Below are 570,492 nucleotides of genomic sequence, written 5' to 3'. Positions count from 1 at the left end.
GATCTCCTGTGGAAGCAACAACATAAATATAAGTGCTAGTATTAGTGTACTTTTTCTTTGTAACTCCACTTTTTATTCTAAATCTAAAAGACAAGCGCATAAAACATAATAAATCAGTTATTCTTGGCTCATAATGTATAAACATGTAATCTGTTACAAGAACTACATGAAGTGGGGAGATGAAGGGGTATGGGGACACAATTTGTGTACACAAGGTTCACCAGAGAATCAGAACCCACAGGATATATACATAGAGCGAGAGGGGGATTTATACATAATATAGGGATATAGATCTAGATATGGGTGGATTCATTTTAGGAATTGCCTTATGCACATGAGGATTGGCAAGACTGAATTCTATAGGGCAGGCCACAAATCGGGAAATCTGTGATGGTTTTCATGAATTTCCCAGGAGAAGCCAGCTGGCTGAAGTAGAGGTAGAAATTCTTTCTCACTGCTGAAATCATCACTTCTCCCTTTAAGGCCTTCACCTGATATTTCATTTTTTAAGACAACTCCCCTTGTTAATTGTAGATGAAATCAATCATGAAATGCCATATAAACCCATAAACTACTCTATACCACATGCAGGAAAATTGGGTATCAAAAAGTAAAATGTTCAAAGTTATTTGCTGCGACTTGCTGCAACGGAGTCCTCTAATAGAATTTCTCAAGCCAAGCGTGTGTCGGCACGGGTGCACGCTACACACACGCACACCCCAAAGCACCATCTGCCAAGGGAGAGAGACAAAGAAACTCATCAAAACACGCCCGCAGAGCCTGAGGGCGCGATAGGAACCGCGGCAGGCGCCCTCCATTTAGACAGACGGGCCCTGAGAGGGTTAGTGTCGTGCCCGGCACACGTGGCTGGCCTGGGCAGGTGGACGGAAGGCCCAGGCGGGCTCACTCAGGAGGCCCCAGCCCGGCCACCGACCGGGAGGGCCGTCAGAGGCTAAGACCGGGCGCGGCGGGCGCGGCATGTGTCCCGAGTCCCTCGACTCCCACGGCCCTGCCCAGCCCTTCCTCAGAAGGGCAGGGAGGAATTCCACGCTCTTCCCTTCTACTGAGATTGGGGTCGCAGCCTCCAAATCCTGGGCTTTTTTTTTTTTTTTTCTACCTTAAAACTTTACATATATCTTGTTGCTGTCATTTCTGTTCTCGGGTGATTTGGCGGCATGAAATTCTCAACCCTAATGGACTTGCGGCAAATGTCTTTTAACACGGACTGGACTCAACTAACATGTCCACGGACTCATCGGAATCCGCATTCTTTTCTTGTTTTCCCTGAAAGCCCAACACAACATTAATGGCAATCATTAGACTTTTCAGTGGCAAAGAGAACCCAGCTAAGCAATCAAGAAACGGACATAAATTGCAAAGTTTGTTGTAATGGAATAAAAGTGTGAGGAACAAAAATGTTTTGTTCTGAAACTATCAATTCCTGGTATGTTCATGTGATCTGAAAGTCTGGATTTAAAGAAACATCAGCTAGAAGTTCTTCAGACGGAAATCTTACTGAAAATAATCTTTTTCTTCCTTTCCTCCTTCTTCCTGCTGAGTACTGTGGGTGGGTTCTGGACACATTTAGAGCGGTAGGACCCGCAAGTTTGTTAGGACTAAGTTTCTCTTGAAATAATGAAGCCAGAGGAGTGTCCATCAGTGGTCAACGAGGAACGCTGGAGGAAAGGGAAGACGACACGACGGTCCTCTGCTGCTGTCCGGTCCCGCTGGTTCTGGCTCTTCTGAGGCACAACTTCGCTCCGTGGTCCCGGGCTTCCGAACCTTGGTTTAATGTCCTGCCGCCATCGACTTGAAATTACTTGTGTTTGGTAAGCGGACTCCAATGGGACAAGGGCACGTGTGCAACTTGCACGCCAGCTGCTGTCCTGTGCTACCCCCATGTACACAGACCCTCCGGACACCGCTGCCTCGGAGCGCAGAGAAAGTCCCAGTGGACACAAAGTGCCAAATCGGGACGTGGCCGAACGACCGCGTGAGTTCCCGCGGGCACAGACACGGGCCCCTTCCACACCCAGGGGAGTATCAGTCGGTGCAACAAGGAAACTGAACGACCTCTCCTCCCTAGAAACAGGAACCCCGCCTTGAACACGACCGTGCGGGCGTCCGTCCTGCTTGCCTGGCGGATGTCAGAGTCGCAGCCTGGGTGCACAGCCGGGAGGAACTTCAGAAGGCAAAACACGGTCAGCGACCCTCTGCGCAGAAGTAGCTTTATCAGAGCAGAAACCAGATGCTCTGTGTGGCCCTGCTTCTGCCACGTCTGAAACAACCCCAAGGAAGAAAAGAAACTCCGGAAACGCCAACAGAGCACATCTGTCCTTGAACACACAACACACCAGGGGAAAGCGCGCACGCAGTCCCCACTATCACAAATTACGCAGTCGAGTTTCCCGCATGTGGGGAAATCGCAGGGGTCAGCACGCCCGCAGTGCAATGGGCAAGCCTCGCCCTGGGAAAACCACCTTCGTGATCATGGTGTCTCCCCTGCCAGGTAAGTATGACTGCAGCCCGCCCGCCCACGCGCAGCCTCGGACTCCCTGCACTCTACACACACGGTCACCGCACGCCCCGCAACCCTGCCGGGCCCGCCTCCGCCCTCCTCGCCCCGCCGAGCACCGCGTCCGCGCAGGCCGAGCCCACAGCCCCCGGCTCCCGCCGCGGCCGGGAAGCCTTCGCGCGTGAAAGCAGCAGCTGCCCAAGCGGCAGCCGCGCGCTGCTTCATCTCCATAACCACGCCCCATCCCTGACGCCACGGCGAGCGCCCTCATTCCCCGCCAGGGCCACGCCCCCTGCCGCTACTCCCGCCTCCCGCCGCCCAGACGGCCAATGAGCGGCCGGAGGCCCTCCGGCAGAGGGAGGCGGAAGTGACGCCCGCGTCGCCCGCGCTCGCGCCTCCGCGGTTCCGGGAAGCCGCTGGGTGTCGCTCTTCTAGCGACGGGCCCTTTTCTCAGGGCGTGGGGGGATCGCAGGTGGGAAGAGACGCGGAGAGAACCGCAGGCGGTTCCGTGAGTTTCCTGGAAACAGCGACTCGCAGTGCATGATGGGCCTGACCGGGGACCCGAGCTGACCCGTCGCGGCTGATGGCGCCGCACCCGTCCCGGCGTCTCACCGCCGACGGGCAGCCGCAGGACACGGCTGTTTCCTTCTCGTTTTTCTCGGCTCCAGCACCGCCGCTCCGCGGACGGGCCCCTCTCCCTCCCCGTGGCGCGGCGCCGGGCTCCCTCGGCCCCCCAGGCGTGGCCGCTCCCCGGGCGCCTGTCAGGGCCCCTCGTGCAGCCTTGGCCCGTGGAGTCCGCCCTGTCCCCGTCTCCGGCCTCTCCGCCCGCCTCCTTCCCTTCCCGTGCGTCCTGGCGCCGAAGCCGGGAGGCGGCTGAGGCCGGGCCGCGACCCCGGCTCTTCCCCTCCGTTGGCGCCCTTCCTCCTCGGAACCCTCCCGTCCTTCTCTCCCTCCCGCGTGGCAGATCCTCAGAGAACAGCCGCGCACGGCCTTTCCCCAGGGCGGTATCTTTCTTGTTTTTAAGGTTTATTTTCCAGTCTGGGTTTTTTTTTTTTCCGTTTTTTAGATACAGAAAAAAAAAACCCACCAATTAAACACAAGCATTCCTGTTTTGATCATTCCGTCCTACATATAGAATCAGTAATAATTCACAATATTGTCACATAGTTGCATATTTATCATCATGACCATTTCTTAGAACATTTGCATCAATTCAGAAAAAGAAAAGACATAAAAAAGAAAAAGAAAACGAAAACAGAAAAAATATATATACATATACATACCATACCCCTTACCCCTCCCTTTCATTGATCACTAGCATTCCAAACTAAATTTGTTTTAACATTTTCCCCCCATTATTTTTTATTTATATTTTTTCTGTTTGCGTTTTTATTAATTAAAAAGATTAACAAAACATTAAGATATCGTTCCGTTCTACATATACAATCAGTAATTCTTAATATCACATAGTTGCATATTCATCATTTCTTAGAACATTTGCATCGATTTAGAAAAAAATAAAAAGACAACAGAAAAAGAGATAAAACGATAACAGAAAAAAGAGATTATACATACCATACCCCATACCCCTTACCCCGCGCTTTCATTTACCACTAGCATTTCAAACTAAATTTATTTTAACATTTGTTCCCCCTATTATTTATTTTTATTCCATATGTTCTACTCTTCTGTTGATATAGTAGCTAAAAGGAGCATCAGACACAAGGTTTTCACATTCACAGAGTCTCAGTGTGAAAGCTGTATCATTATACAATCATCATCAAGAAACATGGCTACTGGAACACAGCTCTGCATTTTCAGGCAGTTCCCTCCAGCCTCTCCGCTACATCTTGAACAAAAGATGATATCTACTTGATGCGTAAGAATAACCTCCAGGATAACCTCTCGACTCTGTTTGGAGTCTCTCAGCCATTGACACTTAGTCTCATTGCACTCTTCCACCTTTTGGTTGGGAAGGTTCTCTCAATCCCTTGATGTTAATTCTCAGCTCATTCTAGGGTTTTTCTCAGTCCCTTGATGCTGAGTCTCAGCTAATTCCAGGATCTCTGTCCCATGTTGCCAGGAAGGTCCACACCCCTGGGAGTCATGTCCCATGCAGAGAGGGGGAGGGTGGTGAGACTGCTCATGGTGTTGGCTGGAGAGAGAGGCCACATCTGAGCCACAAAAGAGGCTCTCTTGGGGGTGACTCTTAGGCCTAAATTTTAAGTAGACTTGACCTATCCTTTGTGGGGTTAAGGTTCATATGAACAAACCCCAAGACTGGGGGCTCAGCCTATAGCTTTGGTTGTCCACACTGCTTGTGAGTATATCAAGAATTCAACTTGGGGAAGTTGAATTTCTCTGCGCTCTCACCATTCCCCGAAGGGGGCTTGCAAATACTTTTCCACTCACTGATCAAATCACTCTGGGATTCATCGGGGCATCACTCTGGACAAACCAACAAAATCTCATGTCCTACCTGAGATTCCAAGTACTTATGACGTTAAATCAAACTACCTACATAAGTTATATTAGGAAATGCTCTAGTCAAGATATAAATTTTTTTTTATTAATTAAAAAAAGAATTAACAAAACAATTAGAAATCATTCCGATCTACATGTACAATCAGTAATTCTTAATAACATCACATAGTTGCATATTCATCATTTCTTAGTACATTTGCATCAATTTAGAAAAAGAAATAAAAAGACAACAGAATAAGAATTAAAACAATAATAGAAAGAAAAAAAAACAAAAAAAACAAAAACAAAAAACCTATACCTCACATGCAGCTTCATTCAGTGTTTTAATATAATTGCATTACAATTGGGTAGTATTGTGCTGTCCATTTCTGAGTTTTTATATCCAGTCCCGTTGTACAGTCTGTATCCCTTCATCTCCAATTATCCCTTCTCTTTTTTTTTTTTTTTTTAATTAACGGAAAAAAAGAAATTAACCCAACATTTAGAGATCATACCATTCTACACATGCAATCATTAATTCTTAACATCATCACATAGATGCATGATCATCATTTCTTAGTACATTTGCATTGGTTTAGAAGAACTAGCAACATAACCGAGAAAGATATAGAATGTTAATATAGAGAAAAAAATAAAAGTAATAATAGTAAAATCAAAACAAAACAAAACAAAACAAAACAAAAACCTATAGCTCAGATGCAGCTTCATTCAGTGTTTTAACATGATTACTTTACAATTAGGTATTATTGTGCTGTCCATCCCCGAGTCCTTGCATCCAGCCCCGTTGCACAGTCTGCATCCCCCCAGCTTCAACCACCCATTGTCTCACCCTGTTTCCAACTCCCGCTGAACTCTGCCACCAATGACATATTTCAAGTTTATTCTCGAATGTCCGTTCACATCAGTGGGACCACACAGTACCTGTCCTCCAGTCCTTGGCTGGATTCACTCAGCACAATATTCTCCAGGTCCATCCATGTTACCACATGGTTCATAAGTTTATCTTGTCTTAAAGCTGAATCCATTCTGCCATTCTATGTCTTTTGATTGGGAAATTCAGTCCACCAACTTCTAGTGTCACTACTGTTTGGATAATATTTTCCTCCACCATTTTGGCTTTTGTATTATATATATCATATCTGATCTTCCTTCCCTCTACACTTTACTCCATACCTCTCTCCTCTGTCCTTTCGTATCCGACTCTAGTGCTCCCCCTAGTATCTCCTGCAGAGCTGGTCTCTTGGTCACAAACTCTCTCAGTGACCCCCTGTCTACAAATGTTCCAATCTCTCCCTCATTTTTGAAGGACAATTCTGCTGGACATAGGAGTCTTGGTTGGCAGTTTTTCTCTTTTAGCGATCCAAATATATCATCCCACTGTCCTCCAGCTTCCATGGTCTCTGCTGAGAAATCCACACACAGTCTTATTGGGTTTCCCTTGTATGCGACAGACTGCTCCTCTCCTGCTGCTTTCAAGATCCTCTCCCTCTCTCCGACCTCCGACACTCCAACTAGTAAATGTCTTGGAGAATGCCCATCTGGGTCCATTCTCCTTGGGGTGCGCTGCACCTCCTGGATCTGTATATTTAGGTCTTTCATAAGAGTTGGGAAATCCTCAATGACAATCTCCCCCACCAGTTTCTCTCCTCCTTCTCCCCTCTCCCCCCCCTCCGGGACACCCACAACACGCACACCTGTGCGCTTCACATTGTCATTCAGCTCCCCGATTCCCCGCTCAAGTCCCTCCATTCCCCTCCCTACAGTCTCTGCCTCTTTTTGGCATTCAGTTGTTCCATCCTCCAGTTCACCAACTGCAGCCTCTGTCTCTCCAGATCCACCACCGTAGGCATCCACCGCTCCCTCCACTTTCTCCTCCCCGTCCCCCACTCCCACAAGCTCTGCGACCTGCCTTTTCAGATTTTCTATCTCCTCCCCCCGTCCAGCCCATATCTTCCTCACGTCCTCCCTCAATCCATTGACCTGGCCCTTGAAGAGCCCTTCCACCTCTGCTCGCACATTCAGCATTAGTTGTCTCAGCTCCTGTATCTCATTTGAACTATTGGTTTGTTCCTTTGATTGGGCCATATCTTCAATTTTCCGAGCGTCATCCATTATTTTCTGCTGGTGTCTGGGCATTTGATCAGATCTCCCTGGGTGTGGGACCCAGCTGGTTGAAAGGTTTTTCTGAGGAATCTCTGGGCTCTGTTTTTCTTTTCCTGCCCAGTAGGTGGCGCTCGTGGTGGTCGTTTGTCTGCGGGGCAGTCGGCCCGGGAAACCGCGCGTGGAGGCGGGGGTCGCTGGCCGTGGCTTGGGGGAGTGCCGGTCCAAATTGCCCAGCTGGCCCGAGACGCCAAGCGTGACGGGAGGGCCCCGCCATCCAATGTTCCCAGTCAGACCGGGGAGCCACGTGCGTGGAGGGGACCCCAGACGCCAGCCACCCCAGCCGGGAAAACGTGCACCCCTCGGGTATCTCACAGCAGTGGATTCTCCCTACCCGCTCAGCCGCTCCAGAATGGGGCACGCCGTCCCCTCTGGTCTCCGTCGTGACCCCGGGAGCTGCCCTGCGCTGCCTCTGCCTCTCCAGCCGCCTCCCTGGAGGAGGAACCAAGACCCGCGCGTCCCACCAAGCCGCCATCCTCTCCGGAACTAAGATATAAATTTTGTAACAAACATTTTTTTGCTTTAGTCTCACACATAAGGTGACATTTTAAAGTATTGGTTGTTATCTATTTTCAGCACCCTGCAATGACATTCCTTTGTTCTTCCTCATGCAAAAGCATTTTTAAAATTTGTGCATTGTACATTTCACTATTATTGTACACTCTAGGCATTCCTAGATTATACCATCTCGATCTTCAACATCTATCTTTCTTTCTGATTTCATTTATGTCCCCAGCCCTCCTCCCTCTATCATTCTCACATGCAGCTTCATTCAGTGTTTTAACATAATCATATTTCAGTTAGGTAGTATTGTGCTATCCATTTCTGAGTTTTTGTATCCAGTCCTGTTGCACAGTCTGTATCCCTTCAGCTCCAATTACCCAATATCTTATCCTATTTCTATCTCCTGATGGTCTCTGTTACCAGCAACATATTCCAAGTTTATTCGCTAATGTCAGTTCATATCAGTGAGACCATACAGTATTTGTCCTTTAGTTTTTGGCTAGTCTCACTCAGCATAATGTTCTCAAGGTCCATCCATGTTGTTACATACTTCATAAGTTTATTCTGTCTTAAAGCTGCATAATATTCCATCGTATATATATACCACAGTTTGTTTAGCCACTTGTCTGTTGATGGACATTCTGGCTGTTTCCATCTCCTTGCAATTGTAAATAATGCTGCTATAAACATTGGTGTGCAAGTGTCCGTTTGTGTCTTTGCCCTTAAGTCCTCTGAGTAGATACCTAGCAATGGTATTGCTGGGTCGTATGGCAATTCTATGTTCAGCTTTTTGAGGAACCGCCAAACTGCCTTCCACAGCGGTTGCACCATTTGACATTCCCACCAATAGTGAATAAGTGTGCCTCTTTCTCCGCATCCTCTCCAGCACTTGTCATTTTCTGTTTTGTTGATAATGGCCATTCTGGTGGGTGTGAGATGATATCTCATTGTGGTTTTGATTTGCATTTCTCTAATGGCCAGGGATGTTGAGCATCTCTTCATGTGCCTTTTGGCCATTTGTATTTCCTCTTCTGAGAAGTGTCTGTTCAAGTCTTTTTCCCATTTTGTAATTGGATTGGCTGTCTTTTTGTTGTTGAGTTGAACAATGTCTTTATAAATTCTGGATACTAGACCTTTATCTGATATGTCGTTTCCAAATATTGTCTCCCATTGTGTAGGCTGTCTTTGTACTTTCTTGATGAAGTTCTTTGATGCACAAAAGTGTTTAATTTTGAGGAGCTCCCATTTATTTCTTTCTTTCTTCAGTGCTCTTGCTTTCGGTGTAAGGTCTATAAAACCACCTCCAATTATAAGATTTATAAGATATCTCCCTACATTTTCCGCTAACTGTTTTATGGTCTTAGACCTAATGTTTAGATCTTTGATCCATTTTGAGTTAACTTTTGTATAGGGTGTGAGATACGGGTCCTCTTTCATTCTTTTTCATGTGGATATCCAGTTCTCTAGGCACCATTTATTGAAGAGACTGTTCTGTCCCAAGTGAGTTGGCTTGAGTGCCTTATCAAGGATCAAATGTCCATAGATGAGAGGGTCTGTATCTGAGCACTCTATTCAATTCCATTGGCCGATATATCTATCCTTATGCCAGTACTATGCTGTTTTGACCACTGTGGCTTCATAATATGCCTTAAAGTCAGGCAGCGTGAGACCTCCAGCTTTGTTTTTTTTCCTCAAGATACTTTTAGCAATTCGGGGCACCCTGCCCTTCCAGATAAATTTGCTTATTGGTTTTTCTATTTCTGAAAAGTAAGTTGTTGGGATTTTGATTGGTATTGCGTTGAATCTGTAAATCAATTTAGGTAGAATTGACATCTTAACTATATTTAGTCTTCCAATCCATGAACACGGTATGCCCTTCCATCTATTTAGGTCTTCTGTGATTTCTTTTAACGGTTTCTTGTAGTTTTCTTTGTATAGGTCTTTTGTCTCTTTAGTTAAATTTATTCCTAGGTATTTTATTCTTTTAGTTGCAATTGTAAATGGAATTCATTTCTTGATTTCCCCCTCAGATTGTTCATTACTAGTGTATAGAAACACTACAGATTTTTTTAATGTTGATCTTGTAACCTGCCACTTTGCTGTACTCGTTTATTAGCTCTGGTAGTTTTGCTGTGGATTTTTCAGGGTTTTTGACATATAGTATCATATCATCTGCAAACAGTGATAGTTTTACTTCTTCCTTTCCGATTTTGATGCCTTGTATTTCTTTTTCTAGTCTAATTGCTCTGGCTAGAACTTCCAACACAATGTTGAATAACAGTGGTGATAGTGGACATCCTTGTCTTGTTCCTGATCTTAGGGGGAAAGGTTTCAGTTTTTCCCTATTGAGGATGATATTAGCTGTGGGTTTTTCATATATTCCCTTTATCATTTTAAGGAAGTTCCCTTGTATTCCTATCCTTTAAAGTGTTTTCAACAGGATGTTGAAATTTGTCAAATGTTGAAAGGATGTTGAATTTTGTCAAATGCCTTCTCTGCTTCAATTGAGATGTTCATGTGATTTTTCTGCTTTGATTTGTTGATATGGTGTATTATATTAATTGATTTTCTTGTGTTGAACCATCCTTGCATACCTGGGATGAATCCTACTTGGTCGTGATGTATAATTCTTTTAATGTGTTGCTGGATTCGATTTGCTAGAATTTTGTTGAGGATTTTTTGCATCTATGTTCATCAGAGAGATTGGTCTGTAGTTTTCTTTTTTTGTAATATCTTTGCCTGGTTTTGGTATGAGGGTGATGTTGGCTTCATAGAATGAATTAGGTAGCTTTCCCTCCACTTCGATTTTTTTGAAGAGTTTGAGGAGAGTTGGTACTAATTCTTTCTGGAATGTTTGGTAGAATTCACATGTGAAGCCGTCTGGTCCTGGACTTTTCTTTTTGGGAAGCTTTTGAATGACTGATTCAATTTCTTTACTTGTGATTGGTTTGTTGAGGTCATCTATTTCTTCTTGATCAAAGTTGGTTGTTCATGCCTTTCTAGGAAGTTGCCCATTTCATCTACATTGTTGTATTTATTAGCATAAAGTTGTTCATAGTATCCTGTTATTACCTCCTTTATTTCTGCGAGGTCAGTGGTTATGTCTCCTCTTCCATTTCTGATCTTAGTTATTTGCGTCCTCTCTGTTCTTCTTTTTGTCACTCTTGCTAAGGGCCCATCAATCTTATTGATTTTCTCTTAGAACCAGCTTCTGGTTTTATTGATTTTCTCAATTGTTTTCATGTTCTCAATTTCATTTATTTCTGCTCTAATCTTTGTTATTTCTTTCCTTTTGCTTGCTTTGGGGTTAGTTTGCTGTTCTTTCTCCAGTTCTTCCAGGTGGACAGTTAATTCCCGAATTTTTGCCCTTTCTTCTTTTTTGATATAGGCATTTAGGGCAATAAATTTCCCTCTTAGCACTGCCTTTGCTGCATCCCATAAGTTTTGATATGTTGTGTTTTCGTTTTCATTCGCCTCAAGATATTTACTGATTTCTCTTGTAATTTCTTCCTTGACCCACTGGTTGTTTAAGAGTGTGTTGTTGAGCCTCCACGTGTTTGTGAAATTTCTGGCACTCTGCCTATGATTGATTTCCAACTTCATTCCTTTATGATCTGAGAAAGTGTTGTGTATGATTTCAATCTTTTTAAATTTGTTGAGATTTGCTTTGTGACCCAGCATATGGTCTATCTTTGAGAATGATCCATGAGCACTTGAGAAAAAGGTGTATCCTGCTGTTGTGGGGTGTAATGTCCTATAAATGTCTGTTAAGTCTAGCTCATTTATTGTAATATTCAAATTCTCTGTTTCTTTATTGATCCTCTGTCTAGATGTTCTGTCCATTGATGAGAGTGGGGAATTGAAGTCTCCAACTATTATGGTGGATGTCTCTATTTCCCTTTTCAGTGTTTGCAGTGTTTGCCTCACGTATTTTGGGGCATTCTGGTTCGGTGCATAAATAGTTATGATTGTTATGTCTTCTTGTTGAATTGTTCCTTTTATTAGTACATAGTATCCTTCTTTGTCTCTTTTAACTGTTTTACATTTGAAGTCTAATTTGTTGGATATTAGTATACCTACTCCTGCTCTTTTCTGGTTGTTATTTGCATGGAATATCTTCTCCCAACCGTTCACTTTCAACCTATGTTTATCTTTGGGTCTAAGATGTGTTTCCTGTAGACAGCATATAGAAGGATCCTGTTTTTTAATCCATTCTGCCAGTCTATGTCTTTTGATTGGGGAGTTCACTCTATTAACACTTAGTATTATTACTGTACGGGTAGTACTTTCTTCTGCCATTTTGCCTTCTGTATTTTATATGTCGTATCTAATTTTCCTTCTTTCTACACTCTTCTCCACACCTCTCTCTTCTGTCTTTTCGTATCTGTCTCTAGTGCTCCCTTTAGTATTTCTTGCAGAGCTGGTCTCTTGGTCACAAGTTCTCTCAGTGATTTTTTGTCTGAAAATGTTTTAATTTCTCCCTCATTTTTGAAGGACTATTTTGCTGGGTGTAGAATTCTTGGTTGGCAGTTTTTCTCTTTTAGTAATTTAAATATATCATCCCACTGTCTTCTCACCTCCATGGTTTCTGCTGAGAAATCTACACATAGTCTTATTGGGTTTCCCCTGTATGTGATGGATTGCTTTTATCTTGCTGCTTTCAAGATCCTCTCTTTCTCTTTGACCTCTGACATTCTGACTAGTAAGTGTCTTGGAGAACGTCTATTCTCTTTGGGGTGCACTGCACTTCTTGGATCTGTAATTTTAGGTCTTTCATAAGAGTTGGGAAATTTTCAGTGATAATTTCTTCCATTAGTTTTTCTCCTCCTTTTCCCTTCTCTTCTCCTTCCGGGACACCCACAACACGTATATTTGTGCGCTTCATATTATCATTCAATTCCCTGAGTCCCTGCTCATATTTTTCCTTTTTTTTTTCCCTATAGTTTCTGCTTCTTGTCGGATTTCAGATGTTCCATCCTCCAGTTCACTAATCCTAACCTCTGTCTCTTGAAATCTACCCTTGTAGGTTTCCATTGTTTTTTTCATCTCTTCTACTGTACCTTTCATTCCCATAAGTTCTGTGATTTGTTTTTTCAGACTTTCCATTTCTTCTTTTTTGTTCATTCCTTGCCTTCTTCCTATCCTCCCTCAATTCATTGATTTGGTTTTTGATGAGGTTTTCCATGTCTGTTCGTATATTCTGAATTAGTTGTTTCAGCTCCTGTATCTCATTTGAACTATTGGTTTGTTCCTTTGACTGGGCCATATCTTCAATTTTCCTGGTGTGATTTGTTATTTTTTGCTGGCGTCTAGACATTTAATTACCTTAATTAGTTTATTCTGGAGATTGCTTTCACTTCTCTTACCTAGGGTTTTCTTGCTAGATGAGTTTGTTGTCTATCTGTTCTTTGACCTTCAGTTCAGCTTTTTCTGGGCCTCTAGCTTAGGTTTTGCTTAACAGAGGATAATTTTTCAGTTCTTGTTTTCTTGTTTCTTGTCCTGCTTGTAAGGTGCCTTTTCCCTCCCCACCCTTAGGAGGGTCTACATAGGTATTACAGACTCCAGCTGGGTTTTCCCCGGACTAAACAGACCTCCTATCAGGGGGAAGGAGTCACCTGCATCAGTTTTCCCTGAGGGTGAGACCCTGTAGGTTGAAAGACTTTCCTGTGAAGTCTCTGGGCTCTGTTTTTCTTATCCTGCCCAGTATGTGGCGCTTGTCTGTCTGCAGGTCCCACCAGCAAAAGATGTTGTGGCTCCTTTGCGTTTGGAAGGCTCTCCCTGCTGGGGGTGTGGTGGAGACAGAGATGGGGTTGTAGGCTGGTTTTAATGGCTTGAAATTGCCGAGCCCTGGGGTCTGAATTCCTTGAGGCAGGGATTCCACCTGAATTGGGCTTCGCCCCTCCCCTGGGGAAGGCACAGGTGGGAGACAGCCCTGAAAGCAGTCCGTTTCTGCCTATGCCTGGGGCAGTTGCAGCCCGAGTAGTCCTGCCGCTGAATCCAGAGGCTGCCAAGTCTCCGTAGAAACACAGCCACAAAAACCTCCGTTTCGTCCCCTTTCCTCTTTTTCCGTGAGCCCAGTAAGCGACTTCCACCTTGACCAAGTTCGCCTGAGCTGGGGGCCTATTTTTAGTAGTCAGAATTTGTTTATTAATGCCACAATTGGTGTTTGGTTGGACTCAGTCCCTGCTACTGTGAGAGTGTCTTTCCTTTCCTTTCCTTCTAGGAAGCCGCCTGTGGGGGAGGGGCGCTGGGCGCCGCGGCTTGGTAAGCTCATGGTTCTGGGGAGACTCGCAGCTGGTCCAGCTGGTCCAGACTGGGGTACGCTGTGTGTCCGGTCACTGTCGTGGCTCCGGGAGCTGTTTCTGTACTGTTTCTGGTTATCTAGTAGTTGTTCTGGAGGACAAACTAAAACGCGCACATTGCTAAGCCGCCATCTTGGCCCCTCCTCTCTCCCTATTATTTATCTTTATTCCATATGTTCTACTCGTATGTTGACAAGGTAGGTAAAAGGAGCATCAGACACAAGGTTTTGACAATCACACAGTCACACTGTGAAAGCTATATCATTATACAGTCATCTTCAAGAAACATGGCTACTGGAACACAGCTCTACATTTTCAGGCAGTTCCCGCCAGTCTCTCCATTACATCTTGAGTAACAAGGTGGTATCTGCTTAATGCGTAAGAATAACCTCCAGGATAACCTCTCGACTCTGTTTGGAATCTCTCAGCCACTGACTTTGTCTCATTTCACTCTTCCCCCTTTTGGTCGAAAAGGTTTTCTCAATCCCTTGATGCTGGGTCTCAGCTCATTCTAGGATTTCTGTCCCACGTTGCCAGGAAGGTCCACACCCCTGGGAGTCATGTCCCACATAGACAGGGGGAGGGTGGTGAGTCTGCTTGTTGTGTTGGCTGGAGAGAGAGACCACAGCTGAGCAACAAAAGAGGCTCTCTTGGGGGTGACTCTTAGCCAAGGCAGTATCTTGACTGTGACATAGCCAAGGGGCCAGGGCCGTGGCAGGCCCACCACCTCGGGAACCGCCTTTCCCACCAGCAGATGGGCCCTGTCCCTGACTGTGCACCGTGCTTGGACTGATGTGGCCTTCACCTGTGATGGGTCACCTTTCCTAGGGGTCCATTTTCACTGAGCTATAAAGTCTAAATAAATTGGAAAGACCAAAACCCACAAAGGAAACCAATAATTCTGGGCGGCTGCTTGGTGGCATCTAGCTCTCACCTCTTCCTGAGAGAGGTTGGGAAATTCAGGGTCATGATTTTCAATTTCTGAAGAGGCTCCACTTCATAAAGTAAAGCGATCCCCGAATGTGAGAAGATGGCTCAGCAAATGCATGTACTTAAAAGCAGTAAGACCAGGGAACCCAGTGCTTGGGAGAAGAGAAGCTCAAGCTCTCCTTTGCTGAACCGGCTCGATCTGTAGGCCGCGCGACCTCTGGCTCTAAGGTCCTAGGTTTTCCGTCGCATCAGTGTCTTTTAGTTGGTTTTCTTTGGGTCTCCCCTTCATAGGCCTCTCCAGTGCCCAGCAGCTCCTGGGGTCGTAGTGATCTGAATGTGCCCTGGCCACGCTGACCTCTGGGAGTGCCGACCCCCTTCCCCCTGGAGGCTCTGTCACGAGTTCTGATGTTTCCTCTGTCACAGCCTGGTCTTCTCCTGCCCGGGCTGCAAGTGCCTGTGTGTCAGACCCTGGATGCTTCCACGGGGCAGGGGTCTTCTGTTCTTTTTGTTTGTGGTCTTTTTGTCCTCTCTGGGCTTTATTCTGGCTGAATTTACCATATGGGCCCACTAAGCAGAGACCCTGCGTTCAGTGTTATAGCTCGAGGGGTTAGAAAAGGTGTTAACAGCTTGTTTGGATGGTTGGCTGAAACATGGATCAAAAGGTGGCCGACATGACCTGAGGTTGAAATGCCAGACCTGCCCTGGTGTAATGTAGATGAGGGGATCCAGAGGCTTAGAGAGACTGGGATGCTAGAGTGGATTTATCATGCAAAGCCTGCTCTTACACCCCAGGAATGTCCGGAGGATGCACCTTTTACCAGAACAGTGAGAAATAAATTTGTGAGACTAGCGCCATCATCCCTCAAGAGCTCTGTGGTTGCACTTCTCTGTAGGTCAGATATTACTGTAGGAACTGCTGTCACTGAGCTGGAATCCTTAAACACAATGGGGATGACAGGATCCTGAGTTGGCAGAAGCCAGGTGGCAGCACTTAATCACCAAAGACAGGGTAGACATGGCTATTATAATAGACAGCAAACTCAAAGCAGGAGTCAAAATAATCTGATTCACAGAGATTTGTGGTGTTGGCTAGTAGATCATGGGGTACCAGGAAGTACAATAGAAGGGCAGTCTGCTAAATTCTCGTTTGAGCTGTATAAACAAAAGAGTTGTAGGCCAAGTGAACAAAAGTCTAACTTGAGTTACAAAAACAAAGAGTCACGGCCCCTTGATCAATTTCCAGACTTGAGACAGTTTACAGACCCAGAGCCCCTTGAATGAAGGGAGGGCAGATCCCTTTGGGGGAGAACCCTGCTACACTGCCACAAATCTATACTGTTAGTCTTCCTCTAAGCCTTCCCCAAGGAGACCGACGGCCGTTTACCAGGGTAACTTGTGCATTGGGGAGAAGAAAATGATCAGATATTTTGGGGATTCTTAGACACTGGTTCAGAAGTGACAATAACTCCAGGGGACCCAAAACATCACTCTGGTCCACCAGCGAGAGTGGGGACTTATGCAGGCCAGGTGATCAATGGAGTTTTAGCTCAGGTCCGTCTCACAGTGGGTCCAGTGGGCCCCCAGACCTATTCTGTTGTTATTTTCCCAGTTCCAGAAGGTATAATTGGAATAGACATACTGAGCAACTGGTAGAATCCCCACATTGGCTCTCTAAGTCATGCAGTGAGGGCTATTATGGTGGGAAAGGCCAAGTGGAAGCCAGTAGAACTGTTCCTACCTGGGAAAATAGTAAATCAGAAGCAATACTGGATTCCTGGAGGGATTGCAGAGGTTACTGCTACTCTTAAGGACTTGAAGGATGCAGGGGTGGTGATTCCCACCCCATCCCCACTCAACTCTCCTATTTGGCCTGTGCAGAAGACAGATGGGTCTTGGAGGATGACAGTGGATTATCGTAAGCTCAATCAGGTGGTAACTCCAATTGCAGCTGCTGTTCCAGATGTGGTATCATTGCTTGAGCAAATCAGTACAATCCCCTGGTCCCTGGTATGCAGCTATTGATCTGGAAAATGCTTTTTTCTCAATAGGCTGTTAGTAGGGACCACCAGAAACAGTTTGCTTTCAGCTGGCAAAGTCAGCAATATACTTTCACTGTCCTAACTCAGGAGTATATCAACTCTCCAGCCGTATGTCATAATCCTGTCCGCAGGGATCTTGATCGTTTCTCCCTCCCACAAGACATCACACTGGTCCATTATATAGATGCTATCACGTTGATTGGACCTAGTGAGCAAGAAGCAGCAACTACTCTAGACTTATTGGTAAGGCATTTGCATGTCAGGAGATGGGAGATAAATCCAACAAAAATACAGGGGCCTTCCACCTCCATGAAATGGCTAAGTGTCCAGTGGTGTGCGGCATGTCGAGATATCCCTTCTAAGGTGAAGGATAAGTTGCTGTATCTGGCCCCTCCTATGACCAAAAAAGAGACACAACGCCTAGTTGGATTTTTACAACAACATAATCCTCATTTGGGCGTGCTACTCTGGCCCATTTAATCGAGTGACCAGAAAAGCTGCCAATTTTGAGTGCAGATCAGAACAAGAAGAGGCTCTGTGACAGGTCCAGGCTGCTGTACAAGCTGCTCTGCCGCTTGGACCATATGATCCAGCAGATCCAGTGGGGCTGGAAGTGACAGTGGCAAGTAGAGTTGCTGTCTGGGGCCTTTGGCAGACCCCTATAGGAGAATCACAATGCAGACCCTTAGGATTTTGGAGCAAAGCCTTACCATCTGCTGCAGATAACTGCTCTCCTTTTGAGAAACAGCTTTTGGCCTGCTACTGGGCCTTAGTAGAGACTGAATGCTTAACCATGGGCCACCAAGTTACTATGAGACCTGAGTTGCCTGTCATGAGCTGGGTGTTGTCTGACCCACCAAGCCATAAAGTTGGGCGTGTGCAGCGGCACTCTGTTGTAAAATGGAAATGGTATATACGAGATAGGGCCAGAGCAGGTCCTGAAGGCACAAGTAAGTTACATGAGAAAGTGGCCCAAATACCCATGATCTCCACTCCTGCCACATTACCTTCTCTTTCCCAGACCAGAGCTATGGCCTCTTGGGGAGTTCCTTACAGTGAGTTGACTGAGGAAGAGAAAACTCGGGCCCAGTTTATAGATGGCTCTGCACAATATGCAGGTACCACCAGAAAGTGGACAGCTGCAGCACTACGACCCCTTTCTGGGGTGTCTTTGAAGGACAGTGATGAGGGGAAATCCTCCCAGTGGGCAGAACTTCGAGCAGTGCACCTGGTTGTTTATTTTGCTTGGGAGGAGAACTGACCAGAGGTGCATCTGTATACTGACTCATGGGCTGTTGCTAATGGTTTGGCTGGATGGCCAGGGACTTGGAAAGACCATGATTGGAAAATTGGTGGCAAAGAGGTGTGGGGAAGAGGTATGTGGATAGACCTTTCCGAGTGGGCTAAAAACATGAAGATGTTTGTGTCCCATGCGAATGCGCACCAGAAGCTGACTTCAGCAGAGGAAGGTTTTAATAATCAAGTCGATGAGACGACCCGTTCTGTGGATGCCAGTCAGCCTCTTTCCCCAGCAACTCCTGTCATTACCCAATGGGCACATGAACAAAGTGGTCATGGTGGTAGGGATGGAGGTTATGCATGGGCTGAGCAACATGGACTTGCACTCACCAAGGCTGACCTGGCTACAGCCACTGCTGAGTGCCCAATCTGCCAGCAGCAGAGACCCACACTCAGCCCTCGATATGGCACCATTCCCCAAGGTGACCAGCCGGCTACATGGTGGGCAGCGATTTGTTCTAACTGGAATAGACACATACTCTGGATATGGATATGGGTTTGCTTTCCCTGCACGCAACGCTTCTGCCAAACTACAATCTGTGGACTTACAGAATGCCTTATCCTTCATCATGGTATTCCACAAAGCATTACTTCTGATAAGGGAACACACTTCATGGCAAATGAAGTGTGGGAATGGGCACATGCTCATGGAATCCTCTGGTCTTACCATGTTCCCCATCATCCAGAAGCAGCCGGATTGATAGAACGGTGGAATGGCCTTTTGAAAACTCAATTACGGTGCCGAGTAAGTGGCAATACCTTGAAGGGCTGCGGTAATGTTCTCCAGGAAGCTGTGTATGCTCTGAATCAGCGTCCGCTGTATGGTGCTATTTCTCCCATAGCCAGGATCCATGGGTCCAGGAACCAAGGGGTGGAAATGGGAGTGGTACCACTCACTATTACTTGTAGTGATCCACTAGGAAAATTTTTGCTTCCTGTCCCTGTGACCCTGAGCTCTGCTGGTCTACAGGTTTTAGGTCCAACAGGGGGAGTGCTTCCACCAGGAGAAACAACAGTGATTCCATTGAACTGAATCTAAGACTGCCACCTGGTCACCTTGGGCTACTCTTGCCCCTGGGTCAACACGCAAGAAGGGGATTACGTTAGTGGCTGGGGTGATTGACCCTGAGTATCAGGGGGAAATAGGACTGCAACTACACAATGGAGGTAACGAAGAGTTTTCCCAGAATATAGGAGATCCCCTGGGGCGTCTTTTAATACTACCATGCCCTGTGATTAAAATCAATGGAAAACTGCAACAACCCAATCCAGGCAGGACTACCAATGGGTCTGAAACTTCAGGAATGAAGGTTTGGGTCACCCCACCAGGCAGAGAATCACGGCCAGCTGAAGCGCTGGCTGAGGGTAAAGGGAACATGGAATGGGGAGTGGAAGAAGGTAGTGATAAATATGAACTTCGACCACGTGATCAGTTACAGAAACGAGGACTGCAATGCTGTTTTGTTCATGTTATAGTATTTAAATTGTAAGATATCAAGTTTAAGAGTGAATATTATCCAAGGACTTGCACTCTATTCTAGGGAGATTTAATGTGTGTCAGGTTGTATGCAGGACAGTTAAGTATTGTTAGGTGAGGGGAAAATATTGTTTTCTACTTAGAGATTAAGTGTGGTTTAAGGTGTTGTATGTAGCTGCCAAGTTGAGAAGAAGTAGACTGTCATGGTCAGGGTCATGTGTCCACTTGGCCAGGTGGTGGTACCTGTTTGTCAGGTTGGGCAACTGCTGGCCTGTCCGTTGCAATGAGGACATGTGTCTTCTATAATGAGTGATGCTTAATCTAATCAATGGAAGCCTTTTAAGGAGGATTCAGAAGAGACAGGCTCTCTTCCTGCTTCGGCTGGCGAGCCTCTCCTGTGGAGTTCGTCCAGACCCTCCATCGGAATCTTCGGCTTCACAACCTGCCCTGCGGATTTTGGACTCTGTGTTCCCACGGTCAAGTGAGACACTTTTATAAAGTTTATATTTATGAACATTTCCCGTTGATTCTGTTTCTCTAGAGAGCCCTAACTAATAATAAGGGAAAATTCTTTCTTTCTTCTTCTTCTTCTTTTTTTTTTTTTGTCAGAAACTCTTTATTTTAAAAATACTTTCCCAACAAACCATGAAACATTTGGACATTACTTGGTGGTTAGTCACTGAAAACATGGTACATTGAAAAAGGATGTTTCAAAGTTAGACACAGAATTGATCAAAACCTAAGGACAATATTGCATAAAGACAATATAAAAAATGAATAGGAACAAGTTTCCCTCTGGTGAGGTTAACATAAAGAGGCATCACCATGTCATGTCGAATACAAGTAACGGGTGGTATCTTGTTCTTTTATTCAACTGAGGTACTTATCCAAGCCTTAAGTGTCATATAGGTGTCAGATTCCCACATGGAAAGGGTAGTTTTCCTATTTTCACCTAAACTTGCTTTAAATAACTGAAGCCCAAGGCAACAATTATTTAAAAGAATTTAACAGTACCAAAAACCCCCATAATTTAGAACATTAGAACTAGGGCAGTGATAGTTGAATAGTCTCAGAGATAATTAACTGCAGAAAATAAGCACTATACACAATGTGGAAGTTATCAAAGTGACTATTTAGAAATTTGAAAAGTGCAAGACATACTTTTCCAGTTATAAGTCCCAAATAGGAGTGCAAAAGAAATGAAAGTTTTTGTTTCAAGTTGGAGGAAAAGGAAAGCTTGAAATTATTTAAAAGCTTCCCTCAGGTCACCTTCCCAAAATCAAATGATCAAAATGCTCTTTCATAGTACAGGATTCTTTAATGAACTTTGCTTTGACAACAAAACTGTATTCTTTTTTCACACACACACAAAACAAACAAACAAACAACAACAACAAAAAACGGTATCCCACAATTTGCATTCCCTACTCCATCACCACATTGATTAGTAAGCAAGAAGCAGTATGTTACTAGGGTTCTGATAGTGATAAAAAGAGCATCTGAATTTGGGGTCCTGTCTTAGCCAGTGGACTTGCGCCCCACGGGGCGTCCATATTCTCTTGCCCTCCTTCCTTAGTCATGCCTTCCCTCCACGCGGCCGCCGCCTTGGATACCTGCTCCCTTTTCCTACCTGACTGCCAGAACATTCTTTCTTGGATATTGTTTCCTACCGCTCTAGCTTGCTAGCTGCCAGAATGCAATATACCAGAAATGGAATGCCTTTTAAAAAAGGGAATTTAATACGTTGCAAGATTACAGTTCCAGGGCTGGGAGATTGTCCAAATTAAAGCAAGTCTACAAAATGTCCAAATAAAGGCACCAGCAACAGGTTACCTTCAACTCAAGAAAGGCCGATGGAGTTCAGGGTTCTCTCCGCAACTGGAAAGGCACAGGGCCGACATGGTGAATCTGCTGGCTTTCTCTACAGGCTTCTTGTTTCCTGAAGTTCCCCGGGGCGTTTTCCTTCTTCATCTCCAAAGGTCGCTGGCTGGTGGACTCTCGGCTTCGTGGTGCTGTGGCGTTCTGAAGCTTTCTCCAAAAGGCTGCGTCTTCTAAAGGATTCACGTAAACTAATCGAGACCCGTGTAGAATGTGCGGACACATGCCTCCATCTAATCGGGTTTAATACTCCCAACTGATCGAGCCACATCTCTGTGCGGATAACCTAATCAAGCTTCCAACCTACAGTGCTGAATAGGGATCAGAAGAGACGGTTGCTCCTACAAGATTGATTAGGATTAAAACATGGCTTTTCTAGGGTGCAGGGCTCTTTTCAAGCCAGCACACCTACCAACACACACTTAGCATGGGCCATACACTGTGCTAAGTGCATTATTAGTACATCATCTCATTTAGCCTGCACAATGAGCAACTCTCCGAGGCACCTGATGTTATCTTCAGACGACACTTAAACAATGAAGCCAGCAAAGGGAAGAGGTGGCCCAAAGTCAAACAGCAGGCAGACAGTGGCCCGGGATGGGAAGGGGAGGGTTTCCCAGAACCGCTGACCCCAACGGCAGACCTGGCCGGATGTCTCTGTGATAACCACGGTATATCTAACACCCTGGAACCCCCATGCACACAGTCCTCAGCTATTACATAGCCCAATCCTTTGGGTCAGAAACTCCTGGGTCCCGGATCCAGGCATAACTCAGTGCTGACAGCCCTGGGCTGAGGAAATCCCCCCAATTCTCTACAAACCCAAGTTTTCTCATCAATGAGGTATAGCAGATTTCTGTCTTGGTTCAGATATTTCATATTTGGGCAAGGAAACCTCTTTCGGCTGCAGAAGAAGAGTTCATCCAAGAGAAGTTGCTCAGCTCTTCTGCATTGACTTAGGTCAGGCTGCAGGATGCACGACTTCTATCACCACCGTTCTGAGGAGTCTCTCCGCCTGCTTTCAGCTGGTTTCAGTTGGTTTTCTCTGCACGTGCCCGTGCTTACCTCCCCTCCTTGCACCAGCAGCCCTGGGCCACGCGGGCCTCTTGCATGCCGTCCCCACAGCGGCCACGAGGGGGCACCGTGGCTCTTCCCTAAGGAAACCACTGGCTTTTCTCGGTTTGGCTAGTAAAAAGGATTCCACGTAATTTCAATTTATCAGGACGTTACAGATCACAAGTGAGAGTGAGCTATAAACGTAGAGTGAGGGAAGTTGAAAAATGTTCAACACAGGACCTGGAGCCTTTTTTTCTAAATATGGCTCAATGTTCAGGCATTTGGAAATAAAGAAAAAACAAAAACCTCATAATGAAAAATTGAGGGTGTTGCTTTATATCCCCTACTGTCATTTAAGAAAAGGGGATCTTGATGAAACTTTCTGATTTGCCAAGCTGTTGATGCATGTCAGGGGCTAGTTAGAAGCTGAGGAAGCTAATGTTTTCAGCCTGTGAAACAGGTAAAGGAGGGAGCTTAAGGCAAGGGGAGGGGGGAGAGGAAGCCACCAAAAATCATCATAATAAAGTGGCTACTTTGGGGTGATGCGCATGTAGAGAGAGTTGACTGTCAAAGGCTGTAGATTTGGAAGTAGCAAGACATCACACGCGATTTCACACACGGGGGGCAGCTGTCCCCCAAGGAGAGCAGTCTGCAGTCAGGTGAGACATTTAAGGACGTGATGCGGTTCGTGATGCCGACACGCCTCCCCATCTCCACAGAGAAGCACCGCAGGGAGCTTGCTGTGCTTGTCCTGCCTTTGGGGGATGGAGATGGACTTAAACGCGTGATTATTAATGGTGAGATGTCCATCCGTGCACCACCTCCGTACACCACATGCAGGAAAACTGGGTATCAAAAAGTAAAATGTCCAAAGTTATTTGCTGCGACTTGCTGCAATGGAGTCCTCTAATAGAATTTCTCAAGCCAAGCGTGTGTCGGCACGGGTGCACGCTACACACACGCACACCCCAAAGCACCATCTGCCAAGGGAGAGAGACAAAGAAACTCATCAAAACACGCCCGCAGAGCCTGAGGGCGCGATAGGAACCGCGGCAGGCGCCCTCCATTTAGACAGACGGGCCCTGAGAGGGTTAGTGTCGTGCCCGGCGCACGTGGCTGGCCTGGGCAGGTGGACGGAAGGCCCAGGCGGGCTCACTCAGGAGGCCCCAGCCCGGCCACCGACCGGGAGGGCCGTCAGAGGCTAAGACCGGGCGCGGCGGGCGCGGCATGTGTCCCGAGTCCCTCGACTCCCACGGCCCTGCCCAGCCCTTCCTCAGAAGGGCAGGGAGGAATTCCACGTTCTTCCCTTCTACTGAGATTGGGGTCGCAGCCTCCAAATCCTGGGCTTTTTTTTTTTTTTTTTTCTACCTTAAAACTTTACATATATCTTGTTGCTGTCATTTCTGTTCTCCGGTGATTTGGCGGCATGAAATTCTCAACCCTAATGGACTTGCGGCAAATGTCTTTTAACACGGACTGGACTCAACTAACATGTCCACGGACTCATCGGAATCCGCATTCTTTTCTTGATTGCAACATGAGACTTTTCTGTGGCAAAGCAAGCAACAGCAGCATAAAGTTTATTGTAATGGAATAAAAGTCTGACGAACAAAAATGCTTTGATCAGAAACTATCAATTTCTGATATCTTCACGTGATTTGAGGGTCTAGATTTAAGGAAACACTAGAACGTCTTCAGACTGAAATCTTATTGAAAATAATCTTTTTCTTTCTTTTTTCCTGCTGAGTACTGTGTGTGGGCTCTCAGTAAATTTAAACCACGAGGGACCGCCAAATTTGATGACGAAGTTTCTATTGAAATAATGAAGCCAGAGGCGACAGGAGTGTCCATCAGTGGTCAACAGGGAACGTTGGAGGAAAGGGACGACGACACGACGGTCCTCTGCTGCCGTCCGGTCCCGCGGTTTTGCCCCTTCCCTGGACAGGGCTGCTGAGGACAACTTCGCTCCGTGGTCCCAGCCTTGGTTTAATGTCCTCTGTCATCGACTTGAAATTCCTGCTCTTACCTTTGAATCCGTTTGGTAAGCGGACTCCAATGGGACAAGGGCACGTGTGCAACGTGCACGCCTACTACTGTTCTCTGTTACCCCCATGTATACAGGCCCTCCGGACACCGCTGCCTCGGAGCGCAGGAAAAGACCCAGTGGACACAAAAAGTGTCTAGTCCGGACGCGGCAGAACGACCGCGTGAGTTTCCGCGGGCACAGACACGGGCCCCTTCCACACCCAGGTGAGCATCTCAGTACAAGGATCTCCTGCCGGCACAGCAAATCTTCCAGGAATCAGGAATCCTGGAAGGAAACAGGAATCCCAAACACAACATCCTCAGCTGCGTCGCAATGTTAGAACCGCAGTTCAGGCAAATAAACAAACCCTGAGAAGCCTAAGTAAGGAGGACTTAAAAGACAAACACAAACTGATGAGCCAAACGTGCCCTCCTAAGATGAACACATAAGAGAAAGAAAACTGCCACAAGTATCAGCACAAACCTTCTTTCCTACATAACGCGGCACGTATAAGACAGAGACAGAAAAGAAAGGAAACTCCGGAAGCGGGGAACAGAACACATCTGTCCTTGAGCACACAACACACCAAGGGAGAGCGCGCACGCAGTCCCCACTATCACAAATTACGCAGTCGAGTTTCCCGCATGTGGGGAAATCGCAGGGGTCAGCACGCCCGCAGTGCAATGGACAAGCCTCGCCCTGGGAAAACCACCTTCGTGATCATGGTGTCTCCCCTGCCAGGTAAGTATGACTGCGGCCCGCCCGCCCACGCGCAGCCTCGGACTCCCTGCACTCTACACACACGGTCACCGCACGCCCCGCAACCCTGCCGGGCCCGCCTCCGCCCTCCTCGGCCCGCCGAGCACCGCGTCCGCGCAGGCCGAGCCCACAGCCCCCGGCTCCCGCCGCGGCCGGGAAGCCTTCGCGCGTGAAAGCAGCAGCTGCCCAAGCGGCAGCCGCGCGCTGCCTCATCTCCATAACCACGCCCCATCCCTGACGCCACGGCGAGCGCCCTCATTCCCCGCCAGGGCCACGCCCCCTGCCGCTACTCCCGCCTCCCGCCGCCCAGACGGCCAATGAGCGGCCGGAGGCCCTCCGGCAGAGGGAGGCGGAAGTGACGCCCGCGTCGCCCGCGCTCGCGCCTCCGCGGCTCCGGGAAGCCGCTGGGCTTGTCCCGGGCCCCGGACCGAGGCTTGAACGTTTCATCGGTGGAGACAGCGATACCGGGGGTCCGGGCGGGCCACCTGTGTCGGTTTGGGGGCGTTCCCCCTGCTCCTGGCTTTTTTACGGTTTTCATCCTCTTGGCCGTCGCCTGCTCGGTGGCAACTCCCCGAGCTCGCGCCCCGCGCGCGGGTTTTAAGCTTCTCCCCCGTGGGGTCCGAGGGGTGCCTGGGGCCGGGGGATCCGGGGGGGGTGCCTGGGTCCCGGGGGGCCCGTGGGCACTGCCCCTCACCCCGCCCCGCGCGCGGGTTTTAAGCTTCTCCCCCGTGGGCGCCGCTGGCGACGGTCGGCGGCCTCCGCTCTTCCCGGGACCGCGTCTCTGCCGCGCAGAGCGGCCGCTCCGGGGAGCCGGTGCTTTCCTTTAAGGGTCACCCGCAAAGAAATGATCCCTGTAGGGTTCGCGTAGGCGACTTTTGTCGGTTTGAGGCAGTTTCCTTCCAGACCTAGGTTGGTGTTTTGTGTTTTTTTTGTATTGTTTTTATCCGAAAAGGATATTGGATTTTTCAAATGCTTTGTCTGCCTCTGAGATGATCTTGTGATTTTTGAAATTGTGTTGTAGCTGGAACGAATTAACTCCACACCAGTAGTTCTCACTGGTGTTATCACTGTTGGTTTTATGAAAACAGTTTTCCAATCTGATTTTAGGAATCCAGTAGGATTTTTTCAAACACACAAATATGCCACCGCATCACAGATGTTTGTTTTCAAGTTCTCTCACCAGGTGCAGGACTCTGACGTCCCCCGAGGCCGGCTCCAGCCCTAATGTGCTGAGCTTTGTGAGCACTTCACGTCCCGCAGAGGGAGAGAGGGTGGTCGTCCCAGTTTGACAAAAATATTCTCGGAAATTTTTCCTACAGCGCTTAGTGAGTGATTGGTTGTTGTTGCCTCGCATATAATTAACATAACCCAGGGAAACTGAAGATAGAGCACGACTGGGAACATCCGAGTCAAAGACAAATGGATTCTATGTTTTTGCTCAAATCACACAACGTTGCAGGATTCTCTCGACAGAGTAAAGCAGGGTCTGGTGTGGTCGCCGGACAGCACAGTGGGGCACAGCGTCCCGGTGGTGAAAGAAATAAAAATAACTTGCCTGGTTACTTACGGGATCTCTGTTTTCAGGAATTGCAGATGGAAGTGTTGTGTTCGAGGAGCTTGTTCCACTCGCTCTCAAATGTTTAGAAAACAGGTGGATCTATAGGAAGGTGGATGGATGGAGTGACACAGCAAATGTGACAAAATGGTAAAAGCTGGTTGGTCCGGGTGTCTGGGTGGGGGATATGCTGTGTTGGAGTTCTGTCTGGCTTCCTATTATTTTTGCATGTGTTCTCTACATTGTTAAGTTTATAATTATTTCAAAATAAAAGTGAAAAGAAAATTAACCCTACCCAAAAGAAAAGTTGTATCCTAAGGACTAAAATTGCATGTGTTCCCCTGCATTGTTGAGCCTCACAGGGCTCTGAAGAAATAACTAAATTTCTTTGCTTTTGCTAGAATTGCGCTGGCACCCAGTTGGCAAGGGCCCGCACCTGGCAGGTTCCCCTGCAGGTCACACTAGCTGGGCTTCACCTGTTTCTCCTGCACTTGGCACCTCTGCCAGCCCACAAGTTTATTCAACCAGGCCAGTCACGTCCTCCCTTGGGATCTGGAAATCACCCCAAGCTCTTGTTGCTGCAAAGCCTGCCTTCCCCAGGCCCTGCTGGCCAGTCTGCTCCTGAACACAAGCTCTGTGTGGTCCGGTGTGGAGTAAAGTGGCCTCCCCCAGACTGGGAGCCTATGTAACGAAAAACCCACGTCGATCTCATCCTTCCGGTGCTGGGTACCGTGTTTTCAGCCAGCTCCAGAGTTCTAGGATGGGACAGCCTCTCTCATAAATGGGGTGAAGAAGAGCTGGACAAAATAGGAGTGTGACCTTTGCCCTAGGTCCCTGGGAGGTGATTTATAAACTCTTGGCATGTCCTGGTTGATAACATGACCGGACAAAGGCAATGGATTTTTTTGCCCAATACACTCAAATGACCATTTCTGAGATACTGGGGTTTCCAAGAGAAAAACTTTATTGTTAGGCATGACACAGAGATCAGGTGGCCTGTCGGCCCAAAAATCTGTCTCCCCAAACTGCAGTAATTCTGATAGTTTTGTAGTATCAAAAGATGAGCAGGTTTTAGGATAATGAACACAGTGGCCCCAGATGATGTAATTAGAGGGATTTAATTATTGAGCATGCGCAGATTGGCCACGTGCTTAGTTACAGACTGTAAGACACTGGCGGCTTTAATATGATGATGGGTGTGATTTTTTTGTCTTAGAATATTACTTTAGGTGACTTACAAGTTAAAGTCTAAGCCACTGAGCATGTCAGACCGGCCCATTCTGGTTAGATCCAGCTTTGGTTCTAAAGATCACTTTGGACTCAGGGTGGGTTAGTTCTGGGCGGACCCAAAGCTCTTCATTAATGAACATTAGGAGTTGTCTTAGTGATCACAAGACTCAGTCAAAAAACTGGGTAACTGGGTACCAGTGAAGGTTAGTCACAAGGTTTTTATAATCACAGTGGCAGAAGATAAGGGCTATACAATCCCTATCAGAGATTCAGACAGCTAGATTACAATTTAGAGATTTCAGGTATTTTCCCTCTGTCTATACCAGAAAGTAAAATGGAATATCTATATAATGATTCAGTAATCACAATCATCCCTTAAATCCTAACTTCTGGGTTCTCTGAACTTAGCACTACACAGCAGGAGTACTTTCAGTACAGATAGTTCCCATACCTAGGAATGTGCACATGTGCTCGCTGACCCACACACAGCGGGGATTTTTGTTGCTGTTTTATTGAGGAATTTACGGCTGCTCTGGATTATGGCTCCACAACCCCTATAAAAACGCTGAGGTTCCTTTCCGGGCACTGGTCCATGCATTCTGCAGGAAAGGTCACGCTGTCTCCGGCTCCCCTGGGGAGGACGACTGGAAACGCCGCACTTGGACCTTTCCTGACCGCCCTGTGCATCGAGTCCCTTCCCGACTTTAATCTGTGTCCTTCTGCTGTAGGAAAGGACAACCACGGGTATAAAAGTTCGGAGAGTTCTGTAAGCCTTCCCGATGACCTGTGGACACGAGGGTGGTCTCAGGGCCTGACGCTGCCGCTGGTGCGAGAGCGCCAATGGTCTCTGAAGTTCCGGGAGCCGCCGCGCAGGGCGGGGTAAGGGGCAGTGCCCACGGGCCCCCCGGGACCCAGGCACCCCTCGGACCCCACGGGGGAGAAGCTTAAAACCCGCGCGCGGGGCGGGGTGAGGGGCAGTGCCCACGGGCCCCCCGGGACCCAGGCACCCCCCCGGATCCCCCGGACCCAGGCACCCCTCGGACCCACGGGGGAGAAGCTTAAAACCCGCGCGCGGGGCGGGGTGAGGGGCAGTGCCCACGGGCCCCCCGGGACCCAGGCACCCCCCCCGGATCCCCCGGCCCCAGGCACCCCTCGGACCCCACGGGGGAGAAGCTTAAAACCCGCGCGCGGGGCGCGAGCTCGGGGAGTTGCCACCGAGCAGGCGACGGCCAAGAGGATGAAAACCGTAAAAAAGCCAGGAGCAGGGGGAACGCCCCCAAACCGACACAGGTGGCCCGCCCGGACCCCCGGTATCGCTGTCTCCACCGATGAAACGTTCAAGCCTCGGTCCGGGGCCCGGGACAAGCCCAGCGGCTTCCCGGAGCCGCGGAGGCGCGAGCGCGGGCGACGCGGGCGTCACTTCCGCCTCCCTCTGCCGGAGGGCCTCCGGCCGCTCATTGGCCGTCTGGGCGGCGGGAGGCGGGAGTAGCGGCAGGGGGCGTGGCCCTGGCGGGGAATGAGGGCGCTCGCCGTGGCGTCAGGGATGGGGCGTGGTTATGGAGATGAGGCAGCGCGCGGCTGCCGCTTGGGCAGCTGCTGCTTTCACGCGCGAAGGCTTCCCGGCCGCGGCGGGAGCCGGGGGCTGTGGGCTCGGCCTGCGCGGACGCGGTGCTCGGCGGGCCGAGGAGGGCGGAGGCGGGCCCGGCAGGGTTGCGGGGCGTGCGGTGACCGTGTGTGTAGAGTGCAGGGAGTCCGAGGCTGCGCGTGGGCGGGCGGGCCGCAGTCATACTTACCTGGCAGGGGAGACACCATGATCACGAAGGTGGTTTTCCCAGGGCGAGGCTTGTCCATTGCACTGCGGGCGTGCTGACCCCTGCGATTTCCCCACATGCGGGAAACTCGACTGCGTAATTTGTGATAGTGGGGACTGCGTGCGCGCTCTCCCTTGGTGTGTTGTGTGCTCAAGGACAGATGTGTTCTGTTCCCCGCTTCCGGAGTTTCCTTTCTTTTCTGTCTCTGTCTTATACGTGCCGCGTTATGTAGGAAAGAAGGTTTGTGCTGATACTTGTGGCAGTTTTCTTTCTCTTATGTGTTCATCTTAGGAGGGCACGTTTGGCTCATCAGTTTGTGTTTGTCTTTTAAGTCCTCCTTACTTAGGCTTCTCAGGGTTTGTTTATTTGCCTGAACTGCGGTTCTAACATTGCGACGCAGCTGAGGATGTTGTGTTTGGGATTCCTGTTTCCTTCCAGGATTCCTGATTCCTGGAAGATTTGCTGTGCCGGCAGGAGATCCTTGTACTGAGATGCTCACCTGGGTGTGGAAGGGGCCCGTGTCTGTGCCCGCGGAAACTCACGCGGTCGTTCTGCCGCGTCCGGACTAGACACTTTTTGTGTCCACTGGGTCTTTTCCTGCGCTCCGAGGCAGCGGTGTCCGGAGGGCCTGTATACATGGGGGTAACAGAGAACAGTAGTAGGCGTGCACGTTGCACACGTGCCCTTGTCCCATTGGAGTCCGCTTACCAAACGGATTCAAAGGTAAGAGCAGGAATTTCAAGTCGATGACAGAGGACATTAAACCAAGGCTGGGACCACGGAGCGAAGTTGTCCTCAGCAGCCCTGTCCAGGGAAGGGGCAAAACCGCGGGACCGGACGGCAGCAGAGGACCGTCGTGTCGTCGTCCCTTTCCTCCAACGTTCCCTGTTGACCACTGATGGACACTCCTGTCGCCTCTGGCTTCATTATTTCAATAGAAACTTCGTCATCAAATTTGGCGGTCCCTCGTGGTTTAAATTTACTGAGAGCCCACACACAGTACTCAGCAGGAAAAAAGAAAGAAAAAGATTATTTTCAATAAGATTTCAGTCTGAAGACGTTCTAGTGTTTCCTTAAATCTAGACCCTCAAATCACGTGAAGATATCAGAAATTGATAGTTTCTGATCAAAGCATTTTTGTTCGTCAGACTTTTATTCCATTACAATAAACTTTATGCTGCTGTTGCTTGCTTTGCCACAGAAAAGTCTCATGTTGCAATCAAGAAAAGAATGCGGATTCCGATGAGTCCGTGGACATGTTAGTTGAGTCCAGTCCGTGTTAAAAGACATTTGCCGCAAGTCCATTAGGGTTGAGAATTTCATGCCGCCAAATCACCGGAGAACAGAAATGACAGCAACAAGATATATGTAAAGTTTTAAGGTAGAAAAAAAAAAAAAAAAAAGCCCAGGATTTGGAGGCTGCGACCCCAATCTCAGTAGAAGGGAAGAACGTGGAATTCCTCCCTGCCCTTCTGAGGAAGGGCTGGGCAGGGCCGTGGGAGTCGAGGGACTCGGGACACATGCCGCGCCCGCCGCGCCCGGTCTTAGCCTCTGACGGCCCTCCCGGTCGGTGGCCGGGCTGGGGCCTCCTGAGTGAGCCCGCCTGGGCCTTCCGTCCACCTGCCCAGGCCAGCCACGTGCGCCGGGCACGACACTAACCCTCTCAGGGCCCGTCTGTCTAAATGGAGGGCGCCTGCCGCGGTTCCTATCGCGCCCTCAGGCTCTGCGGGCGTGTTTTGATGAGTTTCTTTGTCTCTCTCCCTTGGCAGATGGTGCTTTGGGGTGTGCGTGTGTGTAGCGTGCACCCGTGCCGACACACGCTTGGCTTGAGAAATTCTATTAGAGGACTCCATTGCAGCAAGTCGCAGCAAATAACTTTGGACATTTTACTTTTTGATACCCAGTTTTCCTGCATGTGGTGTACGGAGGTGGTGCACGGATGGACATCTCACCATTAATAATCACGCGTTTAAGTCCATCTCCATCCCCCAAAGGCAGGACAAGCACAGCAAGCTCCCTGCGGTGCTTCTCTGTGGAGATGGGGAGGCGTGTCGGCATCACGAACCGCATCACGTCCTTAAATGTCTCACCTGACTGCAGACTGCTCTCCTTGGGGGACAGCTGCCCCCCGTGTGTGAAATCGCGTGTGATGTCTTGCTACTTCCAAATCTACAGCCTTTGACAGTCAACTCTCTCTACATGCGCATCACCCCAAAGTAGCCACTTTATTATGATGATTTTTGGTGGCTTCCTCTCCCCCCTCCCCTTGCCTTAAGCTCCCTCCTTTACCTGTTTCACAGGCTGAAAACATTAGCTTCCTCAGCTTCTAACTAGCCCCTGACATGCATCAACAGCTTGGCAAATCAGAAAGTTTCATCAAGATCCCCTTTTCTTAAATGACAGTAGGGGATATAAAGCAACACCCTCAATTTTTCATTATGAGGTTTTTGTTTTTTCTTTATTTCCAAATGCCTGAACATTGAGCCATATTTAGAAAAAAAGGCTCCAGGTCCTGTGTTGAACATTTTTCAACTTCCCTCACTCTACGTTTATAGCTCACTCTCACTTGTGATCTGTAACGTCCTGATAAATTGAAATTACGTGGAATCCTTTTTACTAGCCAAACCGAGAAAAGCCAGTGGTTTCCTTAGGGAAGAGCCACGGTGCCCCCTCGTGGCCGCTGTGGGGACGGCATGCAAGAGGCCCGCGTGGCCCAGGGCTGCTGGTGCAAGGAGGGGAGGTAAGCACGGGCACGTGCAGAGAAAACCAACTGAAACCAGCTGAAAGCAGGCGGAGAGACTCCTCAGAACGGTGGTGATAGAAGTCGTGCATCCTGCAGCCTGACCTAAGTCAATGCAGAAGAGCTGAGCAACTTCTCTTGGATGAACTCTTCTTCTGCAGCCGAAAGAGGTTTCCTTGCCCAAATATGAAATATCTGGACCAAGACAGAAATCTGCTATACCTCATTGATGAGAAAACTTGGGTTTGTAGAGAATTGGGGGGATTTCCTCAGCCCAGGGCTGTCAGCACTGAGTTATGCCTGGATCCGGGACCCAGGAGTTTCTGACCCAAAGGATTGGGCTATGTAATAGCTGAGGACTGTGTGCATGGGGGTTCCAGGGTGTTAGATATACCGTGGTTATCACAGAGACATCCGGCCAGGTCTGCCGTTGGGGTCAGCGGTTCTGGGAAACCCTCCCCTTCCCATCCCGGGCCACTGTCTGCCTGCTGTTTGACTTTGGGCCACCTCTTCCCTTTGCTGGCTTCATTGTTTAAGTGTCGTCTGAAGATAACATCAGGTGCCTCGGAGAGTTGCTCATTGTGCAGGCTAAATGAGATGATGTACTAATAATGCACTTAGCACAGTGTATGGCCCATGCTAAGTGTGTGTTGGTAGGTGTGCTGGCTTGAAAAGAGCCCTGCACCCTAGAAAAGCCATGTTTTAATCCTAATCAATCTTGTAGGAGCAACCGTCTCTTCTGATCCCTATTCAGCACTGTAGGTTGGAAGCTTGATTAGGTTATCCGCACAGAGATGTGGCTCGATCAGTTGGGAGTATTAAACCCGATTAGATGGAGGCATGTGTCCGCACATTCTACACGGGTCTCGATTAGTTTACGTGAATCCTTTAGAAGACGCAGCCTTTTGGAGAAAGCTTCAGAACGCCACAGCACCACGAAGCCGAGAGTCCACCAGCCAGCGACCTTTGGAGATGAAGAAGGAAAACGCCCCGGGGAACTTCAGGAAACAAGAAGCCTGTAGAGAAAGCCAGCAGATTCACCATGTCGGCCCTGTGCCTTTCCAGTTGCGGAGAGAACCCTGAACTCCATCGGCCTTTCTTGAGTTGAAGGTAACCTGTTGCTGGTGCCTTTATTTGGACATTTTGTAGACTTGCTTTAATTTGGACAATCTCCCAGCCCTGGAACTGTAATCTTGCAACGTATTAAATTCCCTTTTTTAAAAGGCATTCCATTTCTGGTATATTGCATTCTGGCAGCTAGCAAGCTAGAGCGGTAGGAAACAATATCCAAGAAAGAATGTTCTGGCAGTCAGGTAGGAAAAGGGAGCAGGTATCCAAGGCGGCGGCCGCGTGGAGGGAAGGCATGACTAAGGAAGGAGGGCAAGAGAATATGGACGCCCCGTGGGGCGCAAGTCCACTGGCTAAGACAGGACCCCAAATTCAGATGCTCTTTTTATCACTATCAGAACCCTAGTAACATACTGCTTCTTGCTTACTAATCAATGTGGTGATGGAGTAGGGAATGCAAATTGTGGGATACCGTTTTTTGTTGTTGTTGTTTGTTTGTTTGTTTTGTGTGTGTGTGAAAAAAGAATACAGTTTTGTTGTCAAAGCAAAGTTCATTAAAGAATCCTGTACTATGAAAGAGCATTTTGATCATTTGATTTTGGGAAGGTGACCTGAGGGAAGCTTTTAAATAATTTCAAGCTTTCCTTTTCCTCCAACTTGAAACAAAAACTTTCATTTCTTTTGCACTCCTATTTGGGACTTATAACTGGAAAAGTATGTCTTGCACTTTTCAAATTTCTAAATAGTCACTTTGATAACTTCCACATTGTGTATAGTGCTTATTTTCTGCAGTTAATTATCTCTGAGACTATTCAACTATCACTGCCCTAGTTCTAATGTTCTAAATTATGGGGGTTTTTGGTACTGTTAAATTCTTTTAAATAATTGTTGCCTTGGGCTTCAGTTATTTAAAGCAAGTTTAGGTGAAAATAGGAAAACTACCCTTTCCATGTGGGAATCTGACACCTATATGACACTTAAGGCTTGGATAAGTACCTCAGTTGAATAAAAGAACAAGATACCACCCGTTACTTGTATTCGACATGACATGGTGATGCCTCTTTATGTTAACCTCACCAGAGGGAAACTTGTTCCTATTCATTTTTTATATTGTCTTTATGCAATATTGTCCTTAGGTTTTGATCAATTCTGTGTCTAACTTTGAAACATCCTTTTTCAATGTACCATGTTTTCAGTGACTAACCACCAAGTAATGTCCAAATGTTTCATGGTTTGTTGGGAAAGTATTTTTAAAATAAAGAGTTTCTGACAAAAAAAAAAAAAGAAGAAGAAGAAGAAAGAAAGAATTTTCCCTTATTATTAGTTAGGGCTCTCTAGAGAAACAGAATCAACGGGAAATGTTCATAAATATAAACTTTATAAAAGTGTCTCACTTGACCGTGGGAACACAGAGTCCAAAATCCGCAGGGCAGGTTGTGAAGCCGAAGATTCCGATGGAGGGTCTGGACGAACTCCACAGGAGAGGCTCGCCAGCCGAAGCAGGAAGAGAGCCTGTCTCTTCTGAATCCTCCTTAAAAGGCTTCCATTGATTAGATTAAGCATCACTCATTATAGAAGACACATGTCCTCATTGCAACGGACAGGCCAGCAGTTGCCCAACCTGACAAACAGGTACCACCACCTGGCCAAGTGGACACATGACCCTGACCATGACAGTCTACTTCTTCTCAACTTGGCAGCTACATACAACACCTTAAACCACACTTAATCTCTAAGTAGAAAACAATATTTTCCCCTCACCTAACAATACTTAACTGTCCTGCATACAACCTGACACACATTAAATCTCCCTAGAATAGAGTGCAAGTCCTTGGATAATATTCACTCTTAAACTTGATATCTTACAATTTAAATACTATAACATGAACAAAACAGCATTGCAGTCCTCGTTTCTGTAACTGATCACGTGGTCGAAGTTCATATTTATCACTACCTTCTTCCACTCCCCATTCCATGTTCCCTTTACCCTCAGCCAGCGCTTCAGCTGGCCGTGATTCTCTGCCTGGTGGGGTGACCCAAACCTTCATTCCTGAAGTTTCAGACCCATTGGTAGTCCTGCCTGGATTGGGTTGTTGCAGTTTTCCATTGATTTTAATCACAGGGCATGGTAGTATTAAAAGACGCCCCAGGGGATCTCCTATATTCTGGGAAAACTCTTCGTTACCTCCATTGTGTAGTTGCAGTCCTATTTCCCCCTGATACTCAGGGTCAATCACCCCAGCCACTAACGTAATCCCCTTCTTGCGTGTTGACCCAGGGGCAAGAGTAGCCCAAGGTGACCAGGTGGCAGTCTTAGATTCAGTTCAATGGAATCACTGTTGTTTCTCCTGGTGGAAGCACTCCCCCTGTTGGACCTAAAACCTGTAGACCAGCAGAGCTCAGGGTCACAGGGACAGGAAGCAAAAATTTTCCTAGTGGATCACTACAAGTAATAGTGAGTGGTACCACTCCCATTTCCACCCCTTGGTTCCTGGACCCATGGATCCTGGCTATGGGAGAAATAGCACCATACAGCGGACGCTGATTCAGAGCATACACAGCTTCCTGGAGAACATTACCGCAGCCCTTCAAGGTATTGCCACTTACTCGGCACCGTAATTGAGTTTTCAAAAGGCCATTCCACCGTTCTATCAATCCGGCTGCTTCTGGATGATGGGGAACATGGTAAGACCAGAGGATTCCATGAGCATGTGCCCATTCCCACACTTCATTTGCCATGAAGTGTGTTCCCTTATCAGAAGTAATGCTTTGTGGAATACCATGATGAAGGATAAGGCATTCTGTAAGTCCACAGATTGTAGTTTGGCAGAAGCGTTGCGTGCAGGGAAAGCAAACCCATATCCATATCCAGAGTATGTGTCTATTCCAGTTAGAACAAATCGCTGCCCACCATGTAGCCGGCTGGTCACCTTGGGGAATGGTGCCATATCGAGGGCTGAGTGTGGGTCTCTGCTGCTGGCAGATTGGGCACTCAGCAGTGGCTGTAGCCAGGTCAGCCTTGGTGAGTGCAAGTCCATGTTGCTCAGCCCATGCATAACCTCCATCCCTACCACCATGACCACTTTGTTCATGTGCCCATTGGGTAATGACAGGAGTTGCTGGGGAAAGAGGCTGACTGGCATCCACAGAACGGGTCGTCTCATCGACTTGATTATTAAAACCTTCCTCTGCTGAAGTCAGCTTCTGGTGCGCATTCGCATGGGACACAAACATCTTCATGTTTTTAGCCCACTCGGAAAGGTCTATCCACATACCTCTTCCCCACACCTCTTTGCCACCAATTTTCCAATCATGGTCTTTCCAAGTCCCTGGCCATCCAGCCAAACCATTAGCAACAGCCCATGAGTCAGTATACAGATGCACCTCTGGTCAGTTCTCCTCCCAAGCAAAATAAACAACCAGGTGCACTGCTCGAAGTTCTGCCCACTGGGAGGATTTCCCCTCATCACTGTCCTTCAAAGACACCCCAGAAAGGGGTCGTAGTGCTGCAGCTGTCCACTTTCTGGTGGTACCTGCATATTGTGCAGAGCCATCTATAAACTGGGCCCGAGTTTTCTCTTCCTCAGTCAACTCACTGTAAGGAACTCCCCAAGAGGCCATAGCTCTGGTCTGGGAAAGAGAAGGTAATGTGGCAGGAGTGGAGATCATGGGTATTTGGGCCACTTTCTCATGTACCTTACTTGTGCCTTCAGGACCTGCTCTGGCCCTATCTCGTATATACCATTTCCATTTTACAACAGAGTGCCGCTGCACACGCCCAACTTTATGGCTTGGTGGGTCAGACAACACCCAGCTCATGACAGGCAACTCAGGTCTCATAGTAACTTGGTGGCCCATGGTTAAGCATTCAGTCTCTACTAAGGCCCAGTAGCAGGCCAAAAGCTGTTTCTCAAAAGGAGAGCAGTTATCTGCAGCAGATGGTAAGGCTTTGCTCCAAAATCCTAAGGGTCTGCATTGTGATTCTCCTATAGGGGTCTGCCAAAGGCCCCAGACAGCAACTCTACTTGCCACTGTCACTTCCAGCCCCACTGGATCTGCTGGATCATATGGTCCAAGCGGCAGAGCAGCTTGTACAGCAGCCTGGACCTGTCACAGAGCCTCTTCTTGTTCTGATCTGCACTCAAAATTGGCAGCTTTTCTGGTCACTCGATTAAATGGGCCAGAGTAGCACGCCCAAATGAGGATTATGTTGTTGTAAAAATCCAACTAGGCGTTGTGTCTCTTTTTTGGTCATAGGAGGGGCCAGATACAGCAACTTATCCTTCACCTTAGAAGGGATATCTCGACATGCCGCACACCACTGGACACTTAGCCATTTCATGGAGGTGGAAGGCCCCTGTATTTTTGTTGGATTTATCTCCCATCTCCTGACATGCAAATGCCTTACCAATAAGTCTAGAGTAGTTGCTGCTTCTTGCTCACTAGGTCCAATCAACGTGATAGCATCTATATAATGGACCAGTGTGATGTCTTGTGGGAGGGAGAAACGATCAAGATCCCTGCGGACAGGATTATGACATACGGCTGGAGAGTTGATATACTCCTGAGTTAGGACAGTGAAAGTATATTGCTGACTTTGCCAGCTGAAAGCAAACTGTTTCTGGTGGTCCCTACTAACAGCCTATTGAGAAAAAAGCATTTTCCAGATCAATAGCTGCATACCAGGGACCAGGGGATTGTACTGATTTGCTCAAGCAATGATACCACATCTGGAACAGCAGCTGCAATTGGAGTTACCACCTGATTGAGCTTACGATAATCCACTGTCATCCTCCAAGACCCATCTGTCTTCTGCACAGGCCAAATAGGAGAGTTGAGTGGGGATGGGGTGGGAATCACCACCCCTGCATCCTTCAAGTCCTTAAGAGTAGCAGTAACCTCTGCAATCCCTCCAGGAATCCAGTATTGCTTCTGATTTACTATTTTCCCAGGTAGGAACAGTTCTACTGGCTTCCACTTGGCCTTTCCCACCATAATAGCCCTCACTGCATGACTTAGAGAGCCAATGTGGGGATTCTACCAGTTGCTCAGTATGTCTATTCCAATTATACCTTCTGGAACTGGGAAAATAACAACAGAATAGGTCTGGGGGCCCACTGGACCCACTGTGAGACGGACCTGAGCTAAAACTCCATTGATCACCTGGCCTGCATAAGTCCCCACTCTCGCTGGTGGACCAGAGTGATGTTTTGGGTCCCCTGGAGTTATTGTCACTTCTGAACCAGTGTCTAAGAATCCCCAAAATATCTGATCATTTTCTTCTCCCCAATGCACAAGTTACCCTGGTAAACGGCCGTCGGTCTCCTTGGGGAAGGCTTAGAGGAAGACTAACAGTATAGATTTGTGGCAGTGTAGCAGGGTTCTCCCCCAAAGGGATCTGCCCTCCCTTCATTCAAGGGGCTCTGGGTCTGTAAACTGTCTCAAGTCTGGAAATTGATCAAGGGGCCGTGACTCTTTGTTTTTGTAACTCAAGTTAGACTTTTGTTCACTTGGCCTACAACTCTTTTGTTTATACAGCTCAAACGAGAATTTAGCAGACTGCCCTTCTATTGTACTTCCTGGTACCCCATGATCTACTAGCCAACACCACAAATCTCTGTGAATCAGATTATTTTGACTCCTGCTTTGAGTTTGCTGTCTATTATAATAGCCATGTCTACCCTGTCTTTGGTGATTAAGTGCTGCCACCTGGCTTCTGCCAACTCAGGATCCTGTCATCCCCATTGTGTTTAAGGATTCCAGCTCAGTGACAGCAGTTCCTACAGTAATATCTGACCTACAGAGAAGTGCAACCACAGAGCTCTTGAGGGATGATGGCGCTAGTCTCACAAATTTATTTCTCACTGTTCTGGTAAAAGGTGCATCCTCCGGACATTCCTGGGGTGTAAGAGCAGGCTTTGCATGATAAATCCACTCTAGCATCCCAGTCTCTCTAAGCCTCTGGATCCCCTCATCTACATTACACCAGGGCAGGTCTGGCATTTCAACCTCAGGTCATGTCGGCCACCTTTTGATCCATGTTTCAGCCAACCATCCAAACAAGCTGTTAACACCTTTTCTAACCCCTCGAGCTATAACACTGAACGCAGGGTCTCTGCTTAGTGGGCCCATATGGTAAATTCAGCCAGAATAAAGCCCAGAGAGGACAAAAAGACCACAAACAAAAAGAACAGAAGACCCCTGCCCCGTGGAAGCATCCAGGGTCTGACACACAGGCACTTGCAGCCCGGGCAGGAGAAGACCAGGCTGTGACAGAGGAAACATCAGAACTCGTGACAGAGCCTCCAGGGGGAAGGGGGTCGGCACTCCCAGAGGTCAGCGTGGCCAGGGCACATTCAGATCACTACGACCCCAGGAGCTGCTGGGCACTGGAGAGGCCTATGAAGGGGAGACCCAAAGAAAACCAACTAAAAGACACTGATGCGACGGAAAACCTAGGACCTTAGAGCCAGAGGTCGCGCGGCCTACAGATCGAGCCGGTTCAGCAAAGGAGAGCTTGAGCTTCTCTTCTCCCAAGCACTGGGTTCCCTGGTCTTACTGCTTTTAAGTACATGCATTTGCTGAGCCATCTTCTCACATTCGGGGATCGCTTTACTTTATGAAGTGGAGCCTCTTCAGAAATTGAAAATCATGACCCTGAATTTCCCAACCTCTCTCAGGAAGAGGTGAGAGCTAGATGCCACCAAGCAGCCGCCCAGAATTATTGGTTTCCTTTGTGGGTTTTGGTCTTTCCAATTTATTTAGACTTTATAGCTCAGTGAAAATGGACCCCTAGGAAAGGTGACCCATCACAGGTGAAGGCCACATCAGTCCAAGCACGGTGCACAGTCAGGGACAGGGCCCATCTGCTGGTGGGAAAGGCGGTTCCCGAGGTGGTGGGCCTGCCACGGCCCTGGCCCCTTGGCTATGTCACAGTCAAGATACTGCCTTGGCTAAGAGTCACCCCCAAGAGAGCCTCTTTTGTTGCTCAGCTGTGGTCTCTCTCTCCAGCCAACACAACAAGCAGACTCACCACCCTCCCCCTGTCTATGTGGGACATGACTCCCAGGGGTGTGGACCTTCCTGGCAACGTGGGACAGAAATCCTAGAATGAGCTGAGACCCAGCATCAAGGGATTGAGAAAACCTTTTCGACCAAAAGGGGGAAGAGTGAAATGAGACAAAGTCAGTGGCTGAGAGATTCCAAACAGAGTCGAGAGGTTATCCTGGAGGTTATTCTTACGCATTAAGCAGATACCACCTTGTTACTCAAGATGTAATGGAGAGACTGGCGGGAACTGCCTGAAAATGTAGAGCTGTGTTCCAGTAGCCATGTTTCTTGAAGATGACTGTATAATGATATAGCTTTCACAGTGTGACTGTGTGATTGTCAAAACCTTGTGTCTGATGCTCCTTTTACCTACCTTGTCAACATACGAGTAGAACATATGGAATAAAGATAAATAATAGGGAGAGAGGAGGGGCCAAGATGGCGGCTTAGCAATGTGCGCGTTTTAGTTTGTCCTCCAGAACAACTACTAGATAACCAGAAACAGTACAGAAACAGCTCCCGGAGCCACGACAGTGACCGGACACACAGCGTACCCCAGTCTGGACCAGCTGGACCAGCTGCGAGTCTCCCCAGAACCATGAGCTTACCAAGCCGCGGCGCCCAGCGCCCCTCCCCCACAGGCGGCTTCCTAGAAGGAAAGGAAAGGAAAGACACTCTCACAGTAGCAGGGACTGAGTCCAACCAAACACCAATTGTGGCATTAATAAACAAATTCTGACTACTAAAAATAGGCCCCCAGCTCAGGCGAACTTGGTCAAGGTGGAAGTCGCTTACTGGGCTCACGGAAAAAGAGGAAAGGGGACGAAACGGAGGTTTTTGTGGCTGTGTTTCTACGGAGACTTGGCAGCCTCTGGATTCAGCGGCAGGACTACTCGGGCTGCAACTGCCCCAGGCATAGGCAGAAACGGACTGCTTTCAGGGCTGTCTCCCACCTGTGCCTTCCCCAGGGGAGGGGCGAAGCCCAATTCAGGTGGAATCCCTGCCTCAAGGAATTCAGACCCCAGGGCTCGGCAATTTCAAGCCATTAAAACCAGCCTACAACCCCATCTCTGTCTCCACCACACCCCCAGCAGGGAGAGCCTTCCAAACGCAAAGGAGCCACAACATCTTTTGCTGGTGGGACCTGCAGACAGACAAGCGCCACATACTGGGCAGGATAAGAAAAACAGAGCCCAGAGACTTCACAGGAAAGTCTTTCAACCTACAGGGTCTCACCCTCAGGGAAAACTGATGCAGGTGACTCCTTCCCCCTGATAGGAGGTCTGTTTAGTCCGGGGAAAACCCAGCTGGAGTCTGTAATACCTATGTAGACCCTCCTAAGGGTGGGGAGGGAAAAGGCACCTTACAAGCAGGACAAGAAACAAGAAAACAAGAACTGAAAAATTATCCTCTGTTAAGCAAAACCTAAGCTAGAGGCCCAGAAAAAGCTGAACTGAAGGTCAAAGAACAGATAGACAACAAACTCATCTAGCAAGAAAACCCTAGGTAAGAGAAGTGAAAGCAATCTCCAGAATAAACTAATTAAGGTAATTAAATGTCTAGACGCCAGCAAAAAATAACAAATCACACCAGGAAAATTGAAGATATGGCCCAGTCAAAGGAACAAACCAATAGTTCAAATGAGATACAGGAGCTGAAACAACTAATTCAGAATATACGAACAGACATGGAAAACCTCATCAAAAACCAAATCAATGAATTGAGGGAGGATAGGAAGAAGGCAAGGAATGAACAAAAAAGAAGAAATGGAAAGTCTGAAAAAACAAATCACAGAACTTATGGGAATGAAAGGTACAGTAGAAGAGATGAAAAAAACAATGGAAACCTACAAGGGTAGATTTCAAGAGACAGAGGTTAGGATTAGTGAACTGGAGGATGGAACATCTGAAATCCGACAAGAAGCAGAAACTATAGGGAAAAAAAAAAAGGAAAAATATGAGCAGGGACTCAGGGAATTGAATGATAATATGAAGCGCACAAATATACGTGTTGTGGGTGTCCCGGAAGGAGAAGAGAAGGGAAAAGGAGGAGAAAAACTAATGGAAGAAATTATCACTGAAAATTTCCCAACTCTTATGAAAGACCTAAAATTACAGATCCAAGAAGTGCAGTGCACCCCAAAGAGAATAGACGTTCTCCAAGACACTTACTAGTCAGAATGTCAGAGGTCAAAGAGAAAGAGAGGATCTTGAAAGCAGCAAGATAAAAGCAATCCATCACATACAGGGGAAACCCAATAAGACTATGTGTAGATTTCTCAGCAGAAACCATGGAGGTGAGAAGACAGTGGGATGATATATTTAAATTACTAAAAGAGAAAAACTGCCAACCAAGAATTCTACACCCAGCAAAATAGTCCTTCAAAAATGAGGGAGAAATTAAAACATTTTCAGACAAAAAAATCACTGAGAGAACTTGTGACCAAGAGACCAGCTCTGCAAGAAATACTAAAGGGAGCACTAGAGACAGATACGAAAAGACAGAAGAGAGAGGTGTGGAGAAGAGTGTAGAAAGAAGGAAAATTAGATACGACATATAAAATACAGAAGGCAAAATGGCAGAAGAAAGTACTACCCGTACAGTAATAATACTAAGTGTTAATAGAGTGAACTCCCCAATCAAAAGACATAGACTGGCAGAATGGATTAAAAAACAGGATCCTTCTATATGCTGTCTACAGGAAACACATCTTAGACCCAAAGATAAACATAGGTTGAAAGTGAACGGTTGGGAGAAGATATTCCATGCAAATAACAACCAGAAAAGAGCAGGAGTAGGTATACTAATATCCAACAAATTAGACTTCAAATGTAAAACAGTTAAAAGAGACAAAGAAGGATACTATGTACTAATAAAAGGAACAATTCAACAAGAAGACATAACAATCATAACTATTTATGCACCGAACCAGAATGCCCCAAAATACGTGAGGCAAACACTGCAAACACTGAAAAGGGAAATAGAGACATCCACCATAATAGTTGGAGACTTCAATTCCCCACTCTCATCAATGGACAGAACATCTAGACAGAGGATCAATAAAGAAACAGAGAATTTGAATATTACAATAAATGAGCTAGACTTAACAGACATTTATAGGACATTACACCCCACAACAGCAGGATACACCTTTTTCTCAAGTGCTCATGGATCATTCTCAAAGATAGACCATATGCTGGGTCACAAAGCAAATCTCAACAAATTTAAAAAGATTGAAATCATACACAACACTTTCTCAGATCATAAAGGAATGAAGTTGGAAATCAATCATAGGCAGAGTGCCAGAAATTTCACAAACACGTGGAGGCTCAACAACACACTCTTAAACAACCAGTGGGTCAAGGAAGAAATTACAAGAGAAATCAGTAAATATCTTGAGGCGAATGAAAACGAAAACACAACATATCAAAACTTATGGGATGCAGCAAAGGCAGTGCTAAGAGGGAAATTTATTGCCCTAAATGCCTATATCAAAAAAGAAGAAAGGGCAAAAATTCGGGAATTAACTGTCCACCTGGAAGAACTGGAGAAAGAACAGCAAACTAACCCCAAAGCAAGCAAAAGGAAAGAAATAACAAAGATTAGAGCAGAAATAAATGAAATTGAGAACATGAAAACAATTGAGAAAATCAATAAAACCAGAAGCTGGTTCTAAGAGAAAATCAATAAGATTGATGGGCCCTTAGCAAGAGTGACAAAAAGAAGAACAGAGAGGACGCAAATAACTAAGATCAGAAATGGAAGAGGAGACATAACCACTGACCTCGCAGAAATAAAGGAGGTAATAACAGGATACTATGAACAACTTTATGCTAATAAATACAACAATGTAGATGAAATGGGCAACTTCCTAGAAAGGCATGAACAACCAACTTTGATCAAGAAGAAATAGATGACCTCAACAAACCAATCACAAGTAAAGAAATTGAATCAGTCATTCAAAAGCTTCCCAAAAAGAAAAGTCCAGGACCAGACGGCTTCACATGTGAATTCTACCAAACATTCCAGAAAGAATTAGTACCAACTCTCCTCAAACTCTTCAAAAAAATCGAAGTGGAGGGAAAGCTACCTAATTCATTCTATGAAGCCAACATCACCCTCATACCAAAACCAGGCAAAGATATTACAAAAAAAGAAAACTACAGACCAATCTCTCTGATGAACATAGATGCAAAAAATCCTCAACAAAATTCTAGCAAATCGAATCCAGCAACACATTAAAAGAATTATACATCACGACCAAGTAGGATTCATCCCAGGTATGCAAGGATGGTTCAACACAAGAAAATCAATTAATATAATACACCATATCAACAAATCAAAGCAGAAAAATCACATGAACATCTCAATTGAAGCAGAGAAGGCATTTGACAAAATTCAACATCCTTTCAACATTTGACAAATTTCAACATCCTGTTGAAAACACTTTAAAGGATAGGAATACAAGGGAACTTCCTTAAAATGATAAAGGGAATATATGAAAAACCCACAGCTAATATCATCCTCAATAGGGAAAAACTGAAACCTTTCCCCCTAAGATCAGGAACAAGACAAGGATGTCCACTATCACCACTGTTATTCAACATTGTGTTGGAAGTTCTAGCCAGAGCAATTAGACTAGAAAAAGAAATACAAGGCATCAAAATCGGAAAGGAAGAAGTAAAACTATCACTGTTTGCAGATGATATGATACTATATGTCAAAAACCCTGAAAAATCCACAGCAAAACTACCAGAGCTAATAAACGAGTACAGCAAAGTGGCAGGTTACAAGATCAACATTAAAAAAATCTGTAGTGTTTCTATACACTAGTAATGAACAATCTGAGGGGGAAATCAAGAAATGAATTCCATTTACAATTGCAACTAAAAGAATAAAATACCTAGGAATAAATTTAACTAAAGAGACAAAAGACCTATACAAAGAAAACTACAAGAAACCGTTAAAAGAAATCACAGAAGACCTAAATAGATGGAAGGGCATACCGTGTTCATGGATTGGAAGACTAAATATAGTTAAGATGTCAATTCTACCTAAATTGATTTACAGATTCAACGCAATACCAATCAAAATCCCAACAACTTACTTTTCAGAAATAGAAAAACCAATAAGCAAATTTATCTGGAAGGGCAGGGTGCCCCGAATTGCTAAAAGTATCTTGAGGAAAAAAAACAAAGCTGGAGGTCTCACGCTGCCTGACTTTAAGGCATATTATGAAGCCACAGTGGTCAAAACAGCATAGTACTGGCATAAGGATAGATATATCGGCCAATGGAATTGAATAGAGTGCTCAGATACAGACCCTCTCATCTATGGACATTTGATCCTTGATAAGGCACTCAAGCCAACTCACTTGGGACAGAACAGTCTCTTCAATAAATGGTGCCTAGAGAACTGGATATCCACATGAAAAAGAATGAAAGAGGACCCGTATCTCACACCCTATACAAAAGTTAACTCAAAATGGATCAAAGATCTAAACATTAGGTCTAAGACCATAAAACAGTTAGCGGAAAATGTAGGGAGATATCTTATAAATCTTATAATTGGAGGTGGTTTTATAGACCTTACACCGAAAGCAAGAGCACTGAAGAAAGAAAGAAATAAATGGGAGCTCCTCAAAATTAAACACTTTTGTGCATCAAAGAACTTCATCAAGAAAGTACAAAGACAGCCTACACAATGGGAGACAATATTTGGAAACGACATATCAGATAAAGGTCTAGTATCCAGAATTTATAAAGACATTGTTCAACTCAACAACAAAAAGACAGCCAATCCAATTACAAAATGGGAAAAAGACTTGAACAGACACTTCTCAGAAGAGGAAATACAAATGGCCAAAAGGCACATGAAGAGATGCTCAACATCCCTGGCCATTAGAGAAATGCAAATCAAAACCACAATGAGATATCATCTCACACCCACCAGAATGGCCATTATCAACAAAACAGAAAATGACAAGTGCTGGAGAGGATGCGGAGAAAGAGGCACACTTATTCACTATTGGTGGGAATGTCAAATGGTGCAACCGCTGTGGAAGGCAGTTTGGCGGTTCCTCAAAAAGCTGAACATAGAATTGCCATACGACCCAGCAATACCATTGCTAGGTATCTACTCAGAGGACTTAAGGGCAAAGACACAAACGGACACTTGCACACCAATGTTTATAGCAGCATTATTTACAATTGCAAGGAGATGGAAACAGCCAGAATGTCCATCAACAGACAAGTGGCTAAACAAACTGTGGTATATATATACGATGGAATATTATGCAGCTTTAAGACAGAATAAACTTATGAAGTATGTAACAACATGGATGGACCTTGAGAACATTATGCTGAGTGAGACTAGCCAAAAACTAAAGGACAAATACTGTATGGTCTCACTGATATGAACTGACATTAGCGAATAAACTTGGAATATGTTGCTGGTAACAGAGACCATCAGGAGATAGAAATAGGATAAGATATTGGGTAATTGGAGCTGAAGGGATACAGACTGTGCAACAGGACTGGATACAAAAACTCAGAAATGGATAGCACAATACTACCTAACTGAAATATGATTATGTTAAAACACTGAATGAAGCTGCATGTGAGAATGATAGAGGGAGGAGGGCTGGGGACATAAATGAAATCAGAAAGAAAGATAGATGTTGAAGATCGAGATGGTATAATCTAGGAATGCCTAGAGTGTACAATAATAGTGAAATGTACAATGCACAAATTTTAAAAATGCTTTTGCATGAGGAAGAACAAAGGAATGTCATTGCAGGGTGCTGAAAATAGATAACAACCAATACTTTAAAATGTCACCTTATGTGTGAGACTAAAGCAAAAAAATGTTTGTTACAAAATTTATATCTTAGTTCCGGAGAGGATGGCGGCTTGGTGGGACGCGCGGGTCTTGGTTCCTCCTCCAGGGAGGCGGCTGGAGAGGCAGAGGCAGCGCAGGGCAGCTCCCGGGGTCACGACGGAGACCAGAGGGGACGGCGTGCCCCATTCTGGAGCGGCTGAGCGGGTAGGGAGAATCCACTGCTGTGAGATACCCGAGGGGTGCACGTTTTCCCGGCTGGGGTGGCTGGCGTCTGGGGTCCCCTCCACGCACGTGGCTCCCCGGTCTGACTGGGAACATTGGATGGCGGGGCCCTCCCGTCACGCTTGGCGTCTCGGGCCAGCTGGGCAATTTGGACCGGCACTCCCCCAAGCCACGGCCAGCGACCCCCGCCTCCACGCGCGGTTTCCCGGGCCGACTGCCCCGCAGACAAACGACCACCACGAGCGCCACCTACTGGGCAGGAAAAGAAAAACAGAGCCCAGAGATTCCTCAGAAAAACCTTTCAACCAGCTGGGTCCCACACCCAGGGAGATCTGATCAAATGCCCAGACACCAGCAGAAAATAATGGATGACGCTCGGAAAATTGAAGATATGGCCCAATCAAAGGAACAAACCAATAGTTCAAATGAGATACAGGAGCTGAGACAACTAATGCTGAATGTGCGAGCAGAGGTGGAAGGGCTCTTCAAGGGCCAGGTCAATGGATTGAGGGAGGACGTGAGGAAGATATGGGCTGGACGGGGGGAGGAGATAGAAAATCTGAAAAGGCAGGTCGCAGAGCTTGTGGGAGTGGGGGACGGGGAGGAGAAAGTGGAGGGAGCGGTGGATGCCTACGGTGGTGGATCTGGAGAGACAGAGGCTGCAGTTGGTGAACTGGAGGATGGAACAACTGAATGCCAAAAAGAGGCAGAGACTGTAGGGAGGGGAATGGAGGGACTTGAGCGGGGAATCGGGGAGCTGAATGACAATGTGAAGCGCACAGGTGTGCGTGTTGTGGGTGTCCCGGAGGGGGGGGAGAGGGGAGAAGGAGGAGAGAAACTGGTGGGGGAGATTGTCATTGAGGATTTCCCAACTCTTATGAAAGACCTAAATATACAGATCCAGGAGGTGCAGCGCACCCCAAGGAGAATGGACCCAGATGGGCATTCTCCAAGACATTTACTAGTTGGAGTGTCGGAGGTCGGAGAGAGGGAGAGGATCTTGAAAGCAGCAGGAGAGGAGCAGTCTGTCGCATACAAGGGAAACCCAATAAGACTGTGTGTGGATTTCTCAGCAGAGACCATGGAAGCTGGAGGACAGTGGGATGATATATTTGGATCGCTAAAAGAGAAAAACTGCCAACCAAGACTCCTATGTCCAGCAGAATTGTCCTTCAAAAATGAGGGAGAGATTGGAACATTTGTAGACAGGGGGTCACTGAGAGAGTTTGTGACCAAGAGACCAGCTCTGCAGGAGATACTAGGGGGAGCACTAGAGTCGGATACGAAAGGACAGAGGAGAGAGGTATGGAGTAAAGTGTAGAGGGAAGGAAGATCAGATATGATATATATAATACAAAAGCCAAAATGGTGGAGGAAAATATTATCCAAACAGTAGTGACACTAGAAGTTGGTGGACTGAATTTCCCAATCAAAAGACATAGAATGGCAGAATGGATTCAGCTTTAAGACAAGATAAACTTATGAACCATGTGGTAACATGGATGGACCTGGAGAATATTGTGCTGAGTGAATCCAGCCAAGGACTGGAGGACAGGTACTGTGTGGTCCCACTGATGTGAACGGACATTCGAGAATAAACTTGAAATATGTCATTGGTGGCAGAGTTCAGCGGGAGTTGGAAACAGGGTGAGACAATGGGTGGTTGAAGCTGGGGGGATGCAGACTGTGCAACGGGGCTGGATGCAAGGACTCGGGGATGGACAGCACAATAATACCTAATTGTAAAGTAATCATGTTAAAACACTGAATGAAGCTGCATCTGAGCTATAGGTTTTTGTTTTGTTTTGTTTTGTTTTGTTTTGATTTTACTATTATTACTTTTATTTTTTTCTCTATATTAACATTCTATATCTTTCTCGGTTATGTTGCTAGTTCTTCTAAACCAATGCAAATGTACTAAGAAATGATGATCATGCATCTATGTGATGATGTTAAGAATTAATGATTGCATGTGTAGAATGGTATGATCTCTAAATGTTGGGTTAATTTCTTTTTTTCCGTTAATTAAAAAAAAAAAAAAAAGAGAAGGGATAATTGGAGATGAAGGGATACAGACTGTACAACGGGACTGGATATAAAAACTCAGAAATGGACAGCACAATACTACCCAATTGTAATGCAATTATATTAAAACACTGAATGAAGCTGCATGTGAGGTATAGGTTTTTTGTTTTTGTTTTTTTTGTTTTTTTTTCTTTCTATTATTGTTTTAATTCTTATTCTGTTGTCTTTTTATTTCTTTTTCTAAATTGATGCAAATGTACTAAGAAATGATGAATATGCAACTATGTGATGTTATTAAGAATTACTGATTGTACATGTAGATCGGAATGATTTCTAATTGTTTTGTTAATTCTTTTTTTAATTAATAAAAAAAAAATTTATATCTTGACTAGAGCATTTCCTAATATAACTTATGTAGGTAGTTTGATTTAACGTCATAAGTACTTGGAATCTCAGGTAGGACATGAGATTTTGTTGGTTTGTCCAGAGTGATGCCCCGATGAATCCCAGAGTGATTTGATCAGTGAGTGGAAAAGTATTTGCAAGCCCCCTTCGGGGAATGGTGAGAGCGCAGAGAAATTCAACTTCCCCAAGTTGAATTCTTGATATACTCACAAGCAGTGTGGACAACCAAAGCTATAGGCTGAGCCCCCAGTCTTGGGGTTTGTTCATATGAACCTTAACCCCACAAAGGATAGGTCAAGTCTACTTAAAATTTAGGCCTAAGAGTCACCCCCAAGAGAGCCTCTTTTGTGGCTCAGATGTGGCCTCTCTCTCCAGCCAACACCATGAGCAGTCTCACCACCCTCCCCCTCTCTGCATGGGACATGACTCCCAGGGGTGTGGACCTTCCTGGCAACATGGGACAGAGATCCTGGAATTAGCTGAGACTCAGCATCAAGGGACTGAGAAAAACCCTAGAATGAGCTGAGAATTAACATCAAGGGATTGAGAGAACCTTCCCAACCAAAAGGTGGAAGAGTGCAATGAGACTAAGTGTCAATGGCTGAGAGACTCCAAACAGAGTCGAGAGGTTATCCTGGAGGTTATTCTTACGCATCAAGTAGATATCATCTTTTGTTCAAGATGTAGCGGAGAGGCTGGAGGGAACTGCCTGAAAATGCAGAGCTGTGTTCCAGTAGCCATGTTTCTTGATGATGATTGTATAATGATACAGCTTTCACACTGAGACTCTGTGAATGTGAAAACCTTGTGTCTGATGCTCCTTTTAGCTACTATATCAACAGAAGAGTAGAACATATGGAATAAAAATAAATAATAGGGGGAACAAATGTTAAAATAAATTTAGTTTGAAATGCTAGTGGTAAATGAAAGCGCGGGGTAAGGGGTATGGGGTATGGTATGTATAATCTCTTTTTTCTGTTATCGTTTTATCTCTTTTTCTGTTGTCTTTTTATTTTTTTCTAAATCGATGCAAATGTTCTAAGAAATGATGAATATGCAACTATGTGATATTAAGAATTACTGATTGTATATGTAGAACGGAACGATATCTTAATGTTTTGTTAATCTTTTTAATTAATAAAAACGCAAACAGAAAAAATATAAATAAAAAATAATGGGGGGAAAATGTTAAAACAAATTTAGTTTGGAATGCTAGTGATCAATGAAAGGGAGGGGTAAGGGGTATGGTATGTATATGTATATATATTTTTTCTGTTTTCGTTTTCTTTTTCTTTTTTATGTCTTTTCTTTTTCTGAATTGATGCAAATGTTCTAAGAAATGGTCATGATGATAAATATGCAACTATGTGACAATATTGTGAATTATTACTGATTCTATATGTAGGACGGAATGATCAAAACAGGAATGCTTGTGTTTAATTGGTGGGTTTTTTTTTTCTGTATCTAAAAAACGGAAAAAAAAAAAACCCAGACTGGAAAATAAACCTTAAAAACAAGAAAGATACCGCCCTGGGGAAAGGCCGTGCGCGGCTGTTCTCTGAGGATCTGCCACGCGGGAGGGAGAGAAGGACGGGAGGGTTCCGAGGAGGAAGGGCGCCAACGGAGGGGAAGAGCCGGGGTCGCGGCCCGGCCTCAGCCGCCTCCCGGCTTCGGCGCCAGGACGCACGGGAAGGGAAGGAGGCGGGCGGAGAGGCCGGAGACGGGGACCGGGCGGACTCCACGGGCCAAGGCTGCACGAGGGGCCCTGACAGGCGCCCGGGGAGCGGCCACGCCTGGGGGGCCGAGGGAGCCCGGCGCCGCGCCACGGGGAGGGAGAGGGGCCCGTCCGCGGAGCGGCGGTGCTGGAGCCGAGAAAAACGAGAAGGAAACAGCCGTGTCCTGCGGCTGCCCGTCGGCGGTGAGACGCCGGGACGGGTGCGGCGCCATCAGCCGCGACGGGTCAGCTCGGGTCCCCGGTCAGGCCCATCATGCACTGCGAGTCGCTGTTTCCAGGAAACTCACGGAACCGCCTGCGGTTCTCTCCGCGTCTCTTCCCACCTGCGATCCCCCCACGCCCTGAGAAAAGGGCCCGTCGCTAGAAGAGCGACACCCAGCGGCTTCCCGGAACCGCGGAGGCGCGAGCGCGGGCGACGCGGGCGTCACTTCCGCCTCCCTCTGCCGGAGGGCCTCCGGCCGCTCATTGGCCGTCTGGGCGGCGGGAGGCGGGAGTAGCGGCAGGGGGCGTGGCCCTGGCGGGGAATGAGGGCGCTCGCCGTGGCGTCAGGGATGGGGCGTGGTTATGGAGATGAAGCAGCGCGCGGCTGCCGCTTGGGCAGCTGCTGCTTTCACGCGCGAAGGCTTCCCGGCCGCGGCGGGAGCCGGGGGCTGTGGGCTCGGCCTGCGCGGACGCGGTGCTCGGCGGGGCGAGGAGGGCGGAGGCGGGCCCGGCAGGGTTGCGGGGCGTGCGGTGACCGTGTGTGTAGAGTGCAGGGAGTCCGAGGCTGCGCGTGGGCGGGCGGGCTGCAGTCATACTTACCTGGCAGGGGAGACACCATGATCACGAAGGTGGTTTTCCCAGGGCGAGGCTTGCCCATTGCACTGCGGGCGTGCTGACCCCTGCGATTTCCCCACATGCGGGAAACTCGACTGCGTAATTTGTGATAGTGGGGACTGCGTGCGCGCTTTCCCCTGGTGTGTTGTGTGTTCAAGGACAGATGTGCTCTGTTGGCGTTTCCGGAGTTTCTTTTCTTCCTTGGGGTTGTTTCAGACGTGGCAGAAGCAGGGCCACACAGAGCATCTGGTTTCTGCTCTGATAAAGCTACTTCTGCGCAGAGGGTCGCTGACCGTGTTTTGCCTTCTGAAGTTCCTCCCGGCTGTGCACCCAGGCTGCGACTCTGACATCCGCCAGGCAAGCAGGACGGACGCCCGCACGGTCGTGTTCAAGGCGGGGTTCCTGTTTCTAGGGAGGAGAGGTCGTTCAGTTTCCTTGTTGCACCGACTGATACTCCCCTGGGTGTGGAAGGGGCCCGTGTCTGTGCCCGCGGGAACTCACGCGGTCGTTCGGCCACGTCCCGATTTGGCACTTTGTGTCCACTGGGACTTTCTCTGCGCTCCGAGGCAGCGGTGTCCGGAGGGTCTGTGTACATGGGGGTAGCACAGGACAGCAGCTGGCGTGCAAGTTGCACACGTGCCCTTGTCCCATTGGAGTCCGCTTACCAAACACAAGTAATTTCAAGTCGATGGCGGCAGGACATTAAACCAAGGTTCGGAAGCCCGGGACCACGGAGCGAAGTTGTGCCTCAGAAGAGCCAGAACCAGCGGGACCGGACAGCAGCAGAGGACCGTCGTGTCGTCTTCCCTTTCCTCCAGCGTTCCTCGTTGACCACTGATGGACACTCCTCTGGCTTCATTATTTCAAGAGAAACTTAGTCCTAACAAACTTGCGGGTCCTACCGCTCTAAATGTGTCCAGAACCCACCCACAGTACTCAGCAGGAAGAAGGAGGAAAGGAAGAAAAAGATTATTTTCAGTAAGATTTCCGTCTGAAGAACTTCTAGCTGATGTTTCTTTAAATCCAGACTTTCAGATCACATGAACATACCAGGAATTGATAGTTTCAGAACAAAACATTTTTGTTCCTCACACTTTTATTCCATTACAACAAACTTTGCAATTTATGTCCGTTTCTTGATTGCTTAGCTGGGTTCTCTTTGCCACTGAAAAGTCTAATGATTGCCATTAATGTTGTGTTGGGCTTTCAGGGAAAACAAGAAAAGAATGCGGATTCCGATGAGTCCGTGGACATGTTAGTTGAGTCCAGTCCGTGTTAAAAGACATTTGCCGCAAGTCCATTAGGGTTGAGAATTTCATGCCGCCAAATCACCCGAGAACAGAAATGACAGCAACAAGATATATGTAAAGTTTTAAGGTAGAAAAAAAAAAAAAAAAGCCCAGGATTTGGAGGCTGCGACCCCAATCTCAGTAGAAGGGAAGAGCGTGGAATTCCTCCCTGCCCTTCTGAGGAAGGGCTGGGCAGGGCCGTGGGAGTCGAGGGACTCGGGACACATGCCGCGCCCGCCGCGCCCGGTCTTAGCCTCTGACGGCCCTCCCGGTCGGTGGCCGGGCTGGGGCCTCCTGAGTGAGCCCGCCTGGGCCTTCCGTCCACCTGCCCAGGCCAGCCACGTGCGCCGGGCACGACACTAACCCTCTCAGGGCCCGTCTGTCTAAATGGAGGGCGCCTGCCGCGGTTCCTATCGCGCCCTCAGGCTCTGCGGGCGTGTTTTGATGAGTTTCTTTGTCTCTCTCCCTTGGCAGATGGTGCTTTGGGGTGTGCGTGTGTGTAGCGTGCACCCGCGCGGACACACGCTTGGCTTGAGAAATTCTATTAGAGGACTCCATCGCAGCAAATCGCAGCAAATAACTTTGGGCATTTTACTTTTTGATACCCAGTTTTCCTGCATGTGGTGTAGGGAGGTGGTGCACGGATGGACATCTCACCATTAATAATCACGCGTTTAAGTCCATCTCCATCCCCCAAAGGCAGGACAAGCACAGCAAGCTCCCTGCGGTGCTTCTCTGTGGAGATGGGGAGGCGTGTCGGCATCACGAACCGCATCACGTCCTTAAATGTCTCACCTGACTGCAGACTGCTCTCCTTGGGGGACAGCTGCCCCCCGTGCCTGTTGTTCCAAAGTTAGGCCTGACCTTCCTTTCCTGCGCTGTTTCACTGTACAGCTGTCACCAGGCTGAAAACCATAGCTAAAGCGTCCAGCTTTGCTTCTCTCTGCGTGGCGAGGTGCAGCTGCTCCACTCCTTCTCGTAGCACCCCTGGGCGCAGGGCCTCCTAAGGCGCAAGGCTTCTGCTCTGAGTGGAGCCTCGTTAGGGGCTGTGCTGTTTCATCACCGAGATGAAAGCAGCAGCTGCTCACAGACGCCCTTAGGCTCGAAGCTCACCAGTGAAAGGGCCCATGGGCCTTTACTTTTACTTTCGCTAAACTTGATGCAGCTTTCTCCTTAACTTCGGGTTCCTCACCCTGGCCCTTACTTGGGAAGTAAGTTATCTCCTCCCTCTCACGGCAAAAAGAAAACACGCCAAATCAATACCTTTACTTCAGGTGTATTAAGTCAGTTACCTGTTTAGTTGGCTTCAGTCCTTAGGGTTCTCAGGTCCTTTTCCACTCCACCGGTAAGATCTTGTCACCCTGTGTCAGCAGAGCTGAGTTCTAGACCTTCTCTCACATTGCAGTAGCTTTCAATAAATCATCCTTACCTGTTTACCATTATCCGCTGCGATTTTTATGGTGATTATTATTCATTTGGACAAGGGTTTCCTCAGTGTATAGTAGCCATGGCTACGGCTGTTGTTTTCTCCATTCTTGTAGAGAACTTATTAGGACTCCAGGTCCATATTTTCCTAAAATTATCCTGGGATTTCCATAATAAATGGGGGCTGACAGCAGATTGGATGTGACAAAGCCCTTGCTGTAATCCTGTGTGGATGTTTGCAAGTGCAAACAATGAATAAAACCCACAAGGAAGGAGAGACTGGAACCTGCCTCTTTCTCTCGTTCCCTCTAAACTCACAGTCTTGCAGATGGGAATGTCCTGCAGGAGAAGCTACAGCTTTTCATCACAGCTGCACAGCAACTGAGGCAGGAATCAAGGAGAGACCGAGCAGGTGCCAGCGGTGCTGCTGACCGTGTGCAGAAGGTACTCAGCACCTCGCGTGGGCTGCACAGCCCTGGGCCTGCCCGCCTCCCCAGGGAGCAGAAGCAGATGGCTGCCAGTTCAAGTCACCTTCCCAATCGCATCAAGTGTTTCCTGGTGGCCCCGGCCAACCCAGGGCATTGCAGGAACGGGGATCCTGGGAAATATCCCTCACCGGTCATCTCTTGTTGACTTGGCATCCATGTATAGTGTTCTCCTCTCTCCTTCTCCCCTTCCTCCTTTTCCTTCTTTTAAAACTGTTCTTAGCTTTCAAATAGAGAGGATAGTAACATGATGTTAGTACAGGAGAGGTACTAAGTCCCTTATTCAAAGATGAAAAGGGGGAAAGCTTAGTCACTGTGTTAGTTAGATTCAGTTGTCAACTTGGCCAGGTGAGCATACCTAGTCTTGTTGCTGAGGACATAAGCCAATGGTGCATGAACCTCATCTGTTGCTAATTACATCTGCAGTCAGCTAGGAGGCGTGTCTGCTGCAATGAGTGACGTCTGACTTAATTGGCTGGTGCTTAAATGGGAGATTGCAACGTAGCACTGCTAGCAGCTCGGCATTCCTCATCTCAGCACTTGCAGCTCAGCCCGGGCCCTTGGAGATGGAGAAAGAAATTACCCCGGGGAAAGTTGTTGGAACCCAGGGGCCTGGAGAGAAGACCAGCAGAGACCATCCTGTGCCTTCCACGTAAGAAAGAACCTCAGTGGAAAGTTAGCTGCCTTTCCTCTGAAGAACCAACAAAATAAATTCCCATTTATTAAAAGCCAATCTGTCTCTGGTGTGTTGCATTCCGGCAGCTAGCAAACTAGAACAGTCACTTTCCACCTTTGATATCCAAAAACTGAAATACTGAGATTTAAGGTTAGATACTATTTAAAAATCTTACATTAGCTGGTAGGGAGGTGGAGGATTGGAAGAGTAAGAAAAGTAGGATATTCATTAATATATTCACGAATTCCTATCGAAAGGACAGAATGCCCATAACCATTACAGACACTTCTGCCGCAGCCACGTGAACACTGCAGGGCCCTCTGCCGCCCTCTTCACCACACAGCTCAGCAGCCCCACAGCTTGTCGCTGGTTCTTTCCCCATGTGCCGACCAAAACCTCCCTGCACAAAATGTCTGCTCCATCTTCAGTGCTCCTGTGCGGTGTCCTTGTCATTTTCCATTTACTTTAACCATAAGGTGACTTACCTTAATTATTCATAAGGTGAGTGTGACGGGGCCCAGAGGTATCTTCAGCAATCCACGACTGCTCCTCCCCAACCCCGTGGGGTGCTGCAGCCAGCTTCCTTCATCATCAGGAGTGGCCAGCTAGCAAAGTGACACCTGTCTTGTTCTCTTCTTCCATTTCTTGTGTATTGCATTCCGGCAGCTTTAACAACCCCAGTGTCTCCACCGTACTGAGGAAGACTCCCCTGATTCCTCCTTTCGGAGCGTTTGTATCAGAAAAGGGTACTGAATTCTGTTGAATGCTTTTTCAGCATCAGTTGAGATGATCGTGTGATTTTTCCCTTTTGATCTGTTAACATACTGTATCCCACAGGCTGATTGTCTTGTGCTGACCCACCCTAGCATGCCTTGGATAACCCCACCTGCCATGGTGCATAATTCTTTTAATGTGTTGTTGGATTCGATTTGCAAGTATTTGTTAAGAACTTCTGCATCTATATTCATTAGGGAGAGAGGCCTGTAGTTTTCCTTTCTTGCAGCATCTTTATCTGGTTTTTGGTATTAGAGTGATGTTTGCTTCATAAAACGAGTTAGGTTGTGTTCCTTTTTCCTCAAAATTTTTGGAAGCCTTTGAGCAGGGTTGGTGCTGGTTGCTCTTGGAATGTCTGGTAGAATTCCCCCATGAAGCCATCCGGCCCTCGCCTTTTCTTTGCAGGAAGATTTAGTAATATCCTTCTTCATTCTGTCATGAGGAGCCCATATGGCCAGATGGCAGTTTCCGTGCCCTCTTCAGCACAGCCATTATGCCGTCTGATGCTGGAAGGATTCCTCTCTTGAGAAGTCAGACTTCCAGGTCAGCAGGTCCCAAAGGTGGAAGGCAAAAGCCTATTAGTGTAGCATAGGAGGAACCTTAAGGAGCCCTCCCGTCTTCACCCTCCATCCTCTGGGATGCCTGCGGGCAGCAGCAGCGTGCATCAGTCCCTGGTTTGGAGCATATTCCACACCCTGTCCACACCCAGACCTTCCAGGCGTTGCCATCTGCTTGTCATTGAAATAGTTTTCCACATGGTAAGGCCAGGGAATTCCACCAGCCTAAGCCCAGGGCCGCTGTCAAATGTGTGCCTATCAGAAGCAATGCTTGTACAAATGAGATCAGAAAGAAAAGACAATAAAGACTGACATGGTATAATCTAGAAATGCCTACAGTATATAATGATAGTGACTAAATGTGCAAACTTAAAACTGTTTTTGCATGAGGAAGAATAAAGGAATGTCATTACTGCAGCGTGTTGAAAATAGATGGTAAATAATATTTTCAAATTTTAACTTATGTGTGAGACTAAAGCAAAAAATGTTTACTTGGTACAAAATTTATATTTTGACTAGTGCAGAACTTATGTGGACAACTTAATTGAACACAAGTACATGGACATGAGATTTTGTAGGTTTGTCCAGAGTGATGCCCCAGTAAATCCCAGAGTGATTTGAACAGTGAATAAAAAAGTATTTGCAAAGTCCCCTTGGGGGAATGGTGAGAAAGGGGGAAAATTCAAATACCCCAAGTGGAGAATTCTTGATATTCTCACAAGCAGTGTGGACAACCAAAGCAATAGGCTGAGCCTCCAATCTTAGGGTTTGTTCATATGAAACTTAACCCCACAAAGGATAGCTAAAGGGTACTTAAAATTAGGCCTAAGAATCACCCCCAAGAGAACCTCTTTTGTTGCTCAGATGTGGCCTCTCTCTCTCCAGCCAACACAACAAGCAAACTCACTGCCGTCCCCCTCTCTTCATGGGACATGACTCCCAGGGGTGCGGACCTTCCTGGCAATGTGGGACAGAAATCCTAGAATGAACTGGGACTTGGCATCAAGGGATTGAAAAAACCTTCTCGACAAAAAGGCGGAAGAGTGAAATGAGACAAAAATAATGTGTCAATGGCTGAGAGATTACAAACAGAGTTGAGGGGTTATCCTGGAGGTTATTCTTATACATTAAATAGATAACACCTGTGGTAGTTAGATTCAGTCATCAACTTGGCCAGGTGAAGGCACCTAGTTCTTTTTCTGTGTGCATGAGCCAATGGTACATGAACCTCATCTGTTGCTGATTTACATCTGCAGTCGGCTAGGAGGCGTGCCTGCTGCAATGAGTGACGTCTGACTTAATTGGCTGGTGCTTAAATGAGAGACTCAGCTCAGCCCAAGCAGCTCAGCATACCTCATCTCAGCACTTGCAGCTCAGCCAAGGCCTTTGGAGGTGCAGAAAGAAATCACCCTGGAGAAAGTTGTTGGAACCCAGAGTCCTGGAGAGAAGGCCAGCAGATATCACCCTGTGCCTTCCCACATAAGAAAGAACCTCAGTTGAAAGTTAGCTACCTTTCCTCTGAAGAACTAGCGAAATAAATCCCCTTTTATTAAAAGCCAATTCGTCTCTGGTGTGTTGCATTCCAGCAGCTAGCAAACTAGACCACCACCTTGTTAGCCAGGATGTAGTGGAGAGGCTGGAGGGAACTGCCTGAAAATGTAGAGCTGTGTTCCAGGAGCCATGTTCCTTGAAGATGATTATATAATGATATAGCTTTCACAATGTGACTGTGTGATTGTGAAAACCTTGTATTTGATGCTCCTTTATCTACCTTATCACCAGAAGAGTAAAACATACAGAATAAAAAAAAATAATAGGGATAACAAATGTTAAAATAAATTTAGTAGATTGAAATGCTAGTGATCAGTGAAAGGTAGGGGTAAGGGGTATGGTATGTATGAATTTTTTTCTGTTGTCTTTTTATTTTTTTCTGAATTGATGCAAATATTCTAAGAAATGATCATGATGACTAATATACAGCTATGTGATGATATTGTGAGTTACTGATTATACATGTAGAATGGAATGATATGTTAAGAATGTTTGTGGAACACCATGATGGGCACCAGGCCTGCACAGGGGGGTGTTTTTGCAAACCCATGTGAAGAGGGAGCGCGGATTCCAGTGCGAGCCGAGCACCGCCCTTTCCACGACGCGAGGGCTCTTTGTGGTCCACTCGCCCCTTCCCAGGACGCGGGGAACATCTCAGGCTCAGAGCTGCTGTCCTGCTGGCTGTGTGGATGTCCCTCGTGCTGCAGCCAGACTGGCCTTCCTGCCTGGAGCCACGCGAACCCAAATCCTTGCTGTCGCTTCGTTCCCGAGCCCCGGGAGAATCCTGGGCTCCCCATTCGGTTCTTCTTTATGGTTCCCCCCGGGGGCCCCTTTGACCGTCTGCTGAAGCCTTTGCACCTTCTAGTCATAATGTCTTTTTGTTTTTCGCATGGGCAGGCACGGGGAAACCGACCCGTCATAATGTCTTTTAAAAGGTAGAATAAAACATTTAAAATTACAAAGGAAGGCGGCTGTTGGCGCCCAGAACTTGTTGAATAGAGAAAAACCGCCTGCTGCTGGGCTGGGCAGCCCGCTGAGTCCATACGCAGTTAAGGGCGCGATCGACCCAAGATGACCCCAGAATTGGGATATCAGAAGTAAGAAATCTTGGGCCAAGGGATTTGAAGCCATCAGACATCGTTTTCTCCAGCCACACAGGGAAGGCGGTGGTTCCTGGAGCGGGTGACGCGCGGAAAGACCCTCCGGGCCGCCCGGGCTGCGGCGCCGCGTCCGGAGACCCAGTGACCCGCCCGGCCGCCGGCCGCGCTCGAGGCCTCGAAATTAAAAGCCGGACACACGGACGGAAAGAAAGCGGGTGGGCTGATGACCCCACACGGAACGATACAGAAATTGTGGCAAAATGTTAAAATTGGTGGATCTCGCAATCTGGGTACACGTCGAAGTTCAGTGTATGGGGTTTGTGTTATTTTCCTGTCTGTGCATTTGAAAGTATTCCAAGATAAAAAAAAAAAAAGTTTAAAATTAAAAGGAAACGGCGCCCGTCCCTCGGGGTTGGGGGACCGCCGCGCTCAGTGGGGGGTCGGGGGGTGGACAAAGGCGCTGCAGCCGTCGTGGGGCTCCAGGTGTTCCGGCGAAGCCCTGGACGGCGCGGGTCCGAGGTGTTCAACCTCCAGGCGTTTTGTGCGGGTCTCTGCCTCCCAGGGCCCAACGCCCCGGCCAAGGGCCGGCAGCTGGGCGGGGAGCTGGGCGCCGCCCCTGACCGGCCCCGGAGTGAAGGGGACACCCGCCTTGGAGAATCCGTGACTCCTCGCAGGGCTAAGAGCCTGAAGCCCTCCGGGGGGCCCTGCGGGACGCACGCCTCCAGTCGCCGACATTCACTGGGCCCCACCGGCCACCACGCCTGCTCCCGGCGACCGGCTGCGCGGCGGGTGCGCGGTAGAGCGCGGTGGAACCCGGTAGGTGCGCGGCGGAGCGCGGCGGGTGCGCGGCGGAGCGCGGCGAGCGCAGCACGGGAAATGACGGCTCCTGCCAGGGGACTGCGGCCTTCGGCCAGCCTGGGCCGGTTGGGGTGGTGGCGGCCAGCGCCGAAGGCGTCCCCCCAGCCTCCTCGCGCTCGAGGAGGGCGCGCGGCAGTGCCCGGGCCACGGCTCTGGTCTTCAGCGCCCCGCGCCCCACTGGCCCGAGCAGCGACCGTCCTCCGGTGCGGCCACGACCCAGGAGCAGCTGGTGGCACCAGGAAATGAACTGACATGGGCAGGCTCTCGGGTCTCTGTGGCGCAATCGGTTAGCGCGTTCGGCTGTTAACCGAAAGGTTGGTGGTTCGATCCCACCCAGGGACGTGCGTTTTACTCTCGCGAGGTCCTTGAAAGCAGCTTTGGGGTGTCGGTTACGGTCTCGTGGGCGGAAACCCAGACCCCCAAATGCGCGGGCCAAGGCCCCAATCCTATTGGAGCTGCTGAATGCATCCGCCTGGTCCTTTCCCTCTCCTGTCGCTTGTGACTTGGTAGTTTAATCTTGAGGCCGATCAGACTCAAATTCCATGTTCTGCAAACGCAGCCCTGAGGATCCGGCGCCTGCGTGTGACAGCAGGGCGCGTGGTCCTGCAGGGTGGCTGCGCGTCTGCCGGGGAAACCGAACCCGCTCCTGAAGCTCCGTGTTGCAGCCGAGGCCTGATGCTGGGATGTTTTGGGGAGGCTTTGGAGGATATCACAAGGCATTAGTTTTAAATCCTGGATTTCAAGATGCTACATTGAATTTAGCACAGACTATTCTAGACAAAGAAGAAATTATTAAGCATTTTAACCGAATTGAAATAGTAACTCATAAAGCTGGCATCCAATCATCTCTACTATCAAATAGGCATTGATCTATTTTGATTTATATTCAAGATGAAGAAATGATGCATAAATAGTGTTTATCAGGTAGTTTCAGATTGAGAACATAGGTTCAATAGGAATGCTTTCTATAAAGTGTAACGATATAATATCAATGTATAATTGTATAAAGAAATATGAAGTATTTTCTTCGGTAAAATGATTTTTTGTTGTTGTTGTTATTTTTAATTCCCAACTTTTTATTTTAAAAAATGTACATTTACAGAAAGGTAGAAAGAATAACATAAACATCTTCAAATTCCTAAAAAAAAAAAAAAAAGAGTAGGCCTAATAAAAATTTTAGTCTTTTAGGGAACCGCTTTCCTAAAAATGATGAACAACTCAGAAGCTACATAAAAAGTTTAAGAATGTTGATGGCTAAAAAAGCACACGTGCCAAGCACACAGCCGCAGCAAGGCCAAGGCCAGCCCTTCGCGTGTGGGCTGCGAGCGACTCAGACAGCGGCGCCTCCTGCCCCAGCTCCGCGGACCCGCACCCCGCACCCCGCGCCCCGGGGAGGACAGCGCGATGAGCGCGGCCGGGGCGCACCCATGCTCCGGGGACCGGCAGGAAGCCTCGTGCTCCATCAGACCCCGGGGTCCGTGGGGCTCGGGGGACCCCCCGCCGCTCCCCGCCGCCCTCCCCTCTGGTTCCGGGGTGCACCGGGCGCCTGCTGCCCGAACAGCCTGGGTTCCAGGCTCCGCCCGTGGGGGATGGGCACCCACAAAGGTCCAAAGACCACAACCTGGTGAAATGCTGGGAAAGCAGGCAGCATAGTAATAAAAAAAAAAAAATTATTTTATTTAGTCTGTATTTTTCCAAGTTTATACGTGCACATCGCTTACACAGCTAAACATTCCTACAAAGCTTGCGAGGAAATCAAGTCCGCAGACCCCTCCCGGTCTCCTGCTCCCCGAAGTGACTAGCTGAAACTCTTTGAACTAATGACTGGTTATTTAGCTCCTGTCTCTGAAATAAATACTGTTAATTCTTGATTTTCTACGTTGATACACTTCCTCTTAAAAAAGTGTTTTCTTATTAAGGGAAGTTGTGGGTTTGCAGAACACTCATGCCAAAAATACAGGATTTCCATACACCACCCCGCCACCAGCACTTGCGTTGGGGTGGAACGTTTGTTACAATTGATGACGGCACTTTTTTGTAATTTTACTATTTTTTAACAGTAGTTACCTTTGTTACAATTGATGAAAAATTATTAAAATAGTACTATTAACTGTCACCGTTAGTTAGGGAGCTAACTGTAAACTTATCCGTTAGGTGCCCTTTTTTCCTCATGTACCACCCTATTATTGACACCTGGTATTAGTGTCCTGCCCTCGTTATAACTCATGAAAGTATACTCTTACACGCACTGTGTCCATCGTCCACGATAGGGTTCATATAGTCCCTCTTTTATACACTCTAACTTCAGTCACCCCCAATGCGCGCGCGCGTGCACACACACACACACACACACACACACATATGGCCCATTCTCCCATCTTCCCTAAATACTTGTATCATAATTTTGCTGAGAACAATGATTATTTTAAATATAAAACCTCTATTAATGATGGAACTATTGACCTTTACCACTGAGAAATGCCTGATGCTGTGTCAAACATTGGGAACACCCAACCCTCGATCCTGAGGCTGACTCTTGGGAAGCTTATGTAGGTAGCGGAGAAGCTTAGCCTACCTATAGGCATGCCTAAGAGTTACTTCTGGAGGACCTCTGTCGTTGCTCAGATGTGGCCTCAGTCTCTCTAAGCCCAACTCTGTAAGTGAAATCATCACCTTACCCCCTACATGGGACACAACATCCAGGGGTGAAAGTCTCTCTGACGGCGTGGGAGATGACTCCCAGGGATGAATCTGGCCCTGGTACTGTGGGATCAACAATGCCATCCTCACCAAAAGGGGGAAATGAAGTGCAACAAATAAGGCATCAGTGGCTCAGAGAGTTCAAATAAGTGAAGAGGCTACTCTGGAGGTCACTCTTATGTAAGCTTCAGTTAGACATTGCTACCTATCATAATTTGCCAACCTCCAACCAAAACCATTCCTGCCAATCCTAAAGAATACTTAGGGCATTGTGCTGGTTTGAAAGGATTTATGTACCCTAGAAAAGCCGTGCTTTAATCCTAATCCTATTTTGTAAAGGCAGTCGTTTCTTCTAATCCCTATTCAGTAATGTATGTTGGAAACTGCAATTAGATTGTCTCCCTGGAGATGTGACTCAATCAAGAGTGGTTGTTAAACTGGATTAGGTGGAGACGTGACTCCACCCATTCGGTTGGGTCTTGATTAGTTTACTGGAATCCTATAAAAGAGGAAACATTTTGGAGAATGAGAGAGATTCTGAGAGAGCAAAGAATGACATAGTCATGAGAAGCAGAGAGTCCACCAGCCAGCGACCTTTAGAGATGAAGAAGGAAAATGTCTCCCAGGTCACTTCATGAAACAGGAAGCCAGTAGAGAAAGCTAGCAGATGACGCCGTGTTCACCATGTGCCCTTCCAGATGACAGAGAAACCCTGAACTTCATCAGCCTTCTTGAACCAAGGTATCCTTCCTTGGATGCCTTAGATTGGATATTCCTATTGATTTGTTTCAATGGGACATTTTCTCAACCCTAGAACTATAAACTAGCAACTTATTAAATTCCCCCTTTTAAAAGCCATTCAGTTTCTGGTCTGTTGCATTCCGGCAGCTTGCAAACTAGAACAGGCATTATATAAGATTCTACAAAGGTTCCATGCACTAGGGTAACTTTCCAGACACCTACAATCTCCAGATGGGTCCCTGGACCAGGTAAGTCCTGAAACCTAGAGGGCCCAGCCTCTCCAGAACATCAGCTAGTTCCATCTCCCTGTCCTATATTATCGACAGCCCCCTCCAACATGAAAAAGTAGAATGGGCATAGCCCAAATACCCCTAAAGAGTGGGAGAAAGATCAAAGGTGACGGTGGAGTATTACAGAGAAGGTAGGATTTATCAAACAAGTATGATTGCTGAATCATTAAACTGATATCTCTTTTAGTCTCCAGTATCTTAGAGCAGCTAGAAGCAAAAACCTAAAACTGTGGAATTGTAACCCATACCAAGCTCTGAAATCTGTTCTACAACTAATTGTTATGCTATGCTTTGAAATTTATTGCTTTTTTGTATATATGCTATTTTTCACAAAAAGTTGATTGTAATGATAAATGCACAACTATATGATAATATTGTGACCCACTGATTGTACACTTTGGATGATTACATGGTATGTGAATTGTGGCATAATTTTATTCTTGGCCTGGTGGCTTAGTCTCTTTCTCTCCCTCCCTCGCCATTTTGGCACGTCCGGTTCTTCTGCTGTTATGTTCAGCCTTCTCGCCCGGACTGTTCTATGGAGGAACGCAGACAAGCCCAGGTTTGACTCGCAGGCTTAGCCTCACCTGAGGACTGATCACCCTCGGGCTGGGGACAGTGGAGGACTAGTCTCTCCTGCTTCCCCTAGGCTGTAACAGTCATCGCCTGCCCACATTCCTCACACTCCCCCACGGGGGCTGCATGTTACCAGAGTACGTGCATCTGGGTCCACCAGATGGGCACCGCTGGGTGCGACACAAGAATCGCAGAAGAGGGTCACTCTAACAGACCTCCTCTGGCTTTTCTGGGGCACATGAGATTTGCATAAGGGTCGGCTCAGCACATACCCTTCCCCTGAAACCCTGAGCCTTGCACACAAGGGGAATCTTATCACTGCCCCTCCCAGCAAAGGTTCATGCCCGCCACTTGCAACACAAGTGTGTTCTTTAAAAAAGAAAAAGAGAGGAATTGTGGCATAATTTTATTCTTGGCCTGGTGGCTTAGTCTCTTTCTCTCCCTCCCTCGCCATTTTGGCACGTCCGGTTCTTCTAGACCTCTGAATTACAAGCCTCACCGGGGACTAGAGATGATGCAGCCTTGTCTCTCTAACCCTATTGGCCTTCTCCTTAGTCCTCCACCTACCCAACATCCTCTGCTATGGGTACACTCAGGAACAGCATCTCTATGGTCACAGTCACTCATCCGTCCTCCCTGTGTGATTGGCTACCCTCCCCTGGAGGCCACGCCCTAACTCCGCCTCTCCTCAAACTGTATATAATCCAGGGCTCGCTGAGCCTCATGGTCTTTAGCTACTGGCGGCCCTGGCATAAGCGTCTACCAACAATAAAGCTACCTCGCTTCATGCCTTAATTGGCTCGGCCTCCAGTCCTTTAGACCCGCAGCAAGGTCTCCTGCGCGCGCCCCTTGGACCCAGACCCCCGGCTCGAGCCCCTTTTCTGCGTGCGGCAGTGTCATCTAGCAAGCAGTGAGAAGCTGAGGAGTAGAGGGTCCCCGACAGTTTAGCGGTTGGGCCAAACCGCAGTGAATATAAAATATAGCAATAAAAACTAAATAATTAAAAAATCTATTAATGGAGGAGACATAATTTAATGTGATTACTTCCTGCACAATATTTTTTCCACTGGTAGTAAAAATTATCTTATTTTCCCACTTGCTTAATTTTCCTTATATTTATTACTGAATTACAACCAACCCCACCCCACCCCCTCAGTTCTATACAACTCTTCTCATGCACTGAAATCCACCTTCAGTTTGTAAAAAAAAATCTCTCCTGGCCCATTCCTACCTGCCTGCAATCTGAAGTACTGATCTTCAGAGTTCCCTACAGCAATATCTCCCATTGCTTCTCCACCATCTTAGGATTTCCATTGCCTCTCTTTCTTAGATCCCCTGCCTCATGGATCTTGAGACTTCTTTCTTCATTCACTTCTACCTTTTGAAGGTGCATACTTTCTAATATTTTCTCTAGAAAGGTTGTCCAAGAACAATTTTTTGAAATATTGCATGTCTGAAAATGTCTATTGTACCCCTATGCTTAATTGAGAGTTCAAATGAAAAATTTTAGGTTCAAAATAACTTTCCCTCAGATTTTTTAAGGTATTGCTCCATTGTGTCCTCTTCTAGCTTTGCTGTTGAGAAAGAAAAATATAGCCCTTGATGACCGTCAGCTCAGAGCTGGTCTGGCTCGAGCAGTCAGGCCAAGCTCTCATTAAAAATAAAAATGTTCTCAGAACACTGTGGAAGTTTGACGCTGTTTGTACCCCAGAAAAGATCATGGTCTTTTCATTCATTCCTGTACATGTTTGTCTAGTGTAGTGTAGCGGGGGGGACCCCTGATTAGGTTATTTCAGTTGAGGTGTGACCCATCGTTTTGGTTTGCTAAAGCTCTACAATGCAATATATCATAAATGGATTGGTTTTTTTTTTATTTTTTTTTATTTTTTTATTAACGGAAAGAAAAAAAAAAGAAATTAACACAACATTTAGAAATCATACCGTTCTACATATGCACTCAGTAATTCTTAACATCATCACATAGATGCATGATCATCGTTTCTTAGTACATTTGCATCGGTTTAGAAGAACTAGCAACACAACAGAAAAAGATATAAAATGTTAATATAAAGAAAAGAAATAAAGTAGTAATAATAGTAAAAAACAACAACAACAAACAAACAAGCAAACAAAAACAAAAAAAACCCTATAGCTCAGATGCAGCTTCATTCAGTGTTTTAACATGATTACTTTACAATTAGGTATTATTGTGCTGTCCATTTTTTAGTTTTTGTATCTAGTCCTGTTGCACAGTCTGTATCCCTTCAGCTTCAATTACCCATTGTCTTACCCTGTTTCTAACTCCTGCTGAACTCTGTTACCAATGACATATTTCAAGTTTATTCTCGAATGTCCGTTCACATCAGTGGGACCATACAGTATTTGTCCTTTAGTTTTTGGCTGGATTCACTCAGCATAATATTCTCTAGGTCCATCCATGTTATTACATGGTTCATAAGTTTATCTTGTCTTAAAGCTGCATAATATTCCATCGTATGTATATACCACAGTTTGTTTAACCATTCTTCTGTTGATGGACATTTTGGCTGTTTCCATCTCTTTGCAATTGTAAATAACGCTGCTATAAACATTGGTGTGCAAATGTCCGTTTGTGTCTTTGCCCTTAAGTCCTTTGAGTAGATACCTAGCAATGGTATTGCTGGGTCGTATGGCAATTCTATATTCAGCTTTTTGAGGAACCGCCAAACTGCCTTCCACAGCGGTTGCACCATTTGACATTCCCACCAACAGTGGATAAGTGTGCCTCTTTCTCCGCATCCTCTCCAGCACTTGTCATTTTCTGTTTTGTTGATAATATGGATTGGTTTTTATAAAGGGATTTTGCTAAGTTCTAAGGCAGTGAAAACGTCCACATTAAGACATCAACAAGAAGCTATCTTCACTCAAGGAAGGCCGATTGCATTGGGGGTTTTCTGCCACATGGGAAGGTGTGTGGTCATGTCTGCTCCCTTCTCTCCTGGGTCATTTCAAAATGGCTCTCTCAGCTCCGGTGCTGGCTCTCCAAGCAGCTGTGTATGAGCTTCTCCAAAATGTCTCCCTTTAAAGGACTCTAGTAAGCTAATCAGACCCACCTTAAATGGGTGGGGTCACATCTCCATGGAAACAACCTAATCAAGAAGTCAGCACACAAATAGGACTGCACCCAAAGATTGGATTAGAAAAACGTGGCTTTTCTGGGGTACCTAACAATTTCAAACTAACGCACTTACCTCATTCAAGATGGATCTCAATCCTCTTCCTGGAGCCCTTTTTAAGAGGCCAGAAGACAGAAAAAGTCCAGAGAGGCTAAGAGAGACAGAAGCTAAGAAAGAGAAACAGACAAAGAAGCTCAAGGAAAAAGCCCCAAAGAAGCTCGGCTACAAGGACACACCCTCAGAAGCGGAGAGGAAGCCACAGAAGCCAGAAGCAGAACCCAGCGAAGAGAGACAGGCAGAGGTCACCTCTGGCCATGTGACACAGGAGCTGAGAATCACCGGCAGTTGGTCTTCGGACAGAGCGTCTCCAGTTGATGCCTTAATTTGGATATTTTTCATGGCCTCAGAACTAAACTTGTAAGGTCATAAATCCCCATTGTCAAAGCCAGTCCACTTCTGACATAATGCGTTTTGTCCACTTTAGCAAACCAAAGCAAACACCAATATCAGCCATTCTTTGACCATGATGAAGCAAGACAAAAACAAGTCTACTGCATAATCATATCTGAGCACAAACACAAAGACACTGTCTGAAGCACAAAAATGATCAAACATCTTGCTTTCCAGCTACTATGAGTGACTGTTGTTTCCTTACTAATTATTTATTTAGCCCTGCTCCAATTCTTTCAACTAGCGTTGCTCCACAGTGACCCTCAGTGCGTGCTGTCTTTGTTGCAATGAGCCAATAAATCCAAATTTGTTTGATTATGGGTTTGCTCCTGCTAGGTGACTGGAGGGCATCAATACTGTACTGAAGACAGGTACTATTCTGATTCTTCGTTACTTGTATTAAACAGTTCTCCCATAGCCCTTTCCCCAAATCTTATAAGGTCCTTTATTTGTCCCCACTGTCTTGAAATTTCATGATGATGTGTCTTGGTGTGGATCCATTTCATCCACTTTTAATGTGGGAATTTATATTCCTGGCATTTATTTTACCTCTATTTCCAGAGATGTTTATGAAGACATTAAAGATGTATATTTATTTCTCACAACCACCACCACTTTTTGACTCAAACGATGGCATATTATAAGATTATTCCTCACTTTGGAATCTTCAATTAGTGTACAAATTAGCTTTTGCTGCATAACAAACTATCCCAAATTTAGTGGTTAGTAATAACAAAAATTTGTTATTCTTTAATGATTCAGCGGGTTGGCTTGGAAGTTCTTCTGATCTGGGCTGATTGGTTTGGAGCTCGACGTCTACAATGGGCTACACACACGTTTAGGGTCTCGCCTGATTGGCCGGAACAGCTAGGATGGATGGACACATCTCTTTCTTCCTGTGGTCTCTTCAACAGACTAGCTTGGAGTATCTAGATTATGGTTTTAGGATTCCAAGTATGCCATAAAGGACTGTTCTAGTTTGCTAGCTGCCAGAATGCAATATACCAGAAACGGAATGGCTTTTAACAAGGGGAATTTAATGAGTTGCTAGTTTACAGTTCTAAGGCCGAGAATTAAAACAAGTCTATAGAAAAGTCCAATCAAAGGCATCCAGGGAAAGATACCTTGGTTCAAGAAGGCTGATGAAGTTCAGGGTTTCTCTCTCAAGTGAGAAGGCACATGGTGAACACAGTCAGGGTTTCTCTCTTGGCTGGAAGGGCACATGGCAAATATGGCATCATCTGCTAGCTTTCTCTCCTGGCTTCCAGTTTCATGAAGCTCCCCGGGAGGCGTTTTCCTTCTTCATCTCCAAAGGTTGCTGGCTCGTGGACTCTCGGCATCTCATGGCTACGTCGTTCTGCTCTCCCTGAATCTCTCATTCTCCTTTTATAGGACTTCAGAAACTAATCAAGACCCACTCAAATGGGTGGAGACATGTCATCCCCTAATCCAGTTTAACAACCACTCTTGACTAAATCACATCATCCAGGGAGATAATCTCATTACAGTTTCAAACATACAGCATTGAATAGAGGTTATTCTACCTTTATGAAATGGGATTTATATTAAAACATGGCTTTTCTTAGGGGGCATACTTCCTTTCAAACCAGCACATTCCACCCTCTGGCCCCTAAAAAAGACATGTTTTTCCCATATACAAAATACATTAACTTCATATTGTTATTTCTGATATTGATATCAGAAACCTTAAACCTTTCAGTAGCAATACAATGAAGTACAAAACTAGAGACAGTATAAAATCTCATCAAGTCAGTTACAGGCATGGTCTGTCTTAAGGCAAAATTCTCTCCATTTGCTCTGGACCTTTGAAAACTCACAACAAGTTATTTGCTGCCAACATATAAAGGAGGAACATTCATAGGATTCATATACACATTTCCATAGGGAGGAAGGAACACAGGGGTCACCGGACCCATACAGTTTCAAAAACCTGCAGGGCAAAGTTCATTAGATTTCAAAGTCTGAGAGTCATTTATCCTCAGGGCTTTAGAAAGTGGCAGTCCCACCCTATCCAAATGCCTATGCCTGCCTCTCTCTGAATGCAACCTTGGGGGACATTGGGGAGACCACCTTTTTCTAGGCTCCACCCTCTCCAAGTATTGGGGCCACACCCAGGCTCTCTGCCATCTCCAGGGTACACGCTCAACCCCTCCATGTGGTGGCAGCCAGGCTCTCCCCAAACCCCAAGGAATGTGCTTCACCTTCTCCAAGACCTGAGGCGGCATGACTCTCCCACTGCACCGAGGTAGAAGGCCCACCCTCTGCCTTTGGGGCAAACTCACCCTCTCCACGTGCTTGGGTGGGTCCACTCTCCTGGCCCGAGGCTTCTTGACTTCAGACCTCAGCCTCCATGGTTTTGCCTCTGAAGTTATTTTTCCTCCAATGTGTCCCTTCTCTGAACCCCCCAGTCCAACTGGCAGCGGCTCTGTTTATACAGGTCCCACAGCACTCTCGTTGGCTTTCTATGCAGTAGCCTTGGGTCATGCCCATCAGACATAAGGAGTTTCCACAAATCTTTCCTGGATAACTCCATGTCCGATCCTGACTTTCTCTGAAATGGCTGGCTGGTTCCACATTTGGTTAAATCCACACTCAGGGCACTATATTCTGGAGTCTCCCTTTCTGTAGGCCCAGAATTTTCCAGGACATCAATTTCTGGTTTCTTTTTACTCAAGAGTTCAGTTCTCAGCTTATCTCTCTCCTGTCACATTTCACTATAAGCTTTTAGGAGAAACCAGGCTGCACTTTCGACATTTAATTTGGAGATCTCGTCTGCTAAATATCCAAGTTCATGGTTTTAAAATCTGCCTTCCAGCCAATACCATTTGTCAACTTTGCCAGATTATCTGCCATTTTAAAACAAGGATTGCCTTCCTTCCAGTTTGCAATAACACGTGCCTCATTTCTGTCTAAGGCCTCATCAGAGGTATCTTCAGAGTCTACATTTCTACCAACAGTCTCTTCAAAGCATTCCAGGCCTTCTCTATCAAGCTTCTCACAACTCCTCAAGATTCTTCCCTTTATCCATTTAAAAAGCCATTCCAACATCTTTGGTATTTGCAAACTGCAGCAGCAGCACCCCACTCCTGGTACCAAAATCTGTTCTAGTTTGCTAGCTGACAGAATGCAATATACCAGAAACGGAATGGCTTTTAACAAGGGGAATTTAATGAGTTGCTAGTTTACAGTTCTAAGGCCGAGAATTAAAACAAGTCTATAGAAAAGTCCAATCAAAGGCATCCAGGGAAAGATACCTTGGTTCAAGAAGGCTGATGAAGTTCAGGGTTTCTCTCTCAAGTGAGAAGGCACATGGTGAACACAGTCAGGGTTTCTCTCTTGGCTGGAAGGGCACATGGCAAATATGGCATCATCTGCTAGCTTTCTCTCCTGGCTTCCAGTTTCATGAAGCTCCCCGGGAGGCGTTTTCCTTCTTCATCTGCAAAGGTTGCTGGCTCGTGGACTCTCGGCATCTCATGGCTACGTCATTCTGCTCTCCTTGAATCTCTCATTCTCCTTTTATAGGACTTCAGAAACTGTGCTGGTTTGAAAGGAAGTGTGCCCCCTAAGAAAAGCCATGTTTTAATATAAGTCCCATTTCATAGGGTAGAATAATCTCTATTCAACACTGTATGTTTGAAACTGTGATTGGATCATCTCCCTGGTTGATGTGATTTAGTTAAGAATGGTTGTTAAACTGGATTAGGGGATGACATGTCTCCACCCATTTGAGTGGGTCTTGATTAGTTTCTGAAGTCCTATAAAAGAGGAAACATTTTGGAGAATGAGAGATTCAGAGAGACTCAGAGAGGGCAAAGAATGCTGCAGCACCACGAAACAGAGAGTCCACCAGCCAGTGACCTTTGGAGATGAAGAAGGAAAATACTTCCCGGGGAGCTTCATGAAATAGGAAGCCAGGAGAGTAAGCTAGCAGATGACGCCGTGTCTGCCATGTGCCTCTCCAGCCGAGAGAGAAGCCCTGACTGCGTTCGCCATGTGCCTTTCCAGATGAGAGAGAAACCCTGAACTTCATCGGCCTTCTTGAACCAAGGCATCTTTCCCTGGATGCCTTTGATTGGACATTTCTATAGACTTGTTTTAATTGGGACATTTTCTCGGCCTTAGATCTGTAAACTAGCAACTCATTAAATTTCCCCTTTTAAAAGCCATTCCGTTTCTGGTATATTGCATTCCAGCAGCTAGCAAACTAGAACAGAAACTAATCAAGACCCACTCAAATGGGTGGAGACATGTCATCCCCTAATCCAGTTTAACAACCACTCTTGACTAAATCACATCATCCAGGGAGATAATCTCATTACAGTTTCAAACATACAGTATTGAATAGAGGTTATTCTACCTTTATGAAATGGGATTTATATTAAAACATGGCTTTTCTTAGGGGGTATACTTCCTTTCAAACCAGCACAAGGGGTAAACCCTAACGCGCAAACATTTTTCAAGTCTCTGCCTGTGTCAGGTTTGCTAAAGTTCCAAGACTTGGCTAAAGCAAGTCATATAGCCAATCCCAGATTCCAAGGGTGGAGAAATAGGCTGCACCTCTTGATGGGAGAGGCTGTAGAATATATATTATGACCATTTTTCAACCTATCACAGAGTACCATATTAGAATATAAGAGGCATCCTCATTCTCCTTTACAGCTAGCTGAGCTGTATTTTACTGTATTGTCATTTATTTCATCAGATCCCAAATTGATGGATATTTAGGCAGTTTACAATATTTTGCTATAAACAGAAAAACTGCTCCATGAGTAGCCTTGTGCATATTTCATCTCATACATATGTAGCTATATCTTTAGGATACATTTCTAGATGTGGACTGCTAAGATAAAAGACGTTTATTTAAAATTCTGATGTTGTCAACATCACCTTATAATTACCAACCCTCTCATTACTAATGCATAAGAATACCTGTTTCTCCAAACCTTCTCTAACATAATGTGTTAGTAAATTTTAAAAACGGTTGCCATTTAGGTAAGAAGGTTAATTTATTATAGTTTTAAATTGCATTACTTATATAATAGCAAGGCTGAGTATTTTTTTATATGAGTAATGGGCATTTATATTCTCTTTTCTGTTTACTGTTTTTATGTTTGCCCTTTTGTATTGGGTTGTTGGTTTATTTCTTGTTGATCTGTAATTCTATGAATAGGGAAAGTATCCTTTTGCATATGATGCAAATTGTAAATATTTTTCCAAATTACCGCTTGTCTTTGGTCTCAATGCTTATACAGAGCTCATTTGATTTATGTAGTCATACTCAATATTTTCTTTCAGAGCTTCTGAGTTTCATATTCTAGTTAGAACAGCCATTTCCACATGCATACCAAGGTAATAAAACAAGTGTTCCATAGTTTCTACAAAAAGTTTTATGTTCTTCATTTTTTATTCTTTAAATTCTTGATCAAATTAGAATTTACCCTTGTATAGATGGTATGGTACTCACCGACCATTATTTTTTCCCAGACAGCTACCTAATTATCCAAAAGCCATTTGTTAAAATTCTTTGTTTTTCTTTCTAATATATTACATTTCTTTATGTACATTGGTCTATTTCTGAACTCTGTGTCCCATTTATCTCTACGTATTCCAACACTGTATCTTATTGTTCTAATGATCATAATGTGTAGCACTTGAATATTTGATAGTATTAGTCCTTTTTCTTTTGGGAATTTTTCTGGATATTGCTGCTTGTTATTTTTCCATTTAAACTTTAGACTCACGTTGCCGAGTGTGAACAAGACACAACGCATGGTGTTCTGATGAAGCCCGTGGCCGCTGCAGCCGCCGCTTAAGGAGAAGGGCCGCCCCTGCCCACCACGCTCGGGGCCTCCCGGGGCCACGGGGGCCTCGGGGGTGACCACGGCACCGCTCCTCGCGCGCAGTGAGGGAGCAGCCAGCGGCCGGGGCCAGGGGCGAGCAGGCGGCTCAGACCAGACAAAAACAAAAGAATCACGCGCGTGGACAGTTCTAACCTTGTTCACAGAAGGAAATAAAAACGACAATCGGTTCCCAGGTTTTAGCTGTCAGGTTTTCTCAGACGCAAAACGTGCCGCTGTCAATGCGGGAGACCCAGGGGCGGGGCGCAGCCGCCGGCGGGCGCGGGGACAGCGACAGGCTGCGGCGCGAGGTCTCCGGGGCCGCTCGCCCGACCGGGACGCGGGCCCGCCGGTGCCCCCGCCCCGGCCCCCGCCCCGGCCCCCGCCCCCGCCCCGGCCCCCGCCCCCGCCCGCCGGGACCCGCCTCAGGCTCTCCTGCCCTCCCCGCGCTGGGGACAGCAGCTCCCGGAGCCGGGCCGCAGGTCTAAAAGAACAGGCGCCCGCAGACGGCCGAGGAACCTGCCGCGCCGCGTGTCTGGAAGGGGGAAGAAAAAGCGAGCGCCCAACGTGGGGCTCGAACCCACGACCCTGAGATTAAGAGTCTCATGCTCTACCGACTGAGCTAGCCGGGCACTGCGAGGGCAGGCGGCTGCCTGCTCTGTTCTCGCTGTGCAGGGCGGGAAGGCCGCCCCCACCTCCTCCCGGCCGGAACCGAGTCCCGGGGAGGGGCCGAGGCCTGAGGGTCGGCGGGTGCGCCAGGACACGAAAATCTCGAAACTTCCAGTCTGGAAACGCTGGTGTTCCCGCAGCTCCCTCTGGGCGCCGGCCCTGTGGCAGCCGCTGACCCGAGGCTGAGGAGCGGGGCGGGGCTACGCCGGGCGGGGCGGGGCTACGCCGGGTGGGGCCGCGCGGGGCGGGGGCAGGCCGCCTTCTTCCCGTGCCTTCTCGCAGCTGGACCCTAGGCGGGAGGGGTGACGACAGGGGCGCGCCACTGCAAAACCCAGCCCATTTTTATTCATTGGGCCCCAAATTTTGAAATAAAACTTTACGTGACCCCGGTGAAGACCGTGTTGATCACGTGCGAAGGCCACAGGAGATTTAAGGCCGGTGGGCCTCAGGCCATGGGAGCAGGACAGCAGCGTGCAGCCCCGCCGCGCCCGGCCGTCCGCGGACCCTCTCCAGGCCCGCCTGGCCGGAGAGGCACCCGGAAAGCCACCGACCCTCCCCCAGCTCCGCAGCCGGGGTGGCCCCCAGCACAGGTGGAGCTCCTAAAAAGAGAGCAGAGTCCTGCCGTGACTCGGATTCGAACCGAGGTTGCTGCGGCCACAACGCAGAGTACTGACCACTATACGATCACGGCGTGCCACGGCCACTCGCGAGCGGCAGGGCTGCACGCAACGTCCTGTGAGGCTGTGCGGCCTGCTGACGTCACCTCCCGCGCTATGGCTCGACCTCCCCACTGCTCTCCGGTCAGCTTCCCGAGCGCAGCGCTCTCGGTCACTACAGGCCGTGACAGCCAACCTGCCTCTGAGACCCTAAACCCTGGCCTGAGGCAGGGCTGGTGGCGGCTGTGACCGGTCCTCCACGGCACCTATTTCCCCTTCGCCCGGGGCTGCATGCGTTCTGGGGACGTTCCTGCTCCCTTGCACCCGAACGGCGGGGGCCAGCGGCTGGAGCCGCGGAGAACCCTTCCTGGAGGGCCGCTTCTCCCCTGCGGGCGGCTGTTGCGCCTCGGCAAGGGCAGGCCTTGGGATGGCCGCCTCACCCCGCTGACCCGGGAGAACGAATGGTGCCAGGTACCGACACGTTCCCAAGGGCCGCTCCGAGGTTGTTGGTCACTGGCCGGGACAGGGCTCCCGGACCCCCAGCCCGCGATCAGGAACAGCTTCAGGCGCGCTGCTCCGCAGCAGGACTCCACACGGACCCTCGGGTGCCGCGCGGGAAAACTTAAAAGTGTTCAAGTTTAAAAGTTGAGGAACTAAAAGCAAAACTGCAGAGGATGCGTTGGCCGGGAATCGAACCCGGGTCAACTGCTTGGAAGGCAGCTATGCTCACCACTATACCACCAACGCCCGCCCGGGGAGCACAGAGGGAAACCACCTCTCGCTGCTGCTCAGGAATTTCCCGGGATGCCAGCAGAGATTCTGCTGCAGTTTCCTGCTGTTTCACCGATTTCAGAAAAGTCATCTGTAGTTTTTTCAGTCGGTATTGGAAAGGGTTTCTGAAATCCAACAGACAAGCCAACACGTTTGAGAGAGATGCGTGAAGTAAGAGTGCAGCTGAAGAGATGTGCACATTTTAAAACGCTGGATACGTGTTGCCATATTGCTATGGGGCGAGGTATCAATTTTCACCAGACAATAAAATTACTAGGTAACTGGATATCGCCATCCTTTTCATCTTTGCCAATGTGCAGGATAGAAATAAGTAGTCTCATTTTAAATGTGCATTTGTTTCATTCCTGCTATTATTGAGATCATTTTTTATGACCTTACCAGTTTGGGTAATAGTTTTTCCTTACTAAATTGTGTTCTTTGCCTGTCTTTATATTGGGCATTTATGTTTTCCCTGCTGGCTTATACCAGTAGTCGTTTGCATTTTAATATTATTTACAGGATTTTTAGATGGACAGAATTTTTCAGTTTTTATGTAGTCTAAATCTATCAGTTCTATCCTTTATGATTTTTGTCTTGTCTTTGTCTTTTTTATATTTCTTTGTGAAAAATAATATATATACAATAAAGCAATACATTTCAAAGTACCCTGTGATAATTTGTAATCTATAATAACAGAATTTCAGGCTTTGGTATGGGTTACAGTACCACGATTTTAGGTTTTACCTTCTAATTGCTCCAAGACACTGGAGACTAAAGAAAATAATAATATACTTTATCAGCAGTCATACTCACTTGTTAAACCCTACCTTCTCTGTATAACTCCACCACCACCTTTGATTTTTCTCCCACTCTATGGGAGTATTTGGCTATGGCCATTCTAACTGTTTCATGTGGGAAGGGTCTGTCACTAATACGAGGTAGGGAGATGGAACTAGCTGATATTCTGGAGAGGCTGGGCCCTCTGGGTTTCAGGGTTTATCTGGTCCAGGGACCCATCTGGAGGTTGTAGGTTTCTGGAAAGTTACCCTCGTGCCTGGAACTTTTGCAGAATGTCAGATACAGCCCTAGGTGTTCTTCAGGGTTAACAGGAATGGCTTGGGTTGGGATTTGGCAAACCCTGGTGTTCTAGTTTGCTAGCTGCCGGAATGCAACACACCAGAGACGGATTGGCTTTTAATAAAAGGGGATTTATTTTGTTGGTTCTTCAGAGGAAAGGCAGCTAACTTTCCACCGAGGTTCTTTCTTATGTGGAAGGCACAGGATGGTCTCTGCTGGTCTTCTCTCCAGGCCCCTGGGTTCCAACAACTTTCCCCGGGGTGACTTCTTTCTGCATCTCCAAAGGCCTGGGCTGAGCTGCGAGTGCTGAGATGAGGAATGCCGAGCTGCTTGGCTGTGCTACGTTGCGTTCTCTCATTTAAGCACCAGCCAATTAAGTCAAATGTCACTCATTGCAGCAGACACGCCTCCTAGCCGACTGCAGATGTAATTGGCAACAGATGAGATTCACCTACCATTGGCTTGTGTTCCAGCAACAAGACTAGGTATGCTCACCTGGCCAAGTTGACAACGGAATCTAACTAACACACCTGGTAAATAGCGATATCTTGCTGGAGCTCGTGTGAGAGCAGCCTCCAGAATAGCCCCTTGACTCTATTTAACTCTCACAGCCTCTGATACCTGATTTTGTTACAATTCCTTTCCCCCTTTCAGTCAGGAACCTTGCCTTTATCTTGAAAAGTCCTTCTTCAGTCACAAGTTAGGTAATTATCCGCTAATGTTTTCTTCTAAAATTTTTTTATACTTTCGATTCTCGCATTTAATTATTTAACTCATCTGATATATATTATGTGGTAGTAATCCCACTTCTAGGTATTTATCCTCAAGAAATATCCAGGGATAGAGACAGATGTTCATCAAAGTGTTATTTGTAAAACTGTGATTTGGGAGGGGAAACAACCTAAATGCCCAGGTATAGGATTGATTAAATCCATTTTCATGAAAAATTACTGGAGATTTTTTTTCAAATCATATTTGCTTTGTATATTGCTGGCAGAAGTATAAATTAGCATGAACTCTACGGAAGGCAAATTAGTACTTTTCACAAATGCTCATATCTTTTGAACCAGCATTTCAATTCTTGGGACTTTATCCCACACACATGCAAAATGATATGTGTATAGGATTATTTATGGCAGCATTATTTATAGCAGCAAAAGGTAAGAAATAAACTTAAACATCGGGCCATAGGGTGCCAGTTAAATTAATTATGGAATATCCATTCAATGGAATGCATAAGAAAGAATGAAGAAGTTCTTAATAGGCTAATCTGGAGCCATTAATAAAATCTGTCATTAAGTGAAAAGGGAAAGTGCAGGAAAGTGTATATTGATTGCTACCATTTGTGCAAGTGTGGAGCATATTTAAATAAATACATGCATATTCTTATATGTACGTATTTTCTTGCATTTGCGTAAAGTACTTCTGACATTATACTTTAAAAACTTAACAATATTGAATGCTTCATTAGAGGGAAACTAGATTGTAGAGGAGGAAATCACATTTATTAGTTTTACTCCTTTGCATATTTGAATACTGGCCGTATGTTACCTTTTCAAAACTTAAATAATTAAATGGAAATAAAATATTATGTTGCTGAAAAATATTTATTTCCACTGAGAAATGTTGGAAACATATTAAGGTAAATGTTACCTGGTAGTAAAATGGTACATATAACATAATTTCAGGTAAAAGTTGCCTGGTAGTAAAATTTTTATGTATAACATAATTTCATTTTATTTCAAAAAGTTGTATGTTAACAACTGGGTGATAGAATCTTTTTTTAATTCTTTTTTAAAAATATTTTTATTGATAACACTTAACTTACAAACATTCTTAACATACAAACATTCCATACATGGTTTACAATAAATGGCTTATGATATCATCACATCACATTCATCACCATGATAAATTTTTTTAACATTTGCATCACCAAAAAAAAATAAAAAATTCATGCATACCATCCGCCTTACCCCTCCCTCCCATTGACCACTAGTGTTTCCATCTACCTGATTTATTTTAACCTTTGTTTCCCCTTATTATTTATTTTTTATCCATATTTTTTACTCATCTGTCCATACCTTAGATAAAAGGAGCATTAGACACAAGGTTTTCACAATCACACAGTCACATTGTAAAAGCTATATCATTATGCAATCATCATCAAGAAGCAGGGCTATATTTTGCTGCTTTGTCCAGAGTGATGCCCCGATAAATCCCAGAGTGATTCAATCAGTGAGTGGAAAAGTATCTGCAAAGCCCCCTTCGGGGAGTGGTGAGAACAGGGAGAAATTCAACTTCCCCAAGTTGAATTCTTGATATTCTCACAAGCAGTGTGGACAACCAAAGCTATAGGCTGAGCCCCCCAGTCTTGGGGTTTGTTCATATGAAACTAAACCCCACAAAGAATAGGTCAAATCTACTTAAAATTTAGGCCTAATAGTCACCCCCAAGAGAGCCTCTTTTGTTGCTCAGATGTGGCCCCTCTCTCCAGCCAACACAGCAAGCAAACTCACCACCCTACCCCTCTCTACGTGGGACATGACTCCCAGGGGTGTGGACCTTCCTGGCAACGTGGGACAAAGATCTCAGAACGAACGGAGACTCAGCATCAAGGGATTGAGAAAATCTTCTGAACCAAAAGAGTGAAGAGGGAAACAAGACAGTGTCAATGGCTGAGAGATTCCAAACAGAGTCGAGAGGTTATCCTGGAGGTTATTCTTATGCACTGAGTAGATATCACCTTGTTATTCAAGATGTAATGGAGAGGCTGGAGGGAACTGCCTGAAAATGTAGAGCTGTGTTCCAGTAGCCATGTTTCTTGAGGATGATTGAATAGTGATATAGCTGTCACAATGTGACTGTGTGATTGTGAAAACCTTGTGTCTGATGCTCCTTTTATCTACCTTGTCAACAAAGGAGTAGAACATATGGAATAAAAATAAATAATAGGGGGAACAAATGCTAAAATAAATTTAGTTTAAATGCTAGTAAGCAATGAAAGCAAGGGGTAAGGGGTATGGTAGGTATAATCTTTTTTTTTTCTCTTCCCTATGTTCGTTTAATTTCTTTTTCTATTGTCTTTTTATTTCCTTTTCTGAATTAATGCAAATGTTCTAAAAAATGGTGAATATGCAACTAAGTGATGATATTGTGAATTATTGATTATGTATGTTGTTTTATTTTGTTTATTTTTTTAATTAATAAATTTTTAAAAAAAGAAGCAGGGCTACTGGAACACAGCTCTAATTCAGTTACTTCCCTGCAGCCACTCCAATACACCATCAACTAAAAAGAATTATCTATATAATGCATAAGAATAACCTCCAGGATTACCTCTTGACTCTGTTTGAAATCTCTCAGCCACTGACATTTCATTTTGTCTCATTTCTCTCTTCCCCCTTTTGGTCAAGAAGGTTTTCTCAATCTCTTGATGCCAGGTCCCAAACTCATCCCAGGATTTCTGTCCTACATTGACAGGCAGATTTACACCCCTGGGAGTCATGTCTCATATAGGGGGGAGGGCAGTGAGTTCACCTGCAGTGTTGGCTGAGAGAGACCACATCTGATCAATAAAAGAGGTTTTCTGGGGGTGACTCTAAGGTCTAATTTTAGGTAGGCTTAGCATATCCGTTTCAGGGATAAGTCTCACATGAGCGAACCCTAAGATTGAGAGTTTGGCGTATTGATTTGGTTGTCCCCACTGCTTGTGAAAATATCAGAAATTCTCCAAATGAGGAAGTTGAATGTTTCCCCCCTTTCTCCTCATTCCCTCAATGGGGACTTTGCAAATACTTCTTTACTCACTGCCCAGATCACTCTGGGATTTATCAGGGTATCACATTAACCTGGAAAAACCCACAATCTCTTGCTCTATTCAAAATTCCACGTACTTATGGTGTTAATTAAACTGACCATACAAGTTAAAGTAGAAAATGTAGTACCCAAAATAAAAATTTTGCACCAAATAAACATCTCCCCCTTTGTCCTTACACACAAGTTGAAGCTTTAAAATATGGGCAATATCTCCTTTCAGGTGGGAGAATCCTGTGCAAGTTTTTTTTTTTTTTCTTTTCTTTATATTTTTCTAAATGTCTTGAGTTTTTGGTGGTTGGAAGAAAAGATTATAAGAAACAGAATCAAGCATTAAAGTGAATGACCGTTAGAGGGCAGAAGAATTAAAAAAACAAAAAAAAATAAAATATACAGTGTTCCCTGACCGGGAATCGAACCCGGGCCGCGGCGGTGAGAGCGCCGAATCCTAACCACTAGACCACCAGGGACTGTGGTGTAAGGGCTTTGTGTAGTCTCTATCACTCAACTAGCCGCGTGTCGGCTGCTGGCTGCAGGCGTGCACAGCAGCTCGCACTGTGCGCTTCTCCAGTTCCTGCACTAGGAAAACAACCCGATTTCAAAGCGCATGACATCTGGGACTGTGGGCAGCAGAAATGTGAAAGGTTCCGCCTGGGCCTTCACCAGAAGCGACAGGGACCTTCTCGTGAAGGAAAGAACAAGGATGCGGGGCGGGCAGCGCTGGCCAACCCCGGGCCTGCTGCAGTTTCCTCAGCCTGTGGGAGTCCAGGCCAAACTGTGCAGGGTAAGCAAAGATTACAGAGAAGTACACGCCACCCTGCGAGGGCTCGGTGCTCACCAGGATCTCAGCTTAACTCGCCAAGGATAGGTAGGGTCTTGGGGCTTTAAATGTTTAAAATCTGAGAAAGGAAGAGAGGGAGGGAAGAAGAAGAAAGGAAAATCAGGGTGGATGTCTGGACTGAAGGAACCTTTTTTTTAAGTTATTCTGAGGTTTCGCACTTTATTCTTTTTTTAATTTTTTTAAAAAAATGACAAGAAAGAAACACAAACATTCTTAACATATGATCATTCCATTCTACATATATAATCAGTAATTCACAAACACCATCACATAGTTGCATATTCATCATCATGATCATTTCTTAGAACATTTGCATCAATTCAGAAAAAGAAATAAAAAGACAACAGAAAAAGAAATAAAATGATAACAAAAAAAGATTTGCATACCATACCCTTACCCCTCCCTTTCATTGATCACTAGCATTTCAAACTAAATGTATTTTAACATTTGTTCCCCCTATTATTTATTTTTATTCCATATGTTCTACTCATCTGTTGACAAGGTAGATAAAAGGAGCATCAGACACAAAATTTTCACAATCACAGTCACACTGTAAAAGCTGTATCAATATACAATCATCATCAAGAATCAAGACCACTGGAATACAGTTCAACAATTTCAGGTACTTCCTACTAGCCATCCTAATGTAGCTTAAACTGAAAAGGGATATCTATATATATGGCATGAGAATAACCTCTTGGATGTGAAATCTCACAGTCACTGAAAGTTTATTTTGTCTAATTTCTCCCTTCCCCTTTTTGGTTAAGAAGACTTTATCAACCCCACGATGCTGGGTCCTGGCTCATCCCCAGGAGTCATGTCCCACATTGCCAGGGAGATTATACCCCTGGGAGCCATGTCCCACATAGAGGGAAGGTGTGCTGGTTTGAAAGGATGTATGTACCCTAGAAAAGCCACGTTTTAATCCTACACCATTTTGTAAAGGCAGCCATTTCTTCTAACTCTTATTCAGTGCTTGTGGTAGTTAGTTAGATTCAGTTGTCAACTTGGCCAGGTGAAGGCACCTAGTTTTGTTGCTGTGGACATGAGCCAATGGTACGTGAACCTCATCTGTTGCTGATTACATCTGCAGTCGGCTAGGAAGCATGCCTGCTGCAATGAATGATGTTTGACTTAATTGGCTGGTGCTTAAATGAGACCACACAACACGGCACAGCCCAAGCAGCTGGGCATTCCTCACCTCAGCACTCAGCTCAGCCCAGGCCTTTGGAGATGCAGAAAGAAATCACCCCGGGGAAAGTTGTTGAAACCCAAGGGCCTGGAGAGAAGGCCGGCAGAGACCATCCTGTCCCTTCCCACATAAGAAAGAACCTCAGTGGAAAGTTAGCTGCCTTTCCTTTGAAGAACTAACAAAATAAATCCCCTTTTATTAAAAGCCAATCCGTCTCTGGTGTGTTGCATTCCGGCAGCTAGCAAACTAGAACAATACTGTATGTTTGAAACTGTAATTAAATCATCTCCTTGGAGATGTAGCTCAATCAAGAGTGGTTGTTAATTGGTGTTTGTTCATGTGAACTTAACCCCGCAAAAGATAGGCTAAGCCTACTTAAAATTAGGTCTAAGAGTCACCCCCAAGAGAACCTCTTTTATTGCTCAGATGTGGCCTCTCTCTCTCAGCCAACATGACAAGCAAACTCATCGCCCTCCCCCTCTCTCACATGGGACGTGACTGCCAGGGGTGTGGACCTTCCTGGCAACGTGGGACAGATATCCTAGAATGAGCTGGGACTCAACATCAAAGGATTGAGAAAACCTTCTCAACCAAAAGAGGGAAGAGAGAAATGAGACAAAATAAAGTCTCTCAATGGCTGAGAGAGTCCAGAGTTGAGAGGTTATCCTGGAGGTTATTTTTATGCATTATATAGATATCACCTTTTTAGTTAAAGTGTATTGGAGAGGCTAGAGGGAAGTGCCTGAAAATATAGAGCTGTGTTCCAGTAGCCATGTTTCTTGATGATGATTGTATAATGATATAGCTTTCACAATGTGACTGCGTGATTGTAAAAACCTTGTGTCTAATGCTTCTTTTATCTACCTTATTGACAGATGAGGAAAACATATGGATTTAAAATAAGTAAATAAATAAATAAAAGGGGGAACAAATGTTAAAATAAATTTAGTAGATTGAAATTCTAGTGATCAACGAAAGGGAGGGGTAAGGGGTATGATATGTATGAATTTTTTTCTGTTTTCTTTTCTTTTCCTGAATTGGTGCAAATGTTCTAAGAAATGATCATGGTGATGAATATATAACTATGTGATGAAAAAAAGAATGTTCATATTGTATGTTGATTGGTTTTATTAAAAAAATTTAAAAATAATAATAATAAAATACTTAAAGTGCTTAAGGAAAACAACTGTCAGCCAAGAGCTTTATATATAGCAAGACTCTCTTTCAAAAATGAGGGAGAGATTAAGACACTCTCAGATACACAAAGCCAAGGAAGTTCACCATCTCTAGATCAGTCCTACAAGCAATGCTGAAGGGAGTTCTTCAGTCTGAAAGGAAGGGACACTAGACAGTGGTTCAAAGCAGCATGAAGAAATAAAGACGTACGGTAAAAGTAACCATTCAGTAATTATAAATGCCAGTATTACTCTATTGTATTGTTTGTTATGTAACTCTACTTCCTACTTCCTACAGGCGTGAAATGCAAATGCTTAAAAAGTAACAGTAAATCTAAATTTTGGGGGGAAAAAAAGAGTGGTTGTTAAACTGGATTAGGTGGAAATATGTTTCCACGCATTCGTGTGGGTGTTGATTAGTTTACTGAAATCCTATAAAAGAGGAAACATTTTGGAGAAAGCTGGAGATTCAGAGAGAACAGAGAATGCTGCGGCACCACGAAGCAGAGAGTCCACCAGCCAGCGACTTCGGAGGTGAAGAAGGAAAACGCCTCCTGGGGAGCTCCATGAAACCAGAAGCCAGGAAAGAAAGCTAGCAGATGACTCCGTGCTCGCCATGTGCCCTTCCAGATGAAAGAGAAACCCTGACTGTGTTAGCCATGTGCCTTCTCACTTGAGAGAGAAACCCAGAACTTCACTGGCCTTCTTGAACCAAGGCATCTTTCCCTGGATGCCTTAGATTGGACATTTCTATAGACTTGTTTTAATTGGGACATTTTCTCAGCCTTAGAACTGTAAACTAGCAACTTATTAAATTCCCTCTTTAAAAAGTCATTCTGTTTCTGGTATATTGCATTCCAGCAGCTAGCAAACTAGAACAGAAGGGCAGTGAGTTCACCTGTCAAGTTGGCTTAGGGAAATCACATCTGAGCAACAAAAGAGGTTCTCTGGGGTACTCTTAGGCATAATCATAAGTAGGCTTAGCTTCTCCTTTGCAGGACAAAGTTTCAAAGGGGCAAGCCCCAAGATTAAGGGCTCAGCCTATTAAATTGGTTGTCCCTAATGTTTGCAAGAATATCAGAAATTCCCCAGGTGGGGACCTTTCTCATCAGTCCCTCCAGGGGGCTTTACAAATACTTTTTTATTCTTTGCCCAAATTACTCTGGGATGTATTGGGGCATCACACTAACCTGCACAAACCAATAAGATCTCACTCCCTATTCAAGATTCCGTGTAATTATGGTGAAGAACTCCTTTCTAAAAAAATTATTCATTACACTAAGTTTAACAATAATTATTCATAAACTATCTAATATCCAGTAAGCCTACATCAGCATACAAATTTCTCCAACTGTCTTATTTTTTTTAAGTTTTTAAAAATTAAGATCCAAGAAGATGAATACACAACTATATGATGACACTGTGAGCCATTGATTGTATACTTTGGATGGACTGTATCTGTGTGAAGATTTTTAAAAAAAAATCCAAGAAGGTACAAACTGCAACTGTTTGCTATATTATAAGTCTCTTTTAGTCTGTAAGTTCCCTCTTCATTCTTTTTTCCAATTTATTTGTTGAAGAACCCAAGTTAGGTTAGGGCTAGGGTTACATTTGTCCTGTAGACTGTCCCACAGTCTGGATTTGTATCACTGAGGTGTCACTTGATGTCAATATATCCACTTGTTGCGGGGAGAGGTGGGGCTCCGCCGAGTCCGGTCCCGCTAGGCTAGCGAGGGTGCACTCTTCCTGCCCAGGGGGTTCAGGGAGTAGAACCGCCAGGCGCAGAGGGGGCTCGAGCCGAGGGTTTGGGCCGGAGGCGAGCGCGCAGGAGACCACTGCAGGTCTGAAGGACCGGAGGCCGAGTCAATTAAGGCATGAAGCGAGGTAGCTTTATTATTGGTAGACGCTTATGCCAGGGCCGCCAGAAGCTAAAGACCAGGAGGCTCAGCGAGCCCTGGATTATATACAGTTTGAGGAGAGGAGGAGTTAGGGCGTGGCCTCCAGGGGAGGGTAGCCAATCACACAGGGAGGACGGATGAGTGACTGTGACCATAGAGATGCTGTTCCTGAGTGTACCCGTAGCAGAGGATGTTGGGTAGGTGGAGGACTAAGGAGAAGGCCAATAGGGTTAGAGAGACAAGGCTGCATCATCACTAGTCCCCGGTGAGGCTTGTAATTCAGAGGCTTAGAAGAACCGGACGTGCCAAAATGGCGAGGGAGGGAGAGAAAGAGACTAAGCTACCAGGCCAAGAATAAAATTATGCCACAACTTGTAAATTGGTAGTTAGCTCTCAACTAGAGATTGATCAAATTCAAATCCAAGTTCTTTTGCAAGACTATTTCATTAGTGGAGTTGTGCGCTTCCCTCAGGAAAACATATTTGTCTCTCTTTTTTGTGCTGGACAATAGCCACTGCTGACCATTGTCTATAACCACTAATTCACTAGAAGTTACAAAATATCAGTATTTTAATCATGTTATTCCTTTTCATTCATTTCCTGTAATACTTCCATAAGGAGAAACACCCCGTCATTATGAGGTACAGTTCCTGCAGGAGAAGCAGGATCAGTGCTTGACTCATCCTACCTACTAGCAGTTTTCACAGTGATGTGATGTTCCTTAGCATTCTCCAATGATCACCAATGAGTTTTTATTTTTAAAGTACCAGTGGGAACTCATGGATCCAAACATATTTGATGTGTTTCTATTCATTGCAGATATTATCCATTTTGATGATCAAATAGTCCATCTTTGGCTAGTGGGCATTATTCTATTGACTTCTAAGTAATTTTGATACAAACCTAAGAGCCTTGAAAGTTTTGGTACTTATCATTGATAATGCCTGTCCCAAAAGAATTCTCCCTGGTACCTTTTAGTGGGAAATGATATTTATATGCACAGTTTGGACACAAGTAGTGTACACTGCTACTGGGTCATTGTTTGTAGACTTGTTCAGGATAAAGTTAGAAATTTTTTTAGGACAAAGTACATCCTCAGTTCATAATTATACTTCCAATTTAAATTCAAAATTACTAGAACTTTACTTACCTTCATCATTCATATTTCTGTGTAACTATTCCACACCAAAATCCTGGTTTTCAAAGACACTAACATTATTACTTCTCTTATCCTGCAGTATTATTACTTCTCTTATCCTGCAGTATACCCAAAATAGTCTCAGAATAGCAATAGCAACACTAGCACAACAATATGATTACCTTAAGACATTTTTTGTACTTCTTTTGGTCACTAAGGTATATCCCACTTGGAATGTCACAATCAAGTTACTGTGATTTAAAACCACTTGAATAGTTTGGCTGGAGGTATTTTACATTTTTGTAATAAAACCGTTTATGATAGCACCTAATGCTGTCAAGAGAAAAACTAAATTTCAGCTCTGTCTACATTTATAGAGAAAATCATGCAGGCCTCTAGATTCTAAATTTAATGTACAGCCAACTGATGCAGTTACCTTTGTGACACTATTTAGAATCAGCTCTTGGGTTAATTTCACTCGGCAAGTGCTAAGTTATCATGATTCCAGATGTGCTCATGGCTGCAAAAACATGACATGACTAAATTATTTTATTGCAACATCTTAAAAAGTAACAAGATGATGTTATTCCACAAAAGCAACTTTCTGAATCTTTTTTTCTCTGAGTTCAAGTCTCCAGGTCAGTCAGTCTGCTTTTGATATTCTGCTTCTCTCTTTCTCTTAATAACTCATTTTATTTTCCTTCTCCTTTAACTGGCCATCATACAGAATCAAAGAATCTTTCCATTATTTGTCACATTTATTGACCAGTTTTATGTTCGTTGCTCTTAATTTTAATTTTAAGTGGATTTGTGTTTTCTCTCTCTAGAATAGCAAATTATATCACTTCTGATTTTGGAGGTTTTAGACTGATTTTCATCTCTCTGTCTCCCTCCCTTTTGGATTAGTAATCTTCAAAAAACTCTATCCCAATTCTTTCTCCTGTTTGCCTTCCCCAGCCTTTCCCCCAGCAACTGAAGAGACGAGATTTTTTGTGTATTGGTGAAGAGGAGGAAGGGGCAATTGCTGCCTAAACTAAGGGACTGAAAATGGAGGTGATTGGAGATAGACAGCTGCAGGGATCTGAGCTGATGGACTAAACAAAACTTTATCCTAAACAACTCGGAGCTCATATTTCTTCTCTAGACAGCTGGCTTTTTTTAGTCCTACCAAAATACTCCACAAAGATGGGGGAGGGGCTGTGACTACCTCTGCTATGAATTTTATTTAAAGTTAGCCACCTCTCAGATATTATCTGCAGAAAATGCATACAATATTCAATAAAGCAGGGTTGAGGATGGTGAGGGAAATGTATCTAATTGCTCAATATACTTTTTCAAGCCCAAGAGCTCATTATAGAGAATGCTGGAGGTCTGCCTGGAGTAGGCAGTGACTATCATCATACAAATTGAATTGGACATCTGACTTGCTTGCCATATTTCTCTCTTTTCCACCCCCTCCCCCCACTGGTACCTCCATACTCTTCCTAATCTTCCTACCCTCCCCACTCCTCCTACTCCCACACCCTACCCCAGCGAATGTTCCTGGAATTTTGGATTAGCTATTTTTAAAACCGTCAACTCAGTAGTACCTCCCTCCCCCGCCCAGCTGTCCAGTACTCCCGCCAGCTGTATAGCCTGCCTTTCCCCGCACACCAAATCTTTTCTGGCTCTCTGACCTCAGTGAAATTGCAGCCGGGCTGGGGACCTGAGGGAGACATGGAGAAAGAGACGGGGATACCCTGGCTGGAGCTGACCAACAGAGTAGGCCGTCATGGCTGGAGAATTGGATATCAGAGTAATGTTTGACCTCTGGAAACAGTAAGTCAAAATGAAATTGCAATTCCTTTAGTATGCTTTTGGATTGAAGTTAGACTTTTATGAAATCACAAATACATATTTAGAGGTCTCAGTCCAAACGCTAAGATCCCTCCTGTGCCAACGTGCCCTAATCTACATTTCTCCTCCTGTGTCCGTCTCTTCCTGGCCCCGGCCTCTGAACATCTCAGTTTAAACCTCCTCTCCTTCAGCAGTCTTAGCCTGCTCCATTACCTTGTGGTCTCAGGACTTCTGATAACGTCTTAGGATAAGTTTCTCATACCCTCCGTTCTGGCAGTGGTTGTTGTTTTCACCAAAGCCGAAATTAGCCTTAGATAATTAGCCACATGTCCTTCATGTTGGGCTCCCCAGGGCAAGGCTACCCCTTGTTGTAACAGTTTCTCGCACAACTCTAGTCCCTCCAACCTATTCTCCCGCCTGCATGATCCTTCCCCACATTATATCCATATCCCAAGAGAGGGAGATTGAGCAGAAGGGAGTTGATCTCTCCCCCAACCCCTGTTTTCATCAAAAGAGCATCTGAGAACTTCTGAATCTGCAAAGGAAAGACTAACTAGAAAGAGTGGTTCTTCAGACAGGTTTGGAAAAATACAAGAACTGTTGACTCAGAAAACAACACATATTCATATGCTTGGTTTATATCCCTTTATTCCATTAGAGAAAGGGATTATAATTGTTGCTTTCTAAATCAGATAAAAGGGATTTGTTCCCTTTTCATCTGAATGCTGACATTCTAGAGAGGGGACATGTATTCCACCCTTACTCCTTCCTGCTGCAAATTCTGACATAAAGGAGGAAAAGAAATGAATGCTCCCTGGAGGGTATCCACTCCTGATGGGAAGGAGCAAATAAAAGGTACATTTCCACAGTATTTTCAGATCCTAATTCTACTGGGGAACCCACTGGGATGACTACGCTTTGATCTATCCCCGTGACTTTTCAATTTTTGACATTACTGCTGTTTGGTAGCTCAGGACCGGTCAATACAATGGACTCTGCCCCCCACCCCCACCCTGAGTCCACTCAACCTTCCCTCCACCCCCAACTAGAGGTATTGCATAAGGGACCTGAATGTGGTCACGGGGGCAGGATCCAGAAGCTGAACAGCCACACTTATAATTTGGGGAGCCCCATTCTCCCCAAACTTCTCTTCTTATCCTTTACTTAATCTCCCCAAATTCTCTTCACACCACCCTGACCAATCTTCAACTCTTCTCTCTTGCCTATGCCCAGCCAAATTTCTTTTTTCAGTCCCTTACAGGACGGCGGGTCAAAATTCACTAGGTAGGAGGGACATCAGCTGGAAAGAGCCGGAGCCGGGGGGGACCTGGTTGGATAGGTATGAGGGCACCAGGCCGGTCCCCTTGTCCCCGGTCCCCCCATGGCAGTCCCCCAGCTCTAAGCACTCTCACTCTCCTGCTGCTTCTCTGTGGACATGGTAAGGAAGGCCAGGGAAGGGTGTGGGGAAATCTAGAAGGTAGGCTGCTTTGTAAGGGTGGGCACGGGAGCGCGGGTGGGTAGAAGAGATGGGTGCTGAGGCGTCCCAGTCAGTCTCTCCGCTCCCAAACAGGTGTCCTTCCGTTTCCCACTCATCTTGGGGAAGGGCACTGAGAGGCCCTTGATGGACAAGGAAAAGTGATCAGCAGGAAAAGAGATCTGGGCAGGCCTGTGCAGCTGAGGGCGCGGGGAGGACCTCAGCTGGGTTTGGGGAAGGGCTGGAACCCCTGCTGAGGTTTGGGAGAGTCATGAGGAGACTCCGATGCCACGAAGATGTGGTGGCGGTCTCACTACCCTCTCCTTGCGTCCTCAGCCCATGCTCAATGCAAGATCCTCCGCTGCAACGCTGACTACGTGTCGTCCACCCTGAGCCTTAGAGGAGGGGCTTCGCCCGGGGCGCTCCGCGGTGGCGGCCTGTGTCGCGCGCTCCGCTCCTATGCGCTCTGCACGCGGCGCACGGCGCGCACCTGCCGCGGGGACCTCGCCTTCCACTCGGCGGTGCACGGCATCGAAGACCTCATGATTCAGCACAACTGCTCCCGCCAAGGCCCCACGGCCCCGCCCCCGCCCCGCGGCCCCGCCCTTCCCGGCGCGGGCCCCGCCCGGCCCCCTGGGACCCCGGCCCCGGACCCCTGCGACTACGAAGGCCGGTTTTCCCGGCTGCACGGTCGTCCCCCGGGCTTCCTGCACTGCGCCTCCTTCGGGGACCCCCACGTGCGCACCTTCCACCACCACTTTCACACGTGCCGCGTGCAAGGAGCTTGGCCCCTGCTGGATAACGACTTTCTTTTCGTCCAGGCCACCAGCTCCCCCGTGGCATCTGGGGCCAACGCCACCACCACCCGTAAGGTCAGCGACTCAGCTGCGCCCTCCGGACTCCCCACGGTCACGCGCACTCCTCACCCCCACACTCCACCATTCCAGGCCTTCCCTATCCTGCTCTCCCGCGACCTCGCTCCTGTCTTCAAGTAGACCCTCTCTCCAAACACTTGATCTGTAAATCACTTTCCCTCCATGAGAATTTCACTCAAACACGGGAGACACTGAACAGAAGGTTGGGGAGAGAAGAGCTGAGGAACCCCAGGTTGAGGAGTTTCAGAAAAGAAACTCTTCCTCTGATGATACTGAGACCAAAAAAGAGAGAGAAGGGTTGAGTAGAGCTGAAGCAATATTTGAACATAGGAGAGGGGACCAGGGAGCCAGGGGCATGGCAAGCCTTGCATTTCAGCTTGGAGCAGATTCCTAATGAACCGTTTTTCCCTCCGGCCCTCACAGCTCACCATTATATTTAAGAACATGCAAGAATGTATTGATCAGAAGGTCTACCAGGCTGAAGTGGACAATCTCCCCGCAGCCTTTGAAGACGGTTCTGTCAATGGAGGTGACCGGCCTGGAGGCTCGAGTTTGTCCATTGGAACTGCTAACCCTGGAAGCCACGTGGAGATCCGGGCTGCCTACATCGGCACCACCATAATCATTCGTCAGACAGCTAGGCAGCTCTCCTTCTCCATCCAGGTAGCTGAGGAAGTGGCCAGGGCCTTCTCAGCAGAACAGGACCTGCAGCTTTGTGTAGGCGGGTGTCCCCCAAGTCAGAGGCTCTCTCGATCAGAGCGCAGTCGTCGGGGAGCTATAACCATTGACACTGCCAGACAGCTGTGCAAGGAAGGGCTGCCAGTTGAAGATGCTTACTTCCATTCCTGTGTCTTTGATGTTTTAATCTCTGGTGACCCCAACTTTACTGTGGCAGCTCAGGCAGCTCTGGAGGATGCCCGAATCTTCCTGCCAGACTTAGAGAAGCTGCACCTCTTCCCCTCTGATGCCGGGCTTCCTCTCTCTTCAGCAGCCCTACTAGTTCCATTCCTTTCTGGGCTCTTTGTTCTGTGGTTTTGCATTTGATAATTAGGCCAGCGATCCCAAGACTACTTTGAGAATGATTTGGGGATAGGAAGTGGGAGAAAAGAACATAAAGAAACACTGAAGGGAAAATGGAGACTAGGAGATACTGGAAACAATGACATTTATCCAGACTCATGAGGCTGCAGTTCAGGGTTGAAATGGTCACAGGATAAGGATTCTGGGCAAGGTTTCTGCATTCTAGACCCCTCAATGGGCTTTTCAACAATTTCCCTAGCCCCTTTATGGGAAGCAAATTCTTCCAGTCCATCTGTGCCTAAGGTCACACCTACAAAGAGGCTGTGGGAGTCCTGACAGCTTGTAGAAACCTAAGGGTTGAGACTTCTAAGAAGAAAGAATTGAAAGAGGAAGATATGCTCACTACCCATAAGAAACTAAAGATCTAGGATTTTTTTTCTCTTGGAAGGTGGAGAAGGGAGGAGATGATTAAGGAAAGAAGTCTATTTGATGAATATAGGGGTGTACGGTGTGTTCAACTTTATTTAGAAATAAAGTTGGGGCTGTCTGGCTCTTAGATGGAGTCTCTGCCTTTGGGGAATAACACATACAGGATGGAAGCTGTCATCTTCACCCTCAACTAATATCTCATTAAAGCTATGAATTCTCCACACCCTCTCTGCTACTTATGTTGGATCTCTTCATAGATGTCAGAAATGGGGTAAAGGCAATATGCTCAGTCCACTGAAAGAGCCCAGAAGTATCAGATTTTATATCCCTGCCTGAGGGGAGTTTATAGGCTTTTGGGTAGGCACATGCAGGAGTGATGAGTGTGTAATTGTTTACTAAATTCTGTGGTACTGGGAAGAGGGCTGATGAGAACAAAAGTAATGAGAAGTAACAACATGTAATAGAGGAGTTGGGATTTGAAGTGAGCTTGGAAAACTGGGTAAGATTCAGACTACTAAAGACCTTCCAGGCAAATGAAACCATCTGGAGTTATGCACAGATTTGTGATGCAGTGAGGAAACCAGCAAGATTCAAATGGACAGGGAGTAATGGATAGGTTAGATGGGCCTCGAACGTGGGGCCAAGGAGTTTAAATGTGATTAATGGTTTCTGAGTGCTCAAAATCTGTCAGGCAGAGGATGCACAGGTAGTTCAGTGGTTAGAATGCCTGCTTTCCATGCAGGAGACCCGGGTTCGATTCCCAGACCATGCACCACCACCCCCCCAAAAAATCTGTCAGGCAATATTCTAAACACTTAAAAAATATTAGTTCATCTAATCCTCACAACTTCTAAGGAAGACAGTAACCTTATGTCTGTTTTTCTTGTGAGAAAACTGAGGTACAGACTTGCACAAAGTCACACACCTATAAGTGGCAGAGTCAAAATCTGAACATGTACAGACCAGCCCCAGCGCCTGAACTCTCAGCCACGGCACCAGATTGGAAAGCACAGAGTCACTGAAGATTCTGGTTGTGGAATGGGGCAGGGAAGGGGTAGATGCCACCAAAAAAGCAACCTTTTTCTTTCTCCATATTAAACTGAAAGTGGGGGCGGGGACCCAAATTGGAAGGAATCCAGTTTGAGGAACACAGGACTGAGGAGAGAAGCTGTCCTAGTCCGAGGTGCTCTTAGGTAACAGTGCTGCCTGGAGCACAGCTATGAAGGAGGCAACTTCTACCTTCATTTCTTAACTTTCCTGTCTGTCTCGGGTCCTCCCTGCACGCACGGCATTGCCTGGGCCCCCCTTCCCCATCTACTTGCTTATTTACTGTCACCTGCTCTCCCCTCTCAGCCCCGCCCCCCACAGCACTCTTCGGAGCAGCTCCCCACCGGCCAGCGCGCAGAGACAGGGATCCCATCTGGTCTGCCACTTCAAGTTCCTCTGCCACCATTCGTCCCAATTCCTCCACTCACCTCCTCTCGGGGCCACCGTCTCCCATTCCCTTGACGCAGTCCCTATGCTTCCTGAAATGACCTTTAGCTAATCTAGTCAAAGCAATTCGGAAGAAAATGGGGGAGAATCCAGGGCTGTCACTTCATTTATAGATAACAGGCCTATTAACTCAAAACACTTCTTTAAGAAATTGCTCCTTATACTGGTTCTCTTAACTCAAAAAAGTAATTTTTTCTTCAGGTGTGAGAATTCCAAGTCAGTTAAGAATTTCACAGCCAGCTGGTTAATGAGATTCTTTTATGGTAACTGTCACGTAACGTTGCTTCCTTTGTCCAGACTTAGGGTCAGCCCTTTTACCGATGGAGTATTTAAAAATGGGGACCTCAAAACAGTCACATGAAAAGATGTTCAACATCATTTGTCGTTATGGAAATGCAAATTAAAACCACAACCTTGCACTGGATGGTGGTTATGGTAGCACAACATTTTGAATGTAATTAACACCACTGAAATATATATTTGAATGTGGTTAAAAGGGGAACTCTTGGGTTATATATGTTACCATAATAAATTGAAAGAAAAACACCATAGGACTGTACAATACAAACAGTGAACCATAATGTAAGACATGGACTGCAGTTAATAGTACCATTACAATATTCTTCCATCAATTGTAACAAGTTCACCACACCAGCAAGGTGGTAACAACAGGGTGGTACATGGGAACTCTGTATTTTCTGCATTATTTTTCCGTACACCTAGAATTTCTACAATTAAAAGAGAAAACATTCACACCCACTAGAATGGCTGAAATGAAAAAGACTGACCTTCTCAAGTATTGGCAAGGATGCAGAGCTCTCACATAAGGTTGCTGGGAATATAAAAGGATACAAGCACTTTGCAAAATAGTTTGGCAGTTTCGTAAACAGTTACGAGCACACTTACCATACAATCCAGACAGACCACTCCTACTTACTGACCCAAGAGAAATGATAACACATGTCTACACAAAAAATGTTCATAGCAGCTTCATTTGTGATAACCAAAAATTGGGAACAACCCAAATGTCCTTCACAAACGGAGATACAATGTAGTAAATCTATACAATGGAATACCACTCAGCAATAAAATGAAACAAACCACTGATACACAGAACAACACAGATTAACCTCAAAATAATGATGCAAGTGAAAGAAGCCAAACAAAAAAAGAGCACATACTGTTTGCTCCCATTTATATAAAATGGCAGAAACATCTATAGGGTTGCCTGGAAATGGACAGGAGGGAGAGACGGTTTACACAGAAGCATGAGGAAGCTTTGGGGGGTGATGGGGACATGTTCATTATCTTATTGTGGCAGTGGTTTCATGGTGTGTATATATATATATGTCAGATCTGGAATTATACACTTTAAATATGGAATTATACTCCTTAAATATGATTTATCATGTGTCAATTATATCTCAATAAATCTGTCATTTAAAAAATTGGTACCCCTTGAGAACATTATGCTGAATGAGACTAGCCAAAAACAAAAGGACAAATACTGTACAGTCTCACTGATATGAACTGACATTAGTGAATAAACTTGGAATATTCCGTTGGTAACAGAGACCATCAGGAGATAGAAAGAGAGTAAGATATTGGGTAATTGGAGCTGAAGGGATACAGACTGTGCAACAGGACTGAATAAAAAAACTCAGAAATGGACAGCACAATATTACCTAACTGTAATATAATTATGTTAAAACACTGAATGAAGCTGCATGTGAGAATGATAGAGGGAGGAGGGCTGGGGATATAAATGAAATCAGAAAGAAAGATAGACGATAAAGACCGAGATGGTATAATCTAGGAATGCCTAGAGTGTATAATGATAGTGACTAAATGTACAAATTTAAAAAACTTTTTACATGAGGAAGAACATAGGAATGTCATTACTCCAGGGTATTGAAACTTAATAGTGATTAGTATTTTAAAATTTTACCTTATGTGTGAGACTAAAGCAAAAAAATGTTCATTTGGTACAAAATTTATATTTTGACTAGTGCATTTCCTAATATAATTTATGTAGATAATTTGATTGAACACCATAAGTACTTGGAATCTCAGGTAGGACATGAGATTTTGTTGGTTTGTCCAGAGTGATGCCCCGATGAATCCCAGAGTGATTCGATCAGTGAATGGAAAAGTATTTGCAAGCCCCCTTCGGGAAATGGTGAGAGTGGGGAGAAATTCAACTTCCCCAAGTTGAATTCTTGATATTCTCACAAGCAGTGTGGACAACCAAAGCTATAGGGAGAGCCCCCAGTCTTGGGGTTTGTTCACATGAAACTTAACTCCACAAAGGATAGGTCAAGTCTACTTAAAATTTAGACCTAAGAGTCACCCCCAGGAGAGCCTCTTTTGTTGCTCAGATGTGGCCTCTCTCTCTAGCCAACACAACAAGCAATCTCACCACCCTCCCCCTGTCTACGTGGGACATGACTCCCAGGGGTGTGGACCTTCCTGGCAACATGGGACAGAAATCCTAGAATGAGCTGAGACTCAGCATCAAGGGATTGAGAAAACCTTCTTGACCAAAACGGGGAAGAGTGAAATGAGACAAAGTGTCAATGGCTGAGAGATTCCAAACAGAGTGGAGAGGTTATCCTGATGCACTGAGTAGATATCACCTTGTTATTCAAGATGTAGTGGAGAGGCTGGAGGGAACTGCCTGAAAATGTAGAGCTGTGTTCCAGTAGCCATGCTTCTTGAGAATGATTGAATAATGATATAGCTGTCATAATGTGACTGTGTGATTGTGAAAATCTTGTGTCTGATGCTCCTTTTAGCTACCTTGTCAACAGATGAGTAGAACATATGGAATAAAAATAAATAATAGGGGGAATAAATGCTAAAATAAATTTAGTTTGAAATGCTAGTGATTAATGAAAGCGAGGGGTAAAGGGTATGGTAGGTATAATCTTTTTTTTCTTTTCTGTTTTTGTTTTATTTCTTCTTCTATTGTCTTTTTCTTTCTTTTTCTGAATTAATGCAAATGTTCTAAGAAATGATGAATATGCAACTAAGTGATGATATTGTGAATTACCGATTACATATGTTAATGTGTTATTTGGTTTGTTAATTTTTAATGAATAAATAAATTTAAAAAAATAAAAAAAGTAAATGCAAAAAAAAAAAATTGGTACCCCATTTTCCCCTCTCTACCTTTGGTGAGTCAGATAGGTAACAACGGGCTTGGAATGATCATAGCTTGAAAAAGGAGATTTTAGAACCAAGATATTCCCTCTTAGGAAAACACAGAAAAGGATGATGGGGAAAAGGAAAGAGACTATTTAATGATTCTGTATTCTCTCCTATACGCCTATCACATGGGTCATATTCCTTCCTCCAGGCTGCCATTCCTAAAGTCAGAGACCATGAAAATGACACTTTTTGGTTGAGAAACTTGTCTCCCCACTCCTCCAGCAGTCAGCAGGGGGCAGTGGTGACTAAAAAGAATTACTCACACTCAAGGCTAGGGAGGAAACGACACTTGATCTGATGTTAACCAATTGGGGAAAAAAATAAAATAGGCATTTGACAAAGCTGACGGCCCATTTCAGAAATAAAGTGAACAGAGGTGTACAGTAAACTAAACAAATTGCTTAAATGGGATAATTATTTATTTCATGAGAAACAATAGTTTGAGACATGAAGCAATCAAAATATACTGTCTCCACACTGGATATTATTATTTTACTAAATTTAAACTGCAAATTACTCTTTATTACACAATATATTTAACATATTTAAATTGAATTTGTGAATCTTATGTCCTAAAATAGGAAACACTAAATTTTCTTTGTGAATCCAAAATACTTCCATTGAACAATTTAAAATTATAAGGCATTTGCCTTAGGTTGAGTCATGAGATTAGTTAGCTAAATATGAGATTAGTTAGATGGTTTCAAGTTAGTTTAGGAACAGTGGCATACAGGACACCATAATATTGCTAAAATAAAAAATAAATACCAAACATTCACTCAAAAATACTGAATTGATTTATCTGGATGAAAGCCATTTAAATAGCACCTTTGTCCTTCCTTTCTTCTTTCCCCCCTCCCTTCCTACCTCCCTCCCGTCCTTCTTTCCTTCAATTAAAAGTTGTACATACTACAAATACTAGCCAAAATATTTTGGGAAAAAATAAACAGAAATTAAAAAAACAGTGACTTCAAAGAGTATGCAGCCAGGTACACCTTAAATTCCTAAAATAAGGAATATTGCCTCTGTTTCCACAGCATACAAAATATAACAGGAAACTTATTGCCTTCAATATCTATATAATTGTGGATATTGTCGTAATGCAGGTGCCAGTCACTTGAAGCCCCCCGAACATTTAACTAAATCAAAGAGAACTTGCTTGGCCTCCCCCGCCCTGCCAGTATTTAAGCCACTATCCGTACCCACATGCTCTGGTTGACCCGCTGTTACTAAAATTGAATACCCATGCCCTTCTGCTAAGCCATTACTTCACTTGTGCTTTAAATCCCATCCCCTCTCTTCCACAGGGGACATAACTCCAGAAATGCTCTCCCTCCCCGGCACTGCATCGATGTTTTTGCTCTCATTACCAGCATCATCCTCACTCTCCTGAGCTCACTCCCTAAATCATCTGCATCACTTTCCTGCTCCTCTTTGATGTAAACTTCTCTTAAAAAGCTGCTCAAACTGGTACCTCCAATTTTTTCCCCATTTTCTCTTAAAGCCAATCCAATAATCTTTCCCTTTATCCCATTCCACTGAAATTCATCACACCAAAAAAAAAGTATGGCCTTATTACAAATTCTAGGTCATTTCAGTCCTTGATGGTCCCAGTATTTGGGACCATTAATCATCATCTGTTCCTTAGCATTCTTTCTTTAACTGATTTCTATAAAATAACATTCTTGGTTTTTCTCACACTGGATATTATTTACATAGTGATAATAATGTACATATTGACTATTGATTTAGTCAAAATTGTGATATAACTTAAGTAGAAGGATGAGGTAAGGGGAAAGAAAAGGTGGGGACAGAGTGATTATGAGAGCTAAAATCTCAATTACTATAACCAAAAGACAGTAGATATGTCTAATATTTCTAAGTTAAGAAACAAAAGAAAAACATATTTAGATATATGAAGTAATTAACAAATGAAAAAGACTGCCTCAGTAGAGGAGCCTGAGGACTGTTTTTTTTTGTAAAAGCATTTAATACTATTTAATCTTTAACTCTACTATGTCAAATGATCTTTATTTTAAAAGGAGATGCATTTCTGCCTCGGTTAGACCTAAACTTTTCCCCTTCGTAAATTTCTGGCGACCTCAACTGCTTCTCAGATCAAGCCAACACCTTCCTACTCCCTCCCCAGAGTACACACTTCATAGGAAGTTCCTTCCCACATTTGTCTCAAGGAAACAGATAATATTCATGACCCAGTAAGAACATTTTTCAAAATCAGTGCCAGGAAACTGCACCAGCACTGAGGAAGGGAAAGAAGTAGAATATTAGAAAATGCAAGTTCTTCCTCAATTTTTCTGCCTACTCTCAAGCCAAATACTTCATCATCCTCTCAACAATTAATAGGCAGAAGTGAGTTACATGTGTTTCCTGAGATAAGACTTGTGTGTGAATGGAGGGTGGAGGGTGGACTTCGGGAATGTGTTAGGGAAACCAGAAAGCATAGTTAGATTCTGCCTCCACTGCAGGGTTATTTTGGAATCATTCTCTGCGACCGGTTCAAAGAGCTTAAATGTTTTTAAAACACGGGCTTTGTGTAATCTGTCTTTGATACAGCACTTCTCTACTCCTCCCATTCTGTAACTGTTTTGTTGTCGTTGTTGTTGTTCGTTTTTTTTTGCATGGGCAGGCACTGGGACTCGAACCCAGGTCTTCGGCATGGCAGACAAGAACTCTGCCTGCTGAGCCACCATGGCCCACCTGCATTCTGTAACTGTTTAAATCAGGTTTATCAAAAAAATTAATTAGCCTCTTCATCCTGCCCTCCCACTCCACCTCACCCCAGCCAAGAACTGAAAGACCCTTTGATAAAACAACAGCATTGGAAACAGAAAGTATTCTGCCATGGTTTCTCGTCTCTTTATAGGGGTCACTGTCCTACAGCTAAACCAGCCATCAGCTGGGAATGCCATCAGAGCTGGAAGAAACCAAAACCAGAAGGATGAGCAGCGAGGGCCCATATGTGCTACACATTAGCCAATCAAGCTAAAATCAACCTACTGATTTAATCCTATACTGATTTTAACCCTTCTTTAGAATTCTTCCAGCACCTAAACCATGCCAGGCCATAAGAAAGCACAGGTCCTACCTTTGGAGATCTCAGTTTAGTGGAAGAAATAAACAGAGAATTACAAAATAAATGATCAATTTTCATAATATATAGAAATATGTCCAATGTGCTGTAGGAATACAGAGAGGATGGCAATTAAATCTGCTTGGAGAACCAGACAGTTCTACAAAAGAGATGACCCTTTTTAGGGGTGAGCAGGGCAGTACTGAAAAGATCTTTGAACCACAAGTCATATGACCTGGAATTGTGTCCTAGCTGAGGGACCTTAGGCAAGTCACTTAAACTCTCTGAATCACAAGATTTCCTTCTGCAAAATAAGATGGAATACCTGCCTGCCTACCTAGTAAGACTCAAATGTTGTGCAGTTGCTTTCTATGCATCTTTATATAGTTCTATATACACCGTGAAAGTATTATTGTCAGTCTGGATAAAAAGCAGAAACCGTATTAGCATATGTTTCTTCCTCTCAGTAATTAACTCCAAACTTATTTCCTCTGTTCCTTCTCCTGAGGGAAGAATCCTCTTCACCACCCAAGAGGTGGCCTGTGTCAGCTTTGGGTCTGAAAAGCTTACGAGACAATTCTTAGACTAGGACTCTTGATGATACATCAATTCTCCCACTGGGTGGCAAGGCTGAGCCAACTGGATTCCTGCATTGTGTAAGAAAGAGTTTCTCAGAAAAGGGGAAGTTGGGCTCAGCACGCAATGTCCCATATCTCCCTCTTGCTTATAAACATCCACACTGTCCAATTTTCGCTTACAGAAAAACAAACCATCACCTCTCACCCCTTCCTCCCTCACTCCCAGGCATTACGGAGCCACAGGCTGCGAAAAGGAATGTTTATGTACATTAGACAGAAGGGCTGAGGGTGATGTTTAAAGTCCAACTCTGAGGTGAATGATACTAGTTCTAAATGAATAGCATGTTCTATTTCAGAGACATACCCCCATGTATCATTTCAATTTCTATTTAATAATACATTTATACTGTAAAATACACTCTATTAATTACAATAAAGAATACAAAAATAAAGGACACAAAGATAAGGACAAATCGCTGCTATCTAGGAATTCATTATCTAGAAAAGAAAGACAATTTACACATGGTACAGTAATAGTGTTATATGAGAAATACAAATAGCATTCTCTAAAATATTCAAATGAGAACTAAACCATCTTTGGTTGCAAGGTGAGGGGATTGAGGGAATCAAGAAAGCCTTCAGAAAGGAAATGTCATTTGTCACTTCAAGACTGGGTAGGTGTTCAGAAAAGCCGAGATGAGCAAGAAAGGTCAGGTATTCCAGGTAGAGAGCAAAATAAGCAAAGGCACAAGGGCAGAGAAGGATGCATTGGGAGAACACTGAGTACTCAGGTTTGGCAGAGCTGTAGGGTACATACATTCAAGAGAAAGTAATGGCAAGTGAGACTGGAAAGTTTGGCTAAGGTTTTTTTATCTAAGCTTTAAATGCCAGATTAAAGCATTTGTATTTAATTCAGTAAACAATGGGCTCTGGAGCTTCACAGGAACAGTAAGAACTCAATTTTTATTAGATTAATCCAGGCTTGGTCTACAGGTTATAGCAGAAAGGTCAATTAGCAACTATTAAAATAATCTAGGCAAAAACAATAAGGGCATAACCCAGAGTGGTGGCACTGGAATAAGAAACAGGGGAAGATTCCAGATACCCTGGAAAGATGACCTCTACAGAGTGTGGCAGCTGACTGGGCATGGGGAATGCCAGAGAGGAAGAGAAAAAGGCAATTCCTGGATTTTAAACCTTATTGACTGGGGGAATGAATCATGGTTCCATTAAAAGAAACAAAGCAGGCAGGAGAAGGAACTGGTTTGAGCACAGGGTAAAAATTATGAGTTCATTATGAACAACTTCAATTTGAAGTGTCCCTGGAACTCTGAAGCAGGCCAGAGGTGTACGACGGATCTGAAAGTCATTTACACAGTCATGTGTAGACAGGTAAACTGAAGTGCAAAGTGTAAGAGAAGGCGACAGCAAGGAAAACCTCAAGAAAGCATTTCAGGGTGAGAAAAAAAAATAATTGCTAGCAAAGGAGAAAATGATGAAGTCCAAAAGTCAAGGTGAGTGTTTAAATTTTAAAAAGATGGGAGTTTTCAAATTACATAGAAATCAAGGGAAATAAGGCCTAAAAAATGTATCTTGGTTTCCTCTGCAAACTGTGAAATAAACCATTTCGGAGTTAGCAGAAACTAAAGTACAAAAGGACAAGCTTAGTCAATGGAGAAGGCTGATATAGGTTATTCTCTTAAGAAATTTAACATTAAAGAGAAGAAAACAAATGGGAAATAAGATTATTTTACTATGTATAAAGAAAACTTTAAGACATATCTTAAATGAGCCTGCAATGTTCTGAACACGTTAATTCAGCCCCTCTCCCATCTTGTCCTGAAGCTAAACAATATCTAGACCTCATTCTTCCCTCAGCACAGTGGAAAAACAAAGCCCAATAAACATGAAATGTGGATTTCCAGTTCAATCTTTTTAATCACTAAAATTTAAAAAAAACAAAAAGTCCTCAAAAAACATGCTAGAGACAGGAACTACACATTATGTACGAAGAGTCCTAGGTTTGGGTCGAGCTCCACCAGCTATTTGCTGCGTCGTAGAGCAAGTCACTTTATCAAAAAAAGGAAAACAGGGAGCAAAAAAACAAAACACCTCTTAAGAGTCCCTTCTAGCTCTAAAATTTAAGAGTCTAACACCTTCCTTGAATATTTCACTGGACTGTTGTGAATATGAAATAAAACACTCGTGTTAAAAGACTGAGAGGTGGGGAAACATTGCAGAAAGAGCACAGACTTCAGACAGACCCAGGCTAAAGATCTTGCTCTACTTACAAAATGTGTGGCCTTGGGCAGGTTACTTAAGCCTTCCAAACCTGAGTTAATCAACCCAGAATCACAGGGCTATTGTGAAAATTAAATGAAATAATCTAACCTTAAATCCTTTCTGGAAAAGGATGACCTTATAAATAAAACTTCATTGAGATCATTATGTAAAGGACTTGGTCCATTGTAGGTGCTCCACAAATGGCAATTATTTAAAAAGCCATGTTGAAGTCTAAATGCTACAGACATATTAACACATTCTTGTTTATCTATTCTTACAGCCACACTCACAGATGGGCAGTCTCAAATTCTCCACTCCTATTTAAACCCTTATTTGCCTCTAACATTCCCTAGGGAAAAAAGGAAAAGGGAATGGGGAATAAGAGTAAAAGAGAAGTTTACAGAGTGGTGGTGACAAAGGATATTAAAAGGACAAAGAAAGGGGCTTGTTTGCACTGGAAACTAAGAGTTTTTAGAGCTGTAAATGTTTGTCAGGCCAGAGGTTAAAGAAAGGGAAACATGGCAGCACCTTGTCCCTGCAAAGGAGAGTGCTGAGGGCACTTTCCTCCCTGAAAGCTCTGGCTTTTCCCAATCACCTCCAGACAGTAAAGCCAACGCACAGCAGTCAGCTCCGGGTTTCCAGCTTGCACCTGGGCTGAAGAAGGTGGGGGAGGGCACAGGTAGAGGTGCTCTCACTTGCAAAGCTCCTGCATTGAGCCTGCTCTGGGGCTCCTCCTGGGTTCTCCCTTCTCTGCACCCTAGAAGTGTCTGCACTCTGTTTTCTGGGCAGGAGCTTACAAGAGTTTTCCTTTCTTCAAACAGGGAACTAAGAAAGAAGAATCAGGGGGCAGACTTTGATCCAAACACGGGGTTATGAGGTGAAGGGTTGTAAACAGCCCTGCCCGTGAGGGCTCCATTTCAGAACATGCCTTGGCTACAGGCCTGGGAGGTGGCTGCTGCCGCCGGAACGAAGTAGTTTTTTTGGCATTCAAGGGCAACCAGGCTAAACACGGAGCAAACTAGGGGGATGCCGTGAGCTCTCCAAAACGGGAAGGAAAGGAGAAGCAGGAGCCAGGAGAGCTTAACTCAGAGCAAGAGAGCACTGTTTTTCTTAATTCAAAAATTCGATGTCATAGATGTGCCAAATAAACAAACAGCAGGGTTCCTCTTCTCCAGGATGTGCCCAACTCCCCCCTCTCCTCCGACGCCCTCCATACCACACTACTGGACAACACCGACCAGGTGTTTCTCTGCACATACTTGGATGGTTTCCATACTTAGGTACACCTCCACACCCGTCCAACCAACAGCTCTCCCGAGGCCACGGCTTTGAGCTTTCAGAAACCCTCTGCCAGAGCCCGGGCGGCCACCTCCCCGCGCGGGCAGCTCCGGGGACCCGGACCGCGGCCCCCGCCCGGCCCCCCGCCGAGGGCACCCCGCTCCCTTCCGTCCCTGGGCTGGGCGGGCCGCTCTCCCTCCTCCCGCGTCCCGACCCCGAGCCTTCGGCTTGCAGAGCAGGGGCCGAGCCGCCCGCTCGGGCGTGCAGCAAAGGCTCGTCCCCAGCCTCCCCCGGGCCCGAGGGGCGCGCGCGCGACCCCCACAGACGGGGGGTGCTCGGAAATCCCGCGCGGGGCTCTGCAGCTTTCTGCTGCAGGAAGGATTTCGAAAGGAGGGTTCCCTGAACCTCCGCACACGAGCTTTTCGTACTGCAGTTAGAGGAGCTCCTGGGGGCTCGGGTCCTGAGGCCCTGACGCAGCCGGGGACCCCCCCTCCAGCCCGAGGCCACCACGCAGCGGCGGGCGCCGGTGCCTCGCGGCCGCGCCCCCTCTCCTCCCGGCTCCTGAAAGGCGCTCGGGAGAACCTCGACGGGGCGCAGCCTCCCGGGCCGCTGGCGCCGGGCACAGGGCGGGGTCCGGGGGGCACCCGCCCCGAGCCCCGGAAAGGGGTCACGTGCACACTCCTGCGGGCAGGAGGCTGAGGCAGGTTCTCCCTCAGAGACGCGGGTGGGGGTCTGCGCGGAGCAGCGCCGGTGGGCGCGCCCTTCCCCACGAAGTTCCCCTCAGCACATCTCCCCTCTACCTCACGCGCCACGCCCGTCGCCTAGGCGGCCGCCCTGGAACATCCGGGAGGGGCCGGGGGGGGCCTGAGGGGGGCTGAGGGGGGGCTGAGGGGAGCTGAGCGGGACCTGAGGGGGGCTGAGGCGGGGCCGAGCGGGACCTGAGGGGGGTTGAGGGGAGCTAACAGGGCTGGGGGGACCTGAGGGGGGCTGAGGGGGGGGCTGAGGGGAGCTGAGTGGGACCTGAGGGGAGCTGAGGGGGGCTGAGGCGGGGCCGAGCGGGGCTGAGGGGGGCTGAGGGGGGCTGAGGCGGGGCCGAGCGGGACCTGAGGGGGGCTGAGGACGGCTAACAGGGCTGAGGCCCTCCCCCGGCCCCGCCCCCCCGCGGGCAGCAGGCTAGCATCCCGTTTCCCCGCCAGGAGCACGCCGTGTCCACGCGCCGCGGCGCCCTCGCCGATTGGTCGCGTTGCTGGTAAACAAGGGCCGGGCAGCCAATGGGAGGGCTGTGCACGAGGGCAGCACGCGCCCATGGCCCGGCGCTCGCGTGGCCCTGCCCGGCCCGCCGCTATATAAAGCGGCTTCCGGGCCGGGGGCGCTGTGTTTGCAGACGGAGGGCCGAGGGGCAGGTGGGGGAGGACGCCAGCCTTGTTCTTGTCTCACCAGTGACGGACTTCCCGCTTTTCGCGTGTCTTCGGATAGTGAGCGTAGTTTGTGGGCGTCTCTGAGTCTTTTGTTTTGTTCTGGAGAGCCGCCTGCTTCAGGACCCCCCTCTTCCCTGGAAGAGTAAATAACCTGGTCACCGCGAAGGGCCCTCGGCGGTCTTGGGGCGGCCGGTCTGTCCTCCGTGTCTCTCGAGCCGCTCGGTGCAGCCATGGTGATGTTCAGGAAGATCAAGTCTTTCGAGGTGGTCTTCAGCGACCCCGACAAGGTGTACTGCGGCGGGGAGAAGGTGGCGGGCCGCGTGCTAGTGGAGGTGTGCGAGGTGACGCGGGTCCGCGCCGTCCGGCTCCTGGCCTGCGGGGTGGCCAAGGTGCTGTGGACGCAGGGGTCCCAGCAGTGCAAGCAGACCCTGGAGTACCTGCGCTACGAGGACACGCTGGTGCTGGAAGGCGAGCCGGCAGGTGAGTCCACTCCCCAGCTGCGCCCTCGGGCCCCGCCCGGGGTGAGGGCTGCAGGGCGGACGCTGGGCAGAGAAGAACCCGAGATGAGAAAATGAAGCCTACCCCCATATTTAAATTTGCTGAGATTGCCTTTTGCTTTTTAAGTTTTAATTTGCCAGCATGCCTCTCCCCAAGGCGGTCTGTACAGTGCCTTAGGGTGCCTGTCCTGAGGCCGTCCAGGGGCCTGTGCCCTGTCCCTGGGGCTGTCCCCAGCTTTTCAAAGCCTTGCCTAAGGCTGCACCTCTGCTTGCTCGCGGAGATGACAGCAGGTGTGTCTGTCCTCAGCGTGACTGAGCCTTGGAGCGTGACAGGGCTTTTCAACTTTCTGCTGCAAAGAAATGCACCAGAATCCTTTCATTTAGGAGTGTAAGGGGTGAAGGGGGGGCATTGCAATACCCTCACATGCTGTCCAAGCATTTCTTGTCACACAGATGTGTTTCAAGTGTAACAGGAAATCTCATGGGTGCTTACCTTTGCTCTCCCTTCAGGTGAGAACGAAATGGTGATCATGAGACCTGGAAACAAATATGAATACAAGTTCGGCTTTGAGCTTCCACAGGGGTATGGACCAGTCAAATGTACCTTTAAACCCTTCTGTCTTTAAAAATCTTCCCTCCCTTCGGTCATTTACTGTTTTTGGTGAACGTATCAGAATAAATTGTGCTGTTTTTCTTAACATAGGCCCTTGGGAACATCCTTCAAAGGAAAATACGGGTGTGTAGACTACTGGGTGAAGGCTTTTCTTGACCGTCCCGGCCAGCCAACTCAAGAGACGAAGAAAAGCTTTGAAGTGATGGATCTAGTGGATGTCAATACTCCTGATTTGATGGTGAGGCTCATTTTAAGATCTGTCCTCCTGAATTTCGAAGGTGATACATTTTGGGCATTGGATTGAAGTGCCTCAGGGGATAAGATCCTAGTCTGAAGGGAGGAGGGAAGCCTGCCTCCTCTAGGGAAGGAGTGAAAAGGTGGGAGAAGAATCTCTAGATAATCACAAACCATTCTTCTGCCCATTGTACATAGGCACCTGTGTCTGCTAAAAAGGAGAAGAAAGTTTCTTGCATGTTCATTCCTGATGGACGGGTATCTGTCTCTGCTCGAATTGACAGAAAAGGATTCTGTGAAGGTAAAAACCTAATGCCTGAAGTAGTAGACTTTTAAAAACAGGGACTCTGAGTTTGGAGGAGGGGGTTGGGTGGGAACTGGGAGAGGAGAAGTCGTTGACTGTTCTGAGCATCAGTTAAATTTGTGTCTTTCTAATTGCTAGGTGATGAGATTTCCATCCATGCTGACTTTGAGAACACATGTTCCCGCATCGTGGTCCCCAAAGCTGCCATCGTAGCCCGCCACACCTACCTTGCCAACGGTCAGACCAAGGTGCTGACGCAGAAGCTGTCGTCCGTCAGAGGCAATCATATCATCTCCGGCACGTGTGCGTCATGGCGTGGCAAGAGCCTTCGCGTGCAGAGGATCCGGCCTTCCATCCTGGGCTGTAACATCCTGCGAGTTGAATACTCCTTACTGGTGAGTGGGTAGGGATGGAGGGCTCTAGAGGAATTGCTCGTCTGTCATGACCACAGCAGGCTTTTCTCCAGACTTTTAGTCTAACATCTGCCGTTTTCCTTCCTAGATCTACGTTAGTGTTCCTGGCTCCAAGAAAGTCATCCTTGACCTGCCTCTGGTCATTGGCAGCAGGTCGGGGCTGAGCAGCCGGACCTCCAGCATGGCCAGCCGAACCAGCTCCGAGATGAGCTGGGTGGATCTCCACATCCCCGATACCCCAGAAGGTGAGCCAGACCACGTGTCTTGTCTTCCTCTTCTGGCCTGCCTCTTGGGAAACCGTGTGTGATGGCCAGGCATCTTATCCCTCTGATTTCTTTTTCTAGCTCCTCCTTGCTATATGGATATCATTCCTGAAGACCACCGATTGGAGAGCCCCACTACCCCTCTGCTGGATGACATGGATGGCTCCCAGGACAGCCCGATCTTTATGTATGCTCCTGAGTTCAAGTTCATGCCACCGCCCACCTACACTGAGGTGGGAACTGTCATCTTTGCCACCACCTTTGTCTGAAGCCTTCTGTATAGGGTGTTGATTTGGAGGGATTGCTAAGGTGTTTTCCCTTTTGGTTCTCACCCGGACTAAAATGGTCTTTCCCTTCTTACTCCAGGTGGATCCCTGCATCCTCAATGGCAATGTGCAGTGAGGTGGAAGCAGCAGCTGTACCTGTGTGTTTCTTTCCACCTCTCTTTCTGGACTCGTCACATTTTCAGAGGCTCAGCTGCCTCTGCAGTGGGGTGTGGGTGTACCCCAGCCTTTGACTCCTCTGCGCAGTAGGGCGTCAGCAGGGACACGCCTGGGCCTTAGTGTGTGAGGATTCGTCCTCAGCCTGCTCGGCGGTGTGATATGGGGTGTTTGCTAGATGAGTTAAAAGACAAACTAGAAAACTCAGGTCCATCCCATTTTTTTCTGATCTCCTTGAAAATTGAGGCATTTTCAATACTTTTGAGTCAGGTGTAAAAGTGGCCCTTGGTGTTGTCTCCCCAAGCTTTGTGTGGAGGGGACTACTTTGTTAAAACTCAAACCTTGAATTTTTGTGCCATATATAGAGCAGAGTTGCTTCAGTGAACTAGAAAAATGGAATGGAAAAATTGTGGCTGAAACATCAGAGAAAGGAAGTTAAAATCAGTGTTGCTCTTTGTATACACTTATTATTGGGAAAAAAAAATCAGGGCTAATTTGGTTAGGACTCGGGAGAACTTCCCTGTGACAAGGTAAAGGAAAGACGCTTTTTAAGTTGTCTTTGCTCAGAATGTACTTTAGCCTGGCTTAAAGTAATAGTCATATTGCTCACCAGATGTCTTAAAAGCCATTTTTAGATATTACTGAACTCTTCTCCCTTTGTAAACATTTTCTTAGGAGAGAATGTCTTTTTTTATTTTCGTGTGACTCCTTAAATTGATTGTAAGGTGATCTTAGCACTTTAGTTCCCGTCAAGCCTTTTGTTTCTCCATCTTAAATGTAAGCTAAGCCTGGTCTACTATGTCTCTAAGGGTGAGCTCGATGGCATGAGAAAAAAAAAGTGTTACTGTTTCCTTCGGAGACTGCCCCCCCCCCCCCCCCCCCCCCCCCCCGTGTACGGAACGTCCTCCTTCTGGCTCTAAAGGTGTGCGGCTTGCTGTCGTGGCCTCGCCCGTCCACCCGCGTGGGGGCCGCTGAGCACCTGCCCCGCTCGGGCCAGGGTTTCTGAGCACTGCCTCGGGCAGCCCCCAGCCCCTGCCCGCCCCGTCGGCGGCGGGTCCAGGGCGGCCCCTCCTCCCACAGCCCCCCCACCCATGGGCGCTCACCCCCAGCCTAGCACTTTGTTTCCAGCCTGTGTCCCAGCACTGAGCACCTGTTCTTAGGGCTACAGCCACAAGGATGTGGGCTGAAGGTGTTTTTGTTTTTGTGTTTTTTTAAAAAAATTGTGTATCTTTTTGTACGACTAAAAAAAAAACTATATTTTGTACTTAACCAGATATATTTTCACCCCACGTAGGGGTTCTTTGTTTAAAAAAAAAAATACAAATAAAAATTAATTGCAAAGATTTCTTGGTTTTGTCTGTGAGATGGCCTCGGAGCAGTTAATAGAGAAAAGGGTGTAGTTGAAGAGTCTTCTCTGAAGTTCAGGGTTCCAACTATTGAGAAGCCTGTGGAGAAGGACATCCCGAGAACCCCAGGGAATGTGTTCGGAGTGGGGGCTGGGGGGCCAAAGAGGGAAGGAATTCCTTCCTGAAGAGCTGGGGTGGGGCCTTCTGTGGTCTGCACTAGGCTTCCAGGTCCGTGTCCGTAGCTGGAATCGAACCCGGGTCCGCTAGCATCGCAGCCAAGCATTGCTGCCTGCTGAGCCACCGTGGCCGAGCTTTTGAGACGAGGAGACTCGGCTTTCGGGGGGATTTGGGAGGACGGGCAAGGTTCCCTTCCCCACAATGTGGTTTCATTATAGAGGTTCTTCCCAGAGTAAATCTGGGGTAGAATCATGGTTATTCAGGAGCTTAAAGTTTACAGTATTAATTTGATGGCAAATGCTGTTTTTGTAATCTCCGCATTTCTAGCGCGGTTCCTAGAAAAGCACTCAATCCTAACTCAGTCAAAGCCTATGGAAGCTCTCAATCCTAACTCAGTCAGAATTCGCTGAATGTCCAACACACACACACACCCCATGCCTTAGGATGTGCTTCTGCAGTTACTGTTTCTTCCTTGTAGGGTTTCCGTAGGCTGATACACACTTCTGCCTCATTTTTATTATTCCTAAAGGAGTGTCTAGGTAAAAGACCCTGAGATGGCAGAGGCCAGTGGACCATCTGGCTTATTTAAATCCCTGGAGACAAATCTAGTCCTGCCTCATGCAGGGGCTGACTCTGCTGTGGACCTCGCCGAACAATTCCGAACATCAGAAGGCTGGACGTTCTACGTCAAATCAGCCTGAAGTGAATGGAGAGTGAGGTGGAAGGGATCCTATTCCATCTCAGTTCCCACTCAATCTTGGTTTGTCCTTCTCTCCCAGGGGCTCTCCTCCGTCGCTCTCCCGTGCTTCCTGTCTCACCTGAAGGCTTCCTCTGCGCCTCCCTTTCTCACCTGTTCAAGAATCCAGTGGCTCCTCCCCTACGAATCTGAAACTAGGTCAAAGTTGGTGGAAAAGTTTTTTCTGCAGCTTGTTTTCCAGGGACTGGAGGGTGGAGCACGGGGAGGGAGTGCAGGGGGCTGGACAAACGGAGGCCGCCAGCTGGGCTGTTCCCCGCAGCAGCTGGGCCCGCAGGACGCTAGGTGAGCAGGGGCTGGCAGGAGAGGCCCTTTACCAGACACAGGCGGCGTCCCGCACATAGCTCCTGTCCCTAACTCAGTAGGGTCCAACAGAACCTGGTATTGAACATGTTCTCAGTCTGCTCTGTCCAGTACAGTAGCCACAGGGAGCTGCTAAGGTCAGAACTGTGGCTACTGTGACTGACAAGCAGAATTGTAAATTTGGTTGAACACACTTTAGTCACGTGGCGTGACTGGCAACTAGCATGCTGGAATGCAACAAAACCCGAGGAAGGAAGGAGGCCGCTCTAGCTGTCCCCCCAGAGGAAGCCTATCCCTCCCTTCGGGCACAGAAGGCTCCCCTCGGCAGCACTTCCTTTTCCCTTCTGCACAGCCCACACTCCACCCAGGTCGTGCTCCCCAAACACGCCTGGCTGAAGCACACATCCCTGCACTAGCTGTTTCCCCACCGAGCGCGTGACTGTTTTGGGTCTTACTTTCCCATGCTCTTCTCAGATGCCTTTTAATTTTTAAAAAGCTGTAAATTGCAGGTAGAGCTATCAGAGGAGTTCCAGTCCTGAGTATCATTTATTCATTAGGCTCAACTGGTATAAAAAGAGCTGAGAGAACACAGAATGAAAACTAGAGAAAAGAGAACTAGAGAAAAGAAAATTAACAAGAAAAAAGACAAATACTTCCCCAAAAGGGTTCTTGGCTCTCTCTGAACAAATTGGGGGAAAAAGGATTTAACGTGGGTTGAGGCACTGGGAGCGAAGTGTGAAGAGTGCTTCTGACCAAGCATGTGGTCAGCAAGAAGCGATCACAGAGGAGCTGAGGGGCCCAAAGCTGGTGAAGGAGTGAACTTTGCTCAGTTCCTTCAGCAGCCACCGATCCCTCCCACAATTGTTTCTTTGCATCTCCTCTGGGCAATGCTATCCATAAGGAAGATGAGGAAACTATTTCACTGACCCGCCAAGCGAGTCACGCAATCTCTGCTCCAACCACCCTGACCAGCTTTTGACCCCTTCTCTGTTTTGACCCCACTTCCACCCCCATTCCTCAGCTGGAAAAGCCCCTTTCAGGCGTGGCTTTAGGTCCCAGCTTGCAGGCCATGGATCACTAGGTGAATCCATGACCTGGAAACACCTCAGTGATTACCCTTCCTATACTCTCAAGGAGAAACAGTATACTGTAGAAGTTAAGCACATGGCCCCTAGAGCCAAACTACCTAAATTCAAATCTCACTTCCACCACTTACCAAGCTGTGCGACCCTGGACAACTTGTTTAACCTCTCTGTGCCGGTTTGTTCATCCGCAAAATGGGGATAATATTACCTACGTTAGAGACTGTTTTGAGTATTAAGAGTTAATATATGTGAAGTGTTAGAGCAACCGCAAGTAAGTGCTTGTTATCTAAAATTTAAAAGGACCCTGTCCTTCCCTCACCACCACTTTGACAAATTCACTCTCAGGTGAATTCCAAAGACTGCTCTTTCTCTCCGACCCATCGCAGTGAAGGCAGTCTCTCTTGGCTCTTCTGGAATCCCTTGCTGTGTACGAAGAAAGAAACAAGAGTCCGGAGAAGCAGCCAACTCGACAGGTGAACTCACTGACCTCCCTGCTATGTGAGACATGACACCCAGGGGTGTGAATCTCCGTGGCAACGTGGGACATGACTCCCGGGGACGAGCCCAGACCCAGCATCAAGGGATTGGGAAAACCTTCTTGACCAAAAGGGGGAAGAGAGAAATGAGGCAAAATAAAGTGTCAGTGGCTGAGAGATTTCAAACAGAGTCGAGAGATTATCCTGGAGGTTTTCTTACGCATTATGTAGATATCCCCTCTTTAGTTTATAGTGTAATGGAGAGGCTGGAGGGAAGTGCCTGAAACTGTAGAGCTGTGTACATGTAGCCATGTTTCCTGAAGATGATTGTATAACTACAGAGCTTTTACAATGTGACTGTGTGATTGTGAAAACCTTGTGTCTGATGCTCCTTTTATCCAAGGAATGGACCGATGAGTACGAAATAATAATAATGATAAAAATAAATAACAGGGGTAGAAAAAAGTGTAAAAATTGGGTAGATTGAAATACTGTGAGTGAGAGGGAGGGGCAAGGGGTATGGGATGCATGAGTTCTTTTTTTTTCTATTTATTTCTGTTTCTGGAGTGATGCAAATGTTTTAAAAAGAGTATGGTGAAAAATATACAACTATGTGGTGATATTGTGAGCCACTGTTTGTATAATATGTTTGCACTATGTATGCGGATATTTCTCAATAAAAATACATTTTTAAAAAAGAGTTTGTAAGAACTAGCACCATAAAGCTTCTAGAAGAAAATGTAGGGAAACATCTTCAAGACCTGGTAATAGGTGGTAGCTTCCTAAACTTGACACACAATGCATGAGCAACAAAAGAAAAAAATAGATAAACGGGAACTCCTCAAAATCAAATGCTTCTGTACTTCAAAAAACTTTGTCAAAAAGTTGAAGAGGCAGCCAACTCAATGGGAGAAAATCTTTGGATACCACACATCAAACAAAAATTTGATTTCCTGTGTCCACAAATCATACAGCTCAACAGCAAAGAACAAAGAACCCAATTATAACATGGACTAAAGATATGAACAAGCATTTTTCTGAAGAGCAAATGCAGACGGCTCAAAAGCACATGAAGGGATGCTCATTTTCATTAACTATAAGGGAAATGCAGATCAAGACTACAATGAGATACCACCTCACACCTATAAGAATGACTGCTGTTAAACAAGCAGGAAACTATAAATGTTGGAGAGGATGTGGAGAAACTGGGACACTTATGCACTGCTGGTGGGAATGTACAATGCTGCAGCCGCTACGGAAGACTGTTTGGTGTTTCCTTAGGAAACTAAATATTGAGTTGCCCTATGACCTGACAATACCAATAATCAGTATATACCCAGAAGAGCTGAAAGCAATGACACAAATAGACATTTGCACAATGGTGTTTATAACAGCATTATTCACAATCGCCAAAAGATGGAAACAATCCAAACGTCCATCAACAGATGAGTAGGTCAACAAAATGTGGTATATACATACGATGGGATATTATGCAGCAGTAAGACAAAATGACGTCCCGAAGCACATGACAAGATGGATGAGCCTTGAGGACATAATGCTGAGTGAAATTAGCCTACACAAAAGGATAGATACTTGCTGAGTGTATGTGTTGGGAATGTTTGTGTTTCTTGTAATTTTTTAAATTAATAACAAATAAAAATAAAATAAAATAAAAAGGATAGATACTAGTACGATTCCACTTTTATGACCACCATAAAGGTATAATCAGAGGCTTATAATACAGAATATAGGGGATTTAGAGATCCATAGAAGCTAGAAATGGGTGAACCATTAGCTAAGGAGGTTGAACTCAAAGGTAAGGGAATAGATAGGAGAGAAGGTGATTCTCTAGTGGGTGTAGAAGTAATATTATCATATTGAAGATGAACAAGATTGAAAGGGGTTGTATAGACCTACGTGTCCCACTGATTAACACTATAAATATGAATTAGTTCTTGGAAGAATTACTTCAAAGATATGATTCATGTACAAAGAGTGTTTAAGTCCAGGGTACAGGGGGAAACTGATATTGCATGCTATGGGGTACAGTTCAAAAGGAAACCATCAGCACTACTACAGCAATAGCAGAGGTAAACAAAGGGCAGAGGAATAAAATTAAGGGGAGGTTTAGATTTCTGTTTGGTGAGGGTGTGTTTCTGGTTTGCTTTCTCCTGGGAACAACGACATTATCTAAAACTGAGAATGTTGATGGACTGCGGACTTTGGGCCTCGACATGATGCCTGATGAATGCATGTGGCTGAAGGATGCACTGATGGAGAAGTAGATGGGCGGACGATGGTGCATACTTATGAACAGAGGTTGTGCTGGTACAAAAAGGAGCAAAGTTGCGAGGCATGCAACGATGTGAATGAGCATGTGGGACATTTCGTGAGACAGAATAAGCCAGGAACAAAAGAACAACCATGGTGTGGTCTCCTTTAGAAAATGCCTAGATTGTAAGTGTTTAGAGCAGAAACTTTAAGTCTGGAGTGGTGATTATTATTTATGGATTTTGAGAGGCTGTTTTATAAACTAATATTTAGAGATAAGAACGAAGCCGTTCAGGTTGGGGTTAAAGTAATTCAGAACACAGTGTCTATATTATCTTAGAACCACACATACTTTTTGAGACCAAAGGAAGAAAGATTTATTTGGTTTGGAACTGAAATTTTCTGTAGTGAATAATCCAATTCAACCTATCTGTACAGCTCATTTGAACAATTGAAACATGGGGAGCCCCGAATAAGAAAGAGGTCCTTTAATCTTGTATAGTTTACTGCAATGCCTGGATACAAAACTAGAGTATATCAAGCAAATAATCAAAAAGTATTGGCAAAGTCCCTTGAGAGACGGCAGTAAGAATATAGAACTATTAAACCTTACCACCAGGGAATCCCCTGATACTGTGTCAAATTTTAGGGACACCCAAATCAATGGACCAAGTCCTTGATTTTGAGGCTTGCTATTGTGAAGCATAAGTAGGTAGCGGAGAAGCTTAGCCTATCTATAGGTATGCCCGAGTTACTTCTGGAGGACCTCTGTTATTGCTCAGACGTGGCCTCCCTCTCTCTAAGCCCAACTCTGCAAGTGAAATCATTACCTAACCCCCACGTGGGACATGACATCCAGGGGTAAAAGTCTCCCTGGCAACGTGGGAGATGACACCCAGGGATGAATCCAGACCTGGCACCGTGGGATCAACAATTCCATCCTGACCAAATGGGGGAAAGAAGTGTAACTAATAAAGTATCAGTGGCAGAGAGAGTTCAAATAGAGTCAAGAGGCTACTCTGGAGGTTTCTCTTACGCAATCTTCAGTTAGACCTTGCTACCTATCATAACCTGCCAAACCACAACCAGGACCATTCCAGCCAATCCTAAAGAACACCTAGGGCAATAAATAAGATCCCACAAGGGTTCCAGGCACTAGGGTAACTTTCCAGAAACCTATAACCTCCAAATGGGCCCCTAGTCCAGATAAGTCCTGAAACCTAGTCCAGCCTCTCTAGAACATCAGATAGTTCCATCTCCCTACCCCATATTAGTGGCAGACCCTTCCAATATCAAAAATTTAGAATTGCCATAACCCAAACACCCTTAAAGAGAGGGACAGAAAGATCAAAGGTGATGGTGGAGTTATACAGTGAAGATAGGATTTAACATATGAATATGATTGCTGAATCATTAAATTGATATCCCTTTTAGTCTCCAGTATCTTAGAGCAGCTAGAAGTAAAAACCTAAAATTGTGGAACTGTGACCCATGTCAAACTCTGAAATCTGTTCTACAACTAATTGTGGTGCTGTGCTTTGAAATTTACAGCTTTTTTGGATATATGTTATTTTTCACAAAAAAGAAAAAAAAAGTTGATTGTGATGATTAAAAAAAAAAAAGAGTCCGGAGAAGGGGTCATCGTATAGAAGCTCACTCAGTGCGGAGCTCCTCGCAGCCTGGGGGAGACCACTGGGGGCCGCTGGGCTGCCCCAGGGACCCCTGCCTGCCTCCAGCCCTGGGTGCTGCAGGGCTGCTCTTCCATGCCCCAGTGCGCTTCATGGGCCTCGGGTTAACCCTCTCGGCCTCTGGAAATAAACTGAGTTTTCTTCACTTTTCAGTACATAGCTTGAGGGAAAAGCTCCACAGGGAAATAAACTGAATAATAAACTGAGGTACAGGGAAAGTTTGATAGTCAATATGACACACCAAACAATTCTTAGAGTCCTGGTTCCAAGGTACCGGACCTCATCTGACGTTTTCTGCGGTGGGCTGGACTGAGCAGCGCACGTCAGCGGAGAGGAGCCCACTGAGGAGCTCTGTTTAGCTTATTTAGGTTATTTCTGTCCTGTCTGCTCTTTCTCTTGGCCTGACCCCACCCTTTACTCTATAGGCCTATGTAAGGAGAAGAGAATGAAGAGATTCTGAGCCCGAACCTTTCTGACTACCAACTGACTGGTCATCTCCAGGCCACGGAGTGAGGGGAGAAGCAAGAGGACAGGAGCACATGGGGACAGGTGAGTCGCATGGGCCCTGAGTCCTGGGATGTGAAGCAGGGCCCATCCTCGTTAGATGCTGAGTGCTGAGCTGCCCACCTCTCCACGTCAGTCAAACGGTCAGTAAACAGGTTCTTGGAAATGTCTGGCTAGGTGCCCGGCGTTGATATTTTTAACCACCTAGACAGATGGAGAGAGGAAGGGCTATGGTGGCTGGGGGCAGGGAAGTTTTGGGGGTGTGAGACTGAGCTTCCCTTAGCCAGTCCTGAAGCTAAGAGACTCCCTGTCTCTGCCTCACCTGCCTTAATTCTGACTTCATCTACTCAGAGTCATTGCTACACCTTTGTCTCCTGCTCTACAAGTTCTCGCTCCCTCCCTGTCTTTCACGCTTCCCACTCCTTTCAACCTTGAGGAGATTTTGGTTTCCATTCCAGACTCCAGGACGTTCTGAGCTCTGCAACCCCGTAGAGGAGGGAAAGGGTGCTTGATAGGGACCCGTGACTCCTTTTCTCTAGTGGAGAGATGCAGCCCTGCCAGCGGCACCCAGAGCTCCTGCAGTACCAGGTCCACAGTCCGTCCTGCAGGACAGCTCAAATCTCTTGCAACACATGGCCCCCATCGCCCCCAACTCTTGGGAACGAATTTGATTTCCTGGAGGCTCAGGTTTGGGCTTCATGTACCTACAGAGAGTAAAAAGAAAGGTCAGTGGAGGTAGAGAGGTTGGAAATGGTGACAAAGTCTGACAAGGGAAATTTGCTGTCTCTGTTTTGGAAAACGAAGTCACCTGGACGGTGGGCGGGCGTGGGAAGGAGGTGGCTCACCGGCAAGCCCAGAAGAGTCTTTTGACTGTGAGCAAGGTGGAGTGGAGGCGAAGAAGAGAGGAGGAGTGGAGAGAGCAAGAGCTGAAAATTACCAAAATTCCCAGTTTGGGGCTGTGCCCTCCTTGGCCTTCCCTTTAAATTGGATACTCTTCTCTATATAAAATCTGCTTCCTTCGCCTCCCTTTTCTTTCTTGCATCTCGCTATCCCTTCTCATGTTGTCCTCCCGGCCTCATGGAACACTCCAAGACTAACAGGAAGCCTGGGGGCGATGGGACGGGGAAGGTGATTCCGTGTCTCTTCCCACGCCCCTACGTTACTGAGGTTGGTGAACTGCAGCACAGATGGAGGAAACTAAACCAGGGGCAGGAAACTGAGGCCCATGGGCCTCATCGGCTTACAGACATTTTGATCAACTTGGAACAGTTTTTCCCTAAAAATTTGAATGGGTTACAAAAACGTAAAAACAGATTTCATTAACATCGACAGTTCTGGCTTCCCTTAAAAAATCATGTTTTGTCACACCAGGCCCACAGGCCTTCACGGCAACCACGAGCTGGAGGTGAGGGGACCAGGCCAGCTCTGGCTGCCGACCTCACCTGCTCCAGTGCTCCGAGCCTGCCTGATGGCGTCTGGGTCAGCTTGTACCCTCTGCTCTAAGGGCTTCTCAGTCGTGTCCTCACAGGTCCCTAAGATTGGACAGAGTGGACCTTCCCCCAGGCCCCAGGAGCAGCCAGAGCAGCCTGCCAGAAAGGCCACTGAGGTCCCTATTCTAGCTCCGAAACATACAACTTTTATTTATAGCGCATACTATATTTGCACTGGTGTTAGTTCAAAACTGATTTATCTCCCCCAAGTCGTCCCTCACCAAATCATGTGGTCTGGGGCTTTAAGTAGTTCTGACCATACACACTCCACAAACAACCAAATCGGCACGGCACAACGCTAAGGGAAGGAGGCAAAGAGAGACATGGACAGAAGACATGAAGAGCAAAATAATCTGGAAGACAACAAGAATGAATCTGAGTGCTAAACTGTCTTTCTGGCCCCCAGCCACTCCTCCTGGTCCAGCCCAGCTCCTGGACATTTGTCAACGCCCTCTGGACAGCATCTCTGGACAGGTGTTGGTGGAAAACAAGATCCGAAAGGGGAGCCGGGCCAAGTAAGGGAGAGGTGAGGGGCCGAGAGTAGCCAAGTATGGTCAGGCAGGAAGGTTTGTCTCGGGAGCAGGAGAGAGGTTTGGAGGAAGGAAACAGGGCTGGGGGGGACGGGTCAGCATTTGCCCTTTCGCCCACGGAGTTCATTTTTGCTTCATTTCCTCTTTCTTTGCTGAGGAAAATGGGGTAAACGCACTAACTCAATTCCTTTTAGACTGTCTACATATCTGCTCCTAACTGCTCACGGACAATGATGAATCAGGAATTTCATCCCTTCCCAAAGGGGGACTCGCTCACTCTCTCCAAGATAGGAGAGACCTCAAATCTGCGTCCCTGACCTAGGTGGGTTTCTTAAGCCTCCCTCCCCAAGCCCCCACCCTCAGGAAGACAGAGGCAGGTCTCACTCCTGCGCCTCCTGCTCCAGTCCCTCAGGGCTGCTCTGGGTGGGACCAGGAATGTCAGAGGCAGAAGTCAGATCATTACCTCCTATCTACGTTGTGCCTCAAGAGAAATGGAACACAGGGTGGGCAAGGTTCCGGACAGGCCCCACCCAGCCCACGGCGGAGGGTGCAGGGGGAGGGGAGGGAGCCAAGGGAATTGGCCGAGACTCTGCACCAGCCGGATCCAGCCCGAGGAGCCCTGGATTTGCTACCCAGGGCCCTGGGTTCCCCGAGGTGGTAGCTCTCAGGTCTCACATCCTACAGGGAGGGCTGGGTCAGTGTCTTCCCACCAACTCCTGTTACAAATAGGACACAAATAGGCAAATTAAGGCCTGAGGGGGATAAGGCAAAGGCCTTCCTGAGGACACTAGGAAACAGTAAGTCCATATTTTCAGCTTTCTTGATGTTTCTAACTTTGGGGTCTCAGTAGGGGAAAGGCCAGTGGAGAAAAGGTCACCGCTGGTCTGGCCATATTCATTAACTGAGCTATTCTTGCCTGGCTCAGTCTGGTTGTCTGTCCTCTGGCCAGACAGCACACATGAGGGAGGAGGAGAGGACCTGCCATCTGACCCTCCCTCGGCCAGAGCTCTCTTGGTGGCCTGCGGGATTTGTGAGCTGTGACCTCGAGCTCTGCCTCAGGGGCTGCCTCTGTCCTTGCTAGTTAATGGAATTGCTGATCCTCCTGCTACTTGGGCCGAAGCAGATTCTTGGCTATGCCAGGCCAGATGCCTGTGGTATCCTTAGCCTGCCTGGGCTGACAATGAAGGGGGGAGACCCAGCAGATGGAATGAGTTCAGCAACACTGGACGTGCTCTGACCTGTGTTCTCAGACCACCTGCACACGCCATCAGGGGGACCCATGTCGGCCCCAACCTGTGAGAGCGACAAGGGTTCTGTGGAGTCTCATCCAAGGCTGTGTTTCACCCAGGAGGAAACTGAAGTTTGGCCCCTGGCCCTGCTTTTCTCAAGGGCACCGAGCCAGAGGCCCAGTGAAACCAGGGTCACAAACCAGGGCTTTGCCCAGGTGAGGCAGCAGACCTCCCCCCTGGCTTGCTTCTTAACAAGGCCACACCTACAAACCACCTTCCCTTCCTTTCAAAGTTCAATGGCAATAAAAATATGAAAAAAATATGACCAGACCAAAGCATGTGTGGGAAGGTTTTTTTGCTAATCATGAACTGTATCCTGAAATGATGGACTGCAAGTTATAACATGTGTGTTACCTACACTTCAATCAGTAACAATAGCAAATCTTCAGATTTTAGTCATGTTGGTTTGCTTCCCTTGTACATTCTTTATTCACGATATTACAATAATGTAATTAGGTGGTCCTTTTTAAGCAAAACACTATTTGCAAAACAAAGGGTATTATTCATTTTTAAAATTCTTCTAAATAAAAGCTTCAGAAATCCTTATATTAAAAAAAAAGATGAATTGAGGCATAAATTAAAACTGTCTTTTCCTCCTAGCTGCCCCACTCTACCCACCTGAACTCTGACATTCCAGCTTTTTTTGGACTCCACTCCCAAGCTTTTAAACTGCTTGTTACAACCCAGTCTCCCACTCACTTCTTCCTCAGTCTGCTCAAGTCTCTGTATGTAAATTCACAGACCCCCCTCTTCCCAAAATTCCTGGCCAAGGTGGGAGGGGACAAGGAGACTAAGATGGAACACAGGTAGGGAAGGAAATGACTTTTGCGAACACCCTAGCTGCCTTGGTACAGCCCAGGCTGTGGACACCGTAGTGAGCTTTCCCACGTAAGCAGGCTCTCGCAGACTCGTTAAGCAGCCCGTTAGCATGCAGGGCCTCCGCCCCTAACCTCTCAGAGCTCAGCCTCAACCTGCCTGGTAATATGTATTGAAAGTGGGGGAGAGGTCAATGGAAACAGGCGAGCTCCTGCCAGGAACTGCCCAGGAATGGGGAAGCTGCTGGCTGCTGTGCTTTGTTCCAGGGTGACCTGCCAGGAGGGGCGAGGCCAGGTCGTGGGACGGCCAACAACAGCCAGCTCTCTCTATCACTTTTGTTTTTGAGGCAGGACAATGGACCCTGAGGGGTCGCTCCACTTTTGTCCCCCTTTCCCCAGTTTTATGGGAAATGGATATGTGCCTACAGAGGGAGGGGCAGGCTGTGGTCCCAGCTTTCTTCCACTGTCTCTTGTCCAGGACCTTCTTTGTTTCTACTCTGTTCTCAGGCCGGCATTAGGTGGGACTCAGCTACAGACACAGGTGTGGCTGACCCGCGTGAATGCTGCAGGGGAGGAGAGCAAAAGGAGACTTGTCACTGCATTTACTCTTTGTTTCTTGCCACTTTCCTTCTGGCTAAGTCACAGGCTGAAGCGTGATGGGGAAACCCCGGTGACCTGTCCCCAGCCCCTCCCCTACTCTGCACACCACCTCACAGGGCTAGAAAAAGAAACACATCAGTCATCACTAATTGCTCAATACCGCTGGAATGTTCTGTTTCTATTCCTGTTTCCTTCTATGTTCTCTTGGCTGCTTCTGCCGTAACTTCAGCAAAGCACTCGCCAGGCTTTCGGGAGCCTCTTCCTCAACGGAGGCACCGCCCTCTTCACTTCCAACCGGGGGCCACCGAGCCCTCATCTGAGACGGCTAGTCTCCAGCCCTGGGTGCTGCGCGAACTTCCTCTTCCTGCCTGAAGGAGACAGGCCATTTCTCGAAGGCTCTCTCTCCGCATTCCATCTTAGGCTTTCAACCGCCCAGCGGCGTGGTTCTGTGGCACCGCCCCCCGCCCCCAATGCCTGCGCCTGCCCAGCGGCGTGGCTCCGGAGGCACCCCCACCCCATTCCTGTGCCTGCCCAGCGGCGTGGCTGTGCGGTGACCCCCGTTCCTGCGCCAATCGGTCCAGTTCTTACTGTGGACACGCAGCTCGCCCGTGACAGCGGCGTGTCGGGTGGCTGCAGCCAATCAGCGCACCTGGGGTTCCTCCGAAGCCAATCAGAGCGTAGGAAAGTGACGTCACCCAGAGAAGCTGCGTGGGCGAGTCAGCAGCACCCAGCCCGGCCCGCTGCGCCCCCCACCCCACCCCACCCCCAGAGGCAACGAGAAAAGCTAACGGAATTCCACCCGGGAAGAATGCGAAGAGAAACGCGAAGGACGGGGCTGTAGGTCCCCTGTGCAGACCACCCGGTCAAGTGCACCCCTGTGCAGACCCCCAGGCCCGGGAAGGGGGAAGGGCAGCACCTCCTCTCCTGCCCGCGCTTTCCCCGCGCCCGACCTTTCGGTGTGGTCGGCCCTTGGAAACAATGACAAGCGCAAGGTCAAGCGTGGGAAAGCGAGGGGCTGTGTCCCGGCGCCTGAACAGCCCGCAGCGGGCTCCGGAACCCAGGTCACGGCCGCGGGGCTTTCTCGAACCCCCGCGCGGCATTTACTGCCCAGGCCGTGGCAAGGCCAGACCGGGGGCGCGCGTCCGCACAGGTGTGCGCGCGCACAGGCGGAGGGGGCGAGCCCCCGGAGCTCCCCAGCCCCCCGGCCCCCCGGCCCTGACAGGGGAGGGGAGGACACGGCCAGCTAGGCCGCCCCTCCCTCCCTCAGCCCGCTCCCGCCAGGCCCTTGCCGGGGACAGGCGGATGGATAAACACATTTATTACAAAGTAGGAAACACGCCTTGTCCGTCCCCGCCGCTCCCGCCAGCAGCCTCTTGGCGTCGGGACCGCTGGAAGAAGGTGGCCGGCTGGCGCCGGGGCCCTTCCCCAGGCCGGGGCAGGCGAGGCGGGCAGAGGCTGCGGGCCGCGAGGGGCTGCGCGCTCGTCCACTCCCGCCGGCCGAACGGGCTGCGTGGGCTCCGGGGACGGCCGGGGAGTCGCGCGGACCCACAAGCCGAGCCTCAGGGACAGTCGCTCTGTCCCTGGACAGACGCGGCGCCCGCCTTCAGTATATCGCTTCATCCATGTTGTCATCGCTGTCCGCCCCGAAGTCCTCGCCGTTGTCAAAATACGACATGATGTAATCCGTCTCCTAAAGCGGGGGCGGCGACAGGCGCCGTCGGGCGGGCTCCCTCCTCCCCCCGGACGCCCCACCCCCACCCCCCGCCCCCGGCTGCCCCTCGCAGAGCGCCCGGGACGGGCGTGGAGGAAGCCCTGGACACTGCCACCCTGGCCCCCCAACCCTCCCGACAGGACGTCCGGGTGGACAGGGGCTCGCGGCCCGGGAGGGAGGTCGCCCCCCACCTCTTCATGCTCCTCTTCATCGTACTCCTCCTCTTCTTCCTCTTCTTTCTCCTCCTCCTCTTCTTTCTCCTCGTCTTCCTCTGAAGTCACCTCTTCCTCCTTCTTCTCCAGCGTCTTAGGCGAAGAGCGAGAAGAAGCAGTGGGACACAGCCCCGCGGGGGGAGCGGGCCTGCACCCTTCGGCCGGCGGGAGGGCACGCGCGTGGGCTCACGACTTCCCCGCACACCTCCTCCTCACCTCCAGTTTCTGTATTGTTTCCTCCTTGTCTTCTGGGGTCTTAGGAGGCCTCTTGGGGAGTAGGATGGTGGTCCCTGGGGACGGAGGTCGAAAGTGAGCTCGGAGGGCAAACCTCCTAGCCAGCCGCACCCCCGCCTGCAGCGGCCGCGTCCCTCTGCCGCCCTCCTGCGGCCACCCGTGCCCAGCGCGACACCAGGGTGGGTGGGAACTGGGGGTACCAGCAGCCTCCACCCCTGGCTGCGAAGGAAACCCCTCTTCTCCCTCCTTTTCCAGTTTCACTCACGCTCCTTCTGCAGCTTCCGCACCCGGATCTTTAGCTCCCGGGGCAGACGTCGCCAATCTGGGGACAGGGGTGGTGGGTGAGCAGAGGGGGCACAGGGCAGAGAGGAGCAGATGGGAAAGGTGTGGCTCGGATGCCTCCAGCGCAGTGGAAGCCATTGGACAGGTCCTTCTGGGACCACTGGAGACCACACTTAAGGCTTTGGTCTCAGGCACGGGGCAGGGGAAGACGAGGGTGGAGGGGTTAATCAATGAAAAGGCCCATCACCAGGATTCCAATCGATGGCATTGTCAATCGGTCCTGACATCTGGTATTTGTCCGAGTACCGCTCCACATCTGAGAGGTCAGAGGTCAGAGGTCAAAGTTTTGTGCTGGCAGAGCCCTAGAAAAGGATTGTTCCCGAGAGTCCTGCCCTCTCACTACTCAACAATCATCTGTTCTCTCTTCCCAACCCCGCGGCAGCTTCAGTGAGGACTTTCAACACTCTTCTATTATGCCCCTTATTAAAAAACAACATATTTCCCCCCCCACCCCTTAGCCCACAGGCACAGCTATATTGAGAGGCAGTGTGGTGCAATGGAAAAGTGCACCAGAGAGTAAGGCTTTCAGTCTTCTCTTTACTCCTGTTAACTGAGTCAGGCAAGTCTTTCCTCTTTCTGAGCCCCAGGGCTCCTGTGGGAAAGTACTAGTTGCCAAAATCCTGAAATACCAGAGTACCACACCAGCTGGCAAGTGCACAGTCCCTTCTAGCCCTTGCACACCTCCCCACGATCCACTAACCAAAGAGTTAACACTTAGCAGGAGTTCTCAGCAGCCCCTGACATATGCTTGTCAAAACTTGTGAGATGGGCAGCACAACCTGTAATCTCCCACTCTGCCAAGATTACAACAAACCATGAATACCAGGCATGGGTCTTTGTGTGGCTTCCCTGCTAACGGCAGGGAGCCTCTCAAGCTGCTCCCCAGGCCCCCCGAGGGGCTGAGCACAGGGTGCTCCCCATTCAAAGTGTTTCGATGTGACCCCAGCATCCCGACTGACCTCTCTTGGGGACGGCTGGCCGGATGAAGTAGGGGAGCTGCCGCATGGCCCCTCGCAGCTCCTGTTTCAGGGCCAGGACATATTCTCCTTCCTCTCCTGAGGGCAGAGGGACTGGGCGGGTTTCTAAGGGCTGAGCAGGCAGGAGCAGTGGTCAGTTCAGGGAAAAAATGCTGGAAGGCAGGTTGGTAGGGCTTCTCACCACTGCACAAGGTCACAACAGAACTGGGGCCCAGACAGAGCATTCTGAAAGCTGGGGGATGAAATGTGAGGATTAAAGGTAGACGCGTCTTCAGTCCGTTTGAGTTGGGGGAGACTGGGAGGGATGGATGAGGATGGATTTATCGTGGCCCGGGAGGAATCCAGGACCATAAACATCAGCCAGGGCCCTGTGGGCCTCTTGGGAAGAGAAACACTCACAGGGAAGAGCGGAGACGGCTGCAGGGTGGGGGGCGGCAGAGCGTCCCCCTTCCCGATGCCCACGGCCTCGGTGCTGAAGGTCAGCTGGCCAAGGCCCCCGCCCCGCCCCCCGCCCCGACTGGCCATGGGGGAGGGGCCTGGGGATTCCAGGTACACCAGAGAAACCTGATAAAGATAAACACAAAGACAAGAAGAACAGAATTGAATGGGTGGGAAGCCAAGGAGGCACAAGACACTTACTCTTCTCTGCCTGGGACCTGAAAAGCCAGGATTAGTGGACAAGGCTGTACTGAGAAGGCACAGCTCCAGGCAGGGGGTTAGTTGCTGGCAACATAAAAGTGGGTGTCAGTTGCTCAGATGTGGCCTCTCTCTCCAGCCAACACAACAAGCAAACTCACCACCCTCCCCCTGTCTACATGGGACATGACTCCCAGAGGTGTGGACCTTCCTGGCAACGTGGGACAGAAATCCTAAAATCAGCTGAGACTCAGCATCAACGGATTGAGAAAAACTCTAGACTGAGCTGAGACTCAGCATCAAGGGATTGAGAAAACCTTCCTGACCAAAAGGGGGAAGAGTGAAATGAGACAAAGTGTCAATGGCTGAGAGATTCCAAACAGAGTGGAGAGGATATCCTGGAGGTTATTCTTATGCATTAAGTAGATATCACCTTGTTGTTCAAGATGTAGTGGAGAGGCTGGAGGGAACTGCCTGAAAATGTAGAGCTGTGTTCCAGTAGCCATGTTTCTTGATGATGATTGTATAATGATACAGCTTTCACAATGTGACTGTGTGATTGTGAAAACCTTGTGTCTGATGCCCCTTTTATCTACCTTGTCAATAGACAAATAGAACATATGGAACAAAAATAAATAATAGGGGGAAAATGTTAAAATAAATTTAGTTTGAAATGCTAGTGACAAATCAAAGGTAGGTGTAAGGGGTATGGTATGTATAATCTTTTCTTTTCTGTTAATCATTTTATTTCTTTTCCTGTTGTCTTTTTATTTCTTTTTCTGAATTGACGCAAATGTCCTAAGAAATGATGAATATGCAACTAGGTGATGATATTAAGAATTACTGATTATATATGTAGAACGGAATGATATGTTAATGTCTTTATTTGTTTGTTGTTAATTTTTTTAATTAATAAATAAAAAAATTTTTTTTTAAAGTGGGTGCCACACGGTCCCAGTAGGGAGGTAACTGCAAGAGAAGCTAACTGTGACACTTCAGAGACAGAGTGATTAGCCCCCTGCATAAAAATTTCCCTACATCTCTAAGATAATATGATATTTATCACCACCTGCATTTTCCCTTGTGACCTTTGACTTCTTTCCAAACCCAATCAGGCTCAAATTCAATTCAATCCAGTACATTTCAGCAAAACATTTATTAAGCATCTACCGTGAAAAATGAAGTATGCCAGGCACTGTGGGTGCAGAGATGACTCACCAGACTCACTGTCAACAGTGGCAGAAAGAGACATCGTTACACCCAAAGCGATCTTTCAAAACATCACTTAGAAGCGCAAAATCTTAGAACTGAAGGACCTTAAAACTTTAGAAGTCATCTAATTCCAACCTCATCCTAACGCAGGACTCCACCGCACAGGTTGTTAGTCATCTGGCTTCTGGTGGGGAGACAGGGTGTCCGTTCTCCCCTAAGGCCGCCCCTGTGGCCTGGTCAGCTCTACACTGAATTGAACTCTGTTTCTCACCACCAATCCTGAGGGGCCAGTCAGAGGCAGGCAGGATGGGACTGAAGTTACCAAAGGAAGAAGATGTTTGGAAGAACGGGCACTCCAGTAGCAATGAGCGCACACGCGGCTAAATCTTGGTTTCTAACACCATTCTCTAATAAAAGGAACCAGGGCTCCTTGGAGAAATGGCTAACTCTAAGACTTGGGTAAGAATTACACTATATGAGCTGGAATATCTTGTAGTGGCCGAAAGTAAGGAAGTACTAAAAAACAAACAGGCAAACAAATGTGGTATGTGGTTTAAGCACCAGGAGCCAACTGAAACAGCGCTCAAATCTGAGAAGCTCAGCCAGGAGGCACCTAAGGGGAGATTACCACTAAATGCAAAATCATATCCTGGCTGGGATCCTGGGGAAGGAAAAGGACATTAGATAAAAACTGAGGCAATCTGAACCAAGTAGGTTCCTTACTTAATGTATATAATGTATCAATATTGTTTCCTTAAATATAACAAATGTAACATTCTAATGTAAAAAGTTAATAATAGGGGAAGCTTTGTGCTGTGTGTATCTGGAGACTGTACTGTCTGCTCAGTTTCTCTGCAAATCTACAACTGTTCTAAGAAATAAAGTCTATTAGTTTTTTAACAATGAAACTTTAGTAGCAAAGTTTACAAAATATTAATTTGTGAAAAAAATACTAAAAATCAATATGAATAAGTTAATCTATTTTGTCATACACAAACACACACATATGTGAGTAAAAATGTTCTTCTTGAAAGATAAACACCAAAAATTAAAATCAGTTCATTTGAGGTGATGGGGCTTTTATTTTATTTTTGTTGTTGCTTGCTTATGTGTATTTTAAGGTGATTCTTTTTCCTACACTGAATGGATACTGCTTTTGTAGTATGAGGAAAATAGTAACTTAAAAATTAAAAATAAAGGAAAAGGGTTCCTGGACAAGTAAGTCCTGAAACCTAGAGGGCCCAGCCTCTCCAGAACATCAGCTAGTTCCATCTCCCTATACCATATTAGTGACAGACCCTTCCAAAATGAAAAAGTTAGAATGGCCATAGCCCAAACACCCCTAAAGAGAGGTATGGAAAGATCAAATGTGATGGTGGAGTTCTACAGAGAAGATAGGATTTAACAAATAGATATGAATGCTGAATCATTGAACTGATATCTCTTTTAGTCTCCAGTATCTTAGAGCTGCTAGAAGCAAAAACCTAAAACTATGGAATTGTAATGCATGTCAAACTCTGAAATCTGTTCTACAACTAATTATGGTGCTGTGCTATGAAATTTATTCCTTTTTGTATATATGTTATTTTTCACAGACAAAAAGGAAAAAAAGTCAACTGTGATGATTAAAAAAAATTTAAGCCCTGTAGCCTCCTATATTCTGGAGCAGCTGGAAGGAAAATCTGAGGGGATCATATGGTAGCCCATGTCAGACTCTGGGATCTGTACTGTAACTACTTGTTGAAGAATGCTCTGAAAACTATTGCTTTTTAATTTCTCTCTTTTGTATATATATTATAGTATACAACAAAAATGTTATAAAGAATAGAAAAACATATAGGAACAGAATAGTAGATAAGATATTAATCTGTAGCAGGAAGAAGGTAGAAAATGCGTGTCTGAGGAATCTGAAAAGCTTCAAGTTCCACTGCAATGAGAAGTGTGAGGAAAAAATGGCTAGTAGTTAACAGGTTAACTTTGACCTGTTTGAACAGGACATATTATGAAAAGGAGGATGTCTTATGGAGACTAGAGGAAGACTACGGATTTGCCACCACGCCTTCGCCCCTTTGGAGAGAAAGAACGCCTTAGTCGGCGGGCTACATGTCTTCCTACTTGGCAGACACAGCTCTAGCTGTAAAGACGGGGGTTGCTCTGATTGCAAAGCAGTGAGGAGTCCAGAAAAGGCCATGACTTTTGAGGATATACAGACCTAATTTTATCTCTACCCACTAACCAAGTGACCCCCAAGGTGCAGGGGCAAATGAAGACAGAAATTTATTTTATCCAGTTGGTGGCTGAGAAGCTGAAAAGCGTCTCTACTCTGCACAGCCCAGGGGCCCACGGTGAGTCTCTGCTGTGTGATGATAGCCTTGATTCTTAATAACAAAGAAACACAAACATTCTTAACTTATGAATCATTCCATCCTACATATATAATCAGCAATTCATAATATCATCACATAGTTGCATATCATCATCATGATCATTTCTTAGAACATTTGCATCAATTCAGAGAAAGAAATAGAAAGACAACAGAAAAAAAAACATATATACCACACCGCTTGCCCTTCCCTTTCACTGATCACTAGCATTTCAATCTAAATTTATTTTAACATTTGTTCCCCCTATTATTTATTTTTATTCCATATGTTCTACTTGTCTGTTGACAAGGTAGATAAAAGGAGCATCAGACACAAGGTTTTCACAATCACATAGTCACACTGTGAAAGCCATATCATTATACAATCATCTTCAAGAGACATGATAGCTGTGGTTCTTGAACTGGATGTGACAGAATAATTACTGAGCTTTTAAGGTCTCTCTGTGTGACTGTGAAAGCCTTGTGATGGACACTCCCTTTACCCAGTGTAAGGACAGATGAGTAAGAAAAAAAAAGACAGAAAATAAATAAATAAACAGTGTGTGGGGGGGCTGAGGGGATGGATGTTTTGGGTGTTCCTTTTACTTTTATTCATATTTTCTTTAAGAAAATGTACAGAGCTCCTGTTTGAAACGATGGAAAATGTTTTGGAAATGGATGATGATGATGTTATCATGACATTACGAACATAATTAACAGCAATGAAATATATATCTGAATGTTGTTAAAAGGGGAAATGTTATATTGTATATATGGTAACGGGGTAAGAACATTTTTTGAACCCATGAAACTGCACGATACAAAGGTGAACCCTACGATAAACCATGGACTGCAGTCAACAGTACAACGAGAAAAATGTGCTCTCGCCAATTGTGACAAAGGTGCCACACCAATGTATGGCGCTAATAACGGGGTCGTACATGGGAATCCTGTATTTTATGCATGATTCTTCTGTAAACTCACAATTTCTCTAATACAATTTTTAAAAAGACTGAGTCTAAATTATTGAGGATATTGAAGGTGCCCACAACGTGGTCTCGCTCTGCTCCCTACTGTGCACCCCTGCATCGGCCCGCCCCCCTAAACAACGCAGCCATCCCCTACATTACACTAATTCCCAATTATTCAAACATGTGCGTTGTGACCTAACTCAGAGGAGTGTAGTGGTTAAGAACAGGAATGTGACATTAGGCAATTTTTAAAATACCTCTAAAATTTTTTCCTCATCTGCATAATAATAATAATGATAACACTAGCTTAATTCATTCAACAAGTATTGACTGCTTACAGTGTGTTCTAGATGCGAGGGATACCAAGGAGCAAACTGGATAAAAAATGACTGCACCGTGTAGTTGAAACCGAGCTTTCCGTGGAGTCCTCAGTACACAGAGGAGACTTCAGGCCGTGGGACGAGATGAGGGCCTACAGGAGTGGATGTGCACAAGAGAAGAAAGGACATCTAAGGACAGAGCCCTGGCACGCTAGCGTTCAGAGTTTGCATATTTGTAATAAATAAGGCAAGAGTTAACACCGATCACACTAGAACCCTTGGAAATCCAAATGAACAAAACACCACAATAGAAAAAAATGGGCAAGACAGGAACAGGCGATTGACAAAAGACCAATAAAACCACTCTTCACCTTTCCATTGACAAGGATTTAAATAATAATCATGCTGTCGTGAGTTTTTTGAGATGGACACTCTCACATTCACTAGATGGTAGTAAAGGAAATAATTTGACAACTTGAATCAATTGCCTTTTAAATGTTAATATCCTTAATCCAATAAGGCTACCTTAACAATCTATCCCAAAGAAAGCATTAGATATATAATGAGAGATATAGGTACAAGGGCGCTTGTCAGAGTTACTTATGGCAGCAAAAGTTCTGAAACAACCTAAATGTTCCAACAATAAAGGAACAGCTTTTTTTTGTTTTTGGTCAAGGAATTGAACCCAGGTCTCCCACATAGAAGGTGGGCATTCTTTTTTTTTTTAAATTTATTTATTTTTTATTTATGATACATAACCACATACAAACACAAACATTCTTATCATGTAATCATTCTGTTCTTGTTATATAATCAATAACTCACACTATCATCACATAGTTGTATATTCATCATTATGATCATTTCTTAGAACATCTGGGAAGGCAGGCATTCTAACCACTGAACCACTCGTGCACCCAGGAATAGTTTTTAAAAATCAAATATCCATTTTAGACTATTATGTAGGTATAACATCATAACTTCAAATAACATTTAAAGGGAAAAAAATACTCACAAATACAATGTAAAGGGGGAAGTTATGTAAAATTGTATTTACAGAATGGCCCCATTATGTACGCGTTATATATATTATTTATTCATGCACACAGAGAAAAGAAACGGAAAGGAAATATACTTAAATATTGGTCATGGTTACCACTATACACAGTTACGGAATAATAGGTATTTTCCTTTATGCCATTATGCATTTCCAAATTTTCTACCTAAATGTCTGTTACGTCTATAATCAGAAAACAAAAAGCACCGTTTCTAATAATGCTGCCATTAGGACAGCTCTCCCTCTTTTTCCAATGGAAAGGTGGCATTTCATTGGATGATACATTTTTTCCTTGGAATATTTGTTGGATATTGACTGAAGAACATAATTTCCAAGAATGTTATCAACTGCGAAGTGAGATAGCGAGTTTTCTTACTAGAGGTGTTTAAATAGAGGAGGCAACCTATAAAATATGTCTACAGGGGGAGGATTCACGCCTAGAGTAGGGGATTCACCGCCCAGCAGCACGCCCGACTAGGTGGGTGCCCGGTGAGTACTGGGTTTCGAGAAGTCACGAACAGACTCGATTTCCTAGGGTCCTTTCCACCGGGCTCCCGCGATTCACAAGGCCTGCGCTCGCCAGTCCAGACCTCCACGCCCTCTTCCTTCTCTCGATGACGGGAGCAATTATACTATGAACCACTAATTTAAGGGCACTTGATTATATCCTACATAGTCTTTTATTGTTTCCTAACTACATTACGACTTTAAAACCTCCACCCTAAACAAGAAGGCTAGTTCCTGGAATTCAACTCCATTCAGTAGCCCTTATTGGGCACTAGGTATTAAGAAACAGCCCGCGCCCTCGGGAATCGTATAAGCTCAGAAGGTCAGACACACCGAGAGCGGACGCGTGCGCCCGGCGCTCGGGCCATTCTGCAAGGAAGGGGGCCCAGAAAAGCCGTCGGTAGGAGGTCCTACTTCAGCTGGGCCTGGCTGGATAAACAGCAGCTGGTGGGACGCCCAGAAAGGGAAACAGGACTGACGTAGGTGGCGGGAGGCCAGCGCCTCGGAGGAACAGTCAGAGGTGCAAGAATGCACCTTCGGCACCCCTGCCCCGCGCGAAGGACAAGTGCGCTCCCCCGGGTGGGCTCAGCGCGGCCTGGAGGTCGCGGGGAGGAGGGGCCCGAGCAGAGGGGACCGACCCAGCCGGCTGCGGGACGCGCTGCCCACCTCGCCGCGCCGCCGGGGTCCGCCGAGTGTGGCCGGGCCGGGGCCTTACCTGCAGCCCCCTCGCCGCGCCCACGTCGCCGCCAACTTAGAGGCCCAGCGTTCTCCCGGGCCCGCGCGCCCTGGGCCCGCCCCCCAGCCCTCCCATTGGCGAGCTCGCCCGGCCCAAGCGGGAGGAGCCGGGGCGGGGCGTCCGCGGGGCCCGGAGGCGGGGGAGGAAAGCCAGGGAGGGGAGGGAGCGAGACCTGAGCGGGGCGTGTGCGAGGCCGGGGAGGGGCGTCCGCGGGGCCGGGGCGAGGCGTCCGCGGGGCCGGGGCGGGGCGTCCGCGGGGCCGGGGCGGGGCGTCCGCGGGGCCGGGGCGGGGCGTCCGCGGGGCCGGGGCGGGGCGCCCGGGAGGCCGGGGCGGGGCGTCCGCGGGGCCGGGGCGGGGCGCCCGCGGGGCCGGGGCGGGGCGTCCGCGGGGCCAGGGCGGGGCGCCCGGGAGACCGGGGAGGGGCGTCCGCGGGGCCGGGGCGGGTCCTGGGCGGGGCGTCCGCGCGGCTGGGGTGAGGCGGGAGCTTGGGAGCAGCTGGCCGCAACCCCGCTAGCCCTAGCTGCGCTCGGAAGCGGGCCTTGGGGAGAGATGGGGTCGCAGAGTTTACCGGGGTTCAGCTATCTTCGCCGTCACCCCACAGGAAGGCGCCCTGATAGCGAGAGTTCACGGAGGGATCCTAGAGGAAGGCGCCGCAGAGGCCCAGAGCCGGGAGCACGACGAAGAAGCGAACCTCTGAAAGCTGCTCTTGCGGGCTCAGGCTTCCTGTGACTGTTCACAGCTTGGCCTCCAACCCTCCCTTCAAATCCTGCCCCGCCCTCCCTGCACCACCCACGGATACTTCTCTCTTGAAAGCAGGCGTGTGGGTGCTGCCCTGTGTGAGCGGCGGCGGAAGAGGCTCGAGGAAGGAAGAATTGGGGGGTCAGAGAACAAGGGTTGGGGAAGGACGGGACCCCTGTGCTTTCTGCATTTTCTGCTGCTTTCCTGTTCCTAGTCCTTGGTAAAGGTGAGGCGGGGGGAGCCCCACTTCCACAGAGCACAGAAACACAGGGAAAGAGCTCATGACGAAGGTAAAAGAGTCAAGAAGAATTTCCCAGATGACAGGCCTTGGGAGTGAAGCCTCTGGACTGGGGGGATGCTAGTACACGGTGAGGGCCGGGTGGTTGGAGTGGGATGGAAGCACAGCTGTAGGGCTTTGGAGAACTTGCATCACCTTGCTAAGTTTCAGTTCCCTTATATGTAACAAGAAACTAATAATTCTTGCCACAAAGAGTTGTGAGAATTGGAGATAATACATGTAAGTACTTGACACAGTTTGTGTTCAATAAATGGTAAATGGGTAGTTTTTCTGCAAATGTTTCTCTCGCTCAGCCTGCTCCAGGCAGATTATTCTTCATATCTTGTGTCCAGTGGCTTCCAGCTGCTGAAATATCTCAGTATCTCAGACGAGCTTTCCAAATCCTTAGGATTTTTTTTTCCTCATCCCTGACTTCCCCTGGTGCCTCCAACTGGACACAAATTCATTCCTAAAATGTGCAGATGGAAGCTATGGTAACCATGGAGACAGGACAGGTGGCAAGGAGAAGCAGAGACAGACAGGAGAGATACCGACAGAAGGGAAGAGAGAAAACAGATTCGGTCGGAGACCTTTGAGCAAGATGGAAAAAATAATGAGTCTAAGCCAACAAGGTTGGCTCTTCTCTCGGCCGGTTTCTATATCCCCCCCACCGCACGCTCCCCTCACCCCCGGGATACGGGATCAGGCATCTGGGAATGATCCTTGTTCTATCGCCTTGTGACTCCGGATATTCACCTCCTCATCTAAGAGGTCCATTCCAGGGAGCCGAGGCCCACGGTTATCTCTGATGTGTAGGGGCGGGGGTGGGACATGTCCTGCGGTGTCTCGCACCTGGCTGGACTGTGCTGTCCCTGACCTTTACGTTACAAGCAAGCAGCCAGACCTTCCGCCTCCCCCTGCCCAGCACGGACGCGGGCTGGGGACGGTCCTGGGCTCTCTGCTTCCGCGCGGCGTGCGGGGCGCGGCGGGTGGCGGTCCGTGTGGCGCACAGGCGCGCCGGGACGCCGCGCGGGGACCCGGGCCTGCCGCAGCTCAGCCAGGAGCCCGATGGGCCGGGTCTGGGTTCGCGGAGAAGGCACACCTAGGTTTGTTGGGGCTGAGAGGAGGTCGGCTGGGAAACGGAAGTCAGGATTGGAGCCTCGAGGTTTTGAGGGTCTGTGGGTGCCCGGGGAGGGAGCGGCAGCCGCCGGACGCCCCCACCCGCAGAGGCGCGGCTAAAAATAGCAGCGCAGAGCTCCGCCCCCTCCCCCCGCTTCTCTCCTCCGGAGTCGGCGCGGTGCCCGGGGCGCACAGGGAGGAGGGACCAGGATCCGGCGCCGGGGCAGATACTGACACCAAGGGAATTCGGGGCCCCCCTCCAGCCATGTGGGCCCCCGGGAGCCCGGCTCCCCCTCGCGGGCTGCCCAGCGGCCCCGACCTCGGTCCTGGCCTGGCGGCGATTCTGCGAACGTTCAGGTATCTATTTGGGCGCACAGCCTGGGAGGGGAATGAGCCGAGGAGTGATGGGGAACATATCAGCAGGGGCAAAAGAAACCCCCAATTCTTCCCCCACCCGTTTTAGGTCCCAAACCCAAGGCGCTTCCCTGCCCCCACTCAGCATCTGGGGCTGTGGCCGCCTAGAAGAGGCTAGGACTGGGAATGTGGATGCGAGTGTACTGATGCGAGTGTGGGGGCGGGGGGCGTTCAGCACCCTAGAAAGGGGATTCCAAGTGCGGATAAGAAACGAGGGCTGCGGGAGAGGTCTGATAAGCCTTGGGGTGAGGGTGGGGGTACGGATATCCCCGCGCGTGCACGTATGCATTTGCACGCGTGCTCGTCCCCCCAGTGCGGGTGCACCCTTCCCACCGCCTCAGGCATGCGCTAGCGGGGAAGGGGCGGCTCGGAGGCATGGCTTAGAGGAAGGACAGTGTGCCATGGGGATCTGCCCCCGCCCCCCAGCCCGGGTCCTGCCGTCCGTGCCTCCGTTACTCTGCCCGGATCCGTCAATACGGTCTCTCTTTATCGCAGGGATCGACTTCGCCGCTGACCCCTCGGACCTCTGCCAGCCACCGCAGCGCCTCGCCTCGCCGTCCTCGGCAGGTCCCGGTGGCGGCCGCGTCGCCTCCGGCCTTGTCCCAGCCGCAGCCATGCTGCACACCGAGGGCCACGCTCTGCTTCGGGCCGTGGGGCAGGGCAAGCTCCGCTTGGCCCGTCTGCTCCTGGAGGGGGGCGCCTATGTGAATGAGGGCGACGCCCAGGGAGAGACCGCGCTGATGGCCGCCTGCCGCGCCCGCTACGACGACCCGCAGAACAAGGCGCGCATGGTGCGCTACCTCTTGGAGCAGGGCGCCGACCCCAACATCGCCGACCGCCTGGGGCGCACAGCGCTCATGCACGCGTGCGCCGGAGGGGGGGGCGCCGCCGTGGCCTCGCTGCTCCTGGCCCACGGCGCGGACCCCTCGGTGCGAGACCACGCGGGCGCCTCGGCGCTCGTCCACGCCCTGGACCGCGGGGACCGCGAGACCCTCGCCACGCTGCTGGACGCCTGCAAGGCCAAGGGCACGGAGGTCATCATTATCACCACTGACACCTCGCCCTCGGGTACCAAGAAGACCCGGCAGTATCTGAATTCCCCACCCTCCCCAGGGGTGGAGGACCCCGCCCCGGCCCCCCCTAGCCCAGGGCTCTGCACGTCGCCCTCGGAGATCCAGCTGCAGGCTGCGGCGGGAGGCCGGGGGGCGCTGTCCCCTCGCGCCCAGGAGGAGGAGGAGAGGCGGGACGTCTTTGAATTCCCGCTCCCCAAGCCCCCCGATGACCCCTCCCCTTCCGAGCCACTTCCCAAGCCACCCCGCCACCCCCCAAAACCACTGAAAAGGCTCAACTCTGAGCCCTGGGGCCTCGTGGCCCCCCCTCAACCGGCTCCGCCAGCCGAGGCGAGGCCCGGGCTAGAGCGCCTGACGGCCGAGTTCAACGGCCTCAGCCTGACCGGCCGCCCCCGCCTCTCCCGCCGTCACAGCACCGAGGGCCCAGAGGACCCGCCTCCGTGGGCGGAGAAGGTGGCGGGCGGGGGGCCCCTCTCCCGGCGCAACACGGCGCCGGAGGCGCAGGAGCCCTGCCCCCCTGCAGGGCTGAGGCAGAAACTGAGCCGCATGGAGCCAGTGGAGCTCGACGGCCCCGGACATCTGTGCCCCGACTCGCCCGAGTGCGGCCGCCCGTCCCTGGAGCGCCGCAGATACAGCGCCTCCCCACTGACCCTCCCGCCCGCTGCCTCGGCCCCCTCCCCGCGCCAGTCCCAGGAGAGTCTGCCCGGGGCTGTATCCCCGCTGAGCGGCCGGAGGCGGAGCCCCGGGCTGCTGGAGCGGAGGGGCTCAGGGACCTTGCTCCTGGACCACATCGCGCAAACTCGGCCTGGCTTCCTACCGCCTCTCAACGTTAGCCCCCACCCCCCCATTCCCGACATCCGCCCCCAGCCCGGAGGTCGGGCGCCTTCGCTGCCCGCCCCTCCCCACGCGGGGGTGCCAGGCTCTCCCAGGGCCAAGCGCAAGTTGGTGCGGCGCCACTCCATGCAAACTGAGCAGATCCGCCTGCTAGGGGGCTTCCAGAGTCTCGGTGGGCCGGGGGAGCCGGGGCGCTGAGACACGGGAGAGGAGCCGGGAGGCTGGGGGTCAGGGCCTGAGGACTAGATGGGGGAACAGCTCGCACGCATTGCACAGGGTCACTTGCATGTGCTCATGGGCACGCTGCACGCACACGTGGGTAAACGTGTTCACAAGCACAGTACTATTTGTAGGAAAGGGTAATCTCTATTTACTGGGCCTATAGACCCATGCCTTCATGCCCTGCTCACTTCACACCTATATGAAATCACTTGTGTGCCCAGAGGCATGGCAAACCAATAAACACACAGGGCCACTTGTGCGAGGACTCCACACGGACCCCAAACTCGCTCGCATTTGTCAGAAGCAGTAGGGAGGTCCTGCCTATGGGTAGTCCTTGCTGTATTTGCCCTCCTGCTGAAAACGTCCCCTAAATGGCAACCCCCTGCTTTCCACGTGTGCCCTGTAACACAGGCGCCATCATGACTTTACACACACTCCCCTCTTCACAACTGCCCCACCCTGCTCTGCAGGCCTTGCTTTTCCAGGGTGGGCTCCCTGTTCACACACTGCGTCCAGCCCCATCCGCTTTTGAGGATTATCTTCTTCATTCTTCTTGGAGGTTTCCTGTGGTAACTCCCAACCTCACTTCTGCTGATGCTCTTCCTGCTCTCAGCTTCCCTTCTCAACTCCATGCTTTTCATGCCTGCCCTGTTCCCCCAACTAATACACCACAGCAGGTTGTCTCGTTTTCCCAAAGGGCAGGTTGAGCCCTTAGCTGCTCTTCTGTTTTTGTCTGAGCTTATGAACACCCCCACAGGTGAAGTGGGGGGCAATCCTAAATCACTTCTCTCTCCACTTGACATATCAAATAAAAGTGTTCAGAAGTCTCTGCTTTGTCACTCTTCTGCCTGGGAGTGGTAAACATGGGATATGAGAAATGGTGGGGAGGGAGGGTGATGCTGACCAAAGCTATAATGATCCAGGAGATATTTAGAAGTTCCAGCCACCTACTTTCTAGGGGGCCACATGACCAACCGTGTTTGTAGAAGGAAAAGTAAGTGTTCTGAAGGCTTTAAGTCATTTAACTGGGTTTTCTTCCCCCCATTCTCTCCCACATCCCTTCCCAAGCTCTTTAACTTAGATCCCTACAGCTCTGCCCTCAACAGACACATTTCATTAGATTAAATGTCCCTCTTCCAAGCTTCCTATTTCTTGATCACTCCGTGCTTTTCCTTGGGGGTATCTCTTATTCATTTTCTTCTACTTCTGGCCTCTTTTTCCCCATTATTGATTTCTGAGTCACTGTAGGGCACAGTGAGAAAGAGAATAAGGGAGGTGGGGGTGGGGTGGAGAGGAGTACCTAGAATAATTTCACCTGTGTAAACATGACATGATGGTCAACTGACACTGGGTGTGCAGGGAGTGTGTAGGAGTAACCGAAGAAGCCCAGCCTTGGAGGGCCTATGAACAGGGTCACTGCGCTAATCTATCCTCTCAGTTGGCTGGGTTTTTACATATATTCTCTTTTCACTCTACTGGGAGGTGAAGGTTGTTGCCCATCCTACTTTTACTCTCTCCTCCAATTTAGGTCAAATGAGAAAGTCACTGAACAATGTGGTGTAGTGAAAATATCAAAATACTGGGAGTCAGAAGACCTATCGGTCTGAATCTCGCTTTGCCATTTCCTAGCTATTTGATATAGGGCAATTTATATAGTCTCTCTGAACGTCAGTTTACTTGTCCATAAAACAAAACTGAATTAGTGATTGAGATTATTAAATAAGACAATGCAGTAAAGCCCATCGCCTAGTGCCTGACGTAGAGCTTAAGAGTCAGCTCATTGTCAGTATCTTTCCTTGCTTTGTCTCTACCATCAATTGCGTGTGATCTTACACACCACTTCTCTGAGCCAGTTTCTTCATCTACAGCTGTCAAATGAAGTAGTCGGGCAATTACTTTTAAGAATCCTCTCACTCTGTCTACAGTTCTCCCCAGCCTTGTATCGACTCCTACTTTTTCTCTAAGCTCCACCCCAGGGGTCTGGCCCGCTTTCTCGTACTCACCACGGGATCCCCAAAGACCGGCCCAAGTCCCGCTTCTCCCTTGAAGAGGATGCAGCTTCCCCTCTGCGATTGGCCGCGAAGACCCTCCGCCTTCCGCGGTAACTCGCCTATGGCTGGCCTGGATCCGGCAGCCCCCGCCCCTCCTGATGACTGGCGTGCGGCCTGGCTTCTCCCCGCCCCCTCCCTGGTGACTGGCGTGCGGCCCGGCTTCTCCCCGCCCTCTCCCTGGTGACTGGCGTGTGGCCCGGCTTCTCCCCGCCCCCTCCCTGATGACTGGCGTGCGGCCCGGCTTCTCCCCGCCCCCTCCCTGATGACTGGCGTGCGGCCCGGCTTCTCCCCGCCCTCTCCCTGGTGACTGGCGTGCGGCCCGGCTTCTCCCCGCCCCCTCCCTGATGACTGGCGTGCGGCCCGGCTTCTCCCCGCCCTCTTCCTGATGACTGGCGTGCGGCCCGGCTTCTCCCCGCCCCCTCCCTGATGACTGGCGTGCGGCCCGGCTTCTCCCCGCCCCCTCCCTGGTGACTGGCGTGCGGCCCGGCTTCTCCCCGCCCCCTCCCTGATGACTGGCGTGCGGCCCGGCTTCTCCCCGCCCCCTCCCTGGTGACTGGCGTGCGGCCCGGCTTCTCCCCGCCCCCTCCCTGCTGACTGGCGTGCGGCCCGGCTTCTCCCCGCCCTCTTCCTGATGACTGGCGTGCGGCCCGGCTTCTCCCCGCCCTCTCCCTGATGACTGGCGTGCGGCCCGGCTTCTCCCCGCCCTCTTCCTGATGACTGGCGTGCGGCCCGGCTTCTCCCCGCCCTCTCCCTGATGACTGGCGTGCGGCCTGGCTTCTCCCCACCCCCGCCAGGCTGCTGCCGCCCGGCCCCGCCCTCCGCCCCTGGAGCTGGCCGGGCCGCTGGGCAGTCCCCTCGCCGGACTCCGGGCCGCCGCTCCCGCCGCGGCGGATGGAGACGATGCGCGCCCAGCGCCTGCAGCCCGGAGTGGGGCCCGGCGGGCGCGGCGCTCTGCGAGCTCTGCGGCCCGGAGTGACGGGGGCCGCGGCCGCCACGCCTCCTGGGGGCCCCCCACCCGCGCCGCCGCCCCCCGCGCCGCCGCCCGCGGCCCCCGGGCTGCCCTTGCCTCCGGGAGCGGCCGGCGGCCCCGCGGTGCTGCGCGAAGCGGTGGAGGCGGTGGTGAGGAGCTTCGCCAAGCACACGCAGGGCTACGGGCGAGGTGAGTGCAGGCCCTCGCCCCGGCAGCGCCCCCCGCCCCCCGCCCGCGCCCCGCGGCGTGGCCGTCGGGGGCTCCTTTGGGGCGGCCAGCGCGCACTCGTGCACCCCTTTACCGAGCGGCCCCCTCCTTCCCCTGCGGCCCCGCGCCCCCGCGCCCCGGCCGTCTTTTCTTCCCCGGCCCTCCCCCTTGTGAAGTGGGGCTTGTGTAAAGTGCTGTCTCAGCACCCCTCCCCGTCGAGGGCCAGGCCCGTGGTCTGGGCCGCTCAGCCTTATCTTCGATCCCGGACTTTTCTCAGTCGTGTCCTCGCGGACTGTCCCCAGCGAGCCCAGCGATTCCCCAAGCCCCCCGCTCCGTCACTCTCTCCTTAACCTTGACTTTCCAGTGCTTTTCCTACTTCCCTCGGCAACTTCCTGCACAACTTCAGGACAACCTGGCGCCTGCGCGCGCCACTCGGTAGCTGCGCCTCCAAATCTGGGCCCCCGGCGTGGCGCCCACCCCAGCCAAGTGTCTGCGCGCCCGGCCGCGCCCCTGGCCTCCGGCCGGCGGGCCCCGCGGTCCTGGCCCTTGCCCAGGAACTGAGCATAAAGCCCAGGCCCGGGCGCCCCGAGTGCTCACTTCTGTGGAGATGAGCCAGGCAGAAACTCTATTTCCATTAGAAATCTTCATCTTAGAGATGCCTCATTTGTACGGTTTCTGGCAAGGGGGATGGGAGGATTTTCTCTGTGGTTTTTATTTAACCAGTTTCTTTCTGAGCTGAAGTTTCAGATTTAGTGTAACGGACAAGGACTATCTGCTGAGGGGTGAGGAAGGCAGCTTTTAGGTCTGGAATTTTAAGACATCACTTCTGTCTGCTCGGCCTGGAAATGACAACGCCTTTGGCTTTCTGGTTTAACAATAATGCAGAGACACTGCAGGGCTGTCCTTAGATGGTGACCACTTGTTTTGTCTGAGAAAGCCCAGCTAAAGGGGCACGGGTTTTGGAGTCAGGCAGGTCTGGATTCAGTCCCAGATTACATCTTTGCCATCCTGTGTTCTTGGTGAAGTGACTCAATTTCACTGAGCTTCAGTTTCTTCAAGGGTTATGATTTGGATTAAATGACACATAATGGGTACTTACTAAATGATAACTATTATTAATATCTAAAATATATTGGTTTATATTTTCTTGGGAAGAACATATCTCATTTCCTCCCACTCTAAATCTGTACAGTGTAAACTCAAAGATTTGTATGAAAACAAAATTTTAGGTCCATTTTGCTATTTATATGTCCAGTGATTCATTTATGATCATTTTCCTTCATTTTTCATGTACTTTGAATTTCTACCATGGGGCAGGCACGCTGCAAGGTACTGGGGATGCAGTGGATGTGCTTTTGGAACTCACCGTGAGGGGATAGAGTTCTTTTTCTACTTTAGTTTCTGGTTTTTAGAGGACAATGTGATGGAACTGCCATCCACTGTGTCCTGCTTCAGATCTATAGGTGGAGGCCAAGGGACAGCCTCTGGTTCTGGGTATGGGCATGGCCAGGACTGGCAGTCTGACATCTGACCACTTCCTCTGGGGAAGATAAGGCATTTATTAAAAGTCTACAATGTATCCTTTCTTAGTTGTGTTACCTGGAAAGCCTCTAATCTGGACACTTTTTTCATTTCCCTAGAAAGGATGGGGAACAAGGGAGTTGTGCTGACATCGAGCAGTCAGTCGCGCTGTAGGCTGTGTGGAGACCCCTCCTCCAGCCCCCCACCTCCCACCGCAGGCCCTCCCATGATGCTCGCTTCCCGTTTCCAGTCTGGATATCCAGCCAGTACTTTGGAAGAGTTTGGCAGATAGTTAAACTTCAGGCAAGCGAATCTCTGCTGATTTGGCTTAGAAGTCCATCCCCACATGGAATCACTTATTCTGCTCCAATGAATAGGCAAAGCTGCCGTTGGCATGTCCCACACGCCCATGTGACTGATGGCATTTGGTGTTTGGGGGCTGGCTCTGCTCTCCTGAGTACAGCATATTTTGGCCTTTGCCCAGACCGTTTCTTGGACCAGCAGTGTTTTCCTGCACCGTCTTCAGTGCACACCCTCCATCTTCTTCACACTCACCCTTTACCCCATTCTTCTAGGATCTCAGCGTTTCTTCAAAAACTCTTCTGGAATTTCAGCTGTTTGTCCTTTTATTACCTATCCACTTCCAAAGATACACGCACAGCCCAGTATGCTGTAGGATCCTGATCAGTTCTGGCTGTGTGATCTTGCTTAATCTCTCAAGACCCCATAGTTTCATTCATTCATTCAACAAGTATTTATTGCTCAGCAGACGCAGTGGTGAACAAGACAGCTTCTCAGTCCTTAGTCTCGTGGAACTCACATCCACTTTCCAAACAAGTGTGAGGATGAATGGTGTAGTAAAGCAGGAGAGTACAACAGAAAGTGGGTTGACTTTGAAGCCAAACAAACATTGGTTCTAAACCCTGGTTCTGCCACTGTGGTGTGATCCTTTTTACTCTCTGTAAATGAGCATCGTCATACCTGTCTTGATGGCTCTGTGTGGATTGAACAAGACAGCGAATATAAAGTTCCCAATCCACGTGGTACCCAGTGAGTGGTTGCTGTCATTATGCATCTGGAAGTTGTTTGAAGACTCTGCACACGACAGGTATTGCTAACACTCTGCCTCCTTTGTCCCCCCTTTTCCACATGACATAGAGCCACCTTCTTGCAATGCCTGACAGCTAGCAATCCCCAAACCAGCATAACTGACTGAATGGCCAAGTCACTTTCCTTGCTGTGTAACTGCTGCATTGCTCTCTTCAAGCCTGATTTTTTGAATTATTGCCCTCTCTTTATGTTATAGTATGGCTACGTGATTAGAGGTTGTGCCCCGCTACTTTTCTAGGTTGAACAAGTGTCACTTGAATGGTATTTTCTGCTTTGTTGTCCTTTCTCCTCAGAATTACAGGCAGCTTCGCCTGAAAGTGACCGTGGGGTTAAAATGATTGGTCTGAATATTTCCAGTTTGGGAAACTGTGTTGTCCCCTATATTAGTTTCCCATGGCTGCTATAGCAAGCTGTCACAGACTTGGTGGCTTAAAATGACAGCAATTTATTCTCCCAGAGTTCTGGAGGCCAGACGTTTGAAATCAGTGCATGTGGACCACACTCAGGGTGCCGGCCATGCTTTCCCCAGGGGCTCTGGGGAAACCTGCTCTAACCTCTTCGGATCCTGGCGGCTGCTGGGACTCCTCGGCTTGTGACTGCGGCGCTGCCCTCTGTGGCCACTTGCCTCTCCTTCCCTGTTAGGATACTTGTGTCTGCATTCAGGGCCCACTCAGACCCCCAGGATAATCTCACCATTTCAAGTCCTTAATTTAATCAACCCTCAAAGTCCTTGCTGCCGGAGGTCACACTCGCAGTTCCGAGGACTAGGTTATGGATGTGTGGCACATACCAAAGTCCCTGTGCCTCGGTTCCTCTCTTCCAAAGAATCTACTCACTGAGTCTCCACTTGCTTCTCTTGCTCCTCCCGGGTAGCCCTGGATTTGTGTGGTTATTTGAAGAAGGGGTCTGCATCTTTATATTTATACTCTGGCATAGTGCTGTTTGTTCTCAGAAGCTGCATATATTTTACAGATCTCTTTTTAATCTGCTCAGGGTGCCTGGGTAGTTCAGTGGTAGAATGCCCACCTTCCATGCGGGATACCTGGTTTCGGTTCCCAGACCACGCATCCCCCCCAAAATCTGCTCAGTGGTGTCCATGAACGAACAAAATAAAACATCAAGTACTGCGGCTTTTCTATTATTTATGCTCAACAGGTTCCTAGGGTGCAGCAAACAAGTCTTTCTGGGATGGGTCTGGAGGAGAATTTTGGGGAGAAAACAAGCAGTTATTTTAAGTAGTATCAAGTAAATGTGGGTAGAAGTGCTGTGGAAGACTGAATTTTTGGTGTTTTGAAATGCACTGAAAACCGTGTTGTAATTGCATGTTCATGGCTCTGCTTTCCCAGTGAGTAACAAATTTCTGGACTGGAGGATCACAGTTCTGTGCACCTAGGAAGAAACAAGCATGAAAGAAATCACAGCTGATAGAAGGCGTGTAGTATGATTGGGTGATTCAGAGATACCTCCTAAAAACTGAAGTGTCAGGTGAAATATTGTTAAGCAGCTTCCTTATCTTGCGTAATAATGTGAGTTAAGACAGGACGGCCTATTCTCGCCATCCTGGCGTGAGCAGCAAGAACCTCCGCACTCACCTCTCAGTGTCATTGTCTGTTTACCGTCTATTTATCCGTGCTCCCCTACAACGAAACTGTATTATGATGACGTAAACGCCTTACTCTGGTTTCATGTGTCCTTTTGTGTCTTTACTCTGGTAGACGTATGATCTGGACCATTTGTTCCTCCTAGACATTCATCTATTCCTTTATCTCCTAAGGGCAAAAACCAAATTTACTCTATTTCGTTGTTGTTGTTCAACATCACGATACAAGCAGTTAAATATTCGTCACTCTTGGTCTTGTTTGTCCTTTTCAGACAGAAGCAGTTATGTGCGTGTCAGTCAGTCTCACCTCCTGCCTCACTGCTACCTCACAGCCCTTAGGAAAACCTCGCACCTGTGGTTCCTCTCGGAAAACCTGATAAAAACTACCGCCCCCCCCCACATATGCGTAGTCCTGTGCACGCATATCCAAAATTTTACTTATAGCTTTAGGGGGCTTTGCAGACCCTCAGGAGGCTCGACCATGGACTGGGCCTTGGATTCAGGGTGAGATTCCATATGGGAAGTAACATCAGCATGAGGACACGTAGATTTGTGCCCAGCTCTGCGACCTTGAGGTGGCCCCTTCTGTAGCGTGAGTTGAACATGTTAATCTCTGAAGTCCCTTCCAGCTCTAAAAATGAATGAATCTATAAGCATTTCCAAACACAGATCACAGTTTTTATTTTTTCTGACCACTTTCTCCAGTTTCTTATTCCATCCTCACATTTCTGAAAGAAGACTTTAGCTTTTAGAAACCATTAAAAAGTGACCCCTACCCTCTGTGCCAAGAGAAACTTAACTGAATGTAGAATGGACATGTGCTTTTCAATAGGACCTTCCCAGTGTGGTGGTCCCCTCTCCTTCCTCTTTATTCCAGCATTCTCCTGTGGCTTGCTGATGGAACAGCTGTCACCCAGTGCATTGTGTAAAATTGCCTCAAAGAGGGAGCTGAGGCTGAAAAGACCTCAATTGAAAGACAAATATGGCTAAGTTTTCCGGGCAGCAGTGACCTTTGAAAAGCCCCTGCCAAAACTAAGGGTGGGAAAGAGTGAGTTTCCTTTTCATGCTGTCTTTTGGTAGAAGAATGAGCATCTTAATAAGTCAGTTAACTATAGTTTATGCTGCTTTTCAAACTCTGGCTGCTACATAGCATGCTTACTTAAGTTGCAGAGCTGGTGAGATACATTTTATTAATGCCCACTAGATTTTTGAACACTTTGCTGGCAGGAAATGTGTGTTATCCATCTTTGTGTCCCTAATGCCTAGCAGAGATCCACACACCTATTAAGTGCTCAGAGTTTGGCCTGATGTGTCAGTGGCACCCATAAAAAGGTGCAGGGAGCCTAGCATCCTAGTAGCCTCAGATGCTGTCCCCTCTGGGTCCATCACCACGTCTGCACTGAAGCCACACTTCGAGAAGACTGCTGCAGCAGTGATGAGCACAGCAGGGGTGCCAAGGCAGGACAGTTGGTGAGATGTGGAGCTCCTTTGGCTAGAGGACCTCCCACTGGCTGGCCGAGCCTTTCTTGAAAGACGCTGCAGCAGCCGCTGCCCCCGATCCTCCTTCCTTCCTTCTCCCCTTCCGAATGTGTCCTACTTCCTCGTGGTCTGAAGTCTCTCCTTGCCTTCTCCTACTCCCTCCCCAATAAACATCTTGCATATCTGTCCTACCTGGGTGTCTTCCTTCTTGGCAGACCTGAACGACCAGCACCATGAAAGAAAGAATAAAGGAGTCCTTGCTGGGACAAAGGAGACTGGTCATGTTGGAAGATAGGGACAGCATGGGTGATAATTTTTTATTATAAAAACTATTTAAAATGTTTTCGACTCCCGAGTCAGTGATCCTTTCCAAAGGCAAACTGAGCTCACCCCGTCTCCATCTAAAACCCCTCAGTGACTTCCCATCGCTCTTAGGATAAAACCGAGACTCCATGACACAGTCTGTACAGCCCCACACGATCTGGTCCTTCCCCCCATTTTTGTTTGTTTGTTTTTTAACTGCAGATTGTATTGAGATATATCCACGTACGGTATAATCCATCCAAAGTACACAATCAGTGTCTCAGTGTCATCACCCAGCTGCGAAGCCACCATCATCACACTCAATTTTAGACCATTTTCTTTTGTTAGGCTTTTTTTTTTTTTTAACAGAAACAGGCTGTGCCTGCAGCAACTTGAATTTTAAACTTGCTATTGTTACTGGCTTCAGTTTACTCTTGCTTTAATTATCTGTGGAAGATAAGAAAATGTTCAAGAGAATCAGCTTAGTTTGGGAATGTGAGAAGACAAAAGGTGGAACAGAGTAAAGGGGAAAAAAGAGGTGCAGAGAAAACTGTTGCTGCATCAATTCTTTTCCCTCTCACTTCTTATCCTTCAAGCTACCCTTGCTAACACTCTTCAATACTGTGCCTTCTTACAAACTTCCTCTTCTGTCTTTTTTAGTTGCCAGACCTCTGTTTAACATTTCTTGTAGAGCAAGCCTCTTGTTGGCAAATTCTTGCAGCCATTGTTTGTCTGTGAAGATTTTAATCTCTCCCTCAATTTTGTAGGACAACTTGACAGGATAAAGAATTCTTGGCTGGAAGTCTTTCTTGTTCAAAGTCTTAAATTTATCATACCTTGTGCTGGTTTGAAAGGATGTATGCACCCTAGAAAAGCCATGTTTTAATCAAAATCCCATTTCATAAAGGTAGAATAATCCCTATCAATACTGTATGTTTGAAACTGTAATCAGATCATCTCCCTGGAGATGTGATTTAGTCAAGAGTGGCTGTTGAGCTGGATTAGGTGACGACATGTCTCCACCCATTTGGGTGGGTCTTGATTAGTTTCTGGAGTCCTATAAAAGAGGAAACATTTTGGAGAAAGAAAGAGAGTTAGAGAGAGCAGAGCAGAATGACATAGCCACGAGAAGCAGAGTCCACCAGCCAGCAACCTTTGGAGATGAAGAAGGAAAACGCCTCCCAGGGAGCTCCATGAAACCAGAAGCCAGGAGAGAAAGCTGGCAGATGACGCCGTGCTCGCCATGTGCCCTTCCAGATGAGAGAGAAACCCTGACTGTGTTCGCCATGTGCCTTCTCACTTGAGAGAGAAACCCAGAACTTCATCGGCCTTCTTGAGCCAAGGTATCTTTTCCTGGATACCTTAGATTGGACATTTCTATAGACTTGTTTTAATTGGGACATTTTCTTGGCATTAGAACTGTAAACTAATAACTTATTAAATTCCCCCTTTAAAAGACATTCTGTTTCTGGTATATTGCATTCCGGCAGCTAGCAAACTAGAACATATATAAAGCAAAAAATGTTTATTTGGTACAAAATTTATATTTTGAATAGTGCATCTCCTAATATAACTTATATGGACAGTTTAATTGAACACCACAAGTACATGGAACCTTGGGTAGGGCATAAGATTTTGTAGGTTTGTCCAGAGTGGTGCCCCAATAAATCCCAGAGTGATTTGAACAGTGAGTAAAAGAGTATTTGCAAAGACCCCTTGGGGAAATGGTGTGAAAGGGGGAAAATTCAACTTCTTCCCCAAGTGGAGATATTCTCACAAGCAGTGGGGACAACCAAAGCAATAGGCTGAGGCCCCAATCTTGGGGTTTGTTCATATGAAACTTAACCCCACAAAGGATAGGTCAAACCTACTTAAAATTAGGACTAAGAGTCACCCCCAAGAGAACCTCTTTTGTTGCTCAGATGTGGCCTCTCTTTCTCTCAGCCAACACAACAAGCAAACTCACCACCCTCCCTCTTTCTATGTGGGACATGACTCCCAGGGGTGTGGACCTTCCTGGCAACGTGGGACAGAAATCCTAGAATGAGCTGGGACTCGGCATCAAGGGATTGAGAAAACCTTCTCGACCAAAAGGGGGAAGAGCAAAATAAGACAAAGTCAAGTGTCAGTGGTTGAGAGATTCCAAACAGAGTCGAGAAGTTATCTTGGAGGTTATTCTTACACATTAAATAGATATCACCTTGTTAGTCAAGATGTAATGAAGAGGCTGGAGGGAACTGCCTGAAACTGTAGAGCTGTGCTCCACTATCCATGTCTCTTGAAGATGACATAGCTTTCACAATGTGACTGTGTGATTGTGAAAACCTTGTGTCTGATGCTCCTTTTATCTACCTTGTCAACAGACGAGTAAAACATATGGAATAAAAATAAATAATAGGGGGAACAAATGTTAAAATAAATTTAGATTGAAATGCTAGTGATGAATGAAAGGGAGGGTAAGGGGTATGGTATGTATGAATTTTTTTCTGTTGTCTTTTTATTTCTTTTTCTGAATTGATGCAAATGTTCTAAGAAATGATCATGATGATGAATATGCAACTATGTGATGATACTGTGAATTACTGATTATATATATAGAATAGAATGGTCATATGTTAAGAATGTTTGTGTTTGTTGTTATATTTTTTAAAAAATTTAAAAATTAATAAAAAGAAATATATAAATATATATATATCATACCACTGCCTTCTCACCTCCATGGTGCTTATTGAGTTCTCTCTTGTATGTAATAAATCTCTTGTCTCTTGCTGCTTTCATGACTTTTTGTTTCTTTTCAAGATTTGACATTCAGATAAGTATATGTCTTGGAGTAAGCCTATTTGGGATTCATTGGCCTTGTTTTGTTTGGATGTTTATGTCTTTTGGAAGGGTTGGGAAGTTATCCCCCATTATAGCTCAGTTAGTCTTCCTGTCCCTTTTCTTTTCTCCTTCTGGGTCACCAATGATTCTTATATTTGCACCCGTTGTGGTGTCTATTTCCCTGAGATCAAATTGCATTTTTTTCCATTTTTCTGCACTTTTTTCCATTTTTCTTGCCATTTGTTCTTTGGAACGAATTGTCCTGTTTTCTAATCTGCATATTCTTTCTTCTGCCACTTGAAGTCTACTGTAATGAGTCTCTAATATACTTTTTTTTTGGCTTTTAAAAAGGAATTTAATAAGTTGCAAGTTTACATGTTCTAAGGCCATGAAAATGTCTCAATTAATGCAAATCTATAAAAATGTCCAAATTAACGCACCAACAAGAGGTTACCTTCACTCAAGAAAGGCTGATGAAGTTCAGGGTTTCTCTCTCAACTGGAAAGGCACATGGCGAACATGGTGATATCTGCTAGGTTTCTCTCCAGGCTTCTTGTTTCATGAAGCTCCCCCAGGGTCAGTTTCCTCCTTCATCTCCAAAGGTCCTTTTACTGACCACGCTTCCTGCTGCCACAGAGCCTTGGCACATGCTGCTTCATCTGCTCACAGAACTATTCCCTCACCTCTTTGCCTAGTGAATTCCTATCTGTTCTTCACATTCTGGCTTAAACGTCACCTCCTCAGGGTGGCTTTCATTACCTTCCTGAGTCACATGCTCCCAAATGTTTCACGGCACCTACCACTCCTTCCTAATACTTGTCACAACTGCAATTTTACATTTGTTTGAGATCCTTTGATTAGCATTTCTCTTCCTTGTTTAATGAAGCTACATAAAGAAGGGAACCATCGTGGTTTTGCTCACCATTGTAGCCTGACATCCAGCACAGAGTCTAGGATAGAGCAGGTGTTCGGTGCATGTCTGTGGAATGATTGAGTCCATGCACTGGGGCATAGGGGGGATGTTCTTGAACACAGTGTTAGTTCTAGAGTTTGATGTTGTCCTACTTGCAGCTAATAAGTTAGCCAATTACTGCTTCATGGGTGCTGGCAGAAGTCACAATACTTCCAGCTAGAGACAAAGGACATTATTTCTCACAAGGTACAGCTGAACAGGTAGTTGTAGAACAAATTTAAACTACCGTGTGGGTTACAGTTCCACAATTTCGGGTATTTCCTTCTGACTATTCTAATACACTAGAAACTTAAAAGAAATACCTATATAATGATTCAGTAGTCATAATTGTTTGTTAAATCCTAACATCTCTGTTATAACTCCTCCTTCTCATCTGATCATTCTCTCAATCTTCAGGGATATTTGGACGATGACCATTCTAACTTCTTCATGTTGAAAAGAGGTGTCGACCTTAGGGGAACCCACCATTTTTTAGCAAGCAGACGGGGACATTACTTCATCCCTCAAAGATTTTGTTTCTTTTTTGGTTTTTTTTGTTTTTTTCCATTAATACAAGAGATGGCTCAGGTAAAGAGCAGCCAGGACCAGGTGTTCCTGGAATATCCATGAGGATGTGAAGGAATGTGAGAGATCATGGAGGAGTATTCCCCATCATTCAATTGCTCGAAAAATCATTTATACCCAGTAAAGCCTCAGAAGAGAAGCTCTTTCATAATATACGCTGGTGGTGACCAGGGTGGAAGAGGAAGCTCGCCCTGGGTTTGCTCGCCAGCAGCCTCGGTTGGAGAATGACTAATAGGGCCATATTTCCTTGAGAGGCAGGACTGTCCAATGGTTGAGAACATTGACTCTAGAGCCAAGACTGCCTGGGTTTGAAATCTAGCTCTGCTGCTTTCTAGCTGTTATAACCTTGGGCACATTATTTCACCTATCCATGCCTCAGTTCCCTCACCTACAAACAACCTCATAAGGCTGTTATGAATAAACTGGTAAAGCACTTAGGGAAATCCTGACATATGATAAGTGCTCAATAAAGGCTACTACTTATTATTGTGGAGGTTATTATTATTCTAGGCCAGTTGGCTAATTTTGGAATTATGTATTTAGATTTCATCAGGCAGTGATAATGGTCTGCTGATTTTGGAAACTCTGCCTCCGATATTTAAGTTATTCTCCTTTGGTTCTAGAGCTAATCAAAACGAGGAGGAGGGCAGGCATGCTCTGGTCTTCCTGTGCAAATAGGCTTAACATAGTCCAGGTTTATTAACTTAACTGCTTTTAAACAGAGATAGGCAGGGAGCTGCAGGTCAGCTCCTAACGTAGGCACAGATGCTGTGTCCCAGGAGCACCGCCTGGAGGTGTGCTCATGGTTGAACTCTACTTTATTTTCATAGTGAATGTGGTGGAGGCACTTCAGGAATTCTGGCAGATGAAGCAGTCCCGAGGAGCTGACTTGAAGAATGGGGCGCTGGTGGTTTATGAGATGGTGCCCTCCAACAGCCCTCCTTACGTCTGCTATGTCACGCTGCCTGGGGGGAGTTGCTTTGGAAGTTTCCAGGTAAGAGCTGCCAGGTGGCAGTAACAAATCTAAATGCCTAGGTCATAGTAATGGCTTTCTCTATAACTTTGGCTATTAAATTCCTGGGAAAATCATTCTGGCAACCATCTGAGGCTCATTGGACCACAAAAGAACCTAGGAGCGTGCTTTTCTTTGAGCTTGCAAAAACTCAAACCCTTTTTAAAAAACGCTATTTTATTGAGATATGTTCACATTACATACAGTCCATCCAAAGTATACAATCAGTGGCTCACAGCATAATCACAGAGTTGTGCATTCATCACCATGATCAATTTTAGAACATTTTCACTACAAAAAGAAAATCCCTATTCCCCTTACCTCCCCCACATTACTGACCCTTAGCATTGGTGTGGTACCTTTGTCACAGTTGATGAAACAATATTAACATATTACTGTTATCGCAAGTCCACAGTTTGCATTAGATGCCCTTTCCCCTTATACCACTCTATTATTAACTCCTTGTAATAGTGACATACATTTGTTCTGGATCGTGAAAGAACATTCTTACATCTGTACAATTCACTACAGTCATTGTCCACAACAAGTCAAACCCTTTTTTAACCTGAGTAGTTATGAATCTGCCCTTACTCAGTATGCAAACCAGCACAGCCTAACCCAGTGTGGCACCAGCTTCTGTGTTGCATTCCAAATCTGCCATCTTTCTCTCTCTCTCTCTCTTTTTTTTTTTTTTAATATTTTTCCTTCTAGCTGCTCCAAAACATTTTTTTCTTTTTTGTGAAAAATAACATATATACAAAACAATAAATTTCAAAGCACAGCACCACGATTAGTTGTAAAACAGATTTCAGAGTTTGGTGTGGGTTACAGTTCCACAATTTTAGGTATTTACTTCTAGCTGCTCTAAGACACTGGAGACAATGTAATGATTCCTCAGTCATATTCATTTGTTAAATCCTATCTTCTCTGTATAACTCCACCATCATATCATCTTTGCTCTTTCTCCCACTCTATAGGGGTATTTGGCTATGGCCATTCTAACTTTTTCATGTTGGAAGGGGCTGTCACTAATATGGGGTAGGGAGATGGAATTAGCTGATGTTCTGGAGAGGCTGGGCCCTCTGGGTTTCAGGACTTATCTGGTCCAGGGACTCATCTGGAGGTTGTAGGTTTCTGAAAGTTACCCTAGTGCATGGAACCTTTGTAGTATCTTATATATCACCATAGGTGTCCTTTAGGATTGGCTGGAATGGTTTTGGTTGGGGGTTGGCAAGTTTTGACAGGTAGCAGTGTCTAACTGAAGCTTGTATAAGAGTGACTTCCAGAGCAGCCTCTAGACTCTATTTGAACTCTCTCTGCCACTGACAGCTTATTTGTTATACTTCTTTTCCCATTTTTGGTCAGGATGGCATGTTGATCCCATGGTGCCAGGGCCAGACTCATCCCTGAGAGTCATCTCCCATGCTGCCAGGGAGACTTCCACCCCTGGATGTCATGTCCCACTTGGCAGGTAGGGCAATGATTTCACTTGCAGAGCTGGGTTTAGAGAGAGTGAGGTCACATCTGAGCAACAACAGAGGTCCTCCAGAAGTAACTCTTAGGTGTGCCTATAGGTAGGTAAACTTTTCCCCTATATCCATGAGCATCACAAGAGCAGGCCTCAAGATCAAAGGCTTGGCCTATTGACTTGGGTGTCCCTAATGTTTGACATCGTATCAGGGATGTCCCTGCTGGTAAAGTTTAATAGTTCCATACTTTTTCTCCCATCCCTCAAGGAACTTTGCCAATACTTCTTGATTATCTGCTTAATATATTCTGGGATATATCCAGGTATTACATTAACCTATACAGGATTAAAGGCCCTCATTTTTATTCTGGGCTCCCTGTTTTGATTGTTTAAATGAGCTATCTAGACAGGTTGACTTAGATTATGTCCTACAGAAAATTTAGGTTCTGGACAAAATAAACCTTTCTTCCTTTGGTCTCAAAGAGTAGGTGAGGCTCTAAAATATGGACAATGTCTTCCTTATCCCTGTGTTCTGAGTTATCTTAATCTTGACCTGACTGGCTTCATCCTCATCTCTGAATACCAGGTTATATGTATATAAAACAGCCTCTCAAAACCCAGAAATAATAATCACCACTCTGGACAAAATGTGACTGCTGTAAGAGCTTACAGTCTAGGCCCTTGTTTCCTTATGAGCATTTTCTAAATGAGACCATACAGTAGTTGCTCTTTTGTTTCTGGCTTATTTTCCTCACCAAATGTCCCACAGGTTCATTCACAATGTTGTGTGCCTCACAACTTTGTTCTTTTTTGTAGCAGCACAACATTCAATCATATGTATACACCATCATTCGCCAATCTACTTCTCAGTCAGTGCATCCTTCAGCCACCTGCATTCATTAGGCATCATGTATAATGTCCATAGTCCATCAGTACTCTCAATTTTAGATCATTTCATTGTTCCTAAGACGAAGATAACCATAAACACACCCTCACCAAATAGGAAATCTAAACCTCCCCTTAACTCTTGTCCCTCCTCCCATTATCTACCCCTGCTGTGCTGTGGTACTGCTGATGTTTTCCTGTTAAAGGTATACCACAGCATGCAATAGCAGTTTTCCCCCTATACCCTGGACTTAAACACTTTTGTACACGAATCATACCTTTGAAGTAGTTCTTGCAAGAACTTATTTATATTTGTAGTGTTAATCAGTGGGACCCATAGGTCTATACAACCCCTTTCAATCTTGTTCACCTTCAGTATGGTAATATTACTTATAGACCCTCTAGAGTGGTCTATAAGTGGGTTCTATAATAGAACCACCTTCACTTCTATCTGCTCCCTTACCTTTGAGTCCAACCTCATTAGCTAACTGTTCACCCATCTCTAGCTTCTATGTATCTCTAAGTCCCCTATATTCTGTATTGTAAGCCTCTGATTTGACTTTTACCATGGTCATAAAAGTGGAGTCATACAATATCTGTCCTTCTGTGCCTGGCTAATTTCACTCAGCGTTATGTCCTCAAGGCTCATCCATCTTGTCATGGGCTTCAGAACATCATCTTGTCTTACTGCTGCATGATATTCCATTGTACGTATATACCACATTTTGTTTATCCACTCGTCTGTTGATGGGCATTTGGTTTGTTTCCATCTTTTGGTGATTGTGAATAATGCTGCTATGAACATCGGTGTGCAAATCTCTGTTTGGGTCATTGCTTTCAGCTCTTCTGGGGTATATACCAAGTAGTATTATTGCTGGGTCATAGAACAACTCGATATTTAGTTTACTAAGGAACCACCAAACTATCTTCCTTAGTGGCCGTACCAATACACATTCCCACCAGCAGTGCATAAATGTCCCAATTTCTCCACATCCTCTTCAACAATTTGTAGTTTTCTGTTTAATAGCAGCCATCCTTATAGGTGTGAGGTGGTATCTTCTTGTAGTCTTGATCTGTATTTCCCTTATAGCCAATGAAAATGAACATCTCTTCATGTGCTTTTGGGCCATCTGTATTTGCTCTTCAGAAAAATGCCTATTCATATCTTTAGCCCATTTTATAATTATTTGCTCTTTTGTTGTTAAGTTGTATAATTTCTTTATGTGTATAGGATATCAAACCTTTGTCCAGTGTGGGATTTCCAAATATTTTCTCCCCTTGAGTAGACTGCCTCTTCACTTTTTTAACAAAGTCTTTTGAGGTGCAAAAGCATTTGATTTTGAGTTCTATTTATCTATTTTTTCTTTTGTTGCTTGTGCTTTGGGTGTAAAGTTTACAAAGCTGCCTCCTATTACTAGGTCTTGAAGATGTTTCCGTCTATTTTCTTTAGGTGTTTGATCCACTTTGAGTTAATTTTTGTATAGGTTGTGAGGTAAGGGTTCTCTTTCACTCTTTTGGCTATTGATGTCCAGTTCTCCCATGCCCATTTATTGAAAAGACTATTTTGTTCCAGTTCAGTGGATCTGGGGTCCTTGTGAAAAATCAGCTGACCATATATTTGGTGGTCTGTTTCTGCACTCTTAATTCAATTCGACTGGTTAATATGTCTGTCTTTACGCCAGTACCATGCTGTTTGACCACTGTGACTTTCTAATAAGTTTTAAAATCAAGAGGTGTTAATCCCCCCACTTCATTCTGTTTTTTTTAGGATGTTTTTAGCTATTTGGGGTCTCTTTCCCTTCCAGATGAATTTGGTAACTAGCTTTTATGTTATATGAAAGTACTATTATATGAAAGGCTTATAATATATGATGATGGAAAGAGTGGTTGTTATTATAAATAATTTGACTAGTGTGAATATTATCATCAAAGATGCATTTTGTATATTGCAGACAGGAAGGCAGCTTTCTGCATTGTCAATTAGGGTCTGAATAGAATAGACACCTTTGACATTTGCTGTGTTTTCCATATGGTTTGTGTAATCTTTAGATGTCTAACTGTTCTAGTTTGCTAGCTGCCAGAATGCAATATACCAGAAATGGAATGGCTTTTAAAAAGGGGGATTTAATAACTTGCTAGTTTACAGTTCTAAGGCCGAGAAAATGTCCCAACTAAAGCAAGTCTATAGAAATGTTCAATCTAAGGCATCCAAGGAAAGATACCTTGATTCAAGAAGGCTGATGAAGTTGATAGGTTTTTCTCTCTTGGCTAGAAAGCATGTGGCGAACATGGTGTTATCTGCTAACTTTCTCTCCAGGCTTCTTGTTTCATGAAGCTCCCCGGGAGATGTTTTCCTTCTTCATCTCCAAAGGTTGCTGGCTGGTGGACTCTGCTTCTTGTGACTATGTCGCTCTCTGCTCTCTCAGAATCTCCTTTTCTCCAAAATGTTTCCCCTTTTAAAGGATTCCAGTAAACTAATCAAGACCCACCTGGAATGGGTGGAGTCACATGTCTAATCGAATTTAATACCCACTCTTGATTGAGTCACATCTCCATGGAGATGATCTAATTAAAGTTCCCAACATACCATACTGAATAGGGATTAGAAGAAACCACTGCTCTCACAAGACTGTTTAGGACTAAAACATTGCTTTTTTTTAGGTTACATAAATCCCTTCAAACCAGCACAGTAACTCTCTGCTATATGGTCCCATAGCACCTTGAACTTCCCCTATCATATCACTTATGACAATGTATTGTAATTGATTGCCTCTGTTAGTGAACTCCACTTCACAGGAGAAAAGATTGTGTCTGTCTTCTTTGTCGCTCAGTGTTAAATCTCTAACATCCATCTCAAGCCCAGTGTCCAGTATCTACACCTAATACATCTGCTGCTCGGTGATCCCCATTGTAGCTCAGTTCCTGCCTCAAACAGAAATAGTCCTATTTAAATTTCATTTCAAATCAGGTGATAATTTTTTTCCTTAAAATCTCAGCCATTTCAGAGAAATAAATGCCTAGAATGACTGTGTATGCTTTCTCTTCTTAGAGAATAAGATTTTTCCTTCTTCCTCTCATCTATTCACATTGTTGAGTAAGGATTTGATATTTTATGGCGATGCCCATAACTGGACCATTATAGTAATTTGATTTGTGTTATTTTCTGAATTATCTAGACCCCTTTTAGCTTATATTTTTTATATCCACTTTGGCAGATGAAATTTATTCCAGTGGTCTTTGTCACAGAAACTTTAAAAACAAAAAATAGCACTATATAAAATCCCCTTGGAGGACTGGGGAGAAAGGAGGAAATATTCAACTTCCCCATCTGGGGAATTCCTGATATTCTTGCAAGCAATGGGGACAACTAAATCAATAGCCTGAGCCCTCAATCTTGGGGTACACCCCTATGAAACTAATTCCTGCAAAGGAGAAGCTAAGCCTACTTATAATTATGCCTAAGAGTCACCCCCAGAAAACCTCTTTTGTTGCCCAGATGTGACCCCTTTCTCTAAGCCAGCTCGGCAGGTAAACTCATTGCCCTTCCCCCTACCTAGGACATGACTCCCAGGGGTGTAAATCACCCTGGTAAAGTGGGACATGACTCTTGGGGATGAGCTGGGACCCAGCATCATGGGATTGCGAAAACCTTCTTGACCAAAAAAGGGAAGAGAGAAATGAGACAAAATAAAGTGTCCATGGCTGAGAGATTTCAAACAGAGTCGAGAGGTTATCTTGGAGGTTATTCTTACACATTACATAGATAACCCCTCTTTAGTTTAAGGTGTATTAGAGAGGCTAGAGGGAAGTGCCTGAAACTGCAGAACTGTGTTCCACTAGCCATGTTTCTTTAAGATGATTGTATAATGATGTAGCTTCCACAAGTGACTGTGTGATTGTGAAAACCTTGTTCTGATGTTCCTTTTATCTACGGTATGGACAGATGAGTTAAAAATATGGATTAAAAATAAATAAATAGAGGGAACAAATGTTAAAATAAATTGGGTAGAGGAAAATACTAGTGGTCAGTGAGAGGGAGGGGCAAGGGGTAATGAGTTTTTTCTTTTTATTTCTTTTTCTGGAGTGATGTAAATGTTCTGAGAAATGATCTTGCAAATAAAGACAGGAGGTGTCCTCTGTAGAAGCAGCCTAGCCGCAGCTTTGTTCTCATCGCAGGTTCCTTAGAGGGAGCCAGAGACCTCGCCTGTCCCCAGAGTACGAGGACAGGGTAAAGATCTCTAACAGGCTGGCCAGAGACCTCGCCTGTCCTCAGAGTACGAGAACAGGGTAAAGATCTCTAACAGACTGGCCAGAATCTAGCTTTTGAGTAATTAATTCTGTTGACAGTTTAAACAGAGGTGTATTTCATGTTCAGTGATTATATGCTGACTTCAGCAGCCTTCCTCATTCTGCATTCAGTTTGGTATGGACTCCAGCCGACTCAGCTCCTTAATGATTTCAGGATGCTGAATGAAAATTATGTTTCCAAACATTGCAACCATTTTACAGTAAACACTTTGGAAAGTATATTGAACACAACTGATTTACAAAGAGAGCCCAAAGCTCTTTTATCCCGAGCATTTCCCCCCCCACTGTTCTTCCTCTCGATGCACAATAAACACACCCATTATCTCCTTTTCCCCGGTCTAGTTTTGCCCCACGAAAGCTGAGGCCCGGCGCAGTGCTGCGAAGATCGCACTAATGAACTCTGTATTTAATGAGCATCCTTCCCGGAGAATCACTGATGAGTTCATTGAGAAAAGTGTCTCTGAGGCTCTGGCATCTTTCAATGTAAGTTATCTGGAGTTGGACGGAAGGAGAGTGGGGGATGGGAGGACCGGCTGGTGGCAATGCTCCCATTTACACGACTTGGGAAGTCTAGTAAATCACTGGGAACACGGCATGAATTCCTGTTTTCTTTCCAGTCTACATCTCTGTTCTTTTTGTTTATTCTCTGTCAGTCTTTTGTATTACATGCTGCATATGTCTGTCTCTAATTATAAATAGGTATTTATATATTTGTTGATACATTGTCTCTTTCATTGTATGTCGTTGGTATCTAGAAATTTAATTAAAGATTTATGGAATTTTAGAGATATTCCAGAAATAATTTTTTAGCTTGAATTTTGCTTTTCCCAATCTTGGTTTAAGACTTTAGCCTCTTGTTTTGTTTTGTTTTGTTTTTAATATATGCCTGTTTTTTATTGTCACTTGTCTCTTGCCTCCGTTATATCACCTTATTAATAAAGAATCTCTTTATGATTCAGTGTCCTGCCTTTTTTCCTTTCTAGGAATGGGGAGAATAACTTCTTCTCTGTAAAAAGAACATCTGCTGTTTCAAATGATGATTATAGTAATAACCTTAGTTAATCCCGGTTGAGTATTTACCTTGTGCTAGACACTATTTTAGGTGATTTTTATATTTTTTATCTCATTTGATCATCACAATTATACAAGGTGTAAGTACTATTATTATTTCTGTTTTACAAATGAGGAAACTGAAAACATAGAAGTGAAGCAATTTGCCTAAGTGGCATAGCTAGTAAGTGGTAGAGGCAATATTAGAACCCAAAAAGATTTCTAAACCTCTTCTGGTTTGGAAGTGCATCTTAGAAATTAATGCTGCCTTCCTCCCTCCCCACAAATTCACTAAGGTGACAACCCATCTTCTCTTTATGTTCTCTTTGCTTTTGGTTACAGTATAACTTATTTATATTAAATTGGTTATCTGCTTTGTGGATTACTCGTTGCACGTTGTAAATCATAGATGAGCTTTCCTCTGTTACCTAGGTCCCACATGGTTTTAGCCTTTATGCTTTGCCCCAGTCAGCAGCATCTGCAGGGAATGAAAATATTTTTATATTAATCAAAACCAATTAAAATTATGGAAGTACATTTGCCACTCTTATATCACCTAATGTATTATAAAATAAAACATGAGTTTGGATTATAGAAAGCAGGGTATGCAGCGGTTATAAGCATAGGCTCTGAATACACTGTTTTGAAATTATGGTTCTACTACCATTGTGACTTTGAGCAAGTTACTTCATCTAAGTCTCAGATTTCTCTTTTGGAAAATAGAACAACAATTATACCTATTGTTTTGGTTTGCTAAAGCTGCCAAAATACAAACTACCAGAAATGGACTGGCTTTTATAATGGGGATTTATTAACTTAGAATTTAAAGTTCTTAGGCTGTGAAAATGTCCCAGTTAAGGCACCAACAGGATGACCCCTGGACTCTGAAGACAGGCTGCTGACATCTAGGACACTCTGTCACATGGGAAGGCACATGGCGGGCATCTGCTGGTCCTTTGCGCTTGGGTTTCACTGCTTTCAGCATCTGGTTCCAGTGCCTCCTCTGTGGGTCCTCTTCGTTTCTCCAGGGCTTTTCTCTATGCATTCTTGGCTCTGTCTGTTCTTTATCTTCTCATGAAGGACTCCAGTAAAAGGATTAAGACCCACTTTGAATGAGGTGGGTCACATCACAAATTGAAACAACCTAACCAGAAGGCCCCACCCACAATAGGTCTGTACCCACAGGAATGGATTAAAAGACCACGCCTTTTCTGGGTACAGAACAGCTTTGAACCAGCACACCTATCACATACAGGATTACTGTAAGATAAAAGAGATCACGTGTTAGCCACTTAGCATGTGGTTCTGTTTAAATATCTTTGAATATAACTAACAGAAAATCTCACTCCAAATTGACTTAAGGAAGTAAATAAAGGAAGAAAATGTATTATCTAACCTGTCAGGAAGTCTGGTGGTAGGGCCAATCTCAGCGCTGGTTGATTCCATAGATGAAGGATGTCATCAGCTAACAGCGCAGATTCTTTTCATGTCTCCATTCAGCATCCCTTACATGCCGGCTCTGTTCTTGGAGAGTCCATGCCGAGTACTCGATGGCGGCAGGACTCCAGGCATTAAATACAGACGTAACTCTATCTGGAGACAGAAAGAGAATGCCTTTTTATTGTCTCTGATTAATAGTAAGGAGTCCTTTCCCAAAGACCCCTAGCAGACCTCTCTCAACCTCCCAATGGCCAGAATTACTACCTTAAAACCAATTACTGGCACAGAGGCTTAGGATTTGCCCTGCTGAGCTGGGATGAAATCACCTTTTCCTGAGGCACCTGGGAGGCAGGTGCGCACTAGAACAAGGTTAAGGGTCTGCGTAGTGAGGAGGAAGAGTGAACAGCTAGCTAGGATAGTTGGCGCCGCCCACCTCCTCCCCTGCTAGCCATAAGGCAGGTCACCAGCAGAGTCCATACGACGTGTTTAAGACGTGAACTTGAACTGCAGCTAGTCTGAATTGAGATAAGCTATGTAAAATTGACAGCAGATTTTTGAAGACTTAAAATAAGGAAAAAATGTAAAATTTTCACTAATAATCTTTATATTGATTACAATGGAAATAATATTTTGAATGCATTAGATTAAATAAAATATACCTGATTGAAAACCTACCTGTGTTTTCCTTTCCTGTGTTACCAGGGCAACAGAGAGGAGGCAGACAACCCAAATACAGGGATTGGTGCCTTCCGATTCATGCTGGAATCCAACAAGGGCAAGTCAATGCTGGAGTTCCAGGTATCGTCCACCTGCCTCTCTGACCCTAGTAGCCTGGCCACTCCTCCCTCCCTTAGCCCCATGCCTGTAGGTAGTTACTCATAGTCATAGGGCACAGCATTACTCAGAACTGTTTGAACAAAAGTACTTTATAATCAATAAAGCAATACATGTGCGTGTGTGTGTATGTGTGTGTGTGTATTTTTTTTTTTAAGTTTGTGCTTTGATCTTCCCTGGGAATGGGTCTGATGGGAATGATAAATCATTCTAACTCTTGCTCAAGTTTCTACAGTGTTCTAGTTTGCTAGCTGCTGGAATGCAAAATACCAGAAATAGAATGGCTTTTAACAAGGGGAATTTAATAAGTTGCTGGTTTACAGTTCTAAGGCCGAGAAAATGTCCCATATTAAAGCAAGTCTATAGAAATGTCCAGTCAAAGGCATCCATCCAGGGAAAGATGCCTTGGTTCAAGGAGGCCAATGAAGTTCAGGGTTTCTCTCTCAAGTGAGAAGGCACATGGTGAACACATTCAGGGTTTCTCCCTCATCTGTAAGGCACATGGCGAGCACGGCGTCATCTGCTAGCTTTCTCTCCTGGCTTCCGGTTTCATGGAGTGCCCCAGGAGGCGTTTTCCTTCTTCATCTCCAAAGGTCCCTGGCTGGTGGACTCTCTGCTTCTCATGGCTATCTCATTCTTCTCTGCTGTCTCTGAATCTCTCCTTCTCCAAAATGTTTCCTCTTTTATAGGACTCTAGTAAACCAATCAAGACCCACCCAAATGGGTGGAGACATATTTCCCTTAATCCAGTTTAACAACCACTCTTGATTGGGTTACATCTCCAGGGAGATGATCTAATTACATAGAAAGTATTGAATAAGGATTATTCTGCTTTTATGAAATGGGATTTTGATTAAAAGAAGGCTTTTCTAGGGGACATACATCCTTTCAAACCAGCACATCCAGTCTAGAAAGCTTTTCATTAAATCTCATTTTCACTACCTGATACTTTTCAAATACAAATAGCATTCGATCACAGTGAGCTATCTTTGCCCAACAATAGGTGGCTTCTGTTTAATGAATTTTAAAGTACATGTTGACTCCGTAGTTCCTCTATTTATAAGTTAAGGTCTGGTACTCTCTATCAAAGAAATGGTTAATGCCTGCTACTGATCCTGACTCATAGTTATTCAATTGGGAAGGAAAGGAAAGAAAGTTGTATTAGAATATTTTTAAAAATACAAATACCTTCCCTCTCCCAAGGGTATGCCAGAGTTAGTGATACAGATTTTTCCATAAATACAGTTTGTAAAAGTGTCTCTCTGTAAATCTGATATAACTTTTCATTAAAAAAATCACTGTCCTGGCACTTTGTATCTTCTTCCTCCAGGAATTAATGACAGTTTTTCAGCTGCTACACTGGAATGGCAGCCTTAAAGCCATGAGGGAAAGACAGTGCTCTCGGCAGGTGAGGAGGTCTTCTGAGTGGGGAGGTCGGGCAGAAGGACTGCTGGGAGGGGCCTGCGTCTGAAATGCGCCGGTCTGGGATTACTGAACGCCCAGGCGCCCAGGTCTTGCCTGTTTGAATCTGCACGGTGAGTCCTTTGTATACCTTGCTTCTGCTGGGAAGTTTCCCCTAAGAATCTTCTTGGAGATTTTAGGAGCTGACCTTGGTTAGGACTCCAAGGCCAAGCATCGGGTCAGTTAGCGGAGACTTTACCTTTTCTGAGACGGCCACCTTCCTCTCCCCGCCAGGAGGTGCTGGCTCATTATTCACACCGAGCCCTGGACGATGATATTCGCCACCAAATGGCATTGGACTGGGTGAGCCGGGAGCAGAGCGTGCCTGGGGCGCTGTCGAGGGAGCTTGCGTCCACCGAGCGGGAGCTGGACGAAGCCCGGCTGGCGGGCAAGGAGCTGCGCTTCCACAAGGAGAAGAAGGACATCCTCCTGCTGGCTGCTGGGCAGCTGGGCAGCATGCACTCTTCCAGCTGCTAGGCGCCGCCCACCTCCTCCCGGTCCTCTCCAGGCCTATTTTTGTACGTGTCCTTTTTAAGATTTGGGATGATTTCTGTAAATACTTTCTCAATTTTATACTTAAATATATATATATACACGTGTGTCTGTGTGCGTGCATGTGTGCGTGTGTGTGTGTGTGTGAATTCTACCCCCGGATTCCTATTTGCTAAGAAATTCCTTTTTTTTTACTTCCAGTTTTTGGATGTAGTTTCATTTGAAACACCCCCAGTCTACTTGGTAAGAAGAGAAGGCAGCCTCTGGGGCTTTGCTAGCTTCCACACTCCCAGATCAATTCTGTATGATCATTCAGTAGTACAGATGATTGTGTTCACGTCTCCTTTCACCAGAACAGGGAGCCTGAGTGAGGACTGCATTCTCTGCTCTCACCCTCACTCGTCTTCTCCTGAACTCAAACAGGGCACGACGCCTTTGGCTTTGGTATGTCTTGAGCTGGGCCAGCTTGGTACCAGTACCACACGACTCCTTCCCATCTCCAAAGGCTACTTTATTTCAAAGGTTGCCTTCTTATTTGGAAGAAGTGGAGATCTGGTTTCTGATTTTTAAATCATTTCTGATAAACTTCCCAGGAACTAGAGAGGAATTATAGGCACAATTAATGGGGCTTTCCCGCCTAAGTTGCTTCTGAGGAATATGTGTACCATACCAGTAGGCCTGATCTCCCGATGCTGTCCCCACTACAGAAGGGGATCCCGGCTGAAGTTGATTATCCTGAATATTCCCTTTTCACACCTCTTCCTCTCACCTGACTTAGTCAAATGCTCAGACCTTCCTGCTTGGAGAGATGGGTAGAAGGTAAAAACACATCGCCCTCTTCAATCTCATCCCATTATTTGCTCTTTGGAAACATTTGTCCTGTTTGGTGCAGGCCATGTTCTCATTCCCTCTAACTTGCTGCTGTTTGCTACCTTAGATGTGTGTACCTTAGATTTCCATTGTTTTCTCTCATTCTTTCCTATTCCTCTACTTTGATTATTGAGTTGAATCATGAATTGATAAAAAAAATTGGATGAAATTTTATATTATAATATTTCCTAATTATGGAATCTTGGGAGACTACAGGAGGGAAAGAAAATCAATGATCAACTATGTGTTTTTAACATTGTTCCTCCTTCCTTTCCTTCTCTCTTGGATGAAGTGAAGTAGGAAAGAAATGATGTGAAGTATATAGATAAAGCATTCTCCTTTTGGAGGTTTCTGTGATATATTTTCTCCTTGTTCCTGTGATCTCTTTTATATTATACTGATTAGTGCACTTTCTTAACTGAGCTTAAGAAGTTTAAACCTCCTTCAATTGGACTTTCCATTTGACAATTAGACAGACTTTGTTTTTAGAAATAGTTGATGAAACAGGTTACAGTTTGCTCTTTTGGATTGGACAGGGTAAAGGTGAAAGGCAGCTTTCTTGCTTTTGAAGTCATCTTGGCGACCAGAAAATGTGGGATCCAAAATGAGGAATGCATTATAGTTGTGCTAGTGCTTGACAGGGCTTCCTTGAATTCACCAAGCATCATCTCTACATTCCATTAGGCACATGTGGGGCTGAAGTAGAGACTTGTACTCTGCATTAAACAGTAAGTGTGTCTATTCTGTTTTTATTGATATTTACAACCCAGAAATGATAAACCCTCCAGTTTCTCCTATGCTCTTGTTTCAGGGAAGAAGTGTTGGGGGTGTGAACTGTGGGGGGAACTTGTCTTGGGACCTCCTGGACTTACGAATTTTCTCAAATACCAGCCAATGAGATCCTGAAGAACTTGAGAAAAATTGTTCCCTGATCTATCCACTTTTGGTGTTAAAGATTTTGCTTATCTTTTCAGTACTTTCTATGTGTTTTGTATGTATAATTTTATACAATTAAAAATAGATTTTTGACTAGTGAGCCAGATTGCCTCTTTTTTGAAACCTTTTAGAAGACCTCCAAAATGACCTTTCTCTCACATATAAACTAAAAAGTAATGTTGGGGATGTCGAAATAAGATCGAACTGCTGCTAGGGGAAGGGAGGCTGCCCTCCTCGTCTACAGATATTTGGGAAGCCTGGATCCTATCCTCGGTCTTTCCATCCAGCTCTACCCATTCCTGCTGGCAGTTTCATCCATTATGATTCTTCAACTCCACCAGCCACATGATTCTGAGAGCTACTTCTTCCACTCCAACCTGTTTGTTTTTGAGTCAGACATCACCAGCTGACTATACCACAAGCACTTTATAAACTCACATATCCAGAATAATCCCATCTTGTCCACAGACGCTCTTCTTTGACTCCCCAGATCTGTTATGGGAATTATTATCTACCAGGTTATTTAAGTTAGAACTCTCAGATTTATCTTCAACTCCTCCTTACCACTGTCTAATCAGTCAGTGTTGTCAAGTCTGCCTCCTATATAAACTCCCCAGTCTGTCTTTCCACACTCACTGCCTTAGTTCACATCCTTATCCGCTCTGGGCGGGGCCGCTGCAGTTGCTTCCTGACTGGTTCCTGCCCCCATTCTGGCTCCTTCCACACTATTATCAGGTTTCTGCCTAAAGCACCTGACTGTGCCATGTCCTTGCTTAACATCATTGACCATCTTCATCTTCAGCAATATTTCCCAAAGTTTTACATGGAACCCTGGTGTTGCCTGAGATGATTTTAGGTGACAGATGGACATTTTAAATTTTAATATTTATGCTTTTATTTGAATTTGTAGTAGAAAGGTAATGGTTTTCCATTTATAGTAGTGATATTAAAATGTCCTCTTAATGTAAATTGATGTTTTTAAAAGTCCATTTAAGAAAAAATGCTAAGTGAATATAGTACGGGACTATTTGCACATGCCAAAAAAATCATGACATCAGATATTTGAAGTAGAGAAACTTCTTGCTTATGGGATTAATTTCACACTTGTAGCATGTCATACAATTTGACCTTAAACTATTTTCAGGCTTATATCCCATCCACACAGCATCAGACATACAGACTTTGCTATTCTGATATTCATTCACTCAACTAACACCTACCAAATGTGTACTACCAGCCAGGCACTGAGCTAAACTTGGGGATATGGTTGTAAATTTGGGGGCAAAATGGGCTTTGCCTCAACTCCTAGGTTTTCAGAAATTAGTACATGTGCCTTACATGCAAATGAAGGAAACATATAGTAAATTAGAAAGTAAAACAATCACTAAAGATCCTGATTCAAGTTCTGTGAAAGAAATCAACAGGATGAAAGGAGGGAGGGCAGCGAAGGGCCGTTCGGGTGACAGCAGCACGGGCAGCCGAGGCCCCGCGGAGGGGAACCGCGTGGCGAGGGACGGGAGAGGGCCGGGGAAGGGGCTGCAGGGGGCGGAGCGAGCCGCGTGGGCCTGAGGTCCACTCTCCGGACAGCCGTGAAGGACCAACCCACTTTCTTATGGCTTTTTTCAGTACCGTTTTCCTGAGACCAGTCACACGGCATCAGGCCGCGGAAGCCACCACGGCGCGTGGCTGTGGCCTCCCACGGTCTGCTCCGGGACATCAAAAGGGGGCGCCACCGACACCCAGCCCGCGCGCAGCCCGGCCTCACCCCCGGCCCCGCCCCCCGCCCCTATCCTAGGCCCCACCCCCCGCTCCTATCCTAGGCCCCGCCCCTATTCTAGGCCCCGCCCCGCGCCCCTATCCCCGGCCCCGCCCCCACCCCTATCCTAGGCCCCGCCCCCCGCACGGCCCAGCCCCTTTTCGTGCTGTCGCCCCTACCGCTGCTCGCCCCCGCTCCCTCGCTGCCGCAGCATTGGCGGCATCACCCCCAAGGTGGAAAGGGAGTTCTGTCCCCGCGCTGCCAGCACCGGGTCGGCACTCGAGGCCGCTCGGCTGCGCGGACGCGGACCGGCCCGAGGCCCCGGGGTCCCAGACGTGGGAAACATGAGTTTTGCCTCAGCTCCTAGGTTTTCGGGAGTTAAACGCCTGCATCAGCCTCAAAGAAAGCTAAAAGCCCGACGTGCGGCCACGTTTCTGCGTGGATCCCCAGAGGCGGCGGGGAGGGCTCGGGGGCCGCCGCCCTCAAGCCGCGTCCACGCCGGCGCCTCCTCACGGGAGAAACCTCGCGCGGCAGCACGCTCCAGGAGCAGCTTTCAAACCTTTTTTTAATGATTCTAACACGCACTGGGTTGCTCATCGGAACAGGGCACAGCCCTGTAAATTTTTTTTTTTTTTTTTGAGAGAGGGAGGAAGGGAAGGAAAGACAGAGAGAAGGAAGGGAGGAAGAAAGGGAAACATCTTTTAAACATTTTCTTGTTTTTTTATTATATTTTGTTTGTTTGTTTGTTTTTTACATGGGCTGGGGCCGGGAATCGAACCGGGGTCCTCCGGCATAGCAGGCAAGCACTCTTGCCCGCTGAGCCACCGCGGCCCGCCCAGCCCTGTAAATTTTGAGGGAAAAAACTTTCCTCAACTCCCATTGCCTAGTTCGGGCTGAACCGCTCCGGGCCGCAGCCTCCCCGACCGCCCTTCGGCGGGCGGCGGAGGCTGAGGGAAGACCGCTGACTGCGCCTGCGCAGACCCCTCCTCCCGCCCCCGCCGACACCGCCACACAACCCGGCGGCGGCCAGCACAGACCTGCTTAAGATGGCGACCGGGCACTTGCGGCACCCGCCCGAGCTAGGCCCGCCTCCACGTGTAATTTCACGGCGCCGGGGGCGGGACTTAGGGCTAGTGTTTGATTGGCCAACGTGACTGGCTGGTGACGTTTCGCCTCCGCGACGGGTTCCTGAGGTGCTCAAGCCTGAGCTGCCGGACGCGTTAGAACGAGGCAAGATGGCGGACGTGCTGGATCTTCACGAGGCCGGGGGCGAGGATTTCGCCATGGATGAGGATGGGGACGGTGAGGACAGTGGAGGCAGCTGCGGGAAGCGGGGAAGCTGCGAGTACAAGTTGTAAGAGGAAACTACTGTCCTTTCTCCTGAGCTGGGAGAAGGGGAGCCTGGGTACCAGGTCTCGGTTGGCTTGGAGACCCCGCCCCCCTTGTCTGGACTTGGGCGGGGCGGGACCTGGAAGGGCCCGGGACTGAAGCGGGGCGCTGCGCGTTTCAGACTGGGTCCTGGGAAAGACACAGTTACTACAAATGGCTATTCTCGTTGTTACTCGTTCCTTTTTCTCACGGGGCTCCAGAGAGCATCCACAAACTGAAAGAAAAAGCGAAGAAACGGAAGGGTCGCGGGTTTGGCTCCGGTGAGTGTGCGGAAAAAGGAATAGTATGGTCTAAAAGGGCGGGGCGCCGAGTTGTGGAGGCATCCTGACTCGGGGGGAACAGCGGCAGGGGGTTACCGGTGGTCTCGTGTCTGTACCTGTAGAAGAGGGGTCCCGAGCGCGGATGCGGGAAGATTACGACAGCGTGGAGCAGGATGGCGATGAGCCTGGACCACAGCGTTGTAAGTGAAACGGATCTGTGGGGCTCTTTATGGGCAGTTAGGAAGGAATATGATAAAATCTAGTAGAAATGGGGTCAGAGATAGCTTATCCAAGCTCTGCAGTCCGCGGTCACTCTTCTTCCTCATATTTTCTCTCTTGTGCTCAACCTACTCCCACCCCCCATAGCTGTTGAAGGCTGGATTCTCTTTGTCACTGGAGTTCATGAGGAAGCGACGGAAGAAGACATCCACGACAAATTCGCAGAGTATGGCGAAATAAAAAACATCCATCTCAATCTGGACAGGCGTACAGGGTACTTGAAGGTATTCTAAGAGAGCATTGCCGCCATTCCCTTCTAACCTCTGGACACCATTAGGACTTAAGTCTCCCATGTTTGCTGTGCTTGGCCAAGAGCAAAGTTGAAATAAAATGACACTGAAAATTGATTTTGTTCTATGCAGCAAAAAGACTGACAGATAGGAACAGACATGTTGTAAACGCAACATGGATAAATGATAAAACATTTTTAATTTTGTAGGTTTCCCTGTTTAATGAGTACACGTCTGAAAGAGGCTATCCAAATGACACTGGCTGAAGTAGGAAGATTCTGATATCTGTCTTTTTACTTCCCCTAGGGGTATACTTTAGTTGAGTATGAAACATACAAAGAGGCCCAGGCTGCCATGGAAGGACTCAATGGTCAGGATTTGATGGGACAGCCGATCAGCGTAGACTGGTGTTTTGTCCGTGGTCCACCCAAGGGCAAGAGGAGGTAAAGTGGAGAGGGCAAGGATGATCTTGAAGGGAAATGTATGTGAGATAGAACAAGACCACTGTATAAAATCATTCTCATGGCTTCCCCACCCCCTTCCTTTTCTCTAGAGGTGGCCGAAGACGCAGCAGGAGTCCAGACCGGAGACGTCGCTGATGGGTCCTCTGTTGTCCAAGGGTTCTTTCCAGAGATTACATTTGATCATGCAGCCTTGGAAAAGGAGCGCTGGGGTGGAGCTTGGTTTATATTTAATCTCTTCCCCTACCTATTTGGTGTTTCTTTTGAATTATGAATAAATGTCCCAGTTTTGTTTTCTACATTTAAAATTACTTTCGTGCTCTAACATTGGAAGCTCTGAGGCACTATTTACAGTAAGGCAGTGTGGGTCCTTATGAAGATACTTCTCCCAGGAACTGAATTCTGTGTGGGTTTCTATCTTAGATATACTCTGAAGTCTCAGCTAGAGTCAAAGTAGGGGCACTGCTGCATTTTTTTTTTTTTCTGGGAAGCTAAGAGAGCAGAGGTAGAAGGGAGATGTGCTTATGGAATTAGAGAGTAATTATTCTGTTCCTATACACTTTGTCCTGAGTAGATGGGTGTTAAAGGAATGTCTCTTTTGTCTCTCCTGCCTTTCTTTCCATCATATTCGTTTGTACTTCCAGCTGTTTAAGGGCTTGAATCTCCTGTCCAGGTCTTCTCCCAGAGCCCGTACTAAGTTCTTGGTGCCTTCTTCGGCAGCCAAGGGTGAAGGCCCCATAGAGGAGAGGATCCAGAGGAGCATTGAGGAGGCCAAAGAGGAAAAGGATGTGGCTGAGGCTTGGAGGGACTTGAGTTAGCATGGTGGGGGAGAACCAGTACCACAGACCCAGCAGGTAATAAGGTGTCCAGCAGAGGACGAAGGTCAGCAAGACAAGCAGGGCTAGACGCTGGGCCCGAAGACGGACACGGGGGTGGTTGTCTAAGGAGCGGCGGAGGGCAAATTCACCGGCAGGGTCTGAGAATTTTGAAAATGTACTCAGTTCGGAAACACTCAGCTTCTGAGCTGAGTATAGGGTGAATTAATGGAGGAGTAGAGATAGTGAAATGAAGCATTCCCCCTACCATTGGAGACAAATGCTGCAAACCCCCTTCCCAACCTGGGACTAAATGATCTAACCCTTCCCCCAAGAATTATGACAGGCATGCTAGGAAAATGGTTTTGATTGAGGTGCTCTGTTTTCTGAAGCCATTCAGTATATGTTTTAAGACTTGATGGTATCAAAGAGTAAAGGAGAAAACTGAACACCTTTTCCCCTAACTGTTGCCCTGCTAACTCAACTTCAGAGAATGGCTAGGGATTGATTAAAATTGAAGGCATTCAGTAAAATGACCTCCAGCATCATACTAGAGATATGCCTGGGGTCTCACTTTAAGTGACTGACAGTTATCAGATTAATGAATGAGGCTAGAGGCCACAGCTTTAGGGGTAAGGATTAGGGTCTGGGGATGGGAATCTCACCACGGTTCCCCTTCTTCATCCGGGGACTGGACACACGGAGGACAATGCGGCTATAGCAGACGGCCATAACTGTCAGTGGCAGCAGAAAAAGGCAGCAGAAGGTGAAGAGGTTATAGGTGGTCTCTTGCCATTGATCCTTGAAGCTGCCTTTTGTGACACACTGAGTGAAGGGGACTGGGCCAGCTCGGCGGGCAGTGTGGAACAGGAACAGCTGGAGTAGAGTTGAGGACTATTAGAAATGGTCACATACCCCCCAACCCACCCACCTATGTCATAGTATTTCCTCCCAGTTTATTCTTAATCCCATGTGAACAGTGAAAATCACCATTTTCCTTTTAGGCTTGAATTTGGAGCTGACCATTATTAGGTTTGCTAAATCCTGGATCTTAGAAGGATCCTGCTTCTCAAGTATTATGCTAACACTGCATTTTGTAAAGGATGATATTATCTCTACCACCTCACCAAATCTTTCTTTCTTTTTTTTTTTTGCATGGGAGGCACTGGGAAGCGAACCCGGGTCTCCAACATGGCAGGTGAGAACTCTGCCACTGAACCACCATTGCCTGCCCCTTCCCAAATTTTTAACTGAAATTCTTCTGGTATGTCTATGATGAATTCTGTGGAAAAAAAGAAATCTTGTATAAAATAGGTTCTGCTAAAATTCCATTTTGCAGTTACTTTGTGAAGTGACTTTTAGGAATAATCATGTATAATAACTATAATGGTAAAACAAAATTAAATAATAAAATTTAACATTTTCCAAATCATGTTGGCTGCCCCTTCCCCTTTTTATTAAGTTGCTGGGGTTTTTGTTTGAATCAGGAGTACTTTTCAATTCAGAGCTCCAGGATTAGTACCTCGGTTCCTGCACCGTAGATTGAGTCACTGTTAGTTTGATAAAGGCAAACTCAGCAGGTATCAGATTCCTAGATATAAGGCATTGAGAGAAGTGATTTCAATAGGCATGAGGGATGTTGAGCAAAGATAAGCAGTATCAGCCTTAGACATGAAATTTTAGGAACTGCCTGGAGTTATTTATGATCGCGCCACTCTAAGGTACTTGGGGAGTGGTCTCTGGTAAGGGCCTTTCCTCCGCTCCTATCATGAATCTATATATTTTTCTTCATTTAATGCTATGTCTAGAAGTACACTGTGAAAATGGATTTTAAAATATTCAAGGCTCTTGTACTTACAGTTTGGTCCATAGCCTGCTTCTGCTTTTCCTTTCTCCTATTTTATAAACAAATTTCCACCTACAGCAGAAACTTTCCTTTCAACTACTTGGAAACTTGAGCCTACAAAAATAAGTATTTTTTTAACTATAGTCCCTTACCATACTAACACCACACTTTTAAAAATCAGTTTTATTTTTACTCAGTTTAAATAGTTAACAGCATATGAGCAATGCAGAATTACACAAGAGGACAATAGCGTGGAACCAGAAGTAGCACCTTTTGCAATCATTTTATTGAGTTGTAAGAATGGATGAAATTCATCTATTCCTTTATCTTGTGGCCCATGGATTTCAAGTGATTTAGCCTAAATTATTTAGTTGGTGGTAGAGCTAGACTAAGAAAAAAAAAAAGCAAAATAAAAATAAGCAACTGATAGAACAAACACAGGATTCCAAATCCATACCTAAAATTTGCCTCAGGTAACAAACCCAACTCTAATTTCTATTGTTCTATGGCAACAGGCCTCTTTTTAAAGTTTTGGGTTCTCTTAGAACTATAGTCAGACTAACATTTGGTAGTTATATTTCTAATATTTGAGGATTTAAGGATCAGCTCTTAGATGAATTTGTAATGCCTTATCATTCCAGAGATTGCCCTCTTATAATGTGGTTTTTGCTTTTGTTTTGTATGAATTGCCTTGTCTTTAGCTTTTCTCGACTTCTAGCTCCCTTTCAATATTGAGATTCAATTAGCTGGTACTCAAGTTCAGATGTTCCCCTTGCTTCCAGTTTTGACACCCATTCTACAATAGTGTTTCTCCACTGACCATATGGTAAAAACTTAATAATTAAAACCTGGCCTCCTTTCTTCCCCAGACTCACTACTCACCCTTTTCTAGCCTGCAATGTTGACAGCAGCCACTCCTGAGATCCTCCATCCTCCATCCTCCCCAGCATTCCTCCCACTTTACTTTGCTTACACCTATCAAGTATCACTTCAACACCTCTGGGAGCAATCTGACTATAGGACTGGGTCGATCAGACACCTCTCCATTGTTCTGTGGTCCCGTATGCTTACCTTTAACCTAATACTTTTGACGGCACACTATATTGCCTGATGACTTGTCTTCTGCACTAGTCTGAATTTCTAGAAGGCTGAGCTTTGTTGCTGTGTCCTTAGCACTTGAGTGTACCTGATGATGAACATTATTTTTTGAATCACTGCATGATTGTACCACAAAGTTACCCAGAGATACATCATTATCTCTTTTTAATAGACCCCCACCATATTTCCCCCCTGCCCTAAAGTTTATCCTCCACCAGTCCCCTAAAGGAGGTGGAAGCAAAGTAGTAAAGCAAAGCTGAAGGAAGAGGGTACTGCTTTAAGAGGTGGGCTCTGAACAGAGAAGCAAATTAACATGCACTTGACCTTAACGCACTCCGGTGGCCCTGAGGACCAAGGGCTGGTGGAGGCCCACGGGGGCAAGTCAGGACAAGCCACTCACCTGGGGCAAGGCAAGCAGGAAGCTAAGTCCCCAGGCTGCCCCCAGAAGCTTCCTTCTACCTGAGCGAGGTTCAAGTGGGTGGAGTATTGCTGCCTGCAGGTCAAGCCCAATAACCACCGGCAGGAAAGCTGCGGCATACATGGCCATTAGTTTCAGGAACATGAGCGTCCGGCATGCTATGTCCCCAGCCAGCCACTGAACAGTGATATTCCACGTAGCATCTAGAGGCATAACCACAAAAGTGACCAGTAAGTCGGCAGCTGCTAAATGGGCAAAGAGCTGCCGGACCGGAGAGGGACGAAGCGGACTGGGTTGCGGCCGCGTCACTGACCACAATACGGCCAGGTTCCCGCCAGCCGAAGAAACAAACAGCACAATGGTCACTGCCACTCGGACCTTGGCTGCAACTGAAAAGGTGGGCAACTCTGAGCCCTCTACTTGCACTCCTGACCCCGCCCAGACCTCGTCCGCCGCGGCTGACCCCCAGGGCGTGTCGTTGCCGACAGGCATGGTGGCTCAGAGGACAAGCTCCCTTAGCACCCGGCGCTGGCCAGCTTCGTCCACCGCAGCTTCTCTTTGGAGACTCTCCATCTGTGCCCAGGCGCAGGTCGCCTGTCCGACTGTCAGAGTCCTGTAGGGATTGAGGATGCGGCGCTGCTTGCGCCCCTTTGCTCTCGCGCGGCTGGCCACTGGGCTTCCGTCTTGTACCTCCTGGATTTCTGCAGCCCCAGAGCCCGAACTGTCTCGCTTGGCCTGAGCGCGCGGCCTCTGCGGCGCCTCCTACCGGAGCCCGACCGCACGCCCCGCGCTAGGTCGCCACCTCCGCAGGAGGAGGAGCTGCGGGACGCATGCGCAGCGCCGGGACCCGGCCGGCGGGGGACGCGCGCGTGCGCGTAGGGGCCGCGTCGCCTCAGGCCGCCTCCGCGGCGCGGGTTTCGGGGCTTTTGTCCCTCACGAGGCGCTGTCGGCGTCGCCCTGAGGGCGTGAGCGGGGCGGCCGGCGAGGCGGCGCTGCGGCCGGCATGGACGCCTGGGTCCGCTTCAGTGCTCAAAGCCAGGCCCGGGAACGGCTGTGTAGGTGCGGCCCAAGGAGGGGAGGGGCGAGGCCAGGCTGAGAGGGGCCCTCCGGGGGGCCAGGGCGGCGCCCGCTGCAGGGGTCACGAGGGGTCAGCCCGGCTACGGGGGCCCGGACGGGCCGCCAGGCGCAGCTCGCTGCCGGCGTGAGGAGATGTGTCGTTTCTGCTCCCGAGAAAGATGGGGAAACTGAGGCATGAGGGGCCGGGGGGCAGTCAGGGCTGCCGAGCCTAGCTGAGAGCAACAGTTCGCTCTCGGGCGGGGACGGCGATGGGCGCGTCCCGAGCCTCCCGCCCGCCCCCCGCCGTCACCGGGCGACGCCTCGGCGCCCTCTTCGGGCCTGGCGTCCTTCGGTGTGAGACCTCGGGACGTGCACCCCCAGCTGTCCGGGACTAGTTCCAGCTCTCCCCCGCCCCTGCCACGGCCCAGACCAGCTCTCGCCCGTGCTCCTCGGCCGGACCCCCCGCTTTCCCTCCGTGCCGCCTCACGGTCCAGCGCTGTGTGTTTTCAACCCTAGGCGGGCCCCACCCTCCTTGGAGGCTCCCTTTCACCCTTAGGGCTCCCCCTTTTCCATCCTGGAGGACGCGGGGTAAGACGTGAGCACGGACAGGGGGAACGAGTGCTTTCAGTATAGGAAGCCGCCTCTGGAGGGCCCTGAGCGGGCGATGGAGGCCTCTGCCTTCCTGTGCTGTCCCCTCCAGGGCTGCCCAGTATGCCTGCTGCCTCCTCGGCCACGCGCTGCAGAGACGGGGGGCCAGTCCTGAGTTACAGAAGCAGATCCAGCAGCTGGAGGGCCACCTGAGCCTGGGGAGAAAGCGTAAGTCGCTGCCTTTCCTCGGAGCAGCCCGCTTCCTCCATCCCCAGCAGTTCCTCCTCCCTGGGCTTCTCCTCTGCCGGTTCTCCCTCATTTCGCCGGTACTTACCCTCCGCATGGCTGGCGACTGAGAAAAGAAAATGGTAGGGTAGGGGTGTAAAGGAGTATTGTAGGATTAGAGGTAAAACATGAATTTAAATTGTAAGTTTGTTTCTGCTCTTTTTCCCTGTTTGTTATTGTTGTTTCTGTCACTTGCTTGATTTTCACCCTCTTACTTTCTCTTTCTCTTTGACTTGCTCTCTGTCACTCTATACACATCCTTGCGAATCCCCACAAGTTCTGCGCCTGGGTAACTCAGCGGATGCCCTCGAGTCAGCCAAACGAGCCGTGCACCTGTCAGATGTGGTCCTGAGGTTCTGCATCACCGTTGGTCACCTCAATCGGGCCTTGTACTTCGCCTGTGACAATGTGCTCTGGGCTGGAAAGTCTGGACTGGCTCCCCGTGTAGATCAGGAGAAGTGGGCCCAGCGCTCATTCAGGTTTGATGTCCTTTTACCACTTTGTGTTCTCCGGACTGAATAAGTTGCTTTTTATGAGAGAAAGATCTTTTCAGAATCTTCGCAGAGTGTATGTGCTTTAATCAATCCCTTGGCTTTCTCTCTGCATTTAGATCTTAGCTATCAGGGAGTTATGAAGGGGCCCATGGAAGACAGGAGCTCTTCCATGATGAACGACTAAGATTGGGCAGCATAAGCTATTACACTGCTTTAATTATGTTTTCATCTGTACAGCAGGTTATGCGATCTTACTGTCTGCTAATTCATTCATTCGAAAAAATTTATTAAGAGCTACTATAGCCCACGGGGTAAAGTGAAGAGCCAAACAGATATGGTTCCTGCTCTCATGAAGCCTTTTATAGCCTAGGGGGAAAGTTAGATATTAAATAGCCATTCAGATACATTTGTAGAAAAAGTACAGGTTGTTACGAGACAATATAACAGGGGAGCTAATTTCGATTGAAAGAGCTCTTTGAGAAAATAATATTTTAGTTTAGACCTGAGGCCTGAGTCAGATTTAGATAAAGCAAAGAGTATCAGAGAAGACCTTTCCAAACAGAGAAAATAACATGTTCTAAGGCCTTAAATGAAGAAAGACTCTAGGGAAATCAAGAAATAGAAAAAAGATTGTTTGAAGGTAAGTATTCATGCACTGATACTGGTCCAGATCATGTAAGGCCTTTTAGGCAATGGTAAGTTTTTTTTGTTGTTGGTTGGCTTTGTTTTGTTTGAATTTTATTCTGAGGAACAATGAGAAGTTATTGAAGGGTTCTGAGCAGGAGTGTGAATAATTCAAGTCATGATTGGAGAAGATCATTCTTGTTTTGATGTGGAAGATGGATTGCAGTGGGGGAGGAGAGGCCCTAATATGGGCAAAAGATAGTGTTGGCTGGGACTAAGGAGGTGGCTAGTAATGAAGGCAGAGAGAAATACAATTTGGGAATAAAATTTTCTGTATGCATATCATCTGTATATTTTTAATTTCTTTCCCTTTGATTCTCTTTGTTATTTTTCATGATATTAATGTTTTATTTCCTTTCCATCTCCATTTCTGCTTTGCTTTTCTCTTAAGCTTTCTCATACTTACAATGTGTGAAGGATAGAGACCTGGCAGTGGCTGGAGTGCTATGGAAAAGCAGTGCCCTAGAAGAGTCCATATCCCATGTTTATTTATTTCATTCAGCATATATTTACTGAGCTCTTAATATGTGGCAGACTCTGCTGTAGACAAGAGTATAGTGGTAAAGACAAGCAAGGTCCCTGCTCCCATGGAGCTTACATTGTAATGAGAGGAGACAGATTTATTTAAATAAACAATAAATAAGAAAAATTAGTGGTAAGTGCTATGCAGGAAATTAAAATAGGGCCATGTACTTAGATTGGGGGTTCAGGGAAGGCTTCTCCAAAGAGTTAACATTTAAGCTCAGACGTGAAGAACAAGGAAGAGCCAGCCATGTGAAGATTTTGGGGAGGGGGTGGAATAGATAGTACAAAGGTCCTAAGGCAGGAGCAGGGTTAGTGGGTTCAAAATATAGAAAGAAACCAATGTGGTTGGAGCATAAGTGTCTGAAGGAAAGAATGGTGTAAGATGTAGTTAGAGAGGTAGGGACCAGCTCTGTAAGTCTGTTGAAGGTGTGTAGATTTTATTCTAAATGTGACAGTAAAGAAGCCATGGGGAATTTTAAGAACAGGAGCTGTGTTGTCCTTTGCGTTCATGCCAGCTACTATATGAGATTAGATTGGGGTGGAGGGGTAGGGCAGGAGAGGCCACTGAGACAGCTAAAGCAGTAGTCCAGGTGAGAGATGATGGTGGCTTAGACTGTGGTGGTGGAATATGATATAGAGGTGGTTGGATTCAGGATATGCTTTGGAGACAGAACAATTTATTGAGTGCAAGCCAATAAACTGGGTTCATTTAAAAAAAAAATAGGATTGGATTTCAATGACCCATACTGTCTTTGAGTCTCTGAAACAACCGAAGCTTGTTCCTTCAAAACAGGTTTGCATGATGATAGTTCAAGTTGAATGGGTTTACGCTAATGGGTTGCCAAATGGAACTATGAAACTTGAGGCTTATCTTGGAAGATTTTGTGATGCACATGAATTTTAAGCCAGGGTCTTAAGTTATACGTACACACGTATTAGTTATAGGAAGATGGGAGAACATTTGTTGTAGAGGGTAAGAGCATTCATTTCTAGTGTTCTAACGTGTAAAGCCTTTGCATTAAGAAAAAGAAAAGGTTAGCGGGAATATTTTAAGTGTATTTACATGCCCTCACTGTCCCTTCTGCCCTTTTGTATCCTAGGTACTATCTGTTTTCCCTCATCATGAATTTGAGCCGTGATGCCTATGAGATTCGCCTACTGATGGAACAAGAGTCTTCAGCATGTAGCCGGCGACTGAAGGTTTCTGGGGGAGGAATCCCAGGAGGAACTGAAACTGGGGGTGGTAGAGGGTCAGGGGCTCCAGGAGGAGGCCTGCCCCAATTGGCTCTGAAGCTTCAGTTCCGAGTCCTGCTCCTGGCTCGAGTCCTTCGAGGTCATCCCCCACTTCTGCTGGATGTGGTCAGGAATGCCTGTGATCTCTTCATTCCGCTGGACAAACTAGGCCTCTGGCGCTGTGGCCCTGGGGTTGTGGGGCTTTGTGGTCTTGTGTCCTCCATCCTGTCTATTCTCACACTAATCTATCCCTGGCTACGACTCAAGCCCTGACAGTCTGTGCAGAATAAGGAGGGAACTGGAATTGGTGAGATGGAATCTTAGATCCCGATGTACCAGGTAGGGGAGGAGCTCTGGAGAAAATTAGGTAGGAAATGCAACTCTTGAAGTCAATAGTGTGATTTTCTGATACCCAGATTTGCCTGAGCTCTTTCTCTTTTCCCCTTTTATTACATTGTGTGTCTCTCTTGACTCTTTTTACTTTGTCCCTCTTGAGTCTATATAAGTTTTTGTTTCTCGTTTCTATATAACTCTCTATTTTACCTTCTCAGTCCCTTGTCCTAGGAATATAATCCAAAGCAGCATTACCTTTTAGGGAACTGAGGGGAGGTATAAAATTTGATCTTTGAGGTTCTAACTAACAATCTTCTTTCTTTTTCTGACAGAAATGGCTTGTGACAGATTTTTTCCCCTTTCAGACTCTAAATCATAATTTTTAAGACTTGTTATGTTCCAGTGAACTCTCCCCATATCTCGGCCCCAGAGGTTGTGTGATGCTTCCTCTTCTGCCCTTACGACTGCCTCACCAGCCTCCCTCGCCACGTGGCCCTTACCCTCCCTCTGCTCACTCCTGCAGATTTCTGCTTAACTTTGATTTCAGAGCTTTGTTCCTTAGCCTGTTCTTACTCCTTAGTCTGTCTAGAATGATGCTGTGTCTAGTGTCTCACTGTAAATACTGTACAATGATTCTGTGTAAATAGTTGTGGCTCACGCCCAGGTTGTAGAGCAAGCTTTCCAGATCAGCAAATTAAAGATCGGTTTGCTCACCGACATATGGTCTGGTCCCTCATGTTCTGGAAATCCCTGGTCACTTTTCATGCTTTGGACTTTCCATGGGATTGACCACTAGGATCATCATCCACAGGTTTTATTGAGCATCTGCAGTATGCAGAGCACAATGGTAAACGGAAGAGAGACAAAAAGCTGTGATGTTTCACGGTCCCAAGTTCAAGGAGTCACACCCTCGTCAAAGAGATGGGGTCTGATGATAAATAACTGATACCAGTTCCACAAAGCATACTCTACACTAATGCATCGTTTACAGTCCCTCCGACACTATAATGCCACCAGGCAGCAGAGGCTAAAAGCTGCAAATGGAGCTGCGTAGAGATGGGGCTTGGTTTGTGGGCTTTGTTTTCACATGTTGGAATCCTCCTGGGTGGGTGGTAAATAATATCACTACTCTCAGGTTGGGATAAATAAGGTTGAAAAGTAAAAAGAACCTATCTCTCACTCCTGCCTTCTATTCCAAACCCGAGGAAAACATTACTGACCTGGCAACAACACAGGAAAGAGAAAAATGAAGAGAAAATGACAGCAGAAATGGCCAAGAACTGTGTTTGGGTTTTGACACGAAGCCTCCAGGGGGCAGCACGGCAGAGAACTGGACTGGCTGCTCGGTTCTCCCCTTGGTCTGGGGCACCCACCCTTCTCCACATCACCCCTCCCATTCCGTCCAGTTTTATTTTTAGCTGCCAGCGGGAGGGGCAGGATGGGAGGGAAAGTAAAGAAAACCGAAGGAGAATAGAGGCACTGAGGACTTCTCATTCGGGTGGAACAGCCGGCATGGAGCTGCCCCTCGTCCTTCACCTGTTCTTGCCCCTGGTGTTCCTGACAGGTGAGGGGGTTGCCTTCTGGATCTCTGGTGGGAATGGAAGGTATACGGATTGTTTGGCATTTGAATCTTTTGAGTTAAGACTCTTGGAAATTAGGGCGGGAGGTTAACACTCATTCTACATATCTTTGTGTGTGTGAGCATGCACACCGATTGCTTTGCTGTTAAGACTGGCAGGAATTAAACTGCCTAGGGCCTTGCTTAAGATTTGTGTCCAATTATCTAAAACCTTTGTCCTAAGCCCTTGGAGGAGTGAAGAGACGGAAAAGAAACATGCTGTGGACTTCTGCGTGGCTAGTATGCATTCTGTTACCTTCCTCCCTGCTTCCTCCTTCCCTTGGTGGCCCCTGGGACCTGAACATAACTAACTCACCCGTGTGGCCAAAACTGGATTCATCTAACAAATGGGCTACAGTCTCTGTTCATACAGCTCTTGCCAGTATCCTGGATGCAAAAAAGGGTCATGTGCAAAATACCCTTCTGAAAATGGTCCTAGCCTGGGGTAAAGCTGTAGCCACCGGTGGCAGTGGTGATTGGGTGTCCCAAGAGGGGTTTGCTCGAAAGGAAGGAGCAAGACACCAGGGGTGGAGGTGTAAAGGGGGTGTGTGTGGGGGGAAATTCTCAGAGGGACCAGAGGCCTGGAATTTTTCAACAGTGCCCTGTAATCTTTAGTTCCTAAAATACCATCTTTGAGTTAAAAAAAAATTGGGTTGAGAGGGAAGAGTCAGGACAAGATAGGGGCTTTCAGAAGGGCTGAGGGCTGAGGAAGTCATGGAGCCCATTCGTTAGATAAACCCGGAGTTCTGACAGCAGGGACACGGTTCGGAGAGTGAGTTCTTTAGAAAGGAAGAGAGTTGTGGGAAACATAGGTGGTGGGACTCTTGACAAGAACGGATGGCAAACCGTATGTGTGGGCAGGCGGGTGACTCCACCCAGTTAATTGCCACTGAGGTTTCCAGGGCTGGAATCAACCAGAGACCTAGACATTGGAGAAAGAATGAGAGTGTGACATTGACAGTGGGAGTCAGGAAGAGATAGAAAGAGGAGACGGACACAGTGCTCTCTAGTCTCCTCTTTTCTCCCTGTGGTCCTGGGGTTTGGGAGAATCTGGAAGGAATGGATGTACTGGCCTGCAGAAAGGCCCTCTCCCTCATGACTTCCAGCTGGGGACTAGGATGTGTAGGAGGAATGATGTGGAAAAAAGTATCTTGTCCTTTCCAGACATGTCTGTGAAAGAGATTTCAGGGGCAGGAATGAAAAATGCAGTTGTGCATAGCATGGCAGATGGCCACAGGTTAGATCTGGAACCAAACACAGGAAGGGGACCATGTTTGGGGCCCTGAGTAAATGACATTGATGGAGGCCAGGGTGGCATGCAGTTGCGAAGGAGGGAGATAAAGACTGAGATCAAAATGTTCTGTCATGACTTTTCACTGACTGTGCCTCTCTGGGCTCTCATTGACCTCTCCAACCACTTCATGCTAACCACATGATCCTGGCCTTCCAGGTCTCTGCTCCCCCTTTAACTTGGATGTGCATCACCCACGCCTATTCCCAGGGCCACCTGAGGCTGCCTTTGGATACAGTGTCTTACAGCATGTTGGGGGTGGACAGCGATGGTGAGAGGGAAACCAGAGGGCCATGGTTGGGGTGTGATGGTGCTGGTAAAAGGGAGGTACGATAGATTGGAATCTAAGCTGATCTGATCTTTTGGAGGTAACTAGGGCTCTAAATTTATCACCCTATTCATTTTCCCTCTGGCCTATCTCATGCTCACACTATGCTTATATCCACACCTTCTTCTCAGGGTGCTCGTGGGTGCCCCCTGGGATGGGCCTTCAGGTGACCGGAGGGGGGACGTCTATCGCTGCCCTGTGGGGGAATCCTCCAATGTCCCATGTTCCAAGAGCCACTTGGGTAAGAAGATGCTTTCCCTTCGTCTCCTATTCCCTTACCTCGCTGCCCTGGTAGCTTTGAACCCCCCACACCATGCTTCAGCTTCTTCATTCACATAATCTATATATCATACACACCCCCAACTCAGTCCTCTCTGATACTTTCTCTTTCTCTTCCATAATCACTCTGAATTCAAGCATCTCCATCTGTAACTCCCTGCTCTTATTCTCTCTGCCCTGCTCCCTGAACCAGGTGACTATCCACTGGGAAATTCATCTCGACCTGCTGTGAATATGCACCTGGGGATGTCTCTACTAGAGACAGATGATGATGGTGGATTCATGGTGAGCTAAGGAAAGAGTGGTGGGAGGTTTCTGAAGTTTCATGGCAGAGAAAACAGCAGTTGTGACAAGGGAAACTGGTCTTTGTGGAGGGTATCCAGATGTTAAAAACTGTAGAAAACAAAGAAGGGAATGTCGGGGAGTGGTCTCAATGCCTTGTTCAGTTGGGAGCATGCTCTGAGAGTGCCCTCCCAAGCCCGACAGTAACTCTTTCCCCCACCCATTCTCAGGCCTGTGCCCCTCTCTGGTCTCGTGCTTGTGGCTCCTCTGTCTTCAGTTCTGGGATCTGTGCCCGGGTAGATGCTTCGTTCCGGCCCCAGGGAAGCCTGGCACCCACAGCCCAACGTGAGCTAGAGGAGAGGCCTGAGGACTCAGTCCCCAGGAGGGCATACGGGGTGGGAAAAGGTGGGGCAAAAGGGTATAATGCCTGGCGGGGGGCCTAACGTGACTATCCTCACTGCTACCTCATATGGCTCGCGAATGCTCCATATTTCCGCACAGATCAGAGTGCAGACTCCTTACCGTTAAAGAGTAAGGAGACTCCTTACCATTAAAACTCCATTATCTGATCTAATCAATTTCAAAAACGCAACACACACTGTATCCCTCCACATACTCTGTGCCTTGGCCATCGCGTTCATCTCACCATTCTCATATGTTCTCTATTTTCATACCTTCATCTCCCTTTGTTTAGAGTGTTCTCTCCTAACTGCCTTTCCGTACATTTTCTTCCCCTCAAACATCTTCAGCCTTTGATATCTTCTCAGTTGCAGCCTCCTTTGATTTCCTACCATCAGGACTGACCCTCTTTTCTTCCCTCACAGCACAGAATGGTGCTCTGTTGCTATTTAGCATTTAATTCCTTGTACTCTATGTTTTAGTAAATCGTGTACACGCCTTTGTTTTAGCTTCCTAGCTGCTAAAACAAATATTATATGACGGGTTGGCTTGAACAACGAGAATGTGTTGGCTCATGGGTCTCAGAGGCTAGAAGGCTTGCTTCCTCCCAGGGTTGGTATCTTCTGGCTGGCCAGCAACTGGTTCCTTGACTTTTCCGTCACATGGGAATGCACATGATGGCCTCTTCTCCTTTCTCTCCTGTATTCCTTTGACCCCAACTTCTGGCTGCTCCCCTTTGGCTTTTCTTTCTTTGTCCAATTTCCTTTGCTTCTAAGAACTTCTACCATATTGGATAAGGTCCACCCTCATTCCTTTTGGGCACATCTGAAGTAATAACATCCTCAAAGGTCCTGTTTACAAATGGGTTCACACCCATAGCACGAGGGATTGGGACCTGAATATGCCTTTTGTGGACGACATCTCAATGTCCCCAACAATGTATTTCTTTTATTCATCTCTGTACTTATCTAGGGCCTGGCACAGTGCCCTCCTCGCATGTAAGAAGTGCTCAACGAATGTTAAGAGTTGAATATGCTTTCCTGTGACCTCTTCGCTTTCTGCCTCCATGTCCAATGCCCTTCTGTCCCTTTGTTTCCCATCACTGTCCCGTCCTCCTAGGCTGCCCCACCTACATGGATGTCGTCATTGTCTTGGATGGCTCCAACAGCATCTACCCCTGGGCTGAGGTTCGCACTTTCCTAAGAAGACTGGTAGGGAGACTGTTTATTGACCCCGAGCAGATACAGGTAAGAGAAGGCAGTATGGAAGGGCTTGGAGGGAGGTGGCAGGGAGAGAGGAGATAAATGTAGGTGGTGTCCTCAGTAGTATCCAGGTGTTCACCTCCCTTCCCTCACGTGCTTTCCTCTCTCACCCCCAAAACATACGCACATTCTATTTGGGTGCACACTTTATTCTCAGGTGGGGCTGGTACAGTATGGGGAGAGTCCTGTACATGAATGGTGCTTGGGAGATTTCAGAACCAAGGAAGAAGTGGTGAGAGCAGCGAGAAACCTGAGTCGGCGGGAGGGACGAGAAACAAAGACTGCCCAAGCAATAATGGCAGCCTGGTGAGGCCCTGTGAAGGGGGATGTGGGGAGCCTGAGTGATAGGGCCTCAGTGGGTTAGGGGCAGATGTGGAGTGCAGTATGTATGTCCCAAGATGTCCTGCAAGCTTACACTGGTGTGCTCATTAGCAGTGGGGGGTGGGAAGGAGGCTAAGTTGGCTGTCACTGCATGTCTCTCCATGTCTCTGCCTTGTTTCTCTCCTTAGATGGAGCTGTCTCCCCATCCTTCCTGACTCACCTTGATCCTGGCCCTCAGGTTCTCTCCCAACTTATGTCCCAGAAATGATTCAAAACTCATCTCTGGGAAGCCTTCTCTGACCTGTCCATTCTCCTTTATTCTATGCTCCCTTCACATTTGTGTTCTTAAATGCGGTATTTGTTGAATGAATGTCTGAGTGGATTAATTTTGTTCTAATTTGCATGGATGATCTGCTGCTCTATATAGTATGTGACATGCAGGCATCCACAGTGTTGTTGGGTGCCAGTCTCCATGGTAGACATTGCTGGGGAGATGGACAAAGAGGCAAGGTGCCTGACCTCAGTGAATTGCTGACTGATTTCTTAAGTCCTGTGTGTGTGTGTGTGTGTCTGCATGCATCTCATCACACCTCACATCTTTATCTTTTCAGCATAGAAGGGTTCAGTGAGGCCCATGGGGGCCGACCAGAGGCTGCCAGGCTATTGGTAGTCGTCACCGATGGAGAATCCCATGACGGGGAGGAGCTTCCTGCAGCACTGAAGGCCTGTGAGGCCAGAAGAGTGACACGTTATGGCATTGCCGTAAGACCTGTCTCTAGATCTAGGAGGGTTGGAGGCCATGGCATGGTGCAGGGGAGGGCTGACACTTACAAACAGAGAGAATGAAGCAGGCAGCAACATTTAGGAAGACAGAAGCAGTGACTACTTCCCAGACTTCAGCCGTATTTCCTTTCTTTCACTTTAGTAGACGATTTCTACACCAGCACTGACACCTCACTCCACACAGCCGACAGACCCCTTTTTTGATCTTCTGACTCCAGGTCCTTGGTCACTACCTCCGGCGGCAGAGAGACCCCACCTCTTTCTTGCGGGAAATCCGAACTATTGCCAGTGATCCAGATGAGCGGTTCTTCTTTAACGTCACAGATGAAGCCGCACTGACCGACATTGTGGATGCACTCGGAGACCGGATTTTTGGCCTTGAAGGTAATTATTGCCCTAGAGAAATGAAGAACAGGGTGGAGGAGTCTAGAGTATAGGTAGGTTCTGTAATGAGTTCAGTACATCAAAGATGAACTGTCTTCCCCTATCATTGCCTTGGTATTTTTTCATGCCCAAGGGTCCCATGGAGAGAATGAAAGCTCCTTTGGGCTGGAAATGTCTCAGATTGGTTTCTCCACTCATCGGCTGAAGGTTAGACTGACTCTCATACCTTCATGACCCCTTCTAACCTCTGACCCAAGCAGTCTCAACCCTGGGGCTTGTCCAGATTCCTCCTTTAACCAACCTCTATGCTTACCTTTCTGTGCCTTTCCAGCTGACTCCAGTATACCCTCAGTGACCCTGGAGAGTTTTTCTCCATATTCCCCACTGTCTTTTCAGTGACCTCATCTGGTTCTGTCCCATAGGATGGGATTCTCTTTGGGATGGTGGGGGCCTATGACTGGGGGGGCTCAGTGCTCTGGCTTGAAGAAGGTCACCGCCTTTTCCCCCCACGAACGGCCCTGGAAGATGAGTTCCCCTCTGCATTGCAGAACCATGCAGCCTATCTGGGTGAGTAGCAGAGAGTCACAGAAAATTGGTTGGAGTTGGGGTGGAGGGAGTGTTTTTCCAGTTGGAGGTATAAAGGACTCCCTCTTAACTCATATAATTCCCGTTTCTCACTGACCCCCTGCTGCTTCCCCTGGACCTCCTGTTGTGCTTTTAGGGAGTCCTCTCACTCTGACCCATCTTTTTTCACTTTAACCCTGATTCCTCCCCATTTTTAGGTTACTCTGTTTCTTCTATGCTTTTGCGGGGTGGTCGCCGCCTATTTCTCTCAGGGGCCCCTCGGTTTAGACATCAAGGAAAGGTCATCGCCTTCCAGCTTAAGAAAGACGGGGCTGTGAGGGTTGCCCAGAGCCTCCAGGGGGAGCAGGTATGGCATTCAAAAGGAGGGTGGGACTCTTGGATCCCTGAGGCACCCCTGGGCTGTGGGGAAAGAGTAAGGGACAGAGAGAGGCCTTAGAAGTCTGTGCTGAATTTGGGTTGGCAGAGTCAGTGAAGGGTGTAAGGACCAGACCGTCAGGTTGGGACTTGCTTCCCACCAAGTCCACTTGTCTACAGTCACCTTCCCTTTTCTCCGGGGTTGCCACCACCCGCCACTCCCCAGATCGGCTCCTACTTTGGCAGTGTGCTCTGCTCATTGGATACGGATGGGGATGGAATGACTGATGTCTTACTTGTGGCTGCTCCCATGTTCCTGGGACCCCAGAACAAGGAGACAGGACGTGTTTATGTTTATCTGGTAGGCCAGGTGAGACTTGCTGGGACCCCCTAGGACTAGTGTGGGGTGGGGAGAGAAGGTGGAGGGGAGGGAAAGCATGGGTGTTAAGGGTTGGCTGAGAGGTTAGTGCTGTCAGACCAGCATCTTCTGTCTTCTCCTCACCTCCATCAGCAGCCCTTGCTGACGCTTCAGAGAACACTCCAGCCAGAACCCCCACAGGATGCTCGGTTTGGCTTTGCCATGGAGGCCCTTCCTGACCTGAACCAAGATGGCTTTGCTGACGTGGCTGTGGGGGCCCCCCTTGAGGATGGGCACCGGGGAGCACTGTACCTGTATCACGGGGCCCAGAGTGGAGTTCGGCCTCGTCCTGCCCAGGTCAGGAGTGCCCAGGTGGGGCAGGGAATGGTGGTGGGGAGGAAAGGAGTTCTCTTTGCCTGTTAAGATTCCTCTTCAGAATGAGGTTGTGAGGCATACAGTTAGGAGTATGGACCTTAAGGACTGTGTGTTGAATGGAGTGTCAGGAACAAAAAGACAAATATTATCCTACCTCAATCATATGGACTAACTATAATATAAAAACTCAGTGAACTAAAGTCGAGAGTGTGGGTTATCAGGTTGGGGCTTATTGTAAAGGGTCCTAGATTGTAAGCTCTTACAGCTGTCACATATATTCAGGAGGTGGAAATGTTAATTCTAAATTCTGAGACACTGAGCTGTTTGTATATAACATGGTCTTTCCCAGAAACTTCGGGTATTTATGTGATACCTGAGACTCAGAGTTACAGCTCTGAAGCTATGAAAGTCAACAGTACCTCATACAGGAACTGTTTAAAAAGTTGAAAAAGGGATCAGACTTCAACTAGAGATATGAATGAAGCTAATATGGATAGGTCTAAGGTATACCAGAAGGCTGGATAAAGGATGGTATAGTCCATGTTTTAAAACCTCAACTTCTGGGTGAGACTAAAGGGTGAGATGTTTATTTGGTGCAAAATTTATATTTTGGGTAGTGTGTTTCCTAATTTAACTTGTATGGACAGTTTAGTTAATACCATAAGTACATGGAATCTTGAATAGGGCATGGCATTTTGTTGGTTTGTCCAGGTTAGTATGATACCCCGATAAATCCCAGAGTGATTTGGGCAGTGAGTAAAGAAGTATTTGCAAATAATTCCCTTGGGGGAATGGGGAGAAAGGAGGAAATATTCAACTTACCCATTTGGAGAATTTCTGATATTCTCACAAGTAGTGAGGACAACCAAATCAATAGGCTGAGCCCTCGATCTTGGGGTTTGCCCCTATGAAACTTACTCCTGCAAAGGATAGCCTAAGCCTAACTAAAATTAGGCCTAAGAGTCACCCCCAGAGAATCTCCTTTGTTGCTCAGATGTGGCCTCTCTCTCTAAGCCAACATGGAAAGTGAACTCACTGCCCTCCACCTCTACATGGGACATGACTCCCAGGGGTGGCTTACACCCTGGCAACATGGGACAGAAATCCCAGGATATGCTGAGACCCGGCATCAAGGGTTTAAGAAAGCCTTCTTAACCAAAAGGGGTAACAGAGAAATGAGAAAAAATAAAGTGTCAGTGGCTGAGAGATTTCAAACAGAGTTGAGAGCTTATCCTGGAGGTTATTCTTATGCATTATATAGGTATCCCTTTTAGTTTATGGTGTATTGGAGTGGCTGGAGGAAAGGACCTGAAACTGTAGAGCTGTGTTCCAGTGGCCTTGATTCTTGAAGTTGATTGTATAATGATACAGCTTTTACAATGTGACTGTATGATTGTGAAAACCCTGTGTCTGATGCTCCTTTTATCCAGGGTATGGACAGATGAGTAAAAAATATGGATAAAAAAGTAAATAATAGGGGGAACAAAGGTTAAAATAAATTGGGTAGATGGAAATACTAGTGGTCAATGAGAGGGAGGGGGAGGGGTATGGTATGTATGAGCTTTTTCTTTCTTTTTTATTTCTTTTCCTGGAGTGATGCAAATGTACAAAAAAATGATCATGATGGTGAATGCACAACTATGTGATGATACTGTAAGCCATTGATTGTACACCATGTATGAAATGTTTGTATGTTAAGAATGTTTGTATTTATATGTTGTTTTGTCAATAAAAAAATATGTATATAAAGAAAAGAAAGCTCTTGAGACCCAAACTGAGCAAGTGCTTTAATCAGTAGGCAGAAAAAGTAAAGAGATGGGATAGGACACAGGTTGGTGAACTAGGGAGCACTAAACAGAAATTTAGTGAAATTTCTTTTACTCCCATGCCCCATGGGAGGATTAAGGGGTGCCAGGTGTTTGAGTCCCTGCCTCACTCTCCCCTTGCCTCCTCTCAGCGGATTGCTGCTGTCTCCATGCCACAGGCCCTCAGCTACTTTGGCCGAAGTGTGGACGGCCGACTGGATCTGGATGGAGATGGCCTGGTGGACGTGGCTGTGGGTGCCCATGGGGCGGCCGTCCTGCTCAGGTGAGGGCTTCCAGCTCAGCCAGCCCTGCATAGCAAGGCACAGCCATGCAAAGCCAGGCTTTGGAGCCACAAACTCAGATGTGAATTGTCTTAGTCAACTTAACCTCCTAGTTTATAAAATGGGAATAAGAACAGTACCTACCGTAGAGACTCGTTTTGAGGATTAAATGAGATAACCTTCGTAAAGATCTTAACACAGTGCCTTACACATGTTTCTGAAGTGTCGGCCATTACCTTAATTCTGTCTGGGCGTTCAGGGAAAGGTGGAACCTGTACACCTAGTCCCTGTGGGTAGATGTTGAAGTGGGGACAGCATCATTCTGCCCTTTGACCATGGGGAGGCAAACACTTGTCAAAGGGCTTACCTCCTACCCCTAGAATTTCTTTCCCACCCTATTTTCAGTTCCAGGCCCATTATCCACCTGTCCCCTTCTCTGGAGGTGACCCCACCGGCCATCAGTGTGGTTCGGCGGGACTGTAGGCGGAGAGGCCAGGAAGCAGCCTGCCTGACTGCAGCCCTTTGTTTCCTAGTGACCTCTCGTACTCTGGGCCGTTGGGATCACCAGTTCCGTAAGTGACTACGGTCCTTTCTGGTCAGCCCGCAGCCCCTTGTCGGCCTGGGTCTCTGGACCCCTCTCCACCTCTCATTCTTGCCTCCCCTGTTCAGACCTGTGGTTCACAGCTTCACTGGACGAGCAGATGGCTGGGGCACGCGCGGCATTTGACGGCTCTGGCCAGAGGCTGACCACTCGGCGGCTCCAGCTCAGTGTGGGGAATGTCACATGTGGACAGTTGTACTTCCATGTCCTGGTGAGGAGGGGACAGGAACTGCTTTACAGCCGGGCCTGGGAGTGAGGGTTAGGCTGAAATTAGAGGAAGAATTCCAACTGCATCAGAATGAAAGCTGAAGCTGGGAAAATGAGGAGGGAGTTTTGTCTTGGGGTCAGAACCCTAGCTCTGCCATTTACCGGCTGTGAGCTCTGGCACGCCACTTAACCTTCAAACCTGTTTCCTTGCCTGCAAAGGGAGAATAATACTAATAACTACCTCATAGGAGTTGTATTAGAATTAAATTGAATCATATTTATAAAACCTTAGGACAGTGCCCAGCGCACAGAACTCCTCAGTAGATGACCACTACAGTTGTTACGCTCTGCCTGCGCGTAGCCCTAACTTTGACTTTCCATGACCCTTGACTCTGGTTTCCCTCAGGACGCATCAGATTACCTCGGGCCAGTGGCCTTGACCGTGACGTTTGCCTTGGATAACACCACCAAGCCAGGGCCTGTGCTGGATGAGGGCTCACCTACCTCCATAAGCAAGCTGGTCAGCAGTGCCAAGCCCCGCCCTGCCCCTGGGCCCAGCACTGTCCTTTTCAGGGAAGTCACAGGAAGGGGAGGGTGGAGACGTGACATCACAGTAAAGTATGACCAGGGACCCCCTAAGCAAAGTATACCCACTCCTCTCTTCACTTTTCCCCCCAACCCCATTCTTTGCTCCTAGCCTCCCTCTTAGCCCCTTCTCTCCCCTCTAGGTCCCCTTCTCCAAGGACTGTGGCCCTGACAATGAGTGTGTCGCAGACTTGGTACTCCGAGCCGATATGGACATCAGAGGCTCTAGGTAGGCTAGAACTGGCTAAACCAGAGTGACCTGAGACAGATTGGAAGGGACTAGAAGGGTGCTGGGGGGTGGTCACTCACCCAGGATAACAGGAGTGAGGCTTTTGGCTCCCCTGCAGCTCCTGGGCTCTCCCTTATCCACCACCCCTAGGAAGGCCCCATTCATGGTTCGAGGTGGCCGGCGGAAAGTGCTGGTGTCAGCAACTCTGGAGAACAGGAAGGAAAATGCCTACAACACTAGCCTGAGTCTCAGCTTCTCCAGAAACCTCCACCTGGCCAGCCTCACTGCTCAGGTGCCTTTGGGAGAAGGAGTTTGGGGAGAAGGGAGAAAGGAGGAGAAAGAAGATTGGGGCATTGGCCTCAGTCCTGAGGTGCTCTGGAGGAGGGCATAGTTTGGAGGCTGGGGACAGGAGAGCTGACTTACAGCTGCAGCCTCAGATCCACCTTCTACCCCATCTCCTCTGCCCTCAGAGGGACAGCCCAGTGAAGCTGGAATGTGCAGCCCCTTCCCCTCACGCCCGGCTCTGCAGTGTGGGGCATCCTGTCTTCCAGACTGGAGCCAACGTGAGTTAGGGCCCAGGATGAGAAGGGAGCTCTGGGAGACTAGAGGCTGGGATCTGTGGGGCCTGGGGATCCAGGGAAAGAGGCATACAAGGGCTCCTGTTTCTCTGGAGTTATCTTATGAGGTGAAATCTTCCATGACCCCATGTCCCCTGCCCTCCCTCCCAGGTGTCCTTTCTGCTGGAGTTTGAGTTTAGCTGCTCCTCTCTCCTGAACCAGGTCCTCGTGAGGCTGACCACCACCAGGTGAGAACAAGGGAACTTCCTCCCAGACCTTGTCTCTTGGGTCTTGACCGGAGAGCATGGGGGAGTACCACCAGGGAGGGGTGTCTGAGAGGGACTCGGGTGCAAGCCTGTCTACCTGACCCTACAGTGATAGCCTGGAAGCAGATGGGACCATTCAGGATAACGTGGCCCAGGCCTCAGCCTACATCCAGTATGAGCCTCACCTCCTGTTCTCTAGGTATGACCCCACCCTCGTACCATTTATGTTTCTTCCTTCTCTCTCCATGTACTTCAGGGTTCATAGAACCCCAAACCTTGGGACTGTTCCACCTTTTTGCCCTCAATCTCACTCATGCAGAACCTTCTCTTTTCCTAGGAATAGAGCACTAGTACCTGGGGGTGGGGTGGGGGGGTGGGGGGCTGGGGGAAGAAGAGATGAGATGTAGCCATGAAATTTGCACCAAGTCCATGTCATGTCTATTTCTGTTTTTTCCCTGTGCCCTCACCTCTTTATTCTTGTGCTGGCCCTGTCTTCTGTGAACCCATGCCTGTGTGCTGATCGTATGCCCCTGTGTCTGTCATGGCTGTGCCTGTGTGCTTCCTGACCTGGGATTCACACAGTGAGTCCACCCTGCACCGCTATGAGGTTCACCCATCCGGGGTCCTCCCCGTGGGGCCAGGCCCGGAATTCAAAACCACTCTTAGGGTGAGAAGCTGGAGGGACCTTGGTATGAGCGAGGGGAGGGGGATGAGCAGCATCTGTGTGGGAAATGAGTGGGAGGGGTCTCTCTTAGATCTCAGTGGTATCTGGGTGGAGGGAAACACGTGAGAAGGGTCTTCTGTCTCCCACCTCTCACCACTTCCATTCCTCATCCCAGGTTCAGAATCTTGGCTGCTATGTGGTCAGTGGCCTCATCATCTCAGCCCTCCTCCCGGCTGTGGCCCATGGGGGCAATTACTTCCTGTCATTGTCTCAGCTCATCACTAACAATGTGAGTCTGGGTCGGGGGTGTGTGGAAGCCTGCTGCCTTGAGTCGGTGGACTCAGAGAAACTGGGCTCACACCTACACTAGCTACCCATCTTCTCCATCCCCTGGGACACCCTCCTTTTACATACGTGGCTCTTTGAGAAGAAAGGAAGGGACTCTCTCAGGAAGAACTGCAAGAGTATGGGTGGCATGTTCCTGCTCAGCCTAGGGTGGCTGGCCTCCCACCACCAGGAGGATCCCTCACATTGGGTCTTCCTCTAGGCAAGCTGCACAGTGCAGAACCTGACGGAGCCCCCGGGAGCCCCTGTGCATCCAGAGGAGCTGCAGCACACGGGCAGACTGGTAGGCGTGACAAGGAGGGCACCTGGAGTGGGCACGCAGGAAAGCCCAGGCCAAGGCAGTGGGCCTGGAAAGGGGAGGAGCGGCTCTCTCAGCGCCGCGTCCTGACTTGCCTCTCTCTCCTGGCAGAACGGGAGCAACGCCCGGTGCCAGGTCGTGAGGTGCCGCCTCGGGCGGCTGGCAAAGGCGAGTGAGGCCTCTGTCGGGCTACTCAGGCTGGTCCACAATGAGTTTTTCCGGAGGGTAAGACTTTCCGTGGACTCTTCTCCCCTTCGGCTCCTATCCGGAGCTTCAGCATAAGCTTTGAAGGTAGATGGATTGGAGCTCTGCTCCCATTTTGCCTCTCACTAGCCTGTTGACCACGAACGAATTATTTCACCTTTCTGAATTGTGGGTTTCTCATCTCTGAAATGGAGATGATAATTCCTACTTCATGGGGTCGTTGTGAAGAATTAAATGAAATAATGAGCTAAACATATGGTGAATTTTATTGGGTAATGAAAACTAGTATCAATACTTACTATTTAATTATTAAATGTTAACATAAATTAATTTATATTGATTAATATAGACTAATATGTAACCTAGTATTTACAGATTACCTAAACCTAATCAGTTAATCCATCAGCTGCCAATTTACATTATAAAATGCCCTGTTGGAGGTAAATATCTTCAACCTTCCACACTATGCCTAAATAATTTTGGTGTTTAATATATTTTTATTAAATGAATGAATGATTGATTTTTTCCACATTTTTTATAATTGTACTATTAACTACAGTACTTGGTTGAATTTAGGGTTCACTGTTTTGTGTAGTGCTGTGGGTCTTTTTTTATTCTAATAACATATGTGCAACCTAAAATTTCCTCTTTTAACCACATTCAAATATATAATTCAGTGCTGTTAAGTACGTTCACAGTGTTGTGCTGCCATCACCACCATCCATTTCCAAAACTTTCCCATCATCTCAGATAGAAACTCTATATGTATTAAGTCTTAATTCACTATTCCCTATCCTTACCCCATTCCCTGGTAACCTGTTTTCTAAATTCTAAGTCTATGAGTTTTTTTATTCTAAGTATTTTGTATTGGTAAAATCATACAATATTTGTCTTTTTGTGTCAAACTTAGTTCACTCCACATGATGTCTTCAAGGTTCATCCATGCTGTTACACGTATCTGAACTTCCTTCCTTTTTACTGCTGAATAATAATAACCCATTGTATTTATATATGCCACATGTTTATCCATTCATCCAGGAATGCATATTTGGGTTGCTTCCCTTTTTTGTCAATTGTGAATAATGCCGTTATGAACATCAGTGTGCAAATATCTGTTTGGGTATCTGCTTTCAATTCTTTCAGGTATATACTTAATAGTAGGGAATAGCCAGATTGTATGATAATTCTATACTTAACTTTCTGAAGAACTTCCAAATTGTTGTCTCTAGTGGCTGCACCATTTTACATTCCCACCAGCAATGAATCAGTGTTCCTCTCATATTACTCCACATCCTCTCCCACACTTACATCCTTTTTTTTTAACAGTAGCCATTCTAGCAGTTGTAAAATGGAATCTCATTGTGCTTTTGATTTGCATTTCCCTGATGACTCTTGATGTTGAGCATCTTTTCATGTACTTTTTGGCCATATATATATCTGCTTTGGAGGAATGTCTGTTCAACGCTATTGCGTGTTTTCAGTTGGGTTTTTGTCTTTTTGTTGTTGAGTTGAAGGATTTCGTTATATATTCTAGATATTAAACCCTTATTGAAATGTGATTTCCAAATATTTTCTCCCATTGTGTAGGCTGTCATTTTGCTTGAATGATAAAGTCCTTTGAGACTGAAAAGTTTTAAATTTTGATGAGGTCCCATTTTTTCTTTTTTTGCTAGTGCTTTGGGTATGAAGTCTAAGAAACCACTGCCTAACATGAGGTCCTGAAGGTGCTACCTTACTTTTTCTTCTAGGAGTTTTATAGTTCTGGCAGTTATATTTAGGTCTTTGATCCATTTGAATTGATTTTTGTATATGGTGTGAGGTAAGGGTCCATCTTTACTCTTTTGCAAGTAGAGATCCCATTTTCCCAGCATCAGTTTTTGAAGAGACTATTTTTTCCCAATTGAGTGGCAAAAATCAGTTGGCCATATACAGGTCCTCACAAAAAGATAAGTATAGAACTACCGGACGACACAGAGATTCCACTTCTAGGTAGGGAATAGGAGGTTAAGGCTTACAATGTAAAGAGTTTCTATCTGGGATGGTAGAAAAATTTTGGAAATGTATGGTGGTGCTGGTAGCACAACATTGTAAATGTAATTAGCAGCTCTGAATTATATATGTGAACGTGGTTAAAAAGGGAAATTTTAGGTTGTATAAATGTTACTAAGAAAAAAAAAAACCAACAAAGATAGGACTGTACCACACAGTGAGCTATCTTGTAAATGACGGACTACAGTTAATAGGACAATTATAAAAATGTTCTTTCATCATATATAACAAATGTACCACACTAATGCAAGGTGTTAATAGATAGGATGATATATGGGAACTTTGTATTTTGAATACTTTATACATGACTTTCTACAAATCTATAACTTCTCTAATAAAAATTTTTTTAAAAAATCAGTTGGCCATATTTATTTGGTCTGGAACTGAAATTTTCAGTAGCGCATAACCTAACTCAACCTATCTGTATAGCTCATCTGAACAATTGAAACACAGAAAACCCAGAATAAGAAAGAGGTCCTTTAATCCTTTATAGATTAATGTAATGTCTGGATGCATCCTAGAGTATGTTAAGCAAATAATCAAAAATATTGGGAAAGTCCCTTGAGAGTTGGGAGAAAAAATATGGAACTATTAAACCTTACCATCAGGGAATCCCCTGATACTATGTCAAACTTTAGGGACACCTAAATCAGTAGGCCATGCCCTCAATTCTGAGGCTTACTCTTGTGAAGCTTATGTAGGTAGCAGAGAAGCTTAGCCTACCTATAGGCATGCCTTAGAATTACTTCTGGAGGACCTCTGTTATTGCTCAGATGTGGCCTCACTCTCTCTAAGCCCAACTCTGCAAGGGAAATCATCACCTTACCCCCTACATGGCACATGACAACCAAGGGTGAAAGTCTCCCTGGCAGCGTGGGAGATGACTCCCAGGGATGAATCTGGCCCTGGCACTGTGGGATCAACAATTCCATCCTGACCAAAAGGGGGAAAAGAAGTGTAACTAATAAAGTATCAGGGGAAGAGAGAGTTCAAATAGAGTTGAGAGGCTACTCTGGAGGTTGCTTCGGTTAAACATTGCTATCTATCATAACCTGCCATCCCCCATTCCAGCCAATCCTAAAGAACATCTAGGGCAATATATAAAATTCCACAAGGGTTCCATACAGTAGTGTAACTTTCCAGAAACCTACAACTTCCCAATGGGTCCCTGAACCAGGTAAGAACTGAAACCTAGAGGGCCCAGCCTCTCCAGAACATCAGATATAGTTCTATCTCCCTACCCCATATTAGTGACAGACCCTTCCAACGTGAAAAAGTTAGAATCGCCATAGCTCAAACACCCCTAAAAAGAGTGAGGGGTGGATGTTATACAGAGTGATGGTGGAGTTATACAGAGAAGATAGGGTTTAACAAATGAATATGAATGCTGAATCATTAAATTGATACCTCTTTTAGTCTCCAGTATCTAGGAGTAAAAACCTAAAATTGTAGAATTGTAATCCATGTCAAACTCTGGAATATGTTCTACAGCTAATTGTGGTGCTGTGCTTTGAAATTTATAGCTTTTTTGTATATATGTTATTTTTCACAAAAAAAAGAAAGAAAAAAAGTCGATTGTGATGATGATAAAATATTTAAGCCTTCTAGCCTTCTATATTCTGGAGCAGCTAGAAGGAAAAATCTGAGAGGATCGTATGGGAGCCCATGACAAACTCTGGGATCTATCCTGTAACTACTTGTTGAAGAGCTCTTGAAAGCTATTGCTTTTTTATTTCTTTGCTTTGTATATATGTTATACTATACAATAAAAAAAAGTTTTAAAAAAATGGTGCTGCAGCAATGGGACACTCACTTGGAAAAAGAATGAAATGTGACCCCGCCATACAGCGTACAAAAAAAAAGTAAGTCTTCCACTGTTAAAAATTCCTGTGAAAATTCCAAAAATATACCTGTGTTAGTCTTTAAGCCTTTTGAAATGATGGATCCAGTTTCCATTTCATTAAAAAGACCCTATTTCATTCATATAAAATACTGTCTGTTACAGGAAAAAAAAAAACAGTTGGCCATAAATGTGTGGGTTGATTTCTGAACTCTAAATAAATGATTGATAATACATGCAGGATTTGTATTGGTGAGTTGTGGAAAATAAAATAATATAGTTCTGAATTATAAAAGGTCTCTAAAGCTAGCTAGATGAATTGAACATAACATGATAGGTATTTGGAAATCAGTGTGAGTTCCTTGGTAGATCAGTGACATCATAATGTGTAATTTATTTAGCACTAGGGATTTATATTGTGCTTTTCTATATACCATGTACTTTGAACAACACAAGATCCTTGTGATATAGGCGCTTATATTAGGGAAGTTAAGTCTGGCAAACCACTCCTCTCCATGTCTGGTTCTCTGTGTTTCCTCTTTTTTTTTTCATTCATTTTTTTCATCCTTTCTTCAAAGATTTCTTAAGAAATCTCTATGTACTTTGCACTGTGCTGGGCACTAGGGGACCTACACTAGGCACTGGGGACATGGACGTTTTAAGACAGCCCTTGCTTTTAAGGAGCTTATAGTTCAGTGATGAAAGGCAGAGAAATAAGCAGAGTAACTGATGCAGATGTTTTATCAGAAGGAAACACTTCCCTAAATCCCAGAGTGGGTGACAGCTAAACCTCCACCCAAAGAAAGCAGTAGGGGTCAGCCAAAGGCAAAGGGAGTAGAATGTATTTAAGGTAGAGTGTATGAAGGGCCAGAGGCATTTCCACTTACTTACCCTCCTCTCTTTGGTCGCCAACCATTTTCTTCTGTTCTTGAGCATCCTTGGAGTCATGACCCTCAGCTACATCTTTGCCTCTGGGGTTCCAAACAAACAGCACCTTACGACGGCTTACTTCAAATGCCTTCCCATTTACTTGTTCCATAGGCCAAGTTCAAGACTCTAACAGTGGTCAGCACCTTCGGGCTGGGAACCGAGGAGGGCAGTGTCCTACGACTGACTGAAGCTTCTCGTTGGACTGAGGTAGGGCTGGGGACTGAGACTAAAAGTTGCCAAAATAGTGAGAATGAGGACGGGGTAAGAACACCCCTGGGCCTTTTTAGACCAGAAGCATCACTGCTAGGTAGCAGTTGGTGAGCCATAATGATAAATCTATTGATACTGAGGCTCCATTCCAGCTTCAGTTTCTTTCCTTTGAGTAGAAAGAAGTAATTATTTCTTCTGTCTGGGGGCTGGTTTTCCTTTAATGTATGGTGAGGCTGACTGGGTAAAAACCAGCTCTTCTTCCCCCGCAGAGCCTCCTGGAGGTGGTTCAGACTCGCCCTGGCCCCCTCTCCCTGTGGGTCCTCATCAGCAGTGTCTTGGGAGGGCTGCTTCTGCTTGCTCTGCTTGCCTTCTGCCTCTGGAAGGTAAGCGCTGCCTCAGGGCTAAGGATGGGGCTCGGTGGACGCGAGTTGAGGAATCCCCAATCATAGTGGGGAGAAGAGGATTCGGGCAGCCAGGCAGGTTGCGGGGATCAGGTTTGTATCTGCTTCACAATGTTAGCTGAACAAAACTAAACTGAATAAAATAATTTCTTTTGCATTTTTTTTATTTAATAGAGAAGTTGTGGGTTTACAGAACAATCGTGTATAACATACAGGATTCTATAAGCCACCCCACCACCAACACCTTGCGTTAGTGTGGAACATTTGTTAACATTGATGATAGCATGTTTTTATAACTGTGCTGTCCATGGTTTAACTTAACTATGGATTTTTTTTTTAATTATGTTATAATATATACAATCTAACATTTCCCCCTTTTAATCATATTCGTATATAGAGTTCAGTGCTGTTAATTGCATTTACAGTGTGCTGCCATCACCACCATCCATTACCAAAACATTTCCATTGTTCCAAATAAGAACCCTGTACATTTTAAACCTTAACTTTCCATTCCTACCCTGTCCCTTGGTGACCTATAGTCTAGATTCTGACTCTTTATGAGTTTGCTTATTCTAATTGAATAAAATTTTAATTCCATTTTTGGAAGCAGAACAAAAGTACAGACTTCAGATAAGTCTGCGAGCTGTTGGCAAGGTCCCCAGCCAGGCATTTGGTGATGACTTGTATCTCTTCCTCTACAGCTTGGCTTCTTTGCCCGAAAGAAGATCCCTGAGAAAGACAAAAGAGAAGAAAGGTTGGAGCAGTGAATGTAGGAGAAGGTTCTAGAAGATCCTCCCTGGTACCTTCTCCAAGAAACTTGCATGAGAGTGGAGGTCTGAGGGGTCTGATGGGACAAGAAGAAGCTTCTGGTTCCTCTCCCCAAACCTGCACTGTCTTTTGAATAATGAGGATGCCTTTAGCAAAAGATGAGACTTTACTTCACCAAGAAGGATTGACACCAAAAACACCAGTCCCCCCACCCCAACTCCCCCCGTTTCCCGCCCCCCCACCCCCACCCCTTCCCTGACACTTGAGATTCTCTCCATATCTGCCCTCACAATTTAGAAGGGATGAGGGTTATCCTTCTCCAGTCCCCTCCTCCTCACGGTCTTGCCTGCCCCCTACTCCACAGGAGGGAACTGATGTTGGCTTGAAAGAAGTAAAGTCAACATCTGCTGCTTTCCTGTGGAGTCTGGTGATTCAGAGAGCCGGATGGGGAGAGTCAACAGGAAAAAAGGAGGGAGGGAAAAAGCCACAGGAGACATTCTGTACGATTCCAAGGAACAGAGGGGCCTTTAGATGGGCAGTTGGCATCCCTCTGAAACCTGAGACCTTGTGCCCTAGCCCGCCCTCAGGTGCTGGTGAGATGGAGCTGCGCCAGGCGGGTTGGGCATGGGCTTCCCGTGAGGCGGGTGGGTGGCCTTTGCGGGGCCGCAAAGCCAGGGCCTGGTGCCTGACCTGGAGCCAGGGGCCCCCAGGTGGCTAGAGCTGGAACAACAGAGAAGACCCGATACTGATACTGCAGGCAGTGTTCTCCCCAGAGCTTCCCCACCCATGGCCTGCCTCAGTGCCCCCAGTTCTCCAGAGATCAGGTAGAGGCTTGCTGCTTGATGGTGGGAAATCCTTTCGCCTTACTGTCATTGGGAAGGAGCAGCCCTGAGGCATCTGGACAAGTGGGGTCTGCATTAAAGAAGAAGTCACGGTGGGTGGTATAAAATCTCTAAGGAACAAGCTCTTCATTGCTCAGCCCTAATTTGTGCCACAAATAGCAATTTAGAAATGTTTCTGGGCAGCCCCAGTCATACCTTTACCTTGTAGGGCTTCTTTGAGGGTAGAATCAGTTCACCAGCCCTTGCCTGATGTTTACTGGAAACTCCCAAGTTAACTTGTCTCAGGACTCTCCCCCACTCCCTTCACTCCCATTATTTGGTCATGGCCATAAAGGGAATTGCATGCTCAGCCATTGGGATGAAATATTTATTTGCAATCAAGTCTGAGATACACCTAAGTCAGTTACTGGTCTCCAGAGTACAGCTCCAGCAGCCATTTGAAGAATCAGCACCCATTTAGAGCTGAGAAGAGAGGAGACTTGACCGGACAATTGACTAGCGGCCACAGAACCTGTCCTCCTGGACTGTTCTGAAAGCCTGGCCACGGTGTTTGTTTTGGCATGTCTCTGGCCTTCTGCAGAGAGCTGGCCTTTTGGGCACTGTCTTGTTTCCCTGTAGGGTAGCCAGTGTGTCAGATGGTCAGAGCAAATAAAGTTCAGTGTCAAATGCCTTCTGGTTCTATTTGAGTTCCCTTGGATCTGGATTGCTCAGGAATGGTGAAAGGTGCATTCTTGGTTCACCTGGGGCCTTAAACAATGGAATCTTGAAGGCAAAGTCAGGAAGTATTTGAAAGGTTTTCTGTGACTTTCCCAATGGAGATGTGCTCCAGCCTCCCGGAGTTCCTACCTACTTAAGTGACCACAGAATATAAAGTGCAAATAACTGCAGTAAGTTTGTACACTTCTGGTACCAACTGTAAATGACTGCAGTGACTTCTGGTCTCCAACTACAATAAAATTGAGTTCTGACTCTTGCTGGTCAGAGTTAGGCCAGACTCCACAGGCTAAGAGCACAGTCCTCGGACTGCTCTCAGTCAGATTCCAGGTAGAAGTTCAGTGGTGCATACAGTAAGTGTCCAGTAAATGGTAGCTGTTGTTACAGAATAATCCTCTCACCTTGTGAAATTGAACATTGAAGCACCAGGTGGTACCTCTGATCTGGTGAGCCACCTCCCCTTCACAGATCCCAAAGATTGTTCTTTTATGCCCCTCCCACTAAATTTTATCCTGTGCCTCTTCTGTTTTGGAATGAGACATTAGTGTGGCCCCTCTAAAGTGATAAGTAGCTATTTAACATTGTAATGGTAGAAATCAAATCTAAACCAGACCCTTCTTTTTATTTTTCTCCTGAGAACCTCCTCTTAGAAACCCATGGCCCTTCTAGCATACCCAAGCAGTGTGCACGGAAGCAGTGCCTTTGCCTAACCCTGAGAATGACGGCCTGTCTGGCCTGCTTAGGCAGGGACAACCACTCTGTGGAAATCTGGTGAGTTATTGTATGTCAGACAAAGTCCAAGGTAGCCCTGGGGGCCCTCCATTAGACTAGAGCGGGACTCACCTCTTTTGAGCGCCTTGTCTCTGTGGTTGCCACTAACACCAGGGAGATAGACCCCATCCTTTGGCCCTGGTCAGCCCCCAAAGGGAGTTGGATTTCCTTGAGGAAAAATGTCCTTGGTCATATAATTATTTTTCTATATGGTTAAAAATGTACTTTTAGGGTACACGGGTGTTCAGTGGTAGAATGCTCGCCTTCCATGTGGAAGACCTGGGCTTGATTCCAGACCATGCACCCAAAAAAGGAGGGAAAAAATGCACTTTTACTGAGGGCAGCAGTGAAAAGACTGCTTTGGACTCAAAACTCCCCATGCCCCCCACTCAAGAAGGAGACCCAGAGCTGGAGTTACAAATCCCTGCACCACTTCTCGACAGCAATGAGATTGGGTCCGTGAGGGTTATATATTCTGGGCCATGGAGTCTACCTGGTGCAGGCTCTAAGGCCGGCAGGAAGCACTGAAATAGCAGGAGAGATGAAATGTCCCCACTGCCAGGAGTCAGGCACCCTGGGCTGCTACAACAAAGGATATTGTTACCCGTGTGCCATTGAAGCAGACTCTTGGCTCCACAAGGAGAACTTCTCAGTGAGGTGCCCTAATAAGACTGTGGAAATGCAAAGGTGGTGGACACTCATGATGTCATAGAAGTTGTCCAACTGTGCAGCCATAACGCCACCCTGCCCCAATGTGCTTGCTCATGCCAGCCCTTCTTCCTGAGTTCTTACATCACACTCAGTCCTGTGCCAACACAGAAAAGAGAGACTCAAGAAGATGGAATGGCTGTTGCCATGACATGCTGTCTATTTTAACAACGTGGGGAGGGGGGGAGGGTTGATGGGAAAAGGGCAGGGGAAATTAAAGGGAGGGATAAAAAAAACTATTTTTAGAGTGGAAAGACTTTGTTTAAATGAAGGATGCAATGTCCTTTTGATACTTTTTTTTCTCTTTTTGGGGGTACATGGGCCATGAATCCAACCCAAGTCTCCCACATGGCAGGTGATCATTCTGCCACTGTACCACCTGTGAACCCATTCACTATGATTCTATTTTAAAATTATCTACTTATGAAGGTTGCTCTTATGCAAGCTTCAGGTAGACCTTGCTACCTATCATAACCTGCCAACCCCCAAAAGCGGGACCATTCCAGCCAATCCTAAAGAATATCTAGGGCAATTTATAAGATTCCACAAGGGTTTCAGGCAGTAGGGTAACTTTCCAGAAACCTACAACCTCCAGACAGGTCCCTGGTCCAGGTAAGTCCTGAAACCTAGAGGGCCCAGCCTCGCCAGAACATCAGCTAGTTCCATCTCCCTACCCCATATTAGTGACAGACCCTTCCCACGTGAAAAATTTAGAATGCGCATAACCCATACTCCCCTAAAGAGAGTGATGGAAAGATCAAAGGTGATGGTGGAGTTGTACAGAGAAGATAGGGTTTAACAAATGAGAATGAATGCTGAATCATTAAATTGATATCTCTTTTATTCTCCAGCATTTTGGAGCAGCTAGAGGTAAAGACCTAAAATTGTGAGATTGTAACCCATGTCAAACTCTAAAAATATGTTCTACAACTAATTGTGGTGCTGAGCTTTGAAATTTATAGCTTTTTTGTATATAAGTTATTTTTCACAAAAAAAGGAAAAAAGTCGATTGTGATGAAAAAATATTTAAGCCCTCTAGCCTCCTATATTCTGGAGCCTCTCAGAAAACCTGAGAGGATCGTATGGTAGCCCATGGCAAACTCTGGGATCTGTCCTGTAACTAGAAGAGTGCTTTGAAAACTATTGCTTTTTTCTTTCTTTGCTTTGTATATATGTTATACTATACAATAAAAAAAGTTTTTTTTTAAAAAAGAAATATCTATTTACATCCTTTGCCCATTTTAAAAAACATTTTTTATTGTGAAGTATATGCAGAAAAGTGATAGATTTCAAAATACATTTTAACTAGTAGTTATAGAATGAACTTCAAAGCATGGGTTACAGCTCCATGATTTCTGGTGATTCCATCTAGCTGCTCAAATACGCTGGTGACGCAAAAGAAATATCAATGTAATGATTCAGCAGGCATACTCATTTGTTGAATCCTGTCTTCTCTGTTACAACTCCTCCCTCTCACTTGATCCCTCTCTATCTTTAGGGATATTTGGTCTTTGCCCATTTTAAAATTGGGTTATTTGACTTTTTATTATCTAGTTGTAAGAGTTCTTTATATTTTTTGGATACAAGTCCCTTAATAGATACATGATTTGCAAATATTTTCTCTTATATTGTGGGTTATCTTTTCATTTTCCTGATGGTATTGTTTGCAGCACAGAGGTTTTTAATTTTCATGATGTTTGATGTATTTTAAATTTTGTTGTGTGTGCTTCTGATGTCCTATCTAAAAACGATTTGCCGAACCCAAGGTCACAAAGATTAAGTTTTTAGTTTTCTTAGAGTTTTATAGCTGTGGCTCTTGGACCCATTTTGACTTCATTTTGTGTATGGTGTGAAGTAGGGGTCCAGTTTTATTCTTGTGTTTGTGACTACCCAATTGTCCCAGCACCATTTGCTGATAAGACTAGAGGGATATTTAAAAATGTATTTAAAAAAATAAACCAGATCCTTTGTTTTTTTTTTTTAAATATCTAGTTAACTCCAAATTTGTTCTAAGGACAGTGAAATTTACATGTGAAATTGAACTGAACACACACTCCCATCCTTATGGGATCCCATAAAGGATGGGAGTGTGTGTGGCTTTATCTTCACACTGCCTCACACTGATGCAGAGAACACCAGGCTCAGGACTGAAAGAGCAGACAAACCACACCAAAACCATCCTTTTGTCATTAACTTGTCTCGAAGTTGGAAGGTTTTTGAGGAGAGGGAAGTGGGAGAGGGCCATGTTTTCAGAGTGGAGGAATGATATTTAAACACACAAATTTTTTTTTCATTCCCAGAAAAAAAAATGCACCTTTAATATTTTTCTCCATATAGGAATCTGTCTCCTCTCCACTGCCGAGTGGGGCTTTTTCTAACTCCCACTTGTGCTTCTGTTACCCCTTCCTTTGAAGCAGAGCCAGTTTGAGAAGCAACTATGGCAACAACAGGCTCTGCCCAGGCAACTAAGTGTTGCTTCCTTGGTTCCCTCCTTCATTCTTTCATTCATTCACTCATCAGACATGAAACACCTAGTATGTGCCAGGCAATGGGGATAATATAAAAACAAATTCCTGCCCTCAGCGAGCCCAGTTTAGTAGGGAAAACAAACATGCAAACAAATAATGGCATATGCAAAGAGGCAGTTGCTATATAGCAGTGCAAGAAGTACTAGGAGTATAACACAAGAGGCTACTTTGTTGGGCAGGGGTGGCGGGGTTGTAAGGGAAAGCCGAACAGAAAAAACATTTGACTTGGTGGTTCACCAAGTGTGAAAGGAGGCATTTCTGGAAGGATAAATCACCAACTGCAAAGGGAATTGCAGTAGATTGAAATAGATGGACATTTGGGGTCTTGTGAAAGCAGTGAGCGATGAGACTGGAGAGGAAGGCAGGGTCCTGCCCTGTACGCCTTGAAGAGCCGGGTAACCCATATTAAGAACTTTGGACTTTATTCTGTAGATTTTCGTTTGTATTTTATTGCGGTCACCTCTGACTGCAGGGAAAGGAGTGGAGTGTCGGGAACACCGGCAGGAGATTGCTAAGACTAAACCCAGGGCAGGGAAAATAGTGAACACAGTTTTGGTCGATTTTTTTTCTTTTGGAGTTTTTTTTTTGGGGGGGGCGGTAGAATAAAAGTTCTCTTCCCTTCCTCCCTCTGTCTCTGCCAACCCAGAGGTGCTGAAGAAGTGGCCCCTGCGCTATGAGCGCGGTCCTCAGTGCCCTGCTGAGCGCTCCGCCTCCAAGCCCTTCCTCTCCTCGACTCCCGGTGCCTGGGTGTTTGGCCGGGGTCCGAAGCGGGGAGGAGAGGTCAACCAGGTTGGCCGGAGGCCTCTGGGTGTCAGAAAGGCTCCCGGCACTGGCTGGACACACGGCTAGTGAAGCAGGAACGCGCGAGCGGGTCGGGCGGGGCGGGGCCGGGGGCGGGGCCGGGACTGCGGTAGGTCTGCCTCCGCGGGGGCGGGGCCCGGACTGCGGGCGGTGTGCCTCCGCCAGGGCGGGGCAGGGGGCGGGGCTTGGACTGCGGGCGGTCTGCCTCGCTGGGACGGGGGTGGGGCTTGGGCTGCGGGCGGCCTGCCTCGCTGGGACGGGGGTGGGGCTTGGACTGTGGGCGGTCTGCCTCGCAGGGACAGGGGTGGGGCTTGGACTGCGGGCGGTCTGCCTCGCTGGGACGGGGGTGGGGCTTGGGCTGCGGGCGGCCTGCCTCGCTGGGACGGGGGTGGGGCTTGGACTGCGGGCGGTCTGCCTCGCAGGGACAGGGGTGGGGCTTGGACTGCGGGCGGTCTGCCTCGCAGGGACAGGGGTGGGGCTTGGACTGCGGGAGGTCTGCCTCGCAGGGGCGGGCGGGGCCGGGGCTGTGGGCGGTCTGCCTCCGCCAGGGCGGGGCCGGGGGCGGGGCTTGGGCTGCGGGCGGCCTGCCTCGCTGGGACGGGGGTGGGGCTTGGGCTGCGGGCGGTCTGCCTCGCAGGGGCGGGCGGGGCCGGGGCTGTGGGCGGTCTGCCTCCGCCAGGGCGGGGCCGGGGGCGGGGCTTGGGCTGCGGGCGGCCTGCCTCGCTGGGACGGGGGTGGGGCTTGGGCTGCGGGCGGTCTGCCTCGCAGGGGCGGGCGGGGCCGGGACTGTGGGCGGTCTGCCTCGCAGGGGCGGGCGGGGGGCGGGGCTTGGACTGTGGGCGGTCTGCCTCGCAGGGACGGGGGCGGGGCGGGGCCTTAGGCCCAGTCCCCGTGCTCTCGCTCTGATTGGTCGGGGCGGGGCCTGCTTTTGACAGCGTCTCTCGCCCCGCTGCAGCGAAGTCGGGTGGTCTGGGAAGCCTGGGCCCGACTCTCTACGCGTCCCCGTCCCCCGTGGCCCAGTCCCGGCCATGAAGCGCATCTTCTCCTGCTCCAGCTCACAGGTGGCGGTAGGTGCCGAAATGTTTGGGAGGAAGGGGTGGGGCTCGGGTCCAACCCCTGTCGCGACCGAAGTCCCGAATCCCATCTCGGGACACCACCGCTTTTTCTCTTGCTTGATCTTTCCAACCCCTCCGCTCCCTCGGGGCGGCCCGCAACCCTGAGCTCCTTAAGATTCCGTCCCCCACACTCCAGCGTGCTCTCCTGACCCCTGCCCTCCCCACGTCCTTTCCCTCGGCTCCTTTCTTGTCTTCTCAATCCCTACACGCCCAACTTGTGCTGTTTCCCACAGCCCCTGCCCTCTCCTCAAGGCCTGTCTTCTAGTTAAGTTCTGTCTTCAGCTATGGAACCACCCCCAGCTCTGCCGCTGCCAGCCCCAAGCTCCAGAATGGGGCTTTCCTGCCCTGCTCCACAGCACTGCCCACCCTCACAGCCCTGTCAGCCCAGCAAGTGGTCCCCGCCCTGTGCCTTAGCCTAGCTCTCCTTCTCAGTTTCCTCCGCCCTTGCCCCCACCCACCCATACCACTTCCACTCCCATCTCTTGTGGCACCGCTGGCCCTCAGATATCGCTTCAGTCCTCTTTCGAATCAGTGCTCCCACATCAGCAGCCATCTCTTCTCTCCTCCAGCATTTTTCCCTCTCTACCCAATGGTCACCCAATTCCACTTTCCTCCCTTTTGCCTGGCCCTCCTCCTCCCTCCTCCTTCTGAGTTAATCTTGCAGTCTGGCTAGCCGAACAGGCACTGCCAGAGGGCACACAGTTGCCTGGCCGCTCCCCAAGGAGCTGGGTGAGTTGTCTGCAGAATCTACCCTAGCCAGTTCACTGCAGCATCAGGTCATCAGGCCGGTTCTTGGGCCAGTCAAGGCCTTCTGCCTGGTTCCCTTCAGGACCTCCCTTTACCTTAAACCCTCACCCACTTGTCTAGGGCCTTGTACTCTCTTCTTCCTCATCTGAATTCTTCCACTGAGTTGGGGAAAGGTGATGGTGAGAGGAGAGAATAGGGTGGATTCCCTCTGAGGGTTCCCAGACTTCCATTCTCTTTCAGAAACACACACACACACGGAAAACGACTACAGAAAGTGGTGTCTAAGCAGTGTAGCCTCTCCATCTCTGAAGGTCTCCCACAGAGACCCCTATCTGGGGATGGAATTTTTGGTGGAAGCTGGAATTATGGCTTCTTTAGAAGTAAATTAACCAGTTACCTGTAGTAATATTACTTGGTCCAACCTGCTTGGTGGTGCTGTTCATAAGCAAACATGAGAAACGCTCAGTGAGGTCACTGCATGGGCAGGTCACAGAAGCCTACAAGGGAGCCGTGAGGCAAGAGGAAGAACTCTGTTGAGGCCTGTCCTTGTCCCACTTACATTTGTTTCACCACTTATTTCCCACACATTGATCAGCTAACCAAAAAGCACTCGCTGAATGACAAATACCAGAAGCAGAGGGTACTCAGATGCTGTCTCCTTCATAATAATTACGTTACTCATGTGGACCCTTCCCTCGTCACTGAGAGTTCTCACCGTTGTCCTCCCTTTCAGGAAGTCTGCTCATCCTTAGCAGTGGGGGAACTCTTCCATTATTCCTGATTTTCCAGTCTTTGGACAGTGCAGTTTCTTCGGCCAGGCTGGGGTCAAGAAGGCTTAAAAAATAGGCCAGTTTCAGGTGTACATGGTTTCCCGATGAAACGTCCACACACACTCCTCATCCTAATTTCTCAACTCCCTCGGTGACCAACCAAGTCGGGACCTGTTTGTCAAACAGGTAGTGTGACGACCTTCTTAGGCTACTCCCAAGCCTGAAAGGCTGCCTCTCCCCTCCTCACCGCCCCGACCCAAGGCCGGAGCCCTGCACTCTCAGTCCGAGGTAAGGACTGGAAAAACAGTGATTACTTTTAAACGACTTTCAGGCATCCAGAATATAGGAAATCCCACAGACAGGAGCAGCCCCTGTAGTCTCACCTTATTTTAGTTGAATACAGGCTGTCATCAAAGGCTTCTCACGTATTAACTTGCTCTGCCGTTGCAGGGAGTAGACCAGAAAACCACTTAGAGGATGAACTTAGAGGAGTATCTGTTGCATTAAAACACTGAAATTCAGTTCTCTCCTCCAGGGCAGGCTTTTCGTTTCCAATTACCTGTCCTTCAGTGGCAGCCACCTCTCTCTACTGCAGGTGTGCTTCCATCTTGGTAAGAGGTTTTCAAGAGCACAGCCAAAGATAATGGGAGGCTGCAATTACTTCTACAAAGGCCCCTGATCTTGGCTTTAGAAACACAAAGCTTATCCTTGTTATTGATTCTGCTGATTAATTTGGTGATGGCGGTTCCCCTGAGGTTGCAAGGTAATCCAAGGAGGAAAGATTTGGTTATGAATTTACACCCGTTCTAAACTCTCCTTAGTATAATGAGATGATAGAAAGGTAGTTGGGTGGGTTTGGAACCACCTAGCTGGAAGGAAGAGTGCCTGCACTGCGAAGAAGCACCTTTACATCTACACAGCCTCACTGCCGTTAGTCACTGGCTGAGCAGAGCCAGACCCTTTCATCTCACTCCGTTAGCTGGGAAATTCTGAGCCAAGGAACATCCAAACATACCAACAAGGCCAGGAAGGAAGGGGATCGGCACTGGCATTTTTTGTGCACCTACTGTGTAGCAGACGTAGTGCCAGGTGCCCTGTGTGTGGTTGTATCATTAGGAAACTGAGGTCCAGAGAAGTTGCTACTTGCCTAATTTCAGGGATAGAAAAGTTAGAGACAAGGTTTAGACAGAACTTCCGATTGAGGTCAGTTTATGGCAGTGCAGTGTGATGGAGCCCGGGGAGCCCGGGCCCGAAGGGGCATTGGATAGCTGTGTTCTCACATCTCAGATTCTCCTGGTTTGTGGAAGAGTCATTTTGCTTATGTTGTTCTTTGAAAATTAGCCTGTTTGGAGACTCTTCTCCACGCAGGGAGTAGTGTCTGAGTGTGGGTGGCTTTGCCCTGGTGGCAGACTTAGACCGTTTATCTGGAAATTCGTACACCTTCTTCTGTAGCTCGGTAGTGGTGTGGTACGGGTGGTGACAACTGGAATTGGACGTCGGGTGGCCTGGGTTCTTGTCCCCATTTTGCCACTATTTTGGTGGTAAACACCCTGGACAGTTATTTAACCTTAACGTGCCTCAGCTTCTTCTGTCAAATAGATAGAACGAGCCCTAACTACCTTCTAGGGGTGTTGAGAAGCTGATTAAAATAGCACATGAAGGGGCTGTGAGGAAGGACTTGTGCTGTAAGAGGACAATGTGAGACTCCATCTACACTAGATAATTTTGTGGTTTGGGCGTTTAAGGTCTTTCCTAGTCGATGAATAATGTATCCTGGCTATGTAAACAGTATTTGAAAATGAGTTATTGGGCTTCCACAGACCCTGTTTTCCTCATCTCCTCTCATGGCCTCGTCCTTGTTGAGCTCACACCTCATAAGATGCAACGTGCCCCCACCAATCCCCCACTGCTTCCTGTGTTTTTGTTTGTAAGGATGCCGTACCTCTGTATGGCTCTTTACAGTTTACAAAGAGATTTTATGTACATTACCTCATATAAAACTCACAACATGATGAGATAGCTGCTATTACCCTCATTTTATAGATGGGGAAAGGGACTAGAGGTATTTAATGGCTCACTCTAGGCCACACGCTGGGAAAGTAGCTAGAACAGCCCTGAACCCCGAGTGAGGAAACGTGCGTCTCGGGGCCCTTCTCACGGCCTCTGTAGAGCTCTGCAGCCTCCTGCTTCTTTCCCCTCTTGACCACACCAGGCCTCCCTGTGCTTTCAGTCCCGGGTGTTTATACGCAGCGCTGTCTTTCATGCCCCATGACATTTTGATTATTACAATTACCACCCAACCCCCACAGTCAAGCTGAGAGGGTAGAGCAAAGCACGCCCAGGTGTGGCTGTGTCTGGGACAGCTGCTTTCTGCCGGGGAGGGAGGAAAGAATGGAGGAGGCAGTGACCTCTGTGCTGCCTCCTTAGCACTGCAGACACCTATGGTCGCCATGGAAGGGGAGGGAGACTCACTAAAAAGCATAGATATGAGAAGGGAAAATGGAAATTCTGTGCTTTCCCTCCAGTTCTGGGGCTCAGAGCCACTGGTATAGCTGACACAGCTAAGCATTTGGACCCCTGGATGTGAGCTGCATCCTGGCGCCTTGTTTTAGTTCTCAAATAACTGGGGACAAACGTGTGGCGGCAGGGGGAGATGAGAAGCAATTTGAACCACTCAGGAGTGGTTGGGTTGATTCTGTTTGCTCCAGCAAGACCTGGAAAATAAGAGGGAAAAGAGCGATGGCTATAGGACGGCTCTGAGGTTGGGTACCTAACATCAGTAATCATAATGAGAAAAAAAGAGAAATTTGAGATGCCATGCATTCAACACACCCAGAGGATTTTTAAAACCAGTGGTCCAGGCCCCTTTGGCCCAGGGCTGGCAGTAGCTGGCAGTGGTTCTCGGTGACATGGGAGTTGCTGTCTGTTTAACTGCCCACCTGGAGAGGACGAGTCATCTGTGCTGGGTGATGTGCGAGACAGTGGGAGGTCTGGGGGGTGCCCTTTGCCCTTCCTCGCGCCCTAACCATCTCCCTCTGGTCTTCTCGTGCCGCCTATCTCCCGTATCCACACCGTGTGTGGCTCTGCTCCAGGTGGAGAGATGGAGCCGCCGTGACCAGAAGCTGCTGGAGGCCGTGCGGCGTGGGGACGTGGGGCGCGTGGCGGCTCTGGCCTCCCGCAAATCCGCCCGACCCACCAAGCTGGGCCCTGCCGGCCAGTCCGCGTGAGTTGGTCCCCCGGGCCGTTCCATTTGAAAGTCCCAAACTCCAGCACGATACGGGATCACGGAATACCCACAGCTTGAGAGACTTTGGGTTGTTTCTTGTCTCAGTTAGCAAGCGTATCTGTAAATCTTTGCTGTGTATAAACTGCGGGAAGAAGATGTTGTCCTTTCACCTCCAGAGGGACGACAGTGGAGGACGTGTGTGTTGGGAGAGCTGGGGATGGCTGGGTGGCTGTGGCAGCTGCAGGGCTGGAAGGGGCCATCTGGACGAGGGTGATGTAACCCATTGTCTCAGCCACTTTGACCTCGTCGTGCCTCCTGCTCCGCCGGTTCCACGGAGGCTCCTGTGCTCAGAATTCCCTGCAGGTCCTGCCCTGGTCTGGGATTCCCTGAAGACTGTAGCTCTTGTTTCTATCTTTCCCTCCAGCTCCCTCACTTTGTGACTACAGGCCACACATCCTACTCTTTCTCAGGAAGACAGACTGCGAGACTTTCCCTTTCTGCTTTTGGGGCGGGGCGCGTGGCTGGAAGGCTGCGTTTAGCACCTAGCGCCTAGCACCTAGCACTCCCGCATCTCGTCCCCTGCGCCCTCCACCCCCGCCTCTCGGCCTGGTCCTGCAGGTTTCACCTGGCAGCCTCTGAGGGCCTGACTGAGTGTCTGACATTCCTGCTTGCGAACGGGGCCGAGATCAACAGCAAGAACGAGGACGGTGAGTCCGTGGGAGCGCCAAGCCGCTGCGCTGCCTTCTCCCCTGGCGGCGGGCCGGGCGGGGCTCTCAGCTGTGGCCCCCCCTCTCCGTCCTGGCCAGCACCCCTAGGCGTCCCCTTCCTGCAGGCTGCTCACACCTTATCTTGCTCCCACTACTCGAAGGCACCAGGGAAACAGGAATTTCTAGCCCTGTGTGGCTGAGAGCTTCTTGCTCTAATCTCTCCCTCTGATGATCTCTGCGGCTTCCCTTCCCTCCCTGTGAGTCACTGGAGCAGGGGCCGCCCACCTCTCTCCCTCTCTCCCCCCAGGAAGCACCGCCCTGCACCTGGCCACCATCTCCTGCCAGCCCCAGTGCGTCAAGGTGCTCCTGCAGGTGAGGCGACCCCTCGACTACTCCCGGGAAGGGGAGCGGGACCCGAGGGCCTCCTCACTTGTAATCCCCAAATGTACCCCTCTCGCCCCCAGGAAGATAGCTGGTTGCCATTTATTTGCAAACATTTATTTTGCACCTACTGTGTGACAAAGCAGTTGCCAGGGACTGTCCCCTGCCAGTCACTAGTCATCCATGGGGCTCTGCCATGTGTGCAGGGACCGACTGCTGTGGAGACTGGCAGGGAGTTGGGCAGAGGCGTCTGGATTAAACCGGAGGCCTGCTGTCTGCTTTTGAGGGGCAGGATCTAGTGGCACAGATGAGAAGTATTCACGGGGCATGTGGAGAACTCGTAAATAAACCCCGGGAAGTACAGAAGGCGCAGATACCCTACTAGGCCCCTGGACAAGCAGCTGTTCTGCTTTCGTTCTTCCAGGCCCTTTCCCAACTTCCCAGTTGTGACCCTAAAGCACCAGCCACGGACCCAGGCCATTTTCCTCAATATGTTTATTTTCCTATAACCTGATTTTTCTTAGGCCCTGTGTTTAGGAACCAGGGCTGAAATTTCAGATTGTTTGTATTGTGCAAAGGGAAGGACTGGCTCTCCTTGCATGTGGCCTCCCCTGAGGCTCGTCCTCTCCCCTCCCCACATTACGGGGACCCCCAAGAGTGGCTGTGCAGGGGGGACAGTAATGCCGGGCTCCCTGCCACTTCTCTTTGTGGCTGTTTGCAGCACGGTGCCAACGAGGATGCCGTGGATGGAGAAAACCGCAGTCCGCTGCACTGGGCAGGTGTGCGTCGGGGGACAGGTGGGGTCAGGGCTGCAGGGGACTTAGGGTGGTGGGGGAGGGACGATGGCATTTGGTGGGAAGGGCAGGGCAGGCTCAATGCTAAAGCGGTCAGAGGCGATGCTGGGCTGTGCTCTGGACAGACCCTTCTTGCTTCCACCTTAACCCCATCACCCCCCAATCCCCAGCCTCCTCGGGCTGTGCCTCAAGTGTGCTCCTGCTGTGCGACCACGAAGCCTTCCTGGATGTCCTGGATAATGTGAGTGTCACGGGCAGCGGGTGGTCCCCGACGCAGGGCTGCTGCTCTCTCTGAACCTGTCGGGCAAATTCCGTGGCCTGGAGGTATACAGCGCCACCCTCCTCTTCCTCCTCATCTTCCTCGAACCAGGGTTAGGCCTTGCTTCTAGGCAGCTTCTGACCCCGCGGCCTCTGAGGCGGGCTTCTTTCTGAGGAGGGGGAGGGTGGGCTGTGTCGGGCCCTGGCTGTCCCGTCCCTCACGACCCGCCTCCCCTGTCGGTGCAGGACGGTCGCACGCCGCTCATGATCGCGTCGCTGGGTGGGCACGCGGCCATCTGCTCCCAGCTGCTGCAGAGAGGTGCCCGAGTTAATGTCACAGACAAGGATGACAAGTGAGTCCTTCCCACCTCCCCCAGTTTCCAGACCCCCAAGTTGAGGAGGGCCCAGGGCTAAGTGTGCATGCCGGGAAGAGAAGGTGGGTCCTGTACTCGGGCTTAAAGGAGCTGTGTCTGCCACTTCACTGCTTCCTTGTGGGGCGTTGAGTATGTTTTCCTGGTTCTTTACTGGTCCGTGGTGGCCACCCCATCCCACCTAGCATCTCTGGCCATGGGCTCACGTGATGTGTTCTCCTGAGCCCCTGAGGGACAGCTGGACCCTGAGTGGGATTTCTGGAACCAGGACTCTTGAGTTCCACAGCAAAAGCCTAAAAGCCTGTCCTCGTATGTGTCGCACCCTCAGATCAGCCCTGATCCTGGCCTGTGAGAAGGGCAGCGCCGAGGTGGCCGAGTTGCTCCTGAGCCACGGGGCAGACGTGGGGGCCGTGGACGGCGGGGGACAGGACGCCCTGCACTATGCCCTGCGCTCGCAGGACACGGTGCTGCCGCAGCTGCTGCGACAGGCCCTGCGGCGGCGGGGAGGTGAGGCCACCGCCCGCTGTCACGCCGGGTGTGTCTGCAGTAGCTTTAGAGGCAAGGAAGCTTCTTAGAATCCTATTTGCCCCAGTGGAAATAACCCACGTTCTAATCATTGTCACTTTAGTTGAGAGTTTACTCAGTGTGTCTGTGGGTGTGAGGGGACTCCAAATTCCCAAAGCCAGGCCACGCAGCTCCCCAGTGAGCCTGGCACCTGCTAGGGCAGCTCTGGTGCGTGCTGCTGCAAGCACCTTCAGGTTGTCATCTTATGTCTTTTTGTGTGGTTTGCTGGCCAACCTCTCTCTTCCCTGCTGGCCCGCGAACCTCTCAGATCACAGGCCATTTCTGTTTTGCTTGCTTCTAGGGCCCCAAAGCCTACAGGAGGGCTTGGCACACAATGGGTGTCTAAAAAATAAATGAGTGGAAAAAAGCAATGAATTGACCCACCTCAGGGACTGGAAGCCGCGGTTGTTGGATAGTCAGACTCGCAGAGCAGGGGAGCCCCTGGCACCAGGAAGCACGTGTGCTGAGCATTATCCATTGAGGGGCCACCCCCCACTCTCCACCCCCAGAGGAATTCCAAAGACGGAGTATGGGCTGGAAGTGCATGGGGCTGTCTGCGCTCTCATCTCCCCATGTCTTCTCTTACAGGGCAGGGGCTGCTTCAACACTCAGGGCTTGCATCCCAGGTGAGACCCTAAGGGCCTCCCCGTTTCTGACTCGTCCCAGAGCGCTGCCCAGCAGATCTCCCAGCAGAAGTCCTGGGGCAGCTTTGGGGGCCAGGCTCGCTGCCCAGCCTCCCCTCCTTCCTGGTCTCCCCGTAGGCTTCCGCATCGGAGTCCCAGGGGGACCCTGCGCCGGGGAGCGCATGGCGGGCGGAGCCTGAGGAGGAAGATGCACGTGCTGAGGAGTGGAGGGGCAAGTATGAGGAGGAGCAGCGGAAAGTTTCCCAGCTGAGACAGGAGCTGGCGCAGAAGACTGAAGAGTGTCAGGCCCAGGCTGCAGCCTACGTGGGCCTGGAGAAACAGATTCAGGAGCAGGTGCGGGCGCTGGGGCTCCTCCTGCCCCAGGGGCCTGCAGCCCCGAGAGGACAAGGCTGTAGTGCCCAGCCCGGAGGGGACGGCATGGAGCAGGGTGGGCCCCTGAACCTGCTGGCTGAACACATACTTGAGCTAAAGAAGCAGCATCAGGCAGCCACAGCAAACACATCAGCTCTCGAGGTGGCCCAGGCTTCAGCCCCAAGGGAGATCCAGGATGAAGCCCACAGAAAGTCCCCACCGGAACAGGGGATACCCCACAGCCCAGGGTCTGAGACCGCTGGGAAGGCCACAGGAGAACAACCGACCACTAGTTGGGGACAGGCCCTTGGCCCTAGTCATACAGACCAACCTGATGCTGGCCGGCAGGAGAGTCCCCAGGCCCCGGGGGCTGAAGTCCCGGGCTCAGCAGCCGTGGACCAGCTCCTGCTACAGCTGAGGGAGGAACTGGCTGCAGTGTGGCGAGAAAAGGACGCTGCCCGGGGGGCTTTATCAAGACCAGTGCTGGAGGGTGCCCTGGGGAGTCCCCGGGCCGAGGCTGCCGCAGCCGCGTGGGAGAAGATGGAGGCACGGCTGGAACAGGTGCTGGTGCGGCTGGACCGGGCGAAGGCGGGGCTGCAGGGGAGGGCGGAGGCTGCCCCGGGGCCCCGAGAGGGAGCCCCAAAGGCAGCCCCAGGGTGCATGGCCAAGGAGTGTGCAGAGAAGGAAGAGAGAGTCCCAGGGGCCCCGGGGGAGCCTCCAGGAGCCCCCGGAGGGGAGCAAACCTTGGAAGGAGGCCTGGCCAGGGGACAGCTGGAGAAGGAGGTGTTGGCACTGAGACTGAGCAACAGCAATCTGCTGGCGGAGCTGGGAGAACTCGGGCGAGAGCGGCAGCGCTTGCAAGGGGAGCTGCAGGGCCTGAGCCGGCGGCTGCAGAGCGGGTCTGTGCCTGAACCTGAGGGCCAGCTGCGGCGCAGTGTGGGGCTGTTGACGGTGGAGCTGGCCTCGGAGAAGGAGGCTGCGCAGAAGCTGCGGGCGCACCTGACCTCACAGAACAGTGCCCTCCAGGAGCTGTGGGCCTGCCTGCCCCCTGACCTGGGGGGTGAGAGGGGCACACCGGGCGCGGCGGCGGTGCCCCTGCAGGAGCTGCGGGCTGCCGTTAGCGCCTTGGTGCACCGGCACCATCAGGCCCAGCAGGCGGTGGCCCGGCTGGAGGAGGAGAACCAGCGGCTGCGGGGAGCCCCAGCCCCGGGCGGGGAGCCCCTGGCGGCTTCGCAGGCCCCAGCATTCCCGCAGGTGGCCGCCCTGGAGCAGGACCTGGGCAGGCTGGAAGAGGAGCTGCACGCTGTCCAGGCCACGATGGGCGGGAAGAGCCAGGAGATTGGGAAGCTGAAGCAGCTGCTGTACCACGCCACGGAGGAGGTGGCCGCGCTGCGGGCGCGGGAGGCGGCCAGCCTGCGCCAGCACGAGGAGGCGCGCAGTGCGCTGGTGGCCCAGGCCCAGGCGTGGGGCCGGGAGCTGAAGGCCCTGCTGGAAAAATACAACGCGGCGTGCCGGGAGCTGGGGCACCTGCGGGCGGCCGCGGCGGAGGAGCGCAGCAGGAGAGGGGACCTGGCGGCCGGAGCGGCCCAGGATGCGTGCAGGGCCCGCGAGATGTGCGCGCGAGCTGAGCAGGCTGAGAGGGCCGCGGAGCTGCTGCGCGGGAGGACCGAGCAGCTGGCCGGGGCCTTCAGGGACAGGGAGGCCCAGGTGAGTGTGTGTGGGCTGGGGGAGGGGGTCCCCTGCACGGGGGTCTGGGGGAGGGGGGTCCCCTGCACGGGGGTCTGGGGGAGGGGGGTCCCCTGCACGGGGTCTGGGGGAGGGGGGTCCCCTGCACGGGGGTCTGGGGGAGGGGGGTCCCCTGCACGGGGTCTGGGGGAGGGGGTCCCCTGCACGGGGGTCTGGGGGAGGGGGGTCCCCTGCACGGGGGTCTGGGGGAGGGGCATCCCCTGCACGGGGTCTGGGGGAGGGGGAATCGCCTGCATGGGGTCTGGGGGAGGGGGTCCCCTGCACAGGGTCTGTCCCTGAACCCGTCCGCAGGGGTCACACAGCAGCCTAAACTAAGCCTGGGTCGCCTGCAGTCTATTACACTTTCTATGAGACATGTTTTATGAACTCCAAATAATCCATTTACAAATGAATTTAGTTAATTCAAGAACTGCCTGTGAAATGAGTGAATCCAGACATCTTACTAAAATGTGTGCATGATCAAATTAAGAATGTTATAAAACATAAGCAGTATCAGTTTTACATAGTACAGAGCACATAAAAAACGGAAGGAATGTCGTGCCTGTAGGAAGCGGTGTGGGGCGGGGCAGGTGCACAGAGGAGCAGCTTATGTTGAAGAGGAGACACTAGCAGACGACTGGGTAAAGGGAAATCGAGTGTCGCGGCTGGGAATGTGGCCTCTGGGCTGAAACGGTCTGGACTTGAATTTTGATTTCAAACCTTACCAGCTGTCGTTCCTTGGGTAGGTTATCTAACATGCTGAAGTCTCAGTTTTCTCGTCTATAACATGGGGATATAGTAATAGGGCTATTGTGAGAATTAAATATTACATTTAAAGTGTCCAGAGCCGTGTTCGGCATGTGATGTGTGCATCCGCTGAGGCCACCCTCCCTTCGGCCACCCCTCCCGCTGCCACGGATCACCAGGAACTGTGTCCCTCGTCGCCTCCCAGCCCGCACGACCTCGTGTCCCCTCCCCCCGGGGTCAGCAGCAGGACAAAGGAAGGGCCCAGACCCTGGACTCGAAGAGTTCTTGGTTCAAGTCATGATGTCCTCACTTAGCAGCTGCTTGATTTTGACAAATGACTTCCCCAGGCTCCTTAGCGACACAGTGTGGACAATACTACTTACTTCACAGAGCTGTTTTGAGTGTTAAATGAGAAAATTCTGGTACATATTCAATACCCCATAAAAGGAAGCTGGCCTTGACCCTGGGCCCCACTGGGCTTCCAGTGAAAAATGACATGGCCTTGTGGGTTCCATTTGCTCCTTTTGGCTCAGATCAAGGAATTGTTGAAGAAGCTGGAGCAGCTGTCAGAGGAGGTCCTCACAGTTCGGGGAGAAAATGCCCAGCTCGCCCTGCAGCTGCGGGTATGCCACCGACAGAGAGGGGGGCAGTGAGGGGACACAGGTGGGAGACTCGGCTCTGGGCATTGCAGTGGACTGGAGGAGGGCAGTGGGTCTGGCGGGGCCAGTGACAGGCCAGAGGGGCCCATTGGACCACTGGGACAGGCAGCTGTCCCCTCCCACTGCTCCTTACGCTCAGGGGGTTGGGGTGTGGGTGGGTGGTGGCCCCTGTCCTCCCACTGATGCCCCCCCCCCCCCCAGGACTCCCAGAAGAGCCACGAGGAGATCACATCTGCCTACAGGACTCACCTCCTGAACGCTGCTCGGGTGAGCATGGCGCAGCACCGGGGGCAGGCAGGGAGCTGGGCTGTTCCCTGCAAGGTCTTGGTCTTTCTCCGCATGTGTCACTGTCACTTCTCGGCCAGCTGCACCTCCCGTGGTCCAGGGCCACGAGGCAGGGCAGGGCGGTCACGCGTGGCCGTGCAGGGAGAGGTGCTTACCCTTCCTTTCAATCCCTGGTCCACAGCAAGACCTTTTCCTTTCTGTTCCGAGTTCTGTCCTAGGTCAGCACACCCCCATCAAGGAAGCAGAGGTGGGCGGCTCGCTCCTTTATCAGGTCTAAGAATGACCACAAAGAATGAAATGCCTGTTGTGTACCAGGTGCTTCGTATGCTTTACATCCTGCATGCCAGTCCATGGCAGCAGTGTGTGGCCCCCACGGCAGCCCTGGAAGGGGGCAGCGTTATTTTCCTTGTGACACTAAGGCGTCAGTCATGGAGAAGTTAACTTCTGTGAGGGCGGGCACATAGCTCGTGAACGGCATTCTGCTCTGCCCTAGAACCCCTTCCTCCTCGTCCTCCCCATTCTCGGCCCTTCACCTCCTGTTCCTTCCTCCCGGCGTCCCCAGGGCTGCATGGAGCGGGACGTGTACGACATCTTGCTGCGAATCCTCAGCATGCAGGAGGACTGAGCCACCTGGTGCGGGCGTGGGATTCCTCTGTTGTGAGTTGTGGGCTGAGGGGGGAAGGGGTTTGGGAGGAAGGACTTGGAGATGTCCCGGGGGAAGGGAACTGCAGTCCCTGTGCCTCTGCCTGCTGCGGGGGCCATGGGCATGTGAGGCGAGGTCAGTTGAGGACACCCAGGGAAGCACGGGGGCATTAGGGTCAGGTGAGCAGGTGGACAGAGCGGGGCTGACGCATGGGATGGGGTTGGGTGACTTCCCCAGTGCTGGGGTGAGTGATGGTGGGAGAATAGTGCGAACTGGTCCCCGGTTTGCCGAGCCTCCCCTCACGCCCACACCTGCGTCCAGACATTGACCCCCCTCCACTCTCCTCCCCCGCACAGGGGGTCGTCTCCTCCAGCCCCGAGGGATGAGCATCCCCTTGGCTTCTCGGCATGGGCGGGAGGAGACTGGAGACGTGGAAATTGTGCATCTTATTCTCCAATTTCTTCTTTCAGGAAACAGGAGCATCCCCAATTGCCCGAGGCCCCGCCAGGCTGGGGCAGATGGGAGGTGGGGGCGCTCCCCAGGGCGGGGGGGGGGGGGCAGATGGGGGGCGGATGGTGCTGATGCTCCCCAGAGATGGATGGAGGGTGCTCCCTGGGGGTGGATGGGGGGGCACTCCCCAGTGTGGTGGGGGTGGAGGGGGGGTGGCGGGGGCGCTCCCCAGGTCAGCGGGGACAGGGCATCACCTGAAATCACAGACTCGAGAGTCTGGACCCGGGAATCAGTACGGATGGGACAAAGGAGGGGTTGGAAACTGCTCTGTGAAAAATGAGCAAGAGGCAGGCGGTGCTGGGGGTTGTTTCTTTGTGTCCTGAGGGGACCGTGGAAGGGTCTTGTCATTCCCTTTTGATCACAAATGGTCTCTTGCGGCTTTCCAACTATGATTAGAGTCCACAGTAAGAAATATGTTTTACATCCTGTTCGTATGAATCTGAAATAAAACTTACCCTTATAATTTCTAATTCTATTTGTATCCTAGCCTATATCTTCTGCTATTATAAAAAAAAAAAAGTTCATCACGATCCACCCACTAGTTTGAACAACAGAGTTCTCAGCAAAAATGGGGCTTGATGGACTTCCCTTCTGGTCTGAGATCTGTCCCTTACGAGCACAGTGCCATCCTTCTTCTCTACTTTGGGACTCCGAGTCTGTGATCTTTCTTTTTTTTTAATTAAACATAACAACATACAAACACCAACATTCTTACCATATGATTATTCTGTTCTTGATATATAATCAATAACTCACAATATCATCACATATTTGCTGATGATAGTTGCATATTCATCATCATGATCATTTCTTAGAACATTTGCATCAATTCAGAAAAAGAAATAAGGAGAAAACAAAAAAATTCTTACATACCGTACCCTTTACCACTCCCTTTCATTGCTCACTAGCATTTCAATCTACTAAATTTATTTTAACATTTCCCCCTATTATTTATTTATTTTTAATCCGTATGTTTTACTCATCTGTAAATAAGGTGGATAAAAGTGCCAGACACAAGGTTTTCACAATCACACAGTCTATGAACTTTTTTAAGGGATTGAGAGATGTAGATTTTCTTCAAGACGTACAAACTAAAATTATTCTATTTTGTGAGAGACCATGTGTCTAGACTTGAGAGTTTATTTTTTACAGTCACTGTCTTCACCCCAGGTGCAAAGAGGGACAAGTCTGAGTACTGGGAAAGGGAGGAAGGGACCCCAAGAGTTGGCGTCTTCTCTCCGGTGCTGTTCTCAGACTGTAAAACCAAATCTCTTTTGGTCCCTTCCCCAGGGGTTCCCCCCTCCCCATCCCTCCACGAGGCAGGCTCCAGTGAGAGGAGGCAGCGAGGGCCTCCAACATGGGATTGCAGTTCCGCCCTCCCAAGCCCTCCCGCCTCCCACGTGCCCCCTGCCCGCCCCCTGCTCCCTCTGGGCGCCCCCTCAGGGCAGCAGAGACCACGTCGCCTCTCTACCAATCAAGCTTCTAGAAGCCCCAGCTCCAGGTGGGGACTGAGACAAGCAGGAAAGTAGGGTGAAAGCAAACGGGAGGTAGGGACTATGTGAGGTGGTGGGAAAATAACTTGTTTTTTGAATAGTTTTACTCCGAGGCTTCAGTTTTGGACCATTCTGTGCAGGAGCTGAGCCTGAGCGGCTGGGTTGAGAGAGGAGGGGAGGGACAGCCATGGGGATGGGCCATGCCAGGGTTGCAGAGGCTCCTCCAGGGCTTGGCCAGGAAGAGAAGAGCTGGGGTATGTGGGTCAGGTTCTAGAAAAGGTGCAGGTCAGCTTGGGAGTTTGTGTGGGTGGGGCAGGAGAACGGAGAGAGGCGGATCGGCTGGAAATCATGTTAAATGGTTATGGTTAGATGTGATAACGTATAAACTAAGATAGGAGGTGTGGACCGAAAGAAAAGTCTTAGAATTTGGAGAAGGGGAGAAAGGGTGCAGCTGTCACCGGAAAAGCATCAGAAGGGGCCGGTCACTTCTAATAAGGGGAACAGAACCTCTACTTTCCTGACTGCTGAGTTACCAAAGGATGCAAAAGCACTGTTATATTCCTTATTTTACATGGGGTATGGGGTGGGAAGCACGAAGAAACCGCAGAGAAATGGCTAAACTTCTGTATGAGTCAAGAAACAGCTTAGGGAATGGAAGCCAGGCGTCTGGCTCCTTCCCGGGCCCTGGAAGCTAACGCCTGGGCGTCTGGACTGTGGGGAGGTGAGGGAGGTTACGCTAACACCACGGTAGGGCTTTCTCCAGCCTCCGATCTTCCCACGTAAACTCCCTCTCTACCATCCAACAACTCCTGGAAGTTTCCTTGATTTCAAAAATCCTTCTCTCACAAAGTCATTCTAATCCTAACGTCTCCTCTTATTCCTCCCAGGATGGATGTTTGAGGGAACTTGGTAGGGAATTATTACTCCTGGTCCACCCCCCCGCCCAGGCCGGTCCCCAGATGTAAAAGTGTGAAGGGAAGTGCAGGGGACCTGGAGGTGAAGCCCCATCAGGGGGTTCGGACTATGTCTTTGATGTCTGTGATCTGGAACTTGAACCTGATTTGCAGCCTCTCTCCTTTCCCTGGGACATTAGCTTGTCCACAGGTATTTAAAGAGCCCACCACTTGCCAGGCAGTGGGTTCAGCAGGAAGAGCATGGAAAAGGTGTCTGTACCTGTGGAATTGCAGGCAGGACCTGATTCGGGTGCCTGGCTCCCAGCTGCCTTATCCTGTAGGGATGTGGAACTTACAACCTCAACTTAACCTTTAAAGGAGAGGTGCTTTTGTCATGAAATCCCTGGAAATCAAGGTGAGGTTGACTTTCTAGCCTTCTTTTAAACGTTTGCAGTATTTTTGCGGTAGAATTGACATACAATAACCATAGCTATCCAAAGTGTACAATTTGATGGTTTTGACATATGTGTATAACCTATAACCGTGAAACCATCTCCATAATCAAGGTCAACAACAGTTCCATCCTTCCCAAAGGCTCCCCTGTCCTGCCCCCTCCAGCAACCACTGGAAATTCTAGAAAATACTGATCTTTAGACGTTTCTGACGTAAAGAACTGGACCAAACCAAAAATGGGCAAAGGACCAGGTGAAGACTTGCATGTTGGGGAAGGCAGCTGGGACTTAGAAGCAAATTCTTAGCCTGCATTTAGCTTGAGCGGCCCATGACCAAGGAAGGAGCCCGCGTGTCAGGAGGGGCTGGACACCTCCCCCAAGGACACAACCAGCGTCCAGCAGGCCCCTAGGGCTATTGCAGGCTGCCCCTCGGTCATATGGCTGGGGGAGGGGCTCCTAGGAAGGGATATACTGGCGGCTTGAGCAGAATGAGGGGCTGCTCATATACATCACTGAAATGCTTTTCTTGCTTGCTGATGACTGGTTTAACATGTCTTGTCTCTCTGGCAAGGCTTTTGTGTCCTCAGCACCTAATAAACCCTGAACACCACTCAAATAGTCACTGAGCGCAATGGCAACATGACTTCGGCCCCGGCCAACTCTAAAGTGCCCTCAGTTTCCCTGTCTCTGGCTCCACCGATTTGCTCTGTGGCCTTCACAGGAGTTACCAGCTGGGCTAAGAATGGGACCTCCGAAGGGGCCGGCCTCGGGGAAGAAGAGGAGATGGTTCAGAGAGGGTCAGAAAGACCCGCCCTCAGCTACACCTCGGTGTGGGGTCTCTGGTGTCCAAGTGTGTATCTGGGGGTAAGGGGGGCACGCGTTGTGGACCTAGGGCCGGGCACAGTGAATTCGGAAACCCGGTGTTTCCAGACGGAGGGAGCGCAGCACACCAAGCAGTAAGCGTTCCTGCGGTCGCACCCCGTCCGCCCCGTCTCATCTGGAAGGCCGCCCCTGCAAGGCCGCGCGCGAGGGGCCAGAGACGGCGAGAGGGGGAGATGGAAGAGCCGCCTCGCCACCTTTCCACCTCTCCTGGTGCCCGAGTGCAGCGCCCACTAGGCCCGGCCCCGCCCGCCAGGCCTAGGCCCCGCCCACCACATCCCGCCCCGGCCCCGCCCACCAGGCCTAGGCCCGGCCCAGGCCCGGCCCACCACAGCCCGCCCCGGCCCCGCCCAGTCCAGGGCCAGGCCCCGCCCACCAGGCCTAGGCCCGGCCCACCACAGCCCGCCCCGGCCCCGCCCAGTCCAGGGCCCGGCCCCGCCCGCCAGGCCTGGGCCCGGCCCACCACAGCCCGCCCTGGCCCCGCCCAGCCCAGGGCCCGGCCCCTCGCGCGGCCCGGGCCCGCTGACCCTGCAGGGGCGGCCCCTGGCCCCGCGCTGGGCCGGGCCGAGCTGCGGGCTGTGGCCGCGCGTCCAGCTGCCCCGCGGAGCCCCGGCCCTGCCTACGGCGGGAGCGGCGCCCCCCGCCCCCGCCCGCTCCGGACGAGCTGGTAAGTCCCGTTCTCGGCGCCAACTTTTTGGCTGCGGAGTGTGAGTCCGTGGCTGCAGCGTGGCCGCAGCGTGGCCGGGGCGCGGGGCCGGACGGCCGTCTTGTGGAGCAGAGGCTCCCGGGCGGGGGCGTTGGCTACGGGCTCTTCGCCCCACCTCTGCCGCTGCCTCTCCGCCTTCCGGCGAGCTGCCGCCCCAACGCCCCTGCCCCAACGCCCCTGCCCCTTCCCTTCCCCTAGCCCCTGCCCCTGCCCCCTGCCCCCGGTTCCCCCGGGGTGACAGGCTCGCTCCCCCAGCGCGCCCTTCCCCGCGATCCCCCGGGCCGCCCGTCGCGCGCACCCGCAGGGGCCGGGGCCGGGGCCGGTCGGCGCGCGGGCGGGGCCTGGGGGGAGGCGCGGAGCCGCGCGGGCGGGGCGGGGCGGGCGGCGTCTGCGGCGGGCGCCGGGGCGGGGAGTTGCGCGCCGGTCCCTGGGCCTGAGCTCGGGCTGGGCTCGGCGATGTCTCAAGATGGCGGAGCTGGGCGAGCTAAAGGTGCGGCCCCTCCCCCCCGTGGGGCCCAGCCGGGCGGCAGCCGAGGCCGGGCGCCGCTGCGGGGCGGGGGCGGGGCGGGGGCGCGGCGGGCTGCTGGGCGCGCGGGAAGGGCTGCGGGCCGGGCGGGCGGCGGCGCGGCCCGGGGGCGGGGCCGCGGGCAGATGCGGGGAGGGGCCGGGGGCGCCGTTGCGGGGCCGGGGCGCAGGGGGCGGGGCCGCGGGCAGATGCGGGGTGCGGCCGGGGGCGCCGCTGCGGGGTCCCGGGCAGATGTGGGGTGCGGCCGGGGGCGCCGTTGCGGGGCCGGGGCGCAGGGGGCGGGGTCCCGGGCAGATGCGGGGTGCGGCCGGGGGCGCCGTTGCGGGGCCCGGGCGCAGGGGGCGGGGCCGCAGGCAGATGCGGGGAGGGGCGGGGGGCGCCGCTGCGGGGGCCCGGGCAGATGCGGAGTGCGGCCGGGGGCGCCGCTGCGGGGCCGGGGCGCAGGGGGCGGGGCCGCGGGCAGATGCGGGGTGCGGTCGGGGGCGCCGCTGCGGGGCCGGGGCGCGGGGGGGCGGGGCCGCGGGCAGATGCGGGGTGCGGTCGGGGGCGCCGCTGCGGGGCCGGGGCGCGGGGGGCGGGGCCTCGGGCAGATGCGGGGTGCAGCTGGGGGCGCCGCTGCGGGGCCGGGGCCTCGGGCATATGCGGGGTGCGGCCCGGGGCGCCGCTGCGGGCCGAGCGCGGGCCGGCTGCAGCGTGGAGTCGGGCTCTAGCGGGGAGGGCCTGAGCAGGGCCCGCGGGTACGAGGTGTGCGGGGTGGCCTGGGGCAGACCTCGGGAGGCCCCTCGGGGATGTGGACCGCGGGTAGGAGCTCGGCGGATCCGCGCCCTGGGAGCTGCCCGTAGGCGGAGGGGCGGCAGCGTCCCGGAGACCAGGACCCAGAGGGTGGGCGGGGAGGAGGGGAGGCCACGGGCTTGGCGAACAGGACCGAGCTGGGCAGGCTGGGGAGAAGGGGGCAGGAGCGCGGTTCTCAGCACATTTCCCCGAAGGGGCCCAGGCCTGCGTCTGCCATCCCGGGATGGAGGAACCGTGGAGAGCCCCTTTGAGACTCAGGGAAGGCGTCCTTTAAGGAGAGAGCCCTTAGTGCTGCCTGGTCGCCCCGAGGAGGCCAGCTTGCCAAACCTTAGCTTGGGTCCAGCCAAACCTAGCTTGGGTCCAGCCGTCGGCCTCCAGGTTTTGTGTTTTTCCCCTTTGGGTTGGTCCCCTGGGAAGTGCCAGCAGGGTTGGGGTCCTACCACCGGGTGCTTGTGAGTTTGCTCCTGCTTGGGTGTCATGTGTTTTCTCAGGGTCCCGGGGCCTGTTTAGGGCTTTGCGGGGGCCTCTTGTACCCCTGAGGGTGGGGACAGGGAAGGCACCCAAGAGAAGCAGGACGATAGCTGCTGGCAGATGGAGTAATAGGTCACTGGGTCCTGTGGTTCACTGTGACCCTCTCCCCAAGTTTCATCCTGTTTCTCAGAGCAGGTTCTGCTGGGGTAGGATTTGGGGGAGCATCGATTCCCGACCTGAAGCCCTGACTACAAAGCTCAGAGCCCTGGGCCAGTCACTGAGGGGGACGGGTACTGGGCGCAGCTGTCCGGCTGCTGGCCCCCCTCCTGGGGCTTCCGGGGCTCTCGGGCCTGAGTTCCCTCTCTCCTCCTCCCTGTCTCCAGCCTCCTTCCAGGAGGCCGGGATGGGTCTGAGAGTCCGAGCAGCAGCAGGGGGGACATCAGCTCAGGGGGAGCTTCAGGGGCAGAGGCTGGAGGTGGGGCATGCAGTGGCTCTGCCACCCGTCCCCCCGGTCATTTCCAGGTCTGGGGTGACAAGGCCCCTCACGCTGGTTCGGCACGGTGGGTTGAGCGGGGGCTGCTGACCTGGGACTGAGCGATCCCCTTGGCCAAGCTGCCGGCCACAGCCTGCCAGTGGCCAGACCTTGAGTCAGGGCTGAAGGGAGGTGGCAGTGCCCACCCAGGAGCCATCGCAGTGTCCCAAGGGGACAGGCCCGCGGGCTGGCGATCTCAGGGCCTCTGTCCCCGCAGCACATGGTGATGAGTTTCCGGGTGTCCGAGCTCCAGGTGCTCCTCGGCTTCGCCGGCCGCAACAAGAGCGGGCGCAAGCACGAGCTCCTGGCCAAGGCCCTGCTCCTGCTCAGGGCCAGCTGCGCCCCCAGCATCCAGATGAAGATCAAGGAGCTCTACCGCCGCCGCTTTCCCCGCAAGGCCCTGGGGTCCTCCGACCTCCCCCTGCTCCCGCTGCCCCCTGGCACCCCGCCTGTGGGCTCCCCCGGGCCCCTGGCTCCCATGCCCCCTGCCCTCCTGGCCCCTGGCCCCCTGCTGGGCCCCAAGCACGAGGTGGACATCCCCCCCCCTCCGCCCCAGCCTGTGCACCCCGACGTCACCATGAAGCCGCTGCCCTTCTATGAGGTCTACGCAGAGCTCATCCGGCCCAGCACCCTTGGTAGGGCACCCTGCCCCCCAGCCCCCTGGTCCTAGGCTCCAGCCCCGAGGGGTCCGCTGCCTGTGCTCGGGCCTGGAGATAACTGCCCCTCATGCCCCCAGCGTCCACGTGCAGCCAGCGGTTTGAGGAGGCGCACTTCACCTTTGCCCTCACCCCCCAGCAGGTGCAGCAGATCGTCACATCCAGGTATGGCCCTCTGGCCTCCCCCTCGGGGCGGGCTCAGCCCTTTTCCTCTTTCCTCTCCTCTGGACCCTGCTGTCTCTCTCTCTTGTGTATCTCTTCCTGGAACCGGACTTCTAACTCCACGCCCCGTCCCTTGGCCCCTGCCCCTAGGCGCCGCAGGCTGACTCTCGCCCTCTCTTCCAGGGAGGTTCTCCCGGGAGCCAAGTGTGATTACAGCATCCAGGTGCAGCTGAGGTGAGTGCCCCGGCCCCACCTGGCCCTGCGGAGGGTGGGACACGCCCGGGGGAGTGCAGGGGCAGGATACATGCCCAGGACATACTCCTGCCCAGCCTGTGTCCCCCAGCCCTGGGCAGCTGGGAGCCAAGGCTGCAGAGGCCACATGACCTATTTTCTGGGGTTCCCTGGTCTCTCCCAGGTTCAGTGACAGACCTGGCTCCCTTTCACCTCCCCGCCTGTCCCCAGGTTCTGTCTCTGCGAGACCAGCTGCCCCCAGGAGGACTATTTCCCTCCCAACCTCTTTGTGAAGGTCAACGGGAAGCTGTGTCCCCTGCCGGTAAGTGCTCCCCTGGCAGCAACCCCTCCCCGTCCCGTCCGCACGTGCCGACTGCTCGCCTCTGTATACTGCACCAGCAGGGTCAGGGTGGCTGCGGGGAGGGGGCCATGGCCCTACTGTCGCGACATCTGTGAGAGGGAGACACATCAGACAGGCCTGTGCGCTGTGGGCGCCGTTTCCTGGGCCCGTCGGCATTGCCGGGAGGGCGCCAGGACGGGGCTGGGTGGGGTCCATGGGGTTCCCTTGGCCCACCATGCAGGGCCCTGCAGCCTCGAGGCACGGGGGGAGGATTTCTGTCCCTCTGCCCGGTGGTGGAGCTCTGCCTCCCACAGCCCACAGCCTGGGGTCAGTGCACGGGCCGGTCACCTTCCAGGGGACAGGTGGCCCAAGACAAGCTGTGTCTAGTGTTAGCGCAGAGCCCCTTCCTGGATGGACCCCAGCCTGCCCACCCTCCCCTGACCCGCCGTCCTTCCGCAGGGCTACCTCCCGCCCACCAAAAACGGGGCTGAGCCCAAGAGACCCAGCCGCCCCATCAACATCACTGGCCTGGCCCGGCTCTCAGCCACTGTCCCCAACACGGTGGTGGTGAACTGGTCGTCCGAGTTTGGACGGGTGAGCCCGGGGAGGCTTGGTGGTGCTGGGCACACACAGCAGGGGCCCCCATGTCCTGGCTGGGGGGTGCGTCCCGCCCTCTGGTTTCTCCGTCTCAGCCCCGGGTCTGCCTGACGGGGCTCGGGTGGCTTTGCGGAGCGCGGAGGCTGATGGCCGCTCTCCTGCCACCCGGGGCAGAACTACTCCCTGTCCGTGCACCTGGTGCGGCAGCTGACTGCGGGGACATTGCTGCAGAAGCTCAGAGCCAAGGGCGTGCGGAACCCCGACCACTCGCGGGCGCTGAGTGAGCGACGTGCGGCCTGACCCTGGACCCCACGGCGCCTCTCGGCCCGTACTTGCTGTCACCCGCCTCACCCTGCCCTGCCCTGCGGCCTTACGGCAGCTCCTCATGGACCCTAAACCCAGGCCTGCCGGGCACGTGCCCTCGCGGCCGTCTCAGCTGGCCCTTAGGGACGCTCTGATCCCCTGTAGGTCACCTCGGCCTAGGCGTCCCCCAGCTCTGCCCATGTACCCGTAAGGGGGGGGTCTCCTCCTGATCAGGACCCTGCGTGCTGCCCTAAGCTCCCCCGGGCTGCCCCGCGGCCGTCTGTCCCTCTCCAGGCCCGCTGTCCATTTGCTGACTCCATTGCTCTGACTTGGCTCCTCTTCCAGTCAAGGAGAAACTGACCGCTGACCCTGACAGTGAGGTGGCCACCACCAGCCTGCGGGTGTCCCTAATGTGCCCGGTGAGCAGGGACTCGTGGGGACCTGGGGCAGGGCTGCGCAGGTGCCGAGGCTGACCTGGACCCCCGCCCTCCAGCTGGGGAAGATGCGCCTGTCCGTGCCCTGCCGCGCCCTCACCTGCGCCCACCTGCAGAGCTTCGACGCTGCACTCTACCTGCAGATGAACGAGAAGAAGCCCACCTGGACGTGCCCCGTGTGTGACAAGAAGGCCCCCTATGAAGCTCTGATCATCGACGGGTAGGTAGCTCTGCTCACCCGGCTGGGCACGGCTGCCTCGCACAGGTGCGTGTGCCTGCGTACGATGGGTGCAGCACATACTCCTCACGGGAACCCAGCGCGCACCCTATCCTCCACCTGTGAGTGTGTGTGTGCAGACACCATCTGGAGGATGATAGTACACCAGCGTTGTGTGTGTGTGTGTAAACTCACCACCTCGAGGGCCATGATACACCAGCATGCATTCATTTTAAAGCCTAGCACTTTGGCACATCAGGCTTTATGTTTTGTTTCATTTTTTTCCAAAGCAGTTTCCAGAGCTCTTTTACACGCTTAAGGGCACAGCAGGAGGGCAGTGGGTGGATGGCGTCCTGCTGTGCGAATGAGGGCGCCAGACCCCGGGGAGCCGGCAGAGCTGAGGCTGCTGTGGCCCCTCCCGGCCCTGATGCCCTTGTCCCCTCCAGCCTGTTCGTGGAGATCCTGGACTCCTGCTCGGACTGTGATGAGATCCAGTTCAGGGAGGATGGGTCCTGGTGCCCAATGAAGCCCAGGAAGGAGGCGTCTGAGGTTTGCCCCCCGCCAGGGTTTGGGCTGGATGGTGAGTGACCCCCTGTCCCCCGGCTGAGCTGAGCCGTGAGTGGCCCCCTCTCTGAGGCCCGGCCCCTGCCCCCCAGGCCGCCAGCACAGCCCCGTGCTGGAGGGAAGCGCGCCCGGGAGCAGGAGGAAGGTGGAGGTCATCGACCTGACCACTGACAGCTCGGAGGAGGAGGACCTGCCCCCGGCCAAGAAGCACCGTCCTGTGCCCCCCGCCGCCGTCCCGCCCCCGCCTGCCAGCAAAGGGTGGGGACCGCGGCCAGGGGGTGGGAGGGTGGGCGGCGGGGGCGGGGGCCGCGGACGAGTCGGGGGCAGACAGGCTGGGGAGGGGGCGGTGTCTGAGGGCGGGGGCGGGGGCGGGGGCGGGCGAGGTGCTTGCGGCGGCCCAGCCCCTCCTCTCGCGCAGGGCCGTGTCTGCGGGCCCGCGGCCGCCGTCGGTGCTGCGCTGTCCTGCGCTGGGCGCGCTGGGCGCTGAGCTGCTGGCGCATCTCCCGCTGCCCGAGTGCCCGCCTGCCTTCCCGCTAGGGGCCGAGGGCCAAGGTACGTGGCCTGCCCGGACGGCCTGTCCCGCCGTCCCCCCCCCCCCGTCTCCTTGTCCCCGAAGGGCAGGCCAGAGGGTGACCCAGACTCTCTCTCCCTCCAGGCCTGGACCTGTTTTCTTTTCTGCACACCGAGAGCCAGGTGGGTGTCCCCCGCCTCTGGGGCCCCTCCCGCTCCCACTCCCGGAGCCGAGTCGGCCTCTCTGCTAGGGGGGAGAGGCAGCGCCCCCTCTCCTTTCGGGCCGGGCTTAGGGAAGCCCCTGTCCCCACCCCGGCACAGGGTTGCAGGGCCGCGGGCCTGGCAGACTGGGGGTTGCTCCAGGCTGGAGGGATGGTGGGAGGGGGGAGGGACGGAGGGAGTGCCGGGGGCTGCAGAGAGGGGCCCCGTCCTGCGCGAGGGCACCGGCGCGGGGCAGGTGGGCGCGGAGCCTAAGCCGCGGCTTCGCCCCCAGCACTACGCGCCCCCTGCCATCACCTCGCTGGACCAGCACGACGCCCTCGGCCGCTTCCTCCAGTACCGGGGCGCTGCACCCCACTTCTTGGGCCCCCTGCCGCCCGCGCTGGGGACTGCCCCGCGCAGCCCCCCGGCCACACCTGGCCGCATCAGCAGCATCGTCAGCCCCGGGGGGTCCTTGCGGGAGGGCCGAGGCGGACCCCTGCCCTCAGGCCCGGGCAGCAGGCCGGATGTTATCTCCCTGGACTGATCTCCGGGTGACGGGCAGTACAAGGCCCTGGTTCCCGTTACCCTTCGGGGACCCTAGCCAAAGGCCACAGCCCATGTGCTTGTACACCTCCTCTTGCCCGGGTGCCTGTCAAGGCTGGTACCCAAAGGGTCAGTGTTAAGCCTCTTCTGAAGGGCATGTGGGGCCACTAGGGTAGGTCCTTAGGTGGGAGTGTCACTGTGGCTGCTTCACTTCAGTGTGGGAGGCCAGGGCTGGGCCAGGGGTGGGGGGACGCCCTTCAACCAACTGGTTCTGTCTCATGGGAGGGGCCCTTCCCCTGTCCCCGGGTGCCACTGTCCCCAGTGCCACCGTCCCCAGGTGCATCATCTCCACATACCACCGTCCCCAGGTGCACCATCTCCACGTGCCACCGTCCCCAGGTGCACCATCTCCACATACCACCGTCCCCAGGTGCATCATCTCCACATGCCACCGTCCCCAGGTGCACCATCTCCACATACCACCGTCCCCAGGTGCATCATCTCCACATACCACCGTCCCCAGGTGCACCGTCCCCACGTGCCACCATCCCCAGGCACACCATACCCAGGTGCCACTGTCCCCAGGTGCCATCCCTCTACCTCCCCACCTGGGGCTCTGCTCCTTCCCCTCATCGCTGGTCTCCTCATGTGCTTTAAGACAGGTGGACAGAGGCAGACTTAGGAACAGAGAACTCTATTTTGGGTTGTAGTTCTTTTGTATATAAACAAAAAAACCAAAATACTCCAAAGATGACTTCCCTGCCCAGCGCCTCCCGTGTGACTGAGGACATAGCCACAGCCCTGGTCCCTGGGCTGGGCCTATTTATGTACTCAAGTTCGCAGAGCTTCTTAGCCAGCGCAGCTCTTGGCCCCCCAGCCCCCGGCTGTGGTGAGCCGGCCTCGCGCTCGCCCCTGCCTGGGAGGTGGGACCCCTCCTTCCCAACCTTTGTTTTCAGGCTTCTCCCGGTCCAGGACCTATGCTGTCATTCATTCTGCTCCCCAAGTTGGGCAAGTTCCTACCCACAATAAAGGTTGACTGTATGTGAGTGTCACCCGGACTGCCCGAGCCCCCGCCGCACACGGGGTGTCGTACCAGCGTCTCTGGAGCAGTCTGTGTCCCCCTCCCCGCCCCTATGCCCGTATGCCTTTCCAGCGGCCGCTGCAGGGCCGGCGCGTCCCTCCTCATGTCCTCGGTGCCGAGCTGACCGTGGCCGTGGCGTGGCCAGGGTGGTCGCAGCAGGCCTGGGGTGGCGCTCCTGCAGCCTGCTGACAGCCTTCGTTGGAGCCGCGCCTCGCAGGCTGCAAAGCACGGCTGTATCCATTGTCCCAAGCCCAGCTGGGGTGTGGGGGGGTGCGTGTGGGGTGACACCCCTGCTCACAGGAATGAAGCAGATGTGGGGGGCAAGCTGGACTCCAGCGTGGGCCTTCGACGCCAGCGAGCGGGGCAGGAGCTGTGGGTGGTCAGTGTCCCTGAGGTCACGTGCCCCACCCTCAACTGCTGCCCCGGTGCCCCCCCGGCCCCCAGTGGGAAGAACGCGTGCAGGACTCGGGGAGACGCTCTTAGCTTGCAGGACGTGGGGTGCCGGTCCCGGGGGAGGCCTGGCCGTCCCTCCTCCGGCGGCACGGCCCAGCTGTCCCTCCCTCCTCCGGCGGCACGGCCCAGCTGTCCCTCCTCCGGCGGCACGGCCCAGCTGTCCCTCCTCCGGCGGCACGGCCCAGCTGTCCCGTCGCCCAGGCGCCTCTGGACCTGGTTGTCCCAGGGTCCCAGCCTCTCGGGTGGGGTGGAGGGAGCCATGGGCGAGGCAGGGTGGTCACCGCGCAGCTGGCGGGGGATGTGCAGCATTTGGGGTAACCCCAGCCAACCTAGGAGGGAGGTGGACCGAGAAGAAAACAGCAGAAAGTGAGAATTTTCTGTCTCTGAGGGTTTATTAAAAAACAAAAGCAGCCATCTGGGGTGAGATAAAATGCTGGCCAGATGCTGCGGAAGCATGGGGGTGGGGGTGCAGAGAACCCAGCAGTGGCCCTGGGTCTCGGGGTCCCCATGTGCACCACTCAGGAGCCACAGGCCCTGCACTCTGCAGAGTTGGGGGAGCCGCTCTCCGCAGCTGCAGGCAGACGCTTACCCCTGGGCGGCCTTGAGCATCTATTGGCCCATGACAACCCCCTCCCTTAGGACAGTCACCCCCAGTGACTGATGGCTTCTGGACTTGCACGTCACCTCCCACCAACACCCCACTGTAGCGCGCCCCACTTTACTGAGGTGCTTTCTCGAGCTAGTTGTATGTCCCCACGCCAGAGACCCAGGAGCCCCTGCACTCGGCCCCCTCCTGCCCCTTACTCAGAACACCGAGTGCTGCAGACAACCCTAACCCCAGACCCACGTCCTCCGGCCCAGCCAGCCCCACCCTGCCCACTGCCAGCACTTCTGCCCGTGCAGTCTGCCTAAAGCTCAGCCACTACATCGTTTCCCACAGCTTCCAGGGAAAGAAAACTCCTTCGTACCCACCAGTCCTGGCCCCTGCCTGCCTCTCTGGCCTCATTTTCTAGTTAGTCTCTTGGCTGTTCCCCTAAGAACCAGGCTCTTCCCTGCAGGACACTGCCCTTCCACCAGGAGACGCCTCCTCTTTCAGTCCACTCCAGCACCCTCGTCCGGCATAGCTTCTCGTGTCTTCCTCTCCTCCTACCACACCGTGTAACCAAGGCTTCTTCACCCTTGTATCCCTAAGGCATGGCCCAATAGCTCTACACATAATAGTTGCTCAATAAATGATGCACACATGGTGAGCATTTTATTTATCTCCGTATTTGGGTCTTGCAATAATTATAACTGCTTGGGCTAATTCATCAGATATTCTGAAGATACACCACCCTCCAAATAGCCTTCCACATTCTCCACATAGTATGTGTGCGTGTATTTTAAGACCATAGCTCAACAAAATAACTAATTTTAAAAATGAAACACACTGCTTAGGAAGAAGTTTCTCATTGTTAGGATGTTCAAACACAGACTTGGCTGATTTCTTGTGGGAACCGACAAATCTCATAGATAATTAATTAATCTAGTTGATTAAAGGTTCTTTCTACTGCTTAGCTTTGATGAAGGGAAAATAGGGTAAGCGGTCAAAGATAGGGTCAGCAACCGTTAAAAAATATGTCCAAGTCTTTTCTTGTGCATCCTGGGTGATAGGAACAGGAGGTTTCAGCACAAGAATCTTCAACTTATCACACTGCAGAGAACGCATCCAGACACATCTTTATTTCTCCTTCCCTTCCCCCAATCTTTCGAGGAAGAGTCTGCCTCTGTCACGATCTCTTCATGGTACTCTCGATATACGACTCCAGCAGAAAGATGGTTTCATCCACCTGGATCTCACTAGCATCCAACCTGAGTGAAAGAGTGAGACCATGTGCTTGGGACTGAGTGTATCTGAGATGGGAGGCCGGGGTGCCTGTGGCCACAGAGAACAGCTGGTTACCTTCAAGAGAGGTGACAGGTGGAAAGTGGGAGAACCAACAGATCACCTTCCCATCTCTCACGTACCAGGCATGGTGGGAACAGCCTCTGTCCTGGGGAGGTGCAGTCTAACTTGCAACCAGCAGAAGGAACAGCAAGTGCAAAGGAACAGGTATAAGGGACCTGGTGTGCTTTTAAATAGTGAGAGCTGGCTGAGGCTTAGTGAGTGGTGCTCAGGAACAAAAGTGAAGTTCCTCAACCTGATCAAGGCCATCTAGGGCAAGTGCGCAGCTAACATCGTCCTTAATGGTAAAAGACAGAGAGTTCCCTCTTCAGGTCGGGAATGAGGCGCAGATGCCCACTTCTGCACCTCTGTTCCTTATTGTTTTGGAGGTTTTAGTCAGGGTAGTTTGACAAAAAAAAAGAAATAACAGTTATCCAGATTGGAAAGGAAGAAGCAAAACTATAACTATTTACAGATGGCATGCCCTTATACAGAAAACCCTAAGAACCCACACACGCAAAACAACCCCAAAACAGTTAACAAATAAGGTCAGCAAAGCTGTAAGATACAAAGTCTATACAGAAAAACCAGTTGTGTTTCTATACACTAGCAACGAATAAAACTGAAATCAATAAAACACAATAGCATCAAAAAGGATAAAATATTTAGAAATAAATTTAACAAAAGAGAATAAGACTTGTACACTGAAAACTACAAAATATCAATGATGACATTAAAGAAAACCTAAACAAATGGAAAGCTATTGAGGTGGTTCTATATATGTAACCTGATATTTAGAGATAAGAAGCTACAACAGGATGGGTTAAAGTAATTCATAAGGGTAAGGAAGACAGTGTCTATGTTTTAGAACTACACATACTCTTTGAGACCAATGGAAGAACGTTTATTTGATCTGGAACTGAAATTTTCTGTAATGTATAATCTAATTCAAGCTATCTGTACAGCTCATCTGAACAACTGAGACACAGGGAGCCCAGAATGAGAAAGAGGTCCTTTAATCCTGTACAGATTATGGTGATGCCTGGAAACATCCTAGAGGATATTAACTAGATAATCCAGAAGTACTGGCAAAGTCTCAAGGGAGGGGAGAAAGACTATGGAACTATTAAATCTTACCACCAGGGAATCCCCTGACACTGTGAAAACTTTAGGGACACCCAAATCAACAGGTTATGCCCTCGATCATGAGGCTTACTCTTGGGAAGCTTATGTAGGCAGCAGAGAAGCTTAAACTACCTATAGGCATGCCTAAGAGTTACTTCTGGAGGACCTCTGCTGTTGCTCAGATGTGGCCTCACTCTCCCTAAGCCCAACTCTGCAAGTGAAATCATCGCCCTCCCTGCTACATGAGACATGACATCCAGGGGGAAAGTCTCCCTGGCAATGTGGGAGATGACTCCCAGGGATGAATCCAAACCTGGCACCGTGGGATTAACAATTCAAGAAGTGTAACTAATAAAGTACCAGTGGCAGAGAGAGTTCAAATAGAGTTGAGAGGCTACTCTGGAGGCTGCTCTTGCACAAGCTTCAGTTAGTCCTTGCTACCTATCATAACCTGCCAAACCACAACCAGGACCATTCTAGCCAATCCTAAAGAACACCTAGGGCAATATATAAGATTCCACAAGGGTTCCAGGCACTACAGTAACATTCCAGAAACCTACAACCTCCAGATGGGTCCCTGGACCAGATAAGTCCTGAAACCTAGAGGGCCCAGCCTCTCCAGAACATCAAACAGTTCCATCTCCCTACCCCATATTAGTGACAGACCCTTCCAATATCAAAAATTTAAAATTACCACAGCCTTAACACCCTTAAACAGAGGTATGGAAAGATCAAAGGTGATTGAATTATACATAGAACATAGGACTTAACAAATGAATATGAATGCTTATCATTAAATTGATATCTTTTAGTCTCCAGTATTTTAGAGCAGCTAGAAGTAAAAACCTAAAATTGTGAAACCACCCCACGTCAAAGTCTGAAATATGTTCTAAAACTAAAAGCTTTGAAATTTATAGTTTTGTATATATATTATTTTTCACACAAAAAGGGAAAAAAGTCGATTACGATGATTAAAAAGTATTCAAGCCTTTTAGCCTTCTGAAGCAGCAACAAGGAAAAATCTGAGATGATGGTATGGGAGCCCATGACAAACTCTGGGATCTGTCCTGTAACCACTTGTTGAAGAGGGCTTTGAAAGTACTGCTTTTATATTTCTTTGCTTTGTACACATGCTATACTATACAATAAGAAAAAGTTAAAAAAATATATATATATAAAAAGGGAAAGCTATCTTGTCTTCATGGATTGGAAGGTCTGATATTGTTATGGTGACGACACTTCCCAACTGGGCCTCCAGGGCGTGTCCAGGAGAGACGGAACTAGACCTGGGCTGCCAGGAGTCCTGAAAGGCGCGTCCTGCCACACACACTGGTCTTTACATGTCAACATAAGGAGTAAAAAAGCATTTGTTTTGGGAGTCTTTTAAGAGATGTTGTAGAGTGGGAAGTGGTCGTGAAGGCCTCGGGAAAAAGGCTGTGTGGGGGCCAAGGCGAAGATCAGGATCTGAGACACGTTCCCAAGAAAAACCTGCAGGACTCGAAATGCTTGCTTGGCACAGAGTTTCTAGCGGCGGTGATGAAAACGTTTTGGAAATGGATGGTGGTGATAGTTGTACATTGTAAATGTAATTAAAACTGAATTATATATTTGAATGTGGTTAAAGGGGAAATTTTAGATTGCACATGTTAGGAAATTAAAATTAAAAAATTAAAATACCTAAGACCCTACCAGGCAGTGAGCCCCAAGGTAAACGACAGAGTACAATTACAGTGCTATTCTTCCATCACCTGAAACGCAGGCGCCACACTGACGCCAAGTATCGGTGGGAAACTGTGTGTGAGGCAGGTGTATTTTCTGCACGATTCTTTTGTAAGCCCAAAACTTCTCTAATAAAAGCGCCCACAGGGTTTGGTGGACAAGAGAACGCGTGCGGTGAGACCATCTTCAGGGCGTCTAGCTCAGGGAAACAGGTGGGTTCTGAGTCTGTGAACTGAATTGGGGAAGGAGGGTCCAAGCTTATGTTTGTTCACGTGAGGTCGAGGGTTTTTTTTCCGAAAGCATCTTGAAACCCGAGTTTGGGGCTTGCGAGGCTTACTTGTTGACGTTACGTTTCAGGGTCTCGAGCTGCTGGCGTTCTGGGGCTGAGATCATCTCCTCTATCTCCCGCAGCTGGGCCTCCTCTGCACCTGTGGCCTGCATCGATGCCAGGATGGCGTCCACCCTCTGCGACTTCTCCAGCAGACGCCTGCCAGACAAGCACAGCTCTGAGGCACGACCTTTGGCTCAGGAAATTCTCCTGCTCTCCAGCAGCAGGCCATAACTCCCAATTTTGCCATGTTTTTGGCCAAAGTGGAAAATGTCACTTTCTAAAGACTTTTTCTCCAAACCTAACTGGAGATACAGCTTCACTCTTGAAACTCTTACTGCCTCTAATCTGCGCTTAAAGTCTGGTGCCAGTTTGCGCATTTTTTTCATAAATTTATTTTATTACATTTCTCATAAATTTAATCTGCAAAATTATTTCCTCGGGGGATATGTCAGAAAAAGTGTAGATTAATGCATGAATACTGCAACCTAAGCCAATGATTCAGTGTAACTACACTGGTCTCTCTATCTCCATTGGTAGCCATTCCTTTAGGAAATTTCCAAATTCAAGCCTTTGACTTTGAAAAATGTAAAAGACGCAACTGAAAATGCTACTCACTTGTTCTCTTTGGTTTCAAACTGTCTCCTTTCTATCAAGTTGGCTATACTCTGAGGGAAGAGAAGACAAGAAATGCACATAGTTCTGTTTGAGAAGCTGAAGTAAAATGGGGGAAAGGGGCACGAGCCGGGAGACCTGCCTGTGTGGGCCGAGAGGCGCCTGATGAGGTTACCTTGTAGCACCTGTGCAGCAACACGCGGGCAGCTGACAAGACGTTCACCGTATATAAATAGAAAGTCCTAGATGGGGCATGGTCTGGTGTTTTGGGAATCTCCTATGTATGCAGAGAAAGAAAAATGAGAGAAATTATACTGTTGTTTGTAACTGGCAAAGCAAACACCCCTCCCACCTGGAGCGATGCAGCTTTCCCCTTTGCCCGTACTCTCCTCTTGCCTGGCCATTTGGCACCTGTGTACATGGCACGGCTGCCCACGCAGAGCCAGGCTGCCCTGTGTTCTCCACCTGTCTGCATTCTGACGGGGCCAGAAGGAAAGGGACGGTAACTAACATTTATGGGCAACTCTTATGTGACAAATAGACTGGATTTGATTTGCTCCTTATGATAAATCTTACGATTCTTATTACCAGCATCCATCACCATTTCATAGATGGGAAAAATGAAGTTGTTTAAGGTAACTAGTAAGAGGAAGAGCTGTGATTCTGACTCCAAAACCAGTATTTTTTCTTATAGGTTCCACTACAGATCTCTACATACAATAGATGCTGTCGACAGATTTAATCTATAATAGATTTAAGGTCTGCAGAAAGGACAAAAATGAGAAAAAAGGGCAGGGTGATTTTGGGGTGATTTCTTGGCTGTATTTTTTTCTAGGTTGGTTAAAGGTCAATAATTACCTTTAAAGTGCTCGTTATGTTTTTGTCAATCCCTTTTCTGTTTGAGAGTGGGATATAAAGTTTGCTTGGGGTTCATGACGTTTGCCCGGGAGTTTCTCCCCTCTAGGCCAGCTCTGGGTGGCGGGCACGATGTCCCTGGTTACCTGGAGTGATATGAAGTTCTCAGAGAGCATCTTATATAGCATATCCTTTGCCTCTTTTGCTGGAATCATTGCAAAGTCTTCCACCTGCTTCTGCTCCAGGTGTTTCTTTTGCAAAACTAGTCGAAATATTCTGGCACAGCGAGACCCAAATCTAAAAAGGAGTGAAGAAAGCAAATGGCACAGCAACGCAGAGGAGGAGCTTCAGCTCCTAGTCCCAGCTCCTTGCGGGGAGCCGGGCCAGGGAGGAACGGCTGTCAGAGAACTGCTTCCCAGGTGCATGAGCTTGGCGATGGCACTGTCAGTCAGGGGGTCGTCGGTCACCAACTGCCGGCTCACTTGAATGTCCCTGTCCCTGCGTTTTTTTTTCTTAGAACATTTGCATCGATTTAGAAAAAGAAATAAAAAGACAACAGAAAAAGAAACAAAACAATAACATAAAAAAGATTATACATACCATACCCCTTACCTCTCGCTTTCGTTTATCACTAGCATTTCAAACTAAATTTAACATTTGTTCCCCCTATTATTTATTTTTAAATTCCGTATGTTCTACTCATCTGTTGATATGGTAGATAAAAGGAGCATCAGACGCAAGGTTTTCACAATCAGAGAGTCACATTGTGAAAGCTGTATCATTATACAATCAATATCAAGAAACATGGCTACTGGAACACAGCTCTACATTTTCAGGCAGTTCCCTCCAGCCTCTCCACGACATCTTGAACAACAAGGTAATATCTACTTAATGTGTGAGAATAACCTCCAGGATAACCTCTCGATTCTATTTGGAATCTCTCAGCCATTCACACTTAGTCTCATTTCACTCCTCCCCCTGCGTTCTAAGGCCGCAAGGAGCTGGCGGACTGGAATCGCTGGGAAAAGAGCAACTGGGTATTTAGGGAGAAGAGCAGGCGGAATCTCTAGTCGTCCTGTGGAAAAACGCAGCACAGTATGCCAGATGTCTCTGTGCGGCTTACGTCTGATCAGATGACTTGTTCACGTGGGGGCTAGAAAGGAAACAGGTGCCCCAGCCCCAGTTGAGGCACCCCTTACCTCTCCTGCACGACCGATTCCAGGGTAGCTGTGGCCAGGCAGGACAGGGCCTTGTGGAGGTCTGTATGTGAGGGGTTAAGGTCACTCAGTAATGCTCTGTCCTGGTCTCAGTTTTATTTTTAAGTCTCTAGTTCATAATTAAAATGTTAAAGTGCTATTTTGTTTTTCACATTGGTTTCATTTATTGCATCTAAGTATTTCAAAACCTTAATTAATTAAGCAGGGTGTTTAAGGAAGGGTTTTGATGAACTAAAATTTTGGTTAATTAGAAGTCCCTTTTACTTCTTTATCATCAATGTATTAGTCAATTTTCTGATTTACCTAGTATACTAAAAATGAGTACATTTTTCTTTAGTAAATCACTGTTCTGCTCCATGGTTGAGACTGTCTGACTGTAAGGAAATAATGGGTAAGGATACTGATGACATACATTCCTCCACCACTGTCGCCAGACTTTCCAACAAACTCTAGCTATTGAAAAAAAAAAAAAGAATGTTAACTGAATGGAAAGTCCACTGATTTTGTTTCCAAAGGTAACAAATCTGGCTGAGAGTCTTTGGCAGCAGGTGATGGTGGAGAAACTGTCTGAGCTGGCCAGGCAGAGAATCAGTCTCTAGGAGAATAACAGCAGGTATTAATGGCAGAAAAAAAAAGAAGAATATGCAAAAACAGACTCACGGGATCATCGGCCAGCAGGGTGAGATACTGGTCAAGCACTTGCTTGGAGATGTTATAACCAACAGGGAGGGACCTGAAGATCTGTGGAGCAAAAAGAGAAGCTAAAAATTGGTTTGGGAACTTAGAATTGCTGACATTACTCAAATAAAGATGTTTTAATTTTAGTTATCACAAAGATAAACAAGTCCAAAAATATTCATAGCAACACTATGGTAAAGAACCAGAAACAATCAAGATGATGTTGTGCAATAAGTAACTGATTAAAATAAAGTGAAGCATTGCCATTAAATGGGGTATGATGTCCATCATAAAGAACGAGACATCTATAAATACTGACATGGAAAGATGTTTTATGTAGACTGTCATATGATAAAAGCAAATTTATGGAATTGTTTGTAGAGTATAATCACATCTTTTTGGTTAGAAAATGCAGATATATATACTCACATTTATGTAAGACCATGTATAATAAAAGCTCTAAATGAAGATACATATGAAACTAATAAAGGTCTTTAGGGCTATACATATAAATATTTTCTTTAGTTGAGACTTAAGTTATGTACAATAAACACCAGATCCTCAGGGCGCAGCTCAGCGCCTGCTGACCTGTGCACACACCTGTGCAACCACCGTCCCAGGCCACACACCACCCCCTACTCCCCAAAGTCGGAGGAACTGTAGCTTTCTAAAAATTATTCATTTCTGTTTCCTGATATAGGTCGTGCAATTACTTTAACATCAGAAGATTTTATATTTTAAATTTCTGTTACACAATTTAAAACATTTTAAAGTGAACAATATAAAACGAGTAAATACATGAGGCTCTGAGATTCCAAATTGAGGATCCTTAAGCAACTGTGGGCCCGTATGTGCAAAGGACGAGCGCTGTGATGAAGGCGCGGTCGCGGTGTCTGCTCCCCAGGGACCGAACACCCCATCCCGCCTAGCCCCATGCACGCACCTCGCTGGAGGCCAGTGGCTGGGTGAGGGGTGCGCCGGCCGCCGTGGTGGTCTCGCTCAGTCGCAGTGCCGTCCGCACTATCTCGCCGCTGGTCTGCGCGGGGAGGGCCCACGGGGGTCACGACTGGCCGAGAGGGCGCCCCCCCCCCCCACCGCGGGTGCGCCCGTTACCTGATCCATCCTGCTGGCCACGGCGCTGATGACGGCCTGTGCACAGAAGTGTTGGTGGAACCTGGCCAGGTGCGCCTGCCAGTAGACCCCGTCATCGGGGGTGCGCTGGGGACAGGCGGGGGCCTCATCAGTCACCAACCCCTTTCCTACCCGGGCAACCACTCCGGTTGGAGAAGAATAATTTCATCTCGCGGGTTGGTGACTTGACAATTAATGGTCCCTAACATAAAACACGTTCTCTAAACTCACTTCCTATCTTTCTCTCCCAATTTAAAAAAAAGGCTTCTCATGGTCCATGTAACACCTACGGAACATATAAAATGTCCCATTCTAACCACTCTCAATTATATAATCCAGTGGAATTAATTATATTCTTTCTCCAAATCTTAACTCTTCTCCATCATCCTCAAATGTCCCATTTGACTCGTTTCTCGTATTCAGCGGACCACCTTTCTCATATTTCACAGAGAAACAGAAGCCAGCAGGCCAGAATTCATTAAACCTTATGCACACATCCCTACATTTCCTTTATTTTTACATCTGCATTTATAAGCAGAAAGATGCTCCTCCTCTTATCCAAGGTCAATAGCCCATCCTGGGCCCCTGAATCTCACCCTTTTTGCATTCTCAGGGCCCAGCCCAATCAACCTTTCCTCCTCTCCAAATCTTCAACTTCTCCCCCTTTCCGCCCTTTCCCATCAGCCTCTCCCTTGTTCAAATCTCTCGTACTCTAAAAAATTTCCCCTTCCACCTAAGTGTCCCTTCCTTTTCCTCTCATTCACAGCCAAGCTTCTTAAAGACTCAATTATCCCAGCTGTATCTTCGGCCACAGGTTCGCTCAGCCCATTTCCACCACTGCACCAGAAAGCCGAGGTCCCCAGGGGCCTTGCTCAACTCAAGAAAACTTTTCAGTTCTGCTCTTAGCTGACTTTTCTGAAGCACGTATCACGGTTGGACATTTCCTTTTCTTATAAACCCTATGTGTTAAAAAAAAATCCATAGAACTGTACAACAAAACCAATGAACCTAAGTTAAATCATGAACTACAGTTAATGATACAATTATAAAAACATGCTTTCATGAGTTGTAAATGTACGACACCACGGTGAGGTGTTAGCAGTAAGGTGGTTTATTGAGAACCCCGTATTTCATGCATGTTTGTTCTGTCAATCCACAACTACTCTAAATAAAATCAAAACAAAACCAGAACCAAAACCAAACCCCTCCATGCGTCGTTGGGCTTTGTGACACCATCCCTTCCTGGTGTGCCTCCTCATTCTCCAGACTGCTCCTGAGTCCTGACCATAGACACGTGTCCCCCAGGGCCTGCTCAGAACCCTCTTCTCTGACCCCATACACTGTACTCAGGTAACTGCATCTGCTTTTAAGGCTTCAGCTATCCATGGGCGTCCAAATCTATTACAACTAGATGCACAGGTCCAGCTGCCTCCTGGACATTTCCACCTGTTCTCTAAGCTTTCAGCAAATGACACCAGAACCAATCCGAAGTTTTAACTGGAAATGTGGATACCATCCCTAACCCCCTGCCCCTCCTCACCTACCATCTGCCTGCCGACTCCTATCTATTCTCCGTACTTATCATGTCTGTTTTCTTTTGTACTGTCATTACTTTATTCCAGGCCCTGATCATGACTTATCACAGTTACAACATTATAACTGGTTTTCACTTTTCTTTTTAATATAGCAGACATTATAAAAAGGGTAGCTGGGTTTTCTGCTTATTTCCTTTTTATCGTTCTCCTCATTTCTCATAGAAAAGTGTTTTTTTTTACCTTTTTGAACCACACAGATCCCTTGGAAAATGTGAAGAAAGTTTTTCTGTGGAGTCCTCTACAGAAAAATCGTAAGTGTACAAGTATAGGTGAACTCTCTGAAATCCATCCATGGAGTCCCAAAAGGCATGAACTGCGATGTTACAGTGATTTCCCTACAATGTAAACTTCTCCTTCAGGACCAAGTCCGAACCCCTTAGTCAATCAGTCAATCAAAAAACACTTGTGGACGTCCTGCTAGTGTCCCAGTGGGCAGGGCTAAGATAGTGCCCTCAAGCGCTTTTATACTCTACTGAGGGCACAAAGACACACACAAAGAAGTCATCAACAATTTCATTTACTTATAAATGCAGTGAAGAAGAGGAAATGGGGAAGTGCGGTAGAAATTGGACTAGGGGTATGCAATGGTGCTTGAGCTCTGAGAAAGGAGCGTTTGAGCTGAGATATGAATGATGAAAAAGAAGCAACTGTGATAATCCGGAGAAAAAGCATCTGAAGCAGAAGCCTTAAGGTTGGAACAAGTTTGACATGTCTGAAGGACACAAAGAAAGACAGGAGAGCTGGAGCACAGTGAGAGAGAGGGAGGGTGGAATGAGGTCGAAGAGCCTTGCCGCCAGCAGGTCACGTAAGAACCCAGATCATGGAAAGCTTAACAGCCCATTATAAAGGGCATGAAGTTCTTCTAAGAATAATGGGAAGCTATTAGCGAAGTTTAGGCAGTCACGTGTTGGGATTTAAAAAAAAACAACTTAGAACGTCATTTTGGCTTTGAAGTAGATAAGGATGCAGGTAGGAAAAAAGAAAAAAAAGTCGATTGTGATGATAAAAAAAATTTATTCCTTCTAGTCTCCTATATTCTAAAGCAGCTAGAAGGAAAAATCTGAGAGGATCGTAGGGCAGCCCATGACAGACTCAGGGATCCCGTTCTGTAACCACTTATTGAAGAGTGCTTTGAAAACTACTGCTTTTTTATTTCTTTGCTTTGCATATATGTTATACTATACAAAAAAGAAATAAAAATAAAAAACTATTAAAAAAAGTTATGCAGGTAGGGAAATCCCTTAGGAGAGTGCTGGTGAACCCCGAGAAGAAATGGCAGTGGCTTAAACTACGCTGAGTGCAGCAGAGCTGCTGAGAAGATGTCCGCCGCGAGGTAACCTGGAAACCGAGCTGACAGGTCCGACCGTTAGATGGGGCAGCTCCTAGGACTCTGGCCGGAGCAAAGGGGAGGCTGTGGTGTCTCTCACCAACATGCAGAAGGACGGACGGGAGACATGTGGGGGTAGGAGTCAGTTATCCTCTTTTGGCCATGTTAATATTGAGACGTTTACTAGATATTTTTATAGGCATGCTAACATCCTATAAACATCAGCACCCCACTGGCTCTGACGGTCTCTTTATTCCTGCCATACTAAACAAAAAATTGTTTCTAGGCCCTCTTTTTATAAGCTATTACCTCTGTTTAAAGAATGATGTATTAGAAGGGAGTCAGCAAGAGAGTTCATTCTTTGTTGGTTTGTTCCTGGCTAAAACATTCCTAAGTTCATAATCAACTGCTTCTCAGCTCAGACCCCTGGCCCAGAAGCCCCATTACCTCTTTGGTGTCTATGGTGTGCTTTAGTCTCTTGGCCTTGGGCTCCCCAGCAGCGTCTTCGTCAGATGATCGCCTCCTTTTTCCTTTCCCTGCCAAATGAAACAGGTGGACAGGTAGGCTACATCCTACATGATCAAAGGAAATGACTAAATGTCTCTTTATCAAGACATCTGTAGCTGTCTCTAGGCTGGAATTGCTTAGGAGACTCAGAATTACAAGGAACTCAAGTAAATGAAGGCAACTGAATCTCAACCTGAGAAAAAAGAAATACACTGCTTTTAAAAAATAAAACATTTAAGAATGTGTACAGTGGCTCAAACAGATCCACCCTGGAAACAGGCTCCCTGTCCCCTGAAGGGAACTGGGCGGTGGTCACGGGGGTGACAGCCTCACAGCAGCCTTTTCCCCATCACTGGGTCACTCCTGACACAATCTATTCTGATTAGTAACTCTGCAACAGATGCAGGGGAAGTAAAAGAGGGTGTTAGTGGGTGGGGGAGAAGTTTTAATAGCTGTTCAGTATCTATTAAAATGTATTAGTTGTAAAGAAAAAAAGCCATGCACCATCTTTCTCTTTCAAGCTGGTCTTGGCCCAGCATTTCCTTCCACAGTGCAGAGCACCTCCACCGCCCACTGCTTAGGCCAGATGCCATCCTTTTTTTATCTATTTTTATCACTTCTTTTGCATGAACAGGCACCAGGAATCGAACCTGGGTCTCTGGCATGGCAGGTGAGAACTCTGCCACTGCGCCATCATTGCCTGCCCCCTTTTTAAATTTTTTTTATTGCTACATATTACATATTCACATACAATGCAATCACCGAAAGTGTATAATCAGTGGTTCACAATGTCATCAAATAGCTGTGCATTTATCACAATCAACCTTTTTGTGAAAAATAACATATATACCAAAAAGCAATAAATAGCAAAGCACATTGCAACAATTAGTTGTAGAACAGATTTCAGAGTCTGGTCTGGAATCTACAATTCCACAATTTTCGGTTTTTACTTCTAACTGCTCTAAGATACTAGAGACTAAAAGAGGTATCAATTTAATGATTCAGCAATTATATTCATTTCTCTGTGTAACTCCATCATTACCTTTGATCTTTCTATCCTTCTCTATAGGGGTATTTCAGCTATGCCCATTCTAATGTCTTCAAGTTGGAAGGGGCTGTCACTAATATGGGGTAGGGAGGTGGAACTATCTGATGTTCTGGAGAGGCTGGGCCCTCTGGGTTTCAGGACTTATCTGGTCCAGGGACCCACCTGAAGGTTGTAGGTTTCTGGAAAGTTACTCTAATGCATGGAACCCTTGTAGAATCTTATACAATGCCCTAGGTGTTCTTTAGGATTGGCTGGAATAGTTTTGGTTGGGGTTTGGCAAACTATGATAGGTACCAATGTCTAACTGAACAGTGACCTACAGAGTAGCCTCTTGACTCTCTTTGAACTCTCTCAGCCACAACATGTGATTCTTAAAATGCTCTGTCTCTCTCATGTTTTCTGCATCTGATTTTTTACTGGTTGGTCTACATTTACATTTGACCTACTCTCCCATTCTTTCTGTAGAAAAATCTTTTAAAAATGTAAATTAGATCATGTCATTTCCCTGGTTTAAAATCTTTCAGTGGTCTTCCTTTGCTCTTAAGAACAGATGCTCCATAGGTCCTGCCTGACCAAGCCCCTGCCTGCCTCTTGACACACTGACCATGTTTCAGTTCCTCAAATACCCTGTATTTTTAATTCCTCACTGTAACTGTACTCCTCCACACCTCATCGCTGGCTCCTACCTCTGTTTCAGATCTGGCTCATATGCCACTTCCTCAAAGAAGCACGTGCCCTACCTAACCTGAGATAAACCTGGTCCTCTGCTCCATATTTCCATTACCCTTGCTCTTCTTTACAGCACTCATCAGTTTGTTATATATTTGTGCAGATATTTGACTACCGTACATTTCCTACACTAGACTAAGGGTGCGGTTCTTGTTGGCCCGTCACGACTGATTCATTCAATTAACAATGAAAACTATACGATTAGGATAATAGTTTCAGGGGTCAAATTTCTTACCGATCAAGCTCAGTTTAGGAACCAGGTACATGTCTTTCTCATTAACGATAAGGGTGGGGGCAGGTGGCGGTGGCCCAGGGTCTGAGTTCTCAGGGGCAGGCGCTGCGGGGCAGCGCTGCACGAAGTGCGTGTCGGCCAGGCGCACAAAGGTGTGTGCAACCTCGGAGTAATCCATGGTCTTGCCGTCTGCACAGGAGAGGAAAGGGGCAGTTGAGACGGCCTGAGACAGCTGGGGGTCCACTCCTGCAGCAGCCAATGGATACAATACTGACCCTCCATGGTCTCTGTGAGCCGGTCTGCCACCTTCTTCACCACAGCTGACATCGTCATCTTACCATTCAGCAGCAGCTCTTCCACGATCAGCTCGCCGGTGTCGCCGTAGAGCGTCTTGGCAGTGTAGATGTACCGGGGATACCTGAGCATCCATAGCACCCGGCCACACTGGGCCTCATACTCCACCATGCCACGCTTGTGCACTTGGTATACTACTAGATTATGCTGAATGAGGACGCAAAGGGCTTTTTTTACCTACGTAGAAAAGGAAAAAAAAGAGGAAAAGGCCTGACGCCATAGCTCAATATTACTGGCAATTTTTTGTCCAATAGCTTTCTAAGCATTAGGAAATCTAGACAAGAATGTTTCACTCCTTCCTTCCTTAATTGGAAAAGTTAACAAGAATCACATGTCAAGGAAAGAAATCCGGAAAAATTCCTCGCTATGATGCTCATCTGTCCTCTGAGCCTTATCCTTCAAAGCACTTTTCTTTCCCTCTATCATCCTCATTCCTTAAAAGTAGTACTGAGATGAACAAAACCGTCCTGAGTACATGAGGTTGGCAAGGGAAGGTGAAGGGTTTGCCTAGGAAGACACAATGAACTAGGAATTCCCTAAGAAGAGAAGTTTGGTGCCTAAGTCCCACCCTCTTTCCCACAAATAAAAAAAAAGCTGCACTGATTCCAGGGCAAGCTTTTTCATTTTCTGGGTTGGGGAAGAATATTTTAAGGTAGGTTAGAGAAGAGCAAATTAATGCCATCTAAACAGACCTGATCCAGCGATGTTCCTGTGTCATGGGCAATTGCTCTTAGTGGCTGACTGCCAGTTCTGATTAGATGGACTCCAATTTTTTCTACTATCTCTCCAAAGTGCTCTTGCAGCAACAAAGAGCACAGATTAATTTCTGCTTGAGTCATTGTAACGGGGAGATTTCAAAACTAGAAAGTAAGGGGGGGGGGGAGAACACAATTAATGATAGTAGCACAGAAAGTTTTTCTTTCCTATTGGGAGTAGAGCCACTGAGTATAAATTCGTGTACTCTTTCTGGAGGGCAATTTGGTAAAATCCAGCAAAAGCCTTACATTCTGGCACACCTTCAACCTGACAGTTTCACTCTGCGTACTATAAAAAGATGTCACTGTACGTTTCTTTATTCAGTGAAAAACTGAACAACCTAATGTCTAGTAAGGCATTTGTTCAATAAACTAGGGTCTACCCATACAATGGAATACTATAACATTTAAGATGATATAGTACAATATTGATTAGCATATAAAATTGGCTATAATGCATTAAGTCAAAAGAGCTAGTTACAAAACAAAATGTCTATTAAAAACTCAAGAGTGAAATAAGCTAGATAACAAAGTACAAATATTACATGATCTCACTAATATGAAAGTCAAAATAAGCAAATTCACAGAATCAGAAACTAGGATTTAAGTTACCAGGGATAAGCTAGGGGGAGGGAACTTAATGTCTAAGTTGGACAGTGTTCCTACGTGGGTGATGGAAAAGTTTTGGTAACGGATGGTGGTCATGGAAGCACAGCATTGTGAATGGAATTAACGGCACCGAATTATATATAAGAATGTGTTCAAAAGAGGAAATTTTAGATTGTCTGTAAGTTACTAGAACAAAATTTTTTTAAAAAAAACCACAATAAGATAGGACTGCACAACACAATGAACCCTAATATAAACCATGGGCAATAGTTAGTAGTATAATCATAATATTTTTTCATCAGTTGTAACAAAGGAACCACATTAATACAAGGTGTTACTAACTGGAGGGTGGGTATATGGGAGCTCGGCATTTTATGCAAGACTTTTCTCTAAACCTACAGTTTTACTAATAAAAAGTTCAATTGCTTTAAAAACAAAAAGAAAAACGTATGCACAGGAAAAAGGAAAAGACAGGAAGACTATACATCAAACCTATCTTTTTGGGATTACGCATGGTTCTAACTCTTTTTAATTATATAAAGTTTTGTGACGCGTCACAGACCTCAGATTCTTTACTTCATTGCTTGGAAAAATTAAGACCAGTGTTCACGACACACGCGGTGAACAGGCAGGATCATTCCCACTCCATGAAAGACCTGCCAGTGTAGAAGACGCAATTAGAAGGTAAAGGAGAGCTTCTCAACGTGGTATTTCAAATAGGATAATTCCGCAAATTCTATTCCCTGAGAAAATAAACACAAGCACAACTGATCGATTACGTGGTCACTCCCTCGTGCCACACTCTGCACCAAACGCTGGTTTACACCGATTCCTCCACATTCTTCGCAAGCGGAGTCTCTGCCCCGCAGCCTCGGCGTCACCGGACACGGCCGCCACAGGGTGCGCAGGTTTGGGGGCCCCGGGCCCTGCACCCCACGGAGAGGCCGCGGGGGGGTCCCGCCCGGGCCCTGCACCCCACGGAGAGGCCGCGGGGGGGTCCCACCCGAAGCCTGCACCCCACGGAGAGGCCGCGGAGGGGTCCCACCCGAACCCTGCACCCCACGGAGAGGCCGCGGAGGGGTCCCACCCGAAGCCTGCACCCCACGGAGAGGCCGCGGAGGGGTCCCGCCCGGGCCCTGCACCCCACGGAGAGGCCGCGGAGGGGTCCCGCCCGGGCCCTGCACCCCACGGAGAGGCCGCGGAGGGGTCCCGCCCGGGCCCTGCACCCCACGGAGAGGCCGCGGGGGGGGTCCCACCCGAAGCCTGCACCCCACGGAGAGGCCGCGGAGGGGTCCCGCCCGGGCCCTGCACCCCACGGAGAGGCCGCGGAGGGGTCCCGCCCGGGCCCTGCACCCCACGGAGAGGCCGCGGGGGGGTCCCGCCCGGGCCCTGCACCCCACGGAGAGGCCGCGGAGGGGTCCCGCCCGGGCCCTGCACCCCACGGAGAGGCCGCGGAGGGGTCCCGCCCGGGCCCTGCACCCCACGGAGAGGCCGCGGGGGGGTCCCGCCCGGGCCCTGCACCCCACGGAGAGGCCGCGGAGGGGTCCCACCCGGACCCTCCACTCTTTCCCGCGGGGCCCTGGTTCCACTAACCTCGGGGTCGCTGCAGTCCAGGGGCGCCCACCTAGGGACGGCGACGAGTAACCCTCCACCTCTTCACGCGACTGAGCCCAGGAAAATCGGGGCCTCCGGCCCTTCCTGCAAAACAACCAACCCGCCCGGTGTAAAAGCGCCGTCCGCTCTACCCGCAGCTTTGCGGTTTCCGGGGACGCTCTTCCTTTCTTCTCGTTGGAAAAGAGGCCGGCTAAGGCGGCGGGCGGGCCGCGGCTGAGGACGGTCCTCCCTGCGTCTCGTTGGTGCTGGGGGGTGGGGTCTCGGCTGAGGACTCTCCAGCCGGCGCCTCGTTGGTGCTGGGGGCGGGCCTCGGCCGAGGACGCTCTTGGCGGCATCTCGTCGATGTCGGGGGCGGGCCTCGCTGAGGACGCTCCTCCCTGCGTCTCGTTGGTGCTGGGGGCGGGCCTCGGTTGAGGACTCTCCTCCCGGTGTCTCGTTGGTGCTGGGAGGCCGCGGCCTGGCGGGCTCACGTGACCGCCGTGGCTGGGTCGCCCAGCGCCCTGAGGAGACGGCGGCCGCGGCTGGAGATAGCGGCTGGGGAGGGACGGGCCCGCTGCCCTTCGGACGGCCGCGGGGAAGAGGACAGATGGCGGAGGCCTCGGCGGCCGGGGCGGGCGCAGGCGCCGCCGTAGCCGCGCACCGGTTTTTCTGCCACTTCTGCAAGGGCGAGGTCAGCCCTAAACTGCCGGTAAGAGCCCGACCCCGGCCCCGCCCGCCCGGCCTTCCCGCGGGGCCCCGAGGCGGCGTCCTCCTCCGCAGGCTCTGGGCGCGCGTCGCCGCCTCTCCTCCCGCGATGACCTTCGCGCCGCGCTCGGCCCTGTCGGCTCCCGCCCGCCGCGCTCCTGGCTTCTTGTCCACGTGCCGCTGCGTCCCGCACCCGCCGGGGGGAGGCCGCACCCGGGACGAGCAGGGACTCAGGGAATTGAAGGATAGGCTGTGAGCAGGGACTCAGGGGGCCCTGGTGGCCGAGGGGCCCGAGGACCGCAGCGCCCCGACGGCGGCCGCGCGCTCCCGCCCGCTTGAGCGGAGTGACCGGGGGCCGCGCTGCAGCTCGGCCCGTGGGGCCCCTGCGGCGTCCTCGGCGCGCCCCTGCCCGCTCCCCGGAAGACGGCGCTGTCGGCGCGTGGGGCCCGCGAGGCTCTGGCCCCCGGGGTGGGTGTGCGCCGGGAGGAGGCGTCCCCGCGGCGGCCAGCTGCCCTGGCGCCTGCCCGGAAAAGCTGCTGCGGGGACCCGCGGCGAAGAGCGGGCCTCGGGGGTCGCGGGGGCTGCCTCTGGTCCAGGCCCGGGGTTCGCTGGCCTGGAGGCTGACTGCGGTTAGGGCTCGGGTCCGGCTAACCCATTAAGCCGCATGTGCTGCATGTGCACGCTGAGCTTTGCCTGTGATTTGGCTGTATACATGTGGGTTTTGTTTGTTTTCCTTTCTCCATGTTTCAGCTGGGAAGAGCGGTGCTGCTGGAACTTGCAGAGCTCTTTCACTGTGGAGGGGAGTCTGCATCCACCAGTATGCGGGGAACCCTCGACCTGTTGTCAGATAGGATGCTTTGCTGAACTTTACGGCCTCGTTGTTCCCACGTTTTAAGTCATTGTTCCCTCTCTTCCCTTTAAGAGTGAGAAAATCTAGTCCAAATTCTCACAACTTATCACTTCTTACCACTTCAAGTCTTCACTCGTAAGTGCTTGTAGAAAGCAGTAATTTGGAGGATTTTAAAAGTGATTTTTCAAGCCTTGTTAAATGCCTGAAGGAGAAATTCTTGATCTTTTAACTTTGATTTAGTATCTGTCATGCCTGTCTGAAATTGAGCCGAACACAGTTAAATATCATAAATATTGCTGTATGCGTACAAGGCCTCCTGCGGCATGTCCTGGGGTGGCATGGAGGAATCTACAGTCCCTGCCCTAAGGACCTCACAATCTTGTGGGAAAGTCAGCATGGGTAGGGAAAACATAATAACAAAGGTGACTGAGAATGGGGTAACAGATGCCGTAATGTTCGCAGAAAGGAGGACAGGATAGCATTGGCGAGGTCAAGGAAGGTGTGGCATGTGAGTTGGGTTGTGAAGGAGATGGGTGAATTCAGACGGGATAGAATAGCCTAGGCTGTGAGGTGGAAAAAGGAAGAGGGAGTCGAGGAAGAGGGGAGAGGCAGTATATCGTTGTTATGCTTTTCTAGGGAAAGGCGCCCTGAGGTCAAGGTTATAGTCGTGATTCGTGTATGAACCAGTGAGTTTGATCTTGCTTCCTGGCCGTCTCTGTGTCCTTAAGCCCAGATGGTCATCTTGAGAAGTTGGTTAGAAGGATGACCCGGCCATGAAGTGGCTGGTTCTGTGCAAATCTGTCTCTGCTAGGGAGAGCCAGCTCAAGCATTGCTAAGTCAATGCCCTGATTTTCATGGCTAAACTCAACATTTAAAAGTTTAAAAACATATGTGCATGATTTCTAAATGTTGTGTTAGTTAATTTTTTTTTAATTAATAAAAAAAAGAAAACAATCTAAATAAAAAATTGGTAGAAAGAAATATTACTTGAAAATATATGTGTATATCTCTATATGAAATATATCATTTAAATCTAGCATATATTATAGATAATATTCTGGGTACTGTTTGGGGTAATTTGTTATTTACTTAATATACCTTGGAGAACTTTCCTTAATAGGTGAACACGATCTCATTCTTGTAAGTGATCACATAGAACGCTATATGATAGAACCATAATATATTGCTATGTCCCTACTAGAAACATTGAGGTTATTTTCAATTTTTGACCATTTCAAAAATATGCTGAAGTTAACATTCTCACATAGATTTCTTTGTTTTTGTTTGGGTTTATTTCATAGATAGAGGATAGAGTCATATAGGTAAGCTTCATTGGTGTGTGACTTGAAGTTATGTACCCTCCAAACATGTTCTTCATATTAATTCATTCCTGTGATGTGAACCCATTGTAAATAGGATTGTTATGAGATTACTTCAGTTAATGTGTAGCCCAAAAAAACAAAAAAAAAACGTGTGTATATATATATCCATATATGTATTCATATGTGTATATGAATTTGAGATTCCCCCACTGTGAGTAGCCAGCCTGCATTAGGCATGCATGTTTGGGGAACTGGACGTGCATTACGGGAACCTGTGGTCTGTGTGAGGCCGGCCAGACCCAGCTCTCCTTGAAGAACGTTTTCCTCTCTCTTCACTGAATTTGCATCTGAAGCGGGTAGGAGCCGTTGGGTGACAAGAAGCAGCATCACCCGGAGCGCTTCCTCTGCCAGAGGCTGGGCATTTGTACCTCCTCTAATGAGCTACTTCTGGGTGGGTTTCCTCCCCGCGCAGTGGGGTGCCTGCTGGGGCGCCATCTCGGCCCCTGCCGTCTCCCCTTGTTCACTGAGACTGGGTGGAAAAGTACACAGCTCCCTCCCTTTTTTACCTCCCTCAGTGTTTGGAATCTGTCATTTCTTGGTACATTTGGAAGTGAGCGTGGCCAATCGCAACAGCTTAACCAAGGTTCAAACCTGAATCTACCTTTAGGTTTTTGTTTGTCATTTTTCTTGTTAGTCCTATTACTTTGTAGAATTAATTTCTGTATTAAGAAAAATAATTTTCATTACAGCTTCTATGCCTAATGCTGTGAGGTTAAGCTGCATGGTTAAATTAATTTAATTTGTTGGAATAACATGCCTTTCTACTAGTTCTGATCTATCCATCTCAGCTTCGTGTGTCTTGGGTTTGGATACTTCCTAATAAGAGGACAAAGCCTCTGTTCAGAAAGGAGATATTAAGAAATTAGGGAAAATCATGAAGGGAATTGTGAAATTTAAATGTATCAATGGTACTGTTTTCTGTCAGCTCTAATAAGAGTCCCTAGAAGGGAATATTGATTTTGGAATTTACTTCTTCATATTATCATTCAGTTCCCTGAGTCCCTTCTCATATTTTTCCATTTTTTTCCCTGTAGTTTCTGTTTCTTATCGGATTTCAGATGTTCCATCCTCCAGTTTGAAATTTAGTTCTCGTACTAAAAATGTTTTCCTATTAATGTGAATATAATTTTAGTAAAGTTTGGTGAGTACTAAACTTGGATTTTAAAGTAAGAGATTTTTTTTTTTTTAACATGGGCAGGCACCGGGAATTGAACCGGGTTCTAGGGCATGGCAGGCAACCACTCTTACCTGCTGAGCCACCATGGCCCGCCCAAGAGATCTTGATTATATATTCTGAAGCCTCAGGGTTTCAGGTTTATATATAATTGGGTAAAACGGCTCTGTGAATTTTTCAGTCTTTACATGGTAGAAGAAATATTAAGAGGTACGTATCTTAAAATTATTTTCAAACCCAGGAGAAGCTCCTGTTTCCCCACCTATCCTGTTGAGAGATAGTATGAAGCCAGGGTCAATGGGGATAAGTGTGCCAGATTAGGGACTCACCTCAGTGCACCTCATGAGGCTGCAGGTAAGGTCACTCCGCCTCCCACCCTGCCTCCCCCCCCCCCCCCGATTTTTGTACTACATTCAGGGAATATTATCTGGTGAAATAGAATCCGGTCGTGTCATTGTTAAATAGGTGGGATAAATCATATGCAGAAGTAATCTACTTTTGGTACAACTGAGCCTAGGGTAGTTTTTTTTAAAAAAATTATTTATTAATTAAAAAATTTAACAAACCAAATAAAACATTAACATATATAATCAGTAACTCACAATATCATCACTTAGTTACATATTCATCATTTCTCAGAACATTTTCATCAATTCCTAGGGTAGTTTTTAAGTGCTTTATGGAGATCAGTTTAAGGACTGCACGTGTGTCGTGGCCTCGGAGGCTAGCAGGCCTCTCTTCCCTCTCACATCTCCTTATTATATCACCTTCCTTGATCTAATAGAATGTGGTTACTACCAGTAAGTAACATTACCTCATTTGGCTCTTTACCAGGTGCTACACAAGTTGTTAATTTGTGCTGTATTTGTAATGCCTCTAATACAGGAAAATGTTCTGATTACCCCATGAATTGTTAAAAGTGAATTTCTTAAATTTTGTAACCCTTAAAATGCTAAACTTACTGACCTCTTTCTATGTTGCGTGATTCTTAGAAAGCTCCCAGAGAAGTACCTAAGTTAGGTTAGTAGTGTTGTTGTGTTCCATAGGGGAAGCAATTTAGTGATTTGAGCTGGATTTGAAAGATTTTAATTATTAGATTATCTTATACTCTGCTATTGGTGATTTACCATCTAAAAAGTCTGCTTAATTACCTTACCATCTAACTGATACTGTATAGCATTTTGCCTGTCAAATATTTCTGGAATGAATAAGTGATGTCATAAGTTGAACACCACCTAGTTGTATTTAGAAGTAGTGACTTCAGTGTTTTGAGATCTTCATTTAAAAGGGCTAGAGTGGTACATAATACATGTAAATCTCAAATCTTCAGTGTCAGTAAATATATCCCCATCAAGGATCTAGAAATAAGAGATACATTCTTGTGGCTATTTCTAGCCTTGATATTCTACTGATAAGTAGACGTGTATGTAGTGGGGAAATCTTGTGGGACTTTCTCAGTATGAGGAAGAACAAAATCTTAAATTCGCTGCAGATGATTGCAGATGAAATCCCTTGTATTTTTCTGGGAAGTACCAACTGAATGCATTTCGTGTTTGTGTTTGTTTCTTTATGACCTTTATTTGTGTTTAGGGAGAGATTGATGGATTCTTAGAGACAACCCTATAAGAAAGGTTTATAAGAAGAGGAAAGAAGCTGTGTTTACTTCTTGTTTTCTAGTCAAACTAGAAGGACCCTAAGGATAAGAAACCTATGGATGCTGGCTTCTTTTCCATCCTCCACAGCTTAGTAATGAGAAACAAAGGAGATAGTATAGAGGAGTGGCTCTCAGCTGAGGGTGGTCTTGCTCGCCGAAGGACGTGTGTCAGTGTGTGCGGACATGTTTGAATGTCATAACTTAGGGGGTGTGTCTGCAGGCACTCAGGGGTAGAGGTCAAGGATGCTGCTCAGACAGGCCACAGTGCATGGGACAGTTCCCCTCCTGCCCACAACAGAGTCCCCAGAATGTCAGGAGCTTTGAGATTGAGAAACCTTGGTGTAGAGGGAGAGAGGGATAGTATTTGCCTTCTAGTGTCAGGGTGCCTCAGGTTTTGTTCTGGCATAGCTTTGATTTCTAACTTTGGGATCCTGATGAGCTTTTCAGTAAGATGATTGAATGTTAGCTAAGGCCGAGACAGAAGGTATTAACCTAGAACGGGGACTAGTCTCAGAAATTAGTGACTGCTGTTGCATTATAGCAGTATCCTGTTGGGGGCCACTTTGTCTCCTTGTGGTGACAGACCTGAGGAATTGGATCACTGCTCTCAAGTTACACACGGCAGGGCAGCTTTGAGAGAAAAATGTGCAGACTTTTTGCCAGTTGGGAAATAATTGAGGTAGTAGTACCACATGTAATTTAGTAAAACATGGAAATTCTGGTTTGAAAACAAGGCAAAAAGCAGACAACAGGCTTAACTTTTAGTTTTCCTTTAACTCATCTTAGCATTAATCAAGTTTTACTTTCTGTGTTTCTCAGAGGTTTCGTGAGCTCAGAAGTTTGTATGTTTTAAATTCCGACTCAGGTGGAGCGGGTGGCCTGAAGTTACAGCGGTCCCTCTTTAATACTCGCCTTCATGTGACTGGAGCTGAGCCGCCTGATCCTCTCCGTTCACCTTAGTATATCTCACCATCAAGTGGTGCTTAGACGTACCTATTGGAAGCGTGAATGAGCATCTGGAGGAATGCAGCTTTGTAGTCCTTGATTGGAAGGCAGTGTAGGAATAAGCACCCTCTTTTCCATTGTAGAGATGAGCTGTGTCACACACACAAGTTCAGGATAGGTTCTGAAAGATTTTTTAAGGTCAGTTGTTTGTCAAAGTTCCTTAGAGGTTCCTAGTATGCATGTGTATCAAACAAAATGAGGCGGCACTTTTGGTCATCTTAGATTAGGTATACTTTTTGTGCTGTTTCTGAAGTATCATGTACCCCAGAAAAAGCCATGTTTTATCCTGATTCACTCTTGTGAGGGCAACCTTTTCTTTTACTCGTGATTCAGTACTGTAGGTTGAAATCTTTTGATTAGATTCTTTCCAACAGATGTGGCACACCCAACTGTGGGTGTGACTCTTTGATTAGATGGAGATGTGACTCCACCCATTGCAGGTGGGTCTTGATTAGTTTACTGGAGCCCTTTAAAAGCAGGAACATTTTGGAGAGGGGTAGAAAAGGTAGAGGCGACAGAGAGAGCTGACACAGATGCCAACACTTGGAGAACAGAGACACGGATGTTTAGAGATGCTTGGCGCCCAGCAGACGTCGCCATGAGATGTTAAGTAAGCCAGAACCTGGAGGGAGTCAAGGGAAGCCATGAGGTGAAAGGCAGCCCCGGAAAAACAAAGTGAGAACCCCCACAGGAACAGAGGCTGAAAGCAACAGAGCCCAGGAGCAAGGGACCAGCAGATGCCAGCCACGTTCCCACCAGCTGACAGAGGAGTTCCTGACCCATCGGCCTTCCTTGAATTAAGGTGTCTTTCCCTGGATGCCTTAGTTTGGACATTTTTATAGGCTTAGGACTGTAAATTTGTAACTTATTAAATTCCTGTTTAAAAAGCTATTCCAGTTCTGGTATATCACATTTAGGCAGCTTGCAAACTAACACACTTATTTTGTATGTTAAATAGACCAATGGGGCATCTTTTCAAGACAGGTGATTTCTCTCCTTGGTGGTTTGACAAGTGTCACAGGGAACTCATTTAGCAGACAAGAAAGCCTATATTCACCTCCTGGTCACTCACTTTGATGTAGTGCAAATTTGAGTAGACTTCACACCATCTTCAGTTCGCAAATAAAGGGTTCTTCATACTCATTTTTTTGCCATGCTTGGAATTTAATTCTAACAAAACAAAACCCATGATGACCTGTCCTTTTCTGCCTTTTCTTGGACCAGCTGAGACTGTTAGGCATCCGACATTAAGGCCGGTCTTCTAGCCTGGCCACTCACGCCTGTCAAACCCAGTGTGCTCTTTTTCTAGTAAATATTTTGAAATACAGGCATACCTCGTTTTATTACACTTTATTGTACTTTGTAGATCTTGTGGTTTAAATAATTGAAGGTTTGTGTCAACTCTGTGCCAAGGTGGTCTGTTAGTACCATTTTTCCAGCAGCAGGACCTCCTTGAGGACTCTCTGTCACTTTTTTTTCCTTGTGTTCATTTTTTTAAAAAACATTTTTTATTTATTTTACTTATTTATTTTTAACATGGATAGGCACCGGGAATCGAACCTGGGTCTCCAGCATGGCAGGCAAGAATTCTGCCGCTGATCCACTGTTGTACCACCCTTTTTTTTTTTTTTTAATGTTTTTTATTGTTAAGTATAACATACAAAGAAAAGAAACAAAAAGCAATGATTTTCGAACTTCATTTCAACAAGAAGTTACAGAACAGATTTCGGGATTTGTTATGGGTTATCATTCCACTATTCCAAATTTTCCCTCTGAAACACTGGTGACTAGAAGAAATATTTTTTTTTCCTTCTTTTGTGAAAAATAACATATATACAAAAAATAATAAATTTTTTTAAAGCAATAAATTCAAAGGCACATTGCAACAATTAGTTGTAGAACAGATTTCAGAGTTTGGAATGCGTTACAGTTCCACAATTTCAGGTTTTTCCTTCTAGCTGCTCCAAGACATTGGAGACTAAAAGAAATAACCAATATAATGATTCAGCAGTCATACTCATTCGTTAAACCTGACTTTCTCTGTATAACTCCACCATCACCTTTGATCTTTCCCCCACTCTTTAGGGTATTTGGGCTATGCCTCTTCTAACTTTTTCATGTTGGAAGGGGCTGTTGATAATATGGGGTAGGGAGATGGAACTATCTGATGTTCTGAGAGACTAGCCCCTCCATTTCAGGAAGTAACTTTTATATGCACTGGGAAACCCCAAAATTTGTGTGATTTGTTTTAGTGCATATTTGTTTGTTGTGGTGGTGTGGAACCAAACCTGCAATACCTCTGAGGTATGTTTTTACTCCCTTTAATAAATGGAATTTGTAGGTAATATATCTTTACACATATAATTAAAAAATATATATAAGATAATTATCTGTAATATAAATAATAAATAAGGAGAAAATAATACATATTTTGGCCTGTAAATACTTAAGCTGTTTATCATAGAAGGACATAAAATATAGTAGATAGTGGCATCCAACATAGAATGAGCTTAACATGATAGCTCTCGAGTAGATTGTCATAAAGATATTTGTAACCTAAATGTCGTGAGACAAGCTATCAAAATGAATAATTTTTGGTAAAGTTTTGAATAGTGGATGATTTTCTCTTGCTGTATTTGGTAATTACTTTTCTGGGAATTTTGTATATAATTCAGTTTATTTAGAAAAGACTTGGTGTTTATATGTAGAATGGAGTTAAGCTAGGCTTTGATAATTATAAAAAATATTTTCATTCACTTAACTATCTTATGGAAAGTTTGAAAATAGATATTTCTTCTTTGTGTTGGACTTTCCTGACCTGTGCCCGTTAAATGTAAGTAGCACTTCGTTGTGACAACCGAAGTACTTCCATAAGTGCCCCATTTCCCTTAGAAGACTGTATTGTCTTCTAAGTCAAGCAGGAAAACTTTCCATTTTGTTATTCACTCTTCCTTCTGTTTTCTACTTTAGCACAGTACTTTTCATGTATTGCAAGGCTCAGTCGGTGTTCTTTAGATAGACTTGTGTTTTTAAATAGTTGCTTCCATATGCTTTTTGTCTTTTTATTTTTTTATTGTAAAATAGAGCATATATACAGAAAAGGAATAAATTTCAAAGTTTATTTTAGCAGATAGTTAGAAAACAGATTTCAGTTTATGGTATGGGTCATAGTTCCACAATTTTAGGTTTTTCCTTCTAGCTGCTCTAAGCTACTGAGACTAAAATATTGCTATAATGATTCAGCAGTCGTTCGCATTTGTTAAATCCTATGTTCTCTAACTCTTCCTTCTCCTCTGATCTTTTTCCCAGTCTTTAGGGGTGTATGGACTCTATTCCATATGCTTTTAAATTACTTATTCCCTCACCACTCTTACTTATGGCTACTTCCTTTTGCAATTAGTGTTTCGAAATAGTGCCTGGTACATAGTTAGACCTTCAATTAAGTATATGTTGAATTAATGGATTGTAATTGTAGACTTTTCTTTTGTCACTTTCAGGTTTTGTACTTGTGGAAAATCATGGGCTTAATAGTGTTCATAAGAACCTTAAAACAAAGCCAAGCGTGTAGACGGATGACTGAAGCCCTGGCTGGAGGCATTGCCCTGATGGACCAAGTCAGCCAGTCCATTAGTAAGGCAGGCAGGGTTGGACCTCCTGGTTTTGACTGTGGCTTTGTTTCTGTATATGAGAGAGTAGAGGAGCTTCTGGTAGTTACCTGGCCTCCAGGTGAACAGCTGACTGACTTTTCTTTTGTTCCACCTACTATTTATTTTTATCCATATTTTTTTCACTCATCTTTTCATAGCCCTGATTGGCTTTTAAAACAGAATTATTTCATTATTCCTAGCTGAATTTGTTGAATGGGACTTGGTTGCATCTAGTGAATCTGCTGTAATTGAAGTGGTAGTGTGAGATGCTTTTACTCTTAGACTTTAAGCTGTCAGTTCTCTGATTATTAATTTATGATGCCAATTATTAGGTCTTGATCTTGTAATATGGACATTGTTGAATACTCAGTGTTTTTAAAGACAGTAGTGTTCCCAGTTAAGACAAGTTAGATTGATGATTTAGGGCTTCTTCTAGTTTGCTAGCTGCCAGAATGCAATATACCAGAAACAGAATGGCTTTTAAAAATGGGAATTAAAAGTTTCTAGTTTACAGGGGCGGGCCGCGGTGGCTCAGCGGGCAAAGTGCTTGCCTGCTATGCCGGAGGACCTCGGTTCGATTCCCGGCCCCAGCCCATGTAACAAAAACGGAGAAACAGAATACAATAAAACAAGAAAATGTTTAAAAATGTTTCCCTTTCTTCCTTCCTTCCTTCCTTCTATCCTTCCTTCCTTCTCTCTGTCTTTCCTTTTAAAAAAAAAAAAAAAAAAAAAAAAAAAAAAGTTTCTAGTTTACAGTTCTAAGGCCAAGAAAATGTCCCAATTAAAACAAGTCTGTAGAAATGTCCAATCTAAGGCACCCAGGGAAAGATACCTTGGTTCAAGGCCAATGAAGTTCTTGGTTTCTCTCTTAAGTGTTAGGGCTCATGGCAAGCACAGTCACGGTTTCTCTCTCATCTGAAAAGGCACGTGGTGAACACATGGTCAGGGTTGATTTCTCATTTGAAAGGGCACATGGCGAACATGGAGTCATCTGCTAGCTTCTTCTCTTCTGGCTTCCGGTTTCATGAAGCTCCCTGGGAGGCATTTTCCTTCTTCATCTCCAAAGGTCTCTGGCTCATGGACTCTCTGCTTCGTCTTGCTGCAGCATTTTCTGCTTTCTCCGAATCTCCTTCATTCTCCAAAATGTTTCCTCTTACTTCAGAAACTAATAAAGACTCACCCAAATGGGTGAAGACATGCCTCTACCTAATCCAATTTAGCAACCACTCTTGATTAAATCACATCTCCAGGGAGATGGCCTGATTACAGTTTCAAACATACAGTATTGAATAGGGATTATTCTGCCTTTTTGAAATGGGATTTTAATTAAAACATGGCTTTTCTAGGAGACATATATCCTTTCAAACCAGCACAGGGCCCTAACAGGAAATTTTGTACCTTCAGCTTGTTGGCTTGAAAAAATTACTGTTATTTGGATTGTTATTTATAATGGTACATTTACTTTCTATTTAGTTATGTGTAAAAGGCAGACTCAGCAAGTTAGCTTTCTACCACTAGTCTTGATTTGCATGTTTTAGATTAAGAAGCATTTAAAAGTAATATTAAGTGAGAATAATAAAAGTAATTAATTCTCTAAATCTTTCACCCATACTTTACTAATCAATAAAGTTGTTGGTTTGTTGCGCTGTGCTTCATATAGGTGCTGATTCAATGAGGGGCTTGTTTGGGTTCTTATGGTGGTCTGAGCTGTATGTACTCCAGGAAAACATGTCCTTAAAGTTGATGCATTCCTGTGGGTGTGAACCCACTGAAATAGGACCTTTGATGTTACCTCAGTTAAGGTGTGGCCCAGCCCTATTAGGACCATCACTGGAATCCTTTATAAGTGGAATAAAATTCAGACCCAGAGAGAGAAAGCCAGGGAATCAAGAACCCAGAAGAGCATAGAGAGGCCTGGAGAGGCTGTGCTGCCTTGACCTGTGACTGAGGAGCCAGGGTCACTGGCAACCAGCCCAAGAATGTCAGTCTCTGGGGAGAAAGTGTCACTTGATGATGCCTTGATTTGGGCTCTTTTTTAGCCTCAAAGCTGTGAGAAGATAAATTCCCATTGTTTAACCTGACCCATTTAGTGGTGTTTGAGCAGCCAAGAAGCTAAAACAATACTGTGTTAGCATCCTGTTTAAATATAAAGCCAGCATTAGATGAGCAGATTTAGGGTTCCCAAAGGTTTTTGGCAATGTTATCCTATTTAACTTTGGTTTTCTTGCTCTATGACAGTAATGTTATAAAAGGATTCCGGTAAATTTTCTCTACGTACTTTTATTTGGTGTTTGTCTATTTCTAATCCTGAGTGTGATTGGTTTAGAAAGTGAAGATACACACATGTACTCTACATTTGTGAAATATAGAACTTGGAATTGGTCCGTATTTGATAATCACATTAAACTAAGAGGCACTAGTGAGGTACAGGGGTAGTTCAGTGGTAGAATTCTTACCTGCCATGTGGGAGACCTGGGTTTGATTCCTGGCCCATGCATTCCCCCCCCCCCCCCAAAAAAAAATTGAACATATGGTGCTACAATAACAGGATAGTCACATGGAGAGAGAATGAAACGTGACCCTCACCATACAGCATACAAAAAAAATTAGCTAATGGGCCACTTGATAACTCTTATTTGTTTGTTTTTTAAACTTTTTAAGTTGTGAAATATATATACAAAAAAAATTTTCCAAGTACATTTTAACAAGTAGCTGTAGAGCAGATTTTAAAGTTTGGTGTGGATTACAGTTTCACAATTTTTCTTTTTCTCTTCTAGCTGCTCTAAGACGCTGGAGACCAACAGAAGTATCAATATAATGGTTCAACAGTCATACTCATTTGTTAAATCCTGTCTCCCTGTTATACTCCTCCTCTTTAAATACCATATATACATAAAAGCAATAAATTTCAAAGTATATTGCGACAAATAGTTGTAGAACAGATTTCAGAGTATGGTATGGGTTACAGTTCCACAATTTTAGACTTTTATTTCTAGCTGCTCTAAGGTACTTGAGGCTAAAAGAAATATCAGTATAATGATTCAGTGCTCATACTCATTTATTAAACCCAAACTTCTCTGTAATACTCCACCGTCACCTTTAATCTTTCTTCCACTCTTTAGGGGTATTTGGGCTATGCCCATTCTACTTTTTCATGTTGGAAGGGGCTGTTGATAATATGGGATAGGGAGATGGAACTAGCTGATGTTCTGGAGGGGCTGGTCCCCCTGTATTTCAGGACTTATCTGGTCCAGGGACCCATCTGGAGTTGTAGGTTTCTGGAAAGTTATCCTAGTGAGGGAACCTGTGCAGAATCTTAAATAATGCCCTAAGTGTTCTTTAGGATCGGCAGGAATAGTTTTGTTTGGGGTTTGGCAGGTTATGATAGGTACCAATGTCTAACTGAAGCATGCAGAAGAGTGACTCCAGAGAAGCCTCTTGACTGTTTAAACTCTCTCAGCCATTAATACCTTATTTGTTACATCTCTTTACCCCCTTTTAATCAGGATGGCATGTTGATCCCATGGTGCCAGGGCCAGACTCATCCCTGGGAGTCCTCTCCCACGCTGCCAGGGAGACTTTCATCCCTGGATGTCATGTCCCATGGAGAGGGGAGGGCATTGGTTTCAGTTGCAGAGTTGGGCATAGAGAGAGAAAGCCCACATCTGAGCAACAAAAATAGTCCTCTGGAGGTGACCCTTAGGCATACCTATAGGTAGACTAAGCTTCTCCACTACTCTTTTTTATTTTCAATTAAGTAAATTGACATGGGATTTATACATATGGCCTTTGAATTTGGTTTTTATGTGGCTTTTTGTCTAAGACAAGTGGTGGTGATTTGAAACTGTATGTACCCCATAAAAGCATGTTCTTAAATTTAATCCATTCCTGTGGGTTTGGATCTATGGTAAGTAGGACCTTTTGAAGTGTCTGTTTCAGTTAATGTTTGACCTACTGCATTCAGAATAGGTCTTAATCCTCTTACTGGAGTCCTTTATAAATGGAATGAATCAGGGGTGGGGCGGGGGGAGGGCAGCCATGGAAGCAAGAAGCTGAAAACAGAAAAGCCTGGAAGAGAGGGAGAGACCCACAGATGACGCCATGTGCCTTGCCATTTGGCAGAGGAGCCAGGGATCACTGGCAACCACTCTTTGGGAAGAAAGCAATGCCTGGATGATGCCTTCAATTGAACATTTTTCTCGTCCTCAAAACTGTAAGCTAATAAATTCCCATTGTGAAGCCAACCCATTTCGTGGTCTCTGTTTTCAGTAGTGTAGAAAACTTACACGGGTTTTTTTTTTTGCATGGGCATCATGCAGAGACTGGGAATCAAACCCGGGTCTCTGGCATGACAGGCGAGAACTCTACCTTATACGGGTTTTGATACCAGGAGTAGGTGCTGTTATTTCGAATATCAAAAACGTGGAAATGGCTTTGGTTAATAATGGAGGCTGGAAGAATGGTGAGTGGTTTGATGAAAAAGGCTTAGACTGCTTTGAAGGGACCACTGGTAGAAATATGGGCGCAAGAGGTACTTATGAGGCCTTAGAGATAATGAGTGTGTTGTCAGAAACTGGAAGAAAGATGACTCTTGTTTTTGTTAAACTTTTTTTATTGTATAGTATAACATATATACAAAGCAAAGAAATAAAAAAACAATAGTTTTCAAAGCACTCTTCAACAAGTAGTTACAGGCCAGATCTCAGAGTTTGTCATGGGCTACCATATGATCCTCTCAGATTTTTCCCTCTAGCTGCCCCAGAATATAGGAGGCAATGACTCTTGTTTTAAAGTGGCAGAGAACTTGGCAAAATTGAGTTCTTATGTAGAATGAAGTTGGGTATTTAGCTGAGGAGATTTCAAAGCTAAATGTGGAAAACAAAATTTGCTTTCTCCTGACAACTGATAATAAAATGTGATAGGAAAGGGATAAGCTGAGAACTGAACTCCTAATCAGAAAGAAACCCAGAAGTTGATGGTTTGCAAAATTCCGAGCTTCCAAAAAACTAGTCCCCAGTGAATAGTTCTTTGTGTGATGGTTTAACTGAACGTGGAACCAGTTAGCCATTTTAGTGCAGGTTGGGTTTGGAAATGTAGTTACCCAGAAAGGATTTGTGGAAGATTGTTTGTTAGGTGGTTGGAATCCTGTGTACTACTACACGTGAAACCCAACTGGTTTTTTTGTAAGATCTGTCTGAATGGAACTACTGCCAGCCTGGACTAAAAGAACAGAAAAGGGACAGATTGAACGAAAATTGACATCAAGGACAGAACCATGGAAGCTAAGGTCTGGATTGAAGACATTTTCTTGGGCCGAGAGAATGAGCTTCATCATGTGTGTGGAAAGCGTGAATCTGCGCCAGCACTTGGAGAGGGTGGGCCTTCTGCCCGGTTGTTCAGGAGGAGTGTTTCCGCCCCACTTGTCTCAGATGCCTGGGGAATTGCAGAGAGTCTGGACACCACCCCAGTGTTTGACGAGAGTGGAGCCTAGGCTCAGGCCACCGTCCTGGTGCTTGTGATGTGGGCCCTTCACCCAGTTGTGGGGAGAGCCATATGGCCACTGCGCAAATGTTTGGAAAGGGGAGGGTCCTTCTCTGGATGACTCTCATACCTTGAAACCTAATGGAATATGCCTTGCAGGGTTTTGTAATTGTTTGGGTTCCACAACCTTGCTTATTTTATAATTTCTCCATTCTGGAATGAAAATGTTTATCCTGTTCTTGTCCCTCATTTGTGTACTGGAAGCAGTGACTTGTTCTCTAAGTTTTACAGGTCCACAGACTGATAGGGGTGGACAGACCACACCTGTAACTGACTTCGATGAGACTTTGTACTCAAGTGTTGCTGCTGAAATGATTTAAGGCTTTTGAAATATTGTAGTGGAATGGATGTATTTACATATGGAAAGAATATGTCCATAGTGTTTTTTTGACTTTTGAATTTAAAAAAGACCAAGGTTCAGAGCTCTTTTTTATCCTTTGGACAGTATTTTGGTTTTCTATTAATGCCTAACACCCCAAATTTAGTGGTTTAAAAATAACAATCTATTATTGTCTCTCATGGTTCTGTGGTTGACAGGGCTCAGCTGATCAGTTCTTACTTGGGGTCTTTCATGCAGCTGCATGATGGATGGTCTTCTCTCTTGTGTGTTGTCTCAGTGCTCCTCCATATGGCCTCTCTCTCCAGCAGAGTAGTCTGGACTCATATGGCTGCTCAGGGTTCCCAGTCAGGAGCTGAAGCTGCCAGGCCATTAAGGGTTCTGTCGGGAACTGGCCCAGCATCACTTCTGCCTTATTCTGTTGGATAAAGAAGTCACAGGGCTCCTCAGATTCAAGGAGTGGAGAAGTAAACTCTGTCTCCTAAAACAGAGTGGGAAGGGCGTATTGCAGAAGAGCACACGTTGAGAGAGATTGTCTGGGGACCATCTTTGGAAAATAAAATCTGCCACAGATTACTTACTTCACTTTTTATTTGTAAAATAGAAAGAAATAATGTTCATTTTACGGAATAGTTAAGAGGAATAACACAATGCCAAGTAAATTATAGGTGTTTAATAAATATTAGTATACTTCTCCTAATTCCCTAAAAACATATTGTCATTTCTAATGTTTAACTTTTACTTAGGGGTGGTCCCAGTTTGTTCAGTATATGGCTTGGTTAATAGTTTATTGATCTGTGTTTCTCAGACTGATGTAACTTTAAACAAAAAGTTGTATCGTGGAAAATTTCAAATAATAAAAATAGAATAGTATAATAAAGCCGCATGTACCCAGTTTCAACAATTACCAACTCCTAGCCAGACTTATTTCATCTCTCCCCTCATCTCTCATCCTGCCCCTGAATTATTGTGAAGCAATTGGTACAGCTTTTGAGACAGACTTTGGAGTGAATTGGTGGCATCCTTGGTATAGCTGGTAATCAGGAGAAAGCTAGTGACTAGTGTGACTCCAGAAGAAAAGTGGTACCAAGTGGAGTACTAGGAGGCCTTTAAAAAGAAAACGTAGAAACTGGACAGTAATGCCTTTAGAGTATCATTTTGGAGTTTTCAGGTTTAGTGGTTGTGCCAGTTTGAAAATATCATGTACCCCAGAAGAACCGTGCTTTAATCCTGATTCAGTACTGTGTAGAAGCGTTTGATTAGATTATCTTCATGGAGATTTGGTGTGCACATTGTAGGTGTGGCCTTTTGACTAGATGGCGATGTGACCCCACCCATTCCAAATGGGTCTTGATCCGTTTACTGGAATCCTTTAAAAGAGGAAACATTTGGGAGAGAGCCAGAAACAACAGAAATGACAGAGCCAACAGAAATGTCACAGCAGAGGTACACAGATGCTGACTCTTGGAGAACAGAGACACAGTTGTTTGGAGATACTTGGAGCCCAGCAGACGTCGCCATGAGATATTAAGCAAGCCAGAAATGGGGGGAGCCAAGGGAAGCCAAGAGGTGAAAGGGAGCCCTGGAGAAGCCAAGTGAGGACCCCCACAGGAACAGAGGCTGAAAGCAACAGAGCCCAGGAGCGAGGGACCAGCAGATGCCAGCCACGTGACTACCCAGCTAACAGAGGGGTTCCTGACTGTTCTAGTTTACTAGCTGCCAGAATGCAACACACCAGAGATGGATTGGCTTTCAATAAAAGGGGATTTATTTAGTTAATGTATAGTCCTTCGGAGGAAAGGCAGCTAACTTTCAACTGAGGTTCTTTCTTACGTGGGAAAGCACAGGGTGATCTCTGCTGGCCTTCTCTCCGGGCCTCTGGGTCCCAACAACTTTCCCTGGGGTGATTTCTTTCTGCATCTCCAAAGGCCTGGACTGAGCTGTGAGTGCTGAGATGAGGTATGCTGAGCTGCTTGGGCTGTGCTACGTTGCGCTCTCTCATTTAAGCACCAGCCAATTAGATCAAACATCATTCATTGCAGCAGACACGCCTCCTAGCTGACTGCAGATGTAATCAGCAGCAGATGCGGTTCACATGCCATTGGCTCATGTCCACAGCAATAGAACTAGGCACCTTCACCTGACCAAGTTGACACCTGAACCTAACTACCACACTGACCCATCAGCCTTCCTTGAATGAAAGTATCTTTCCCTGGATGCCTTAGCTTGGACATTTTTAAAGGCTTAGAACTGTAAACTTGTAACTTATTAAATTCCCTTTATAAAAGCTGTTCCAGTTCTGGTATACTGCATTCTGGCAGCATTTAATAAACTAAAACAGTAGAGGATCAAGAAATAGAAGTGAGAAAGGTTTCTGAGACCAGGCTTTTGTACTTAGATCAGACCACTGAAGTATATAAAAGAGAAGTGTGCATTTTGACTTATTAAAGAATAATAGCTAGTGAATTCTAAAAAGTTCTGTTTCTTGTAATGTTGATTGCAGAAGGGACAGTGTACAACTGTGAGATTTGTTTGTTTTGTACCCTAGAATAATTCAGAGAATGTTTAGAAAGAGTTTTGGTTTTTCTTTTCTTTCCTGAATCAAAATAGAATTTTTAAGGAAGGTTTGGTTGCTGTTTGTAAATTAAAGAGTACCAAGTTGCAAGAACTACTACATCGGTTTCCATCATTCAGTTTATACCTCTGAGATGCCTTGTTCCAGTGAAGAAGCTGTAGTGGATGATGGTCAGGCTCCTCATACTTTATCTGGGCTCAGAAAGAGAAGACTTTTATACTTTTCTACTCTAAGTCAGTTTGAGTCTTGCTTTAAAGTGCTTATGAAGCTGTCTTTTGAAATTATTTTGTCGTCACAACCACAAACATCATTTTAGAAGTTTAGATTCAATATGGATGACCTTTTTACTCAATGATCGTCACCCCTACTCCATCCGCTTCAGCTATCTGCATGCACAGCCATCCCTTGGACCTTATGATCACCCAGAACAGTTCAGCGTCTGAAATCCCAGGTCAGGCCACAGCTTCTGTTTCTAGCTCTTTTAGCCCTTTACTCTACCCATCCACTGACTGTATCCAGTTCAGGTACCTTGACCCCTCCTAGTGGTGAGGTGTGCGGCAAGTAATTCGGCTTCCTTGTCCAGCTGGTATTTATTATCTTAGGCGTGCAGGGGTAAACAGAACTGATGTGGGCCCTGCCGTTACGAACCTGAGAGTTTACTGTGTGAAGACAGATATTAAAAAAGATTTACACAAATATAATTGCAAATTGTGATAAATGCTATAAAGAAATGAACAGAGTGCTGAAGAAAATGTCGTAAGAGGAAATCAGTCCAGATTGGGAAATTAAAGACCTTTCTGAAGTGACATTAAAATGGAAACTTAGAGGGTTAGAAGTCCCTTGCCATGCAGAATGCTAGGGGAATGGTGTTCCAGTTATAGAAAGCAGCATGTGAGCTTGGTGAGTTAGAAGGAAGGAAAGAAGGCCAGTGTGGCTGGAATGCGCTGAGGGAGAGAGCAGACAGCCTGAATTGAGGTTGACAAGTTAAGCAGAAACCAGAGCCTTGTAGGTCATGTTAAAGAGTTTGATTTTATTCTGTATTTTGGGAGATAATTGGAGGATTTTAAACTAGGGAATGGCATGGTCTCTTATGTTTTAAAAAAGATTGTTCTACTTTCCATATGCAGAACAGAGAGGAAAAGCCTATAATAAAATCAGACATTACTTAAAAGGAAGGGTATTTAGTGGCTAGAGCTAGTGCTGGCTGTAGTGGCAGTGAAGTAAGAGGTAGATAGATTTGAGAAATGTGTTGCAGGTAGGAGTGCTGGAACTTGATGGTGGATGTGGGAGATGCTAAAGAGAGAGGAGTCAGGGATGGCTTTTAGGTTTCCAATATGAATAAATTGGTGTTCCACTTCTTCAGTTGTGTGTGTGTATGTGTGTGTATATAGAGAAAAAAGCAAGAGAGAATATATATATGATGATAAATGAATTTGGAATTCAAATTATAAAAGTCTTCTAAGATGGAGATATATACGTATTTGGAAGTTGTTGAGATATGGGGATAGTTAAAATGAGGGGAATGCATGAGAGAGGAAAGGGAAGAAATAGGGCCCAGCATTATGACTTTGACACATTACAACTTTTTTTTTTTTTAACTTTAGACATAACAGAATACATATTTAAGGTTAACGTTCTAAAGTCAGTCTCACTTGCATTCAGATAGGCCTTCTTAGGGATGGAGTTAGTGCTCCCTGAGAGAGTGTGGGGGTGAAGAAATGGAGGGAAGGACTCAGGGATTTATATCATTTCTGTAGTATTTTAGTACTAGAGTAGTTCACAGTCTGCCCATTGTGTTTGTATGTCATCCTTCATGTATGCAATGGAGATAAAAGGTTGAGAACTTCAGACTCATAGGGTAAAGTTCTGTTTGGCATGTTATCTGAAGTTTTCCATAGTCTAGTCCCCACCTCCCATGTTCATCATACTACTCCCTGTTCTAGTTTGCTAGCTGCTGGAATGCAATACACCAGAAATGAAATGGCTTTTTAAAGGGGGAATTTAATAAGTTGCTAGTTTACAGTTCTAAGGCTGACTAATTGTCCCAATTAAAACAAGTCTATAGAAATGTCCAATCTAAGGCATCTGGGGAAAGATACCTTGGTTCAAGAAGGCCAGTGACATTCAGCGTTTCTCTCTCAGCTGGAAGGGTACATGGCGAACATGGTGGCATCTGCTGGCTTTCACGTGGCTCTATGGAAGGGACTCTCTCCAAAATGTTTCCTCTTTTAAAGGATTCCAGTTAGCAACTCCACCTTCAGTGGGTGGAGACACACCTCCATGGAAATCATCTTATCAAAACTTACCACCCACAACTGAGTGGGTCACATCTTCATGGAAACAATCAAAATGCTTCCACCCAGAAGTATTGAATGCGGATCAAAGGGCATGGCTTTTCTGGGGTCCACCACAGATTCAGACCTGCACACTCCCCTCCATGCATGCTACATTTATCTTCATGGTCCTTAACCCATACTTTCCTTTTAAATTTAACAAACATTAATTTTTTAGTTCTCTATTTCAGACAAAGCCTCCCCTGTTTCCCCAGGCAAATTTATCTCCTTGATGTAAGGGGTTGGTCTGTTTTTCTCTGTATCCCTTTTAAGTAAGCATTTTAATGCTTGAGTTATCATTTTGATTGTCTTTTCTTGAGCATCCAAATACAGCATTGTAGCACCTTTTGATAAGACAAAGTTTAGGATTCAGAAAGTATAGGGAACAAGAAAATATTTGAAAATGTCTTTCCCATGTCTTTTATAATAAGATGTTCAAAGTATACCTTTTCTTTTTTTTTAAATCTTGGGCATCATTTAAGTTTTGTTAATTTTTTTAATTATGGAAGTTGTAGGTTTACAGAAAAGCCATGTAAAAAATACATTGGTGATGCTAGTGCTGAGAGTGTGGACAGCAGTGACAACCCTGTTGAACCCCCTCAGTCTACAGTGATTGCTGTCAGATATGTGTCCAAGGAGACAGGTGGCAGCTCCAGAAACTTTGGTAGAAAGTCATCAGGCAGATGCTCTGGCATAAAAAAATGGAGGGCCACCATATTCATGCTGGCACCATCCTTGGGACTCAGCACCATTTCCGCTGGCACCCGGGAGCCCACGTGGGGCTGGGGAAGAGGTGCCTGTATGTATGCCTTGGAGAAGGGGGTGATCTTCTATACTGAGGAGGTCTGCATTCCCAGTTCCAGCAGGTCTGAGGCTGCAGATCTGGTTACCAGGCTGCTGAAGGGCACTGTGCTCTACAAGATTTTTATCCACGTGGTTCCGACCAGGCCTGTGTGCACCTTCAAACTGGTAACCGTGCTTTGAGCTCCTGATTGAGGCTACCAGTCAGAGGCTGGAGCCCATACTAGGAGACAGTGATGCCGGAAAAGGGCAAGGGTTGGGTGCCAACAGGCCCTGAGGAACAGGTATGCATGATGGTGACTTTTTAGGAGGCTCTGTGAAGTGATGGGCTGGGAAGCCCTTGGGGAGACCTGACCTGGGACCAATAATCAATTTTGCTGGAGTAAAAAAAAAAAAAATCAGTGTTCCTGTAACTCCCAGGGAGTATTCCCTCAGAGAACCTCTTTTGTTGCTCAGATGTGTCCTCTCTCTCTCTAAGCCAGTTCAGTAGGTGAACTCACTGCCCTTCCTACCACGTGGGACATGACTCCCAGGGGTGTAAATCTCCCTGTTCCTGCCAGGATGAGCCCGGACCTGGTATCATGGGATTGAGAAAGCCTTCTTGGCCATAAGAGGAAAGAGAGAAATGAGACAAAGTTTCAGTGACTGAGAGATTTCAAACAGAGTGGAGAGGTTTCCGAGGTTATTCTTACACATTATATAGATATACCTTTTTAGTTTTGCGGTATATTGGAGAAGCTGGAGGAAAGTACCTGAAACTGTTGACCTGTGTTCTGGTAGCCTTGGTTCTTGAAGACGATTGTATAAAGATATAACTTTTACAGTGTGTCTGTGTGATTATGAAAACTACTGTCTGATGCTCCTTTTATCTGGGGTATGGGCATGTGAGCAAAAAAACAAAGATAAATAAATAAATAATATGGAGGTATGAAGGGTAAAAAGCTGGGTAGATTGAAATACTAATGGTCAGTGAGAGGGAGGAGTAAGAGATATGGGATGTATGAATTTTTTTCTTTTTTTTTCTTTTTCTGAAGTGATGTAAATGTTCTAAAAATGATCATAGTGATGAATACACAACTATGTGATGATATGATGAGCCATTACTTGTACACCACGTATGGAATGTTTGTATGTTAAGAATGTTTGTTTGTATATTAAGTTTCATCAGTAAAAATATAAAAAAAAATACACCTTCACAACTATAGCCAATTTTTTTTTTTTTTTTTTTTTTTTTTTTAGTTTTTAAAAGTATTTTTATTTGGAAATCATCACACACATACAGTCTTTCTTTAGACCTTCTTCAGACACATGCAAGAAGGTTTTCTCAGTCCCTGGATGTTGGGTCCCAGCTCAGTCCAGGATTTCTGTCCCACATTGCCAGGGAGATTTACACCCCTGGGAGTCATGTCCCACATAAAGGGAGAGGGCAGTGAGTTCACTTGCCATGTCAGCTTAGAGAGAGAGAGGCCACATCTGAGCAACAAAAGAGGTTCTCTTGGGGGTGACTCTTAGGCCTAATTTTAAGTAGGCTTGACCTATTCTTTGTGGGGTTAAGTTTCATATGAACAAACAAACAAAGACTGGGGGCTCAGCCTATAGCTTTGGTTGTCCCACTACTTGTGAGAATATCAAGAATTCAGCTTGGGGAAGTTGAAATTTCCCCCTTTCTCACCATTCCCCGAAGGGGACTTTGCAAATACTTTCTTATTCACTGTTCAAATCACTCTGGGATTTATCTGGCCATCACTGTGGACAAACCAAGAAGATCTCATGTCCTACTCAAGGTTCCACATACTTAAGGTGTTCAATTAAGCTGTCTACATAAGTTATATTAGGAAATGCACTAGTCAAAATATAAATTTTGTACCAAATAAACATTTTTTGCTTTAGTCTCACACATAAGGTAAAATTTTAAAATGTTAATTACCATCTATTTTCAGCACCCTGCAGTAATGACATTCCTTTGTTCTTCCTCATGCAAAGACATTTTTAAAATTTGTGCATTTAGTCACTATCATTATACACTGTAGGCATTCCTAGATTATACCATCTCAGTCTTTATCGTCTATCTTTCTTTGTGATTCCATTTGTGCCCCCAGCTCTCCTCCCTCTATTATTCTCACGTTCAGCTTCATTTAATGTTTTAGCACAATTGTATTACAGTTAGGTAGTGTTGTACTGTCCATTTCTGAGTTTTTACATTCAGTCCTGTTGCACAATCTGTATCCCTTCAGCCAGAGTATAATAGAAAAACCTATTGTGAGAGTCAGTGAGTGTATGTAACATTTCATAGCATCAGCTTGTGTACTGTATGCCAGTCTGAAACCATGTACTTAGCTTTCTAATGAAAGACTTTCATATATTTTTTCCTTTCTCTTGTAGGAATATATTTGTCCCAGATGTGAATCAGGCTTTATTGAAGAAGTGACAGATGACTCCAGGTATTGTACAAGTTCATGAATAGATTGGGCATCTTGTTATGAGAATTATTTTCTTTCGGCATCCACTGAATGAACAGAAGGGAATTTGTTGGTGACTTACTCTCTTTGACATTAGAGGTGTGTGTGTGGAAAGAAACTGGAGGGGGGGGAAGAGTAAAGGGAAGATGCGGTAGTGGTGTGGGGAGAGCCATTGTTCCTGATGATGACATTCCTTGGAAATCCGTACATTTTATAGTAAATCTGGTAAGATTTCATTTATTTTCCGAGACTTTGAGATTCTCTTAGATTTTTGGCTGGTTGTTAGTGGCAACTTTGTTGCCTAAAGATAAATTGCTATTATACTTCTTTAGTGGTCCAGAGAGTGACTTGTAACAGAGATATTTAATAAGGTGTAGTTACAGGATGTTCTAGCTAGAAAACCTGAGTTATTACTCTGTTCTGAGGAAGCCTTGGGTTCCTTGTTCTTATGAGGGTAAATGCTTCATAATTATTGTGAAACTTATGCCATTTTGCCACTGTAATTAATATTTGTGTTTGTAAAGATTGAATCTCATTGGGGTTTTTTTAATGTTTGTTTTCCCCTTTTCCTTTCTTTCCAAATCATTTATTTAAGAAAGTCCTCAAGGATCTGGGCATTTTGTTTGGAAATAGCTGAGTTGGTTTTGAACTTTTTAATGGCTCTCTTCTCTGCCTCAGTGAGCAAGTACATTTCAGTGGCTCTGAGTTCCAGCTTAAGGCTGACAAGTCTTCACCTCCATCCTGGCCTTCTCCCCTGACCCCTACACTCCTGTGGCCACTGGGGATGGTGCCGGAGACACCCCAGGGACACCACTCTGAACCTGGGTTCTTGGTGAGGTCACCAGCATGGCCCTCCCACAGTCTCTCTGTTTTTGGTAAATCTCATTGGTTTTTAAAAAAGGTATAAAGTCAATAAAAAGGGGGAAATATTTCTTAAGAAGATAATATATATTAATTCTTTGTTACCATAAATAGAACTATAAAAACTTAATGAAAAATAGAATGGCGTTCACAGGATGGCCTTTTTTTTTTTTTTTTGCCAAACAGCATATTTGTTCATTGGAGCTAATCTGGTTAAACACCGGTTGGACAATTGAAGAAGTACTGACTGGATAAAAAAGATCTGTAATCTGAAACGTCTTTTAATTTTGGAGTGACTTGGGAGGTTTTAATGGCAGTAGATAATCCCTTTACTGTTGTTGTTGGCAGAGTCTAAGTTGAAGGTCCTTTCTACAGCCAGGAAAAACTACACATTTTACAGTATGTACTATTAGTTTGGCCTCATTAATGATTGCTAATTATATGTGAAAAGTGGCTGGAACTTCTGGGTCTGTGTGGCATGGAATCTAGTTTGGTACAAATGCTTATGTTGATCTAATAATCTTGGTTTTAAGTAACACTATACCAACTCAAAACCTGTGAGATCAGTATGACAGCATAATTAGCAATTATCTGTGGTTGGCATGCTAACAAATATCTTTTTACTTGTGCTCTGCATGTGTTAAGGGGCATATCAGTTGGGGGTAGCAATTATTAAGCTTATTTTTCTAGATTTTTTTAATAGTAATTCTAGGTTCTTTAAAGCTGTGTACAAAATATACATGAAAATTATGTTTAACTGGAGGATATATTTTTGGCCAGAAACTATGAATTCTGTGGATCCTGCTCTTACTTACCAATGCTTTTATTTGTGCTTTTGTAGGTCAAAAGTAATGTTGTTCAGGTGCTATTGTAGCAACTACCCAAATGCAAAGATTGTGTCTCTTAAAAGAGGTACAGTCAGTGTTTGTTAGTTCATAAACAAAGTCCGTTTGAATACTTAACAATCATAGTGGTAAGTGGTAGATGCTAAGAATGGATAAGAGGAAGTCCTTGCATTTAAATATTGCATCATGAGCCCCATTTGTACTTGAAATATATCTAGAAGGGTACCCTGTTTTCTTACATTTTCTAACAGTTCTCAAAGCAATGTGGATATTTTTTTAATTATCCTTTTTCTATTATTAGCTTTATAATTCTTAAAATATAGGGGAATTTTAAGAAAATGGAATGATGGAGGAGTTTCAGGGGATAGATAGAATTGGTGGTTTCATTTACCAAGGATATTTGCGTCTCTGAGATCATGTAGTGAAAGCAGAAAAGAAGGATCCTGGAAGCCTTTCAACGCTTGAGCAATGAAATAGATAACGCCCACTCAGCTTTGTTCATTGAGATCTGTGTTAGTTCCCTTAGTTAGTTATTTAGCGTAGACAAACAGGTATGTTTTGAATCATTCTACATTTGAAGTAACTGTTATGAGAGTATTTTTTTATTAGTATTTTTAACTTCTGAAACATATAAATGTTAAATAACATTTTATACTTGTGGTTTTTCATTTGGATTAAAGTCTTTTGCATTTCTTAATGTAGATTTTATTTTTCATTTGTGGAAATGATGCATAAAAATAAATAATTCATTTAAATGCTTAGGTTCCAGTTTCTTGTCTAGGTTACTAAATTATTAAATGTATTTGGGGAAGGTGGGCGTCTTGAACAACATCTCCGCCAGAAGCCTAGGTTCTGTATAGAGGGAAACTGGGAGGGTGAGAGTCCAAGTGCAGGCTCTGATAGCAACTCATGTTTTCCTTTATGGACGCTAACACAGTTCATAGTTTCTACTTTACTTTGCTTCAAAAGAAGAGCCTCTTAAGTTAGAGAATGCGCCCTGAAACTTTAATTTAGGGACAGTTTATGCTGAGAATATCCTAGACTGAGTGTTGCTCTTTGAGGGCATGAAATAGTGGCTGTCACATGATATGTACCGATAAATATTTAACCAACAACCGAATACTTTTCTGAATTTTATTTATTTTATTGTGGCCTTCAGGGAATTACGGAGGAAAAGTAAGTGGAGAGGGGATAAATTAATAGAACAAGTCACAGGAGAGGGTAAGGCAAGAGAGAGGGGAAAGAAGAAACGTTGCAGAGTGGGGTGCAGCGTGAGGAATCGTTGCATACTCTCCACTTAGGAACGTTCCTTGTCTGGCCAAGTTGGCTGTAAACATTTCTAATTAGAGTAGAAGGTATGAGAATGATTATGTAAGGAATGGCATTAGCTTTGCTTTTTCACTTTTGTTTTCAGTTAGCCAGGGCGTGGTTGTTTCCTCAATAAGTCAGAACTATGCCTCGGTTAGTATTATAATCCTGAAAGTAAAAGCTACTTGCAGTAATTTGTGGACTTTATGTCATTTGGGTGGACGTTTGTACAAATGTGTGCTGGTATCTCTCTTGAAGTAAAAGTGGTGTCCAACAGTTCTCGTGATTCTTTCCATCCCTTTCCTCCCAGTGGTAAAGTCTTTTCTTTTTCGCAGATTTCTTAGAAACAGTGAGATCTAATATTTCTCCTGAATTTACAGGGTCTGGAGGAACAGATAGTTATTTTATTATTTATCTATGTTATATTAGTTGAATAACTTTTATTTTTGAGTTATCAATATGTGGCATTGTGGGGTTTTCAAAGATGATGAGTACTCTGTATAGTATCTGATACATAGTAAACAGTCTCCATCTATTTGTGACATTGATAAATATTGCCTTTGCTCTTTGAATTTATATTTATGAAAGTGGAGCTGAATGAGACAAGTCCTACATGTTTATAACAGCGTAGAATTTAGAGTCAGAATGCAGAAGAATGGAGTCTTGTGCAGCTGGTGAGGTTCGGAAAGACTGGGTGGAGGAGGCAGCATTTAAGATGGGCCCTGAGGTGGATGAGATAATCAAAGAATAGGACTGTGAAATCAGAAGAAAGATTCGCCCTTTAATAATATGCTAAGTATAGTACCAGACCTCTTACATTACTGCATTTAATCGTTGCTGACCTAAGAAATTTTTAACTATTAGATCCTCACTGTGTTCATCTGGCAGTTGAATGATTTTTTAGTGAAACATGATTTTGAGAATCTTGTTTTATTTCTTAGCTTCTTTGAGAATAAATGCTTGTTTTTCCTTTTTTGCTAGGAATTGGAATTTCAAATTCCAATTGCATTGCTTGGCTTATGAGTCCTTCCTTTTCTGTGGTGGCCCCTGCCCCCCAATTTTCACTTGGTTTAGCTTTGATTTTGTGTTTTTTAAAGATATTTTTGATACATTAATCCACATAATTTCTTTTATAGTTGTCATGTTGTGATGATTTATTTTTCCTTATTGGGCTTTGTTCTCATTCTGCAATTCTATATTTGGACTCCGGGAGGGCCGCTTGCTCCTGGGAATAGAATCACCACTCATTCCTTTCTCTCTTTAGTTTCTTAGGTGGTGGCGGCAGCCGGATAGACAGCAGCACATCAACACATTTTGCAGAGGTAGGTTTTCCTTTGGCTGTAAGGATCCTTTAGGAAATCATTAAGTGTTGAAATCATCACCGATAATGCCCTTCGCAAGGCAGAACATTAGAGTTTAATTAAATGTTTAAGGAAAATATGGGCAAGAGTAGTCCTTAGAAGACCTTGTGGTTTCAATAGCTGGAACTTTGAGATGCTACTTTGGGTAAATTCTTGAGTAGGAGAAACTAGTGGTGTTAATTGTGCTGTTTTAAACCTGATGATGTTTTATGAGCTTTCTGCTTCTTTACTTTGTATAAGATGAGAAAAAAGGAACTTATCCTGTTTTTTAAATAGCAGTGATGCGATCTGTGCTCTAGTGACATGACAGCCAGGTAAACAGGCGACATGAGTTCTTATCGAAGTCACAATGAGACCTAGTCTTCAACTTTGCACAGAGGTACTGGTTTCTAGCAAGCACCTCTAATTAACTTGCTAATTCAGTGTAATTGAAATTAGAGGGCCAGATTAATGATGAAATATTTATTTGCCTTCCAGATCTCAAGTTGGGACCATTGATTAATTTCTGGTACTTTTTATATAATGTGGCATCTATATTTTTGAGGAAAAAGAAAACTGACTTGAAAATAAGGCCTTACTGTGTATCTTTGAATACCGTTTTATATTGATTGCAGAGTTTTCTTTTTTCATTTTATCCACTGACCTAAACTTCCTGTGTTTTTAATCATTTGAAGACTGTAACCCAGAACAGACAACCTCAGCCTAAAAAAAATGCTAGTTTACTTTTACTTCTCTTTGTGCACCCTCTGTCGGCACACAACTTGCTTGACACTAGAAAACTTTCAGACTCTAAAAGAAAGAACGGTTAAATGCCATATTCAGAATTCCTTTGTGTTTCTGGATCACATTAACCTCTTCCAGAGATAGCTGAAGTACCTAGAGAGCTAGGTGACATTTTTGGTATGTATTTGTGTGCATGTATGTGTAAGTCAAAATTGTATTAGCAGTGTATATGAAAAGTGGGGTTCAATAAGAAGACCGTGAAACCCCAGTTTTCTCTCTTTAACCTTTTGAAAGAAAATTTTAAGACCTGTAGCCCTCCAGGTTCTGTACTGTTAGATTTACAGTCAAGAAACTTGAGATGATGTGTGTGGGTAATAGTCCTGTTTTATTAAAGGTGTTTTCATTTCCTTATGAAAAATAAAAGGTGGGGGGTGGTTCTTTTCCAGTAGTACTTATTACACTTACTATCAAGTTTTTCAGTTACCTCTGAACTTCCTTGGCACATGCTTTGATTGATTAGAGTGTGATTCAAAGACAGTCTGCCTTTGATTTCTCATTTTTATTTTCTCATTCTGATGGGTTAAAAAAGCATTATTTAAAATTATTCTGCTTCCCAGGCCTGGCAGCCAGTCTGATTTTACTACTTGTTCTTTCCTGTGTGTGCTATTCCTGATAACACAGATTGTCACTTACTGTTATGCATATGCCGAAGAAATGTCGTCTGATTTCCTGTAAGTGTTAGTTCATTTAGGCATTAGAAATAGATTGGTCTGTCAGTTTTATAGGTGTGACTCACCACGGTGAGATGCATTGAGTAAGAGGAAAAATAAATGATGCTAAATCAGATACTGATGGCATGAGCTATCCTTCAGGTGTTGAAATAATTTTGCTGAGTCAAACCTGTGACTTCATGTTCTTTAGCAGTGCTGGGGCCTGATTCCGTCCAGTTTTCCTTCTGTAGAATTCCCTTGTCGTCATGCCTGACAATTTCAGTTTTCTCCCTTTTAATGATTCTTTGCATTTAAAAGGTAGTTGGAAAATCTGTCTATAGATTATAAAAACTGGCAGATATTAAAAAAATCAAAGCGCTTCCCTAGGAAAGGGGAGAGAAGCAGTTACCATGGCTGTCTTTCCTGCGGGAACTTGTCATTTAGTTGAGGAGTAAGTGCAAACACACCTGAAACAAATAAGAAAATAAGAATGGATGTACAGAGAGTATAATGCATTTATTCTGGGGTATATGTAACAAGTACAGTGGGAGGAAGAGAGCAGGTGGGCTGCAGGCTTTGGGAAAACTAGAGTCTTTAGAAAGAGAGGTCATATTGTATAGTGGTCAGAGCACAGCCTCTGGAACCAGATTGCCTGAGTTCAAATCCTGCCTTTCCCCCATGCTAGCTGGTAATCTTGAACAAAATTACTTAGGCTTCTTCTGTGCCTCTGTTTTCTCATCTGTAAATTGGGGAAAATAATACCTACCTGATAGGGTTGTTGTTAGATGAAATGAGTTGATACCTACAAAGTGTGTGGACAAATGTGCCTGCTCTAGTAAGTGCTTAATAAATTTCAACCATTATTAATACTTCACAGAGAAAGTAAAACTTGAACTGGAGATTTGAAGTGTAGGTAGAATTTAGATAAGGAGAGAAATGAAAAAAAGACATGTCAAGGTAGTATTCAGAAGCTGTAAGCTTTTATACCCATTTTCCTTGGAGGAAAATCTTAGGAAGAAAATTGTATTTAGAAACTATTTTTCTTTTCCATGTTTTAGTTGATAATTCAACCAAGGCCCATGTTTAATTTGTTCTATTACTCTTCATCCAAACCTGCTTATCCAATGAAGAGATTATTTTCTATTATTAGCATTTACTAATAACTGAGTTCTTAAATGCTGGGTGATATAGAAAAGACTAAGCAAAATTTCTAACAAAATCTGTGTTGTTAGAAATCTGTGTTTTTTGTGGGGTGGAAAGAAGATAAAGAGAGAGAATGGTCATGGAGTGGGGCTGGGAGGAGATTGCCGGTCAGATGGGAGCTATGTATGAGTGGTATGTGGGGGTCAGTAGACACAGAAGTGTTGCTATCAATTTGTGGAGAGACAAGGACATTGCTATACTCAGGTCCCTGTTGATAATCTGGGGACTTGAGCACATGGTTACCTGAGGATTTCATTGATTACTTGAAAGCTTCTGACCTTGACCTGGTGCCAGTGAGGCATCTGATCCCACAGTCTCAGCTTACCACAGTAGATCACTAAAGTTCAGCAGTGGCCCTGGCTGCTGTCTCATATTAGCAGGAAATAAGATGAATAACTTCCTGGAAGAAGTCCTAGTTATGCACAAAAGAGCCAGATGGTCTGAGCAGTTTGATTTATGTTTATTTATTTAAATAAAATTTATTTTTGTTACATGAGCAGCATTATAATGCCATTAAAAGGTATTAAAAAAATCTTTAGTCCCACTATTCTAATGCACCCTTTTAGGTTTTGTCCTGAGGCATAGGTACTGAAATATACTATAACAATATTAAAAAGATTAAAAAAAAGAACAAAAAAAAACTTCCCCATATCCTCATTGTCCTATTGTATAGTACTTCCCATTTCTCAACTAAATGCCTCATGACTGTTTTTCCTTGCAATCACAGAGTATACCATATTGTATTTCTGCTTTTTAAAATTTACTTCGCATTATATCATACACCTTTTTCTTATCTTTCTATAGTTATAAGAATGATAAGTTTATGACTTCACTTTCTTTGATGTCTTGTATATTTAGTAAACATGCCTAATTATATGTGATGATGAATCGCTGATTGTACTTTCCCCCCACCTCCAAGTCTGGAACAAGTTGAGAAATAAAACATATGAGCCATAAATAAACTAGAAATTTAGTTTTGATTTAACTGAATAGAAAACACGTTGATTTATGGTCAAGTGGACATCCTGAGTGTAAACAAGATGACTCAGAGAATTAGAGACTGCAAAGCAGCACCCATGCTTAGAATCATTTCCTTTGCATTTGTGCAGCTTCCTAATGCATGACCTGTGTCCACTGGAGAAACGGGAACCATGCTTTTACCCCTCACCAGACACGTCCCTTCTCTGGTAGGGAAGAATAACGAGAATGAAGGAAGAGGTCAGAAGTGGAAATGGGACATCTGATTTTTCTCTCTGGGGTTTGGTGATTCAAATCTTTAGTCTTGAAGTAGCTGTGGCAGGCGTGGGACGAGATTAGGAGATCAGTAATCTGTGAGGGCAGTTTTGCTCCTACCTCCGTGAAGATCCTCCTCAGTAACAACTCGTGCTCTTTTATGTGTGCTCCTGGGACCTATGTTAGAGTTTTCACTTTGCCTGCAGGCGTCTCTGAAGTGCTCAAGAACAATATAGAAGTGTTAAAATGAATTAAACGAAATTGTCAATATTCCAGTTTTTGATCTGTAAAAATAGAAGTTTTAAATGGCTCAACCTAATAAAAAGAAATTAAAGATTTCAAGTCGTTCTTTACCTGATTGTTACTCTCATTCTCAGGCAGAGCACTTGTACACAGATGTCATAAGCTAATCTAATGCCATTTAACTCAGTTGCTGGTAGTTAACATTTAATGCCTCTACAGCTGTGGTAACCACATGTAAGTGTGAGTGGTGCAATAAAAGTAATAAAATTACATAATTTTTTTCATTTTGTGCATTCATTTAAAATATATATGAGAAATTACAGGTTTACAGAATGCTTTTAAAGATTTTAGCAAGATCAGGGAGATGAGGTCATTTTGAATACCAGTTGCAAAGCAGAAAAGGAGACAGTGTTATCGTTTAAATAGGAGGACATAAGCTGAAGGAGGGGAGGCAGAGGTCTCACTTCAGTACTAAAGGTGTAAACCAAAAGGAAGGGAGACAAGTTATCTTTCAGTAGCAGAACGTAGCTGATATGCTTTACAAATGTCCAGGGCTGAGGCTAGTTAATGGCTAACTTCACTAGCATTAGGCCCTTACCCTACAAGAAAATGATGAGGTAAAGGGCGTAACAGTTCTTATAGTCACAAAGGCACAAGATAAGGGCTTTTATAATCATGTCGGATATCAGGGCAGCTTAATTATAGTTTAGGGCTTTCAGGTATTCTCCTGTATATTCTAGAACCCCAGAAAGCAAAAAAGAATGTCTGTATAATGATTCAGTAATCAGAATCATCCCGTAAATCCTGATCTCTTGGTTACAGTTCCTTCCTCACATTTGATAATTATCTCTCAGTCTTAAGGGATACCCGGGTGATGACTCTTCTAGCTGCTTCAAGGCTGAAAAGGGGCATGTTATTAAGGGGCAAAGGGATGAACGGTAAAACCAGTTGTTATTCTTGAAGAATCCAGTATTTCTGGGTTTCAGAGCTTCTCTGGCATTGGAACAGTCTGGAGGTTTCAGGTCTCTGAAAAACAAACTTAATAAGTAAAATTTTAGAGAGCACAGGATATCTTTCAGGGTTTACATGAACACTCTTGGTTGGGGTTTGCTGTATCTGGCTGAAACTTACATAAAAGTATCTCCAGGATGACCTCTCGACTTGATTGGAAATCTCTTACCCATTGAAACTCTTTCTTTTCCCCCTTTTGGTATGGGTTACAGTTCCACAATTTTATATCAACATAATAATTCAGCAGTGATACTGATTTGTTAACTGCCTGCCTTCTCTGAATAATTCCACCATCACCTTTGATCTTTCCCCACTCTTTAGGGGTATTTGGGCTATGCCTATTCTAGCTTTTTCATGATGGAAGGGGCTGCCAATAATATGAAATAGGGGAATGGAAATAGTTCATATTCTGGAGAGGCTAGCCCCTCTGCATTTAAGGATACATCTGGTCCAGAGACCCATCTGGAGGTTGTAGGTGTCTGGAAAGTAATCCAAGTGTATGGAACTTTTGTAGAATCTTATACAATGCCCTAGGTGTTCTTTTGGATTGGCAGGGATGGTTTTGGTTGGGGTTTGGCAAGTTATGATAGGTAGCAATGTCTGACTGAAGCATGTGTAAGAGTGACCTCCAGTGCAGCCACTCGATTCTATTTGAACTCTCTCTACTCTTGATACTTTGTTAATTATACTTCCTTTCCTCCTTTTGGTCAGGTTGGAATTGTTGATCCCGTAGTGCCAAGGCCAGACTGATCCCTGGGAGTCATCTCCCATGCTGGCAGGGAAACTGTCATCCCTGGATGTCATGTTCCACGTAGGGGGGAGGGCAATAGTTTTACTTGCTGAGGTGGGCTTAGAGAGAGTGAGGCCACATCTGAGCAACAGAAGAGGTCCTCCAGAGGTGGACAAAAGACATCTATGAAAAGCTTACAACTAAAATCATATTTAACAGTAAAGGGCTGAGTGCTTTCCCGCTAAGTTCAGGAACAGGTCCAGGATGTTTACACTCACCATTCCAAGTCAGCATTATACTGGACGGTCCAGCCGGTGTGATAAGGTGGGATAGGTAGATGAATAGACTGGGGCTTCTGGGCAGTAAATAAGGCAGATGATAGTTACATACATATGTGGGTAATCCAGCCATTCCACTCCTAAGTATTTACCCACCAGAAAAGAAAGCATATATCCATCTATATATATACATAAATATTCATAGCAGCTTTATTTATAATTGCCAAAAAACTAGAGACAACCAAATATCTAGACAGGTGAATTGTCGTATATCTATATTGTGGAATAGTACTTGGCAATTAAAAGGCATGAACCCTTAATACATGTAGAAATATAGATAAATCTCAAAATAATTAAGCTGAGTGAACGAAGCAGACCTGTCCCTCCCCCCGCCCCAAAATGCGTACTATATGTAACATTCTAGAAAATAGGAGATTCTAAAGAAAAGCAGACCACAGAAAGATGACTGGTTGCTCCGGGACTGAACAGGGTAGGAGGCAGGGGTTCCAAAGAGGCCCTGGAACACTTTGGGGTGATGGATGTGCTCATCATCTTGATTATGGTGATGATTCACGGGTGCAGTTTATTGTGTGTCCATTTATATGTCAGTACAACTGTTTTTAAAAGTCCACACATTCATACGAACATTGTCTCTAATGTTCTGTCACTGGAATTTTTCTGGAAAATGTATTTTTTGTTCAGTGTGATTTTATTTTCAATGTTTTTGTAAAATTTTGAATTTTTTCAAAATTGTATGGGGCTGTAATTAATAAATTTGAAATTGTGGGCAGACCGAATAGACTCATCTCTGTAGACCATAATATTTTTTATATATAATGAACATACCATATACGTTACCCTTTTAAAGTGCATATAATTCAGTGGTTTAGTTATGTTCGTAGTTGTACACCCATTATTACTATTTAATTCCAGGACTTTTTCATCACCCCCAAGAGAAACTCCATTTATTAGCAGTCACTCATTATTTTCTCCCAACTCCCCGGCCTTAGGCGACCACCAGTCTCCTTTCTGTCTTTATGAATTGCCCATTCGGAACATTTCATGTAAATTGAATGATATAATATGTGGTCCTTTGTGACTGGCTCCCTTACTAGAATGTTTTCCAGGTTCATGCATATTGTAGCATGTATCAGTACCTCATTCCTTTTTATGGCTGAATAATAGTTCATTGTATGGCTATGTATATCACATTTTGTTTTTCCATTTATCAGCTGATGGACTTCTTTTTTTTTTTTTTTTTAACTTTTGGGCTGTTATGAATAATACCACTATGAACACTTGTACATTTTTGGTGGGTATGTACCTAAAAATGGAATTGCTTAGTCATATGACAAGTCTGTTTAACTTTTTGAGGAACACACCATAGTATTTTAAATTGAGAATTACTAATGTATACTTGGTTAACTCAGAGAAAAATCTGTTAAATGAGAGATTGTTTATCCTGTTTTTATTTTGAAATATGTAAATTTTTCAGCCCAGATATTTGCATTCACTTTACCTGCATAAAGAGTAACTTTTTTTTAAGATAATATAATTTTTCTCAAGATAAATTCATGAAATAAATTTTTTCTGCAGTCCTTTTGGATGTTTCACTAAAATAGTGTTCCTGATTAGTTTTTACGTATGTAAGCCCCAGTTTTGTTGTATGAGCTACTTTTTTCTCTTGTGTTTGTCTAAGTCTGCTCAGAGGCAAAATGACCTGAAACTAGTATTATCCTTAGTGTGATTTGGTACAAATTTGGTGGTTTTTTTTTTTTTTTTAATATATTTTTATTGAGACGCCTTCACACACATACAGTCCTGATGTGTTCTTTTAGTCTGAGTTCTTGGGGTCAGGAGTATTATTTGGGGATGAAAATAGGTTGCCAGTGCATTGTTACTACCAGTTTTCACTAATTTGCGGTTTTCAAACAAGTAGCAAAATGTCTGATGCTAATGTTGGAGTGGCTTCTAAACTTGGAATTCTAAAATTCCCTCAGAATTTGTATGTATCTTAGACGTGATAACAATTTAAAGTAATCTATAGTATATAATCATAAGTACAGGTTATTGATATTATGAGCTTGCTGTCTGACCTTTTTCTAGTAATTTCTTTTCAAAACTTAGTTTTTTATTAATGTTAATAAAAATAATGGTTACTTTGAGATTTTTTTTTTCTGTGAGCCAACATTGTGGAACTTTATTCATAGAGGAAGGGAGTTGTAGATTTCTTCTTTTAGTTTAAATAAATGAGATAGCTAATTGAAATAGCTGAGTAGTTAGTTACTGGTCTACTAAAATACCAAAAATGAAATGGTTTTTATAAGGGGAATTTATTATATTACAAGTTTACAATTCTAAGGCCAGAAAAATGTCCAAACTATAAGGCATCCAGGAAAAGGTACCTTGACTCAAGAAAGGTTGATGTCTGTCATATGAGAAGGCACATGGCTGGAATCTGCTGGTCCTTGTTCCCAGTTCCATTCTTCCAGCTTATGATACCAGTGGTTTCCTCTCTAAGCATCTGTGGGTCTCACTTAGCAACTCCGGGACACAACTCTGGGTTCTGGTTTGCTTAGCATCTCATGGGAAGGCACATGGTGATGTCTGCTGGGTTCTACCTGTGTCTTGGCATCTGCTGTCTATGTCTGGTGCTCCAGGCATCTCCAAACATCCATGTCTCTGTCAGCTCTGAAGCGACTGTTATCCACGTGTCTGCATCTGAACATTCTCCAAAATGGTCCCTGTTTTAAACGACTCCAGTAAACTAATCAAGACCCACATCGAATGGGTGGAGTCACATCTCCATCTAATCACAGACCACACCCATAATTGGGTATATCACATCTCCATGGAAACAACCCAGTCAGAGTTTCCCACCCTAAACAATAGGTCTTGTCCTACAAGATTGGATCAGGATTAAAACGTGACTTTTCTGGGGTACACAGTGGTTTCAAACTGGTGCCAGTTTGAAACGTGACTTTTCTGGGGTACACAGTGGTTTCAAACTGGTGCCAGTTTGAAACCACTGTGTACCCCAGAAAAGTCACGTTTTAATCCTGATCCAATCTTGTAGGACAAGAAGTTGTGCCTTCTTATTGAAGGCAAATATATTTTGGATTTTTATTTATTTATTTATTTAGGGGTGGGGGGGCATGGGCTGGGAATTGAACCCATGTCTTCCTGCATGGCAGGCAAGAATTCTACCACTGAACTACCTTGCATCCCAGCTTTGGATTTTAGATGTTGTATTTACTTTGGGATTTTGGACCAAGAAAAACCTTGTTTCCAGACCACTTCAGATTAGAAACTAGTGATCTCTAATAGATGGAAACTTTCACTAGAGAGCCAAGGGATAATACACAGTCTGATATCATAACAAGTACAGATGGCAGTTAAAATGAAAAACACCTCTGTTGTATTTAGTGAGATCTTATTAATGTTTAGTATATTTGTTACTTTTTGCTCTTCAGGTTGGATATTAGGAAATTTAATTTTTACAATGTTCACAAGAGTGTGTGTCTTGGATTCCTAGGGCTTCTGTAACAAACTGGATGCCTTTAAAACAACAGGAATTTGTTTTTTCTCATAGTTGTGGAGGCTAGAAGTCAGGAATTGAGGTGTTGGCAGGTTGACTCTTCCTTTTAAACCTGTGGAGGAGAGTCTTCTCTTGCCCCTCTCCTGGCTCTTGGCCGTGGCTTGCTGGCCGTCCACGGTGTCCTTCCCTTTGTCCGTCCCCACGTTTCCTCTCTTACAAGGACACTAGTCGTGGTGGAGTGAATGCCGCCCTGCTCCAGCATGACCTCGTTCTAACTTACCTTATTCCCTCTGACAGCCCTGTTTCCAGGTAAGGTCACGTTCTGAGATACTGGGGAGAACGACTTCAACTTACTTTTGTGAGGGGTAGAGTGAAACAGTTCGATCAGTCAGGATATGGGAGAACGTGAGCTCTTACGCTGTGTTGGTGGGAGCAGAAATGGGTAGAGTACTTCGAAGTATATTTGATTGTGTCTAGCAAAGTTTAAAATGCTTGTACCCAGTAATTCAATTTCTGGGCTACAGGTTGTTCACATGAAGCATTGTTTTATAGTGAAATTTGGAAACAGCTTAAATGTTTACCAGGCATACTATTAACTTTGAAAGTTTAAATGAAAAGGGTACAACATTCTTAGGAAATTTAACTCACCAGAACTGACTTAGAAAGAATAGAAACCTGAATAGAGCTAAAATTATTGAAGAAATTAAATTGATACTTAGAAATCTTTCCACAATTTTTTTTTTCAATCTTTATAGATTTATTGGTTGAAGAAATTTGTCTTTATATAATACAGAACAATTAAAGCTGACCAAATGCAACAGATAAATAAGCCTGCACATACATATAGCTTTATACTAACCATATTCGTATCTCAGCCAGTTAAGTCAAAATTCCAAAAACAAAGCACCCAGATAACTTCAACATACTAGTGATCACCTCAGACCGCCAAATAAATGTGAGGAAACTAGCATTCCCAAATTGCAGTCCTATCCATTGATTTTGTGAAAAGATATAAGAAAATGGACAAGGGCAGGTACCCTTGCCAGCCGACACTGATACCAAGTTATTTTAAATCTTTTTTTTTTTTTTTGCACCAAAGTTAAAGAATACCTGTTATAACCTGTCTAGAAAACTTTCAAGTTACTGTTACTGGCCTTTTATACTTAAGAATATTTAAGGTCTCAGTAAAGAACCTATTGACTATAAATTCTAAGTTCTACCAAAAAAAACTTAACTGCATAAGGTGTTGCTAAATATAGGCCAGATTCACAAAACTGCTTCAGTCTCACATTAACGTTTCTGGTTAGCATCTTTATTTGCACCAGCCTAGCAAAATATGAGAAATTATGTTGGTGATCAGAAACTGAAAAACCTAGCTTGGAAATTGAAAGATCTCTGCTCAGAGTAAGGCAGTCCTCTTGAAGCAATTAGAGAAGAATACCTGGGTTGGAAAATTTTGCAAAGCTAATTTAAATGAAGATGTCTTGTCCCAAATTCACACAATTCCTCAAACAGGCACTCTTTTGGTACAAAATTGGCTGATATTGAAAGAAACAAAAGCACATGAAAAACTCCCCAAAATGGAGTTTTGACACCATCCTAAGAGCCAGAAAACTTCAATTAATTAGTATACGAGACTTAAGAAGTCTGATTGTTTCTTCAGCATCAAGTCCAACAACTCCTTACACATTTACTTTAATAAACTCTTTGCTTAAGTTCCTGTCGGACAAATCTATGGTCTTGTGCGTGATGCATTCTCCTATTCTATGCTGGGGTACCCAAGAGCTGATCACCTTACTCAAACCAATAAGGGTAAAATGAAATTCATGTTTCTCTAAGACCCTGGCCAAGTGTATATGCAGTAGCACAGTTAATGATGTTCAAAGGCTTACCCAATACCATTAAACTTCATATATGCCTGTCAAAATATGGTTAATAACAATTCAGGAGCTTGGCTCCACAAGTTTACCAAGTTGAAAAGTGTTAATATTGAAAACAAATTGAAAACCTAGTTACAAGCATTTTATTTAAATGTGCCAAATAGAAACCCATGTTTTCATACCATAGGATGTTAATACAGTCAATAAAAACTTACCTTACTGCTGTGAATTTACAGAGCTTAATAGTCCAGATCCCTTTTGATTGATGTTTCTAGGTTACAGACACTACAAATCCCTTTTAATAATATGAACAAAATAATTTTTCCCTTAAAGATGAACTTGAGAACTTCAGACTGTTCTTTCAGGACTTGCACTTCTGCATGGACATCCTGATGGGGGACGACTCCTTTCTGGAGATGATTATCTGAACTTGGATCTTGGTCGTGAAATAGACCTGGATCTGGATCTTGACCTTGACTGGAATCTTGATCCTTTGGTAGAGCCAGACCTAGATCTTCTAAGGGAAGCAGATCCTGATAAACAGAGAGACGCAGATCTGGATTGTTGAGGAAATGCTGCTCTTGACCGCCGTCCTCTGCTCCTGCTGCGTGAGCGAGAGTATCTACTTCTTAGTCTCAAGTGTGATCTAGATCGTGACCTGCTTTTTTGCCGTCGGCTATAGCAAGGACAATCCTAAGCATAATGTCCCTTTTCATCATACTCATAGCATCTATCATTGAGATCAAAGGGATGTCGGGCAGGTGGTCTATCATAACGAGATCTCCAGGGCGTGCATGGTGATAGTTCTCCTCTCACTCGTGAGCCACCTTTCCATCTAGTCCTTGAACTGCATCTTCTGCATCTCTGGGGTCTTCACATTGCCCAACGGCAAATCCTGGAGGATCTCTTGCAATCCACACAGTTCTTAAGGGACATAATAACTGAAAACCCTTTCTAACTCTCTTTTGCCAACACCAGTTCCCAGGTTACCAACATATCCATTGGTCTCTCCTCCGTACCTCCCATAACATGACATGACTAGTTTGCATACTCTGCTCTTTCAGTTCTCAATGCCCAGGTAACTCCTGAAGAGAAAGCTGCAACGCATTCCTCCCTCAACGGTGCCAGTGGCCCCAGATGGTTTCATAGGTCAGTTCCACTCAACATTGAAGGACAAATACTCTAGAATTACGTCTAAAAATATCCAGAGACTAAAAAGAGAAGGAATGTTTCCCTATGCATTTTATGAGACTAGTATAACCTGATAGCAAAACCACAGAATGCACAAGAAAGGAAAATTACTCATGAACATAGATACAGAAATTCACTCAAAATACCAGGAATGGAATCTGGCAAGATATCAAAAGGAGGATTGCATTCATCCTAAGAATTCAAAAAATTGAATTAATAGGAAATCTGATAATGTAGTTTAGCACGTAACATTAAAAATGTAAGCCATGATCATCTCAATAGATGCAGAAAGAAGTATTCGATAAAATTCACTATTCATTCATGAACAGGTGTTTTAGTAAACAAAGACGAGAAAGGAACTTCTTTTATCTGATAAGGGTATTGTATTAGTTTCCTAGGACTGCGGTAACAAATTACCACAAAGCCTGGTGGCTTAAAACAACAGGAATTTATTCTCTTACAGTTCCGGAGGCCAGAAGTCTAAAATCAAGGTGTTTGTAGGGCCACACTTGCTCTGCAGGCTCTAGGGGAGAATCCTTCTTGCCTCTTCCAGCTTTTGGCTCCTGGTGTTCCTGGCTTGTGAAATATAACTTCGCGCTCTTCACATGTCCTTCTGTATGTCTCTGTGTGTCCTCTGTCTCTTAAAAAGACACTTTCTTTAGATTTAGGGCTAGCCCTAATCTGGTATGCGCTCATCTCAGTCTTTATCTTAGTCGCATCTGCAAAGACACTATTTCCATATAAACTCACATTGAACATGAATTTTGGGAGAATTTTTCAATCCATTACATATATTTACAAAAAAACCTAGAGCAAAAGATAATATTTGATGCTGGAATGCCAGGTATGATATCTTTAAAATTAGGAACAAGAGGGGTGCTTCCTCTGAACATTATATAGCAGATTTTATCTAGGGCAATTAGATAAGAAGAGATGAAAGGGAAGGATTGGAATAGAAACAAACTACTATTTTCCTCATGTGATATGATTGTATATGCTTTTGGGTTTTCTATGTAGATAACTTATTAAAATTATTAAGAATTCAACAAAACTCCTGTATTTAAGATCAGTATCCAAAAATCAATTGCATTTCTGTTAACAGAAATTATTAGAAAATGAAAAAAAAATAAAAGATACAATTTACATTTACTACAAAAAAAAAGAAAGTACTATAACAAAAATTGAATAAGACCTTTGTGGAAAAAAATTTTGAAACTTAAAAAACATTAAAGAACTGTATAAATTGGTGGGGGTGGCCGTGTGTTCTTGGATGGGAAGACTCGCTATCATAAAAGTGTTAGTTCTCTCCAAATGATCTGTAATGGCAGTACTTCTCATACTTCAATGTCCATATGATCAGATTCTGACTCAGGAGGAATGGGGTGGAGTCTGAGATTCTGTCATTCTCAGAAGCTCCTGGGTGGTACTGATGCTGCTGGTTAACAGGATGTATAGTGTCACTGCAATTTAAAATAAATATCGCAACAAGCTTTGTATGGGGAGTTAACCAAACTGACTTTAAAATGTATGTGGAAGATTGTAATATACTTCCACTGAATGTAACAAAGGCATTATGCCAAAACTAAATGTCAGCAGCCAGGGTATTGGGAAAGGAGTATGGATTCTTTGTGGAGGAAAAGGAAAGGTCTTCAGATAGATTATGGTAGCAATCCATGTCTATACACTTAGGCTGGCTTGTGTGATGTGTAAATAAAATTGTTTAAATGAACAGAGAGAAACATGTGCTAGAGAAAATGTGGAGAAAGAGATGTACCTATTCACTGTCAGTAGGGAAATGAGAGGTGCAGCCCTTGGAGGACAGTGTGGTGGTTCCATGGGAGGCTAGGGTAGGGGTTGCCATATGATCCTGAAACCTCGTTGCTCAGTATATATGTGGAGGAGCTGAGTGTGGGGGCATGAATGAACATTTGCACACTGGAGTTTCTGGCAACAGTGTTCACAGCCCACATTGAATAGAGGTGGCCTAAAGGTACAGCGACTGAGGAATAGAAGGGGCAACTATGGTGTATATATACAATGAACTACTAAGTGGCCACAAGAAGGAATGAAGTTATGAGGCATGCAATTAGGTTAATGAACCTTAAGAGCTGTATGTTGAATGAAATGTCAAAAAAAGAAAGACAGATATTGTCATGCCTCAATCCATGGACAAACTATAATATAAAAACTCGGTGAACTAAAGTCAAGAGCATGGGTTATCAGGTTGGGGCTTATTGTAAAGGGTCCTAGATTATAAGCTTTTACAGCATACACATATATCCAGGTGGTATAACTGTTAATTCTAAATTCTGACTACTGCCTGTTGATGCTGGGTCCTGGCTTATCCCAGGATTTCTGTCCCATGTGACCAGGTAGATCTATGCACCTGGGAGTCATGCCCCTGATAGAAGGGAAGGGCAGTGAGTTCACCTGCCCTGTCAGATTACAGAGAGAGGCCACATCTGAGCAACACAAGAGGTTCTCTGGGGATGGCTCTTGGGCCTAGTTTTTAGTAGGCTTAGACTATCCTTTGCTGAAATAAGTTTCAGAAGGGCAAACCCCAAGATTAAGGGCTTGGCTTGTTGATTTGGTTGTCCCTGCTGCTTGTGAGAATATCAGAAATTCTGAAATTCTGATATACTGAGCTGTTTGTATATAAATGGTCTTTCCCAGAAACTTTGGGTGTTTATGTGACATGTCAGACTCAGAATTACAGCTCTGATGTTATGAAAGTCAGCATTACCCATATAGGAACTGTTTAAAAAGTTGAAAAAGTGATCAGACTTTGAATAGAGATATGAATGAAGCTGATCTGGATAGGACTAAGGTTATCAGAAGACTGGATAAAGAATGGTATCATCCATATTTTAAAACTTCAACTTATATGTGAGATCAAAGGGAGAGATATTTATTTGGTGGAAAATTTGTATTTTGGGTAGTGTATTTCCTCACTTAATTTGTGTGGTCAGTTTAGTTGAACATGGTAAGTACCCAAAATCTTGAATAGGGTGTGAAATTTTATTGGTTTGTCCAGGTCATTGTGATGCCTCAATTAATTCCAGAGTGATTTGGGCAGTGAATAAAGAAATATTTGCAAAGTCCCCCTGGGGGAATGGGGAGAAAGGAGGAAATATTCAACTTCTCCATTTGGAGAATTTCTGATATTCTCACAAGCAGTAGGGACAACCAAATCAACAAGCCAAGCCCTTAATCTTGGGGTTTGCTCTTCTGAAACTTATTTCAGCAAAGGATAGTCTAAGCCTACTAAAAACTAGGCCCAAGAGCCATCCCCAGAGAACCTCTTGTGTTGCTCAGATGTGGCCTCTCTCTGTAATCTGACAGGGCAGGTGAACTCACTGCCCTTCCCTTCTATCAGGAGCATGACTCCCAGGTGCATAGATCTACCTGGTCACATGGGACAGAAATCCTGGGATAAGCCAGGACCCAGCATCAAGAGCTTGAGAAGGCCTTCTTGTACAAAAAGAAGAAAAGAGAAATGAGACAAATTAGTTTCAGTGGCTGAGAGATTTCCTGGAGGTTATTCTTATGCATTATATAGATATACCTTTTTAGTTTACGGTATATTGAAGTGGCTAGAGGAAAGTACCTGAAACTGTAGAGCTGTGTTCCAATAGCCTTGTTTCTTGAAGATGATTGCATAATGATATAGCTTTTACAGTTTGACTGTGTGATTGTGAAAATTTTGTGTCTATTGTTCCTTTTATCTAGGATATGCACAGATGAGTAAAAATATGGATTAAAAAATAAATAATAGGGGGGACAAAGGTTAAAATAAATAAGGTAGATGGAAATACTAGTGGTCAGTGAGAGGGAGGGATAAGAGATATGATATGTATGAGTTTTTTCTTTTTCTGTTTTCTTTTTCTGGAGTGAATAAACAGATGTTAAAAAAATGATTATGGTGATGAATAACAACTATGTGATGATATCGTGAGCCATCATACATCCATATATGAAATGTTTGCATGTTAAGGATGTGGGTATGTTAAATTTTATAAATACAATTTTTTTTTTTAGAAAAAGGAATCTATAAAAAGAAAAAAAAGAAAACCATGTGTAAACTCAGGGCAAGATGTATGCTCAGAAAAGACTTGAGAAGGCCATAAATTTCATCTTTAGCTGGTCTTTAAGATCAAGGCAAGCTGGAAATGAAGGAAATGAAGGCTGAGGTTAAGGGAGAGTTGTAAAACAGCTTCAGTTTGCAAATATCTAGACAGAATTTTTCTGTCCTCTCCCCTCAACAGAAAATTATGAAGCATGTCCAGTTTTCACCAAAATATTGCAAAGCATGCAAAGAAATAAAGTGGCCCATCTGGAGGAAAAAAAGAAATGAACAGAAACTGTTCCTGAATAAGCACAGACAATGGTCTTATTAGACAAAGGCTTTAATTGTCTTAAATACGCCGTAAGAGCTAAAGGAAACAAAAAAAAATGATGTCTTAACAAATGGAGAATATCAGTGGAGATAGAAATGTACAGGGAATGAAATAGAAATTTTAGAGCTGAAACATACAACTGATATGAAAATTCACTACAGAAATTCATCCACAGAGTTGAGCAGACAGAAGAATCACTGAACTTGAATATAGGTCAATTGAAATTATCCATTCCGAGGAGGAGAAGGTAAAAAGAGTGACGAAAAATGAACAGAATCAAAGAGACCTTTGAAACACCATCAGACTTACCAACGAATGCCTAAAGGGAGTCCTGGGAGGAGAGGAACAGAAAGAATATTTGAAAAAATAATAGTGGAAAACATCCCAAATTTGAGAAAAGACATAAACGTACACATAAAAGATGCGTTTTGAATTCCAAGTAGAATAAACCCAAAAGGGATTCATATTGAGACCCATTGTTATGAAACAATGAGAGCTAAAGATAATTCATAACATATAAGGGATCCTCAATAAGATTAATGGCCATTCTCAGCATAAACCATGGAGGTCAGAAAGTAGGGGAATGACATATTTTAAATGCTGAAAAAAAAATAGAAACTGGCCACCAAGAATCTGTACCCAGCCAAACCATCTTTCAAGAATGAAAGAGAAATTAAGACATTGCCAGATCAACAAAAATTGAGGGAGTATATTACCAGGAGACTTGCTCTACAAAAATACAAAAGGGAGTCCTTCAATTAAAAGGACACTTGAAGCAATATAAAGAAAGAACATTGGTAAAGGTAACAATTATAAATATACATACAAAACATCAGAGCCCCCAAATATATGAAATTCACATGGATAGAACTGAAGGAGAAATAGATGGCTCTACATTAATAGCTGGAGACATCAATGTCCCACTTCCAAATTAAGTATATAACATTTAGATAGTCAGTAAGGAAATAGAGGACTTGAACAACACTGTAAACCAACTAGACCGAACAGACATAAAGAACACTATACCCAACAACAAAAGAATTCAGACTCTTCCATTGACAAATCTTCACGCACACACACACACACACACACACACACATACTCCTTACATGGTGCACAATCAGTGGCCCACAACATTACCATGTAGTTGTGTATTCATCACCACAATCACCCTTCAGAATATCTGCATCACTCCAGAAAAAGAAACAAAAAGGAAAAACTCATCCCGTACCCCTCACCCCTCCCTCTCGTTAACCACCAGCATATCCATCCACCCAATCTAGAATACACATTCTTAAGTGTACATGGCATTTTCCAGTAAAGACCATATAGGAGCTCACAAAACATGCCTCAATAATTTAAAAATATTGAAGTAATATGAAGTATTTTCTGTGACTATAATGGAATGAAACTAGAAATCAATAACAGAGGAAGAACTGGAAAATTCACAAAAATGTGAAAATTAAACAACACACTCTTAAATACCCAGTAGGTCAAAGAAGAAATCACAAGAGAAATTAAAAAATACTTTGATATGAATGAAATGAAATCGCAACATACCAAAACTTATGGTACACAGCTATGCACAGAAAGGAAATTTATAGCTGTAAATGTTACATTTATAAAAAAGGAGAAAAGACATCAGTTCAGTAATCTGTCCTCACAGCTGCCTGAAAGAACTAGAAAAAGAAGAACAAACTAAACCCAATAGTAGCAGGAGGAAAGACATAATAAAGTTTTGGAGTGGAGAAAAACAAAATAGAGAAAATAGAAAAACTACAGAAAATCAACACAATCAAAACTTGATTCTTTGAAGAAGTCTACAAAATTGGCAAACCTCTAGGTAGACTGACAGGAAGGGGGATGGGGAGGAAGTTAGAGATCCAATCTAAAATCAAATGAATGGAGACATTACTGCTGATCTCACAGAAATGAAAAGAGAATATAAGAGGGTACTATGGACAGTTGTTTGCCAACAAATTAGATAGCCTAGATGAAATGAACAAATTCCTATAAATCACAAATTACCAAAACTGGCTCAAGAAAAAATTAACAGAAAAAAATCTGAAGAGACCTATAAGTAAAAAAACTGAGTCAGTATTGATTAACCTCCCAACAAAAAAAAGTCCAGGATCAGATGGACCAAACATTTGAAGAATTAACATGAATCCATCAGTAGGTCAAACCCTCATCTTTTGGCTTTCTTTTGTGAAGCTTATTTATGTAGCTGAGAAGCTAAGCTTATCTCATATTACGGACAGCCCTTTCCAACATGAAAAAGTTAGAATGAGCATAGCTCAAATACCCCTAAAGATTGGGAGAAAGATCAAAAGAGAAGGTGGAAGAAGAATTAAAGATGACCAAGAGAAGATAAGATTTAACAAATGAGTATGACTGCTGAATCATTATATTGATAGTTCTCTTAGTCTCCAGTGTCTTGGAGCAGCTAGAAGGAAAAACCTGAAATTGTGGAACTGTAACCTATACCAGACTCTGAAATCTGTTCTATAACTAATTTTTGCCATGTGCTTTGTAATTTATTGCTTATATATGTTATTTTTCACAATAAATAAATAAAGAGAATTAACATGAAACCTTCTCAAGCTATTCCAAAAAATAGGATAGGCAGGATTATATCTTGACTCATTCTCTAAGACCAGCGTTACCCTCATAGCAAAGCCAGACCAAGGTACCACAAGAAAACGACAGACCAATCTCCCTTAGGAATATCGATGCGGAAATCCTTACCAAAATGCTAACAAACATAATCTGACAATATATTAAAAGGGTTATATACCCCCAGCCAAGTGATATTGATCCCAGGAATGCAAGGATGTTTCAACAACAACAAAAAAATGAGTTAATGTACAACATTAATAGAAAAGAAGGAAAAACAAAACAAAACACATGATTATCTGAATTGATGCAGTAAAAAGCTTTTGACAAAATCCAATACCTTTCTATGATAAAAGCATTTAGGAAACTAGGAATAAAAGGTAACTCCTCAACATGATGAAAATCATGTATGAAATTCCAAAGCTAACATTATACTCAATGGTGAGAGATTGAATGCTTTCCCCCTAAGGACAGGAACAAGAAGAGGTTGTCCGCTTTCACTGCTGCTGATCAACATCATACTGTAAGTTCTAGTCAGAGCAGTCAGGCAGGAGGAAAAAATAAAAGGCATCCAAATTGTAAAGGAAGAAGTAAAATTATCTTAGCAAATGGCCTGATCTTATATATGGAAAATCCCAAGGATCCACAAAAAACTGCAGAAACAATTCACCAGACTTGCAGGGTACAAGATCAACAAGCAAAAATCCGTTGTGTTTCTATACATAAAGAGTGGAAAAGGAAATTAACAAATTCCATTTACAATCGTGTCATTAGAATAAAATATGTAGGTGAAGGACTTTTACACTGGAAACTATAAAACATCACTAAAAGAAATTAAAGAATACCAAAATGAATGGAAAGATGTCCATGTTCATGGATTGAGAATTGATATTGTTAAGATGGCAGACAACCTACCAAAGTGATTTACAGATTCAGTTCAATTCCTATCAAAATTTCAATTGTCTTTTTTTCATAAATGTAAAAGCCAGTCCTCAAATTTATATGGACTTCCAAGGAACTCTGAATTGCTAAAACAAATTTAAAAAGGGAGGACAAAGTAGAACTAATATACCCCATTTCAAAACTTAAAGCCTCAGTAATCATCCAGGGAAACCCCTGATATTGTGTCAAACATTAGGGACACCCAAATCAATGGGCCAGGCCCTTGATCTTGAGGCCTGCTATTGTGAAGCATAAGTGTGTGGTGGAGAAGCTTAGCCTGCCTATGGGTATGCCTAAAAGTTACTTCTGGAGGACCTCTTTTGTTGCTCAGATGTGGCCTCACTCTCTCTAAGCCTACCTCTGCAAGTGAAACCATTGCCTTCCCCTTACGTGGGACATGACATCCAGGGGTGAAAGTCTCCCTGGTGTCTTGGGAGATGACTCCCAGAGATGATACTGTGGTGTCATCGACACCTTCCTGACCAAAAGGGGGAAAAGAATTGTAACAAAATAAGTTATCAGTGGCTGAGAGAGTTCAAATAGAGTTGAGAGACTATTCTGGAGGTCACTCTGACACATGCTTCAGTTAGACATTGCTACCTATCATAACTTGCCAAACCCCAAACAAAACTATTTCTGCCAATCCTAAAGAATACCTAGGGCAATATGTAAGAGTGTACAAAGGTTCCATGCACTTGGGTAACTTTCCAGAAACCTACAGCTTCCGGATGGGTCACTGGACCAGATATTTTCTGAAATACAGAGGGACCAGCCTCTCCAGAATATGAACTAGTTCCACCTCCCTATCATATGATCAACAGCCCCTTCCAACATGAAAAAGTTTGAATGATCATAGTCCAAATACCCCTAAAGAGTAAGAAAATGATCAAAGGTGATGGTGGAGTAATGCAGAGAAGATAGGGTTTAACAAACAAGTGTGATTGCAAAATCATTATGCTGATATTCCTTTTAGTCTCCAGTATTTTACAGCATCTAGAAGTAAAAACCTAAAATTGTGGAATTGTAATCCTATGCTTAACTCTGAAATCTGTTCTACAACTAATTGTTGCAATATAATCTGAAATTTATTGCTTTTTTGTATATTATTTTTCACAAAAAAGAAAAAGTCGATTGTGATGATAAATGCATGCTATATGATGATATTGTGAACCATTGATTGTACACTTTGGATGATTACATGGTATGTAAGTAGATAATATATATCAATTAAAAAATAATGAAAAAGCAAGAAAAAAATGCTTTGATAGTCAACACAGTGTGGTAATGACATAAGATCAGATAGACCAGTGGATTAGAATTGAGAATCTAGAAGTAAAGCCATAGATCTGTGGCCAATTTTTTTTTTTTTTTAGTTAAGCTTTTTATTGAAGTAACATATATAAAACTCAGATTTTCTCATTTTAACCACTTTCAAGTGTACAATTCAATGATGTTCATTATATTCACAATAATGTGATTGTGAATATAATGAACCACCATTACCACCTCCATTACCCCAACTTTTTGATCACCTCGGAGTCTGCACTCCTTAAGCAGTAATTCCCCTTTCCTATTACTCCCCCCACCCCTTCTACCCACCCTGGCCCCTGATAACCTATAATCTGCTGTCTGCCTCTATGAAATTTCCTTATTCTAGTTATTTCATGTGAGTGAGATCATATAATATTTGTCTTTTTATGCCTGGCTTATTTCATCCAACCTTACGTGTCTGCACAGTTCACCCATGTTGTAGCATATATCAGAACTCCATTCCTTTTTATGGCTGAATAATGTTACTGGTGTTTATTCCGCAGTTTGTCCATCTGTTAAAGGGACATTTGGGTGGCTTTCCATCTTGTAGCTGTTGCGCATAATGCTTCTGTGAACATTGGTGTACAGATCACTTTCCAAGTCTCTACTTCCAGTTCTCTTGAGTAGATAGCAAGAAGTGGGATTGTTGGGTCATATGGTAATTATATATTCAACTTTCTGAGGAACTGTCAAACTGATTTCCATGACAGTTGCACCATTTTACAATGCCACTAACAATGTCTAAGGGTTCCAGTTTCTCATTTTCACCAATGCTTATTTTCTTTTTTTTAACTATAGCATCGTAGTAGGTGAATAGTAGTCTCTCATTGTGGTTTTGATTTGTATTTCCCTAATGACTAGTGATGTTGAGCATCTTTTCATGTGCTTCTTGACCATTTGTGTATCTATGGAGAAATGTCTATTCAAGTCCTTTGCCCATTTTTTTTTATTGTGAAATATAACACATATACCAAAAAAGCTAAAAATTTCCAAGTACATTTTTTTCTTTTTGCATTTTTTATTAATTAAAAAAATTAACAACCAGCAAAACATTAAGATATCATTCCATTCTACATATACAATCAGTAATTCTTAATATCATCACATAGTTTCATTTTCTTCATTTCTTAGAAGATTTGCATCAATTTAGAAAAAGAAATAAAAAGACAACAGAAAAAGAAATAAAACGATAACAGAGAAAAAAAAGATTATACATATCATACCCCTTACCCCTCGCTTTCATTTACCACTAGCATTTCAAACTAAATTTATTTTAACATTTGTTCCCCCTATTATTTATTTTTATTCCATATGTTCTACTCTTCTGTTGATATAGTAGATAAAAGGAGCATCAGACGCAAGGTTTTCACATTCACAGAGTCTCATTGTGAAAGCTATATCACTGTTCAGTTATCATCAAGAAACATGGCTACTGGAACACAGCTCTACATTTTCAGGCAGTTCCCTCCAGCCTCTCCACTACATCTTAAACAACAAGATGATATCTACTTGATGCGTAAGAATAACCTCCAGGATAACTTCTCAACTCTATTTAGAATCTCTCAGCCATTGACACTTAGTCTCATTGCACTCTTCCCCCTTTCGGTCGAGAAGGTTCTCTCTACCTTGATGTTAATTCTCAACTCATTCTAGGGTTTTTCTCAGTCCCTTGATGCTGAGTCTCAGCTCATTCCAGGATCTCTGTCCCACGTTGCCAGGAAGGTCCACACCCCTGGGAGTCATGTCCCACGCAGAGAGGGGGAGGGTGGTGAGACTGCTCGTCATGTTGGCTGGAGAGAGAGGCCACATCTGAGCAACAAAAGAGGCTCTCTTGGGGGTGATTCTTAGGCCTAAATTTTAAGTAGACTTGACCTATCCTTTGTGGGGTTAAGTTTCTTATGAACAAACCCCAAGACGGGGGGCTCAGCCTATACCTTTGGCTGTCCACACTGCCTGTGAAAATATCAAGAATTCAACTTGGGGAAGTTGAATTTCTCCCCGCTCTCACCATTCCCCGAAGGGGGCTTGCAAATACTTTTCCACTCACTGATCAAATCATTCTGGGATTCATCGGGGCATCACTCTGGACAAACCAACAAAATCTCATGTCCTACCTGAGATTCCAAGTACTTATGACGTTCAGTCAAACTACCTACATAAGTTATATTAGAAAATGCTCTAGTCAAAATATAAAATTTTGTAACAAATAATCATTTTTTGCTTTAGTCTCACACATAAGGTGACATTTTAAAGTATTAATTATCATCTATTTTCAGCACCCTGCAATAATGACATTCCTTTGTTCTTCTTCATGCAAAAACATTTTTAAAATTTGTACATTGTACATTTCACTATTATTATACACTCTAGGCATTCCTAGATTATACCATCCCAATCTTTACGATCTATCTTTCTTTCTGATTTCATTTATGTCCCCAGCCCTCCTCCCTCTATCATTCTCACATGCAGCTTCATTCAGTGTTTTAACATATTTACATTACAGTTAGGTAGTATTGTGCTGTCCGTTTCTGAGTTTTTCTATCCAGTCCTGTTGCACAGTCTGTATCCCTTCAGCTCCAGTTACCCAATATCTTACCCTATTTCTATCTCCTGATGGTCTCTGTTACCAACGACATATTCCAAGTTTATTCACTAATGTCGGTTCACATCAGTGGGACCATACAGTATTTGTCCTTTAGTTTTTGGCTAGTCTCACTCAGCATAATGTTCTCAAGGTCCATCCATGTTGTTACATACTTCATAAGTTTATTCTGTCTTAGAGCTGCATAATATTCCATCGTATGTATATACCACAGTTTGTTTAGCCACTCATCTGTTGATGGACAGTTTGGCTGTTTCCATCTCTTTGCAATTGTAAATAATGCTGCTATAAACATTGGTGTGCAAGTGTCCGTTTGTGTCTTTGCCCTTAAGTCCTCTGAGTAGATACCTAGCAATGGTATTGCTGGGTCATACGGCAATTCTATATTCAGCTTTTTGAGGAACCACCAAACTGCCTTCCACAGCGGTTGCACCATTTGACATTCCCACCAACAGTGAATAAGTGTGCCTCTTTCTCCACATCCTCTCCAGCACTTGTCATTTTCTGTTTTGTTGATAATGGCCATTCTGGTGGGTGTGAGATGATATCTCATTGTGGTTTTGATTTGCATTTCTCTAATGGCCAGGGACGTTGAGCATCTCTTCATGTGCCTTTTGGCCATTTGTATTTCCTCTTCTGAGAAGTGTCTGTTCAAGTCTTTTTCCCATTTTGTAACTGGATTGGCTGTCTTTTTGTTGTTGAGTTGAGCAATCTCTTTATAAATTCTGGATACTAGACCTTTATCTGATATGTCGTTTCCAAATATTGTCTCCCATTGTGTAGGCTGTCTTTCTACTTTCTTGATGAAGTTCTTTGATGCACAAAAGTGTTTAATTTTGAGGAGCTCCCATTTCTTTCTTTCTTTCTTTAGTGCTCTTGCTTTAGGTTTAAGGTCCATAAAACCGCCTCCAATTGTAAGTTTCATAAGATATCTCCCTACATTTTCCTCTAACTGTTTTATGGTCTTAGACCTAATGTTTAGATCTTTGACCCATTTTGAGTTAACTTTTGTATAGGGTGTGAGAGATGGGTCTTCTTTCATTCTTTTGCATATGGATATTCAGTTCTCTAGGCACCATTTATTGAAGAGACTGTTCTGTCCCAGGTGAGTTGGCTTGACTGCCTTATCAAAGATCAAATGTCCATAGATGAGAGGGTCTATATCTGAGCACTCTATACGATTCCATTGGTCGATATATCTATCTTTATGCCAATACCATGCTGTTTTGACCACTGTGGCTTCATAATATGCCTTAAAGTCCGGCAGGGTGAGACCTCCAGCTTCGTTTTTTTTCCTCAAGATACTTTTAGCAATTCGGGGCACCCTGCCCTTCCAGATAAATTTGCTTATTGGTTTTTCTATTTCTGAAAAATAAGTTGTTGGGATTTTGATTGGTATTGCATTGAATCTGTAAATCAATTTAGGTAGGATTGACATCTTAACTATATTTAGTCTTCCAATCCATGAACATGGTATGCCCTTCCATCTATTTAGGTCTTCTGTGATTTCTTTTAACAGTTTCTTGTAGTTTTCTTTGTATAGGTCTTTTGTCTCTTTAGTTAAATTTATTCCTAAGTATTTTATTCTTTTAGTTGCAATTGTAAATGGAATTCATTTCTTGATTTCCGCCTCAGCTTGTTCATTACTAGTGTATAGAAACGCTACAGATTTTTGAATGTTGATCTTGTAACCTGCCACTTTGCTGTACTCGTTTATTAGCTCTAGTAGTTTTGCTGTGGATTTTTAAGGGTTTTCAACATATAGTATCATATCATCTGACAGTGATAGTTTTACTTCTTCCTTTCCAATTTTGATGCCTTGTATTTCTTTTTCTTGTCTAATTGCTCTGGCTAGAACTTCCAACACGATGTTGAATAACCGTGGTGATAATGAACATCCTTGTCTTGTTCCTGATTTAGGGGGAAAGTTTTCAGTTTTTCCCCATTGAAGATGGTATTAGCTGTGGGTTTTCATATATTCCCTTTATCATTTTAAGAAAGTACCCTTGTATTCCTATCCTTTGAAGTGTTTTCACCAGGAAAGGATGTTGAATCTTGTCAAATGCCTTCTCTGCATCAATTGAGATGATCATGTGATTTTTCTGCTTTGATTTGTTGATATGTGTATTACATTAATTGATTTTCTTATGTTGAACCATCCTTGCATACCTGGGATGAATCCTGCTTGGTCATGATGTATAATTCTTTTAATGTGTTGCTGGATTCGATTTGCTAGAATTTTTGCATCTATGTTCATTAGAGAGACTGGTCTATAGTTTTCTTTTTTTGTAATATCTTTGCCTGGTTTTGGTATGAGGGTGATGTTGACTTTGTAGAATGAATTAGGTAGCTTTCCATCCACTTCAATTTTTTTGAAGAGTTTGAGCAGGGTTGGTATTAATTCTTTCTGGAATGTTTGGTAGAATTCACATGTGAAGCCGTCTGGTCCTGGACTTTTCTTTTTAGGAAGCTTTTGAATGACTGATTCAATTTCTTTACTTGTAATTGGTTTGTTGAGGTCATCTATTTCTTCTTGAGTCAAAGTTGGTTGTTCATGCCTTTCTAGGAAGTTGTCCATTTCATCTACATTGTTGTATTTATTGGCATAAAGTTGTTCATAGTATCCTGTTATTACCTCCTTTATTTCTGCGAGGTCAGTGGTTATGTCTCCTCTTCCATTTCTGATCTTAGTTATTTGCATCCTCTCTCTTCTTCTTTTTGTCAGTCTTGCTAAGGGCCCATCAGTCTTATTGATTTTCTCATAGAACCAACTTCTGGTTTTATTGATTTTCTCAATTGTTTTCATGTTCTCAATTTCATTTATTTCTGCTCTAATCTTTGTTATTTCTTTCCTTTTGCTTGCTTTGGCCTTAGTTTGCTGTTCTTTCTCCAGTTCTTCCAAGTGCACAGTAAAATTCCCGAATTTTTGCCCTTTCTTCTTTTTTGATATAGGCATTTAGGGCAATAAATTTCCCTCTTAGCACTGCCTTTGCTGCATCCTGTAAGTTTTGATATGTTGTGTTTTCATTTTCATTCGCCTTGGGATGTTTACTGATTTCTCTTGTAATTTCTTCCTTGACCCACTGGTTGTTTAAGAGTGTGTTGTTGAGTCCCCACGTATTTGTGAATTTTCTGGCGCTCTGCGTTTTATTGATTTCCAACTTCATTCGTTTATGATCTGAGAAAGTGTTGTGTATGATTTCAGTGTTTTTAAATTTGTTGAGATTTGCTTTGTGACCCAGCGTATGGTCTGTCATTGAGAATGAGCCATGAGCACTTGAGAAGAAGGTGTATCCTCCTGTTGCGGGGTGTAATGTCCTATAAATGTCTGTTAAGTCTAGCTCATTTATTGTAATATTCAAATTCTCTGTTTCTTTAGTGATCCTCTGTCTAGATGCTCTGTCCATTGATGAGAGTGGGGAATTGAAGTCTCCAACTATTGTGGTAGATGTCTCTATTTCCCTTTTCAGTGTTTGCCTCATGTATTTTGGTTCACTCTGGCTCGGTGCATAAATATTTATGATTGTTATGTCTTCTTGTTGAATTGTTCCTTTTATTAGTAGATAGTATCCTTCTTTGTCTCTTTTAACTGTTTTACAGTTGAAGTCTAATTTGTTGGATATTAGTATAGCTACTCCTGCTCTTTTTCTGGTTGTTATTTGCATGGAATATCTTTTCCGAACCTTTCACTTTCAACCTATGATTATTTTTGGGTCTAAGATGTGTTTCCTGTAGACAGCATATAGAAGGATCCTGTTTTTTAATCCATTCTGCCAGTCTATGTCTTTTGATTGGGGAGTTCACTCTATTAACATTTAGTGTTATTACTGTACGGGTAGTACTTTCTTCTACCATTTTTCCTTCTGTATTTTATATGTCATATCTAATTTTCCTATTTTCTACACTCTTCTCCATCCCTCTCTCTTCTGTCTTTTCATATCTGTCTCTAGTGTTCCCTTTAGTATTTCTTGCAGAGCTGGTCTCTTGGTCACAAATTCTCTCAGTGACTTTTGTCTGAAAATGTTTTCATTTCTCCCTCATTTTTGAAGGACAGTTTTGCTGGATATAGAGTTCTTGGTTGGCAGTTTTTCTCTTTTAGTAATTTAAATGTATCATCCCACTGTCTTCTCGCCTCCATGCTTTCTCCTGAGAAATCTACACGTAGTCTTATTGGGTTTCCCTTGTATGTGATGGATTGCTTTTCTCTTGCTGCTTTCAAGATACTCTCTTTCTCTTTGACCTCTGACATTCTGACTAGTCAGTGTCTTGGAGAATGTCTATTTGGATCTATTCTCTTTGGGGTGCGCTGCACTTCTTGGATCTGTAATTTTAGGTCTTTCATAAGAGTTGGGAAATTTTCATTGATAATTTCTTCCATTAGTTTTTCTCCTCCTTTTCCCTTCTCTTCTTCCGGGACATCCGCAACACGTATATTTGTGTGCTTCATGTTATCATTCAATTACCTGAGTCCCTGCTCATTATTTTCCATTTTTTTCCCTATAGTTTCTGTTTCTTGTCGGATTTCAGATGTTCCATCTTCCAGTTCACTAATCCTAACCTCTGTCTCTTGAAATCTACCCTTATAGGTTTCCATTGTTTTTTTCATCTCTTCTACTCTACCTTTCATTCCTGTAAGTTCTGTGATTTGTTTTTTCAGACTTTCCATTTCTTCTTTTTGTTCATTCGTTGCCTTCTTCCTATCCTCCCTCAATTCATTGATTTGGTTTTTGATGAGATTTTCCATGTCTGTTCATATATTCTGAATTAGTTGTTTCAGCTCCTGTATCTCATTTGAAGTATTGGTTTGTTCCTTTGACTGGGCCATATCTTCGGTTTTCCTGGTGTGATTTGTTATTTTTTGCTGGCATCTAGACATTTAATTACCTTAATTAGTTTATTCTGGAGAGTGCTTTCACTTCTTTTACGTAGGGTTTTCTTGCTAGATCAGTTTGTTGTCTATCTGTTCTTTGACCTTCAGTTCAGCTTTTTCTGGACCTCTAGCTTAGGTTTTGTTTAACAGAGGAGAATTTTTCAGTTCTTGTTTTCTTGTTTCTTGCCCTGCTTGTCAGGTGCCTTTTCCCTCCCCACCCTTAGGAGGGTCTACATAGGTCATAGGTATTATAGACCCCAGCCCGGTTTCCCGGACTAAACTGGCCTCCTATCAGGGTGAAGGAGTCACCTGTGTCAGTTTTCCCTGAGGGTGAGACCCAGTAGGTTGAAAGACTTTCCTGTGAAGTCTCTGGGCTCTGTTTTTCTTATCCTGCCCAGTGTGTGGTGCTTGTCTGCCTGCACGTCCTACCAGCATAAGATGATTCGGCACCTTTAACTTTGGCAGACTCTCCCTGCTTTGGGCGTGGTGGAGACAGGAGAGGTTGTAGGCTGGTTTTAATGGCTTCAAATTGCCGAGCCCTGGGGTCTGAATTCCTTGAGGGAGGGATTCCACCTGAATTGGGCTTTGCCCCTCCCCTGGGGAAGGGACGGGGGGAGACAGCCCTGAAAGCAGTCCGTTTCTGCCTATGCCTGGGGCAGTTGCAGCCCTAGTAGTCCCGCCGCTGAATCCAGAGGCAGCCAAGCCTCTGTAGAAACAGCCACAAAAACCTCTGTTTCGTCCCCTTTCCTCATTTTCCATGAGCCTAATAAGCAACCTCCACCTTGACCAGGTTCGCCTGAGCTGGGGGCCTCTTTTTAGTAGTCAGAATTTGTTTATTAATGCCACAATTGGTGTTTGGTTGGACTCAGTCCCTGCTACTGTGAGAGTGTCTTTCCTTTCCCTCTGGGAAGCTGCCTGTGGGGGAGGGGTGCTGTGTGCCGGGTACCGCAGCTTGGGAAACTCATGGTTCTGGGGAGACTCGCAGCTGGTCCAGACTGGGGTACGCTGTGTGTCCGGTCACTATTGTGGCTCCGGGAGCTGTTTCTGTACTGTTTCTGGTTATTTAGTAGTTCTGCAGGACGAACTAAAACGCGCACATTGCTAAGCCGCCATCTTGGCCCCCTCCTCCAAGTACATTTTAACAGGTGGTTATAGAACAGATTTTAAAGTTTGGTATAGGTTACAGTTCCAGAATTATTATTTTTTTCTTCTAGCTGCTCCAAGACATTGGAGACCAAAAGAATATCAATATAATGATTCAGCAGTAATACTCATTTGTTAAATCCTATTCTCTCTGTTACACTCTTCTCTTTTTTCTTTCTTTTTTGTGATGAATAACATATATACAGAAAAGCAATATATTTCAAGTACATCGTAACAATTAGTTGTAGAACAGATTTTAGAATTTAGTATGGGTTACAGTTCCACAATTTTAGGTTTTTACTTCTAGTTGCTCTAAGGTTTTGGAAGCTAAAAGAAATTTCAGCGTAATGATTCAGCACCTATACTTGTTTGTTAAACCCATCTTTCTCTGTATAACTCCACCATCACATTTGAACTTTCTCCCACTCTTTAGGGGTATTTGGGGTATACTCATTCTAACTTTTTCATGTTGGAAGGAACATTGATAATATGAGATAGGGAGAATGGAGCTACCTGATGTTCTGGAGAGGCTGGGCCCTCTAGGTTTCAGGACTTATCTGGTCCAGGGACCCATCTGGAGGTTGTAGGTTACTCTAGTAAAGTTACTCTAGTGCATGGAACTTTGTAGAGTCTTATATATTGCTCTAGGTGTTCTTTAGGATTGGCTGGAGTAGTTTTGTTTGTGGTTTAGGAAGTTATGATAGGCACCAATGTCTAACTGAAGTTTGCATGAGAGTAACCTCCATAGTAGCCTCTCGACTCTATTTGAACTTTCTCTGTTACCTTATCTTTGCCCATTTTTAAATTGGGTTATTTTGCCTACTTGTTCTTAAATTTGCAAGAGTTCTTCATGTATTCTGGCTATTAAACCTTTATGAGATATATAGTTAGCATAAATAATAGAAACCCATACAAAAAACACCGACATCCCCCCATCCCCCCTTCCCCCCAGTTACCTGCGCCCACCAGTTTTAGCATACGTAATGCGTGTAGCTGTTACCCATTTGTTTCCGTACTGAGTCATGATGAGTATTGTGGTTCAGTCCCTGAAGCCACCGGCAGAAAGAGCAGCTCAGTGATAAACCTGCACTCGATTCCCACTGGAAACAGCTCAGTTTAACGTGCTCCTGGATGCCAGCTCTCTGGTGTTGCTAGAGGTGGGTATTTTTAAGAGGTGTCTTTGGAAGAAAGGATTAGTCTGGAATGGAGGAGCTGTGAGACTTAAAGACCGAGATCATGTGCTGAGCATTTGTGTCCCTATTATTATATTTACATTAAATAATTCACTTTTCTGTTTGATTTAAAACAAACAAAAATATTAGTATGATCAGGGCTATGTACTTAGTTGAATGGAGTGAAATAATACCTGGTGTAGTCTAAATTGAAATTACTCTGGAGGTAAGTTTTTTTCCTATTATTCTCTTGCTAATTTCTCCGCAACATCCACTCACACACGCACACACTTCCTTTTAGTGATAAAATAAAAATATATACAACAGAATGCCCTTAGGAAACTTTCCTGCTGCTTTGACAAAACTTTGACATAGCCCTGTTTGACATAGGTTCTATATCAAGGACGTATTTCATGGATATCTGTCTTTGCTTTGTAGGGACAATGCTTTTTTCAAGTGTGTAAATACAGTTATTTATTTAAATCTTAGATTATTCTAGAGTAGGCATGTGGATTTCATTTGTGACAAAACGTAAGTTTATAATATTGATGTGAACGATTGATCATGCTTGGGACAGAAGTCCATGATCACCTTTGGGCCATGTTTATATTTCAGAATGGGAAGTTGGTCAGGAAGATAGAGATATGTGCTCAGTATGAAGGAGAGTGTCCAGCCATATGACGGAAATTACACGTCTCAACTTATAAGTTTTTTTTTCCCATCCATGTCTTTTAATGCCTTTTCTTTCCTCCCCCGTGATGGAGAAACACCCCTTTAATTTGGAATGCTTCAGAATGTTCAAAGTTATTCCTTTCTCTTTCAGTATTTCTTCTTCCCCTGTTTGCAGTTTCTTGCTCCTGTTCTTGAAGAAATAGCATGTGATTTATTTGTTTCTGGTTTTTCCTAGCTCTGGGACCATTTGGACCACACAATGTTTTTCCAAGATTTTAGACCATTTCTAAGTAGCCATCCACTGGACCAAGATAATAGAGGCAATGAGAGAGGTCACCAAACTCACACTGACTTCTGGGGACCAAGTCGGCCTCCGCGGCTGCCAGTGACTCGGAGATACAGGTCCCGAGGAAGTACTCGTCCTGACAGATCCCCAGCTATTGAAGGGTGAGTGCAAAGTGCTGTTTTTAAATTTCTCTCTAAGGGTAGTTTCAGTGAAGAACATACTGACGTCATGTAAATTTTATAAGGTTCCCATATTCAGTACCTTTGTGGATAAAATGGAGCTATCGAGAGGATGAAAATGAAGCTAAGTTGATTGTCTTTACTCACCTTGTACCAATTAATGAAATGATGATAAAGGCTGATAAAACTGATGATATAGATGTCTGGCTAGCATTTTTATTAATGTCTTAGATGAATATATTGATGGTAGGTTTGTTTATCTAAATTTCAGAAACACTGAAAGATATCAAATACCAGATAACATTAGGATTCATAAAGATCTCAATAGGCTGGAATGATGGACATGTGTAATTCAATAGGAATGAATATGAAGTTTTTTGATTGCAAAAATTTTTAGCATGTGACATATTTTACTGAGTGTCTTTTATGTATGGGCACTATGCTAGGCCTGGAGATCCAGTGGTAAACAAAGCTGATAGGTGGTCCCTGATCTTATGGATCCCGATTAGTAGGAATAATAAGTATTACTTTTTTTTTTTAATCTTTGCCATTTTGTAGGACTGCGCTTCCTACTTTACCTGTTTTGTCTCATTTACTCCATAGGAAGCAGTAGGTGCTTTTGCTGTTCTCATTGTAAATGAGAATAAACCAAAACCTCCCTTAGTTTTTAAAAGTCTGGTCTAATTTTTTTGCAGGCTAGCCATTAATTTGGGCTTGTCTCATTGTTTCCTCATTCACATTAAGTATTTGGGTAAAAATACTGTGTAGACAAGGTCATATCCTTCTCAGGTATTATAGCGGGAGGCACATGATGTCAGTTTGTCCTGTCATGGGTGATGTTAAATTCACCCACTTTTTAAGACAGTGTCTGCCAAATTTCTACTTAAAGAATTTTTCTTTTATTATTAATAAGTAACCTGGGGGTGATACCTATAGATTGAGTGTCTGTCCTCCTAATAGTTTTTCACCCAATGGTATTAGTATCCATTGGTGATTCTTTTCTGAATTATCACTGTAATGATTCTAGAATAATGACTGTTTATTTTCTTTCTACAAATAATATTGGCATTATCTGTAAAAAAAAAAAAATAGGAATTTTTCTCTTCTCACTGCTCCCTTATATATCTAGGTGTCTCATTTATTTTATTTTAGTGTGGATTTAAGAACTTTGTTATAATCATTATTCATATGGATGCTCATATAGTCCCAGTTTGGTCAGAGTAATTGGATCTAAACGTTTCAAACAATAGTCTTTGTTCACAGCTCTAAATTAAAAAGGAAAGTAAGGTGTTAAGGTAAAGCAATCAGGTTGTATTTCTCCAATAATTTCTTACCTGTCAGACAAAGTCATTTTCTGCTGTGGTTCTTTTGATGGAAATAAATAGTTTCAATAAGATTTTTTTAGTTGCCAAATAAAAATGGTCAGGAATTCCCCAGTAGTTCTTTCCACTGTATTAAAACCACAATATGAATGCCTTTGAGCAGACTAATACCCTGTCTGCAGTCAGAGAGCAGGAGAAGGTAGCTAACATGCCAGAGTCAGATTTTTTAATCTTTTGCTAAAAAATTCCTGGCCAAACCAATGAACATATTAGCTTAACTCAGTCTTTCTTGGCTGCTTTGCCTCTTTTCTCCATAGGAAATCAAATTACTATACTAGAACATTGTCCCTTTGACAGTCAGCAGAGATTGAGAGAAAGAATTACGTTTCCTTTTCTCACATGGATTTACAGATAATCACATTATCTTAGTAACTTTACAATAAAATGGAATGCATTTGGTTGCAGGTAGCAGGTAATCTGATTTAACACTGTCTTAAGAGGTTTTTTACTCCCATATAACAAAAAGTCTATATATAGTTGGCAGTGGATTAGTTCAGTGCCTCAACCATGTCAGAGTTGCATTTCTTGATTCTATTGTTATTTCCCTCATGCTTGTTGTCTTAGGACATCAGGCGGGAAGAAAGGGGAAAGGATTAGCACCTGTTATTTGTCCCTTTTTTTTCTTAAGAGGGAACACACCTTTCCCCCAAACCACCAGCAGCACATTTCTAATCTTGGTCTCATGAGAGTACTGCAAAACTCTTGGTTTTCAGAAGTTTCCACTGAAGTGTTTTTGTTTGTTTGTTTAATTTTCCCCCCTTTTCTGGAGGATTTGTGGGTTTCCAGATCAATTGTGAATAAAATACAGGATTCCAATATACCACCCATTCCATTGGTGTGAAACATTTGATGAAAGCACATATTTACAATTGTGCTATTAACTGTAGTCCATGATTTAACTTAGGGTTCACTGTTCATGTAGTGTAGTTCCGTGGGTTTTTTTTAGGTTTTATTGTATTACTATATGTGTGTGTGTGTGTGTGTGTGTGTGTGTTTGTACGTACAGCCTAACATTTCTCCTTTTAACCACATTCGGATTTATATTTCAGTGCTGTTAATTATATTCATAATGTTGTACTGCCATCACCACCATCTATTGCCAAAATATTTCCATCATTCCAAACAGCAATCCTGTACATTAAAAAAAATTTTTTTTCTTTATTGGAGAAGTGGGTTTACAGAACAATCATGCATAAAAGACAGGATTCCCACACGCCACACTACCAGCACCTTGCATTGGTGTGGAACATTTGTTAGAATTGGTGGTAGCACATTTTCATTGTAGCACAGAACTAGGATCGAGGCTGCTAGCCTCCAGGAACGTTACGCGAAACACTGGAAGAACCGGGATCGAGGCTCTGGAGTTTCAGGAAGCAAGCTTTACTAGTCGGTGCGCACAGGGCTCAGCCAAGTCACCTCTGAAAGTCTGAGCCCCAAATGGACTGGCACAACATTTTATAGACAGAATGGTTCATTTGGGACAGGGTTTTCCTAATATGGTAACTAGCGGTGCTCGAGGGAGATAATTGGCTACATGCCGACGGCCAGACCAGGAAGGATTGCAAAGCTGAGCTTCTAGAAGCTGATGAGCGGTGATGGGAGCAGGCTCTGCGGACGCCTCTTACCCTGCCTACGTGCGTTTTTAACCGTGCTGGGGGCCTGGGAGACTTGGCTTGTGTGGCACCAGAAGCTCCTTTTCCATCGGGGGCCTGCCTGCTGCGTTATGATTGTGCTGTTAGTTAAAGTCCATGGTTTAACTTAGGGTTTACTTTGTGTAGTGTAGTTCTATGGATTTTTAAAAATTTTTATTCTGTTATTCTGTATATAATCTGATATTTCCTTTTAATCATATTCAAATGTATAATGTAAACAGATTAAAAGTGCTGTTAATTACATTCACCATGTTGTGTCCCATCACCACTATCCATTATCAAAACATTTCCATTGTTCTGTATAAGAACCCTGTACATTTTAAGCCTTAACTTCCCATTCCTACCTGTCCCCTGGTAACTTATATTCTGGATTCTGACTATTTGAATTTGCTTATTCTAATTGTTTCAAATCCATGAGATCATACAGTATTTGTCCTTTTTGTGTCTGGCTGATTTTATTCAACCTAACATCTTCAAGGTTTAGCCATGTTGTTGTGTGTATCAGAGCTTTGCTCCTTTTTACGGCTGAATAATATTCCATTGTATGTATATGCTACATTTTCTTCATCCATTCATTGGTTGATGGACACTTGGGTTGCTTCCATCCTTTGACAGTTGTGAGTAATATCCCTATGAACATTGGTTTGCAAATATCTGTTTGAGTCCCTGCTTTCAATTCTATTGGGTATATACCTTAGAGGGATTGCTGGGTCATGTGCTAATTCTATGCCTAGCTTTCTGTGGAACCACCAAACTGTCTTCCACCATAGCTGGCACCATTGTACCTTTTCCCATCCCCTCCAATTCTTATTTTCCTTTTTGTAAATAATAGCCATTCTAATGAATGTTGAAATGGTATCTCATTGTGGTTTTGATTTGCATTTCCTGAAGGCTAATGATGTTGAGCATCTTTTTATGTGCTTTCTGGCCATTTGTATATCTTCTTCGGAGAGCCGTCTTTCCAAGTCTTTTGCCCATTTTAAAAATTGGGTTGTTTGTCTTTCTGTTGTTAAATTGAAGGATTTCTATATATATATTCTGAGTATTAATCCTTTATCAGATATGTGGTTTCCAGGTATTTTCTCCCATTGTTTAAATTGTGATTTTACTTTCATGATAAAGTCCTTGGAGGAACAGAAGTTTTTAACTCTGATGAGGTCCCATTTATCTCTATTTTCTTTTGTTGCTTGTACTTTGGATGTAAAGTTTGAGACATCATTACCTAACACAAGGTCCTGAAGATGCTTCCTGATGTTTTCTTCAAATGAAGTTCCAGTTTTCCCGGCACCATTTGTTGAAGAAGATGTTCTTTCCCAGTTGAGTGATCTTTGCCCTCTTGTAAAAAGTTAGTTGATATAAATGTGGGGATTGATTTCTGAGCTGTCAGTTCAGTTCTCTTTCTCTGTGTCTATGCTTGTGCCAGTACTGTGCTATTTTGATTACTGTGGCTTTGGCATAATTTTTAAGATCAGAAAGTGTAAGTCTTTCAACTTCATTCTTCTTTTTCAAGGTGACTCTAGCTGTTCAGGCCCCCATACACTTCCAAATAAATTTGAGGATCGACTTTTACATTTCTGCAAAGTATGTTGTTGGAATTTTGATTGGGATTGTGTGAAATCTATAAATTGTTTTAGGTAGGATTGATATCTTAATGATATAGTCTTCTAATCCATGAACACAGAATTTCCTTCCATTTGTTTAGGTCTTCTTTGATATCTTTTAGGAATGTTTTATAGTTTTCCATGTAAAAATCCTTTATATCCTTGGGTAAATTTATTCCTAGATATTTGATTCTTCTAGGTGTTATTGTGAATTAAATTTTTTTTTATTTCTTCTACAGATTGTTCATTGCGTATGTATATAAACACTAGTGATTTTAATGTGTTGATCTTGTACCCTGCCATTTTGCTGAATTTATTTATTAGCTCTAGGAGCTATGTTGTGGATTTTTCAGGATTTCATATATATATATTTTTATCTATGTGGTAGGGTCACATATCATTCTTTTTCCATGTGATTATCTTGTTATCGCAGCACCATTTGTTGAATTTTTTGTGTTTTTTTGTTTTAAAAAACTTATTTTGAAATACTTTCAAACTTACATGACAGTTACAAAAATATTACAGACCCCATTGTTCTAGTTTGCTAGCTACTGGAATGCGATATACCAGAAACGGAATGGCTTTTAAAAAGGAGAATTTAATAAGTTGCTAGTTTATAGTTCTAAGGCCAAGAAAATGTCCCAATTAAAACAAGTCTATAGAAATGTCCAATCTAAGGCATCCAGGGAAAGATACCTTGGTTTAAGAAGGCCGATGAAGTTCAAAATTTCTCTTTCAAGTGAGAAATTTTGGCAAACACAGTCAGGGTTTCTCTCTCATCTAGAAAGGCATGTGGTGAACATGACGTCATCTGCTAGCTTTCTCTCCTGGCTTCCTTTCATGAAGCTCCCTGGGAGGCGTTTTCCTTTTTTATCTCCAAAGGTCGCTGGCTGGTGGACTCTGCTTCTCATGGCTATGTCGTTCTGCTCTCTCAGAATATCCTTTTCTCCGAAAGTTTCCTCTTTTATAGGATTCCAGTAAACGAATCAAGACCCACCTAGAATGGGTACAGACACATCTCCACCTAATCCAGTTTAACAACCATTCTTGATTGAGTCACATCTCCAGGGAGATGATCTAATTATAGTTTCAAGCGTACAGTACTGATAGGGATTAGAAGAAACTGTATCTCCCACAAGGCTGATTAGGATTAAAACATGGCTTTCCAAGGTACGTAAACCTTTTCAAACCTGCACTCTCATAGAGAGAATTCCACATACCCATCCCCTTCCAAATACCCAGATCCACCAATTTTAACATTTTGTCACATTTGCAGCATCTTTGTGTCTATTAAACAATCTATCAGTTCACCCATCTATCTATTTTTCAATCCATTTTCTAAACACTTGAGTGTAGGTTGTATACATTGTGCTCCTTGAACACTTACTACTGCCATGCACATTTCATAAGAACAAGGATATTCCCTTATGTAACCTTGTAATGTGTCTGTATCTCAGTTTTTCTATATAATGTCTGTTTGAGCCTGAGATCTCGTCTCCCTCTTTAGATCCCATATAGGATTGTGTGTTGCTTTAATTGTTATTGTCTCTTTAGTTGCTCTTTTTTTTCTTTTATTGTGGGAACATATATACAATATAAATTTTACAACCTTGGTGATGCCCGAGCATACAGGTAGGATTAATCACATTCTCTGTTGTAGTACCCTTACCACCTTCCATTACTAAAACTTTCCCATTTCCCCAAACAGCAAGCCTACACCCACTTTTGCATTGACTCCCATCCCCCCTTCCCTGTATCCCTGGCAACCTGCACTGTAATTTTTGTCCCTATGAACTTACATATTTTACAATATTTTCTTTCTATTTACCATGGGGCTTAAAATTAACATCCTAAATCTGTAAAAATCTTGCTTGCTTTAATACTAAACTTCAATAGTATACACAAACTACATTTCTCTTGTACTTTGGAGCTCCTTGATTTGGGAGCATAAGCGTTTATAGTTTTTTTTCTTCTTGATGAATTATCCCTTATATTAATATATAGTGTCCTTTTTTTTTCTCTTATGATGTCTTTACATTTATAGTCTATCTTGTCTGATAATAGTATAGCGCCTCCTGCTTTCTTTTGGTTACAACTTATGTGAAAAATCTTTTTCCATCCTTTCACTTCCAATCTATTTGTATCCTTGTATCTAAGTTGAGTCTCTTGTAAACAGCGTATAGCTGGATTATATTTCTTAATCCATTCTGTCAATTTGTATCTTTGAATTGATTTGTTAAACTTTTATTTTGTTTTGTTTTTTCTTTCTTTCTTTGCTTGTTTGTTTGTTTTGGAAAGTACATGGGCTGGGAATTGAATCTGGGTCTCCTGCATGGCAGGAGAGAATTCTATAACTGAACTACTCTTGTACCCCCTATATATTTATTTTTTTATATTTCTATATATCCTGTTTTATAGGATCATGTATACAAACAAGTACACATATAGGGATACAAATAGAGAGTTTTACTTATTCCTTTTTAACTTGGATGCTTCTATTTCTTTTTCTTGCTCAAGTTCTGTGGCTAGAACTTCCATTGAGAAATGAATAATAGTGGTGACAGTGGGCATCCTTGTCTTGTTCCTGCTCTTAGAGGAAAAGCTTTCAGTCTTTCCCCAATAAAGTATGGTGTTAGCTGTGGATTTTTCATATATGCCCTCTGTCATATTGAGGAAGTTTCCTTCTGTTCCTAGTTAATGTTCTGAGTTGTTTGCTTTTTTTTTTTTTTTTTTAATTTTAATCAAGAAGGGGTACTGTATTTTGTCAAATGCCGTTTCTGCATCGAGATGTTTTTTTCCTTCATTGTGTTAATGTGGTGTATTACAGTAATTGATTTTTTTGTGTAGAACCAACCTTGCTACTAGGGATAAATACCACTTAATCATATTGTGTGTTGCTTTAATTGTCATTGTCTCTTTAGTTGCTCTTTTTTTTCTTTTATTGTGGGAACATATATACAATATAAATTTTACAACCTTAGTGATGCCCGAGCATACAGGTAGGATTAATCACATTCTCTGTTGTAGTACCCTTACCACCTTCCATTACTAAAACTTTCCCATTTCCTTTTAATATGCTGTTGGATTCAGTTTGCTAGTATTTTGTTAAGGATTTTTACATCCTATATTCATAAGAGATATTGGTCCATAATTTTATATTTTTGTGTTATCTTTATCTGGCTTTGGTGTAAGAGTGATATTCATAGAATGAAGTAGGAATTGTTCCTTCCTCTTCAACTTTTTGCAGAATTGGAGTTAAATCTTCTTGGAATATTTGATAGAATTCCCCTGTGAAGCCATATGGTCCTGGACTTCTCTTTTTTTGGGAGGTTTTTGTTGATTGGTCCAATTTCTTTACTAGTAATTAGTTTGCTGATATCTTCTATTTCCTCCTGCGTCGGTGTAGGTTGTGTGTTTATAGGAATTTGTGTATTTCATCTAAGTTGTCTGGTTTGTTGGCATTCAGTTGTTGATAGTAGCTCTTACAAACTTTTTTATTTCTTTAGGGTCTGTGGTAATGACTACCCTCTCATTTCTGATTTTAGGTGTTTGTATCCTCGCTCTATTTTTAGTCAGTCTAACTAAGGATTTGTCAGTTTTATTGCTCTTCCCAAAGAACCAACTTTTGATTTTGTTAATTCCCTCTGTTGTTTTCTCTTTCATCTGTCTCTGCTCTGATCTTTATTTCCCTCCTCCTGCTTGCTTTGAGTTTAGTTTGCTGTTCTTTTTCTAATTCTTCTAGTTTTGAAGTTACGTTTCTGATTTGAAGTCTTCTTTTTTAATGTAAGCATTTAGAGTTATAAATATGCCTCTCAGCACTGCCATTAATGTATCCCATATGTTTGGTATGTTGTATTTTCATTTCCATTTGCCTCAAGACATTTCCTAATTTCACTTCTGATTTCCTCTTAACTGATTGGTTGTTTAAGACTTTGTTGTTTAATTTCCACATTTCTGTGAATTTTCCAGTTCTCCCTCTGTTAATGATTTCTAGTTTCATTCTCTTGTGGTCAGAGAAGATACAATGCATGATATCAGTATTTTTTAATTTATTGAGACTTGTGACCTAATGTATAATCCTGGAGAATGATCACACGCCCTCGAGATGAAAGTGTACTCTGTTTTCGTGGGGTGCTGTGTTGTATATGTGTCCGTTAGGGTTCATTGTGTTAACGTATCATTCAGGTCCTGTACCTCCTCACTGGTTTTCTTGCTAGATGTTCTGTCCATTATGAGTGGTGTGTTAAATCTCCTGTTAATGCAGAACCATCAGTTTCTCCCTTCAAATTTGCCAGTATTTGCTTCATATATTTGGGGCCCTGCTGTTAGGTGCATATAGTTTTTTAATTGTTACGTCTTCCTATTGAATTGTCCCCTTTCTCAGTATGTAATGACCGTCTTTGTCTCTTTTAAGTGTTTTTGCTTTGTCTATTTTAGCTGATATTAGTCTGGCTACCCTAGCTCTCTTTTGGTTACTACATGCATGGTATATATTTTTTCCATCCTTTCACCCTCAGCCTACTTGTATCTCGGACTTTAAGGTGTATCTCTTGCAGACAGCATATAATTGGGTCATGTGTTTTTATCCATTCTGTCAATCTCTGCTTTTTGACTGGAGAGTTTAATCCATTTACATTTAAAGTCACAACTGATAATATAGGACTTTCTTCTGCCATCTTGCTATTTAGTCTTGATGGGTTTTATACCTTTTTGGTCCCTCCATTCTTCCATTAATTCCTTCTTTTATATTTATTTGATTTTTTATGTGTTATACCATGTTGAGTGCCTTCTCTTTTCTATCTGGACATACTTTTCATCTGTTTTCTTTGTGGTTACCAAGGGGTTAAAATTTAACATTCTAAATAAAACAGTTATTTGATTTGATACCAACTTGATTTCAATAACATTCACATATACCTTTCATATACCTTCTGTCCTCCCACCTTTTTTTGTAGTTGTCACCACTTATATTGTTGTACATTTTATATCTAAACCATAGATATATTATTACTTTCTATGTGTTTGCCTTTTAGCACCTATAGGAAGTAAGAAATAGAGGTACAAAACAGTATGATAATATTGGCATTTATTATTACCCAAATATTTGCCTTTGTTGGAGGGCTTGATTTCTTTACGCTGCTTTGAACAAGGGTCTGGTGTCCTGTCCTTTCACTCTTAAGAACTCCCTTCAGCGTTGCTTGTAGGGCAGGTCTCATTTGATGAATTCCCTCAGCTTTTGTTCATCTGGGACTGTCTTAATCTCTCCCTCATTTTTGAAAGAAAATCCCACCAGACGTAAAATTCTTGGTTGGCACATGCTTTCTTTCAGCCCTTAAGTATTTGAACCCACTGCCTTCTTGCCTCCGTGGTTTCTGATGAGAAACTGCTACTCATTTTATTGTACGCAACGCATTTCCTCTTGCAGCTTTCAGAACGTTCTCCTTGCCCTTTGCATTCAGTAGTGTGATCAGTATATGATAGGTGTATTTTCCTCCATGTTTGTCCTGTTTGGTGTCCTCTGGGCTTCTGGGATGTACCTGTTCACATCTTTTGCTTAATTTGTGAAGTCTCTGTCGTCATTTCATTGGCTGTCCCTTGTGCCCCTTCTCTTTGCCCTTTCTGGAGCTCTTCCTGGAATAATGCATGTGTGGATCCACTTCATGGTGGACCAGAGGTCTCTGAGGCGGTTTCGCTTCTTATAATCCTTTTTTCTTTCTTCTCTTCAGCCTCACTCATTTCGTTTGTCTTGTCTTCAAGCTTGCTGATTGTTTTGCCAGCTCCACTCTGCTATTGAGATCCTCCTGCACCGTTTTCATTTCAGTTGTCGTGGCCTTTAACTCCAGTAGTTATGTTTGGTTCCTTTTTTAAAATTTATCTTTCTTTTCTTGACTTTCATATTGCTCATTCATTGTTTTCCTCATGCCTTTTAGTTCTTTCCTGTGTTTTCCTTCGTCTTCTTGAGCACTAGTAAGATCATTATTAAGACTTCATTTCGTCTGTCAGCGTCCTTGTCTCCCTTGTTGGTGTGTCCTGGGTGTTTACCCTCTTCCCGTGGATGGGCCCATCATATCCTGTGTCTTTTGTCTGTCTTTTGTACTCTTTTGTTGCACCCTGTGCATTTTGATATTTAAAAAGGTTAACTCTGGGATTTATTCCCTGAAATATCTTTTTTTGATTTTGTAACCAACTGGTGATAAGACCGAGATTTTCTTCAGCTTTCGCCTTCCTGTCAGGCGCATCTGGCCCAGGTGGACGTAGTGCTCAGGGCCCTGCTCTCTGCCCGGGGCCCGGTTCTCGTCCTGGGGTTGTACTTGTTACTTGTTTTCCAGTCCCTCTGTTTAGAGGAGTCTGAGTGCCCCTTCTGCATTCTAGGTGACGCATCTCCCTCAATGGAAATCCTTTGCACCAGACTGTCAGCCTCTGTAGTTTCTTACACTCCTCTCATTGTCTCAAGCTGCTGTCACCTGGAGGGCAAAATCTGGGAGGAGGGACATGCCAGATAGGAGTTTTCTAAGTCAGTCTTTATTGGCCAGAACAAGGCCAGAGACTCAGGCAGGGGGCGCAGATTGGCTTCAAAGTGCCCTGCAGAGGGGGCTCAGGAAGGGTGCAGGAACTTCTCTCACAGCTCCCCAGAGCTGAACTTTATTGACCTACCCAACAAATGCAGCCCTTCAACTGTCTCTGCAGCCCTGAGGAAGCCTAGATCCTTTCCGTCTTCTCTGTGGCAGGTTGTAACACTGGCTGTCAGCAGCACTGAGCCCCAGGTGACTGAAGTTGCTGATCAGAAGCCATGAGCATATCGTCCATAACTTGAAACTTCAGCTTCTGGATGACACCGAAGGGAGGAATGTTTCTTTGGTGCAAAGCTTATATTTTGGGTAGTGCATTTCCTAATTTAACTTGTATGGTCAGTTTGGTTGAACACCATAAATACATGGAATCTTGAATAGGCCTTGAAACTTTGTTGTTTTGTCCAGGTTAGTGTGATGCCCTGATATATCCCAGAGTAATTTGAGCGGTGAATAAACAAGTTTTTCCAAAGTCCCTTGGAGGAATGGGGAGAAAGGAGGAAAATATTCAACTTCCCCATCTGGAGAATTTCTGATATTCTTTTAAGAAGTGGGGACAACCGAATCAATAGGCCGAGCCCTCAATCTTGGGCTTGGCCCCTGTGAAACTTATTCCTGCAAAGAATAGGCTAAACCTTCTTAAAATTAGGCCTATGAGTCACCTCAGAGAACCTCCTTTGTTGATCAGATGTGGCCTCATTTTGATCTTAGTATTTGGCTTTCCGTCTAGACTCTGTGGATTGATATTTTTTCTCTTCTATGGGTTGGTAAAATTAAATCCATATTACCCCCCCACACACAAATACACCAATAAATACATGTATTTTGGCTACTTATTACTTTAACAAGAAAACATTTGCTTTTTTTAATTGAAAATGCAATTTAATTTTATTGTAGTCCTCTTGACATAATAAAATGGAAATTAGTATAAAGAGATAGAGCAGTTCTTAAAAATGTCTTTATCCATAATGTTCAGGCCCAAACCAAGTTCATGCAAAGCACAGGCTGGTGCTGCTGTGAGACCAAAACTCACGCCAGGCACAGATGTAGACATAGATTTATGAGGACTTAGGAACAGGAGAAATTCTCTGATGGTGGCGGTCTGGAGGAATAGCTCACTGCAAAGGGACAGGGGATTCCAAGGGGCACTATATATATGATTTCAGAACGAAGACATTCCATGTAGTATATCAGGCCTCTAGTATAATCATTAAAGGGGCTTAAGATGATTTACTAAGATTAATGTTGAAGGCTAAGATACCACTAGTGCCATTTTACATCTGTGATTACATTCTTCTATGACCAGGAAGGTTGTTTACTTTCTCACCTTTTGTTTAAAGTAGTCTTCTTACGTGCTCGGGGTGCCGTTCCTGTTTAGGAGGAGCGCAGTACGTTGGGGTCTCCAGCTTCCATCGTGTGCCCTCTGTCCCATCCATCCACCCAGCTTCAGACTCTTTTTTTCCTCCCTTCTGTCCACTTCAATTACTCATTTATTCATTCAAATTTTTATTGAATCCATCCTATGTGCCACGCCCTGTGAATAAAAGACCAGAGACAAATAGCTTTTTTTTTTTAACTTTTTGTTTTTAAATACTTTCAGTCTTACAGATCAGTTACAAAAATAATATAAATGCATGTGGAGAACTCTCCCCTCTCTCTATACCCCCGGATACCTGCATCTACCAGTTTAAACAATTTGCCATGTTTACTGTGTCAGTCAGAGACAGGAGATGTAGTATAGTATCTTCAGGATTCTTCTTTTGCTGGAACAACATCCCAGTGTCTCTGTGGATAACAGAGGCTCACTCATTATGATGCCGGACTGGATGGATGTGCCGTCGTGCGTGTTCAGAAGGGCACGTGCCAGGCATGGCCGTGTGTTTGTGTTGTCAGCACATGAAACACGCTTTGAGGGCTAATGTCGCATGTTGATATATATTTGTAAAATAGAATTACTCTCAAACTTAAAAAAATACAAATGTAATGGAATGCTTTAAATATTATATAGAAATTCATCGTGTGAAACGCATAAAAAGTGTAACAGCTCTTGTTGAAGGGGGTCGAGCTCAGAACCTTCCTGGCTCAGCATCCCTGTTAGCCTTTCCTTGTGTTGCTGCCAAGGATCCAAGGAACGTAGTTGGCAGTTTATGCCCTGCAATCAGATGCCTTTCTACCCTAACTCACAAAGAGCCCATTAATCCATAAGATAGCAGTGTTCAGGAAGATGACCGCAGTAGCAGATTAGCATGCCACCAGGTTGCACACTGATTTCTGTTGCTGTCTTTTCTGTAATAATGAGTGAAAAGCCCTTGTGGTTTGAGGAAGGAATTGGTGATCAGCCAGCCGTGGGTGGCTGTAGAGTGCTTTTATTTGCCTGTCATCTTACCTCGTTTTTTCTCCTCCAACAGAATAATACAACAGATTTTTGCGGGATTCTTTGCAAATTCTGCAATTCCTGGATCCCCCCACCCCTTTTCCTGGTAAGTAACGAATTGCTTCCCATTTCTCTCGGCTGGAGTAGCATCATTTTAGGTCCTCGGTATGCCTGTGCTCCCCTATGAGAGAGAGTGTCGCATAAGCAAGGGGGTACCTGTGACTGGCCGGCTGTAGACTGCCCTCACCTGCTGAGACCCAAACTTCATTACAACTTGTTTTTTCTTGTTCAGGCTCAGCTGGGCCCTCCTAGCCCAGGGTGTCTGGGCCCCGGATATGTCTGATTTCGTTAAGTTCTGGTCTGAGGATTGTGTGGAGGAGGGACTGAGACACCGGCTACAGGCTTGGATCTGATTGTGGGGTTCCCCTCTAGACCACATGGAAGATTTTACTCCTTACGGATTTCTGAAGTTAAAAAAAAAAAAACGCCAAATTTCCTTTCCCTAAATAAGGAGGATGGTATATCGGAAGACACAAAGACTCATTGTCAGAGTGAAGTGACACCTTTGTATGGTAGAGATTAAGGATGGGATTTCCTCTTGTCTGCACAGTTATTTGCTAATGCTAACTCTCCCCAAAGGCTCCTTTTAGAGGAACCTTGACATTGTAATCCTATTTCCCAGTTTCTAGTTTCCAAAAACATGTTCCAGCCAAAGAGTCTGAACCTCTGTGATTCAGAGCACAGCAGCTCCAGAGAGGGGCTGCCGCTCCCTTTTGTCAGTGCTCCAAGTCATGCTGCAGAGAGGATGCTGTGGCTGCTTCTCTACCTGAAAGCTCTTCGCGGCCCAGGCACGGACACTCTTAGAGTTAAGGGCAGCCTGCTGTGGGTTTTCGCCAGCCATGAAGCAAGTCTGTCTGTGGTAATGGAAGTGGGCACAGAAAGGCAGCCCTTTTGTTCTGACATGTCATGTGGTACTTTATCATATTTTATGTTCCTTTTACGTGAATATTATTAGAAAATGAGAGACTATCTTTGGATAACCTGTTTGACCTTGTATAAGAAGATAATTTCTTTGACATTTGATTCTAGAGAACTGGTGTCGATTTCAACTGAGAGAGCAGGATCTCCCTGCCAAGTTTTTCTGTGGCGTGAGGCAGGGCCTGGTCACCCCATCTAATGCTGTGTGTCTCATCTCGTGTGTAGGAGCGGGATGCTGCACTCCAGCCCTGGGGACTACGCCTGGGGTCAGACAGGGCTCGACGCCATCGTGACCCAGGTGAGGGTGGGCTGTGCGGGGTCTGTTCAGCAGGTCTCACCGTGCACAGGCCTTCCGCCTACCTCCTGCTCCTTTCTGGAATGACAGTCACTCTCCTTTCTTTCTCTAATATTTTGAGCTTGTGAGTTTCCAGTTTACTAAAGGAATAAATGGTTGGGGGCTTAGCTCAGCATCCATGTACCTCCCTAAATCCTAGACACCTTCTAGAAGTTGGTGTCACCTCCACAGGAAAATAGACTTTTCTTATAACAAACAGTATATTGTATTTTTGGCCTGTTGTTCAGTTTAGTGAGAATTCCATTGACAAGTACTCCACAGAAAAGGAGGTAACTTCACGTGCTGAAGCAGGGTTGTGTGCTAGATGGAGCAAAGTAGGGGGAGGAAGCAGAGAAAAAGATTCTCTCATGCCTGTATAATTGCTTCCACTTAGATTTATTTTAATTTGATTGGTTTTTCATTTCCCTGTAAATTGTCGAGAACCAAAAGCATATCGTTTATATTTGTCTTCTTATAAGCAGTAGTTACCTTTTTCTTGGCTTACTTTGTACTATTTTCTGTACTCCCACCCTTTTTTTCTTTCTAGCAAAATGGAGTTTTTTGTCCAGTTAATTGTTTCTTTTTATTAAGCCATAGTCATATTCATGACATCACAAACCCTTTACTGCATCTGAAGTTGCTTTATGCCCCAAAATGGTCCTTACAATGATGTGTCTTTCTGTCATTCTGAAATTGTAAAGCAGTTTCGGCAGCAGGAAAGGGAAAGCTTAAGCCTCTCACAGCTGTGTGGAAGTAAGAATAGCTAATGTTCTGATATCTGTGCTGTTTATTCTCATCTGGAGCAGCTCCGTCCCCAGGGATATTGAGATATCTATTTTTTTTTCTTTGTCATCTTTTTCTCCTTTTTTTCTTTTTGGTAGCTTTTAGGACAACTGGAAAACACAGGGCCTCCCCCAGCTGATAAGGAAAAGATCTCATCTCTTCCAACAGTGACAGTAACTCAGGAACAAGTCGGTATGTTCATTTTATTATTTACTTTCTCACTTCTGATTTATTTTGGAAGTCCTAATATCTTCCTATATTACGGATTTTCAAGTGACGCTATAGCAGTCTTTAAATTTGTACCTGGGTGCCAGATATGGAAGGAAAGTCATCTACCTTTCATTAGGTTTGCCAGCAGGTATATCCTGGGCACTCACCGTGCCCCTTTTCTAGGAGGCCGGGCAAATAAAGAGATACAAAGATATATAACATTTGAATACATATTTAATTAAACTAAATTGAATACTTAAAGAACTTACTAGACGAAACAAGACTTATCAAATGATTTAGACAGTACAAAACATAGCATTAAACAAATGATGCTGATTTTGAGGTGGGGAAAGAAAAAAGTGGGAGCCTAGGGATTTATTTCTTATTTACCATGTGTCAGACAAACTTAGGTACATCAAATACAGGTATTTTCTCATTTTATTTATAAGCATTGTGGAAATACAGTGATAAAAAACAAAATTTTTCACTGGGGATTTTTTTTGTCACAAATTCAGGTTTAAAGTCAGAGAATATTTTAAAGATAAGATGGCAGTTTAGAGAGGAGAGATCATTTTATTGAAAGAAAAATCTCAGCCAATATAATGGATCATTTTATTTAAAGAAAAATCTCAGTCAATATAAGGGATCATTTTATTTAAAGAAAAATCTCAACCAATATAAGAATATCAGCATGAATATGCTGTCTGAGTCCGATAAAAGGAGAATGACCTTATTAGACCTGAAATAGAATCTCTTTTGGGGGAGTGTTGGGAGGTGTGACTGGTAGGAAGTGTGGGGCCTTGTTAGAGGACCCTGACCTGGCGCGGAAGTTAGGTCTGGATACTGAGATAGTAGGGGGTTCTCTAGGTCCCCAAATGGGGGAATGAGGGAATGTAACTGTTCTTTACAGTTTGGAGGTGATGTGTAAAACAGATGAGAAGGAGGTGAGAGCAGAAACAGGGATTTAAGAGGCAGTCAGGGTGGGGTTAAGGTGATGGTGGCAGTGCTAACAGAAAGGAGAGGGGGGGACTCAAGATCAGTTTGAAGAAAGGCTTTCATCACTGCTTGCATGCTAGGCTGGAGGAGTGGGGAGTACAGAGATGACACTAAGACCTTGCAACTTCAAAAGGACAAAGGTGATGCTCCCTGCGTTGGGGTTGGTGAGTTGTGAGTGGGCCTTGGTTTGGATAGGGAGAGGAAGTGTGTATTTTTAATTTTTAATTTGTTGATTTTGAGGTAAGAGCTAAGAATCCAAATGAGAGTGAGCTGGAGATCGATTGTTAGGAAGCTGGTATTAGCTCAGATTAGCTGGTAAAGTATAGGATGTAGCTGCAGGGTTGAGGGCCTGAAATCAGGTGGACTGCCTGGGAGGTCGTTGCAGTAGATTTAGGTATAAGAAGTAAAGCTAGAATTCAGGCGACGGTGGTGGGAGCAGAGAGGAAGGAGTGAATCTTAGTAGTTCTAGTCCACATGCCTTGGACTAGGAGGCAATCTGTGGACGATGGGGCATGCTCCATCCAGTAGGGAGGGGCAGAAACTCAGGGCCTGCTTCCTGGTACTCCAGTGAACCCTCTGGCCATTTCCTCTAGTAGGGGAAGGCTTCCTGTATGTAGATTGAGAGGCCTGAACTACGCGTAAGCTTTGTGATTCTGTAACACCACCTCCTGGCACAGCTTTTAATTGACACCTGGTACAGAGGGCTTTAGGACAGCCATGCTGAAAGAGGATGAGTAGTTTGGAAAAGAGCAGGGTAAAAGTGGCTTGAGACACTACATTGGAACCTCTAGGGTTGTTGAGATGAGTCCCTTGTTTGTGGTTGATTGGTTGCCAACATTTCCTCAGTGGAAACTGACTATCAGAAGGTTATCACAATAATAAATCTAAGTCCCAGCTTATTTCTTCCAGTTCTTTGAATAGAGAAGCAGGCCTTATGTAGTTCCTATCTAGGCCTTATTGGAATAGGCCCAGTTCTTAATTCTTCCTTTTCATACTCCTGTCTGCTACCACCCCCGCCCTCACCCCAACTTTTAAATAGAATCCATCCTTCTTATCTGCCTCCCACTTGGATGCACCTTTTTAAAAAATCTTCTGTGTCTTTTCTTTATGCATCCATTTGGTTGTTAGACTCCCCCACCCCCACTTATCTTTCTTGTTTATTTTAAGAGGCATTTCCTCCTCCAACAGATATGGGTTTAGAGTGTCCAGTATGCAAAGAAGATTACATGGTTGAAGAGGCAGTCCGGCAGCTACCCTGCAACCACTTCTTTCACAGTAGTTGTATTGTGCCATGGTTGGAACTGGTAAGTGACGGGGGCGTCTATACCAGGGGAGGAGTTTCAGAGTAAAGGGGCAGTTAACAGGTCTTAGAGTGAAGTAGATCTGATTTTTGCCCCATAAATATTTGGCTAACTCCTAGTGCCAACAAAATTGTTTTTTTTATTACTATTTCTTAAAAACATCTCTATCTCTAGACCAGGGATTGGCAGACTTCAGCCCACAGGCCAAATGTAAGTTGTCGCCTGTTTTTGTAAGTAACGTTTTATTGGAATACAGCTATGCTCATTTGTTTACAAATTGTCTGTGGTACTTTTGTGCTACACTGACAAGAGTTGAGTAGTTGTGACAGACAGTGATGACCCACAAAGCCTAAAATAGTTTCTATCACTCCTTTAACAGAAAACATTTGCCAACCCTTACCCCAGACCATATGCAGGGAGTGAGTAGTGGGCAGTTCTCCTCCTCATGTCACAGATGGTTGTTTCTGGATAGTTCTGTTGGGTGGTATATGTTACCTACGGTTAAGCTGCTGGCCTAGAATTCTGCCTGTCAGTTCTACTTTAAGTTTTCCATGGGAGACATCCTACTGTCACATCCTGGAGCCCAGCGTGCACAGTGCGAGGATGCATGCCCTTTTTGTTTTTCCAGCAGCAAGTCATAATTCCTGATGTGCCCAGTCTCAGGGCTCTTTCATTGTTTAGTACCCAGGTCAGGCGGTTCACGTGGACTGGTGTCTTTCTGTTTCAGCATGACACATGTCCTGTGTGCAGGAAGAGTTTAAATGGTGAGGACTCTACCCGGCAAACCCATAGCTCTGAGGCCTCTACAAGCAACAGATTTGGCAGTGACAGCCAGCTGCACGACCGGTGGACTTTCTGAGGCCAGAGGCCACACCTGGGCCAGGCTGTGGTGGTCTGCTTATCCACAGCCATTAACTGTATCAGGACAAGAAATAGCAGGTGGATTTAGGAGTCTCATAAGAAACCCAACGCATAATGTTAATGCAGTGAGTGCTTTTCCTCTCCATGTTTAAAGTTAGTATCTAAAGATGGAATTCTTTCTACAACCAAATGCCTCTTATTCCTGAATTAAGAGTGATAATTTTATGATTGTGAAACTTAATCATGTGAGTTTCCCCCCCAGAATAGAATCAGTTCCTTAAAGTTAAGCTAGGGTCCTGCTGTCTGTTAGGCTGCCTTGTAATGGGGACTTCGACCTCCTCCTTCACTTTATCATTAGTGTATTTTATAGTAAATACAGTAGAAACAGAACCCTAATGTCCTGCTTATATAAGTCCTTGTGTCTTAATTGTTTGAAAGCCCTTCTCTTGGCTACATTAGCCATGAGATGAGGTCAAATTAATTCAGGAATCTGAAACTCATGGTTTTCATTTTGTCTTGATCTTCAAAGAGCAAATCAAAGAAAAATTGAAGTGGGAAGAACAGTGATGTATCTTTGTACTCTTTGGTTTGCCCATTTTAATTTTTAAAGACTACTTCAGGAGATCGTTTCCTCAGAAACCAGCATGCTGTGTCTTAGGAGCTTGAATGGAACTTGATTCTGTCCCCTTTTGGGAATGAGTTGGGCGGGATGTGGACGCAGAGGGAAGATGTTTGAAGCCTTTGTTTCTGATGTTTTGTGATGACCTCTTTGTTTACTGTATTTTATCCTGCAGACCTTAAACTAATTTCCTTCACAGAAATGGGGTTACTTTATTACTGCTTTCATAGCCAGTCCACTGTTTATGGCAATTCATTGTTCTTCAGAAATTGAAAATTATACATTGTCTCATTTTAATTTTTAAAGCCTGTTTTATTATCTCTGAAACTTTCCTGTTCTGCTTGATTCTGGCCATGCTTAGAGTCAGACTCATTATTGTGATCGTGCCTAAAGCAACTCAGCCTAGGAGAGGTGGATCTTTTTTTTTCCCAGCTTAAAAGTGCCCCATATATATTACCTGGCTCTTTAGAGCATTTCATTGTTTAAAGTTGAATAAATGAAGAAAATCAAGACTGTTGTTGGAATCTTAGTGTCAGAAGGCGATGATGGGGTCATAGAACAGCTGTCGGTGCCCCTAAAAGGGGCTTGCTGGTGCCCACGGGCCCGTCTGTGGGGCCAGGCAGCCCTTCCCGGTGCAGACCCATCGGAGCCTGGGGGCTCAGTGACCGAGTGTGGTTCTTAGCTAGGGGTCTTTCTGCAGTTTATGTTGACTATCATACACTGATTTTGGGAGTGAGGGAAGAGGGTGAGAGATATCATTGCCTGTACTTTGGCAGAGGATGTAAGAGTAGGGGAGGAAAGAGAGAAAGTGGGAGAGTGGCCTGCTGAACTAATAAACCACCTTTAAATGCTATGACCAAAAGTTATGATACAGGGTGGGTCCAGAGTGAATAAAAGCTGTTTTTTCATATGTCTGTCCTATTATATTTCTGTATAGAGTGTTCTTTTGGGGAGTATGTGCTATTTACTATGGCTATTGAAATGTAGCCTGAAAATAGACATTGGTTTTGAATTGGAGATGGGGAGAAGAAAGGGAGGTGTTACGAATATGTGGCCACTGCTTAGGTGGGGGAAGGCTATAAGCTGAGGTTTGAGCACATTGCAGTTTTCAGACGGAACACTCACACTAACAGGTGTCTCAGAAACGTTGTGACAGCTTGGAAATTTTTGTCTCTCAGCATGTGGAAATGCCAGGGCAGGCTATTGTACTTTTACTTAGATTGCCTAGAGAAGTAGAAAGGATCCAAGTATAGCTTCACAACGGGTTGGAAACCCTGGAAAGGGTTTTGCCTTTTCATTACACAATATAGCAAACAGCCAACAAAATTTCTGAAATTTTCCTTACTTTTTCTGATAGAGGATATCAGACTTTTTTTTTTTGCTATTCTGCAGACCCTTCCCCACTTCAGCTTTGCCAAGCGAACGGTGACTCTGCAAGAGAAAAGTTTCCTTGGTGCAAAGACTTCACTGAGTTGTAGGAGGAAGTAAAGCTGAGGGTATGTGCAGGGTGAGGGTCACTGCTGTGTTCATCATTTCTGTTTTTCCTCTTTAACCTTAAACTAACTGAGAAGTTCAAGCTGTTTCACATTCAGGGAAGAAATATTACAGATTTCATTAGTTTAACACCAGAACATGGCTGGAATTAAGATTATTTGTAGGAATGCCTTGCTGTTAAATGTTTCTAGCACAGTATAGGAAACCTGGACTATTCAGGTGTTCATTCCTTTATAGCTGTATGGTTTACAGACTCAGAGCTCACCCCCTTATAGGAGTCAAGAGCGATGACTCAGCTTTCTTTGATCCTCAATGAGAAGAGAAAAACTGGTGTGATTTCAGATCTTGAACCCTTCTGTGAATTTGAGGCCTTTGCATTCTTTTTTTTTTAACATGGGCAGGCACCGGGAATCGAACCCCGGGTTCTCTGGCATCACAGGCAAGCATTCCTGCCTGCTGAGCCACCGTGGCCCACCCTTTACATCATTTTAAATGGTCTATCCTTTGAATTCCATGCAGAGCTGAAATGATTTTTTGTAATTTACTCATGAATGCCTTCTTTATCTTCCTCTTTTCCATTATACTTTGAAAGAAGAGGAAAGAAAACTATTTGGTTAGCACACAATTAGAAGAGTCTTCCCAGAGGTTGGTAGCTTGGAGGCTGAGAGATTATTTAGGACAGCTCCTTGCCGGCCTCCCAGTTTACTACATTTGGATGTCTTCCGGGATCGGCTGGTCTAACCCATCCTGGTAAATACTTACTACAGTAGTTCTCCTGGACAGGGCTGGAGAGAGGGTGGGAAGGGCTGGAGAGGTGAACCCTCGGCTGATACTGATAGCGCCAACATCTTCTAAGTTTCTGAGCTAAGGATTTGGGAGCAGGAAGAATAATCCTGGCATTAGAATCTAATTTTTCCTCAAGGTTCCTATTGCCACTTCTCTGGAGGGTTAAAAAATATTTAGTAATCCAGAATGACATTTGTCCCTGTTGTTATACCTTCTTAACTCTTTCTTTACAGTAATGTGTATTTTGTAAGAAAAAGGAATAAGTGGGAAAGACTATTAACTAAAGAGGCTTCCTTAGCTTATTAAGAATTTTAGTCATCAACATTTGTTGCATAATTCGACAAGTGCTTGTTGGATGTTTCCCTTGAGCAGTACTTGGGTCACTAAGTGGTTCACCAAGTTATAAGGAGGATTTGGGGGAAGAAATTATTTTCTTCCCAAACAAGTCTTAGTTTGATTAAGTAGTTAATGGGGGGAAAGTTCCTATTTATGTCCTTGTATTTCAGATTCCTATACGTGTGTGTGTGTGTGTGTGTGTGTCTCTGTGTGTGTCTACACCAGAAGAAGAGAAAATGGTGGGCCCGGCTGGAGAGGGCAGGGCTGCCCTGCGCCTGGAGCCCAGGGACTGCCGATTTCCTGGCATGCCCCTTCAGTGCCATCTGTGCAGTCTGCCTGGGCCCTGCTGGCTTGGGTGGGCACCCTGCCATGGGGTCTGCGCTGAAGGGATTCACTTAGTAATTTCTGAGGATTAAGATAAAGTTACTGTGAGGCAGGGTGTTTTCTTTGTCCATCATGCATTGTTTCTGTTATAATTAGTTGAACAGGCATACAATTTTCTTTTGAATTTAAAAACATACAATTTTCTTTTAAATTAAAAAAAAAATGTTTTGGTACCAAATTGACTTCTCTCAAGACCTTCTACAGGCTTCAGTTTCTTTCTGGTTCCCAGGTGCTGTTTCCCCGAGGAACACAAATTCAATCTATCAGTTTTAACAGAAATCTTTCAGGAGGGAAGTGTAGACTGTGTCTGTTTTAAGAGAAGAAGAAGAACGAAACAGCCTCTGGGGCTTTTAGAGGTTGAGGGGCATTTCAGAGTTTGTTGCTGGAGCTGATCTAGGCAGGCCACTGACATCTGTTCAGGAAGACAGATTTTTAAGGGGAAAACGAACAGGGCTGGTGAATAGATAATAGGATGCCAGAGAAACCCCTCTTTGGCTTCTGTGGTAGAGAGGAAGATAAGAATGTTGTTTATAAATCAGCTGGGTTGGGGGGCACTAACAGGGGAGAAGAGTTTTCAAACTGAATCTCAGTGTAACTTCTGTTGCAGGGAGTTGGGGGAAAGATTTAATGGGGTAACATATTACAAATTGCTATACTGGGGTGAGGTGGGCCAGGGAGGGCTCGTAGCTTGCAGTGATGCCAGCCAGCACCTTAGCACTCAGGCTGGGGAACCATAGGACCACCCCAAGGATTTAAAAAAGAATGCATAGAAGACAATGTATCCAACCGGAGATCTTTTCCAGGGTCAAGATAGAACCCTTCCAGATCCAAAGGACATTGTGAAGTTTTGATATCTCATACCTGCTGAGACAAGTGGAGTTACAGGCATTCATCTCTAAGATCTTATATCTATAAACTTTATGTTTTGCTACCAAATTACACTTAACAGAGTGTCACAGAAATAGAGTCTATATGTTTTTTCTTTTTCAGCTAGGACACTTGGAATTGTGAATCATGTTTGTGGTTTTTACCTTTTCTAATAAGAGGCACCATTTAAGTCCAAATATTGTTAGACTCACTCTCAACAAGGTGGTAGCTGTATATTTAGTATCTTTTGATGAAAAAATACATACAAAAAACTGCTATAATTTCAGTAATGTTTTTAAAGCATTTTATCTTTTATTAGTCACACCAGTGTCTACATTCAATTGAAATATAGTCTATACACATTCTTGTAAGTATATTATTTATTCGGACTGAAGATAATGTTCATACGGATTGCTTGTAATAACCTTAGGTCCTTACAGTGGTGCAGGCCACGGGTTGTCGATCATTCACAAAGATTTGAAGTTAAAAGATGTGTGTCCAGAAAACCACCTACCTGTTCATGCATGAAAGGTCTGCAGGCTTAAATGAGATCAGTTGTATCAACACATTTTGAAAGCGAAGATAAAAGTATTTCAAATGTCTGTTTAACTGAGTCTTGAGATAAGCAGAATAAATAAAATAAAACTTTTTTAGAAGTGAGATGTTTGACTTGTGGCTAGTTTGGTTATTCTGCTTAGTCCAAGTCAGAGTTAATATTCTTATGCTTTTGAATTTCATAATAAACTTGGGTGGTAATCACTTACCCTTTTTGCACATTTTTCTGTGTGGACTATGATTAGGATAGCACAATGTATGAAATCTTTTGTATACTGGGACATCTTTATGAGACATCTAGTGGCTTCAGAGATTCTCTGCAGTAAAAGGAGCAAAAGACATCTCTACTCACATCAGCTTAAAATTTAGTTAGAAACATGAAACTAACAGGTAAAGAAAGACTAAGGGAAGTGTGGTTTAATAGAGGAAGCCAGCCTTCGGAGTCAGAGTTCAAATGGCTCTGGGTTCAAATTCCAGAATCTCATTTGATCCTCAGGACAAGCCTGTGGAAACAGAGTAGGTAATATCCCATTTTACAGATAAATAAACAGAAATAGCATCTCAAAACTTAATTTGCCAAAGGGCACATCGCTGGCATGTTTGTAGAACTAGAATTTGAGCCCAGGTCTTTTAATTCCATCCCTGGTCCTTTTCCCACCATGGGACACAAGGTCCAAACTCCTTAGTTGGAAGATTCAAGGCCATTCCTCATACAGGGCTTACTTGCCTTTTTTAGCCTTATCTCTCTGTGTTCCCACAAACCTTAGTGCCCACATTTGACAAGTCCTTGTCAAGGGTCACAGGCAAGATCTGTTTCGTAGTTTAGTTCTGGCTTAAGTGTGTTCCTACCCCTTTATTCATGTAGTTCCTCCTGCCAGGGACAGCCTCCTGGCGCCTGACTGACGAGAGAGTGCCTGTCTGCCAATGGGAAGGAAAGACCAGAGGATTTGTCAGTTGTGGGGGGGCTAAAAACACTGTTACGGGCATTTGTTTAAAAAGAGTGAAATGATGAAAGAGGCTGACAGGTTAGGACAAAGGAACTCCGTTGGTGCTGGACAGCTCTGATCTGTCGCATGCCTTGTCTGCATAAATCATCCTCTTCCCCAGCACTGAGCTGAGGGTGCTGTGGACTCCAGGCCCCCTTAGTCCCCATTTTCAGATCAGTCACCAGGCCTGTCTTCCTCTCCGAGTCTGTCATTGCTTCCCTCTCTCTTCCTTCTACAGTGTTAAATAAAAATCTCTTTCCTCCCCAAAATTGGTGTTCTCATTTTGTTTGACATTCTCGTTTCTTTTACCATGTTGGAGGGGAGGGAGGAAAAGTTACATTGGAGTACAAAATCACATATACTTACTCGGTATTTGAGTGAAAAGTCTATGCTAGCCACTTTAGTTAAAACAGTTTTTGTTTTATTTGCCAGTGACTGAGGCAGGAAGAAAGGCAGATTTGCTCTGGCTGTAGGGAAGGAAAGGTAAGAAGTATACTCATTTGTCCCCACCACTTCTTCCCCAACTTTTTGGCATATTTATCATCTCTTCCCCTGTGCCCTGTTTCTTTCTTCTCTACGTATTGCAGTGTGAAATATACTAAGCTAAAGAGAGTCAAGTTTATTTTGTGGTAACTTTTTTTTTAAGCAGCTTTTTCTGGCACCAGGTTTACAAAGCTGTAGAAAGAATGAGAAAGGTTTGTATTATTGCCTCAACTTAGGATACTTATTATAATAGACTCTGACTTGCCGTAGGATCTGTGTTTTATTGGTCCTCAGGGCTAGAAAGAGACTGAAAAAGGAAAGAAGAAACGTGCTGTATGTTACTATTGAAGTTGAGGTCGTAATCCTTAGCAAATCCTTGTGAAAGTGGGGAAGGGAGGCAACCTTAGAGCTCTCCTTGCTGGAATCAAAGAAAAAAATAATATGCCACTCACAAAGTTTAAGGCAAGGTGCATGGGTGGTTCAGTGGTGGCATGCACGCCTCTCCCATGCAGGAGACCCGGGTTTGATTCCCACATCGTGCACCCCCCAAAAAAAGGTTAAGGCAGATTTTCCATGTAGAGCAATGAGTGCTCATCGCAGTGATAGGACATGATGATTCAATCTACGTGATCTTTCTGGTCCTGAGACGTGTGTACTTTTTATTCTACTGAACATCACCTCTTCCTTAATTCTGTGAAGTCCTGAGTTGGGGGAGGCGAAAAAAGTAAAGCAAGCTTCATGTATAGTGTATGTTTTCATGTTTGATCAAATATTCACCTTTAATTTTAATTTTTCTTTTGTTAACCTTCAGAAGCTACTTGAATTGAACACAGGAGAAAATAAGTCCATGGGTTTAGAGCTTCAGTCTTCTCATCCCTTGACTGGAAAAGGGAAAAGAATACAGAGATTTTTTGCTCTAGGTTGACTTGGGAGTCAAAGGTAGTAGGTGTCCGTGGTTGTATGAGTAGACTCAGTTTCCTCTTCTGTTTTGAGTTTTTCTTTTGCATGAAGAAATGAACTTTACTGATAACAGAGTAGCCTGAGCATCTTGAGGAAATCAGATTTTGTAAAAAAAAAAAAATATATGTCTAAAGGGTCAGATTGCTTTATATTCACAATCTGAACTGGCACAAACAAGGCCTACATTTGTCAGGTCCTTTCTCAGGATCACACGTAAGATCTGCTATCTTTTGATGTCTGCCGTTAAGCGGTTAGAATAAGAGTGTTTGGTGGTCCTTTTCTGGAAATGGGAAGAGGCAACCTCAGATTGGGGAGTGCAGTGAAGGAGGTTAGAGAGAAGGCACTTGGTATTTGGTAGGGAATAACAGAGAGCACATTTGAAGTGAGATGGACCTGTGAGTCTGGGCTGCCTGGAAGCTTTGTGTGAGATTAGAATCCTCTGTAAATTGGCCCCTTTTAGCACATGGCTGCAGCCTGGGTCCCTGTGTCCTGCACCACCCATCTTAGTGCTCTGGCAGAAGTCAAACAGGTTGTCATCTAGAAGGGGCTTGCAGGCTGCTCCCGCACACACTGTGAAGGAGGAACACGGTGGTGCAGTTGGTTCTATTACTGTTAACTGGGGTGCCACAGGAATCTCCTTGAGATATGTTTCCGCTGGCACTCAGTCATTCTTACTATGCTAAAAGAGAAAATATTTATTGGAGGATATTTACTTAGCCTAGAAGGAGCTTAGGAGTTTAATGAAATTAGTTATCAGTTTTCCTTAGAGTGAAAGAAAGCACTTTGTATAGTTATCTGAGACATAGGAAACAAGTTGTTTTTCTCAAACTGTGGCTTGAGGACCACCTGCATCTAAATTACCTGCCATGATTAAAATTCTGAATCCCGAGCTTCGCTGAAGAACTAGTGAATCACAGTCACTGAGAATAGAGTTGAGAATCTGCAAGCTTTGAAAATTTGAGACCTGCTGGAGGAGAGCGTCAGAGCTCTGATAAAGTATTGGTAGATTAACTTGGCTCTATGAGGCTACAAGGATTGCTGCAGTTTATCGAAGGAGCTTCTGAGCCCATCCATGTGAGAAAGTATAAACGGGGGTGGCAGCTGTAGATACACATTGCTCACTTCACAAAGGAGCTATATTCCTTGGCCTGAAAGGCTAGCCAAAGGTGAGTCTACTGATAGGTATGTCAGATTTGTATGAAATTTTTGAATATGTTCCTATCTCATGGAATCAAGCCTACTCTGGTATTTGATGGATGTACTTTACCTTCTGAAAAGGAAATGGAGAAGTCTAGAAGAGAGGAACAAACCATTCTTCTTAAAGGAAAACATCTTCTTCGTGAGAGGAAAGGCTCAGAAGCCAGAGAATGTTTCACCAGTTCTATCAATACCACACTTGATATGACCCACAAAGTAATTAAAGCTGCTCGGTCTTATGGAGTAGATTGCCTCGTGGTTCCAATTGAAACTCATGCACAGCTGGCCTATCTTAACAGAGCTGGGATCAGAAACTGTAAATACAGACTACCGTGATCCCCTGGATTTTGGCTGTAAAAAGGTGATTTTTAAAAAAGGACCACTTTAAAAATGGACTAGAAATCGATCAGTTAAAAAATTAGGCTAGGGAGAGACTTCCGGAGAAGATGGCGGCTTAGTAAGACGCGCGGATCTTAGTTCCTCATCCAGAACAGCTACTAGGGGAGTAGAAACGATACAGAACAGCTCCCAGAGCCACGACAGAGATCAAAAAGACAGCGTACCCCATCCTGGAACGGCTGGCTGTCAAGGAGAACCAGCTCCGGTGAGATCGCCAAGGGGCGTGGGCTTCACCGGGCGGGGCGGCAAGCGGCCAGAGTCCCTCCCTTCCCCCTTCCCGTGCCGGCTGGGAGAATTGGACAGGCGGTCCCCTCAAGCCGCGGCAGCTGGTGCCCACACCACGCGCGGCCCCCCGGACCAACTGAGAGAATTGGAACGGAAATCCCCAGGCCGCGGAGAACGGTGACGGGGGGGGGGGGCCCTCCAAACACGTGACTCCCCAGGAACGGTGCACTCTCCCGGGCGGGCTGCGGCAGCTGACACCCTCCCGCCGCGCATGGCGCCCTGGGCCGACTAGGAAATTCGGATGGATGCTCTCCCGGGCTGCGGCGGCCGGCGACCCTCCAGCGTTTGGACCCTGGGCCGGCTGGCACTCTTCCAAGCCGCTTCGGCTGGCGAACCCTTCCGACGGTGAGAGTTTTCCAAAGTTAAAGGACACACAGCACCTTTTACTGGTGGAACCTGCAGACAAACGTGTGCCACGAGCGCCACCTACTGGGCAGAATAAGAAAAACAGAACCCAGACATTTCACAGAAAAATCCTCCAAATTGTTGGGTCCAACACCCAGGGAAATCTGACTAAATGCCCAGACGCCAGCAGAAGATAACGGCTCACGCTCAAAAAATTGAAAATATGGCCCAGTCAAAGGAACAAACCAATAGTTCAAATGAGATACAGGAGCTGAGACAACTAATGCTGAATATACGAACAGAAATGGAAAACCTCTTCAAAAATGAAATCGATAAATTGAGGGAGGACATGAAGAAGACATGGGCTGAACATAAAGAAGAAATAGAAAAACTGAAAAAACAAATCACAGAACTTATGGAAGTGAAGGATAAAGTAGAAAAGATGGAAAAAACAATGGATACCTACAATGATAGATTTAAAGAGAGAGAAGATAGAATTAGTGATTTGGAGGATGGAAGATCTGAATTCCAAAAAGAAACAGAAACTATCGGGAAAAGAATGGAAAAATTTGAACAGGGTATCAGGGAACTCAAGGACAATATGAAGCACACAAATATACGTGTTGTGGGTGTCCCAGAAGGAGAAGAGAAGGGAAAAGGAGGAGAAAAACTAATGGAAGAAATTATCACTGAAAATTTCCCAACTCTTATGAAAGACCTAAAATTACAGATCCAAGCAGTGCAGCGCACCCCAAAGAGATTAGACCCAAATAGGCGTTCTCCAAGACACTTACTAGTTAGAATGTCAGAGGTCAAAGAGAAAGAGAGGATCTTGAAAGCAGCAAGAGAAAAACAATCCATCACATACAAGGGAATCCCAATAAGACTATGTGTAGATTTCTCAGCAGAAACCATGGAGGCTAAAAGACAGTGGGATGATATATTTAAATTACTAAAAGAGAAAAACTGCCAACCAAGACTCCTATATCCAGCAAAATTGTCCTTCAAAAATGAGGGAGAAATGAAAACATTTTCAGACAAAAAGTCACTGAGAGAATTTGTGACCAAGAAACCAGCTCTGCAAGAAATACTAAAGGGAGCACTAGAGTCAGATACGAAAAGACAGAAGAGAGAGGTATGGAGAAGAGTGTAGAAAGAAGGAAAGTCAGATATATATGTAATACAAAAGGCAAAATGTTAGAGGAAAATATTATCCAAACAGTAATAACACTAAATGTTAATGGACTGAATACCCCAATCAAAAGACATAGACTGGCAGAATGGATTAAAAAACAGGATCCTTCTATATGCTGTCTACAGGAAACACATCTTAGACCCAAAGATAAACATAGGTTGAAAGTGAAAGGTTGGGAAAAGATATTTCATGCAAATAACAACCAGAAAAGAGCAGGAGTGGCTATACTAATATCCAACAAATTAGACTTCAAATGTAAAACAGTTAAAAGGACAAAGAAGGACACTATATACTAATAAAAGGAACAATTAAACAAGAAGACATAACAATAATAAATATTTATGCAATGAATCAGAATGCCCCAAAATACGTGAGGAATACACTGCAAACACTGAAAAGGGAAATAGACACATATACCATAATAGTTGGAGACTTCAATTCACCACTCTCATCAATGGACAGAACATCTAGACAGAGGATCAATAAAGAAATAGAGAATCTGAATATTACTATAAATGAGCTAGACTTAACAGACATTTATAGGACATTACATCCCACAACAGCAGGATACACCTTTTACTCAAGTGCTCATGGATCATTCTCAAAGATAGACCATATGCTGGGTCACAAAGCAAGTCTTAACAAATTTAAAAAGATTGAAATCATACACAACACTTTCTCAGATCATAAAGGAATGAAGTTGGAAATCAATCATAGGCGGAGTGCCAGAAAATTCACAAATACGTGGAGGCTCAACAACACACTCTTAAACAACGAGTGGGTCAAAGAAGAAATTGCAAGAGAAATTAGTAAATACCTCGAGGCGAATGAAAATGAAAACACAACATATCAAAACTTATGGGACGCAGCAAAGGCAGTGCTAAGAGGGAAATTTATTGCCCTAAATGCCTATATCAGAAAAGAAGAAAAGGCAAAAATGCAGGAATTAACTGTCCACTTGGAAAAACTGGAGAAAGAACAGCAAACTAATCCCAAAGCAAGCAAAAGGAAAGAAATAACAAAGATCAGAGCAGAAATAAATGAAATTGAAAACATGAAAACAATAGAGAAAATCAATAAGACCAGAAGTTGGTTCTATGAGAAAATCAATAAGATTGATGGGCCCTTAGCAAGATTGACAAAAAGAAGAAGAGAGAGGATGCAAATAAATAAGATCAGAAATGGAAGAGGAGACATAACTACTGACCTCACAGAAATAAAGGAGGTAATAACAGGATACTATGAACAACTTTACGGTAATAAATACAACAATTTAGATGAAATGGACGGGTTCCTGGAAAGACATGAACAACCAACTTTGACTCAAGAAGAAATAGATGACCTCAACAAACCAATCACAAGTAAAGAAATTGAATTAGTCATTCAAAAGCTTCCTAAAAAGAAAAGTCCAGGACCAGACGGCTTCACATGTGAATTCTACCAAACATTCCAGAAAGAATTAGTCCCAACTCTCCTCAAACTCTTCAAAAAAAAATCAAAGTGGAGGGAAAACTACCTAATTCATTCTATGAAGCCAACATCACCCTCATACCAAAACCAGGCAAAGATATTACAAAAAAAGAAAACTATAGACCAATCTCTCTAATGAATATAGATGCAAAAATCCTCAATAAAATTCTAGCAAATCGTATCCAACAACACATTAAAAGAATTATACATCATGACCAAGTAGGATTCATCCCAGGTATGCAAGGATGGTTCAACATAAGAAAATCAATTAATGTAATACACCATATCAACAAATCAAAGCAGAAAAATCACATGATCATCTCAATTGATGTAGAGAAGGCATTTGACAAGATTCAACATCCTTTCCTGGTGAAAACACTTCAAAGGATAGGAATACAAGGGAACTTCCTTAAAATGATAGAGGGAATATATGAAAAACCCACAGCTAATATCATCCTCAGTGGGGAAAAATTGAAAACTTTCCCCCTAAGATCAGGAACAAGACAAGGATGTCCACTATCACCACTATTATTCAACATTGTGTTGGAGGTTCTAGCCAGAGCAATTAGACAAGAAAAAGAAATACAAGGCATCAAAATTGGAAAGGAAGAAGTAAAACTATCACTGTTTGCAGATGATATGATACTATACGTCGAAAACCCGGAAAAATCCACAACAAAACTACTAGAGCTAATAAATGAGTACAGCAAAGTCGCAGGTTACAAGGTCAACATTCAGAAATCTGTAGCATTTCTATACACTAGTAATGAACAAGCTGAGGGGGAAATCAAGAAACGAATCCCATTTACAATTGCAACTATAAGAATAAAATACCTAGGAATAAATTTAACTAAAGAGACAAAAAACCTATATAAAGAAAGAAAACTACAAAAACCTGTTAAAAGAAATCACAGAAGACCTAAATAGATGGAAGGGCATACCGTGTTCATGGATTGGAAGACTAAATATAGTTAAGATGTCAATCCTACCTAAATTGATTTACAGATTCAATGCAATACCAATCAAAATCCCAACAACTTATTTTTCAGAAATAGAAAAACCAATAAGCAAATTTATCTGGAAGGGCAGGGTGCCCCGAATTGCTAAAAACATCTTGAGGAAAAAAAACGAAGCTGGAGGTCTTGCGCTGCCTGACTTTAAGGCATATTATGAAGCCACAGTGGTCAAAACAGCATGGTATTGGCATAAAGATAGATATATCGACCAATGGAATCGAATAGAGTGCTCAGATATAGACCCTCTCATCTATGGACATTTGATCTTTGATAAGGCAGTCAAGCCAACTCACCTGGGACAGAACAATCTCTTCAATAAATGGTGCCTAGAGAACTGGATATCCATATGCAAAAGAATGAAAGAAGACCCATATCTCACACCCTATACAAAAGCTAACTCAAAATGGATCAAAGATCTAAACATTAGGTCTAAGACCATAAAACAGTTAGAGGAAAATGTAGGGAGATATCTTATGAAACTTACAATTGGAGGCGGTTTTATGGACCTTATACCTAAAGCAAGAGCACTGAAGAAGGAAATAAATAAATGGGAGCTCCTCAAAATTAAACACTTTTGTGCATCAAAGAACTTCATCAAGAAAGTAGAAAGACAGCCTACACAATGGGAGACAATATTTGGAAATGACATATCAGATAAAGGTCTAGTATCCAGAATTTATAAAGAGATTGTTCAACTCAACAACAAAAAGACAGCCAACCCAGTTACAAAATGGGAAAAAGACTTGAACAGACACCTATCAGAAGAGGAAATACAAATGGCCAAAAGGCACATGAAAAGATGCTCAATGTCCCTGGCCATTAGAGAAATGCAAATCAAAACCACAATGAGATATCATCTCACACCCACCAGAATGGCCATTATCAACAAAACAGAAAATGACAAGTGCTGGAGAGGATGCGGAGAAAGAGGCATACTTATCCACTGTTGGTGGGAATGTCAAATGGTGCAACCACTGTGGAAGGCAGTTTGGCGGTTCCTCAAAAAGCTGAATATAGAATTGCCATATGACCCAGCAATACCATTGCTGGGAATCTACTCAAAGGACTTAAGGGCAAAGACACAAACGGACATTTGCACACCAATGTTTATAGCAGCGTTATTTACAATTGCAAAGAGATGGAAACAGCCAAAATGTCCATCAACAGACGAGTGGCTAAACAAACTGTGGTATATACATATGATGGAATATTATGCAGCTTTAAGACAGGATAAACTTATGAAGCATGTAATAACATGGATGGACCTAGAGAACATTATGCTGAGTGAGTCCAGCCAAAAACTAAAGGACAAATACTGTATGGTCCCACTGATGTGAACCGACATTTGAGAATAAACTTGGAATATGTCATTGGTAACAGAGTCCAGCAGGAGTTAGAAACAGGGTAAGATAATGGGTAATTGGAGCTGAAGGGATACAGACTGTGCAAGAAGACTAGATACAAAAACTCAAAAATGGACAGCACAGTAATACCTAATTGTAAAGCAATCATGTTAAAACACTGAATGAAGCTGCATCTGAGTTATAGGTTTTTGGTTTTTGTTTTTTTGTTTGTTTGTTTGTTTTTGTTTTTGTTTTTTTTTTCGTCTGTCTGGTTAGTTGTCTTTTTTTTTTTTTTGCTATTGTTATTACTTTTATTTTTTTTTCTCTATATTAACATTGTATATCTTTTTCTGTTGTGTTGCTAGTTCTTCTAAACCGATACAAATTTACTAAGAAACGATGATCATGCATCTATGTGATGCTGTTAAGAATTTCTGATTTCATATGTAGAATGGTATGATTTCTAAATGTTGGGTTAATTTCTTTTTTTTCTTTTTTTTCCGTTAATTAATAAAAAAAAAATTAGGCTAGGAATGTGCATACAGCTTGGGGATATATTCACAGAAGAGAAGTTTCATTATATGTGCATTCTTTTAGGCTGTCACTATCTCATCATTGTGTAGGATTAGACTAGCAAAGACATGCAAAGTACTACAATTAGTTTATAATCCAGATATTGTAAAGGATATCAAGAAAAGTGGACATTTTCTCAGAATGAATAAACAGTACAAGAGAGTTCCATCTATTACATTTATTCAGGCCAGCAGTGCCTTCCTTTATCAGCTAGTTTTTTATCCCATCCAAAGGAAGCTTATTTCTCTGAAGGCCTACGAAGATGACATTGATCCTGAAACACTAAGCTATGCTGAGTGGTACATTGCTGATTCTCTAGCTGTTCAAACAGCCGTTGGAGATAAAGATATATGTACTTAAAAAAAAATACTTATATTGATAAACAACATAAAAACACAAGTGTTCTTAACATAGAAACATCCCATATATGGTGTACAATCAGTGGCTCAGAGTATCATCACATAGTTGTGGATTCATCACCATGAGCATTTCTTAGAACATTTGTATCACTGCAGAAAAAAAATAAAAAGAGAAACTCATACATACCGTACCCCTTAGCCGTCCCTCTCATTGACTGTTAGTATTTCCATCTACCCAATTTATTTTAACACTGTTCTCCTTATGATTTATTTATTTTTCATCTATATTTTTTACTCATCTGTCCATACCATAGATAAAAGGAACATCAGGCTTAAGATTTTCACAGTCACACAGTCACATTGCAAAAGCTATATCATTATATAATCATCTTCAAGAAACATGGCTATTGGAACAGAGCTCTGCAGTTTCAGGCACTTCCCTCTAGCCTCTCTAATACACTTTAAAAAGGGGATATCTGTACAGTGCATAACAATAACCTCCAGGATAACTTCTTGACTCTGAAATCTCTCAGCCACTAACATTTTGTCTCATTTCTCTCTTTCCTCTTTTTGTAAATCCCTTGATGCTGAGTCCCAGCTTATTCTAGGATTTCTGTGCCACATTGCCAGGGATCACAGCCCTGGGAGTCATGTCCACATAGAGAGGGGGAGGGCAGTGAGTGCTTTGTTGGCTGAGGGAGAGAAAGGCCACATCTGAGCAACAAAAGAGGTTCTCTGGGGGTGACTCTTAGGCCTCATTTTAAGTAGGCTTAGCCTATCCCTTGCGGGGATAACTTTCATATGAACAAACCCCAAGATTGAGGGCTCTCCTATTGATTTGGTTGTCCCCACTGTTTCCGAGAATATCAGGAATTCTCCGAAAGGGGAAGTTAAATTTTCCCTTTTTCTTTCAATGACCCCAAGGGGACATTGCAATTACTTTTTAAAAAAATTTTTAAGTTAATTTTTAAATAAAAATATTACAAGAAAGAAATACATTCTTCATATATTATCATTCCATTCTACATATATAATCAGTAATTCACAATATCATCACATAGTTGCATATTCATCATCATGATCATTTCTTAGAACATTTGCATCAAATCAGAAAAAGAAATAAAAAGACAACAGAAAAATAAAACAAAAATAGAAAAAAAAATTACACATAACATAACCCTTACCCCTCCCTTTCATTGATCACTAACATTTCAAACTAAATTTATTTTCACATTTGTTCCCCCTATTATTTATTTTTATTCCATATGTTCTACTCATGTTGACAAGGTAGATAAAAGGAACATCAGACACAAAGTTTTCACAATCACACAGTCACATTGTGACAGCTGTATCATTATTCAATCATCCTCAAGAAACATGGCTACTGGAACACAGCTCTACATTTTCGGGCAGTTCCCTCCAGCCTCTCCATCTACTTGATGCATAAGAATAACCTCCAGGATAACCTCTCGACTCTGTCTGGAATCTCTCAGCCATTGACACTTTTTCTCATTTCACTCTTCCCCCTTTTGGTTGAGAAGGTTTTCTCAATCCCTTGTGCTGGGTCTCAGCTCATTCTAGGGTTTTCTCAATCCCTTGATGCTGATTCTCAGCTCATTCTAGGATTTCTGTCCCACATTGCCAGGAAGGTCCACACCCCTGGGAGTCATGTCCCACGTAGATGGGGGAGGGTGGTGAGTTTGCTTGTTGTGTTGGCTGGAGAGAGAGGCCACATCTGAGTAGCAAGAGGTTCTCTTGGGGGTGACGATTAGGCCTAACCTTTGTGAGGTTAAGTTTCATATGAACAAACCCCAAGACTGGGGGCTCAGCCTATAGCTTTGGTTGTCCATACTGCTTGTGAGAATATCAAGAATTCAACTGGGGGAGATTGAGTTTTCCCCCATTCTCACTATTCCCCAAAAGGGATTTTGCAAATACTTTTCCACTCACATTCAAATCACTGTGGGATTCATTGGGCATCACTCTGGACAAAACAACAAAATCTCATGTCCTACCCAAGGTTCCATGTACTTATGTTGTTCAACCAAGCTGTCTACCTAGGTTATATTAGGAAATGCACAAGTCAAAATATAAAGTTTGTACCAAATAAACATTTCTTGCTTTAGTCTCACACGTAAGTTGAAATTTTAAAATATTAATTACCATCCATTTTTAGCACCCTGCAGTAATGACATTCCTTTGTTCTTCCTCATGCAAAAACATTTTTAAAATTTGTACATTTAGTCACTATTATTATACACTCTAGGCATTCCTAGATTATACTATCTCAATCTTTATCATCTATATTCTTTCTGATTTCATTTATGCCCCCAGCCCTCCTCCCTCTATCATTCTCACATTCAGCTTCATTCAGTGTTTTGACATAATTGTATTACAGTTAGGTAGTATTGTGCTGTCCATTTCCGAGTTTTTATATTCAGTCCTGTTATGCAATCTGTATCCCTTCAGCTCCAATTACCCAATATCTTACCCTATTTCTATCTCCTGATGGTCTCTGTTACCAATGAAATATTCCAAGTTTATTCATTAATGTCAGTTCATATCAGTGAGACCATACAGTATTTGTCCTTTTGTTTTTGGCTAATCTCACTCAGCATAATGTCCTCAAAGTCCATCCATGTTGTTACATACTTCATAACTTTATTCTGTCTTATAACTGCATAATATTCCATTGTATGTATATGCCACAGTTTGTTTAGCCACCCATCTGTTGATGGACATTTTGGCTGTTTCCATCTCTCAGTAATTGTTAATAATGCTGCTATAAACATTGGTGTGCAAATGTCCATTTGTGTCCTTGCCCTCATGTCCTTTGAGTAGAGACAGCATATAGATGGGTCCTGTTTTTTAATCCATTCTGCCAGTCTATGTCTTTTGATTGGGGAGTTTAATCCATTAACATTTAGTGTTATTACTATAAGGGTAGTACTTTCTTCTACCATTTTGACTTTTGGATTTTATGTCATATCTAATTTTCCTTCTTTTTACTTTTACTCATAGTCTTCCTTTCTACACTCTTCTCCACACCTCTCTCTCCTGTCTTCATATCTGTCTCTAGTGCTCTCTTTAATATTTCTTGCAGAGCTGATCTCTTGGTCACAAATTCTCTCAGTGATTCTTTGTTTGAATATGTTTTAATTTCTCCCTATTCTGAAGGACAATTTTGCTGGATATAGAATTCTTGGTTCACAGTTTTTCTCTTTTAATAATTTAAATATATCATCCCACTGTCTTCTCGCCTCCATCGTTTCTGCTGAGAAATCTATGCATGGTCTTATTGGGCTTCCCTTGTATGTGATGGATTGCTTTTCTCTTGCTGCTTTCAAGATTCTCTCTTTCTCTGACCTCCGACATTCTGATTAGTAAATGTCTTGGAGTATGTCTGTCTGGATCTATTCTCTTCAGGGTATGCTGCATAATTTTTGGATCTGTAATTTTAAGTCTTTCATAAGAGTTGGGAAATTTTCAGTGATAACTTCCTCTATTAGTTTTTCTCCTACTTTTCCCTTTTCTTCTCCTTCCGGGACACCCACAACACGTATGTTCGTGGGCTTCATATTGTCTTTCAGTTCCCTGAGTCCCTGCTCATATTTTTCCATTTTTTCCCTATATTTTCTTTTTCTTGTTGGATTTCAGATGTTCCGTCCTCCAGTTTTGAAATCCTACCATTGTAGGTTTCTATTGTTTTTTTTTTTCATGTCTTCTACTGTATCTTTTATTCCCATAAGTTCTGTGATTTGTTTTTTCAGACTTTCCATTACTTCTTTTTGTTCTTTCCTTGCCTTCTTTATATCCTCCCTTAATTCATTGATTTGGTTTTTGATGAGGTTTTCCATGTCTGTTTGTATATTCTGAATTAATTGTTTCAGCTCCTGTATCTCATTTGAACTATTGGCTTGTTCCTTTGACTGGGCCATATCTTCAATTTTCCTAGTGTGATTTGTTATTTTTTGCTGGCTTCTAGGCATTTAATTACCTTAATTAGTTTATTCTGGAGATTGCTTTCACTTCTTTACCTAGGGTTTTCTTGCTGGGTGAATTTGTTGTCTATCTGTTCTTGGACATTCAGTTCAGCTTTTAAGGACCTCTAGCTTAAGTTTTGTTTAACAGAGGAGAATTTTTCAGTTCTTGTTTTCTTGTTTCTGGACCTGCTTGTATGGTGCCTTTTCCACCCCCACCCTTAGCAGGGTCTACTTAGGTATTATAGACCCCAGCCAGATTTTCCTAGACCAAACTGGCCTCCTATCAGGAAGAAAGAATCAGCTGCATCGGTTTTCCCTGAGAGTGAGACCCAGCAGGTTGAAAGACTTTCCTGTGAAGTCTCTGGGCTCTGCTTTTCTTATCCTGCCCAGTATGTCGTGCTTGTCTGCCTGCAGGTCCCACCAGCATAAGATGATGCGGTACCTTTAACTTTGGCAGATCTCCCTGCTGGGGGCGTGGTGGAGACAGAGGAGAGGTTGTAGGCTGGTTTTAATGGCTTCAAATTACCAAGCCTTGGGGTCTGAATTCCTTGAGATAGGGATTCCACCTGAGTTGGGCTTCACCCCTCCCCTGGGGAAGGCACAGGCTCCAGACAAGCCCTCAAATGAGCTTGTTTCTGCCTATGCCTGGGGCAGTTGCAGCCTGAGAAACCCTGCCCTGTATCCAAAGGCAGTCAAGCCTTTGTAGAAACACAGCCACAAAGACATGTTTCATGTGTTTTTTCTTTTTCTGTCAGCCCTGCCCCCTTGACGCTGGGGCAAAAATGAGCGACCTCTGCTTTGACCAGGTTCACCTGAGCTGGGGGCCTGTTTTTAGTAGTCAGAATTTGTGGTTTAATTCCACAATTGGCGTTTGGTTGGGCTCAGCTCCTGCTGCTGGTAGTCTCATTCTTTTCCGTTCTGGGAAGCAGCCTGTCGGGGAGGGGGTGCCGGCTGCGGTGGCTTGGGGAACTCACGGTTCTGGGGAGGCTTGCAGCTGGTCCAGCTGGTCCATACTGGGGTACACTGTGTGTCCACTCACTGACGTGGCCTCAGGAGCTGTTCTGTATTGTTTCTGGTTATTTAGTAGTTATTCTGGAGGATGAACTAAAACATGCACATTGCTAAGCCACCATCTTGGCCCAGAAGTCCCATTTCTGCATTTTTATAATCATAGCTTGTTCTAGTTTGCTAGCTGCCGGAATGCAATATATCAGAAACGGAATGGCTTTTAAAAGGGGGAATTTAATGAGTTGCTAGTTTACAGTTCTAAGGCCGAGGAAATGCCCCAGTTAAAACAAGTCTATTGAAATGTCCAATCAAAGACATCCAGGGAAAGATACCTTGGTTCAGGAAGGCCGATGAAGTTCAGGGTTTCTCTCTCAAGTGAGAAGGCACATGGCGAATGCAGTTAGGGCTTCTCTCTTGGCTGGAAGGGCACATGGTGAATATGGCATCATCTGCTAGCTTCCTCTCCTGGCTTCCTGTTTCATGAAGCTCCCCGGGAGGTGTTTTCCTTCTTCATCTCCAAAGATCGCTGGCTGGAGGACTCTCTGCTTTGTAGTGTTGCTCTCTCTGAATCTCTTTCTTCAAAGTGTTTCCCCTTTTATAGGATTCCAATAAACCAATCAAGACCCACCCAAATGGGTGGAGACATGTCATCACCTAATCCAGTTTAACAACCATTCTTGACTAAATCACATCATCCAGGGAGATGATCTTATTATAGTTTCAAACATACAGTATTGAATAGAGATTATTCTACCTTTATGAAATGATATTTTGATTAAAGCATGGCTTTTCCATGGGGCGTACTTTCTTTCAATCCAGCACAGTGCTGTTGCACAGTCTGTATCCTTTCAGCTCCAATTACTCAATATCTACCCTACTTCTATCTCCTGATGGCCTCTGTTCTTAATGAAATTCTCCAAGTCCATTCATTAATGATAGTTCATATCAGTGAGGCCATACAGTATTTGTCCTTTTGTTTCTGGCTGATCTCACTCAGCATAATGTCCTCCAGGTCCATCCATGTTGTTACAGGCTCCATGCCTTTTTCTGTCTTACAGCTGTGTAATATTCCATTGTATGTTTATACCACAGCTTGTTTAGCCACTTGTCTGTGGACATTTCGGCTGTTTTCATCTCTTGGCAATTGTAAATAGTGCCACTATAAACATTGGTGTGCAAATGTTTATGTCCTTGCCCTCATGTCCTCTGAATAGGTACCCAGCAAGGGTGTTGCTCAGTCATACTGCAATTCTATACTTAGCTTCCTGAGGAACTACCAAACTGCCTTCCACAGCAGTTATACCATTTTACACTCCCACCAACAGTGAATAAGTGTGCCTCTTTCTCCATATCCTCTCCAGCACTTGTCCTTTTCTGTTTTATTGATAATGGCCATTCTGGTGGGTGTGAAATGATATCTCATTGTGGTTTTGGTTTGTATTTCCCTAATAGCCAGGGAAGTTGAGTATCTTTTCATGTGCCTTTTTGGCCATTTGTATTTCCTCTTCTGAGAAGTGTCTGTTCATGTCTTTTGCCCATTTTGTAATTGGGTTGTTTGTCTTCTTGTTGAGTTGAACAATCTCTTTATATATTCTGGATACTAGACCTTTAGCTGATAATATCTTTTCCAAGTATTGTCTCCCATTGTATAGGCTTCTTTTTACTTTCCTAACAGAGTTCTTTGATGCACAAAAGTGTTTCATTTTGAGGAGTTCCCATTTATCTATTTCTTTCTTCAGTGCTCATGCTTTGGGTGTAAGGTCTAGGAAACCGCCTTCTATTCTAAGATTTATAAGGTATTTCCCTACATTTTCTTCCAAAAGTTTTATTTTCTTAGATGTAATGTTTAGGTCCTTGATCCATTTTGAGTTAATTTTTATATAGGATGTGAGATATGGATCCCCTTTCATTTCTTTTGCATGTGGATATCCAGGTCTCTAGGCACCATTTATTGAAGAGACTGTTCTGTCCCAGGTGAGCTGGCTTGACAGCCTTATCAAAGATCAATTGTCCATACATGAGAGGGTCTATATCTGAACACTCTGTTCAATTCCGTAGGTCAGTATATCTGTCTTTATGCCAGTACCATGCTGTTTTGACCACTGTAGCTTTGTACTATGCCTTAAAGTCAGGTAGTTTGAGACTTCTGACTTCATTTTTCTTTCTCAAGATATTTTTAGCTATTCGGGGACCCTGGCCTTCCAGATAAATTTGGTGGTTTGTTTTTCTATTTCTGCAAAGTAAGTTTTTGGGATTTTAATTGATATTGCATTGAATCTATCAGTCAATTTAGGTAGAATTGCAGTCCATGAGCACAGTATGCCCTTCCATTTATGTAGGTCTTCTGTGATTTCATTTAGCAATTTCTTGTAGTTTTCTTTGTATAGTTCTTTTGTATCCTTAGTTAAATTTATTCCTGAATATTTTATTTTTATGGTTGCAATTGTAAGTGGAATTTTTTTCTTGATTTCCCCCTCAGATTGTTCATTCTTAGTGTATAGAAACACTACAAATTTTTGAGTATTGCTCTTGTAACTTGCCACTTTGCTGTACTCATTTATTAACTCTAGTAGTTTGGCTGTGGATTTTTCGACATTTAGTATCATATCATCTACAAACAGTGAGAGTTTTACTTCTTCCTTTCCAATTTTGATGCCTTGGATTTCTTTTTCCAGTCTAATTGCTCTGGTTAGAATTTCCAACATAGTGTTGAATAACAGTAGTGACAGTGGACATCCTTGTCTTGTTCCTGATCTTACGGGGAAAGTTTTCAATTTTACCCCATTGAGGATGATGGTAGCTGTGGGTTTTTCATATATTCCCTTTATCATGAAGACGTTCCCTTCTGTTCTTATCCTTTGAAATGTTTTCAGCAAGAAAGCATGTTGAATTTTGCCAAATGCCTTTTCTGCATCGATCGAGATGATCATGTGGTTTTTATTCTTTGATTTGTTGATGTGATGTATTCCATTAATTGATTTTCTTATGTTGAACCATCCTTGCATACCTGGGATGAATCCTACTTGGTCATGGTGTGTAATTCTTTTAATGTGCTGCTGGATTCGATTTGCAAGAATTTTGTTGAGGATTGGTCTGTAATTTTCTTTTCTTGTAGTATCTTTGTCTGGCTTTGGTATGAGGGTGATGTTGGCTTCATAGAATGAGTTAGGTAGCCTTCCCTCCTCTTCAGTATTTTTGAAGAGTTTGAGCAGGATTGGTACTAATTCTTTCTTGAATGTTTGGTAGAATTCACATGTGAAGCCATCTGGTCTTGGACTTTTCTTTTTTGGTAACTTCTTAATGACTGATTCAATTTCTTTGCTTGTGATTGGTTTGTTGAGGTCATCTATTTCTTCTGAAGTCTATGTTGGTTATCATGCCTTACTAGGAAGTTGTGCTGGTTTGAAAGAATGAATGTCCCCTAGAAAAGCCATGTTTTAATCAAAATCCCATTTCATAAAGGCAGAATAATCCCTGTTCAATACTGTATGTTTGAAACTGTAATCAGATCATCTCCCTGGAGATGTAATATAATCAAGAGTGGTTGTTAAGCTGGATTAGGTGATGACATGTCTCCCCATTCGGGTGGGTCTTGACAAGTTTCTGGAGTCCTATAAAAGAGGAAACATTTTGGAGAATGAAAGAGATTCAGAGAGAGCAGAGTAGAACGACATAGCCATGAGAAGCAGAGTCCACCAGCCAGCAACCTTTGGAGATGAAGAAGGAAAGTGCCTTCTGGGGAGCTTCATGATACAGAAAGCCAGGAGAAGAAACTAGCAGATGATGCCGTGTTCACCATGTACCCTTCCAGATGAGAGAGGAGCCCTGATCGTGTTCACATGTGCCTTTCCAAATAAGAGAGGAACTCTGACTGTGTTTGCCGTGTGCCTTCCACTTGAGAAAGAAACCCTGAACTACATCGGCCTTTTTGAACCAAGGTATCTTTCCCTGAATGGATGCCTTAGATTGGACATTTCTATAGACTTGCTTTAATTGGGATATTTTCTCGGCCTTAGAACTGTAAACTAGCAACTTATTAAATTCCCCTTTTTAAAAGCCATTCTGTTTCTGGTATATTGCATTCTGGCAGTTAGCAACTTGAACAGAAGTTGTCCGTTTCTTCTACATTGTCTAGTTTATTAGCATAAAGTTGTTCGTAGTATCCTCTCATTACCTCCTTTATTTCTACGGGTTCAGTGGTTATGTCTTCTCTTCCATTTCTGATTTTATTTATTTGCATCCTCTCTCTTCCTCTTTTTGTCAGCCTCGCTAAGGGTTCATCAATCTCATTGATTTTCTTATAGAACCAACTTCTGGTTTTGTTGATTTTCTCAAATTGTTTTCAGTTTCTCAAGTTCATTTATTTCTGCTCTAATCTTTGTTATTTCTTTCCTTTTGCTTGCGTTGGGGTTACTTTGCTGTTCTTTGTCTAGTTCTTCCACATGAACAGTTAATTCCTTGATTTTTGCTCTTTCTTCTTTTTTGATATAGACATTTAGGATAATAAATTTCCCCCTTAGCACTGCCTTTGCTGCATCCCATAGATTTTGATACGTTGTGCTTTCGTTTTCATTTGCCTCGAGTTATTTACTGATTTCTCCTGTAATTTCTTCCTTGACCCACTGGCTGTTTAAGAATGTGTTCTTGAGCCTCCATATATTTGTGAATTTTCTGGCCCTATGCCTACTATTGATTTCCAGCTTCATTCCTTTATGATCTGAGAAAGTGTTTTTTATGATTTCCATCTTTTTAAATTTATTGAGACTTGCTTTGTCACCCAGCATATGATCTGTCCTTGAGAATGATCCATGAGCACTTGAGAAAAAAGTGTATCCTCCTGTTGTGGGGTGTAATGTTTTATAAATATCTGTTAAGTCTAGTTCATTGATTGTATTATTCAAATTCTCTGTTTCTTTTTTGATCTCTGCTTAGATGTTCTGTCCATTGAGGAGAGTGGGGAATTGAAGTCTCCAACTATTGTGGTAGATATGTCCATTTCTCTTTTCAGTGTTTTCAGTGTTTGCCTCATGTATTTTGGTTCACTCTGGCTCGGTGCATAAATATTTATGGTTGCTATGTCTTCTTGTTGAATTGTTCCTTTTAGTAATACATAGTGTACTTCTCTGTCTCTTTTAATTGATTACATTTGAAATCTAATTTGTTGGATATTAGTAGAGCTACTCCTGCTCTTTTCTGATTGTTGTTTGCATGAAATATCTTTTCCCAACCTTTCACTTTCAACCTGTGTTTAACTCTAGGGTCTAAGATGCGTCTCCTGTAGACAGCATATAGATGGGTCCTGCTTTTTAATCCATTCTGCCAGTCTATTTCCTTTGATTGGGGAGTTTAATCCATTAACATTTAGTGTTATTACTATAAGGGCAGTACTTTCCTCTACCATTTTGCCTTTTGGATTTTATATGTCATATCTAATTTTTCTTCTTTTTACCTTTACTGATAGTCTTCATTTATACTCTGTTCTCCACACCTCTCTTCTGTCTTTTCATATCTGTCTCTAGTGCTCCCTTTAGTATTTCTTGCAGAGCCAGTCTCTTGGTCACAAGTTCTCTCAGTGATTTTTTTGTCTGAAAGTGTTTTAATTTCCCCTTCATTGTTGAAGGACAATTTTGCTGGATATAGAATTCTTGGTTGGCAGTTTTTCTCTTTTAGTATCTTAAATATATCATCCCATTGTCTTCTCACCTCCATGGATTCTGCTGAGAAATCTGCGCATAGTCTTATTGGGCTTCCCTTCTGTGTGATGGATTGCTTTTCTCTTGCTGCTTTCAAAATTCCCTCTTTTTCTTTCACATCTGACATCCTCATTAGTAAGTGTCTTGGAGTATGCTATTTGGATCTATTCTGTTTGATGTACACTGTACTTCTTCAATCTGTAATTTTAAGTCTTTCATAAGAGTTGAGAAATTTTCAGTGATAATTTCCTCCATTAGTTTTTCTCCTCCTTTTCCATTCTCTTCTCCTGGGACACCCACAACACATATATCCATGTGCTTCATGTTGTCATTCAATTCCCTGAGTCCCTCCTTGTATTTTTCCATTTTTTTCCCTTTATTTTCTTTTGCTTATCGGATTTCAGTTGTCCCATCCTCCAGTTCACTAATCCTATCTTCTGCCTCTTGAAAGCTGGCATTGTAGGTTTCCATTGTTTTTTTTCATCTCTTCTACTGTGCCTTTCATTCCTCTAAATCCTGTGATTTGTTTTTTCAGACTTTCGATTTCTTCTTTTTGTTCATCCCTTGTCTTCTTTATATCCTCCTTCAATTCATTGATTTGATTTTTGATGAGGTTTTTCATGTCTGTTTGAACATTCTGAATTAATTGTTTCAACTCCTGTATCTCGTTTGAATTGTTGGTATGTTCCTTTGACTGGGCCATATCTTCAATTTTCCTAGTATGATTTGTTATTTTTTGTTGGCATCTAGACATTCAATTTCCTTAATTAATTTTCTGGAGATTGTTTTCTCTTTTTTTTTTAACCTAGAATTTTCTTACTGGATGACTTTGTTGTCTATCTGTTCTTTGACATTCAGTTCAGCTTATTCTGGACCTCTAGCTTTTTTTATTTAACAGATCAGAATTCTTCAGTTCTTGTTTTCTGTTTCTTGCCCTGCCTGTATGGTGCTCCCCCTCCCCCACCCTTGGAGGTTCTACATAGGTATTGTAGACCCCAGCCAGATTTTCCCAGACCAAACTGGCCTCCTGTCAGGAGGAAAGAGTCATCTGCATCAGTTTTCCCTGAGGGTGAGACCCAGCAGTTTGAAATGCTTTCCTATGAAGCACCTGGACTCTATGATTTTCCTATCCTGCCCAGTATGTGATACTTCTTCTGCCTGGGGGTCCCACCATCGTAAGGTGATGCCGTACCTTTAACTTCAGCAGACTCTCCCTGCTGTGGCATGGTGGAGACAGAGGAGACTGTAGGCTGGCTTCAATCACTTCAGTTTCCAGACCCTGGGGTCTGACTTCCTTGAGGGAGGGATTCCACCTGAGCTGGGTCTCATCCTCTCCTGGGGAAGGCACAGCCTCCAGACAAACTCTCAGACAAGCTTATTTCCGACCTTGCCTAGGGCAGTTAGAGCCTGAGAAGCCCTGCAGTTGTATCCAAAGAGCAGTCAAGCCGTAGAAACACAGCTACAAAAAGGAAAAGGAAAAAAAAATCCTTTTCAGAGCAGGACCCATGTTCCTTGGGTTTGCCAGTTAAGGTGGTGCATTGTTCTGTGTATTTCCAGGTCCTGTGTGTGCCCTCCTTTCCTTCAGGGCCCAGACCCTTTCTAGTATTTTGTGATGTCTGATCTAAAAAAACTGTTTTGTTTTTTGTTTTTCTGTCAGCTCTGCCCCCTCTGCACCAGGGGAAAAACCAGCAACCTCATCTTTTACTCAAGGATCAGCTGAGCTGGGGGCCTATTTTTAGTAGTCAGAATTTGTGAATTAATTCCACATTTGGAACTTGGTTGAGCTCAGCCCATGGTGCTGGTAATGTCCCTTTCCTTTTCCCACTGGGAAGCAGCCTGTGGGTAAGGGGCACCGGCCTCCTTGGCTTGGAGGACTCACAGTTCTGGGGGGGCTTGTAGTCGGTCCAGCTTGTGCAGACTGGGGTATGCTGTGTGTATGGTCACTGATGTGGCCCCAGCAGTTGTTCTGTGCTGTTCCTGGTTATTTACTAGCTGCTCTGGAGAACGAACTAAATCCCAGTCTTCACTAAGCCACCATCTTGGACCAGTCCCCGGATATACATACTTTTGAAGAGATAACTACAATCCAGACATGTCTGTGCCTGTTCAGTCAAGAAGTAATGGTTGGAATAACAAAACATGTCAAAAGGCAGTTTATATAAATAGCATTTGGCATAGGATTTAATGCCCTTGACTTGAGCTGGATAGTGTTTCAAATGCTACACCATTGAAAGAAAATCCAAATACTGTGGGCACTGAACAAGTGATTAGTACTTGTCCCAAGAAGATCACCAATTGTGAAAAGCCCAAGAAGTAAGGAGCTGTCAGAAGATGATCTGATGAGTCAGTATGTTCTTTCATTTAAAAGAAGACAAAGATGACTGAAGATGATAAATCACTGAACTCTTCTGAAGTGCTCATGCCTGACCTGGTTCATGGAACTACTTATTACAAGAAATATATTTACAACGCTTTTACAGAGAAAAAATGGTGAAAGCGTTTGCAATTGTGGTTCCAGGGTTCAGAAGCAGGGCTTGTTTGTGTTTTGTTTTTTGCAGTTCTCTGGATTCTGCTGACTGTGTGTCACAGAAAGAGAGCAGCCGCCTTTAGATGAGAGTGCTGTCACAGGTAACGAGACAGACTAAATGAATCAGACTGTCTAGATGACAGGAGGCTCCTTGACAAAAATGTAACACATAACTCAGGTGATCAAATTCTAGAAAATGTAACTGTGCTTGCTGATGAAGAGTCTCAGTCTTTTAAAAACCAAAAAATTCACAAGGATCATGCCACCACACACTTTGGGGACAATAAAAAGTTGTTTTAGTTCATTTAGAAGCCTGGAGATTTTTCAAGAACCAGCCCCTCTCCAAATGCAGCCTTCCAGCACTTCCTTAGAGAGAGTGATTCTGCCATTTCTCTGCCTGAGAATATGAAGATATTTAATGTATCTTGCAAAAAGAGTTCTGAGTCAGGTAATGGATCCCATCCCTTAAATGAAGTGGAGTGATCGTCACAGTCTCAGGAAAGTGTGGAATTACTACCACCCAGTTTAAATGCATCAAAATGTTATCAGCCTCCTAGCAAGGACTCAGATTCAGAGGGATCTGACTGCAGTTTTAAGTCACATTGTGATCACGGTTATCAGAAGTTATCAGAAACATCCAAGGGCCATTTATCTCAGTTTTCACACACACACACACACACACACACACACACACACACACAGAATTCTAAAGAACAAAGTTCCTGACTACATAAATCTTAATTCCGTGAATTCTTTTTCTACAACCAAGATCAAATCTCGTTCCAGCCAAAGTCCTGGGCTGCATAAGAAACTAGCACGCGTGCAGAAGAGAAATCGTAACGCTGAAAACACTCCAGGATCACAGATTACAATCAGTGAGCTCTCAAAAAATTTTGAATTTCAAAAAGATTTTGAAAAGTTTTCTTCTAAGAAGATAGGTACCCTGTCTCTAGTCAAAAACAATATCCAACTAACTCCAAAAGCTGAAGAGGATATATTTAATAAATCCAAATATACTCATGTTCAGAGAAAAATATTTCAATAAATGCAGGCAGCTGGGAATCTATTGCCTGCAAAAACTCTGTCGATTTAAAATTCCTATTTGGAAAGGAGACATTTACTAGTCTGAAAGATTCCTTCTTCTTTGTTCTATGTGTTTTTTTAAATAAAGTACATCTTGTATTCTTACTTTGTAATTCTTTCCTTTTGCTCAGTAAGCTTTCTATATTTTCATAAGAAGCCAAATAGAATAATTTTATCTTTCCCAGGTTTTTGAGAGTTTTAATGTTAATTGTGCAAGTTCCTGTAAATTTATAAAATACGTACCCTTAAGATCTGTAATGTTGTCATGTGTAAAGATGCTAAGTGGAAAACCACAACACTGTATTAGTAGAAAAGAAATCACTGTGTTTCCCAAGCTTTAAATTTTTCCTACCCTTCAGGGTTGAATCAAAAACGAAGTTGCTGGGCTGGGGGTGTGGTTGGAAGGGTTGAAGAGTGTCCTGCAGATGTCATTGGAAGGATTGAAGAATGTCATACAAATGAGCAGTGCTCTGTTAACCCCCCAAGTTTGAGTTTCATGTTGACAGTGCTGGGAAATTGTTTTCAGTCCAATATAAAATGAATTATTTCTTACATCAATTTTCTTAAGTTTAAAAATTGCCTCAGTTTTTCTTAATATGTTTTTTTGTGAAGTGTTAGCTAAAACTCCTTAATACATATTTAAAACTATATACCTCTGGGTGGGCCACGGTGGCTCAGCAGCAAGAATGCTTGCCTGCCATGCCAAAGGACCCGGATTTGATTCCCGATGCCTGCCCATGTAAAAAACAAAACTATATATCCCTAAGGCTACATAAGATACTAAAACTGTGAAATACACATCCTGCAAAGAAATATGCAGATGCCTAGAAAGAGAATTCGCTATACAAGTAAAGATCTGGAATAGTAAGGGAAATAAACCATAAAAATATTTGGCATATAGAGGATGAAGGAAGGAAACCTAGGGCATTTTAATTTTTAAATGAGACTTTTAGTAGAGGATTCTTGGTTAAGCAGGTAAGAATGGAACAAAAATCAATCAAAAGAAAACAAAATTGTAAAAACTAGTGTTCTAGTATGAAACTTGTGGACCCCAGAAAAGCCATGTTCTATAATCCTCATTCAGTATTGGGTGGGTTCGTTTTTGTTTTTATTTGTAAAGTTTTTTATCCATATTTTTACTCATCTGTCCATACCCAAGTTAAAAGGAGCATGAGACCAAGGTTTTCCCAATCACAGTCAGAAGCTGGGGTGTGATCTTTTTGATTACACATGGTTTCCATGGAGTTGTGTCTCAACCCATTCAAGGTGGGTTACTTACTGGAGTTCTTTAAGAAGGAACCATTTTTGGAGAAAGGTTCAGAGCTGACATGGACAGAGACGTTTGGAGATGCAGAAAGAAAACACCCTTGGGAAGCTGTTTGAAACGAGAAGCTGGGAGAGAAATCTAGCAGATGTCACCATGTGTCTTCCCAGCGGATGGGGGAGTCTGAACATGGTCACCTTTCTTGAGTCAGGGTAACTTTCTTTGATGACTTAATTTGGACATTTTATAGCCTTAGAACTGTAAACTTGTAACTTAATAATTCTCTTTATAAAAGACAACCCATTTTAGGTATATTGCATTTCCAGCAGCATTAAACTAAAACAACTTGCAAAAGAAATAAGTTTTAAAACTGGTCTGGAAAAGACCTGTTGTAAAGATCAAAAGCAAATTTGAATTTGCTATGCTTGGTTTGTATTATAAATTAAGAATGTGAAATTTCACTTAATGATGAAAGAAATAAAACATACTATAATTAAAAAAAAATCACATGTAAAGCATCTAACCCATCATACAAATTCTTTTTTTCTTGAACATTTTTTATTGTGAAATATAGCATATATACAAAAGAAGCAATAAATTTCAAAGTCCATTGTAACAAGTAGTTACAGAATAGATTTTAGAGTTTGGTATGTTTTACAGTTCCACAATTTCAGATTTTTCCTTTTAGCTGCTCCAAGACACTGGAGATTAAGAGAAATGTCAATATAATGATTCAACAGTCAAACTCATTTAACTCCTATCTTCTCTATTATCATTCTACCTTCTCCTTTGATCCTTCTCACAATCTTTAGGGGTGTTTAGATTATGCCCATTCTAACTTTTTCATGTCGGAAAGAGCTATTGGTAATATGGAGTAGGGGTGGAAGTAGTTGATGTTCTGGAGAGGCTGGGTCCTAAAGATTTCAGGACTTAATCTGGCTGAGAAACGCACGTGGAGGTTGTAGGTTTCTGGAAAGTAATCATAGTGTGTGATACTTCTGTAGAATCTCAAAACAGGAATGGTTGGTTGGAGTTTGGCAAACCATAGTAATTAGCAATATCTAGCAGAAGCTTGTGTAAGAGTAGTCTCCAGAATAGCCTCTCCACTGGATTTGAATTCTCTTAGTCACTGATACTTTATTTTGTTACATTTCTTTTCCCCCTTTGGTCAGGAAGGTGCTGTCGATTCCCTGGTGCTAGGGCCAGGCTCATTCCTGGGAGTCGTCTCCCATGCCACCAGGGAGACTTTCACCCCTGGATATCATGTCCCAGGGAGGAGGGAGGGCAGTGGTTTTCCTTGCAGACTTGGGCTAAGAGAGAGAGGCCACATATGAGCAACAACAGAGGTTTTCTGGAAGAACTGTTAGGAACAATGATAGGTAGGGTTAGGTTCTCCACTACAGAAATAAGCTTCATAAGAAGAGCCTCATGATCAAGGGTGGGGACTACTGACTTGGGAGTTCCTAATGTTTGACACAGTATCAGGGTTTCCCCAGTGGTAAAGCTTAATAGTTCCATATATTTTTCTCCCGTCCCTCAAGGAATTTTGCTATTACTTTTTTTCTTTTAATATTTTTTTAGTGAGAAATGTCCATACACATACAGTCCAACCATATTATACTATCAGTTTACCAGTACTTTTTAATGATTTGCCCAGCATACTCTGGGATATATGCAGGTATTACACTAAGCTACGCAGAATTACAAGCCCTCGTTCCCATTCTGGGCTTCATGTGTTTGGATAGCTTCAAGTGAGCTATCCAAACAGGTCAACTTAGATTATGGGCTACAGAAAATTTAGGTTTTGAACAAAATAAACCTCTCTTCCTTTGGTCTCACAAGAGTAGGTGAAGTTCAGACAATGTCATCCTTTCCCCTGTTTTCTGATTTACCTTAGTCCTGACCTGATCGGCTGTGTTTTTAACTCTAACTGAAGCCTGTTCTCTCTTCAGGTTCTATAACAGTTGTTAAATGTAGCAGTGCTGACTTTCAGAGTGGCAGAACGCAGCTCTGAGTCTTAGGTGTCTCACGGGTAACCAAAGGTCCAGGGAGATACCAGGTTATACACAGCATCTCCAAATCTAGAAATAACATTTACAGTTGCAGACTCAATGTGACTGCTATAAGAGCTTACAATCTAGAACCCAATTTTCTTATAATTGTTTTCTAAAGGAGACCATGCAATACTTGTTCTTCTGTTTCTGCCTTATTTTGCACCACATAATGTCCCCAGGGTCTATTTACCTCACTGCAAACCTCACAACTTCATTCCTTTCTGTAGTAGCACAATATTCCAACATAGGTATACACCACAGTTTGCCATCCTACTTCTCAGTCAGTGCATCCTGCAGCACCTCCGTCCACTGGGCATCATGTCTAATGTAGTCACCAATCCATGTCTCACATTAACCTCATCAGCACTTTCCATTTTAGACAATTTCATTGCTCCAGAGAGAAAAATAACCAATAAACTCAAATAGAAAATTCAAACCTCTGCTTAACCTTGTCGTTTCCCTCCCTACTGAGTGATTTATCCCTAATATTGCTAGGCAACTATTGATATCTTCCTGTTAAATATACACTATCACACCATCATACAAATTCTTTAAACAAATTTATTGGGAACCTACTATGTAACTGGTACTGTCTTTTTTTGGTATAAACAAGATAAAGTCCCTGCATTTGTGGAGTTTACATTTTGGTGGCACTCAAATTGTGGTAGTTAACCGTTGATTTGGAGAAAGCCTAAATAAAATGGAATTAAGAATGCCAGGGACAGGCGTTCAGTTGCTGGTTATGCACAGACATAATGGCAAATCATCAGATGTTCTGGTCTCTTTGTTGTCTAATGGGGAAAAAACCTGATTAATTAACCTGTTGATTAATGGTACTTGAGGACTCAGCTACAAGTGTTTAATATACTTGGTCTTCCTTCAACCTTGCTGAGGAGCTTCATCGTTCACAACTCACCTATAGACCAAGTCTGTCCTTTGCCTTTTCATTTGAATAACCAAAGATCTTTTGCTTCAATTTCTAGCTCTGTCTTCATCCATTGAATAGAGGTAGCTTTACTTGCTCTCCCACAGGCCTTCTTTCCTAAGAAATCTGCCCCTACGCAATGGGGAATCTGATTCATCTGTCTCCCCCTCAGCATTATGAAGTCTTTAGGGTCTTTGGGACAGTTTTGTCCTCATAGTGCTTTGAAGTTTTCCTGAGTGGACAGCCAGGGCTTGAGGAACAATTCCCTCTCCTACTTCATGATCCTTTCCAACTGTCCCATCCTGGAGAATAACCAGATATACTGCTTGAGATGCCTACAGCTTTTCTCGACATACTTTGAGGGACACTAGGCTGGTGACCACCACTGTCCAGACCTTTCTGGCAGGAAGCATGAACTGAGAGTGCCTTCACTGCAGCTGAAGTCAGGGTGTTGGCTCCGTCCTGCCACATGTAGTTCCTTGCAGGAAGCGTGAACTGAGAGTGCCTTCACTGTGGCTGGAGTCAGGGTGTTGGCTCTGTCCTGCTACATGTAGTTCCTTGCCTCCGGTTCAGAAGAGAATAAGCGGACTAGTGATGGCTTCAGAAATCATTGATATCTCCTTTTGCATAATGTCGGAATAGCTCTTATGATCTCCAAAAACACCTCCCAGTGTAATTCACTGCCCCAACAATTTACTCCCCTTGGACTTTGATGTCCCCAAGTCTCATTCACAAGCTATCTTTTGCAGTGGTCAAGCAGTTTAGCATAAGTTAATCTTGGCCTTTAACAAGTGGCTTCACCAAGATGACAGTGAGGTTTCTCCAAGGTTCCATCACCCCACAGAATTTCAAAACAACCACCCCAAACTGAAACTATCTTTCTCAGAGCTCTGGAAAATAAGTAAAGGGTTGTAGTAATTGGGCAAGCACTGAATCAAGAAAAACTCAACTTAAAAATACAAGGGACACATCATGGTGTGATTGCAGCCTTTTCCTCAATTGCTTCCCAACTCAGTGGAGAACCAGCCTACACTGTAGTTGGGGGTGAGGGGCCCTGGTTCTGGAGGGAGCAAAGTAACCGCCACATGCATACTGGGACGCATGTGTGCTTACGCTAATCTGTCTGGTGGCAGCTCGAAGAACTGAATCAGTTCGTCTCTGGCTTAGGTCCCGGAAGTTGCCGTGCACACAGAAAGCTTGTGGGGCAGTTGAGTGAGTGTAAGAGTCAAATTGCAGCTGCCTGAGGCAAAGGATTATTGGCTTTAACATAATACAATAAAGCACCCAGGACAGGAGGAAAGACTTATTTCCTAGGGAGAGGACAGGGCATTCAGAACCAAGGGCATGCCCAGGAGAAGAAAAAGATCCAGGAAGGCACTGAGCTTTCCCCTCAGGCTTATCTTCAGGTTCACTGTTGGATGGCTGAGCTCTGAAGGAGAGTACCAGGAAACGCAAAAGCAATCTGCAAAGACTGTGAAAGGTGTTTTTTGTTTATTTGTTTGCTTGCTTGTTTTTGGTAGCTCCTGGAATTCAAGGAAATTTCTGTTAACATTAGCTGGGTGCAGACTTAAAAAACAGACACCTCAGCTACTAATTTCCAGAGTTGACACATTAAAATGCCAAAATTTCCGTTTTCCACAAAGGATTACAAAGAAACAGGAAACTGACCCATCCAGTGGAGCGAGATAAAACAACAGAAACCAATGAAGACCAGACTTTGGATATATTAGACATACATTTAAAAAATGGTATTTTATGCTCAAAGGAAAAAAAAAATATGCTCAAAGGGTTAAAGGAAAACAGAGAACTAAAGGATATCAATAAAATTATATATGAACAGAGTGAGAATTTCAGTAAAGAGATAGAAATCATAAATAGGAACAAAACAGAACTATTAGAGCTGAAGAACATAACTGAAATTTAAAAATTCCCTATAGGGGTTCAACAGCAGATTGGGTCAGGCAGAAGAAAGAATCAGTAAACTTGGTAAGACAAGTGAAATTGTTCAGTGTGAGGAATAGGAATCATAGAGTGAGAGGAGGGCCCTGGAGGAGAACCACGCCGCCTAGAAGACCAGAGCGCAGCGGGTTGGGCCGAGGCCGCGTGTGCAGGCGTCCCACCACGGCTCCTTTAGCACGAGCCACTAGCGCCACAGAAAACCTCTGAGTAATGAAGAAAAATGTGAAACTGTTTGGGAAATGCAACAATCCAAATGGCCACGGGCACCATTTCAAAGGTTGGTCCTGGTGCAGGACTGGTTATGAACTTGACTGACCTCAAAGAGCATGTGGAGAAGGCAGGTGGAAGCCCCTTGGCCACAGGGACATGGGTCCGGGTTGACTGCGTTTCCCTGATGTCGAGCACAGCAGGAAACGTGGCTGGATATGTTGGAAAAAAAATATATGAAGCTGACAATAATATTGTGGTCTGTAAGGAGAACAGATCTCAGAGTTGCCATTGTAGAAAGATGTAATTTCTTTCCATATTTGAAAAAGATCTTTTATCCCGTTAGAACATTAAATAAATTCCAGCACAATTGTATTTTTGGTTTGTAATTCCACTTTCTACTTCTGACAGGTCCAAAAAGGCAGATGCATAAAAAGCAATCATAAATTTATAGTTTGGACATACAAAGTATAAAGATGTAATTTGTGACAAGAATAACAGAAAGGTGGACAGACAGAAGGTGTATTAGCTAGGGTTTGCTAGAGAAACAGATACCTGTAGGTATAACAGGAAATGTCCGTAGGTATAAAATTTATAAAAGTGTCTCACGTAACTGTGGGAAAGTAGAGTCCAAGGTCTGTAGGGCAGGCCGCAAGCTGGTAACTCTGATGAAGGTCCACAAAGAATTCTCAGGAGAGGCTGGCTGGACAACCGTGGGGATGGAAGAGTCCAAATCCGTAGGGCAGGCTGTGAAGCTGCGAGTCCATTAAAGGGCCTGGATGAACTCCACAGGAGAAGCTCGCCGGCAGAAGCGGGAAGAGAACCTGTCTCTTCTGAATCCTCTAAAAGCGTTCCACTGACTAGATTAAGCATCACTCATTGCAGAAGGCACTCCCCTTAGCTGATTACAAATGGGATCAGCGGTGGATGCAGCCAACACGAACTTTTTTTTTCAATTTATTTTTTTATTCAACATATAAACACAGACATTCTTACCATATGATCATTCCATTCTTGTTATATAATCAATAACTCGATATCATCACATAGTTGTATATTCATCATCATGATCATTTCTTAGAACATTTGAGTCAATTCAGAAAAAGAAATAAAAAGAAAACAAAAAAATGCATACATACCATATCCCTTACCCCTCCCTTTCATCGATCACTAGCATTTCAATCGACTAAATTTATTTTAACATTCGTTCCCCCTATTATTTATTTCTAATCCATATGTTTTACTCGTCTGTTGCATCAGACACAAGGTTTTCACAATCACACAGTCACGTTGTGAAAGCTATATCATTATTCAATCATCTTCAAGAAACATGGCTACTGGAACACAGCTCTACATTTTCAGGCAGTTCCCTCCAGCCTCTCTGTTAGGCCTTAACTAAAAAGGTGACATCTATTTAATGCATAAGAATAACTTCCAGGATAACCTCTCGACTCTGGAATCTCTCAGCCACTGACACTTTATTTTGTCTCATTTCACTCTTCCCCCTTTTGGTGGAGAACGTTTTCTCAATCCCTTGATGCTGAGTCTCAGCTCATTTTAGGATTTCTGTCCCGCGTTGCCAGGAAGGTCCACACCCCTGTGAGTCACATCCCACGTAGACGGGGGAGGGCGGTGAGTTTGCTTGTTGTGTCCAACATAATCTTAAGTCCATGAAATGTCCTCATAGCAACAGACAGGCCAGCACTTGCCTGACAGACGACCAGGCACCACCTGGCCAAACTGACACATGAACCTGACCATGACAGAGGGGAGAAGGACATCACTTATGCATTGAAGTTAAGTTGGTATCAAATCAACAAGATTGTTGTGGATTTAGGGTGTTAAACTTAAGCCCCATGGTAGTCACAAAGAAAATATCTGAAAAATATGTACCAAAGGATATAAGAAGGAATTCTAAGGGGGTTCCCCACCAAAGATCAATTAAATATAAAGACAGCAATGCAAGAATTGGAGGACAAAAATGATATAAGGACTTCAGAAGCCAAATAGTAAAATGATACAGGTCATCCTTGCCTTTTCAGTACTTAACAAAGGCAGCGACCAACAGAATGGATAAAATAGCATTACCCAACCATAGGCTGTTTACTGAAGACGCACCTTAAATCCAAAGGACAAATAGGTTGCAAGTGAAAGGGTGGGAAAAAATATTCCATACAAATAATAACCAATATAAGACACAATAGAAGTAGCAAACTATACCATTATAAGACAAAATAGAAGCAGCAAACTGTTAAGTGGGACAAAGAAGGGCACTATATATTGCTAAAAGGTCAATTCGTCAAGAAGATATAACAATTATAAACATATGCACCTAACAGAGACCCAAAATATATGAAGCAAACGCCAGAGTTGAAGGGAGAAATAGATGGTTCTTCAATAATAGTAAGAAACTTCAAATACCACTGTCAATAATAGGGCATGTAGACATAAGTTCAGTTAATACTTGAACAATACTACAAGCCAACGAGACCACACAGTCATACATAGAACACTTTTTCCAGTAGCAGAACACACATTCTTCTCAAGTCACACGACTTGAGGAGCATCCATATGTGCTGACTCTAATACTTAAATATGCTAAGAGGATAAAGAAAGACTTTCTTTCTTAGGAAAAACAATCTGAAGTAGAAACACTTAGGGCATATTAGGAGAGTATGAGTACTAGAGTATAAGGAGCAAGGACTCTGTTGTACATCATTATATTTCCCGAGGCTTAGCCCTGTGCCTGGGGTGCACAATAGAAATTTGTTAGGTGAATGAAAGGTGGACCCACTGTTGAAGGTTGCCTGGAACCTAGTGTTCACATAAGGCAATAATAGATAGAAATTATAGACTTCACTGCCAGGCTAAAGCAGTTTGGACTTTATCCCATAGACAGTGAAGAGCCATTAAAAAGCTCTTTGAATGGTGTGGAATGAGAACCATAGCATTTTAGAAAATAAGTCTGGTGGCCTCATGTAGAAGGGATTGGAGGCAGAGCCAGCATTTAGAGCAGACAAACCATTTATTAGAAACAGCTGAGTGCCAGGCCCTACGCCATGTGGAAGATACAAACATGAATAAGACATAAGTTGGTGATACCAAGGGTTTTGCCATTTGGGAGACTAGTGTACTATGTTAAGTATGAGGTGATAAAGACCTGGAAGGCAAGTACCTTTGAAAAGAGAGGAATAAATGTGGGCGTGAACTAGTAGTACTTAGTAACAAGTAGATGGAGGAAGAGAAAAAAGGGGGAACAAAGGTTTTGAGCCTGGTGACAATAAGAAATCATGGACAGTACTGGGGCAGGAGGATAGGTTTGATTTTGCATTTGAAGAGATGGTAGACAGCCAGCAGATAGGGATCCAGTTGGCTGTGGAAATGTGAAATTAAAACTTGAGAAATAGGCTAGAACTGGAGAAGCTGATTTGCAGGTCAGTTGCAAGGTGGTGCTAGTTTAAATCATAAGGTGCATGAGAACTTGGAAAAAATTGTCTAGTGAAGCGGGAAGTCGAAGTCGGAGCCAGAGCAGACATGAGCTAAGCATTCAAAATGACTTCCCTCTTCTCTTAACTTACTTTTAAAAATTTTCCCACCACATCAAAATATGCCCGCACCTTTCTCTCTAAGCTAATTTGGCAGTGAATTCACTGCCCGCCTCACTACGTGTAACATGACTCCCAGAGATGTAAGTCTCTGGCAACGTGGGACGTGATTCTCCGGGATGAGCTGGAACTCAGTATCGTGGGGTTGAGAAAGCCTTCTTGACCATATAGAGGGAAGAGAGAAAGACGAAATAAAGGCTCAGTGGCTGAGAGATTTCAAACAGAGTCAAGAGATTATCCTGGAGGTTATTCTTACGCATTATATAGGTATCCCTTTTTAGTTTATGGAGTCTTGGAGTGGATGGAGGGAAGTACCCGAGCTGTGCTCCAGTAGCCATGTTTCTTTAAGATGATTGTATAATGACAGCTTTTACAGTGTGACTATGTGATTGTGAAAACCTTGTGGCTCATGCACCCTTTATCCAGGGTATGGACAGATGAGTTAAAAAAAAAAAACGACAAAAAATAATAATAGAGAGTGGATAAAAGGTAAAAAAAAGAATTGGGTAGATTGAAATACTAGTGATCCGTGAGAGGGAGGGGTGAGGATGTATGGGATGTATGAGTTTTTTCTTTTTATTTCTTTTTCTGGTGTGATGCAGATGTCCTAAAAATGATCGTAATGATGAGTACACAACTATATGATGATCCTGTGAGTCACTGATTATATACTTTGGATGGACTGTAGTATGTAAAGATATCCCAATAAAAATCTTTTTAAAAAATATGTGCCCACAGATTTTCTGTTCACCCTCCGAGCTGTCCCTCCTGGCTGCACACTGCCCCACCCTCCAGACCAAAGGAAGAAGGCTTAGCCAAGCCCTGTGTAGGGAGCATCAGGGTGGTAGGTGGGGTTCACACCCAGTTTTCGCTATCAGGTGCTTCATATAAAGACCTGATGCCATGTGATTTGGCTAGAGCAGCACTTACTGGTCTGTGCATTGGACCAGTGCCCCAAAGGAAGTTGTTGCTGAGCTCATCTTTGGTACAGGTACTCAGGAAGTGAGAACAAGCAAGCGTCTTGAGAGGCTGCCCTCAGAACCAGCTTCTCCAGCAAGAGTCCTGCCCACATTGTCACCATGGCCTGTGTCTCAAAAGCCAGGCCTGACCACAGAGGTTGGCTTGGTGCCTCTGGCCATTGCGACGTGGCCATGGCAGGCAGTGTGGAGTTAATGTCCCATGCCCCTACTCATCATTCAAGGAAAATGATGCTCGATTCAACAGGCCTCAGCAGTGAGTAGCTGTCTTTAATCTCTGTTCAGGTTGACTTTTCTATCCCCTGAGCCCCCTGCCATGGCTGAGCTCCCCCCCAGAGAGACCATGGCCGCTTCGCAGGCCGCCTGGCTGTGCCATCGCTGTCTGCTGACCGGAACAGAAGGAACTGTACGGGTCTCACGAGCTGGCAGGAAGGCACAGCATGAAGGACTCCTGTCCCTTTAAAGTGCCAGGAAGATATACAGTCACCAAACCTAATGGCATTCGTCTTTCCTCCCTGGACCAAATGGCCAAGCTGAGACCTGCACCCTTCAAGCCCCGTGGCACAGTGACGGCTACAAATTCCTCCTTCCTGACCCAGGGCGCCCCTGCAGTGCTGATTCCAGCCAGGAAAAGGCTCTGGCCAAGGGGGGTGCGAGCCCACAGCCTATGTGAGGCATTCTGTGTATCTCAGGATCCAAAAGACCAGCTTTTACTTGGACTAACATATGCCACTCCAGAAGTTTTAGAGAAAGCAGGATTAACAATGAGTGATCTTGATGCTTTGAATTTCACAAAGCTTTCTCAGGTCAGATTTTGGCTCATTTTGAAGCCATGAATTCTGAGTGGTTTGCATAAAACCGCATGGGCAGAAAAGCCAAGGCCGGAGTGTCCCCTCTGAGAAGCTTACCAGCCAGGTGGAGCACAGGCCGCCATGGTCATGGCAAGGGCCAACAGGGCATGGAAGGAAGGAGGCCAGGACGGCCTCCTAGCCCCGGTGCAGCCAGAGGGGAAGGGTCTCTGAAAGAATACATTAAGGAGAGGTGACCTGAAATGGTTGTGAAGCACTCACGCTAGGCAGCGCCATTTCAGTGCATTACTAGTGATGTCTGTAGTTCCCTGTTGCTCTTTGGACAGCAAAATGTGTGGCCTTTTGTTAAATATTTTCCAATTAAGCCTTGCCAGTGTCCTGAGCTCTTCAGTAATCATGGCTTATTGCTCTTTCAGGGATTTCTTAGCCACCACAATCTTACCCAGCAATGTATCAAGCTTCTTCTTCTACTTTTTTTTTCTTTTTTTTTGTCTCTATTTTCATTAACAACTAAACAAGTGGTTGCAATTTGGGAAAGAGGTTTGCTGAGATTCGGAATCATCCTTTATAACATTTGCAAACTATACTCACTACCATTTGTGTCCTAAAGATAAGTGTTTAAAAAAAAAAGTGATGATATTGTGAGCCATTGATTGTACACCATGTATGGAATGTTTGTATGTTAAGAATGTTTGTGTTTGTTGTTTTGTCAATAAAAATATTTTTAAAATGATAGATAAACAAATCATAGTGTTTCCATGCGGTATTCAGTCATGAAATGAGTTATGAAGCCACAAGAAGACATGAAGGAAACTTAAATGCATGTCCATTAGTGAAAGAAGGCAGTCTGAAATGGCCACATGCTGCATGGTTACAACTATATGACATTTTGGAAAAGGCAAACCTATAGAGACAGTAAAAAGATCAGTGGTTGTCAGTGGTTTGATAGGAAGGGAAAGAGCTGAAGAGATGGAACACAGGATTTTTAGGGCAGTAAAACTATTGTATGTGCTAATGTAATGGGGGATACATGGTTAAATGCATTTGTCAAACCCCACAGAACTGTACAAAGAAAGAGTGAACCCTAATATAAACTGTGGACTTTAGTTAATAATAATGTACCAATATTGGTTCATCCATTGTAACAAATGCACTGCACTAAGGCATGATGTTAGCAATGGGGAAACTGTCCATGCTCACTTTTCTATAGACCTAAAACTGCTCTCTATATGACATATAGTCTACTAGTTAAATAGATACTCTACAAAACAGAGAGAGAGGAAAAAGAATGAAATGAGAAATACATGTTCCCTTGTGGCACGGCGAGAGGTTGTAAGATGGCACAGGGTAGAAACGCAGGTGAGGACGCTTGTGATTCTATTCCCTTTCTTCAGTTGTGCAGATGGCTCATAATGTCAATTATACTGTAATGCCTTATATTTTTAGATATATTACATATTTTTGTACATAGCAAATAATATATTTTTAAAAGAGAAGATACAATAAATATGATGAAGAATAAGTATAGATAAGTGATAGGTAGCGTCATGGTCAGGTTCATGTGTCAACTTGGCCAGGTGTTGGTACCTGTTAGTCTGGTTGGACAAGTGCTGGCCTGTCTGTTGCAATGAGGACATTTCATAGAATTAGATCATGATCACGTCAGCTGCATCCACAGCTGATTCCATTTATAATCAGCCAACCGGAGTGTCTTCTGCAATGAGTGATACTCAGTCTAATCACTGGAAGCCTTTTAATGAGGATTCAGAAGAGAAAGGCTCTCTTCCTGCTTCGGCCAGTGAGCCTCTCCTGTGGAGTTCGTCCAGACCCTCCACTGGAATCGTCGGCTTCACAACCTGCCCTGCGGATTTTGAACTCTGTATTTCCATGGTCACATGAGACACTTTATAAATTTTATATTTGCGAGTGTTCCCTGTTAATTCCGTTTCTCTAGAGAACCCTAACTAATATATCTTGGTACCAGGAGTGGTTCTTAAGAAACAGAATCTTAAAAATGTGTTTTTATGAAAGGTTTTCTACTCTGACTGGACTCAAAGGCACTAAGGACTCTGATTCCCATAATCAAAATGACACTCCCAATTCATGGAGTGAGTTGGCAAAAGAGATAGTCAAAATATCACCATTCGATTCTCCTAATGCTTCGCTTGTATGTAGCCAGGCTCTGGGGGATAATATTTTTGACATCTTTACAGAGTTTTGTGGAAATAAAAGGTATAGAGATGTTGGCTGGTTATTGTTAGATACACTGGCTACATTAAGGAGTGAAAGGGATAAGGCTTCAAACGAGAAGCTTAAGCACCGTCTGACAGATGTAGAAGTCTCTATGAGTATCCTGAAGGAAAATCTTATTTCCTGTAGCCGTAGACTTGAGATCTCTGAAAATCAGACTCAGAATATTATTGTTAGAGTAGCACCTTTACAACATAAACTGAAATCTCAATGTTGCATGGTGTCTGCCATTAAAGTGAGGGCATTGATTGGAAAGGAGTGGGACCCTGAAATATGGGATGGTGACATATGGATTGATAATGATGTCGGGGGTCAGGTTAAAACCCTAGGTCATGCCGAGTCTTCTCTAGATAACCCTGTAACAGTTTGCCCTGAGGACATAGCTGCACCACCTCCAGCCTGCCTTGAGGAGTTGGCTACCCAACCTCCTCCTAAAGGGATTAGCCCTAAAGTGATTAATCCTGTTTCACCAGATAAAACTGCAAATGAAGGTCCTGAAGCAAATGGCTTGGAAGATATTTCTAATTCTTTTCATGTCCCACCCCTACCATCCCTCATTTCTTCCAGACCTATAACTAGACTAAAGTCCCAAAAGGACCCTAAAGGTAAGGTACAAAGTATCACACATGAGGAGGTACATTATACTCCAAAAGAACTGTGTTGAGTTTTCCAATTTATATAGACAGAAATCAGGGGAATATGTGTGGCAATGGATTCTAAGGGTGTGGGATAATGGTGGGAGGAATATAAGGCTGGATCAGGCTGAATTTATTGATATGGGCCCACTAAGCAGAGATTCTGCATTCAGTGTTATAGCTCGAAGGGTTAGAAAAGGTATTAACAGTTTGTTTGGATGGTTGGTTGAAACATGGATCAATAGGTGGCCAACATTACCTGAGGTTGAAATGCCAGAACTGCCCTGGTATAATGTAGGTGAGGGGATCCAGAGGCTTAGAGAGATTGGAATGTTAGAGTGGATTGATCATGCAAAGCCTCCTCTTACACCCCAGGAATGTCCGGAGAATGCACCTTTTTCCAGAACAGTGAGAAATAAATTTATGAGACTAGCACTGTCATCCCTGAAGAGCTCTGTAGTTGCACTTCTCTGTAGGTCAGATGTTACTATAGGAACTGCTGTCACTGAGCTGGAATCCTTAAACATAATGGGGATGATGGGATCCTGAGTTGGCAGAAGCCAGGTGGCAGCACTTGATCGCCAAAGACAGGGTGGATGTGGCTATTACAATAGACAGCAAACTCAAAGCAGGCATCAAAATAATCTTGACTCACAGAGATTTGTGGTATTGGCTAGTAAATCATGGGGGTACTAGAAATACAATAGAAGGGCAGTCTACTAAATTCTTGTTCGAGCTGTATAAACAAAAGAGTTCTAGGTCAAGTGAACAGAAGCCTAATCTGAATTACAAAAACACAGAGTCACGGCCCCTTAATCAATTTCCAGACTTGAGACACTTTACAGACCCAGAGACCCTTAAATGAAGGCGAGGCCAGGTCTCTTTGGGTGAGAACCCTGTTATACTGCTAGAAATCTATACTGTTAATCTTCTTCCAAGCCTTCAGAGATTGACGGCCTTTTACCAGGGTAACTGTGCATTGAGGAAAAGGAAATGATCAGATATTTCTGGGATTATTAGACACTGGTTCAGAAGTAACATTAATTCCAGGGGACCCAGAACATCACTCTGGTCCACCAGTCAGAGTGGGGGCTTATGGAGGCCAGGTGATCAATGGAGTTTTAGCGCAGGTCTGTCTCACAGTGGGTCCAGTGGGCTCCTGGACCCATTCTGTTGTTATTTCCCCAGTTCCAGAATGTATAATTGGTATAGACATACTGAGCACTGGCAGAATCCCCACATTGGCTCTCTAACTCCTGCAGTGAGGGCTATTATGGTGGGAACGGCCAAGTGGAAGCCACTAGAACTGCCCCTACCTAGCAAAATAGTAAATCAGAAGTAATACCGGATTCCTGGAGGGGTTGCAGAGATAACTGCCACTCTTAAGGACTTGAAGGATGCAGGGGTGTTGATTCCCACCACATCCCCATTCAACTCAGATTCATTCAAATGAATGACGCATTCATTCAAACAGATGGGTCTTGGAGGATGACAGTGGATTATCGTAAGCTCAACCGGGTGGTAACTCCAATTGCAGCTGTTATTCCAGATGTGGTATCATTGCTTGAGCAAATCAGTACATCCCCTGGTACCTGGTATGCAGCTATTGATCTGGAAAATGCTTTTTTCTCAATAGCTGTTAGTAAGAACCACCTGAAACAGTTTGCTTTCAGCTGGCAAGGTCAACAATGTACTTTCACTGTCCTACCTCAGGGGTATATCTACTCTCCAGCCCTATGTCATAATCTTGTCCACAGGGACCTTGATCGTTTCTCTTCCTACAAGACATCACATTGGTGATGATGATGATATCATGTTGATTGGACCTAGTGAGCAAGAAGTAGCAACTACTCTAGACTTACTGGCAAGGCATTTGCATGTCAGAGGATGGGAGATAAATCCAACAAAAATACAGGGGCCTTCCACCTCAGTAAAATTTCTAGGTGTCCAGTGCTGTGGGGCATGTCGAGATATCCCTTCTAAGGTGAAGGATAAGTTGCTGCATCTGGCCCCTCCTATGACCAAAAAAGAGGCACAATGCTTAGTTGGTCTCTTTGGATTTTGGTGACAACATATTCCTCATTTGGGTGTGCTACTCCAGCCCATTTATTGAGTGACCAGAAAAGCTGCTAATTGTGAGTGGAGACCTGAACAAGAGGAGGCTCTGTGACAGGTCCAGGCTGCTGTACAGCTGCTCTGCCACTTGGGCCATATGATCAGCGGATCCAATGGTGCTGGAAATGTCAGTGGCAAATAAAGATGCTATCTGGAGCCTTTGGCAGGCTGATTGTGATAGGAGAATCACAATGCAGACCCTTAGGATTTGGGAGCAAAGCCTTACCATCTGCTGCAGATAACTACTCTCCTTTTGAGAAACAGCTTTTGGCCTGCTATTGGGCCTTAGTAGAGACTGAACACTTAACCATGGACCACCAAGTTACCATAAGACCTGAGTTGCCTATCCTGAGCTGGGTGTTGTCTGATCCACCAAGCCATAAAGTTGGGCATGCACAGCAGCACTCTATTGTAAAATGGAAATGGTATATATGAGATAGGACAGATCAGGTCCTGAAGGCACAAGTAAGTTACATGAAGAAGTGGCCCAAATGTCCATGGTCTCCACTCCTGCCACATTACCTACTCTTTCCCAGACCAGAGCTATGGTCCCTTGGGGAGTTCCTTACAGTGAATTACTGTGGAAGAGAAAACTCAGGCCTGGTTTACAGATGGTTCAGCACGATATGCAGGTACCACCCAAAAGTGGACAGCTGCAGCACAACAACCCTTTCTGGGGTGTCCTTGAAGGACAGTGGTGAGGGGAAATCCTCCCAGTGGGCAGAACTGCAAGCGGTGCATCTGGTTGTTCATTTTGCTTGGAAGGAAAACTGGCCAGAGGTGCCTTTGTATAATGACTCATGGGCTGTTGCTAATGGTTTGGCTGGATGGTCAGGAACTTGGAAAGACCATAATTGGAAAATTGGTGACAAAGAGGTCTGGGGAAGAACTATGTGGATAGACTTTTCTGAATGGGCTAAAAACATGAACATATTTGTGTCCCATGTGAATACACACCAGAGGGTGACTTCGACTAAGGAAGGTTTTAATAATGAAGTGGATAAGATGACCCATTCTGTAGATACCAGTCAGCCTCTTTCCCCAGCCACTCATGTCATTGCCCAATGGGCTCATGACCAAAGTGGCCATGATGGTAGGGATGGAGGTTATGCATGGGCTCAGCAACATGGACTTCCACTCACCAAGGCTGACTTGGCTACAGCCACTCCTGAGTGCCCAATCTGCCAGCAGCAGAGACCCACACTCAGCCCCCAATATGGCACCATTCCCTGAGGTGACCAGCCAGCTACATGGTGGCAGGTTGATTGCATTGGACCACTCCCTTCATGGAAGGGGCAGTGATTTGTTCTAATTGGAATAGACACATACTCTGGATATGGGTTTGCTTTCCCTCCATGCAGTGCTTATGCCAAAACTACCATCCGTGGGCTTACAGAATGCCTTATCCATCCTCATGGTATTCCACACAGCATTGCTTCTGATCAAGGAACACACTTCACAGCAAATGAAATGTGGGAAAGGGCACATGCTCATGGAATTCTCTGGTCTTACCATGTTCCCCATCATCCAGAAGCAGCCGGATTGATAGAACGGTGGAATGGCCTTTTGAAAACTCAATTAAGGTGCCAACTACGTGGCAATACCTTGAAAGGCTGGGGTAATGTTCTCCAGAAAGCCGTGTATGCTCTGAATCAGCATCCGCTGTATGGTGCTATTTCTCCCATAGCCAGGATCCATGGGTCCAGGCACCAAGGGGTGGAAATGGGAGTGGCACCACTCACTATTACTCCTAGTGATCCACTAGGAAAATTTTTGCTTCCTGTCCCTGCAACCCTGAGCTCTGCTGGTCTACAAGTTTTAGTTCCAGAAGGGTGAGTGCTTCCACCAGGAGAAACAACAATGATTCCATTGAACTGGAATCTAAGACTGCCACCTGGTCACTTTGGGCTACTCATGCCTCTGGATCAACAAGCCAAGAAGGGGATTGCATTACTGGCTGGGGTGATTGACCCTGACTATCAAGGGAAATAGGACTACAACTACACAATGGAGGTAAAGAAGAGTTTTCTTGGAATATAGGAGATCCCCTAGGGCGTTTTTTAATACTACCATGCCCTGTGATTAAAATCAATGGAAAACTACAACAACCCAATCCAGGCAGGACTCCCAATGGCTCTGAAACTTCAGGAATGAAGGTTTAGGTCACCCCACCAGGCAAAGAACCACGGCCAGCTGAAGCGCTGGCTGAGGGTAAAGGGAACATGGAATGGGTAGCGGAAGAAGGTAGTGATAAATATGAACTACGACCACATGATCAGTTACAGAAACGAGTACTGTGATGCTGTTTTGTTCATGTTATAGTATTTAAGTTGTAAGATATCAAGTTTAAGAATGAATATTACCCAAGGACTTGCACCCTATTCTGGAGAGAGTTAATGTGTTTCCAGTTATATGCAGGACAGTTGAGTATTGTTAGGTGAAAGAGAAAGAAATGTGCATTTTAATGTTTTTTATTTAGAAATTAGGTATGGTTTAAGGTGATATATATAGTTGCCAAGCTGACAAAGGGTGGACTATCATGGTCAGCTTCATGTGTCAACTTGGCCAAGTGGTGGTACCTGTTTGTCTGGTTGGGCAAGTGCTGGCCTGTCTGTTGAGATGAGGACATTTCATAGAATTAGATCATGATCACATCAGCTGCATCCACTGCTGATTCCATTTATAATTAGCCAACGGGAGTGTCTTCTGCAATGAGTGAGGCTCAGCCTAATCACTGGAAGCCTTTTAAGGAGGATTCAGAAAAGACAGGCTCTCTTCCTGCTTCAGCTGACGAGCCTCTCCCATGGAGTTCGTCCAGACCCTCCATCGAAATCGTCGGCTTCACAGCCTGTCCTGCGGATTTTGGACTCTGTGTTCCTGTGGTCTCGTGAGACACTTTTATAAATTATATATTTGCGAGTGTTCCCTATTGATTCTGTTTCTCTAGAGAACCCTAACTAATACAGGTTGGTAGGTAGATACCATGTATATAAAATTGAGAACACAGATATGGGGATCTAGAAAGTTTATGACCTACCCATGATTTATGAACAAAATTACTACAGAGCCAGAAAAGGAAGAGAAAACGCCATGACATAGACACACAAAGAAACCTTAACTATTGAATTTGAGCTGAAGAATGGAAAACAAGTGGAAAGAAATAGTCCATTTGACTTTGACACTTGTGATGCTCTTTCCATAGGCACAGATCTAATGTCATAGGATTCTATTCCTTTTTCTCTGAAATCAAAACACTGCTTGATTTAACTGTGAATAATATTTACATAATTGTAATATTGTTAATAGTTTTCCTTATTGGTTTTCAATTTATAGAATACATCTATAGACATAACATGGTGCACTTAGTATTATAGAACCAATATAAATGTTATAAAACTTGACAATGTTAAAATAAAGAAGTATCTTATCAAATAAGTAATTATCTGATATATTAAAATAAGACATATACCAGGAGGGTGCTCCCGTTGTCTCTATAAATTGATGAATGTTCAGCCTAGTGGGTGCTGTCCCATTAGCACTCTTTCTTCTACATTGCTGGGTCAAGCCCATGAGTGGTTCGCAATGAAAAAGTAGAGGTGGGCATATTCTATATCCTCAGTGCTGCCGATTAAAAATTAGGGGCAGATCCACGTTCTTACATTGTGTGTGTGATCCTTCTATCATCCGAAAAGGTATAACAACAAATCTCTCTGTCTTAAGTCTTATGCTTTTTGAACTACTGTTTCGGTAAAAAGCGTATAACATTAAAATAAAATGGGCTTACTCAAAAAAAAAAAAGAATATGGGTATATTAAGGAAAATTAACCTTCATATTTTGAACACACTAAAAAAAAAAGATTAGAGTAAGAGAGGAGGAAAGAGGTCTAACTGATTTCCCCAATTTTCAGAGAAGAATAAAACATGTAAAATTGGTAAAACAATAAAGATTTAAGAATTCCATTTAAATTTATGAAAATGAGCAGTAGAAGAATTAAAACACTTAAATATCACTAACAAATCTTGGAAGGCAGGATGTAAGGGTGTTAAATTCCTCCTTTTTCATGGAGAACAGTCAGTTGATACTCTGAAGTATAAGAAATAAAGATGTATACTTTTAAAATTACAAACTTAACCATCAGAGTGATTAAATAAAAAGTATTAAAAGTAGTGATTTTGTTTTGGAGGGGTGGTGCTATGGGTCAGGAGGGAGGGAAGCATTAGGGAGTTTATTTTTCTGATTAGATACTCTTTTGATTGATTTATTTTACCTTATGGTTATATTTCTTTTAATTAAAAGAAAAACTTTCCCCCCAATAAAAATTAAGTATATTGCAAAACATAACCTAAGAAAGAAAAATAATTTTTAGAAAGAAATGGAAGGCAAAGTGAAAGCAGCCTTATAATTCTAAGAGCCTATTACTTGGCATGCCCTGACTAATTGAGACTTCACAATGAATATGGAAGCAGGCATCATCTCCTCTTTCTAGGGAAGGAGACGGTCCTTTCCTCGAGTATTTCCTAAATTTTCCTAAACGTGCTCGGCTGCCGAAAGGCAATACACCGGAAATGGGCTGGCGTTTAACGGTGGGAATTGAGAAGTTTACAAGCTTCCGATTCTGAAGCCACAGAAATGCCCAAATCCTTGCAGAAGCCAGGCTGCCGATCCGGCCGTGTCGGGTGGCCGGGCCGCGGCGGTGCCTGCCAGCCTGTCCCTTCTCTCCCGGGCTCCGTGGCTTCCAGCATCTGGCATGTGCTCCCCCTGCACCCACGGTTCCAGCAAGAGGACTGGCACCTGGGCAACACCCCAGGCGAAGGAACCTTATCCAATCTCCCGGCTCCATCAGGCTCCCAGCCACAGGGATGGCGTGAGCTTTAAGAACAGAAGTTCTTGAGGTTCGTGAAGCCTCCGGACCATCACACCCAGAAAACCTGCATGACCGCTGAGTCCAGCCTTCCACAACTGCTTCCTCGGGCTTGTCTCCCTCCCTCCCCTGGCCTCTTTCCTCCTATGTAAAACGGTGCGGATAACCGCGTCAAAATACTGAAACAACAAGCTCTCTACAGCAAGGATGTGAACTTGGCGTTCTCCCCACTGACGGGCGTTTTCGTGACTCCACGCGGTGAGAATCTTCCTCTGTGGCTGCCCCGGAGCACCTTGTGGGGAGCCGCCCCACCCTCCCCTCGGTGTTGGCAGAAGGCCGAGCTCTGCCCAGCTCCATGGAAGTTCCAGGGACCACACATGACTTCCTCCCGCCCTCCGGACACTGGCGCGGAGCTAATCAGAAGTCCTCGTCAGGACTTTGAATCTTGAGGACTTACGGCAAAGATCACGTAACAGTGGAATAATAGCCCACGATGGGTTTCCTTAACAGTCTCATACCAGCTCACTGCCCCAGCCTCATCACTATCCTGTAGCTAAACCAAAACACAATTCGCTCAAGCTGTTTTATAGCTGAAGAGTTCTGCAAATGTTTGCTTTCCTTTCTTTCTCTGTCTGACAAACTCTTAAACATCTTTTAGATTCCAGCACATGGGGGGAAAAACACAAAAAAATAACCTAGTTGACTAAAGGAAAAGAGGGAGAACATAAAATTAGGACAAAGAAAGGAGAAGTAATCATAAGTATAAATGGAACTAAAAATCATAAGGGATATTTTTGTTCTACTCTGCACTAAAGAGTTAGAAAAGCTGGTTGAAATAAATGATCTTCTATGAGAATAAAAATGACCAAAATTGACTCAAAAGTTTCAATAATCACGGAAGAACTTTAGAAAATTGTTTGGTACAATCATCTTAGAAGGTACAAGTTTGGATAGTTCATAAGTAAATTCTTGAGGTGATTTTGATACTATTCAGATTCTTTGACAGCATAAAAAAAAGAAGAAAATCTCTCTCTCTTTTTTTTTTTTTTTTGCATGGGCAGGCACCAGGAATTGAACCCTGGTTTCTGACATGGGAGGTGAGAATTCTGTCTGATGAGCCACTGTGGCCCACTGTTCTAGTTTGCTAGCTGCCAGAATGCAACACACCAGAGACGGATTGGCTTTTAATAAAAGGGGATTTATTTTGTTGGTTCTTCAGAGGAAAGGCAGCTCACTTTCCACTGAGGTTCTTTCTTACGTGGAAGGCACAAGATGGCCTCTGCTGGTCTTCTCTCCAGGCCCCTGGGTTCCAACAACCTTCCCCGGGGTGACTTCTTTCTGTATCTCCAAAGGCCTGGGCTGAGCTGCTAGTGCTGAGATGAGGAATGCCCAGCTGCTTAGCAGTACTACGTTGCAATCTCTCATTTAAGCACCAGCCAATTAAGTCAAACATCACTCATTGCAGCAGGCACGCCTCCTAGCCGACTGCAGATGTAATTAGCAACAGATGAGGTTCACGTACAGTTGGCGTATGTCCGCAGCAACAAGACTAGGTGTGCTCACCTGGCCAAGTTGACAACTGAATCTAACTAACACACCCACCTTCATTTCTTTTTACCAATACCAAAACCTGACAAGGCATAAGGAGGAAAACTACAGACCAAGCTCCCTTATGAATATTCATGTGAAAATCCCAAATAAAACATCAATGAACCAATTTAGCAGGATAGTCAAAACATAATATGGGAACTTTGTATTTTATGATTTTTCTGTAAATCTAACAACTGCTTTAATTAAAAAAAATACATAACATGACAAATGGAGCGGAGTTCATTTTAGAAATTCTTGGATCATTGAATATTAGGAAATCTATTATTAATATATATTTTTATTTTTTTAACTTAAAAAAATTAACAAAACATTTAGATATCATTCCATTCTACACATACAATCAGTAATTCTTAATATCATCATATAGTTGCATAGTCATCATTTCTTAGTACATTTGCATCGATTTAGAAAAAGAAATAAAAAGACAACAGAAAAAGAAATAAAATGATAATAGAGAAAAAAAAGACTATACATACCATACCCCTTACCCCTCACTTTCATTTACCACCAGCATTTCAACCTGAATTTACTTTAACATTTGTTCCCCCTATTATTTATTTTTATTCCATATGTTCTACTCTTCTGTTGATATAGTAGCTAAAAGGAGCATCAGACACAAGGTTTTCACAATCACACAGTCACATTGTGAAAGCTATATCATTGTTCAATCATCATCAAGAAACATGGCTACTGGAACACAGCACTACATTTTCAGGCAATTCCCTCCAGCCTCTCCACTACATCTTGAACAACAAGGTGATATCTACTTGATGCATAAGAATAACCTCCAGGATAACCTCTCGACTCTGTTTGGAATCTCTCAGCCATTGACACTTCTTCTCATTTTACTCTTCCCCCTTTTGGTCGAGAAGTTTCTCTCAAACCCTTGATGTTAATTCTCAGCTCATTCTAGGGTTTTTCTCACTCCCTTGATGCTGAGTCTCAGCTAATTCCAGGATCTCTGTCCCACGTTGCCAGGAAGGTCCACACCTCTGGGAGTCATGTCCCACGCAGAGAGGGGGAGGGTGGTGAGACTGCTCATGGTGTTGGCTGGAGAGAGAGGCCACATCTGAGCCACAAAAGAGGCTCTCTTGGGGGTGACTCTTAGGCCTAAATTTTAAGTAGACTTGACCTATCCTTTGTGGGGTTAAGTTTCATGTGAACAAACCCCAAGCCTGGGGGCTCAGCCTATAGCTTTGGTTGTCCATACCGCTTGTGAGAGTATCAAAAATTCAACTTGGGGAAGTTGAATTTCTCCCCACTCTCACCATTCCCCGAAGGGGGCTTGCAAATACTTTTCCACTCACTGATCAAATCATTCTGGGATTCATCGGGGGATCACTCTGGACAAACCAACAAAAATCATGTGCTACCTGAGATTCCAAGCACTTATGACATTAATCAAACTATCTACATGAGTTATGTTAGGAAATGCTCTAGTCAAAATCTAAATTTTGTAACAAATAAACATTTTTTGCTTTAGTCTCACACATAAGGTGACATTTTAAAGTATTAATTATCATCTATTTTCAGCACCCTGCAATAATGACATTCCTTTGTTCTTCCTCATGCAAAAACATTTTTAAATTTTGTGCATTGTACATTTCACTATTATACACTCTAGGCATTCCTAGATTGTTCCATCTTGATCTTTACGATCTATCTTTCTTTCTGATTTCATTTATGTCCCCAGCCCTCCTCCCTCTATCATTCTCACATGCAGCTTCATTCAGTGTTTTAACATATTTACATTACAGTTAGGTAGTATTGTGCTGTCCATTTCTGAGTTTTTGTATCCAGTCCTGTTGCACAGTCTATATCCCTTCAGCTCCAGTTACCCAATATCTTACCCTATTTCTATCTCCTGATGGTCTCTGTTACCAACGACATATTCCAAGTTTATTCACTAATGTCGGTTCACATCAGTGGGACCATACAGTATTTGTCCTTTAGTTTTTGGCTAGTCTCACTCAGCATAATGTTCTCAAGGTCCATCCATGTTGTTACATACTTCATAAGTTTATTCTGTCTTAGAGCTGCATAATATTCCATCGTATGTATATACCACAGTTTGTTTAGCCACTCATCTGTTGATGGACATTTTGGCTGTTTCCATCTCCTTGCAGTTGTAAATAATGCTGCTATAAACATTGGTGTGCAAATGTCCATTTGTGTCTTTGCCCTTATGTCCTCTGAGTAGATACCTAGCAATGGTATTGCTGGGTCATATGGCAATTCTATATTCAGCTTTTTGAGGAACCGCCAAACTGCCTTCTACAGTGGTTGCACCATTTGACATTCCCACCAACAGTGAATAAGTGTGCCTCTTTCTCCACATCCTCTCCAGCACTTGTCATTTTCTGTTTTGTTGAGAATGGCCATTCTGGTGGGTGTGAGATGATATCTCATTGTGGTTTTGATTTGCATTTCTCTAATGGCCAGGGACGTTGAGCATCTCTTCATGTGCTTTTTGGCCATTTGTATTTCCTCTTCTCAGAAGTGGAAAGTCTTTTTCCCATTTTGTAATTGGATTGGCTGTCTTTTTGTTGTTGAGTTGAACAATCTCTTTAAATATTCTGGATACTAGACCTTTATCTGATATGTCATTTCCAAATATTGTCTTCCATTGTGTAGGCTGTCTTTGTACTTTCTTGAAGAAGTTCTTTGATGCACAAAAGTGTTTAATTTTGAGAAGTTCCCATTTATTTATTTCTTTCTTCAGTGATCTTGCTTTAGGTGTAAGGTCCATAAAACCACCTACAATTATAAGATTCATAAGATATCTCCCTACATTTTCCTCTAACTGTTTTATGGTCTTAGACCTAATGTTTAGATCTTTGATCCATTTTGAGTTAACTTTTGCATAGGGTGTGAGATATGGGTCTTCTTTCATTCTTTTGCATATAGATATCCAGTTCTCTAGGCACCATTTATTGAAGAGACTGTTCTGTTCCAAATGAGTTGGCTTGATTGCCTTATCAAAGATCAAGTGTCCATAGATGAGAGGGTCTATATCTAAGCACTCTATTCGATTCCATTGGTCAATATATCTATCTTTATGCCAGTACCATGCTGTTTTGACCACTGTGGCTTCATAATATGCCTTAAAGTCAGGCAGCATGAGACCTCCAGCTTGGTTTTTTTAACTCAAGATACTTTTAGCAATTCGGGGCACCCTGCCCTTTCAGATAAATTTGCTTATTGGCTTTTCTATTTCTGAAAAGTAAGTTGTTGGGATTTTGATTGGTATTGCATTGAATCTGTAAATCAATTTAGGTAGAATTGACATCTTAACTATATTTAGTCTTCCAATCCATGAACACGGTATGCCTTTCCATCTATTTAGGTCTTCTGTGATTTCTTTTAACAATTTCTTGTAGTTTTCTTTGTATAGGTCTTTTGTCTCTTTAGTTAAATTTATTCCTAAGTATTTTATTCTTTACTTGCAATTGTAAATGGAATTCATTTCTTGATTTCCCCCTCAGCTTGTTCATTACTATTGTATAGAAACACTACAGACTTTTGAATGTTGATCTTGTAACCTGCCACTTTGCTGTACTCGTTTATTAGCTCTAGTAGTTTTGCTGTGGATTTTTCAGGATTTTCGACATATAGTATCATATCATCTGCAAACAGTGATAGTTTTACTTCTTCCTTTCCAATTCTGATGCCTTGTATTTCTTTTTCTTGCCTAATTGCTCTGGCTAGAACTTCCAACACAATGTTGAATAACAGTGGTGATAGTGGACATCCTTGTCTTGTTCCTGATCTTAGGGGGAAAGTTTTCAGTTTTTCCCCATTGAGGATGATATTAGCTATGGGTTTTTCATATATTCCCTGTATCATTTTAAGGAAGTTCCCTTGTATTCCTATCCTTTGAAGTGTTTTCACCAGGAAAGGATGTTGAATCTTGTCAAATGCCTTCTCTGCATCAATTGAGATGATCATGTGATTTTTCTGCTTTGATTTGTTGATATGGTGTATTACATTAATTGATTTTCTTATGTTGAACCATCCTTGCATACCTGGGATGAATCCTACTTGGTCATGATGTATAATTCTTTTAATGTGTTGCTGGATTCGATTTGCTAGAATTTTGTTGAGGATTTTTGCATCTATGTTCATTAGAGAGACTGGTCTGTAGTTTTCTTTTTTTGTAATATCTTTGCCTGGTTTTGGTATGAGGGTGATGTTGGCTTCATAGAATGAATTAGGTAGCTTTCTGTCCACTTCAATTTTTTTGAAGAGTTTGAGCAGGGTTGGTACTAATTCTTTCTGGAATGTTTGGTAGAATTCACATGTGAAGCCATCTGGTCCTGGACTTTTCTTTTTGGGAAGCTTTTTAATGACTGATTCAATTTCTTTACTTGTGATTGGTTTGTTGAGGTCATCTATTTCTTCTTGAGTCAAAGTTGGTTGTTCATGCCTCTCTAGGAAGTTGTCCATTTCATCTACATTGTTGTATTTATTGGCATAAAGTTGTTCATAGTATCCTGTTATTACCACCTTTATTTCTGTGAGGTCAGTGGTTATGTCTCCTCTTCCATTTCTGATCTTAGATATTTGCATCCTCTCTCTTCTTCTTTTTGTCAATCTTGCTAAGGGCCCATCAATCTTATTGATTTTATTATAGAACCAACTTCTGGTCTTATTGATTTTCTCTATTGTTTTCATGTTCTCAATTTCATTTATTTCTGCTCTAATCTTTGTTATTTCTTTCCTTTTGCTTGCTTTGGGGTTAGTTTGCTGTTCTTTCTCCAGTTCTTCCAAGTGCACAGTTAATTCCCGAATTGTTGCCCTTTCTTCTTTTTTGATATAAGCATTTAGGGCAATAAATTTCCCTCTTAGCACTGACTTTGCTGCATCCTATAAGTTTTGATATGTTGTGTTTTCATTTTCATTCACCTCGAGATATTTACTGATTTCTCTTGTAATTTCTTCCTTGACTCACTGGTTGTTTAAGAGTGTGTTGTTCAGCCTCCATGTATTTGTGAAATTTCTGGCACTCCGCCTATGATTGATTTCCAACTTCATTCCTTTATGATCTGAGAAAGTGTTGTGTATGATTTCAATCTTTTTAAATTTGTTGAGACTTGCTTTGAGACCCAGCATATGGTCTATCTTAGAGAATGATCCAGAGCACTTGAGAAAAAGTGTATCCTGCTGTTGTGGGGTGTAATGTCCTATAAATGTCTGTTAAGTCTAGCTCATTTATTATAATATTCAAATTCTCTGTTTCTTTAGTGATCCTCTGTCTAGATGTTCTGTCCATTGATGAGAGTGGGGAATTGAAGTCTCCAACTATTTTGGTAGATGTGTCTATTTCCTTTTTCAGTGTTTGCAGTGTTTGCCTCATATATTTTGGGGCATTCTGGTTCGGTGCATAAATATTTATGATCGTTATGTCTTCTTGTTGAATTGTTCCTTTTATTAGTAGATAGTATCCTTCTTTGTCTCCTTTAACTGTTTTACATTTGAAGTCTAATTTGTTGGATATTAGTATAGCTACTCCTGCTCTTTTCTGGTTGTTATTTGCATGGAGTATCTTTTCCCAACCTTTCACTTTCAACCTATGTTTATCTTTGGGTCTAAGATGTATTTCCTGTAGACAGCATATAGAAGGATCCTGTTTTTTAATCCATTCTGCCAGTCTATGTCTTTTGATTGGGGAGTTCAGTCCATTAACATTTAGTGTTATTACTGTTTGGGTAGTACTTTCCTCTACCATTTTGCCTTTTGTATTTTATATGTCATATCTAAATTTCCCTTCTTTCTACACTCTTCTCTACATCTCTCTCTTCTGTCTTTTCCTATCTGTCTCTAGTGCTCCCTTTAGTATTTCTTGCAGAGCTGGTCTCTTGGTCACAAATTCTCTCAGTGACTTTTTGTCTGAGAATGTTTTAATTTCTCCCTCATTTTTGAAGGACAATTTTGCTGGATATAGAGTTCTTGGTTGGCAGTTTTTCTCTTTTAGTAATTTAAATATATCATCCCACTGTCTTCTCACCTCCATGGTTTCTGCTGAGAAATCTACACATAGTCTTATTGGGTTTCCCTTGTATGTGATGGATTGCTTTTCTCTTGCTGCTTTCAAGATCCTCTCTTTCTCTTTGACCTCTGACATTCTGACTAGTAAGTGTCTTGGAGAACATCTATTTGGATCTATTCTCTTTGGAGTGTGCTGCACTTCTTGGATCTGTAATTTTAGGTCTTTCATAAGAGTTGGGAAATTTTCCATGATAATTTCTTCCATTAGTTTTTCTCCTCCTTTTCCCTTCTCTTCTCCTTCCAGGACACCCACAACACGTATATTTGTGCGCTTCATATTATCATTCAGTTTTCTGAGTCCGTGCTCATATTTTTCCATTCTTTTCCCTATAGTTTCTGTTTCTTTTTGGATTTCAGATGCTCCATCCTCCAGTTCACTAATCCTAACCCCTGTCTCTTGAAATCTACCATTGTAGGTTTGCATTGTTTTTTTCATCTCTTCTACTGTATCTTTCATTCCCATAAGTTCTGTGATTTGTTTTTTCAGACTTTCCATTTCTTCTTTTTGTTCATTCCTTGCTTTCTTCATGGCCTCCCTCAATTCATTGATTTGGTTTTTGATGAGGTTTTCCATGTCTGTTCGTATATTCTGAATTAATTGTTTCAGCTCCTGTATCTCATTTGAACTATTGGTTTGTTCCTTTGGCTGGGCCGTATCTTCAGTTTTCCTGGTGTGATTTGTTATTTTTTGCTGGCATCTAGACATTTAATTACCTTAATTAGTTTATTCTGGAGATTGCTTTCACTTATCTTACCTAGGGTTTTCTTGCTGGGTGAATTGTTGTCTATTTGTTCTTTGACCTTCAGTTCAGCTTTTTCTGGGCCTCTAGCTTAAGTTTTGTTTAACAGGGGGTAATTTTTCAGTTCTTGTTTTCTTGTTTCTTGTCCTGCTTGTAAGGTGCCTTTTCCCTCCCCACCCTTAGGAGGGTCTACATTGGTATTACAAACTCCAGCCGGGTTTTCAGGGACTAAACTGGCCTCCTATTGGGGGAAGGAGTCACCTGCATCAGTTTTCCCTGAGGGTGAGACCCAGCAGGTTGAAAGACTTTCCTGTGAAGTCTCTGGGCTCTGTTTTTCTTATCCTGCCCAGTATGTGGTGCGTCTGATTGCGGGTCGCACCAGCAAAAGATGTTGTGGCTCCTTTAACTTTGGAAGGCTCTCCCTGCTGAGGGCGTGGTGGAGACAGAGGAGAGGTTGTAGGCTGGTTTTAATGACGTCAAATTTCCAAGCCCTGGGTTCTGAATTCCTTGAGAGAGGGATTCCACCTGAGTTGGGCTTCACCCCTCCCCTGAGGAAGGCACAGGCAGGAGACAGCCCTGAAAGCAGTCCGTTTCTGCTATGCCTGGGGCAATTGCAGCCAAAGTAATCCCACCGCTGAATCCAGAGGCAGCCAAGCCTCCGTAGAAACAGCCACAAAAACCTCCGTTTCGTCCCCTTTCCTCTTTTTTGGTTAGCCCAATAAGCGACCTCCGCCTTGACCAGTTTCGCCTGAGCTGGGGGCCTATTTTTAGTAGTCAGAATTTGTTTATGAATGCCACAATTGGTGTTTGGTTGGACTCAGTCCCTGCTACTATTAGAGTCTCTTTCCTTTCCCTCTGGGAAGCCGCCTGTGGGGGAGGGGCGCCAGGCGCCGGCCGCCGTGGCTTGGGGAACTCACTGTTCCAGAGACTTGCAGCCGGTCCAGCTGGTCCAGACTGGGGTACGCTGTGTGTCTGGTCACTATCGTGGCTCCGGGAGCTGTTCTGTACTGTTTCTGGTGTTTTAGTAGTTGTTCTGGAGGACGAACTAAAACACGCACATTGCTAAGCCACCATCTTGGCCCCTCCTCCCCTGTTTTCTTCAATATTAATATATTAACAGATCAAAGAAGAAAGTCCACATTATCTTCTGATGAAATCTAACATTCACTCCCAATAAAATCCTACATACAATGGTAATGGATGAGTACTATTCAACATAATAGACATCAGTATATCTCAAATAAAACTCCAGCATCATATTTGACAGAAAAATATAGCAGCATTTCTATTAAAATTAGGAGCAAGACAAAGATGATTACTAATACTGCTTTATTTCACATTGTTCTGTTAAGTGTTAGACATTGCAATTAGAGGAGAAAATGAAGTAAGGGGTATAAATATTGGAAATACTGAGGCAAGATTATCATTATTTATACATGATGTTACCTACATCTGGAAAACCCAAGGGAATTAATTAAGAATCATTAGAAAACATAAAAGATAGAATATCTGAATAGGCAATTCACAAAAGAGAGAATGCATTAAAAAGTTGTTCAATCTTACTAGTAGTCAAGGATGTACAGATTTTTAATAAAATTCAGAGTTCAGATTTTCGGAATTACCACTCAGATGAAAAAAAATGAAAAAGACTAATAAACCCAGTGCTGGTATGGGTAAGAGGAAGTAGGCACAATCATTCACCTGGGTTAGAAACAGACACCATTATGAATTTTTTGGAAATAAATAGGCACTATCTATTGATATTTAAAATACACATACCCTCTTTGGCTGTATTTAAAAGGAATAAAAACATGAGTGTGCTATGATATATATACAAGCATTGTTTATAACATCAAAAAAATTAAAAACAAGTGAAGATCCTTTCATAAAAGAATGATTGACTAAATTACAACATGTCCACAGAATGGAATATTATGTAATTAAAATTTATATAAAATAATAAAAAGTTTATGTATAATAAATGATAAACTAAATTATGGCATGTCCATAGTTTGGAATAGTATGTAATTAAAATTTATGTAAAATAATAAAAATTTAATGTGTAATGAATGATAAATGAAATTTTATAGGGCATTTACCTATAAAATTAATATATAAAATTATTAATTTTCCTAGATACAATTACCATTCATAATAGCAACAAAACCCCACAAAATGCCCAGGAAATATATGACAAGATTTCTACTGGACCTACAGGAAAACAACTATAAAGTGGTATTAAGGAGCAGAAAAGAAAATCTAAGTAGAGACTGTTGTTAATTTCCCTCTATCTATACATTGTCACAAACCTCACTTGAAACCCTGTGGCAGCGCAATGGCTTCAGGCTGCTTTCTTAGCCTAGACCTCCTGCTATTGCTCCGGTGTTGCCTCTGCATGCTGCACGTGTCTGCACGGGACAGCCTGCTCTTTCCTGAAACAAGACACACATTTAGAGACCTGCCTTACATCTAGTGAAAGAATTATTGGTTTGGAGAGGAAGATGACGCAAGCACCCACTGTCCAGGACGGTGCTGAAAGCAGAGACTCTGGAGCGAGACTGCTGGTCCCAGTCCTGACCCCGAAGCTGCTACTAGTGTGATTTGGGAAAGTTTCTCAGCCACTTTGAAAATCAGTGTATTGCTCTATAAAATGGCGACAGTAATGATATCCCTTCCCAGGTTGTGGTGAGCATTAAAGAGGGAAGTCATCTAAAGCCCTGGGGAAGGGACGACAATGTCAGCCAGACGTATTTTATGGTGGCACAAGTTCGAGGCCATTCAAAGTGTCTCAGGCTGCGCACATACATGACTCTGTTTAGTTCCCATAAAATACTAAGCTGTTATTATTTTTAAAACATTTGTACGCAACATGCGGAGCCTTTGGAGACGCGCGGATCTGCCTGGGGCGCAGCTCGTCAGCTGCGGCCGTGGAGCGCTTTGTGGCTGTCGGCTGCGGGACATCCTCACGGCCCTGCCTCCCCAAAGGCCGCGGCGCGCAGCACTGTCGGGACAGCAGTGACGCCCGACAGCTTCGCGGCCGCGCAAGGACACATCGGGGATGGCTATCTGAAGGGCTGCACGGAGGCGCGCCTTGGGAAGCTGGCGTGGGGGGCGGGCGCTGGCCTGGGGGCCGTGCGCGGGGGGCGGGGAGACGCTCAGGCCGCGGCCTTGTGCACGCGTTTCCTGGGCACTGGCCCAGCGGCACTGGAGGGGGCCATGTACGGACGGTGTCCAGGAAGAGACTGACGCTCTGGGGCGACAGGTCACTCCTCAGGACGGGTGGCCAGCCTTGCGGTGCCGAGGCCGGGTGGAAGGAGAGCACATAGGTCTGCTTTAGCGGTTCAGCAGGGCTGTGGGCTGGCGGACCATGGGGGAGCTGCCCTGGGAGGAGGTGGGCTTGGGCACAGGTTGGGGCAGCACCTGGTGAGAGCGCCGGCCGGGCGGGGCCAATGGGGGAGATGCCCTGAAGGAGGTGGGCTTGGGACCGGGGGTCCTGCACACTGACCGCAGGGGGTGGAGGGGCGAGGAGACAGAGGTGAGGAGGGCGCCAGGTGGATTTGGGGGGTCCCAGGGCTGCGCCCTGTCGCACGGCAGCAACCAGCCACACAGCGGGGAGGGGTGGGGGTTGCCGCCTGAGCAGCCCCAGGTGAGAAGTGATCAGCCCTGAAGCGGGGGTTTCAGTGGGAGAGGGTGGGGCTAGGTTGACGCCCCGTTTTCCAGCCCGCAGCCCCCCCCCCCCCGTGCGCGGCTGCGCGCTGCCCCTCCGCCTGCGCCCTCCCCCCACGCCGCCACGGCCCATCTATTCCTCCTTCCTGCCCGGCTCGTCCCCGCGTGGGACGTAGCGAGGCCTACGGGAGACGCCACAGCTTGTGTCTAGGTTCGTGCAGTGGCCGCCGCGCCAGGGACAAGCTGGGGGGCCCCTGGCAGCCAGAGCCCAGGTCTCGGGTCTCAGAGGAGGCGCCAGGCCAGCTCCGCCCCAGGGCCACACCCTCTCTGTTTCTTGCCCTGCGCCAGACTCCGCCGAGGAGCCCCACTGCACGGCCTTCCTCACCAGCCTCCGAGCTGTGGGCCCTTGGTTGTCCGGCGGGACCGACGGACCCGGCTCCGAATGACGTCTAAGGAGTGACAGAAACAGCTGCCCTGAGCTGGCCTGGTCGAGGGCTGGTCCCTGCTGGAGCTGCGGCCGCCGCCCCTGGACCCTCCCCAGTTGCTCCCCGTTGGCCCACCGGGCTGCGGCCATGACCCCTCAAAGGCCCTGGCCCTGGGAAGTGGGTGGGGTCTCCCGGGGTGGGGGCTCTCAGGTGGGGGCCCTCAGGTGGGGGGCTCCTGGGGTGGGGGGCTCCCGAGGGGGCTCCCACTGCCAGCAGCACGGAGCCTGCGGATACTCAGGGACGGCCACGCCTTGGGGCAGGAGGCCAGGGGCCGGCTGAGTCTGCGCTGGTCCCGGCCACCCACTGAGGCCCGGTGAGCTAACTCAGTTCTTTGACTAGGATACAGAGACATTTTCTCTAGCTGTGAATTTTGTCGCAAACAATGAAGGTACAGCCCAAACACCTTGGGTGCATGGACTGAGCTGCTCTATTTGGCGATAAAATCAGCTAAAGAGGAGGGGATGCCCGTTGCCAGCTGACTCCATCAGTGAGGCCAGCCCAGGCTCAGGGTCTCAGACTTGACAATGGAGAATATGGCGTTGGGAAGGGAATGTGGCCAAGTCAGAGCTACCACTGCCTGTCCAGTGTCCGCGACTCTGTTACCCTCTCATGCCAGAGAGCATGCTCTGGGGAAGGAGAAATGTCCTCAATTTTGAAAGGCCTCTGTGGGATCGTATTTTCTAAAGCCTTCTGTGTTGGCATCATCTACCCTTGCATTGGCGAGCCAAGCACAGAAGTGTCAGAATTAACAGAAAGAGAAGAATGTCTTCAGAAATATTCCAAGATAAAGGGCAGAGACGTGGTCTGCTGGTAAGCACGTGTATCCAAGTGTTAATGAAATATTCATCCGACGAGTATTCCAAGGCCTAGAAGTTGAATGCCAGCGTCCTGGGCGTACTGCAGACACCCTCCTTCCAGCAGTCCTGAAACGGCTCCTTAAATGGATTATCATGGCAGCAACACCTCTTCTCCGAAGCCTTTTCCTCAACCCTGAGCTGCGTATTCATTAGTGTAATAGTAGATTTAAGCTGTGAGGTCTCAAAACATCACGACCAAATTAAAGTTGATGTTCTCAGACTTCAGAAAACTGCCTGCTTAGTATTATATAGCAGAGTTATGTTTAGATTTGAATTCATCTGTGATGCCTGTGGATCAGCTAATAACATAAATACGAAATTACTGACAAGCCTGGGAAGATGCGTAGTGAATCTTCACTTCTAGCAGGGATCCAAATTTCTGTGTTGGATCGGTGCATTGTATTTAGGTGGTATGGAAAGTAGTAACCTGTTTCAATTAAATCATCTTAAGTGTGCTTTTTAAATTGTGGGGTTTACATCAAAACCAGCATCTTACATGTGCACTTTTCAAGCATAAAAGATTGCTATTTTAGGTGGTATAAATGATTCTCATAATGTCAAGTGGTAGATAATCCAGAGATGTGAACTTTTTACTGCACAGCAATTACATTTAAATTTGAAGGCATTTTATATAAAGCAAAAAATATTGGCCTGGTGAGCATGGCATATTCCTTAAGGTGCTGTTAGTATTCTTTCTGGAACATAAGTGATATTTATATCCATGATAAAAAACTTTATACAGAACCAACTGCCTCAAAATCTAGTCCCATCAAGAAAATTAGGTTCTCTTATAACAAAATAATCATTCCAAAAACCTGCTTTCCCTCACAAAGCAAGTTCAGGCTAGATTTAATATTCCAGAAGCTTTAAGTAAGGACTGTTTTCATAAAATCGGTATTCTCTAATTTAGAATTTTGTTTCAAAGGAAGAGAGTATACTTCCAGCAATGCTAATCATGTGCCAAAACGAGGTGTTACGTAAGCAGGTGCCCTCATAAAAGGCAGCATTTGGGGTTTTCCGTGTAAGTCAGTGAGTGTCAGGAGGCCCAGCACTAAAGCCTCATGAACAGTGGCTCAGTGCAGACCTGGCATCTGAGTCCGCCATACAGTGACCAGCGCAGGTGTCCTGTCCCTTCTGTGGGCGCGGGGGCCGGGGATTGAGCTGGACCTCCTGCGTGGCAGCCGAGCCTCGACCTCCGAGCCGCCTCCGCACCCTTCCCAGTTGCTTTGACGCCGTGGATTGGATAAGCGTACGCTGAAAACGAAAGCAGAGAACCACAGGGAAGCCTGGAGTGATGCCTACATTTTATACACTGTGTTTGTGGATAACTCTTCAGTTTTCCGAAATGGCTCACATAATTGAACACTCTGACTCCGTGAGTGTTGGTCCTGAGTTGGCAGACCTGACCGGCCAGCTGCCTCTGTGCGTGGTACTAAGGAGATGGCTTTCCATAAAATTATTGAAATGCAAAAAACAACCCCCTAAAAACCCTAATAAAATAAAATTCAAAGAACAAGAAGGGACATGGATGCTGTGGGACAGCTGCCGCAGCCTCGGTGCAGTGCAACGGGCCGTCGTGGGCCGCCTTAGCTTGGCGTCAGCCTGGTGACGCGGCAGGTCGCAGTGCTCGGCATACCCGGTGTGATTGGAAAATATCCTTGTTTTCTCTAAAAGGCAAATTCTATTATGGTTTGTTATCTTGATTCACAGTGGGGCAAACACTAGATATTAGTTAGAAATTGGTGACTCTGAGGATGTGTCCCTCCCCCCCCACGCCCGGAAGTCACGAATCCCACGGATGGATCAGGGTCAGGGCCCCGTGGATGGCCTTCGCGTCCGCAGCTCGGGAAACCGAGGCACCGGGCCTCCCGACTGCCGGCCGAAGGCTTCCTGCTGCTGCGCCGCTTTGGAGCTGGGCTGAAATGACCTCTCACTCTGGAGCTCCCGGGTTTCCTCTGCCGTAAGCAGGCCGGTGGCCTCAGCCCTGTGGTCACCCAGGGTCCAACAGCGGGGCGACCCGGTGCCAGCAGGACCCTCCCCTGTGTCACTCACCCCTCAGCAACTTGGGCACAGCAGACGCTCTCCTGGGTCCCTCCCCTGGTCCCTCCCCTGGTCCCTCCCCTGGTCCCTCCCCTGGGTCCCTCCCCTGGGTCCCTTCCCTGGTCCCTCCCCTGGGTCCCTTCCCTGGGTCCCTTCCCTGGTCCCTCCCCTGGTCCCTCCCCTGGTCCCTCCCCTGGGTCCCTCCCCTGGGTCCCTCCCGTGGTCTTTCCCCTGGTCCCTTCCCTGGTCCCTCCCCTGGGTCCCTTCCCTGGTCCCTCCCCTGGTCCCTCCCTGGTCCCCCCCTGGTCCCTCCCCTGGTCCCTCCCATGGTCCCTTCCCTGGTCCCTCCCCTGGTCCCTCCCCTGGTCCCTCCCCTGGTCCCTCCCCTGGGTCCCTTCCCTGGTCCCTCCCCTGGGTCCCTTCCCTGGGTCCCTTCCCTGGTCCCTCCCCTGGTCCCTCCCCTGGTCCCTCCCCTGGGTCCCTCCCCTGGGTCCCTCCCGTGGTCTTTCCCCTGGTCCCTTCCCTGGTCCCTCCCCTGGTCCCTCCCCTGGTCCCTCCCCTGGTCCCTCCCCTGGGTCCCTTCCCTGGTCCCTCCCCTGGGTCCCTTCCCTGGTCCCTCCCCTGGGTCCCTCCCCTGGGTCCCTCCCCTGGTCCCTCCCCTGGTCCCTCCCCTGGGTCCCCCCCCCCCGTCCCTCCCCTGGTCCCTCCCCTGGGTCCCTCCCCTGGTCCCCCCCCTGGTCCCTCCCCTGGTCCCTCCCCTGGGTCCCCCCCCCCGTCCCTCCCCTGGTCCCTCCCCTGGGTCCCTCCCCTGGGTCCCTCCCCTGGTCCCTCCCCTGGTCCCTCCCCTGGGTCCCCCCCCTGGGTCCCTCCCCTGGTCCCTCCCCTGGGTCCCTCCCCTGGGTCCCTCCCCTGGTCCCTCCCCTGGGTCCGTCCCCTGGGTCCCTCCCCTGGTCCCTCCCCTGGTCCCTCCCCTGGGTCCCTCCCCTGGTCCCTCCCCTGGTCCCTCCCCTGGGTCCCCCCCCTGGGTCCCCCCCCTGGGTCCCTCCCCTGGTCCCTCCCCTGGGTCCCTCCCCTGGGTCCCTCCCCTGGTCCCTCCCCTGGTCCCTCCCCTGGGTCCTTCCCCTGGTCCCTCCCCTGGGTCCCTCCCCTGGTCCCTCCCCTGGGTCCCTCCCCTGGTCCCTCCCCTGGGTCCCTCCCCTGGTCCCTCCCCTGGTCCCTCCCCTGGGTCCTTCCCCTGGTCCCCCCCCTGGGTCCCTCCCCTGGTCCCTCCCCTGGGTCCCTCCCCTGGTCCCTCCCCTGGGTCCTTCCCCTGGTCCCTCCCCTGGTCCCTCCCCTGGTCCCTTCCCTGGGTCCCTCCCCTGGGTCCCTCCCCTTGGGTCCTTCCCTGGTCCCCCCCCCCGGTCCCTCCCCTGGTACCCCCCCTGGGTCCCTCCCCTGGTCCCTCTCCTGGGTCCTTCCCCTGGTCCCTCCCCTGGGTCCCTCCCCTGGGTCCCTCCCCTTGGGTCCTTCCCTGGTTCCCCCCCTGGTCCCTCCCCTGGGTCCTTCCCTGGTCCCCCCCCTGGTCCCTCCCCTGGGTCCTTCCCCTGGTCCCTCCCCTGGTCCCTTCCCTGGGTCCCCCTCCTGGGTCCCTCCCCTGGGTCCCTCCCCTTGGGTCCTTCCCTGGTCCCCCCCCTGGTCCCTCCCCTGGTCCCTCCCCTGGGTCCCTCCCCTGGTCCCCCCCCTGGGTCCCTCCCCTGGATGCCGTTTGGGTCCATCCCAGTTGAGGACAGGGAAGATGGGCCAGCATCCCTGAGGCGTGCTGAGCGGAGCAGGCCTCTGTCCCGCAGCGGGGGTCTCCTCAGGACCCACCTTATCTCCAGGCCCAGGCTGGGGACACTGGGACAAGCGTGCTGAAGAAGCTCCAGGCCTCCAGGCTGCTTTCTGATGTTGGTCACCCCATCTCACAGCTGTCACTGCTCAGACCTTAATTCTGGGGTTTTATGGGCTTTCAAAGCTATAGAATGAGCTTTTAGCAGCCAGGGCCCTCCTGCCTCTCTCTCTCCTCTACCTTCTCTGGATTCTTCTCCTGTCCTCCACTCCTCCTCTGATGCTTTTTCCTTTCCCTCCTTCTTTTTATCTGTTAGCAACAGACTAAGGCTCTGAGATGGTTGAGATTTAAAACCACCTCTTAAAATTTTCCTCACTTTGGGGCACAAAGGTTTTCATGTTCTAATTTATAATGAAGATGAATAGAAATGGTCCTTGAAGATGTGAGAGCAGAAGGCACCCTCAGGTATAAAGATAAAGTGTTAAGTCCTTTCCTGAGAGTGAGTTTTGGTTGAGAGAGAGCATTAAGTCCTTTCCTGAGAGTGAGTTTTGGTTGAGAGAGAGCAGAGCTGCCCTGCATTGATGGGGGAAGAAGAGAGTAGAGCAGGGGCTGCTGCAGGAGGTGGGGGGAGGAGAGGGACAGCCACCGGAGCCCATACATGCGCGAGAGAGGACGGATGCCTGACCTGTTTTCTGTGTGTGTGTGTGTGTGTGTGTGTGCGTGTTGACTGGGCAGGTTTTGTTTTTTAAACTTTTTATTTTGAAATACTTCCCAACTTACAGGAAAGTTACAAAAATAATGCACACTCTGTCCAAATAACGTCAACATACCCCTAACCCTCCAGATACCCAGATTCACCAATTTTAACTTTTTGCTGTTTGCTCTACCATTCTGTCCATTCATCTATCGCTCTGTCTGTCTGTCTGTTTTCTGAACACTTGAGCGTAGGTTGCACATACCATGCTCCTTAAACACTCACTATGGCACAATTCCCGCCTTGTCTTCTGGGTTTCGTGGATTTCAGCTTCTTGCTTCTTTTCCTCTAAAGGACTCCAATAAGAGGACTAAGGTTCATCCCAGGCCATGCCTTATCGGAAGTATCCTAATCAAGCAGCCATGCATGCCATAGGTTTGCAGACATAGACATGGGTTAGCTTTAAGTACGCGGTTCCCTGGGGTCAGTGCAGTTCCAGAGACTTCCACACTGAGTGGTCCCTGGGAGGTTGGCAGGAGGGGCCATTCAGCTGTGCTCATGCAGGGACTGTAAAAGTCATTAGAAGAGCTCAGGACAAGTGGGCTATGGCTGCCTGAGGTGTGGCCGTGCGAGACAGACGCCTATTCCGACTGCAAAGAACTCGGGTCTGGAAACTGCATCTCCCAGGGCCTCCTGCTCACCAGTCATGCAGTGTCCATCCAGCCTGTAAACAGCTGTATACGTAATTTCCTTAAAATGCTGCTTTTGATCATTCCTCACTGAATGTTACGAGGGTTGGCGCCAAGAGGTCCGGCAGCGATCTGAGTGTGATACCTGACACAGGCGGTGAGTTCTCTGCCCGTGCACTCAGATGACCGATTCCTGAGATGCCAGAGTTTCAAAGACAGAAAGAGTTTATTGCTGGGTACGAAGCAGATCAAATGGCCTATCAGCCCCCAAATGCAGCTCTCTGAACTGCAGGAATTCTGATAGTTTTATAGTGTCGGCTGTGACCGTAGGTGGCCGGCAGCCCTGGTCCTTGACTCGCCGAGACAAAGAACTGGAAGTCAGGTGGCGGGCGAGTGAGCAAGGGGAGTGCTGAGAGCGGCAGGTGGAGAGGAAGATGTGCGTCCTGAGAAGGACGGCTCAGCTGGTGACCAGCCAGACGGCCTGCAGCTTAGTTCAGGGCTTTCTGGGGCCAGCAGGTGGGAGCATTGCCCACACGTTACTAGGGGGCTTTCTTGGGGTTTTCCTTTGTGGCTTTGTTTCTTGCTTTAACAGGGTGTTCTGACTGCACTTTGCTCAATTAAGCCATTTAACCATCCGTTAAAGTCGGAATGTTCTGACTGCAGTTTACAAAAGCATTTAGCCATCCACTGGATGGTTCCAGACCCTGAGGCGGCCTTGGGTGGTCTCCTTTTCCCACAGGGGACCATGGCTTCCTCACTACCCAAACTCAGTGTCAAAAGATGGGCAGGTCAGAGTGAGCCATGGTGGCTCACCTGCCATGCCGGAGGCCCGGGTTCGAGTCCTGGTGCCTGCCCAAGCAAAAAACCAGATGGGCAGACTTTAGGATAATGAGCACGATGGCTCTAGATGATGCGATTGAGGTGCTCTGATTATCGAGCGTGTGCAGACTGAGCACATGCTTCGTCATAAAACGTGTGAGAAGTTGGCGGCCTTAATATGTCAACAGGCGTGGTTTTTAGTGTTAGAAGGAGGCACTGGTGACTGGCAGGTCAAAGTCTCGGCGGCTGCACGTCAGGCAGGCCGATTTTGGTTAGATCCAGTCTCGATTATCAAGAAAACTTTGGATCTGGACTGACCCATGGCCCCTCATCAGTAAACATTATGGTCTGTCCTTAGTGGTCATAAGACTTTAAAGTGAAATAAAATGGGTACAAGTGAAGGTCAGTCACGAGGCTTTTACAACTGCAAAGGCACAAGATAAAGGCTTTACAGCCATTATCAGAGATCAAGGAAGCTGGACTACAGCTCAGAGATTGCAGGTATTGCCCTGTCTGTGCCAATATGCCAGAGAGTAAAAAGGAATATCCAAGTAATGATTCAGTCATCAAAATCATCCCTTAAATCCTAACTTTTTGGTGACAGTATGGTCTTCAGAGCTGTGCCAAGAGAGAAACACACCCCTGTGACACGGGGCTCAGTGCACCGAGGGCAGTGGGTACCAGCAGTGAGAGAAGCCCCAGTAAGGAGAGAAAGAAGGGGGCAGGGACAAGCCACTGCCAGTCACTTTGCGTGGATCAAGTGACATTTCTACTGGGCTTTCATGGAAGGGTAGGATTTCAGAAGGCGGAGGTGAGTTCTTCGTGTCGGGGAACAAAACACACGGAAGGGCATACGAGGCACGTTTGGACACCAGGAAGCACCGGCGGACAGAACGTCAGCCCCTCCTGGGGGGTGGGGGGGAGCCCTTTTCACAGCTCCCAGTTCCATGGCTTGTCCGCCTTTGACTCTCTAAGTCCCTGAGTCCAACAGCGCCATTCGGCAACTGATACATCGATTTCAAGTGACTCACAGTAGGTGTTAAACATTCAAACACAGCAAAACACTGGTTGAGTGTTAGATTAAAATTTTATCTTAATTCTGTACAATTGTGGGGTCTCAGGAATGGAAGGGTGACGCAGCCACGTGGTCCACTCTCTGGCAGTGTGTAGAGACCTCCGCATCAGCAGTTCTCCAACTAGAGCACCGGAGGCCAGGGGTCTGGTCACCCAGGGTGGCTGGGCCGGCCGGGCCTGCTCCCTCATACCCCGTGGCGGCAGCGGCCGAGGGCTCGGCTGGTCTGCATTTTGGTGCAGAAGCACCAAAGGCCGACAGTCAGGTTCTGGGGGGACGCGTGGGGTCGCGGGGAAGGTACCACGCGTCGAATCCGAGCCAGCCTGTGCAGCTGGGCCCCTCCCTGGCCCGGCCACGGAGCTTCTGAAGAAAGCTACCGTTGGCCCTAGCGCTTCCCTTTTCTGGGCAAAATATCCCCGGTTTCTGTAACAAGGACTTGGACGATAGACTCAGTCTTTTCTCCATCCTGGTTGTTCTCCAAACCCAGCCCTGCTGGTCCAGTGGGAGCGCGGACCTGCCCCTGCGCAGCGGCCACACCGCGCCGCGTCCGCGGAATTCCGCTTCCCCGGGCCCGCACCGAACCTTCCAGCACCGGGGATGCCAGGGCCGGGTCTGCCCGGGAGGTAAGAGCTGCGGCCATCGCTGTTCCTCCAGCTGCGGGTGGGGGGGCCTCTCGGTGGGCTGGGCTGTGGGGGGAGCTGTGGGGGGAGCTGCGGGTGGGCTGAGCTGTTGGGGGAGCTGTGGGTGGGGTGAGCTGCGGGTGGGGGGAGCTGTGGGGGGAGCTGTGGGAGGAGCTGCGGGTGGGCTGAGCTGTGAGGGGAGCTGTGGGAGGAGCTGTGGGTGGGGTGAGCTGCGGGTGGGGGGAGCTGCGGGTGGGGGGAGCTGCGGGTGGGGCCTCTCGGTGGGCTGGGCTGTGGGGGGAGCTGTGGGGGGAGCTGTGGGAGGAGCTGTGGGTGGGGTGAGCTGCGGGTGGGGGGAGCTGCGGGTGGGGGGAGCTGTGGGTGGGGTGAGCTGCGGGTGGGGGAAGCTGTGGGGGGAGCTGTGGGGGGAGCTGCGGGTGGGCTGAGCTGTGAGGGGAGCTGCGGGTGGGCTGAGCTGTGGGGGGAGCTGTGGGAGGAGCTGTGGGTGGGGTGAGCTGCGGGTGGGGGGAGCTGCGGGTGGGGGGAGCTGCGGGTGGTGGGGGGAGCTGCGGGTGGGGCCTCTCGGTGGGCTGGGCTGTGGGGGGAGCTGTGGGGGGAGCTGCGGGTGGGCTGAGCTGTGGGGGGAGCTGTGGGAGGAGCTGTGGGTGGGGTGAGCTGCGGGTGGGGGGAGCTGCGGGTGGGGGGAGCTGCGGGTGAGGGGAGCTGTGGGTGGGGCCTCTCGGTGGGCTGGGCTGTGGGGGGGACCCCTCTCCTCCGCCACCTGCTCTAGGACTGTGGGGCGGGCCTGGGGGGGCGGGCGGCAGCCATCACGAGCGGGGGTGTCGCCCCGACGGCCCTTCCCTGCCTGTCCCCTCCGTCGCGCGGCTCTGGGTCCCCCTGGAGAGGGACCCGCCCTCGGGGGGATCCAGGCCTCAGGGCCGGAGGCGCGGACAGCAAAGCTGCCGGGGGTGGGACGCCCCGCAGCCGCCGCCCCTCCCGCAGCCACCGTGGCTCTGGGGCGCGTGGGGCTGGGGGCGCTGCTGGGCGGGGAGTGACGGGGACGGGGCGGGCTCTCGGGACGCTGCTCCCCGCTCGGGTCCGTCCCGCCTGCAGGCGCCGTGGGGCCCGGGGGAGGCTGAGATGTCGCCCAGGTCGCCGCGGGGGCCCGGAGGCTCGGGCCGAAGGACTCAGGTCCCCCTGGGCCGCCTCGGGATCGGCTGCCCCAGCCCTGCCTCCGCGGCTCCACCCGTGGGGACCCGCCCCCCCCACGCGCGCGTGGACCCACGGCCGCCCCCCACGGCCACGCAGCCCTGAGTCCCGCTGTCCTCGCCGCACCCACTCCTGGGAGCGCCGCACGCCGGGCTGCGGGACTCCGGGTGCCCTCCTCTCCAAGGCTCTGCCCTTGGGTGAGCCCGGGAAACTGCTCCCCAATTCTTGTGTGGCTTCCTTCCCCCTCAACCCCTCAGGGACACCAGGCGCCCCAGGCCCCTGTGAGGCCGGAGTCTCTAAATCAGATGTGCCACCTGCGCCCTGTTTCTCTCCTGCCTGATGGGGCGGTCGCACTCAGCAGGGCTCACCTGCTGAGGGTGGGCTCCGAGGCCGGGAACCTGGGGGGCACGCGGTCTCCCGGCACACCCCACCCTGACGGGGGCTCCTCAGGAGAAAGTGTTCCTTCTTCAGTGGGCTGTTACCCCGCGAAGGCCGTGGAGTCCGCACCCGCCTGGACACCCGCTGCTGAGACGCCGGGAGAGAAAGGCTTATTCCCAGGCGCCAAGTTGGGGGACAGGGCCTGGCGCCCTGAGTCTGCTCCCCATGCTGCAGCCACTCAGATGGTTTTGTGAGAGAAGAGGTGGGCAGAGTGAGGGCACAGCATCCCCAGATGATGGAATGAGGGGTGCCCTGATTATTGATCACGGGCAGACTGGGCGTGTGCTCAGAGGACACAAGTGAGAGACGGGGCCGAGGTCCAGGTGACATTGGTGAAAGTCTAAGCCACGCGCGTCAGGTGGGCCCGCCCGGGTGTGATCCAGGCCCCATCATCAGGGTAACGTTGCACTTGGGCTGGGCTAGCTCTGGGCTGACCCAAGACCCTTCATTAGTAAACATTAGGGCCTGTCTTCAGTGGTCACAAGACTCTCAAGTGGAAACCCAGTAACTGGGTACAAGGGAAGGTCAGTCACAGGTTTTTACAATCACAGGGGCGGAAGATAAAGCTTATACCTTCATTATCAGAGATCCAGGCAGCTAGATTACAATTTAGGTATTTTGGGAATTTCCCTGTCTACTCCAATACATGAGAAAGCAGAAAGGAATATCTGCGTAAGATCCGGTCACCAGAACCATCCCTTGAATCACGACTGCTGGGTTACAGATAATGGAGGCAAAGGGTAGAATTTTAAGCAATGCAGTAAAACAGGGTGGGGGTTAGGGCTGGGTGCCCCAGGGAACCTCTCCTGGGCTCCACCTCTGGGGCAGACCCTGGCGTGACCAGGACTTTTGACTTCAGCCAAGGCGCCTCCATCCAGACGGGCCTTAGTGCAGGTGCCGGTGCCCCATGGGCAGCATGAAACCCAGACAGGCAGGGGTCCTGGGGAGGTGCGGGGGGTGAGCGGCCTGGCAGGGCAGGGGCGGCCTGGGAGCCTGTGGGCCTGGCGGGGGTGCAGGGGGTGCAGGGGGCATGGGGGTCCCGGCTGCCGGCAGAGCTGGATGGGGCTGGGCTTGCCCTTTCCTGGCCTCAGGACCAGGAGCTAAGGCAGCCCGCTGTGGAGGCCACCTCTGCACGGCTTGGGGTGCTCCCGAGCGGGACGCAGGGGCTCTGGGACCCCTCCGACAGGGGCTGGGGGTGGAGTACCCCCTTAAGCCACAAGGCTCGGCCTCCTGGCTCCTCCTGGCCCCTGACTCTCTCCCTGACCGTTTAGTGCTGCTTGGGGTGCCCGCCAGCCTCTCTGCGACGGGCGGAGTCAGGCTGAGTCTGAGATTTCTGGCATTTTCTTCCCTCTTCTCTGTTCCCAGGCATGCCTCTCTGGGAGCCCTTGAGGTGCTGGCTTTTTAAGACAGGATCCAGCATCCCACGGGAGGAGGCAAGCGGAGGCCTGAGCTGCAGGAGCGCCCCAGCGCTGCATGCGGGGGTCCAGACGCGGCATCGCCCTTCCAGTTCTTGGCAGTGCTGGTGGTTTCATGGAAAAGCCTTGTGTGCTTTGACCCTCATATGGAAGGAGGAAGAAGGAGGGAAGGAGGGCTACAAAAATAGCCTTTGCAAACAGCCTGCAGGTGCTAATAAGTCATAGCTCTCCAGGGGCCCTCGGGCCTCCCCATCTGACACCTGGTAGCTGGAAACTTGGGAACTCACCCAGCTCACTTGGGGCCACGGGGCAGCGGGGCAGAGGCCTCGCCCCCCCCGTCCCCCCATGCCCCCCCCCCCATGCCCCCGCTGCTGAAAAACGCTGATCGCAGTCCTGCACCCTGACCCTGGCCCAGCCAGTGCCTCCCAAGCTATGCGGGCTGCACAGCTGCGTCCTCAGGTGGGGACGGGCTGGAGGAGTGGGATGGGGGCAGAGGCTGCTCCCCACGCGGCCCCGGGACAGGGCAGAGGGCACCGGGGCTGGGACAGCCAGGCCGGGGTGAGTTAATGAACCACTGGAAAGACGAGATGAGACCGGGGCAGCTGGGTCCGAAGTCGGAATAACAATTGGGGCATAGGAGAACTGAGCCCCACGTGGGAAGGGTGGGGTCTGGAATCTTGCACACAGGCTCCCGGATGGTCCACACGCAGCCCGGGGAGGGAGGGGTGCTGGGGGGAGAGGGTGGCCGCGGGAGCCAGAGCACAGGGTTCAGCCCCGACTGCACTGTGAGCTGTGAGTGACCCTAGCTGAACCGTGCCACCTCCCTGGATCCTGTTTCCCAGTCGGAATATGGAGGTGCCCCTCCCCCCATGGCCTGGACCAGGATGCCCTCCAGCTGCTCAGCCGCCAACCGGACCCTCGGGTGGTGCTTCAGCCCGATGAGCTTACCCTGCCCACCCTGGCGGCGGCTACAGGCAAAACAGACGGAAATCCAGGCACAGGATGCGCTGATTTAGTGACGCGCAGGGAGCAGAGCTAAAGAAAGTTACTGCTCACAGAAAAGGGGTGGGGAAACCGTTGATACACATGCTTAGAGCAAAGAAAGGGTTTGGGGTCCCGGGGAGGGGAGGCGGGGAGGACTCCCTGTGTGAGCTGCTGGGGGGCGAGGACTCCCTGTGTGCGCTGCTGGGGGGCGAGGACTCCCTGTGTGCGCTGCTGGGGGGAGGACAGCCTGTGTGAGCTGCTGGGGGCAAGGACTCCCTGTGTGAGCTGCTGGGGGGGAGGACTCCCTGTGTGAGCTGCTGGGGGGCGAGGACTCCCTGTGTGAGTTGCTGGTGGGGAGGACTCCCTGTGTGCGCTGCTGGGGGGGAGGACTCCCTGTGTGAGCTGCTGGTGGGGAGGACTCCCTGTGTGAGCTGCTGGGGGGAGGACTCCCTGTGTGAGCTGCTGGGGGGAGGACTCCCTGTGTGAGCTGCTGGGGGGGAGGACTCCCTGTGTGAGCTGCTGGGGGGGAGGACTCCCTGTGTGAGCTGCTGGAGGGGAGGACTCCCTGTGTGAGCTGCTGGAGGGGAGGACTCCCTGTGTGCGCTGCTGGGGGGCGAGGACTCCCTGTGTGCGCTGCTTGGGGGGAGGACTCCCTGTGTGAGCTGCTGGTGGGGAGGACTCCCTGTGTGAGCTGCTGGGGGGGAGGACTCCCTGTGTGAGCTGCTGGTGGGGAGGACTCCCTGTGTGAGCTGCTGGGGGGGAGGACAGCCTGTACGAGCTGTCCGGGGCAGGGTCTTTGGGTGCCTTAATCTGCAGAAGCTGTGCGGGCCGGATGTTTGAGCAGGAACAGTCCTGCGGGTGAGCTGAGCAAGTCGTGGTGTCTGTAGCTTGTTCACCACGGCTCCTCCTTCCCTAGGAAAGTCTTACTTAGTACCCTGAAGGACTGTGGGTGCCTCTGTTGGCTTTTGGTTTCTTTTTTGTAGTTTCCTGAGTAAAAATGGAAGTGTAGTCAAATTAAGGGGATTAGTAAAGCTATTTACCATATTAACTGCACACACACACATGTTATGATTTTTAAAATTTTATATTTTTGGCCTCATTAGTTTTCAAATATAATGTACATTCAGAAAAGGGCATAAAATGAAGATGCACCACTCGATAATTTATCATGAACACTCTGCAACCACCACTGAACTCAGGAACCAGAATCTTGCCAGGCTCCCAGGAAGCAGGTCCTGAGTGCATCAGCAGGCACGCCCCACAGTCTGCCTCACACTTAGGCCTCATATAAATGGAATCACAGAATGAAAACAGACAAACTACAGCCACACACAGCAAAATGGCGCATTCAGTAAACACCATGTAGGAGGAAATGTGCCAGACGACGAAAGGCAGGCACCAGAACTGTTCATTGGAAAGGCCCCTCCTTTCCCTCTGTTCTTTGTCATAAATCCACTGACATGCGCATTCGGGCTTGTTTCTGGGCTTCCCAGTGTGTGTCATTTGTCCGTTTGTGTGTCTTGTGCCAATGCCATATTGTGGGACTCCCTCTCACTCTACTGTCTTGATATCCGGTAAAGCAACTCCTTCCTTACTCTTATTTTTCAGAACTAACCCCCCCCCCCCAAAAAAACCTAATGAACTAACCAACTCTGTGGGGAGTCTGATGGGAATGATATTATCTGTGGGTCAGTTCGGAGAGAAGTGACATCTTTACATTATTGATCCTGGACAAAGGCAGTGACTTCTCTGCCCTTGGGCTCAGGTGACCAGTTCCTGGGGTTCCAAAGTGAGAGGCAGAGAGTTCATTCTGGGTCCGGACAGGAGAGCAGGTGGTCCATCAGCCCCAAAATCTGTCTCCCAGAGTCCAGGGGGCTCGAGGTTTTTGTGTTTTCTAACGAGGGAGAAGAAGTCATACTTTCTATAGCGCCTGTAAGCAGGAAGGGGAGAGACAGGAGTCATCAGCTCAAAAGCAGATACAGGCAAATTTACAAATGTACACACACACAAAATTTACAAATGTAGTGAAACTGTGCTGGACCCAGTTAATGATCCCTTTTTTCCCTTGAGAAAAAAAACAGATAAAGTAACAGCTTTTACAATCACAAAGGCACAAGATAAGAGCTTTTACAAACATTATCAGAGATCAGGGCAGCTGAATTTTAGTTCAGAGATTTCAGGTATTTCCCTCTCTAAATATACCAGAAAGAGAAAAGAAACACTTATGTAATGATTCAGTGGTCACAGTTACTTGTTAAATCTTAACTTCTCGATTAACAGTATTGAATCTTCCAAACCATGAACCAGCATAAACTTCGTTTGTTAGATTTTCTTTGGCTGTTCTCAGTGGTGTTTGACAGTTTTCTACAAGCCGCGCTGTCGGTCCTCTCCGTCTTTGGGGAGGGCAGAGTCTGGGGTGGCCTTGATGACCTTCAGCTGCTTAGGGCAATAAACTGTACAAATATTGTCACTTTCTGTGTGCATCGTGAGGGGAAAGGATTGGGAAATATTCTCGTTTTCCGTTCAAAACCAGTTGCACAAAACGCTAAAGCCCTGCCTTCCTGCCTCGCCCTTTGGGTACCTCCAGCTCATTTATTTTCATCCGCCTCTTTGTAGAACACGTGCCCACAAATTAAGAGGGCGTTTTCTTTCAAAAGTGTTGATAATTATGTCATTAGTAACAAGAATTTATCAGGGTCTGTGTACTTTCTAAGTGTCTTCGTACGTAATTCTCCAAACGATCCTAGGAGGCTGTTAGCACTGTCTTTATTTCATCCAGGGGAAGGAGGAGCTTTGAAAAGCAAAGGAACATCTGAGTGGCAGGGCTACTTCAGGAGATTCAGTGGGCTGGACAGTCTGCAGGTGCTTCTAATAAAGAGGTCACAGAAATACTGGGTAAAATCTATCAAATATTTTTTCAAATAGACAGTTGAACTTGGAAGAAAGGAGAAGAAGTCTCTAAAGCCCAGAAATGAAGAGAAGCCTGAAAAACAGTAACCAAGCACTTTGTTTCCAGAGGGCCACTTGGGGACAGGAGATAAGACCGAGTAACTCTGACATGCATAGAGCTGAGACTCTCAAAAAGTTACTTTCTTGGTGAAAGAATGGGCTGAGAAAGAGCCCTGCTGGCAAAGAGGTTTTTCCATTCCTTCAGCTTAATTCATCGGACATTTCTGGAAAGCTACTACATGCTAGGCTTATATTCCAGTCATTTGGCTTATGTGAGAGAACAAAACAAATACAAATCCCCTCACCCATGGAACTTATTTTCTATGGGGGGGACAGGCCGAAAAGAAATCATAAACATAATATATGAGTGTGGTAGAAGGGAATATTTTATGGGAAAAACAGAGAATGGGAGGAACAGGGCACCAGGAGATACAAGGAAACTGCCTCTCCTGGGCTGGACTCTGGGAAGAAGGAATTCCGTCCTGCACATTCCTAATTGCGGATCTGCCCTTAGAGGGGATGCGGTTGGAACTGAGCCCGTTTCTTGGCCGATCCCGAAACTCCAAGGCCAGAAACTAACACCCGCTGTCCCCGGGTGCGGGCGCCTCCTGCCAGGTATGGGGAGGAGCGGCCTGGCCACGCGGCCGCAGATCTGTCCCTGGCTGCTCAGACTTCCCACAGACAAAGCCCACGCAAGCCAGAGCGCACCACGAAGAAACGCAAAACTATCCACGGCAGGTTTAGGGTTCAGTGCAGCACCTTTGATTCCGAAGCGCCCGTGGATTACCCGCAGCCGCGCACGCTCGGAGCCTGCGCCGTGTCCAGTGTCCGGAGCCCGGGGTCCGGAAGGGACCGGGGTGCCCGCGTCCAGCTCTCGCGGCTGTGGGGCGTCCTCCTGTCTGTCTTGGTGGACGACGGAGCAGACATGCCTTTCCCTGCTGGCGGAAGCCTTATCCGAGAGGGACGGACCCCACCGAGGAAGGGTCTGCGCCCCGGCTCCGGTGCCCGAACCCGGTCCAGGCGGCTGGGCACGATAACCGCCTAGAGGAGTTAAGCTGCTTTGCCCACGAAAGGGAGATTTCCCGTGGGAGTCGCGACGAGGGCCGAAGAGAAGCCAGACCCCAAAGCTTCCCAAGGGCCTGGCGTGTGCGCAGCCTCACGCGCGCTGGTTGCCTCTCATGGACGCCAGTGATAACAGGCTGAGCGGGATTTGAATTAATCGGCTCACCGGATCCCGGTATAGGCTTGAGATTTAAAACATGTCTTTTCTTCTGAAATTCTTTCAAAGTTTCAGTACTATTACGAAAACAATACAGACCCCATCAGAGAATTCCCACATACCCCAACTCCCACATATCCGATCCACCAATTTTAACTCTTTGTTACATTTGCCATATCATTCTGTCTACCAGTCTATTGATTGCACGCATGCCCCATTGACCCCTGACTACTGCACATTTCCTAAGAACAAGGATATTCACTTATGCAACCATCTCAAATGCATTTATCAAGTTCAAGGAATGTGAATTGATGTGAAGCTTACAGTCTATATTCCAATTTTTTCATCTGTCCCAATAATGTTCCTCTGAGAATTTCTGCCTCTCTTGCTAGATCCTATCCTGGATCATGTATTGCATTTAATTGACATTGTACCATTACTTGTATTTATTGTTCCTTTTTTTTAATTGTGGGACTGTATATGCAACATCAGTTTTCCCATCTCAACCACCCCCAAGCACACCATTCAGTGGGGCTAATCACTTCCACAGTATTGCGGTATCCTCACCACCCCCCGCCACTCAGACTTCCCCATCACCCCACATAGAAACCCTACACCATTCCACACTAACTCCCCATCCCACCTGTACCCTGCACTTGGGAACCTGTACTGTAATTTCTGTCTCTGTGAGCTTGCACATTCTCGGATATTTTCTTTGTAGTTACTATGGGGCTTAAATTTAACATTCTAAATCAGTAGCAATCTTATTTGTTTTGGTACCAACTTAACTTCAATAGCATACATAAACCATGCTCCTACACTCCTGTGTTCCGTCACCTTTCTGTGGTTCTTGTCAAAAATTACACATTTATACATTGTGAGTCCAAAACCACTGATTTATTGTTACATTTTATCTATCTGTTGTTCAGATCTTGTAAGAAGTAAAAAATTAAGTTACAAACCAAAAATAGAATTGCACTGGCATTTTAATTTACCCATGTCGTTACCCCACGGGAGATCTTTATTTCTACATGTGTTTCTTCACTTGTCCTTTCCTTTCAACTTGTGGAACACTTTAGCATCTCTTGTACGCCTGAGCCAGTGGTGACAAACTCCCCTAGCTTTTATTTATCTGGGAATGCCTTAATTTCTCCCTCATTTTTCAAAGACAGTTTTGCCAGATATTGATTTCTTGGTTTGCAGTGTTTTCCTTTCAGGTCTTTAAATACATCATCCCACTGCCCTCTTGCTTCTTTTGTTTCTTTCTTTTTAAAAATATTTTTATTGAGATATCATCACACATCATAGAGTACATAAAAAGTATATGATCAATGGCTGACAACATCATCACATAGTTGTGTATTCATCACCATGATCATTTTTAGAACATTTGCATCACTCCAGAAAAAGAAACAAAAAGAAAAAAGAAAAATCCCAGACATCCCCTACTCCTTACACCCCCACTGACCACTAATATTGTAATCTATCCAATCTTTTTTTTTTTTTTTTTACATTTTATCTCCCTTATTATTTAGTTAATTTTTGCCCATTTTTTTTTCTTTCACTCATCTGTCCATACCCTGGATAGAAGGAGCATCAGACACAAGGTTCTCACAATCACACGGTCACATTGTAAAAGCTGTATAGTTATACACTCACCTTCAAGAATCAAGGCTACTGCAACACAGCTCAACAGTTTCAGGCACTTCCCTCCAGTCACTCCAACGCACCATAAACTAAAAAGGGATATCTATATAATGCATAAGCATACCCTTCAGGATAACCTCTCAACTCTGAACTCTCTCAGTCACTGAAACTATTTTGTCTTATTTCTCTCTTCCCCCTTTTGGTCAAGAAGGCTTTCTTGATGCCGGGTCCTGGCTCATCCCCAAGAGTCATGTCCCATGTTGCTGGTGGGGAGGAAGTTTACACCCCTGGGAGTCATGTCCTACATAGTGGGGAGGGCAGTGAGTTCCCCTGCCAAGTTGGCTTAGAGAGAGACTGCCCATCTTTTGATACTATAAAACTACCAGAATCATTGCAGTTCAGAGAGACAGAATTTGGGGCCAACAGGCCATCTGATTTCCTGCTACGAGCCTAGCAATCAACTTTTTCTCTCTTTGAAATCTCAGTGTCTCAGGAATTGGTCATTTGAGGACACGGGTGAAAGAATCCACCACCTTTGCCTGATAACAGTTGGTGACCCAAATGGGACTTAAAAGGTCCTAAGAAGCAAGGCCACTTGACTGAGGTTCTCGGGCCTTGGCTGAACAGGTGAGCATGGAAACTGAGCCTTTTCCAGCCACTAGACATTCTTTAATCTAGAAGCTTGGCAACTAGAGTTTCTCTGTTCTGCTGGCATTCCGCACCCTTTGGTGCCTATTTTGGTTTGTTAAAACTGCTGGAATGTACTATACCAAAAATGGAATGGCTTTTATAAAGGGAATTTATGAAGTTACAAGTTCACAGTTCTAAAGGCCATAAAAATGTCCAAACTTGGCTCAAGAAAGATACCTTGACTCAAGAAAGGTCGACATCTGTCACATAGGAAGACATATAGCTCGTGTCTGCTGGTCTTTGTTCCTGGTTCCATTGCTTCCAGCTTCTGATGCCGGTGGTTTCCTCTCTAAGTGTCTGTAGACCTACCCTTAGCTCCTCTGGGATGGACACAGCTCTAGGTTCTGGCTTACTTAGCATCTCAAGGCAGTGTCTTCTGGACTCTGCATCTCCAAACATCTGTGCCTAGTGTCGTCGCTCTTTGGTGGCTCTCCAAGCATCTCCAAATACCGTTGGCTCTGAAGCGGCTCTTCCCCAGACATCTGCATCTCTGTTGGCTCTGAGCCTTCTCCAGAATGGTTGGTTCTTCCCATAAAGGACGCCAGTAAACCGACCAATACCCATCGTGAATGGGCGGAGTCACATCTCCATCTAATCACCCGCAACCGGGTGTGTCCCATCTCCATGGAAACAATCCAAAGTTTCCACCCCACAATATTGCATCAGGATAAAAGAGACATGGCTTTCCCCACGAGACTGAACCAGGCAACAGGACACAGCTTTTCCCGGGTACAGAATCACTTCAAACTGGCGCGGGTCCTGAACTAGTTTCAAAAGAGAGACTCGTTTCCACTCCAGGTCGGCGCGTCTGGCTGGGCGAGTGCATCATCAGGATAAACGCGGTCGTGAGTGGCTATGGTGGCCTGAGTCCCCACGGACTTGGCTTTATGACCTGGCCCTGCTTCCAGAACAATCCTCTTCGCTCTGACCTCTCCCACTTTCTGTTTTCTGGGTGCTGTGCAGTATGGGGTTTGAAGCCCGGACCTAAATTTTTCTGTTGGAATACTCCAGGAGAATAAGTAGTCTAACGAGTATTCAGTATTTAATGAAATGAAGGAAGCCAGTTTACGTCCTGGTCGGTTGTCACCTTAGGTATAATAAGAGTTTAATGCTGGTTTAATTGTCAATCGGTTTATTAAGTTTTTAAGGCCTGTTTAATTATTAGTTGCTCTGTTCAGACTAGTTATTAATTGGTGTGTTACTTAAATATAATGAGTGTCTGTTTGAATTTATTAGTTGGTGATCAATACATTTGTATTGAACAAGTATTCCTAATTGGTTACTGATGATAGAAATTCTATAAAAATGGAAACTTCGGGCTGTATTAAAATTGGAAAGATTTTAGTTATGAATCTATGAGAAAAGGGATTTTTTTTTGTTACATAATCTGGTATCAGTATGATTTTAAAATGAAAAATCTTACCATTACAATTAAATATATTACAATTAAAATTGTTCTGCAAAAAGGTAGAACTGGGATGAGATAATGTATATTCAATCTCTATTTGTCCCTGTCTGTGTTTCTGTTGGTATAACTAACGTCTATTTGTGTCTTTCTGCCATTCAGTGCATATTCTCACTAATAGATATATTAGTACTTCTGATGTAAACAAACAAACAAACAAACAAAATCCCTGGGCAGCAAGATTCAAAAGCCTCAGTTTTGTAATTTCTGTAAAGGAACCTGGACCTCAGAGAGGAGCTGCCCCTGAATTTCCCCAGAGCTGCAGGAGGCTGCCAGACGATGCCTTTGTTAAAAGCAAAGACCTTTCCCAGTTGTCCGGGTCACAGCGTTTAGCGAAATGGATCTAACACTTGGAAATAGTTAAAAGAAGGGTGTAGGAACTCGCAAATCCTCTCCTACCCTCACCTTAACCTTTCCAGTGCAAGCTCAACCAGCCAGGCCTCACTGCCCCCTCACCTAGTCCATCCTCAGGGCTGGACCACCTAAAGAGCAGGGCACAGAAAGGGGCCTGGAGAGGAGAAATGTCAAACCTAGCAGAACAGGCCATGCTTGTTAGAACTATTTTTTCCAGCAAAACTGTTGGAGTGGTGACCACAGCAAACAGATAATTAATAAAAGACGAATAGCCCCAGGATAGGAGTAACTGAATAAAACCTAATTACCACATTTCGGAAAGTAAAATAAAAGGTATTTGAGAGCTATGGAAAACTTTCCTGGATTTGGGTTTAGGGACAAATTAAACAATCACAGTATAATTTCCAGAACCTGATGGTCAATGTAATTTTGAAATTGTTTGCAAGTTTAAGATATTATAAAAGCAAAGAGATTTTTTCAACCTCCAATAAAAGGAATTTTATAATAATTTTTTTAACTTTTCTTTATTATGAAATATAACATATATACAAAAAAGCATTGTATTTCCAAGCACATTTTTTTAAACTTTTTTTATTGTGAAATATAACATATATACAAAAAAGCAACAAATTTCCAAGCAAATTTTTTTTTTTTTTTTTTTTTTTTTTAAAGAGAGAGGGAGGAAGGGAAGGAAAGACAGAGAGAGAAGGAAGGAAGGATGGAAGGAAGGAAGGGAAACATCTTTAAACATTTTCTTGTTTTATTGTATTTTGTTTGTTTGTTTGTTTTTTACATGGGCTGGGGCCGGGAATCGAACCGAGGTCCTCCGGCATGGCAGGCAAGCACTTTGCCCGCTGAGCCACCGCGGCCCACCCACCAAGCAAATTTTAACAAGCAGTTATAGAACAAATTTTAAAGTTTGGTATGGGTTACAGCACCATGAGTTTTCCTGTTTCCTTCAAGCTGCTCCAAGAAACTGGAGACCAAAAGAAATATCAATATAATGATTCAGCATCATACTCATTTATTAAATCCTATCTTCTCTGTTGTATTCCTCCTTCTCTTTGAATATCATACATACATAAAAGCAATAAATTTTAAAGTACATCACAACTAGTTGTAGAACAGATTTCAGAGTTTGGTATGGGTTAAAATTCTACAATTTTAGGTTTTTATTTCTAGTTGCTCTAAGGTAGTGGAGGCTAAAAGAAATATCAATATAATGATTCAGCATCATACTCATTTGTTAAACCCAACCTTCTCTGTATAACTCCACCATCAAACCTTTGATCTTTCTCTCACTCTTTAAGGGTATTTGGGTTATGCTCATTCTAACTTTTTCATGTTGGAAGGGTCTGTCACTAAGATGGGGTAGGAACATGGAACTATCTGATGTTCTAGAGAGGCTGGGCCCTCTAGGTTTCAGGACTTATCAGATCCAGGGACCCATCTGGAGGTTGTAGGTTTCTGGAAAGTTATCTGAGTGCCTGAAACCCTTGTAGAATCTTATATAATGCCCTAGGTGTTCTTTAGGATTGGCTGGAATGGTCCTGTTTGGGGTTTGGCAGGTTATGGTAGGTAGCAAGGTCTAACTGAAGCTTGCATAAGTGTGACCTCCAGAGTAGCCTCTCGACTCCATCTGAACTCTCTCAGCTACTGAAACCTTATTTACACTTCTTTCCTCCCTTCTGGTTGAGATGGCATGGTAGATCCCACGGTGCCAGGTCTAGAATAAAAATTTTAATTCAACAAATGCAATTTTTTTCTGCATGGGTAGGTTCTCCCTAAATTTTTACAAGCTTACTGATAAAATAAGCTAGTATTATAAGTAAATTCTCGAAATTCCGTTTAAATTAGCCTAACTAGATAGGTTGTTCTATAACTGAACAATGTGCCTGGTAATAACATGTGTATAAAATATAATAAAAATACAAATATGCTAAATATACTATTTAAGAGAACAGTTAAGTCTAGTAAGAAATAAATATGCAATTTTCTTATAGCCTTGATTACCTGGATTTCAAAGAATCTGGCTTGTGGTTACTTTGCCATTTGTTACCTCAGTACATGGAAGAATTTGACTTCGTAGTGACTTTGTTAATGTCAGTCCATTTTTGTTAGTAAGTGTTGTTGTGAATAGGGAAGACAGAAGTCTTAGCTTCAAAGAGTTTATATTATAGTTAGAATATACTTATACCAGGGCATAGTACGGACAGTAGTAATAAAGGGATAAAAATGCTGGAAGAATTTAAAAAGCAGATAGATAAAAAATGACCTAAGAAGACCTCATAGAAAAGATGATATTTGTATAACCTTTAAATAAGAAAGAAGCACATAAATAAATAGAGCTCTGAACTAGTTTTTTTAAAAAAAACACAATTTAATTTAGTAAATTATCATATTCTTGGTACTATTTAGCACTTAAGAATAATGTTGAAAATTTTGAGGTTTTCTTTTTCTGTATATAAATCCCTTAAATATTAAAAAGCTGATTATATTTCAAATGTGGAGCGCTTGTAGTAGTAGTAGTTCTGAAGGTAGTGCTGAATTGGACCGAGAAATTTTAATCCCATGATAAAGTAATTATTTGTGTGTTGTGAGCATAATTTATATAGATGCCTGGCTGTGTTTCAAACCCAAGCATAAACATGTTCCATCTTCCATTATTTTGTGGTGTCTTCTCCCCTTCACGAGTACTGTTCTTGGGAAAAAGTGTGCATGTTCCAGAAGCTTGGTGAGTTTGTTATCAAGTTTATTTCTGATTACATGCAGCCTGGATAATTAAAAACTGTAGGTAGGTAGATAATATTTATTATTTCCCATAGTAAGATGATCATATTCTCTGATTAAAAGTGATTTTTGTGGGTGGGCCACAGTGGCTCAGCAGGCAAGAACGCTTGCCTGCCATGCCAGAGGACCTGGGTTCAATTCCCGGTGCCTGCCCATGTAAAAAAAAAAAAAAAAAGCTGAGTAAAAGTGATTTTTGTTTGCACACTGAGTACAAGCCCTGAATGGATATAGAAAGTTATAGGTTTATAAAAGTGAATTCTGTCTGTCATGATCAATGCTGACCAAAATTTAATAAGCCTGTTTATCATATTTTTAAAAAGCTTTCATATCAAAGTGTGTTTTCATACAAAACTAAAGTTTAGTCTTCGCTCTGTTGAAATACTGTCGATCATTAGTCTGCTCTTAATGAAAAGTTATAAAAAGTTTTTCCTGACCATCCGAGTACACTGTCTGGAAAACATACATTTACAGATTGTATAAAATTCCTAAAAATGTGCCAGTGTTCTCACTGTCCATGTTATATGCTGATACTAATCTGTATGATGTTAAAAAATGGCATGATGTTGCTAGTCATGGTTTTAATTATTCATAGAAAAAGCTTAAAGAGAATTCTCGCCTGCCGTGTGGGAGACCCGGGTTCAATTCCCGGCCCATGCACATTCCAAACAAACAAACAAACAAGTAAAACAAACAAAAATTCAACAAATGGTGCTGCAATAACGGGATACTCACATGGAAAAAAAAGTGCCATACTGCATAAAAAAAAAAGGCTAAAGATAATAGAAACAAGCCAAATTTACTTGCCAGTTGTACGGCTTCGCTCTAATACTTCTCTAAAAGCATGTGTCGTCAGCTATAAATCAGAATTTTATCTGCATCAAGGAGAGACTTTAAAGGACAGGCAGAGCAAAATATACATTATATTTTCTCTGTTAATTCACATCACTCTGGTAGATGTGTAAAGCTGAAACAAGAATAAAATCTCTGCTATGGTTCATCATGATAAGACAACTGTCATATGCTTTTATTTCTGAAAGTAGCTTCATTTAAAAGTGCTTATAGGAAGATTAGGGCTTCACGTGTAAGCTTGAACTGTTTTTTCTAAATTCTGAAATGTTTTGCTTTTTGTATAATCTGGTAGTTCCCTGGAACTTTAAGTATCTGTGTGACACCTGGGATTCAGAGTTAGTTCTCCAGCTCTGAGAGTCAGCACTGCAGCACACAGCAAGTATCAGAAATCGGAAAAGATCATGCTCCATTAGAGATGGGACTGAAACTGATCTGGTTAAAACTAAGGTAAAAAATACAAGGAAAAACCTCTAAAGAGAGAAATGGAAAGATCAAAGGTGATGGTGGAATTATTCAGAGAAGATAGGATTTAACATATGAATATGATTGCTGAATCATTAAATTGATATCTCTTTTAGTCTCCAGTATCTTAGAGCAGCTAGAAGTAAAAACCTAAAATTGTGGAATTAGAATCAAACTCTGAAATATGTTCTACAACTAATTGTTGTGCTGTACTTTGAAATTTATCGCTTTTTTGTATATATTTTTCACAAAAAAGAAAAAAAATCGATTGTGATGATAAAAAATATTTACGCCCTCTAGCCTCCTATGTTCTGGAGCAGCTAGAAGGAAAAGTCTGAGAGGATCTAATGGTAGCCCATGACAAACTCTTGGACCTGTCCTGTAACTACTTGTTGAAGAGTGCTCTGAAAATTATTACTTTTTTCTTTCTTTGCATTGTGTATGTTATAGTATACAATAAAAAAATAAAAAAAGGTAAAAGATAATATTGTCTGTATTTTAAAACTTTAACTTTTTTGTGAGACCAAAGGAAAAATATTTTGTCCAAAATTTAAATTTTCTATAGTATGCTATCTAACTTTACCTGTCTTGTCAGTTTACTTAAGCAATCTAATTCAGCTTTATTTAATATGGAACATAGAATAAAGAATGAAATCTTAGTATTCTGTACAAGTTAATGTTATATCCTGATACATTTCAGAGTATTTTGGGCAGAAAATGAGGAAGTATTTGCAAAGTCCGTTGAGGGGCTGCAGAAAAAGAAGAACGACTGAACTTGTCCACCTGGTGAATTCTTGATATTTTCTTATGCAGCAGGTGCTCACAACGTCACATGCCGCGTCTCAATCCGAAGGCTCGCCCTGGCAAGACTTACTTGTGTAATGGCGATACGGAACCTCCTCGTAATTAACACAAGAGCCGTCCCCAGACAGCCTCTGCTTTGCTCACAGGTGGTCTCTAAGCCAGTCTCTGACCCCCTCCCCCCACGTGGGACATGATTTCCTGGGCTATGAGTCTGGCCCCAGCATCTGGGTCAGCTGACCAAAAGGGGGAAGGGAAATCGAGTTCGAGTGGCTAAGAGGTTTCAAATCGAGTGGAGAGGTTGGTCTGGAGGTTGCTCTCATGCACGTTTCAGCTAGATATTGCCAGCCCCACCAGCGGAGCCCCTGGACTCCGTAAACATTTTACCTATTAAGCTTGTCTTCTGTGACTTCAAGCCTCCAGTGGTTCCGGCAACAGAGACGCTCTGAACCCCTGAAGTACGGGACTCTGAGAGCAGCCACCAGTCTCATTCCTGGGCCCCTTTTCAGCCAGACGCCCCTCCAAAGTGAGAGGGAATTGTCAAATGAGAGCGACCAATCGCAACTGAGGGACGATTGTGACTGCTGAATCATTATGCAGATATTCCTTCCTGCTTTCTGGCATATCGGAGCAGCCAGAGGGAAATACCTGAAGTCCTTACATTGTAACCCAGCTGCCTTGGTCTCTGATGATGATTGCACGGCCTTTATCTTGTACCCCTGTGGTTATAGAAACCTTGGGACGGACCCTCGTTTGCACCCATTTATCCAGTTTTTCGACTTTAGAATCTTGAGGTCACTAGTTCGTTAAGGAAGGGCCTCGGGTCAGACCAGAACGAACCCACCCCAAATCTGAAGTTATCTTGATGACTGAAACTGGATCTCACCGAAACGGGCCTGCCTGATGCATGCAGCAGCTTCAACTTTAACCTGCGGCCACCTGTTCCTCATTAGGACGGTAAAAACCCCAGCCTCGTTACATCAGGGCCGCTGTTTTCCCACGTGGGTTCTGTGGCCCACCTGCACGTGACCGATAATTCCGTCCCCTCTAATCACTTCGTCTGGGGCCACTGTGCTCATGACCCTAAAGCCTGCCCCCTCCTAATGCTATACACCGATCAGAATGAGTGCAGCGCGGAGACAGATTCGGGGCCGCCATCTGCCCTCCTGCCACAGGCCTAGGGATAAACTTCTTCTCTCTCTGAAGCCCGGGGTCTCAGGAGTTGATCATTTGGGTGCACAGGCAAAAGAATCCACCGCCCCTGCCCGGTATCACGTACCCAGTTACACAGGTCCCTCGTCCCGAGGGGACCGTTTCCCGGGGGCCGGGGGCTGCACTGCATGTGTGGCAGCCGGCAGCCCCCTGCCCTGGCCCCAGGGCTGCCCCGAGCTCATGGGATCCTTCTAGTGAACAGCAGGTTCTGGAGGGTGAGTCCCTCGGGGCCCCCCCACACGTGGGCCCTGCCCAAGCTCCGGTGTGGATACCGGGCCGCGGGGAGGGACAGTGGGCCTGCCCTGGGAGCGTGGGGGCTGGGGCTGCGAGGAGGGACAGCGGGCCTGCCCTGGGAGCGTGGGGGCCGGGGCCCAAGGAGGTGGGGAGGGACGGCGCCCCTTTCCAGCTCTCTGACTACAGTCCTTTAACTGTTTTCTGGAGATTTGAGACAGTTTTTTGCTGCCAGTTCTCGATGGTTATGCTGCATCCTCTAGGGTCTCGTCCCACCGTCTTGCTTAGGGCCCCCACACCACTTTTTTTTAATCCAAATTTTATTGAAGGGTAAACTTCATTCAGTTCATAATTTCATTGGGAAAAGTTTTTGTTTTTCATTTTTTTAAAAACCATTGCCTATTTTTATTTGATTTTGAACTTACATTGTTTCTGCACTTCAGGATCCCTTCTTTGTCCCGTCTAAACATTTGTGGCTATTTGTTGATTCCTGGGCAAGTCTGAGCAGCTTCTAGGACGAGGGCTGCATGCTCTCCATGGCAAGACCACTTTCTTTTTTTCTGTCATCCAACTTAATATTTAAGTTTCCAGAATCAATTTTACTAACTTAGGCTCATTCTTCTTTTTTTTTTTCATGGGCAGGCACCAGGAATCGAACCCGGGTCTCCGGGATGGCAGGCGAGAACTCTGCCACTGAGCCACTGAGCCACTGTGGCCCTTTCTTTTTCTTGTTCTTTTTTTTTTTTTAGAATTCTTTCTTCTTTTTAATTACTGAATTTCAGTTTTTACAAATACTCTTAGAACAATTCAGGTAACCGAGGTTTTGGGGGGAACAGTTCTTGTACATGAAGACTCTGTTACATGCTCCATTTTCCTGTGAATGATTCTATTGGCTAGACTAGCAAATACTGCCACAGAAACAGTGTTTTTTGTTGTTGTTTAAGCCGTAGACCAATGCATTTATAGTTACAAACATGCATTTCTCCTTTATTGGGAGGTCTTAAATAGATGTTTAAACCTTAAGGCAGTGATGATTCTAAATCATAATGAAATTCTAAGTTAAGGCTTTGTTTTGAAACCCATAGTCACAGGCAACTGTGATCAAAGCAAACTCTTTCTTCTACTGAGCTGAGTTCAGCTGCCCAGATGTGCGGTACTTACCCACTGCCGGCACGCCCTCTGCAGCTGATGTGTGGAGCATGGATTAGTGGCAATGCCGTCATTTTACTTGAAAGAATTATCAGTCCGCTTGCAAGGTTTTCTTTAGAGGATTTAGCCTTCAGTAGCACAAGTGTGTATAAACGAAGGGACCAAGCCTTTCTTTGTAAACTCAGAACACCTACGACTGCAGTGATTCTTACTTTTCTGAATGTTGGCCAACAAGCATGATCTCCTAAGTACAGAAAACCCTGAAAGCATACGTGACCATGTTCCCATCTCAAAACAAAAAAATGTTCTTGTTGACTGAAACAACAGGTCTTTGCCTTCTTTATTCTCTTTGAAGTAGACTGCTTGGGATAACTTTCTTAAGAAAAATAAAAATGCGAGCTACCATGTTTTAGGTGGTTCTGTTCTGTAATTGCTACCCTCAAGGCACAAGTCATTCCCTGGCTCGACAGATGTCCTCCAGAAATCCTTCCAGGAAAAGAGACGAGTGGTGGCTGAAGGAGGGTGGGTTACTTCATTCTTGCCCTAGTAAGCTTAGTAGAAGTGTAACACATCGAAATTCAGGGGAAGGTGTCTTTCTCTCCCCTCCCCCCCTTTTCGACACATACAGCGTAATGGAGCTCAGATTCGGCTTGTGGCTGCACTCTGGGGAGCAGCTCTGGGGAGCACTCTAAACCGCCACTACTTGACAGCAGAGAGTGAGTAGGGCGCCCCAATGTTTCCGTGCTGCGGATGGCTCGCCGCGATTTCAACTGGCTGGAACACTGTTTACACACGAGCCCTCGCAATTATTCCTTTACACAAAATTTTACAGCTGTGAGCCTCTTGTGAATAAAAGACTGCACACTTAACATTGGCATCGATAACAGCTCATGTAGAGAAGCTGACTACGTGAAAACGATTTCAAAAGTTAGGGATGACTACAGTTTTCCTTTGTGTCTTCAAGTCAGAAGAATGAAATGGCCAAGGAGACGAAGCTGTAGGTGGCACGAGTCTCGAACCAGGTAAGTTTAAAGTGGTTTAAATCCACTTTACAAGTTACTATCAAGAAATAGGAATTTCTAACAAGCTCTGTAAAAATATATTGTAGGTGCAACTTAATTTAAGTATGTTACACTCCAACATAAAATATTTAAAGATTTGAAAAGGGTACTTTTTTTTCGAAAAGTTAGTTTGAACTTGCTAAGCTTGGCTTTAGCTAAATGGCTAATATTGTTTTTCAAGGTGTGAAATACATTTGCGTTTTAGAAGGAAAGACTAGCTTTGACAGGGCAATGGTAGGCAACACAAAATTCATTTTTAGATCAGTATCATGCACTTCCTAACACTCACATTTATACCCAGATTTCATGTTTACAAGTACAAAAGGCAAAGAACCACAAAGACTCGAGGCAACTACTTTTGGTAGTTAATGCTGTTGTCCCCAACCCCCATTTTCTAAATCCAGGAGAAAACTCAATGCCAGCCTGCACGTGGAGTCCCTTTTAGAAGGTGGAGGCCGTGTGTGGTTCTGCACAGGCCTGGGTTTCCACAGAACTGAACCGACACTCCATCGTGTTCCGGACAAATCAGCCAGAAGGAAATCATCCACGGCTGAGTTTCATTGCTGGTGAAAAACAAGCTCCCCAGGGTTTCAAAACACAATTCATCGTCTGGGTATCTGCCTGTTCAACTGAACTTTGCTTTCCAGAGCAGGGAGGTTTTTAGTGGGAATCCCTTCTGTTTGGGTTTCTGTGTCAGATGAATCAGTGCTCATGGGAAAGCTGGAGTGTTTCAGAATACTGCCCAGAGGCAGCTGAGAGCTACTCCTAAAAGAAGCTTAAGTCTGTCTGTCTGCGTATCAAACTTTTCAAGACCTAAGAGTTAGCATTCCCCCTGCAGCTGCAGGGCTGAGCAGAGGGGTCTGCGAGTAAAAAGTCAGTCTGGGGCTCTGTGTCCAGGGATTACAACACTGGTTCAGTGTTCACACTGCTGAGTTCAGGCTCTCCCACTTGAGTTTGGATGTTTGAGGCTGAAAAGAACTCTTCAACATCAAAATCCATCCGGGATTCTGGGTTGGGCCTGGGTGTCGGGTCCGGTGTTTGTGTCGGACAAAAGTCTGCGATGGTCCAATGTCTGGCCCGGCAGGTTACTCGACAAGAGTTTTCCAAATCGCTTAAGAAGCCCACAGTTCGGGTCTGATACTCTGCCATGCTTCGTGAGGGAAGCGCACTGTCCTGCTTACCGAAGTTCAGAATTGGTGCAGATTTCTCAATATCTTGATTTAAAGACTTAGGGTCATTCTGAGGTAACAAACCATGAGTTATAGTCTCGGCTACCAAAGTGCTGCTTTTAATATTGTCTGTAGAAACCTTGCATGAAGAATGGACGCCCTCAAAAACGTCTCCACACACTTCCGCTTGGTCCGTGTGGCCCAGGCCATCTGTGGAACTTTGCACGCCACTGATTTGAGTCTCTTGGAGATACCACCTGCCTGGAAACAAGCCTCTAAAGTATCACCAGTCTGAGGGGCTGTCAATGACGTTTCTTTAGCACTTGGTGACAACGTTTGAGTCTGAACACTAATGGAAAGTGAAACTGGAGAACTGAATGTCAAATCCATTTGTGAACAGACAGGGGAGAGGCGTCTGGGGAAGCCCGCTGGGCAGAGGTGCGAAGCCAGGTGAGGCCTAAGGCAGGTCTGTCTGCACACTGATGGAAGAAGTGCTGTCCCCTACACATGCTCCCTAGTTGCTGTAAAGTGGCAGGTGGACTTTCACCCACGCTCACGTGAACATCTGCACGAATTGGCTCAGCAGCCGTGGGACTCACAAGGTTTGAGAAGCAGGCTCTCCCTGAGAGAGCAAGCGTCTGAATCTAGGCTGAGGGTCGGGGTGGCTATGGACAAGGAGGCCAGTGAATGGTGCCCGTGGCAGAGCCCTGCTGACCCCCACCCACTGCTGCGGCTGGGCTGAGGGGTCGACTGTCCTAGGCATAGAGACACACTTTGGGTTTGGTAACAGCAGCTTCTGAGGATGTCTTGGAGCAAGGAGTCTTCAAAGGAAGCTCCTAGCTTTACTTCTGAAGTTTTGGTTCTTGTGTGTCTGGTGTGGAGGATGGTTTATTGACAGTGATTCAATGGTCTTTTTTGACAACTTCTGGTTGTTCCTGGAGTTCTCCATTTTCCTTTCCTTCCTGGGTGGGTCTTGTGGCCAGTTGGGTAGATGTGTGACCGCAGGGCAGTTCCGCTGACGTAAGGACAGCGCGTGCACACTGGAAGGTCCTGCCACAATCCCTGCATGTCTTTTTAAATCCCACCCAGACCATAAGAACTTACTACAGTTGTGCTTCTTTTCAGCATTTTCACAGGGTGCTGTTTAACAAGAGAGAATTGAGAAAATGGTCTGTCTGGGCCTCCAGGGCGCCCTTCCACTGGACGGCAGTAGAATTTCCATACAGGTTTCAAATCTTCCTTAGAGTTGGATTTACTGTGCTGTTCGCAGGCAGTGGAATTTCCATACAGGTTTCAAATCTTTCCTTACAGCTGGATTTACTGTGCTATTCGCAGGCAGTAGCTCTTGACCAGGCACATGTCCAGCGCCGGGCTGCTGGGCAGGATCCTGGGCACCTGTGCATGCCCCAGAGGTGGGTGTGCCGGGCCTGGAGGTGGGTGCTCATGGCCCGGAGGTGGGTGTGCACGGCCCAGAAGTGGGTGTGCATGGCCCGGAGGTGGGTGTGCACGGCCCGGGAGGTGGGTGCTCATGGCCCGGAGGTGGGTGTGCCGGGCCCCAGAGGTGGGTGTGCCGGGCCCGGAGGTGGGTGCTCATGGCCCAGAGGTGGGTGTGCACGGCCCGGGAGGTGGGTGTGCAGGGCCTGGAGGTGGGTGTTCATGGCCCGGAGGTGGGTGTGCACGGCCCGGGAGGTGGGTGTGCATGGCCCCGGAGGTGGGTGTTCATGGCCCGGAGGTGGGTGTGCACGGCCCGGAGGTGGGTGCTCATGGCCCGGAGGTGGGTGTGCCGGGCCCCAGAGGTGGGTGTGCCGGGCCCGGAGGTGGGTGCTCATGGCCCAGAGGTGGGTGTGCACGGCCCGGGAGGTGGGTGTGCATGGCCCCGGAGGTGGGTGTGCACGGCCCGGAGGTGGGTGCTCATGGCCCGGAGGTGGGTGTGCAGGGCCTGGAGGTGGGTGTGCCAGGCCCAAGACAGCTCATCCAGGCTGGGTCGGCTCCTGGGCGGGCAGTGCGGGGGTTGCGGGCTGCTGCCCCTCAGCGGTTCCGGGGGACCCCGCGGGCCTGATGCATCGGGGGTGCCCGCAGGGCAGCAGGGCGGATCTTCTTCTTCTTTTTTTTATTAAGGCATTATTATATCGCTCACCTATCGCAGGCGCACAGTTTGACGGATGTTGGTAATTGTGGACATTTTCTGTAGCCAGCCCTGCACTCAGGTCTGAAACATCGCCTTCATCCTCCCGCTGGCCCTGCGTGGAGAGGGGTCTAGCGGCCTAACGGCTGACCGCCCGCGGTGGACAGAGGAAGGCCCGGGACGCACCTGCCTTAGACGCGGCCAAGGGGCACTGCGGCCTGCGGCCACGGCGACAGGAACTGGGCCCGGGGTAGAGAAGCCCCCAGCGTCACGAGAGTCCCTAACAATGCCCACGGGTGACGAGGGCAAAGGACACTCGTGGAAAGCCAGGGGCCCTGCACCGCCGCCGGGGAGCGGCGTCTGCACCCAGCGCTCCGACCCAGGGCCCCCACCCCCGCGGTCCCGCGGCCCTGCGGCCCTGGAGCCCGAGGCACAGCCCCGATTGGACGGCGACTCGGGGGTCGGAGGGTCGCTCCTAACCGTGATCCCTGCCCTCCCGGGCCGGCGCTGCCCCGACCCCCGGCCCCGCAGCTGCTCCCCACGCCCCCCGCAGCTGGGCGGGCCTGAGGGCTGGAGGGGCAACGGGGAGACACCTGCCAGAAGGCGGGACAGCAGAAGCTTCCCCCTCAGGTGAGAGGGACCGGGGGAGCGAGGAAAGTGCGGACACTAGAAGGAAGGAGGTCCCGGAAATACGGCCAGGTGAGGGGAGGGCGGGGGCGCGCGCTCCCTGGGTCTGGCCCCCTCCCCTAGGCCGGACCTGCTGTGGGCCCGCCTCCGCCCCCGAAGCCCCGCCCCTCCTCCGTCCACCTCCCCACCGGGCCCTGGGCGGGGCAGGGGCAGGTGGGCGGGAGCCGAGGGCTTCCCAGGCCTCCCGGCCGGGCCGAGCGGACCAGCAGCTGCGGGCCGGCGGCCACGTGGACTCCTGCGGCGGGTTAAATACTTCGCCTTCGGGCTGCCCTTTGCTCCGGGCGCAGGTGCGGCGCAGCCTCGTGTCCAGGACCAGGTAGGAGCCGCGGCGCCGGGCGGGCAGGTCCCGGCTGCTACCCGCTTGGGTGCTGGCCGCGGGGGCTGGGGAAGGACGCGCCTCACCACGCGCAGGGGAGCCGGGGGCCAGGTCGGCTCTGTCCTTCGGGGATTTCCACTCTTTGCGTCTTGGATGCGTGTGGAAATCAACGCCAGTTCTTTTTCTAAAGGCCCCAAATAATTCGGATGCGTGGGCAGCGTGGGACCCACTCGCAGCTCGTTTCCTAACCAGAGCAGCCCTCCTTAGAGGGCTCGGATAGAACTTTCCGCTCAGAGTTTAAGGCTCCGGCGGGGCGGTCCGGGAACGCCTTCCTCCTTCGCAGTTTCTGCACCGCAATACCCACGCGCGGCCTCGTCCCCACACAGCGGCTCCCACGCACACGGCCCCATCCCCACGCGGCGCCACCCACCGCGGCACCTATGCACGTGCAGCCCCGTCCCCACGCCGCGGCACCCACAGTGGCACCCACGCGCGCGCAGCCCCATCCCCACGCCGTGGCACCCAGAACGGCACCCACGCGCGGCCTCGTCCCCACGCGGCACCACCCGCTGCGGCACCCACGCGCGCGCAGCCCTGTCCCCACGCCGCGGCACCCACGCATGCGTGGCCTCGCCCCCACGCACCGGCTGGCCTGGGCCACGGCTATTTAGTTACCTAGAGTCATATGTTCTTCTCCTGAAGCAAATAACTCAGGGACTTTGAGTTTTTGTTATGACTAAATTATTCTTATCTGTGGCTCTTTCTTATGCCCTTTTCAAAATAAAATATGAAGTAATTACTAATGATGTCTTAAATTCACAGACCACTTGCTAGGCCACTTGCCCTCTTAAGGGGGCAAAAAACCCACAGGGCTGATTGGATTACAAATAGCTGGGCTCTGGATCACCTGGAAGTGATCAGGTCGTTAGGCAGCTCCACCACTCTGAGCCTCAGTGTCCTCTTCTATCAAAGGAAGACCCTGAATCTGCCCCAGGATTGCACTGAAAATAAAATTATATACATGAATGTGTTGGGGGGACCAAAAGCACAAACATAAAATGCCTAAATTACAGGTGTGATACCCAAAGGCTTTGTGGAATGTTGTGAAGACAGAGCCTTGCAGTCAGGGCACCTCGTCTGAGTCTCGTGATCTCTCCACCACCTGGAAATAGGAGTCGAGTCGCTAATGTCCTTTCCTGCTTACCAAGAATCAAGTCCAGGCTGGAGCTTGGGAACTAGAATTGTCATTCTATTAGCTGGTCTGTTATTTATCTTCTTAGCAGAACTAGGACTGTTAGCCCCAATGCTAACAAGTAGGTAGGCTGAGAAGCATTCTAGAACCTCAGCCCTCTGCGTTCCCACTTTATCCTTTAGGGCACTGAGGTCCCTGGTTTCAGGGACCCCTCCTTGGGCCACCAACTCTTGAAGTGGTCTCCTTTCTCATGGCATGGCTGGCTCCTTGTCCTTTGAGTATGAGTTGGCGTTATCTCCTCGGGGGACTTTGTAAATCAGCCTGGCCCCTCCACCCCACCACTGCCTCTCATTGTTCCTCGGCATTTCCATCTTCCTGACTTGCCCCCTTTGCCTGATGTTAAGCTTCTGGAGAGCAGGGATCTTGTCCTGGCTCTTATCTCCTTTATCCCCAACCCTCAGAACAGTGGCCAGCACAGAGGAAATGATTAGATGCTGGGTAAATGGAAGTTAGCGTGCCAGGGAAAGAGCTTGAACAGTGGAACGCAGTATACTTCGGTAAGCTGCTGCTCAGAAAAACAGGCTGAGGAACTCAAGCTGGTTTGGGTCATTTACAGTCGAGAATCTGATCACATGGTAACTGGCTTCTCTGGCCACATCCTGGTTCAATGATTTTCCCACTCACTGCACAGGAATTTGATGAGTAACAAAAGCTGGAGCTAGGCCTGTTTCCTCCAGATCTCAGCAGCCCCTTTCCTTTCGCAAGGGGCTTCCCAGATCCCCATCACCCCTTTGCCTGGTAGGTTTCATGGCTAAATATTTAGCCATGGGAGGAATTTGGAATTGGAAACCTGAATTCCAGAGCAGACTCCACCTTTTACTCTAAGCCTTTAATTCCTTGAGGTGGGTGTAATCGAATTTAGCTCCTAGAGTGTGGGGTTCGATGGGGGAATGGACAGAGTGCCTCGCACAGCCTTGGAGCAGCTTATTAAGTTGACGCTCTGGGAGTTTGCAGTGTGCATGGCTCCAGGGAAGGAAGGAACCCGGGCAACAGCAATGAGTTGTGATAAATAGAAACGATGCCCCTAGCCTACTGGGTGGCTGCTGTGGATGGTTTGGTCTTGGCCAGAGTCAGGCACCGGCTTCTGGGCGCTGGGCCTGGTCAGATGTGCGGTGCTGTGTTCATGAAGCTGGGTGGACGATGGGCTGCTCGGGGCCATGGGGGAGCAGCAGTAACGGCCCGGGAAAGTCTGCGGCCTTCTACCAGCTGTGCTGTATGGAGGACAGAGAAGGGTGCTGGGACCTGCCCCTCCATGCCAACGTGGACACTGAAGCTCCTCTGTGACAGGCACCTGCGGGCCAGCCGAGTTGCTTTCTGGTTTTTCTGAACTGCTCCCTGTTCCCTGAACGCAGCTGTACCTGCATGGGTCCCTCTCGGCACACCATCCCTGCTGACTGCCTTGGGGCTCCTGTCCTCGCCTGACCACGCGGGCAGGGCTGGGAGGCTGTGGGGGCGGGAAGGGCCCGGCGGACGGGCTGGGTTCCGCGCTGTGCAGGTGTCAGCCTCTGAGTCCCCTTCCTTGTCTGACGGGCGGCGAGGGTGGAGGGAGAGCCAGGCGGTACCCAGCAGTGCCTGGCGCCCGGGAAAGGAGTAGCAACGATAAAACTGTCTCCCTTGAGCCCTGGTGCCCAGGGGATGCTCGCTGGGCCGGGACAGGGTCTGGCGGGGGAGGGAGTGCCGCCTCAGACCGCGGCGCCTGGGGAGGGGTCAGTGCAGCCTCGGAAACGTGGGGTGGCCCTTGGAAAGGGGCGGGCCGGGGGCGCCTTCACTCGGGAAAGCGCTGGCTGGGCCGGGGAGGTGGCGGCTCCTGCGGCCGAGGTGCGCTGGGCTGGGCCGGCCCGAGGCTCGGGGCCCGGCGGGGCGTCTGGGTTTCGCTTCTGTTGTGACCCTTTTAGGGACGTGAAGAGGGAGAGCCGGGAAGTGCGGCTTGAGGCGGCGGGGAGGGACTTGGGTCGGGAGGGCTCCCCGCCGCCCAGACTCGCCCGAAGAGCAGGGGCGGGAGTGCGGGGCAGGCGGCCGTGGGGGCCGGTCCCAGCCGCCCTCGGAGGCTCCGCTCCGTCTCCGCCCGGGTCTCCGCCCGGTGGGGCCCCGATGGCCGCGTGCTGCTCCTGCAGTGGGGCCGCCTCGCGGGCACGTGCGCCCAGGGCGGGCCTCGCTCCGGGCAAGTCTCAGGTGGGTGCGTTTCACTAACTTCCCACGTCTCAGCTCAGTCCTCAGTGAGACCAAACGGCACCGCCACAGCGGGAAGTGCGGTAGGAAATAGGCAGTTAGAAGGCGCTCTCGGCTTCTACTTCTGATACTAACTATTTAAAGTAAATATACTTGCCTGCGGGGGGCCTTGAGGGTGGTGGTATTTGTCATACAGGTAAGCAGATTAGTTCTAGGCATACTAGTTTTGAAGAAGGATGAAAGAAAGATGCCCTAATCTCTTCCTTGCTAAAGACATTTGTCCCTGCCAGCTGCCCTACAGTAGAGTTTCTTTTAACTTCTCAGCACACAGCACAGCTTTGTGTCTGTTAACTAGCCCCTGACCCCACCCCGCCCCCTTCATCTTAAAATAATCTTTCTAGCCATGGGGAATCTAACAAGCGCACATGGCTGGAGAGATGACCGCTGGCATCTCCCAGTCCCTCCAAGGGGGCCCCACTGCTTGGGGGGCATTTCCCCACCCGGGCAGGTCCTTCCTAAAGCTCAGACCTGGTCCCCCGGCATCTCGGGAGTAGGTATGTCTCAGGTTATAGTCACATTAAGCTCTGGACGCTGGTGCATAAAAATCATAATACGCCGTCGTGGTAACTTAAAACAAGAGATGCCACGCGAACCAAAAGGCAGGAAAGGGTATAAAACCCATCTTCAGGGCTGAGCTGTTTGGAAGCCCACCAAGTCTGAATACTTAATCTGCAACAAAAACACAAGTCACAGAAGCACCGAGCAGACTTTGTGGTGTGGTGTGTTCTCCATTTAGGCAAACTAGACATGTGGTTGGAGCAGACCATAGTAGTTCGTTGTTTTCAGCCCTTAAGGGCATAACAAGTTAGTTTCATGTGTCCATTTCATGACAGGAAAGCCCCACCTGATGGGCTGGAGCCCCTGGGCCCCTCCCCAACCAGGTTTCCATCGCTCAGATGTTCCTGCCTGCGAAAATCAACGTCAAGTCTTTTTGGCCTGGGAGCAAATCTTTAAAAAGAGCAGACTTGCCCCTTTGGTCTTTGTGCCCTAGGCAGCATCTTCACCTTCCCTGGTCCATGTTCTCGGCATCTTCTCATGACTTGCTGGTGTTTCTTTTTGTACTGTGGTGTTCAGCTTCCAATTTCCCATCGGCAGGACTTACCATTCGAATGTAAATACCGAGGGCCCGGGAAGGGGAGGATGACCTGCCTCCCACCCCTGCCCATTCTAGGCCACCAGTGCAGCTTGACGGACACTGTGGATGGGGTCCACTTGGAGCCTCATGGTTCTCCAAGGAGCTGCTTATTCAACAGATCTTGAAGTGCCCATCGTATGCCAGGCTTGGTGCCACGAAGGTGCCTGTGGGTCTTTACAGTCTGGGAGGAGATGACCCTAAGCAAGTAATTGCCAATGGTGGTTATGATCGGGAGAACTGCCTGGCCAGGCTGGGGGAGTGGAAGGTTCCCAGTTAGCTCAGGCAGGCGCTAGCTAGGTTAGAGTGAGGCCGGGCGGGGGTGCTGGGCACAGGTAGGGTGAGGCCGGGCGGGGGTGCTGGGGACTCTTCTGTTAGAGGAAATGGCCTGTACCGAGGCTTTGGGAGTTGTGGTAGCAGGCGAATGGCGTCAACCCCTGGTGTCAGAGCTGATGAATTTGGGGAATTCTCAGCCTGTCTAGAGCTGTCAACTTAGCATCAAACAGTTTCTACCAGTTCTATTTTTCTAGCAAAATTCTAGTGACTTTTTTCTTTCTTGTTACACAGATGCATGCAAATGCTGAAGGAGCAGCATTTCTCAAAAGTGAGTGCTGTGTAGATCCGCCTGGCCCCATGGCCCGGGTGTGCTGCTTTCTCCTGGTTTCCAGGTTTAAAGTGCTTTACAGAGTAGCATGGAGCGCAGAGGGAAGTGAAGGATGCTGAGTGCTACCCTCTCCTCCTCCCCTCTGCCTCACCCAGACAAATAATTTCCTCTGGTTACATCGTACTTTACAGACTCAAACATCCTTCCAGCCAGTAACTCTGGTTAACAATTGTCTCGCCAGCTGCCTTGCTAAGTTTTTTGTTTAGTTTTTCATGGCTTGGGTGGGGGTTATGGGGGCCTCGTGTCGAGAGGCTGTGGGGTCTTTTTGGGCCGTGTTGATCTCTGATGAGCATTGAACGAGTTGGCCTGGGCCCAAAGTCCTTGTGGCTGATGGTTGTAGATTAGTGCACTTATGGAACAATTCTACTCGACTCTGGGTTTGGGGAGGTAGGCAGAGAAGGCAGTCACTGGATTCTTCATTTCTTTTTTTTTCCTATTTCTCTCCCCATAGTACAATTTTGCTTTGATGATAATGAAACAGGATAGGATCTTATGTTTAAAATGTCATAATGTATAGTCGGGAACGTATTGCTGCGCGCGGGGGCGGCGTGGGGGGTGGTGGCGCCTCGTGCCCTCAGTCACCGGGGCAGCTCTCGCCCACACTGTGTGCACCCCGCACTCCACGTCCAGACACCTGTGCCTCCCCGGCAGCTCCTTACACACCGGGGTGGCGGGAATGAGCCTCAGGTGCGCAGCCCCTGTGGCCCGGAAGCCTGCGTCGGCCAGTGGCCACCTGTAGTTAAAGATACCTGCGCCACGTGCAGGTAAAACCGTCAGCCCCACAGTTATTCTGGATTAGACTGTAGGATTAAAAGCAAATTAAGGTACAGCAAAATATGATTACATTTATTTTTTAATTGTCTTTTTACTGTAAAAACTAACAGATACAAAAAAATAATCAATGTCAAAGTATACTGCAACAATTAGTTGTAGAACAGATTTCAGAGTTTGGTATGGGTTGCAGTGCTACAATTTTAGGCTTGTCCTAGCTTCTCCAAGACACTGGAAACTAAAAAGAAATAATGTAATTATTCAGCAGTCATACTCATTTGTTAAACCCTATCTTCACTGTTATAACTCCTCCTTCTTTGATCTTTCACCCTCTCTTTAAGGGTGTTTGGACTATGCCCATTCTAACATTTTCATGTTGGAAGAGGCTGTCGATAATAAAGGGTAGGGAGATGGAACTAGCTGATGTTCTGAGAGGCTGGCCCCTCTGCATTTCAGGACTTACCTGGTCCAGGGACCCCTCCAGACATCGTAGTTTTCTGGAAAGTTACCCTAGAGCATGGAACCTTTGTAGAATCTTATATTTTGCCTTAGGTGTTCTTTAGGATTGGCTGGAATGGTTTTGTTTGGGGTTTGGCAGGTTATGACAGGTAGCAATGTTTAGCTGAAGCTTGCATAAGAGTGACCCCGAGAGTAGCCTCTCGACTCTATTTGAACTTTCTCTGCCACTGATACTTTGTTACACTTCTTTCCCCCCTTTTGGTCAGGTAGGAATTGTCAATCTCTCAGTGCCAGAGCCAGGCTCATCCCTGGGAGTCATCTCCCATGCCGTCAGGGAGACTTTCACCCATGGATGTCATGTCCCACGTAGCGGGGAGGGCAGTGATTTCACTTGCAGAGTTGGGCTTGGAGAGATGGAGGCCACATCTGAGCAACAGGAGAGGTTTTCTGGAATAATTCTTAGGCATAATTATAGGTGGTCTTAGCTTCTCTGCTACATAAAAAGGCTTTACAAGAGCCTCAGATCAAGGGTTCAGCCTATTGACTTGGGAGCCCCTAATGTTTGACACAGTATCACAGGTTTCCCTGGTGGTAAAGTTTAATAGTTCCATAGTTTTCCCCTATCTCTCAAGGGACTTTGCCAATACTTTTAAATTATCTGCCCAGCATGCTGTGGGATATGTCCAGGCGTCCCATCGAGCTGCACAGAATTACTAGCCTTCGTGCCCGTGCTGGGGTCTGAGTGTTTGGGCTCTGTAAATGAGCTGTCTGGACATATTGCATTAGATTATGTGCTATAGAAAATTTAGGTTTTGGATAAAATAATCCTCACTTCCTTTGGTGTCATAGAGCAGGTGAAGTTCTAAAATACAGACAATGTCCTCCTTCCCCCTGTATTCTGATTTACCTTGATCCCAACTGATTGACTTCATTCTTATCTGTAATTGCAGCCTGATCTCTTTTTCAGTTGCTTTACCAGTTGTATGCAGCAAGGCTGACTTTTAGAGCTGCAGAATTCCAGCTCTGAGTCTCAGGTGTCCCACAGGCAGCCAAAATTCCAGGGAAATAGCAGGTTATGCATGTATAGCACAGCCTCTCCGAATCTAGGAATAACAATTACGCCTCCTGACTAAATGTGATTGCTGTAGGTTACAGTCTAGGCCCCTGTTTTCTTGTGTTTTCTCAAATAGACCATATAGTATTTGTTCTTTTGTTTCTGCCGTATTTCGCATCACATAACAGCCCCCGGGTCCATTCACGTCTTTGCATGCCTCGTGACGTCATTCCCGTTCACGTCTTTGCATGCCTCGTGACGTCATTCCCGTTCACGTCTTTACATGCCTCGTGATTTCGTTCCCGTTCACGTCTTTGCGTGCCTCCTGACGTCATTCCCGTTCACGTCTTTGCGTGCCTCGTGACGTCATTCCCGTTCACGTCTTTACATGCCTCGTGATTTCGTTCCCGTTCACGTCTTTGCGTGCCTCCTGACGTCATTCCCGTTCACGTCTTTGCATGCCTCGTGACGTCATTCCCGTTCACGTCTTTGCGTGCCTCGTGACGTCATTCCCGTTCACGTCTTTGCGTGCCTCCTGACGTCATTCCCGTTCACGTCTTTACATGCCTCGTGACTTCGTTCCCGTTCACGTCTTTGCATGCCTCGTGACGTCATTCCCGTTCACGTCTTTGCATGCCTCGTGACGTCGTTCCCGTTCACGTCTTTGCATGCCTCCTGACGTCATTCCCGTTCACGTCTTTGCGTGCCTCCTGACGTCATTCCCGTTCACGTCTTTGCGTGCCTCGTGACTTCGTTCCCGTTCACGTCTTTGCATGCCTCGTGACGTCGTTCCCGTTCACGTCTTTGCGTGCCTCGTGACGTCGTTCCCGTTCACGTCTTTGCGTGCCTCCTGACGTCGTTCCCGTTCACGTCTTTGCGTGCCTCCTGACGTCATTCCCGTTCACGTCTTTGCGTGCCTCGTGACGTCGTTCCCGTTCACGTCTTTGCATGCCTCGTGACGTCGTTCCCGTTCACGTCTTTGCGTGCCTCGTGACGTCGTTCCCGTTCACGTCTTTGCGTGCCTCCTGACGTCATTCCCTTCTGTCGCACGCATTCCAGCATGAGCGTCCTCGCCATTCCACCCCTCGGCCCCCGCGTCCTGCAGCAGCTCCCCCCGCTGGGCTTTTCAAGGAGCCTCTGCTCAGTCTAAGTTATGACGACTGAGATCGAATCCCAGTAATGATCAGGGCCTGCGCAGGGAAAGGCCCCAAAGCCTGTGTGTTATAAGAGATTTTGCTTTTCCTAAGGAAAGATCCTTTTCCAAGCTGATCCGCAGGTGCATGAAAAACCCAAAGAAGCTGTTCAGTGAAGGTGGAAAAAGCAGGGACGGGCCATGTGGCAATGAGGTCAGTGAAGAGGACCTTGACGAGTCCCCTCCCCTCACACAGGATTATTATATATGTGTATTTTTTTTAAAGATACAAGTATCTATCTTTAGAAAAAAATGTTAGAGGATTGTCTCTTTGATATTGGAAACAGAGTTTAATATTTAGTTGTTAGGGTTTCCTGTCTCCTCTGGGCACTGGAGTAGATTTCCTCCTTTGTCATTTCAGGAAGTAGACGGAACCGCACATAGGGAGATGAATGTAACCGGGTGGTGGAAAAGACACACTCCCAAGCGCTTTCATCCAGAGTGAACATTTACTTTCCTTGGCTCTGTGTCCTGGGAATTAACCAAAGATTGTGCTTCTGAAACCGCGGTGCAGCTCTCCTGGTGTGCCGCAGCGTGGCCGGTGATATTTGAAGCAATATTTGGTCGGTCCCCCTTCTTGGATTCTTAGTTTTACTCCTGTATCTAGGAAGATTGATTTTGTTTTCCCTCGAATGGTAAGTTGCATAAAATGTAGGCTAAAAACAAATGCCTGACACAGAATAGGCACCCAATAAGTATCTGTGGAATGAACGAATGAATTATGGAGTAGGGTGCACAGTTCACATGAATTTTGAAGATAAAGCATGGGAGTTCAGAGAAATGTTCTGTTTGCCACAGGCATCTTTGCACAGGGCTTCTAGACTCTGCGTTACTTCACTGCTCCAGCAGGAAAAAGTAAACGCTAGTCTAAGGCAGCAAGTCTGAACTGTGACTGAATATTTCTCAGTTGACGTCAGTTCTGGTGGGATTCTCAGCAATGCTTCAGCAATGAAAAGGATGAGCTCATTGATTCATGTCACAAACTTCATTCATATGTATGCAGAGAAGCAAAAAGATGCATTTTTTGAGCCCAGGAGAAAGTGCTTGTGATTTTCCGTATTCATGTGCCCTTGTCAGGTGTCGGGACAGCAGGCTCAGGGTCTCCCTGCCGGAGTCCGTGTGGGTCAGGCAGCCAGAATGCGAGGCGTCGGGGGATGGATGCGCGTGACATGAGTCACTGCAAGAACGGTAGGAAGTCATTTTAGACAAAGACGACGAGTTCTAAAGTGGTAGAGCACGCTTTCCAAAAGACATGATGTGAGGTGTGGCTCGACGTGTGTAGGTGGAACAGAAGCAGCCGAAAAGCACAGCAGAAAATGCCTGGGCGCACGACAGGCAAAGTCGCCACCCTCCTCCTGTCTACGTGGGACGTGACTCCCAGGGGTGTGGACCTTCCTGGCAACGTGGGACAGAAATCCTAGAATGAGCTGAGATTCAGCATCGAGGGATTGAGAAAACCTTTTCAACCAAAACGGGGAAGAGTGAAATGAGACAAAGTCAGTGGCTGAGAGATTCCAAACAGAGTGGAGAGGTTATCCTGGAGGTTATTCTTATACACTGAGTAGATATCACCTTGTTATTCAAGATGTAGTGGAGAGGCTGGAGGGAACTGCCTGAAAATGTAGAGCTGTGTTCCAGTAGCCATGTTTCTTGCTGATGATTGAACAGTGATATAGCTTTCACAGTGTGACTGTGTGATTGTGAAAACCTTGTGTCTGATGCTCCTTTTATCTATCTTGTCAGCAGACGAGTAAAACATAGGGATTAAAAATAATAGGGTGAACAAATGTTAAAATAAATTGGGTAGAGGGGTCAATGACAGGGAGGGGTAACGGATGGTATGTATGAGTTTTTTCTTTTTTCTTTTTATTTCTTTTTCTGGAGCGATGCAGTATTCTGAGAAATGATCATGGTGATGCATATAAAACTATGTGATGATATTGTGAGTCACCGATTGTACACCAAGTGTGGAATGTTCATACACTAAGAATATTCGTGTTTCTGTGTTGATTGGTTTTATTAATAAAAATAAAAAAAAATATGCCTGGGCATAAAGAAAGGAGGGCAATGGCCATGGACCTTTGTGAGATAGTAGGTATATATATGTATATATTTTTTCATTAATTTTTCATTGTCATAATATTAAGTGCCTCATGGAACTAAAGTTGAAAAAAAAAAAGAACAAAAACAAGTGGCCTAACAGTCCCTGGCATCAGAGTATGAGCGCACTCTCTCTTTTTTTTAAAAATATTTTTATTGACAAATATATTCCATCCATGGTGTACGATCAGTGGCTCACAGTATCATCGCATAGTTGTGTATTCATCACCATGACCGTTTTTAGAACATTTGCATCACTCCAGAAAGAGAAGTAAAAAGAAGAAACTCCTACATCCCATGCCCCCACGACACCAGTACTTCCATCTACCCAGCTTCGTTCTGCCCTGAGGGTGTGGCATCTGCGTGTAGAGCGCCCTGCGTTGTTCCAAGGGGTTGGATGGGCGGGTCTGGCCTAAGGCGCTATTCTCTGTCCCGTGGCGTTGGGGACAGCCAGTCCCTCAGGCTGGGCTGCAGAGAGCTCTGAGCTCTGTGTGTCGAGGGACAGGGAAGCTAGTAATTGGCGGGCGGCTGGTCTACAACCAGTGTGATGCAGCGTGGCAGGACACACACGGCGGGAGGTTCTGGGCACGAGGCTCTGCTGAGGGGTGGTGCCGGCCGCTGAGGCAGCTGGGCCTTGACGGCTGCAGGGGGGCCCAGGGCTGCCACTGGCTGGGCGCCCTCCGTGGGACCAGGATGTATGAATATAAATATAAATAGCTGAAGCTTCCTCCTCAGGGCTTCACGGGGTAGGTGTGTGGCTGTGGCACTGGACGAGCAGAACTGCTGATGCCGGAAGTGAAGACACCTCTGATAGAGCTTGTCTCTGCGGTGCTCTGCATCTTCCCTGAGGGTCTTTCACGTTTGTTCTTTTTATTTTGTACCCAGCCTTGTTAAAAGAACAATCGCAGTGCGTTCCCTGCCTCTAAGCTCCACCTTCCTCCCCTCCTCCCTGCACGTGGCTCTGAAAGACTGATCGTGTCCAAACCCTACTTTGATCCTTTGGTTTCTTGGCTCAGAATTTCCTTTGATTCTCTTTATCTTTACACAGTGTGTCCCAAACTTTTAAGTGCCCTCTGTTGAACAAAAGAATAAACATACTTGTCTTGGGGGGGAACAGCTGTCCTTGGCACAGGGTGGTCACTCAGTAAACCTTAGAATTATTGGAATTGTTGCTATACAATCCAGTTTTTCCCTGGTGTTAATAAGGAACACTTTGCTCATTTTTTAACTCATAAGCTAAGCCTTAGTCCAGAGTTTCCAAGTCTCTTAGCTATGAAGATGGAATAACCTTATTTCTGATGTCTGATCCTTTAAGTTTTGGCATCAGGATGAGAAGAACTAACTGAAACCACCTCATTTAATCTAGAACTTTATATGCTTTCCAGAGCATTTTACGTTCATTAACGCGTTTGGATCTCCTAACAGGACTGTGCAGGAAGGGCAACGATTGTTTTTCTTTTGCATGGGCAGGCACCGGGAACAGAACCCGGGTCTCCGGCATGGCAGGCGAGACTCTGCCATGAGCCCCCCGAGGGCAACAGTCTCTGTAAGCCCAGTTTTATGGAACTGGGACACCGTAGCTCAAATGGCCAAGATGAGTAAATGCCAGGGTTCAGTACGCCCGGGCCGGCACTCCTTCACCTGTGCAAAGTAAACTATTCTAAAATTCCCTTTGAGGCAGTTGGAACCATTCTATTTATTTCTTTTGATTAATTGAAATCCATATTTTATTCAGATTTCCTTAGTTTTTACATAATGCCCGTTTCCTGGCCCAGGACACTCAGCCGTGTGTCCAGCTGTGCTTGGCTGCGAGTTTCTCAGACTTTCCTTGTCTTTGATGACCCTGACAGTTTTGTGGAGTGCCCCTCACGTGGGATCTGGCTGACGTTTTTCTCCTGCTGAGCTGGGGCTCTGGGTTTTGGGACAAAGCCCACAGAGGTAAGGTGCCCTTGTCCTGTCCTGTTGCCGGCCCGTGCCGTCGCCGTGGTGTGCCGCGGCCACGGTCTCCTGGCTGGGGGCTTCTGTTGGTTCTCCCCACGGTGAGGCGGCCTTCACCCACCTTGTCCATCCCCCGCCCTTCGGACAGAGGTCGCAGCCCACACTTAGGGATGGGCCCTTAGGTCCCACTCCTTGGGAAGGAGTGTCTGTGTATATTATTTGGGATTTTGCACAGAAAGTTGGCCTATTCTCCTAATTTATTCATGCCATCATTTCTTTGTATCAGTGTGGACTCACAGGTATCTTATCCTTTGGGCTATAATCCAGTGCTACCTTAGCCTGTTGCTAAAATTGTCTTAGCTTTGGTCTTGGGGGATTCTTTCAGTGGCTCCTGTGGCTCTGTGGCATGCCCCTATCGCTGGCCTTTTCTGTTGTTGTTTGTTTTAACACTTGTGTTTCACCGCTACAAGATGCTCCAGGTATACCTTGCCTAATTCCTGCCTTAGTCCTCCTAAAATCAGCCACTTCTGCTAGACGCTCTGGTTCCTTTTATTAGAAAATGGCATTACAAACCAAGATTTGGGTTCCCACTCTAGTGTCTTTTTTTTTGCCACAGAACAGCTAATAAAGACACATTTTGGTTGTACTCATGTGAACTAGGGTCATTAGCAGAAGCTCTCAGAGGGTAGCAACCTCCTAAATTACTTTTTCTTTTAAAGATAGATAGATCTAAGCTGAAAAAAAAAGCAAAGAATTTTCTCTAGAAACGAAGTGAAACAAGCCGCCAGGCTTTGGTGTTAGAGCCCTACCAGGCAGCTACAGCGAAGTGCAGAAGCAGCTTAGTCGCAGCACCGCCAGGGCTCTCCCGCTGCCCCCTCCCATCTGCTGTCCCCGGACTTTCTTTCCCGATGGCCGTGGCCGTACCTGGCCACCATTGAGGACAGCTCCCTCCTGCTTTCCTGCCTCCGAGCACGGTGCTGTTCATCGCCTGTCGCTTCTTCCCTAATCCTCTGGAAATGCAGTGACGCTGTTGGGCGAGGGCGCCAGTCACAAGCTGCCCCTGGGCCACCTTCTCCGCCTGGTGCCCGGCCTGGGCCCACGCAGCTGTTGAGCTGCTGCAGATGGCAGGATTCATCGGCCTGTTCGGGCTTGGGGTTCTGCAAAAGTTTGTGGGAACCTCAGACCTCCTTGATAGGTGGCGACTGGCTCTCTTTCTCTAATTGGCCAATTTCATGATTTACATAATACTTATGGGTTCGGAGGTACTTTAGTTCATTATTTGAGTTTTATTTTATGGGAACAAAATCTTCAGTCCTGACCTTTAAGCAGCAAAAACTAACTTTTGCAGAGATGGGCTGGAGCGAGCAGATAGAAAACCCCTGGCCTGGAAATCACGGTGCTTGCCCATGCCTAGTCCATCGTGTTTCCTTTTTAAAGACAGTTTAGTCACACACCATATCCAGCCCACGCTCAGCATGCAGGTGGTGCCCCGCGGTGCGGTCACATGGTTGTGCATTCACCCCTGCTGTCACACCTACATGGTTGTGCATTCACCCCTGCTGTCACACTAGAACGCCCTCATTTCTTCTGAGGAAGAGACTCCCATGCCCTATCTCTCCCCCTTTTTTTGAGGTTAGCTTTGGTTTATTGCCTTTGTTACAATTAATGAAATAAATTTACAATGTTACTGTTAAAGAGTTAGTTTACATGAATTGTGTCTATCCCATGTAACACCTATTATTAACACCTGGTAATAGTGACTGGTGTTCTAGTTTATATAAAAACTCACATTTATACAATTAGCCACCATGGTTGTTCACTCCGGGTTTTGCTACGTTGTACAGCCCCAGTTTCCGTTCTCCAGCCTTCCCTCTGGTGACGTGCGGGACTCCAGCCTTCCTCTGTCAGTTACACCCAGCTCTGCTTCGTCACTTACACTTGCAACTTTGTGCGACCATCACAGAGTGCTGTGCTGCTCATTTCCATGCCTTTACGATGAACCCTGGGGGACATTCCATGCCCCAACTGCCAGCCCGCTGCCTCCCCTTTGCTCTTGAATTTGATTCTCAGAGTTTGCTCACTATAGTTAGTTCCTATCAGTGAGACCCAACAACATTTGGCCTTTCGTTTCTGGTTTATTTCCATCACCATAATGTCCTCAGGGCCCCGTCGTGCCGTGGCGTGCCTCATGACCTGAGCCCTCGCTGTAGGGCGCAGCGGGCCCCCGGGTGGCACTGGTGCCCAGCCATGGCCCCGTGAGACCTGGCTGCCCGCCCGGCTCCTCCACGTCTTCCCCAGCACGGGCAGTTTTCTTCTTACTGTTTTTAAAAACAGTTTTAATCACGTACATCTGGCCCATCTGAACTCAACACAGCGGCTCCCGGTGCAGCCTGGGTGCGAGGCGTGTCCCTGATGCGGAGAAGGATCCCACTCCACCCCTGACAACTCGCTCTGCTGACACTTAGCTTTGGAATGTTGGCTTTGACACAACTGATGAAAGAATATTACAACGTGATACTACTAACTATAGACCTAGTTTGCATTAATTGTATGTTTTCAATATACCATCTCATTTTTAACGCCTGGTGTTCTAGTTTGCTAGCTGCCAGAATGCAATATACCGGAAACAGAATGGCTATTAAAAAGGGGAATTTAATAAGTTGCTAGTTTACAGTTCTAAGGCCGAGAAGATGTCCCAATTAAAGCAAGTCTATAGACATGTCCAAATTAAGGTACCAACAAGAGGTTACTTTCACTCAGGAAAGGCCGATATTCAGGCTTTCTCTCTCAAGTGAGAAGGCACATGGCGAACATGGTCAGGGTTTCTCTCTCATCTGGAAGGGCACATGGCGAGCAAGGCATCATCTGCTGGCTTTCTCTCCTGGCTTCTGGTTTCATGGAGCTCCCCAGGAGGCGTGTTCCTTCTTCATCTCCAAAGGTCGCTGGCTCGTGGACTCTGCTTCTCGTAGCTGTGTCATTCTTCTCTGCTGTCTCTGAATCTCTCATTCTCCAAAATGTTTCCTCTTTTATAGGACTCTAGTAAACCAATCAAGACCCACCCAGATGGGTGGAGACATGTTGTCACCTAATCCAGTTTAACAACCACTCTTGCTTGATTAAATCCATCTCCAGGGGGATGATCTGATTACAGTTTCAAAATACAGAATTGAATAGGGATTATTCTGCCTTTATGAAGTGGGATTTAGTTTAAAACATGGTTTTTCTAGGGGACATACATCCTTTCAAACCAGCACACCTGGTAATAGTGATGCATGTTTGTCCTGTTTACGTAAAAATTGTCTTATATTTGTCTAATTAACCGCCAGTATTGTCCACTCTAGGTTTCGCTGGTTACACGGTTTTGGTTTTTATTCTTTATCTTTCCTTCTGGTGCCATGCCCTGGGGCTTCCTCCTTCAACCGCTTACACACCCAGCGTGGCTCGTCACCCTTTGGGTTGTGCCCCGTTGTACATGCTGTGCAATGCCTCTGAACCTGACAGTCCTGCTGAGCGTTTGCCACGCCTGAAGCATTAGATGCCCAGCCTTTACCCTCTTTATGTCTCCTGAGAACTCCTGCTCTCAACTTCAGTTCTGTTGGCTCATTATGCTTAGTTCACCTTAGTGAGATGATACAGCATTTGCCCCTTTGTTCTGCTTATTTTGTTCAACATAATGTCCTCCAGGTTTATCCGTGTTGTTATGTGCTTCATGACTTTATTTCATCTCACATCTGCATAATATTCCATCGTGTGTATATACCACGGCTTAGTTTTTTGAGTAATAGTTTATTTTTAGAGCAGCTTTAAGCTTACAGAAAAACTGTGCAGAAAGTGCAGAGCTTTCATGGATCCCTCTTTCCCGCCTCCCCGGCCCACACCGTTCCCCCATTAATGTCTTGCACGGATGTGGCGCATTTGTTGCAGGCGGTGGACCAGTGCGTTACAAGTACTCAGCGCCTGTGGCCTCCGTCCGGGCTCCCACGGGTGGGTTCTCTGGGCTTGACCAGTGACAGTGTCATGTACCCACCACCAAGAGTCCTTTTACTGTCAAATAATGAAAGTATTTCTATTTTTTTCATAATTTTAAAGACAAACATTCTATAATTCAGCCACAGCCTATACTTCCAGGTAGCTTCATTGGGCTTCGATTCCTTTTTTTTTTTTTTTTTTAATGCAACCGTATTGATATATCCGTACATCTACAGCCTTTCCCTGTCCACGCCAGCGTCTCACAGCATCGTTATGTAGGTTTGGACACACTCATCATGACAGCCAGTTTTAGAACATTTTCATTACGTTAAAAAAAAAAAACCTCTAGAAAAACATAAAAAGGAAAGCCCAGACACCCCAAACCTACTATTCCCTCCCAACAGTTACTGGCCCTAGTCCCCGAGTATTGGTGTGGTACTGTCTGTTACCGTTAAGGAAAGAATCTCAATTCCTTTTTTATTAATTGGGAGAAATAACATATTTACAAAAAACCCCCATAAATTTCAAAGCACATTGCAGCAGCTGGTTGTAGAACAGAGTTCAGAGTTTGGTGTGGGTCACACTTCCACAACTTCAGGTTTTTCCTTCTAGTTGCTGTGAGACACTGGAGACTAAATGAAATATCCATGTAATGATTCAGTGCTCACACTCGTTCCTTAAACCCTACATTCTCTGTATACCTCCACCATCACCTTTGATCTTTTCTCCCACTCTATAGGGGTATTTGGCTATGGCCATTCTAACTTTTTCATGTGGGAAGGGTCTGTCACTAATATGAGGTAGGGGGATGGAACTAGCTGATGTTCTGGAGAGGCTGGGCCCTCTGGGTTTCAGGACTTATCTGGTCCAGGGACCCATCTGGAGGTCCCATATGGGACCCTAGAAAGTAACCCTAGTGCCTGGAATGCTTGTGGAATCTTATATATTGCCCTAGGTGTTCTTTAGGATCAGCTGGAATGGTTTTGGTTGAGGTTTGGCAGGTTATGATAGGTAGCAAAGTCTACCTGAAGCTTACATAAGAGTGACCTCCGGAGTAGCCTCTTGACTCTATTTGAACTCTCTCAGCCACTGATAACCCTATTTGTTACACTTCTTTTACCCTCTTTTGGTCAGGATGGAATTGTTGATCCCACGGTGCCAGGGTCAGGCTCATCCCTGGGGGTCATCTCCCACGCTGCCAGGGAGACTTTCCCTCCACCACAGCTTATTTATCCGCTTGCCAGTTGATGGTCATTTGGGTTATGGAATTTGGGCTGTTTCCATCTATTGGCAATCACAAATAATGCTGCTATAAACATTGGTGTATGGATGTCTGTCTGTGTTGCTGCCTTCACTTCTTCTGAGTATCACCTGGTAGTAGGATGGCTGGTTCATATGGCAATTCTACTCTCAGCTTCCTGAGGCACCTCCAAACTGCCTTCCAGAGCGGCTGCACCATCCTACACTCCCACCAACAGTAGATTAGTGCATCTTTCCTTCATGTCCTCTCTAGCACTTGTAGTTTTCTTTTTTTTAATGCAATTTTATTGAGCTATGTTGTATATTCACATACTATCTAACCATCTAAATTGTAATCACAGTATCATCATAGAGCTGCAGTCATCATCACAACAGATTTTTAAACAATTTCATTACTCCAAAAAAAAATGAGAATAAAAGTAAAAAAAAAGAACATCCTAAACATCCCATCACGTTCTCTATTATTTATTTTTGTCCTTTTTTTTTCACTTACTTTTCTGCCCACACACTGGATAAAGAGAGTGTTAGTCATAAGGTTTTCAGTCACACGGTCATACTGTAAAATCTCTGTAGTTATTCGATCATCTTTAAGGCTATTGGATTAGAGTTGGCCTGTTTCAGACATTTCCCTCTAGCTATTCTCATGCCCCCCAGATTGAAAAGGGGCATCTGTTTATTGTATGAGAATAGTCTCCAGAATAACCTCTCTACTCTATTTGAAATCTCTCACCCATTGAAACTTCACTTTGTCTCGTTTCTCTTCCCCTTTTGGTCAAGAAGGTTTTCTCACTTAATGATGCCAGAGCCAGGCTCATCCCTGGGAGTCATGTCCCACATAGGGGGAGGGCAGTGAATTCACTTGCCCAATTGGCTTAGAGAGAGAGGCCACATCTGAGCAACTAAAGAGGTTCTCTGGGGGTGACTCTTAGGCCTAATTATGAGTAGGCTAAGCCTGTCTTTTGCAAGAATAAGTTTCAGAGAGGCAAGCCCCAAGATCGAGGGCCAGCCCATCAAATTAGTGGTCCTCCGTGCTAGCAAGAATAGCAGTTCTTCAGGTGGGGAAGTTTATTTCCACCTCTTTCTCCTGTCCCTCAAGGGGTCTTTGCAAATGCTTTATAATCTTCTGCCCAGCTTAAGATTGTATCGGGGCATCACCCCAACCTGCACACACCACCAAGACCTCACTCCCTAGTCAGGTTTCTACGATCATTATGGTGTTTGAGTAAACTGACCATACAAGTTAAATTAGCTAGTGTGCTCCCCAAATTATTAATTTTGTGCCAAGTAAACATCTCTTCCTTTGGTCTCACACAGAAGTTGGAGTTTGAAATAGTCAATATCATTTTCCCCTTCAGTCTGATTTACCTTAGTCCCGCCAAGATCAACTTCGTTCACACCTCTACTGGAAGTCTGATCACTTTTTCAGTGATTTTAACAGTTGCTATATGGGCTAATGCTGACTTTTGTAACTTCAGAACTCTAGCTCTGGGTCTTGGGTGTCACATAAACACCTAAAATTCCAGGGAACAAAACCAGTTTATACACAAAGCTCAGCATTTCAGAATTTAGAAAAAGTTACAACTCTGGAATATATGTGACTGCTGTAAGAGTTTACAGTCTAGGACCCTTTACAATAAGCCCCAACCTGATAACCCATGCCCTTGCTTCAATTCTCCAAGTTTGTATATTATAGTTAGTTCATGTAAGTGAGACATGATAACATTTGTCTTTTTGTTCCTGACATTTCATTCAACATACAAAGGTCCATTCATGTAGTTGCATGTCTCACAACTTCACTCCTTCTTGCAGCAGCTCAGAAGTCCATTGTGTGTGTCCATCACAGTTCCCCTTCCATTCCTTGGACCACCTCCATCCATTGCAGGACAGGGACACTGCTGCCACAAACACCACTGTGCAAATGTCCCTTCCAACCCACCCCTCAGTTCCTTCAAGTATACACCGAACTGCAGGGTTGCAGGATCCCATGGCAGCCCCACCCTTCACCTCCCGTGGACCCACCACACTGCCCCCCAGGGGGCTGCGCCTCTCATTTCCCTACCGGCAGTGAATAGGCACAGCACTCTCCACATTTTCTCTAGCACTTTAACTCTCTGTTCATTTTCAAACAGTTTTATTCACATATCATGCAATCCAACCTCAGTAAAAAATCAGTGGTTCTGGGTATAATCACATAGCCGTTCCTTCACCACAATAATCCACACGAGGAAATTTCCATTTCTTCTGTGAAGACTCCTACAGATGCCCCCATCCCCCTTTATTGACATTTAGCTTTGGTATATTACCTCTGTCACAGTCAATGGAAACCTATTACAATGTTATTATTAACTGTAGAACCTAGTTTGCATTGAGTGTATTTTTTTCTATTCTTTCATTGTTTGCATTTTGGGTGTAAGGTCTAGAAAACCACCTCCTACCAATACCTCAAATATCTAAAGATAGTTCCCTATATTTTCTTCTAAGAGTTTTATGGTCTTGGCTCTAATGTTTAGGTCCTTCATCCATTTTGAGTAAGTTTTTGTTTGTGGTGTGAGATAGGGGTCCTCTTTCGCTCTTTTGATACGGATATCCAGTTCTCCAAGCAGTATTTGTTGAAATGGCTGTCATGTTGCAGTTGAATAGACTTGTCAAAAATCAGTTGTCCACAGATGAGAGGGTCTATTTTTGAACTCCCAGCTCAATTCCATTAGTCAGTATCGCTAGCTTTATGTCTTTGCCATACTCTTTTGACCACTGTAGCTTTGTGATATGTTTTAAAGTCAGGTAGTGTGAAAGCTCTGCTTTTCTTCCTCAAGGTGTTTTTGGCTATTTGGTGCTCCCTGCTTGTTTTAGTCAGAGTTCTCTAAGGAAACAGGACCAATAGGATGTATCTGAAATTATGAGATTTTGTAAAAGCGTCTTGCGTGACTTTTATAAAAAGTGGGGGGCACAAGTCTAGGTTCCACAGGGCAGCTGCAGGTTGGACACGGATGGAGGTTTTCAGTGAACTCAGGACGGCCTGACTGGCTAGAGTACAGATGACTGCTGAGCGCATCACTTTTCTTTTTCTTTTTTTTTTTTTTTTAATATTTTTATTGACAAAACAAACGTGAACATTCTTAACATATGAACATTCCATTTTTTTTGGTATATAATCAGTGACTCACAATATCATCACACAGTTTTATACTCATCACCATGATCATTTCTTAGAAAATTTACATCATACAAGAGAAAGAAATAAAAAGAAAGAAGAAAAAACTGATACATACCATACCCCTTACCCCTCCCTCTCATTGACCACTAGTATTTCCATCTACCCAATATATTTTAACCTTTGTTCCTCCTATTTTTTTTCTATATCCCTTACCCCTCCCTTTCATTGATCATTAGTGTTTCAACTACTCTATTTTTAACATTTGTCCCCCTATTTTTTATTTATTTTTAATCCATATGTTTTACTCACCTGTCCATACCATAGATAAAAGGAGCATCAGACGCAAGGTTTTCACAATCACACAGTCACATTGCGAAAGCTATATCATTATACAATCACCTTCAAGAATCAAGGCTATTGGAACACAGCTCTACAGTTTCAGGCACTTCCCTTCAGCAACTCCAATACACCATAAACTTAAAAGGGATATCTATATAATGCATAAGAATAACCTCCAGGATAACCTCTCGACTCTGTTTGGAATCTCTCAGCCATTGACACTTCATTTTGTCTCATTTCACTCTTTCCCCTTTTGGTCTAGAAGGTTTTCTCAGTCCCTTGATGCTGAGTTCCAGCTCATTCTTGGATTTCTGTCCCATGTTGCCAGGAAGGTCCACACCCCTGGGAGTCATGTCCCACGCAGAGAGGGGAAGGTGGTGAGTTTGCTTGCTGTGTCGGCTGAGAGAGAGAAGCCACATCTGAGCAACAAGAGGTTCTCTGGGGTAACTCAGATATAATTATAAGTAGGTTTAGTCTACCCTTTGTGGGAATGAGTTTCATAGGAACAACCCCCAAGATTTGATTTGGTTTGATTTGGTTGTCCCCACTGCTTGTGAGAATATCAGGAATTCTCCACATGGGGAAGTTGAATTTTCCCCCTTTCTCACCATCCCCCAAGGGGACATTGCAAATACTCTTTTATTTGCTGTTCAAATCACTCTGGGATTTATTGGGGCATCACAATAACCTGGACAAACCTACAAAATCTCATGCCTTATTCAAGGTTCCATGAACTTATAGTGTTCAATTAAACTGTCCATATAGGTTTAATTAGGAAATGTACTACCCAAAATATAAATTCTGCACCAAATAAACATCTCTCCCTTTGATCTCACACAGAAGTTGAAGTTTTAAAATATGAATGACCATCTATTCAACACCCTACAATATTGACATTCCTTTGTTTTTCCTCATGCAAAAACGTTTTTTAATTTGTACGCTTAGTCACTATCATTGGACACTCTAGGCATTCCTGGATTATACCATCTCAGTCTTCATTGTCTCTCTTTCCTTCTGGTTTCATATGTGCCCTTGGCCCTCCTCCCTCACTCGTTTTCACATTCAGCTTCATTCAGTGTTCTAACATTATTGTGCTACAATCAGGTAGTATTGTGCTGTCCATTTCTGAATTTTTACAGTCATTCCTTTTGTACAATCTGTATCCCTTCAGTTCCAATTACCCAAAATCTACCCTATTTCTATCTCCTGATGACCTCTGTTCTTAACTGAAATTCTCCAAGTTTATTCACTAATGTCAGTTCATATCAGTGAGACCATACACTATTTGACCTTTTGTTTCTGGCTAATCTCACTCAGCATAATGTCCTCAAGGTCCATCCATGTTGTTACATACATAACTTTATTCTGTCTTACAGTTGTGTAATATTCCATCGTATGTATATACCACAGCTTGTTTATCCACTCATCTGCTGATGGTCATTTGGGCTGTTTCCATCTCTTGGCAATTGTAAATAATGCTGCTATTAAACATTGGTGTGCAAATGTCCATTTGTGTCCTTGCCCTCATGTCCTCTGAGTAGATACCTAGCAATGGTATTGCCAGGTCATATGGCAATTCTATACTTAGCTTCCTGAGTGTTCTGGTTTGCTAGCTGCTGGAATGCAATACACCAGAGACAGATTGGCTTTTAATAAAAGAGTATTTATTTTGTTGGTTCTTCAGAGGAAAGGCAGCTAACTTTCCACTGAGGTTCTTTCTTACGTGGAAGGCACAGATGGTCTTTGCTGGTCTTCTCTCCAGGCTCCTGGGTTCCAACAACTTTCCCCGGGGTGACTTCTTTCTGCATCTCCAAAGGCCTGGGCTGAGCTGCAAGTGCTGAGATGAGGAATGCCAAGCTGCTAGGCTGTGCTACATTGCGTTCTCTCATTTAAGCACCAGCCAATTAAGTCAAACATCACTCATTGCAGCAGACACGCCTCTTAGCTGACTGCAGATGTAATTAGCAACAGATGAGGTTCATGTACCATTGGCTTGTGTCCGCAGCAACAGAACTAGGTATGCTCACCTTGCCAAGTTGACAACTGAATCTAAATAACACATGTCCACCCCTTGTCAACGTGGCAACTTCAAGCATCACCTTACACAGATGTAAAAAAATTCTCTTGCTGTGGACCTGTGAATCTCAAAACAAGTTGTCAGGTGCCAAGATGCAAAGGAGGATATTCACAGGATATAGATTGTCATTTCCATAGGGAGAAATTGGAAGGAAAATCTGCAGGCAAACACCATTGGATTTCAAAATCTGAAAGTCATTTATCCTTCGGCTGTAGAAAGTGGCAGTCCCACCCCTTCCAAGGACCTATGCAGTGGCCGGCCTCTTTCCAAATCAACCTCGGGGAACATCGAGGAGACCACCTCTGGGCTCCACTCTCTCCATGCATCAGGGCCACCCCTGGGCTCTCTGCCATTTCTGGGGCACACGCTCAACCCCTCCACATGGTGGCAGCCTGGCTCTCCCAGTCCCCCAAGGAGCGTGCTACACCTTTTCCAAGGCCCGAGGCTGCACAACTCTTCCACTGCAATGAGAGGGGAGACTCATCCTCGCCCTTCAGGGTAAACTCACCCTCTCCATGTACATGAATGGGTCCACTCTCCTGGCCGAGGTTTCTTGGCTTCAGACCCGAGCTTCCATGGTTCTCACTCTGCAAACTCCAATTTTTCCCTTTTGTGTCCTCCTTTGCCAAGGTTGGCAGTGGTTCCATTTACACCAACAGTCTGTTCAAGCCCTCCAGGACTTCTCCATCATTCTCTTCACAGTTCCTCCAAAATCTTCCCTTTAGCCATCCAAAAACTGTTCCAGCATATCTGGTATTTGCAAACCGCAGCAGCTCCCCACTCTCTGGTACCAAATCTGTTCTAGTTTGCTAGCTGCCGGAATGCAACACACCAGAGATGGATTGGCTTTTAATAAAAGGGGATTCATTTTGTTGGTTCTTCAGAGGAAAGGCAGCCAACTTTCCACTGAGGTTTTTTCTTACGTGGAAGGCACAGGATGGTCTCTGCTAGTCTTCTCTCCAGGCCCCTGGGTTCCAACAACTTTCCCCGAGGTGACTTCTTTCTGCATCTCCAAAGGCCTGGGCTGAGCTGCAAGTGCTGAGATGAGGAATGCCGAGCTGCTTAGCTGTGCTACATTGCGTTCTCTCATTTAAGCACCAGCCAATTAAGTTAAACATCACTCATTGCAGCAGACATGCCTCCTAGCTGACTGCAGATGTAATTAGCAACAGATGAGGTTCAGGTACCATTGGCTTATGTCCGCAGCAACAAGACTAGGTATGCTCACCTGGCCAAGTTGACAACTGAATCTAACTAACACACTGAGGAACTGCCAAACTGCCTTCCATAGCAGTTGTACCATTTGACATTCCCATCAACAGTGGATAAGTGTGCCTCTTTCTCCACATCCTCTCCAGCACTTGTTGTTTTCTGTTTTTTTGATAATGGCCATTCTGGTGGGTGTGAGATGATATCTCATTGTCGTTTTGATTTGCATTTCCCTAATAGCCAGGGAAGTTGAGCATCTGTTCATGTGCCTTTTGGCCATTTATATTTCCTCTTCTGAGAAGTGTCTGTTCACGTCTTTTGTCCACTTTATAATTGGGTTGTTTGTCTTTTTGTTGTTGAGTTGAACAATCTCTTTAAATATTCTGGATACTAGACGCTTATTTGATATGTGGTTGCCAAATATTGTCTCCCATTGTGTAGGCTGCCTTTTTACTTTCTTGACGAAGTTCTTTGATGCACAAAAGTGTTTAATTTTGAGGAGTTCCTATTTATCCTTTTCTTTCTTCAATGCTCATGCTTTGCCACCCAGCGATGTTGAATGAGGATTAAAGGACATGGCTCTTCTGGGGTACATGATAGTTTCAAACTGGCACAGAGGCCACCATCACCCTAATACCAAAGCCGGATAAAGATACTGCAAGACAGGAAAATTCCAGACAAATTTTTCTTATGAATATAGATGTAAAAATCCTCAACAAAATACTTGCAAATTGAATCCAATGGCACGTTAAAAGAATTATACACTGTGACCAAGTGGATCTTACCCCAGGTGTGCAAGGGCAGCTCAACATTAGAACATCAAGTAATGTAATATACCACGTTAACGAAATGAAGGAGAAAAAAACCTATGATCATCTCAGTTGATGCAGAAAAGCCATTTGACAACCCAGCATCTTTTATTACTAAAAACGCTTCAAAAAGTAGGAATAAAAAGAAATTTCCTCAGATAAGCAGCATATATGAAAACCCACAGCTAACATCATTCTCAATTGTGAAAGACTGAAAACTTTCCCTTTAAGAACAAGGCAAAGATGACAACTGTCACCACTGTTATTCAGTATTGTACTGGAAGTTCTAGCCCAAGCAACTGGGCAAGAAAAAAAAATGCATCCAAATTGGAAAGGAATAAGTAAATTTCACTATTTGCAGATAGCATGATCTTATAGATAAAAAGTCCTGAAAAAAAATAACAACAAACTACCAAAGCTAATAAACACATTCAGCAAGGTGGCCAGGAATATCAAGATGCAAAACTTAGTGTGTCTTTATACTAGTAATGAGCCATTGAGGAGGAAATCAAAAGAAAAATGCCATTTACAATAGGAACTAACAATCAAATATCTAGGAGTGAATTTAACCAAGGATGTAAACGACTTAGAGAACTACAAAACACTGCTAAAAGAAATCAACATAGAACTAAATAAATGGAAGGACATCCTTTGTTCATGGATTGGAAGATTAAGTGTTGCTAAGATGTTGGTCCTACTCAAAGCAACTTATAAATTCAATGTAATCCCAATAAAAATTCTAGCAGCCTTCTTTGCAGAAATGGAAAAGCCAATTATCCAATTTATTTGGAAAGGTACAGGGCCCTGCACCTTCTCAAGAACATCTTGAGAAAGAATAAAGAAGTTGGCAGACTCTCACATCCTGACATATTAGAAGGCTATAGTGGTCAAAACAGCATGGTCCTGGCATCAGGACAATTTATTGACCTATGGAATTGAACTGAGAGTTGAGAGGTAGAACCTCACATATTTGGCCAGTGGATTGTCAGCAAGGCTGCTAATTCAATTGGGAAAGAATAGTTTCTTCAGCAAATGGTGTTAGGAGGACTAGATATCCATATGCAAAAGAATGAAGGAGAGGATGCCTATCTTACCCCATATAGAAAGATGAACTCCAAATGGATCAAAGACCTGAATACAGGAACCAGGACCATAAAACTCCTAGAAGAAAACATGGGGATGCATCTTTTAAGATCTCGTGTTAGTCAATAGTTGCTTAGATTTTATACCCAAACTACAAGCAAAGAAACGAAAATTGGAGCACCTCAAAATGAAAAACTCTTGTGCATCAAAGGACTTTTAGGCAAAAATAAAAAGACAACCTACTCAATGGGAGAAAATATTTGGAAACTACCTGTCTAATAAGGTTTAATATTCAGAATATGTAAAGAAATCCTACAACTCAACAATAAAAAGATAACCCAGTTAAAAAATGGGCAAAAGGCATGAATGACATTTCTCTAAAAGTGGAAATGCAAATGACTAAAAAGCACATGAGAAGATGGTCAACATCACTAGGTGTTGGGAAATGCAAATCAAAACCACAATGAGATATCACATTCACCAGAGAATGACCACTGTTAAAAAAAAGTAGAAAACTACAAGTGTTGGAGAGGTTGTGGAGAAATAGGAAGACTCATGCGTGGCTGGTGGGATGTAATGTGGTGCAGCTGCTGTGGAAGACAGTTTGGCAGTTCCTCAGGAAGCTAAGTATAGAGTTACCATATGATATGGCTAGGTGTACCTCCAGGAGGACTGAAAACAGGGACTTGAGATATTTGCACCCCAACTGTTCATAGTGGCATTATTCACAATTGCCAAAGAAAGAAGGGCAACCCGTGTGCCCATCAGCTGATGAATGGATAAACACAACATAGTGTGTACATGCAATGGGATATTGTTCAGGTATAAAAAGGAATGACGTCCTGTTGTGTGAGACAGCATGGGTCAACCTGAGGACATTCATTATGTTGAGTAAATTAAGTTAGACACAAAAGGACAAATATTGTATGAGCTTACTGATCTGAGATTATAATAAGCAAATTCAGAGTTAGAATATAGGTTACCAGGAGATAGATTGGGTTAGAGAATGGGAATTGTATAGGATTTTTATTTAGGTTGATGGTGAAGGTTTGGAAATAGGTGGTGGTGATGGCAGCACATTATTAAGATTTTAATCAACAGCACAGCATCATGGAAGTGAAGGTGGTTAAAGGGGGAGACTCGGGCAGTCTGTATTACTGGAATAAACTGAAAAGGGAAAAGGTAGGCGTGCACGGCACGGGGAACCTGTCATAGACGACGGGCTGTCATCAGTGGTTCAGGTATAAGAGTGTTTTTCTGTGAATTATGACAAATGTTCTATACCAATAGAAGGTGTTAATAATAGAGGTATATGGGGAAAATCCTGCTTATGTAAATTATGGGCAATAGACAGTAGTTCAGTTTTAATCTTTCATCACGTATTACAAAGGCAACTACTGTTAAAAAATAATACAATTACTTAAAAAAAGAAGACTGCTCAGTGTTCTCATAGAAAATGGAATTCCATTTCGTCAGGGTTCCGACTGCATCTGTGTTCCAGGTAAGGTGCTGAGAGCCTTTGCATTCTGTTCTAATCAGCCTTCACTGTCCATAAGTCCCTTCTCGTCCCGGTCTAACCCATCTGCAGCTGAAATTAGGGAACTGTCCTCCCAGCCAGTCATGGAACCAGGATTAAAAGTTGAGTTTACTTCAAACCCCTTGTTCTTTCAGACGTACTCGACCCAGCGTGGAATGCTGGGGGGATTTGGGAAAGACCTACCAGTCCTTTACGCCAGTCTCGTGTCTGCTTTAGATGGTGCAGTGCTGGCAGCTGCTGGGTCTACAGATCTTTTGAGATGATCTTGTGTCAACACCTTTGACCTTTGAAATTCGCCCTCAGCCGCCCGTCTTCCTGCTGCATGCTCATTTCGTGAGCCAGTCCCCGAAACCACCCTTGGTCTCCCTGCCCCGGCTTCTAGTGCGGCCAGTCCCCAGGGCCCCTCAGCTCTGCTCCTTGTGACTCGGAAGCCCCTCGCCTCCTGCCGTCTGTTCCTCAAATTTCAACCCCCTGTGCGGGGTTTGTAAACTGTCAACCCAGGGGTTAATTTGTCCTACATGAAATTCCCCAAATATTTGACATAACTGTCAATGCTTGCAAATGGGGATATCTTAAAATGAGATTTCCAGAGTCACTTGGAAAAATCCAAACACGTGGCCGGCCAGCCTTTCTCCACACAGCAGCTCTCTCCAGCGTGGAGCAGCATCTAATCCTCCATCCTCGCTTCTCTCCCTGGCCTGGCTTACCTGTTTACCTGTCAACCAGGGAGTATTTCTGCTCCATGTTTTAAAATTTCTGGTTTGTCTCACCTACTTGGTAGGAAAGTTTGAAGCAACTGCTTAGCCCTGCTCCCCTCAAGCAGCCGCTGTTGCCCGCCTGGCACATTAGGCTTTTATTGCTTCCTTGGCCATGTCCAAAAGCTTCCCCACTCCCGTGCTCTGATGTCGCGCTGCCCTGCGTCTGAGGTTTCTCTTCCACTCTGTACTGGGAGAAACGCCCCGTGGCCCTGCAGCCAAATCAGAGACTGCCCAGGCCACGAGCCTTTGCTCCAGGCTCCAGGGTGCGCTTCGTGGTGTGCTCATCTGGCCACATTAACCCTTCCCTTCGCGGCTGTGCAGCGGGAAGGTCCGTGGGAGTGAGGGGCCTCTGGCTTTCCCCCGGCAGGTGCGCGTGCGGGCAGCAGGCCTGGGGGACGTGTTCTTGATACTGAGTGGAGGTGAAGGACCTGGGTTCGTGTCCAAGAAGGGATTTCACGGAGGAAGCTGCTTGCCTGGGAGGAGCAGGGCAGTGAGGGGCTGGGGGCGCCACCCCGGGGGCACGTGTCTCGTGTCCCGCGTCCCCCTGTCCCCGCGTCCCCCTGTCCCTGTGTCCTGCGTCCCCCTGTCTCTGTGTCCCGCGTCCCCCTGTCCCTGTGTCCCGCGTCCCCTGTCCCTGTGTCCCCCTGTCCCCCTGTCCCGTGTCCCCCTGTCCCCGCGTCCCCGTCCCTGTGTCCCGCGTCCCCTGTCCCTGTGTCCCGTGTCCCCCTGTCCCTGTGTCCCCCTGTCCCTGTGCGCCGCGTCCCCTGTCCCGCGTCCCCGTGTCCCGCGTCCCCTGTCCCTGTGTCCCCTTGTCCCTGTGTCCCGTGTCCCCGTCCCCGTGCCCCCTGTGCGCCGCGTCCCCTGTCCCTGTGTCCTCCTGTCCCTGTGTCCCCCTGTCCCCGTGTCCCCCTGTCCCCGCGTCCCGTGTCCCCCTGTCCCTGTGTCTCCCTGTCCCTGCATCCCCGCCAAGTCTGGTTTTGTGGCACAGGCTGTGAGGAGTGAGCAGGTGCTGTCCTCAGGCGGCCCTGGCGCTCAGGTGGCTGTTGGTGCTCACCCGGCCTCGCAGCAACTCCGTGCCCGTGGGGGCTCGGCCTCGGGGCGGCGGGCAGTTTAAGTGCCTGTGGCTGGAGCCAGTGGGCTCTGGAAATTCTCCTGCCTGGGTTTCAGGCTGCAGGTTCCCAGTCAGCAGCGCGGTGCGGCCCAAGCATCTGCTCTTACTGAGTTCTATGGGGGACGCTGTGCGGCGGCTGGTGGCTGTGCGGGTGACGTGGGCGTGGCGCCGCTACCCCCGATGGGCTGGTCACCTGCTGCCCCCCGCTGGAACCGGCCTCGGGACCGAGGGGCTGAGGACTCGGGTTCCTGCGGACTTTGCGAGGATGGAGTGCCGCGACTCCACCTTCCTCCTGCCTGCAGGAGGGGTGGCACTGGCCACAGGGTCCTGCTAGGAGTCCTGTCACCTCCAGGGTGCTGGGCTCTCTCTGCTTCCCTAAGTGTCTGAGGCCTTCTTTGTCCTGCCTGACTCCCCCAGCTCCGAAATCCTTCAGGCTTTGGGAAAGTCGTTCCTAAAGGAAGCCATTCCTGACTCTTCCCACGCATCCCTTACGCCTACAGCCCTTTGTTAATATCCTCCTCATCGCTCCTGCCACGGCATGTTCCTGTGCAATCGTGATCATGTTCCCCCCGGTACGTGAGTAAGGGACGGGCCTGTCTTGTCTGCAGATTTATCCTCAGTGCCTAGCTCTTCATATGTGAATAAAAGTAAACGTTAACAGTTGACCAAAAGTTAGAATTCGGGGGTCATGTTTATGGAACCAGCTTCTTCAGGTCAGGGAGGAAGAAGTTTGGTTTTGGAGCTGTTGGAATGGAGGCATTTGTGTCCAGCGCCCTGTCAAAGACATGGGTCTGGAACTCAAGTAAGAAGGCCGTCCCGAAATGAGTAGGACTCAGTCATTTACTGATACTTATTTTAGTCTCCAGTGTCTTGGAGCAGCCAGAGGGAAAAACTAAAATTGTGGAACAGTAACTCAAACTCTGAAGTCTGTTCTGTAACTATGCGTGTGCGCACACACATACACACACACACACACCATCCCTGGGGAGACGGACTTGGGGGCTAAATTAACAAGGCCTGGAGGTCAGTCTCCTCTCCCCACCCCAGATGCCCAAACACTCCAGGCTGCTGCGACTGGGAGGACAGAATTCTAGGAGAAGAGACAGGTTCTCACGCGAAGTAAGATTATCTTCCCCATAGATTTGTCCCTTTGTTTTTCACCGCAGAAATGGCCTCCACCTTCAAAGCCCGGGAATGTCAGCTGTCCAAGCAAGAAGGGCAGAGTTATGGCTTCTTCCTGCGGGTCGAGAAGGACACTGCTGGCCACCTGGTCCGTGCGGTGGAGCAGGGCAGCCCGGCCGAGAGAGCTGGCCTCCAGGACGGGGACCGAGTTCTTCGGATCAATGGTGTCTTTGTGGACCAGGAGGAGCACATGCAGGTGGCCGGGGCTTCTGGGTTCTTCCCCGACCTTTTCATTCCAGTCATCGCTGCTGCGTGCAGTTTCTGGGGCCAGTGGAGCTGGATACTTTCCTGGCCGCCACAGGCAGGGCACTTCCATCTTTGTACCTTCTGCTGGCTGGGCAGGTTCCCTAGGATTAGCCAACAACTATAGATGTTATTCCTGGACTCGAACAGTGCCAGGTCTAACAGCATCCCATGCTCCCCGTGTGCCAGGATCTGTGCTAGGCAGGGTCACGCTCATCATGTGGGTGAAGCCTCGCCACATGCCTGTGAGGTAGATGCCACCATTTCTCAGGTGGGGAAGGTGAGGCTCAGAGAACTTCATTTGCTAACGAGTTCAGGCACTGAATTTATGGGAGGGCCACGAGCCCAGTTCCATCTGCCTCCAAATGGACGTCCTTTTTGTTGCACCACGCTGTCTTGGTCGGGAGGACCTGCTGCTCTCGGGCAGCCTTCATCTCCAGGAGGGAACCATCCTCATCACAGCCTTCTGCTCGGGGGTCTAGCGACAGTGCCCGATGCCCAGCCTAACCTGCCCTGGGACCTCGGCAGGACTGGGACAGAGGTCAGGGTAATTCACTGTCTGCCTGGGGCTCGGGGCCTCCAGAGGCAGGCAGGAGCAGGTGGTGGGCATTTCCTATGGCGGTTGGCAGAGGCTCACTGGGAAAAGTTACCTTTCCTTTATTCCTCCTAGGTTGTGGATCTGGTCAGAAAGAGTGGACACTCAGTGACTTTACTAGTTCTGGATGGGATTTCCTATGAGAAAGCCATTAAAAAGCATGTGGACTTGAAGGAACTGGGTCAGAGTCAGAAGGCCACAGGCTCCGGTCATCAGGAGCTGCCTCCCGTGATGAATGGGGGGCCGCAGACGTGGCCCCAGCCCCGGCTGTGCTACCTGGAGAAGGCAGGGGGCAGCTATGGCTTCTCTCTGAAGACTGTCCATGGTGAGCTGGGGGGTGAGCGGGAGGTGGCGTGTCCGCAGCTTTGCAGGAGTGTTAGTGGCCAAGGGCTGCTCTTGGGCTCACTTCTGGTTGTCAGGGACCTCACGGCAGTCTGCGCCCCTGCCCCGAGCCGTGGGCTGAGTGGTCTGCAGCAGGACACGGACCCCTGGTCCCCAGTGTTTGTCAGCTGGCCCTTTGTGGCCCGAGGGTTAGAGGCTGCTGTTCTGTTATTCTCCACTTCCTTGGTAGAGGGGAGAGGGGTGAACAGGAAGCAAGACACAGAAAAGGGGTCCTGCCTAATAGCTACTTTTTTACGATAAAATTTTTGTCTTTGTTCGAGAAGTTGCAGGTTTACAGACAATCATGCATAAAGTACAGGACTCCCATAAACCATCCTCATCGTAGCCACTTTTGACTAAAGATTGGAATCTCATGACTCCTCAGAGAGTCTGGTGGTCATTCACTTGTCCCACAAATTCTTGATCATCTGTTGATGTGCCAGGCACTGTGGTAGGTGCCAACGACATGGCAGGAACGCTTACCCTGCCGTGCCCTCAGCTGTGGTCAGCCTCGGGCGTTCTGAGGTGCCTCCCTGATCTCTGAGAGGTACATACTTATTTGAGAAACTCCAGCCATCAGGTAGTACTAGAAGTTCTGTTTCTAGAATTTCAGAGGCACAAACCCACCATCCTCAGAGGACGACAGCTCTGCACTGGCTTCTCTGAGGTTTGGCTGGGAGCTTGGAGCTGGGTTGGCCTGTTGGTTTCACCGCTAACGTCGCTGCTCCTGTCCTTTTCGGTACCGGTGAGGCGCTGAGGGGCGGGCCATAGCTTGGTGGGTGGTGAAGGAGAAGACCACTGGGAAAGGTAAATTTATTTCCAAGGCTTCCTGAACCTGTAGCAAGAGACACAAACTAGCTGCAGGAGGTGTGGCCTCAAGCACATCGGTTATCAAGCACACTGGTGTAGGCAGGTGGTGCAAGGAGGCAGCATTTCCTAAAAATCCATTCAGTAAAATGATCTAAAAAATTATAATTCAGATTCTGCTCATTTGGTTCTTATGCTTGCATAGTGAATGGCTAGGTTGGCTTTATGAAAAAACTGTTGTCTTCACAGCGAATACGCAACGAGGTAGCAGGAGAAATGCTCTGTGTAAGGAGCAGAGTTTAAGTTACCATATGTTGCTTTTTTTTCTACACAAGGGCAGCCACTGGGAATTGAACCCGGGTCTCTGGCTTGGCAGGCGAGAATTCTGCCTGCTGAGCCACCGTGGCCTGTCCCTATATATTGTTTTTACAAATGATTTATCTAGTCATTATGAAAAGTGCCATTTGCCAAGACTGAAATACTAAAATCTTTTTAAAAAATTTTTTATTAATTAAAAAAAATTACAAGAACCAAACATTCTCAACACATACACTCAGCAATTCACAATATCATCACAAGGTTGTATATTCATCATCATGATCATTTCTCAGAACATTAGCATCAATTCAGAAAAAGAAATAAAAAGACAACAGAAAAATATAACAAACAGAAAAAAAAAATTTTACAGGCCATACCCCTCACTGATCCCTTCCATTGATCACTAGCATTTCAAACTAAATCTATTTTAACATTTGTTCCCCCTATTATTTATTTTTATTTCATATGTTCCTCTCATCTGTTGACAAGGTAGATAAAAGGAGCATCAGACACAGGGTTTTCACAATCACACAGTCACATTGTGAAAGCTGTATCATTATACAATCATCCTCAAGAAACATGGCTACTGGAACACAGCTCTACATTTTCAGGCAGTTCCCTCCAGCCTCTCCATTACATCTTGGATAACAAGGTGATATCTATTTAATGCATAAGAATAACCTCCAGGATAACCTCTCAACTCTGTTTGGAATCTCTCAGCCATTGACACTTTGTCTCATTTCACTCTTCCCCCTTTTAGTCGAGAAGGTTTTCTCAATCTCTTGATGCTGGGTCTCAGCTCATTCTAGAGTTTTTCTTAATCCCTTGATGCTGAATCTCAGCTCATTCTGGGATTTCTGTCCCACACTGCCAGGCAGATCACACCCCTGGGAGTCATGTCCCACGTAGACAGGGGGAGGGTGGTGAGTCTGCTTGCTGTGTTGGCTGGAGAGAGAGGCCACATCTGAGCAACAAAAGAGGTTCTCTTGGGGATGACTCTTAGGCTTAATTTTAAGTAGGCTTGACCTATCCCCTGTGGGGTTAAGTTTCATATGAACAAACCCCAAGACTGGGGGCTCAGCCTATAGCTTTGGTTGTCCGCACTGCTTGTGAGAATATCAAGAATTCAACTTGAGGAAGTTGAGTTTTCCCCTATTCTCGCCATTCCCCGAAGGGGACTTTGCAAATACTTTTCCACTCACTGATCAAATCACTCTGGGATTCATCAGGGCATCACCTGGACAAACCAACAAAATCTCATGTCCTATACAAAGTTCCATGTACTTAAGGTGTTCAATCAACTATCTATATAAGTTATATTAGGAGTTGCACTAGTCAAAGTATAGATTTGTACCATGAAATACTAAAATCTTGAAAGAACTGTAGCATTTCTTTAAGGAACTGAATCACACCACCTGTCAATCCAGACTAATCTTGTGCTTGTGGGTGGACCCCGTCCCCCTCCTGCCTGGTAAGCCTGCATCAGCGAGGTTTAAGACTCCTGGGTGACATTTAGTGACAGCACTAATTAAAGAGGAGGGATGGAGCAGATGCCTTCTAAGTTTATAAATGCAAAGAAAGGGGACGTGACCCAGTGAGGCAGCCTGGGTGCCTGCTGGTGCTCTCTGGCTCAAGAGGGCAGGGCCACTCCAATCTCTTCCTTGCATTTAGTCAGCATCAGAAACTATTCAAATCAACAGATACCAAATGACCAGTGACCATGTCAGACCTCATGCTCAGAGCTGTAGCTGTATTTCTAGGTCAGAAGGCAAGCGCTACTTGAGTGAGCCTGAAATGGTAAGGCCTGCTTTCATGTTATTAAGAGAAGAACCTCGATAGTTGGACTTATAATCAGGCTGTGCAATGGATTGCAACATTTGTCTATCCCCTGCACTTTTCCAGGGAAAAGGGGAGTGTACATGACTGACGTGCTGCCCCAGGGTGTGGCTGAGAGAGCTGGCGTCCTGGCTGACGATCGCCTGATTGAAGTGAACGGAGAGAATGTAGAAAATGCCAGCCACGAGGACGTGGTTGCAAAGGTATGCTCCAGAGGGTCTTTTCTTACCGTCTTCCACTCTCCCCTCCTCAGGAGTGCCGGGAAGACAGCGGGAGTAGGGCCAGGGTGAGTTTCCCATGGAGGAACATCTAATCATGCTGCCCCCTCTGTATTCAGGATGAATGGACTCACTAGTGATGCACGGAGTTTGAATACAGAGTTTGGAATAAGGACTTTGCTGGTTTCACGTCATCTTGAAGAGAAGTAGTCTAAAGAACCACAAACCTTACCTTTTGGGTCTTATTTGTACTTGATTGAGAGCACTCTGAATTTATAATAAGCTCGGTGCTGAGACAGTGCTCCTAGAATTTGTTGTTCCTGAATGGGAGATAACCAGTGTGGTGCTGAATGTAGCTCCACATTGGAACACTGAAAATCTTGTTATTCCCAAACCTTACATCTTAGCTAAGCTCCATGAAACATGGAAAACACGCTGAGATTTTCGTTGAGGTCCTGGGGAGCCTTGAAAATTGACCAACCTTGTCTGCTCTCAGTAGAGTGATCTCTCAGTGTGGACCCTTCCTCTCTTTTCTTTTCCAAACTCATTTTCTAGCCTCCTTAAATACTTAAGTTGGATTTCTGAATTTCAAATCTCTCTTGGGTTTACTTGGCATCTGTGTGGGTCAGGCCGTCCTTAAAAGGGCTGAACCACACCTGTAGAAGTGGAGGTAGAGAATACCAGTTAGGCGGCAGGAAACAGTGTAACACTTGAACTCGCCTCTCATACCGTGCTTCCCGTTGAATCTAGACTGGCCTACGTGCGGAAACTTCCATCTTCCCAGCGTCGTTCTTGGCGCTGTGTAACTCCTCACATCTGTGTTGCTGCAGGTGAAGAAGTCAGGAAACCACGTCATGTTCCTGCTGCTGGATAAGGAAACCGATACGTACCACAGTGAGCAGAAGATAAAATTCAAGAGAGAAACTGCCAGTTTGAAGCTGCTTCCCCACAGGCCCCGGGTTGTGGAGATGAAGAAGGGAAGCAATGGCTATGGGTTTTACTTGAGGGCAGGCCCAGAACTAAAAGGTAAGGCACCAGAGCAGAACACCTGGCAGTGAAATGCTCCAAGTCACCCAGTCTGACTCCAGGGCAGTATTGGACCCCTCGCTCCCCACCAGATCCATAAGGGGACAGTAGGAATATAGGAAGCATAGCTGGGCCAGTTTCTGCGTAATCTGGGGGCCTGATTTTGGCATTCCAAAGTTTCCATAGCAGAAGGATAAAGCAGAATTTAGGACTTCTGCAGTGATGTGCTGGTAAGTTGGCTCTCTTAAGAAAAAAAAAGCCCGAATTTGCTGCATCTGTTGGTTTCTATAGTATAAATACTACCACTATCGCCAATTTCAAGTACCAGCATGACATCACTGAATGCACAGTTGAGAAGAGATGCATCAAACTGGCCATCGTGAGCTGACATGAGCCAGCTCCAGAGCACCAGTGGGTCTGGGGCAGAGGTGTGGGTCAAGATCTGGGAATCCAACAGACCTCGAGTCCTTCTACTTCCTTGTAACTCAGCAGGGAAAGAACTAAGTCCTTTCAGGGAAAACAAATACATCAAAGAATGTGCGTTCAGGCCATGCAACCTGTTAATCACCCAGAAGTTGGTCTTTCATTTTATATATCCCTGCATTAATTCATCAAATGTTAATTTGGTTCATATTATGCACAAAACATCCTCAAGGCCTTTGAGAATATCAAGTGAATCAGACAAGAATTCTTTAGTCAAGGAGATAGTAGAGGAGATAAGACACGTATGTCCATAATTGAAGGTAGATAGTGATACAAATACAGGGGTAGATAAAGTACTACAGAAATGCAAGGTAAGAAATTCAAGGAACTTGGCATTTCTCACTAACAGTGTATTGGGAGGCCCATAGTAGAGGTAGCAGTTGAGAGCCAGCTTTGTCATATGGATTGGATTTGGATAAGGTGATGGAGCAGGTGGCAATGGAAGGTCTTTCCAGGAAGGTAAGAGCCGGGTGAACAAAGAGGAAAACCCAGGTGGTTTGGCTACCTGGCGTCTAATGTGTAGAGCAGGAAACCAGATTAGAATGGTAGGTTTGGAAAGAAATGGTGAGGGCTGAGGAGTTTGCATCTGGTTCTGTATTTGATAGGGACTACATTCACAATTGAATAAACCCAATTACAACTAAAATTTCTCAGCATAGGAAAACATGGTTTCCTAGTGCCTGAAGCCTTTTGTTTTGTTCTTCATTCTTCCCTTCTTTTTTTATGGCTTAGCTTCATATAAAATGTATGGACACAAATATGCCCACTGACTCCTGGGAATTTACTAACAATTCATAGCATGTTCTTCTGTCAAGATTGAATGCCAGACACTGTCAGTAACAACATACTTTTAGAAGATCCCTTCATTATCAATGGCTGGGTGTGTTCCTGGAGTGAGTTCTGAGTAGGGCATGAGGTGTTGGGTAGGGTGCTCATAGGCCGTCTAGTGTGCCAGCGGGATGAATGGCACTCAGCACTCAGCATGCCTTCTGTACCTATCTCATCAGGGCCTTGGGCCATGGCAGAAATCTCAGTTTGTTTGAAGCAGTGTTAGGGGCCTGCCTGATAATCTTACTCTGATTCTTTTTGGGGGGTGGATGTTAGGCCATATCGTCAAGGACATAGATCCTGGAAGCCCAGCAGAGGAGGCTGGCCTGAAGATCAGTGACCTCGTTGCTGCCGTCAATGGCAAGTCTGTGGAAGCTCTTGATCATGACCGTGTGGTGGAAATGATTAGGGAAGGCGGGGAGCAGACTTCGCTGTTGGTGGTAGACCAAGAGACAGACGACATGTATAGATTGGTAAGTAATACAAGGTCACATAGTCATGTATTAAGGTCGAACCCACTCATTCATGCTCTTAGACTACAGTTATGACTGTGCCCATTGCCACATAAAGCACTGGGTGTTCAGGCAAGGACAAGGCCCCTGCCCTTAAAAAAAAACACAACTCATAGTTTAGTGGGTGTACAACAGACCAAAAATTAGAGTATTTAAAGAAAAAAATGATAAATGCCATGACAGAGCTATGCACAAGGCACCTCAAGAGCACACAGATACCTAACCTGGACGAAAAGGCTTCTGAACAACGTAGACATGTGAGCTGACCTGGACATAAGAACAGGTATTCAAGTGTAAGGGGGATGGTTGGTGTCGGGCTGTGTGTGCCCCCAACAGAGGGAGCAGCATGTAAAATGTGAGGGAATATAGTTCGTCTGGAGAAGAGCAAGCACTTCAGTGTGGCTGGAGAGTTAAATATTATCCAGTAGACTGGAAAGGTAAAAAGTACCAGCCGATAGGCTTTCCAGGACATGTTAGGGTGTTCAGATTTTAGCTGAAGGCTAGGGTAATTGATATGAGGTATTATGGGAGGTAGAAATGAGGCTGTTTCAGTTGTTAGTAAAGAATGTACAAATCTGGAGTTTAAGAGAAGGATCTGGACTTAAGATACAGATCTCTGACTCCTCGGCTTATAAACTGTAGTTAAAGCCATAGGATTTGGTGAGTGGCCCAGGATTGTGTGTGCATTTGAAGACAGAACTCTGGAGAAAAGACACACTGAATGAGTAGGCAGAGAAAGTAGTAATTGAAGGGATCTGAGAAAGAAGAATCAGGAGTTGGTGAGAACCAAAGTAAGGTGCTAGTCAAGAAGGTGGGAATAAACAAGAGAAACATTAGAGAGGGATTAAGAACACTGCATGTTGGATTTAAGCATGAGGAAGGCACTAGAAAAAAATACTTTCAATAGAAGACTGGGGGCAAAGCTAAGCTAGAGTAATGGATGAAGTAAAGATTGAATATAAACTACTTTTCTGTTTTCAAGCTTAGTTATGAAGAGAAGATGGAGAGCAGTGGCGAGAAGAGAATTTAAGGTGGAAAGACTTTCTCTTCCAAAAGATGTGAAGGACGTCAGTATATGTCATGAGGGAATGAACTAGTGAAGAGAGGCTAAAGATACTGGGCAGGGAGAGGGTGGGGCTCCTGAAGAGGCACAGGACAGACTTGCGATCACACGTAGAAGAAAAAGGAGGTAAGAATCAGTTCCCACTGCAGAGTCTTTTCCTCTAAACAGCACATGGGCTCATTTACTGAGAACAGGTAGTTGGCAGTTAAGGGACTTGAAGAGCAATGACATTTTGAAATAACTGTTGTGAAGAGTGGAAGAAGAAAGATGAGTAGTACACATGATTGCTCGGTATAGCTGAGGGCTTAGTTGAGGTTGGAGATGAGTTGGTATAAATGAACATATTTGGGTTTTGCTGGGATATGGAAGGGTTGCATGTTGGCAGGATCTAGGCTGTGAGGGATGGGAGGTGGCTGATACTGGGCAATGATGGAAGGGTGAAGGCTTTGGTTATCAGGATGAAAGAGAACAGGAGGCTCGGGATAAGAGAATGGGAAGCCTAGACAAAGGCCAGAGGCTGAAAGGTTGGTTCCAAAGAGTTTCAGAAGACTGGTTTCACAATTGGAATCCCAGGTTTAACACAAATGGCTTCTGTGAAGTTAACAAGGGCAACTGTGTGCCTCCTAAAGGTATAATGAAAGTAATTTTCAACTTTCTCTTTCTTCTCTATGTCTTCTTGTACTGGATTATGTTTCAATCAATATAGAAATACAGAATAACAAGATTCTAATGGATAAGAGTAGACTGAAAACTAGGTATATCAAACTTTTCTGTTTTCCATCTACAAAAGGAAAAACTATCTGAATTAATAAAATTGGTTGAGGGAGGGAAAGCACAAAACAGGGATAATGAAACTTCTTATGAATGGTGTATAGAGAGTGCCTGTCCATGTAATGTTTTAAAATCTTTTTTTATTGTGAAATCATATACAAAAAAGCGATGTTTCAAAGTACATTTTAATAAGGAGTTATAGAACAAACTTCAAAGTACGGTATGGGTTCCAGTTCCACAATTTCAGGTATTTCCTTTTAGCTGCTATAAGACACTGGAGACTAAATAGAAATATCAATACAACGGTTCAGTAGACAAACTCATTTATTCAATCCATCCTGTCTTCTCTATTGCAACTCGTTTTCCTTTGGTCCTTTTCCCAATCTTTAGGGATTTTTAGGCAATGACGGTCCTAACATCTTCATGTTGAAAAGTCAAGTGTCCATATTATGGGGTATGCAACTGGTTGATGGTCTTGAAGAGACTGGTAATGGGGTTTCATGGTTTATCTGACTTAGGAAACATCTGGAGGTTTTAGGTTTCTGAAAAATAAACTTAGTGGAATTTTTATAGAATCTCAGATAGAGCCATGGGTATTCTTTAGGGTGTATAGGAATACTATTGGTTGGGGCTTGGCATACATGGCAATTAGCAGTATCTAGCTGAAGCTTGCCTAAGAGTAACCTCCAGTGTAGCCTTTTGACTCAGTTAGAAATCTCTTAGCCACTGATACCTAATTTTGTTATATTTCTTTTCTCCTCTTTGGTAAGTTAGGCATTGCCGATCTCATGGTGCCAGGGCCAGGTTCATCCCTGGAAGGCATGTCCCACACCGCCAGGGAGACTTATATCCCTGGGCGTCATGTCTGAAGTAGGTGGGTAGGGTAATGATCTTAGTTGCAGAGTTGGGCTTAGAGAGGCCATATCTGAGCAACAAGAGGCTCTGTGGAAATAATTATTAGGCATAATTGTAGGTAGGCTTAACTTCTCTGTTAGAGAAATAAGTGTCATAAGAGCAAGCCTCAAGATCAAGGGCTTGACCTATTAACTTAGAACTCCCTAATATTTGGAGAGTAGCAGGGATTTCCCAGATGGTAAAGTTTAATAGTTCCATAGTTTTTTCCCAGTCCCTCAAGGGACTTTGCCAGTACTTTTTAATTATCTGCCCAGCATGCTCTGGAATGTATCCAGGTATTACATTAAGCTATACAGAAGTGTAAGATCTTTTTCCCAATTCTAGGTTCTACATATTTAGAACCTTGTTTAACTGAACTGGCCGGACAGGTTATGTTAGATTGTGTCCTACAGAAGATTTAGGTTTTGGATAAAAAACTCTTTCTTTGGTCTCATACAGTAGGTGAAGTTATAAAATACAGACAGTATCATCCTTTACCTTCTAATCTGATTTACCTTAGTCCCAACCCGACAGACTTCATTCTTATCTCTAATTGAAGCCTGATCTCTTTTTCAACTTCTGTAACACTCACTATAGGTAGGAATGCTGACTGCCAAAGCTGCCGAACTCCAGCTCTGAGTCTTAGGTGTCACACAGGGAGCCAAAGTTCCAGGAAAATACCAGGTTATACACCTATAGCACCACATTTCAGATATTCGAAATAACCCTTAAGGCTGAGGAATAAATGTGACTGTTGTAAGAGCTTACAATCTCAGCCCTAATTTTCTTATAAATATTTTCTAAAAGAGACTACAATATTTGTTCTTTTGTTTATGGCCTATTTTGCTCAATATAATGTCTTCATGGTCCACTCACCTCCTTGCATGCCTCTGGAGTTCGTTCCTTTCTGTAGCCACACAATGTTCTACTGTCTGTACATAGCAGTTCACCCTTCTGCTTCTCAGTCAATGTACACTTCGGCCATCTCCATCATGGAGTATCACGGATACTGTTGCCATAAACAGTGTGCAAATGTCTATTCAAATCCCTGCTTTCAGTTCTTTTGAGTATATTCCCAGTAACAGAATTGCCTAATCATAAGGCAGCCCTGTATTTAGCCTCCTTTACCCCCTCCTCTGGAGGTGCTGCCCCATTCTGCTACCCTACCAACTTTGAATAGCTATAACTCTTTCTACATTTTCTCTAGAACTTGAATCTTTCTGTTAAGTTTAAATCTGCAGATTTTGTTGGGATATATTCATAACATATATCCTATCAATAATAATCAATGTTTCACAGTATACTCACTTAGTTGCACAATTATCATCACTCACAATTTTAGACAGTTTTCATTGTTCAAAGAGAAAAACAACAGACACGCTCACAGGAATGTTCCCTGTAATTTTGAGACCTCAAAGGTATGACTGCTATGCAAGAAAGGAGAGGTTCCAACGCCAGTTAAGGATGTCATCTAGGTTTCCTGTCCCACTAAAATAGCTGTCATGTAGGCTGTAAATGCCAACTTGCTCCCTACTTGGAAAGTTTATTGAAGAGAACAAAGGTTCCAAGTGGTAGTAATTCCAAATTGAAGATAAGAGGAAAGACTTTGAGAAGGAAGAAAACAAAATCAAATGCAAGGTTATAGGTTGGCAAGTGGAAGACTGGTTCCATTGCTGGCACAGAAGAGACATGAGCAGGCTCTTCTTTTGAGGATGAAAGTAGAACTTCTTCAGAAGTTAGGTCATCCAGGCACTGACAAATGAGAAATTTCAGTAGGAACTCAGGAAGAAGAGGTTTGCAATTAGGAACAAGCTGTAGGAAAATGAGTATCGCTTCTTGGAAGTTTAAAAGCCAATAGAAAAGGGAAAAGTAGGTACTTTAATATTTGTTCCTTTGAATCATTTGGAAGTTTCCATAGATTCTTACATTGGGAGACAATCAACCCAAATCATTAGTAAACATCATGAGTGTGTTAATCACATTTTAATCAAGTCCTTAAATTAGCCACTCTTATAGTTTATACTAATAAGCAAATTACTGTGCTATCATTTTCTTCCAATAAACTGATATCTAAAAACAGGCTAGTTCCAAGGCACTAAGTAAATTAAATTTTGAATATATACAAAGAAGAGGCTGTTATTTTGAAAAACTAATATTACTGCTTGGCTATATATAAAAAAAATCTATAAAATGGCTTAAGGAACAAATAGTTAAGGGCAAATACTGGCTTAAATTTGTTAAGAAATTGTAAGTGTTATCAGGAAAGTCAAAGTTCAGCTGAGGTTTATGAAAATAAAGATACGAGTGCTTAAGGTGGTTTGGAGCACGACTAAAAGGGAATAAGCCCTTGCTTGTTGGGGAGGGGTAATGGATAATGGTTAAAAATATGGGCTATGGAACTGGAATGGGCTGGTTTCAAACCCTGGCTGGGCCACTTACTACATAACCTTGGACAAACCACTTTACTTTTCTGAGCCTTTATTTCCTCATATAACTTCTGTAAAGATTGAAGGCTATCATATATGTGGTACTTAACATAATGTTTGGCTCATACTGTGTACTTTGTAAATAAGTGGCAGTTATCACAAACTATGGGGAAAAGGAACTTACATTTGGGTCTTTATTAAGTACTAGATACTTGGCATGCATGCCTTCATTCTGTCCATATAATTATCATGTTAGAGACCAGATAGGTATTAACACTGCAGTCTTACAAGTGAGAAAAGAGAGGGCTGGCAAAATTGTCTGAGGCCACAGAACAACTAAGTGGTTAAGCCTAGATTAAATCTAGTTCTGTTCTTACTATTATAGCATCTTCTCACATGTTTTTGTCTCCATCCTGTTCAAGAAGATGCTCTCCAAACTGGAAGGGACCTCACAATCATCAAGGCTCAAATGGGGAGTGATAAGAGAATGCTGAGTGTTTGGTAAACAAGTTTAAGCCTTCAGACTCAAGAGCATGAAAGAATTACTCTTGGTGATATGAGAAATTCTATGGACAACAGTAGCCTGGAAATGGCAGTTGTAGCCCCTGAGTTTCAAAAATAGATTTCAAAATTGGATTTGAAATTTCAAATTGAGATCTGTAAGTTTCATCAATCTCATGTAAAAGCCCAGAAAGTATTATTAAACAGCTTGTAAGCCCTTAAGAAAGGGAGTAGAAACAACAGACCAAGTTGTATCAAACTAACCTTACTTTCTACAATTTTTAACTTTCACTGCCCCTTACATGTCTTCTTAAGGTGTTAACATTTTGTTGTTCATTCTTAAGAACTGAGGTTCAGTTAAGTTTAACAGACTTCTGAGGGCCTTCTAAGTACCATCTGCCTTGCCAGGTGAACCTAACAGGGTCTTGTTCTGTGTTATATAACAGAAGCATCGAAAGGTACGCAAATGACCCAGAGGGAGTAATACTATAGGGGAAGGTGTGTGGAATTACTGCCTTTTTAGTTTAGGCAACTGAAGCTCAGGGAGAGACTTAAGTGATTTGCTGAGATCACCTAGCTTAGTAAAGAGTGAAGCCAATACTTGTACCCAAGATCCTGTACTCAATTCTTTATACCAAACTTCCTTTAGACGTAAGATTAAAGTGTGAACTGGAAAAACTGATTTTTAGCTAGTTGAACAAACATATCTAAAGACTACCTGAAATTCTAACAGTGTCACTCTGAACACAGTCTCTGATGATAATGCTAGTTGTTCCTATCCTAAGCTAATTCATTATCAAATTTGGATGGAGTCAGGAAACATGTATAACACACTTTCAGATAACTAAAGCGCTGGTGAATAATTAATACACTGTAGAGTATAACTGATACTCGATATATTTAGTCAGGATAGAAAGAATAAAAAATAACAAAAATTAAAACAAATGAATTTCAAGTGCTATACTAACTTAAAACCAAATGGTGAGATTTGAGACCAGAAATTTGACAATACTCAATGTAGCTTCCCCCAGAGAAGGCAATTTATAGTTTCATTGGCACTTGGCCTCTGGAGAGGAGAGTCTTATTGTACTACTGGGTCAAACTGTGTTTGGAATTACTAGTGATGTGATGTATCCTCTTTGTCCCTTAGTTTCCTCAGTTGTAAGAGGGAGGGCATGAGGGGGAAATGAGTCAATATTTAGGAGTATTCAGAATAACGCCTGACACACATTTGTTAAATCAGTATTGTATCTAGTTCTGAGAGCCTCACTTTAAGGGAGATGGAAGGATAACCAGGGCAGAAATGTTGGAAGTTATAATGTCAGTAATTAGCTTGAAAAAGCATAGGCTCTGGGGGAGAAAGGAAAAGCATCTTCAAGAATTTGAAAGGTTATTATTACATGGGAGAAGGTATAGATTTATTTTGAGGTTTCTGTGGCACAGAGCTCCATAAGCAGAGAAGAGAAAGGGAGCTGGCTTTTGGCTTGAGAACACTGAACAACTGAAACGGCCGATAACGGTATGAGCTATTCCTGCCGAACAGGGAGCTCCCATTTGTTGGAAAAGGTCGAGCAGAAGTTGGAGGTTTACTGCTCAGGCTGTTGTGAAGGGGATTTCAATGTGAAGTCCTTTACAACTTCTCCTGGTCTTATGACAGGATGATCATCAAATGATCTAACTGAAATTTTGCAGTTTTGGTTAATACAAGATAGATTCCTGTGGAGTTTACTGGGGCGGAGGTGGAGTGTGGGGGTCTGATCTTTGAAATGTATCAGTGAATAAAACAAACACAGAACAATCCTTTGTACATACTAGATATTTAAATATTTGAATGATGAATAAAAACTCATTAAGGCCTTAAACTTTAATGCTACTGTATGTTGCCTCAAGATGCTACCATCAAATAGCTGATTTACTTTTTTTGGCTAGGGCTAATTGAACTTTTTGCATAGTATGAGTACCTTTGATAATTTTCTACATTTTAAAGAAATCAGGTATATCATTGAAAGGGTCTGAAGTTAGTTGAATTGGGAAGACAGATGCTAATCAGGGGACCCAACATCTAAATTTAGCCAGGGTGTGAACAGTGTGATCTGAGGCAGAGCACTTGCTGAACTCATCTTCAGTTGCTTATTTTTCTGTTCATTACCTAACACAATGTCCTGGACACTTGTGGGCAGCAATTTAACTACTGTCACAAGATCTTACCATATGCAAATCTACCCTTCTAACGTTCTCAGCTAAAACCTACAGAAAGTTGAGGTCTTAAACCTATTAAAAAAATCTGTCATGTTTCCTATTCAATGGCTCTTCTGTACTAAAGGTCATTGCTGTATCTGCCTTATGTGGATGGTCTGGGAGTTAACATGGATTAAAAGTATTTAAAGATAGTGGGAAGGGTGACCTATCAGAAGAGCCAGTTTACAATAATAAATGGTGAAAAAGACAGTGTGTATACCATGTATCCGAAGACTGGAAGGGCGAGGCAAGCGGCAAAGGACTGGAATGAACTTTGTTACCACCTGTGACTACATGATTGGTGACCCATTAATTACTGTGCATGCCAGTTAGAATGGTCTTGATAGCTTTGTCTCCAGACAGTGATAAAAAATACTGTCTCGTGTTTCTCTTGTAAGGAACTTTGAAGATTAAGGAGGAAGGGCCAAAAGAATTACTACGTTTCTGAAACTGGGCTAGACACTCAGATATGTGTAAACCTCCAACATGGAGATAGCCTATGGATTGCTCAGTGACTTGTTCACTATCACAGAATAAACTTTCAGTTACAGAAGAAATGAGCAATTCTGTTAAATAGGTTTTTGGATCCTGGTACATCCTAAACTGCTTTTATTTTATGCATTAGGTATGCATTAGTGTACATGTTTAGACATTACAGCGTAACCAAGCTCAATATTCTTTCATACCTTTTCTGGTTGGTGTAGTAGAGAAATTCTGCAGCCCACAATCAGATATATCCAGAAGAGGAGTGGAACATGTATGCACCTTATAAGTTAAACTGATACATTTAATAAAGTATAACTAGTCATACTTACAATTAAGTCAGCATTTTCTCTTTATTTCCAAAAGGCTCATTTTTCTCCGTTTCTCTACTATCAAAGTCAAGAACTGCCCAATGGTTCTGTGAAGGAGGCTCCAGCCCCTACTCCTGCTTCTCTGGAGGTCTCAAGTCCAGAAACTACAGAGGAAGGAGGAGATCACAAGCCTAAACTCTGCAGGCTGGTTAGAGGTGAAAATGGCTATGGCTTTCGCCTAAATGCAATTCGGAATCTGCCAGGCTCATTCGTCAAAGAGGTATGATAATCTGGTTCCAGCAGCCCAGCTAATACACCTGTTGGTGGGCCAATACAAAGGTTAACTCTGCACATGTAGCCATATTTGGTCTCACCTGGATTCAGTGTGATGCTGTCATGATCCTATACCAAAGCTACTAGTCCATCCCAAGCTCAAACATCTGTTCCACCTAATTATCTCGTTAGATACTTTCCAAACAAACAAGCAGAGAAAGCTGACATGACTAGCTGCCAGTCACCACCCTGGCTGGGAGTGCTGCTTGTCTGCACTGAGTGTCTGGCATGTCCCTCCCTAGAGGCAGTGACAGTGAGACCATCCCTCTCTCTCTCAAGTTTGGAGTGAAGAGGGGAACCAGTGAGACTGAATGCCGCTGGCCCCTCTGACACAGTGTTACACATTTGTCTAATAGCCCACTTGACTGTGGAAAGTGTAGGCTTTGTGAAGAGAAGAGCATGGGTACTGTAAGAGAACCTGGTTAAGAATAAATTCTAAAACTCTCCACCTGTCCTCTGAAGTGAAGCTGGCTGAACATGTCCTTGTGTGTGTTTGGAAAAACTAGCACTTCTGTTCCCAGGTGCAGAAGGGCAGCCCCGCCGACCTGGCCGGGCTGGAAGATGGGGACTTCCTCATCGAGGTGAACGGGCAAAGCGTGCTGGATGCGCCATATGAGGAGGTGGTGGAGAGAATACAAGGCAGTGGGAAGAATGTCATACTCCTGGTCTGTGGAAAGAAGGCCTATGATTACTTCCAGGCTAAGAAGATCCCTATTGTTTCCTCCATGGCTGACCCACTAGATGACCCCCTGGAATCCAAAGCAGCACCGGCAGAATCAGAGCACGACTCATGTACCGTAAAAGACCGAGTGAGTGGGGATGCATTTCTTTCAGTGATTCTAACTTACCAGAATATAGTGAAGTCTTTAAAAAGAGTACCTCATGTCTGTGCTCACTTAACACAAGGCACTGTGGGGGAGAGAAGGAGTTATCTCTTATTTTTCATGCACAGAAGCTACAGTGAGTTGATAAATCATGAAATAAAAGTGAGAAGGTTATCAAATTATAGTGGGAACTACTAGCTAAAGCGGAATCAGACTATCTAGGTACAAATTCTGGCTCTGCCACTTACCAGCCTCGGACAAATGAAATTTACTTTCTCTGTGCTTCAGTTTCCCCACTTATAAAACAAGGCTACTTTGTAGAGTTGTTATATTAATTAATACTATTAAAGTGCTTGGCTCATGGTAAGTAGGAAAATGAATGGTGGTAGCTAGAGATAGTACTGTCTTTTAAGTATTATTCTGTATATTTCTGGATCAGAGCTTGGTAAGTCTGTCTTACATTTCTGTCGGATTTCTTTTTATAGATAAACTTGAGGTCCAAACGTGCAAGTTCATAAAGGAAATTTATGACAAAGCTGACTCAAAGTTTAACTCTATATTACTCTTTTTAATGCGTTAACTCTACTGACTGGTGATATAAATAGGAAATTGATTTTAATGAATGTACACACTAGCCATTGGCCTTGTGTTTTTACAATGTGTAAAAAAATATTCTAGTTGTCTTTTAAAGGCTCCGTATCTTTTTAGGAAATCAACTACAGTACTATTAGTTTTACAGAAAAGAAACATAAGCATTAGTGGAAATGAGGTCAAGCATACACCTCAGGCCACCTGGGTTCTCGAGACTGACTCTGTTCCCTGATTTGTCATGCAACTCTCCATCTTTCCCCTCTTGATGTTCACTTGCACTCGCTCTCTCCCACTTATAAATCCCTTTTTCTCATCTGTGCAGGCACACAGTACAGCCTCTTCTTCCTCCTCCAATTCCGACGATACAAAGATGTGATGACAACAAGTAATGCCTCTGGCTGATTGATGTTTCTGGCTACTTACTACGAGTCCTTTCTCAAGGAATGAGCTGCCATCCATTTATTGTCCTTGCTAGAGACAAGCTCCTCTGGAAATCAGTTTGTCATGTGTAACTGTCTTCCCCTGTCACTTTTTAGGGGGAGGCTCTAGCAGACTGCTTACTTTGGTCCAATTAGAAAAAGCTAAGACTAGACCCACCTTCTTTTCATGTGATCTCTTTCAAGCATCAATTTAACTACATTTTCTTGTATGGTTATAACTTTTATTGCTAAAGGCTCCATGAACACCAAAGATGATTTATCAATCTGTATATGTGAGAACAGATAACATTATTAAAATTATGCTTTTGTAAGAATGTTGTGGTTGCTAGAATAAATAACATTAAAAATGCCTTTTGAGTATGCTTGAAACTTCCCTGTTAACTGATATGACCTTAATAGTGTTTCTGTTTTTGGTAAGCTTTTTATGGTTTAACCTTCATTTGCTTTAATACCTCTAGAAATCCCAACACAACATAGAATAAAGCCTTAGTAAAACAGATATCCAGATAATAAAGTTCAGGATTTTCCTAAGTTGCATTTTGAGTATACTACAAATTTCCCAACATCTTCCTTTTACAGATGAAGAAATTGAGTCCCTGGATAGGAAAGTGACTTATTCCAGTTAATAGTTATTCATTGTTTAACCCACAGTATGAGGGGGAAGGTGGAAAGAAAAGATGAGGCATGGTCACTAAACTGAAGGCAGGCTAGTCACCCTTAAATAATTTTAAGTTAAAAGGAAATCAAGAAAAATGACGTGCTTGTAAGTCTCCCTTTTGGTAGAATCTATTTCAGTTGCATATCACTCCTCTCCCAGAAAAGAAAAGATAACCTCTCGGTTATTTTAATGGGGGGCTGGGGGCGAACAAGGGCAGAATGACAACTCAGGTTGGATCATGTAGCATACTCTATATGCTTGGTAGCATGGTCCCAAGGATCCTAAAAGGTCATGGTGTTGCAATCTCTGTTTTAACAACAATCTAAAGGGAAAAGCCTTAACCTGTCTGTCTGGCCTCACTACCTTAGACTTCCCCTAACCCAGAGTTCCAGTGCATACTTCTCCTCCTAGTTTGTGGGCTCCTTTTTCATCCCATCCTATATACCAGCCTCAAACAAGCACAAAATGCCCTCTGCTGAGGACCAGCTTGACTTCTTCTCTAATGCTAGGCGATGCTACTCGTGACAACAGTATCATCTATGGAGGAAAGTGGGTGCTGGAGGTAGAATGTGCTACCACAGCATTTTTTTGGGTTTGTTTTAAAAAATATCAGGCCCTGGCCCCCTCAAATTCTGACACCACTAGTCTCTGGCACACAGTAATAGGCATGATTTCAAGGGGCCATGTGTTTCTCTGGTGCCTGTTTATGAGCCAAATAGAGGAATAATATGCTTGAGAGAGCGCTGACCAGGAAGATCACATCAAACCAGCGGTGATAGAAGTTGAACTGTAGCTCTCCAAGGACTTCAGTGATTATGGTGCGGTATTCCAGAGGCATACTCATTCGGATTAGCAGCACAGAGGACACGAAGTACATGCCCTATAAGTCAAATAAATGATCCTGAAGTTACTCTGAATGTACTGAGAGACACTGAAGGAAATCATTAAAATATTTAAAAATATAAAACACGTTTCTGGTATTTTACACAGCTATAAACATAAAGCCAGTTCAGGAAACTTACCATTATTTGTGCTAAAAGCAGGACAATGACGTTGGAGGACTTACTGCTGGAGATGGCATAAAAGAACTGTCAAAAGGAAGAGAGAAGAATTTATGCAATATTGCTAGAGTCCTGTGACATGGTCAATAAGTCATGTCACATTAACATTTAATTGAAAACATCTCTGTGTCACAATCCTGTATAGAACAATTATATAATTAGGGCTACAAAGAAGAGCCCTAAATGGACTACCTAAAAAGAATCCAGTTACAGTTTTCCATGAGATAGTTGGTGGGTTTAAGTACTATGTTATAACATATGAAAGGGATTTCTGTTGCAATCTAACTTTTAGAAACTATGCGATGCACATGACTTTGACTTCACTCTAAAACATTAAAACAGATGACTCCAGGCCACGCCAAGCCATTTAGTCACTGTGCTAGATGCATGGAAATTCTTTTCCCTCCCCCAACCATTTCTCTCTCAATTCAAACAGCTCTTGGAGCTCAAATACTTCACCTCTTCCCTCAGCAAAGCCTCATCTCTACTCCACGGGACCTTCCTATATTGGTCAGAAATCAGCTGAACCTTCTGCTTCCCCTATTTCCATATCATCTCTATAAGTAACTCTCAGTTATTCTGCTAATCTAAAAACCTCATCATGCTTATTCATTTGAAAGACCTACTGAGTGCCTACCATGTGATGTTTTCCAGATGCTTCTAGATGCTGGTGACCTATCCAAGAACAAATCGGACTTGCTCTCATTCTATTACCTTCATGTTCTAGTCACTTCTATTACCTAATTCATACACCTGGTAAAATATTTATTATCAATGATTTATATATGATATAAATACATAATCACTTTATATCTTTTTATTATGTTATATATGCTTTACATAACTGTGATATTAGGTAAAATATATAATTAATAGATACAATTAAATGATGAGCACCTGTGGAGAGCCGCCACCCGGGTCAGGCCTAGTGGACGCGCTGCAGCCTGCTCTAGAGCTCCCCCCGCCCATCGAGTGAGCCAAGATGGCGCCCACATCCTGCTTCCGCGTATGACATACACGCCCACCAACCCGATCTACCAATCACCCTCTTAGACGCGGCAACAACCTATTGGGCTTGAATTATGTATATAAGGTATTACCCGGACGAGGCGGGGGAGACGACCCACAAGGAGCCGTGCCTGACGGCCGCACAGAGGTCGCTCCCCCGCGGGATGTATTCACCCGGTCGGGGAAAGTTATAGATAATGCAAGCTTAGACCCAGTAAAGATTTGTGCTTACAACTGCTGCGTATTCTGGACTCGTTTTCTACCGCCAGGACCGGTTTGTCTGCGTCTCTTTATCTCTCCCCCTTTTCTTGTCGTACCCTCCGCCGGCCGGGGGCCCGACGTTGAGCGAGGAGACACGGACAAGTGGTGGCCCGTACGGGGAACCTCCCTTTGCATCCGCGAGCTGATGAGGACGTGCCTCCGGAGTCTGTGGTTGTCTTTCCGCGCCTGATCATCGCGGAGAGGTAAGTACTTTTTCTTTACGTGGAAACTAAGGGCCGCGGGTTTTCAGGCAGCCCCGGTGACTCGGGAGAGCTCCCCGAGTGGTTAAGAGACAGCGCCGACTGCAATCATGGGGCAGTCCGAAAGCTCACCCCTGTTAGCTCCGCTAATGACCCTCTTGAAACAGCGGGGCCTCTCAGTTAAGAAAAGTTCTCTCCTAAGGTTCCTTGATGATGTTACAGTTTTTGCCCCCTGGTTCGCCCAGACTGGGAGCCTTAGTTTGCCCTCCTGGATAAAGCTTGGCCACGACATAGACCGAGCGCGCCGGACGGGCCTATGTCTGGACCCAATCCTAGTTCCCGTTTGGGAAACTGTTCGCGCTTGTCTTGAGGCAGAGGCTGCCACGGGCCTCGGCCCGTCCCTCGTCCTGCAGCAGGCACGGGGCGCGCTTCGGGAAACTCAATCAGTTTTGTCTGCGGATGGCTCCTGTAAAGGGGAGCCGCCAATCCGTGAACGGCCAGAGTCCAGCGATAGTTCGGACACCTCTGACTCTGAGTCGGATGATGATCAGAATGAGGGTGTGGACGAACCTCCGCTGATCGATTGGGAGAAGCCCCCTGCCTCACCCACGCAGCCCTCTGCCCCGCCAATGAGTACGCGGCGGTTTTCGGCGAGTGGTCACGGCGATCCCGCCAAAAAACCTCACCGAGGGCTCCCCCTGGTGGCCGAATCAGGCTGCACTGGCCCGCCCTTGCACAGCCCAGAGTTCCCTGGAAGCTGGGTAGGGGAGGGGCAGCCACAGCTGTATCCCCCACCTGTGTACGCAGGCCCTCAGGACTCCATCTCATTAAGCAGTGGTAAAAGGCATTTCTGGAAATGGACCCCTTCATTTACCTTTAGACCTTTCGGAGTTCTAGGCGGATACCAGCCGCTTAAATCAGAACCAGACTCAGAAATGTATCCGGTTATTATCAATCCCCAAGGTGGTAATCAGCATGAATCCTATGATTATAAAGTTCTGAGGGAATTGAGGCAAGCCGTCCATCAATATGGCCCCAATGCTCCTTTTACGTTAAATTTAGTTGAAAATCTTGCCACCCTAAACCACACGCCCGCAGATATATACCAGCTAGCCCGTGCTTGTTTGCCACCGGGTCGGTATATAGACTGGAAGGCCTGGTTTGAAGAGCTAGCTGAAGAGCAAGCCGCGAAAAACGCCGCGGTTAGACGTGGCGCCTGGAATGCGGACATGCTCCTAGGGAAAGGGCCCCACTCCCAAAATCAAACAGGGTTCCCTATAGAAGTCTATGGGCAGATCTTCCACTGCTTCATAGGCGCCTGGAAGAAATTAACGAGCCAGGGAGAAGCTCAAGCATCTCTCAGTAACATACACCAGGGCCCCACTGAACCATTTGTCGAGTTCGTAGCTAGGATGCAAAACACAGCAGAAAGGATTTTCACCGACCCAGGGATAGCAGAAACTGTAGTCAAACAAATGATATTTGAACAATGCAACAAAGACTGCAAGGTAATCCTAGTGCAGAACAAGGGTAAAAGCCTAACCGATTGGGTTCGTTTATGCAGGGACGCTGGCAGCCCACTAACTAGTACAACTCTAGCTGCCATGCTGGCTAGCTCACTGCGAGTAAATGCAGAACAAGCTAAGAACGCAGGAGCGAGGCAGAAAGGATGTTTCCAATGTGGAAAACCAGGACACATTAAAAGAAATTGTCCTAATATGAGCCAGCTAACCCACACTCAACAGGTGGCCAAGCTCTGTGGCCGTTGCCGTAAGGGACCCCATCGCGCGGAGGACTGTAGATCAGCCTTCGATGCAAACGGCAAGCGCCTCTCTGGCCGCCCGGAGCAGGCGCCAAAAAACGGGCAGAGGGGGTCCGCCTTTCCGGTGGACCCCCTTGCTGGCAATACAATGATGCAACACCAGTCCAAGTCCGTGCCTCCCATGAGTCAGCAGGACTGGACCTCTGTGCCACCTCCACACTCATACTGACCCCATCTGAAGGAGTTCGGTTGGTAGAAACCTCCTTTAAAGGACCTCTGCCACCAGGCACTGTGGGGCTCCTGTTAGGAAGAGCGTCCACAACCCTGAAAGGATTGGCAGTTGTGCCAGGTGTTATCAACCCTAACTCCACAAATACTGTCCAGATCATGGTTCAATCTATGCGAGGCACCCTGGTTATTGAAGAGGGTGATAAAATAGCACAACTTTTACTCCTTCCCAGCTTACACGCGCTCCTTCCGAGCAAAAACAGGAGGAAAACAGAAAAGGAACAAAAATCTACCGAGGGGATTTTTGAAGGCCTTCATATGTCTTTAGAGCACCGACCCATGCTGACTATTAAAGTGCAAGGCAGGCCCCTTTTGGGCCTGCTAGATACCGGGGCTGATAGGTCAATCATAAGACAGCAAGAATGGCCCTCTGCCTGGCCAACGTGCAGGGCAGAAGAAACCTTTAACGGCATAGGTCAAGTCTCGACACCCATGTTGAGCGCAACTGCCCTTCATTGGGCTGATGATGAAGGACACCAAGGCAGTTTCCAACCATATGTATTACCCCTGCCCGTATCCTTATGGGGGAGAGACGTCCTTACCCAAATGGACGTCACCTTAACTAGTAACTGCTCCCCAACCTCAAAACATCTGTTGAAAGGGATGGGATACGTCCCTGGCAAGGGTTTAGGAGCCTCACTACAAGGGCGCACAGTGCCTGTACAAACTGTGTCCAACCCCGACAAACGAGGTCTGGGTTTTTCCTAGGGGCCACTGAGGGGAATTTCCCACTCACGCCTATACGATTGCGGTGGAAAACCGAAACTCCAGTTTGGGTGCCTCAGTGGCCCCTACCAAAGGAAAAACTCTCAGCACTACACCATCTCGTCACAGAGCAATTAGAAAAAGGTCACATTATCCCTTCCACATCACCTTGGAACACCCCTGTGTTTGTTATAAAGAAGAAATCGGGCAAATGGAGATTGTTACAAGATTTGAGAGCCATCAACAACTGCATAGAGTCCTTAGGGCCTGTTCAAATGGGGTTGCCCCTCCTTTCAGCCCTGCCAAAACACTGGCCCATTTTTATACTAGATCTCAAAGACTGTTTCTTTTCCATTCCCCTTCACCCCGAAGACACTAAAAGGTTTGCCTTTACCGTGCCCTCTATTAACCAAGAGGAGCCCTGTCTACGTTTCGAGTGGACAGTTTTACCTCAAGGCATGATTAATAGCCCCACTATGTGCCAGCTGTACGTTACCACAACGCTGGCTAGCACTCGACAGCAGTTCCCACAAGTAAAAATTATCCATTATATGGACGACATTCTACTAGCCTATAAAGACATGGAACTTCTTAAAACAGCTCTCTCACACCTAGTCCTGACGCTTAAAAAGGCATGCCTAGAAGTAGCCCCGGAGAAGATTCAAATAGCAGAAGTCAGCACATTCCTGGGAGCAAAGATTATGCCTAGTCAAGTCTCCCCCCAAAAAATGACCCTCAGACTAGATGGCATACGCACCCTCAATGATCTACAGAAACTTGTGGGAGACATCAATTGGGTTCGTCCGTATCTAAAAATACCCAACGCGAGCCTGATGCCTCTATTCGATTTACTAAAAGGAAATCCAGACATAAATTCATCCCGGCGCCTCTCTCCGGAGGCGAGACAAGCACTCGGTCAGGTAGAACAAGCGCTCAGTAGCACTGCTTTAACAAGAATAGACCCCCAAAAACCTCTTGAAGCTTGTCTGCTGCCAACCATACTACAGCCCACAGCAGTGTTATGGCAACAAGGGCCATTACTTTGGATCCATCCTGGAATCTCCCCAAAGAAAAGTTTAGAGCATTACCCTACGGCACTCGCAGATTTAGCATTGGAAGCAATCAAAAGGGCTGTGCAGCATTTTGGCCAACAACCTAAAGATCTCAGGGTACCTTACACCGCCCAACAACTTGAGGTGCTTACTGGGTGCATAGATCAATGGGCCATTCTTCGATGTACCTTCCAAGGAAATATTAACAACCAGTTCCCAAAAGATCCCCTCTTACAATTTATCACCCGGCACCCGGTAATTTTTCCCAAAGTAACCTCGCCCAAGCCCCTGGTAGGCGCAATCACCGTGTATACGGATGGTTCAAGCACTGGTGCAGGAGCATACTGGGTAGAAGGGCGTACCCCAAAAACAGTACTCTTTCAGCCACAGAGGACTCAATGGGTTGAATTACAAGTCGTCATCGCAATCCTAAAAGAGTTTGACGACCCCCTGAATATTATATCCGACTCCAATTATGTCGTGAATTCTGTGGCGGTCTTAGAAACGGTAGGCATGATAAAATATTCCTCCCCAGTAAGACCGTTCTTTATCGAGCTTCAGGAAACTATACATGCCCGACAGTGTCCCTTTTACATAACCCACATTAGAGCTCATACAGGCTTGCCAGGCCCTATGGCACAGGGAAATAACATAGTAGATATGGCCACGCGACAGCCACACATTTTCCCAGCGCTGACACCCCATCAGCAAGCTCAAGAGTTTCACGCTAAGTTTCACATCAATGCAGGCACTCTAGCCAAGCGATTCAACATACCGCGCGCAGCTGCTAGAGATATAGTCAGAGCCTGCCAAAATTGCACAGAGTCAAGAGTGCTTCCTTCAATCAGAGTCAACCCTAGAGGCCTCATTCCGGGAGACATCTGGCAAATGGATGTCACTCACCATTCAGAGTATGGTAAGGCCAAATATCTACATGTGTCAATAGACACATGCTCTCAAGTTATGTTTGCCTCCGCTGAAACAGGAGAAAAGGTCCATCAAGTTATTGCTCACTGCCTTGCCGCCTGGGCGGCATGGGGCAAGCCAAAAATATTGAAAACAGATAACGGACCTGCTTATACCAGTAAAACCTTTCAAAAATTTTGTGAAACTATGGAAGTGCAGTTAAAGCATGGTATCCCTTACAATCCCCAAGGGCAAGGTATCATAGAGAGAGCACACAGATCTCTCAAAGAATTGCTTAAAAAACAAAAGGAAGGAATAGGCCACGGCCTATCCCCAAAAGCCCAACTGTCAGTAGCCTTGTTTACATATAATTTCTTAAATGAAAACTCACAAGGAATGACACCTGCCCTCCAGCATACCACTCCAAACCCATCACATAGAGGTTTGGTCCGATGGAAAGATGTCCTGTCAGGACTGTGGCAAGGCCCTGACCCGGTGCTCAGCTGGGCCAGAGGCTCTGTTTGTGTCTTTCCCCAGGAACCAGGACGCCAGCCGGTGTGGATTCCGGAGAGACTGGTGAGAACCGTGACACCGCCCGGGGGCGCCGAGAAACTGCTGCCCGACAAGTCAGCAAGTTTTCGACCTGAACCATCAGGCCCGGTCTCCAGCCCTACTGATGATGGCGACGACCGAAAAGATGACAACAACAGTGCAAGTGACCCTCCGACTGAGTAGAAGAGAAACTAGCTTTAACCCCACTTTTCCCACTACGAGCTTCCTTCTAACTTACCTTTGCCTTCTCAGTCCATTTTCCGCTGGGTCTCCCGCCTCTCCTCAACTCTTCACTCGTGCTCCCTCCTTAAGCCTCCATTATCTGCCTTTAACTAACAACATTTCATGTATGTCCTTTAATGAGTCTTTCCCCCTTACTGACGACACGTTGATCCTCTCGTTTGCCAATCGCGCTACGCGTCACCACTATGTTGGCTATGTCACTTGCCCCTGATGCCCCTGGAGACACCCGCACCGTAGCCCTGTCCCCCCCCCCACTGCGTGGCCCGTCACGGCCACTCAAGGCGGGACGCTCGAAAGTAAGGTCTGCCGCAAAGCCCATGGCTGTATCCCAGGTATAAGTGGCGGCACCAGAAGTCATAATTTTGGTCGAAAGAGGGTCTCTAGGCAAAGTCGCGGTCCTGGCCAGACTAGACTTAAGCCATTGCACAGAGACACCTACGACACTCTCGACTCTGGTTGCCGCTCTCCTGCCCCCCTCATAACCCGGTTGCGAGGCGAAGCACTGCAGGGAGGGTCACGTGGTTTCCGGTTCACGGGCCCTCCGGTCTCTATATGAGGAGGCATTCTGGTTGGTGCCTAGCAAGCCTAGTCCAGACTCCCCAAAGCACCAAAACATGTAGTGGGCCGTTCCGACCCACGGGAGCTCACTCATCAATGGAGACACCGGGTCAAAATAAGTAAAAAAGGGGGAGATGTGGAGAGCCGCCACCCGGGTCAGGCCTAGTGGACGCGCTGCAGCCTGCTCTAGAGCTCCCCCCGCCCATCGAGTGAGCCAAGATGGCGCCCACATCCTGCTTCCGCGTATGACATACACGCCCACCAACCCGATCTACCAATCACCCTCTTAGACGCGGCAACAACCTATTGGGCTTGAATTATGTATATAAGGTATTACCCGGACGAGGCGGGGGAGACGACCCACAAGGAGCCGTGCCTGACGGCCGCACAGAGGTCACTCCCCCGCGGGATGTATTTACCCGGTCGGGGAAAGTTATAGATAATGCAAGCTTAGACCCAGTAAAGATTTGTGCTTACAACTGCTGCGTATTCTGGACTCGTTTTCTACCGCCAGGACCGGTTTGTCTGCGTCTCTTTATCTCTCCCCCTTTTCTTGTCGTACCCTCCGCCGGCCGGGGGCCCGACGTTGAGCGAGGAGACACGGACAAGCACCACTCTTTGATATACTGATACAGTGTACCTTGGTAAGTGTGATCAGCAATCCTCTGATGGATGTGACGATGATTATTCCAACCAGAATGAAGGAAATGTGTTGGGACCAGAACTTCACCTGCACCAAAAGAAGAAAAATAACTCTTTAAAAAAATATCTGAATGATATTCCTGATTACCCGAAACTTTAAGGGATTTTTCTTCTTATAATAAATGAATCTGTAGAAGTTCTCAGCTAAGTTCTAGGAAATACCTGAACTTCATTTGAACTACAGGTGGACACTCTTTCCCTGCTGCACTAGCTCACAGTGAGACAGCTCTAGGACCCTGTGCGCAGTCCAGGTTGAAAAGTGTCTGAAGGGTAACATCCAAAAATGCATCCACCACTCAGAATTATGAAGTATGGAATATACAGATGATTAATGGATGGACTATATATACACATATACAGCAACTAAACAGCTTTAGCACTGATAAGGAAGAACATTTCTAATATATTCAACCCAGTAAAAAATTTAAAAGAGGAAAACAGATGCAACAATAGTGAGTTATTTAACAGTATAACTCACATATGACTTGAAGGAGAGATACTGCGCTTCATACACAAAAAGGAATACACTATTGATCTACCATCAGAAAGTGCAGAAAGTGTCTACTCTGATCTATTTCTCACGGACCAGGTCTACATTTCTCTGGTCGTTACTGTCCTACCCGGTCATCCTTGGGGTCAGGAGCAGGTCTTGCTGAGCGCAATGGCTCAGGGCAGTGTGTGAACAGGCTCACGGCACTGCCACATGACCCAGAAAGGAACTAAGAACACGACACTGGTCTAATGAGCAAGTGCTAATCGACCACAATTACTGGCCACATACATAGCCAGAAAAGATACTGTTCAATGAAAAAAGACATTGAACTAAAATTGGGATAAGGATATGTTCAGTTATATTGGTATTATAAATGCAGAAAGAAGATCATATTTTGTGACAAAGAATTAAAAAATTTTTATGCAGAGGTGACAGTTACTACCTTTAGCCTACTTAATTCATAAAAATATTTTTTTACAGTGAAATTATCTTACTTATAACATGTACAAGTATTTAGCAGATAACTTTCTACCAGAGGAATCAAAGGTTAATTGTGTGTGAAGGTCTCATCAGGTATCGTGGGAGGAAGTATCCATATATCAACACATCAAAACAGAGGGGAATAAAAGCAAAAATTATAGAAATTAGAACCTTAACAACTGTGATTCATAGCAGATAAAACAGAAAGAAGCACAACAAACCAGGAAATTAACATAACTCTTACATCAAATTGGATTCCCAGGTAATTCACAGTGATCTCAATGCCTCTTGTGACAGGATCAGTTTTCCCAACACGATCAAAAACGATATTGATGGTTGCCTGCAGAGTCAAAGACCTTTACATCAGAACATCTTCACGGCCCACAGTTTCAGAACGTGAACAAAATAAATAATCATACAACATATCTTATAAGAGGATGTTCCTAAAATGCAATTCCCTCAATCCAAATCACATGTGGAAAATCCATCTTAGCTATTCATACACAGGCAAACAGAAGTTCCCACCACCCCATCTTTCTGTTCTACAGTCACTCAACGGGAATGAGGTTATGCCATGCACATTTCAATTTATCAAGAGCTAGAAAGGGAACATTCTGGTAGATGAAATCAGAGTAAGAGTAAGGAATTCTAGGATAATTCCCTGTGGTTATTTTCTGAATGCTCTAAGAACAATCACTAAGATAACAAAAAAAAAGAGTAACAGATAACAAGCTAAAAAAGGAGATCAAATAGAATCATGAAAAATATGCAATTCATCCAAAAGACAGAAAAAGGAGAAAAAAATGAACAGATAGGACAAAAAAAAAACAGCAAAATGGTAGACTTAAACCTACAGGTTGGCAAACTAGCTGTGCAAAACCAGCCATAGACTATACAGAAGGAAGAGAAAGTAGGAGGAGGAAGAAAGAAGAAAGAAGGCAGAAAGAACAAAGGAAAAAGAAAAAAATTTAATGGCATTTAGAACAGAAAGGAAGAAGCAAAACTGTCTTTATTTGCAGAGATTAAATTATCTGTAGAAAATCCTGTGAAATCTATTAAAAAACTTCTAGAACCGATTGAGTTTAGCAAGGTTACAGGATATAAGAGCAATATACAAGAATCATAAATAATCATAAATTGAAATTATAAAAACAATCCCATCTACAATAGCATAAAACATTAGGTGCTATTAGCATGAAATATTAGGAATAAATCTTACAACAGATATGAAAGATATGTATACTAAAAAACTATAAAACAAGGATTAGAGACTAAATATGAACTAATTTATGGACTGGAAGACTTAATATTGCTAAAAGGTCTCTTTACTTCAAATTATCTATAGATTTAATGGAATCCAAATAAAAATCCCAAATCCCAGCAGGCTTTTTTTTTTTGGCAGGAATTGACAAAGCTGATGAAATTCATACAGAATGCAAAGGACATACAATGGCGAAAACAATTTTGAAAAAGAAGAACAAAGTTGGAGAACTTACAAGTACCTGATTTTAAGGCTTAATGAAAAGCTACAGAGATCAAGACAGTATGGTGTTGGCATAAATACAGGCAAATATATCAACAGAAAAGACTTTGAGTTCAACAGACCCACACATATATGGTCAATTAAATTTTTTTAGGTTAAGAGTATTTTTTAATATCGTTAGAATCAAAGACCCTCATATTAATATTTTCTTAATTTTAACTTTTATTAGAAATTTGAGCTTTTAGAAGATCTTCTGATGGACATTTCACATAAAATCTCCCATCTTTGTAATAATATGCCAACACGACAGTACTCTGAAGTATCTAGTCCAGGGAGATACGGACTGTCTGGACCGTCTGCAGAATATCCTACTGATCCATTCATTACATGGATGGCGTCATGCTGATCGGGCAATTCTAGCAAGTGGTAGCTAGTGTATTGGAGCCCTTTCTAAAACACACGTTTCAGAGAATGGGGATAAAATCAAAAAGATTTAGGGATCTGCCACTACAGTAAAGACTACAGAGGTACAGTGGCCAGGTTAGGTCAGAATATCCCTGCCAAAGTAAATGATTGATGAATTTTACCTCCCCACTACAAAGAAGGAACCTTTGTACCTGAAGCACCTTTAAGTTCTAGAGGTAACACATCTCACGCTTGGCATTAATGCTCCAACCCATATACTGGTCAATGTGGAAAGCTGATAACTCTTAAGTGGGGCCCACAGCAGAAAAGCGCTCTGCAGTAGGTCCAGGGTACAATCTAAATAACCCCGTTTCCTCGTCTATATGATACACTAGATCTTTAGGAACTAGTGTTATTGGTGGGCAATGAGACAGTACAGTTTATGGAAGTCACAGAGAATGTGATGGCGGTATCACAATGTGCGCCCACATGTGCCTAGACAATCGCATGCCATCATGAACAAAGAGACATAGTTCCTGACATGGCACTGGGTCATCGTATGGATGGAACATTGACCATGAGGCACCAAGTGATCATGTATCCAGAACTATGTGCTATAAGCTGGGATATGTGGAGGCACCAATTCATAAAACCGGACAGGCCCAGTGGCAAACCACAAACCACTGTTAGATGGAAATGGTACATTCAAGATCAAACTTGAGTAGGATCATAGGCAACGTACTCTATTCAAGCAGCCTGTATCTCCATGTCACCAACCATGGTTATACCAACAAGCTGACAAATCCCCTCTCTATGCAAAGAGCTCCAGTGGGAAAGCCACCAAACCAAAATATAAATAAGCGTTTTCTATAATCACACTGAAATCCACTGATACCTGCAGATCAGATCAGAAGTTAAGATGAATAATGTGCTTAAAATGCACATAAACAATAACACTGAGATCCACAAGAGTACCAGCTATAAGCACAGTACATGAAATTTTCTATGAAAATATATTAGAATTTACTTTGGACTTAATTTTCTAGGTATACAGGTTATTAAGAGACAAGTGGTTTCTGTTCTGAGCTGCAGATAGGACATGAGGTTAGTCACGTACTCACAGGTAATATGGAACCAGAGTATAAAATAAGAAACATTTATATTTATTTTACAGATTTCATGGTTTCTGACAAGAAAAATGCAACCTCCTTTTTTCTAGGTTATCTAAAAAGGGGAGAAAGAAAGAATGAGACTCAGAGTTATGAATCGAATTTAGTTTAATGAATCAATCAGACTCACTATTCTTTCTCCGCCACCACCAGGTAAAACCACCTAAATATTCATCGTTAAAAAGAATACACTTACCATGAAAATTTTCCAAACACAGTAAATGGAGAAAAAGTAACCCAGAAAATTAAAATATTTCCCCTTGAAAGTTTTGGAGTATTCTATTCTCTCCTAAGGAAAAACAAAACATGGTTCATCTCAGCAAAGTGTAAATTTATATTCCATGAAAGTATTCCTGCCTCTATAAATCATCACTGAGGCTAGTAATATGCGACAGAAAATCACACATGGTAATAATGATATAAAATAAAAGTAGTAGTAGGGTGGTGTGAGGGTGGCTCAGTTGCAGAGTTCTCGCCTGCCATGCTAGAGACCCGAGTTCGATTCCCAGTGCCTGCCCATGACAAATAAAAGTAGTAGTATTTGCAATGCTTACTGAATGCTTACTTTGAGCCACAGACTGAAATAAAGACCTTCTGTGCATTACCTACTTAAATCCACGTAATGACCTTTATGAGATATGTTCTCTTTTCTTAATTTTACAGATAAGAAAACTGAGGCTTAGAGAAGGTTAAATCACTTGCTCCAGGTCACACAGCTGGTGAGGAGGGGAACGCACGCTTGGGTCCACGACTCCAAGACCTATGTTCTTGACCTCTGACCTGTGCTGCCACCTGTGTGAAGGTATCCTCAAAAAGGATTAAACAGTTTGCAACCTTTGTTTCTTGATCTGGATCCTTTAAAACAGGGCTAGACCATGGCAGATAGGTGTCTATTGCTCTTTTATTAGTAATTTGTTATGGGTTAAAGAGGACTCTTTATCCCAGGTCAGTAGGAAGGGGTGTGTGCCACCTTCCTAAATTTTGGAAAGCCTCTTTTGACAATCCCACCCAATTCCTATTACTGAGAATGTTCCATTAAGGGATTTGCTAGTGGTAGAATCAGTGCAGACCCTGCACTCCTCATGCGTCATGGCTTATAGTGCAGTTACGAGGTATCTCTTGCCCAGCTTGGCCAAAGAGGACACTAAGAAGCCATTTGCAGTCTCGCACACTCTCAGCTATGCTGGTGAAACCATACTTCAGGTTCTCGGCTCTGTACCTTGGTAGCATAGAGATCAGCTGTTTCCAGAAAAAGCTGTCTGCTTAGCTCTTCCAAAGCATCCACTTCCTGTTGAATAAGAGTAAGATCTGGCACAGAATGGGCATCAAGGCTTAAATCACATCAGTTTCAAGACACAGCAATGGAGAAAGAATTTGCTTTTGGTTTCTCCCATAGTGGAGGCAGGCCTGCCTGTCTTTTCTGTTTCCTTTACACAGAGGTCAGTGGGACTTCATGGCAATCTGCCTAACCTCCCAAAACAGGTATGCAGAAAAAAGTTTCTCAACAAAAAATACTGCCACCAAACAACTACCACTCAATTTCTCACCAGCTCAAGGGGCTCAGACAGATGGTTCTGTTTGTTTTTTTTTATCCAGGTAGATTAAGTCAGATGTGGTCTTCAAAGTCTGATATGGTTATACATATTAATAGCGTCTGGTTTTCTTCTATATTATCTGAGTAAATACAATTTAGGAAAGTGACTAATAGTCACTGAGACTCAATATGGACTGGGCTTTACACCTTCTTTAATTCTTTACAGACATCACTGTCTTTAACTGCCCTAGCAATTCCATGAATAGATTACTATACACTTTGCAGATAAGGAAAGTGGAGTCCAGAGAGTTAAATAACTTGCTCAAAGTCACACAGTGAATAGATACGGATGCAAAGTTAGATTTACCTTACCCCAGGTCCTGCTCTGTCCGTTACCCTATGCTACTTTCTAAGAACTTGGTAAGGTAATGTTATCTTCTCTATTTAGGAAACAGAGGTGCAAAAGTTAAATAATCCTGATACTTACGGTGATTTGACTTAGCTTCACTAAAATAGTTTAAACCTAAGCTCTTGGCTGTCATGGCTTTTTAAATAATAAAAACAGTAAAGATAGCTTCTCAAAAAACAGAAGTATTGACTTTACTCTAAAGCCTTCCTTCTCTCTGTGGTTCTTCCCACTATTACTCAGATGAGAGCGTGCCCTTCATCCTGTCCCTTCCCCAGCAGTGACTGCATACTCCCAAGCCACCAGCTGTAACCCAGTTTACCCAGTTAGTCTGTCTCTTCCGTGATGAGATGGAAGCCCTTTGAAGAGGGAGGCCATCCTCTGGTCATCATTTTACCCCTGAGCACTCTGCTTGCAAATAGGAGGCATGAAATAAATATTTCTTGATTAATAAAATCTAAATTAGTCCTTCTTCCTTCTCTGTCATAGTCACTCTATCTTTGCTCAGTGGTCTTCTTATGTGCATTTGACACCAGAAGGATATGTCATAATTTACAGCAAGAAAACAAACTTTTTCTTCAATGAAGCAAAAGGGAGCTAGCACCGGCCCCCCCGAGGCCTGGAAAGGAAACAGGGGCATGCTATCCTAACAGTCTAGAATCCACACAGAGATCTGGTTACCCAATGTGGGAACTAGTTTAACACTGCAATCCACAGGGCCAAGAATGACCCGTTGACTCAATCTCCCTAATCCCTTACACTAAAAAGTTGCTGGAGACGTAGAGTTGCTTAAAATGCACTTAGGAATACTGGTTGCTTTAGAAATGGGTCCTTACTATCCTATATACAAACTGTCCATTTTAGGGCTATATTTTGTGGTGTTTTTCAAGTCGGGAGATACAACAGTGTAGTGGAAAGAACCATGAAGAGGGGACCACAGTCTGGTCCCAGCTTTGCCACAAACCACTGTGTGACTTAAGCTCTCTGGGTCTATTTTCTCACCTGTAAAATGGAAAGACTGATTTTTTAGGATCCCTCCAGTTCAAAAACAATGATTTTATGATCTTCTATGGGTGTTGGAAAGATGACTGCACACAGTACATTCCCTAAGGCCGGCCCAGCCAGCCTGGCTTCTGGTGTAGTCAGGCGCCTCACAGGGAACTATCCCAACATTACACTGAGCTTCTACCTGTGGCCCAGAGTTGAGAAAAAGGATCAAGCAGAGGGATAAAGGATACTCTCACTTCCTGGTGCTGAGGCAGTCACACTCTTTATCATTCCCCAGAATCCTGACGGTTTGTTATGCACCTCCCCCTTCTGGAACATATTTCTCCGTGCCATTGCCATCCTGAAATGAAACAAAATAGAAAACCTCAGCAGGGAAGCGTGGATCCTCGCAGTCCACTCCCATCCATTTTCCAGCCTCTTGTCCAGACTCATAACTGCCCCTTGCATTTCCTGAGCTGCCCACTGCTGGCCACCGGGGGAAGCTCTATGCTCCCAGGAGCAGTGCAGCCGAGTCAAGGACCGCAGGCTCTGGAGAAGGCAGTACATTTGAAGACTGGCCCCGCCACTGAGAAGCTGTGAGACCGCCTCAATCGCTGGATGTTTGGGAAGATCAAAGATATACATGTGTAAGAACTGATACTGTCAAGTACACAGTGATATGTATATACTAACAATTAATATAATCACTATTTGAGGACAAAATAAAGTTAACAGCTAAAACACCTAGAAGAGGTGTAGGAAGTCAGTAAGGTTTTCCTTCCTTTTTGAAAGCAAATAAAACCAAAATCACTTAAACCAATTCTCTTCTGAAACACTCGTCTCCCTCTAAGTCCAGCCCCTCACCCCGCCCTGACCTCTACCACTGCTGAAGAAGGCAGGAAGAACCCGCTGTGTGTCCCCAGTCTTTCAACGGTGGAGACCACTGCCACAGTGACTGCTGCTGAGATGTTCTAGCCGTAACACAGGTATCAAAACAGGGTTTTGGTTCAGTGGTTGGAATGCCCGCCTTTCATGCAGGAGACCTGGACTGGATTCCCGGACCATGTGCACCGCCTTCCCCTCCCCAAACAAACAAACACACACAGAACCAAGAGTTTTTGTGTGGAAAAATAATCTGTACATAAAAATAATCTGTGCATAAACAATGACTTGAAGAATAGAGTGGGTCATTAAAAGGCCTACAGGCCTAAAATAAAGCAAGATAAATCTCATAAAAATAGGATACTAGGGCTAAAGAAAAATTTAATGTGCAACTATCTTTTCTACTCCCTTTTGCAATCTGTACAGTTAATTCACGGTGGATGTTTTTGGGTGACAAGAGATAGAGGTGGTGAAGAGAAAGAATTGGTATTTATGGCTGGAACCAATATAAATGATACCAATAGTCCCCAAATCCCAAATGGTATTTTTGCAGGCTAAATAACTTGAATCACTGGCTAAATGATATTAACAAGAATGCTAAGTGCATCAGGCATGTTGACTTAACTGTCTCCTCCTCAAAATGCTCTCTGCCTGGATACTGAGTGAATGGAACACAGCCCTACTTCTAAATCTTTCTGACTCTTCTCTAACTAAATATTCACTGTAACTCAGCATTTTGGGAAAATGTAATAATCAGCCAAGAGAAGACTCAGATTTAGGGGAGATTTTGACTTGGCAAGACCCAGTAACCCTTAGTTTCCTATGTTCACGTAGTTAGGAAAGCTGGAACATGCATATGAAGAAGGAAGAGTTTCTATTCACTTACTCAACAGTGCACACAAGCTTACGATGCTGGATTACAGGACAGGCAGGTGGAAAGGGGAAGCACAGAAGCCTGTTTCTGTTGCTTCTAGTTTCCAGGTCTACAATATGAGAAACACCGATGCCTGACTGTGGCTGAACTCGTGAAGGTGACTGACCCTGTGCCTGACTGTGGCTGAACTCGTGAGGGTGACTGGCCCTGTGCCTGAACTTGTGAGGGTGACGGACCCTGTGCCTGACTGTGGCTGAACTCGTGAGGGTGACGGACCCTGTGCCTGAACTCGTGAGGGTGACGGACCCTGTGCCTGACTGTGGCTGAACTCGTGAGGGTGACTGACCCTGTGCCTGACTGTGGCTGAACTCGTGAGGGTGACTGACCCTGTGCCTGACTGTGGCTGAACTCTGAAGGTGACTGACCCTGTGCCTGACTGTGGCTGAACTCATGAAGGTGACTGACCCTGTGCCTGACTGTGGCTGAACTCGTGAGGGTGACGGACCCTGTGCCTGAACTCGTGAGGGTGACGGACCCTGTGCCTGACTGTGGCTGAACTCGTGAAGGTGACTGACCCTGTGTCTGAACTCGTGAGGGTGACGGACCCTGTGCCTGACTGTGGCTGAACTCGTGAAGGTGATGAACCCTGTGCCTGACTGTGGCTGAACTCGTGAGGGTGACTGACCCTGTGCCTGACTGTGGCTGAACTCGTGAGGGTGACGGACCCTGTGCCTGAACTCGTGAGGGTGACGGACCCTGTGCCTTGGTCCCACAACAGCAGGAAGGTCCAGCCACTACTGGAAGTGGCAGGTGGCTGCACACAGACAGGCATGGCCTTGTTCTAGCAATGCACGTTCACTTAATGCCAAACTAACATTGCTCCTACTGAATAAGCTGCAGATGAAAAATAAACATTCACATGTCTGAGGAAAGAGAGTAACAATACCAAACTCTCTGAGATGTGGTGAAAGGGAATAAAAAATAAAACGATATGAAAGACACCGTCATCTTCAAATTCACCTTCACCGCCACACTCACGATGACCACCATGGCCTCTTCATAATAAGGGAACGATGAGAACCTATCGATTCTTAACAGCCAAATGACACTGAAAAATGCAGAATCTGGTAAAATGCTTCTTGCACTTGGCTGAGGTTTGGTCGTAGTTTTGCAAGGGAAGGAGGTGAAAAATGTCTACTATGGTTTAAATATGTCATTCTGCTATTTTATAGTCTCCATTGTTTCTGATGGAAAGTGAGCTATTACTTCTCTTTTTAATCAAACTTTTTAGTTTTAGGTAATTGTACACTCATGGCAATTTTAAGAAAAAATACAGACCCTGTGCACCCTTTTCTCTAGCTTTTCCCAATGGCAACATTTTGCAAAACTATGACACAATATCATAACCAGGATACTGACAGTGACAGGCAGGAAACACGACGTTTCCATCACTACAAGTGTAGCCCACTTCCCTCCTACCACCCCACCCAACTTTCTCCTAACCCTTGGTAACAACTTACCTATCCTCTATTTCTGTAATTTTGCCATTTCAAACTGTTATCTATATAAATAGAATAATAAAATATGTTACCTTTGGGGATTTTTTTTCACTCAGCATAATTATCTGGAAATTATCCAGACAGTTACATGAATCAATAGCTTTACTGCTGAGTGGTATTTTATGGTATGGATGTACCAGTTTGTATATTTACCCACTGAAGTACATTTAGGTTGTTTCCAGTTTGGGGTATTAGGAATAAAGATGCTACAAACTTCATATACAGGGTTCTGTGTGAACATTAAGTCTTCATTTCTCTGATACAAATGGCCAGGAGTGCACTTGCCAGGCAGTGTTGTAGCTTCCAGTTAGCGTTATAAGAAACCACCAGAGCGACTGTACATTTCACATTACCACCAGCGACGTGTTAGTGATCTAGTTTCTCTGCATCTTCACCTGCATTTGGTGTGGTCACTAAGTTTCATTTTAGTCATTTTGATAGATGTGTAGTGGTATCTTATGTTTTTATTTTTTAACATTTTTATTCTGAAATATAACATATATACAAAAAAGCAATAAATTTTGAAGTGCATTGTAACAAGCGGTACAGAAGAGATTTCAGTTTGGTATGGGTTATGGTTCCACAATTTCAGCTTTCCCTTCTAGCTGCTCCAAGACATGAGAGACTAAAAGAAATATCACTATAATGATTCAGCAGTCATACCCATTTGTTAAATACTATCTTCTCTGTTATAACTCCTCCTTCTCCTAATATTTAGGGGTATTTGGGCTATGCCCATTCTAACTTTTTCATGTTGAAAAGGGGTGTCAGTAACATGGGATGAGGGATGGAACTTGTTGATGTTCTTGGAGAGGCTGGGCCCTCTGGATTTTAGGACTAATCTGGCCTATGAATTCATCTGGAAATTGTAGGTTTTTGGTAAGTAATCTTAGGGCATGAAAGTTTTGTAGGATCACAGATAGAACCCTAGATGTTCCTCAGGGTTAACCAGAATGGTTTGGGTTGGAATTTGGCAAACCCTGGGAATCAGCAATATGTAGCTGAAGCTTGTGTAAGAGTAGCATCCAGAGCAGCTTCTCAAATCTCTTTGAACTCTCATAGCCACTGATACCGTATTTTGTTAATTTCTTTTCCCCCTTTTGGTCAGGAAGGCTTTGATCCCATGGTGCCAGGACCAGGCTCATCCCTGAGGGTCTTGTCCCACGTTGTCAGGGAGCCTTTCACCCCTGGATGTCATGTCCTATGTAGGGGGTGGGGGTGGGAATAATGATATTCCTTGTGGATTTCTGGCAACAAAAGAAGTTTTCTGGAAGGAACTCTTAGGCATAATTATAGGTAGGCTTAGGTTCTCTGCTAAAGAAATAAGCTTCATAACAACAAGCCTCAAAATCATCTGAAAATAATGTAAGTTTTACTCCTTCCTTTCTGATTTGGATGCCTTTTATTTCTTTTTCTCTGCCTGATTGTTCTAGCTAGAACTTCTAGGATAATGTTGAATAATAGTAGTGACAGAAGGCATCCTTATCTCATTCCTGATCTTAGGGGTAAGGCTTTCAGCCTCTCACTGCTGAGCATGATACTGGCTATGGGTTTTTTATATACGCCCTTTATTATACTGAGGAAGTTTCCTTCGATTCCCTTTTGAAGTGTTTTTATCAGAAAAGTACGCTGAATTTTATCAAATGCCTTTTTACCATCAATCAAGATGATCATGTGATTTTTCCCTTTTGATCTGGTGTGCTGCATTACACTGATTAATTTTGTGTTGAACCACCCTTTACATTCCTGGCAAAAATCCCACTTGGTTGTGATATGTAATTCTTTTAATGTGACATTGGATTTGATTTGCTATTATTTTGTTGAGAATTTTTACATCTATGTTCATTAGGGAGATTGGTCTGCAGTTTCCCTTTCTTGTAGCATCTTTATCCAGTTTTGGTACTGGAGTGATGTTAGTTAGCTTCCTAAAATGAGTTAAGCAGTATTTTTTTTCCCTCAGTTTTGTGGAAGATTTTGAGCAGGATTGGTCTTAGTTCTTTCTAGAATGTTTGATAAAATCCCCGTGAAGCCATCTGGCCCTGGGCATATTTACATATTGCGTGTTTTATAAGGGTTGGGAAGTTTTCCCCAATTATTTCTCAAATCATCTTCCTAGCCCTACACTCTTTTCTTCTCCTTTGGGGACACCGATGGTTCTAATGTTTGTATGCTTCGTGCTGTCTGTCATTTTCCTGAGAGCCAATTCAAATTTTTCCTTTCTTTTCTTTGCTATTTGTTCCTTTGCGTGTTCAAATTCAATTGTCCTGTCCTCTAGTTTGCTTATTCTTCCTCCTGCCTCTTCATATCTGCAGTTGTCTGTCTATAGAATATATATATTAAAAAATATAAATATATATTTAAAAAATTCTTTATTGTATTGTATAACATACATAGCAAAGCAAAGAAATAAAAAAGCAATAGCTTTCAAAGCACTCTTCAACAAGTAGTTACAGGACAGTCCCAGAGTTTGTCATGGGCTACCATACGATCCTCAGATTTTTCCTTCTTAGCTGCTTTAGAATATAGGAGGCTAGAAGCCTTCAATATTTTTTACCAGCACAATTGACACTTTTTCCTTCTTTTTTTGAGAAAAATAACATATATATGAAAAAGCAATAAATTTCAAAGGCAGCACCACATGGCTTACATTTCCATAATTTTAGGTTTTTACTCAAGTTGTTCTAAGATACTGGAGACTAAAAGAGATATAAATTTAATGATTCAGCATACATATTCATTTATTAAATCCTATTTTCACTGTATACCTCCACCATCACCTTTGATCCTTCCATCCCTCTCTTTAAGGGTGTTTGGGCTATGGTCAGTCTAACCTTTCCATGTGGGAAGGGGCTGTCACTAATATGAGGTAGGGAGATGGAACTAGATGATGTTCTGGAGAGGCTGGGCCCTCTAGGTTTCAGGATTTATCTGGTCCAGGGACCCATCTGGTGGTTGTAGGTTTCTGGAAAGTTACCCTAGTGCATGGAACCTTTGTGGAATCTTATATATTGCTCTAGGTGTTCTTTAGGATTGGCTGGAATGGTCCTGGTTGGGAGTTGGCAGGTTATAATAGGTAGCAAGGTCTAATTGAAGATTGCATAACAGAAACAGAGTAGCCTCTTGACTCTATATGAACTTTCTCTGCCACTGATTCTTTACTAGTTATACTTCTTTTCCCCCTTTTGATCAAGATGCAATTGTTGATCCCATGGTGCCAGGGCTGGATTCATCCCTGGGAGTCCTCTCTCATGTTGCCAGGGAGACTTTCACCCCTGGATGTCATGTCCCACATAGGTGGGAGGGCAATGATTTTACTTGCGGAGCTGGGTTGAGAGAGAGTGAGGCCACATCTGAGCAACAAAAGAGGTCCTCCAGAAGTAACTTTTAGGCATATAGGTGGTCTAAGCTTCTTTGCTACCTACATAAACTTCACAAGAGTAAGCCTCAGGATCTAGGGCATGGCCTATCGATTTCGGTGTCCCTAAAGTTTGACACAGTTATCAGGGGACTCCCTGACGGTAAGGTTAATAGTTTCATATTCTTTCTATCTACAGTATATTTTTAATTTGGTCTACAATATCTTTCATCTCTGTGACATCTGCTATTTTTTAATTTATTCTTTCAAATTCTTCTTTATGCTCGTCTAATGTCTTCCTCTTTTTGTTTTTCAGGGCTTTACGAAACAATTTTATTGGTGGTATCTATGTGTGAGAGGAAAAGAAATTTTTACTGGGTAGAGCAGTCAGGCTTCAGGGGACATGACTTAACAGTAAAGTTTTTATATCAGGCAGAAAAATAAGTTTATTAGTTATTTTAGAAATGCTACCTAAACTAGCATGACTCCATTTTAATAGTCTATAAATAACATCAAATGAAGCTTGGAAGTTAAAATTTTAACTAAGAAAGGAATTCAAATTAGCTTTAAAGGTTCTAATATCCAGTAAGTTTATCACCTTTTCCTTCTGACCACAAAGTACCTTCTTTTATACACATAAAACTTTTTATCTAGAACATCTCATTTTCTGATGATGCAGCATTACTGTATTTATTAAAACCCCATTCCTTATGAAAATTTTAGTTCTCTTCTGCTGTCTCAGTCTCAGAGTACATTCAGCAGAGTATTAGGAAGGCATACAAATGCATCCACTCTACCTCCCAATTCTGTTAACTGTTCCAATGAGACATAAAAGGATAATAGTCTTTCATTATATCTGGAAATTTGGAATTGTTCTCTTGAAAACATCAGGACTGTCTCACTGGCGTTAGAAACTTCAGCTCTTTAATTGTAGAATTTGTTTAATCAAATTTGCATCTTTTTTACACTTTGCTAGTATGGTGTGGTACAAATTATTATATTTAATCAAGCAATTCGACCTACTTTCTTTATCGGGGTTTTAGCATTTTGGATGGGCTCTTTTATTTTGCCCTCTTGTTCTTTTTTAGAAACTTGAAATATCACATGTTGTTAATTTTCCATTTCAGTTTTCCTGGCTATAGGGTAACACCTGCGTTTTCAGTGTAGACTTCTTGGATTTGTTCCCTGGCTGCACAAGCCTTGGTATTTTCTCCAATATTAACTTCTTCTTGACTCTTCAGTGTTGGAATACCTACAATTGCACGTGGTGGCCTTTCAGAAGGCTGAGCCCCTGCCAGAATAGCTCTCTCGTAGATTGTGATAAAATTTTCAACAGGAATTGTAATTGGTTCAAGGTGTGCAAGGCATATCCAATATTTATAACAAGTTTTTTGGTATCTGGAACATTTTTAACCAGATCATTCAGTGTGGCCAATATTTCTCCTTCTGGGCATCCCTCATTAATCAGGTTCAGGCATTCACAAAATAGCTTGTTTACTTTTTCAGTAATAGTCTCTGTTTGTCTTCTTCTCCCATGGTAGTCCAGAAAGACCCAGCACGTTTTTCATTTTGTCCTTCAGGTTCTAGCTGGGTCAGTACAGAGCTAGGAGGACTTTTCAGCACTCCTCCTTTACCAGCTTTCACTCAGACAGATTTTTCTCTCTTCGGCAGTTTCTTTTGGCTGAGCTGATCTATGAAAGGTTGCTTTGGCTGCAGTATGTCTTCACTGGAAAATGGTTTGGACTGTTCTATCAGTTTGGTATTAGAAGAGGAAGCAGGCCTGGTTATAACTTCAGAAGCCAGGTTTCTTGACAATGTCTCATTTCTTTTTGTGCCTTGAGAAGAACTGATTTAGACCCTAGGTAAATCAGTTTTTAATTGCAGTAATCCCTTTCCAGGAAGCTCTTTCTGGATTGTGACAATAGCAGTGGTTTTTTGATGCCCTGTCTCATCCTGCCCTGCCTATTATTGTGCTGACTTCTAGTAGGAGGGTGCACAGTCGTCTGTCCTGACATGCAGTGCTCACAAATTCTGTGGTAGTTTTGTATGAGGCTCTATTACTTTTCACTGTTACACTGCTGGTATTTATAGGCTGAGGCTCTGTGGCTTCAGAGATGACTGAAAGCTTCTTGGTTGTTGCAGAACTCACATCTATGATTTGTAGAGGTTTTCTAAATGAATTAACCTTAAACTGGACAATTTGGTCATGGTAAGATTCCAGCAGCACAGGTTTCTTGGGAATGTTAGCAGCAAATGCTTAGGTTTTTCTGTAGTCATTTTTTGGAGGGTGGGGGGAATTGCATGATCTTGGAATTTAACCTGGGTCTCCCGCATGGCAGGCAAGAATTCTACCACTGAACTACCCTTACACGGCCCTCATTTGTTTTTGTTTTTTTATACTATTTTCTTTTTTGAAAAGTAAATTGCTTGGGTAAATGTCATTTGTTGATTCTGGGGATCATCTTTAATTGGTAACTACCGAATACTTTGATTATTATCCTCAAAATTATATGTATCGACTGCTATAGTTCATTCACTAGGTTTTAAAGGAATACAATTTCCTCCCATCCTTATATTAGTCTTGTTCTCTGTAGATTTGTTGGCATTTTCTTTATTGGCCATTTTTGTCCTGAGAATGTTTGTCTCCTCTTGGACCTGGTGTCAGTTGTCATCATTCTCCAGTCTCTACAACTTGGAACGTGACGGGTCTTCTGACTGGGTGACAGCTGCAGGCTGCGGGGCACAGCTGAGTGGCTCACAGAGGCCCGAGCCCTGCTCTGCGGGCAGATGCCCAGGCTGCAGCCAACTGCCGTGGTTCTGTGTGTGCACAGGCTGCCACCCTTCTAGTGTCCCCTTGATGTCCTTCATCTTATTAGCCAACACACTGGATTTACTCAGATCTGTGTCTTTGATTAGTTTTCCAAATTCTGTCTCCTCTGGTGTTTTAATTTAGCCATTTAGCTGGGCCATAGTGCCTACATCTTCACATTCTTTGTGCTTTTCTGCTGGCTTCAAGGCATTTTATTATCTTCACAGGGCTATTTTGAATGTTGACGTCCCTTAGTTGTATAAGGTTTGTATTTGCTTGGGCTTGTGTTGAAGATTTCCTTTTGCACTTGGTTTATCAGTAACTCTCCACAGAGCAAGTCCTGGACTGCGTGCAGGGGATGTAACTCTACTTGAGGGTCTGTCTGAAGCTAGACAGGCAGTTTGCCAGACTGCACTTTCCATTTCTTACCAGCATACGGCATTCCTGGGCCTCGTCTTCCCTCAGGCCTCCTGCCTCTCCGGGACAGTGGCAGCTGGTGACCTGATGGAGACCTGCTGGTCCCAGTGTGTGCTGAAAGCCACCAACCCTGGGGCTGGGGTGGGCCGTGTACACCTTGGCAGAGATTTCATTTCTTGGCTGATCTGGTGGCCCCCAGACTCCTGCTTGGGATGACCTTGGACTGTGGGACGGGGTGTTTTAGCTGCTTCCGTGCACAGACAATTTGGAAAGGCCTGCTGGCAAGGCACGGTTTGGTGCGGGGGTAAATGGTGGGGTGCAGCATGACTGGCTGCAGTGTACCCGCCTCCTCATCCGTCCACTTCTGAGGGCTCTGGGTGGAAAAGGGAAAGGTGGGCTATATGCAGTAGCTGGATGGTCTCTATGAGCAGGGAAAGCAAGTTCACTGGCTTCTGGGTTTGCCAAGGTATCTGGGCTGCGGAGCCAAGAGGCTCATCTCCCAAGCTAGCTGCAGGGGCAGGCACGTTCCTGGGGAGGGCCCCTTGTGTAGTGGCGTCATGCTTGAGTCCACTCACCCTGCTTACTCTGTCCCAATTCTTCAGCTTTTTCATCCAGCATCTCCTTATATGGTGTAGAAGATCCACTCAGGTCACTCGCACCCTGGAACTCTGCCACTTCTTTAGTTGCTCCATGGAGCAGGAGTGAACTCAGCCTATTCTACTGGGCCATCTTCCTGGAAGTTCTCGTTGTGGTTTTAATTTGCGTTTCCCTGATGCTTAATAGTGCTGAACATCTTCTCATGTGCTTATCTGCCATCAAGTATCCTCTAAAATGAAATGTCTATGTCTTTTGTCCATTTTCAAATTGGACTATTTGTTTTTTCTAGCTCTAAGTTTAAAATCTTTAAGATATATTTTAAATACTAGTCCTTTCTCAGACATGTGGTTTGAAATATTTTCTACGAGTCTGTAGCTTTTCTTTACGTTGTCTTTTTTTCCATCCTGACCTCTGTCTGTCATTCTGGTGACCACGGCAAATAGCAATGGGTGGAAGTGCATGGGCCCCAGCCCCAGAGAGGTTCCAATTCCAGCCTCTGCTTTCTTGACCCTCAGTCTCTGGTCCACCCAGGTGAGTGCCCAAGTTAGGGGTGGGCTAAACACTACTCACAGGTCAAATCTGACCTGCCACCTGTTTTTGGAAGTAAGGTTTATTGAGGAATAAAGATGTGCTCATTCAATTATGTGTTACCTATGGTTGCTGGCATGTTGCAACGACAGAGCTGAGTAACTGAGACAGAGACCACCTGCCTGCAAAGTCTAAAATATTCTTTACAGGAAAGGTTTGCTGACCATCCTGGACTAAACTCATTAGAAGCAAAACAATATTGACAGCCCACGTGAGATCCTTTCCAGATCAGCCTGGTTTGCTCTAATTCAGAATGAGATCTACTTATTCTTCTGTCCTTTGTTTTTATTACATTTGAAATTTTATTACATTGTCTTAATAGGGTCTTTCACAGAGCAAAACTTTTAAATTTTGATAAAGTCCAATTAATAATTTCTTCTTTTTTATGGATTACATTTTTGGTGTTAAGATAAAGAACTCTTTGCTCAGCCCTAGATCCTAAAGATATCTCTTATGCTTTCCTCTCATATCCCATAGTTTTACACTGTACATTTAAGTTTGTGATCCATTTTGAATTAATTTTTGCATAATGTATGAGAACCTAGATGAGATTCTTTTTATTTTCCTATGGATGTCCCACTGATCCAGTACCATTTGTTGGAAGGCTATTTCTTTCATTGCTTTGCACAACTGTAAAAACACAGCTGGACATTTTGTGTGGGTCTGTTTCTGGGCTCTCTATTACGCTCCACTGATCTGTGTCTACTCTCCCACCAATGCCGCACAGTCTTTATTTCTGTATCTACACAGGTTTTGAAATCAAGTAAATTCTCTAAGTCTGTTCTTCATTTTCAAAGTCGTTTTGAGTATTCTATGTCCTTTGCCTTTCCATAAAAATTTCAGAAAACATTCATCTGTATCTATAAAAAATCTTGCCTGGGATTGTCATACGAATATACTAAACTTGCACATCAATTTGTGGAGAAGCAACACTATGTTGAGTCTCCCCAGAAATAAGCATGCCATGTTTTTCCATTTATTTAGAACTTTGATTTCTGTTTTCATGTTTTATAGTTTTCAGCATATGAGTCGTATACTTGTTTTGTTAGATTTATACTTAAATATTTAGTTTTTTGAGCAATTATCAATGGGATGGTATTTTTGATTTTGGTGTTCACGTATTCATGGCTAGAATACAGAAATACAATTAATTTTTGTTTGTTTGTTTGTTTTTTACATGGGCGGGCACCAGGAATCAAACCTGGGTCTCCAGAATGGCAGGTGAGAACTCTGCCTGCTGAGCCACAGTGGACTGTCCAAACAGTTACTACTTTTTATTGTTCCTCCATTTAAATCATTCTTTTGTTTCCGTCAAGATTTTTTGCTTTCTCTTTGTCTTTCAGCAGTTTCACAACATATGCCTAGATGAAGCTTTCTTTGTGTTTAACCTCCTTGGGGATCTTTGAGCGTTTTGGATTTGTAAGTTTTTCAGCAACTTGGGAAAATTTTGGCCATTATTTCTTCAAACACTTTTTTTCCCCTCTCTCTCTTGTAAGATTTCAACTACAAGTTAGAATGCTTGATGTGGTCTCATACTGAGGCTTTGCTCATTTTTCTTTAATTTTTTTATCTTTCTATTCTTTAGATAATTTCTATTGACGGGACTGATTCTTCTACCATCTCATTTCTGCTAAGTCCATCTAGTAAATTTCTCATTTCAGTTACGGGGGTTTTCAGCTTTCGAATTTCCACTTGGCTCTTTTTTGCATTTTTTGGTTCACTCCTTAACATGCATTCCTTCATTTCTCTAAGTATTTTGTAACAGCCACTTTAAAGTCTTTGGTTGCTAAACATATCATCTGGGCTCACTCGCAGTTTCTATTAACTGCCATATGCTTGAGCATAGGGGACATGGTCCTGTGCTTAGCAAGTCTAGTGAGCACTGGTTGAAAGCTTGACATGACAGATAATAAGTTACAGTGACCTTTGAATCAAATGTTCTGTTTCTCTGAGGATTTTTTTTTGTAGTAAGTATGAAAACAACTGTGAAATTTTTCCTATCTGTGGTGTGGGCAACTCACGTCTCTGCTCAGCACTTTGCAACTACCAGCTGCTTCTTTCTCAGCCTAACTCTCAGAGGATGAGGCGGGGGTGGGGGGAGTAGCCTTCTCTGAGCTTCTGCATTTTGGGTCCAACCAAGAATTTGGACAGATTTTGAAGGCATATTTTCAGGCTCACTCTTTCTGTGATGCCTTTGTTTCTAGGGATATATCGCCGAAGTCTTCTGTTTCCTTGCCAGTGCTGAGTTCCGCCCTCTGACGCCTCCAACCAGTCGGGCTTTTACCTTCTGCTCCTCAAGCTGCCCTCAACCTGCACGCGGCTCCGAGGACGCACTCAGTCAGGGACACGGGAAATGTGCACGTCTCACCAGGGAGCAGTACAATCTTCTAAGTGCAGACTTCCATCTATTTTCTACTACTTTTTCTAGGCCTTCTGGTGTTTCCTGTGCACATGTGTGAATTAGTGGTTAGGCAGGGACTTAGAGTTTACACTTGATTTCAGCTCTTCTGCAGTTCTCTTGCTTCCAAAATTTCCCCATTAAATTTCTAGTTACTCTTCTGATTTGAACACTTAAATAGGTGTTGGAAGGATAGGAGAGGTTAAGGAGCCTCCCCCGCCCCACCCCCCTGGCAAGAAAACCACAAACTTGCAGTTATCTGATATTCTTGTCAAATTTCTACCTGCCTCTGCTCATTTTCCGGTACCTTTAAATATTTGTCTTTAATGCTCTTGTTGTTTTTCCTTCAGTTTTACAGAAGGAATTGCTTTACCACGTCATAGGCTGCCGTTACTGGAAGTTACCTCTACTCTGGTTTGAGAACAATGGAGCTAAGGTGCTCAAATTTCACCAGTGACTGCATTTTTTTCCCTCTCTTTCTTACACATTTTCAAAAAAGAGATTAGAAAAATCTAACTCAAAGGAAATAATTAAGATTTTCCCCTCACAGTAATAGCTCATATTGGGCTTTTACATATTTTATCACTAGCTTTTTTGTGTGTCATAAGACATATGAAAAATCATAAAATCAGAATTTGTGAGTTGAATGGGATCCTGTCATTTTGCAAATGAGGAACTGAGACAGTCTGGTATTTGTTCTAGATTATTTAGCAAGTTTATGATAAAGTAATTCTCCAGTTCAAGTTCTTTTCATTACACCATAGTGTAGTTGCAGAGCTGTATTTCCCATCTTCCATAAACCTACAATTTAAAAATTGTACTAATACTGTTTGTGAATAGAGACTATATTTTAACCTATAGTATGGTTTGCCAAAACAAAGTCTTTATGTCTCATTCAACAAAAACAAAACAAAATAGGTTACTTAACCTGAAAAAAAGCTGAAAGTCTTTTGACCACTAACCCGACCTGCTTATATTAACTGAACTCGATTTTTGAAAAATGTTTTCCAGCTACTAAAAACCTCATCTTCTTATCAGTGTTCCAAATTAGAAGATAGTGTACCTCTTTTCTCTCCCCATATTAACCATTAACTTTTTTGTTCAAAACAGATGTTTGTCTCATGTCATCTCACTGTGGCCCTCTAGTGTTAAGTCAAAAGATCATTTTCTCGTCATTACTCCTCCCCAATTATGTATAGATTTGCGATAACCAGCAAGGGCATCGTATAAATCCCAAGGGTTCCAGCGCTATCCGTTGGCCGTCTATCTGCCTTGTCAGCTCTACCAGGTAAAGTACTGTACTACTATGATAATGTTGGGAGGCTGATTATTCTGAGGGCCACTCAAATAAAGATTTACAGCACGACCATAGATCCTCCCTGATCCTTATAAAGATAAGGTCTACAGGGTACTGAGTTGGAGTATGCACACATCAAAGCCAATTTCTAACCTTGACTAGTAGTGATGAAATGGCTTAAAAGTCCACACTTCACATGGATCATGACTTTACTCTATACATACCTCTTTAAATGAATGTAGTTAAAAGAGGAAATTTTAAGCTGTATAAACGTTACTAAAATAAAAATTTAAAAAACAAAACAAACCATAGGGCTATACAAAAAGTGAACACTATTATAAATTCTGGATGATAATTAATAGTACAACTATATCATCAACTGTAATAAAGATACCATACTAGTGTCAGTATATATGGGGGCTATATGGGAACTCTGTATTTTCTGCATGATGTTTCTGTGAATCTGCAACTTTTCTAATAAAAAAATTATATTAAAAATAGAAATATAGTAAAAAAGAGAAATCTTGGGAATCAAGTTAGTATTGTTCCAATAAAAGTATCTTTTACAGTCAATAATCTTGCTGTTATATTTTTAAACTCTGTGTTCACATACATTTATGTAAAATGAACTGTAGAACATACATGTGAACAAAAATATATGTAAATAAATTAATAGATATACATGTCTAACTTCCAGTGCTTTAGTAAATATTCACAGAAATGGAGGCACATATTTAGTTGGTAAACCTGGGTTCTCTTTTTCATTCTAATGTCTATTATCTCTTATATTAAGGCTTCTCTGACTTGGCTATGGGTCATACTACAGAAAGTGTTGAAGGAAGAAATATGAAATTCAAAATCACTTGTGCAATTCAAAGCCTCTAGGTTACCAATTATATATGAGTAACAATAGCACCGATAAAGACAGTAGACTAAGATTCATTAAGGAAAGAAGTGATTTTCTTATTCATCATTCTATCCCAGCAACTAGTACAATGCCTGGAATAAACCAGGATTATTATAATCATGAAGTGAATGAATAAATGAATGAATAAGGCAAGGCATTGTCCTTCAAGGCAAGGCACTGAAATGAACTAATGATTGTCCTGCAGAGATGATTACCGTATTAGTTTGCTAAAGCTACCAGTATATAATATAGGAGAAATGGAATGGCTTTTAAAAAGGGAATTTAATAAGTTGCAAGTTTACAGTTCTAAGGCTGTGAAAATGTCCAAATTAAGGCACCAACAAGAGGTTACCTTCACTCAAGAAATGTTGATGCCATCTGAAACATCTCTGCCAGCTGGGAAGGCATGTTGCTGGCATCTACTGGTCCCTTGCTCCTGGGCTCTGTCGCTTTCAACCTCTGTTTCCTGGGGTTTCTTCTCTAACCATCTGTGAGCCTTCACATAGTTCCTCCAAGACACACCTCTGGGTTCTGGCTTACTTAGCATCTTATGGGAAGGCACATGATGACATCTGCCAGATTCTGTCCATGTCTAGGCATCTGTTCTCTCTGTTGGCACTCCAAGCAGATCCAAACATTTGTGTCTCTGTTAGCTCTGAAGCAACTGTTCCCCAACTGTCTGCATTTGCTCTGAGCTTTCTCCAAAATGTTTCCTCTTTTAAAGAACTCCAGTAAACCAATCAAGACCCATCCTGAATGGGTGGGGTCACATCTCCATCTAACCAAAGGCCACATCCACAAGTGGGCACACCACACCTTCCTGGAGTTTATAATAAGATCACACTCACAGCTGAGGGCGCCACACCAACACGGAGATAATCTAATCAAAAGGGTTTCCACTGGACAACACTGATTCAGGATTAAAGGATGTGGCTCTTTTCAGGTACACAACACTTTCAAACTAGCACAATTAGTAAGTTCAGTAGCGGTCCTTAAGTATGCACGGTTCATTCTTTAAGGGCTCTATATATCTTAATTAATTGTTTTACCTCCAATTTGTAGGTGAGAAAACCAAGGCACACTAAAAAGTAACTAGCACAAGGTCACACTGTAAATGGTAGACAAAGGTTTCAAATTTGGCTGTTTTATTCCAGAGCCTATGCTTTTATCTACTATTATGTGGAGTTCAATGAAATATCACCTTGAAAACATATTTTAAAAGGACATTTTAAATATTAAAATCATCAACTATAATAATTAGCAGACTTGAAGGATCTGTTTTAGTAATTTGAGAAAGATGTTGAAAAGAGCTATGCCTAACATGGCATAAAAGTTTGTAAAAATGCAGGTCAATAAATTTTAAAAACATACAGTGTAGAATAAGTTCAAATATAGAAGTTATTCTAACAATTTATCTAAAGAAAAGTAAGTTAAGGATTTAAGGCTGAACTTGAAAACTTTCTTTCACACAAGACCGGACAGTAGACCCATGATAGCACCTTACTTTAGAATAAAAATGGCAAGATGAAATTTCCTGCCAGTACAAATTCACAGATCATTTTATTGAGAAATTCTAATCAAGTACAAAATTTTAAAAATATACTATCTTACCTTTTTTTTTTGCTTATGATCATATCCATGGTTTGGAGCAGTCTCCGTTCCAGGGCTAGAATATCTGTGTCAGTCACATTCCTGTAATAAGCACACACTGTGAGCAATGCTTTGGGGCCAAACTCTTGGGCATAACACAAGGCATCTGGAGTAATACACACCCTGTAACTCAAGACTTGTGTTTCTACAGAGAATATTAAAACGACTATAATAAGCTAAAATGCTTTTGCTGTCATTGCTTACAGCCAATATTACTGGGTCTCAGGGTAGGAGAAGTTACCTAGCTCTTAATGGTGTTTCCTAGCTTTGATCCAGTGACATTTAGGATGTATGTTTAGGCACATTTGTAACTCAGCATTGTTGTCAAATGTTGCACATTTGGGAGGAAATGATTTGCTGAAATTGGGATTAGTTCACATTGTTGTCCATTAGAAATGTGCCTTTAAAAACAGTATGTGTGGTGGGGGAGGTTGGATTGAAATTTCCCATATTTTCTTTTAATTTCATTGACAAACATTCCATAGCCACCAAACACAGACTTCCCCTGCCCTCTCCATCTATCAGTAATCTCTAACCGACTTTATAGCTCTGTGAATTTGCTATTTCTAAACATCTTTTGTAAGTGACAACACACAGTTTTTGTCTTTACACATCTTGCTTATTTCACTCAGCATAATACTTTCAAAGTTCTTACATGTTGCAGCATGTTTATTCATTGTTTCTTTGGCTGAAAATGATATTCCATTGTATTTATAAACCCTATTTTGTCCAATCATTTGTTGATGGACACTTGGGTTGTTTCCCCGTTTTGGCTACTGTGAATAATGCTGCTATAAACACTGGTAAAATAGTACCTATTTGAGTACTGTTTCCACTTTCTTTGGAGATATACCTAGAAATGGAGTGGCTGGAAATCTTCCAAGCAAAAACTAACTGATGCGGGTATACCAGCTTGGAGATGATATGAGATGCTCTAGGGAGCTGTTCCTCCACATATCACCAAATGGCTGTCAAAAACAGGCAGCCATCTTCCTCTAAACTCCACGGAACAGGTAAAGGGCCACAGCCACAAGCCAGGAGCTGAATTAAGAAAACACAGATTTAAGGGCAGGAGAATTTCATGGTGCCTTTGATGGCCCCTTCACTGTGTGCCCTATCTGCGGTATGGAGCCAGCCTACACTCCCACAGTGGGTCTCTGACTGAGTTCTGGAGGGAGCCAGGGAGCCCCTATGCACATGCTGGGGCACCTCTATGCCAATGCCCATCTGTTGGGTGACAGTATGGAAGACTGAACCACGAAACTTTCTTTGACTCACCATCCAAAACTTGCCCTACAGGCAGAAGCAGCCTGCTGACCCCTAAAGCAGTGTAAGAATCAACTAATGTGGCCTGGGGCAAAGAATTACCTGCTTAAAGACATACAGTAGAGTACCCAGAAGGATGAGAGACTTTTTCAAGGGGAGCAGAGGGGACAGTCATCTTTCTGTAAACAGGGTTACTGCTAAGGTCATAAGCAAGCACAAGCTCAGGAGAAGACACAAGCTTAGAAAAGATGGCGAGGACCTTGCACTTCACTTTCACCTCAGGATGATATTTTTGACAGGAGGGCTAAACACTAAAGCAGAACACCCACCTACAGGAAAAAACTGCCAACAGTTGTTTCTGTTCTCCAAGTGCCGACACCTGTGTCTGAACTTTCTCCAAAATGTTTCCTCTTCTAAAGGATTCCAGTAAACTAATCAAGACCCACCTAGAATGGGCAGAGTCACATCTTCATGTAATCAAAGGTCACAACCACAACTGGGCACGCCACGTCTCCATGGAGATAATCTAATCAAAAGATTCCAACCTGCAGTATTGAATCACGATTAAAAGAAACAGCTGCCCACACAAGACTGGATCAGGATTAAAATATGGCTTTCCTGGGGTACATAATAGCTTCAAACGAGCACAGACACCACCCAGCATACCAATATGCAAATTATGGGAGTCCCAGAAGAAGAAAGAGAAAGAAGTAGAAAAAAATAGTCAAAGAAATAATGGCAAAACTTCCCAAATTTAATGAAAAACATGGATATGCCCAACCAAGAAACCCAATGAGCCCCAAGCGGGATCAACTCAAAGATAACCATGTCTATACTATCAAACACCAAGGACAAGGAGGAATTTCTGAAAATTGCAAGAGAAAAGCAGCGTGTTATGTACAAGGGAGTCCCAAGAACACCAAGTCCTGACTTCTCATCAGAAACCATGGAAGCAGTGTTATGAAATATTTAAGGTGGTAAAAGAAAGCAAATACCAATAAGAATTTTACATCTGGCTACAATGTCCTTCAAAAAGGAGGAAGAAATTAAGATATTCCCAGATAAACAAAAGTTGAGGAGTTTATCACCCTAGACCAGCCCTACAAGCAATGCTACAGGGAGTTCTTCAGAATGAAAGGCCAATGGACTGTGGATCAAAGTGGTATTCAGAAATAAAGACCTCTGGAAAAGGTAACCACACAGGTAATCATAAGTGCCAGCAGTATTGTATTGTATTTCTTGGTATATAAATCCATTTTTTTTACCTCTTACATATATTAAAATACAAACAAATAAAAAGTAATGATACTATAGAATTTATAATAAGTGCAACAAAAAGGCAGAGGGATGGAGGGTATAGGAATAGTATTTGCGTATGCTAATGAAGTTAAGTTGGCATCAAATAATATATGATTGTTATAGATTGAGGATGTTAAATTTAAGCCCTATGGTAACCAAAAAGAAAATACCTGAAAACGATACATAGAAGAAATGAGAAGGGACTAAAAGTGGTACAATATATCAGTTAAATATGAAAATATGCATTAATGGAAGAATTGAGGGACAAAAACGGTTTAAGATTTACAAAGACCAAGTAGCAAAATGGCAGAGGAAAATCCTGCATTATTAATAATTACTATAAATATAGATGAATTAAAATCTCTGGTAAAAAAAAAAAAAAAAGCTTGACCTAACGATGAGCTGTTACTAGAGTCAAAGACACAAACAGACTGAAAGTGAAAGAATGGAAGAAACTGCACCATGTACGTTTAACAAAAAGAAAGCTGGGCTGGCTATACTAATATCAGATAAAAAAGGCTTTGAGTGAAAAACTATTCTGAGGGACAAAGGTCACTACATCTCAATGAAGGGACCAATTCAACAAGAAGACAAAAATTATAAATATGTATGCACCTAACAGCAGAGGCCCCAAAATACATGAAGCAAATGATGACAGATTTCAGAGGAGAAATGAAAGTCCTACCTTAATAGTTGGAGACTTCAACATACCACGTGTGATAACGACAGAACATCTACACAGAGGAGCGATAAGGAAGATGTTGTGGGTTATATTATAAACCAATTAGACTTTACAAACACATACATTCTCCAGGACAGAGCACATGTTTGCCCAAAAAACAAGTATCAATAAACTTAAGAATATTGAATGTACGGTCTATGATCACAATGGAATGAAGCTAGAAATGAAAAATAGAGGGAAAATTGGAAAATTTCACAAATATGTGGAAATTAATACACTATTAAACAAGCAGTAGGCCAAAGAAGAAATCTCAAGGAAAATTAGAAAAATCATGAGAGGAATGAAAACAAAAATACAACATATCAAAACTTACAGGCTGACTAGGTGGATGAACCTTAAGAGCTGAATGTGGAATGAAATGTCAGGAAGAAAAACACAATTATCATGCCTCAATCATAGGACTAACTATAATATAAAAATTCAGTGAACTAAAGTCGAGAGCATGGGTTATCAGGTTGGGGCCTATTGTAAAGGGTCCTAGATTATAAGCTCTTACAGCAGTCACACATATTCAGGAGGTGGAAATGTTAATTCTAAATTCTGAGACACTGAGCTGTTTGTGTATGACATGGTCTTTCCCAGACACTCTGGATATTATGTGACACTGAGACTCAGAGTTACAGCTCTGAAGCTACGAAAGTGAGCAGTACCACACACAGCAACTGTTTAAAAAGTTGAAAAAAGGATCAGATTTCAACAAGAGATCTGAATGATGCTGATCTGAATAGGACTAAGGTACACTAGAAGACTGGGTAAAGGATGATATCATCCATGTTTTAAATCCTCAACTTCTGGGTGAGACTAAAGTGAGAGATATATATTTGGTGGAAAACTTATATTTTGGGTAGGGTAGTGTATTTTCTAATTTAACTCTTATGGTCAGTTTAGTTGAATAACATAAGTACATGGAATCTTGAATAGGGAGTGAGATTTTGTTGGTTTGTGCAGGTTAGTGTAATGCCCCAATAGATCCCAGAGTAATTTGGGCAGTGAATAAAGTACTTGCAAAGTCCCCTTAGGGGAATGGGGGGAAAGGAGGAAATATTCAACTTCCCATTAGAAAGAGACTTTCTAATATTCTTGCAATCAGTGGGGACAACCAAATCAATGGGCTGAGCCCTTGATCTTAGGGTTCACCTCTATGAAACCTATTCCCCCAAAGGACAGGCTAAGTCTACTTAAAATAAGGCCTAAGAGTCATCCGCAGAGAACTCTTTTGTTGCTCAGATGTGGCCTCTCTCTCTAAACCGACACAACAAGTGAACTCACTGCCAACCCACTACATGGGACGTGACTCCCAGAGGTGTAAATACTCCTGGCAACATGGGACAGAAAGGCTGGGATAAGCTGGGACCTGTCATCAAGAGACTGAAAAACCTTCTTGACTAAAAGAGGGAAGAGAGAAATGAGACAAAGTTTTAGTGGCTAAGAGATTTCAAACAGAGTTGAGTGGTTATCCTGGAGGTTATTCTTATGCATTACATAGATATCCCCTTTTAGTTTATGGTACATTGGAGTGGCTGGAGGGAAGTACCTGAAACTGATGAACAGTAGCCTAGATTCTTGAAGAGGACTATATAAAGACAATGTTTACAATGTGAGTGTGTGATTTTAAGAACCTTGTGCCGATGCTCCTTATATCCAGGGTACGGAAAATGAGTAAAAAATAAGTATATAAATAAATAAATAAATAAAAGTGGGGACAAAGGTTCAAATTAATTGAGTAGATGGAAACACTAGTGGTCAATGAGAGGGAGGGATGAGGTGTATGATATGCAAGAGTTTTTTCTTTTTAATTTCTTCTTCTGGAGTGATGCAAATATTAAAAAAAAATGATCATGGTGATGAATATACAACTGTGTGATGATATTGTGAGCCACTGATGATGCACCATGTATAGAAAGTATGCATAAAAGTTTCTCAATTAAAAAAAAAAAGATATGTGAAAATTATACTTTTAAAAATATACAACCTCCACTAAAAATTCGGTTCTTACAAGGGGATAATTTAAGCTACAAACCAGAATCCTTAATACATTTAGCCCTTTTGATGTTAGAAATACCCTACAAGAGTGTGAAGATAAAGAATGAATACAACATATTTAATCTTCAATTGCAGTAAAACAAAATCAGGACCAATATAGAAACTACTGCCACAAACTGTAAAGAATGTGAGAAATGTATTCCAACTGAATTTACCTTCTCCCCGCAGCAGAAATTAATATAGTATTAATATGTTCTTTGTTACCTAATACATATTAAAAGACAGTGAATGACTTAAATGGCTTCCATGCTAATGGAGCATTATATATCTCAAAGGGCCCTGAATCCAAGTTATACAAGCCTTGGAACTTAATAAGAGGATTAGCATGTATTTGTGGTTATTATTTTTTAGGAATGTAAAATAGGAAAATTTATCTAGCTAGGTTTAAATTCATATTAATGCAGATTATCACACCATTAAAATTAAAATAAATCTGAATGTTATTTGACCTATCTAGATTTTTACATGGATATATATCAGTAAACGAAGTTAACTTATCAGAGTATGATGGTAGAAATCACATTTTCAGATGTCTGAATTGCTTTGGGACTTTTTTTTCTTTCTTAATTGTAGAAACGTCCTTTTAAGCCCCAGAATCTATGGACTATTATCAAACAACTATTTGCAGTTGACATATACAAAACTGAAATACACTCGAGTGATAAAACAGGCCTTGGGTCTTCAAGTCCTGGAGGCTACTATTAACAGTCTCCAGAACCACAGACGAAACCGAACCATGTGTTCTGTCTGTAGACTCAGTCAGAATTTCTTTAAAAACAAGATCAGTATTATCAGGTGGCCACTGATTGTTATGGATGAAGAAACCTTGAACTTGAAGTACAACGTTTTCTATCCCTTTAAAGTGTGTATTCTTGTTCTAGAAATAAAACCTTTACTTCTTTAGAAAAAAAAAACAAACAGAGGATGCCATGAAGGTAGTGCTGAGAGGGAAATTTATAACTCCAAATGTTTACATTCAAAAAGAAGAACGATCTGAAATCATAGCTCTAACTCGACAACTAGAGAATACAGAAAAAGAAGAGCAAACTAAAACCAAAGTGAGTTGAAGGAGAGAATTAACAAAGATTATAGGGTAGATGAGACAGAGAATGCAAAAACAGCAATAGTCAAGAGAACCACAAAACCAAAGGTTGGTTCTTTGAGATTTTAAGGATTATAAGAGGATACCATAAACATCTGTTCAACAACAAATTTGATAACTTAGATGAAATGGACAAATTCCTAGAAACACACAAACTACCTATACTGACTCTAGAAGGAACAGATGATCTCAACACACCAATAAAGAGATTTAATCAGTCATCAAAGACTTACCAACAAAGAAAATCTCAGGGCCAGATGGCTTCACTGGTGAATTTTACCAAACATACCAAGCAGAATTAACACCAATCCTTCTCCAACTCTTCCAAGAAATTAAAGAGGAGGGAACACACCTTAATTCATTCCATGAGGCCAACATCACTCTAATACTAAAGCCAGACAAAGATATCATGAGAAGATAAAATTATACACCAATATCTCTCATGAATATAGATGAAAAAATCCTCAAACAAGTACCAGAAAACTAAATCCAAGAGCACATTAAAAGAACTGTACATCATGACCAAGTGGGATTTTTCCCAGGTATGCAAGGTTGGTTCAACATAAGAAAATCAATTAATGTAATATACCACATTAACGGAACAAAAGAATAAAACCATATTATCTTCTCAATTGATGCAGAAAAGGAATCTGACAAAATCCAGTACCTCTTCTTGATAAAAATACTTAGAGAACTAAGAACAGAAGGAAACATCCTTAACACGGTAAAGGGAATTTATGAGAAAACTGCAGCTAACATCATACTCTAGGGTGAAAGACTGAAAGCTTTTCTTCTAAGTTCTGCATCAAGACAAGGACGCCCACTGTCAGCACTTTTCTGTGGTAGGTCAAGCCACAGCAATTAGGGGTAAAAAGAAAAAAGGCACCCAATCCGGAAAGGAAGAAATAAAACACTCTGCATTTGCAGATGACATCAAACAATTTTTAGAAAATCCTGAGAAATCCATATCGGAGATGATAAGGTAATAAATGAATTCCGCAAAGTGGCAGAATACCAGATCAATGCTCAAAAAATCACTAGTGTTTCTACACTTTAGTAATAAACAATCTGAAGGGGAAACCAAGAAAAATTCCAGTTATAACAGCAACTAAAAGAATCAAAAATCTAAGAATATATTTAACCAAGGTTGTAAAGTACTTACACATAGAAAAGTACAAAACACTGCTAAATGAAATCAAAGAACTAAATAAATGGAAAGACATTCTGTGTTCATGGACTAGAAGACTAAATATTGTTAAGATGTCAATCCCATCCGAAGTAATTTACAGATTTGATGCAATCCCAATCAAAATTCCAACAACATTCTTGCAGAAATAGACAAACCATTCAAAAAATTTATATGGAAGGGTAAGAGGCCCCAAACAGCGAAAGCCATCTTGAAAAAGAATAAAGTTGGAGGACTCACAATTCCCGATTTCAAACTAATTGCAAAGCTACAGTAATTAAACAGTATTGTACTGGCATACAGACAGCACTAAAAGCAAATAGTCAAACTGAGAGTTCAGAAATAACTCCTGATATCTATGGCCAACCAATTTTTGACACGTGGACTTTTGACAAACCAAAGAGGAGAGATTAATTTCTTCAACAAATGGTGTGGGGAAAACCAGATACACACATGTAAAAGAATGAAGGTGGACCTCTCCATCACACCATATAAAAAAATCAACTCAAAATGGATCAAAGACCTAAATATAAGAATCAAAACTATAAAACTCCTAGGAAAAAAACACAGGGTAGCATCTTAAGGTCCTTGTGTTAGGTAATGTTCATTAGACTTAACACCAAAAGCACAAACAACAAAAATAGATAAATAGGTCTTCATCGAAATAAAATACTTTTTGCATCTAAGGACTTCATGATGAAAGTAAAACAAAAATATATAGAATGGGAGAAAATATTTGGAAACCACAGATCTGATAAAGGTTTAATATTTAGAATTTATAAAGAAATTTTGACACTGAACAACCAAATGAGAATAAGCTAATTAAAAATGGGTACAGATATTTTTTCAACGAAGATTCATAATGGACAATAACCACAAAAAAAGATGTTCAATATCATTAGCCATTAGAAAAATGCAAATCAAAACTACAATGAGAAATCATTTCATACCCACTAGAATTACTACTATTTAAAAAAAGGAAAAATAGTAAATGTTGGAGAGGATGTGGAGAAATAACCATTGTTGGTGAGACTGTAAAATGGTCCAGCCACTGTGGAAAACAGCTTGGTGGTTACTCAGAGAATCAAGTATAGCAGGGATTTGAACAGGCATTTGCACAGGTGTTCATAATGACTCGCAACTGCCAAAATGTGGAAGCACTCCAAGGGCGCACCAACAAATGAATGGATAAACAAAATGCTGCATATACATATAAGGAATATTATTCATCTGTGAAAAGGAATGAAGTTCTGACACAAGCTACAGTATGAATGAACCTTAAATATATGTTGGATGAAATAGGCCACACTCAAAAGGTCAAACACTGTATGACTTTACTGACATGAAATGCAAATTCAGAGGCAGGTTACCAGGTTCTGGGATGGGGCAGGGAATGGGAGTTACTACTTAATCGGTATAGAGTTTCAATATGGTATGACGGATGAGTTTTGGAAATGGACAGTAGTGATGGTAGCACAACACTGTGAATGTAATTAGCACCAATGAATTATATATTTAAATGTGCTTAAAAGGGGGAAATTTTAGGTGTATATATGGTACTAGAATAAAAATATTTAAAAACCATGGTAATATATAACACAAACAATAAATCCTAATGTAAACTATGGACTATAGTTAACAGTATAAGTATAATATATTGTTTTATCAATTGTAAGAAAAGTACCACACTAATGGAAAGTGGTAAGAGGGAAACCAGTAGTAATTCTACTACTAAATAGTAGTAATTCTAGTGGGTATGAAATGATTTCTCATTGTAGTTTTGATTTGCATTTTTCTAATGGCTAATGATATGATAATGTGTGTATGTGTTCAGGGCAGGGCAGATAATATCGGAACTCTGCATTTTCTTGAAGATTTTTCTGTAAATCTACTTCTCTAATAAAACAAACGAACGAATGAATACACAAACTACAAATAACAAGGACAACCAATATAAGAAGTAAGACTCATTTAGAAAGATTCACAGGTCAGTGCCTATAGGGATAGAGGAAGAGAAGGATAAAAGGCATTAATATTTAAGTATTAATTATGTTCAGAGGGAATAAATATATTCAAGAAGCAATGGGAGAAAAAGAAGAGACAGAAGTTCTCATTACCTGAGGAAGTAGGACATGTAAGTGTAAGGGCAATTGACAGCACCAAATCCAGAAAGAAGAGCCATCAGAGTCACTCCAATCACACCCACCCGGCTGATGAGCTGTTCTATGGACAAGATCCCTAAAAATATCAAAGCACATATCAATAATATAAAAAACTGGTTTTCATCTGTACTGCAAAAGGTAACATCACCGAAAACATCAACCATCATATACAAACAACTCATAAAGTGAATTTTTAATTAATGTATAAATTTTATATTATCAATATATATATTGATTTTCCTATCAACATACTTCAGTCATCTCTATTACTGTTTGATGATAAAGGCAATATAACATAATGACAATAATTGTAAGAAAAACTTACTAATTTTTAATCTAGGTAGTACCAACCCTTACAAAGCAAAGTACTTTTAGTAAATGTTTTGGTAAAAAATTCAGGAAAGTAAATCTACTGGAAAAACACAAACAAAATACAACACTTTCCATTATAGTTATCTTCAAAAAAATAAATACTTATATACACATCTCTCTCTTAGTCATAAGCTCCTTAGCTTATGTCAACTTCGCATCTAATAAATACAAAATGCATCTAATAAATACAAAATGCATCTAATAAATGGTGAATTTATAGATGAATGATTAATTCAAAGGCAAATACATGAGTTTTAGATTACCAGTTGTATTCAACTATCCATAATTCCCTGTCATTTAAAAATGCTGAAAATTAACTCAAGAGTTAAATAAATGGTACTGCTGAGGCATCTGAGAAAGTGAGAAAAAAAGCAAAGCTGAAGAGTAACTCAGGGAGTTTGGAGTCACAGGAAAAAAAGGATTCTGTAGGATGTAATTCCCTTCAATCATCCACTCCTATGGCCAAGTATGAGAGCTGCCACTTAGGAATTCTGTCAGCTTTGAAACTGAAAATTCCAATATTCCATTTCTGACCCCTTGCCCTCTTCCTCTTTGAGTCCTCTTCTTCCTTTATTTTTGCTACACCTGATTAAGAGCTAATTGCAACCTCTGGTTCCTAAGTCTTCTGCTTCCCCCAGCTTCTATTTTCTTCTTTATTTATTCAATGTCATCAATTTTAAGAAAAGTACCACACCTATGGCGTGCTTTCTTCAACTTCTTTCCCCAGCACCCTCAGTTCCCTACTCTCCTTTGTCTGAAGCAATCCTACAACCCCCCAATCCTAGATCAATTTAACATTCTACCTTCTTTGTACCCATGCCTGAGTTGCCCCAAGTGGCTAAAATGCACCCTGATACTGGTGCCATTACAAATTTATAGCTTCTAATCTTAGCAGAGCTGAGAATCCTACTGAGCAATCCTCTTCTTGTCCTTGGTCAGGCATCTCTCCAAATATGTCACAGCAGCTATGCCTTATGCCCCTCCCCCCCATCCTTTCTCTTAGCAAACACCTTTATTAGGTAAGAAATGAGCTATTAGACATAAATTGCCTTGAATATTTTTTTATTATTTTTAAAAATTTTTTTATTAATTAAAAAAATTACAAGAACGAAACACAAATATTCTTAATATATGCTCATTCCGTTCTATATGTACAATCAGTAATTCACAATATCATCACATAGTTGCATATTCATCATCATGATCATTTCTTAGAACATTTGCATCAATTCAGAAAGAGGAATAAAAAGACAACAGAAAAATATAACAAACAGAAAAAAAAAATTTTACAGGCCATACCCCTTACCCCTCCCCTTCACTGATCACTACATTTCAAACTAAATTTATTCTCCCTATTATTTATCTTTATTCCATATGTTCTACTCATCTATTGACAAGGTAGATAAAAGGAGCATCAGACACAAGGTTTTCACAATCACACAGTCACATTGTGAAAGCTATATTATTATACAATCATCTTCAAGAAACACGGCTACTGAACACAGCTCTACATTTTCAGGCAGTTCCCTCCAGCTTCTCCATTACATCTTGGTTAAAAAGGTGATATCTACCTCCAGGATAACCTCTCAACTCTGGAATCTCTCAGCCATTGACACTTTGTCTCATTTCACTCTTCCCCCTTTTGGTCAAGAAGGTTTTCTCAATCTCTTGATGCTGAGTCTCAGCTCATTCTAGGGTTTTTCTCAATCCCTTGGTGCCGAGCCTCAGCTCATTCTAGGATTTCTGTCTCACGTTGCCAGGAAGGTCCACACCCCTGGGAGTCATGTCCCACGTAGACAAGGGGAGGGTGGTGAGTTTGCTTGTTGTGTTGGCTGGAGAGAGAGGCCACATCTGAGAAACAAAAGAGGTTCTCTTGGGGTGACTCTTAGGCCTAATTTTAAGTAGGCTTGACCTATCCTTTGTGGGGTTAAGTTTCATATGAACAAACCCCAAGACTGGGGGCTCATGCCTTGAATATTTACATATCTAAATATTTACATCTGTAATCATTGTCCCAACTTATCTCCCTCGGAACAAGATGGTGTCCAAAGCTAAGACTTCTCCACTTCTGCTTTTGATCTTCTCTTCCCACTGCCTCTGGAATTCCTGTCCCCTTTCTTTTATTTTCATTCTTTCCTTTTTGCTGATTCTTTATCTTCAGTTTCAATCCTCTTCCTAAGAAAAGTCTGACTTTACCTCTAATTCCAATTCTTCTATTTCCACCTTCATAGCCAAGCTTCTTGAAAGTAGTTTATACTTAATGTCACCTTTTCCTCACCTTATTCATTCAACTAGCTAAATTTCAGCTTCCAGAAAACCTACTCTTCACTCAATGAAACGATTCCCTATCTTCTATACTGAAAAACACTGCTTTCACTAATTACAGTCATGGTAATACACAGGTAACATTAAGCACCCATTATGTACAGGTAATATTCTAAGCATTTCACATGTATTAACTTATCTAATCCTTAAACCAACTCCACCAGATAGATATTACTGTAAACTCCATTTTATAGATGAGGAAATTGATGAACAGGGAGGCTAAGTAAGATAGTCAATGTCTACAAGTGGCAAATCCAAATTCAAAATCCAAACAGTTTAGCTCCAGTGTCTGGCCTCTTCACCATATACTACAGTCATGAATTTTCTCCTGGATGCAAAAATTCAATGACATTTTCCAGTACTTGTTTTATTTTATTTTTTATGGCATTAAATTCTTTCTCTTTAAAATTATTTTCTTTTACTAGCTTCCAGAACACCCTTTCAGTAGGTTTTTCTTCTGCATCTCTAATTGTTTCTTCTTGGTCTTTTCTTGTTTTAAAACAGGCCAGAAATTTCTCTTATATTTCAGCCTACAGGTTTTGCTTAAATGATCTTTCAAACTTTTCCAGCTTCATCTAATGATTTCTAATTATTTGGATTCCTGGAGCCACAAGCATGTGGACTGGTAAGTTCATGCCTTCTTCTCCTAAGTTCCTGACTTGTATCCAACCACCTCCTGAAGGCCACCTGGGTGTGCACAAACAGCTCACATTCAGCATCTCCCACACTCAAATGGCCTTTCCCCCTCACTTGCTCGTCCTTCTGCATTCCCTGTCTTAGAGAATGGCATTATCTATCCAGTCAACAAGATAAAAAAACGCCCTTTACTTGTAGTGTCTATTCCCTCTCTGACCCCTTTTGAATACATGCTTTCTTTCTTCCTCAGGGCTTCCCATGAGGTCTTTATGCCTTCTTGCTGGGTACCTGTTTGTCTTGTCCTCTAACTCTCAGCTGAAATAGTGCTTCATCAGAAGGTCGACTCTCACCACTCGCGCTAAATTTGATATTCTCATCTGCATTATCCTCTATCACAGTAACCTGTTTGGTCCTTGATGACAAGGATCACAAGTAGGGATTATTTATAAATTTACCTTTTCTTTCCTGTTTTTAACCTAACTAGCTTTACTGAATACATTTAGCATATATTAAGCTGCACAAATTTGAAATATACAATTTGGTAAACTTCAACATATGTGCATTATCTATAAAACCATCGCCACATTCAAGAAAATGAGCACATCCATCACTCCCTAAAATCTCCCTGTGCCAAATCACCTTTTTAAAAAAGTTTTTTTAAAAAACTATTAACTATAATTTGTAGACATAGATGTTTTCAAACATATCAAAACAACATGAAAATATATACCCCTTCACAATATTACAGTAGCAAGAAATAACAAAGTAAACGGGGCAAGTTGGGGGCAGAATGTAAAGCAGACGAGTACCCTGGACCCTATAGCCTCCCCACGATGTGCCCCTTCTCTCCGCTCTAACTCCCTCTTAGGGTAGTACTCCTCCCTCAGGAACCCCAAGGTCCTTGTGCTTTCATGGCTAAAATATGCCCCCAGGGGAAAAAAGTAAAATTCTCATGCACTAAGGTAAACACAACTAGTGACTTGAAGTATTACTCAAAGGATTATTTGCATCTTAATAACTTTAAACTTGAAGGAATAACAAGGAAATTTCAGCATCAGCTAGATGATAGGAAAGTGATTTCACTGGTACCTTTTGAAATCTCATGTTAAATCCAGCCACATTCAGTCTATACAATAGGTCAGTGCCAAAGACAAGAAAATACACATAAAGTAAAGCTACCAATTAGGAATTCAACTGTAAGATTTTTATAGTTCAATTCTTCTTTGTAGGAAGATTTTTGAGGACTGATTGAATCTCTTAACTTGTGACTGGTCTGTTGATTTCTTCTATTTCTTCCTGAGTCAGTGTAGCCTGTTTGTGTGTTTTCAGGAATTTGTTCATTTCATCTAAGTTGTCTAGTTTGTTGGCATACAGTTGTTCATAGTATCCGTTTATGATTTCTTTTACTTCTTCAGGGTCTGTGGTACCACACCCGTTCTCATTTCTGATTTCATTTATTTGCATTTTCTTTTTTTTCGGTCAGTTTTGTTAGTGGCCTATCAATTTTATTGATTTTCTCAAAGAACCAACTTTTGGTTTTATTGATACTTTCTATTATTCCTTTGTTCTCCTACTCATTTATCTTTGCTTTAATCTTTGTTATTTCTCTTGTTTGCTTTGGGTTAGTTTGCTATTCTTTCTCAAGTTCCTCCAGGTATGCTATTAAGTCCTCGATTTTTGCTCTTGTTTTTTAATATAGGCATTTAGGGCAATAAATTTCTCTCTCAGCACAGCTTCTGCCACATCCCATAAGTTCTGATAAGTTGTATTCTCATTTTCATTCATTTCCAGATAGCTACTGATTTCTCTAGCAATTTCTTCTTTGACCCACTGGTTGTTTAAGAGCATGGTTTTTTTTTGTTAAATTAAAAAAAAAAAATACCAAAAAAAAAAAAACCCCACCAAACAAATGCAAACATTCATAATTTTTTATCATTCTGTTCTACATATATAATCAGTGATTTACAATGTCATCACACAGTTGCATATCATCATCATGATCATTTCTTGGAACATTTGCATCTTTTCAGAAAAAGAAATAAAAAGAAAACAAAAAAATTCATACATACCATACCCCTCCCCCTCCCCCTCACTGATCACCAGCATTTCACTCTAAATTTATTTTAACATTTGTTGCCCCTATTATTCATCTTTACTCCATATGTTTTACTTGTCTGTTGACAAGGTAGACAAAAGGAGCCTCAGACAGAAGGTTTTCACAATCACATGGTCACATTGTGAAAGCTATATCATTATACAATCATCTTCAAGAAACATGGCTACTGGAACACAGCTCCACATTTTCAGGCAGTTCCCTCCAGCCTCTCCACTACATCTTGACTAAAAAGGTGATATCTATCTAATGCATAAGAATAACCTCCAGGATAACCTCTCGACTCTGCTTGGAACCTCTCAGCCATTGACACTTTATTTTGTCTCATTTCACTCTTCCCTCTTTTGGTCGAAAAGGTTATTTCAATCCCTGATGCTGAGTCTCAGCTCATTCTAGGGTTTTTCTCAACCCCTTGATGCCGAGTCTCAGCTCATTCCAGGATTTCTGTCTCACATTGCCAGGAAGGTCCACACCTCTGGGAGTCATGTCCCACATAGAAGGGGGAGGGTAGTGAGTTTGCTTGTTGTGTTGGCTGGAGAGAGAGGCCACATCTGAGCAACAAAAGAGGTTCTCCTGGGGGTGACTCTTAGGCCTAATTTTAAGTAGGCTTGACCTATCCTTTGTGGGGTTAAGTTTCATATGAACAAACCCCAAGACTGGGGACTCAGCCTATAGCTTTGATTGTCTGCAATGCTTGTGAGAATATCATGGATTCATGATATGGGGAAGTTGAATTTTCCCCCTAAGAGTGTGTAATTTAATCTCCATATATTTGTGAATGTTCTCATCCTTTGGTGGTTATTGAGATCCAGCTTCATTCCATTGTGATCAGAGAAAGTGCTTTGAATAATATCAATGTTTTTAAGTTTATAAAGACCTGTTCTGTGCCCCAGCATATGATTTATCCTGGAGAATGGTCCATGAGCACTAGAGAAGAATGTTTATCCTTGTGCTTTGGGGATGCAATGACCTATATATGTCTGTTAGGTCTAATTCATTTATCAAGTTGTTTAACATCTCTATTTCCTTGTTGATCGTCTATCTGATTGCTCTATCTATAGAGGAAAGTGGTATATTGAAGTCTCCTACTATTATTGTTGAAACATCTATCGCTCCCTTCAGTTTTGCCAGTGTCTGTCTCATGTATTTTGGTGCTCCTTGACTGGGAGCATAGACATTTAAGACTGTCATACCTTCTTGTTGAATTGACCCTTTAACTAGCATACAGTGTTCTTCTTTGTCTCTTATGATGTCTTTACATTTAAAGGCTATTTTGTCCTATATTAGTATAGCTACTCCTGCTTTCTTTTGGTTACAACTTGCGTGGAAAATCTTTTTCCTTCCTTTCACTTTCAATCTATTCGTATCCTTGTGTCTAAGATGAGTCTCTTGGAAGCAGCATATAGCTTGGTTATGTTTCTTAATCCAATCTGTACCTTTTAATTGGTAAATTAAGTCCGTTAACATTCAAAGTTAGTACTGAAAAGGTGTTTCTTGAATTCACCATCTTATCTTTTTTATTTTACTTGTCAGATCTATATATTCTTTTCCCTCTTTCTCTTTTTATCCTTTAAATTGCCCTTCCTTACTGGTACTCTTCAATTCTGTACCCTCCTCCCGACCTCTTTCTCCAGTCTTTTATTTTCAACCAGCAGAACTCCTTTTAGTATTTGCTGTAGGGTTGTTCTCTTGTTGACGAATTCCTTCAGGACTTGTTTTTCTGTGAAAAGTTTAATCTCTCCCTCAGTTTTGAAGGACAATTTGGCTGGGTACAGAATTCTTGGCTGAAAGTGTTTTTCTTTCAGGATCTTAAATATTATCATACCACTGTGTTCTTGACTCCAGGGTGCTAGTTCAATAGTCTGCATTCAGTCTTATTTGATTTCCCTTGTTATGTAGTAGATTGTTTTTCTCTTGCTGCTTTCAGAATTTTCTGCTTCTCTGCAACATTTGGCAGACTGATTAGTATGTGTCTTGGGGAAGGCCTATTTGGATTTATTCCGCTTGGAGTACGTTGGGCTTCTTTGGTATATTTATGTCCTCTATAAGGGTTGGGAAATTTTCCCCCATTATTTCCTCAACTACTCTTCCGAGCCCTTTACTGTTCTCTTCTCCTTTTGGGATACCAATGACTCTTATATCTGTGCGCTTTGTTTTGTCTATCATTTCCTGAGATCTGATTCAAATTTTTCCATCTTTTTTGCCATTTGCTGTTTTGAGTCTTCAAAGTCAGTTATTCTGTCCTATCGCTTATTCTTTCTTCTGTCTCTTTAAACCTAGTGTTGTGTGATTCTAGAAATTTTTCTATTTGGTCAACAGAGTCTTTAATCTCTCTGATACCCACTATTTTTCTATTCTTTCAAGTTCTTCTTTATGTTATGTCATTTACCATCCCACTTATTAAGTATAGTTGTATGAACATCTTTGATTAGTTGTTCCAACATCTGTGTCTCCTCTGGTGTTTTAATTTGGTTAGGCAGGGCTATATCTGTCTACATTGTGATATGCTTAGTGATATTCTGTTGTTTTCATCACACGTAGATATCTTGATTGATTTGCTTCGGGAGTTGATTTCTTTCAGTTGTCTAAGGCCTTGTGTTTGAAGGATGGATGTGCAGCAGGGAGCAGGGTATGGGGCGGGCACAACAGTGCAGTGATTCGTATAGGCGCAGGCTGGGGATGTAACGCTGATGCTTGTGAACATGGGCACCCAGCAGTGAGGGAGGATGTAGCTATGCAGGTGCACCGGTGTGGGTGGTATAATCCTGGTGTGCACTGGTCTAGGGCACCAGGCCTTTTGTGTGCATGCACAGAGTTATGGTAGTAGGTCAGTGTTATGCCTTAATTTGTTGGGGGCAGGTATGACCTATCTGCACAGGTCAGCACTTTCTCAGAGCTGGGAAGTGTGACTGAGGGCCCTGCGAATGCACGGTTCTAGGACTGCAGTAAACTGAACTTCCCAGAGCTGAAGGACATGACTGGGGGGTGGGGCCCACATACACGCGCAGGTCTAGGAGTGCCGGAAACTGATGCACAGAGCTTGGGGGTGGGGGGGTGAGGCCTTGTGACACTATGGGTGGGTGGCAGGTGTAGCCTTGGTATAGAAGTTAGTGCCCGCAACATTTATGTGCTGACCACAGCCTGCAGGGAGCACAGAAGAGGAGGTAGTGCTCAGGAGGGGTACAGAAGAGGTGGGGTGGGCTGCACTTGGGGTGGGGGGCAGGTACGTGCACTGGGGGATGGTGGAGTGGGGGTGCCTAGAGCGCAGGGAATGGGAGTGGGTGATGGGGTTTGGGTGCGTGGGGTGTGAGGTGAGTCACAGGTCATGGGGCTGCACTGGTAAGGACAGCGCACCTAAGGAATGTGGCCTGGCTTACTTCCTAATCCCTGGCTCCCATCCATGCACTCCTGCGGGCTCCATGGCCCCATGCCAGGCTCCAGCTTTCTGCCTCTTAGTTCTTCGGCCTCTGCAACCAGGGCTGCCCTATGTGGGGCACAAGACTCTCCCAGGTCAGCTGCACTCTTGAATTGCCGTTTCAGTCACCCTCCCGTCCCAGCTCTAATTTTTCCATGGAGCAGGGCTGAACTCGATCTCCTTTATTCAGCCATCTTCCCTGAAGTCCCACCCCCTTTTAAAAATGTTTAGTGAGATATTTCACACATCATTCAAACCATCCAAAGTACAAAATCACTGGCTCACAGTGTCATCACATAGTTGTGCATATAATCCCCAAATCATTTTAGAATATTTTCATTATTGCAGAAAAGAAATAAAAAGAGAACCCAAATCCTCACCTGTCATTTATCCCCCCACCTCAATATTGACCCATATAGTATTAGTGTGGTACATTTTTTACTGTTAATGAAAAAGTATTAAAATATTACTGTTAATTATAGTTCATAGTTTGCAACTGGTACATTTTTTCCCATATACCCCCTATTATTAACTCCTTCTAATAGTAGTAACTAATAGTAGTAACATTTGTTCTAGTTCATGAAAGAACTTTTTGTATTTACACAGGTAATCACAGACATTGTCCACCACAAGACTCACTGTGTTATACATTCCCATGCTTTAACCTCCAACTTTCCTTCTGATGACATACATGACTCTAAAGTTCCCCTTGCCACCACAAACACATACCATTCATGTGCTACAGTCTCCTCTGTCCATTTCTAAACATTCAGTTCAGTCTAGTTAAATAATCAGCACGTATTAAGCAACTGCACCCCACTCTTTAGCCTCATTCTATATACAGGTGACCTATATTTTATGTTTATGGGTTCACATAATATTAGTTTGTATCAGTGAGATCATGCAATATTGTCCTTTTGTGTCTGACTTATTTCACTTAACATGATGTTCTTAAGGTTCACCCATGTTGTCGCATGCTTTAGGACTTCGTTCTTTCTTACTGCTGAATAATATTTCATCATATGTACATATCGCATTTTGTTTATCCATTCATTTCTTGATGGACATGTGGGTTGTTTCCATCTTTGGCAATTGGGAGTAATCCTGCTATGAACATCAGTGTACAAATGTCTGTGTGTGCCCCTGCTTTCAGTTCTTCTGGATATATCCTGAGTAGTGGGATTGTTGGGTGGTAAGGTTATGCTACACTTAGCTTCCTGAGGAACCACCAAACCACCCTCCACAGCAGCTGCACCATTTTACATTTCCATCAGCAATGAGTAAGTGTTCCAAAATTACCCACGATCTCTCCAACACTTGTAGTTTCTAGTTTGTTTAACAGGGACCATTCTAGTAGGTGAGATGACAGCTCATTGTAGTTTTGGTTTGCATTTCCTTAGTAGCTAGTGTAGTTGAGCATCTTTTAAAAATGCTTTTTAGCCATCTGTATTTTCTCTTTGGAAAAATGTTTATTCATGTCTTCTGCCCATTTTTTTCAAACTTAATTCGATTATTGTTTACATAATTTATAATGAATACACATTTATGTGATAATTTAATAATATTAGCAGAAATTAATTCAGTGACTAGGAAACTTAAATAGAATGGAAATGTAATACAATGGAAAAAGGCAGAGGATTAATGCTTTGTTCTAATAAAATAAACAGGAAGAATTCCAAATCTAAGACGACTACTATTTTTTTTTAAGCTTTCATTTCTCTGGGATAAATGCCCAAAGAGTACAACTACTGGGGTGTCTGATAAATCCACTTTACTATTAAAGGAAATGGTCTAATTATTTTCAGGGTGGCTGTACCATTTTACATTCCCACCAGTAAGGTGTGAATTAAGTTGCTCTTAATCCATACCTGTGTTTGTTTTTTTAATTAAAAAATTTTTACTGTGAAAAATAACAAGTATACAAAAAAATAAATTTGAAAGTACACTGCAACTATTAGTTACAGAACAGATTTCAGAGTTTGGTATGGGTTGCAGTTCTACAATTTCAGGTTTTTCCTTCTAGTTGCTCCAAGATACTGGAGACTAAAAGAAATATCAATATAATGATAAAGCAGTCACACTAATTTTTTAAACCCTACCTTCCTTGTATAAACTCCACATTTACCTTTGATCTTTTCCCCAATGTTTAGGGTTATTTGGGCCATGCCCATTCTAATTTTTTCATGTTGGAAAGAGATGTTGATAATATGGAATAAGGGGATGGGATAGTTGATGTTTTGGACAGGCTGGCCCCTCAGGGTTTTAGGACTAGTCTGGCCTAAGAACCTATTTGAAGACTGCAGATTTCTGGAAAGTTACCCTCATGCATGGAACCTTTGCAGAATCTCAGATAGAGCCCTAGGTGTTCTTTAGGTTTGGCAGAATGGTTTTGGTTAGGCTTTGGCAAACCATGAAAATTAGCAATATCCAGCTGAAGCTTGTATAAGAGTAACCTCCAGAACAGTCTCTCAACTCTATTTGAACTCTTTTAGCCACCGATATCTTATTTTGTTATATTCCTTCTCTCCTTTTCATCACAGATGCATTGCCTATTCCATGGTGCCAGGACCAGGCTCTCCCCTGGGAGTCATGTCCCATGTTGCCAGGGAGACTTTCACCCCTGGATGTCATGTCCTGTGTAAGGGGCAGGGTAATGGTTTTACTTGCAGTGTTGGTTCTGCCCATTTTTAAATTGGGTTGTGTTTTTCCTGTTGAGTTGTACGATTTCTTTATATATTCTGGATATCAATTTCTTATCAAATATGTTGTTTCCAAATATTTTCTCACATTGAGTTGGTTGCCTTTTCACCCTTTTAGCAAAGTCCTTTGAAGCACTGAAGTATTCAATTTTGAGGAGTTTCCATTTATCTACTTTTCTTTTGTTGCTTGTGCTTTTTTTTTTGCATTTTATGTATTTTATTTATGTAGATGAATATTGGGCGAAAATATCAATATATTTATATATATATTAATTTTTTAATTAATAAAACATACAGACATTAACATACAAACATTCCATATATAGTGCACAATCAGTGGCTCACAATAGTTGTGTTCATCACCACGATCATTGTTTTGAAAATTTGCATCATACCAGAAAAAGAAATAAAAAGAAAAAACTCATACATACCATACCCCTCACCCCTCCATCTTATTGACCACTAGCATTTCCATCTATCCAATTTATTTTAACCTTTGTTCCCCCAATTATTTGTTTATTTTTTATCCATATTTTTTTTACCCATCTATCCATACCCTAGTTAAAAGGTGCATCAGACACAAGGTTTTCACAATCACAGTCACATTGTGAAAGCTCTATAGTTATACAATCATCTTCAAGAATCAAGGCTACTGGAACACAGTTCTACAGTTCAGGTACTTAGCCACTCTAATACACCATAAACTAAAAAGGGATATCTATATAATGCATATGAATAACCTCCAGGATAACCTCTCAACTCTGTTTGAAATCTCTCAGCCACAGAAACTTATTTTGTCTCATTTCTCTCTTCCCCATTTTGGTCAAGAAGATCTTTTCAATTCCTCGATGCTGGGTCCCAGGTCATCCCGGGATTTCTGTCCCACGTTGCCAGGGAGGTTTATACCCCTGGGAGTCATGTCCCACATAGAGGGGGAGGATAGTGAGTTCGCCTGCTGTGTCAGCTTAGAAAGAGAAGTTTGTTGCTTGGATTTTGGGTGTAAAGTCTAAGAAACTACCACCTTCAGCTTGAAGGTGATTCCCTACATTTTCTTCTGGGAGTTTATGGTGCTGTTTCTCGTACTTTGGTCTTTGATCAATTTTGAGTTAATTTTTGAATAGGGTGTGAGACAATGGTTTTCTTTCATTATTTTGGTTATGGAATATCTAGTTCTCTCAACACCACTTATTGAAGAGACTGGTCTGTCCCAGTTGAGTAGCCTTGTAGTCTTATAAATATCAGCTGACAACTGATCTGAGAGTTATTTCTGAAGTCTCAATTTGATCCCGTTGATCAATGTGTCTATCTTTATGCTAGCACCATACTGTGCTTTCAAGTCAGTATGCTTTCAAGTCAGAAAGTGTGATACCTCCCACTTCATTCTTCTTTTTCAAGATGTTTTTGGCTATTTGAGGCCCCTTACCCTTCGAAATAAAATTGATATCGACATAAAATTGATAATTGGCTTTCCCATTTCTGCAAAGCAGTCTGTTACAATTCTGACTGGTATTGCATTGACTCTGTAGTCCAGTTTGCGTAGAATTGAGTAGAATTGACATACTAATGACATTTAGCCTACCAATCCATGAACACGGAATGCCTTTCCATTTATTCAGGTCTTCTTTGATTTATTTTAGAATGTTTTGTAGTTTTCTGTGTACAAGTCCTTTGCATCTTTGGTTAAGTTTATTCCCAGATATCTGAATCTTTTAGGTGCCACTGTAAATGGAATTTTTTTCTTGATTACCTTGGATAGCACATTACTAGTGTACAGAAACACCACTGATTTTTGCATGTTGATCTTGTATCCTGCCACTTTGCCGAACTCACTTAGTAGCTCAAGTAGCTTTGCTGTGTTTTTTTTCTAGATTTTCCAAATAGTGGATCATGCCATCTGTAAATAGTGACAGTTTTACTTCTCCCTTGCCAACTTCAATGCCTTTTATTTCTTCTTCTTGCCTAAGTGTTCTAGCTAGAACTCTAGCACTATGTTGAATAGCAGTGGTGACAGTGGGCATCCTTGTCTTGCTTCCGATCTTAAGGGAAAACTTTCAGTCTCTTACCAATGAGTATGATATTAGCTCTGTGGGCTTTTCATATGGGCCATTTATCATGTTGATGAAGTTTCCTTTGATTTCTACCTTTCGAGGTGTTTTTAACGATGAAAGGGTGAATTTTGTCAACTGTGTTTTCTGCATCAATTGAGATTATGTTTCTCTTTTCCCTTTTAAGTTGTTAATGTGCTGTATTACATTAATTGATTTTCTTGTGTTGAGTCACCTTTGCATACCTGGAAGAAACCAATACAGCATATTTAAAGAAGTTTACATCATGATGTATACTTCTTTAAATATGCTGTTGGATTCTATTTACAAGTATTTTGTTGAGGAATCTTGCATCTATAATCATTAGAAAGATGGTCTGAAGTTTTCTTTTCTTGCAGTATCTTTATCTGGCATTGGTAGTAGGGTGATGTTGAATTCATAGAATGAGTTAGGTAGTGTTCCCTCTTCAATTTTTTGGAATAGTTTGAGCAGGCTTGGGATTAATTTTTGGAATGCTTGGGAAAATTCACCTGTGAAGCTGTCCAGTCCAGGCTTTTCTTTTTTGGTAGGTTTTTGATGACTGAATCAATCTCTTTACTTCTGATTGATTTGTTGAAGTCTTCATTTCTTCTCAAGTCAGTGTAGGTTGTACATGTGTTTCTAGGAAGTTGTCCATTTCACCTAAGTTCTCTAATTTGTTGGCATACAGTTGTTCACAGTAATCATTTATGATCACTTTTGACCTTTTATATTTCTTTAGGTTCATGGTAATAACGCTCCTCTCGTTTCTGACTTATTTGCAGCTTCTTTCTATCTGTCTTTATCAGTCAGCTAAGGGTTTCTCATTTTTATTGATCTTCTCAAAGAACCAACTTTGGTTTTATAAATTCTCTCTACTGTTTTTCTGTTATCCATTTTATGAATTTCTCCTCTAATCTTTGCTGTTTCTTTCTTCTACTTGCTGTGGGATTAGTTTGCTCTTCTTTCTCCAGTTATTCAGCTAGGTCATTGGTTTCAGCTCTTTCTTCATATTTAATGTATGTGTTTGGGGCTATACATTTCCCTCTCAGCATTGCCTTGGCTGCATCCCATAAGTTTTGATATGTTGTGTTCTTGTTTTCATTTGTCTTGAGATATTTTCTGATTTTTCTTGCAATTTCTTGATTGTTTAAAAGCATGTTGTTTAACCTTCATACATGTGTGTATTTTCTGGTTCTCCATTTGTTATTGATTTCCAGCTTCCTTCCATTATGATCAGAGAAAGTGCTTTGTATAATTTCAATCCTTTTCAATGTATTACGATCTGTTTATGCCCCTGTAGATGGTCTAACCTGGAGAATGTTCCTTGAGCACTTGAGAAGAATGTATATCTGCTGTTTTGGGGTGCAATGTTCTATATATGTCTGTTAAGCATAGTAATTATCATATTATTTACATATTGTTTCTTTACTGATCTTCTGTTTAGATGTTCTATCTGTTGGAGAGAGTTGTGTGTTGAAGTGTCCCACTATTATGGTAGAGTTGTCTATTACCCCTTCAGTTTGCCAGTGTTTTGCCTCATGTATTTTGGGGGACCTGTTAGGAGTACAGATATTTATTATTGTTATCTCTTCTTGGTGAATTTTCCCTCTTATTATATGGTGTCCTTCTTTATTTCTGATAACATTTTTACATTTAATCTTCCTTTTATTCCTGTTAAGGCAGTGTGCAGTTTGAAGCTATTATGTACCCCAGAAGAGCCATGTTTTAATCCTGATCCAATCTTGTGGGGGCAGCCATTTCTTTTAATCCTGATTCAATACCGGAGGGCAGAAACTTTTGATCAGATTATCTTCGCAGAGGCACATCCAATGCTGGGTGTGATCTTTTGATTAGATGGAGTTGCGACTCTGCCCATTCAAGGTAGGTCTTGAATAATTTACTGGAGTCCTTTAAAAGGGGAAATATTTTGAAGAAACCTCAGAGCCAGTTAGAAGTTTGGAAATAAAGACAGAAATAGCCAGGTGCTAAGCAAGGAGTCACAGAAATGGGCAGAAGCTGAAGAGAAGAAATACAGGCCCCACTAGATGTTAAACTAAGAGATGAAACCCAGAGCTTTGTCCCAGAGCAGTTAAATGAAGGCCCACAGACACTTAGGGAGAAAACCACTGGTATAAGAAGCTGAAAACCACAGAGCCCAGGAGCAAGAGACCAGCAGACGACAGCCACTTGCTTTCCCAGCTGACATAGATGCTCCAGACCCATTAGCCTTTCTTGAATTAAGGTATTTTTCCCTTGGTACTATGGTTTGTACATTTTCTTGGCACTAGAACTGTAAATGTACAACTTATTAAATTCCCTTTTAAAAAACTGTCCCTATTTCTAGTATACTGCATTCCATCAGCTTAACAAACTAATACAGGTAGTGTTATTTTATTAAATATCTTTTTCTTGTTTAAAGTTCTTTGTTGATACTATCTACTTAATATCAGCATTCCTATGAAGTAAAGGTCAGTCATTATTATTCTGTTGTATCAGATAATAAATGGAAGGTCAGACAGATAAGGCGATTTGTAGACCATCTCACCTTTTGTATCTGCTCATATAGAGTCCATCTAATTTTATGTGTTTTCTTGCTCTCTCTTACTCTTTTCCACTATGGAATGTCTTCCAATCTTCCTTGGGTATTCAGGCACTGTACAAGGAATATTTTTAGATATTTTTTTCATTATAGATAAAGTTCATTATAGACGGGTCTTTTAATTCTTTGTGGTCTCCTTAGTAATAAACCCGACCAGTTGTCTGGACAGTCCTGAGAAAGCTCTAAGCAGGCAAAGTTGAGTCTGTAGTCCAGACTTACACTGCCTAAGCTTATTTTCTTATTTTTTTTCCTAGAAGGTTAAGCAAATTAGAAAGAAAACATTCAGACATAAAATCCAAATGTCTACTTTTCTGGAGTACAAAGGAAAGATTAAAACTGAAATTATTACTCTAGCTCTTTCCTTCAGTCTCCGCATCAGAATATTCCCATAGAACTTAGAAAGAAGAGATGGATGTGAGGTGGCAGTGCAGCAGGTGTGATGTCTTCCCCTTCCCTCCAGCACGGCCCACGGTTCCCTCCAGCACGGTTGTGAGCTCAGCGCTCACCAGTAGAAAGCCTGAGAACCGTGTCAGAGTCAGGTCTTTTGTGATCCTGTGCTATCTTTGTCAGCAGCCCTGGGGTCATTCAGGTAAGTCCTTTTATAACCCTTTTCCCTCACTGCTAACATCACAAGTTTGTCTCTCAGTGGGCTTACTGAAATAGGTTTATATGAGAGGTACAATATCTGGAGACTTTCTATTACAAATCTTTCCCAACAGCGTCATAGGCATGCTGATAATATCAGCAGATTCTAAATTCCAATTCAGTGTGTTTCAGGGTATGAGCAGTTAACGCTTGTCTTAAATTCTTGAAACTATCTTAACACCAGAGAGAAAAATTTTCTTTCATTCACTGATTCAATAAACATGTATTAAGCACTTCTTATGTGCTAGGTTTCAGGCTATGCAGGTACAAACACAAATGATAAAGTTTCTGACCTCAGGGAACTAACAAATTATTGAAAATGTCAGAAAAGGAAATAAGTAATTACAAGTTTTATAGGTGATATAAGTGCATTTACATGGGAGCAATTATTATCTCCCACTGATGGCCGAGAAAATCTTAGAGGAAGTGACAAGGCAGACCAGGGGTGAAGGACTTCAAGCAATGTGGTAGGGCTGGTGGACAGAATACACAGAGAAAGAGCAGCAGACAAGCCCTGAAGAGTCCCGAATGCCATGCTAAGAATCTTACTGTTTCTGGTAAGTCAGGTTGATGTTTTCTAATTTTTTTTTGGCTTTCTTTAATGTTATTTGAAATTTCAAAATAGCTATTTTTGTTTTCAAAATGTATAATTATTTATGATGATATATCATAATATAATCAGGAATAACTTATGATTCCTGCAGAAGAATCTTATAAGCTCTCTCTCTTAAATCCCTGCTACAAGCAATAATTGGACACTGAATGTTTCATGGTAGGTATAGCAGGTATAGAGACCAGTTAATTTCATTCCAACCTCCTTCTCGCATGTCTTCTTGTACTACAGAGTCTGGGAAGCTAAAACCATTTTCCCAGTCTTCTTTGCAGTTAAGGTTCTGAATGTTGCCTAGGTTTTAGCATGTGAGACCTTGAACCAGACGCGAACAATGCGGACTGAGGAGCACACTGGAGCTGGAGCAGCCAGGGCAGAGGGTCTGCTCTCTGGTCCCTGATCTCACCGGCCCTGAGTGGCAGCTGGTAACTTCAGTAGGGTTTTTGCTAATGGAGTTCTGTGACATGGTTGGGTATTTTATTTTCAGCGTGTAACATTTATGGGTGACATTCCTGCTTTCCTAGAAATCCTGTAATTTCCTAATAGCCTGTAAAAATCAATTTCTGCTTTAAACTAGGTAGAAGAGATTTTGTTTTCCGCAGTAAGTACCCCAATAGACACAGCATAGTGAACTTTAAATAGATTTTTCTAAAGCTCCTATATATTTATTACAGGTGGTTTTGCTAATGTATTTAAAATAGATTCACATATATTTCTGGAAGGATTTGTCTGAGGGATTCTTGTTCTATCAGCACAGAAATTAGGGAGCACGCCAGTCCATGAAAATTTACAGACACAGATTCCTGGAAAGCTTTTTTTTTTTTTTAACTATTAACTGTGAATGTTTTATGTATCTCTCTTTCTTAAAACATATGTATTCCCATAAGGACAATTTTTATTATCACTTGAGCAATGGTCATTTACCTCTGGGGACACAGACCCATTTGAGAATCTGATAAAAGCTTATAAGTTCAATGTCCTCAAATGCACATATACTGTAAATATATTTACAAATTCTTACACAATATCAGAAGGTTTAAGGACACCACCACCTCTTGCTCTCTTGAAGTTCATTCATTAACCCAGGTCAAAAACTTTGTTCTAGAATGATAGTACTCTGTTCCAAAATAGCATTTGATACCTCCTAGAATGAAGGGGAGAATGTGGTTTGAAACCAGAATTTTTTAGAGAAATATCATGGCATACTTGGACCTACAATCAGAAATTTAATTATTTTTTTCAAAATTAAAAAATTAACCCCCACCCCAACACACACACTCACCATGTTTTGGGCTGAGAATAGGAAATGGATCTCCTAGTTTCCAGAAGAAATACATGAAGGTCAACCACAAGAGACAGGAAAAGAGCAGCTGCTGTTTATGCACTATGACAGAGGAGACAAAACTGTTAGAGAAAACAGAAATCTGTTAAAGAGCTTACTCTACTTAAAGAGACAGGGTCATGATATTTTACTGGCTTGTTCACTTGACAAATGAGTAATGGACAATGTAACTTTTGGTGAAAGCATCCTTATCATCATAAGAGAAATCTGCTAAAATTAAGAAATGGGTTGAGATAAGGGAGACATTAACGTAGTAGAAACAGAAATAAACCTGTAGTAGGACAAATAACCGTATCATTCATTTAATAAATATTTATTATGTAGTCTTTTTAAGAAGTTGTATGTGAGATGCCCTCAAATAGCAATAACTACTGAAAATAATTTAGATTTGAAACTATCCACAACCCCAATCCCCAAGAATACTTAATCTATGTGCTGACATAAGAGGGTAAAACACTCACATAGTCGGATGTTGCTTACGATAAAATAGCCAATGTAAAAAGGCACCATGAAAACCAGGATCAGCAGAATTACACATAGGTTCATTTTCCAGTGAAAGTAACGGGAGCTGAAATAAATGTCAAACAGTATCACTGAGAGGGCGAGAGGGCAGTAACTTTCAATCTCTTTTGTCCAAATGATCCCTTTGTACTCAATGCTGAATATAGTCCATTTATATTTTGTTGGTTAACAAAGCTGCCACTATCTGTTCATTTGCAGATATTAAAACATAGATACAATATGAAGTTGTTAAAGGCAAATGTGACCATCTTAATTTCCCTCAAATTTCACTTAACTAAGTTAAGAATATTAATGCTTTACCTATATAAATACATTCACAGGCAATGTATATCACAACATTTATTAAAATATACCATAACTGGTAGAATGACTATTGATTCCATTCACCAAGTCTTACTCCAACATAAGAATTTAAAGAAAATAAATGTTAATGGTAATATATACTATAAAGATTCAGAAATACTACCTTTGTGCCCACAATTTAATAAAAAAAATCATTACATAATTGTTATTATAAACTGTATTTTATTGATTAAAAAATTAGTCTATTTTACCTTTTTCTTTCTTTTTGTAACAGCTTTATTGCTATAAAATTCACACACCAAATAATTCACCTTCTAAAGTGTACAATTCAGTGGTTTTTAGCATACTCACAGAATTGTGTTACCACCACAGTTGATTTTGGTTTACCCACAGGTCTGGCTACAATCACCCCCAAAAAACCCAGTACCTATTAGCAGTCACTCTCCAGTCTTAGGCAGCTGCTATTCTACATCTGGTTTCTAAGGGTTTGCCTGTTCTACACCTCTCATATAAACAGATTCATGCAATATGTGGTCTTTTGTGATTGCCCTTTTTCAACTAGCATGTATCAGAACCTCACTCCATTTTAAGGATGAAAAATATCCCATTGTATGAATAAACTACATTTTGTCTATCCATTTATCAGCTGATGGACATTGGGTTATTTACATTTTTTGGCTACTAAGAATGCTGCTATGAACATCCATGTACAAACTTTTTTTAAAATTTATTAATTAATTAAAAAAATAAAGAAACAAAATAAAACAACATACATAATCAGTAATTCACAATATCATCACTTAGTTGCATAGTCATCATTTCTTAGAACATTTGCATTAATTCAGAACATGTACAAATTTTTGTGAGGACACTGTGTAGACTTAATGTTCTCACTTCTCTTGGTTATATATACCTAGGAGTGGCTGAGTCATATAGTAACTTTGTGTTTAATATTTTGAAAGACTGTCAAACTGTTTGGCAAAGTGGCTGCACCATTTTATATTCTCACCATAGTGCATGAGACTTCCAACTTCTCCAGGTCCTTGCAAACACTTGTTATTTTTGGTTATAGCTATCCTAGCAAAAGTGCAGTGGTATATCATTGTGGGTTTGATTTGCATTTGCCTGGTTGCTAACGATGCTGAGCATCTTCTGTTTATTGGCTATTTGTGTATCTTCCTTGGAGAAATGTCTACTCAGATCCTTTGTCCATTTTCTAATTGGGTTATTTGTCTTTACTAGTTGTAAGAGTTCTTAGCAGGATACAAGTCCCTTATCAGGTATATGATTTGCAAAAATTTTCTCCCACTCTGTGGGTTGTCTGTCCACTTTCTTGATAATATCCTTTGTCTTTAGTGATTTTTAAATTTACTTACACTAGGCCTTGTTTAGCAAAAGGGTTAAGTGGTATATGAGGATATATAAAAGAGATGATTATGAACTCAAGTATTTGGAAACATGAAAAAATGGAAAAACAATGGTAAAGGATAAGTAAAAGATGGAGCCAGGGCTGACGGCTATTATGAAAATGCACACCAGGGGGCACTAGAAATTTGCTATGGGTGGCTCATAAATTTAGTTCTAAGTTTTTTAACAATCAGCGTGAAACAGAAAATTTGATCAAATGAATCGCAGCATTCGTAAAAAACAGAAAAACCTTTTGCTTAAAGGAAGCATAATTAATACCGATTTGGTATTACTGAAGTATTGCCAAGATCATAATGAATCAGTAAGAAGTATGCTTTCTTTGAGCAAATGGCTTATTTTCTAATCTGAATGTACTTAATGTCCTCAACAACTTCCCCTCAGCAGAAACATCACTGGATTTCAGACGGCCGTTTCTCATTGCCCCTATTTAGTTTGGATAGGAGCATCATAAAACAAAAAGTCATTCAATACGCTTTTTTGCTGGTCTGGATGAACAGACCTTAGAGCACTCGGAGAAACTACAAGCTGCACATCCTCTAGGTAATCCTACACGGCATTTCAGTGCAGATACTGAAAGATATTGGGAGTAGTGGGTTGGAAATTACAAGTATAACCTATATTGCTGATTAAAAGCTAACCATAAAACAAAATAAAATGTCCGGCACGGATGAGAGAGAGGTCACATGCTCCCTGCAGAGACAGAGCCAAGCTGTCTCTGGGGGAAGAGGCACCTGATGTCCTGAAAAGAATAAAGTGTCGCAAAGCTGCCTGAGTCTGGGGCGAAGGAGGCCTTGGGAAACGTGTAATTTTTGACTCATCAGGGCACAGGAAAGCAGAGGGTTCAGCCCTGCTTCTTCCTTCCCCTTCTTTAGTTACACTTTTGTTACTTTCTTTACCTTATTTGCAGCCCTATAAGATAAACAGTGCTGAACCTCCCGGAGTCTTTGAGTCTCCATCAGAACTCAGAGTCCCACCTGGTCCCAGTTTTAATTCAATCTTTGTCTCCTGCCTTTCTTTCTTAATTCCCTGTGGTCTCCCTTCAGTCTCAACACTAAGCCAGGCTGGTCGTGGCAACAAAACAAAAAAAGAACAAACAAAAAAAGCAACGTCTCTGAACTGAGGGTAAGGTGACATTCTCTTGAGAAAATTAGGGAGCCTAGCAAGATTATATATTTGAATAGGAGGCTAGTATACCACTTTGGCTCACAGATGAGCCAAGGGAATTTTCTTGGTCAGTTGCAAAATTCACTTATGAAAACTATTCTGAATTCAGTGAATGTGCAGGTACATGGTCAAGGTTCAAGTTTCTGTTCTGTATTAGTGCCAAATAATGTAAACATAAAAAATTTTTTAAAAATAGGTATATAAATGAAGACATATCTCAGCCTAAACAAACCCAACCCCAAATAAGGTACCAACAGAACAATCCTAAATTAGCAATGGCTACTGCCGGTACTCTTAAAGATAAACTGTATAATCCACAAAACCTAAAATACTTATTATCTGGCCCTTTACAGAAAAAGTTTGCTGACCTCTGCTTAGACAGAAGTGAAACTTCCAGGGTGAGATAAAATTTAATAATCAGCATGTTAAATACTTGCCTATTTGTTCTCTATAGTGGCAGAGTCTATAAGACATTGGATTATTAAATAGTGTAAAAGTAGGAGAGTCAGAACACAATTCTGTTTTACCGTAAGTTATTAATTAATCCATCAAGAAATCACATTATCAGCTCTGGTTCTTTAAAAAGGATGAGTGTACAGTCTCTCTTTAAGTCTCAAGAATCAGGGGTCTATAATGAGCTAATGTAGCTTAGCTTGGTTCAGCACTAACTTTTTTTTAATGCAATTTGTATTTTATTTAAATGCAATCACCTGAAGTTTACAATCAATGGCTCACAGTGTTATATAGTTGTGTATTCACCACCACAATCAATTTTAGAACATTTTTATTACTCCAAAAAAAAGAAAATAAAAATAAAAAAGCTCAAAATATCCATCCCTGCCCCCCCTATTATTTATTTATTTAGTTGTCTCTATTTTCTTTTTCATCTGTCCATACACTAGCTAAAGGCAGTTAGACAAAAGGTTTTCACAATCACACAATCACACCTTAAAAGCTATATAGTTATCCAATCATCAAGAATCAAGGCTACTGGATTACAGTTCAAAAGTTTCAGGCATTTCCTTCTAGCTATCCTAATACACTAGAAACTAAAAAGGAACATCTATATAATATATAAGAATAACCTCCAGAATTACCTCTTCACTCTATATGAAATCTTTTAGCCACTGAAATGCTGCTTTGTTTCATTCTCTTTTCCCCTTTTGGTAAAGGCTTTCTCAATCCCACAATGCTAGAGCCAGGCTATGGGAGGAGGGCAGTGAGTTAATCTGCAGAGTTGGCTTACAGACAGAGGCCACATCTGAGCAACTCTGGGGGTGACTCTTAGGCATAATCATGAATAAGTTTAGGTTCTTCTTTGCAGGCATAAATTTCCTAAGGGTAAGCCCCAAGATTGAGGGTTTGGCTTATTCAATTGATAGTTCCTAATGCTTGCAAGAACATCAGGAATTCTCCAGGTGGGGAAGTTTAATATTTCCACATTTCCTCCCAGTCCCTCAAGGGGACTTTGCAAATACTTTTTTTATTTTTTGCCCAAATTACTCTGGGATGTATTAGTGTATTACATTAACCTGTACAAATAGTAAGATTTAATTCCCTATTCAAGGTTCCATGTAATTATGGTGTTTGAATAAATTGACCATACAAGTTAAATTAGATAGTGTGTTATAGAAAACATAAATTTTGTACTAAATAAACATTCTTCCTTTGGTTTTATCCAAAGCTGCAGTTTTAAAATACAGTCAATCTTGGGGAGTTCCGGGAAGATGGCAGAATAGGATAGGCTGAATTCACCCCTGCTCCAAGGAACAGCTAGAGAAGTGATAGGAAGGCGACTGGGACAGTGAATCCAGGGTATAAGTAACCTAGAAGGGTCTTCTACACCACATAGGGAGGCCCTGGCTGCAAAAGTTTAAGAACTGAGATGCAGAAAACTGGAGACCATCCAGCTAGTGCAAACACCACAACCAAGTAGGGTGTACACAAGGAATGCAAGGATGGTTCAACACAAGAAAAACAATTAATGTAATACAGCACATTAACAAAGCAAAAGGGAAAAATCACGTGATCATCTCAATTGATGCTGAAAAAGCATTTGACAAAATTCAATATCCTTTTCTGATAAAAACACTTCAAAGGTAGGAATCAAAGGTAACTTCCTCAATAAGATAAAGGGCACATGTGAAATACCCACAGTCAGCATCATACTCAATGGTGAGAGACTGAAAGCCTTCCCTCTAAGACTGGGAATGAGACAAGGATGCTGTCTGCCACTGCTATTATTCAACACTGTACTAGAAGTTCTAGCTAGAGCAATCAGGCAGGAAAAAGAAAGAAAAGGCATCCAAATTGGAAAGGTAGAAGTAAAACTTTCATTATTTGCACACACCATGATATCATACTTCGAAAATCCTAAGAAAGCTACAACAAAGTTACTTGAGCTAATAAAACAATTTTGGCAAGGTTGTGGGATACAAGATAAATGTGCAAAAATCAATGTTTTTATACATATGCAATGACCTAAGAAGTTAATTAAGGGAAAAATTCCATTCAGAATAGCAACCAAAAGTATCAATATCTAGGAATGAACTTAACCAGGATGTAAGAACTTGTATACAGAAAACTACATATCATTGCTAAAAGAAATCAAAGATCTAAATAGGTGGAAAGACATTCTCTGCTCATGGACAGTAAGGTTAAATGTAAGATGTCAGTTCTACCCAAATTGATCTTCGGATTCAACACAATACCAGTCAAAATTCCAACAACCTACTTTAAAGATTTGGAAAAGCTAGTTAACTAAATTCATCTGGAAGGGAAAGAGATACCAAATAGCTAAAAGCATCCTAAATAAGAAGAATGAAGTGGGAGGATTAACACTTCCTGACTTTAAAACTTATTATAAAGCCACAGTGGTCAGATGTATTGACCAATGGAATTGAATCAAGAGCACAGAAACAGACCACCAAATCTATGATCAACGGATCTTAGACAAGGCTCCCAAATCCACTGAACTGGGATAAAAAGGTCTTTTCAATAAATGGGCATGGGAGAACTGGGTATCAATAGCCAAAAAGAGTGAAAGAGGATCCTTATCTTACATGCTATACAAAAATTAACTCAAAGTGGATCAAACACCTAAATATAAGAACTAGCACCATAAAGCTCCTAGAAGAAAATGTTGGGAAATATCTTCAAGACCTAGTAATAGGAGGTAGCTTCCTAAACTTTATACCCAAAGCATAAGCAACATAAGAAAAACAGACAAATGGGAACTCCTCAAAAATCAAATGCTTTTGTGCCCCAAGAGACTTTTGTCAAAAAGGTAAAGAGGCAGTCAACTCAAAGGGAGAAAATATTTGGAAATCACACATCAGATAAAGCTTTGATATCCTGTGTACATAAAGAAATCATACAACTCAACAACAAAAGAACTAACAACCCAATTATAAAACGGGCTAAAGATATGAACAGGCATTTTCCAGTAAGCAAATACATATGGCTCAAAAGTATATGAAGAGATGCTCATTCTCATTGGCTATAAGGGAAATGCAGATCTAGACTACAATGAGCTAGCGCCTCACACCTATAAGAATGGCTGCTATTAAACAAACAGGAAACTACAAATGTTGGAGAGGATGTGGAAAAATTGGGATACTTATACACTGTTGGTAGGAATGCATGATACAGCCGCTATGGAAGAAAGTCTGGTGGTTCCTGAGAAAACTAAATATCGAGCTGCCCTGAGAGCAGTTGCAATACCACTACTTGGTATATACCCAGACGATCTGAGACCAGTGACACAAACAGACATTTGCACAACAATGTTCACAGTCACATTATCACAACTGCCAAAAGATGGAAACAATCCAAGTGCTCATCAACGGAGGAGTGGATTAACAAAATGTGGTATATACATACGATGCAGCAGTAAGATGAAATGACGTCCTGAAGCACATGACAAGATGGATGAGATCTGAGGACATAATGCTGAGTGAAATAAGCCAGACATAAAACGATAGATGCTGTATGATTCTACTTTTATGACCATGTTAAAGGTAATATCAGGGGACCTAGAGAAACAGAAACTAGAACTGGGTGAATGGTTAGCTATGAGGTTGAACCCCAATGTAAGGGAATAGACAGATGTGAAGGTGGTTCTCTAGCGGGTCTATAAGCCATACTGTCATACTGAAGGTTAACATGACTGAAAGGGCTGTCCAGATCTGTGTCCTCCTGACCAGCACTACAAATATTAGTAAGCTCTTGCATGAACTGCTGCAAAGGGATGAGTCTGTACAAAGAGTGTTTAAGTTTGGAGTATGGGGGAAACCGCTATTGCATGCTATAGGCTATGTTTAACAGGAAAACATCAACAGTACCACAGTAATACCAGGTGTAAATAATAGGGGGAGAGACCAGAGTTAAGGGGAGGTTTGGATTTTCTATTTGGTGAGGGTGTGTTTATCAGTTATCTTTCTCTTGGGAACAATGAAATTACCTAAAATTGAGAGTGTTATTGGGCTGTCAACTTTGGACATTACACATGATACCCAATGATTGGAGGTGACTGAACAATGCATTGGCTGAGAAGTAGAGTGGCAAACGATGATGTATACATATGATTGAATATTGTGCTGCTACAGAATGGAACAAAGTTGAGAGGCATGCAACATTATGAATGAACCTGTGAAGCAAAAGAAGCCAGAAACAAAAGAGCAGATATTGTATGGTCTCATTTAGAAAATGATTATAAGAAAACTGGGGCCTAGACTGTAAGCTCTTACAGCAGTCACATGTAGTCCGAAGTGGTTAGTGTTACTTATGGAGTTTGAGAGGCTGTGCTATACATATATAACCTGGTGTATTTAGAGATAAGAATGAAGCCGATCAGGCTGGGATTAAGGTAATTCAGAACACAGGGGTAAGGAAGGCATTGTCTGTATTTTAGAACCTCATCTACTCTTTCAGAACAAAGGTAGAAAGTTTTATTTTGTCCATAACTTAATATTCTGTAATACATAACCTAACTCAACCTGTCTGGGTAGATCATTTAAACAATCCAAACACAGGAAGCCCAGAATATGAACGAGAGCCTTTAATCCTGTGTAGCTTCAAGTAATGCCTGGATGAATCCCAGAGCATATTAAACAGATAATCAAAAAGTATTGGCAAAGTCTCTTGAGGGATGGGAGAAAAACTATGGAACTATTAAACTTTACCACAGGGGAAACCTGTAATACTGTGTCAAATATCAGGGACACTCAAATCAATAGGCCAAGCCCTTGATCTTGAGGCTTATTCTTCTGAAGCTTATGTAGGTAGCGGAGAAGCTTAACCTACCTGTAGGCATGCCTAAGAGTTACTTCTGGAGGATCTCTTTTGCTGCTCAGATATGGTCTCTCTCTCTCTCTCTAAGTCCAACTCTATAAGTGAAACCACTGCCGCTCCCCCTACGTGGGACATGACTCCCTAGTGGCATGGGAGATGACAACCAGGAATAAGCCTGGCCCTGGCACCATGGGATCAACAATGAGATCCAGACAAAAAGGGGGAAAAGAAGTGTAACAAATAAGGAATCAGTGGCTGAAAGAGTTCAAATAGAGTCAAGAGGCTACTCTGGAGGTTACTCTTATATAAGCTTCAGTCATTGCTACCTATCACAGCTTGTCAAACTCCTACCAAAATCATTCCTGCCAATCCTAAAGAATACCTAGAGCAATATATAAGATTCTATAAAGGCTCCATGCACAAGAGTAACCTTCCAGAAACCTACAACTCCAGATGGGTCCCTGGATGAGGTAAGTCCTGAAATGGAAAGTCCATCAACTTGTTCAATATTATTGATATTATTTACAGCCCCTTCCAACATGAGAAAGTTAAAATGACCATGGCCCAAATACCCCTAAAGAGTAGGTGAAAGATCAAAGATGATGGTGAAGTTATGCAGAGAAGGCAGGGTTTAACAAATGAGTGTGAGTGCTGAATCATTATATTGGCATTTCTATTAGCCTCCAGTATCTTAGAACAGCTAGAAATAAAAACCTAAAATTGTGGAATTGTAACCCATACCAAATTTTGAAATCTGCTCTACAACTAATTATTGTGATGTGCTCTGAACTTTGTTGCTTTTTTGTATATATGTTTTTTTTTTTTTTCACATGGGCAGGCACCGGGAATTGAACTCGGGTTCTCCAGCATGGCAGGCCAGCATTCTTGCCTGCTGAGCCACCATGGCCCGCCCTATATATGTTATACAGAAAAGGAAAAACAGTCAATTGTGATGATAAATGTACAGCTATATGATGATACTGTGAACCACTGACTGTACAATTAGGATGATTAGTGGTATGTGAATATATAATACATATCAATAAAAAAATAGTCAATGTCATCATTTACCATGCTGTTATGATTTACCTTAGTCCTAACCAGATGAGCTTAATTCCTACCTCTACTTGAAGTCTGATCTCTTTTTCAGCTTCTTTAGTAGTTGCTGTGTGGGGTAATGCTGACTTTCAGAGCTGAAGAATTCTGAGTTTCAGGTGTCACACAGATACCCAAAGTTACAGGGAATGACCAGGTTTTACACAAAGAGCTCAGCATCTCAGAGTTTAGAAATAGTAGTTAAAACTCAGGAAGAGATTGTAAGAGCTTACAATCTAGAAACCTTTACAATACGCCTTACTGAGCATTCTGTGCTCCTTTATCATTGACTGCCCAATCTGTCCACATTCTACCCCCTGATAACCTATGCTCTCAAATTCACATCTCAAGAGTTTCAGCACTGATTCCTGACTCCAGAGTCAAAGGCTGAAGAAAGACCTTATTCCACATGGTGGTAAAAAGTATAAGTTTACATCGAACAGCAGGTGCTCTCCACATACAAACATAAATGTGGCCTAAAAACCTCAAACCTGCAGTTTAATAAGCAAGAAACATTTTAGACAGATTGTTTCATAAGCTAAAAAGTCTTCTATCAGCAAGTAAGGCATTCCATTTAAAAAATGTTTTAAAGAAAAACACTAAATTCAGTCAGAATTGACCATGTCTGTAAAATCAACAAAGCTAATACTGGAGTTCAGCCTTCAGGAGGCCTGTAAATAGCTGTGCATCAGAACTTTACTCTGCTCAGGGACAAGCTTTCTGTCAGCAGAAGACTGGGAAAGGCCACTACTGAGGTGGTCAGAGAGAATAAAGCTTCTAGGAGTGGAAGCCTGGGGCCTCCTCCCCGAGTAATACTTCAGAACGGATGGCTACTTTTTTTCCTGCTATATTACAATCTTTGTCAAATATTAGTAGATGGGCCTCATAATTTTGCTGTTATTATTACAGTTATAATAATAACAGCACCATGTGGTATATTTTTTCAACTATCAGAGCCAGGTAACTTTTCCACCATAAAGAAAGTAACAAAAGGTCTTGTCAACAGAAGAGTTAATTGGTATTTTACTTACCTACTATTTAGTACGCCTAAGATTTCAAAAATGATGAGCTCAAACATGGTGCAAGAAAATGCAAAAGTCACAGAGAAGATCACCTGAACAACATACTGACGTACCTGTTAAAAGCCAAAAAGAGACTAAAAGTCATTCATTGTCTTAAATATTGAATTAATAATCTCCTGGTTATGAATTAGAAACCTTATTCTGAAAAAATTCTTAAGTTGGAAACAAGGCTGCAACCATACCTTGTCTGGAGCTAAAGAAATAAGCCAAAGTAGGCAGTACTTCTGAACTTTCAGAAAAGCTGACATATATATATATATTTCTTCCCCCTGTAAAACACTGTGTCAGTGCATAATTTACAGAGCCTCAGTGAATCACAGGCTAACATCATCAGTGTTCTCTGTGGATGGAGAGTTTAAAGCAGAAAAAGATAAAGTTAGAGGGTCCGAAGTCGTAGTACTTAGAATTAAGAAAAAATGACAAATTTATATTTAATGGTAACACTGAAAGGGGTTCTTCAACACTGCAGATTTTGGATCAGTTCTGGGACCTCCCCTGGGAGGACTTAAAGTGTTGGGCTGAATCTTGGGCTCTTTCAGGTAAGAAACCAAACTCCTTGGGGAGGCTTAATGGAGACTGTCCTACAAATGACCCAAGGTAGCCCATAACCACTGTGCTTATTATTAAAACAGGATTAATTAGGAAATGTTCAGTCTAGGATGGTGTGCTGGTTTGAAACGAAGTATGCCCTCTAAGAAAAGCCATGTTTTAATCAAAATATCATTTCGTAAAAGTAGAATAATCTCTATTCAATACTGTATGTTTGAAACTGTAATGAAATCATCTCCCTGGATGATGTGATTTAGTCAAGACTGGTTGTTAAACTGGATTAAGGGACGACATGTCTCCACCCATTTGGGTGGGTCTTGATTGGTTTATTGGAGTCCTATAAAAGAGGAAATATTTTGGAGAAAGAGATTCAGAGAGAGCAGCACCACGAAGCAGAGTCCACCAGCTAGCGACCTTTGGAGATGAAGAAGGAAAATGCCTCCCAGAGAGCTTCATGAAACAGGAAGCCAGGAGAGAAAGTAGTAGATGATGCCTTGCTTGCCATGTGCCCTTCCAACTGAGAGAAAAACGTTGAACGTCACTGGCCTTCTTGAACCAAGGTATCTTTCCCCGGATGCCTTTGATTGGACATTTCTATAGACTGGTTTTAATTGGGACATTTTCTTGGCCTTAGAACTGCAAACTAGCAACTCATTAAATTCCCCATTTTAAAAGCCATTCCGTTTCTGGTATACTGCATTCCAGCAGCTAGCAAACTAGAACAGATGGTGTTTTCTGAATCTAAGGCTTAAGATAAGAACCACACTAGACTTGGGATTTGGTATTAATTTAGAATCTAAGGTTGGTAATTAACATTCAAGATCAGGCAGACACATGAAAAGGAATATTTGTGAGACATAATAAATTATCTCTTAAAGAATAACTTGGGCTTTTGATGCCTATACTGATAAATGACTAAGACATGACATTCTTTGCTCCTGGCTTCTGGTCTATACATTACTTGCCTTATTATTATTATTTTTTAAACCAACCAAGTCTCATATTCTCCAACTTTGGAGTTACATGGAATTCATTTGGCAAAAATTCCCTATGCATTTTTCTTGTCCCATCTGAAAATAATCTAAATTAATATAGTAGTAGCAGAACCAAAGCAATCCCTTCTCACCTCATAGTCCTTGAACAATTGGCGCATGAAGAAAAGCCATCCGAAACCAAAGAAAAGTATCTGGAGGAGAAAGAAGACAGAATGTCAGTATACATGTTCTTTTCAGATACAGACACTCTTTTATGCTAAAAGGTCTGCTCACCAGAGAAATTATTTCAGAGATTAAAGATAAGATCTCTTCATAGGTCTCTGTATAAAAGTTCATAACATTTTGAAGTAGATGTTGAAATGCTCTTAGATTTTTGAAATTATCCAAGCTTTAGAACATGTTTTAAATTAGAAAAAAATGGAGTAACATATTTGCTCGTAATCTTATAATTTTATGAGCCAAAGAAGTTAGTAAATAGAAAAAGAATCAGTGAAACTTGATTCTTATAGATCATCCCTGTTAACAAATAGTAAGAACAAATTCAAGGGCAAGGAAGAGAGACAAAAAATAGGGAGTAGTAGACAATGATATTTTTAAATATGTTTTTCTTCAATCATCTTCCTTAGCTTCTCTACCATCCTGCCTAATCACATGGCTTCCATCTCAGTATAAAGTTAAGAGACTGCAGGATACAACTTTGTCAGTTTTGGTTCAAGCTGCCAAGAGATAGTAGCCACACGACTGCTCTGTTCACAGTCAGAAAGCTGGTTTATTTTTCATTAGTAAATAGAATCTTTTATATATACACACATTCCTCTTTTCTTCTTATATTGGCTAGGTACTTTACTTAAGAATAAAACTCTTGACTATAGGGATAAGAATAAACCCTTGAGCACGGTTGACATAAGACTATTCCAGCCTCTTGCTGTGCCCCTCCTACCCAAAACTCTCTATTTTCAGCTACACAGAACTTCTTTTGTTTTTCGGATACAGCATTCTTTCTTTCATATAAAGACTTCTGTCAATGTACTCTGATAGGCACTGTACTCCAGCCACCTCCCTAGTTATCCTACAGGTATTAACTTATATGTAATCCTTCTAAAAGGCCTTCTCTGACCTTCCAAAAAAAGATAAGTTGCTCTTTTAATACAATCCTATTAAACCCTGTACACTCCTTATTGAAGAAGTTATCACGCGGTTTGTAATGGTTAATTTAAATGTATTTCTAGACTGTAAGCTTTGTGAGGACAAGAACCATGCCTGTCTTGTAATCACCACAATACCTCAAACATAGCAGGTTCTCCGTAAGTGTTTGAGGAATGAATAAATGGTCCAAAATGAATGAATGGTTTGTTTTTCAGCAACATTCAACCTCAATTTTTTTTGTAATAACTTCCTATGTGCTGTGCTAGGTACTGGAAATGCAAAGATGAGTAAGACAGTCACTGCCCTTAAGGAGCTTACAGTATAATGTTGAAGACCCTAAATTAATAATTATAATGTAATGTAGGATGTGCAATGGATAGACATATGCACACAAGATCATAAAAACATATGAAAGAGGCAACCAAACCAATTTGCAGGACAGAGTTTCTGAAGAAGTTAACATCTGAGCTAAAGGGTGTTTTAATTTGCAGTTAAAACCTGATACTGTATGCAAAATTTTGAGATCATGTGCATTTTTCTAAAGAGAAGTTCCAAGGTATTCATGATACACTCAATGGTTTCTATCACTCTTAAAATACTAAAAACCACTCTCTCAAAGGATAAGTAAGAATTAGGTAGCTAAAAGACAGAGGTGGCAGAGGTAGAATAGGGCTTTCCAGACAGCAAAGAGCACGAGTAAAGGAACAGAGGTGAGAAATAGCATGGTACAAGCTGGGAACTATGAGAAGTTTGGTGTTTTTAGGATATAAAACTCAAAGAAGGAAGGGTATAAATGAGACTAGAGAAGAGGGGCAGAGGACCAATCACGAGAACTCTGAAAGCCAGGCTAAGGAGCTTGGATTCTATCTTGTGGGTGATAAGGATGGACTTAAGTAGGGAAAAGACATGGCCAAACTTTTTTTAGACAGCACTCTAACGGCTATGTGGAAGATGCATTTAAAGAGCCAACATGGAAAGAAGAGAACCATTATAGGGGGTTGTTCCAAGAATCCAGATGAGAGATGATAAAAGCCTGAATTAAGACATTGGTGGAAGGAGAGGAAGTGACAGATTTGAGAACTATTTAGAAGGTAAAATCAGAAGGGAGGAGTCAAGGATGACTGGTTTGGACTATAGGATGAAAAGTGAGGCCACCCAATCGAAATTAAGAATACAGTACGTGATCAGACATCTAGTAGAGATACAAGTGAAGCTGATATGAATACAACAAAGGTATATTAGAAGACTGGATAAAGGGTGATAGCAATATTTTAAAACTTCACCTTCTATGTGAGACTAAAGGGAGAGATGTTTATTTGGTGCAAAATTTATATTTTGGTGGGGGGGGCGGGCCATGATGGCTCAGCAGGCAGAGTTCTCGCCTGCCATGCTGGACACCTGGGTTCAATTTCCAGCGCCTGTCCATACAAAAAAAAAATTTTATATTTTGGGTAATGCATTTCCTAATTTACTTCCATGGTCAGTTTAGTTGAACACCGTAAGTACAGGGAGTCTTGAACAGGGTGTTCTAGTTTGCTAGCTGCCGGAATGCAACACACCAGAGACGGATTGGCTTTTAATAAAAGGAGATTTATTTTGTTGGTTCTTCAGAGGAAAGGCAGCTAACTTTCCACTGAGGTTCTTTCTTACGTGGAAGGCACAGGATGGTCTCTGCTGGTCTTCTCTCCAGGCCCCTGGGTTCCAACAACCTTCCCCGGGGTGACTTCTTTCTGCATCTCCAAAGGCCTGGGCTGAGCTGCTAGTGCTGAGATGAGGAATGCTGAGTTGCTTAGCAGTGCTACGTTGCAATCTCTCATTTAAGCACCAGCCAATTAAGTCAAACATCACTCATTGCAGCAGACACGCCTCCTAGCTGACTGCAGATGTAATTGGCAACAGATGAGGTTCACGTACTGTTGGCTAATGTCTGCAGCAACAAGACTAAATATGCTCACCTGGCCAAGTTGACAACTGAATCTAACTAACACACAAGGCATGAGATTTTGTTGGTTTGTCCAGGTTAGTGCAATGCCCCAATAAATCCTAGAGTGATTTGGATAATGAATAAAGAAGTATTTGCAAAATACCTTTGGGGGAATGGGGAGAAAGGGGGAAATATTTAACTTTTTTATTTGGAAAATTTCTGATATTCTCACAAGCAGTGGGGACGACGAAATCTTTAGGCTAAGCCCTTGATCTTGGGGTTCGCCCCTATGAAACTTATTCCTGCAAAGTATAGAATAAGCTACTTAAACATAGGCCTAAAGGAGTCACCCCCAGAGAACCTCTTTTGTTGCTCAGATGTGCCCTCTCTAAGCCAACTCAGCAGGTGAACTCACTGCCCTCCCTCTTACATGGGACATGACTCCCAGGGGTGTATATCTCCCTGGCAACATGGGACCGAACTTCTGGGATGAGTCAGAACCCGGTATCAAGGGACTGAGAAAACCTTCTTGATCAAAAAGGGGAAGAGAGAAAAGAGGAAAAATAAAGTGTCAGTGGCTGAGAGATTTCAAACAGAGTTGAGAGGTTATCTTGGAGGCTATTCTTACATATTATATAGATAACCCTTTTCAGTTTATGGTATATTGGAGTGGCTAGAGGGTATCTGAAACTGTAGAGCTGTGTTCCAGTAGCCTTGTTTCTTGAAGATGATTGTATAATGATATAGCCTTTATAGTGTGACCATGTGATTATGAAAACCTTGTGTCTGATGATCCTTTATCTACAGTATGGACAGATGAATAAAAAATACAGATAAAAAGTGAATAAATAATAGGGGGGACAAAAGGTTAAAATAAATTGGGTAGATGGAAATACTGGTGGTCCATGAGAAAGAGGGGTAAGGGGTATGGTATGCATAAGTTTTATCTTTTTTATTTCTTTTTCTGGAGTGATGCAAATGTTCAAAAAAACAATCGTGGTGATGAATCCATAACGATGTGATGCTATTGTGAGACACTGACTATACAGCATGTATGAAATGTTTATATTTTAAGAATATTTATATGTTAACTTTCACCAATAAAAATAAAAAAACAAACAAACAAGAATACAGTAGGAAGAAAAGGTTTGGGAATGGGGGCAGAGTAGAAGAGGAATTCATTTCTAGAAATGCTCAAGGCCTGGGGATCATGCAGGTTGAAATATCCAGCAAGCATTTGGATAGAAAAGGCAGGGGATGAAGGCAGGACTGATAGACACCTAAGAGTTGGAACCACCACTCAAGATCACCTAGGAATAGTCTGTACAGTGAGGAGAGCAATACGCCGAGAAGAAATCACTAAGAGACAGGAATGGGAAGAAGAGACCAGAAATGAGACAGAGAAGGAATGATCAGAGAAATCATAGGACCAGGAGGGTGGAGTCTCCTGAAATCAAGGCTGTAAGGTTTAAGTCAGTATTAAATATAGCAGAGAGGAACAATAAAATAAGGATTGAAAAGTGTTCAGAGGATTAGGCAATTTGGAGGTCAATGATGATCTTGTGAACAGTCTGAATAACGAGTTGGGCGCAGGAGTCAGAATGCAGTGTTGGGGGTACGAGACACTGAACACAGTAAGCAAATTATTCTATGGACAGCCAAGGATGAGAAGGACAGTGAACATTAGGTAGAGGTCTAGAGAAAAATGTGGGGTTTACAAGGAAAGATTTTTCTGAATAGGAAAACCTTTGCCATGTTCATAGGCCAAGATTAAGAAAGCAGTAGAATAAACAAACTACTATGGGACAGAACTGATGGAACATAGCTCTGAAGATGAATTAAGATCTTATTCATTTATTACTATTAGCTACCATTTTTGACCATTTACTATATTCCAGGCACTCTGAATAATTACTTTTATAATCTCATTAAATCATAAAAAAGCAGTAAGAGATGGGCTTTTCACAAAGAAAGCTGAGGCTGAAAGAAGTTAAGCAACTTGCCAAGTCATACAGTAAGTGTCAGAATCAGGATTCAATTTTTTCCCTACTTTTTTTATTGTATAATACAACATAATACACACAGCAAAGAAAGAAGCAACAGTTTTCAAAGCACTCCTCAACAAGCAGTTACAGGACAGACCCCAGAATCTGTCATGGGTTACTATACCATCACCTCAGATTCATCCTTCTAGCTGGTCCAGAACATTGGAGGCCAGAAGGAATAAATATTTTTCCATCATCACAATCAACTTTCTTCCTTTTTTGTGAAAAATAACAAACACACACAAAAGCAATAAATTTCAAAGTACAGCACAACAATCAGTCATAGAACAGGTTTCAGAGTCGGGCATGGGTTATAATTCCACAATTTTAGGTTTATACTTCTAGCTGCTCCAAGATATCGGAGGCCAAAAGAAACATCAATATAATGCTTCAGCAACCATACTTGCTGCTAAAGTCTATCTCCTCTGCACAATTCCACCATCACCTTTGATTCTTCTCCCACTCTCCAGGGGTACCTGGGCTATGCATATTCTAACGTCCTCAAGTTGGAAGGGACTGTCATCAATAAAGGATAGGAAGATAGAACTAGCTGATGCTCTGGAAAGGCTGGCCCCTCCAGGATTCAGGACCTATCTGGTCCAGCGATCCATCCAGAGGCTGCAGGTCTCTGGAAAGGTACCCCAGCACATGGGACCACTGCAGAATCCTATACATTGCCCTAGGATTCTTCAAGACCAGCCAGAACAATCCTGGTTGGGGCCTGGCAAGCCATGATGGTGATGTCCAACGGAAGCTTGTGTAAGAGCAATGTCCAAAGTAGCCTCTTGACTCTATGTGAACCCTCTCAGCCACTGATACCTCATTTATTACACTTCTTTCCCCCTCTTTTGTCAGGATGGCATTGTTGATCTCATGGTGCCACGGCTGGACTCATCTCTGGGAGTCATCTTCCATGCCACCAGGGAGACTTTCACCCTGGGATGTCATGTCCCATGTAGGGGGCAGGGCAATATTTCATTTGTGGAGCTGGGCCCAGAGAGAGTGAGCCCACATCTGAGCAACAACAGAGGTCCTCCAGAAGTAACTCCCAGGCATACCAATAGGTATGCCAAGCTTCTCCGCCACATATATAAGCTTCACAGGAGCAAGCCTCAAGATCAAGGGCCCGGCCTAATGATTTGGGTGTCCCCAATGTTTGACACAGTATGAAGCCCCTCTGGTGGCAAAGTTTAATAGTTTCATATTTTTAATCCCATCCCTCAAGGAACTCCACCAATACTCTTTGATTATCTGCTTAATATATTCTGGGACATAATCAGGATTCAATTTGAAGTTTGTGTGGCTAACTCCAGAGTCTGTGCTCTTTAACTTATGTCACAATAAGCTGCTACAAAACTGAAAGCACAGGGAGAGAGGATGTCCTCCCTGGAGTAGGGGACACTATTTTCAGAGATGGAAGAAAAGATGAGAATGGCTGTGGATATAGTTAATCACTGCAGTTAAGATGCAGGAAGCAGGAGCTCACACCTTTTTGCGTCATTTTTCTTGACAGAACAGGAGGTAAAGTCATTTGCTCAGAGTAAGGGAGGTGAGGATGGAAACGAGGTCCTTCAGGAGAGTGATGAAGACTCAGAGAACTCATGAGGGGAATGTAACATGTAGCTGACTGATGTCAAGAAAAAGAACTATCCAATGAACAGAGGGTGTCCATAAACTCATGGTGTTGGTGATATATGTTCACCTGTGTAATTTTCTACAGCAGTCTTCAGGCCCCTGAGTTAGCAGTACACAAATAACAGCAGTGATCCAAGTGTGGACATTTATCTGAAGGTAAAAGAATAAGAGGAGATGAGAAAATAGTACAGATCTGTGAATACAGACCAAGAAGAAAAGGAAAGGGACAAACAGATCAGGAAAACTTGACCACCTAGGAGAACCTTTTGGCTATTATAACTCACTACCAATGGAGAGAGATATAAATTCAGAGTGTAGAAGCCACATTTAATGACTTATGAAACTTTAAGTTGGAGAAGTTGGGCAATTATATCTGGGAGTGGTGTATATGGTAGAGTTGGATGATAAAAAAGAAAAAAAGAATATCACCAAGATTACCTAGAAATGGACCTTCAGACAAGGAAGAGAAAACAAGTGATTATAAATCGATATGACGGGCAGAAAATGGAAGAAAAAAGGCATATACCTTTAATTCTTCACTGTGGGCTCTTTTCACATCAACAAAGAAAGCTTAAAATAACTTTTAAACAACTAGTATGAAAAAAGGCAACTGGAGAATCCATTAAGTACAAGGTAAATATGAATTCTGGCAAGACTAGGAAGGATCTAAAAACAGCATATGGGAGGAGGAAGCAATTTCAAATAGCCTTGCAGATAAAATGGAAGGTGCACAACTTCTTCCTCAAAAAAGAGCATTAATTACTATAGAATTGCGCAGGGTAGAACTTTAACCTCGGGACTTACGAGTACTTTGGAACTGATGAATCTTATAACTACATAGAAGGCTCAAAACATTATGAGTTAAATAATAACTGCTTTTATAAAAATGACCTCTAGGTTAAAAATTAGCTACAGGTAGAAAAAAAGATGGCTAGTTATTAAAGAAGTGATTGGAAAAGATTCCTTTCTTAAATAGTTTATTCAACCTTTTATTCATTTAATAAATATTAAGTACCTGATATGCGCCAAATCTTAGGGATAGAATGGTAAACAAGATAGCAAGGACCCTGTTCTTCTTTTACAGCCTATGAAGGAGATAAATTAACAGTTAAAAATAATGTGATAAGTATTTCTATAAGGCAATGGGTGAGGGGTATTATGGAAGCACGTTTAGGGACCTCTAGTTTAGTATGCGGAAGGCTTCCTGGATGGCCAAGCAGAGATCGAAAACTGAACAGGAGTCTGCAGGGAGAGGGTAGGCAAGGGATAGAGGAAAAGGTTCAGAAAGAGTAAACAGACTATTTGGAGGTCGGGTGGCATGAGAGAATGGTTAAGTTAAGGAACTAAATGTTTAGCAAGCTCAGAGAATAAAGGGCAACTGAGGAAATGGTCAGAGCCAAGCCTAAAGAGGTAAGAGTCAGGGTCCCATCATAAGGGACTCTATAAGCCATACTGAGGACTTCAGACATTTTTCTTATGCATGGTGAGTGGTCACTATGCTAAGATGTGGTCTGAGGGATGAGCTGGGACCCGGCATCCTGGGACTGAGGAAACCTTTGACTGAAAGGGGGAAGAGAGAAATGAGACAAAATAAAGTGTCAGTGGCTGGGAGATTCCAAACAGAGTCTAGAGGTTACCCTGGAGGTTATTCTTATACATTATATGGATATCTTTTAGTTTATGGTGTATTGGAACGGCTGGAAGGAAGTACCTGAAACTGCTGAGCTGTATTCCAGTGGCCCTGATTCTTGAAGATGATTGTATAATGATATAGCTTTTACAGTATGATTGTGTGTGATGCTCCTTTTATCCAGTGTACGGAGAGATGAGTAAAAAAAAATAATAATAAGGATAAAAATAAATAACAGGGATATAAAGGGTAAAAATTCGGTAGATTGAAATACTGTGGGTCAATCAGAGGGAAAGAAAGGGAAAGTATGAGTTTTTCCTTTAGATTTCTTTTTCTGGAGTGATGCAAATGTTCTAAAAAATGATCATGGTGATGAATAAATAACTACGTGATGACATTGTGAGTCACGGATTGCACACCGTGTATGGACTGTATGTGTGCGAAGATGTGTCAATAAAAATATTAAAAAAAAAAAAAAGATGATGCTTGAAATTGACCAGCTTGAATAATGACCTCTGATTTCAGATTTAATTTCAAATAAACCTTTTAGCTCATAAAAAAACAGGAAAAAAGGTGTGTGTGTGTGGGGGGAGTTGCTTCCAAGATTAATTAAATATTTATAGGCCTCTATTATGTGCAATCAACTGATCCAGATGCTGGGGAAATACAGCAGAGAGCAAGACAGATAATATCCTAAACCTCATGGAGTGAACAGACACCTAATGACACAAATAAGTACTAGTGATAAATGCTAAGAAGAAAATAAAATGGGAAATGGGATAGAAGATGGCTGGAGTGGGAAGCTACTTTGGTTGATGGTAGGGAAAAAGGTAAAGTTCTCTGAAATAACATTTTTCCTGAGCCCTAAATGATGATGAAGTAGCCACATGAATATCTGGACACAGAGCACTCCAGGCAAGGGATTCTTTGGGTCTTGGTTCCCTATTTGTAAAGAGCAGGTTTAAGAATTAAATTCAGCATTGCTTATGCATACAGTTGTGAAAGGTAAAGCATTATATGACTGCAAGGGATAAAGTGTTAGAAAGCCACTCTCTGGTTTCCGATTATCAATTATACATGTATTAGAAATCATAGCTGCCACAATACAATTTTCTCATTGACATTCTTATTTTTATTGGGTGAAAAAAAATGCTACTCAAACATTATTTTTCTTGAATTGGTACTTATTCTAGTTTGCATGTTGCTGAAATGTGATGTACCAGAAACGGAACAGCTTTTAAAAAGGGGAATTTATTAAGTTGCATGTTCTAAGGCTGTGAAAATGTCCACATCAAAGCAAGGCGATAGAAATATCCAAGCTAAGGCATCAAGAGAAGATACCTTGGTTCAGGTTCAAGGCCGGTGAAGTACAGGGTTTCTCTCTCAACTGGAAAGGCACATGGCGAACATGGTGGCCTCTGCTGGCTTTCTCTCCAGGACTGTTTCATGAAGCATACCCAGGGGCGTTTCCTTCATCATCTCCAAACGTTGGGTTCTTACAGCGCTGAAGGTTTCACCAAAATGTTTCCGCTTTTAAAGGATTCCAGTAAACTAATCAAGACCTACCTGGAATGGGTGGAGTCACATCTCCCTCTAATCAAAGGTTAACCACAAGGGGCGCTCCACATCTCCATGGAGATAATCTAATCAGGTTTCCAGCCTACAGCACTGAATAGGAATTAAAAGAAATGGCTGTCTTCACAAAATGGATCCGGATTAAAACATGGCTTTTCTAAGGTGCATAATCCTTTCAAACCAGAACAGTACTAAAGCTAAAAGTAATCCTGAGTTCTCAACAGGGGCAATATGAAGTCTTCAAAAAGTTTTAAAGAGATGTCCAGATTTTTGTACATTGGTACATGTGAATATTATGAAGCCAATAAAAACGATAAACATAAACATGACAAATTGTTTTAAAATGAAAAAAAAAGTTCAGTATTAGGGTGGGAGGATTACTGGTGGCTTTTCCTTCTTTCAATTTTTTTCAAATGTTGTTACAAAATATTTTTGAGACAAGAACACTGCTCTATTCGAGGTGCAGAAGCATGATGATGAAGCAATGCGAAAACCGGACCAAAAGAACAAAGATCAGTTAAATTTCAATTCAAAAAGGGGACGCTTTCTGTCATTTGTCATTCAAAAAAAGAACAATTAGAAACAAAAAATTTATTGTAAAGATGAGGGGAGAAAATGAGGTAATTAGCCTGGGTTTTTACAAATATTAACAACTGGCTAACAATTATTTATTGAGTACTTGTACTTGGAGGTGGTGATACAGCTTTGAAAAAGGCAGGATTAAAAAAAAATAAAGTCAAATATATAAATGACACCAGTGCTCTGGCGAATGCTGAGAAGGCACGAATGGCCGGGTAAGAGCACGAGACTCCGGACCAAGCGCCCAGACCGCGGCCGGTCGGAGAGTCGGCCAGGCCCGCACCTTCAGGGCCGCACGGGACGGCGAAAGGCCTCGCCGACCGCGCGCGAATGCAGGTGGCACCGGGAAGAAGGGGGGTCAGCAAACACCTGCAGAGGCCGGACAGCTGGCAGCGGATAAGGGCGACGTGCGGTTCTTCAAAGGTCTCGGGAGCGAGGCGGCCTCCGCGCCGGAAGCAGGCTGGGCCGCCGCTCACCGCGCGCTCCGGGCACCGCTCCTCGGCGCCGAGGCCTCCCGACGACGAGCGCAGAGGCCCGGTGCGCGGCAGGCCCCTCTTCCCCTCGGGCTCCGAGTCCCGGCGCGGACAGCCCGCGACTCACCTGGGAGGTTATCATGATGCTGGAATCTATCAGGAAGCTCATGGCGAAGAGCCAGGGGGTCCGCTCCACGCCCCGCTTCGCGAGGATACCGCCCGCCGGGACCACCGGGCCTTACGTAGCCCGCCTGCGCCCGGAGGCCACCGCGGGAAACGCCGCTCGCTGATGACGCCATCAATCTGAGCCTGCAACCAGCCAATGAGCGGCCAGATTCGGCGCTTCCGCCTCGGGCGAGGAGTGGGCGGGGCGAACGCGAAAGCTGGCGCTGTGGTGTGGGCGCGGGCGGGGGGAGGAGGCTCTGGGGCGGGGCCTGGGCGGGGCGGGGTTAGGGGCGGAGCATCTAAAAGGGGCGGGGCGTGGTGCTCTCTTAGCTGTAACGCGAGGTCTTTTTTCCATTTCTCAGGCTGAGGGAGTGGGGCCTTAGACTTAACATCTTATTTTAAGTGTAATTCCAGCTTGTAATGGTCGTGGCTAATAGGATGAAGTCAATAACAACAGTGACTCTATTGTGATGAGTTAGACCATAAATCAGGCATCGTATATCTAAATGTTACACCTTTTACTTGGATCCACAAACACAAATGCACAACTGCAGGGTGAGGCGAAAGTGGAAAAAGGAGTTAACCAAGTAAATTTCTGACGTGACAACAATAAAAACAGCACACTGTCTATAGTAAGAGAGTGGTAATCTCCTTGTACTTGGTACTCATCAGACCACACCAGAGGACTGCGCTCTGTCTGCTTTTAAGAGACATGTAGAAATAATAGGGCATGCTCAGAGGTGAGCCACCTAATAAGGAATGGTGGAAGGAAACGAAGAAAGAAGACTCAGGAATATGACAGCTGTCTTCACGTGAAAGAATGGATAGAACTGATATGGCCCCAAGAGATAGTTGTAGGTCAAAGGACTGGAAATGAAGATATTTTGGGTTTCAATGTATGTGTCTTTTTAAAAAGTTTTAATGTAATTTTATTGATATATGTATTTTATTTTCACATA

The 570,492-nt window shown here is 44.9% G+C and overlaps 15 protein-coding genes, 2 long non-coding RNA genes, 9 other non-coding genes and 4 pseudogenes across 51 annotated transcripts; 17 read left to right on the top strand and 13 right to left on the bottom strand.

Annotated features, from left to right (window-relative positions):
• Window positions 1-2,354: 2,354 nt before the first annotated feature.
• Window positions 2,355-2,517, bottom strand: LOC143681844 (U1 spliceosomal RNA). Its single transcript, XR_013174900.1, has one exon. It is a non-coding gene; the product is annotated as a U1 spliceosomal RNA (small nuclear RNA).
• Window positions 2,518-25,257: 22,740 nt separating this feature from the next.
• LOC143681879 (U1 spliceosomal RNA) lies at window positions 25,258-25,419 on the bottom strand. Its single transcript, XR_013174931.1, has one exon. It is a non-coding gene; the product is annotated as a U1 spliceosomal RNA (small nuclear RNA).
• A 4,580-nt stretch (window positions 25,420-29,999) lies between these two features.
• LOC143681868 (U1 spliceosomal RNA) lies at window positions 30,000-30,161 on the top strand. The gene has a single exon (XR_013174920.1). It is a non-coding gene; the product is annotated as a U1 spliceosomal RNA (small nuclear RNA).
• Window positions 30,162-52,903: 22,742 nt separating this feature from the next.
• Window positions 52,904-53,066, top strand: LOC143681832 (U1 spliceosomal RNA). Its single transcript, XR_013174889.1, has one exon. It is a non-coding gene; the product is annotated as a U1 spliceosomal RNA (small nuclear RNA).
• An 8,843-nt stretch (window positions 53,067-61,909) lies between these two features.
• TRNAN-GUU (transfer RNA asparagine (anticodon GUU)) lies at window positions 61,910-61,983 on the top strand. Its single transcript has one exon. It is a non-coding gene; the product is annotated as a tRNA-Asn (tRNA).
• A 13,987-nt stretch (window positions 61,984-75,970) lies between these two features.
• Window positions 75,971-76,043, bottom strand: TRNAK-CUU (transfer RNA lysine (anticodon CUU)). Its single transcript has one exon. It is a non-coding gene; the product is annotated as a tRNA-Lys (tRNA).
• Window positions 76,044-76,699: 656 nt separating this feature from the next.
• TRNAH-GUG (transfer RNA histidin (anticodon GUG)) lies at window positions 76,700-76,771 on the bottom strand. The gene has a single exon. It is a non-coding gene; the product is annotated as a tRNA-His (tRNA).
• Window positions 76,772-77,411: 640 nt separating this feature from the next.
• TRNAG-UCC (transfer RNA glycine (anticodon UCC)) lies at window positions 77,412-77,483 on the bottom strand. The gene has a single exon. It is a non-coding gene; the product is annotated as a tRNA-Gly (tRNA).
• Window positions 77,484-82,798: 5,315 nt separating this feature from the next.
• Window positions 82,799-82,870, bottom strand: TRNAE-CUC (transfer RNA glutamic acid (anticodon CUC)). Its single transcript has one exon. It is a non-coding gene; the product is annotated as a tRNA-Glu (tRNA).
• A 7,365-nt stretch (window positions 82,871-90,235) lies between these two features.
• On the top strand, window positions 90,236-94,501 carry HJV (hemojuvelin BMP co-receptor). The gene is made up of 4 exons (XM_077155942.1): window positions 90,236-90,462; window positions 91,732-91,918; window positions 92,291-92,826; window positions 93,253-94,501. Exons 2-4 carry the CDS (start codon window positions 91,822-91,824, stop codon window positions 93,871-93,873), a joined length of 1,254 nt encoding a protein of 417 aa, XP_077012057.1. The 5' UTR covers window positions 90,236-90,462; window positions 91,732-91,821; the 3' UTR covers window positions 93,874-94,501.
• Window positions 94,502-107,572: 13,071 nt separating this feature from the next.
• On the top strand, window positions 107,573-111,737 carry TXNIP (thioredoxin interacting protein). Its single transcript, XM_077155941.1, has 8 exons — window positions 107,573-108,110; window positions 108,638-108,710; window positions 108,831-108,978; window positions 109,173-109,275; window positions 109,417-109,673; window positions 109,780-109,936; window positions 110,036-110,187; window positions 110,321-111,737. The coding sequence occupies exons 1-8, from the start codon at window positions 107,861-107,863 to the stop codon at window positions 110,354-110,356; spliced, it is 1,176 nt and encodes a 391-aa protein (XP_077012056.1). The 5' UTR covers window positions 107,573-107,860; the 3' UTR covers window positions 110,357-111,737.
• Window positions 111,738-125,023: 13,286 nt separating this feature from the next.
• POLR3GL (RNA polymerase III subunit GL) lies at window positions 125,024-141,789 on the bottom strand. 5 transcript variants are annotated; one of them, XM_077155937.1, is made up of 9 exons: window positions 141,678-141,789; window positions 132,718-132,851; window positions 127,598-127,762; window positions 127,181-127,310; window positions 126,409-126,477; window positions 126,145-126,201; window positions 125,862-125,935; window positions 125,625-125,738; window positions 125,024-125,412 (listed from the first exon to the last, which is right to left on the bottom strand). In XM_077155937.1, the coding sequence occupies exons 3-9, from the start codon at window positions 127,721-127,723 to the stop codon at window positions 125,326-125,328; spliced, it is 657 nt and encodes a 218-aa protein (XP_077012052.1). In that variant the 5' UTR covers window positions 127,724-127,762; window positions 132,718-132,851; window positions 141,678-141,789; the 3' UTR covers window positions 125,024-125,325. The 5 variants fall into 5 exon arrangements, with proteins under 5 accessions (XP_077012052.1, XP_077012055.1, XP_077012051.1 ...); XM_077155940.1 differs by lacking the exon at window positions 141,678-141,789 and adding an exon at window positions 135,569-135,738; XM_077155936.1 differs by lacking the exon at window positions 141,678-141,789 and adding an exon at window positions 134,979-135,058.
• On the top strand, window positions 138,163-140,493 carry ANKRD34A (ankyrin repeat domain 34A). Its single transcript, XM_077155935.1, has one exon. The coding sequence runs from the start codon at window positions 138,163-138,165 to the stop codon at window positions 139,648-139,650; it is 1,488 nt and encodes a 495-aa protein (XP_077012050.1). The 3' UTR covers window positions 139,651-140,493.
• Window positions 141,790-142,602: 813 nt separating the features above from the next.
• On the top strand, window positions 142,603-168,128 carry LIX1L (limb and CNS expressed 1 like). Its single transcript, XM_077155933.1, has 6 exons — window positions 142,603-142,884; window positions 154,103-154,266; window positions 161,288-161,428; window positions 164,138-164,233; window positions 165,600-165,677; window positions 165,965-168,128. Exons 1-6 carry the CDS (start codon window positions 142,617-142,619, stop codon window positions 166,205-166,207), a joined length of 990 nt encoding a protein of 329 aa, XP_077012048.1. The 5' UTR covers window positions 142,603-142,616; the 3' UTR covers window positions 166,208-168,128.
• On the bottom strand, window positions 161,680-171,523 carry LOC143679712 (uncharacterized). Its single transcript, XR_013173904.1, has 3 exons — window positions 170,822-171,523; window positions 163,392-163,588; window positions 161,680-162,473 (listed from the first exon to the last, which is right to left on the bottom strand). It is a non-coding gene; the product is annotated as an uncharacterized LOC143679712 (long non-coding RNA).
• RBM8A (RNA binding motif protein 8A) lies at window positions 170,947-172,711 on the top strand. The gene is made up of 6 exons (XM_077155934.1): window positions 170,947-171,086; window positions 171,374-171,433; window positions 171,556-171,633; window positions 171,800-171,936; window positions 172,249-172,385; window positions 172,496-172,711. The coding sequence occupies exons 1-6, from the start codon at window positions 171,020-171,022 to the stop codon at window positions 172,539-172,541; spliced, it is 525 nt and encodes a 174-aa protein (XP_077012049.1). The 5' UTR covers window positions 170,947-171,019; the 3' UTR covers window positions 172,542-172,711.
• On the bottom strand, window positions 171,980-177,378 carry LOC143679709 (gonadotropin-releasing hormone II receptor-like). The gene is made up of 3 exons (XM_077155932.1): window positions 176,563-177,378; window positions 173,884-174,094; window positions 171,980-173,379 (listed from the first exon to the last, which is right to left on the bottom strand). The coding sequence occupies exons 1-3, from the start codon at window positions 177,070-177,072 to the stop codon at window positions 172,985-172,987; spliced, it is 1,116 nt and encodes a 371-aa protein (XP_077012047.1). The 5' UTR covers window positions 177,073-177,378; the 3' UTR covers window positions 171,980-172,984.
• A 129-nt stretch (window positions 177,379-177,507) lies between these two features.
• Window positions 177,508-181,916, top strand: PEX11B (peroxisomal biogenesis factor 11 beta). 2 transcript variants are annotated; one of them, XM_077155930.1, is made up of 4 exons: window positions 177,508-177,639; window positions 178,337-178,452; window positions 178,787-178,988; window positions 181,313-181,916. In XM_077155930.1, exons 1-4 carry the CDS (start codon window positions 177,584-177,586, stop codon window positions 181,716-181,718), a joined length of 780 nt encoding a protein of 259 aa, XP_077012045.1. In that variant the 5' UTR covers window positions 177,508-177,583; the 3' UTR covers window positions 181,719-181,916. The 2 variants fall into 2 exon arrangements, with proteins under 2 accessions (XP_077012045.1, XP_077012046.1); XM_077155931.1 differs by lacking the exon at window positions 177,508-177,639 and adding an exon at window positions 177,743-177,829.
• Window positions 181,313-204,870, top strand: ITGA10 (integrin subunit alpha 10). Of its 8 annotated transcripts, none has more exons than XM_077155922.1 (31): window positions 181,313-181,412; window positions 182,984-183,342; window positions 184,847-184,958; window positions 185,147-185,256; window positions 185,488-185,579; window positions 185,807-185,921; window positions 187,095-187,222; window positions 187,395-187,543; window positions 188,170-188,320; window positions 188,560-188,725; window positions 188,859-188,932; window positions 189,148-189,292; window positions 189,508-189,656; window positions 189,891-190,034; window positions 190,176-190,379; window positions 192,355-192,485; window positions 192,889-193,055; window positions 193,153-193,295; window positions 193,698-193,811; window positions 194,020-194,105; window positions 194,256-194,397; window positions 194,576-194,668; window positions 194,834-194,910; window positions 195,038-195,127; window positions 195,511-195,595; window positions 195,768-195,881; window positions 196,140-196,220; window positions 196,347-196,460; window positions 201,370-201,465; window positions 201,738-201,851; window positions 202,571-204,865. In XM_077155922.1, the coding sequence occupies exons 2-31, from the start codon at window positions 183,036-183,038 to the stop codon at window positions 202,634-202,636; spliced, it is 3,759 nt and encodes a 1,252-aa protein (XP_077012037.1). In that variant the 5' UTR covers window positions 181,313-181,412; window positions 182,984-183,035; the 3' UTR covers window positions 202,637-204,865. The 8 variants fall into 8 exon arrangements, with proteins under 8 accessions (XP_077012037.1, XP_077012039.1, XP_077012038.1 ...); XM_077155924.1 differs by having other exon boundaries at window positions 182,984-183,382; window positions 192,382-192,485; XM_077155923.1 differs by having other exon boundaries at window positions 182,984-183,382.
• Window positions 188,464-193,869, bottom strand: LOC143679708 (uncharacterized). Its single transcript, XR_013173903.1, has 3 exons — window positions 193,796-193,869; window positions 193,155-193,348; window positions 188,464-188,737 (listed from the first exon to the last, which is right to left on the bottom strand). It is a non-coding gene; the product is annotated as an uncharacterized LOC143679708 (long non-coding RNA).
• A 4,979-nt stretch (window positions 204,871-209,849) lies between the features above and the next one.
• Window positions 209,850-223,633, top strand: ANKRD35 (ankyrin repeat domain 35). Its single transcript, XM_077155921.1, has 14 exons — window positions 209,850-210,068; window positions 214,726-214,856; window positions 215,478-215,566; window positions 215,874-215,938; window positions 216,669-216,726; window positions 216,912-216,982; window positions 217,246-217,352; window positions 217,699-217,877; window positions 218,523-218,560; window positions 218,696-220,636; window positions 221,935-222,024; window positions 222,262-222,327; window positions 222,908-223,002; window positions 223,459-223,633. Exons 1-13 carry the CDS (start codon window positions 210,030-210,032, stop codon window positions 222,968-222,970), a joined length of 2,937 nt encoding a protein of 978 aa, XP_077012036.1. The 5' UTR covers window positions 209,850-210,029; the 3' UTR covers window positions 222,971-223,002; window positions 223,459-223,633.
• A 4,674-nt stretch (window positions 223,634-228,307) lies between these two features.
• On the top strand, window positions 228,308-236,041 carry PIAS3 (protein inhibitor of activated STAT 3). 4 transcript variants are annotated; one of them, XM_077155918.1, is made up of 14 exons: window positions 228,308-228,411; window positions 230,460-230,877; window positions 230,979-231,063; window positions 231,244-231,294; window positions 231,523-231,613; window positions 232,091-232,225; window positions 232,403-232,508; window positions 232,877-232,950; window positions 233,025-233,185; window positions 233,629-233,762; window positions 233,839-234,004; window positions 234,165-234,298; window positions 234,402-234,439; window positions 234,750-236,041. In XM_077155918.1, the coding sequence occupies exons 1-14, from the start codon at window positions 228,388-228,390 to the stop codon at window positions 234,999-235,001; spliced, it is 1,869 nt and encodes a 622-aa protein (XP_077012033.1). In that variant the 5' UTR covers window positions 228,308-228,387; the 3' UTR covers window positions 235,002-236,041. The 4 variants fall into 4 exon arrangements, with proteins under 4 accessions (XP_077012033.1, XP_077012035.1, XP_077012034.1 ...); XM_077155920.1 differs by having other exon boundaries at window positions 231,211-231,294; window positions 233,109-233,185; XM_077155919.1 differs by having other exon boundaries at window positions 231,211-231,294; window positions 233,082-233,185.
• Window positions 236,042-238,241: 2,200 nt separating this feature from the next.
• Window positions 238,242-255,236, bottom strand: POLR3C (RNA polymerase III subunit C). Of its 4 annotated transcripts, none has more exons than XM_077155914.1 (16): window positions 254,876-255,236; window positions 253,845-254,025; window positions 252,611-252,778; window positions 251,840-252,095; window positions 251,568-251,753; window positions 249,496-249,584; window positions 246,109-246,183; window positions 245,939-246,031; window positions 244,978-245,058; window positions 244,719-244,770; window positions 244,300-244,360; window positions 243,247-243,397; window positions 242,388-242,522; window positions 242,249-242,298; window positions 241,640-241,789; window positions 238,242-238,385 (listed from the first exon to the last, which is right to left on the bottom strand). In XM_077155914.1, exons 3-16 carry the CDS (start codon window positions 252,755-252,757, stop codon window positions 238,304-238,306), a joined length of 1,608 nt encoding a protein of 535 aa, XP_077012029.1. In that variant the 5' UTR covers window positions 252,758-252,778; window positions 253,845-254,025; window positions 254,876-255,236; the 3' UTR covers window positions 238,242-238,303. The 4 variants fall into 4 exon arrangements, with proteins under 4 accessions (XP_077012029.1, XP_077012027.1, XP_077012028.1 ...); XM_077155912.1 differs by having other exon boundaries at window positions 246,109-246,213; window positions 254,876-255,234; XM_077155913.1 differs by having other exon boundaries at window positions 246,109-246,213; window positions 253,845-253,938; window positions 254,876-255,234.
• A 99-nt stretch (window positions 255,237-255,335) lies between these two features.
• Window positions 255,336-336,813, top strand: RNF115 (ring finger protein 115). Its single transcript, XM_077155916.1, has 9 exons — window positions 255,336-255,584; window positions 279,262-279,320; window positions 283,617-283,674; window positions 316,414-316,625; window positions 330,256-330,327; window positions 331,425-331,497; window positions 332,415-332,508; window positions 334,711-334,826; window positions 335,551-336,813. Exons 1-9 carry the CDS (start codon window positions 255,483-255,485, stop codon window positions 335,680-335,682), a joined length of 918 nt encoding a protein of 305 aa, XP_077012031.1. The 5' UTR covers window positions 255,336-255,482; the 3' UTR covers window positions 335,683-336,813.
• LOC143679699 (large ribosomal subunit protein bL27m pseudogene) lies at window positions 266,036-278,080 on the top strand (annotated as a pseudogene).
• A 132-nt stretch (window positions 336,814-336,945) lies between the features above and the next one.
• Window positions 336,946-375,702, top strand: LOC143679684 (exonuclease 1-like; annotated as a pseudogene).
• Window positions 375,379-379,057, top strand: LOC143679683 (trifunctional enzyme subunit beta, mitochondrial-like; annotated as a pseudogene).
• A 54,455-nt stretch (window positions 379,058-433,512) lies between these two features.
• Window positions 433,513-483,477, top strand: PDZK1 (PDZ domain containing 1). Of its 3 annotated transcripts, XM_077155904.1 has the most exons (9): window positions 433,513-433,662; window positions 464,926-465,137; window positions 465,855-466,104; window positions 469,188-469,324; window positions 470,170-470,365; window positions 471,953-472,149; window positions 480,931-481,155; window positions 481,730-482,017; window positions 482,946-483,477. In XM_077155904.1, exons 2-9 carry the CDS (start codon window positions 464,928-464,930, stop codon window positions 482,997-482,999), a joined length of 1,557 nt encoding a protein of 518 aa, XP_077012019.1. In that variant the 5' UTR covers window positions 433,513-433,662; window positions 464,926-464,927; the 3' UTR covers window positions 483,000-483,477. The 3 variants fall into 3 exon arrangements, with proteins under 3 accessions (XP_077012019.1, XP_077012017.1, XP_077012018.1); XM_077155902.1 differs by lacking the exon at window positions 482,946-483,477 and having other exon boundaries at window positions 481,730-482,324; XM_077155903.1 differs by lacking the exons at window positions 433,513-433,662; window positions 482,946-483,477 and adding an exon at window positions 442,981-443,050 and having other exon boundaries at window positions 481,730-482,325.
• Window positions 474,143-569,673, bottom strand: GPR89A (G protein-coupled receptor 89A). Of its 6 annotated transcripts, none has more exons than XM_077155907.1 (16): window positions 569,496-569,666; window positions 568,083-568,271; window positions 566,127-566,196; window positions 558,493-558,552; window positions 556,767-556,870; window positions 546,393-546,499; window positions 545,872-545,973; window positions 527,065-527,185; window positions 517,271-517,351; window positions 500,228-500,337; window positions 498,269-498,357; window positions 497,246-497,338; window positions 494,237-494,332; window positions 492,958-493,047; window positions 484,744-484,809; window positions 474,143-484,601 (listed from the first exon to the last, which is right to left on the bottom strand). In XM_077155907.1, the coding sequence occupies exons 4-16, from the start codon at window positions 558,517-558,519 to the stop codon at window positions 484,395-484,397; spliced, it is 1,293 nt and encodes a 430-aa protein (XP_077012022.1). In that variant the 5' UTR covers window positions 558,520-558,552; window positions 566,127-566,196; window positions 568,083-568,271; window positions 569,496-569,666; the 3' UTR covers window positions 474,143-484,394. The 6 variants fall into 6 exon arrangements, with proteins under 6 accessions (XP_077012022.1, XP_077012021.1, XP_077012023.1 ...); XM_077155906.1 differs by having other exon boundaries at window positions 568,083-568,245; XM_077155908.1 differs by lacking the exon at window positions 566,127-566,196 and having other exon boundaries at window positions 568,083-568,245.
• LOC143678810 (cytoskeleton-associated protein 2 pseudogene) lies at window positions 503,304-509,890 on the bottom strand (annotated as a pseudogene).
• Window positions 569,674-570,492: the final 819 nt, after the last annotated feature.

The sequence above is a fragment of the Tamandua tetradactyla genome, chromosome 4 (genome assembly GCF_023851605.1).
Source record: "Tamandua tetradactyla isolate mTamTet1 chromosome 4, mTamTet1.pri, whole genome shotgun sequence".
In the NCBI taxonomy this organism is placed as follows: Eukaryota; Metazoa; Chordata; class Mammalia; order Pilosa; family Myrmecophagidae; genus Tamandua; species Tamandua tetradactyla.
The sequence above is the reverse complement of the archived record's forward strand: the minus strand, read 5'-3'. Positions and strand labels throughout refer to the sequence as shown.

What these genes read in the sequence shown, in the direction of transcription:
- RBM8A (XM_077155934.1), top strand. Translation starts at nt 171,020, where the DNA reads ATGGCGGACGTGCTGGATCTTCACGAGGCCGGGGGCGAGGATTTCGCC. An exon ending in CATGGATGAGGATGGGGACG is followed by an intron (nt 171,087 to 171,373) that starts GTGAGGACAGTG and finishes ACGGGGCTCCAG; the next exon opens with AGAGCATCCACAAACTGAAA. An exon ending in CCACCCAAGGGCAAGAGGAG is followed by an intron (nt 172,386 to 172,495) that starts GTAAAGTGGAGA and finishes CCTTTTCTCTAG; the next exon opens with AGGTGGCCGAAGACGCAGCA.
- PIAS3 (XM_077155917.1), top strand. Translation starts at nt 228,388, where the DNA reads ATGGCGGAGCTGGGCGAGCTAAAG. An exon ending in CGGAGCTGGGCGAGCTAAAG is followed by an intron (nt 228,412 to 230,459) that starts GTGCGGCCCCTC and finishes CTGTCCCCGCAG; the next exon opens with CACATGGTGATGAGTTTCCG. An exon ending in GCCAGGGTTTGGGCTGGATG is followed by an intron (nt 233,763 to 233,838) that starts GTGAGTGACCCC and finishes CCTGCCCCCCAG; the next exon opens with GCCGCCAGCACAGCCCCGTG.
- LIX1L (XM_077155933.1), top strand. Translation starts at nt 142,617, where the DNA reads ATGGAGACGATGCGCGCCCAGCGCCTGCAGCCCGGAGTGGGGCCCGGC. An exon ending in AGGCTCTGGCATCTTTCAAT is followed by an intron (nt 161,429 to 164,137) that starts GTAAGTTATCTG and finishes CTGTGTTACCAG; the next exon opens with GGCAACAGAGAGGAGGCAGA. An exon ending in AAAGACAGTGCTCTCGGCAG is followed by an intron (nt 165,678 to 165,964) that starts GTGAGGAGGTCT and finishes TCTCCCCGCCAG; the next exon opens with GAGGTGCTGGCTCATTATTC.
- HJV (XM_077155942.1), top strand. Translation starts at nt 91,822, where the DNA reads ATGAGGGCACCAGGCCGGTCCCCTTGTCCCCGGTCCCCCCATGGCAGT. An exon ending in GCTGCTTCTCTGTGGACATG is followed by an intron (nt 91,919 to 92,290) that starts GTAAGGAAGGCC and finishes TTGCGTCCTCAG; the next exon opens with CCCATGCTCAATGCAAGATC. An exon ending in ACGCCACCACCACCCGTAAG is followed by an intron (nt 92,827 to 93,252) that starts GTCAGCGACTCA and finishes CGGCCCTCACAG; the next exon opens with CTCACCATTATATTTAAGAA.
- TXNIP (XM_077155941.1), top strand. Translation starts at nt 107,861, where the DNA reads ATGGTGATGTTCAGGAAGATCAAGTCTTTCGAGGTGGTCTTCAGCGAC. An exon ending in GCTGGAAGGCGAGCCGGCAG is followed by an intron (nt 108,111 to 108,637) that starts GTGAGTCCACTC and finishes CTCTCCCTTCAG; the next exon opens with GTGAGAACGAAATGGTGATC. An exon ending in CAGAAAAGGATTCTGTGAAG is followed by an intron (nt 109,276 to 109,416) that starts GTAAAAACCTAA and finishes TCTAATTGCTAG; the next exon opens with GTGATGAGATTTCCATCCAT.
- POLR3C (XM_077155912.1), bottom strand. Translation starts at nt 252,757, where the DNA reads ATGACTCAAGCAGAAATTAATCTGTGCTCTTTGTTGCTGCAAGAGCAC. An exon ending in TGGCCAGCAGGATGGATCAG is followed by an intron (nt 246,032 to 246,108) that starts GTAACGGGCGCA and finishes CTCCCCGCGCAG; the next exon opens with ACCAGCGGCGAGATAGTGCG. An exon ending in CCCTGCTGGCCGATGATCCC is followed by an intron (nt 244,771 to 244,977) that starts GTGAGTCTGTTT and finishes TTTTTTCAATAG; the next exon opens with CTAGAGTTTGTTGGAAAGTC.
- GPR89A (XM_077155905.1), bottom strand. Translation starts at nt 569,537, where the DNA reads ATGAGCTTCCTGATAGATTCCAGCATCATGATAACCTCCCAG. An exon ending in GCATCATGATAACCTCCCAG is followed by an intron (nt 558,553 to 569,495) that starts GTGAGTCGCGGG and finishes TTTCTCCTCCAG; the next exon opens with ATACTTTTCTTTGGTTTCGG. An exon ending in TACATGTCCTACTTCCTCAG is followed by an intron (nt 517,352 to 527,064) that starts GTAATGAGAACT and finishes TGCTTATTACAG; the next exon opens with GAATGTGACTGACACAGATA.
- POLR3GL (XM_077155937.1), bottom strand. Translation starts at nt 127,723, where the DNA reads ATGGCCAGTCGGGGCGGGGGGCGGGGCGGGGGCCTTGGCCAGCTGACC. An exon ending in AGCCGTCTCCGCTCTTCCCT is followed by an intron (nt 127,311 to 127,597) that starts GTGAGTGTTTCT and finishes CTGCCTGCTCAG; the next exon opens with CCCTTAGAAACCCGCCCAGT. An exon ending in AAACAATACAGAAACTGGAG is followed by an intron (nt 125,739 to 125,861) that starts GTGAGGAGGAGG and finishes TCTTCGCCTAAG; the next exon opens with ACGCTGGAGAAGAAGGAGGA.
- LOC143679709 (XM_077155932.1), bottom strand. Translation starts at nt 177,072, where the DNA reads ATGCCTGTCGGCAACGACACGCCCTGGGGGTCAGCCGCGGCGGACGAG. An exon ending in TCCTGCTTGCCTTGCCCCAG is followed by an intron (nt 174,095 to 176,562) that starts GTGAGTGGCTTG and finishes ACTCTACTCCAG; the next exon opens with CTGTTCCTGTTCCACACTGC. An exon ending in GATGAAGAAGGGGAACCGTG is followed by an intron (nt 173,380 to 173,883) that starts GTGAGATTCCCA and finishes CAAAATTCTCAG; the next exon opens with ACCCTGCCGGTGAATTTGCC.
- ITGA10 (XM_077155922.1), top strand. Translation starts at nt 183,036, where the DNA reads ATGACAGCAGAAATGGCCAAGAACTGTGTTTGGGTTTTGACACGAAGC. An exon ending in CAAGCAATAATGGCAGCCTG is followed by an intron (nt 187,544 to 188,169) that starts GTGAGGCCCTGT and finishes TTATCTTTTCAG; the next exon opens with CATAGAAGGGTTCAGTGAGG. An exon ending in CCGGATTTTTGGCCTTGAAG is followed by an intron (nt 188,726 to 188,858) that starts GTAATTATTGCC and finishes TTCATGCCCAAG; the next exon opens with GGTCCCATGGAGAGAATGAA.
- ANKRD35 (XM_077155921.1), top strand. Translation starts at nt 210,030, where the DNA reads ATGAAGCGCATCTTCTCCTGCTCCAGCTCACAGGTGGCG. An exon ending in TCCTGGATGTCCTGGATAAT is followed by an intron (nt 216,983 to 217,245) that starts GTGAGTGTCACG and finishes CTGTCGGTGCAG; the next exon opens with GACGGTCGCACGCCGCTCAT. An exon ending in AGCTCGCCCTGCAGCTGCGG is followed by an intron (nt 222,025 to 222,261) that starts GTATGCCACCGA and finishes CCCCCCCCCCAG; the next exon opens with GACTCCCAGAAGAGCCACGA.
- PEX11B (XM_077155930.1), top strand. Translation starts at nt 177,584, where the DNA reads ATGGACGCCTGGGTCCGCTTCAGTGCTCAAAGCCAGGCCCGGGAACGG. An exon ending in CCTGAGCCTGGGGAGAAAGC is followed by an intron (nt 178,453 to 178,786) that starts GTAAGTCGCTGC and finishes AATCCCCACAAG; the next exon opens with TTCTGCGCCTGGGTAACTCA. An exon ending in TGGGCCCAGCGCTCATTCAG is followed by an intron (nt 178,989 to 181,312) that starts GTTTGATGTCCT and finishes TTTGTATCCTAG; the next exon opens with GTACTATCTGTTTTCCCTCA.
- ANKRD34A (XM_077155935.1), top strand. Translation starts at nt 138,163, where the DNA reads ATGCTGCACACCGAGGGCCACGCTCTGCTTCGGGCCGTGGGGCAGGGC.
- RNF115 (XM_077155916.1), top strand. Translation starts at nt 255,483, where the DNA reads ATGGCGGAGGCCTCGGCGGCCGGGGCGGGCGCAGGCGCCGCCGTAGCC. An exon ending in TCGACGCCATCGTGACCCAG is followed by an intron (nt 331,498 to 332,414) that starts GTGAGGGTGGGC and finishes TCTTTTTGGTAG; the next exon opens with CTTTTAGGACAACTGGAAAA. An exon ending in AGTAACTCAGGAACAAGTCG is followed by an intron (nt 332,509 to 334,710) that starts GTATGTTCATTT and finishes CTCCTCCAACAG; the next exon opens with ATATGGGTTTAGAGTGTCCA.
- PDZK1 (XM_077155903.1), top strand. Translation starts at nt 464,928, where the DNA reads ATGGCCTCCACCTTCAAAGCCCGGGAATGTCAGCTGTCCAAGCAAGAA. An exon ending in ACCAGGAGGAGCACATGCAG is followed by an intron (nt 465,138 to 465,854) that starts GTGGCCGGGGCT and finishes TATTCCTCCTAG; the next exon opens with GTTGTGGATCTGGTCAGAAA. An exon ending in ACGAGGACGTGGTTGCAAAG is followed by an intron (nt 469,325 to 470,169) that starts GTATGCTCCAGA and finishes GTGTTGCTGCAG; the next exon opens with GTGAAGAAGTCAGGAAACCA.